General features: G+C 40.5%; 20 protein-coding genes, 2 long non-coding RNA genes and 1 pseudogene across 34 annotated transcripts; 12 read left to right on the forward strand and 11 right to left on the reverse strand.

Annotated features, from left to right (window-relative positions):
- Window positions 1–5312: 5312 nt before the first annotated feature.
- Window positions 5313–7929, forward strand: c15h3orf80 (chromosome 15 C3orf80 homolog). The gene has a single exon (XM_017308086.2). The coding sequence runs from the start codon at window positions 5546–5548 to the stop codon at window positions 6173–6175; it is 630 nt and encodes a 209-aa protein (XP_017163575.1). The 5' UTR covers window positions 5313–5545; the 3' UTR covers window positions 6176–7929.
- Window positions 7930–12631: 4702 nt separating this feature from the next.
- ift80 (intraflagellar transport 80 homolog (Chlamydomonas)) lies at window positions 12632–66476 on the reverse strand. The gene is made up of 21 exons (XM_081614600.1): window positions 66399–66476; window positions 65957–66114; window positions 65780–65836; window positions 64234–64452; window positions 61808–61918; window positions 61624–61692; window positions 58832–58941; window positions 56341–56430; window positions 53279–53416; window positions 28852–29031; window positions 27860–27978; window positions 26427–26501; window positions 25763–25926; window positions 25579–25643; window positions 23655–23790; window positions 23423–23570; window positions 21475–21646; window positions 15740–15829; window positions 15011–15183; window positions 14425–14548; window positions 12632–13838 (listed from the first exon to the last, which is right to left on the reverse strand). The coding sequence occupies exons 3-21, from the start codon at window positions 65817–65819 to the stop codon at window positions 13725–13727; spliced, it is 2337 nt and encodes a 778-aa protein (XP_081470726.1). The 5' UTR covers window positions 65820–65836; window positions 65957–66114; window positions 66399–66476; the 3' UTR covers window positions 12632–13724.
- A 287-nt stretch (window positions 66477–66763) lies between these two features.
- On the forward strand, window positions 66764–87662 carry smc4 (structural maintenance of chromosomes 4). Of its 2 annotated transcripts, XM_008425822.3 has the most exons (24): window positions 66764–66916; window positions 68117–68277; window positions 69342–69532; window positions 70128–70319; window positions 71369–71545; window positions 73771–73935; window positions 74322–74449; window positions 74652–74792; window positions 75238–75388; window positions 79666–79830; window positions 79996–80229; window positions 80370–80555; window positions 80677–80838; window positions 80949–81174; window positions 83412–83488; window positions 84050–84202; window positions 84362–84488; window positions 84696–84885; window positions 85341–85485; window positions 85615–85788; window positions 85882–86064; window positions 86675–86907; window positions 86999–87182; window positions 87387–87662. In XM_008425822.3, the coding sequence occupies exons 2-24, from the start codon at window positions 68127–68129 to the stop codon at window positions 87549–87551; spliced, it is 3900 nt and encodes a 1299-aa protein (XP_008424044.2). In that variant the 5' UTR covers window positions 66764–66916; window positions 68117–68126; the 3' UTR covers window positions 87552–87662. The 2 variants fall into 2 exon arrangements, with proteins under 2 accessions (XP_008424044.2, XP_081470725.1); XM_081614599.1 differs by lacking the exons at window positions 66764–66916; window positions 68117–68277 and adding an exon at window positions 68438–68547.
- Window positions 87663–87920: 258 nt separating this feature from the next.
- Window positions 87921–95426, reverse strand: trim59 (tripartite motif containing 59). The gene is made up of 5 exons (XM_008425819.3): window positions 93890–95426; window positions 91491–91783; window positions 91186–91407; window positions 90879–91088; window positions 87921–89796 (listed from the first exon to the last, which is right to left on the reverse strand). Exons 2-5 carry the CDS (start codon window positions 91743–91745, stop codon window positions 89182–89184), a joined length of 1302 nt encoding a protein of 433 aa, XP_008424041.2. The 5' UTR covers window positions 91746–91783; window positions 93890–95426; the 3' UTR covers window positions 87921–89181.
- Window positions 95427–95645: 219 nt separating this feature from the next.
- Window positions 95646–114006, reverse strand: kpna4 (karyopherin alpha 4 (importin alpha 3)). The gene is made up of 17 exons (XM_008425818.3): window positions 113736–114006; window positions 110725–110769; window positions 110507–110596; window positions 107832–107861; window positions 107586–107638; window positions 105986–106081; window positions 105605–105690; window positions 103465–103551; window positions 103077–103246; window positions 100965–101009; window positions 100737–100868; window positions 100243–100371; window positions 99557–99661; window positions 99400–99471; window positions 98318–98480; window positions 98143–98237; window positions 95646–98050 (listed from the first exon to the last, which is right to left on the reverse strand). Exons 1-17 carry the CDS (start codon window positions 113802–113804, stop codon window positions 97955–97957), a joined length of 1563 nt encoding a protein of 520 aa, XP_008424040.1. The 5' UTR covers window positions 113805–114006; the 3' UTR covers window positions 95646–97954.
- A 227-nt stretch (window positions 114007–114233) lies between these two features.
- LOC103474687 (ADP-ribosylation factor-like protein 14) lies at window positions 114234–115733 on the reverse strand. Its single transcript, XM_008425817.3, has 2 exons — window positions 115311–115733; window positions 114234–114763 (listed from the first exon to the last, which is right to left on the reverse strand). The coding sequence occupies exons 1-2, from the start codon at window positions 115623–115625 to the stop codon at window positions 114455–114457; spliced, it is 624 nt and encodes a 207-aa protein (XP_008424039.1). The 5' UTR covers window positions 115626–115733; the 3' UTR covers window positions 114234–114454.
- A 1530-nt stretch (window positions 115734–117263) lies between these two features.
- ppm1lb (protein phosphatase, Mg2+/Mn2+ dependent, 1Lb) lies at window positions 117264–173762 on the reverse strand. The gene is made up of 4 exons (XM_008425816.2): window positions 172861–173762; window positions 128168–128378; window positions 121581–121742; window positions 117264–120456 (listed from the first exon to the last, which is right to left on the reverse strand). The coding sequence occupies exons 1-4, from the start codon at window positions 173257–173259 to the stop codon at window positions 120113–120115; spliced, it is 1116 nt and encodes a 371-aa protein (XP_008424038.2). The 5' UTR covers window positions 173260–173762; the 3' UTR covers window positions 117264–120112.
- Window positions 173763–175220: 1458 nt separating this feature from the next.
- Window positions 175221–189972, forward strand: nmd3 (NMD3 ribosome export adaptor). Its single transcript, XM_008425814.2, has 16 exons — window positions 175221–175370; window positions 175754–175835; window positions 177093–177227; window positions 177358–177454; window positions 178562–178642; window positions 179117–179245; window positions 181342–181432; window positions 182179–182257; window positions 182535–182631; window positions 183540–183657; window positions 186022–186167; window positions 188013–188125; window positions 188380–188452; window positions 188633–188739; window positions 189132–189202; window positions 189534–189972. Exons 2-16 carry the CDS (start codon window positions 175792–175794, stop codon window positions 189665–189667), a joined length of 1515 nt encoding a protein of 504 aa, XP_008424036.1. The 5' UTR covers window positions 175221–175370; window positions 175754–175791; the 3' UTR covers window positions 189668–189972.
- Window positions 189973–194311: 4339 nt separating this feature from the next.
- On the forward strand, window positions 194312–199008 carry sptssb (serine palmitoyltransferase, small subunit B). Of its 2 annotated transcripts, none has more exons than XM_008403479.2 (2): window positions 194312–194403; window positions 196179–199008. In XM_008403479.2, exon 2 carries the CDS (start codon window positions 196187–196189, stop codon window positions 196427–196429), a length of 243 nt encoding a protein of 80 aa, XP_008401701.1. In that variant the 5' UTR covers window positions 194312–194403; window positions 196179–196186; the 3' UTR covers window positions 196430–199008. The 2 variants fall into 2 exon arrangements, with proteins under 2 accessions (XP_008401701.1, XP_008401700.1); XM_008403478.2 differs by having other exon boundaries at window positions 194400–194602.
- On the forward strand, window positions 194320–213460 carry otol1b (otolin 1b). The gene is made up of 7 exons (XM_081614601.1): window positions 194320–194403; window positions 199058–199250; window positions 208937–209031; window positions 210640–211073; window positions 211486–211575; window positions 212310–212381; window positions 212464–213460. Exons 4-7 carry the CDS (start codon window positions 210653–210655, stop codon window positions 213360–213362), a joined length of 1482 nt encoding a protein of 493 aa, XP_081470727.1. The 5' UTR covers window positions 194320–194403; window positions 199058–199250; window positions 208937–209031; window positions 210640–210652; the 3' UTR covers window positions 213363–213460.
- A 2482-nt stretch (window positions 213461–215942) lies between these two features.
- On the reverse strand, window positions 215943–220235 carry LOC103474683 (high affinity immunoglobulin gamma Fc receptor I-like). The gene is made up of 6 exons (XM_008425811.3): window positions 218932–220235; window positions 218801–218836; window positions 218382–218672; window positions 217454–217726; window positions 217072–217347; window positions 215943–216966 (listed from the first exon to the last, which is right to left on the reverse strand). The coding sequence occupies exons 1-6, from the start codon at window positions 218954–218956 to the stop codon at window positions 216539–216541; spliced, it is 1329 nt and encodes a 442-aa protein (XP_008424033.2). The 5' UTR covers window positions 218957–220235; the 3' UTR covers window positions 215943–216538.
- A 118-nt stretch (window positions 220236–220353) lies between these two features.
- rabgef1l (RAB guanine nucleotide exchange factor (GEF) 1, like) lies at window positions 220354–227692 on the reverse strand. The gene is made up of 9 exons (XM_008425807.3): window positions 227539–227692; window positions 226815–227000; window positions 226497–226669; window positions 225590–225768; window positions 224475–224556; window positions 224229–224361; window positions 224049–224140; window positions 223712–223968; window positions 220354–222804 (listed from the first exon to the last, which is right to left on the reverse strand). Exons 2-9 carry the CDS (start codon window positions 226982–226984, stop codon window positions 222364–222366), a joined length of 1527 nt encoding a protein of 508 aa, XP_008424029.1. The 5' UTR covers window positions 226985–227000; window positions 227539–227692; the 3' UTR covers window positions 220354–222363.
- On the forward strand, window positions 226603–234369 carry LOC103474681 (caspase a-like). Of its 3 annotated transcripts, none has more exons than XM_081614602.1 (8): window positions 226603–226742; window positions 231800–232084; window positions 232282–232370; window positions 232711–232887; window positions 232980–233214; window positions 233305–233442; window positions 233530–233639; window positions 233871–234369. In XM_081614602.1, the coding sequence occupies exons 2-8, from the start codon at window positions 231856–231858 to the stop codon at window positions 233988–233990; spliced, it is 1098 nt and encodes a 365-aa protein (XP_081470728.1). In that variant the 5' UTR covers window positions 226603–226742; window positions 231800–231855; the 3' UTR covers window positions 233991–234369. The 3 variants fall into 3 exon arrangements, with proteins under 3 accessions (XP_081470728.1, XP_081470729.1, XP_008424030.2); XM_081614603.1 differs by lacking the exon at window positions 226603–226742 and adding an exon at window positions 228065–228296; XM_008425808.3 differs by lacking the exon at window positions 226603–226742 and adding an exon at window positions 229302–231013.
- Window positions 234370–234523: 154 nt separating this feature from the next.
- Window positions 234524–237506, forward strand: LOC103474682 (uncharacterized; annotated as a pseudogene). The gene is made up of 4 exons (XR_014090536.1): window positions 234524–235976; window positions 236217–236282; window positions 236373–236651; window positions 236993–237506. The product of XR_014090536.1 is annotated as an uncharacterized LOC103474682 (transcript).
- A 1313-nt stretch (window positions 237507–238819) lies between these two features.
- Window positions 238820–247984, forward strand: LOC103474727 (uncharacterized). Its single transcript, XM_081614797.1, has 15 exons — window positions 238820–238892; window positions 238960–239238; window positions 239336–239424; window positions 239803–239979; window positions 240188–240422; window positions 240493–240657; window positions 240733–240842; window positions 240945–241047; window positions 244496–244774; window positions 244884–244972; window positions 245155–245331; window positions 246116–246350; window positions 246428–246589; window positions 246694–246803; window positions 246914–247984. Exons 1-15 carry the CDS (start codon window positions 238886–238888, stop codon window positions 247016–247018), a joined length of 2322 nt encoding a protein of 773 aa, XP_081470923.1. The 5' UTR covers window positions 238820–238885; the 3' UTR covers window positions 247019–247984.
- Window positions 247985–248433: 449 nt separating this feature from the next.
- Window positions 248434–323251, reverse strand: stx1a (syntaxin 1A (brain)). Of its 2 annotated transcripts, none has more exons than XM_008425804.3 (10): window positions 322803–323226; window positions 287361–287438; window positions 280550–280649; window positions 266456–266530; window positions 264443–264516; window positions 264223–264331; window positions 256596–256669; window positions 256382–256516; window positions 253468–253578; window positions 248434–249926 (listed from the first exon to the last, which is right to left on the reverse strand). In XM_008425804.3, exons 1-10 carry the CDS (start codon window positions 322830–322832, stop codon window positions 249849–249851), a joined length of 864 nt encoding a protein of 287 aa, XP_008424026.2. In that variant the 5' UTR covers window positions 322833–323226; the 3' UTR covers window positions 248434–249848. The 2 variants fall into 2 exon arrangements, with proteins under 2 accessions (XP_008424026.2, XP_008424027.1); XM_008425805.3 differs by lacking the exons at window positions 248434–249926; window positions 253468–253578 and adding exons at window positions 249944–252207; window positions 253734–253844 and having other exon boundaries at window positions 322803–323251.
- A 609-nt stretch (window positions 323252–323860) lies between these two features.
- bud23 (BUD23 rRNA methyltransferase and ribosome maturation factor) lies at window positions 323861–328031 on the reverse strand. Of its 2 annotated transcripts, XM_008425803.3 has the most exons (12): window positions 327855–328031; window positions 327682–327719; window positions 326973–327068; window positions 326593–326675; window positions 325943–326039; window positions 325747–325843; window positions 325609–325659; window positions 325423–325508; window positions 325227–325272; window positions 325069–325130; window positions 324365–324454; window positions 323861–324221 (listed from the first exon to the last, which is right to left on the reverse strand). In XM_008425803.3, exons 1-12 carry the CDS (start codon window positions 327900–327902, stop codon window positions 324167–324169), a joined length of 849 nt encoding a protein of 282 aa, XP_008424025.2. In that variant the 5' UTR covers window positions 327903–328031; the 3' UTR covers window positions 323861–324166. The 2 variants fall into 2 exon arrangements, with proteins under 2 accessions (XP_008424025.2, XP_081470730.1); XM_081614604.1 differs by lacking the exon at window positions 327855–328031 and having other exon boundaries at window positions 326973–327093; window positions 327682–327703.
- A 1003-nt stretch (window positions 328032–329034) lies between these two features.
- Window positions 329035–331234, forward strand: dnajc30b (DnaJ (Hsp40) homolog, subfamily C, member 30b). The gene has a single exon (XM_008425802.3). It carries the CDS (start codon window positions 329079–329081, stop codon window positions 330219–330221), a length of 1143 nt encoding a protein of 380 aa, XP_008424024.2. The 5' UTR covers window positions 329035–329078; the 3' UTR covers window positions 330222–331234.
- An 822-nt stretch (window positions 331235–332056) lies between these two features.
- On the reverse strand, window positions 332057–357573 carry sh2b2 (SH2B adaptor protein 2). Its single transcript, XM_008425801.3, has 9 exons — window positions 357302–357573; window positions 344531–345464; window positions 339717–339818; window positions 339441–339532; window positions 339004–339104; window positions 338740–338901; window positions 337981–338183; window positions 336507–336681; window positions 332057–335335 (listed from the first exon to the last, which is right to left on the reverse strand). The coding sequence occupies exons 2-9, from the start codon at window positions 345431–345433 to the stop codon at window positions 335004–335006; spliced, it is 2070 nt and encodes a 689-aa protein (XP_008424023.2). The 5' UTR covers window positions 345434–345464; window positions 357302–357573; the 3' UTR covers window positions 332057–335003.
- Window positions 345471–353495, forward strand: LOC103474673 (uncharacterized). Its single transcript, XR_535213.3, has 3 exons — window positions 345471–345631; window positions 345740–345812; window positions 353371–353495. It is a non-coding gene; the product is annotated as an uncharacterized LOC103474673 (long non-coding RNA).
- Window positions 357574–367151: 9578 nt separating the features above from the next.
- On the forward strand, window positions 367152–371254 carry LOC145554722 (uncharacterized). Of its 2 annotated transcripts, XR_014090708.1 has the most exons (5): window positions 367152–368635; window positions 368727–368832; window positions 369862–369967; window positions 370531–370586; window positions 371016–371254. It is a non-coding gene; the product is annotated as an uncharacterized LOC145554722 (long non-coding RNA). The 2 variants fall into 2 exon arrangements; XR_014090707.1 differs by having other exon boundaries at window positions 367162–368832; window positions 371016–371253.
- Window positions 371255–375292: 4038 nt separating this feature from the next.
- Window positions 375293–480959, reverse strand: cux1b (cut-like homeobox 1b). 5 transcript variants are annotated; one of them, XM_081615038.1, is made up of 23 exons: window positions 480855–480959; window positions 447048–447158; window positions 434722–434769; window positions 428526–428604; window positions 421922–422059; window positions 418470–418593; window positions 415552–415628; window positions 414119–414185; window positions 407279–407327; window positions 404347–404451; window positions 402594–402782; window positions 402324–402382; window positions 402149–402188; window positions 401940–402036; window positions 399642–400421; window positions 396509–396592; window positions 394132–394233; window positions 393475–394028; window positions 392406–392550; window positions 391540–391830; window positions 390107–390295; window positions 388031–388298; window positions 380142–387210 (listed from the first exon to the last, which is right to left on the reverse strand). In XM_081615038.1, exons 1-23 carry the CDS (start codon window positions 480906–480908, stop codon window positions 386697–386699), a joined length of 4164 nt encoding a protein of 1387 aa, XP_081471164.1. In that variant the 5' UTR covers window positions 480909–480959; the 3' UTR covers window positions 380142–386696. The 5 variants fall into 5 exon arrangements, with proteins under 5 accessions (XP_008424021.1, XP_081471164.1, XP_081471163.1 ...); XM_081615037.1 differs by lacking the exon at window positions 480855–480959 and adding an exon at window positions 470514–470635 and having other exon boundaries at window positions 391540–391827; XM_081615036.1 differs by lacking the exon at window positions 480855–480959 and adding an exon at window positions 470514–470635.
- A 2307-nt stretch (window positions 480960–483266) lies between these two features.
- On the forward strand, window positions 483267–485135 carry LOC103474725 (alpha-(1,3)-fucosyltransferase 4-like). The gene has a single exon (XM_008425880.3). The coding sequence runs from the start codon at window positions 483547–483549 to the stop codon at window positions 484687–484689; it is 1143 nt and encodes a 380-aa protein (XP_008424102.1). The 5' UTR covers window positions 483267–483546; the 3' UTR covers window positions 484690–485135.
- Window positions 485136–490547: the final 5412 nt, after the last annotated feature.

The raw sequence follows: 490547 nt of genomic DNA on the forward strand, positions 1-490547 counted from the left end.
ATTCCGGCACAAATGTAGCACAAACGGCTTACTGACAATTTTGTTTGATTTGGATGATGTGGAAGGGCGTGTTGATCTTTTGACCTTTGGACTTTCGGTAGTATCTTTAAAACAAAAGCAGCACAAATACAAATTTTGCAGCACAAACATTTGACACCAGTTTTGTTTGATTTGAAGATGAAGGGGAGATCAACTTCACCCTGGTCTTCAAAACCGATGTTCATAGTTACTTTCTGACTTGGAGGTAATTTGTAAGGAGAGCTATTGGACTCCGAGGAGTGGCTCAACAAAGCATTGACTCAAGCGAGCCGAATACAAATGCTCACCAGTCTTTGCTGAAAACCAGGTACAGTTTTCCCTTTGGCTTCACAGTTCTTAGAGTTTTTGTGCTGATCTGTCACATAAAATCCCACCAAAATACTCGAGAACGCCGTTTGCAGCACGTAGAAAACGTCCATGTGCTGTGAATACATTTGCAAGGAATTGTACGTGGTTGACTTTAATGATCGGTTTGTTTTTCACTGGAGACATTTGGTCTCCATTTAGCTGGATTTCGGTCCTGAAGGTTGCTCCTTGATAGATGGGCACCAAGAACGAGGAGGAAAGATTGAACAAGGAATTTACTTAACACGCATTACTCAGATGAAAGCAACACTTTGCGATGGGACGTAGATCAGTACGAAGACTTAATGTGGGTAAATTGTAATAGAACGATACGGACAGGAACAGAAAAGAACAGAACGTACTTCTTTGTTGTTTTATTTTCACTGTGACAATTGAATACAGAACTGTTATTTATTCCTTCGTTCTACCTCTTCATATTAAAAAAAGCTTTTCTTGTTCTATTTTTCTAAATGTTTCATTGGGTTGGATTTAGGTGACTAAAAATCCCAACGCCCTTATTTATTTATTTTTTTCCCCTTATGCTACAAGTCCTGCATCTTTATTCTGCTTCCCAGGCCCTACAGGGAGAAATCTGTGATTAAAAGCAATTATTGCCGGTATTGTCAGTAAAAGGCAATGAGGTAAAACAACTGCTGGTGAAGTCATCAAAAGCTGGCCTAAGAGGAAGGGAGGCGGTGAACTCTCAGAATCACTGTCCAGAGAATATTGATTGCTTATTTGATTACAAGCAAAACCTATGATCGGGTTTCCCTAATCCAGGCAGACTAGAGGAGGAAACACAATGCTCCACTTGTGCTGAATCTGACGTCACAATGCTCCCAGAATTAGATTACGTGTTTGCTGCTCTGGGCTTTGTTTGGGCTGATCACAAACAGGAACACAAACATACTGGACAGGGTGAAATATGCAGGAAGTCAAAAAGACTTGACAGAAGTTGGTCTCATCGGTTCAGTCCAGCTTTACGGACGTCAGTAAGACTTTAGATTCGTCTTGCTGTTGCTCATAATAAACCCCATCAGACCCAACAAAAGTCCAAACCCTCACTTCATATCAAACTCAAGCAAGTTTTTGTAAAGATACGCAGCCCGGTTTCTGTAGCCACAGAATGACTGATGTTACTGCACCATTACGGTGCAAAAAAGGTCTGCAGAGCGTTGTAATTAATCTGTTTGCGTTCAGCAGAGCCACTTTGTGAGCCGTCTGTCATTCTTGGATGATGTCCAAGGGAACATCTTTTGGAGTAAAATTAACCTGTTGTTCAAGGGGACCACTATTTAAAGCGGGGAGATAGATTTATGGTTATGTCCTTTTTAGTGCTGCAGACGCATGGCTCTCTTGGGTGATGCTGAGCTAATGGGAATCAAGCTTCTGCTCTAATGAAGGTCCATTACATACCCACACAGCAAGAACTATTCATTTTTTATGAGACGTGCAGAGCTATTGGCGCCTCTTATCAGAGGCATTCGTTATCACTGGTTATACGTGGACCTGTAGCCAGAGGGCAGTCAGATCGAGGGGACTGGTTCAAAGCAAGCAGAGTTGAAGGTATGAAGTTCCTCGCAAGAGCTTTCATATTTTCACATTTCGATCCATCCGAAGAAAGCTGGAGTACCTGGAAAGGACCGTGCAGCCCATTTTCTACACTTACAACCCGAGACTTCAGTTATTTTATTCGGATTTTTGAAAATGCTTTACAACGAAGTAGGTGTATCTTCAGCTAAAAAGACTTGAGAGTTGCATAAAGGTTTATGTTTTTACTCATGTTGAGGTTGAAATATGTGCTCGTTCTTCAGAAGTCGCTCTAACTGGACCGCCCTGCATTTAGCTCCGTCCATCTTCTCATCCTCTCTGAGCAACTTCCCTATAAACCTTCTGGGAAAAAAAACACTCCCTCCCTCCCACCATCAGGTTTTCCACTCAGTGTAGACAATTGAGTTCAACTTAGTTTTCATCTGCAGAGCACCTTCTTCAACATGTAGCAAACTGCAAAGCATGATTTCCCACGGCGTTCTTTAAACAAGATTTCTCTTCTTTTTTGGAAATTTTTGGAATGAGCTACTAATCGTTTTCCTCTTGATGGATCTCCGGAGCTCTCGTTGCCTGGCCTGTAGTTTTAGATATCTTGGTTGATTTGAAGTTGTGACACACTCCTCCCAATTTTTAACAAAGCTCTGTGAAATGTCCAAAACTTAGAATACTGTAGAATTAGCGTTTCTATAAGCTGTAAGGTTTTCAAACAAGCCCCTGGAGCCCCTCACAGAATAGATGTTTGTATATACACTGGATGTTACACATAATTATATCAGAAGGAAGGAGGCTGAGTAGAAAATGTGAACTTTTGAGATTTTTAGTTGTAGAAAAAAATAAGAAGTCATTTATATGAATTGTGTACTACTATGGTTTATTATATAAAATCCCAACAAAATACGTCAGTTTGCAGAAAAAAGATAGACGTTTATTGTAAAGCCTGTAAAATGTCATCTAAATTAGCTATTTTTTTTGTTTATTATAATAAACCTAACATTATAGTCTGTGATAATAATTATCATTTGCTATCTATAAATATCTTGTTGCGTAGGGGTGTGCAATACTGCATAATTTGTATATGCACTATACAAAATATATATGATCTGATTTTAAGTAAATACAGGGTCAGTTTCTACAGCAATAAAAAAACTTATTAAGTACAACATATGGCAAACTTCTGACCTTTAGGCATTTTTGTGTTATTTTTTTCCTTTGAATTATTTTTGCTAAAACCAAGAACAAAATCTGGATAAACTTAATGTCTACAAAATACATTATTGACAAATGTACACGATGAAGAGAATCAATAGAAAAACTCAACAAATTGCGCATTGTTTTCTAAAATAAAAAAGTGTAGAAATAAATAAGTAAATAAAAACATTCGAGAGTAAATCAGTTGAGAAACTACAAAACAAAGGAAGTATCGTTCACGAGAGTGTCACCGCGATACTCATACCGACTTCGTATCAATATTATTGATATTTTTGTTTAGTTGTCACTATAGAGCAACATGAAAAAAATGTAACAGTGGCGGAGCCAGAGGGGGGGCTAGTGCCCCCCCTGTCATCTGATTGGCCCCCCCAGTGGCCCCCCCAGATGATTGACGTAACAGCACCAGGTTATTCCTGCACATTATTTGGAATCATAGTCAACCTAATATCTAAAGAAGAAAAACAATAGTAAATATATGAAAAGAAAATGTATAAAACTTTATATAAGTCCATGTGACATAAATAAATAGATTTTTATCAGGCGTGATACCAGCCTCCTTTGTCATAACAAGCTGATATTCTTCTCCTGGATGTTTCAGTTATGCTGCGCTGTGGTGCAACTCAAAGGCTAAAGCACTTCATACCTGGTGGTGATGGTAAAACACCAATAAGTTATTTATTGATCCTCCGCAAAAAAAGAGAACAAACCGAAGAGGGGCCGACAATGTTCTAGTTTGGAGCAGAGGTGGCGCTGGAGTTTTTTCGTTGTCCGTCAAAGAAAAAAATCATTTTATTTCCAATTTGTAGTCATCAAACGAAACATTTATTATTTCTCTGCGAGAACGTTTTTGAAATCAGGTAACATTTCACGAAATGACGTGATTAGAAGACGGCAGAACTCTGATCGTTTCCTGATCCCGCATCACTTCCTCCAGAAGCGGATCAGCTGCGCTAGACGCTCCAAAGTCTCTGGTCCGTTAAAGCGTCCAGATCAGAGATGATTCTCTGACAGATATTGTTCTTATAATGATTAATAATGAGCTCCACGATGTTCTCTGTCTGCGCACCAAGTGGACCAACTGTCAAGTGGTCAGCTGCGCTTGATCACATTCTGGACAGAAACCAGCGAACTGCTCTCTGTTTTTATCAAGATGAGGTGAGGAGGGAATCTGACATATTAACTCAGTTAAGTTTTTAGTGGTTTTCTTTTTAAAACATTAACGTAAGCAGTGTAACTATATATTGTATATTTTGCGTTTGTCGTCTCATGTGTGATTAATTGGTGCATTTATTGCCCAGCGCTCTGCGCTTGTTTCTGCCTAACGGATCTGCACTTTAATTTCTTTCCTCTCTCAACAGTCACCTGCTATTCCTCTACTTAAACTACAATAAGTAGATCACATTCTCTTTAGCTTTTCTCTGTGTGCTCCAAACTCATTAAATGTAAACTCATTAGAAGCCCGAACCTCCATCAAGCAAATAATTCTGGTCCGACCCGAACTATTGTTACCTGTCAAATTACCTGTCCAAACAGAGCTTCCTAACCAAGGTGTCCATAACTCTTCAACACGCTGTCAGCTCCTGGTCAGAAAGACGCATTTAGTTCAGTGTCCATGAGATGATATTCAGAAAGGATCTTTTATTTGATTGATTTTAGTTTCCTCTGCGATGAACTCTTTGCATAAAAGTCTATCTATACTAACATGTCAAATGACAGAGGGGCTTAAAAAATAACCAAATATTCAGTTTGGTTATTTTTTTAAATTGAATATATATATATATATATATATATATATATATATATATATATATATATATATATATATATATATATATATATATATATATATATATATATGTGTGTGTGTGTGTGTGTGTGTGTGTGTGTGTGTGTGTGTGTGCGCACACATTTTAAATTTTGCCCCCCCAGACGTAGTCCTGGCCCCCCCTTGCCCCCCCCCCCTTGACCCCCCCCCCCCAACTTTAAAAGTCTAGCTCCGCCACTGACTTTTAATGAATCTAATTAGAGGGAAGGGATATTATGAATAAACTTCACTTGAGTGAGGACACACAGGGAGCCTAGTAGTAAGTATTCACGTAATAATGATGTAAGATCATTCATCCTTTCCATCACTGCTGCTCCCTCCAGACACACTGATGCTGCCCCACTCGCTTCGTGTGCACCACAGCAGACAGGTTGTCTGCAACAGGGGGGGCTGCGTGGGGGGGGTGGGGTGCTGCAGCTGCTGTCCCACTCGGCGCTGCGGAGCCTGTGTTAACTCATCGTCTGGGTCCGACTGGGAAGATTTAAAAAGAGAAAGAAAGAAAGAAAAAAAGGGGGGTGGGGGGGCAGACTTGTTAACACCTGAGAGGATCGAGCAAAGGTAAGACACAGCGCAGAGATGAAGCCCCGTCTTCTGGGCGGCGGCAGGACAACCAGGAGACTTTTGTCGGCTTGCCTCATCTCGGCGTGCCAAGCCCTGCACAGCTGCGGGGGAGTCAAGTGCGTGGACGGCCACCAGTGCTGCCTGCTGCCCGTCCCCGGGAACGGCAGCTCCGGCTCCGCGGAGAGCTGCTGCAAGCTCCCCATCCACGTCTTCTTCGACAACGTCGGCTGGTTCACGCGGAAGCTGTCGGGCATCTTAATCCTGCTGCTGCTCTTCGCCATGGGCTACTTCATCCAGAGGATCATCTGCCCGCGGCCCCGCCACCGGCACCAGAACCAGGAGCACGGCGAGGAGCCCTCCCTCTTCCACGGACCCACGTCGGCGTCCCAGGATCTCCTCCTGGAGCCCTACCCGGAGTGCCCCCTGGGGGACTTCGCCTCCCCGAACCTGCCGGCCTACGACGAGGTCAAGTACCTGCCCACGTACGAGGAGAGCATGCAGGAGATGCACCCGGACCGGGACCGGGACCGGGACCGCTCCGACGATGACCTGTTGTCCGGAGCGGAACCGGCGGCGGCGTCCGGGCAGCAGGGGCGGGATCTTCTGGGGGTGAGCCCCGCAAGGACAGCTCGGAACTCGGTGTGAAAGGAGAAGCAGGGACCGGACAATGAACTGCCTGATAGTATTACTAATTTATTATTATATTATCATCATCCTCATCATCGTGAGGGGGTGGGAGAGGGTGAAGGAGGTTTCGCAGAGATACAAACTCAAGTGCAATTATAATCCTGATTGTAAAGAATAAAGAAGGAGCCTGAGAATGTAAACGTGTTTTGGAAGATAATACGTGTCTGCTCGGCTTTTTGTATGCAAATGCCGCCTCGGCAGAGGGGATTAGAGAGACTGCAGGAGGCGATGCTCATTGTGTTGATGGGACAGCTAATTTGGCTGCGGGACAATCACATTAAGTTTTCGCGGCACCATGAAGACATTGGTTTCTTCTCGAAAATGTGACCTTTTATTTCTATACATTCTGAATATTTAGTGTGTGTTTTTTTTTGTTTTTTTGGTTTTTTTGGGGGGGGGGGGCTGCAACCAAATGGAAAAACAGCTTCTCCTCAAAGTTGAATGTGGACGGACTGAAGTGAGGGATTCATCTGCATCTGGGATTCTTCCAGTTAAATGATATCTTATCAGCATGAAGGCAATATTCCGTTCATATTCTCATGGTAGCCCATAGATAAGCGCTTTATGGGTAATCTGAACCGTGTTTCATGCGTCTGTTGACAGATAAGCCGCCACAGTATATAAATAAAAAGCTCAAATCCAGCAGCATTTTGTAGCCTGGAGTTGCATGAATTCAGGGGGGGGACGGCAGATGTTGCAGCATGCCGATAGGTGCATGTTGGCAGGAAATGTGGAAATGGGGTTGCAAGAAATGTTGCAGTCAGATCTAGGGAGCATTTTAATAAGTTAGAATCTTGTGTAAAAGTTCATTTCAGTCATTCAAATAGGTCCCAATTATGTGTTAAATAGATTCATTACATACAGTATATTTCACGTAATCTTCATTGCTATGAGTTAAAATATCCAAAGCTTAAAGTTGAGTTTCTGAGAAAATAAAAAAAAAAGGTGTTTTAACACATTTTATTATAAAATTTGACAAAGACGCGTCTCCTCAAGGAGGGTTAGACTCAAAAGGTTATTGTTGATGAAGTCGCCTGCTCACAGATTGTTTTGTCCTGTTTTATAAGCAGAAAGTTAAGTGGAAGAAAAAGCTGTGGTAGCAAAAGGTGCACATGCAAAAGGTCGTGAAGCAGCGCCCACTTTGGAGCCGGGTGGAGAGTTGAAAGTTGTGGACAGCAGGCGGAGACGTCTAGGACAGACGCTACCACTGTGTCCTTAACCAGAGGAAACATCACACTCCAGTTAAAGAAAAATTTACAAGGACATTTCAGACTTTATGCTTCCTTCTGCTGACCAGATTTAAAGAGATCCTGATTTCATTTTCCTGGCACGGCTTGGCGCCGGCACACGCCGCCAAAGGTACCGAAAGCTGGTTCAGTGACCACGGTGTTCCTGTTCTTGATTGGCCAGCAAACTCTCCCGACCTTTAACCCCATAGAGGATCTACGGACAGTTGTCAAGAGGTAAATAAGAGACAAAGGAACCGTGACGCTTCAACTGGGCCGCAGACTGATCACCTCCATGTCACGCTGCACTGACGCAGTAATTCAAACAAGTATTGAGTGCAGGATGTTTTACATGGGCATCATTTTCAGTTGCAACCTGAAAATATGAATCAGTCTTAAACATCTAAACTTTCCAAAAGAGCAGAATATTTTATGAGCTGTAAACCTCAAACATCTAAATGACAATAAATTCCACCTTGAGATATATCTTTTGGTTCTAAATCTCTAAACTATGACTTTACCCATTTAAATTTTATTCCTGGTGTAAAAAAAAAAACAGAGTTTTTGTTCCTTCTAGATCATTTATAAATCCAATGTATGTTTCCTGTAGAACTGCTGCATCACACCCTGCTTCCATCGCAAATTATTACCAGTCAGAAACTTGGCTGTCACATGATTGCTAAAGTTTTAGGTTTTGGCATGTAAACACAATAATACCATTAAAAAATATGTTTTTAATCTTCCCCCCCCCCCCCCCCACCTTTAGTGCGATAGATATTCGGTACAATCCAGCTAAGAAACACATTTATTAGTGGGACGTTTGGCGCTGCAGTGCTGTATTGAATGATGAAGAGGAAGGAAAAGGGGTGGAGATGCAGCAAATGCCCCGGCATTCTCTCTTCCTTGGTTGAAATCCATCAACATGTGACTATTTGCCCTCTGTGACACAGAAAAGCTCCACCAAGCACATCTCTTGCCCCACAGCTCTCTTCAGGCAATCGCTCTCGTTTTCTGTCAGGTTTGGGTCTGAACTCGTTCCAGAACCTTCATTTTCTCCCAGCGAATAATCACTTCTACTGACAGTTAAAATGTGCACTTGCACTCACAAGTGCCGCCGAAAACGCAAAGCCCTCTTCACCGTCGACTTTCTAGCAGAAAACCGGTCAAAATGTAACGGCTGTCGAGAATTTCATCTCAACAAATCCCACAATTCCAAGCAAAGAAAAGCATCTCCGGATCATGATGCTACCGCCGCCGCGTTTCACTGTGGTTATGCTGTTCTTGTCATGATGATGTATGAGCCACACACAATGTTTCAGGACGCTTCTGCTTTGAATGTTTCCTTTGGAAACGAAAGGCTTTTGGTTTTGAGCCCTACTTCAAACTAAGAACACAGGACAATGTTTTCACAATTAGATCTCAGCCAGTTCCAAAAAGTCTTGCAGCTTTTTCAGTGTTGCTGTCGGCCTCTAGCATCCCTTCTCTACCCGCTTGTCTTTTTGTAATATCACTATTGTTGCATATTTTCTCTTATTACTAATGACTGTTTTTACTGTAATGAAACATTTTTATTATGCCCTTCCTCTGACTGATACGCTTGGACAGTAGGACCGTTTTGATCCCTTGGCGCCTCTCTGCAAACTTCGGCTTTTGGCTGAAGGACTCAAACGGATGAATGTCAGAAAACGTTTATTTCTGGTTAAATCAATTAATTATTACAACTTTTAGGCGTGTAACCATAAACACTGAATGTAAAAACTGAACCAAAATGTGATGAGTGTGTATCAAAGTGTCTGCGCATCTACGCAGCTTTCCTCTTTGCTTAACAGTTTCCCATCTAACAGAGAGTTGCTTGTTTGACGTACACAGAATGACATTTTCACATTAAAATTGAAAATATATTGGGGAGGAAAAAAAGTTATTTAGGCCTCAGTTTTACAAAAACATCGCAATTTCACAGGGTTGTGTAAACTTTCGGCATGCACCGTGTAATGAGCCCTATTTTATCAGGACAACCCAAATCGTTTCCATCACTGGGAAGAAGTAGGAAAATGTCTTTGCTCAGCAGTCGGATAGAGAGGAGATGCTTGGGTAAGCGAAAACAGTTTGAGTCCAGACCGCATAGAGGAACTCGGCTCCGGAAAATCCGGTCAATATTTGAGATGACACAAGTCAAATACTTTGAAAACTAACTTATCGAGTTGTGAAATTGCATGAAACTAAACAGATGCAATTAGTTTACATGAATTTCAACAGAATTGTCCTGAAGATGATGATGATGATCATCATCATCATTTGCTTCATCTTCACTCTCCGTCTTGGTTTCAGGGGTCATCAGGGTCAAACTCTGGCTTAGAGACATATACGGTTGAATTGCTTACACACTGAAAGCTTCAGAAACATTTAATTGTGAAAAAGATAACTTAAAAAAATAAAAATCCTCCACTGGATAGTGGAATATGAAGCTTCATGGATACCAACCAGGTATCAGGGGCTTTGAAACACTTTCTGTTTGAAGAAGAGGAACTAGAACATGAGTTTTCTTTTCCGTTTCTTTTTAAGCAAAAGAGGAATGTATTCTAAACAATGTTTTCATTTCTATTACGGTGAAAAACACAAGCTGTCGTGAGAATCATATTATTTTGCAGATGAGGTCAGCATGCCCACGGCAGCCATCTTGTTTGTTTGACGAGCGTGTTTTACTTCTAAGTATTTGGTCTTTGAATTCAGGTCAACTCATACAAGAGATGGTTGAAATAAAAGCCTTTTTTTATTTTTAAAGATATTTTTGTCATTTGTAATTCCTTTGTAAGAAAAGAAAGCAAGGGGGGAAAAAAATTATGAAAATTGGAAATTGAATTTAGTATTAAAAAAAAATCTGACATTTTATGTTTAAGCCATAATTTCCCAGTCTTAAAGAACATTTCATTTGAGGTATTTCTGACTTTAATGGCCTAATACTCAGCCAGGTTTACACCAGCAAACTGCTGACACCCGCAAAAAGAAAAGTGTAGCATCTCTGCAACGGGCGAAAGGACATTTATCCAAATGTGGTAAATGCTTTCATTCCAGTCTGTGTGTAGATTTGACACTGTGGTATAAAAGAAAACCCACAATACAGTCAAACATGAAGACGTTAAAAATACAATCTGTCAAATGCGTTCTGAGAAGTACATTTATGCCTGTGTGATATATTTCGTAGATATTTTCAGGCATCTCTTTCTGCGAGCCTGACAAAGCAAACGTGGAGTTTCTCTGACCGACTCTGCGGAAACTAAGAGGCTGGAGTGATTGCCGTTCGCTTCTGTAACCCAACACTGCGATGGCCGAGCTGATAGTGATCACTGATGGCTTTCCTTCTCCGGCTCGGAGGATGCTGACATTTAAAAGCATTAAAACCGAGCAGCGAAAGCCGACTGCAGGGTTACAGGAGGCGGGATACGTGAACGCAACTCAACTCCGTCTGGGCCAAAGTGAGTCAGCTCCTGTTTCTAGGATGTTTTTATGATAAAGATGCTTCATCTTTCCCCAGAACAAAAAACAACAACGCGGTTGTTTTTCAGTTTTCCTCGAAGGCAGCTATCACCAATCAAAACAATCTGTAATATTTTTTGCAGAAGCAAATAGAACGAGAGAAAAACAAATAGATCTTATGGAACAGATGCAGTACACAAATCATGTTTTTTTTTAAGTCTGTGCCCATAATCCATTTACTCCATTGCTTACTGGACAAAAGAACAGAAAAGGTCAAATCAATGGAGCTTGTTCTCCTCATAAATTTTACATGAGATCCCAGCAGCATCTCTTGACTGAGTAGAGTGAGCACTAGTTTAAAAATGATCAAACTCACTTCACTCTTGTGAAGACGAGGCTCATCGTTCAGATCGTAGCGCAGAATTTGGTTCTAAATATTAAAAAAACTAAACATGCATACATATTTTTTGTAACAAATATTGGTTAGGGAAAATTAGCAATAATGATTTGTTGTCTGGCCATTCTCTGAACACTACTAAAGATATTCAAATCTTTAGTTATAAATCTTAATATAAATATCTTTAATAGCTTTATATTTAATATTTAATGTCAAAGCTTGCTCTGTAACTGTTTTATCTAGATCGATAGCTTTAAAACATCAGCAGACGGAAGTAGGTTACTGAGAGGCAGAGACAAGGCCCAAAGCTGGAGGCGTCTCGGATTTCTGAAAGGAGCCGTATGGCAAGCAGTCAGCTCACATAACGCCAGTGGAGGATGTATGGTAAGATTCACCATAGAAAATGATAACATAGTGTTTCTGTAAGTTACGGCAGATGAATCAAGACAAAAAAAATGTCTAGATATATGCGGAAAATTTTAAGAAACTCTAAATACTTTTAGAGCGAAATCTTAACTCACAACAGCTTGTATAATAATCATTTTGAATTCTAGACCTATTTGTCTTGAAAATATGGAATGGTTTCCAAAACTGCAGATTCTACAAAACACATTGGCAAATTTTTTTAAAAAAAATAGAATAAAATCAAACAAATAAGTAGCCCCACCTTAATGTAAAAAGAAAAAGGCAGAAAAATTTACCTTTATTTTCAGTCGGTATTTCAAAACCCCCCAAAAAACAGATGAGTAAAATGTTAAAATCAAATAGTTATGTGGCAAAACAAATTTAAAAAAAAGCATAAACTCCACAAGATCATGTTTTTCCATCACTTGACTGATTATTAGATTTCTGTCCTTTAAAAAAAACGGGGAAAAAAACCCAAAGTTTATTTTTCTATTCGTATCCAGATCGGACGAATGATCAGAGCTACCTTCAAGGTTTTCCCAGCGTTTCCAAGACTGTGTCAGTACCTTTAATTATATGCTTTCCCATAACATGACTACAACAATTTGGTTCTAATATTTTAAATACGATAAACCGGCTTCAGGAGCAAAATTATTTCAAAAGTTTTATTGGAAAGACTGAATTTAGTCCGACATCATGAGAAATGTGGTTTTGTCACAGCATGATGACAACTCAATAAAAGTTGGTGAAAAAAAAGAAAAAAAGAATCCAAAGTAAAAAATAAAAAATAAAAAAAAAAAGTAAGCCAGAGGTAAATGTGAATAAAAAAAATCTGGGTGTATTTAAGACTTTTTTTGGACTGCAAAAAAACTCAAGTCTTGTCAAATAGAGAACACATTTCTTTTTCATAAATAAGTGTATTTGCTTTATTGAATCATATTCCATGTAGTGTTTAAAAAAGAAACAACAGCAACAGAGTTTTGGCTGTATAAACAGTAAAAATGTAGATGTACAAAAACACGTTTTGGAACATGAGCGTGTTCACTTTGACATGTCTGAACCCATCAGGTTAAATGAACAGATGAGCAGAGATAAAATCTGACGCATCGATCACCGAGAGCTGTTTTCCTTCCTGAACCCTGGACAGGCCTGCGACTGCAGCTGCCAATTCAAACATCAGCTAAATAAAAGCAGACCGTCTGAACCGCGCCAACTCATTCCCATCCACCCAAAGTGAGCCTAACGACGGAGCGCGGGCGGCATGAATTCACGTGACGTCTCTTTGTTTACAGCCGGTCGTGGGTGACAAACTGCCGGACGCTTAACTTTAGTGATGAATCTGAGTGAATGAGAAAATAGGTGTAAAAAATATACATTTATGAATTTTAAATATTGGTACTTGCAGTAGAATGCACCGTTTAAATTTCTGACAAAATCAACCCTTTTTATCTAATCAAACTCAGAGGGGAAAAATGAACAAGATAAAAAAAATATATATTTCTGAAATGATCTTTTTGACATTCATGACAATCCCTATAACATACCACAGAAGCTTTCACTTTTTCATTTAGTCAGAGTATCAATGAGGTTTTCTTTAGTAATTGATGACTTCCTGTTTCCCTGGGACATTAACACGATATAAATCCATTTGTTCCAGCCACTTGGAGCACACAGCGTTCCAGCAAAGCCGGTGTGTACCGACCACCAAAAGTCAGGAAATGGGTTAAAAGAAAAAAATATATTCACATAAGATTGCTCGTATTTACAGAAAGAACAATAACTGAAAACCTCAACAGCGACAAACAAAGCCGAATGAGAACCGAAGTTTAAAGCGTGGAATAAAACAGCTGCTGGAGAACAGTGCCAAGAAGTGACATGTTGGCGCCATTTACAACGGGTTGTGTGGAAGGCGGGTCACAAAAAAACGACGCCGTCAGATGGAGGCTGTACCTCATGTAACGATTTTGTGTCACTCAGATGTAGCAAAACAACCCAAGAGTCCTTATCATAAATGTCGAGACGCCACGCTGCCCCTCACAGAGGTGTGTGCAGCTTTCTCCCGCTCTTTAAACAACTCCATCTCAATCTTCGCCTGGATTCTTTCCCAGTCCACCTCGACCTGACGGAGAGCAAAGAAAGTTGGGTCAAATTGGAGAACATTAATTAATGAGGTTAGAAAGCAGAACATTTAGGAAACAGGCATTCAACTAAAAGTGATAATAAAACAAACTCTTTCTATTTTAAGATCGACTGGAAGCTACATAATTGATGCACCTACAGTATGTGCTGTGTGTTCATCAGGGATTTCAATAGTATGGAGGTTACAATTTCAAAACCTGAGATAAAGCTTCCACCAACAGGGTTCCCACAGGTTTTGTATTTCAAATTTACATATTTATGTCTGTCAGATTCATGACAGTGGACATTTATGCATAAAAAAAGTGTTCCCTTTTTGTCTTTTATTCTCTGTCGACCGTAAAACAACATTGTGACAAACAGCAATGGAAGCTTCAATTAGGTGAAATTACTAAACCAGGTCATGTAGGTGTTTACCTGTTAACTACTTAGTGAATTGAGGGAAATCCATTTTGCCTAAGCTATGCAAAAAAAGTTAATTATTCAAAAGGACACAGTTAGTAGAGTGCACTCTGTTCCAACTTCATAACCTGCAACTAAATCAGTTTATTCAGCACCACAGAACACACCCCTTCGGAGTACTGCAGGAATCTCTTGTTGGTCTCCTTCCTGCCAAACGTCTGCAGGAACTTCCCCCTGAAAGCCAGCACGGTGTCCACATGGGTTTTGTGTTTGACCGCCAGCTCGAGAGCCCTGAACCAGACAAAGAACCAGGAGACAAGCTTAACACTAACTTTGAAAACAAACCCCAGGTCAAATTTGTGTCGTTTTCATACGACTTCCTTAAAAAATATAATAGATTTAAGGACAAATGTCACATTTTAGAGTCTTTAATTCGGACGGATCATTGCTGTCCACAGGACGTGCGGATTTCTTGATTGAACAGGGGTTCTGTGTGCTATCAGTGTGTAATTGGAAATAATAATAATAATAATAATAATAATAATAATAATAATAATAATAATAGAACATACAATCAAGCTCAAAATTATTCACACCCCTTTCTAGGCTTGTCACAATAACAGATTTTGCTGAAAGATAAATTCTCCCAGTAATTTTTGTGATAAATGATAATGAAAACTGCAAAGGTAAAGAGGTAAAAACGCTATAATGATAATGCTCTTTAATATACACATTAAAAACTTGAGAATCTACCTGTTCCAGTTGAAAAGGTCAATATTCATTTGTATAGCCTGATAGATGAGACCAGCTTGGAGGAGAGTTGTTTCAGCTTCCTGGACGTGACCACTGAACATCAGCATGTGGGCCAGCGATGACTCCTTAGACGGCTGCTCTTTAATAAAGTTGATGTACTGCACTCTTGGTAACTTAAAAAAACAAAAACAAAAAACAGATGCAATATAGTCACTGAAATGCCTCACCTCTCTGACTTGCGTGTTTTGTTACAGTCATTTTAGGTGAAAACCGTCTCAGTTTTCAGTTTTACACTCCTGATCAAAACCTAAGACCAGGAAAAAAACGTACAGGCATCTGCATTTAATGCGGCTAAATCAAATACGATTTCTAAGTTAATGTTCAAAATACAAGAAGAAGAAACAGGAACAAGAGGAAACGAGTGTCTCGTTTACTGAAAATGACATTTAAACTGTTCAGAAGCTCTGAACTAATCACTCTAACAGAAGTAAAACATGATCAGTAGTGATTAGTCCCACAGCTCTCACATCTCTTCAAAATTTGTTTAGAAATGAATAAAAATATACTTTATTGTCCCACAGTGGGGAAAGTCAGGCGTCACAGCAGCAAGAAAAAGGTAAAAACAAAAACAGATTTATGCAAAGTTTTGACATTTTTTACGGATTTGAACAGCTGATGAACTAAATGCAGTTTTAATTTGTCGGATTCCTCTTTTGCTGAGGTTCTTACCTCCCCAATAGCAGCATAGGCCATCTCTGCCGTGTTCAGGTCTCTGCTTGCCATCGCCATGCCGGCGAGACACGCCCACAAAGACTGGTCCTGCAGGTGGAAGAGGGGAAACAGATCGTCCTTTAACGTCCTTTAGCTTTAATGTCCCGATGGAGCAAAAATATTATTTAACTTTTATTTTAGGAGGAAGTTAAAAAGATAAAATCTCTGTTTCAAGGGCGGAGAGGACCCAATATAAATTCATGAGGAGAAATAGAGATTTGTGAGAAGCTGCTCACTGTATATTTGGAGAAAAATAAAAGATGTAAGTTGATGAAAAGACTGTTTATGTGCAGAGAAATATAAAACATTATGAATTTACACAATGTAAAAAAAAAACCAATAGAGGTTGAAAAATTCAAAACTCGCTGTGAACTACCTGAAGAAATTAAAGCTGAAGCCTCCAGATGGCTGCTTCATTCTTTAAATAATCACTCCTGGAAACCCGAAGAAAATGCAATTTCACAATAAATAATAATGAGTCAAAAACGGGGTCAAAATTTCTAAATAGCTCATTTCAACTTTTTTTCTACATTTCTTTTAATTGCCTTTTTCTTCCTGACATCATAGCCAGAAGAGGAAGCACCATTACAGCGCAAAACTTTTTTATATTTGTATTTTCGAATTGAATCCAGTCAGATCTAATTAACTATATAAAAAAAAAAAAAATTCCCTTCTCACCCTCCGCGGGTGGTCTGTTTCATCCTCTGAGCTCGGGTCCTCTACCAGAGGCCTGGGAGCTTGAGGGTTCTGCGCAGTATCTTGGCTGTGCCTAGAACTGCACATTTCTGGACTGAGATGTCTGATGTTGTTCCTGGGATCTGTTTGAGCCACTGCTCCAGTTTGGGGGTGACTGCCCCGAGGGCCCCGATGACTACAGGCACCACTGTGGTCTTCACCTTCCAGGTCTTTTCCAGTTCCTCCCTGAGGCCCTGGTATTTCTCCAATTTCTCATGCTCCTTTTTCCTGATGTTGTAATCACTTGGTATTGCTACATCCACCACAACGGCTTTCCTCTGTTCTTTATCCACCACCACAATGTCCGGTTGGTTCGCCATTACCATCTTGTCTGTCTGGATCTGGAAGTCCCACAGGATCTTAGCTCGGTCATTCTCCACCACTTTTGGGGGTGTTCCCCACTTTGATCTTGGGGCTTCCAGTCCATATTCTGCACAGATGTTCCTGTACACTATGCCCGCCACTTGGTTATGTCGTTCCATGTACGCTTTCCCTGCCAGCATCTTGCACCCTGCTATTATGTGCTGGACTGTCTCAGGGCCTCCTTGCACAACCTACACCTTGGGTCTTGTCTGGTGTGGTAGATCTGAGCCTCTATTGCTCTGGTGTTTAGGGCCTGTTCCTGGGCGGCCAGGATGAGAGCCTCTGTGCTGTCCTTCAGTCCAGCTTTCTCCAGCCATTGGTAGGTTTTCCTGACATCAGCCACTTCAGTTATTTGTCGGTGGTACATCCCATGTAGGGGCTTGTCCTCCCATGATGGTACTTCCAGCACCTTGTCTTCTGTTCCCCATTGCCTGAGACATTCGCTGAGCACATCGTCTGTTGAGGCTTTGTCCTTGATGTATTTATGGATCTTGGATGTTTCATCCTGGACAGTGGCTCTCACACTCACTAGTCCTCTGCCTCCTTCCTTACGGCTCGTGTACAGTCTCAGGGTGCTGGATTTGGGGTGGAATCCTCCATGCATGGTTAGTAGCTTCCTAGTCTTAACATCCGTGGCCTTCATCTCTTCCATTGGCCAGCTAATTATTCCGGCAGGGTATCTGATTACTGGTAAGGCATAGCTGTTTATTGCACGGATCTTGTTCTTGCCATTGAGCTGGCTTCTCAGGACTTGCCTTATTCGTTGGAGGTATTTGGCTGTGGCTCCTTTCCTTGTGACCTCATCGAGGTTGCCATTTGCTTGTGGTATTCCCAGGTACTTGTAGCTGTGCTCTATGTCTGCTATTGTTCCTTCTGGGAGTGAGACCCCTTCTGTGTGGGCGACCTTCCCTCTCTTTGTAACCATCCGACCACACTTCTCTAGTCCGAATGACATCCCAATGTCAGTGCTGTAGATCCTGGTGGTGTGGATCAGTGAGTCGATATCTCGCTCGCTCTTGGCGTACAGCTTGATGTCATCCATGTAGAGGAGGTGACTGATCATAGCCCCATTCTTGAGTCGGTATCCGTAGCCAGTCTTGTTGATGATTTGGCTGAGAGGGTTCAGGCCTATGCAGAACAGCAGTGGGGACAGAGCATCTCCTTGGTATATGCCACATTTGATGGACACTTGTGCAAGTGGTTTGCAGTTGGCTTCAAGGGTGGTTTTCCACAGCCCCATCGAGTTTGCAATGAAGGCTCTTAGAGTCCTATTGATGTTGTACATCTCTAAGCATTCAATGATCCAAGTGTGTGGCATTGAGTCATAGGCTTTCTTGTAATCAATCCAAGCGGTACACAGGTTGGTGTGTCGGGTTTTGCAGTCTCGGGCAACTGTGTGGTCTACAAGGAGTTGGTGTTTGGCTCCTCTGCTATTTATGCCTATGCCCTTCTGTGCCTTGCTCATGTATTTATCCATGTGCCCGCTTATCTTAGCCGCTATGATGCCTGACATGAGCTTCCATGTTGTAGAGAGACAGGTTATTGGCCGATAGTTGGATGGGACTGAACCCTTCGAGGGTTCCTTCTGTATCAGGATTGTTCGCCCTACAGTTAACCATTCAGGGTGAGTCCCATTTTGTAGCAGCTGGTTCAGTTGAGCTGCCAGTCGCTCATGGAGGGCAGTGAGTTTCTTAAGCCAGTAGGCATGGATCATGTCAGGTCCTGGTGCTGTCCAGTTTTTCATACCCGAGACTCTGTCTTGGACATCTGCCACAGTGATGGTTACCGGGGCTTGTTCAGGGAGGTTGCTGTGGTCCTCTCGTAGAGAGGTTAGCCACTGTGCATTGCTGTTGTGGGACGCCTCCCTTTCCCATATGCCTTTCCAGTATTGTTCAGTCTCCAGCCTGGGTGGGTCTGCTCTGTTGTTATTACCCTGCCATTGAGAGTACACTTTAGCTGGTTGGGTGGCGAAGAGCCGGTTAATCCTCCTGGCTTCATTCTCTCTCGTGTATCTCTTTAGGCGGCTGGCCAAGGCTTGGAGCCTTTGTTTGGCAGTTTCGAGTGCTTCAGGTATGGGCATCTGGCTGTACTTCTTGGGTACTGATCTTTTCATTGCACCCCTTTGGAGCTCTGACAGTTGACTCACTTCCCTCCTTGTTGTCTTGATCTTAGCCTCTAACCGTCTTTTCCATGGTGGGTATTGGGTCTCATGGTTGCTCTTATAACCAAGCATCTCAAGGATCACTGATGCTGAGTTGTATATCAGCTCATTGGTTTCTGTTATGGTGTTGGTAGGGATCGTTCTCAATGCCGAATTCACATCTTCAATGAGACTTTCTGATGGTACTTCACTCAGCCGTTGTAATTGGCGTCGGGGTCGTCTGGTGTTCATTCGGGCCATGATTCTCTCTCTCAGGTCAGTTGCTGCCTCGTTCAGCTCAGATGGTTCGTTCATTACTGGGGCTACATACCCAGTCTCTGGGCGGGGAGTCGTAGTTGACTCCCTTCTGACCTGGCATCCTGGCTCCTTCCCGTAGCACTTGTGTCGTACCTCGTCAATCTCCAGTTGTGACAGCAGTTGCCGTTTGCGGATGTTGGAACACTGAGCTACTAGTTGTTTGGCAGTTAGTGTTGACTGGGGATGTCGAGCTAACCATTCCTCCCACAGTCTTTGCATGTAGCCCCTCTGACTAGGATTACTTGAGTAGTAGCATTCCAACAGATCCATGTTTTCATCTCTCGCCCATTTCCGTCTTGTTCCAGTAGCCCACTTTTCATCAGGGTGCTCTGGTCCCCCAGCACCTGACGCAGACCTTGTTTGACCGGGCGACGTCTGAGCCGGCATGTCATGCTTATTTGTGTCTCTCATGGTATGAGGTAGGCTATATAGCTCCAAGGGTCTTGCCTAAGGACCCACACTGACAGCTCAATGTCACCGTTGTAACTTTTTGCCCCAGCCCCCAGCCTGGCCTCGAACCCGGGTCTCCCGGGTGGAAGACTGGTGACTTACCTATTGAGCTATACAGTCAGCTATATATATATATATATATATATATATATATATATATATATATATATATATATATATATATATAATTTCAGAATTCCATGCTTCATAAAGTCATAAAATTGAGCATTGCAGAAAATCTTGAAAAACGACCCTACATGTAGCACAGACACTTGCTAATGTAAACAATTACATTTGCATTAATTAAAACTCCGGTTGAGCAGACCACACTTCGGAGCCGCCACCCTGCCTTTCCTCCTTTAATCCGTGTCCGTTACCATGACGAAGGCCTCTAACTGGAAACCACAGCAGTAAACAAATAACACAGACACAGGCACTGGGTGACGTCATAAACGTGACACGGCTTCGCGAGAAAGCACAATTTCAAGGAAGGCATTATTTTTTTGGGGGGGGGTAATTCCCCTGTCGAATCTGGGTAACATGATGTCATGGACTGTACGTCATGTTTGTATACGTTAGCTCCTATATGACGGACGTTTACTGACAACAACAACTGGGATTCTGGGAAAAGCCACGCTGCCACCAAGCGCTTACCAGAACTGGGGGAGGAGGAGGGGTCAGAGGAAAACCTCTTAAATCTGGTGAGTCTCTCTCTCTCTCTCTCTCCACCTCCTCTGCTGCACCCTTCGCTCGCTTATGCTTGTCCCTTTTTATGGCTGCGGTTACCGCATCATCTCCCCGGCAGAGCGCGGTTTTAGGTCCCCCCCTCCCTTTTTGTGTGCCCTAGGTCATACGGCTGGAGGGTCTTAAATTCATACAGCAAAGCGTGTATTTATGAGTGAAGTCTTGGGGGATTTGATCCGGTAAATGCTGTCACCAGGCTAATTGCGGGCTAATTCAACCCTGCTGTTCTGCTCTCGTAAACCTGTTCACTACCTTCCATCGCAGGCTTTGTCAAGCCGTTTTATACGCGCATGGCTTTGAGGAAAAAAAAAAAAAAAAAGAGTGTTTGCACCCTTTAGCTTTTTAGAATGTGACCTCAAGTTACATTCAAACACTTTAATGCATTTTATTGTGATTTTAAAACAAAATAGAGCACAATTGAAAAGTATGAAGAAAAAGAAGCACATTTTTAAAGAATAAATTAAACTTTTAAAAGTTTTTGGCTTGCATTTGTGTTCCACAGTTAAAACTATTCTGAACCGTGATTTGCTGCAATCGCAAAGGCTTTGCAAATCTGTGACCATCACTTCTGAACTCTTGTCGCAGTTTCTCAGCTCTATTTATGTCTGGAATTTAACAGGTCAATTTTAACAAATGAATATGCAATTTACTTATTGTTACCTTTCCCTACTCCTCAGCTTAGACAAAATGCTCCGTCTCAGAAGGTTTCCATTTTTAGCTCACGTCAACAATTGGTTAATCTGAATTTTACTTATGGGCAGGTAAATAAATAGCAGGTAAATCCTATATACGTCACACTGCCAGATTTCTTTTTTTTTTTTTTAAATAGCCAAGAAGTGGCTATTTTATTATCTCTCCTAAGAGGAGAAATAACAAAGCTGTCGGAAAAATGTCCATATTTATACAAGAAACAACCGATATCGGAGAAGCGTTAATATCTTACTTTGGCGAAGCGGCAGAGACGGAGTGCGTCCTCCCAGCGTGCAGAGGCGCTGTACTCATGCAGGAGAGTTGAATAAAGTGGGACGTTGCTGTACACCAACGAGCCGTCTCCTTGGCGCAGCGTCACCTTGGTGCCAACGTAGCTCAGGATGTGAGGTGCGTGGCTGAACTCGCTTCGCATAGATATAAACACAAACATACCAGGTAAAATCAGAACAAACAAACATTGTATCTTCATATTTTGTTATGTGTAACTCAGGTTTGTAAAATACTGAGAGAGGGAATGGAAAAAGGTGCTCATGTGGAAAATATAAAGGGTTTAGCAACATACAGGGTTCATCTTTCAGCAAAAAAATTACCTTACAGGCAAAGTTGGAATGGTTTGGATCATAGCATATTCATGATTGATGTTTGTCGACACCGTCTGTTCACTTTGACTGAACTTGAATGATTTGGCAAAAACAAACGGGGTCAAAATGTCAGTAGAGGTGTTCAAGGCAGGTAGAGATGGTTCCACAAAGCGTGGACTTTATGACTGAATACAATCAGATGGGCTCTTTAAATTAGACAGCAGGCGGCCATCTTGTCTAACAAGCTTATTTTACAGCTTCTATCTATTTGTGATGTTGAATTCCAGCTAACTCCATAATGGGCTATTAGGATTTAAACATTTTTTATGACAAGAAGAACGTCGTAATATTACAAGAATACAGTCGTAGTGACTCGAGAATGAAGTTGTACGACATTAAAGTTAAAGTAGCAGTAGTAAAGTAGTATTTTTCTATTTGGAAGAAATCTGGTAAACCATTCATTCTAACCAACTTCATTTTGGTAAATCGCATAACGTCTCAATAAAATAAAGATGTCCTGAAGACTATGACTGCGCTGTACATTTTATATAAAACTGCAAACCACCTTTTATATCCATCACGCTTTTCTTCCAGACTGCTTGAAAAACATTAAATATTTTCTGCTCGCTCTGCGGTTTCGGTGCAGACCGCAGAGATGATCGAGCAGCGTGATGTCGGCGCAGGCGCCCGAGAAGCCGCCTACGTCAAATCAGTTATCGTTGCCGAGTCAGAAGTTTGCTTTGGAGAGAAGATGGCCTCCACCTGCCTCTCGGCTGACATCTATTTGTCCCTGAAGATTAGCGCGGAAAATGTGCAAAAGCGGTTTAAGAGACATCGCTCGGACTGCCTGAGCCCCTCCTGTGCTCAGGACTTTTCAGCAGGAAGATTTGCACACAGCAACTGCTGCTCATAAAAAACAAAAGGTAATAAGGTCATAAGGTGTGCTGCAACCCAGGGAATAGGCTAGAAATAAGATGAGTTTTACATCTTGTGAATTACTTTACTATAGGGCTGCAGATAACAATTATTTTAGTAATCGATTAATCCATAGATTATACCGACGATTAATCGATTAATCTGATTTATTATACGGACTATTCATTTAACCACTTAAGTCTTTTTATGTAACTTTTGAAATCAGTTAAAATATGCAAGTAAACAAGTAACTCAATTAATTTTTTAATAACAAAATAGACATTTTATTGCCTAAAATGCAGTATCATAGTCTTCCTTTGGTGAATCTGAACTGAGTGAAGCTGAAACTACACCACTTGAGTAGTTCTGGCTAAAAATAGACAAAGCTTTTTCATGTTAAATGCAAAATGTATATAATTTTTGCACAAATTTAGCTACTGCTCTGAATATGTTGTTTTTTCACTAAATGACCTTTTTTGAGTCTGTACCCTCCATTTAACAATTAATCGTTTACTACATTAGTTGACAATTATTTCAATAACCGATTAATCGCGATCAATCCGATTAATCGTTTCAGCCCTACTTTACAGATCTCAAAAACTTCCCAGTTGAGAACTGTCAGGTGACTGAGTTTGGGCGTTTGGTTCCCCATAGTGTCTGCAATACAATCTGTGAAAGACTTACCTGCCATCCTTTGTGTAAATGGTTCTTGGAAGCAGTTCCTTGTCAGCGAAGACGACGCTGGGATAGTACCACACCGTAAACTGAATATCCTGGATTCCACATAAGATGTTGGCGGTGTCGTTCCATGCCATGCTGTGAACCATGCTGCCTGCAAGACAGTTCGCATGCAAACACTTCTGTCTTCAGCAGTTGTCTAAGGAGAGGTAGGAGTTCCTGGTAGCTTTTCTCTCACCGATTTTGCAGATTTTGGGCTCCTTCCCTAAATGATGCACCGAGGTCAAGTACAGGTCATGGTTCTTGTCAATCAGAGAGATTTTCCTTTCTGATGACGGGCCACACTGGTCTAAAGCTACCTCCAGCACCTCCAGCTGCACAAAAACAGACACAAAAGAAGAAATGCATAAGAGAGAGGTAAAAGACTCCCTACTGTGACCACTTGTATATACAAAACAAAGAGAAGACGGTTTTAACCTCCCAGCCTAAATGCTTAAGAGGTCCAGTAGCAAAATTTCATTTTTTTCCCCTCTTAATTCTTGTTTTGGGATTTTGGCTTTAAAATCTCTGTATTTGGAAGTGTCTTTGACTCATCTTCCAAACATGAGTTCATTTATGTTTCAATGCAGAAATTCACTTCTGTCATAAACCTTTCATATAAATAAACCAGCCAAAGGTTTGGGCACACCAAGCCCATTGATTCTGAAAGAGTAATGAAGTGTGCCCACAATTTTGACAGGTACAAATAAACTATACTACCTCCCAAGTTCATATGCGTAATATGGGTAAAAAAAAGAAAATGGAACATTGCATATAAAGTCACATAAAAAGGATGTTGGGATTTTCCTTTACAATTTCTTTTAGTGGTTTCCTCCACTAAAAGAAATTGTAAATTGTAAAAATTCATAATACTGAATTTCACGAGCCACATTCCTTTATAGTGCAGCATATTACTATAAAAACCTTCCAAGTGTGGATACGAGAGTAAGAATTTGAATGTTCGCCTCTCAGGTTCTGCTTTTCATATTTCCCATTAGACACTTGAATTTCAGGAAGACTGCCATTTTTCAAGATGGCCTCCGTTTTTGAGCCTTTTAAGCGAACGATTGTCATAAAACGTTATGCATTTTCATGTCTTGGATGAACTTTGTCACATTATATGTTTTCTACAAGTCATCCTACTCGTAAAACGCTAAAGAAATACCATGCAGCACAAGTAAGGACTTTGCTGTTCACGAGTCTCACACCATTCATCAACTGGAAGAAAATGACAATGACACAGAAAGAGACAGTCATCTTCGTGGTTAGCGTTAGCTTCCGCTAATTTATTTCTGTGTAGCATTAGCATTTTCAAGGCAGATGGTGAAATTTTATTTTCAAATTAAACCATCTTCTAATGTTTTGCACTCTCAACTTCAGATTTACACAGAACACAACATCCTGACGCAAACACTGAAAAACTTTATCTATATGAAAATAATTTCAAAACGCAACTGGTAACCAAAGGAAGACAGTAAAATGGGATTAATGTGTGTTCTTCAGCTTCAGCTAGAACTCACAGAGTATATAAACCGATTCAATCATTTTACTTTATAATTATTTATTCTTGTTTTCAACACCTTCCAAAGGCCTGGAAGTACAACTCTGAAAATAAAGAGGTACATTTTCCAAGATCTCATAAGCTTTGATTTGTCCTGAGACAAGGTTTAATAGAAATCATATAAATAATAACAATAGCAGGACAACTGCATTGTGCAGATATGCTTACTCTGTCAAATGTATTAATTTGATGCACATATGCGCCTTTTATGGGGCATCCGAGCTGCTCTGGGAAGTCAAAGTTTCCAAGTCCAAGTCAGACAAATACACCACAATGTGGTGAAAACGTATTTTCCCCCTTTTAGATGTTTTCTGTTTTGCTTTTTCTGATGCATTCAGCTATTTTAATCGGTAACATGTAATCTATTTTATGTTAAGTTATATAGATAGCTAAAAAAATACTTAATGAAGGTTTTGAAGTGGCCTACTCAAAGGCTGGGCTTGAACCTGACTAAGAGAATGTGGCCTGACTTTAAACATGACATCTATTTAAATAAAAAACAAACAAACAGTTGATTTGGAAAATGTTCTCTGATTAAAAAGACAGAAAAAGAATAGCCCACCTTGTGAGTCAATGGCTTCCCATCACTGAGGGGTTTTCCGGTCATGGCATCAAAGAAAAGGATGACTGATGATGAAAAAGAGAGAGAGAGCAAGAGAGAGAGAGAGAGAGAGAGAGAGAGAAATAGAAATGTCAAACTAAGTGTAGGACTTTTAAAAGGGCTGTTTTGGAAGATGTCCCCGAACCTTTCTCATCGCTCTTGTCTCGGATAGCGATTGTGTCGTTGCTAAGCGAGACAGCCTGGTCACTTAGAACGTCGGCTCTCATACCCAGAAACTTCGGCGACGATGTTAATCGACCCTCATAAGAGAAAGTATACAATCCGGATCCGTCCACGAGCAGAAAATGTCTGGGAAAGGAAGTGCAGGAGATCAGAGGCGCAGTGCGTAACGTTTTCCTGTTATTTCACAGGGAGGAATGAAATGGACAAGTTGTTAAGACGGTGGAGCAGTAAGAGATAATTAACTGACACATTCAGATAATTTAAAAATGTACTGCGTAATAGTAACAGCGCTAACTTACTCAACACGATGCATCGGATTCAACTGCGATTACAAAATAGTCAGTAATCTATTTAGCTCCGTGCTAAGTGTCGGAGATAGCACTGGGGGGATTGCATAAGAGCTACTCCATATTAATCTAATTTCCCCCAGTGGTTTCACTCTCAGCCTTATTGTATGACAGGGGTAAAGTCAGAGCACACCCTGTCTATGTGTAAATGTGTGTGTGTGTATAGCTGCTGGCTGATGAGCAGCCAGTGGAGAGTAATGAAGCATTAGGGGAGCAGACAGGCGATCCAGCGGATTGTTCTGTCTCTTGTTGTGCAGCTCATGGAGTTGAAAGGCTCACTTTTCCGCCTGCAGGATGAGGCTGACCGTTCCCTCCTTCAGATCAAAGATGAGTGGAGTATTCCAGTTCCTGGAGCTGGCACAAAAACAAAACAAAACAAAAAAAAACCTCATGACAATCCAAAGTGAGAGAAGTAAGAAAAACATGTCATTCGATGACGTGAAGAGTAACTCTGGGAAAATAACAATGTGAAGAAGAAAGGTTCTTCAAATTCACCAGGAGAGTAAAATTATCCGCATTAAATGATCATTACAAAAGAACATCTTGAGGAGACATTTGAGGAAGCACAGCTAAGCCAGTGTTTTCTGTACTTATGAATACAACATGAAGCAACAATTCATCAACCAGACAATATCTGAATTTCTTTTCACACAGCATTTTTGCAACGTAAAGTTTATGACAGGATTAAAAACTGATCTCCCCTATATCTGCCAAAAACTAAACAAGACGCTTAAAAACAAATGTCCAAAGAGATTAATCTGCACCAAAACACATTTAAATCTGTCAAATGTAATTCAGGAGGATGGTTATGGAAGAAACACTATTATTTTCTGGCCCTAAGGAATGAAAAGTAAAAGTATGAATAAAAATAAAGATAAAGTCAAATGATAAAAGAACAAAAATGAATAAAATAACTAATTATTAAGCAGATAAAACAAAACAATACCACAACACACCACACTCGGTGTAAAAGCAAAATTCAGAAAGTAGGTAAAATTATAGAACTTGAAGAAAGAAAGTAGAACCTGCATTGGGCATCTAGCACAAATAAACTAGGATTTTTTTTGTCACTTATTAATTGAATTCAACACAATAAAGTCTACAGAATATAATATTATAAGGTAATATAGTATAATTAATAAAACATAATATATTATTAAAAAGAATAAATTATTTAATAAATAAGTGAATAAGAATAAGCGCAAAAGCAAACGATTATAAAAATAAAATCTGATATTTATGGAAAGAAAGCTAAAAAAAAAAATTGGAAAAGAAAAATAATTAACATTTCCAAATTCCATATAAAAGATATTTTTTCTTTCTTTTTTTTAATGAAGAGGATTTTAGTGTTTACATGTTTTAGTTCAGACTGCTTGGGGTTATGCAGATGTAGTACCAGAGCTGAAGGCTCTGAAGGGCCCATTAAACAGCCACATAAATTCACTGTAATAAATAAAATTATGATTCCAAGCAGTATTACAGAACCCAAGCTATGAAATATTAAAAAGACATAACAGTTTTATTGTCTTTTAATTCTGAACAAGACTGCGTTAGCTGTTATTTCTTTCTTTCAATTTTAATTTTGTATTTCATAGATTCTTTTTATTTCCTTGCGTGTCAAAGACAGTTCGTACTGTCAAAACATACGAGTCCTCAGGATCTGACAGCACTAATGGCACATGAGGAAAACAAAGCAGGAGGAATCCACTGACTTGTAGACGTAGCACTGGAGGGAAGTGGCCACCACCAGGTGGTCGAACGCCAGAGAGGCTTTGATGATGCGATCTCTGAACTCCAACACGTCTACCGCATCGTTCTGTACGTTCCTCACCTGAGGAGAACAGAGAGAAAAGGCAAAGGGGGGAAACACTTTGACTTATCAGAAATAAATGGCGAGCATAAACTTTTCATCACAAGGAAAATATTTACCAATTTAACCTTAAACCGTGTTAGACTAACAGAAAACTGCACAGAAGCATTCAAAGGTCAGAGGAAGAAAACTACCCTCTTTTTTTTCCACCTGCATCGATAAATACGTCTTTCCAGTTCCGAGTGAATGAATGAAAGAGCCTTTTCCAGCACCAGGTGAAAGGTGGGGCTATTTTTACAGCTTTATAAATCTTCCTCCTCTGCTCCCTGCAGCTATCCAAATTTACATGCAACACAACCAGGAATAAATACCGTTTGACCACAAGGTGGTAAATTTAGCTGGCTGATTCACAAACCACTGGCAGATGTGCACTATTAAAAACGAACTGAGAGGATAAGAGTGTGTGTGTGTGTGTGTGTGTGTGTGTGTGTGTGTGTGTGTGTGTGTGTGTGTGTGTGTGTGTGGATTGTGGGTGGGGGGCTAGAAAAGTGCCAACAAGGCTGAAAATAAATGGCTGATGACCCTACTTTGTTTGGTTTTCACAAACTGCACTTGGTAGAGGCAGAAGAGTGTCTGTCTGTTTCCTTGTTTCTGTAGGTGTGCATGTCTCAAAGTGTAAAAGTGGGTGTGTATATGTACACTTGGGCGTGTTAACTGCGTGTAAACGCTGCCTTGTGGTTAAGAGCAAGTTTAAACTGTAGGAAGCAAGGTGGCGAGCCACACAGACTGACCATTGTCACTGCAGGATTGGTGTATATCTTTGTAACATGCAGAAGTGCATTTTGTAAATCAGGTATGCCGGAAAGCGTTTTAGAAAACGATGACTCTTTCTACCTGCATGGTCCTTCTTTTGGTAAGAGTTATGCTAAAGTTCTTCCACTCCCAGTGCTGCTCCACCACGTGGGCAAAGATGACATGTCCGTTTCCGCAGGCCCCGGCCAGCTGGGTGCCGTCCGCAGACCAGGCCAGGTTGAACACGCTGCCCGTGTTGGGTTTCTCCAGCGCGTAGGACCACTGCAGGGAGAGGAGCAGAGCGGAGAAAAATAGGCCAATAGGTTCGATGGAGGTGCTGGTTACTTTGCCCCTTTAGATGTTTTTGTACCTTTGTTGTCTTAGTCATTTGATACCTGTTTTTTTCTTTCATGTAAGAAATAAAGCAGCCTGACATGAAACGATTCTAAGCAACTACACTGTAAAACCATAGCTGCTCTGATTTTAGACTTCCTCTTCATCACTGGCTGTTAAAACTTCCCACTGGACTTCAAGCAACTTGGATCGTGTGCCTCACCGCTCTTCCTCTGGAACCTTAGTTTCCAAACGACATGCAAAAAGTCATATCCTCTTCTTACCTCAGGTGTAATAAGCTCGTTTCCGTTTCACAAGTGGCTCAACTCGAGGGATGCAACAGTTTATACTCTTGATGAATCTACATGTAGGGGCTGTTGAAGCACTGACTCCAGATGCAGTCCACACTCTGAGAAACTTCCATAAACTCTTCAATAGCCTTTGCTTCACATTCCATTAGCATCAGTTTCATAAATGGTGCCTCCTTTCCTAACTTAGACACACAGTGCCCTGATATTGAATATTTTAATGATATTCCTATTTACAGAAATCCAACAGTAAGAGCTTAAAACAATAATACCTACATGTAGGAGGATGGTTTGGTCAGGGGGCATATTCTCCCAAATTTCATTGGTAACACAATCAAAGGAAACTGGATTTAGTAAGAACAAAAAATCCAGACAATTAAAATAAATAATACATGAACTTTTAGCTTTGTGTGTCCATCTCTAAAATTCATGATAATACTTAACTGCAATTAAAAATAAATGCTGTAATTGGTTGATGCCAAAAAATATCTCCTATTCTGGAGTCCAAACAATTCAAGCTTAAGACTCAAACATTATTCCAGAAGTTATGAACTTTTATGTTTTCTATGGCAAACTTTAGTCTGAGCTTCAAGTTCGTATTTGACAGAAGGGGGTTTCCTCCTTTGAAAACCTCCTACAAAGTTTCTTTCTGATTGTACAGTCATCCAAGAGTCTGATGTGGGTCACCTGAGGACATTTCAGGATTTTTGGAGACTTTCAGCACCTGCGTTCAAACTCGCTCACCTAGCCACATCTGGCACTTGTTTTGAATGCTCTCAAATTGTAGATCACTTTCTGTACAGTGAGATAGATGATTTAGAAGGTCTTCTCTTACTTTTGATTTTTACATTATTTTGGTATTCCAAATAAAGTAAAAAATATTTTAAAATTAAAGATTTATTTATCCAAATATGTAAAAAAACAAAAAACAAATGCTGCGATAGTCTTTTGTTGTTTTTAGATCTAAAAGTCCAGACAGAACAATTTGATCTTCAAGAAAAGCAGTTTCAAGATGAAATCTGCATTTTCTCTGCACTTCATACCAGAAATAACCTGTGATCTTTTAGCTTGTTGTCTTTTTATACAGATATCTTAATTTTATCGCAACAAAAGCATTTTTCCACACTGCTGCTTTTGTTTTGACATGGTAATATGCAGTACTTTTCACCCTAAGTCTTCAGGACGCGTGCAAACGTGTTGATCGAGTATACTGGACCAACATTTAAAAGTTTCCCTCTATTTTTTTTCCCGAAGCACAATCCCCCCTGACGACCGGTCACTAGCCTACGTTGGCTCCATAAGGTATAATAAGTTTATTTCCCACAAGTGTTATTTGTTTTAAAGATCAGCGCGCTAAGTATAGTGGATTTTTATCCACTTACCACGGCTGAAAGTGGCCGATCTGAGTCAGGTTTGGAATTTCTCAGCCGAGATCTTCAACACAAATGCGTGCATTCACACCGTAAACTGCTTATGAAGGGAGAAAAGTGCTAATGTTAACCTTGCCCTGCCGGTTTCCTTGCGAGGGAGAGACAAGTGTGGTGCAGCTGGCCAAGTGCTGCGGTGAACCTTGGAGTAAAGGCCTCAGTGTGTTTGCTGCCTCGTACACATGCAGCTGCGGGATGTGAGGTGTATCGTTATTTCCTCTCCGCTGCCTCTGACGGGGGCGATAGGGGGGGCAGTCGGCAGGCTGCAGGTTACAGGCCAAATGCTTTGATCTCGTTCCATCTCCAGGTCCTCGTGTGTGCCTCATACACATGCCACTCAGCTGGTTTTGGTCAGCTCTCTTGCAGCAGTTAATGTCATGTCATAACCGAAAATAGCTGCAGGGGGAAGAAGAAGAAAAAAAAAGACCTTTCCCATGTGGACGAGGGATAGCTCAGAACTTTTACTATCTTTTTAACTTTTCCCTCCTTTTTTTTTTTTTTACTTTGACTTTTAACTTTTCTCCCATCTACAGAAAATTAAAAAAAAAATTTTTTTGATATATTATCCATATTGAGAACTTTTTTTGTGCTTCTGAGGTGTGCTTGCACAAGCTGTAACGCTGGGCAGCCTTGGCCAGCGTTTACAGTAACAGGAGGGCTCAGTCATTCTTCTGCTAACATCTTGAGATGGCCCGCGATCTTTTAAAGTACCCCAGGGAGAGAGCAGAGGGAGTGAAGTGAGAGGGATGGATAGATGGAGGGTCAGAGATGCAGCCGAATGTATACACTAGGCTGTAATGAAGCAAGACATACGATATCAGGCTGTGGAGCGCTGCTGGAGCCATGCTTACCTAATGCTTTTAACACATTGAGCCATTTGACACTTTCTGGAGCCAGCGGGAGACAACGTGTGTCTAAGTTTCTGTTGATTTGTGTGTGTGTGTGTGTATGCGTGTGTGTGTGTGTGTGTGTGTGTGTGTGTGTGTGTGTGTGTGTGTGTGTGTGTGTGTGTGTGTGTGTGTATGCGTGTGTGTGTGTGTGCGTAGAGCGTTGGTACCAGTGTGAGAGAAAAAACAGAAAAATGAATATATGAACTAAAATACATACCACAAGGAGAAATTCTGTGCAAGTTTGCATTTTAATCGAGTGTCTAAACATTTTAAAATGATGTTTAGTATCTTCTAAAGTTATTGGTACTACTGATAAAGATTTGCACTTTTTTTGTAAAAATGAGCTTTGGGGAAAAAAAAAATATAATTTCACAATTGCAGTGTTGAAATTGAATAAGAAATAACATTAAAATCACATGTGAAGCAGCTTGTTCATGCGATAAGTCTTATTATGGAAGAGATGGATGTAAATAACTCTACGAGATATATTCATAATTTAGCAATGGCGCCAGCGCTCTATCAGCCATCAGAGGAGACGTCGGCGTCTTTTTCAAGCGTTGGAGCGACAAGCCCCTTATACATATGCAATGGTATATGCATGTGTAAAATAGTCAGCTATTTTACAGAAGAGTTATGGATTCAACACATTCAGATGACAGAACTTTTATGAAGTGTGCGATGCTGTGGGACCTTTGACCTGTGGAGCCAGCTGCACATTGCCTGGAAAAAACAAAACAAACCGTCATCCTCTCGCTACAGTCTTCTTCAATGTTTTTGCCAGTAGTAACTTCCGGCTTTTGATCACATGACCTGTATGATGTGAAAAAAATGTTTCCATTGCAGTTTTGAAAAATAGATCTATTTTGATATGACTGAAAAACCACCTCATCCTTGCGCAAAAACATAATTTTTTCAAAATTGGCGTGTTTCCATTAAGCAAATTGATTTTTGTGCTTTCAATTTGCGCAATTTTATAGTTAATTTTATAGCAGCTATTGTGTGCATTGACAGGATACACTAAGTCCTCCTCAAGTCCTGTCAATAATATTTCCAGTAGTTCTTTAGTATTGTTCTGACTGTAGAAAGCTGCAAATTTAGGCGAGCAGTTATTTTATTGTAGCGATTTTCTGACTTATAAACATCAATACAAATCTGTCTAAATTGAATGGCATGCTCTCTAGTCTTTCTAATTTTGACAAGTAGCTTAAAAAAGCCTCCTCTATGTCAGGTCAGTAGAGTTAACCTTTCATTCTCTCCTCAACTCACCAGGCTGTCACTTTCACTTTCGAGGAATATATCGTTTTCAGTCAGGGTGCAAAGGAAGTGCCTCGAGTTGAGGAACAGGCTGTTGAATTTATTAAGAGACACACTGTGCTCCTGTTTATTCTTTATAACTGAGAAATCCAGACAATTATTTTTCATGTATGATTACCATTGATAAGTAATCATGGTAATTCTTTGAAGGACAATGGGCAGTGACTACTTTGACACAGAAAGAGCAATAGAGCTGGATTACTATCTTCCCTTCAGACGTGAGCCGCTTCTCCACAGGTGTGGCTTTTACTGGTTCTGAACCAGTCCGCTCCAGACAGATTTGATTCCTGCGTGGTTGCTCCCGATTTTTCGTAACCACTTGATTGGTGGTGCAAACTGTGCCAAGCTGTATACCATTTGATGGTCAGCAGACTGCTTTCCTTGATTGGCCCATTTTATTTTATTTTTTTTTACATTATTACATGAGCAAATTCCCCCCCAAAAAATTTCAACTGCCACAGTAGAGCAGCAGACATGGAGTCTGCTATGAGAGAGCAGCTCAGCTAGACTTATAGTGTACGCATTAAGTCGAGCACAGGGGGGCACATGCCAAACACGCCGTCTATGGTTATGTGCATTGGCATTGCATGCTGTTGCGGCGTCTGGTCAATTTTTGCAGCTCGGCACAAATTGCACGCGCCGCCGTTCACTTAAACTAGATGATTTGGAAGGTGCTCTTGTAGAGCAAGTCCACCAGTACTGGCATTCATATGATCCCTCTATGACAGTTTATTACTGGAGGATACTGCACCAAGGTCAGTGACATGCGGTCAGGGGAGGCAGAGCCTCACCTGTCATCATGGAAAAATAATATATAATAATAAAATCATTTAGAAAGATATTTTCACCCTGTGGTTTGTACTATAAAGTACCTATTTTTCATTTAATTTAACCAAATCTGATATTTTTTCTTCTTCAAAATCACTGAATTTTCACATTTTCCCATTCAAATCCTTGGGAGCGAAGCCGGTGAGGCAGCAGCGAGCTGAGCCTCACCTGGGATTGCGCAACCTCTCGCTAACCGCACCGGTTGCCTCTCTATGAGAGCATGCTCCTCCTGTCCTGCCAGTAAAATGGTTAAAACATTTAATGTATGAACTGATTTTCCTTAATTTAGCTTATGTATTTAATGTACTGTGTTTTTATTGTCACCAACTGTGTGTGTAACGTGTTTCGTGTGCTGAGGAGTGATCAGAAACGGCAGAAAACAGATTCGAGGTGAGGCAGGCAGTTCTCTTGGGGGCGCTCATGTTAAGCACAGCACGAAATTAATAATATCTACATGTCTAAGTTTGATTGGGATAACGGAATTATTCTACGGCGGCGCGGCTAAGCATCACATGTCTTTTTGCCCTCCAAAATTGTACGCAGGCGCGAAATTTCCTTATGTAAACACAATAACATGCAGGGGGTCTAGATTTGTAAATCCGATTATAATTAAGTCGGTGCCTCACCATCTACAAACCTCGCCGCACGTCACTGACCAAGCTACATGTCAAGTATCAAAGCTTGCTTGGCTTGTGCAGGCAAAATTCAAACCTCTGAAAACATGACTATAACTCAGCTTTTAGTCTGAAGGAGCATAAAGACTAGGTTATAGTCGCGCAATGAGAAGTTTGCCATCTGGCATTACTGGACTTCATCATAACCACAACCTTGAGGTTCTTCATTGTCAAGTATTGCACAAATCACATCATCGGAACATCAACCACAGCTTCTGAGTGCTTGTGGCCCGCCCAAGTTTCTGCATATATTCACCCCCAAAATAGTGAGGAACACTCGATAACAAAAGATGCACGCAACTTGGGTAGAACCAAACCAGATATTAACTGGTTAGAGAGAGACTTGGACAATGGAGAAGGGGCTTGAAAGCCTGAGACTCAGACAGTAAGAGAAAACTTTAATGGACATAGAGTGGGGAAATTCTGTGTAACAAAGCTAAACATGGATGTGATGTGAAAGACAGAACCTCCAATAATTTTCCTCTTCACCTTTTCATAGAGCAGAGAAGACAGAAAATCAGATGAAAATTTAAGATATTTTGATACGAGTTTTAACAAAAATCTCATGAATCTGGATAACACTCAGAGTCTAATTCATTCAATAATTAAGGTAGCTAATCTTTTATCCCTTTAATTCCCACCAGTAAATGATAGTTTGCATCATTGTTCACACACACATTGGCCAATTTGAAATTATTATGTTTAAATACAGTAGAAAAGTTGCTTCTTTTTTTTTTTTTTTTTTTTTTTTTGCTTTTGGTACCAAAAACCCTCAAGGTGGTGTTTTATTAATCAATAACTATTTAACTCTATTAATAGAGAATGTAGCAGGCCTACCTGCTACATTCTACCTGCTAATTGTCTATTACTGAAGTGGTAGTGATGGCAGCAACTGAAAAGAGGCAAAACAGCAAGAGGAGATGAATCAGTCATTGGCAAAACATTTGGCAACTGGTTTTATTGCAGCCTAAAGGGATAAAACTCCACAGGATACTTGGGAATTCTACCAGACAAGACTGGAAAGAGATTTATTATTAGTGCAGAAAGATAATACAGAAAGAAGGAACACAAACAGCCGTAAAGATACATGAAGGCCAAAAGGTAAGATTTAGGGGAGAGAAACGGCAAACAAGAGTTGGGCTTCATCAAACTCAAATCCACTTTGGTCACTGACTTCTGTCTATCCATAATGGGCAGCTTTGTGGTCAGGGAGAAGGTGGCAGACATGACGTATAGTTCCTAGCAGAGGTCTGGGGGGGGGAAGCGGGTGAGACCCCTCAAACTCACAATGAGGTTATACAGACCAACTAAATATACACACAGCATAGCAGTCTAAACGGTGGTGCAAGACTCGAGATGATTAACCAAGATAACGAAAGCATTAACACGCACATATTTCTGTGACTTGAATGTACAGTCCTGCATCCTATATTCTAGAGGAGAAGAAACTCTGGGCACAGAACAGGTAACTTTGCTGAAAGTTATAACACTGTGGTAAATAAGTTAAAAAGTTGCCTTTACCCACCAACTTTCACCTTTTTTTCCTTTCTGAACCGCTCTGGGGTCTAGGTGTCAACGTACGGACACTGGCTCACGGCATGCAAACCATCCCAGGCATATACAGACGTACTGTCAGCTCCTCAAACAAAGGGGACGTTTGCACACACTGAAAACCAAAGCCAATCCATTAACGCTCCGGCTGCTGAAGAAGTGCCCTTGCTGCCCCCCCGTCCCTGTCCTCCCTTCCTCCTCCTCACTTGCTCTGCGTTTCTCCACATATGTTTACCATTAAGACTGGCAGGTGTTGTGAGCCTGCCCCTTCACTCTATTGTTGCCCTGCAGCCGAAACCAATACGGGGGACGCTTGCAAAGAGGTTATGTTAACAAAAAATTAGCCCCGAGGCAAGGACAGGTTATGGCCCCTGTTACTTTTTCCAGTTTCGGCTCTCAATCATAGCAGCCCAACTGTTAAGTGTCAAACTCCTATACAGTGCACTCTAAAAGGGTAGATATGCAAAGAAACTGAGGTGACTTAAGATTAATTTATTACGTTTTCTTAATCAGAGGGGCATAACTAAAAATTTCAACCTTAATGTATCTGGGAAAGGTTTGCTAAAACACTTCTCAGATGTTTTGGAGTCTGAAAGACGTGAAAGAGTTATGCATAGATTGAGAATTAGGATGTAAACGTTTAGAAAATATAATCAAAAAGTTTGCATGTGTGTCAAATGTTTTGTGTTGCCCATACATATTTTCTTAAAACAACCTAAAACAGAACTCTGGTCTTAATGGTGGGGGTTTAGGGGGATGTGGGGTTGGGCAGAACTGAAGCTTAGTCCAGGGAAAGGGTTAATGACACATGTCTGGACTAATGGCTCCCCGTGGAGCTATCTGCTGATTCAGCCCCATTACTTCACAAGCATTAAATATGTCTGCCCTGACCTCTCGCTGCTCCACACCCCCCAGCCCTAATGCAAGTCAACAGCCTGCTAATCAGAAGTGGGGCATGAGCTTTCCAGACTTTTTGTGCTTTTCCAGCCCTTCATCTTGGACACTCCGCACACAGAGCAGCAAGCATCAAGGAAAAACCTTTAACTACCATTAGTGTTAATGGGTCAAGCTCGGTCCGTGACCCTGTTGAAAAGCTACATGTTACGCAATAACATCACTATCGGGCTTTTGTTTAAAAGACGAACGTAGGAATCTTTGATAGGAGGTTAACAGCTAATCAAAATATTTTGTAATGGCTACGATAAAAGTGATAATAAAAAGCACTTAAAAATCAATGATTGATGTTTATTCAGCATACATGGCCTGACTATGAGTGCGCATCACTACGGACAAGGCCCTACAATCACAAACACTCTTAAAACTAAAAACCAACAAAAAGCAACTTAGAGATTGCTAAAGCTGCAGTAAGTAAATTTTCTAAAAATATATTTTTTTATTTGTTAGAACTATCACCATGTTGTAATAGTATAATGTGAGAGATAATCTGTGAATAAAACTGTGCTCCTACTGCCATGTGTAGAAATACACCACTTAATTAGAAACAACCAATCAGAGCCAGGATGAGGGTCTTAGCACCGTCAATCATGCTTGTGTACACGCTGCCGATAGTTTCTCACATCTAAGTTTTCTCTAATTTAGTTTTTGACACCTGAAGTCTTCTTTCCTCACTAAAGGCTCCCACATATTCGGGCTTATTTCGCTCCGCGGACATGCCCTGAGTGCGCCCCCGCATCATGTCTACTACAGCAGACTTAAATGGAAGGCAATGGGATTTCGCTCAGTTTGTGCTGAATAGGTGTTATGAACAACACCTATCCTGCAGTCTTTGGACGCATTTACACAAAGTTAGTTTTCTGTAAAAGCGTAACATTTTTGTTCCTGCACTTTTTGGAACCAAGGCTGCGTTTACACAAGAATGCTTCGTGGAAACTGCCTGTCTTTTTGAATGTTGATTGGTAAAAAAATTTCATGTTAGGCGCCACCCCCAAGTCACCTTGAGTCAGCTGTAGTAGTCATGCCAGGCCACTAAACTACACTGTGATTTTATCATGTCATTAAACACACATATGCCTCTGACCCTCAGCATCCACCTCATTGTAAACACAGTCACCCGTCTTCATCTCCCATGAACAAAGTACTCATGTAACACATATATCTCTTATCAGAAAGGTAAGCAGCACATTGTTTTTGTGTTTATCGGTCCGTGCACATGTGAACACGTAGAATAAACCCTACAGCCGTGTGTTCTGCGTACGTGTGCGTTCACACCTGCAGAGTACTTCACACCTCCGCGGGGAGGTGTTCACTGAAAACTTTCACTCTGAGACTTGGTTTCAAAAAGTGCCGATGTGAGACTCTGGTCATTGGTGTCGTGTCAACTAGAGTCTGGATCGCAACAAAAATGTTACTGGAGAGCAGCTCCATATAAATGGGGCTCAAGTCTCCATGTGGTCTTTTATTTGGAGCGGATTGTGTACTTGGTCACTTGAATCACTCTGGAACTATTTATGTAATTTCTTTGGAATGAGTTTTTAAACAGGGATATGACTGAAAGCTGAACTCCCCCATTGCCCAATGTTGGTCTTTCCCTTTTGATAAAGATGGCTTCCTTTATCGTTCTTTCAAACCACAGGATGGACGCTACATTTGTCATTACTACAAATAACGATACAATTTTGATTCAATTCCATTTAAATCAATTTGAGTCAATTAAGTCTACTGTCAAAACTATGCAATATTGTTCACCTGTTTGATAAAATTTCATGTTTAAGTGCATTTTTAAAAAATCAGTTGACTTAAAAGTGTTATTGATAACCTCTCGGTGAAAAAAAAAAAAATAAGATGTGGAGCTTTAATAAATTCACATCAAAAGATTAAGACTTAAGTCATTTTTTATTTACATTAAAACTGTTTAATGTCTCAAACAAAACATTTTAACAGAACTTAACCACTTAACCTAGTCTTCAAAATCCAAATGCAGTTCAATCCTCCTGCATCCTCATGATCAATATGTTTGATGCAATTACATCACAGCAAAACAATCATTTAATTGTATTGATATGGATCTATGTATTTGTACACCCCTAGTATCTACACACTACGATAAAATGTTCATTCTTTCTTTTTGTTTGCATTTGTCAAAGTCTGTTTTTGTTTGGAAATCCATTCATTGTAAATTTTAATTAAAGTTTTAAATCCCCGTTGCCAAAAACGACATCCAACTTTATTTTGTCTAAACGGTAGTTCACTGTTTATTTTTCTTGGGGAATTTTGAATTCAATTTTTTTTTTTTTTTGCTTACAAAAAAGTGATCATTTATCTTATTAGTGTATTGCAAATTCTGCTCCCTAAAGCACCCCATATTTCAAACCTAGTCTATCTCTTATCTGTTCATTTAACTCTGTGCTAGAGAGCTAGTGGGAGTCGTCCTAGTCCAGGGTTAACAGTCTTACATAAATCAGAACAGATGGCAGACTGGAAAGCCAGCTGGCTTTAGTTTCCCCATGTGTCTGTATGCAGAGCAGGCCCTGGCAGCGCAGGTATAGAGAATAACTCTCTGAATATCATAAACACAACATGTCTAAAGTGTTATGGACAAGAGAGCTATATAAGCAAGCCAGTATTTAGCTACACAAGTGTGCATTTTCCTGAAAAGAAACAAAATGGTAAAATTGAGATTGATGGTAAAGTGCTCAACAACATTTTTGACAAACCCAGGAGGTTATTTTGGAAGGGGACTCATCAGTCTCTCAGCAGATTAGGAGTCCTTGTAAACGTCAGTTTGGACTGACCCCCTTTGTGGGGGATGGGTTGACTTTTGGGATAAGGACAAGCTGGGCTTGCGTCCAACTTTGGAGAGACGCGAGTGTGGAAACTGCTCCAATTCAGAGCTGGCTTTCAGTACAATACACCAAAAGTAGCAGGTCTTTTTTTCTCTCTCTTTTATAATGGTAAATCAGTTAAACAAGCCAATCCCAAAGAAATGTGCTTACACATTTCAATGTGGTTCTGTGGACAACACCAAACAGGAGTTATGATCATAAATCTCCTCTATGTCCCAAGGGACAAATATGTAAACTACAACAGTGTGAAGGACTGCCTCAACTATTGATCAGGCATGCTTTATTAGATCACAACGTCTAAGATGCTAAACTCTCTGAATCTAGTACACTGACACGATGTCAGAATATTTTTGGGGAAAATCATATGGTTGTTATGGTAGATAAATGTAGAGAGTATGTTTTTTTTTTAATCTAATGTTAAGAGCACTCTGGTTGTAATGTATTATTGCCACCACAAGGTGGTAGTGAGGCACCAAGTTGATCTTAAACTACCATGAAGCAGCTGAAGAAGAAGACCATTTTTTGTAACTGCTAGTGGTAGGTATTAAAATTGAAATCTGGGTACCATTTGAACTAAGACGTCACTTTAAAAATATATCTACATTCACAGTTTTGAGTCAGGTGAAGATTGAATTTTTTTGTAAAGTAATCATATTTTAATGTAATTTTTTTGGTGTGTAAATAAAAGGCCAAATAAAAACCAATGAGGTGTCTGAATGGCTTCACCATGTTCGGATAATTAAAAGTGAACTTAAACTGCTACCAGCCAGTCTGAGAGGGCCTTTTGCTGAAATGCACATCCTGGGGAATCTAGAGATTTATTTTGCACTTACAATGGAAATAAGACCATCCATAAAAGTTAATGATCCACTCAAAACAACAACCTACCGGTAATAACTTTCTTATTTGAAAAATACAACCTCTTCTATTTTAAAGAAAAGCATTTTTTTTTTTGGTACAATGCATTTTCAATCAACAATATGCATTACCTGACTCTGCAACAAGAACCCTCCAAAAAATATAAGTGAGGGAAATGTAAGTAGGTCTGCAAATCTCTTTATTGAAATACTCACTTGGCTCAACTAGAGAGATACAGAGGCCGGGCCTCAGATGGGTGCAGAGTGGTATAAGTTGGAGCTTTGGCAGAGTGAGGGGAAACAGAGAGGAGGGGGCTGGGCTGGGCTGAGGAAGGGTAGTGGGGAGGTGGTGTGGGGGGGAGCAAGACAAACTAGAAGATACTAGGATTGAGAGAGAAAAAGAGAGAGAGCGTAATGACCTACACATGGTTTCATGCAAGAGCCTTAACATAGTAACCACAGACACATGCTGGGGCCTCCTGGGACTCATCAGCAGGACACAGCTGTGAGTTGGACAGCAGAATTCTATTAGCACATATGCACTTGCATACACACATATATGCACACACACACAAAAGTGTGCACATGCACATACGTACACACTTTAACAGGTAATTTGGCCTTTTAAATGTGTTTTGGCATGCTGCAAAAGAGCCTACATCACTGAAATAGAAACGTACGATGACAAATCTACTATAGGGATACAGAAAAAGGTCATCAATAATGTTTTTAAATTTTTCAATTAAAACAGCAACTCTATATGTACGATGAGACCAATAAGCAGAAGCGCCACATTAAAGCTAACATCACGTGCAAACTGCAATAAAAGTTCAGTGGAGTAGAACACTACTCAGGGCACATTAAGTAGTCAAGTAGTTCTGTGCATATATTTTTTTCAACTTTTTAATATAACTTTTTGGCTTTTAGAAAATTAACAAAATTATCTGTAAAGGAACTATGGAAGAGAGTTTGGTAAGACATCTTATTTGTAAGTGCAGACTATGGACGAGGATGTTGCTAGGTGGTGGAAAGGCCACTTTTAAGGTATCTGGTCCGCCTGTACAAGTTAAATTATTGAATAAATAGACATAAGAGATCAACAACAAATATATTTATTGTTTTTAATCTGTAATTTAGGTTATTTTCAGGAATACCTAAAGATATAAGCAAATTCTTTGAAAAAAAAAACAACTTATTTTGAAATGTGGACTATGAATGCTGACATTACTGTTGGGGACATCTGTGCTAGCTGCAACGGGTTTTACATTGAGATGGTATTTATTCTTAAATATCTTCAGTCACAGGCTAGCTCCTTTTAGCACAACAACAGTCTTTTCCAGAGTCCCATCAGATTGATTTTAGAAGCGAAATTAACCCCGACAGGGCCAAGAAAAGTGACTTTGTTGTCTAACGTTGTTTGCAGAAGTCGCCTGTGCCACAGACTCATGGGCGTACCAGAAACATAATACAAAGGTTCCGCTTTGAACTTTAGTATGTAAAAAACAAAAATGAAACTAATTATATTAACATTTTGAACGTTAATTAATCAAAATGAACATGTTATTAAGATCACGGCCCCATATATGTGGCTTCTCAACATTGTTCAGCTGATATGTCACAAGCCAAATCTGCTGAGCAGGTCGTATTAGGAGCGTTGATGGAGCCTATTTTCAGGGTTTAAGCCCTGTCAGCATAATTCCTGTTAATATTTTTTTTTCTGCATTAGGTTTGTCTGTGAACAGATGCTTCTGCTGTAGTATTTAAGACAGATTAAACAGCAATAAGGGGAAATATTTTTATGTAGTTTTAAAGATAAAAGTGCTAATAAAATCCTTATGAGCATCAAAGATCACAAGTAAGGATTATTTTGAACAGGGTGTGGTCTGGGACAGTGAGTTTTTTTTCCAGAGCGTGACTTTTCTTTTTTTTTTTCCAGAACTGCCTGTACCCAGTGTAGGAACCATGCTGTAAAATGTCCCATGTCCATCACGGGATCACATTACCAGTACATGTGTGTTGTGTGTACTGAGCTTCCCTCTGCATTTCTTTTGAACGTTTCCCATGTCGTGAATTTTTTAACCACGATTTCTTGATTCTATTTGCGAATTTCTCCAATAATTATTCAATTTCAATAGAAAAAGCAATGGGATCACCTAAATACATTTATTTTTACCATATATAAATCCGAGCTACTTCTTTGTATTATGCAATAAGGACTCAGTGCCAAAGAAAAAAAAACTTCAGATGAATTTGTATTATATAGAAGACTAGTCAATTTTAGTTAATGAGACCAAGATAATATATTGGCATAAAGACAAGTAAATGTAGAAATAAAAACACTTCATATCATATGAGGGGAGAGGACTATTATACTTTTTGTGGATGGAAAAAAGTTTCGTAAATTATAAGAGGAACTGTTGAATAAGCTAATAAACTGCAAGATACTGAACTTCATTAAAGCTGGCAGAAAGGAGAGGGAACCCTTATTTGCTCCTTTAGTTCGTCAGCAAGCATCACTCCTACTGTTTACATTTATCAAACATTTTATCCTCGTCTTTCTCCCTTTCTCCTGCTCTTTCTCTACAAGTGTGACATGTTTGTCTAGCTAGTGGAGGTAGTGATTTAGCACTGCTAAGAATGATGACTCTGCCAGAGGGGCTGGCAGGGTACTGTCTCACTGTCATACTCTTACTCTGACCGGTTGGGGGAGGGATGGACGGAGGGAGGGATTAAGAAATAAAGAGGAAAAAAGCTAGAGAGACCAGGGCAAAATGAGCGAGGGAGAGTTGAGGGAAAGAGAAAGCACCGTTTTTTATGGAGACCAATTCTCCAAGCCTCGAAGACTAGGCCAACTTTAAAGGATATATTGGACAGTTCCACACTACCCCACCCCCATCCCTCCAACTGCTCTCTTTTCTCAGCTCTCTTTATGCTCCCCTTCTTTTTGGTTTCCAACAAGGCGAGCCTGTAGCCGAACTCTAGAGAGGTGTAAAAGTAATACCATGTCAACAAGTGCCTCCTACTCTAACTCACTTTATACAGACAGGCACCTTCTCATATATACACACACATACACACACACACACACACACACACAAACCCCCAAAAATTTGCAAAAATAAAAACTGGAAAAAAAATAAATAAATTAAAATGGGGTCAATCGTCTGCGAGGTGGACTTTAGGATACACTCTTCGGCAGAGAGTGCCAGAATGAAATCTGAAAGCACAAATAAAAGCAAAGCCTGTTCTACACAAAGGCTCTAGAACACAAAGGAGAACACAAATACTGTTGGGGAAGCTAACGAGCTCTTTACGATGATAGATTAAGTCTGCATACAAGTATTGCATCAAAAAGGCTCTCACTATTCCCACATTGGAGCCCGAGCTTCAACGGGGCTGCAAACATTTTTTGGGGAAAATGTTTTTAAAGGAGTCGGTATAATTCCCATGACAACAAGGGCAAATGGTGGAGGAGGAGAAATCTGAGAGGTGAGAGTGACCCCAGTTGCTCTTTTCAGGACTTTGCCTACCCGTTCACAATGTACGGAGGGGAGCTTTCTGTTCTAACTGCAGCGGGAGAACAGAGGGGAAGAGTGTGGAGAGCAAGAAATAGCATGCAAAAACACAGTTTTGAAAAGGGAGGGAAGGAAAAGCAGGGGAGAGAGAGAGACAGAAGGGAGAGGGAGAGATGTAGCCCTACCCAGTTGCCCAGTTGCCTGGGGAGAAAACTGCTCTGCTGCTGACTCAGGACTCTCTTTGTTTGACAATGCTCCCTTGCTCTTGCTCTCACTCTGAAACACTCTCTCTCCAAAAGTTCCCAGTTTTCCCCCTTCCCTCAAACGCTCAGTCACCATCATTTCTAATGTGTGCACACTCTTGCATTGTGAGACCCCTGCCAATATTTTCACTTTTCAACTTTTCTCCTCTGTAGCTCTCCCCTTGTTTGTTTTTCTAACCCTATTTCTGCGTGTGTGCCGGTCTCTCAGACTTAGCTGTACTGCACTAAATAACCCCCACCCCCTTTTTTTTGTGATGAAAACAGATAAAGACTTACACTCTAATAAATGTTCAACTATTTGTTTGTTCTTTACTTTTTCTATACACTGTTGACAGTAGCTCGTGATCAGGGACAAAACCTTATGTTTAGTTATTTTCCATTAATACTAATTTCCAGGCGCTGGATTGCTCTCCAGTAATGCAGGGGGGAAACTCTTAGATCCATGGATTTCAAACTGTGTTACAAGCACCCAAACACCCAAAAAGATGAGTAAACAGGTACTATTCAGAAGGGAAGTCCAGTGGAGAGCATTTTCCACCTCCCTTCAGTATGGGCTTTAACCTACTGAGTTTGATTTCTCCAGTTGAGCTTCAACTGGAGAAATCAACGGACAGAAGGAGGAGTTGTTAATCAACCGACATCGATTTTCTGCATTGGTTTATAATTAGGGGCATGCCATAACAATGCATAAAGAGAGCAGTAATGACTTGCGAAACCAGTCAGTACTGCCTCCATGCAATGCATGGCAGGCACCTATTGTTCTACACCTAATAGAACGCCTCTTTATTGTAGTCTGCCATACACGGCAATGTCAGCGGAAGAAGTGAACAAAGCCGTTCAGTCTGTTTTGGCCACGTTTCCAAATATTGGATGAACATTAACTGACATCTCATTCTGCTCAGCACTTCTCTCTTCAAAGTGGGGAATGGTTGCTTACAGTTTGGGCAATTTCTGGTAAGCTTCTCAGAATAGAACTGGTGCATTAGAGAATTGAAACTCCTCGCCTCCAGCTAGCAGTAACTGAGCGTACATCAAACCTACCACATCGTGTTAACTTAATAAGACATTTACAGTTAGCAATACAAGCTAAGTGCAGTGTACACGCACAAACCACTTTTCTTAAGTACACCCATTCAACTGGTTGTTGATACAAATAGTGAATTAGCCAATCACATGGAAACAACTTATTTAACTTCTAGAACTTGTTGAGATGACTTGCTTGAGTTCAAGCCGAGCATCAGAATGGGGGACAAAAGGAGGTGTCAATGGACTTGAATGTAGCATGGATGTTGGTCACAGATAGGCTGGTTCTACTGGGATTTCCACTCACAGCCATATCCCTCAGTTCCATATGAAATCATTTTAAAACAGAGGATATATGGAGTGAGCGGCAGCTGTGTGAAAGAAAATGCCTTGCTCACGTCAGATTTCAGAAGGCAATAGGTAACATATCCAGGATTTTCAGGTCAGGGTTGGTAAGAAAGCTTTGACTTCCCTTGTCTGAAGTTTGACTTCAGATGGCCCACAAACTTATATTTCTAACTTGGATAATGGAACTGTTGTACTTCACACATGCAGTGGAAATTAATGTACAGTGTGTGAATTTTTTTATGACTTAATGCAAGAAAAGGAAGAAGTCAAACTCCTGTAGTACTGTTTCAGCTGTTATAACTTGTAAAGAAAGTAGTAGTGTTTCCAGGTTGGTGATGTTAACTATGCACAAAAAGCAAAATTATGACCGTAACGCTCGTAGCTATAAAGAGAGTAAAGAGTTCTACTCAATCTCAGATAAGATACTGTTAATTAGCCACAAGAACGGGAGTTAAAGATTATATAAATTATAAAATTGTAATTAAATAGGGAGTGGGTGACAAGGAAGGAGAACAAAATAAGTGTTGGAGATTCCAACAAAACATGGATTCGTTCCAATGCTGAGGAAGGCCTAAAAGGAAACCCTGGACTCACCCAGAAAAAGGGAGGTAAAGAGGCCCCTGAGGAAGGAAAAAAGTTAAAGGAGCCAAGAGGGGGAACACTGATAAGCTCAACAAACCCAAAGGGAGGAGGGATACAAGAGCAGAATGAGAAAAAAAGAGACAGATAAGAATGGATTTACAATTATCTTTCAAAGGCAGTTTAATCTTAAAAACGACAACATATGCTTCTCACAGCAAAAAGGAGGCCATTAGAAGGAAAATGATGTAGTTCAATCACAGATTAAGGTTCATACAGAGTAGATGTTCAGATACTCCTATGCAATATTAATATAACAAACTGACTGTGATTTCAATATTTATTGATTGATATTAAGTTTATTTAATCAGGGACGAGACATAAAACAGTGTCATATTTAAAAGAAACAGTTATCCTTCCTACGGTTGCTGTAGCCAAGTGTTGATTTGTAGGCCTGATCCTTGGTTGGGTTTTTGGAAAAATAACTTTTGCAACTAATAATACAAGGAAACCTATTTAAAACTAACATAATTTTTTCACATGATGTAAAACTTCTAACCCAAGTCAATTGTTTGATTACTGGTGGTGAGCCATTTTAAATCTGGGGTTATTTAAATGAGAAAGATAATTATCAAAATGATGCTTTGCATCTTACTGAATACCAATTTCTGTTTACAGCCCTCCTTGTTATGACCTGATGCTAGCAGCTTTGAAATAATTTGACTAATCACCTGTGGGACAAGGCTAACACATTTACATTTGCAATATATTGCACAGCCGCAATACGCTTTGGTGTATCACGTATTGTGCAGGTGCATTCTGGTTGTCAATAGTTCAGTAACATCTATAGCCAGTTGGATGGACTCTCATTGCCGTTGGTAGTATTGTTGTGGTACTCAAAGCCAGTGGTGTACCTGTACCACTGAACATGTGACACCCCTTTATATCAGTCTTGAGATTGCATCTTCCAAGTCTTGGTCCTGACTCGGTTCAGCTACATTTTCATTCAGTCTTTAATTAGTCTCAGACATGAGACCAACTGGATATGCTCCACTCACTCTGCCTGCAGTTTACATCTAGTAGGATCTTTGGAGTTGTCTGCTTTGGTCCATTTGTGACCAAAGCAGATTTATCTGGACAAATGGGATGTACATGCGGGTCAGTTTACTTGTATGTTTCTATTCACCTAAATCTAGTGGCAGTGCAACTAACTGTAAAAATCACAACAGCCAGTCAGGAGTGCTGCTATAAGTTTGCTTCCTAATGAGCTGTCAATGGCAGCTTGTTGTCAAACATTTGCTCAAGCTAGTTAGGATGGCCACAGATGACGGTGGATAAATGGTTTTCCTCTAATGGCCTCCACCAATAGCACATTCAGCGGTGCGTGCATGAGGATGATTGACAGCGTGAAGACAATCCTCCTGACTTAAAATCTTCTGATCTGTCTTACTTACTAATTTATTAATAACTGTGGGGAACAGATGAAATTTAGTAGAACAACTGGGCAGAATGTGCTCAGGATCTGGATCACAGCAGCTCAGTTACATCAAGAAAAGGCAGAGAGAAAAGCAGTAATGACTAAGTACAGCAAGACATGAGTCTGCAGCCTCATCCTGATTAACGCAGGCTCCGCAAGGTAAGTCAAAGGCTGATTATTTCTGTGATCTGTCGGGCAAACACATAGATGGCAAAAGAAAGTTATGCTTTCTTGATTCTTTTGTGCCAATGCCCCCAATGAGTGACTTTGGAGCTTAGGGGAACATCCTGAAGTCTGCTTAAACTTAACTAAGCAAGGAGCTATATGTTGTACGGACACCTTACGACAAATATAAAAACCACAAATAAAGAAAAGCAGGAAGGTACACAAATAAACATGATTTCTGCTCGGTAGCTCAAATCAGTTATGTATGCGTACATCAGCGTCCAGTAGAGAGAAGAGAGGAAAAACAAGTGCATAGGAAAGATGAGGAAGGAGAGAAGAGAGAGAAGCAAGAGGGTGCTTGCCTGGCACAATGAGTCCTACTTGTTAGCCAGTGGCAGTGTCAGGGATTGTGACAGGGTCCAGACGCTAGACACCAGCTGCAGCGCCTCGTAAATAGACTGCTGTCTCGCAGGGACATTTGCACAGCAATGGCTACACACACGCATGCACACTCACACGCGCAGGCATGTGGGCACTTGCATATACTATGGCAAGCGTTCAGACAGACACTGACTGATTGTGTCTCCCAAATCTTGTAGAGACGGACAGTGAAGCTCTTTGTATCTTTTAGGTTGTAAAATCGCTCATAAAAAGAAAAAGTAGTCCACAAAGCAGAAGGATTTTAGGTGCAGAAAAACTTTAAGGATAATTATAAAAGATCTACTAATTTGAAGAAAAAAAAATTACAAAAAAAAAATAAACAAAAAGAAAAAACAATAACAACACACGAAAACACAAAATTAAATGAAAAAAAGGCGTTAACCCAACAAACCTAATGTTAATGAGGATCCTACATCTGCCCTTGAGCACAAGTGACTAGAAACAAAGTTAGCGCAGCAGAGGCTGAGAGAAAAACTAGGCTGGACTGGGGGTGAAGGGGTTAAATAAGAGGGACAGATCCTGCTGAGCCAGCAGCAATATGTTAAAGTGCAAGGTTTCATTGTTGCAGATACAGAACAAAACTCCTTCCCATTAGTCACACTAGGCATAGGCAAGTGAAAAGACTCTTCACACTTTTGCAGGACCACTAACCACCAAGTTAAAAACCCTTGTAATTAGTTAACAGCTTCTTTGATTGTTTGCAGATTTTCAACACTAAATGACATTGTAGCGTTGTACACTAAAGTGGCCCAATGTGAATTCATACGCAAAGGTCAACAAGTCTGAATTCATGCTTCTCTGATCGAGCGAACATGAAGGGGGATTTTATTTTCAAGTCTTTCTCCATTTTTCTATCCTTCTTCATCTCCTTGTGCAAGCCTCCCACACCGCGCTACACTAGCCGTTATCTCTAGAGCTCAGGGAGGAGAAGAGGCAAGCGTACCCTCACTCCCGTCAAAGCAGAGCTGAAACACATGCATCATAATTATCATCATTCCCGCACGTTATCCCCGCATAGCTTCACTGGAAGCAACTGCGAAGCAAGCAGTGGAACAAAAAAAACCAAACAAAAACAAAACAACAACAACGGAACAAACCAACCGCGTAAAAACAAAAGCATGATGGGAGGAGATACAGTGGATCTCTAAAGTGAACACACCACTGTTAAAATGTCTGATTTTTACGCCGAAAACCTAAAGATCTGAACATGAAGAAAATCTTTTTTTCACATCTAATGTGACATACATCTTGGAAAATTCATCTGAGGAGGAAAAAATGCATTAGGGAAAAAATAAGAAGTTAGGTTCCAGTTGTAACTTGCTAATCTGCTAGAGTGAGCCTGTGTGACATCGACCATGGGAACTCGCCCAGTGCAGCCAAGAGTTTTGCGACCTCCTCGATTGTACGAGGGACCATTCGAATAACGGTCCCAGCCAGAGGGTGGCGCCAAACACAAAGCCGACAGATCAAGAGTAAAAGAAGAAAAACAACAAAGTGTGTTTTAAAGTATAACAACAATGAGGAGCGATATGCTGTTTCCTCGGCACATTGTGGATAATTTATCTATAAAGGACACTGATATAAAAACATTACTGATATTCTGGTCAGAAATTATTTCTGCCTTTTGTGTCAGTTATCTTCTAAGAGCCTGTGTTGAAAATTGTGTATTTTTTGAGTGGAACAAGATTGTTTTGCTGAGCTAAATATAGTATGAATAGAGGCAGGTGCTTGTCCGGGGACCGAGCAATATATGGAGAGGTTTGTCAAGACCTTAGGTGTGAAAACCTTTCAAGGAATACTATGGTGAAGCATCTTTTGATTCAAATGCAGGGTAATAGATGTCCACATCTTGGGTTGAATGCATTTGCTCACTCTACTTGGCAGAAGTTTACCAAATCTAGCAGAAGGGATCTCGACCACAGCCCTCTTCAGGTAACCCCACAGACTTCCTGTGGGATTTAGTTTGGACTGCTGTCTGTTATTCCAAAAACTATTTCTTTCTGGTGAAGCCACTCTATTTTTAATTTGGGTGTATATTTGTACCTAGAGATACACACACACACACACACACACACACACACACACACACACACACACACACACACACACACACACACACACACACACACACACACACACACACACACACACACACACACACACACACACACACACACACACAAAAATGCTGTCATTTTTTTTATCCTCACCTTTCTAAAGTCTTGAATCAAAATGTTTAGGTTTTTTGATTCACCTTGACAAAAAACACAGTTCCGTCCAAAAAAAACAAACAAAAAAAACATCCCAAGATCACAATGCTGCCACTACCATATTTTATTGTGATTGTGGTGTTCTTTAGTGACTAAAATGTTCTTTATTTATTTATACAATATTGTGTTTGTGCTCAACATGCCTTCTGGAATTGTGACCCAAAGATTTAAAACTGGGTTTCTTTAGATGTCAGCATTTTTTTCTACAAGTGAAATTAAAACTGGGTGATTTCTTTAAAAGAAAACAGTCTTATCCTCACACCCTGCTCCTTTATCTAGACATATGGAGAACACAGGAGAATGCTGTCACGTGTAGAAAACAACCGGTTCTTGGCAGAGTTTTGGAGCTCGTGAAGTGTTGCTGTCGGGTTTTTTGGCAGCCCACTTGATTAGTTTTAGTCTTGTCTAATGTTTTCAGTGTTACTCCATATTTTTTTTCCATTACAGATATTGCTACTAAAGCATGTTGGTCAAATTGAATAATTACTTAAACCTAAATCATTGTGTTTAATTGATTTAGGCTTACCTGTATACCACTGAAACAAATAAAACACAAAATACATTTATTTTGTACATCCCCTCCGCCCCCAATTATATCTGATAAGACGTCAGATTTGTTCTACATTTATTGCAACTCTTGATCTTTAATTTAGGGGTTTTTTTGGTTGCAAAAAAAAGTTTTTACATTTAAAAAAATTACTTTTATCATAGTAAAATATAAATTTGAGATTCTGAATACCAAGCGTAACTGCTCACAGAAGAGGCACATGTGTTCGCTTAGACCTCTCTCTTGCTAATATATTTCAGTTCTCTGAAGAAAAAAACCCCCCCAAACAACAGACATTTGATCCTTATTAAATCAAAATGGAGCATGAAATGCCTGATGATCAGGGCACAAAGAGACCCGGCATTGTTTGTTTGTTTTGATTACTGCAATCCGACGCAGCGGTACGCTGACATCTCCACGTTAACTCGGCGAAGCTCTGAACGTCCCGTGAGGCAGGTGGTAATGTTTTTGCTGGCCAAACGTTTGGCAATAACAAAACAACAATTACCATTCATCATTCTCTCATTTCCCCTCTCATTACTGCAGTTACCATCAGCACCAGGTAACGAGGATATGTGGCGTGCAGCCTAATGTGATTTACAGTGATGAATGATGTATAGAAAAGCATGAGGCCAGTAATGAGCCGTACAATATAAACCATACAGCACTGGAAAAGTGGTGTGTGCCACAATTTTTATTATTTATTTATTAATTCTTTTTTTTTTTGTTCAATGGTAGAGGGTTTCGCTGAATGTAAAGCATATAAGTTGAATATTATTAAGCAAAACATTTAACAATTAAGCAAAACAACAAATTGAAGTATATTAGAAAAACTGAAATTATATGAAAAGTGTACACTTATTTTTAAAAACAAAATTTTATCCTAATAAAAATTTGAAGAGTGTATGAATGGATGTGTATTCAGTCCCCGTTTATCCTGATACCCCTAAATAAAAGAGCCCTCCTGTATGTGATTCAGTTTCAGTGTGAATCCAGCTGTTCTCCAAAGGCCTCAACGGTTTGCAGAGAAGTTTAAACATGCGCGATAGAGCGGTATATCATGTTGCGGGGATGTTTTTTTCCTCAGCATGAACAGGAAAGCTAATCAAGAGTTAATGTTTTGATGGATGGCGCTCAATTCAGGACGTTCTTTGGAAAAACTTGCCAAGAAGCTGCAGACGTTTTGAAACCGAAGTGGAGGTTCACCTTCCAGCAGAACAATGACCCTAAACATACAGCCTGACCTGTAAACAGAACTGTTTGAATCAGATTTTATTCAGGCATTACAATGGCCCAGTCAAAGACCACGTTTAAGCCAAATTTAACATTTGCACTAAGACATGACCACAAACGCTTCCTTTTTCATTGCAAGAGAAGAATGGACAAACGTTTCAGTCTTCAAACATACAAAGCTGGTAAATGGATTCACTTTAAAGATTTTAAAGATTTGAAGCAGAAAAAAAGATGTTCTGCAAAGTACTGATTTATGGAAGGATGAATATAAATGCACACTACACTTTTCAGATTTTTTAAAACTTGGAAAGCGTGCTAAATTTTACTCTCACTATACAATTACGTACTAATTTGTGTTACTCTGTCACCTAAAATGACAATAAATACATTAAGGTCCCTAGACCTGTATACCAGAGTAGGTACGAGCCTTTACATCCAAGTTTTTAAATGCGAAGGCATAGATGTTGTAAATCTCCTGTTGTCACACAAAGTGTGCTGAAATATATGAAATTATTCTTGTTAAAAAAATGACGTACACTATATGAATAACCACCGTAGAGCTACTGTTTAACCTAAGAAACCTTTTTTGTCTTTGCATCCATTCTTACAAAGTTGGCGCTCCAGTTTGACTTAGAAAAAAATGGAAAGAACAAACTGAGGAAGAGTATAAAAGTTTGACTCACGCCAGTCTTGTCACAGAGCCGCAGGGTGTTGAAAGAACCGACGGCAAACATTTCTCCATCTGGGGCCCAGGACAAGGAGGTGATGGGGTAGTCCTGAGAGGTCGACGAGTGAAGCAGACGTCCGAAGCTGTCCCAAACCTTTGGAGGGAGCGCAAACTTTAGAACACAAAACAACAACCTGGAAAATAGTGACCTTTCCAAAGGTTGGGGTGTATTATGAGCTGTAATGTTCCCATTTGTTTGTTCTGCAGTGGAGAAAGGTTCTCAGCATGCAAGACTTTTATTAAATGTTTACTTACACGGAGCTCAGTAACCTTCGTAATTAATAAAGCACTTGTTGCTTCTCACATACTGCTTTGTTATGTAAACGGGTACAGTTCAGGTCACTGAATGCATTTTTGATTTAACTGGGAGCTTAATAGGACTAATACCGATATTCAGTGTGTTGCTCAAAATATAGCAGATCATTTGGCAAAGTGTCCAGAGCTGTTAAAAGTCTTCAGAGCTTCAAATGAAAGTACAAGAAAAAAGTACAAAAGAGTTCTCACATAATGATTTGCTTTATTTGTGGAAAAAAAACTATGAAATCCAGCCTGTCCCTATGCGAAAAATAGGGCCAGTATCCCTGGTAACTGGGTGCATCACCCTTGGCAAACAATGACTGATAACTGGTGACTTTAACATCAACATGGAGGAATTTCAGCCCATACTTCTTTGTAGAATATCTTTATTTCAACTTGGAGGGGTTTAGAGCATGAATGTGTCACAGCAGCTCTGTCACATTTAACTCCAGACTTTGGATAAACCAATAAAAAAAAATAAAATAAAAAATAAATAAAAATTAATTTTGCTTTTTTTTGAGCTGCATAGAGGTGAACTAGCCAGATCAGATGACTTTCAGCACACCACACAAAGCAGAAAAATCTCATAAGATTATCTTTAGAGACATCATACGCATCCTTAAGATTGTCAAAGGGGAAGATCGAATCAAAAATTTGCCTAATTATCTTGCTGTGCAAACCAGGCTAAAACCAAGCATGATGTTTCTAACATGAAGGTTAAAACCAAGTAGGGGATTGAATTCCGGGGTAGTAACGCCTCTTTAAAAGTTTCAAGGATTTATGTACATGCATCTCATGAGACGAGAAAATATGACACACTGAATAATTCACTGAAACAAGATGAGATTGTAGAAACTTTAAACTGAGGTATTCACTGTAGAATACTCAGTTTGTTTAATTCTATTTTTACAAAAAAAAGGAAAGATTTCACAAATTTAAAGCTGTGTTTTAAAGCAGCTCTGATCAGTGCAGGTCTGATTAGACAAATCATTTTAAATTTTACACTGGAGATAATCAAAGCAGACCAGACACATTATAAACTGTTAAATGTCCCTTTAAATAGCATCAAAAGGAAACCACAAACCAGAGGAAAACATTTTTTAGTTAGGGGCTAACAGTTAGTCATTCACAGTGATCTCATTGTGGTCAGGCATTATTTCTATCCTGTCACTCTGTGCATTTGTTGTTGTTGGTTTTTTTTTAACAAGGATTCAAAAAGCTGCCAAATAAACAAGAGGTCCAGGCATTTTCACAAGGAGTTTACATTAGTTGACTCAGTCAAAAATAATAATAAAAAAAACTACATCCTTCCTTACTTCAAAATAAGAGTCTGAAAAGCAGATGCAGTGTCGAGGCTAAAGCACTCGCTTTCATGCTAATGGTGCATATTCATTGCTTCTTCCATTAATCACTTCCATCATAAACCCACAAAGAAGATATCCTGCAGAAATATAACTTTTCAAAAAAACAAGCTGACAGTGCGGGATGTCAGGAGATGTGGTGAAATGTAGACATTGTCAATATGCATATAATCTATGTCATAGGTTTTCTTCAACCATTATTTTCAAAACAAAAAAAAAGTATTTTTCTATGTCCTTTTAGATTTTGTTTACTGACATATGTCACCACATCACTCCCTGAATTTGTGAAGCCAGGTTGACCTTACACAAGTCAAGCAATGCTGATCTTTAACAACTTTCTTCCCCTCTGTATTGGTCAGAAGACATGGAGATGATAGGATGAGATAGATAATCTATGAAAAGAAAAAAAATTGAGCTCCTCTGCCTCCTGCCTGTGGCCCTGCTGCCATCTGCAAAAATACATCACTCGGTCAGAAACAACTAATACGAACCGGGAGGATGGCGTTAGCCCCGTTAATCGTACTTCCATATGCGCTGTTACGCTAGCTCTCCACAGTGGAGCCTGTCATGAATGTGAAGGCTAGTTAGCATGGCCACCAATGATAGTGGATAAACAGTTTTTCTGAGACAAAAGTTTCTCTGCCATTAGCACAATAACGTACTAGAGGACGTACTAGAGCATGATTGACAGCGCTATGTTTAATCAGAGCACTCCTCCTGGCTCTGATTGTCTGTTTCTGATTGGCAGTGGTGTAGTTCTACAGATGGCAATAGGACATAAGGGAGGAAGTGAAGGAGACTGGTTTTTTCACAGATTATCTGTCTAATACAACACTGTCAATTGTGACAATTTTAACATGTAAAAAAAACAAAAAACATTTTTTATAAAAATTACATATTGCTGCTTTAAAAGAGTAGATGACGACTAGGGTGTCATGAGACCAAGTGACACCACGTCTCTTGATATCAAAACACTCAAACAGTAGTAATGAGTTAATGTGACTTCCTATTTATCCACACATTGAAATGTCTGCTTTAAGCTTGAATCTCTCCTCACACTTTGATGTAAGAAACGTTGTAATTCTTGAGTTTTGTTGACAGACTTGACAAAAACATGAAGGAAGTATCAACTTGTTACAGGTAGGTGGTTAAGGGTCCTTAAGTTAGGAAGTTAGGATCTCCTTCCCAGAATCCAGTCCAAACTACTCTAAAGAGCTATTTCACTATTTTTAATGCGACTGAACCCAGTACCGTCTACAGCCTTGTTTAATTAGCTGGTGGTACACATCATCAGTGACTTAAACACAATAACTTTGTCTGTTTTTATGAAAATTTAGTTGAAAATGTGAAAATCACAAACCTTATATTTACAATCTTCTCCACCTGACAGGATGAGGTCATTGACTGAATTCCAGTCCACCTTTAGAACAAGTCCATCATGAGCCTTCCACTAAAAGGAGACACCAAGAAAATTATTTTTAGCCAGACACTATTAAATCATCCATACAATATTTTTTGGCTGTTATTTTACCAGAACAACAACAACAACAACACCAAAAGAATTGATCAAGTTTTGCTTGCACTTTGTCCAAAGAAAACATATAAACACAAGAGAAACTGTCATGGACTTAAGTCACTAAACTTTTATGAAGTTTGGTAGATTTTAATGTATAAATCAGTCTACAGATAATATTCAATTCTAAAAATCACAGGCAAATCCATGAACGTGTGTCACTGCCTTGGAAAAGACTTTAAAGAGGATCTTTCAGAGGTCTCTATTAATGTTGATGGTGCCTTCCATCACTGAGTTAAGTCTCAGAGGGGGTGTGAGGGAGAGGTGATGAAGTGGCACTTTTCAATGTGTGTGTGTGTGTGTGTGTGTGTGTGTGTGTGTGTGTGTGTGTGTGTGTGTGTGTGTGTGTGTGTGTGTGTGTGTGTGTGTGCTTTCACTCGTATGTCTGGTAATGGCCAAGAGAAAGCAAAGCACACATTAAACCCTCCCCTGTTTATCTAAGGTCCCATGTGCTGTTCAGCATCGAGAAGAATAATAAACAAACACATACATGAACAAGAAAAATTCTCCCAGGTGTGTAAGGTCATCTATAGAGTAATACGTTAGCGGCGAATGTGCATGGTCATTAATTTACTGATCCATCAGGGGAGCCTGAAACTTTGCTGCAGCAAAGAAAGACGTCTATTTATTTTCTCGCTGCACAGCGTAGAAAGCTGGACAGAAAGTCTAACAGCTCCACTCAAGCTCCTGAAAATCCATTATTGGACAAATGAACCGGTTTAACACTGCTGAATATTCACTCTTGTACATGATGTTAACCTAAAAAAAATAATAATAATAAAAGTTTGTTCACAGCAATAAAAGCAGCGTGTGTGTGTATGTGAATAACAACTTGTTGAAATAAATCAGAAATAATAATAATAATAATTTTTATTTTTAAAACTAAATAAGAGCTGTTGTTTTTCTACTTGTTTATTTATTTCACTGGCATGAAACAACTTGACTAAATAATTCCCACAATTCAAAAAGTTGAGTATTTGGAAACTTTACCTTGGAAGAGAGTAACACTTTCTGAAATCAGAGCAATAAATACGCTACTTCTAAAACTGCAGTTTGTGCATAACTACAGAAAAGTTTTTCTAATGCCTGAATTTATTTCTGCAACTGGTCACAGTGCAAACGTTTGTGTACATTATTGGGATTTTATGTGGAAAAAACTTGAGGTATTCTGCATCGTAAAGGTGGTAGAAAGTCATGGTTTTCAAAATGTCGAACACATAACATCTGAAAAGTGTGGAGGGCATTTTTTCCAACCACCTTTATTCTGACACATTAGATTAAATTTAGTGCCACAAACGGGCTTCAAAAAACATTTAATCTTTAAATATCATCTGTGTTTTATTCGACCCATTAAGATTTCAGAGGTTTGTTTGAGAACATTTGGAAATAAACAGCGCTGGGAAAACCAAGGAACATAACAAATTTGAGAGATTCAAAGCAAAGTTAGGTTATACAACAATAGCTCCAAACATTTTACAGGGCACACTGTAAATAATGCACCACTCCTGGTCAACAAAAACCAATCAGAGCCACGAGTCTTAGTGATGACAATAATGCCTGTGTACATGCCGCTCAATATGCGGAGAAAGTATTTACCGTTACCATCATCGGTGGCCATGTTAACTAGCCTTAGCATTTATGACAGGTTCTACTGTCAGGAAGAAGAGAGCAACGGGGAGGATGTGGGCAGCATGCACACAAGAATGATTGACAGCATCCTCGCTTTAACTGGTTATTTCTGATGAGTGGTATATTTCTGCTGTTAGTACTGGGAGCACTGGGAGAAGACAGAGGAGCTTAATTTTTTCACACATTATTTGACTTTTATTATATGATCACAACATAGCGACAGTTTTAAAAATATGTAGAAAAACTGTTACATACTACTTTACTTTAACCTAATACAAAAGCAACCCACATGTTTCATATTTTAATTTGTAAAAAAAAAAGAAAGAAAAAGATCTTAATGATAATTTCACTTTCCGTAAACAATTATGTCCTACTTTGTGCTGGTCTGTCACATAATATCCCCCAACAAACATGCAAATACAATGAAGTCTGTGCTTGTAAAAAGTTTTAAGACATGACTATATTTGCAGTGCACCGTTTCTTTTTTTACTGCTCTCTTTAAATAAATAAAAAAAAACATAAAACCACAACAACTAATTTATTCATCCATCCATCCATTTTCTTGCACCCTTTTTCCCTCAGTGGGGTCGGGAGGGGTACTAATTTATTCATTTGATAAAAATAAACAAAGTAGCAAAAGGCTGTGAACCTGAATGACTTTGGTGCTGGGTTGCAGAGGTTTGATGATTAGCTGCCTTCTTGATGTGTAGAGTATTCTGTCAGAGTCCGGACCCCAAGCAACCGAATAAACAGGACACCCTGGAGAAGACGCAGACATGCAGACACAAAGGATTTCATCCCAAATCACAAATACTGAAAAAAAGAACCAGGCTTTCAACGCATGCAGACTTTTTGACTTTGCTAGGACGAGGAAGCTCTCTCCCCGCTCTCTCCAACTAGAACTGATTGGCCCTCTCGAAACGACATGACATGTTCTCTGAGATCTCACTCCATTTGGTCTTTCTGCAGCACACTTTACAGGAAAACCAGCTGAGAAAATCAGTCTAACTTTCACATTAAAAGCATGTGTGTGCACGCACACATATACACAAGCTCGAGGGAACTTTCTTGTGAGCTTGTTTTGATAACTTTGAGGGGACCAAAGCCATTGAGAAAAACAGATTTAGCCATAAAACAAAGGTTAGGAGTTAAATTTAGGGTTCCTACTAGAAACTGGTTCAGGTTAGAGTCAGACTTCCTGGTTTTTAAAAGGTTAAGGAAATGCATATTATGTCCCAATTTATGTTAGTGTTAGACAACAAAGTGTGTGTGTGTGTGTGTATGTGTGTGTGTGCGTGTGTGTGTGTGTGTGCTTCAATTTGAGTTGTGGCTGCACACGTGTGAAGGGGAGGGGTGACTGACATTTAACCTCACTCCAGGTGCGTGCGGTTTCTCAAAAATGCCAACTGGTCACGTGAGCTGAAAATCTGACGGAGTCGATGAGAGGAGTTGAGACAAGTTCCTCTCCCCCCGCTCCACTCCACGCCCCATCTCGCTCAGTTCCAACCTCTTCCTAGAGCTCGATTTTAAAATGGGTCAAAGCAAACCAAAGAGAACAGCCCACTCCTGCACTTTCTGCATGTCTGCGCGCGCATGGAAGTGTGTGAAGAGAAGCAACACCTGCAGCGATCTCGGTGCCATGTGGCAGGCTGTGTGTGTAAACTACTAAATCTAGGTGCTCTGCAAATCTGACAGCCACCAAGCTAGCTGCTTGGACTCAATAACTACAAACCAATGGGAAAATTGTTCTTTAACCACATATTGCTGTTTCTCTGCCAAGATTTAAAAAAAAAATTTTTTTACAACTCCTGTCATCAATCAGGAGTGTACCATGCGTTCCTCAAAGCATATTATATCCACTGATTTTCTTTTATTGTCCATCCCATGATTAAAAAACTGAATATTTAATAAGTCAAGCTGCATAATGAATCAATTAAGAAGCAATGACGAGGAGAGGAGCATGTCTTTATTGGTTTTTAATAAAAACTATAAAACTTTTTTAACTTTAAGGCATTTTTTAATAAAGAAAACCACATGACTGGAGAAAATTGCTCTGCTCTCATTCATCCGAGCTCGCTTTCAAACCAAAAGACCTAACACGTACACACAACCACGCACCGATCTCTGTGCAATGACATGGCTGTGCAGCGCAAAATAAACGAAATTGCTTACTTTTCAGTGTGTAGTAAGCAATTCGGTAACAGTCAAATATTGATAGAAAGCAAAGCGAACAGCTGTTAGAGTCACAAAAAGCGAGTTTTACACACAAATACGGCAGATTTACTGAAAAATGTGCTACTTAGATTTAGGCTGTGGTGTAGGACTCTGTGTCACTTGTTGAAGCTCAGCAGTAAAGACATATGAAGCTCATTTACTGATCAATCACACATACGGTAATAATATATTTTTTTACAGTAGAGAAAAACCAAGCAGCAACTCTTATTAGTTCAAATACTCCTGTGATTTACATTTATCACAAGATTTTCTGTTTTTATTTGTAAATAGCTGCCTCTCAAATGCACCAGCTGAACTTTTTTTTTACATTTTTTGCCCCATTTGCACCACAAGCTTCATTCTATGGGGATTTTCTGAGTAGCGGAATTGAAACCAATGTGTCATTGTGAAACGGAAGGGTAAATGCACATTTTTTTCTACGCTTTTCTCAAAAATAAAAATCTGAAAAGTGTGGCATGCATTCGTGATGAGCATTACTCAAAACTTTGTAGAAGAACCACCTTCGAGTGAAGTTACTACTAAAGCAAATATTTTGGAGTATGTCTCTACCAGCTTAGTAGGTGTAAGTTTAAGCAAAAATACCAAAGATTCTTAGGTCTGGACGTTTACTAGTTCGTTCTAACATATTTAAACAAAACATTTCTACTATCGCTCTGGCTGCATGTATAGGGTCATTGTCCTGACTCAAAGTTCATCTTCGCCCCAGTCGTCCCTCCATCCCTGAAGAAGAAGATAACTCCCACAGTATGATGCTGTCACCACAGATGTTTCATGTGTGGGCGGTGTGTTCAGGGTGAAGTGTTAGTTTTCCTACCACACACGCAACGCTTTGCACCTAGGCCAAACAAAAATCAGATTTTGGTGTCATCTGATCAAAAATGGCGCTTGGCAAAACACAGCTGATTAGCTTTCTCGCTAAAGCGATTATTTTCAGCGATTAAGTCAAATGCGACGGTTTTCAAATCGACCTCGTGGGTTTAAATTTTCTTTTAAAGAGGCATATTTTAAATAAAGCCAGTTTCTTCTTTCAGTAGCAAAGCATCTTATTTACAGGCTCCTCTTCCACTCTGTCAAATCTCCAATTAGTGTGACAAATGGCCAGGATGACGTGGCTCTGGTAATTGTGAGAAATTAGGTTTAACGTTTTGCTCAATCCTGATGTGATTATAATTTTTTTGGACATAAAAAGGCTTTTTCAAGCTTTACCTTGGCTCACTAACGTGGAACGCAGCATTCCACTTTTTGACCAGATCTTGATTTGTCCATCTTCTCCCGCTAAGTAAATAACAAGAAAAAAGCGAATCACAGGACAGCTGATATGACTGAGTTTATGTTTTATGAAGATTAAAAGTCCATTTTGGAAACAGAAATGAGTCCGTGGTGCCTCCACCTGTGAGTAGAGCAGTTCCGTCGTAGTTCCACCTTCCAGCCAAAACAGCCCCTTTGTGCGCTTCCACACTCTTCTCGATGCGTCCCATTTTGGAAACCAGGTGGAACTTTCCTGTTAAAAAAGGAAACCGCTCAGTAGAATCCTAAAACATAACATGAGGAACTAGAAATGGTATTATTAAAAAAGATGAATGGATGGTCCATTGTTATTGTTCTTGTATCAAACAGATGGAAAAGAACAAAAAAGCTAAAGAATTCATTAATTCAGTAAAGGCAAAATCAAAAACACACCTAATAAACATGGTTAAGAACAAAGCCACTTTTCTCCGATCGGCTACATTGCAAAGTTAGAACAGGAAGCAAATGAGTACAACCAAAAGATTTCTGCTGGTGGAACTTAAGCAATTTTCTGTTCCCCCAGACATGAAAGGGTGATCAGGCATGGAGACAGCTATTGAAGACGCGTACCCAACATGTACTTTGTGGTGGTGTATATTAAAAATTCTGAATGTAATATGTAATTTCTGGTAGCCTATAATTGCAAATCAGCGTGCTGTAGCTCTCTACCATTTCTAAATTTGGAAACCCCAACAAAAGTGTATATTACTGCAGGTAGTCACTATGTGTACTCGAGACTTTAAACTGAATTTGTTAGGTGCATCTTTTAGTCTTTTGGCAATAGGCTATTAGCATCTCATTAAATACAAATGTATCTATGAAGTTCATACATTCACATATGAACCATAATAGCGTCTTAAAAGCCTAAGATTTGGAGTCTGTAGTGCTGTAGAGGTCAGATTCTACTTGATGTTTAAAAGAATAGGGACAATCCTTGTGTTTTTCTCAAAATCAGATCCGTATCCTTGGTGCAGGAAGTGGTCTGGTCAAATCTTTTACAACATTTTAGTGATCCAAAAGGCTCTGAGTAAAAATATCCTCAACTCTCGAACTCTTCCACATTTCATCATGCTAAAATCCCAAATATTAATGTTAATGTATTTGATTGGGATTAAATTTGTTGCAACAAATTGCATAATTGTGAAGTGGGAGGAAATTCAGAGTTTTTTATTTTAATAAGGATAAAAAAATATATATACATATATTTTTTTTGTAAATTTCCCTTCCTCTAAGAGCCCTTAAGAAAAATCACAGTGGAATCAACTGAATTCAAAAGACAGCAAAAAATAGTTAGTTAGAAATAGTTAGTTGAGCTGACCTGCACTGAGGTGACGGTATAAATGCATCTGTTCTGTGAAGGGCTCAGATGTTTGCTAAAGAACATTAGATATCTAAAAGCGTCACATTCAGGACAATCCTAGAAGCCTGTTAGAAGCTTTAAAAGTCTTGCCACTGGTGTACAGATTCCCCTTTCAGCAAAACAACAACCCTGATTAAACAACCCGCAGCTAAAAAAGACATTTCTGCATTAGAATGGACCAGTCAAATTCTCGACCAAAACTCCATTCACAGACGCTCTCACTCTTGTCTGATTGAGCCTTTCTTCTTTTGCAAAGAAAAAGGGGGGGAAGTTTTAGTCTGTATTATGTGCAACACTAGTATGGATATACCCAACATGCAGTTGTTGTTTTTCTACAAAGAACTGACTCTGGACCCCTGGGTACAAAAGCATGCCAAACTTTTCAGGCTTTTGTGGGATACAATTTTGAAAACTATCATTTTTATTCCACTTCACAACTATGCACAATTCTCCATCACCTAAAACAACCTAAAAAAAATTCTGACTTTCTTGGTCTACAGAGTGACAAAATACAAACAACATGTTTAAGGGGTATGAATAGAGAACATCTGACAAAAAATTTTGATTTATATAATATTTTAAAAGAAGCATGAAGGTTTGGTTCACCATTTTCATATTTTTAGCAGTATCCTTAGCAAGCTAATATTTGTGCAACTGCAAAATGACAAAGACTACACAAAAATTGCAAAAGTGAATCGTAACGGGGATGAATCATAACTTGTCTCTGGTCTGCCAGAGAAAATTGCTGCTTCAATTTGTGGGTGCGTTTATGCAACCCTACACTGTCATTAGAGATGTGACCACACATTGCCTGTCATAAAAGTGCATCCACACGCTTTGTGTTTGCATGTAATATAGAATGAAGAAGAGATGCGCAGAGTCATGTAACCCTGGTCTTGTAGGCAACGGCGATCGATGTCACCAGATTTAGTGATAGTAAAAGAATATAAACTGCAGTGTGAGCAAGTGTCGCTATGAATATAAGACGAAAAGTATTTGGTAATACAAAAAAGAAAAAAGTGACAATTTAAGAATTTGAGTCACAACTGAAAGCTTTGACTAAAACCCATGTACTAATATTTGTTTAGTACCAATTCAAACAGATTCTAATTTTCAGAAACAAAGCTATACGGCCTGCGAGAGAAATTTTAAAGAACATAAAGACTCACCATCTGTGCTGGTGAGGGCAGAAATCTCTGCCTGGGTCTGCTTCTTGGCACCAACGGTTTTGGGGAACCAGTGCAGATCAACAGGGTAAATGTCATCTGGCAGTCGGACCACCAGGCCGGTTTCATTGGTGAGCAGGTTCCATTTGAGAATCTGGTGGTCCTCGCTGCAAGAATACAGCTCATCTGCTGTGGTCCAACCAACACAACTGACAAGCTCCTTATGTGAAATACTGTTAAGAACAAGCAACCCGAGTTCGTTATTAGGATTTGAGTGAATGAGTGGCTAATTTGAGGAAACAAACTGACTTGGTAAAGGGTTTTTTTTTTTGTTTGTTTTTATTCAAAGGTTTTCATTTGGACCACAGATAAAAACCAGAAAAAAAACTCCATACAGATTTTTACTGGGTAGCAGAGTCAATCTAATTTATTATACATGTCTTTATTAGGCAGAACATGAATGCCTGACACTCGAAATATTTACGAAACAAATATTTGGTCCAGGCTATCTATTGTGATAGCAAAATATCAAAGAGTAATACAGCAACAGTAAGTGTGATTTTCTATGTTGTGTGGTTCTAACAGATGGATAGAAAGACAATGTGGATAAGATAACTACATCTTCTTTTCTCTTGCTTTAACCTGAATGCCAGTGAATATATAGACATATATTTTTTGTAGTTGAGATGGTTATTACAGGGTTTCTACAGGTAGACTATAGGCTAAATTTAAAAAATTTTTCCACTACATGTACAGTAACCTTCTTAGAACCTTTTATTGATGGGTTCTATGCAATTGTTAAAACCCATTAATTCAACATAAACCCAGTAAAATAGTCACTTTTTATTACATGGAAGCTAACAAGAATGTTTTGATATTATGTACCCATAGAAACTGTAACATGTAAGTTTTAAGGGAATATTTTTTTCCAGGGGTTAAATAAAGGTTAAATGTTTGCCTATAAACTCCTTAGGACAGGGCCGTATAGTACCCTGAATCAATAGCCTTACAGATTTTTGTCAGTGTAATATTTCCTAAATTACTCACACAGAACCACAGCAAGTTAAAAATTGACATTGCCAAACGATTTCTCAATTTCAATTAGTTAATTAAAATTCAGTTAGAGACAACAAATCAACAAATGTTCAACTTAGGTGATTGGCTTACTAATGTACAAATTGTATACTGGTAATACGGTAGGCTTTACCTATTTTAAAGGCCTAATTTTGATCAAATGTAAAACTTTAAGAAATGACACAATACTCTGCTTCAGTTTGCTACCATCTGAATCAGAGGGTCTTCTTTAGTAGCATGCTTATTTTAAAAGACAATATTTTAATGCATGACTAACTATTAAATCTTTATATTGTTATGTAATTATATTTTAATAGATAAACATTAGCAGAAGTAACGTTAATAGATATATCTGGAATCATGTTCTCTGAAAAACAGTAAAAATAATTTTCAATTATGATGTTGTGTCGTCCGGTGCGCACATTTCAGCTTGAAACCAACTCAAAAACATTACGTATTAACATCACATAAAGGATATGTTTTGGTTCCTTCAGCAACGACGTCTTCAGCCTCATTTTTACTCTGTTGTATCCTAAAGGGACAAAAACACACGAATGATAGTACTATTGATAAACAGATAAAGACTATATGAAGCAGTTGGCTCAATGAAGCTCTGAAAGTAAAAAGTACACGAATAAAGACGTCAACATACCCTGTTAATACTGTAACACAGCCGTTTGTATGCGCCGACAGCCCTAACGATGAAGGAGGTGTGCAGTTGCTAAGGTAGCTGTCACCGTTGCTAACGTGTATCCTGCTGGTAACCGTCTTCAGAAATGCACGGCCATCAATGTGACGTTATCGAATTTACTGCAGGACGGTAAACGCCACACATGTTGTTCAAAATGATGCGATAAGTCAATGCAGTACAAAGCAATCCCATCCTTTACCGAGCAGTAATATTTACAAAACGGGCTAACTTTTGGTAGCCATTTAATCAAGAGGAGAAAAAGCTTTGAAGAAAAAGTGTGCTATCGCGAGAGTTATAACTCACGTCTCCACACTCTGACATTTTCAAATATTTTAAAAATATAGATAAGTTTTATTAAATAATTCGACTTAATTAATTTCGCCCAGACAAGTGTCTCTCTTACGTTATTCGCTTGTCCAGTAAGTTTGATGCATTTTCATATGCATATATTAACTGTTCTGAGAGGCGGGTCTGCTGTAACCAAGCAACCGTTTGAATTTTCCAGAAAATAACACACTAGATTTTAATCTTTACTCTTCTTAAGTCTTGACAAAACTTTTCATTTTGAAGAAAGCATTTGCTATCTTTTTTCATTCTTACACTGGTGTTCGGTTTGTGAACATAAAGGGTGTAAAGAGCTGCGTAGTTGGCTCCGTCCCCTTTTTTGAATTTCGTTTTTCTGCCCTGCCCTTTCGAACGATCCATGGTGCCTTGCGTCAGTTTGTAACGAATTTGGTTCGACGGTGCAGTTTAGGCGCCATTTACAAGATACAGTTTTCAAATGGGAAGCGACTCGGAATGATACTGGGCTGAATTTTATGGATTATTTTCGTCAAGTTTTGGATTTTCTGATACTTTTTTTAATTCACAATTTTCAACAGATAGGAGGACCTCTGACGGATCGTGTGTATAACTTAGAAGGTACTTAAGGATACTTTGGTGGGGAGTAATGTGTGGGTACCGTCTATTTGCTGGAATCACAAAATTTTTTCGAAGGGAGACTTGCCGATAGTAACGTTTTATACTAGGTTTTAGCATTAGAAACTCTAGAAATTTGACGGGAAGGCTATAGCTAATTTTAATGCGTTCTTTATATTCTAGAATAGTAATTTTAGCGAGATATTTTTGATCATACTTTGAAACTGTGAAACATTTTACGTTATTAAAGTAAACAATATTTTGACAGTAACTAGCGTTATTGCATTTACCGTCGTTTTAGGCTGATCTGCAAGTTAAACTGGGCTATTTTGCCATCTTAGACTCCGCTTCGATATTTGACATCCATTAGCTTTAGCTGCTAACCTAACTTCACCATTAGCACCGCTGAATAGCATGATGGACCTAATGGTAAGATGTGAAATCACACGTTTTTAAAACGTGTGATTAAAATTTCAATCTATCGTTGTGCTTAGGTTTTATTAATTCTGTGAGTATGCATCTTATCACAGGGGTTAGGTTAGGTTATTCCGTATTTTACCTCCGCGCCCCCCAGCATAAAAACTCATGGGACTGAAAGTTAATATTAATGTCAGTTTGAGAAACCCGTTTAGCTGCGCAGAAGTGGACAACCAACATAGGCGTTACAAGGCTCTATGGGGAACCATTTCACCTTATTTGCATAGAAACTATCGAGCTTTCAAGTTCGCCATATTAACTGTATTATTCCCCAGTTTTTCTGCTTTGTACAACTATGTGCGGCGCTCTGAAAAAGATCCCCACTGTAGATGCAGACACACCATGTTATTGAATGAGGTTTTTTTTTTCTTTTAAGATTTTACAGAAACTTGCGTGTTTTTTTTTTGTTTGTTTTTTTTAACATTAGAAATTTGTTGTTTTTTTTCTCCCCCAGACAAATCTGCGTAACCTTATTCATCCTAATCTTCACCAGAAACCTTTACTTTGTTGTTACACTTACTGTGTTGGCATATGAATAAATAGAGCGATTAGCAAGTAAAGGGGCGGCGGTAAGATCTGGCTGTGGCAAAGATAAAAAACTTGACAGAATAGCTCCAGTGACCGACTATAATGGGAGTTTGAAGATTGACATGCACAAAAAAAAAAACTCGCTCATGGATATTCCCTCTTTTTTTTTTTTTTTTCTTCCTCCAATGGCCCCTTCAGATTTCATATCATGCCATCTAAAACGGTAAAAAGCTCCACTGCTTCCAAAAGGGAGCCAAAAAGGAAAGGGCTGCAGCCTCGGGATGACTCTGAGGACGAGTTGGATGTACCCCCTCAAGAAACCAACTCCAATGGTCAAGAGGAGGCACCGACGACAACTGGCAAGTAACAAAGGCTGTTTTGGTGTCTCTGAATCCAAATAAGTTGCTCGGTCAATTGCTTTGCGTGTGTTGCTGTACTGGTGAAGGCCAATTGGCTCAGCTGTAGTGCTTTTTTTTTTTCCTCCTTCTTGCGAACACGTAGTTAGAATGGGCTGATAGTTTTTTTTTTTTTTTTTTTTTTTTTGTCTGAAGTGCTCGTCATAAATAATTTTGGGGATGATTTTGTTAACGACGATGGTTCTTCTTGTCCGGATGTCTCCTGCAAACGAGGTAGTTTATTTCGAAAGATAAAGTGTTTTGTTTTTGTTTTTTTCGTTGTATATCAAGTAAAGAAAAATTGTATCAATATCAACTCATTTCTGTGTTGCTTTTGGAAAGTTCTAGTTAGGATGGGTTAAAATGGTTAACTCTGTGCCTGTTTGCTTGTATTCGAGTCACAAACATCGACTCATTTTGCTTGTTTATGGTTATGTGAGCACAATAGATTTTTTTTTTTTTTTTGGACAGGTCGTTGTGGCTTGCTCTGGTGGCAACATAATAGTTTGAACGATATTGTTGCCTCCCAAAAGAGGACTTCTGTTTGTCTTGGTGTTTTTAATTTCAGTCAGAAATGACTCAAACTGTGACGTTTTTGATCGGGACACACTTTAGTTATTCATCATCGACCGAAGTGACTGTGGCGCATCTACTCCAGTATCAACGCTTGTCGTGGGGAGCGTTTGGGTAATAATGTGGGTTCATGGTCTTTTCTGTATTTTTTTTTATTTTATTTTATTTTTTCGGCTCACGCTTAATTTCAGAACAAAGGAAAATAAGCCCCGTCAACTTTCTCTCTTCGGTCGTTGTTTCACCCGAGACTTGCTGCGTGTGTTGTGTTTGTTTGTTTTATTTTTGTATGTGTGTGTGTATGCGCGCTCCTCCACCCCTCCCCCAGTCACCCACCTACCCACCCCTCTTCTCTCTCTCTCTCTCTCTCTCTTCTCTCTCTCTCTCTCTCTCCACCAACACCACCTGAAACGACTCGCACCAGAAGAATAAAAAGTTGTACTTTTGTTGTGCCACAGATCCGTCTCAGGGGGAAGCTACTGAGGCGGTTGATAGTCGAAGTTTGGAGGAGATTCTCGGCAGCATCCCTCCACCTCCGCCCCCAGCAATGACCAATGAACCGGGCGCTCCTCGCCTGATGATCACACATTTAGTTAATCGCAACTTTAAGTCTTATGCAGGGGAGCAGATTCTGGGGCCTTTTCACAAGGTATGACCAAACATGGATGTGAAGCTTTTTTTTTTTTTTTTAAATGTCTGGCAGGGCAAAACTGCTTTGAATCTGTTTGATAAGATCACTTGTGTTAAGTGTCAACCTTACTGTTTTTGTGTTAGTCTTATTTTATTTCCTGGCCTTTTTTTTGGTACCCTGTTGTTGAAGACATACAAATATTAAAACACTAGAAAAGGGTGCAGTTTTATGGTGTTTAACTATATTTAAAAAAATAAAAATAAATAAAAAAATAAGTGAGAAGGTCACAATCCTCCATTTTGATTTTGTTAGTGAATCTCTCAACCAGAAGTGATTTATTGCTGTTCCCACAGTTCCATTTTAATTATGACTTTCTTCAAACCTTTGCCTTTTCACTGTATTTTGCTCACACAGTTTCTGCTCAGGCTGGGTTTTAGCACATGAACCCTTAACTACACTCACATGGAATACTTTCAGTATTACAGATTTACCTAGATAAAATGCTACCACACGTCTCTAAAAATACAACCTTTACACTGTTTGTTGTAGATGTTGTGTATCTTCATATAATTGATTTCTTATATTTTTATCTCCTTCCTTACCTGTCTCCCAGCGCTTTTCCTGCATCATTGGTCCCAATGGAAGTGGAAAGTCCAATGTGATAGATTCAATGCTCTTTGTGTTTGGATACAGAGCTCAAAAGATCAGATCGAAAAAGCTCTCAGTGCTGATTCACAGCTCTGATAAACACAAGGATGTGCAAAGCTGTACTGTGGAGGTGCATTTTCAAAAGATTATTGATAAGGTATATTTATCTATATTTCTTTCACACTGAAACAACATACACTCATTTCATACGGTTCAATATTCAGCCCAAACTAAAAAACTCAAATCAGGCAGATTTATTTTTTTTTCTTTTTTTACAGGACAGTAATGATTGTCAGATTTTTCAAAATATTATTTATCAGATGTCATAATAGAATTGCCACTCATTTGTAACATTAGTGAGTAAACACAAACTCAAATAAGTCTTGAAAGTTAGTTTACACCCCCTCATACTATATTCACCTCACATCGCACTGGTCACTGCCTGTATTTCCAGTTGTTTTTTATTTTATTTTTTTTATTTTATTTAATTTTGAATTAACTTGGGCCGTGTCAGCAAATTGTTATTTTATTGCAGTGTAAATATTTCTGTGACAGGGAAGATTCTATTCAGATCACAATTTACTGCTAAAAAAAACAACCTAAAAAGTATTTTTTCATATTCAATTTTTTTTTTTACCCTGCCTTTTGGGAGTGTAAATAATTCTGCCCCTGGCTGACCTTACATCGAAAAAGGAGCATTTCACTTCGCTTCACAAGTGCTGTAAAAATCAAATCAAATTGTTAAACTCATGACTTAATTTTTCTGGAGTTCCTCCTCCCACAGAAATGCTGTTTCTGAAGTAAAAATAATTTTTTGTAAAGGTGGTGTACACAGCCTGAAATACAAGCCCTGTTTGCTAAAGTAAAGAATTTTTAGGCACGCTGCCAACTCTTTTGTTGTGCATTTGCAATCTCCTCATTTCACTGAACATGTTTAACTTATGTAAACGTGACAAATTGCACCAATATATTTTTATTAATTTAAAAAGATTCCCCCCCCCCCAACACATTACAGTTGCTTGTCTAAATCTGATGTTTTTGGAAGTTTTTATGTCTTAATTGTCTCTGGCGTTCTTCAATTTGTAACAACCAGTGATTTTTGTGAGTGCTGTGAATTGTAAAGCTGAATGTTTAGAGCTGTTTGAGTCTCTCCTAAACTCTTCTGTTCTGCTGCTGTGTCTTCTGCCCCTCCCCCCCCTGAGCCAGGAAGGAGATGACTACGAAGTCGTCCCTAACAGCAAGTTCTATGTTTCCAGGACTGCCAACAGAGACAGTACCTCTTACTACCATATCGATGGCAAAAAGGCCACTTTCAAAGAAGTTGGCACTTTACTCCGCAGCCACGGTATTGATCTAGACCACAACAGATTTCTGATCTTGCAGGTAATTGTATTATTTAAAAAAATAAAATAAAATTATTTTATCCTTCCTATGACCATCCTGTTCTGTTTACCAGTCCCTGTGCTTCATCCCATGTCCTGGTGAAAGTTTTAAAATATTTTATGCCCTGCCTGTCTCTTTCTCTGTGTGTGTGTGTGTGTGTGTGTGTGTGTTGGGGTGGGCTGGGGTGGTGAAATAACCTGTTGCACTGGAATTGGAAAGGAGAGGAGAGTGCTCTGCCATCCCTTAGACTGCTATAGCAGCGCATCATGGTTTGAAACAATGTGAAAAGGGTGCGAACCATTATTTGCTGCTTTAGAATTTTAAGGAAAAGACACAATTTGACCAGCTGACCAACATGCATGTGAGTGTTTGAAGGATTTCCCACTATGAGAGAGTTTTTGTCTTTTGGGGGGGGGGCTGAGCCACCAGTGGAGGACAGGTTGGACCCTCCCTTTCTCATATACCTGCCACACTTTAGCAGCACGTAAATATTGGTGTGTGAGAAAAAATAAAAAACCAATATTAGCAGTGCTGCTTCAGGGTGGCAGGGTAAAACACCCTCCACTGCCATGGTTCTCGTTTTTATTGAATTTTTTTATTTACATATATATATATATATATTTATTTTTTTTTATTTTTTTATTACTCTAACGTAAACTGAATTCTTGAAAATAATATTTTCTTGTTTAATTATTTATATATTTTCCCCATGTGTTGTTTTGCAACTCACCCTGAAAAAGTTCACATGTTACACTCCTACCCCCGCAAAGCGTATTGCATCTGACCTGCCTGGTTATTACTGGTCAACTGAAGGGACATGATTAAAATTTAGTTGTATTTGGATTCTTTATTTTATTTCAGTGGTGAACTTTTTTTTTTTTCCTTTCAATGTGAGCATGTCCATTTTCATTCCTCTTGTATGTTTCTGTCGGTGACGCGGCTGCTTGACTGTGTGGAGGTTTAAACTTGGTCTTCAAGGTCACCTCACTTTTCCAGGCCTCTGGTAAATGAGGGGAAGCTGTCTAGTTTGTGCACTGATCAGAGGAGAGGATGATGTGGGGATCCTCCCACCACCCAACTCTTTCTTAAAGCTGCTTTTTCTCTCAGATTAAAAATTTAAACTACATTTTTTTTCTTTCTTTTTTTTTAAATCTCAAATTGAGACTCTTTAAAAGAAGCATTTTATTATAAAAAAAATCATAAATATTAATTGACATGGTATTTACAATAAATGCACATGTCCACTCCAGTAGGGTTGCACTGGAGAGTTGAGGAAGTGTGTGTGTGTGTGTGTGTAGTTTTAGAAATGTCAGTCTTGTTTTAATAGCTCTCATTTTTAGAGATGCACCAATCACTTAGGGAGGGAATGGAATTGGACAATTTAATATTTTTTTATTTGTTGTTGCTTGATTCTGTTCTTTGACTAGCTGCTAAAATACAGAAAATTCTTAATTTTTCTCTCCTATTTTTAGAATGTATCAGAAATAAAGAAATCTCCCTTATTTGGTCTACAAACAAATCCACCAACTGCATATACTTTGAAAAAAATATTTTAGGTTGATTTAAAATATAAGGTTAGAGAAATGTATGCTTTGACACTTGAATTAAGACAATCATGTAACTCCTCATTTTGTTAGTTTTGAAGCTATTTCCAATGATCAGAGAGCTTTGAGCTCATCTTTCTGTGTGACACTCCTCAAAATAAAAATGAATCAGGCTCGCAGGCCAGAGCTTTTAATAAACCAAAAAAATTGTCATCGGCGAGGAAACGCCAGATCGGTGCATCGCTCTTCATTTTTGCAAAAAACATCCATATGACAATTTAAATTACTTTTTCTGTCATCACTATAAATTATTGTTGGTGGGTTGCTGTGATGTTTTAACAGTAGTAACTCCATGTTTTATGTTCCACAAATGCAATCGTGTAATTTGTCCCTTCACAGTTGGAGATTTTCAGTGACAGGATTTTTCATTTATTTATTTTTATTTATTTTTTTATGTCGTCTTTCTGTGTTGTGTAATGTTATTTACACTTTTGTGCACTTTGTTTAAAATTGTGTGTGGGAGAGAGCTGTCTCTGTGTCTTAAAAATTATTTTAAAGAAAGATTGGTGCAACTTTTTTGTGTATGTTTTTTTTTTTATTATTTTAATGATTTTTTTTTATGCAGCCCTATTGTGAATCAGTGTGTGCCTTTTCCAATCTGCTCTTTTGGGCTGTGTGTAGGGTGAGGTGGAGCAGATTGCCATGATGAAGCCTAAAGGTCAGACGGAGCATGATGAGGGGATGCTGGAGTACCTGGAGGACATCATCGGTTCATGCCGTCTCAAAGAACCGATCCAAACTCTGTCTCGCCGCATCGAGCTGCTCAATGAGCAAAGGGGAGAAAAGGTAACTACACTTGCGTGGGTTTGTTTCTCTTTGGGAGTGTTTTTTGTAAAACTGCATAGTCGGGCTGAGAGGTGAACAAATGAGATAATAAATATGGAAATAAATAAATATTTATGAGAGGGTTTTGTGAGAAAACCCTCTCATTCACTTTGAGATTCAGATATAAAGTATTACTCAAAAGTTAAATTACACCAGCTTACAAATGAGTCATTTATTGAATTTAATTTATATTCTGCTTGTACCTAATTATTTTTATGTCTCTGGTGTAGTTTCTGATAGCTTAATTTCATTAGACCGCAGAATTTAGGATTTTTTACATTTATTTTTTTTTTTACTTTAATTTCTAGACAAAAGTATCAGTTGTTGTTTTTTTTCTTCTGTCCTAGCTGAATCGAGTTAAGCTGGTAGAAAAGGAGAAAAATGCTTTGGAGGGGGAAAAGAATAAAGCCGTGGAGTTTCTCACCTTGGAGAACGACATCTTCAAACACAAGAGCCAGCTCCACCAGTACTATGTGTGAGTTACACCAGCAGCACCTCTGTGCTCCAGACAGGACAAAATATGACAAAAAGAAGGACCGGCAAGAGCTCTGTGGGATGCTTCTCTGATATCTTACCATTGTGAAGTGTATAAATAGAAAAAGATATATATTATTGCATAATTTGATTTTTTTTTTTTTTTTTTTAAAGCAAATATTTTGGTTTCTGTTTGCCTTTAGTCATGATCTACAAAAACGTGTGACTGATAAAGAACAGGAAAAGCAAAAGATCTTGGAGGAAACCAAGGAGCTCACCGAAAAAAATGCAAAGATATCAGAAGAGATGGAAAAAATGAACCAAGAGCTCCAAAATGTGGAAAAGTAAGAAATCGGCTTCTCTTCTTTCTTTTTTTTCTTTAACTTGTTTCCTCTGTTACTAATGTAACCCGGTTTGTGTACTAAGTAACATTTCTATTAATTTAGGTTTTTATATGCTTGTTCAGACATTTAGAGGAATTCATCAGCACTTTGAGTTTCTAATCTATGTGAAATTAGTTATTTATAAAGTAGTTGGCTTTGAAAAAGAGTAGAAACATGACAGTTTCATGTACTGTTATTCCCTTAAAGGAACTTTTTTACTAAAAAAGTGTTACAGAAACTAACTTGTCCCCGTTCTCCCCTATTTATTAGTGTTTTTTTTTTTTTTTTTTTTTTTTTTTTTTTTTTTTTTTTTTTTTTTTTTTAAGGATTGTTTTTGATAGATTTTCTTCCCCCCATAAAACTGATTAGAATTTAATTCTTTAAAAAAATGCTTTTCCTCCACCAGGAAAAAAAATAAGATCAACAAGTATATTGAGACCCAGAAGGGAAAGTTCACCCAGCTGGACCTGCAGGATGTTGAAGTGCGTGAGAAGATTAAACACTCAAAGAGCAAGAACAAGGCACTGCAGAAGCAGCTGGAAAAAGACCAGAAAAAGGTGTGTTGGCCTTTAGGTTGCAGCAGATCTACTGTAGCATGCAGTTCAGTGACTTTATCTCACTTGGTTTTAGTGTTTGCCTCTCTGTGATAGATAAGTTGTGTCACTCTGACAGTGTCACTGCAGGCAGCAGCAGCACAGTTCAGAGGCTCACAGATACTGGATCTGACAGAGGCGTTTAATTTTAGCCTTTTGTTTTCTAAATTTACTCCACACATTTAATTAAAAAGTAATGCTGAGGCAGCCGTGGCATTGACGGGGTTGGTATGTGTGTTTTAGGTCGTGGCCTATGAAGAAATAAAATATATATTTTTAAAAATGTGTCAGAAATGGAACCACAAGGATTTTGGTGTTTACTGTTTTTGTTGCTCAGATGTAGTGAAATGACGTGTTTGGAGGGGTTGTGTGTCTCATGCGGTTGTCCAGCATAAGACATACAACTGACAATCATTTTTATCCATTATTTTTTTAAGGATAAATATAAAATTTTTTTCGTATATATATTTTAGGCTGAATCAGGTTCTCTTTAAGGAGAAAATATTTCTTACTTGAAAAATACAATTTTACTAAGTATTTTCGCTCTAGCTTCTAGTACGAATATCTTAGTACACCTAAAATAAGTCAAAACATACTTGCAAGTAACTTTTCAGCAAGATGTAGGATCTTGTTTTAAGTCAGTAATTCTTGAATAGAGATGAAACGGTACCAGTTTGTCTGGCAGAATTTTTCACTGATTATATGGGGGAAAATGGTATAAGTGAAATAATCTAGTGGAACTTGTTCTTTTATTTTATTAATATTAAGGAATTATTACTTATTTACGCAAAATAAGCTCCAAAGTTAGCTGTAGGTTTGCTTTGACTTATTTCAGATGTACGAAGATGTTTAAAGCAGAATCTACACCAAAGTCACTTATTAGGATTAAGTGTTTTCACAGTGTGAAATTTTTACAATTTTTTTGTATGAAAACTGAAGAGATACAAATTAAATTTAAAAAAAAACAACAAATAAATTGTTTAATGGCTTTTGTGACAGCATTTTGTCTGACTGCACGTTGATTGCGATACTAAAGAAAATGCAAAACAGTGGCTTTTCTTGTCTTACTTAAAATCTGGATATTTTTACTCACTGATATTTGCATCAAGGAATGGTTCCTTTTTTATGAATTACAGTCATAGTGAAACAACTACTGTACAAATAATTCCTTATTTGAAAAATTTTCTTTTCAGCAGTGCTTGAAGAAGGGATGCTTTATATGATTTTTGTGGTTTCATTAAAGTGATGCTATCGATGGAATAAAATAAAAACTAATGTGAAACTGTCAACGAGTTATCAGACACTAGGGGGCCGTGAAGCTGCACAAAGTGAATCTGGGCGTGTGCTTTGCTAAACTATTTTTGCCCTGATGGATTAAACTGCCGATCCTTTTATTTTTTGCAACATAGCTGATCCAAATCATTTGTCAGGCTTTGCTTCGGGGACGTGTGGCTGACGTTTCCTCCCAGCTCTGAAAGCCTTTTCTTCTGGAACTCTGCTGGTCAGAGGGGGAGCTGGGCAGAGGCAGGCTGACCTCTGGGGAGCAGTGTTCTGCTGTGTGGTAGTCAACTATGGCCTGGCTTGTGTAACACTTCCAGCAGCCACATTCACATTTCACCCGCAGTTAACCCTACAGAACATAAACTATATATGCGTATGCCAATTCTTGCTTTGTTTCAGCTCCGCCAAAATGCAGACTGTTGTGCCAGTCTCAACCAGGGCTTGTTTGGTCCTCGTGTGCTTATATTTGATTACATATGTGCTCTCGGTCTGCTTTAGAATGCATCGTATAATAGCTGGTAATTTACATGGATTCTTTTTTTTTATGTGTCTGTTTTGTGTGTGTGTGTTTTTTTTTTTTTTTCCCTTTCCCCTCCCAATGGGACCTCCTTCTATCAAATTTATTCCAGGTCTTACACCACATGCATAAATGGAGCATCATATCCTGTGGTTTTCTTGCTTAATGATCCGAATTGTGATCCACAGACAATTAAACACAGTCCTGATCATGTTTCTTAGAAATAACACTTTCACAACAGGTAGTAATCTGAGCTTTATGTATTTGAGTTAGTAAAATGGGATGTTCTGACTTCAGTCAGATCTCCTACAGGCAAAGTCTTAAAGGAAATCCTATCACAATTAAATGAGGTTGTTGTGTTGCTTCCCTTTATTCTTTTCTCCTGTTGTTTTTTTTTCTTCTTTTTATTCGTAACAATAGCAGTGCGATCAAAAATAATTGCAAAAAAAAACAACATATATGTGATTCAAATAATAGTTTTTAAATTTTGCGTGCACTTTTGATGTAAAGGTCTTCAAAAATATCCATCATTAATCCCAATTGATTCTTCTAATATTTACGTTTTTATTTTCATTTTTGGCTTTCTCATTTATAGCAGCTCTGACTGTAACATCTACAGACTGCACTTGTCGTATAACTAAATTCTTACATTTTTGCTTGTTTTGCCTCTGGCATCGTCCGAGGTGAAGAGGGGGAAAAAGATCGACATCATAGTTGCAAGATCAAAATGAGTCATCGTCTCTCTTGGAAACCTCAAAGTGTAAATACACAAATTAGTGGCCTGGTTTCAAATTGTATCTCGTTAAAGTCAAAACAAGCTTATAAATGAATTTTTTTATTATTTTAATTTTTTGTAATAAAAGCTAACGGATGAAAAATAGGAATTACATCCATGCATCTTGTTTTCTTGGACCTAAAGGTCCTTATTAGCTTTACATCTATTCAGTTTCTTATTTATGTTTTCCATCAATACTGCACTTTAAAGTATTTTTCACATTAGGTGGACATTTTCTTGCTTTTGGAAGCTGACCACAGTATTATATATTTACATAATATATTGATTTGTGGCAGGCAGCTTCCTTATCATCTCCTTTGTTTTTTTTAATACCTTTTTTTCCTCTTTGAGCTGAACTTGCATACATCTCATCTACTAACGACTACTAAACTCACATTTTACTTTTTGCATCATAACAGCAGCAAATATGTGTTTTCAATAGACTACAAAATGCATATGCAGGTAACCATGGAGATGACGGATGCAGTGCCATGTGTGTTAAAGTCAGAGGCGTTGTGCTCCATGGGTTACAGTTTGTTGATGAGAGATGTTATATTTATCACAATAATATATAAATTATCATTTCATTTATTTTAGCACTTCAACAAAAAAAACTGTTTCTTTGTCAGTTAAATTATTAAAGAATTGTGTGTCTGCTGTGGCGTAATGGAAGCCCAGGTTGCTTTAGTAGCCGCCTTCAGCTCGCCTCCATTGTTGGCTCCTCTTGACTTTAAACTCTGTTTGTTTCGGGTGAATTTGCTGGTGGTCACTCATGGTTACACCATGGTCAATAGACTGGAACCTTTGGCAGTGTTGGCAGCTGCCAAAGCCTGCTAGAGAATGAAATGCGCATCTCCATAAAGCTTGTCAGTAGAGGAAGCGTGATGTGCTCTAACGTTTCTGGATGGACTTGATGAAACCCTGTGGACAAACAGCAGAAGGCGACCTGGCCCCCCAAATCCACACAGACTGTAGGAACCTCAAGCAACATGGCTTCTGTGCCTTACCACTCTTCCTCCAGAGTCTTGGAGCTTGACTTCTTAATGTTCAAAATTTACTTTGATGAAATAAGAACTTCTTTTGAGCAGTTAGCAACAGTCTAGTGTTTTTTTTTTTCCCCTTCTTCTTTCTTATCCCAGGTAACACGCTTCTAATGTTGCCCTCCAAACCTCGTCAGGTTCCACCAAACTCTTGAATGGGCTTTTGTTCACAGTCCTCACAAGACAGCAGTTTTTGCTGTTACTTTTGCACTTTTTTTTTTTTTTTACCACACTTATTTCTCTCAACTTGCCATTGCTTCGATACAGTAATATGAAGAGACGAGTTCTTAAGCAGGAACTTGTGGCTTACCTACTTGTTGAAGGTGCGAAAACTCACTGGACAACTTTCAAGTCTTTTTAGATGATTACATAGGCTGTAGCATTTCTGTTTTGAATTTCTTTCTCATTCGTCTTGTATTTATTTATTTTTTTAAATAAAACTGAAAATTTGTGAGACTTAATTTAGGGTTTTCACTAGTTCTAAACAAGAATTAACAGGGGAAAAAAATGTCTTGAATCATAATATTCACTGCTTAATGAACTGATGCTCACATTTTGAATTGAGAAAATTGTAAAAATTTTCCTTTAGTTTTAACAGTTTTTATTGGTTGTTTGGCTCATTATTCAGCTGGAGGAAGTGCGAGGCATACCAGCCAGCAGTGAACAAGCCATCTCTGAAGCAACGGCCCAAAAAGAAGACCTGGAGAAGCAGAAAGCGAAAGAAGAAGAAAAACTGAAAGTAGTGATGGAAAGTCTGAAGGAAGAGACGAGTGGCTTGCAACAGGACAAAGAGGTGTGTGTGTGTGTGTGTGTGTGTGTGTGTGTGTGTCTAGTTGCAGATGTCCTGACAACTTGGCTGAGGTTACTGGAATAGCTCTGCATTACTATCTGTTAAATGAAGTCTTCAATTGTTCTTGAGACTTTTTTTTTTTTTTTAAACACCGTTCTTACTTACCAGAAAAGGGAGAAAGAGCTCATGGAACTCAGCAAGGCCGTAAACGAGACCCGCTCTCAAATGGACATCGCTCAGTCCGAGCTCGACATCTACCTCAGCCGCCACAAAACTGCTCTGACTCAGCTCAACGCGGCCAAGCAGACGCTCCAGACGACCTCGGACACTCTGCAGGAGCGCCGGCCCGCCATCAAAGACCTGCAGGTCCAAATCCCCCTGAAGGAAAAGGAGCTCAAGAAGGTAAAACGATCGACAGAGATAAACCAAAATCAGCGTGAAGTCTTAAGTTCCATGTATCTAAAATCAAGACCTTAAAATATTTTATATTCATTAAAAAAAAAAAAGCTTCTGCTTTACTTACACTCCATGTTTCACTACAGGACCAGGAAGAGTTGGAGCAGCTGCTGAAGGTGGATAATGAAAATAGGCATGTGGTGAGAGAACTGCAGCAAAAGGTGGACGAAGCCAAGAGCTCCCTGTCCTCCAATCGCAGCCGAGGAAAAGTCTTGGACGCCCTGATGCAGCTCAAGAAGAGCGGCAAAATCCCTGGAATCTACGGAAGATTGGTAAAAACCTGCTTACATGTTACAGAAAACCTTTTCATTTGTATATATTTTTGTCATTATTCCTATATTTGTTTCTCATAATCGTAATGCGGGGTTTTTAAAATGGTTTTGGTGCTCGTAGGGAGATCTTGGAGCCATAGATGAAAAGTACGATGTGGCCATTTCATCTTGCTGCGGCGCTCTGGACAACATCGTGGTGGATACGATCGACACGGCTCAGAAATGCGTCACTTTCCTCAAGGAGCAGAACATCGGTGTCGCCACTTTCATCGGCCTCGACAAGGTAATGTAACTCTTAGAAACTTCAGTCAGCATGCCGTTAAGATTCAGTAAACTTAAAACAGAGTTTTGTTTCTCCTTTTGACTGCTTTTTTTTTTTTTTTTATGATTTAGATGAAGGTCTGGGAGAAGAACATGACCCCCATTCACACGCCAGAGAACACCCCCCGCCTCTTTGACATGGTGCGAGTAAACGATGAGAGGGTCAGACCAGCGTTCTACTTTGCCCTGAGGGACACCCTGGTCGCTCAAGACATGGAGCAGGCCACCAGGATGGCCTTCCAGAAGGACAAACGCTGGAGGGTGGTCACCCTGAAGGGGCAGATAATTGAGATGGCAGGTTGGTGAGATTCATCACTCCTACATGGATTCCTGTCCTGCTTTCTTTTTTTTCTTTTCTTTGTCAATTTGTATCCACAGCTGGTACTGGTGTTAAAAACTGTTAAAAGTTGACAGCAGAAACTTTATTTGACTAAAACATGAGTCTAGGTTTTCTTATAACTTCAACCTTTTCTGATAAAACTGATCAGTTCCTGGAGCCGTGTTTGTGATTCTCCTGAGCCTGTGTACATTCTCTTCAACAATACTCAGTCTGACTAGGCCTGTCATGATAACAAATTTTGCTGAGCGATTAATTGCCTAAAAAAAATTATTGCGATAAACGATAATATTGTTTCAAGACCTTAGACATTGATTTTATGGAAATGACTAATAATGCATGCGATTTCCTGCCATAGATAAATGCACTTTATTTTCAAACGAACACATAACACTGGAACTGATAAACTAAATAAACAAAACAATCAAAAACAAAAATAAAATAGATTCGCAGTCTCCATTTACAAAAAATTTACTTGAATAAAAACTAAACAACATAAAGCCAAAGTGGAAATAAATACTGCATTCAACCAAAAGAGTGCAGATTATGAAGTGTATACTATATTGCCCTTCAGTAGTCACTAGATTTAAATAGAGAAGATGGGCACATCAGACTACCTTAATGCAATAGTTCACATTACACGATTTATTGCCCCTATTTTCCCCTTATGACAATCTTAGAACGTTATCCGATCCAAGATTGTTGCTGGTGATTTCGTATCAGATCATCCTGCAGTGTATGGTGTTACGGTAGATTGTCTTGGCCGCTCCAATCTAAATCAGGGGTTTTCCCCGACTGGGAGCTTAACGCAGCCCGTTGAATGCGACAGGTAGCCAATCAGAAAGTGTGGATTCTCCTTCATGCTTTCTGAGGGGAAATAACGAGGGGAATCCCAAACAGCTGACAGGACATCAGAGATATGTGGAAACAACATTCATATTTATTCAACATTTTGTACAAAGAATATAGAAATGACAAGGAGAGGAGTCGGAGCCAAATTGCTACCGCAGTTGATGAACCTGGTAACTTTTCAGCTGTTCTTCGTTAAAGTAACAAATAGTTTATAATGATTTTTATTGAGTCAGGACTTTACGCTGACTCTAGCCACATGCATCACAGGTAGATTGTAGTAAAACATTGATTAATGCCTGGTTTTAAAATTAGTTACCTGGACTTGTAGCCTTTATTTTGTGCCCATGTGGCTCCACATGGCTGAACCCGATCGAACCGTTATACCTAGAATTTCTGATGGCTAATGTGTCTCTCAGGTTTTGGAAATGGGCCGACATTCGGCCTGACAACTCGTGTCGTGTGCGCTGGACATTAGACTAAGGAAATGAGGAAGGGAGGGTCAGTGGAGAGTCCATAGCTGAGCCTTTTTTCATTCAGTGTCATCAACAGAAAGAAAAAAAGACAGGAAGAGACGATAAAGACGATAATTAAAATGAGGTCGATAGGTTTAATTCATCGTGCAATTAATCGATTTATCGTTTATCGCGACAGGCCTAAGTCTGAGTGACCTTTCTGCTTTTATTTACTTAGGGAATGATAAAAAAAATAATAAAAAAAATCCGATTATATCTTTTGATGTAAATTCTAATGGCCTGAGCTCAGTTCAGTTGTTTCACAAAAACGTTAATGTGATGAGGTAAGCTTGTATATCAGTATTTTTATTTTATTTTTGTCATAATGGCGCTTTTATAAGTTTGCAGCTTATTTTACAATCAGTAGTAGAAGGCTTTAAATCAAGGCTGTAACTGTGTTCTAAAAAAAATTACATAGTATATGAAAGAGTCCGTATGAAATTGTAGAAAAGGTTGCAGAATATAAGCTATTTTTGGTGCAAACTACAATAATATGGTATGCTAACTTTTTCAGATGAACTATCTGAAGTATTTCATCTGAAAATATTTGCTCTGTATTGTTGGTATGATGTTAGCATGGCAGTTTTTGCCCCAATGATCAAACCAAAACAACTGAGTCTCCCTGTTTTTGTAATAGAACCCATCTTCCTTAATCTAGATTATTACAGGATAATATAAATTAACTTTAAATCATTGATCAAAGCAGCCTTTTGGACCATCACAATGCAAAGTGTTATCTTATTTCAGCTTGTCCTTCACAGGCCGTGACGGGATGGTTAATAATTAACTCTCAGGAAAGTTTTTGTTTCTCATTCTTTTGTTTTTGTTGCACAGGAACAATGACTGGCGGTGGAAGAGTTATGAAAGGCAGGATGGGGTCTTCTATCAGCCAAGGGGTGTCCCAGGTCGAGGTTAGTTCAAAACATGCAAATAAATAAAAGGTCACATTTTCAACTCAAGCATGGCATTAAAAAAAAAACAAAACAAAAAACTTTTGATTAGTTTGAATTATTTCTGATCCTGATTTTGAATGAAGTCCAGTTTCCTCTCCCTAAAGATCGTGGCGATGACGGAGAAAATGTTGGAGGTTCAGTTTTGAATCTAAAGAGAAACAAAGGCGTAATGTCATCTCCATTTATTTGGCCTTTGTTTGCATCAAAGTACATGCTGTTGGTTGTATTTATAGTTTGGAAACATTGGGATTTAATTCAATCAGAAGCTGGCCGTTAAACTCTTAAGACTTTCCGTTTTATTAAACTGATGAGAATAATGCATATTATGCATTTTTCTATGCAAATCATTTTTTTTTTCTCAATATCTAGAACGATATATTAGTAGCATTGTGCTCTTTTCACTCGTCTTCAAGTTGAATAGTGTAAGTCCAACTGGGCATCTGAAGTGCTCATGCGATGCGTGTACCAAGCGTGTCCTCCATCACAACAAAACTTGATTTTCCATGTGTGTTTTTACAGCTCGACCGTATGGAGAGCAAGCTGAATGAGAAAGTGTCAGAGCTGCACGGCTGCCAGGAGAGACGGCTGCAGTTGGAGGAGAACGTCCAGCGCCTGCAGCCTCAGCTCAGAGAGATGAAGAACACTCTGGAAAAATACACAAACAGCATGAGCGTACGACACTTTATGCACCGTTTGCCTCCTTGTTTATGCTTCATTTATGCTTCAAATGATATCAGTTGCCTATATCCAGGCTTACAAACGAGCAGTTTTTTACCTAATTAAAGAAGTTTCTCAGAGTTTTTTTGTTTTTTTCCCCCCTTCTTCCCTCAGAGTCTGGCTGACCAGGAGACTCACTTGAAACTTCAGATTAAGGAGCTTGAAGCCAACGTGCTGGCAGCTGCCCCAGACAAAGCCAAGCAGAAACAGATGGAGAAGAGCCTGGAGGCATTCAAGAAAGGTAGGAACTTGCATAAACTGTAAAGAGAGGTGCTAATTGTTTTATGTCATTATATCCTTCCTCATGTCAGATTAAGACTTAACTTCTGGAAAAATACACTCTACCCTTTAGTATATCTTCAATACAGAGTAGATTTTAATTTAAATAGATTGCCTTAAGTTTTAATGCTTTTTTTTTTTTTTTCTTCCCCCCCTCTCTCTTTATTAGACTTTGAGTCAGCATCCAGTAAGGCCGGGAAGGTGGAAAACGAGGTGAAAAGACTCCACAACTTGATTGTTGACATCAACAGCCACAAACTGAAGGCTCAGCAGGATAAGCTCGACAAGATCAACAAAGAGCTCGACGACTGCTCCTCCATCATCACCAAGGCCAAAGTGGCCATAAAGACGGCTGATCGGTAAGGGAAGGGAATATTAAAGGTGAAACAGTCCGCCTTCATCCTGCTGCCACTAACGGTGGACTTTCTTTGAGGTTGGTGATGTCAGTTCTGGTTTTCTGTGTAAAGACTTTAATACGTGTTGACTCATTATGCAACAATCAAGTGCAAAAAATTTGTACCATGAAAGAAAAAAAAATTTAGGGTCTACAAGAGAGGGATTATCAAAGTAGATTCACCAATATGCACATTTTGGTAAATATACGTTTTTAATATCCCTGTTTTGGCTGATAACCATTATATACATTTCCCTACTCAACACTGAAAAATGATCACGTTAAAGTGAGCAGCATCTAGCCAGAGTAATTCAAACGCCTTGCTTTCTGAAGGCCAATGAAATGATTGATCTGCTTTAGCTGTTGCTGTCAACACCACTGATGAAAAAAGGCCTAAATCCTCTTCCGTTTGTCTCACAGAAACCTGAAAAAGTGTGAGGAGAGCGTTGCTCGTGTGCAAGCTGAGCTGGAAGAGAACGAGAAGTTGATGGCTGAGCTCACAGAGCAGCTGAAGAAACTAGAAGATGAGGCGGGGGAGATCATGAAAGCCTGCCACGAGGCAGAGGTTGCTGCTCACCATTTACATTATTAGTATCAGAACGTCTTAAATCTGCTGGGGGAGTGTTTCTCTCTCAGAGGACATCCTTAGCATCAATAAAGCTGATCTACTCCTGCTTTGGTTCTGGTTGTGTAGGCCACTCTGCCTGAGGTGCAGGAGCAGTATCAGAACGTTTCCAAGGAGATCAAGGCCCTGCAGCAGCAGGAGCACGCGCTGCAAGAAGAGTCGCTCAACGTCCGGCTGACCATTGAGCAGATAGACGCCGCCATCACAAAGCACAATGGCAAGATCAAGTACTGGCAGGATGAGGCGAGTCACATAACTAAACCAGTACACAGCTGGGGAACAACCAGGCCCCCTTAGCTTTGTTGTCTTCAATAATGCCTGTTTTTTGTCTTCCAGAGCACCAAGCTGTCCCTTCACACCATTGAGGGCCAGCCAGCAGAGGAACTCCGTGTCTTTCCTCCTGCTGAGCTGGAAACCATCTCAGATCCAAACATCCTGGTGAACAAGATCAGCATGCTGGAGAGCCAGTGTAGTCAAATGAAGCCCAATCTAGGAGCCATTGCAGAGTACAAGAAGAAGGTACACACAAACACTACAAGGTGTCCTGGTTGTCTCGTTGGTCGGGATGAAGGATCTCATTCACTGCTGCCCCGAGAGCAGCAGTGAATTTCTAGGGTCTCCGCCTGCTTGAAAAGTCTTGCATTCATGTAACTAGTTAGAAATCTTTAATTCGTAAGTTGGCTTTAAATATATTAATCACAGGTCTTCAATTTTTTTTAGAACTATTTAGTGTTGTACATGTTTTTTTTTTGTTTTTTTACCTCATTTTGCTTTTTTGTCAGGCAAAAGTTTGAGTCGCACGCAGATGTCTTCATAGCTTCTCTTGCTAATATAGCTAACATAGCTCTGCTAGCTAGCTTTGCTAGGGAGCGACGGTGACAGGTTAATGTTGAAACCCGACACACGACAGCGACAAAAGTTGCGCATTTTTAAATGTTTGTGTCGCGTGGCACGCCCGCGTGTGCACGTCTACGTTTACAAGCGCAAAATTTCACAAGCATGAAAACGACTGAGGAGCGACGAAGCGGACATTCATCACCAGTTGATAAAACCTGGCGCCAATAGACGGACTTTGTTTTACATCGGCATAAGATAAACGCGCGTCATCTCAGACTCTTTGTGTCCTCAGGAGGAGCTGTACCTGCAGCGCGTCGCCCAGTTGGACGAGATCACAGCGGACAGAGACAGGTTCAAGCACGCCTACGAGGACCTCCGTAAGCAGCGGCTCAACGAGTTCATGACCGGGTTCAACATGATCACCAACAAGCTGAAGGAGAACTACCAGATGCTGACACTAGGTGGGGATGCAGAGCTGGAGCTAGTGGACAGCTTGGATCCGTTCTCTGAGGGAATCATGTTCAGGTAAGAGAGTATAAAAAAAAAAAAGCAGTCCACACGTTAGCTCTATGTTTGTTATTTATTTGACGTATTCTTTCGTTTTTATTTGTTTTAGTGTTCGTCCACCAAAGAAAAGTTGGAAAAAGATCTTTAACCTGTCTGGAGGGGAGAAGACCCTCAGCTCTCTGGCTCTAGTGTTTGCTCTGCATCACTACAAGCCCACCCCGCTTTACTTCATGGACGAGATCGATGCCGCGCTGGACTTCAAGAACGTCTCCATCGTTGCCTGTTATATTTATGTGAGCACAATCAGGCTGCTAGTTTACTTTTAATATTTTTAAAGCTTTTATGATTTGTTCTCGATGGTCGCATCATAACTTGATTGCAACAGAACGATTCTTAAGCTTTAAAGTGTATAAACCGAGAGAATCCCCACTGCACTAAGACATTATTCAACAGTAACTGTGTGCTTAAATAATTAAAATGTGTTTTTCTTTTTGCAGGAACAGACAAAGAACGCTCAGTTCATCATCATCTCCTTGAGGAACAACATGTTTGAGATTGCGGATCGTCTCATCGGCATCTATAAAACACACAACACAACCAAAAGTGTCGGAATCAATCCCAAAACAATCGTGTTCAGAGAACATGATGCCATCACAGCATAAAAAGCAAACTTTATCTTTTAATGTTCTTTCATAAACCATGTAAATATTTGTACTGTCCTTTACAATAGTGCTGCTATTTCTTTAATCTGAAAAATAAAGTTTTTTCATACACTTCTTTGTGAAATTATTCTTAAACAAAATGGAAAAACTCGTAAGAACACATTTAAAGCTCTTTAAATCATATTCAGGGGAAAATGTCCATTTGGTTTTAGTTTACGATTTTACCAGTAATGTGAACGTTCTTTACAACATTGGCTAAATGCTCTTCTGATTCTTCTAACATAATAGTTTAGTGCTGGTTTGACAAATTCAGAGCAGCTTTTGCTATGCAATAAGTTGTTTTTTTTTTCTTCATGTGACGCCTCAACATTTGAAAAGAATCCCAAACTTTAGTTAAGTTTAAGGACTGGAAGTCAGAAATCCATTGGTAGGATATCATTAAGTCAATTGTTCAGTGTGTAGGAACTCAAACTGAAATGCAGAACATGCCACCGATGTAAAGCGAATATGTGGATCTTTATAGATCACGGTGGAAGAGGGATGCAATAGGTAGGAAGCTACTGCAACTGTAAAATGTTAATATAGTTCCTATCATGTTCAATTTCTAAAAAAAAAAAATGTATATATGAATGAATGGAGAGATTGATTGCAACTATTACTTAAAACGTCTTTAGTTTATTTTTCTTAACCTGTAAAGATGTCTGCATGTTGGACCGGCGAGATGAGCCGAAGGTGTCATTTATGAACTTGCACTAGCTGTCCAGTAGGTGGCAGCACATGGCATGATAGTCTGATTTCACAGTTTAATGGAAGCTGTAAAGATGCAATTCTACACATTTTATTGCATTAGTTATCGACTATTTAAAACGTCTATAGAAAATAAAAACTACAGGTTACAACAGATTTTTACAGTTTACATTTATTTTGATTCAGAGGGCTGTGTGCTGTGGTTTTGCCACATTTCAAAATCCCAGTTTGCATCAAACCAGCCTGGTAAATAAGGCGCCGTGATGAATTCTCAGGCAGATTGTCGAGATGTACCATTTCGATTAAAAAATAAAATAAAAAAGTGCTGGTCCTGGAGGAAATGGAAAGGCAGAACAATTAAAGGCACAGATTGGGAGTCTCTCCTTATGCAACACATTCCTCCATTATTTGTAAACAGTCTAGTGTGGTATGTTCCACATGCAACGTGTCCCATAATGCCATAGAAAAATCTGATGCAAGTTCCCGCATCTTTTATTACGAGCAGAAGCAATATGATAAAAAGAAAGCAACACTTATCATAAATGAATATTGCTACATAATGTGTAATTGTAGAGTGAAACGCCCAGGAAATGAACAAAAAACCTTCTGAGCATCTGCTGGTGCAGCATTTCTCCTCTTCATCTCCTAAGTGTGCTGACAGGAAATGAGCAGAAGAGGTTCTGGCTTAATTAAATTCCTGTTTCGCTGAGAAGACAAAAAAAAACATTGCTGTTTAGGCTGAACACAACGTAGTTTTGGTTTTTAAATGTTGAAACTTCAACCTGTTAATGCAAAATCGGAACTAGCAGATGTTTAGAAAGTAACAAAAGTGAGGCTGCTTTGGCTCCGCGTTCAGACAGTTTGGGTTCCAGTTCGGCCTTCCTCAGCGAGACGTCGACGTTTTAAATAAAGCAGCCACCTGCTGAACGACTCGGTCTCTGAGCACAGACAGCTGCGAGCCCCACCTCTGCACTGCAGCCCCCATCTCTGCGCACTCCGCCTCCATTGTGTCCCTCACGGACGTGACGAGGCTGCCGCTCAGACTCTGGGCCAGCTGACTGAGGCGGGACAGGAGGGAGAACCCGAGCGACGCGCCTCCGACCGGGTTGGCCCACAACGCCGCCAGCAGCAGCAGCAGCAGGCCCAGCAGAGCTACGGAAGCTGTGGGCTGCAGCTGGCGCCACCGGTCCCAGGCCGCTGTGACGGGCGGCTCTGCCTCGGCTCCGGTTTCCGTGCCGATGCCACCGTCGCATCTGGTGCAGCAGCGCAGCTTGGGAACCGGCGCCTGCTCCAGGCTGCTGATGGTCACTGCGGGCCAGTTCTGCTGCAGGTAGGTCGCCGCGCGCGGCGTCACCGACAGGTTGATCCCGGAGGGCAGCGGGGTTCTGATGAACTTCTCCACCCGATCTCTGAACTGATGGACTTTCTCCAAAAACACCAGGGGGGAGTCTTCCTCCTCCACAGACGACCCCAGAGACACCAGGTCCAGCTGCTCCTCCTGGGACCAGCCAACCAATTAAAGCAACACAGAACCATTAAAAACAAAAAATAAAATGAAAAGTGGATGATTTGATTTATTATCAGTGTAAAATGTGAAATAAAAACGTCTCTCATTGCACTTTCCTAATCATTGGCAAATGCAACATTATTTTTTTATTCACTTTCAATTTTTTGTCAGAACAATACTGTATTTAAAATTCTGTGTGATTTCATTTGAGAGTTTTTATGATTTTTAATATTTCATGTATTTAAAAGGCCACTTTTAATCATCCATCCATTAATTAAAATGATATGTTGGCAAATACGGTGGAGGATCTGTGATGCTGAGGGCCATTTTCTCCTCGTTAGAAGGCACTCTATTATAATCCATGTGAATAAAAACCCAGAAAACTGACAATATTCCAAACACATATGGCCCAAATGAACACTGAAATGATTCATCAAACTTAAATCAACTTTATTTGTTGACCTTCTCTGTCCACATAACCTGTGGGGTCAATCTGAAGACACGAAAGGTCCCAGAGTCTCAATAAATGCACCATTTGTTTAGTTAAGAAAACATTTTTAATGTAGGACTGTTTTCCTACTATGATCAAATTATGGGTTTGATAAAAGATTCATTTACTTTAATTGCTAGATGATACAAAAAGTAATTATAATAATTAAAAAAAAATGTCCTCCTACTGACCACAAACTGCATCTCCATCTCGAGGCCAGTCACCATAATAAAATTATGCTGGACGATAAATTGTCATAGTAATTATTGTGATAAACGATATTGTTGTTTCCAGACCATTTTGAAGCGAAGTGCTGATAATGACATAGTGGAAGTTTGCCTAAACTCTAATTTTGTAGATAACACTCCACCCTGGAACCTTTATATATCCACTCTAAAAAACAATAAAGAACATTTAAAACCACTTACAACCAAAACCAGAAGTAAAATGAATTATGATGTCTTTGAACAAAGTTGATGAAACAAGCAACATTAACCATCAGAATGAAAATGATCGCGCTCGCAACTTTAATTTGCCATGAAATTAACCGATTGGCTGCTCGTCGTGGCCGGGCTTTACCCACCTGCAGCTCCTTGACTCTGTGGATGAGGGGGTCGTAGGTCACGGCCACCTCTGCAGCAGCTTCGCTCAGAGCCTCCAGGTATTCCTGCTTCTTCCTGGCCAGCACCTCCTCTAAAGAGACGAAAAACTGGTTGATCTCCTGCCGGTCCTGCCTCAGCAGAGCGTCGCAGCGCGCCTTCTCCTGCTCCAGCTGCTCCCCCAGCTCACACACCTGAAACACGAGGGGGACGGCGTTACGCTTTGACCTCTCTCCCCCCACAGACACCCAGAGGGCCGCTCAACCCCCTACACCCCCCCGGCCCCCTCACCTGACTCCACTTCTGCTCTGAGAGCCTGGCCAGCAGCAGCGCCGGGGTTTGTTTTTCCCTGACAAAGGCTGCCTGCAGGTCATCTATGGGGTGGCCGTGGTGCTGGCCGACGGTCAGGCACAGGCCGCAGATCAGCTGCCGGTCCTGGACGCAGTACATGTTGAGCGGCTGCCTGCGGTGCTCCTGGCAGGACGGCGCCCGCGGCTCGCTGTCCCTCTGGTACTGAAACGGCAAGGCGCAAATCAGCGTGAGTATTTGATTCTTTTTTCTTTTAGTTTGAACACCTCACCCAGAACGCGTCTCACTTTCTCGACGATGGCTCGCAGAGACACGTTGGACGGGAGCGCGTCCACGCCGCTGGGCGGCAGCTCCACCACGCTGCGGCAGTGGGGACATTTTATGGGCAGGCGCAGCGGGCGCCAGATGGAGTAGTTGGTGGACACCTGCAGCAGGTTCTCCAAGCAGCTCTTGCAGAAGGTGTGGGAGCAGGGCAGGACGCGCGGGTCGGAGAACAGCGAGTAGCACACGGAGCAGGTCAGGTCCTCCTCCAGGCTGTCCATTGCTGGAGGCGGGCGGGACGCCGTGGGGGTCACCACACCTGCAGGGAGGAGTTCAAGAACTCGAGGTGTGATTGGAGGAAATCAAATCAAATCAGGAGAATCTGGGTGTGGGTGTAATTTAAAGCACTTGTCACACAAAGCTGACCATCATAATAAAAAGAGGAATAAAGAAGATCAAAATGTGCTGCTTAGTAAAACAACAGTGAGAATGTTGAGTTAGGTTTTGGCTCGGTTCTGATTTTTTTACTGGTAAAATGAAAACAACAGAACAGTGTCACTTCCGTCACCAAAAGTGATTTTCTTTTTCTTTTGCCTAAATTGCTTGGGCCATTACTTTAGGAAGGTGATAATTTTCAAAATGGCTGACCCTATAAGCGTTTCCCCCTTAACTGCAGTGACCTTTAAAGTTTCTTAACTGGGTTTGAAATGCAGTGTTTTATTGTTTTCAAACATAAAAACTTCTGTTTTGGTACATTTGCTCTTACTCTGCTTGACTTTTTGCGATTTTCAGGTTTCGAACATGTTTTTTTTAGATTTCAGAACATTAACTAGGCCATATTATTTTAATATCTTTCCACACTTTTTATATGCAGAACATTAAGTCCTCCTTATGTTTGTAACATTTATAAACTGTCTCATTCTGATATAGCTCAAGGACTTTGGATGCTTTTTCCTCTCAGGTGTTAGCACCTGGCCAGATTTAGTGGGGGTGTGTTTTTTGTTTGGGTTTTTTTTTTTGTTCTCGCTCGTTTGCTGAGCTGCTGACGGGTTGGGCCCGTGTTGTCGTTACACATACCAGACATCTTCTAGCGACAGAGCAATTTTAAATGGCAGCTACAACAGATGAGCTGTTATATCAACATTTTAAACAAAGGTCCAGTTTTGAAACTGGCCTATATCCATCCTTTGCGGTGCGTCAGCTGGCTGACTGAAGACGACTTTACTCTTCATGCATAAACGCTCTTTTTGTTTTTAGAGGGGGAAAAGCCCAGGTGGAAACAAAAAGCAAATGACCTTTATGAGGAGATTTTCTTTGAGCGTAGTACATATTTAGACTGTTTTTTTTTTTTGTTTGTTTCTTTGTTTGCTAAGCTGCTCATTGAATCCTTCATCAACCGACTTCTCAGCTTAAGGAACAGGTCACAGATGTTGCCAGACATCTTCTAGAACCAACTTTAAATGGGAAACTTTGAGGCTTTTCCACTCATACTTATGGAAATATGTATTATTGTTTTAGCTCAATCTATGAACAACATTAAAAATAGATATAAGGTAGTATTTTAGCTCCGACAAGGTGATTCCCAAAAGGTTATTGGCTAAAAGAAGAAATTGACATGGGGTCTTTCTGTTTGTTCTCCCTATGCATGTGTGGGGTTTATTTCTCCTGGATACTCTGGATTCCTCACTGATCAAAAATATGATTGTTAGCTTAACTGGTCTCTCCAAATCATTAGCTGTGTGTGTGTGCCTCTAGGTTGCTTGTAACTTATTGATCCAGGCATTCAGAAATTAGAAGACATTTCGGCTGATTAGATCAAAAAAGAAAAAATTAAATGCAGATGTGCAGCTAAACCTCACCACATTCAGCAGTTTGTTCCTGGGAATATTTGGCCTTAGCAACAAGAAGGCAGCCGAAAACACTTAGCTCATATTACCCCGATCAGTTATGTTGTTTAGTGTCTCCTCTTGTTACGGTCAGCAGCTACAGTGACAATAAAAGGCCCAGAGCAGTGCCAGCTCCCACCACCCCAAAAACAACACACACCCCAACACACACCAGACTGATCTGAACAGCTGGCAGGAGTCCAGCTGTGGATAAATCTGCGTTATAAACAAAGCTTTGTTCAACATTAATCCCATTTTCAGGATAGTCTTCATTTCTCACAAACCTCCTCTACACCACAGTTTAACAAGCTATTTACATAAAAGATATTGCTTTTTTCCCCCCCTCTTCTTAACCACACTGTTACTTCCCACCAATACCCCTTTGCGGATAATTAGAAACACTTCTAATTATCCGCAAAACTGCATACGTTAACTTATTTATGGTTTGTGATTAGTCGGCTAACTCACCTGGTGGTCTACAGCTTGGTAACGAAATGTTAATTAATATAGAAATGTTTTAGGAGAAAACATTCACTTACCCTATTTTCAGTGGAAAGTATCCACAACAGCTTTTCCTTTCCTCTTCCTTCTCGTGCTGCTTTCATGCACATCTAGTAAACTTGCATTTCCAAAATAGACAGGTCGTAACACGGAAGCAGCGTTAACATCCAAAAAAAGGAAATTGTATTTTTAACGCGAAAAGAATACTAGCTCACGTATCAAACGTTTCTCAATTTTTCGGAGCGTACTGAAAACATAAAATTTAACTAACCCCTAACCCTATTATGGCGTTCCTTGAATAATATGCTGCGTTTATTTAGCCTCGGAAGTCTGAGCTAATCTTTGTGGCGTTTCGGGTGCGCACCAATGCATCACGTTATTCTTTCAATCACAAAACAAATGCGATTAAGTTGTACAATTCTGTCATTTGACGGGACACAAACCTTTGAAAACGAGTCAAATTTCAGAACATCACCTCCCTCCCTCTTGGAACTCGGAACTTCCCATTTTCGATTACATATTGAACGGAGCATACGTTTCCGACCGTGTCCATTTTTTCTTTTCGATAATGCGCATGCGGATTAACGGTTAATTGGCCAGTTTAGCCAATCAGGGAGCGTCTCGTCTCTCGTTTGAAACGGTCTTTGAAACTATGCTTTAGCTGAAAACGTGCGGTGGCACTATTTGGCACTTTGCTATGTGAAGAAGTCTATACATTAAGCATCTTTATTCGGGTATGTATTATGGAGATAAAAGTCACAAAGTATATTAAGAATTTATACGTTAATTGCATTATTTTCTGAAAACGTTTCCCCCTCCGCTGTTTCCATTTATCATGGTTCCCATTAAGAAACCAGAATAACTGACAAAAGGAGCCATGATCAAACTTGAAGTCGAAACATTGACCCGTTCGTGGAACTTGAATAATGTACAGAATTAATGATGTCATTAATGTTGCATTGGATGCACATGATGCTAGGTACTGAAGGTTCAATGTTCCAAACATATTCCAATTGTTTGGAGCAATCAGAATATGGCGGCTGATTACTCAGCCGACATGTGCTCAGGTTTGTTGGCCACTCTTTTTTAACAAAAGTTGTAAAATTAATGTACAGCATTTAAAGCTGCAGTATGCAACTTAATTTTTTTTTTTTACGTTTATGAAAACTGTCACTAGGTCATGGCAGAATAACATGAAACAGAATATGTGGGGGAAGGTAAAAAAACAGAGCTCCTCTACCTCCTCCCTTTAATCCTACTGTGATCTGCAGATTTACAAAGCTCCCGGTCAAAACACAGCCAAGAAGAGGGTCTAAGTGTCATCAGTCATGCTTGGGTACATGTTGCTCAGAACAGACTTTGTCATTCAACTGCACATATAAAATGTACATGTTGAAATTTAGTTGCAAGGCGCCAATAATAAAAATGGAGAGCGTGAGTGGTGTATACACAAGCATGATTGACAGCAGGAAGACCCTCCTGAGTGATTGGTTGTTTCTGACAAAGCTGTGCATTTCTACAAATGTCAGTAGAACAGGAAGAAAGCAGAGAAGCTGGATTTTTTTTTCTCTGATTATCTGTCACATACCTTACAGTCACAACAAAGTGACAGTTAACAAATATGTAAAAAAAAAAAAAAGTTTTTTATATATATAAATTACAGTCTACATGTGCAAAATGGCAACACACACAGGTTCAAATTGTTCCGGAAGGAGAATAGATTTTTCACAAAGAGAGCACACACACACACACACACACACATATATATATATATAGACACCCACACTCAGTCTCTCACTTTGGGTTTCACTATTTATTTTTATGAAGACAACCTGTCCTTTAACCTTCATTTCTCCCTGGGAAAAAAAAGGTTTTTAATCTTTCTCCATTCTTTCAGGTCATAATTTTAAGATTTGAAACCACTTTGCTAACAAGGAATGCTGCAAAAAACAAAAAATATTACCCCTATGTTCAACAGAAGGTTTATGAGCACAATGTATAATAATCATTACTACAGTGTTTGAGGTTAACAAAAAACAAAACAAAAAAAAACAAAAAAAAGAGGTTAAGCTTGTACATTTAGCTTGTAGAAGAGCAAAAAGGGGTAAAGGGAGAGGACTCTGCAAGGTACTTAAGTTACAGCAAACTTGTTCACGGGTTTATTTATTACTCAGGTAAACCCGCTTTGAACAGCTCCAGTCTGACACATGGGACACCTTTGACCTTTTGAGAGGAGCGAGGTTAAATCCCCTCTAAGTCAAGCTGAGATACAGCAGCAGATTCGTCAACTGCTGCTCCTGAAATAAAGTAATTCTATTCTCAAATAGCACTAAAAAGTATAATTAGATCACTTTAGAAAGACAACAAAGACTGTGGCTGAGTGATGCATAATGTAAAGGGGTCGGCGGCGGGTCGGAGCCCACCAACTCACCCAGGCCTCACTTTGCAGTACATGTGCAAAACCATACAGATTATTTAGTAAATTTGACAATAGTGAGCAGAAAGGAGGGCGGGGCGTGGGGGAGGGGGGCAAAGGGACACATGTAACATTTAAGCACAGTATTACTCAAAATGAAAATTTCACTGTATTCACAGCCTAAGGAAACTAAAATTACCCTAAAAATAACTGTGCTAGGTACATGCAAGGGTTATGATTCACAATCCTACGAGACGTGACCATCGATTTGTTCTCCCGTGGCGGTGCTCAAAAGCTGTGGCGACAGCGCTCCGAAGCGGTGATCTACGCTGCGAAATGAAGAAAAGGTGAGGTGGTTACAGGAGGATCTGGTTGGTTCACAGGTTTCACAGCATCAAGCTCACGTCTGGCGTTCAGGTGGAAGGATGGAATAAGACGGTTGTCGTCATTCACCTTTACAGAAAAGCGGTGGAACTAAAAGCTGAAAATTAAAAAAAAAGGAAAAAAAAGAGGAACACACTGGAGGCAAAAAGAAAAGCCCAAAAGCATCTTAATTCGATGCACTGCTGCTGCTGCTCCACGCTTCCCAGAAACAATGTCCAGTGTCAATTAATACTAAATAATAATTCTGAACAAAAAAAAAAAAATCTTTGTGATGATTTATTTTTTCCATTTTCCAAAGTTCTTTGAGGATCGGCCTCATTCAGAAGGCAGAAATTTTTTCCTGCGACCTTTGCGGTACTGTGTTGTTGCGTTTGTCTTCAAGATGTCGTCGTTTTTTTTGTCTTTTTCCCGCCTCCGCATGCGCTCTCATCCAGACACGCGCACTTTCCCAGTCACGCCCGCACACACACAACTCATCCGTCCATTCTCTCGCACACGCGATACGTTCAGTCGGACTCCTGGCCCCGCCCATTCGAGGAGAGACGGGTGAGGGGAAAGCGGGGTGGGAGGGGCTTGAGGATGGTCGCCCAATCAGAGGGCGTTCTCGTTAGAGGAGATGAACCTGGCTCCTCTGCGCTGAGTCCAGACATTCATACACAATGAGTCCATTCACACTCGTGTCTGATAAACGTGGCCGATTGGTTGGGGTTTGAGGGGGCTAGGTGGCGCCCTCTCGTGGCGGAGGGGGGAATTGCAGAATTGTGATGATTTCTGTTTCATCTCTGTTCATAATTATATTCATTTCTGCTTTTTTCTCGAGATATTTCAAGATGTCTTGATTTCCTATTTGTAAGTGTCCACGGTTCCCATCCACATCCAAGGTTGGTTTTTTCTTTTCTTTCCGTCGTTTGAAGTTTTCCCGGAAGTCGACGGCTCCGATAAAAACAGAAGTTACGTCAGCGTGTCGTCTCAACACAATCGATGTAGATGTTTTGCTTCTTTTAGATTTTTTTTCCCACTGTTTTTTTGTTTTTATTTTTTTGCAACATGTAGCCACTCATTCTCACTCGCACCCACTCGCCATCTCAAACTTCATTTGGGCTGGTTTCCCCCTGGAATGCCAAATGAAATCCACATATTTTTCTCTCTCAGATAAGATGCAGCCATGGATCCCACGAGCCAAGCACAATGGATCGAATTTCTCACACTCGCTCTCTCTCGCTCTTTCTCTCCTAATTGGTTTATGTTGAACAGGGTGCTGCATCGCGAACAAAACTCCAGAATAAACCCCCCGGGGTGACGTCTAGAACTGGAACCCCTTGGCTGGCACGTTGGCTGCGTTGAAGCCGAAAGTCCCGCCTTGGATGGCGTCTGGGACCAGGCTGGTGTCTTCGTCAATCTGAACAAGCAACAGAGAAACGAAGCGTCAGCAATGAAAAAAAATCGAAAAAGAATAAAAAAAACAAAAAACATTGCTTGTGTGTCACTTACATCATCGGATGAGAAGTACTGATCTATTATTTCATATGCCAGTTTGTAGATATCTTCATTTTCATGATTTTGCAGAAGCTCAATTTTTTCCAGCCCTGCGGAACATAAAAGGTCAAAGGTGATCCAGTGTTCAAAATGAAAACAAAAGCCGTGCAGAGACGACGGCTGAACGTACCTCCGCACTCCTCAATGAGATTGGCGATAGTTTCCGCCTCGTCATCGGCCATTTTCAGGATGTTACTGAGGCCGTCGAGAACGACCTGCACGACCTGAGCATCCTTAACTGTGAGCAGGTTGCAGAACGGAGGGATCACCTGCATCTCTATGAGGTGGGCCACCTGTGGGACGACACATTTCAGACGAGGAATAAGTCTTTGTAAGCGAAGGACTCATTTATGTTCACTTTCAACGTGTATTATGGCAACTACAATATTTATATTTATCAACAACTTTTTCAAACACACAGGTGCATCTAAAAATGTTTAGTTACCACAATTGGGTGCACACGTTTTCCTTCCACTCAACTTTCCATTAATATGTACAAAATTAGTATTCTGGACTATCTTTTTCAGCATTGACCCAAGCGTGTCAGTCAGTCCTGCATGCGATTGTGTACATGTGTCACATCCAGCCCTCCATAAATACCTTAGTTGCTATCTAGAGTCTAGAGAGTATCTGGGCCATACCAAGAAAAAATAAACAAAACTACAAAAATAAAGTCGGAATATTACAAGCATAAACTCGTACGAACATAAAGTCGAAACAGTATGAGAATAAAGCTGTAGTAATATGAGAGCAAAGTCATAAAATTACAACAAGTCACAATATTATGAAAATAAAGTGAATCATATGACTTAATTCTCAGAATTGTATTTTTAAATATTTTTTATGCAGATTAAGCTATAATATTTGAAGTTTCGTTTCATTTTGCCACAACTGGCCCTTTAACACATTCATGATCTTAAAATGAGTGAGAATCCCTGATATAGGCCATAACATGATTTAAATAATACTTATTGGTACAAGGCATTCAGATTTTCTGAGAAAAACTAAGCTATAATCAAAGTTAATTGATAAAACTGCTTAAATTACAGAATGAATGTATGCGTTTTCTGTAAAATTAACTTTTTTTTTTTACTCAACAGAAACACACCAAGGGTGTCAAACCAGCTTTGCATCAATGACAGCCTGCAAGTGTTTAAAAAAAAACAAAAAACAAAAAAAAAACAAGCATTAACATGAGCAACAACATTTTACCTGATCTTTCCTCCCACTTATCGTCAGGTTACTGATGGCCCAGGCTGCTTCTTTCTGAGTCCCAAAGTCACCCTGAAATGAAAAAATTCAACATAAGCATCAGATTTTATTTTTTATTTAAAGTCGTCTTCACAACAACAAAGCAAACGATCCGCACCTTGTCGAGCAGGTGGATGATCATGGGAACCAGCTTTGCATCAATGACAGCCTGCACCTGCTGCTGGTTGCCTGCTGTGATGTTGGACAGGAACCACACTGCCTCCTGCAGGACAAGGAGTTCAAATACAAGAATGAATCCTGAGACTGGTCACATGCTACTTATAAACTGTTCAAAGGCTTGCAAAAAAATAAAAACTCATAAAAAGTGTTTACGAGTTGGATCAGAACCCAGAGGTCAACCTGGATGAGTTGACCTCTGGTTGAGACGAGCGTGCTTGTGGGTGGGGAGTTGGGTGATCTGAGGCTCTAATCATCGTCCAGTCACAAACGAGGCCTCGGTTTATTTAATGACTGGTCTCAGATGCACTCCGATATCAGCAGAGATTTCTCAGCACCCTTTACTCCTCCGACCCATGAGAACACACATTCACTCTGACACACACACACACAGCTAAACCCCACCCACCCTGATCTGTCACTGACTACAGTGGCCGGTCTTCTTCGCCGTCTTCATCCTCACGAGTCTTCCTGCTGGCTAGTCTACTGGCTATCTAATACTACTCCATAACCTCTCACACATGACAATCACACTTGCACAAAGTCTCAGATTTCATCACTTCCATATCAAAGGTGGAGTTTTTCCAAAGATCGTCGGTGAGGCGTGAAAATGAGACGGGTTTTTACCTTGTTGATCTTCTCTTTGGGGTGAGTGAGGAGCGACGGGAAGTGGCTGAGGGCGTCGCAGTTGAGGACCACCTGCGTCTGCTCGTCTGTCCCGGTCACTATGTTACCAACGGCCCTCAGCGCAGCAGTCTGGATGTGGAGAGGAACCGGAAAACACAAACTTACAGGATGAGGAGGTGTGAAAGTAGTCGCAGTGAGAATAGAAGTAAAGTTGCTACAAAGTTTTTTAAGAAGCAGAAACAACTGAACAGACCTGACTAATGTTGGAGTTTCTAGTCAATAAAGAACGACCCAACACTTTGGGAACAGAATGCTTCTACTTAAATACTGCTATACATAAGCTGATTTTTCGCCCGACACCCAAACATCCCTAATGTATAAGGAGTGTGCATCATGTTCCAGGCAGCAGCAGGGGGCGCTGTCTGTCAGCGCAGTGCCTAGGATTGGTACTTGGTACATGGTAGACTCTAAACTGTCTTGGTTCTTTTTCATACCTGAACTTTAACTTCATGATGACTGAGCAGCGGTACCAGGTGAGGAACGATGCTAGAGTCGATGACCATTTGGATCTGCTCGTTCCCAGCATCCGTCAGGTAAGACAGAGCCCAGACAGTATCCACCAAGATCTGGAAAGAACAAAAAATAGATGATTTTTCTCTGCTGCTCTTCTGATCTGTAATGGTTTAGAAAAAAAACACAAAAAAAACTAATTTGTTACTTACACTGACGTCAGTGTGGTGGATCAGCACACAGAGAGCAGGCAGGATCTGGGTATAAATAAAGCTTTGATTATAACTTCCACCAGGTGCATAAAAAAATAAACCAATCACAACTCAATCTTTTCACATGAAGCTGTGGTGTCCTTTAAAGCAGTGGTCCCCAACCTTTTTATTACCGCGGACCGGACGCGGACGGGGGGGTGAGGGGAGAAGTTTTAACTTTCAGATAAGGCTTCTGCATGTTGGTGTTCCAGCGAAAGCCTGAATATACCCAATTTGGGTTGTCTTGGCCCTTTTCTCGCAGCCTGTGGGTTTTTCCCTGACTGGGAACGAGAATACAATTTGTTGAATGTGACAGGTAGCCAATCAGAAAGCACGGTGACGTAAGAACAGAGGGGAATCCCAAACAGCTGACATATCGCGCAACTGAGAGTCCGGTAGATATCTGAGATGATATGCGGAAATGTTTATTATTATATGTAAAGATCATTATTATATACGTTTATTCAGTTAAAAATGTTAACTATGAAAAAATATTCACCTCCAAATCATAGTGCAGCAAATAGAGCGGCTGCTACCGTCGTCTTTTATCCGCCGCCTTTTCTTTTTGTTACGTCTTTTATTCCTTAAAATGATTCCACAAACTATCACTATTGCTTCTACATTGTCATCCATGTTTGGTTATTCTAAATTCCCACTATGTTGGGGGTTTTACTGGATTATCCTCTGGAATCGGAATGTTCGTGACTGGAATCGGTTCGTGCTGCTCCTGCCTTGGACACTCGAACTGATCGAACCTGTTGTACTTTTATCAGCTCTGTGGTCACAGAGGTTTGGAGAATCGGCCGACAATTCTTAAATCTTTCGGTCTAAACCAGACTTAAGACTCACAAGCTCTACTCATCTCCTCTCGACCACTGCCCAAACGCTCTGACTCTGGTTGCTATGGTAACGTTTACATATCCCTTCAAAATAAGGTACAGATGCGCCACAAAAACCAAACATTTTACTTTCGTGAAAATTTTAATTCACGATAATGACTAACGGGAGCCCTGAGCTTGTTTCTCTGCAACGAGACGGTTCCATCTGGGAGTGATGGGAGACGATGACACCCGAGGTGTGTTGCTTGAGCACAGTGTTGGTCTCTACGTGGCAAAGCAGCTTGAAGCTTCATTGCCTCATTAGCAGCTGGTCGCCGCATGTTACGCAGAGCGGGCTTGTAATGTGGGACTCACCTACCGGTCCGGGATAAATCCATTCTCCTGTCTCTTTTCTGGGTCCTTTTCCCCTTCGCAAATAAACTTTGCAAAGATGTCTGATCTGTTTCTTACTCATTTTGCTGCTTGTGGGGTCAATGTTGGTGCGCAAGTAACCGAGAGAATCTGGTTAAAGGATTTTCAAAATAAAAGATCCTCCAGACTCAAATAGTACATAAAACGGAAATATTTAATTATTTGTTGCGTGGCCCGGTCCACGGACCGGTATCGGTCCACGGACCGGGGGTTGGTGACCACTGCTTTAAAGGACTGAAACCTGCAGAATAACCAGTTAGGAGCTCTTGCAACATAAATGAGCATATTCACCATTTGGAGTATCTCTGAGATAAAACAAATATTTCAAAAAAAAAAAAAAAAAAAAAAAAAAACTTCCACAAAAAAATAATGTTGTCCCGATAAGCAACAAAATAATTGTGCCTATATACACACTTAAGTTGGGTTAACGGTTATACCAATTTATCCAATTTTCCCATTTTTGAAGATTAAATTCTTGGAAAAATTGGATTTTTACTCATTCATAAATTCCATAGTTCAGAGTGATGTTAGTTCACCCAAAAACTGCCATTTTGTTTGACCAAGCATGTTTTACAGTTTTTCAACTTTAAACTCAAGTTGACTCAAAAATGACTGAAATAAAAGTCAGTTTTTAAGATATTTTCTGTCGTTTATATATTTTTTAAGGAAAAAAGTAAGGGGAAAAAATGGATTAAAATCAGAAATCAAATTTGGTATAAAAAAAAAAAAAAAGCTCAGATTTTATTTTTAAGTTACATCACTCGGCCCGAATCCATACTTTATCTCCACACACGCATGCGCGCACACACACACACACACACACCTCTTGGATTGTCTCCATCGGAGGTGGGGGGTCCTTGTGGCGGCACAGGTTGACCATGACCCAGGTGACGTTGCGGAGGAAGGTGATGGGGATGGAGGGGCTGATGAAGGACAGCAGGGGCTTGACCACTCCCAAGCTAATCACATAGTCTCTGCACTGTGGGCCGTCACCTGAATACATGTACAGGAACCACAATGAGTTTTCAAACGGCTTTAAAAAAAAAACAAAAAAAATAACACATGCAGGCAGGTTGCTTTGGTTTGGATGAGCACAACAATACGGCTTGGAAACGCTGCACCTTCTGACATCCTTTGTCAAATATAAAATGCGTGTTTTCTCATCATAATCTTTGTGAACAGAGAACAAGATGAAGTCAGCGGTTACTCACCAATGATGTTTCCCAGGGCCCAGACGGCCTGTTCACACACATTCTGATGAGGAGAGTGGAGCAGCCTCAAGAACAGCGGCACGGCGTCTTCACAAAACAAACAGATTGTGATGAAGACAGAAGTCCGAGTACACAAGGCTATACACAGACATGCCAAAACAAAAAGTATATCCTAGCTTAATTCAGAAGATGTAAGTTTTGTTTATATAGTTATAGATCTGCAGAGGAGAACCGAACGGCTAATAAACGGACGTCTACTTCAGGTTGGGTTCAATATCTTTGGAAAGTTCTGCTTAAAAGAGCCATTACTTTATCATTCACACCTCGGAGTTGCTTGTAGCTTCTGGCAAGTTGAAACACTTCAAACAGGCTGCTTGAAACAAAGTATATCTCAACCCTCTTTAGACATGCAATCATTATCTAACGAGCCGCCTGCAGTGTTTCAACATCAGATTTTCCCATTGGATTCACTAAGAACCGCAGGCCAATCCAGCACTAATAACCCCACAAGCATCATTAACATGGCACTACCTGCAGAGCTGTGACATGATAAGAAAAAGCTAAACTCTTCAAGTAAAAATTTATGTTCTTTTTAAAACTTAATCCATGCAGTTTCGGCGTGCAAAGAGAAACTAATGCATTAGATCAGAAATCAAATCTACGAGCCATATTTTGAAAATTACTACACATTTTTCAGGGTTTCTCCAAGTTTCAGGAAGTCAATAGAAGATATTAAGACCCTTTAAAAGCCCACACAGTTTCTTAATTCAGAAAACAAATTACTTTGCAGTAGGTGTGCCGATCGATCGGCCACCGATCATAATCGTCCGATTTACGTGAAAAAGTGTATGATCGGTGATCACTGTCTCTTGTTGCCGATCACACAAACCGATCACCGATCAGGAAGTTTTCATTCAGTAACTCAGGATTGTTTATTGTAATGGAACCTGTATTTGCCTTTGAATGTTAAGTTTTATACTTGAATTTTTTGGCAATTTTGAGAGGTTTTATTTTGACTCTTTGCATTATTTAGCCTCTTCAGAGCCTTCAGATGTTATCAGTCTGTTAAAGATGGTGGCAGTACAATTTGCACAATGCCCGTTTTTTTCTTAGAAAAAGTTATTAAAACAAATTTTTGTCTAAATTAAGGTGAATTTATGGTTCCTTTTTCCACATAATGTAACCGGCAGTCCTTTTGATTAAAAAAATAATAGTTATGTGATCGGTATCGGTGATCGGCCCTCATGGGTGATCGGAATCGGTATCGGTAGGAAAAAACCTGATCGGCACACCTCTACTTTGCAGATTAGATTGAAATCACTTAAGTTAAGCCAGGTCCATATGATTTTGTTTTAACTCGTCTTTCATGTGACGCCATGATATTTACACTTGGGGTTGCTTAATTTTAACTTTTAAGTACATAAAGAAAACTTCACAGCAAATACAGACAGTGGGGTTTGGTTTAGGAGTAAATATTAAATCTCCATTTTATCATGAACAAGAAGCTCATAGTGGGTGATATTTTTGAAGACTTAATGTTTGAATTATAATGTTTTGACCTCAATTCTCTAAACCGGAATTAAACCATTTTCATTTTCAGGAGCAAAAACTTATTTGAATCCCTATTTAAGAAGCAACTGAATTTGTTTAAAAGTCAGTGTGGAAAATATGGACATATCAAAAAAAGAAAAGGTAAAGATTTAAATATAACTAAACTGAAGGCCATAAGATCCTGCAGAAAATCTGCTTTTTATGCAGTTTCTAGAAATGAAACAACTCATGGAAATAACAGCTGGTCAAAAGCTTCAGGGTGACAAAGTATTAAAAAATAAACCCCTCTGTTCACTTTTGGTTGGAAACCTAATTTCCAAACAGCAACAGTCCCAAAAATCTCTCAACTACTTTAGATATGGGTGGGATATCACTTTTAGAGTGTAATTAGCAGAGTTAAAAAAATAATAAATAAAAATCTGTCATACTGTTTCTACAAATATCAGTATAAATACTGTGATTTTCCTTCTACCCTGGGAGAATTAAAAACACAGACAAACTTTCTCCGGGTCGTTCCTATTGTTCATCCGAACATATCAAACAATGTGGAAATAAAAGGATTTGATGTCTGTGGCAGAGTTGAACTTACTGGACTGAACCACAGCTTGGGTTTGCTCTGAGGTACCCGACGCGATGTTGGTCAGAGCCCAGGCGGCTTCAAACTGCAGAGACGGGCTGCAGGGGAACAAGACGGACCGATTGATGAGGTGGGACTAGGCAGCAGAGTTTGACAATATCAGCAGGATGATTAGTCGCTGATTTTCTTTGGAAAAACTAGAACACTTTTACATAACAGCAGAACTGTTCGGATGAGTCAGACAAAATCCAAGCAACTCATCTGCATAACACTGAACAGGACCAAGGAATGAGGCTAACTTTGACTATAATTATCACAAACTTGGAGGGAAGGAAAATAAAGCGTGAGTCATTACTGCAGGCAGATGCGCAGACAGAAAAGCAGCTAGCTTACTTGTCATCTCTGTCCAGGCAGTGCACCAAGATGGGTAGGATCCCAGACTTAATCAGGTCATCTATGGGAGGATTACGGTCACTGGACAACAGCTTCCTGTGAAATTACAAACAGGATTTATGCAGGTTTCACCAAGACTTTTTAAGATCATTAGGAATGGAAAATAAGACATTTATCACAACATAAATGTACAAAAGATAATGGAAAACACATAAATAATTTGAGTTGGTAAGAAAAGTGAGCCAATGGTGAAGACGAACATCATCCAGCTGACTGGCGGTAGATTTACATTTATCCAAAATGGGCGTAAGAAAGCTAGCTAGCTCTACCTTTGCTTTCCTTTAGCTAGCAAAGGTTTATTAGCAGATAGTTTATTGATAACCTCAACTGTCTCAAGTAGAGTCTGAGCACAAGTCAAAAAATAAACAAATGAAATTACAGCTTTAAAGCAGCTTAAATGCATACATTTAAGCTGCTTTAAAACTTTTTAAGAAAGCGCAGACGTCCTGCGTAAAGCAAACATCACAACAGAGAAACGGCCAACAAAATCATCAGGGTTGATCGCTTTTCCAGGAAAACTTGGGTTTAGCAAATGTTTCGTCCTGATTTAACCCAAGACACTCTGACATGGTGACTGGTTCTGCTGGCAGATTAGCTCACTTTTTAACACGGGAAAATGTCTTGTTTCTGTGAAATAATCTGCCAGTGGAAGTCATACATTTTAAAAAACCAATATTAAGGAATTATTTATTGAAAACAAGCTTCTATTTTTGCTAAAAAGTTACCTGTAAGTTTGTTTTGACTCATTTCAATTGTACCAAGATATTGGTAGTAGAAACAAGACTAAAACTACTTGGTAAGACTTTGTGTTTTTGCAGTATGGTCTAAGTTAACATTTCTGAAACCCATCTGTTCTATTAGACAATGTTTATAATGTTTATGAGCTCCGTTTTTAAAGCTCAAAACAACAAAATTAAATCATCAAGGTTTAATATAAATAATTAAAAGCATTATAGAAAAGGAAAAAAAAAACCCTCCTGAAATGTGAAGGAGATTGATCCGATTATTTTGGCAGCTTTCGACTCCACTTCTAAAGGGCGACATGAGTGAAATGCATGGCCTTTTCCAGCATCCATTACACAGATGAGTCTGATGCTGGTTGGGGAAAAACTGTCGGGCTCTGAGACTGCAACACTGAAACACTATTTTACAAGAGCCAATCAGCCATAACCAAAAGGCTTGCTGAAAATAAAAGCGATGGTGTCCAAGTGCAGAATCAGCAGCTTATAAATACACCTGCGTGGCAGATGTGAATCATTGTTACAGTCGAGCAAAAACTCTTTTTACATGGCAAACTAACCCTCAGCAGGATGATCAGTGAAGTTAACTCGCTGCAAAGTCCTGCTTGTTTTTATCTATAATGTGCAACATGTGACTTTTTAGACCAAACATCAACTGAACAGAAACATAAATCCTGAAATATCTTCATTTAGTTTTCAGACTACTTTGGTAAAGATACATTACTGTGTAATCGTACAAGAATAATTTAATGATATGCCAACGGTAGATATGTAAACAGACATGAGCTGCGTTTCCTTACCTGGCAGCCTGAACAGCACTCAGCTGGATGCCCTGGTTATCACTGGTGGCATTCTGCAAGTCAACATAGCAACTATATGAGCAGTGCTGCATTTAAAAGAAATAAATACATCGATTTGAAAAACGCAATGCAATTTCCTACTGGCATCGATTTGAACAGTTTTAAAATATTGCAACGTTGCTGCATGTTTAAAAATGCCTGACTGAATAACCCAGAAACGAATTTAAAATACTGAAATCAACTTACTTGTACTATTGTTTCAAGAGAGGTGTTTTGCTGCAAAAGAAGATTACAGAGATTAGCTTCAGAAGAGATGTAAAATAAAACGTGTTAAACATTAAACACCAGAATGAGAGTGAAGCTTGAAAGGTCGTCATGGTGCGTTTACTGACAAATAGTGAACAAAGAAGGCCTCTTGATGTTTTGCATGTTACAAGCTAATGAGGAGCACAGACGGCTGATGATGTAGCAGGCCATGCTTTACAGCGGCCTACAAGATGGATGCATAACAAACACATCACTGACGTTTTACCTCAACCCATGTTTTCTACACCAAACTTCACCGAATGCAGGGCACCTTAATCGCCCTTTTTACAGAGTTTCTGAAGGTTTTACCAAGTCAATTTCAAGACTTTTTCATGCCTTTTCAAGACTTATGAATTGATTTAAGACCTATATCTCCACAGAAATGTACAAACTTCTTCCAGCCAAATAGTAATAAATTTGCACTTACTCGTGATAAACCCACAAAGCTAGCTAGGGCATATTAGAAGCTAGTTAGCGGTAGCCTCAACTGCTTTCAGTCACAGCATGAAATTAAGACGTCTTAGTGTGACTCAAACGTTTGCTTGACTGAAAAGTCCAGCAAGGAAAAAATATATACATAGAATATACGAGATTAAATAGTTCTGTCAATGCAAAATTTAAGAATCGTGATTAATGTATTTAAGGTAAACTTTTTTAAAATTACTTTCAGACATTTTAAAAGCCTTAATTTTAGATGCATGAACTTAACACTTTTGAAGGCTGCGGGATACTCAGCTTTTATTACCCACTGACCTCGACTTCTCTCTTTTAGATCAGATTGCTGCCATCTGACAGAGTTCTAGGATCCATTCACACCCCAATTTTACACAAACTTGTTTCCATTTCTACTCTGCACATTTCCTTTTATACCCATATAACAAAAATACAGCTGAAAATCAGTTTATTTCTGCTGGTAGTTAAGTATTCCTGAAGAATTACGATGGTGGATATAAAATGATCAAACGTCACCAGTGATTTCATCTAGAAATATGACGACGTCTGAGGATTGTTCACTTATTGGGGTTAATGTCTTCTGTTTGAGTCGCTAAGCTCTTGCTACATTTTGAACTCGTTAAATCAGACTATGTGCAGAAGATGGATATAATATTTTATATTACTGGATGTTACAGGTGTAAATTGGTCAGGTGTAAATTTACACCTGACCTCAAGTCAGGTGTAGATTGGTCATTTGAAACCATTACTTGAAACAGACACTGCGCTAAGAGATTCAGGTAAATACAACAACCTTTTTAAGACTATTAACATTTAAATTTAAGACCTGCGTCTTAAATTTATAGTAGTAGTGTCAAGCCTTTTAGCACAGAATGAACACAACATCTTACGAGGTGACAACAGAAGTGAGTCAATGGAGAAGATGAACATTATCCAGCCAAAAGGTGCTAAATTTACACTTTACCTGTGATAAATCTACACTTTACAAAAGCTAACTAGCGGCTTGTTAGCCAAAGCCGCAACCACCTTGAGTCATTATGTTTGCAGGTGACTCAAGTGTTTGCCTGGCAGAAAAGTTCCATGAAACAAAAAAACAAACAAAAACAGAGAAGATCTGAGAATAAAAACAAATGTGTCAGAAAAAATAACTCAGGCATTACGGTAGATGCCTTTCAATATTCCCACACCAGGGACAAGGCCCCTCTAAAGCCTCTCACCAAGTCTGACCAGTGGGCTTTTGCTGATATACTGCCAAAAGCAGCCTTCAGCACCGTAAAGTAGTTATAGTGATTGACTCTCAACAGCTGAGTGGACATTTTAATCCCAGAATGCCACCAAACCCATAGACCTTTACTGAAGGTGGGAGTCCTGATCGATCCCCCCCTCCCTGTGACATTTTTAGTGTGCAACACAGACCGCTCTGATGTTCGCCCCGACTGCATGTTCTGAAAGACGGCCACAGAGGGTTTTATGATGCAAGAGCAAAATTAGGGCTGCGCAATATTTAAAAAAAACCTGTATGATATTAGACATAATTGGCGAAAACTGTCACTATTATCTCCATTTTCCTCTCTCTTTTCTTCACCCCACTACTGAGCTCAGTCACTTCAATCTTCAATCTGTACTGATTATGCAGCTAAATCCCCTTCATCTGGCCAAATATACCATTGGCATGCAGTAGTAATGCATGCGAGTTAAAATATTATAGATGACTAAATATTGCTGCCTTTGTGGTTCCTTTTGATGCTGCAAAAATGATAGAAATTCGATACATTGCACAACTCTAGTACAAATGAATACTATTTGGTGGAAATACTCCGTAAAAACAGTGAATAGTTCAAGTTCTGATGGTAAACTTAACACCCAAAACAAGAAAACTGATTATTAATATTTATGACTTCAGTCTGTTTTTATAGACCATTAACAACGTCCACAAAGGAATAATTTAAACGTGAAACAGGAAGGACGAGGTTGGGCTGCACTTTACACTTTGATTACGTCGGTAAATTTCATGAGATTATTTCTGAACAGTGATGTATTCTCAAGGTACCAAAGAAGCCTCACATGAGCAGCACAAATTCAAATATCAAGACAAAAATTGTTGACTAGATTTTTAGGCGACAACCAGACTGAAAACAGAGAAATAAAAAAATAAAACGTACCGATCTGAAATCTCCATCAACATCAGAGTCCTCGCACACGTCTTCGTGGGGAACATTCCTCCTCTTCAGGAGGTGCTCATCTCTTTTGTGCTGCGGCGAAAGGACCAGAGTAAATACATAATAAAAACTCTGGAATATTTATCAGGTCTCAGATTAGACACAGAAAACTAACTGGGTAGTTTTAGTTGGCGATACAATAAGACCGAGAGAGAGATTACCTTTCTGAGCTCCACCACTACCTCGGTCCTCTGTCGTCTCATGGTCTGCAGAGAACATATGAACATTAGACTGCAAGAAGAATCTCAACCAATAAAAGTAAAAATGATACAAAATCACTGATCGTACAGCAAAGTTAAACTCCACAGCTGGACACTGCATATGAAAGCCATAATGTACAGTCTGACCCACTGCAACTTGAGACGGGATATTTTCACTTAGTAAGAAATATTTTCATCTGCAATAACAGATGAATTTCTATGATTTAAACACGACTCCACTGCAAAGACTGAAAGAGTCTAAAACGCGTATTAACAGTTGCCAATATTTACCCAGTGCAAACGTAAATTAAGTATATTGAGGTTTTTAATAGTTTTATGCATCTATGGTTTAAAGTTGTCTTCTTGTGACAACTTTAAACCAAAAAGGTGATGGGAACTTTCCTCGACTGCATGGAGCGAACTACAGGTACAGCTCGACAAATCTGAATATTGTGTACATTTTAAATTTGCCAACACTCTTTTCAGAAAGTCAAACTCTAAAATTAGAAACAGAAATGTTAGGCTTCTGAAAAGCATGTTCTCTTCATTATTTTAATGGGGCTCTGCTTGCATGAATTCACTGCATCAGTGCGGCAGGGCATGGAGGCCATCGGCCTGTGGTTCTGCTGAGCTGTGGTGGCATCCCAGAGAAATGCAAACTTTATTTTCATTTAAAATACAGAACTTTGGACCTCTGAGAAGCAGTCCAGTTCTTTTTCTCCTCAAATCAGGAGAAACGCCCGACGTTTGTCTTTGGTTCAGTATTGGCGTGGCATGAGGAATATGATGTTTGTAGCCCATGTGGGATTTGTCTCTTTAAGGCTCTGTAGATGTCGACTCCTTGTGAATCCCCCCAAATTATGGAGTAGATTTGGATTTTAAAAAATCATCTAAACTGTAGTTATCCTTGTTGCTGATGCACCTTTACCTTCCACAAGTTTCCCTTTCACTCAGCTTTCTATGAAATTAATATGCTTTACTTTTCACAGTAATTTTTTGACAGTGAACTTTGGATTTTCATTATCTGTAAGGTATAACCATTAAAAGTCATAAGAAATAAAGGCTTAATATATTTCAGTTTATGTGTAGTGAATCAATATAATAAATAAGTCTGGTAAGAAGTGGGCTGCAGGCTGACTACTCATGCAAATAGCTGGACTAATTCACAACCTAGCATCAGTTTGGTATATTGGTGTCACTCTGTGATAAATAAGTTTCGGGTGTTTATTATAAAATTTTGCTTATTTTTGTTTAATTCTATGCATAAATACCAAAATATATAAACATTACAATAACTAATAATTAGTATGTAGTTTATAGCAATAGTAGGAAAAATTATTGCTTTTCTGCTTTTAACTAAAATCGGTAATATAATGTTGCACATTTTATTACAAACTTTGGTGGAAAAGCATGGTAGCGTGAAGCTGGGATAACATCCCTGAAGGATATGAAAGTCTATATTTTGAGTCTCCTCATGTTTCTTCAGTTGGTCGTGGCAGACGGACACGCGCTCACACTGAACCGATTCTGTAAGACGTTTGTTCAAGTTTAAAGAATCGTTCCTTTCCAGCACTGCCAACAGTTTGCTCAACTCAACAGACCCGCCACATGCTTCCACTGGAGAATAGTTTGCCTCAAACACAATGATGGCAATGATCTAATCAACTGAAGTGCTGATTAAATCATTAATCAGGATGATTTTTCACTAAACTACATTTTAAACCAAAATGGCCTGCACTGTACTTCAGCAAGGATTGATTAGGGGTGTAAGTATTGAATTTTAATCTGCATAAGAGAAGACCTTATTTTATTATTTGCTGACATTTCTTAATCTGAATTGGACCCGTTTTATTGCAAGTTGTGTGAATTTCAGAACAATCATAATTGATCTGGTGTTTCACTTGTGGCCAGAGTTAAATATAGTCATGTGTGTCTAAACACAGGGGCACTTATACATTTAATGGCATTTAAATGACCAGATACAGTTTTGGTTGGCGATCAGGTGCTTGTTCAGAGATAAAGGGCGTGTTCAGCATTTACATACCTCAATGTATAGATGTTACCACGCTAAAAGACGACATGACCCCTGAGGCCCGTCTCACTGACAGAAAGTAGTTGTCAAACAGGATGTACGAGTATTTCGGAATCATACACACCACCAGTGAGCCGATATAGACGAATATCGACACCCACCGGCCTCCATGAGACCCTGACACGCCGAGCTGACTGTAAATCACCTGGCTATGTATTGATCCGACAACAGCTAGCATGTTTAGCTTTCATCTGTCAATCATTCCAACTGAAAAAAAGTAGATATTTGGGATTTAAGCACACGTAATTTAAACACGAAGTCAAAACGTAATTATTTACACCGACTTTACAGCAACGCAAGACGGCAGCTAAGAAGCTAACTGGTTTCCGCCATTGTTTTTGATTATCGGGACGGGGGATGGGTGGAACTGCAGCTACTACCAAGCTAAGCAGGTTAGCCTGCTGCAGTGCTAAAATGACGTTAATCTACTGTCATGCTAACAAAGCTATAAGGGGAATACTTCTATTCCAGTAGATTAAACATTTACATTTACTATATATACTTTTAGTTACATGGGTTACATTTGACACCGAGCAAAAAGGAATCGGGAAATGATATGCTTCAGTTGAGCTAGCATGCCCCAGCGGGCCTAGCTCACCCAGCGGACGCTTTTCTGACATGTTTAACAAGAAGCGCGGTCTGCTGGGGTAACGAAACCAAAAACCCAAACGGGGAGACCTCCACGGCGAGGCCAGCCGTCTCCACTGGGTTATAAGTGAAGGCCCCGACCGGGTTCAGGCACCAGAGTTCCCCGATGAGTGGGAATTAGAAACGACGTCACAGCGGAGTAGAGAGGCGAACGGTGGCCGTGAACGCAGCAGCGTTGGCGGCGGCAGCGCCGACCGTAAGCGGAGACTCCTATCAGCAGCACAACTTTTACCTCCAAATCTCGGCCCTTATTCTTGAAATTCTTCAGCCGCTGGTTGTCCAGTTTCTCGTTGTCAGCCATGTTAGCGCTTCTGGGTAACGTTGGATAGAGTTAGGCTCTTGAATTTAGCTGGTGAGCTACCCCCTTTTCTGGTTCTCTTTTCGTAGCCTTTCGTTAGCTGACTATTCTACTGCTGCTGTCCGCGGTGCATACTGGGAATGCCGGGTGGTGGAGGGCAGCCTCACTCTGGCGTAGAGGAAGGGTGGGGAAATCCCCCTCACTCTCATTGGTCTCTCTGCTCACGTCTGGGTGGTGGGAGCGCCACACCTTACTACCTCACATTCAATGCCCACGCAATCATATCTATTAATACACACACACACACACACACACACACACACACACACACACATATATATATATATATATATATATATATATATATATATATATATATAGATAGATATAGATAGATAGATAGATAGATAGATATAGTAAATAGAACTGAAATAAACAACAACTAACGTTTTTAATCACAGTTTTTCTCAAATCAGATAATCCAAAATCCTTGTCTTTTATATTCCACAGCTGAAGACATTGTGGCTGCACCAGATTGAGATGTTGGTCCATGCAGAATAACTAAACTCCATCGCCATTTGCAAATGACACGCATAGTAAAGCAATTAGAAACCTAAAACATTTTGTTAAAAAAAAAAACGGCATAAAAACTATCAGCTGCCACAGACCACAGCTTTTTTGATTACAGTGAAACTAAATCCTTTGGACCTTATCTTCACCTTAATGTCCTCTTGAGTTTGTCTCAGTGGGTTTTTCATTAGATAGACCATCCTTCTGAAACCTTCTTCAAGACCCACTCCCATGGTGGCTGAACAGGGCTGGATGAACCACGCTCTGCCTTCACACACTCTCCTCAGGTCCAGTTTCTGGCAGAGTGTTTCTGGGCTCAGCGCTCCTGGAAGGTCCTGTTTGTTGGCCAGAATCACAAGGGGAACTCCTTTTAGACTGTGGTTTCTCAAGATCTAAAATGTAAAGGAGAATACACCATTATTGTGACGTGCAACACAAAGTTTAAATAAATCCGACCACTTAGAAGGTATATTTCTATTCTTTGTAATATGAGCCATTTTTAAAACAATTTATTTACTAACAACAATAATTGTTTCCAGATCCTTTGCTGAATCTTTTAAATCCAGTCACAACTTCTCACCTATGCAGTAAGTCTCCCTGAATCTCCAACATGTTAATGTTTTTGACCTAACATGAATGCTTGTCAATAGATGTCAACATTCTCCTATAAATTATCTCATTTTATGTATTTAAAACAGAAAAAAATATACTGAATTTATTTATTTCCTTGGCTGTTCATGTTTTTTCAAGTCTGTCTCTGATTGGCTGATCAGTTCCCCCCTGATGATTCCTCCTCTGGAAGCTTTGCATAAACAACAAATGAACGGTTAAAAAAACAGCACTAATAATCTAAGTAGTTTAAATTTATTCACACATTAGTGAAATAATTAGGTGTTAAATGCCAAAAGTGAGCGGACAAATGCTCACTGGTCCCATTACCCGGTGCAGCTCCTTGTGGGCCTCGTCCAGCCGCTTCCCATCCCCGCTGTCCACCACAAACACCAGCCCAGCTGTGTCCAGGAAGTGATGCTTCCAGTGGGGCCTCATCTTCCTCTGGCCCCCGACGTCCCACACCGTCAGTCCCGGGCTGCCCCTGTCCGTCTCCAGCATCTCCACGTTGAATCCCACAGTGGGAACCGTGGCGACGCTCTCGTTGTACTTCAGCTTGTAGAGCAGGGTGGTCTTCCCCGAGCCGTCCAGGCCCAGCAGGAGGACCTGCACTTGTTTCTTTGGCTTGGATCCATACATGCCCATGTCTGAAGCGTGCGGCTTAAATGTAAGCTACGCTGTCTGCACACTCAGTGAGAGAGATCCGGTCTCTTATGAGGACTGAGTGATCCCTCCCCTCTGTTGGGATGCAACTGTGTTGCTTTCGGTAAAACTATTTATACCAGACGTGACGAAGCAGCTAAAAGGGACGGCATGCAGCTCTCATGCCAGCACCTGTCCCAGGTCGTCAAGCGCCAGGACACACAGGAAGTTTTTGCTTGAAACAACGAGAAGATTGTATCGCTCTCAAAGTGTTTACATCATTTATATTTTGGTCGCACTAAGAGAGAGATAAGTCTGGCAGCGGCTGTATGTTTAGAAAGGTATGTTTGTGGAAGTGGATCTTCTAGAATTCTCACAATACTTTTATGGTGGAGATTTGTTTTTAGTTATTGAGAAATCTAACAAATGTATGAATAGACTTCAGTAGTTATGAAAGATACGAGGAGGCATATTTATGCTAGGAAGCGTCTGTGACGCAAGGCTTTTTAGCCTGTATGTATTTTGCTATAAATCCAGATACATGCCGGCTTTCATACCTTTTAGCACCTCATCACATTTCGTCTCGTCAAAACGACCAACACAAATTTGTTTTAGCGGAATTTCATGTGATGCATAAACACAAAGAAGGGCATAATTGTGACTTGGATGGAAAATGTCACATGGTTTCTAAAAAAGGTTATGCGTGTTTGTGTTTTGGACGCTCCGAGTCAGTCAATGTTTTGTAGAACCAAGTTTTACAGCCATTAGAGCTCCAAGACGTTTTGGATCCATCGCTCACTTTTCACCCATGTTTCTTTGTGAATCAGCTGAGGCAGAATCAGATTGTACACAGAGTATTTAAACGTTGATGTTCAAGTGTTGCTTAAGATTCTCGGTTGGGTTTAGGTAGATGTTCAAAGCTGAGGATATTGTTGTATAACCCAACCCTGCTCTAAACGTCTCGCTGTGTTCCTTGGACTTTGTGATGCCGTTTGTCCGCTAATGTTCTCCAACAATCCTCTGAGGCCTTCACAGAACAGCTGGATTAGATTACACAGAGGAGGACTCCGTCTACTGACCAGGTGAGTTCAGAGTCCTCTGGTTAGTGGCAGTGATTTTTATTTAGGGGTATTCAGAGCACACATCAAATAAAATCCCAATGAAATACACAGAGAACTGAGGTTGTAATGTTACAAAATGTGAAAAAGTTCAAAGTGCTTTTGCTATTCAAAGGAAAACAAGGTCTCAAATTAATCTGCAACAACTTTCATTAGATTTTTATATTCATAGCAATTGTATTTCTTTTTCATTTTAAAAGTTTACCTTGCTGTGCTTTTTTTAAGCAGTTTTATTAGCAGCAGTCAGACTTACAGCCCCACCACATTAATGAATGTCTGCTTTTCATTTCAATAGAGAGCAAAGACATAAAGGCGCCACGCCTTTTACGGTTAAAAAATTCTGTAGTATAAGCAGTGCAATCATTCAGTCACTTGATAGTTTGACAAGAGAATAAAAACGTCAACAATTAAGTGTTGTGGTTTGAGTTAACGTGAAGTCTTGCAGTGTTTTTGCAAAGTTAGCAAATCGAAATGTCTGGCGCCTTTAGTTTAGACTTGTAAAAAAATGCACACAGACTCAAAATCATATTTATATTTTCGTTAATTTATTGGAGCTTCCATTCTTTTTTCCAGGATATAATGTACATTACATTTTATAGTTTTTCGGGGTAGTTATTCACAACACTTTCCTAGGACTAATCATGTTTGTAATTTGAACTACAAATGATCTTCGTATTTTAAAAAAAACTAGATGAAATGACAATCATTGCTTTAATTTCACCATTATGATTTACAGCGTAAATTAACATTGTGTGTGTTTTTATTTTTACAGTTAATTAAAATCAAGAAAAACAAGTACAAATGCCACAGACATTCTGTTAGATACATTATTATCATTATTATTAAGGAAAACACGGGAAGTTTCATATGTTTTATTTTAATCTGTGTAGTAAACAGCGTGTTTGAGTGATATTAACACATTGACAGTATGTACATTCAACTTTGCGTCTCCCAGAGACGTTCAATGCTCCAACGTTTGGATTTACAAGATATGACAACAAAGTCGAGCCTCGTGTGCGACGCGATCGCCTGCTTAAAATCCATGAAACAACAAAACAAGCGCTTTTGGCAGCAGAACATAATAATAATAAGGCAACAGCGACACATCTTATTATCCAAAAATTAATTTTAACTTGCTTAAAATTTCAATGTTTGTTTTAGGTGAAATTGTAATCCCAAAACATCACATAGCAATAACCTGTCACAGCATAATCGCTATTTTACTGTAGATGTAACAAAAATATGCGAAAATTAACTAGCATGTCCATCTCATTTCCACATTAATGAAGTTATCTTGTCAGATGTATTCATAATAATCAAATTTACATATGTCTGGCTTTATTAAAGTACTTGTAAGTCAAAAAACAAGGGAAATCTTTATGGACAAATAATTAGCAGTCAGCAGTAATGAGAAGTACTACGTTACTAATTCACTGTGTACGAAGGACGACTGACTCAGAGACCTTTCGTTCCTCTCAGACACGCTGTGGTTATGATGCTCCACGTTTTTATTACTCACACAGATCTGAGCTGTGCTGAAGCAGCAGAGCTGATCAATATCAGAGTTAAAAGATGCGAACAAGAAAATCCATCAGAAACCTGGCACTAAGAAAAAACAGAATACATTAAAAAAACAGGGAAACTCAACCCAAAGAGTCACATACACTAAATGTGATATAAAAGCAGTCAGTTCTGTTACTGTACAGGTTCAGGGGTCACATAGGCAAAATTAGCATTTGTGTCGTTCATGACGAGAATATTTAATACTTTGTGAAATAATGAATGTGATGTGTATTGGACAAGCGAAATGTCAAGCTGGATCAATCAGAAAAAAATAGATCAAACATATAAAATATATTAAGAAAAGGAAAAATGACAGCAATATATTTTTTTTATCAATTCCATTCAAAAACACTTTATCTTCCCTAAAGGGAGATTAAATGGTGTAACTCATATCATTCAAGTATGGAAATAATCTTACATTGCATTTTTTTCCCCAACTCTCTGATATATTTAACCATATGAAAAAATACAAGAGATTTCAACAGATGACTTGAATAAGACCTCAAGCTACACTGCACTTTTGCCAGCTTGTTGACAATTAATTTGCACTGATCTTACCTCTATGTGAATATTACAAGTATATTTGTCTGTATTTGGGAGTTCATCTTTTTGTTAGATTTGCACTATATTAGAATATTGTGCACTAGTGAGAATGTTGGTAAATATTGTGATGACGGTATCAGTTGCCATATATACCTAATTTCTTCTCTCCTGTCCTTCTCATCTGAGCTTCCATCACTCTGTGAGCGCTAGCATTCGGGTAACATCATTAGCCTCCTATGTGAACATTTATAACACTGAATAATGTATCAGTCAACAATTACTGCGTTCCAAACAGTCCTTTGCAATATGAATATTGCACACATTCATATTGCGATGGTGATAAATTTGCTATAAATTGTGCAGCCCTATGCAAGTATCTCCAAAGAGCTGTTGTGGAACGTGATGCTGTGGGCAGGAAGGATCTCCTGTAGCAGTCAGTCTTCCAACAAATCTGACGAGGCCTCTGGCTGAAGGCCGTTGCTGTATGAGAGTTATGATAACGAACAACTCAATTTCCGGGAAGGAGAAATTATATTAAACAGTAACATGTCCTGGATGACGCAATTAGCTGCTAGCAAGCACTACCGTATGATTAGAAAGCTGTTGGAATAGGGGATATGATCTTTGCCTACTAAGATCTCTCTCTGCCTGAAGTTTCCTTTTTCAACTCCTCAGGGAATTGAAACTCTAAGATGCTAATCAGCTGCTTCCAGTTGTTAAAACAACACCTCGTTGTCACAGTTACGCATCAAAACTGTTCAAAAGTAAAATGAAGCAGAAATCCTTCCAGCTGCACAGCATCCAAAATCAAAAAGAATAATTGTCCAAACATGTGATGCCTCAACCAAAACCATCACAAACAGACGTAACAAAAAGAGCGAAATCTGAAATAGCTACTCCAACATGCTGCCATCGTCACTCTATGAAATCGGTCTTAAGCAGCAAGACAAAAGAGACTTTTATGTTTTTGTTTAACATAAAGAGAAATCTGCTGGAATTTCTTCTTAAAATTATCTTTTAAAAGAACAACTCAATCTCAAAATTCCCAGCTGTACGAAACGTAATCTATTTATTCACGAAACGGCAACCCTGCTCACATTAGCGTCCGATAGGTAATGCCTATCGGCATCAACCAGTCTGTGATTTAAAAAAAGCAAAGACGATGGGGGATGCTGATGTGAGGTTTGAAGAGCAAAGTGCTGTAAATATCTGTGGCGAATAGTTCTCACTCAGTTGCCTTCCAACTGATGCCCTTCGCTCAAATCCTTACTTTTTTTCACCCGTCTTGCCTTTAAACTTGACCACCATGACGGTGATGTTGTCGGGGCAGCCGCGGTAGAAGGACTGGAGGACGATGCTCTTGGCTCCGAAGTGCGGCTCGTCCAGTCGCTCCCTGATGAAGCGGACCGCCTCCTCGTTGCTGAAGGTGTCCCACAGGCCGTCCGAGGCCAAGATCATGAACTCCGGCTGCAGCTTGTTGAGGTCAAAGGACACGATGTCAGGGTCGGGGACGATCACGTTGAGGTTTTTCAGCGGGTAGTCACCCAGAGAGCGGGACATGGCGAGGATACCCTGGACGCGCCACGAACCGTTGAAGCTGATGAAACCGCCTGTGGAGGAACCAGCAAAAAAAAAAAAGGTATGATTAAGACTGTTGGGTTGATTGACAGAAAAGTGAAGAAGAAGAGCACAAATGCTCATTGATTGGTACATTGATTCTCTAACCGTGGAAATGATCTTCAGGTGACAGAAGGCTGACTTTGTAAGTGTCTTTTATGTGGTTCTGAAGGTTCAGGTCTGAGTCCATCCACATCAAGATTTCAGACCTGATCTCTAGTTTCTAGCTGTAATATCTGAAGCTGCATGCTGACTCTTGATGGTTCCTCTTTAAGTCCAAAAATAATAGCTGTTTTGACTCTCAGAAGTGTTTGTGTTGGATGTGTTTCAGTTCATGTCATGTCCTGGTAAAACAGCTGGACCTCGTCTATAGCTCTGGGATCTGAAAAAAGGGAGCTGCTCTTAAAATAAGCACATAAGATGGACATTTCCAAACTCGGTCATAAAACCCTCTTTATTCCTGACAGCAGGAGGTTTGGAAAGATATTCATCTGAACACAAAATCTCACCCCACCTCCTTTTTTTATTTTTTACAATACAATTCCTCTTTGGGACAGATAAGATTTTATTATGTTTATACGTTAGAATATTAAAGTTTCACCTTTCTTTTCTATTTTTACATTCATTTCTTTAATAATTCATTTTAAAATCCGACTCAAATAGCCGAATGACCTCCTCAGTATAAAGTCAGGTTCTCCAGAGTCCTGCTACTGACCTGATTATTTGACTCAGGTGTGTTGAAGCAGAGACTCATCTAAAATCAACAGGGCCGAATTGGAAGACCCCCAGTTTAACCTTTCAACAGTATTCATGACTTAAATTTGAAACAGCACTTCCCATTCTTCATAAATTGTTTGGCGGGAATTTATTCTGGACTGAAGTTTAAAAATGTAAAAGCAGGGCCTGATGTTTTTACTGTACACAACTGCATCATTAGATGGCGCTGTTGAGCTTTCCCAAATCACTGACAATCTGTAACAAGCATCCAGACATGCCTTCATACACCAGAAATAATATTTACCTGGATCATGATTCTCAGTATTTGACATGAATAACTATATATTTATGCCCTTTTCCAGAAAAGAAACTCGTCTGAGCCATGGTCATGCTTTCTCACCGGCCTTCTTGATCCTCTTGCGTTCCTTGAGCTGGTAAGGTTTGTGGTCATGTGACAGAGGAATGGCATTGCCGTCTTTATCGCACAGAACCCCCCGGGAGTCTCCGACATTGGCCACTATCAACTCCTTATCAGACAGCAGAGCCACCAGACATGTAGTGCCTGCAGCGGAGAAAGAAAACGAAAACATTGATGAGGATGAGAATATCACAATTTTTTCCCCCTCAAAATATTACATGTTAGGGAAAATGTCAGAAGATCATAGTCGGGAGCGTGTAAGGCTGGTCCTCGGGGGAGGAAATATGTCTGCAATATTTTCCAAGCTGTCCATCAAACTGTTGCCGAGGGATTTCAATTTTGGCAAAGTGAAGCTGAGAAACTGACATGGCATTAATACCAGAGTGTGGATTTTGTTAAACCTATTTGGAGATGGATCATTTTACCCTGAAGATTAGGGAAAGCCCAGGAACCATTTAACTGCAGAATATTAATGACAGACTGTTTAATTACAAAATAATCTAGCTTTCTTCAGCAGCTTTCACAAACTCAAATCTAAGACCTTTAAAGACCTTTCTAAGACTGTTAGGAATTACATTTCCATAAAAATATACAAACTTTGTTCTGCCAACAGGCAGTAAGTTTGCACTTACTCATGATAGATGCACAAATGCCATCTTGCTAGCTTCGGACTGAATGAGTACACTCAGACGAGCCCTTGCTATAGTTAGCTAGCTAGCTAGCTTGTAAGGGTTATCTAGCTAACTAGCTAGGAAGGTAGCAAAGGCATGCTAGCAGTTAGTTGGCAATAGCCTCAATCGTCCAAAGTGTGACTCAAATTTTTGCCTGACAGATAAGTTTTGCGAGACAAGAAAAAATAAAATAAAATAGTCCCGTCAAGACAAAATTAAAGACCAGTGATAAACTTATTTAAAGCGAACTTTTTTTAAAATGACATTTTAAGGCCATTATTTTAAATACATGAATTTAAGACTTTTTAATACCCTGTCTATGTGAAACAAATATTTAATCACCACTGTTGGATAAAACTGGAAAATAATCTGGAAATATCAAGCTACTAATAAAGCACATAAAAGAATGCAAGAACAAGTCAAGAGGTGGTCGAGTAATGCCTCCATCTTACACAAGTCCAAAATACTTTTGTTTCTCCTTCCTCTCTTTGTTTAGCTTCCCAGCCAAGCAGAATCTGAGTGTAGGCTGAGAATCTGAGGGCTGCTGTATAAGATCCAAAGTCCTGTAGGGACAGAACAGATCTGCCCGTTTGGCCATGTGCTCACACTCTGACTGAAGGCAAAGCTGGAGAGTGGGCGAGGGGTGAAAAGAATAAGAGATGAAACGCAGGGGGTCCCAGCACATGGGGCTGGACCACCCAGACAGAGAAAGATGGGGAAAATGAAAACAAACAGCAGCAGTCACACCCAGAATCTGAACGAAATGCAGGAGGAAGAAAATATTCTAACAATTCAAAGGGGCGGTATTATGCATTTTCCAGGCACATAGTGCCATTTTACAGCGCAATCAAGTCTCTGTTCCCTTTAGTTTTAATAAAAAGGTTTTATATATCGAATATGACTTAAAATAAAATTGATGTCATAATTTATCGCCTTGGAATATTGTCCCTGTCCCTTTAAAAACTACAGCTGTTCCTAAGCTCCACCTTCAAGAAGTCATCACAACATGGCTCCTTTATTAACCATTTAAAAACGTTTTTACAAGTATTTCAGGGAGAAGTAGTTCATATAATGAGCTCAGCCAAATGTGCAGTTCCACCAGGTGTTTGCCAATTCCTGCTGGCTAGTCTGAAGGATCTGAGTAGGGGGAATTGAAGTGGAAACTCAGAAACAGCAGCTCTGAGGAAGAGTTGCATCTTGAAGGCGAAGCTAGGTCCACCCAGGCGTTTTGCACTGCTGAATGGTGGCCATGGGACATGCCTGAAAGAATCAAGGCAACACTCCAGGTATGTTTTTGATGAGGGAATAACATTGTAACCTGGTGTAAAGCTCAACAAAATCGATTTTACATAATACTATACCTTTAAGAAGTCAGAGTTAACATCTTCGTTTATTATCTTCGTCTATTACATAAAATCCCCATGAAATAAATCAAAGATTGTTGTTCTAATGTAGTAAAATGGGGACATTTTAAGGTTTAATCCCCTGTATTACAGTCTATATTATGAGAGTCATTTGACCTGAAGCTGAAAGCAATGAGACGAGATAACAGACAGCAATGGATGCAGATAAAACCAAATGACAGAGCTCAGAAAGAGGGGATGGTTGCTTAAATGGCAATTCTTTAAAGAAAAAAAAAAGGAAAACTGTGACGATTGTGTTATTTATCTTAGATTGAAGTGAGTAGAATGTGGTAAATTAAATAAAAGCAGAGATAAAGCAGTGACAAGGAAGCCCAGAGGAAAATTACATTGAGTGATGGAGATGCTGATGCCACAAAATTTAAATGACTTGCTGAATACTGATGTTTCTTTTAGGTTCATCGTCGTATGCATCCTTAATCCTGCTGCACTGTCTTACAGCTGAAGCAGCATGGTGCCTTTCTGTCCAGCTAATTATCCTTATCTAGTTCCCATGGTGAAAGAGATAATAGACTGAGGTGCTTTGCGAGCACACCCTTCCTCAATTAGCTCAGCCATGCCCAGCATACATTGAGTATTCCCCTATTAGAGTGGCACCGAGGTCCCGGCGTGCACCCAGTGCTCATGTCAATAATTAGCTTAGCTTGGACAGGAAAACCCTCAGCACTCCAGCCAGATTAGCATCTCCTCAACAGTTTGGCTTTCACTCCAATTTGCATCCCTGTGGCCATTTATGTGGAGTTGACCATCTCTGACAGGCCGCTCTGTTTACGTTCTGCTAATGGGCTGAAAAACAAGAAGAGATGACCTAAAAAAGTGCAATTCACTTTAAATGGTTAAAGAAAAAGTTTTCCAGCAATTTAGAGTAAGGTTTTATTTTACCTAGAATCAGAATCAATCTCCAATTTTTTCATACCAATTTTAATTTTTCTTTTCTCTCTTTCCTTTTTAAAAATAAAATTACAAATGTCAGAAAAATGTTCAAAAAGTGGCTTTTAATTCAATTGTCCCTTCTGAGAGTAGTCTAGGAGAATTTTGTTTAATTAGAAGAATAAAGCCATAGTATTAGCCAAATAAAGACACAATTTTACCAAAAGAACATCTTAAAATTATGTTTCATTGGGAAAAAAACTTGGATAATTAATTGTTATTTTTCGTGTTGGAGTTCTTATAAAATTACTACTTCATTTTACTAATCTTACAACTTTATATTGGTAATATTCAGACTTTGTCATATCACAAAACTTTACTCTAGTTTTATTATGACTATATTCTTGCAATATTCTGACTTTATTCTAGAAATTAAAATAAAAGGAAAACATTTTTAGCCTGACTCTTATATTTCATCATAGAGTTGACCTGAATTCAAAGTCCAGATAAATAAAAGCTGTAAAACATGCTTGTCAAACAACATGATGGGCCTTGGGGATGCTGACATCACTCTGAACTATGGACACTATGGACTATGGACAAAAAAAGTAATCTTCAAAAACAAAAAATAAATGTAATTTAATTTCTAAAAATGACTTATAGCCCATCCTTATATCAATGTGTTGCAATCCCAAAGGACTTCATCTCAATGTTTGCTGACTGAAATGATGGTAATAAAGAAAATGTGGGTTAACATCAATGGAATAAATGATTTAGCTTTTTCTTAAACTAATGAACAGGAGCGGCTCATCAATTAGGTCATTGCTGATGTCTTTCCTTTCAGGCATTGTGCTAAACACCTGTATGCTCCAGAGAGCAGCAAATTGCCCCGTTTTACGGAGTTGGTAACACTTGCTGGTGGTTAGTTAGTTAAGTGGACCCAGATGCAACGATCCCATTTCGCCTGCTAGTTGGCTGCTGCCGTGAAGAGACGAGGTCTGGACTGATTTTAAAAATATTTCACCTTTTTATTCCTTCTCTCCCATGCATCACCATCAACACCATCACGAGGAAAGCCATGAAAGAGTTAAAAACATTCAGCTCAACGTCAACAAAGAAGAAATACAAAAAAATGAAAGGTGATAAAACCTCCATCAAACGGCGTGCACTTTAGGACGAGCTCTGAAGTAAATATATGCACAGATCAGAGCACAAATAGAATAATTTCCGGTCTCGAAAAAAAAAAAGAGAAGCTCAAGTGTGAAGCACTGAAGTGTTTGAACAAACACTCTAAGGCAGGGGTGTCCAAAGTCGGTCCTCGAGGGCCAGCATCCTGCATGTTTTAGTTTTCTCCCTGGTTTTACACACCTGCATCAAATGATGGCTCATTAGACGGCCTAAGCAGAACACTGACTTAATGAGGAGGTTGTTACAACCACTAGGGAGAGAACTAAAACATGCAGGATGCCGGCCCTCAAGGACCGACTTTGGACACCCCTGCTCTAAGGGGAAAGTAATTTATTCTGTTTTTACGCAATCACTGGAATCAAAACACACTGAGGAAAATCGCTTTTGTAGTAAATTGTACCAACAACAATCATCAGATACGTGTGATTTTTGGAGAAAATAGACTCGAAGGCAGAGAAAAAAACGAGCCCCACTTAAAGGTCAGTTTATCAATGTTTTTGGTGGTCAGGACTGGGACAAGGCAACACTCTGCTCTGTACATCACAATGCACTGAACAACCCGTTTATATAATCATCTTTATTTTGGGTTATCAGGCAACAGACCTAAAAACTTTATTTAGGACCATCAGAGTAAATGGCAAGATAAAACCTTGATGCCAGACATAGTACACTTTATTCAGGGTTGTAAGTCTGAAAGAGATGCACCTTATTAATGTGCATTAGAAAGGGAAAACAAAGAAGGGAACTTCCTTTACAATCAATGCTGCAAAATATGTAAATAAACTACTTTTAGAATGTTCTTTTATTCACTATTCAATAATTGTTACATTCATAAAGCATAAATGCTGCTTCATGTCTTCTGATTTTAGATGGCCCTGAGTTTTCTGGTGGATAATTTTACTATCAGATAACGTTGTATGACTTTATTACCAGATACTACTGTTTTTCATCCCAATAACCTCTTTTGATTACAAGAAAATGTGTAATATTTTATATTAATCGTTCTTTTGTTTCCACAGTTCTTAAGGTTTTTTTTAGCAGCAGTGTCCTCCACCGTGGGGCTGCTGGACGGTTCATTTGGTCTTTTTCCTTTCTGAATTTTTTTCTGTTTCCTGCTTGCTATTCTAGTTTGAGGAGCAAAGCATCTTGATGAATATGCCAATCAGAAAATGAGCATCAGAAATAACATTTAAATATATTATTTTGACCTATATGCTATATAAAAAAGGACAGGGGGCAGAGAGTCTTTGCCAAGAAGTTGCAACTGGAGCAAAATGGATCTTCGGCAACAGTAATGCTAACAATCTCCAAACTGCTGTGGCTTTGCACATTTTAATTGTCTTCATTGGATTCATTTTGAGGATCTGAAAGCTCAATGGCTCTTTCATACAAGCGGCCCCTTTCACCGACTTACATGCGAGTCACATGTCAGCAGTTTTTAATAAGCTACACACCACCGTTCAGACGTCCCATCCAACTGTTAGCATTCACATTTTTTCCACGCTAAACTCCTAAGAGACATTTCAGTTCGCTACAGGTTTAGCTAATTTTAAACGTTCAGTTCTGCTGGTTATGTCAGTGCATGTACAGAGGTTATTAACCAGCAGACGTGCTTCTTTTGGAGCATTTTATCTTTTATTTAATCTCCTCTTTGTAAGCCAACATCAGGGTGTTACCCAGGAATATTGCTAAGCCCGCTGGTAGGGGCACCCACTGTGTTTCTGTGTATTAACAGGAAGGTGATTCTGTGTTATTACATTACAGGCATTACTTAAACACCAACTACAGTCTTAAAAAAGGCAAACACAATAAAATTCAATGAAACACAGCTCAAATAAATAACATAAATCAGTCGAATCCTAAAGCCTGGCAGCCCGCCAGTCTTATAATACACTGGAGAAAGCCCTGAATATTCTTCTCACTTTATTTTGACTTCTCTAATGTGGTCATTTTCCACGGTTCTGTATTCGCCTTAACAGCACAATGCTCGTTTCCACACATATACCCCTCCATTTGACCCGCTCCTTAACCGTTTCCGCCCATCTCTCTCTCTCTCCCACGCAATTCTCCTTCTTCCACACATCCATCCCTTCAGAGATAATTACTACAAGCTTTGTGAAGATCAACTTTTATTCAAACAGCTGAATAAGCAAGACCCCAGGCTGCTGACAGTCACTATTCAACTCCTGTCAAGTGAAACACTAAAGTAGCACATACTGCTTTAAATGCAGCATTACAAGAGACGCTAAGAAGATTGGTTATTTCTTTCTTATTACATCTGCTTTGGTGAACAGCACACATGGCTTGAATCCATCCTAATGCGCTCCAGTTTTATCGTCTCATCTCCAGGTGATTGTACTTTTCGCACACATTTAAATCACTGAGAGTTAATGAGCCAATGTACAACTAAGATACAGACCTGCTTCGTTGTAGTTGGCAGAGAGTTTGTCCAGCATTTCTCTGTCCAACGTCAGTATTTGCTGCTCCAGGATGGACGGATAGGAGGAGCCTCCTTTCTCCTTTTTTTCGTCCTTGTCTTTTTCTCGGTCTCGGTCTCTCTCTCGTTCATAGGTCAGTAGCTGCTGGCGCAGAGCCTCCGCCAGGTGGGTCTTGGCAAACTCAGCAGCAGCCTGAAAATGTGAGAGCACAGAGGAGAAATTAGATGGCTCCAGATAAAAAAAATTACCATATTTTTGGGATTATAAACCGCAACTTTTTTCTTATGCTTTGAGCCATGCGGCTTACAGTCCGGTGCGGCTTTTCTGTGGATTTTTCTTCAACCACCAAGGGGCTCTTTAGCAGGAACTGAATCATTGGAAGTCAAAATTGGAAATCAAAGAAGAAAGTGCTAATTTTCATTTAGAACAAGCACATGCTAGTTCTAAGACGATGGAGAAATGTTTTCAAACTCCTACCCCTCATCACGGAAACAACACAAAGAAATTCATATGGTGCAACTTTTAAGTTGATCTGGTACAGGAGGGAAATGGAGCCGCTGCACGTAAGCTCAGCAAGAACGAGTCCAGAGACTCAGGGCTGCGTCCAGTGGCACAAAAAGTGGGCATGCAGGCATGCAACGCATAGGGGCGCTGCACCAGAGGGGGCGTCAAAACCCCGTCTGGAGGGGGCGGCGCGCTGATGACGTCTTCGCATACACTTCAGCGCGCCCTTACGCTCCTTCACCTCGAGCCCATAACGGGGTAAATGTAGCGAGTTTTACCTTTCACGTACCTTCGTATCGGAGAGGGGTGTTTTTTTATGAGCCGATTTATGTGTTTGCATCCATCTGAATAATATGTAGTTGCGACCCTGGCTGCGTCCTTAATAAATACAATAGATATATTCAGGACGCAGCCCTCTGCTGCCTCCTTGTGGAAAACCGATACCAGCAGCTTATAGCCTGGTGTGGCTTATATATGTACGTTTCCAGTTTAAAAAAAAATACTTTGTGGGTGAGGCGCGCTCTATATTCCGGAAAATACGGTAGGTTGCTTAACAAAAAAACAAAAAACAAAAACACAGCAGGAAGCATATTTCAGACATTTGCAAATATTCACGGTTTCCCACATAAGCCTGAGCTGATATCAGTATATCAACATTTCCAACTAATTTTTACATTTTCGAGCCCTGCTAATGCTAATGCCAAAGCTAAACTTTGGCTGTAGTTCTCAGAAATTACAACACTTTTGATAATACGGGTACCTAATAGTACTGCAAACATTTTATGAAAATGTTCAAATTTGTTTGACAGTCCACATTTTTCTGCCTTTCGTTTCTTTTTACCATTAAACAACATCACCACTAATTTAATGTGCTTTAGCATCTCAGCCCCTAAAGCTGCAAACCAGCTGCGGGCGCCAGTCAGAAACCTTTGCACTTGTGACATTGCACAGACTCATACTGAGATGACAAACTGTGGTTCAGTACATTATGTGGTTGTGGTTGCACATTCTCCCTCTGTGTGTCAATTCAAGTTTATTTGTAGAGCACATTTCAGCAACAAGGCAATTCAAAGTAACCAGTAACCAATTATGAAACATGCAATTAACATTACATTTTGTCAAATGCAATCATCAAAATCATTAAGCAAATGTATATCAAATATTTTGATTAATAAGTAATTATATAATCAAACCAGTAATTAATCAAAGCCAACTCCAAGCATTTGAGTTTTTAGCCTCAAGTTGCATGAACTCAGTGTTCCAGCTGTTTTGCAGTTTTCTGGAAATTTGTTTCAGACTAGAAAAAAAACCTACTGAAGTAAATACTTAACATTTACCACTGTTTTGGTGAAATACTGTGTCAGATAATCGTTACGAGAGGAGAAATCAAAACTCGATGTCAAAAACACAGACATTTGTGAATGAAAACTGTCTTACTGTGTCCACTGTTTAACTAGAATTAAGGAGCACGCACAAACACGTAATCTTTTCATCAATCTGGAGAATTTTACTCCTTGGTCAACATTAAGGTGCATGATGCAAACAAATGTCAAATTCATAGAAAAACGCCAGTTGCTTAACGCTTAAAACGTGAAATGTGTCCACACTTCCTATAAATACCAGTCAGTATAAACAACTAAAAAAAGTTTAATCATTAAAAATCTGCAAGTGTGGAAATATTAATTGCCTTTTATGATGACTTTAGGATGGAAACCAGGACAAAAAACATATAATGATAGAATTCCTAGAAGCTCATTAACGTTCCTGTATCTTTGCTATGGGACACACAGACACTGTTAGAAAAACATACAAATACACATGCATGCACAGTCTGCAGAAAGCTGGTCTAACATCAGTAACCTTGATGTCCTTTCTGCCTCGCCGCAGCATATAAACAGAGATAAAGAAATAATCATCCCAGTCAAACACACACACACACACACACACACACACACACACACACACACACACACACACACACACACACACACACACACACACACACACACACACACACACACACACACACACATAGGCTCATGCTGTGGGATATAGCTGAGCTAGAGAAACCGTATCCTCACCTCTACCCATTTTTGCCAAGGATAACACCGAGGGAACCTTTTCTCACACAAACCCTTTGCATTTTGAGAGCAAATAACGCCCTAGTCCCCAAGCACAGGGACGACCAGGCAACACAAGGTCACCGCGCACGAATGTGAGATAATACACTGCAAACAAGCCTCTGATCTACATCATCTAAAACCCATAGAGATCATATTTCACACCAAGAAAAGTCAAACACCTGGAGGAAAGAGAAAACAAAAGGGGATGAGAAAAGCAGAGAAGTATGCAGTTTCCAGGCAATGAGTAGAACAATTTTAGGTCGTTTGACAGAAAACTGCAGATAAACCCAAAGTTACAAGCTTGAACACTGTCCCCATTTAGCTTTGTCTCTAATCTAGACCTCCCTCTGCATCCTTCATCTGCACTTGTTTCTGCTTTCATGGACTTAAATATCCCTGCCTACTTTGCTTTTTCTTACATATGCAAACAATGTATCTACCCCCTTGTTATATTTTGTCAGCACTTGTGATATTTTTTCTGTGCACACCATCAGTCTCCCTCTATCTTGCCTCATTTTTCATTTCCTACAGTCCCGTCAGTCTCCTTCCATGGTGAGGCTCAGCCTAAAATCACCACGGATCTTTTCTGCGTGCTTTTCTGACTCCACTTGAACAACAATGAGTTGACACACTTTTCTGCTGTTGCTACCAAGCAGGAAGCTGCACTCAACAAACTCAGTTCACAGGTCAGAAATGAAGCTGGAAGTCTTGTTTGCTTCTTGTTTTATTGTCCCAATTACCAAGAACTACGACTGCTTTCCTCCCAGAGTGACAGTGCAGATCCAAAATGCAGCCTTCTACTCAATTCATTAAAGGAGAAGGTCATGTAATCATACCTGGCAGTATACAACAAGTTATTGCACTCTCAATATAATAAATGCTGTGCCACAAACTACCTTCAATAGTTTGTAGTTGACAGTGAGTCTTTTAACTAACTTTACTGCTGTTGAGGAATACTGGCCCACTCTTACTCAAGTTTTGATCATGAACTTCCCCCTTTTAGGGTCAGGTCACAGCTTCTCAATAAGATTCAAGTCTAAATTCTGAAACCTTCAACCTTCTAGTTGAAGGTTCAGGGTGAATTCACACCAGCCATGTTCACACCGCTTTAATCTTGTTCGTTTGCCTAGAAAGTCTGGGTTGTTAGGGGAGGTATGAATCCACAATCGAACTCTGATGTGGACCACAAAAATGAAAAAAACAAACAAACTCTGGTCTGCCTAAAAACCTGGGTCTTTAGGTTTTCTGCCTTGTGTTTCTTTTTACCGTTAAACAATATCACCACTAATTTCCATGCGCTTTGGCATCTCAACTTATAAAGATGTACACCAGCTGTGGGCACGCCCAACGGGATGTCAATGTGACTAAAGTGCAGGGATTTGTGGGTAAATACAAACTAAGCAAATGCTCAAGGTTAGCAGGAGTAATGGGGCTGCACAGTGGCGCAGTTGGTAGAGCTGTTGCCTTGCAGCAAGAAGGTTCTGGGTTCGATTCCCGGCCTGGGGTTTTTCTGCATGGAGTTTGCATGTTCTCCCTGTGTATGCGTGGGTTTTCTCCGGGTACTCCGGTTTCCTCCCACAGTCCAAAAACATGACTGTCAGGTTAATTGGCCTCTCCAAATTGCCCCTAGGTATGAGAGATGGTTGTGTGTCCTGTGTGTCTCTGTGTTGCCCTGCGACAGACTGGCGACCTGTCCAGGGTGTACCCCGCCTCTCGCCCGAAACGTTGGCTGGAGATGGGCACCAGCACCCCTCCCGACCCCACTGAGGGAAAAAGGGTGCAAGAAAATGGATGGATGGATGGATAGCAGGAGCAATGGCTTGTGGCATTTTACAAAGACAAAAGGAAATCCTAAAACCGCAAAAAAAAAAGAAAAAAAAATCTGACATTACTCCATTTGTTTACATTTCATGAAGAATGAAGCTGCGCTCAGTGTCTTCTTCAGAGGGTTTTGTGTCTTTAACTTCAGTGGTTCTTGGTGCAGTGGCAAAACGGCCAATGGGGTAAACAGGTGTCTCAAAAGTTTGTCTGACATTAAAACATGTTTAATGACTGGAAACGTTTGAGTCTTGTAAAAAAACAAAAAAACAACAAGAAATCACCAAGGGCCACTCTACATTCCTGTGACCTATTTTACAGAGTATCAATGTAGGTCTCAAACATAAGGGAAGTCAAGTCCTGAATATCTGACCGCATATCCTGATGGGTAACTGGACCGGCCCATCAGATACCAGATTAGAAGATGAAAGGAAGAAAAGGTGGATGAGGGAGGGAGAGCACGGATGGATGGAGATGAAAACTGAAACAGAGAGATGAGGACTGGGATCAAGAGTGGTAAAAACACAGAGGAACAAAATGTAGCGTTAGATTAGGAAAAGGCACGAGAGCACAGTGAAGGAATGTAGAGCACAAGAGGGTAGAGTCGGAGTAAATAGGATGAACAGGGCAAGCAGAGCTGACTGTCAGTAGGCAGGTATTAAAGTCGAGCAGCAGAGAAAAAAAACAAACCGCTCTGCATCAAACTAATGATACGATCAGCATAAGATATTGAAAAATGAATGTTGCGTGCGCTTATGAGGAAGCCTTCACTCAGAAATGGAAGATATGAAGAATGTAGATAGAAACACTGGAGGTGCACCAAATGTAGATAAAGACGAGCAACACAAGGATCCACAATCCACATTTTATTTTCTGTGGGCAGAATCATAAAAAGTTTTCTGAAAAAAAAAGATTCAAATCCTAATTACTTTAAACCAAAGACATTGAAAAAAAAATCAATGACTAATCTTTGAAGAGTCAAAACTCCTGTAAAATTTTAAATTATATCTCAGATATTTCCATGTTCAGATATAGAGAACATGGAAAAAGAAAAAGTAAACAGTTTTCCCTTGCACGCAAAGCAAGCAATTAAGCCTTAATGTTAAGGGGCTGGAACCAAACATGCCAAGAATCAAACATTTCTTTGAAGATCCGTCTACGCTCCCCTCTATTGCGGGTCTTCTGGGTTTGGTACCGATCTCCAAGGCTGATACGCAACATTATCTTCACACTAAGACAAGATGTTTCAAATGTTTTTAGTGTAGCACCAAACTGGAAGCTGTGAATTGAATGCCAGATACATGTTAGTGTCTACAAGCTGAAAAACCTCAACTAAATTATATATTTTTCATCCATTAAATAGTCTTTATCAATGTTTTCTTAAAGAACCTAAAAATTCTTCTCGTCTTTCTTATGACGGTTTCATTTTTGCAACCAGGTACCCAAAACTTTGCCACGACTTTGACATAAAAGAGCGGAAGGAGAGTCTCCCATTTAGATTTAGCCATAAATCACAACACAGACTTCTTCTGTGCAGGTCACACTGTGATATCTCATCATCCTGTGGTAATCCTGTTATGGTGCTTTTCGATTTATTTTACTGTTGGGACTTTTTTAGACCACAACAGCATATATTTTAGAGATGCGTTTGTGTTTAGAGGCAAACCAGGACAGCCCAGCACCAGCACTTCCTTCACAAAAACAAAACTTTTTGTCTCTGTTCAGTCAAAGGGAGAGAAAGTGAGCAGTAAGACTTTATAATAAACCATCTGCACATGAGCAGAATGAGCTTTATGCTGCCATGGAGGCATTGTCTCTCTTCTCTCTGGTGGAGAGATTATTTTATGTGTACAGCTAAAAATAACAGCACAGCCACAGACTTGGACTTTTTTATTCCGATTGTTTATTACTCATTAATATGCGTCCCAGCTCCACACAGACTTGCTTGCTACTGTAGTTCCTCATTCAAGTTACTCAAGACATCACCTGAATCGCATAACAAACCTGTAAGCAGAACCACAACGCACGCACAATACTTCCTGCTGCGACGAGTCAACCTTTTCTCTTTCCATAATCTATCATGTTCCCAGACACGCTCGTCTTGTCAACATGGACCTGCATCTGTATGAGACAGTTCGACAGAAGTAGTCAGGCTTTTAGGACGTTTCTATTCATCATTTTGCCAGGCCAGCAGAAATGTAGAAAACCATTTTCTCTTCAGTCAGAAAAATCTCTTCTTGCCCCTCGTGCTCTGCGCTGGAGTGAAGACTTGCTTTGGCAGACTATTTTCCAACAGATCAGGAAAAAAAGGAAAAAGAAGGGAAGAGCCTGAGAGGAGAATAAAGGGCTTTCATTAGAAACACTCAAGCAGTTCATTAAGAGAAAATATACTGCTTAATTTTTTAGATAAGTTAAAGACGAACTGAAAGCAAGAAAAAGTTTGATGGACACTAATGAGCCTGATGAAATGGCAACAAAGTTTTTGGTATTTTGTTGAATTTCCAGCTTTCAGTTTATTATTTAGGAGGAATAAGCAACAAAAAATTGTACATTGTAAATTAAAATCAGTTATATTTTAGTCTAAATCAAGGAACACTGAGAAGGAAAAACAGAAAAGAAAATATCTGTAAAACTGGGAATCAGAATTCAATATCATGCTTCCTGTGTGATGAGAGGCTTGGGGCAGATTGGATTGCTTGTGTGGCCTTGGACACACAGATTTTACAGAGGCATCCCAAAAAATGGTTTCATTCTTCCTGGGAAAATAGAACTTAGGGAAAGAAGAAAAAGAAGGAAAAAAAGCCAAAAACAAACTTGCTGAGCACAGATGCTCTCCAAGAGGGAGGGGGGAAGATAGGGAAGGCAATGCTACGCTGAGCCTCACATCTCCTTTAGTGACCAACAAAGCTCAAAAACGTTCAAAAAATAAACCCCAGAGAGCGTCATTCATATTCAAATATGCATCATGTCCCAGAAGCGGTATGTAATGGCCCACAGCATGCCGCCTTGCTGACGGCGTTAAAAGGACAGAAATGGTTTCTGAGAAGTGAATGAGGATTTCTAAGGCAAGACGCGAAGCCATAAAAATGAATGAGGGCTGGAAAGTTGAACAGAAGTCCATTAAAAGTTCCAAGAAACGCTTCGGTGACTTCAGCCTTCAAAGAGGGAAAGAGAGAGATGTACATGAGGTAAAACTGTCTGCCTCAGCTTTTAGCTCAGTGATTATACGAGTGTCGCGACAGGTATGATGAGAACATCTGGTAACCACGGTTACAGCTGTCAAAGGTACCGACAGGCTCGACATCTGTCCCACCTCGGCAGATGTCTCATTTCGAGGCCCCTCAGGCCCAGAGCCCTGCCTCAGAAGGTTGTTGACTCTGTCTGCTTCCTATAAAGAAGGCTTTACTACAAAGGTGACCGTCCTGCGACTCCAAGTCTTCTGCTCCGAATACACACACAGACAGATGCACACCTTCACGCAAACAGTGCCGACCCAGGCCTATAAAAAATACGAAGAGAACTTTATCAGAGGCAATTCACACACACACACACACACACACACACACACACACACACACACACACACACACACACACACACACACACACCTCTGAGTAAAAGAGAGCCGTGTGTCCTTCCTTTGACCGCCAGATCCATTAGAAGAGGTGAAACTCATATTAAACCCAAACAGACTATTGGGAGGAGGTTGTCTGGGTAATCCATAGCGTAACCTGCGAGAAAGAGCTCCCTGTCTGTCACTGACCTGGATATAGTCTCTAATAGACTGATATTTAGTTCACAGAAAGAGAACTAAGCAACCCATTCAGACTGATGTTGTGTCAAACAAGATTAAAGGCGCAGTATTGTGTTTTCCAGCCACTTAGTGTCATTTTATAGATCAATCAAGTAACTACGTTGCGCTCAGTTGTTATAAAAATGCTGTACATTAAATATGACTTGAAAGAAACGTGACTTTGTAATTTAACGCCTGTGTCTCTTTAAAAAAATCCTGCTCTTTCCAACTCTCCACCTTCAGGAAATCATCACAACATTGTTCCTTTATTAACCCCTAACGGTTTTTTATTTTTTACCAACATTGCACTGAGAAGTAGCTCCTATAATGAGCTCAGCAGAAACGCAGTCCCAGAAGATGTTTGCTAATTGCTACTGGCTAGTCTGAAGGAGCAGAGTGGGGGACACACATGGGTGATGTGCTCTATAATGTGGAAGCTCAGAAGCTTGGAAACTGCAGCTTCGAAGAAGGAACTTTATCGTCCAAGGTGGCACTCGATCCCATCAAGCGCTTTGCACAGCTGAATGGTTGCCATGGGAGATTTCTCAAACAGGCACGAAAGAATCAGTGCAACACTCCAGGTATATTTTTTATGAAAGAATAACACAATAACATGATGTAAAACTCAAAAGAGTCGATTTTACTGCCCTTTTAATAAAACTCCTGAAGCAGGAAGTGAAACATAGATAAACTTAAATTGAATTGGATATTTGGAAAGCTCCGTCTCTTTGGAAGCTTAGAAAAAGTCTACTGGTTTAAAGAAAATAGGCAGTGTTTTTTTTAATATATAAAATATATAAAATGGTTTCAAAAACACAGCTGAGTAGTTGTGCATGCATTTTCACAGGAGGTTTTTTTAAATTGTGCACTGAAGAAATTGGGTGCCATGTGTTTCACTGTGGTTACATTTTCCTGAAATCAATGCAGTGGTCTGAAATATCTTGCAGCAGAATAACACTTAAGGCCTTTGATGGAGATATTTCATAAAAAAAAAAAACAGACAAATAATGAGCTAAAGATAAAATTAAAAATGGATAAACTCTATAGGACTCATGGCAGTCGCCATATGACTTTTGTAACGTCGCTGGTAGCATGTGTATTTGGAATCTGGTTTTCAGGAGGGTAGATTTGATATCGATTAACCTCCAATTTAAAACAAAAATACAAAACCGTGGCATATTATTCTGTAGGTGACCACCTACATCTAAAGAGAATTTGATTGACAATACAAAAACGTCTTGCTAGCATCTTTAAACACTAAATTAGAAATCCTTAAAGTTTTATCCTCCACAACTGTATGTGTGTGCATATTTGTTTTTTTGTCTAAACCATTAAAATCTCTCTAGTAGACTGAAATCCAACTTTGATGGTAATGGCAGACAATTTGGTTGGGGTTGAACTTCCCCAATGCTTTGCAAACAAGAGTTAATGTGCTTTAAGGCAGGTAGATCAGGTACAGATTTTACAGTAAATTATCTAAAATATATCTGACGTCTCCTTTATGGCTTTTTGTAGAATCTACCAACATTATATCCCAAAACGCAACACCTTCAATTCTAGACACCGTTTTCCTCCTAAATTTGACAGCAACCCCTTTGCTCAAACACGCAAACAGCTGCCAGAGGGTGACTCTGGCTTCCATGACATGCGATGCCACCCACTAAGCAACACGGCGCTTTCATGTTTTGGGGAAACTGCAGACATACGATGCAGACGTACAACACTGCTTTTATCGTAAAAGCAGCGAATGCAAAGTGTTGTGCGGCGTGCAGCAAAGGTGTGAAGAGCTGCACTTCTGTGTGCCAGAAATAGAAGCTTTAATAACATCTGACTCGGTGCTTCGCACATCGCAAACGTATCTCACAGAAGAAAAGCACAGCAATTAGAAGAACGACAGCTGACGTGAATCGGTAAAGCACGGCGGCAAAAAAACGGGACGGAGGTGAAAAATAAAAGCAGGACGTGAGAGGAAGGAAGCCACGGCAATAAAAATGTTTTATATGAGCGGTTCGGGTGAGAGAGAAAAAAAAGATTGTGGAACGAGGAAAATAATGGAGAGAAAGAGAGAAAGAACAGAGAATCCTTTCCTCCTTCATTCTGCTTATGAATTTCTCGCATCTGTGGGAGTGATTAAAAAAAAAAAGAAAAAAACGTACACTGCTGCTTTGCACCAAAGGATGACTTCTCTAATCTTCACTGAAGATTAAATAGTAGCATAAAACCACTTGGGAGCTTTTTTTTCTGGCCACCTCTGAGGAAAGGTTTTACAACAGATAATTAAAGGTATTTACTGTCAACTATAAAATTACAGTAAAAAGTTGTGAATTCTGCAACACGGAGAGTGATCCGAGTACTTTCTCAGCCCACACCTTCAGCAAGTCTATTATTATCATAAACAACCACACAGCATCCCACGCCTTTACTTCTGCTGCAAGAAATCAAATAATGTTGTATAAACATCACTCATCCCCATTATGAAAGTGAGCAAATAAAAACATCATAGGAGCTTCTTACTCCAAATGCATTTAAGGCGGTTATAATCTGATAGGAGCTGGAACAACGGAGGTAAAAGTAAATGGAGCAAAGTCACAAAGTTGCAGGATTAACTGCAGGGGCGAATGTTTGGCTGTATTAATAGCTGGATGATATATTTTTTCTGTACAAAGACTGAAAGACGGAGCTGTCCTTTAAAAAACTGCATTAGGTTACAGCCAAAGTTCAGGTCATTAAGGCCACAAAAACCTAAGGAGACAAAAAATAATATCAGATATTCAAGGCACAAATCAGTGGGAGATTTCACCAATGAATAAATAATGAATAACTTCATGGTCCAAAGAGATGGAAAGAAATCTGAAAATGAAAAAATTTCAGTTTGTGGCAAAGTATATAAAAATGAATAGAGAACTTTTTGCAGGAACAATTTGAAGTTTTTGTAAAAGTATTAAAATCTCATCTCATTTTCGTGAACTCAATATTGTGTCTCATCACTTTCTTAGCTGTTGATTTGGTAAATCAAATAGTGACGCATGGGGTTGCTTCAAGGTTCCAATGCCGTCAGCCGTACTAAAACCGTTTACCCAGAAGTGCATGATGCAGAACGATGACAGTAAGCAGCCCAATTATTGAACACCAGCAGTTTTTAGAAATGAACAGATGTAAGACAAGAAGACTGTTTCAGTTCAGGACCCAAAGGGTTTAGCTAAGCACTTCTCCGATAACCTTCACTTCATGGATGTCGGTGTACTACGGACGACAGCAGCGCTGTTATAAGTTGGTATTTATATTTTAATGAACGCTTAAGTTTTAGAGAGAAGAGAAGAGAAGAGAAGAAACTCTGTATGTCCTTTGACATCTATTAGAGCAGCGTTTATCCTACAGACCTCCAGTCCTACCTCTGGTCTATTTATACACACTCTGTAAAGTGTGTAGAGAATAATGCTGACATTTACTTGTCTTCGTTTTCTCCTGCTTAAAGGGAATAGAAAGACCAGAGGGAGTTCATAGTCAAGCAGTTCTCCATGCAGAGCTAGAAAGCCTCTTGTTGTTCCATTAGTCGCTTCTTTAGTCTTAAAGGTAAAAAAAATAAAAATAATTAGCTGAATGTCTTTTCAAAGTTCTGAGCGAATAAAAAACATATCAGTATCAGTGCGTGCAACATTGACATCACAAAGGAGCACTATATTTGGTAGCATATCATATTTTATGTGCTGTCCACGCCAATATATTTGGCCCGTTGGGTAAGCTTTCATAGCTGTTGATGTTCACGCCGGATGTACACTTTTAGAGGTCGTTATTTTTTATCTTTTATTTCTTTATTTAAATTTGGGATTTTTGACCGTTACTGATTGCCATCAGCTGTATGTGTAGGGCTGCAGCTAACAATTTGTTGTTAAGTTATCGATTATTCTATCAACGAGTAATCGGATCAAAACATATGGCACACTCTGCAGAGTTCATTTATTTAGGTAAGCTTATTTTATACAATATTAGAAACACATAAGGAAATGCAAATTGTTTTATTCGGTTCCTTTTGTCATATAAGAAAACAAACATTTTATTGCTTTAAATGCAAATGCACTGCATTCCTTTAGTGTAGGCTTGGTCTTTTGCAGCACAAAATGCATCTGCAGCTAATATAAGAAAGCTTCGTCAACATGTGAACATCTCAACCCTTTCTGCAACAATAACAATAAAGCGATAATCTTTTTGACTATTATTTGGATTATCGGATTAATTGGACAGCAAATAGTTTTTGTTATTTTTTTTTACTGAATTTGAACCAGGTGAGACTAAATCTGCCACTTAAGGAGTTGTGGATGGAACAAAGAAGGTTTTTCATCTAAATGGCATGTTTTGGAGTCTGTATGCTATGGTTAACAATTAACCGATTACTAAATAAATTGAGGATTATTTTAACAATCAACTATTAGATTAATATAAATAATTGTTTTAGACCCAGCGATGTGCCTAGGCCCATTTCTGGAGGCAATAAATGAATTAGCATCACTGTGTTGCTGTAAAGCATCCTAAGGTTTGGTTGATAAAGGCTTTGTGAGTATAAATAATTAAAAGTGAGTCCCCAGGGAATCCGTTTGAGCTGAGCTGCAGAGGAAGTTGGTGCCATTAAAGATTTAGAGTAAACGATTTCATCCGCTCTCCTTTGGGAGCTGCCTCAGACAGTGACAATATTAACGAGAGGAAAGGTGCACGTCGGTTCGTCAAGATGCACAATGTGCACCAAATTTACAGGTTCCAAATTAACCTTCAAAAGACTGGATTAATGTGAGGCATGTTTGGCCTAATGATGGGAACAGCTGGTTCTTATTCATCACCCAATCTGGTATCCCTTGTACACCAGTGTAGGGGTGGCGTTTCTCAGGCTTTCATCTCCTATTTTAATGTCACACTCTGAGCTTATTTTAGGAACTTGCTGGGAACAAACAGAATAATGCAACAGAGTCAGCGAGGCTGCATTAGGAGGAGCGGTGGGTGGGAGGGGGGAGACGGAAAAGGGAAAGTTTCAGACAGGAGCGAGCGTTATTTCTCCCTCTTTTGAATGTGGGGCACAAAAAGCCTAGAGGAGAAGAGCTAAGTAAATGTCAGCTACGCCTTTCCCTTCCCTCACTGACATGCCGACATACACATACACACACCTCGATTTTACACCCACCCAAAAAGCTCATGTACTCCCAAGGCCTGTAATCTTCCACTGCGCCCACACACACAGACACACACTTGGAAATGTTCTTATTTGTATTCCTCCTATCTGGAGCCTGTGTTCTCTGGCAGACACTGATATATCAATTGCATAAATATTCATACACTTGTCAGGGTGGCGAGTCTCATCAGCCTCCTCTTTTTCTTGCAAATGTGATTGAAGAAGAAAACACAAACACATGTCAGGTTATCCTAAAACAATACTGATCTTACACGTGCTTGTAAAAGCATCGCGGTGAATTAAAGTGTTCATTTTCTTCAATGAAAATGTGATTTTTAGAACAGAGATGTCAGTCAGCTGAAAAGCATGCCCACGCGTTGTACAGAGAATTACTCAGGGTTTCTGCGGGTTTCACCACCTCAAATTGAATTAATTTAAAGACCACTATGAATGAAATTTAAGACCTGTATCACAAAAGAAATGCACAAAAGAGAAACACATTTTATGTAGTAGTGGCAAGCTTCTTTGCCCACAAAGCATTGTACAGGTTAGCAACAGAAGTGAGCCGGTGACGAAGAAGGTCGTCCGGCCAACTAGCAATAAGTTCACATTTACCAATGATACACGCAAACAGCTAGCTAGCTAGCTAGCAAGAGTTAATTAGCAGCTAGTTAATTGTAGCTTGAACCACCTGGAGTCACAGAACAAAATGTAGATGTCTGCTGCAAAAGTCTCATGAGTAGAATGAGCTATATAGAATATATGAGAGTAAATCTTGCCACACTAAAATTTAAGACCTGTGATTAATGTATTTAAGGGAAACTTAAATGTTGTTTAATGAATTTAAGACATTCATTTTAGATACATAAGATTAAGTCTTTTTAAGGATGGAGATCAACGTGGAGGCGATAGATTCTTGATTCTAAGCAGGTTTCAAGTTCGGCTGGAAAGTTACGTCAGCATCTCTATAAAGCTTGTCAGCAGAGGGAAGCAGGAAGTGCTCTAAAATGACACGGCTCCTCAAATTATCACTGACTGTAGAAACTTTCATCATCACATCTTTTTTCTACTGAAATACAAAGCTGAAAAAAGGAGCTTAGACCACTGAGCAACAGTCCAAAAATATTTCTCCTTAAAAGCCTTTCCAGGTTTTCCTTCCACTTAATATTCCATTAATCAGAGCGGTAAGATTCTTTAATAATTTGGCTTTTTTTTTTTTTAGCATATTAGGCTCACCTTACTTGTGGAATGCATCAGTGATGGCCATCATATAACATTTTTGTCTTAAACATCCTGTTTTCAATATTCTCCCAATATTCCAATATGCAGTTTCCCTCAAAGCTTAAACAAATCAATGTGTGCTGAATGTCGAACAAAGTCTCGCAGAGAGAAAAGAAGCGTGCTTTCTAGGCTGCCCTTCTGCAGCCAAGAATGTTTGCTACAAAGAGGCATCAAAGAATCTATAAATAATTAAAAAGACTGCAAATGAAACTCATTTCTCCTCAACTTCATTAAAGCGGAGCACAAATCCCCTCACTGTTATTTCCTTGTAAGCCATTAAAGGTGCTGATGGGGGAAGAGACAATTGAAGACCTTTGTCGCCGTGCATCAATCATCTCGACTCTCCAGCTTAGTCTCCTACGTCTTCACAGCTCATTGCTCCGATGCGCCGTCTCTCCCACACACACTTTCGCTTCGCCCATTCAGACTCTGATCCGAAATGGCCATTTACATTTCTCTCAATTCACTGCAAAACTGTGCACATTTATTCACCAATTCCCCCATCAGTCACTCTCAGTATAGCCTTGTTCTTCGCACTCTTTCCAGCTTTGATTGAAGGAGTGATTAATATTTATGCGGTCGTCAAAGAAGAAAAAGGAAAAAGGCAGAAGCTGAACTTACACACCTCTCACTGCTCGGCTCCTCCGTTCTTTACGTCGAGACATCCTCTGCTTTTATCAGAAAACAAAGTCGATAAAGAGAGATGGAGTACAAAGGGTACTACTGCAGTTAGGCGCAGAAGGGGAAACAAAAAGAATAAGAGGTGAAAAGGTCGGATTTAAAACAGCAGAGTCTGACGAAAAGCAAACAAAAAGTTGTTTTTATCCAATCAACATGTTTCTTTTTCTCTATATGATTCCAACGCTAGCAGATTTCACCTCCTGCTCATTCAAATTAACCAAAATATTCTCCTGACGCATGTTGCGTCACAAAGAGAAATCTAATTGTAATAAAGCAGCGTGTTAGCTTCAAATAAAAATTTAATTACCATCAAAGTACAGCTCAGACGTCCATAGCTAATTAATCTAAACGATTTTCTAATATGCATCAAAACTGTCCGATTTCAGTTTTGAGATTTGCCAAGTTCTCTTATTTTATGGGCTTTACCAACTACAGTAATAGACTGAAGGTTCTTCAATAAGCAGTTTATAATCCAACAGATTTAAATAATCCAAGAATTTTTAAATCTTTACATCAAAACATTTTTTTGCCAAACCTCGACCTGCGAGTGTTTTTTTTCCACCTCAAGCAATGTAATCTGAATTGGCGAGCAAGCCTTAAAATAAAAGATCAACATGTTTTATCATTGCATCTTTTATGATAAAGGAAATGGAAGCAGTCTTTGTGTGATTTATTGTCTAAAATCTTTGTTTGCCGTGTGTCTAATTTTTTCATTATGGACACAGTATAGAATAAAAACAGCAAGTTGTACAAACAGGTTTGTTGCAATAAGCAATTCATCTATTAATCATAATAAATTAAAATGAGCTCGATAATATCCATTCTGATTACTATTTTTTGAAGAGCAATTTTTTTAGACTTTATAATCCACTTTATTTTATATTTAAAATATCTTCCAATTTCCGTGTTTAGTGTTCTTAATGAAATTTGTCGTCATTTGTCTTCGAGAGGGTGAATTTGCATTATTATGCCATTATCAATGTGTTGCCTGAGAATAGTCTAAAAAACATTATCGTATATTGCAATAACGTCTGGAATGATTTATTGTCCAGCAAAATATTTTATCGTGACAAGACTAATCACAAAAAACTACATAGATACTCGAAAGTTTGCGCAATCTTAATGAAAATGCTTTAGCTTACAAAAAGTGGTGGTGATAAAATGAGGAGACGAGTGAGAAATATGAGGTAATCCCCATTCAACGACTTGCAATTATTTGTTTTCCTTTCATCGTGCAGCCGCAATAAAAAAGGCAGATAAAAATTGTTGCAGTCGTTTTCAAAGCCACACAAAACACCCCACAGAGTTTCTTCCGGGCATCCGGAGTTGACGGCTTCCTGGACTTCATTCATCCCTCCTCGTGTCCGTCCATTCACGGCCGCTCTCATCTCCATACAGCTGCCGTCCTTGGCAGGAGAGCCCCTTTCAGTTAAACAACAGCGCATCTATAAAAACCTTCAGCCTTACAGGGAACATATTTTTATCCCTATTTTTCATATCCACATAATTACCGCACACGTATAGCGCACAGAGAGGCAAAAAGCAGCAGGCTTATTATTGGGACACCCATAAATAAGGATGAATAAGGAGCAGAGCGACGGCTGGAGTTCTGACATGTTTAGCAGGAGAAGCATGCGTGAAAGAACCTGATGTTGGAGTTTCGCTGCGTGAAAGCTGCAGTCTGTTCGTATCATCCCTTCCTCCCTCCAGCCCCGGCTTTCATTTATCATCGCTCTGCTCCCCTGATCATGCTCCATCACAGTCTAATTTCAGGGCTTCGATATATATCCTCCTCCTCGGCCTCGCCCACTTTATCTGGCAGTCATATTAGACACAGATGCTGGATTTATAACTTCAATAACAAAGTGCCAGTCTCTTCATCTCAATCCGGACAGTCACAGATAAAATTGCACACCCCTAACAGATTTTCTTTAACATAATTGCATACAAGCTTTCTTCTACAGTGTCTTACGAAGCTATTTATGTCCTTTCAACTTTTTTATACTTAGTTAATATTGGGATGTCGTGTGATAGACTACCACAAAGGAGTGCATGATTGTGAATTGGGTGGAACAGGAACAAAGTTTTGTTTTTTTAAAAACCAAAACAAAATAAAAAAACCGCTACGGTGGTTTTTATACTTGAACATGAAAGCGAAACTTTAGAAAGTGAAAAACGAAATAGGGAACATCACTAAACTCTGACATTTGGGAATGTTGAGGTTTTTCTTGCACCTACAGATGTTGACTTTATTTCAGTAAGCATCTGTCGTTAGCAGTAATTTATGCAGCTTGCTCTGAACTGAATTACTCACCTGAAGCAACGTCAAGCTGAATCATAGCATTGGAATTGGAGAAAAATCAGCCGACGTTCAAATGGCTACCTGTAGCGTCCAGCAGGCCCAAACTCCAAACATTATATGAAATGCAAGTTGGGGGAAGATGAAAGGGGATTTTCCAAACAGCAGACTACGCTGCATTCAGTTCAGCTCAGACACTAGGATGTCAAAATATCAAAAACAACTCCAAAGTGATTTTCACTTTTTATATTCTCCTATGAGCTTAGACTTATTTAGAAATGTGTAAATATTAACATTAACTGTTTTCAAGTGGTTATGGTTGTATAATCTGTATATCCATCCAGCTACCAGTACTGCCTTCCTCTTTCCATTAAAAAAATAAACAGAATAAAATTATATTAACCAGAGGTGCGACCAAGTCACTGTGTTGCAAGTCTCAAGTCTCTGTCCTCAAGTCAAGTAAAGTCTCGTCAAGACAGTCAAAAGTCGAGTCAAGTCTCAAGTCAGGAACCTTTAATTTCAAGTCATTTCGAGTCATTTTTATTTAATTCTTTTTAATATAATTTGCAATTATACATAAAATTCAAACTCTGCCATAGGGCCGAACGGAGACGGCGTAAAACTCAACTGCACGTTTATTGTGACATCTACAAAGAAAGACTACATAACTATCACACAACACTAAAACATGCAAGACAGGCTTTCTTTGCAGATGTCATAAATAAAAACATTAACAACGCTCAAGCTTTATTTGCTACTGTTGACAGGCTCACAAATCCTCCGATGACGTTGCCACCTGAGCTTCAATCTAATGCCGCCTGCAACGAGTTTTCTAGTTTCTTTTCAGAGAAAATTCAAAATATCAGAGGATTAATCTGCACATCCACTCCAAAGACAGTACCAATGCTGTGCCCAAACAAAACAAATGCAGGAAAAATGACCCAATTTCAACTACTTAATTATAAAACCCTAGAAGAAATTATAAGTCAGTTAAGCTCCGGTTCCTGCTGTCTGGATGTCCTACCCACACATTTCTTTAAGAAAGTCCTGCCTGTTGTTGCTAATGATCTGATCCAGATAGTAAACTCATCGCTCTCTTCAGGTGTTTTCCCCCAGGCTTTGAAAACAGCAGTTATCAAACCACTGATAAAAAAGAACAATCTGGACAAATCACTACTGCAGAATTACAGGCCGACCTCCAACCTTCCATTCATCAGCAAAATTATTGAAAAAGCAGTTTTTAAACAATTAAATAACTTCCTAACAATAATGAATCGCTTTGACTCCTTCCAGTCTGGTTTTCGTGCTCACCACAGCACGGAGACGGCCCTTGTAAAAGTGTTCAATGACATCCATATAAATACAGACTGTGGGAGAACCACAGTGCTGGTTCTGTTGGACCTCAGTGTTGACCAGGACATTTTACTGAATCGACTGAAGACTTGGGTCGGACTCGCCAATCCAGTGCTCCACTGGTTTGAATCTTACATAAGAAACAGGGATTTCTTTGTTTCAATCGGAAACTTCTCACCAGAGAGGTCAAAGGTCACATGTGGTGTACCCCAAGGTTCAATCCTAGGACCGCTTCTTTTCAATATGTATATGCTCCCACTGTCTCAGGTTATAACAGGACATAGAATTAGCTATCACAATTATGCGGATGATACACAGCTCTACATCACGGTGTCACCAGGTGACCTTTGACCCCATCCAATCACTGAATAGATGCTTAGAACAGATCAATGTGTGGATGTGCCAAAACTTTCTCCAGCTGAACAGAAACAAAACTGAAGTTATTATCTTTGGACCTAAAGAGGAGCGAACCACAATCAATGCACAGCTTCAGTTATTACAACTAAAAACCAGCGATCAGGCCGAAACCTGGGAGTAGTGATGACCTCTGACCTGAACCTTCATAGCCACATTAAGACAGTCACAAAGTCGGCCTTCTATCACCTGAAGAACATCTCTAGGATTAGAGGACTGATGTCTCAGCACGATCTAGAGAAACTCATCCATGCGTTTATCTTTAGCCGCATTGATTACTGCAACAAGTCTTCACAGGTCTGACTAATAAATCAATAAAACAGCTGCAGCTGATCCAGAAGCTGCTGCTGCTGTTCTCACTAAAACCAGGAAGATAGAGCACATAACACCAGTTTTAAAGTCCCTACACTGGCTCCCTGTAGCTCATCAATAGACTTTAAAATTCTGTTGTTGGTTTATAAATCACTGAACTGTTTAGCACCACAATACATTAAAGATCTGTTATTGTTGTACCAACCGTCTAGACCCCTCAGATCTTCTGGTTCTGCTCTGCAACCCCAGAACCAGAACCAAACGAGGAGAAGCAGCATTCAGTTTCTATGCACCACAGATTTGGAACAAACTTCCAGAAAACTGTAAAACAGCTGAAACACCGAGTGCCTTTAAAAATCAACTTAAAACCCAGAATCACTAAACACAAAATAATGAGCTCATTATTTTATGTCCTACTCAGTTAACTATCCCACTTAGTGTTATATTCAGGGTCAGTGAGATTGTACAATTTTTAGTTTTACTGAAATTTTTGAGAGATGGCCAAAAAAAAAAAACCCGGGATTTTTTAAATTTGTTTTTCCAGCAAAGCTAACTTGGAAATGGGTTCTGTGCGACATGTGGCAGTCAGTCAGTGCATTAAGTCAAAAACAGTTGACTTAATGCACTGACTGCAGTAAACAATATATTGTCAATATAATTTCCCAACGTAGATGTCTTCAAATACATCAACCATCCTTAGATGATACTAGACCGGCTCATCATCATGATGGGACAGAGAGACTCTGTTCCCTGAGTTCAGGTCCAGAATCTGCTTTCTGTTCCGGAGCCCCGCTCACTATCCACCTTCTTCCTGAGCTAATAACACGGTGCACATTATTTGTGGAGGCATTTGAAGGACCGGATTTATGGTAAATCATGCCAATTTAACCCGGAGTACACATGCTAACACGAAGTTAGCTAAAGTACTACCGATCTTTGTGAAGCTTCAAATGCCGGACAAAGTTGGACAAAGTCGTGGCATCTCCATCCGATATTCTCTGCTTGCATGTTTTACAAGTTGCAGTTCGTTTTTTATTCGAAAGTTCATAACCTACGTAGCCAAAAGAAATTACTCGCGGAAGCATATTCGAGCGGTTATTTCGTCTTTCGTTCCCTGAGCTCTGCAGCGTCGCCGCGTTTTTTTAAATGTCCAAATCCTGTTAATTTGATTGGTTGAGCTGCAGCTACGCACACATACATACCTGAGGAGAGGAAAAACAGAGGGACGGTCTGCGCATATTGATACGGAATGAGTGAAATTAATTAATGACGCCACTTTATAAATAATGTGTTTTAAATTTTAAGACTTTGAGTAAAAAATATCAAGTCTTTTCAAGTAAACAGCTTCAAGTCGAGTCAAGTCCCAAGTCAATGGCATCAAAGTCAAAGTCTAGTCCGAGTCTTTGAGAATTTTTTCAAGTCAAGTCTCAAGTCGTGATTTTAACGACTCGAGTCCAAGTCATGTGACTCGAGTCCCCACCTCTGATATCAACTTCAAAAATCGAAAAAAAAAATAAAAATTTATTTTTCTTGCTTGTGGTATATTGAAAACATACCAAACCGTGACTTTAAAACATAAATACTTACTGAACTGCCCTTCCCTGTCCCTGGAAAAAAAAAAAATCTCTGCCCCTCAGCATGATCCAGCCACCACTATGTTTATAAAACTTTCTTCCCGTCATTCTTTGATAAATGATAAACTGGTGAAGACCACAACTTCTATACAAAATGTCTTAAGAAGTTCTCTTTAAAAAATGCTGTGAGAGCTTCAAAGCTGGGACTGGTTTATAACCTGGCTATGCTTTAGAAATATCCATCACTTCCTCCTTGACCTTTCTGTTGTGCTCCTTGGTCTCCATGTTCCCGTTTGTTTGCCAATGATCTCTAACAAACCTGAACAGCTGGATTTATACCGAGATCTCAAAGCAATTGGTTGCACTGAATTTTATTCAGGCGTATCACAATAAAGGAGCCTGAATCCAAATGCTAATCCCTCTTTTCAGATGTTTATTTCCTCATTTTCCCTCCCACTTAATTCTGAATTACAGCGTTGAACTGTCACATCCCAATACAACTTATGTGTGTGGTTGTAATATTCAAGAAGTATCTAAACTTTTTCAAGGCACTACATGCATTGCTTGTATTGATTAAAGAAAAAAAAAATCTGCCAATAAATTTGTGAATTTCATGTTTGCATTGCAGAGAAAAACCTAAGCATATAGTAGCTGACAAACACACACATTCATAAAAATCAATAGTCATCTTCTCCCTCTGCTGCTGTGGGTGTCCTCATAAAGCCTAATGCATGCATTACATTGTAAGGAGTAATGACCTCTCTGAAGCTGAACACGGAAAAGATTTAATGGACTCTGGATATGCGGATTGTTTAAGTGCATGCAGAGGGAAGACTTCACAATGTGAGCAGGGAACACAAGGGTAGAAATGGAAGGAATCAGTATAAACCAATGAAGAGCATCTAAGAGCACAGAGACGAGTAGATTTTAAACATCGTATTTCTTGGAATAATTGGGGAAGGAAAGAGGTTACCAATTCCCACGCGTGGGCACAGGAGATGAGAGCTAAAACCAAAGATGGCATGAGAAATACAAATCTGATCCAACATTGCTGCTTCTTCCAAACATTAGTCTAATTCGGTCCAGGAAGGCAGACGTGGTATTAACCTAATCAGTTTTAGTCTCTGAAACTGATTGGCTTAAGAAGAACCCACACATGTTCATCTGAATTTATTTTGGAAGAAATAACCTCTTCCCTCAGGTCCGATTAATTTAATAGGAAAAAAAAAAGCATACAGATGATGAGCTTCTGACGACATATGCTTCTTCGTGATGGCTCAATATGCGAACACAGCCAAGTTCTCCATTCAGCGCAACAAGAACAGGATGTGAAGCCAAAAACCAAAGCAAATGCCCATTTGAAAACAAAAAAAAAACAAAAAACAAAACAATCACACGTTGCCAAATACAGCTCAAAACCAAAACAGCAGCCATTAAGAGTTGGACACAATCAGTGACGTTAACATGGCGCGCTTCCAAAATCCCCTTTGCGGTTACATTCTGAATTAACAACATTTGAGGGTGATTTCAGATCAAAGTCCTCGTAATTAAAGTTGGCTCTTTGTTCCAGACTGTACATTTGCTGTCGAGCCTGTTCAGAGAGGCTGTGGGGTGATGGAGCCAGTGGGCATATGGCCACGCAGCTTTTAACGCAGCCCAGTTTCCACAGCAGGTGCAGAACAATCATGGCTCCGCTCTGGCCTAGTCAACGTTTCCAGCCTTAGACAACACTCCTCCCCTGAGGGGACGGTCCGCTAAGAATAGAAGGCAGCGTTAGCCTCTGCCCCTGCCTCTGTGTATACGTTTGTGGGCGAATGTATAAACCATGTAAATCCTCGTGGACTGCTCATCAGAAAGTGCTGTGAAGAGAAGAAATGACCTGCATAGCAAAGGTGACAACACTCCAGCGGAGGCCGAATAAAGTTGTTTAGAATTAGGAGTTTGCTTATACTTTATAGCAACAAATCTAGTTCAATGGTAACATTTTTGTGTGTGCTTGTCACCTCAAGTTATGCTCTAAAAAAAGAACAGTTCCTCATTTTACAAGCTTAGACAGTGTGAAGTGTACTAGGTATAATGTGCAAAGAAAAGGAAGTTTCTACAGCATCACAGCTTAACAGGAAGGAAATAAAGTCAGGATTTATAAATACAGGTTTATGTAGTTCCTAAAATTTTGCGATGTCAGATATTAACTAAATTTCTTACCAAAAGAAACCCTTGAATATTCTTTTTCTTTGTCCCATTACAAACTCAGACTTCATTTAATTGGGATTTTAGGTGATTGATGAACACAAAGTGATGTTAGGGCTAGAGAATATGACTGTCTGGAGTTAGGAAATATATTCCAAGTATTTTGATGTTGCCTTTTTCATGCTAATGTAATATTTAGCCAGTTGGACAGAGTCTCAAGGCAGCAGATGCTCACACTGGACTCAAATAACATTGAGTCCAAGTGCCGAATTGTCAAAGTGACATTCGGCACTTTGACAAAATGTCGAATGTCAAAGAAAGATGGAAACACGGATGAGAAAGAGAGGAAAGAAGGAAACAGGTATTTATCACCACTGATATCGTCATCAAAGTGTTTACCAATATTATCGCTGTCTAATATTGTGCAGCACTATCTGAAGTTTTATTGGAAAGTGGAAGAAAAAGGATGTCAGCAGCCAAGAGCTTCACGGCAACTCTGGAGGAGCTGCTGAGAGCCACAGCTCAGGTGGAAGAATCTCCTAACACAAATGAAGGAGACAAGAATTAAATCATAGTTCTATAGTAATAGTAAAATATTACTATAGAAAGGTAAGCAGGATGAAATGTTCCCTTTGTTTCATTTTGAACACATGTATGTGTTCAGTCATCTCTTGACTGAGTAAAACACTTAAAGATTTTTTCAAGAAATCTGGATGTATGGACATTTCTCTCTGTAAAGCCACAATTTATTTTCCAAGGGGTCTGCAATCTGTGGTTTTTTGGACTTTCTTTGTAATTTTGTCTAGAAATAAAGAAATACCTGTTTTTAGATCTACATATAATAACAAACGCAAGATTTTGACAGTTTTCAGTTTATTCCTACAAAGGATGACACTAAAATGTTTTTAGATCCGTTTTCTTGTCATTGGGTTGGAATCTATGTTTTTTCTTTTTTTTTTTTTACATAATTTTCCATCCAACAGAAAAGATCTATCCTCTTTCCACATAAAAAATATGTTTATCTTTACTTTAGATCCCAAAAATAGAAATGGAATGGTGGTTCTTTAAAAATACATTTCCGAGTAGATATTTATCTAAAATTATAAGTCATAAGCCGTGTGACATTTGCGGCACTAAACCAGTCTTATGTGGTCGGCCTGAGAGCTAAAAGTGGCTCTTTAGGTTGTACAGGTTGCAGATCTACAAAGATCATTGACTGTTGGCGGTGTCCTAGAAACAACACGAGTACCACAGTCACTAGAGCACACATGCAAAAGGTATTTGACAGCATACATGTATCTACAATGTCCCAACGGAGTAGCACTGTTCAAGACTCAGTGCCGTCTGTCAGTCTCTGAAAACCAGGAGTAGACGGTTAGGAGGCAAGACAGACGCAGCAGAGCGTTTTCAGCAGCGCTCCACGTCGGATGCATGTGTGCATTTGCACATACATGTGTTCAAAATGAAAGACGTGGACTCCCCTCCAGAGGCAGGGGGCTGTTTAATATTTCAGAGCAGTGATAAATAAGTCAGACAGACTGCAGAGAGATAAGGTGACTCCGCGGGTATTGGTGAAGCAGCGGGGTGGGGGAGGAAGAGGAGGAAGACCGGGAAAAAGGGGGAAAAGGAAAGATAATATGAAGAAGTGGAAACGTTTGAGCCGTAGCGATAAGCAGTAGCTTAGATAAATTAAATGAAAATGGAGAAATAAAGATAAATTTAGGCCTTGGACAAAAATAATGAAGTCTAAACATAGACAGGAAGGATGCAGGTGGTAGTAAAGAACCATATTATATCTCTTCAAACATGTGCAGCTCAGTTGACCAGTAAGGCATGAACAAGCAGGAGGAAGAGCTTTTCTCACATGATTCCTGCTTCCTAAAAGCACCGACATGAAGACACTCGGGGTGAACGGCGAACTTTGATTTCTGTCAGCGGAAGAAAAAAAAAACAGGAGAGGATCAGAGAGAAAGAAGAGATGAGTAGGTGAGGCGGAAGGAAGGAGGGAGTCAGAGTGGAGATGGAAGAGAGGGGGACGAGACGGAGAGAAAACAGAGACGGTTACAGTACGGAAAGGTCAAAGCAGACAGGGAGCAAGCGTGAGGAGAGAAGGTAACGAAAAAGAAGAAAAAACAGAAGAAAGAGGTAGAAGTATGTCAGCTTTCTTGGGGAAGAATGCGTCCCATGGTGCCGCAGTCTTCAGTCAGGCAGAATTATTAACAAAGACGCTTAAGCTTCACAGACACGCGACCCACAGTGCTTTAAAAAGTACTTACATATCTTAAGACTTGTTCACATATTATAAATATACAGGTCCTTCTCAAAAAATTAGCATATTGTGATAAAGTTAATTATTTTCCATAATATAATGATAAAAATTAAACTGTCATATATTTTAGATTCATTGCACACCAACTGAAATATTTCAGGTCCTTTATTGTTTTAATACTGATGATTCTGGCAAACAGCTCATGAAAACCCAAAATGCCTCTCTAAAAGAATTAACATATTTTATCCGACCAATAAAAGAAATGTGTTTTAATACCAAATAAGTCAACCTTCAAATAATTATGTTCAGATATGCACTCAATACTTGGTCAGGAATCCTTTTGCAGCCTTCAATGCGGCATGGAGGCAATCAGCCTGTGGCTCTGCTGAGGTATTATGGAGCCCAGGATGCTTCGATGGCCTTAAGCTCATCCAGAGTTTTGGGTCTTGCGTCTCTCAACTTTCTCTTCACAATATCCCACAGATTCTTTATGGGGTTCAGGTCAGGAGAGTTGGCAGGCCAATTGAGCGCAGTAATACTATGGTCAGTAGTACCAGTGGTTTTGGCAGGTTGTGCTGAAAAATTAAATCTTCATCTCCATAAAGCTTTTCAGCAGATGGAAGCACGAGGTGCTCCAAAACTTCCTGATAGCTGTTGCATTGATCCTGTCCTTGATAAAACACAGTGGACCAACACCAGCAGCTGACACGGCTCCCCAGACCATCACTGACTGTGGGTACTTGACACTGGACTTCTGGCCTTTTGGCATTTCCTTCTCCCCAGTCTTCCTCCAGACTCTGGCACCTTGATTTCCGAATGACATGCAAAATTTGCTTTCATCCAAAAAAAGTACTTTGGACCACAGAGCAACAATCCAGTGCTGCTTCTCTGTAGCCCAGGTCAGGCGCTTCTGCCGCCGTTTCTGGTTCAAAAGTGGCTTGACCTTTGACCTGGGGAATGCAGCACCTGTAGCCCATTTCCTGCACACGCCTGTGCACGGTGGCTCTGGATGTTTCTACTCCTGACTCAGTCCACTGCTTCCGCAGGTCCCCCAAGGTCTGGAATCGGCCCTTCTCAACAATCTTCCTCAGGGTCCGGTCACCTCTTCTCATTGTGCAGCGTTTTCTGCCACACTTTTTCATTCCCACTGAGGTGCCTTGATACAACACTCTGGGAACAGCCTATTCATTCAGAAATGTCTTTCTGTGTCTTACCCTCTTGCTTGAGGGTGTCAATGATGGCCTTCTGGACAGCAGTCAGGTCAGTAGTCTTACCCATGATTGCGGTTTTGAGTTATGAACCAGGCTGGGAGTTTTTAAAAGCCTCAGGAATCTTTTGCAGGTGTTTAAAGTTACTTTGTTGATTCAGATGATGAGGTTAACTGCTCGTTCAGAGAACCTTTTCATGATATGCTAATTTTTTGAGACAGGGATTTTGGGTTTTCATGAGCTGTATGCCAAAATCATCAGTATTAAAACAATAAAAGACCTGAAATATTTCAGTTGGTGTGCAATGAATCTAAAATATATGACAGTTTAATTTTTATCATTACATTATGGAAAATAATTAACTTTATCACAACATGCAAATTTTTTGAGAAGGACCTGTAGACTTTAGCATATTAAGTTGGAATTTTAAGTTGTGCACTTCACAAATTTTGTGTTTTTGGAACAGCTGCAAGAAGAAAGCCACAGGCGATTGATACCATATGGCTTTCGTTCAGTTTGTCACAATTCACGTAGGAAATGCAACCGACATGTGGACGAAAAACTATCATAGCTGAGTCTAACGACTGTTTCAGTCATCCATTATTCTACTTATTATTCTGACAATTAATCAAGGAAAAATGATTCATTTTTGGGATGCACGATATATCAACACCAACATCGGTATCGGAGGATGATATTAGTCATTTTTTAACGAAGCAGTTTTGGTTCGATTAATGGAACTGGGCCGATACTAACCAATCTTTATTTCCATTTTGTTTCTGGAGAAGGAAGGGAGGAGTTGGCTCATTTTATTGTCTAAATTGTAATAACATAGCATTCCTTTAGTGATTGCTTGATCACTATCTGTAGCAAAAGATGCATCTGCAGCTAAAAAAAGAAATGCATCCAACATCAACATGAGAAAAGCTCAGCACTCAACATCAAAACAATGTAGGGCTAATCTGCTGACCATTTTTATCAGCTAACCAATTAATAATTGGATAGCAAAGCTGCCCAATAGGAGATTTCTTTTTCTTTACTTAATTTGAACCAGGTGAAGCTAAAACTGCCACTTGAGGACATCTTTACAGACAAAGAAGTTGTTTTTTGTTTTTTACAGAGTATGTTCTTTCAGTAAAGAGCCTTTTTTTAGTCACTGCAGTTAACAACTAATCAATTAGTAAATTAGTTGACGATTATTTCACTAATCTATTCGTCATGATTAGTAGAATTAATTACTTCAGTCCTAGATGAAATTGAACTTTTTGCCCTACATGCAAATTACTGTGTGGAGGAATACTAAAACTACACCTCGCCTTGAGCACAACACCCCTGTTGGGGAACATGGTGGCTGTGATGGATGGAGCTAAATATAAGGCAAGCCTGGAAGAAAACTTGTGAGAGGCTGCAGAAGCCCTGAGACTGGGCCAAAGGTTCCTTTACCAACAGGACAATGACACTAAACATACAGGCAGAGACACAATTGACAGGTTGAGATTTCACAAAAAGTCCAGACCTAAATTTAAAGGAGAATCTGTGGCAACATTACCGATGTGATGTCTATAGATACTTGCACTTTACGATAAAGAACTACTTGGTGTTGGTGTATGATTGCGCTGGAGATGATTGCAGCGTGACGAAATGTTAGGGGTATTAATGCATTTGACATGGACTGTATGACAAAAATTTCCCTCACAAAAACTCTGCAAAAAGAATCCGACGGGTTCTGACTAACAGAAGATGTGCTGAGCTGCAGCTCTGTGAAAACTTTAAGCTGTGAGCAAAGACTTGCTTCTCATCCATCCATTTTTATCTTCCTCTCTTTTGAAAGAAGTAACTTCTTCCCCCACCTTTTCTCCACCTCCAAACAGCAGCTCTAAGCTCCTTCCTCTCCCATCTTGGCTAAATGCTTCGATATGCCAGAAGCGCTTTTTTATTTATTTCCAAACAGCTTTGCCACTCTCTCTCTCTCTCTCTCTCTCTCTCTCTCTCTCTCTCTCATTTTAGCATCACTCCTCCACTCCTTATCCGTCCTACTCAATCTTTTCCTCAGCTGCTTCTTCTTCCATAATCTTCCTGTTTTGTTGTTCAACATCTTTGTGTGGATATAAAACAGCAGGAACCATTTAAAACATATTTTGAAAAAGGTCAACAAGTGAAAAAGAGTAATTAATTGAACAGTTAAATATATAAAGATGATGGTTATAGAGTTGACGGGGAAAATCCTAAATTAATCCCAATCTCGCCAAGGGGGATTAGTGACAATCTAACCTGCCCTGCTGTCTCTTCTTTGCTTTATAAACTCATCTTAGTGGCGCTCTCAGGAAGCGAGCAGGGATCTTATATGAGCCTTGAGCTGATGGCATTAGCTCACATCACTATAAGCTTCTTCTGCACCACACAAATCAATTACAAACCCTGCTTATCTGCCTCTAAACTTGACATCCATTCACAGCCATCACCATCAAGTGGCTACAAACACACTCTCTCTCACACACACACACACACACACGCACACGCGCAGAATAAATCTCTTGTTGAAAGAGGCCCGTTTACCAACATGTGGGAAGTGATATATGTAGGTTACAGAGGGCAAAACATTTCAAAATAAAGTGATGATGCCTCTAAAGTCAAAACTGAAAGTGCATTCAGGCATTTTCGATGGCTTTAAAGTAGGTAAACATCTAGAAAATGTACATTTTAGATAAATTTATTTAGGTTGCTCAGGTCACAGCATGCGAACAACTTCACTTTTTTCTTTATCTCTGAATGTTTTAAATGTAAGGCTTATAAATAGACGCAACAAAATGAGATGTGTGGCTTTCCCTCATCCCGCTAGTCTTATCCTCCGCACTTGTTGTCATGCTTAGGGATTACAGGCAATTAGGTTGGAAAAATCCAGATTAGAATCAACTTTTAGTCCCAATGCTGGATTAAGTAAATTTATAGCAGTTACACCGATGAACATATGGACTAAAGCTTCAATCTGTCTACACATACCTCTTTAAGCCATCATCCTTTAGTTTCATTAATTTTTATTTAGGCACCTTGTGCTTTGTAAATGGATTCATGTAGCTTGAACTTTTATTTTTTTTATTTTTTTTACAATATGTCGTGTTTTAATGGGATTTTATGTGATAGAAATATATAATATAGTGCACACTGTAAAGTGGAAGGAAATTACACATGGTTTTATTGCAGTTTTCAGACATTTTTTCTTTACAACAACAAAAAAAAGTAAAACTCAAACTTTAATAAGGATGACAGACATTGTCATTGACGAATCAGATGAAAATATGAGAGCTGACATCCAATTACATTGAATTAAAACCAGTGACAAAATAGTCATTTGAAACAACTTTTGGTTGGGTTTCCACTAACAGTAAATCTGTGTTTGTATACTGCTTTTTTTTGTAAGACACACTTTCCTCTATAACGTCATACTGTAGTGGACTAACTTTATGGTAAAACTTTGCTGAGTAAAATTTAGCACGTTTCATTTGACTAAAACTGGAATAAAACAACAATTATTTCAGACATCTCAAATGTGACGAAAACAAACTGGCTTTCTTTTAACAATGGTGTTCTTCCTTCCACTCTGTCATGAAGCCCAAATTTGTAGATTGCACATTGAATAGTTGCTCTGTCAACAGATCAATCCTTGTGGTTGTATATCTCGGGAGTCACCGTGGAGTTCTTGGCTACTTCTCAGGATTATGTTCCCTCGGTAGGTTTGTAATTGTTCCGCACTATTTTCAGATGACTTGGAAAGTTGCTCTGGGGGATGATCAAAGCTTGGGAAGGTAGTTTTATCACCTAACTTTGCTTTAAACTTCTCCACACCTTTATCCCTGCTGTGTTCACTAATGGTCTTTAATAAACCTCTGAGGTCTTTACAGAACAATTGTGAAGGCTAAATTGCACCCTGATTGACTCCATTTACTTATGAAGAGACTTCCTGAGGTAATTGGTTGAACTGGATTTTATTAAGAGATAAACAGAGTAAAGAAGGGCTGCTCTACTTTGTTTGTGGGAATGAAAAAAGTTGAAGGGGACACTTTTGCAAGGCATTGTAGCCTTAGAAGCTGTAGATTTTAGACTGGGCCTAAAAAAATCCAACCTGACCCGGCCTGAGCCCGAAGGCAACGTTTCCGAGCCCAAACTATTTTTTAGACCATCTTTTAAGTAAGAAGTGCAACTACTCCTGTTTTTAGCTTTTGTCTATCTTCTTCCAGCTCCATTTGTCGCTTGTTGTAGCCACAGGGTGAGTTAAGTGAAAATCATCAGGGATGTGTGATTTATAGGAACCAATTATGCATGCAGTGTGCTGCACTTCTTATAGTCTGATTAATTTCTTTATTTCCTCAATAAGTTAAAGTATCTACTCCTCTACTTAAATTATAACAAGTAGACTAACACATCTTTACATTGTGCGTTCCCGTTTGTTTTTTCTATGCTTTATGCATTGCAGGCTTATTAAAAGAGTCACAGTAGCGAGAGCCCAATCCGGCTATCAAGCAAATAATTTTGGCCCCACCCTGCTGGAATTTTGGATCGGGCTCGAGCCATAAATCTTAACTCTAGAAAGGCGCCAGGTAACTTCCCAGTGTCATAAAACCTCTTCCAGCAGATTTAAAAAATAAAAAAACAGAACCAGATCTGACAAGAATAAAATCTCTCTAAAATCTTTACAAGAATAAAATCTCAATCTACACAACAGTGTAAACTCTCCTGCAAAATTCTAATATGTAAACATACTCTCTCTACACATACCAAAACATTCACCAAAGAGAAGGACGATCTCTCTCCTTTGCAATTTTAACCACAACAAGCAGACATTAATGACATTCTTTGGAGTCTGATCTCCATCTTATCCCATGAGCCTTTGCTGCAGTGTAAATTAAAGACAAGACTGGTTCACCGCAGAGTTTATTTGAAGGTCTGCTTTGCTCCTGAATAGGAACCATGTGAAAAATACCGAACTGTTAATATTAGCTACATTCCTCTTGTCTTGTAAGGATCCATATCTGGAGAGGCTTTGTGGCACATGTGTGCACCAGACCAGCTCAAGCATGCAACATATGTGCGGAAAAAATCAAACGAACTTAAGGCAAGGAGAGAAACGAGCTGAAACAAAAAAAATAAAGCCGTAAAATATTTTATAATAAGATGTTAAAACATTAAAAAGAAAAGTAAAATCAGACAGCCCCCCTCTGGGTTCTGGGTCTGTTTCACCAGAATGCACCTGCCTCAACCTTCTGGTCCATCTGGGCAATGCAAAGAGATGCAGAGCCACAATCATGCCTCAGTTCTTTTGTATAACAGACACACACACACACACACACACACACACACACACACACACACACACACACACACACACACACACGGTAACACAAATGTCACTAACTCTAAACAGCTGCGACTTCATACCTTCTGTCGGCCAACATTCTTCTCCAGCCGTCTCTCACTGCCAAGGCAGCTAGCAGGCAAACTCTAACTGACTCATCTATTTTCCTCAATCACACACACACACACACACACACACACACACACACACACACACACACACACACACACACACACACACACACACACACACACAAACAATTGTGGAGCTTGTGCTCACACACAGGCCTAGGTCTGTGGACCTGAATTCAAATTGTGGACAATTCTGCACAAAACCTTCTTTTATTTATGCATTTTATATAACTGCCTTCTACGTGCAGACTTCCTCCATTTTAAAACAAAGAGTGGATTAAACCAGTTGGTCTAGTCAGCTTCTGCCATGTGATCATCAGATTTAAAGACTGCTAATCAGCTCCAAACAAAAAAAATAAACATCAGACTAAACAATTTGCTTGTGCGGATGTAGCCAAGCATTGCACACAGACCTCTGGCTTTGCAGCCTCTCAAGATGGATTTGAAACCTGCAGCTCCAACATAATCAGCAGGTAGGGAATTTGAAATCAGGGAAACGCCACATGAGATGCCTTGTTAGGGCATGGCATCCTGCAGCTGAGTGTGAAAAGCAGAATAGGGTTTTGTGCAAACTGAAGTTGAAGCAATCAGAGATGCATGAAGAAATTAGCTGGTGGCCGGAATCTGCCGACCCTGCTCTAAAAATGGACTTTAACGGAAATTAAAAATCCAATTTATTTATTTTTTCCCCTCCAGAGCCATGAAAGGAGAGCAGTGTTGTAGGCAGTGGTACTGACTACAACACTTTGCGGTGTGGAAGTTGTTTTTGTGGAAAAAGAGACTCAAAGTTAGTCATTTTCAGCATCAGTGAAGTGTTTAAGGATTTGTCAAGGGAAGCACAGAAGCTGAAAGCAGGATAAATGTCAGGCTACAGTGAGTTAGACCTAAGCAGGTAATGGGGGGAAAAAAACAGACAAAACTAATGATAAATCTCATCAATGTGAAATTTCTCAGTTTCATACTTTTGACAAGTCAACTTTGATCTATTGTGGGACTTACTGTGTTAGGAAATATTGACTGTTAAGGTAAATGTTCCCATTTAAGCTAAAGGTCAATTTGACATGGATTACACACAAACACCGGTGTTTACAGTTAACACTAGCCACGCTAGCCACTACTATGGGGAACTAATTTGTGAAATTCTGAGAAGTTGTACAACACCAACTGCTCTCTTCCTAACACGTGGTGTAAGACACCTCATAAACAATCAGTGATCTATCCCAGCACAAAGGCTGAGGCTGGTTGCAATGAGCAAAGGATTTTACAGTTTAACACATACGTAAATGAGAACTTTTTCCCTTTAAATATTAATTTGAATACCAACCGTTTTTTGTTTTGAATGACTTTTTAAAATGAGCTACAATCCGTCTTGTAAAAGATCAAAGGAAATGTTTTATTTCATGTTAGTTGGATTTAATTTATTTTATGCATCTGTTCTATAACCTGGAGGCCATTATTGTATTTGTAAATGTTCAATGCTACAGAGAGACGCAAGTCTATAACCATCAGGTGTTTACTATAAACTAGAGATGTGCCGATCAGGTTTTTTCCTGCCGACTAAGATTCCGATCACGGATATCGATCACATAATTATTATTTTTTTAATCATAAGCACTACCGGTTACATTATGTGGAAAATAGAAACATGAATTCACCTTAATTTAGACAAAAACTTGTTTTTAATAACTTTTTCCAAGAAAACAACACAAAACAGGCATTGTGCAAATTGTACTGCTATCGGTAATACTATCTTTAACAGACTGATAACATATGAAGGCTCTGAAGAGGCTAAATAATGCAAAAAGTCAAAATAAAGCCTCTCAACACTGCCAAGAAATTCAAGTATAAAACTTAACATTCAAAGGCAAATACAGGATCCATTACAATAAACAATCCCGAGTTACTGCATGAAAACTTCCTGATAGCTTGGCAGCTAGCTGATTACTGCTAGTTCTGAGTGACTGTTTCTGACTGAGCGGAGTAATTATGCAGAACAGGGAGGAGATCGATTATTTTTTCAGAGATTATCTGTCTCATGTTAGGACAGCGAAAGTTTTAATACGTATGTAAAATTAATTTTTTCAAGTTAGAGGCTGCAGCTTTAAGCAGAGGTTCGGTGTGAGAGTCACTACCAGAAGAGAGTCACTTCTGCTCCACACTACCAGGTGGAGCAGAAGCGGTGCTCCGTCTGTGAAATATTACTACCTGTAGAGCAGAGCAGCGGTTCAACAGCGAGACCAGAACCAGTGTCTTACATCGCAGCTCGAAGACTTAAATAATTTTGCGGGTTATTTGTTTAGCTTTCTGACCGTCATGCTAATCCAGGTGAGTGTTTGTAGCTGTGTGCTGCTTTACCTGCCATCTGATCCTCCATATGTCTTTTTTACTGCAGTGAGCCTCGATGTAGCCAAGCTCTGTCAAGTATAGCATTGTTTTTTATGTCATATTAGATTCGTCGTGTTGATGAATTTTGACGTGCTTCACCCTACGTGCTTCAATTCTCTGCCGCAACTTGCAAACTTCCCCATTCACTCAGTCACTATTCACTATAGTTCCTCATCGCTTAGGATTTGTTGCTGAGCGTTTGCGCAGTGTGAAGGAAAGAGGAGACCAGCTGCAAAGGCAGGGTGCGAAATGAGATGCAGGTGATCGGTATGTGTGATCGGCAACAAGACACCATGATCAGCGATCACCGATCATACACTTTTTCACGGAAATCGGCCGATTATGATCAGCGGCCGATCGATCGGCACACCTCTACTATAAACAATCTTTTTGAATCTTAACTGGTTAGTATGCAAGCTGGAAGTAAAGTTTTGCGAACTTGGTATTGGTAAGAGTTCCCTTAACTGTAGCTGAAAGATGTCAAATCGCTGTGAGCTTGATGGAAATAAGTCTTTCTGGGGGAAGAAGTGGAAGCTAACGAGAGTGTAGTTGATGGTCACAACTGAAAACAACTCAAAATTAAAGTCTTCACATCAGAGAGATACCAAGCAAAGTTAGCACCTTTTAACAGTCTGGTCCCGTTTTGTCTAGCATTCTTGTTTCAATATGAAGTTATGTGGTCATTGATACATGTGGCCAGCGGTTTGAGCTGGCCGCATGTATCAATCTGCTAAGTCATCTGTGGCTCCCAAGTCTAATCTATTTTGGCAAATAAATAAAAATATAAAATAAAATAAAAACTATTGGATATTTTGTGTCTGTTGTGAAGCAGCATAGAAGTTGGTTTGTTCCTGTGCTTTACTGGTCTCGTACTTATATAAAGTTTATCCCTGTGGTCAACTGATCCACTAGATCAGCTAATAAGGTGGATTAAGAAAGAAAGTGCATCACATTAGGTCGTTAGGTTTCGCCACCATTTAGGATGTACTTACCTTTCCGGAAAGCTTACAGGGATACATCTTCCTACTAAGGGCGAAGGTACTACCTCCATAGACCATTACAAAAAAAGTTTATTACCCTTGCAGATCTTTTTGTGATTGGGTTGAGCAAAATACTTTAATTACTGTGTAAAACACTGTCCACAGACAGTTAAGATTTCATAGTCACACTTATTGATTGTCTACGTTTCCCATAATCTGAATGGACACCAGCAAGTCTTATAAGGTAGTTGGGCACATAGTCCCATTTCTTCTCTACCAAGACAGAGAAGAAAGGCCTTGGTAGAGAAGGCATTTCTTCTCTGCCACCTGTCAGTGCTGCACAAAGTGGCAGTCTGGCTGATGCATGTCCTTCAAGCATTAGCCAACTCTCAACCTTATCAGCTCATTGTTGTATACAAAACAGTTGGCTGTGAACAAAGTTTCTGGGCAAGCAGCTACGGAAACGACAGACTACGGCGTCGTAAAAATTTCCCTTTGCATGGTGGACCCCCGCTTTGAGTCTGCATTGAATCCGCATCAACTTCTTTTCTGTGGAGTGAAGTACGCCCGAGTATGTGGTGGCCTTTGCTTTTGTTTTTGTCCCATCTTTTTCTATATTTTTGGAGCCTTTATTTGCACATCATCCAAATCTACAAATTATTGATCTGGTCAACCTGTCTCTCAATGCAATTGATCAAATTTTCGACAAGAAGTCTGGGCATAGGAGAACCCTCTTGTCCTGCGGGGACACACCCGGCAGGATTCACCCTGGATTTATTCATGATAACAGGATTTCTGCTGTTTGGAGCTTGTGGATTCCTGGATTATCGAGAAATTTGTGACGGACTTGGTCAAACTAGCACTCAGACTGTTGGTGTGGACAGAGACGAGGACTCTAAAACTTACTAACGAGCTGGAATCGATCTTGGAGAAGTTGCTAGTTTCGGCTCAGTGGAACGACCAAACTAATTTAGATGATTGGGAACTGAGATGTATCGGAGAGACTTCAGGGAAGATTGAAGTTTATAATCTTCCCGACCTAAGACATTCTGTTTATGAATTAGCTTTCCCCGTGTGGCCTTGGAAGGGCTGCATATTTCTAATCTCCTTGAAGATATGTAAACACAACGTTCTTCCCTCCTCATCCTTTCCTGTTTCCATGGAGCTGTGCGCTCCCAAGGACATTCTTCGATAACAAATACCTCTATCGGACTATGCCAGGGGCCACAGCCACCTGGCTTCATGGCCCTTTGACGTCACCGCCTTCACTCATGTCTTTGTTTTGCCCCTTTGTTTTGTCTGAATGTTGCCATCTGCCATAATGTGTCCTTTCCTCTTTTCCTTTGGTTTGTTATTTTGTTTGTATTTCCTTTTAACTCATGTAAAGCACTTTGAATTGCCTTGTTGCTGTAAATGTGCTATATAAATAAAATTACCTTACCTTACCTTTTGCCTGCTCTTGTCCGTAGGTGTTGTATCACCTTCGATTTACACAAAAATTCTCCACCTCTATGCACACCATATGTCACCAATTAGATTGAGTTTTTATGCCCAATATTAAGAATTAGAAATGGCTACATTTCCAAACATCAGATGAGAGCTTTAAAAAATTGGCCACAAGACTGTGGCTTACCTAGCCATTGGGTAATAGATAAGAAACTGACTTTTGTTTAAAACAGTCATATGTTGTAAAACCCATCAGATGAAAGAAAGCAGTGACAGAGGGTGAAAATCTTTGCTATCCAACACACCTTTCAGCTTTCAACCTCTTGTTACATAAGACCAACTTGCAGAGAGGAGTTCAACACCAGAAAGCCCAAACTTCATAAACTTCCAGCAAAAATCCACCCACACAGCATGACTTATACGTGATGTGATGAGGGTGTCTAAACATTGACCTTGTGGCTTCCTTCTCTTGATGAGGTAGGAGGAGATATATTTAGACAGGAGGGCTTAGCAGAAGGGACAGAGAGGGTGTTAAAAAATTTAACCGTGCCAGCAGTGCAGGGTGGTACAAGAAAGCTGACGAAGGTTCTCTTATCTCCTACCTGTTACACAAAATGCATCAGAAGGTCTTCTTAAGCACTCTACTAGGTTGAAGCAAAGATGCACAGCGACAAGACATGTTATTACACTTCACAAACAAACCATCTATTAGATTTCTAGAAAATAATCCAGGACAAAATGCAATGATAAATGCTCGCCAAATCTTTAAAACGTATCCAGAGCTCGACAGACAACAATGTTCATCCATTTACGTGTTCAATTTTCCCCTCCAAGAGTTCTCACCTCAATCATATCCGGAGGGATTTCTCACCACACAAACAGCAAACATCCCCACCAAGGACAAACTACTGAATTACCAGGAGACTCTTCAGGAGAACCCGCTTGTCTCTTTTCTGCTGCAGGAATCGTTTTCCAAGAGAACATGACCTCATGTACTTTCTGCTTCACTTTACTTCAGGGAAGAGATGAAATAGTGTCAGCTTCAACTGACAAGCAGCACTGCTGATCCTTTTTAGGAGAAGTCCTATACTTATCTAATCTACAATGAAAGTCAATACTCAAGGGCACATTGCTAATATGATTCCACATTTTAAGTGCACTGCCAGCACTTAAATAACCATTTCAAATGATTTTCTTGAAGCAAGAACCTTCAGCTCCATTGTTTGGTAGGAAATAAATTGCCAGCAGTTGGACGCAGGCAGTGTTAGTCATGCAATAAATTGAGTTAGTTAAACAATGGTCACAGTGACAGAGAAAAGTATGTATTTCCTTCAAAAAGAGCATCATAAACTGCTTTTACAACTCAAAGGCTTATTATTTTCCAGCTATGATTCATATATTTGCATCAATTGAATTCTCTATTAGGTGCAAAGTGAAGCAATCACCATGGTAACTAAAAACAAGCAGTTTTCAGTTGTTGTTTTTTTTTTTTAACCAGACTACACATTTACAAACAACCAGTCTAGACTTGGCAGGTTTTCACCTCCAGCTGAATTTTAATCACATAAAACAAATGTTGTAAATAGCAATATCATCCATCCATTCTTTCATAATGAATAAAAAAAACAACTTTGAAACCATATTAGATATAGAGATTTTTCAGAATTGTCCCCCGTACATCTTTGAGTTGTTGTATTCTAAGAGGACTGGGGGAGGCAGTAGATCACATTGGAAAGCTTGTGCACCGTGTACAAAGCCTTAGCACTCAACTCAGCAACCCTTGTTCCATTCAAGTCTTTGCTTTATGTCACTGCCTTCCCTTTCTCTCCTTGTTGCCTTTAGCTGTTAGAAGGCAGAAAAAAAGAGAAGAAAGCCCGACTGATAATTTCAGCGCAAGTGCCTGTGAAGTCTATTTACCAGAACCGCTGAGTTAGTATGAATCAGATGTGCGCTCCTGATAGATCTCTGGCTTTTAAAGTTATAGATGCGCCTCTCTGTGGAATGGAACAACAAATTGTTCAGCTTATCTCTACCTGAACCATCAGCGTTATAGTGCATGCTTGCAACACACATTAATTGTTTTACACACACTGATGTACACACTTGTGTCCTTGCTCTCTGTAATCCTGTAATGCCAACAGAGCAATTAGTCACATGCCAGGTCTTTCTTTCATCTCTCCAGTGAGAGCGAGTTCACGAGAAATTCTGACTTATTGGTACGTTAACGGCATTACTTCTCCAGAAAACAAAAAATGGGTCCAGCTTAAAAATCTTTTTTTTTTACTTAGAAAAAAAACGATTTTATACTAAACAACTGGAATAGCTGAAAAATTAATCTGTAAAGTAGCATTAAAGCAAGCCGACAAGCCAGACATATAAAAATAGCAATCATCTTCTGCTCCGAGATCTACCATCGCCTCCTTCTCAGCAAGACACCGTATCCGTTACATCCACCCTCACAATTAAATGTCCGTGGCCGAAACTGCATGTAAGACTGAGACCCGATGGAGCAGACCAAAAAAACAACTAACACAATAAGCAAAGGCAAAACGATGCCCAGAGAAGACGTAGAGGATATGTTGTTGTGAAGGTGTTCTCTGCACTCTGCTGTAATTTAGTAGCCGACTCAGCCACGGCCCGACTGTGAGACGAGGATGGAGGCGAAGTGCAGCTCGCGTTGCTGCTTAATGGACGGAAAGCCCGAGGTTATCAATTCCACGCTGGTTGTTTTTTTTCTTAAGTGTCAGGTAAAAAGAAAAAGAAAGAAAAAAAATCAATTTACATTTAATCAGAAACCTGGACATGTTCGCAGATTGAGGCTGCTGATGGACACACTCACATTAAACGGCAATTTTAAACAGTGAAGAGTGAATCTGCAGCGTACTGCAAAAGTGGGTGTGTGGCAAAAAAAAAACAAAGATACCTGGGGGAGTGGAAAGGATATTCCATGTAGAACTGATTGATGAGCTGCTAGAAAATTAAGTCATTTTTAACAAGCTGCTAAAGCACTGACAGCAAAACTGATGTGAGTTTTTCCTTCTACCTTTCAATATCTCACTTCCCACAATTTTAACTATCCATCCATCCATTTTCTTTACACCCTTGTCCCTCAGTGGGGTCGGGAGGGGTGCTGGTGCCCATCTCCAGCTAACGTTCCGGGTGAGAAGCGGGGTAATTTTAACTAATACTTAAATATTCAGATCACAGGAACCGTAGGAATACCTCTGAAAATACAGATTTCTCTTTTGCATGTACTGTTTTATTTTAAGGTGCCCCAGGCTCAGTACTTTGGGGTTTTGGCTGTTTCTTTCCTGGACAAAGCCACTGATAGAGTGATTGCTGCCGTTACTATTCTCGTCCGTCGTTGTTAATTTTCAAAGAAAGTACTCCAGGCTCAGTGCTCCTCTGCTTTATAGCCAGTCTGTTTTGTCATTCCTACAGAGATGGCAAGAAAAGCCCCAGTTCAGTAGAAGCGTTTCCAAAACAAATGTGCGCAAAACTTCGTCATATTCCGCTAATGTTGAAAAGACAATTTCGCAATTGTGCCGTTTCCATTAAATAAGGAATGCAATTTTAAAAAAATCACAGGTGAATACGTTAGTTCATGTAGTAAGTCATTGAAGAACTTAGCGAATTCTCTTTTGCCATCATCCTCCTATCACTTGCTATCGTCTTCTTCAACTTTCAGCCAGTTGTAATAATTTGGGTAATCCCATGGTCAATGGAAACACTGCTAGTGGCCATGTTTCCACAAAAAAAAAAAACTGGTATCAGTCAAAATCAGTGTCTGCAGGTTAGGCTTTTTAAAGATCGGTAATCTGCCAGAAAATTGCAATCGGTGTACTCCTAGTTTCTATTGACTAAAATTGTGCAGTTCGACATTATGAAAATAAATTTGCTTTGTGGAAACATGTCAAGTTTGAAAAAAAAAACATGTTTTTTGATCAATACACCACATTTGTAATGGAAACGCCGCTGCTGTCTATTTCCTAGCTTCTTGAACATTAAGTGACTGCTGTGAAGTCAAAGACTTGACTAACTGATTTAAATGAAATTGTTTACTAATCTGGATTTCATATAATTGGATATGAAAGTTCAATGGGGAAGTTATTTGTGGTTAATTTGGTGCTACGTACACAAAAAGAACTGAATCAGAAAAGAAAAGCGTGATTTCTTAACTCCAAGTCAAGACTTTGTGAACTCGTTGATGCAGCCCTGAACAATAGATTGATGTTGACATGAGCAAGACTTTGCTTTAATGGCACAGTGTGGTTTCACTGAGACAATCGTTTGTGCGCACAAAGAAATAAAACTTTCTGACAGCTAACCAACAAGCCAGCTGAGGCATATTGTATTCTTGGCTCTGCCTTGGGCCACAATGCACCCTACTGCGCAAGTTTATTCAACAGGTTTTGGGCGCGGGGTAATAAATCCAGATTTACCAAATATAGAAACTTCTTTTTCATGGCTGCTGTCTGCCAACATGTTTCACAAAATATAATGCAACAACTGATGCCACCTCACTCTTTATCCTCAAGCGGATATTAAAAAAAAACAAAAAACATTCCTTTAAGGAAGTTTGTGAAGCTCAATTTTAGGAATCTCCTGAAATAGAGAGAGGAAGCAGAGAGGGAAAAGCTCTACGAACGAAAGAGAAAAAAAAAAAAAAAAAACAGAAGACAGCAGCAATCCATTGACCACTTTTGGTCAAAATCTACTGAAGTGCACTCAGCTTCCACTAAATCTAATTTTCCTCTGAGAGAACGACAACTTCCATGGCCATGCGTGGATATATTTAGCGCATTATTGCAGAGCGTCTGAACTCTGAATGAAGACGTCGTCAGGCCGTGGTGGTCTTCGGAGAGATGACATGGTTTCTGTAATGCTTAATGCAGACTTTGAAGAGAAAAGATCAAGTGATTTTTTTTGTGCTTTGCCTTTAGTTGCATCAGTGCAGTCAGTAGAGAGCCTGGTTTAAATCCAGCTATTTTAAAAGGATCTTGTAGTGAATTACTTTTTCTTTCTCGCCTCTTAACCCACCAAAAGAAACGACAACATCAAACTTGTTTGATTCAAACCGCAGTGGAGAACCTTTTGAGAATCGCAGCAGAGCTGCTGTGAGTCAACAGTGAGTCAGACTACACCTGTATTCTCACTCTGATTGTGGCAACACATCTGTTATGTTTAACGGTTGTCTCTAGCATTCATCATCAAGGCATAAAAATACATGGAAAAATATAGTTTTGTTTTGATTTGTCAATTTTTAAGCACCTCCATTATGAAACAGTGGTTGAGTTGTTGGACTCCTCCTTCGTTTACTCAAGTGTCCAAAACTGGATTGGTGATTTCCTGCAGCAGTCCCGACTGGTAAAGTCAGCTTCGTGACACTTCGCCTTAGTTTTAAAAGAAAACCTATCAAAGTGGATTGTGGGGAGGTTTCAGCTGACAGAGCAAGAATTTCAGTGCATGCCCTTACCTTGAGCCACTGTCTCCAAGAGAGTTTTTATGTCGAGTGCTTCAACATTAATTCACTTCATCCTGACATGGTGCATAAGCCTGAGTCAAATGTTAGATTTTTTCAAATTGCCAGTTAGAGAACTTAAAACTGGAAATTGAGCCTAATTGGAGCAAGATAAATAAATGTCAACCACTACTTTTAAAAACGTATTCATGGGCCTTTTAAATTTTCACATTTTGTCACAAATTTTCTTTTTTATTTTTTTTTTATTTTTAGGGATGCATAATATATTGGCAACAACAGTTTTCAACCGATCTTAGTCACTTTTTAACATATCGCATCAGTCAGATAAATACCTTTAGGCCAATATTAACAACCAATATTTATTTCCATCTTGTTGTCGTTTTTTTCTGGATGGGGAGGAGAAATTGGTCGTGTGGTTTGGTCATGTGACAGTAAAAGTGAAAACTAAAGTGGCTTAACAGTAAAGAAGTGAAGTCAGCAGTATGCTCATTTTTTTTCAATGTCAAAACAGTAGTGAAATATATGTAACATCGGTAAATGTTGGTTATTGGCCATCACAGCAATATCACTATCGCAAAATATCAGCCCACATTTTCAAATCGGTGCATTTCGGTGGTGTTTAATACAAATGGGCTTTTGTATTAAACCCCATTTCACTCTTCTACCCCTAAATAAAATCTGGTGTACTTAGTTGTTAGAGATGATACTTTAATTTATTTATTTTTTAACAAATAAATATCTTAAAAGTGTGGTGCATATTTGTTTTCATTCCCCTTTACTATGATACCACTTAATGGAAAGCAGTCAACCTGTATGTAATTTCATTTTGGTATGAATATAGATAATCTGTGAAAGCATCAAATATTTGGTAGAAAACATTCATGAACGTCATGAAAAACAGGCAGAACAATAAACAGGTCAAAAATGAGTTGTGGAGAAGCGTACTAACATGGGCATTCACCTTGAACACATCATCCCCAAAGTGTTACGGTTTATTGGCAGCATCAGAAGCTGCCATTAAAATAAAATATCCGCTTTTGGAAAATCTGGATTTTGTTTTTTCACTACTGCATTCCGTGGGTTTTCAAAGTTCTGAGTGATGTTAGCCCACAGAGGAACTACCATCTGGAGGGGGGTGGGAAAAATTTTTTACAGATTCTATTTATTTTGACGTTGAATTCAGGTCAACTCAAGGACAGAGCAATTAAAATGAAAGCCAGTTTTCTAAGACCCTTTTTTTTAATGAGGAAAAATTGAGTGGGGGGAAAAAAACGATTAAAATTGAAATAGAAATCTGGTATATATTTTTTAAAAATCCAAGATTTTATTTTCAGGCCATATAACCCAGTCCTACCTTGTTGCCATAACAAATGTTTCAAAGTGAGCGAAAAGGTCCTTTTAGTTGCGCAGCATCCAAAACCAGAGTGAATAATTGTCCAAACATGCAATGCCTCAACCAAAAATAAACAAATAAATGAAATAAAAGTCTAGAAAAGGAACAGATCAGAACAAAACGTTCTGATCTTAAGTGGTCACTACTCTGCAGTTTGTGACAGTAAGACGACAAAATGTGGAGTAAAGGGTAACAATGTCTTTTCAACCCACTGTATAATCTTAACTTGACACAATCCACCTTACAAATTAATTCCTGGTAACATTTTTTACACCTGCTCTAAAACTCCTGCAACCGATTTATAAAATGGAGTCATTTTAAAAGGATAAATAAATTTTTTAGGTCAACCTGGTATCCAAATTTTACTACAACAACAAAATACCAAAACTAGACCAAACTAGACTAAATTACACCTTAGTGTTCCGGTACAATGGATACTTTGGTTTCCCACACAGAGCTGAGTGTGAAGAACCTAGATGTTTTGATCAGACATAAATGTCCCTTCGCCACATCTTCATATTCAGACTCACCTCTCCTCCGTGGCCGTCAAAAACCCCAAAAATGGACGGGTGGCTCTTGTTCACGACGTCGGTGAGCACCTGGAACCTGTCCTCCATGTGATCCCGCCGGCCTTGGATGGAGTACACGGCCACATTGTTGCTCTTGAACTCCCAGGTCTTGGAGAACTCCGCGTCCAGGACGTCCAGCCCGCCGAAGCGCTCGTTCTGCATCATCTCCGCCACTTTCCCCTTGACCATCTTGACCGCATCCCGGCTGGACTTGACGATGGTCTTCACCTCGTCCGTGTGGAAGAAGTAACTCCAGAGAGCCAGGCTGATGCACAGCAGGAACAAGGTCTCCGGTCTGAGCAGAAAATAACGCATGATCCTACCCAAAAGAGAAAGCAGGGTCATCGTATCCTCTATCATCTATTTGTTTACGCACAGCTCAGGGAAACCACAGCAGGTCGTTGTGTTCTTCGCGCCCGCCGCAGATTTCACTCCATAGCCTTTGTCGACGCACATTTAACAGAGCGTTTTCACACCATGAAAAACCAATAAAATAAAGGCGACACTTTTTTTTTTTTAGAGCATTTCTAAACCGGGCCCGGACGACAGAGTGGCAACGTATTCAGACAGAAACCGACGCGGTGCTCCGGCGGCTTCTTTCTAGCATGTAGCCCCGTGGCGGAGAGCCACCAACTGCTGTGCGTTGACCATCTCCCGCGGTCCGAGAACACCGACACTCGGAGGAGGGAAAAACTCGCTTGAAATTTGAATGAAGTAAGGTTTTGGGTTACCTTACGAGAGTAAAGTCACAGCAAGAAAATCTGCTCTGACCAGCTCAGCTAGAGTTCCCAGTCCTGAAAATAGCGAGCGTTTAAAGCCGCCCATTCCCGGTGGCAACACCGACTGACTGCGACTCTGAGCTTCTGCTGTTCTGATTCACGGTGCTGCCTTCAAGTGCAGATCGGAATTTCCTTTAGCAGTGGTTACCTGTATTTCTAACAAATAACCTGTATTTCTAACAAATACCAAGTAACTAAACTGAAACCCTTCACGAAAATTGTACAAAAAGGTATTTGATAAGGAAACTTGCTCTTAGCAGAATTATATAAGCAATACTTGAGGAAAAACTGGCTCACCAGACACATTTTAAGATATAATTTGGGTCTGGTGACTTAAGTTCTATCTCATGTCCTCCAGTAAAATCCCAACAGAACGACAGGATTTGGAGATCCTTAAAATATTTGATTTTGTTGCGTTGTCTATGGTGATAAAGGCTATTGGATTCTGTAATAAAATGAAATAAAATTACCACAGTCTTTTGTAAAACAATAAAAATCTGACATATAAATTCCCAACTTGGACAGTGATCCTGTATATGTCTGGCATTAAAACATATATAAACAGAACAACTAGAAAAATGTCCGCTGATAAACATGAGCAAACAAAAAAGAAACATTAACATTAAATATTGTGATAAAATGTAAACTAGTCATGTTTGTTATATTTACAATTTAGTCAGGTACAATATATCTGACTACATTAAAACAAAAACAGTTGTTTGTGGAATAAACACACTCAAGTATTCATAAAAAAAATACCGTACGCTTGTAGCATAGAAGTCAGCAAATAGATAAATCTCATAGTCATTTGGTGAGGGGAACAGAGGATGGGAGAGGGAGAAAGGGTTTGTTCTGGCGCATGCAATCATATCTGGACGTTTAATTTACTGTTATGTGCTAACCAAAAACTATCCATCCATCCATTTTCTTACACCCTTGTCCCTTAGTGGGGTCGGGAGGGTTGCTGGTGCCTATCTCCAGCTAACAAAAAGCTAATAAACAATAAATAAAAAAAAAAGAAGTTAACAAATGAGAAGTAAACTAATTCCAAAGCATTATTTTGTAAATGCTTTCTGAACTAAATTACCTTGAAGCACATTAAAGGGTACTTAAACATTCAACAAGCAATCAACAAGCAGGATTGGTTAAATTTCCAGTTTCTAAATAAATCCGACTGTACCTGAAGGCATCCAAGCAAGTGCTTCTGACAGGTACATTCAAATACCCTTGAATTGTTGGGGACCGGCTGGATGGGGTTTCATTATAACAAATGACAGCATTAGTAACTGGTGACGTGCACAGTGTTGCATGCTGACATGAGTTTACAGACTTAGATTATTCTAACCAGGTCCAACAAAACAACAAAGTTCACTTTTATTAATATTTTTCATTACTAAATTTTAGCCATTATTTGCCTGTAAACATATGCAATTCTCAATTATAGTTTATATCACTTTCTGTGATATAAATTCAATTATTTCTGTAACATAAATGTAATTTATTTACATATTACATGAATTCCGCCACATAAATAAAATACAAAAATAACATATTTTAACGATTTTAACAACGTTATTTTTTATGCGTGTGCAGTAAATTTATTCAGGCAAAACGAAGGCTTGTCTCGGGGTCCTTTGTGACGCTTCCCACGTCGGTCCTCGGTTGTGAAAACGTGGAGTGCTCCGACTGAGGGTATGTCGGGATTTATTGTTCTTTCAGACATTGTTGTTTGCTTGTCAGCACTCGGTTAGACCATTTGGAAGTAGAAAAAATGTTTGCCCGTTTGTTTCAGTTTATTCTTTTGTTATTTTCCTTTAGAATTACTCGGCAACCGAGCAAGTTAGCCTTCAATGCTAAAAGTGTGCTACTAAAATCCAGAACATCAGCGATGTTAGCAGGTTTTAAGTGACCGGTATCATGTTTAGGCTCAGCAAATTTTACATGTTCTATTGCACATACTTATAAAACATAGTTTATAAAAACGGTATGAGCTATCGTAGTGTATTAAAGCTTAAATGTCTTTAGGAAAGCGTACTTTAGTTGACCAAATGCATCTCTCATGTTTCTGTCAATAGAAATCGGGAGGTTCTTCTGTGATTTGTCGAACTGAGAGATGGAGTACATGCAGGCTCCAGCTGCCAGCAGCCAGGGGAACATGTGAGTTAAACAAGTGGAATCCAACCTCTGACTTAGTTACATGTATTTGGTACGACAAACATCCTTTGTTCTCTCATGATTGCTGTTCACAAAAATAAATGGTGACACAATTATTACCTAACAAACCATTTAATTTAAATGTAACAAACACATTTCTATTCGAACTTTAAACATGACATCAGAGTTTCGAGGAATTTTCGATTAGTAATCTGTCACTTCGCTCATAAATACGTCTAGTACTATTTCTGTTGGAGAACCGAATTAAGAGAGAAACCCAAAAAGCAGCTCAAGACAGACAGAATTCTGTCTGTCGTGTTCACCCATAACGTTGAGGTTTTGCTCATTCACAAAACGAAATGGGACCAAACTACAATGATTAAATAAGTGTACGGTCATTGCCATTAACACAGAATTTATGTTGGAGTTGCAAGCCTGAGTTGAGCATTCTAGTGTTGAAGTCAGGATTTTCTGCTTGTTGTGTTGTGATCCGTGAGAGACAATTATAGTGTGTCTTATTTTTTTGTGTTTCAACACTTAAGGAACATTTCCACAATTGGATTGGTGAACATATTCACTCTGTAAGCTGCAGGTTTAATGAGACTCAACCTGTCAGAATTTATAATAAAATAATAATACTGTCACCTGTGATTACATCGTGCTTACACACAGTCATATATGATATCAAACTCTACCAGCTTTGACTTTCCCAGCTGGCTTCAGGGGGGCCTTCTTGTTTTTATTTAAAGAGAAATGTAACTACTGGGTCTATTTCAGGCCCTTCTTTTCTCTTTTACTCTCTGTCCAATGTGTCGTTTCAAACAGGAAATCTCAGACGTAATGCATAGGAGAGATTCTAAATATGTGCGTCAACAACAGCATCTGTGATAACTATGCAACTGTGTCTTATAGCCTACTTTTAAAAGCAGCGAGCACTAATCGGAGTAAGCATACAAATTAGACTAAGCAGTATATAAAATGAAATACAAAAAAATAAGTATAAGTATCAGAGTAATTGTGAAATGAAAATAAAGTTAACGGTACATATTGGGTTAACAGCCAAGCTACATATTCGGTGAGGTAGTGCAGCTTGGGATCATTTTAAGGTGTTAAAAATGAATTTTAAAAAAACTGTCAAATTAACTCAAAATGGTGCCTTCAGGAGGGATTTTGCACCATGACAAACATGACTACAAAGTTACCAGAGGGGCAGAAACGGGACATCTCCAGCTCTTTTAAAGTTTGTTTTCTCCTGCGCAGCCTGTGCTGTACCTGTGGCGTCCCCATTCCTCCCAACCCTGCCAACATGTGCGTGGCCTGCCTGCGCACCCAGGTCGACATCTCCGAGGGAATCCCCAAGCAAGTCACGGTTCACTTCTGCAAGCAGTGTGAACGGTTTGTTTTCTAAATTTGTTTGGAACCTCAAAGCAGCTGTTCGTTTTACAGCGCAACAATAACACATAGTTGTTTCTGTGGCGATTTAGAAACCTCGATTTAGAAATCCCGCTTGTTTCTTGTAAATCAGGTACCTGCAGCCTCCGGCCACCTGGGTGCAGTGCGCTCTGGAGTCGAGGGAGCTTCTCGCTCTTTGTCTGAAAAAACTGAAGAGCTCAATGACCAAGGTAGGGCGGATTCTTATCTCTCTGCAGCTTAAAAGACTTAAAGTGCAAGAGAGTCACGGTTTTAGTCTGAGGCATGTGTTGCTAAGAATGAAATGATAAAAGAAGGGATTTCAATGCAGAATTGCTTGTAGCATGTGAATGTGTGCTTTCAAAAGTGTTTGCTCTAACACTTCCTTACAAATGTAAATCTTGAACTATTTTGCCTTTTGTCGCCTAACAGCCTCAAACCTTGAATTATTTTACTGATATTCTGTGTGATGAAGCATCGCAAAGTGATGCATAATAGTAAAGAGGAAGGAAATGGTTAATTCAGTTTGGCTTTTTGATCATAATAGACTTGCCTTTGTTTTAATCTTTTTTTTTTTTTAAAGCTGAAGGTTTGCAGTATGAACCTGTCAATGGAACATATTTTTAATTTCTTCTGCCTTAATATACTTTATTAATATACAGTTGTTGATCTTGTTTTTAGATATTTTCATATTCAACTTTATTGAATCACAATCACAACAGAAAAATCATCTGTTGTAATTTTCCCCTGTGTAGCAATAATAAAGAACTATTGTATTCTTAAAAATGATTAGTGAAGGATTTTGTTGTGAAATTAATCTTAAAAATGTTTCCTGGTAATACCTGGATGTATTTTTCATTACTATCCATTAGTTTGATTCTATTGTTTCATAGGATTCATGTTGTCTGCTGTACCACACTCTTATATATATATAGCTATTTTTTAAATGAAGGCTGCTGATATGTTATTGATATAGAATTCCACAAGTGTTCAAAATTTTGTACAAATAATTATCTAAACAGTGTGGCATGCATTTATATACAATATAAGTGGCCATTTGTATTAAGATCATTTGACTTGAATTCATACAAATACAACATAGGCAACCAGTTGCTTTCAGAAGTTAAGTGGACCAAATGATGCATTAATATGCACAGTGGAAACTGTCTTAGCGCTGCTGCTAACCATCTACAGCCTCCCTATTAACGCTTTTGTTCAACAGCGTATTCTTGACTCTTGATTACCTTCGTTGTCTGAATTGTAGAGCCGATTGACGCCCAGTTTAGTCTGACATTTCACCCTCCTTCCTAATTTTCCAGGTGCGGCTTATCGATGCCGGCTTCCTGTGGACGGAGCCCCACTCCAAGAGGATTAAGATGAAACTGACCATCCAGAAAGAGGTAGGAGGTCAGAAAGGATGGGACGAGTGTGGGACGGTGACATTTGCAGAGATTAAATCTGAGTTGTGGCTCGTTCTCTTTTAAATGTTAATTAGCAGGAGAGTGCAAATATATAGATTTCTCTGCCTTTTAGCTAATGGTGTGCGTTAAATTATGCATAAATCGAATTGATATCTTAATTACAGCAGAGCAACAGATCTATGTGTTTGAGGGGAGCCGGTTTTACATGTGGCTGTTATCTCATCCTCTTGACCTTTAGGAAGAACTTGAGCTGCTGGACTTCTCAGCGCCAGCTCTTTTGTGCTGATTGTGAGCCTCGCTGTTGGCTCCACTTTAAAGTTAATCATAAAATAATCACTGGTTTAATTTTCAAACTGCCTGGTTAGCAAGTGAGTTTCAGTAATTAAATGTACTCGGCGTGTGTCAGTGCATCCGGTGATACGCAGTGACTAATGACTGTTTTTGTCGCTGCAGGTGATGAATGGGGCGATCCTGCAGCAGGTGTTCGTGGTGGAGTTTGTCGTCCAGTACCAGATGTGCGACGACTGCCATCGTGTGGAGGCCAAGGACTTCTGGAAGGCAGTGGTTCAAGTGAGGCAGAAGGTTTGTGTCGCGCTTCTGCTCATCTAACGATATTTATTGTATAATTTTAACTCCTGACGCATGAGTCTTTGTAGTTAAAACCTAATGTTGGATTTGCAGAATTAGTCTGGGTTCAGAAAATTTACTTTGACGTAAACAATCATGCATACTGACCTACTGCGTAATATCTACCTGTGATCCTTTAGTTGACTTTTAATCTCACTGCTTTAATTAGGTACTTATGACGCTACAAGGCTTTTGCATTGAAAAGGCAAATTAAGGTTTTTTTTGTAGGGAGGTGTATGTAACAGAACAGGTTAGCTGCATTTAAGATATTTAAACAAACTACCTGATCCTAGCAGGGCTGATCTATCCCATTTGGTGAAAAACACAAAGTCAGGTAGTCTAGATTAGGCGCTAAGTTTATTGTCTCTCTCTGGTTGCAGGAAATCTTACCCATCTCACTTGTCTCGTAAAATTCCTATGTTGTTTAGAAAAGTCTGGAATCTTAATTTAATCATCTTTGAAGTCTGTATAAAAACAAACTTGAATGTAAAACAAAAGAAAAAGCTTAAATTTCCAGACTTAGAATGTATTCCTTTAGTTGGGGGGGGAAAAAATCTGAATTTGGACAAAGTGTGTTTTTCATTCATTTGTAACTAAATAATTAATTTGCCACATCACACACTGAAACCCAATCAATTTTAGTTCCCATTGCTGAAAAATGACTTGTATGCAAACATTTTTTAAAGCTGCAACAAATAAAAAGTAACAATCAGCAACATAAAAAAAAAGAAATTAAAACATGCAGCAAATAAAATTGACATGTGAGAAACAAGTTGTCTGACAGCAGCTGGAACGACTCTGGGTTTAGGTATGATGTACAGAAAATTTCTGTTGACATGAAAATAATTCAAGAAACTAATGAGGTCAGTTTTTTTCACAATCTGTGGCATCTTGCTAATAAAGCAGAGGGAGTGAGATTGTACATCTGGATGCCATCGGTGTAGAAATGAAAGTCAAATATTGTACCTTGTGATCATGTTTCCGATTCTCAGCACAAAAGAGGCCTCACCTCCAAATGGACACTATGAGAGAGAGAGAGAAATAGATTAAATACAACAAGCCTTCTTTTAGATGTATAATGTGAGCTACTGAGGAGCTGTGCAGCAAACACCAGCCTCCTCCTAATTTTAGGATCCGTTTTTTGTTTTTCAAAGCAGCTCTAATTTTCATCATTTTTGTTGAAAATTAGAGCTGCATTGTCATCAGGTTCTTGACTTTGCAACATTTTATTTATCAGTTGTAGAGTTGCTAATGCTCAAAATGACTCTTGGATTGTTTTTGTTTTTTTGAGTTATTGGCAGAGAATCCAGAAAGTAATACAATAGAAGTTGAAAATCAAAAAGGTAATTAGACCTCTCTTTTTTCCCCCACATTTGTAGTTCCGATTCTTTGGTCTGAATCAATACAATTTATTTCCTTTACACACAGAGGAACTTGAATGCAAATTAAAATACTCAACACACAAGAGCGTTCAGTATTTTTACATGTTTCTGAGGACTGAGAACCAAATTTAAACACAGGAAGCAAATGCTATTTTCTGGACTTGACCAAAGCACAAGGAATGTTGTCCTGTTGGAGCTTTTTCAGAAACAATTTCAGACAAAATTATTTGATAAACGTACCAAGTAGATTTCAAGAACACATTATGGAAGTTGATTAGAGCTGAATGAACAGATGTGCTGCCTTTGTTTTGTTAGTTTGTTTACGGCGCCCCACAATGCAACACTAACCTGACTACGGGAAGGTTTTTGCCTCGGTAGCTGACAAAACAGCAGTTTATTATTCTGCTAAATCAAAACATGTTCTCATTTGGAGTCGACGAATATAAGCTAAAGCAATAAATGAAAAATGCCAGAATATGTTAAAAAACAAAGACAGAAATGAGCTTGAAATGAAAATTAAAAAATAGTATGAAGGTTTTGTTGAAAAAGAAGAGACTAAAAGGCTGTTTCTACTTGATAAATAACTCATGAGGTTTGTTTCAACATGCTGTAAATGAATATGGTGTTTATCGTTTCACTGTATTCACATGAATTTGTGTTTTCTTTCAGACTGTGCATAAAAAGACTTTCTACTACTTGGAGCAGCTGATCCTGAAGCACAAACTCCACCAGAATGCCTTAAACATTAAAGAAATTCATGGTAGGTTTGTGTTGTGTGTGTTTTTTTCTCTCTCATGGTTTCAGATTTTGCCCCCCAGTAGGCGTGGTTCCTGTTCTCATCTGGGTCTTTAACCCAAACTTGGACTGAACAGTGGGGAACTTGCCTTCGAGTTGGACCGTGACAATATGTCAAGTGTTAATTAGCTCTTCCTGTACCAGAGCACAAACCGCGCCTGCCTATCGCTGGCGCCAATCGCTTCCCACAGCTGGCCTCAGGAGGGTCTCATGGTGGCACGCTTTGTGCGTCTAATCAGAGCGCTGCAATCAGAGCCGGCACTTCAAACCAGCTTCTAGCAATGCAAGCTCGCTTCTCTGCCTTTTTAGATATGCTAAGAGCTACTCCAGTCATGCACATGCTGTGACAGCTCAGCAGCAGCAGCGGTTTTTTGTTTTTTTTTTGCACTCTTGGACAGGATGCGAAAGTGGAATTTGGCTCAAAAGTGTAATCTAAATCATCTCTGTGTCGTGGCAGGACTTGAAAGCTTTATGAAGGTTAAAACATCTGGCTGCCATATTTTCGTGTGTGTGTGTGTGTGTGTGTGTGTGTGTGTGTGTGTGTGTGTGTGTGTGTGTGTGTGTGTGTGTGTGTGTGTGTGTGTGTGTGGGTGTGGGTGTGGGTGTGTGTGTGTGTGTTTGCACGCATGCATGCATGCCCTGCAGCAGTGATGACCGGTGAAGCACCTGTGATTAATTTGCTTGTTTGATGGTGTTGGTCTTCTCTCGCAGAGGGCATTGATTTCTACTATGGCTCCAAGCAGCACGCACAGAAGATGGTGGACTTCTTGCAGTGCACTGTGCCCTGCAGGTGAGCATTGCTTCGCTCTGGGCTCAGAAGGAGAAACAAACCTTCAGTGACCTTCAGTTACGCTCAGGAATTGTCGTAAACTGATTTATGAGATGATAAAAATGTAAAATTGGTTATAAGAAAAAGGCAATGGCTAGAATTATTACTTGCTTAGATCAATATTTTTTATACATCAACATTTTTATAAAAGTATGCTAATTTAGTGTTTGAGTATCTAATTTGTAAAGGTAATTTCTATAGAACTTGAAACCCATTACTTCCCAAATGTTTCTTTCAGGTCCAAAACCTCCCAGCGGCTCATCTCTCATGACATTCATTCAAACACATACAACTATAAAAGCACCTTCTCCATAGAAATTGTTCCCGTCTGCAAGGTATGCTACTGATTTGTCACTATATTGCTGGGTTTTCATTTTAGTTTGGATTTATATATAGAACAGACTGGAGTTGATTTTTTTGTTAGCTTTTTATTTCCAATTTCTGAATTTAAAGTTTGATCCAAAACAAATTTCTAGTCAATAATTGAAGCTGATACTGAAAATACTATCCATCAAAATTCTTTGTTTCAGTGACCACTTCCACAATGAATAGTTTTATTTGTCTTTTCAACTTTGTTAATACTTTTTACTAGAAGTGGCCATTTATCATATTGTTTAGTGTGAACAGCTTCTTCATAACAATTTTAAATTATTGTTGTATAAATGAATTTAAAATTATCTGAAATGGGGAAAAAAAAAAATTGGCAGTGTTAGCAAAAATGTCATTTTTACTCTTTGTTCCACCAAAGCATCAATAAATGTCAGCAAATTAACAAATATATGATTCAATGCAGTTTCTGTGTGCAGTTTAGTGATACAAATTACACTGTGTCCCAAAGAAGCCTGTTTTAAATGAGTCTATTTTATTATTGCTTCTATAGTACCGTAAAATACCACCACCTTAAAACTGTAAATCCATGTTGACCACACATATTTATCACTGATTTGAACAAAAAAAATTAAATCCGTCTTTATATTTCCTGACTGCTCAATCAAGAAGCAAGTTAGCCATTAGCTAAAAGCATCTCTCATAAGTACGTTAGAAATAATAGCTAAACGTTAAAGTATTCTCACATGTTGCTAGAAACCCAGACCCGGTCAGAAATGTTTATTTAAACAGTTATAAAACATGTGGAAAATAAAGCCTGAATTGATTTTAAAAACTGAAACGGTTATCAGATTATTTTATTTTCAATTAACCTGAAAGACTCGGTTTGATCTTGTCTTGTCTGCGTGGTTGTCAGGACAACGTGGTTTGTCTCCCCCCACGGCTGGCGCAGAGCCTGGGGAACATGGGTCAGATCTGTGTGTGCATCCGGGTCACCAGCACCATCCACCTCATCGACCCCCGGACGCTGCAGAGTGAGTTTTAACTATGACCGCTGTGCCGTTAAACAATGTGGTAAAGCCCAGGTGAAGAGGTCGTAGGTTAATTCACAACATTTGAGTTAAATGTCGGCACTCCTGTGGATGTACTTGTTAGTTTACATTAAATTTATGACTCAACTAGGTTGCATTGCAAAGACATAAAATCTAGTTTCAAAGATCTCGGTACACTTGAAATAAGACAAAACTAACTTACAAGTAATTTTTCAGCAATATACAGGAACTTGTTTTAATGCCTCAATATTAATATTAATGCCTCAATATTAATGGAAAAGTACTAGTTTCATTGGCAGATTATTTCAATTATAACTTTGGAAAAATGTCTTGTTAGAAGTGAAATACTCTGACAAAGGAACTAGTAATTTTTTTAAATCAATATTAAGGACATATTTACTTAAAACAAACTCCTGACTTGCTGAAAAGTTGCTCCTGAGTTACTTGTGTCTTATTTCAAGTGTACTGAGATATTTGCACTAGAAACTAGACCAAAAATACTTAGTAAGATTTGGTGTTTTTTCAGTCTAATGGTTCTCTTAACGGACTAAAATGACGCTAAAGTGGCAGCCAGCTTCACTACTTCTTAGTATCTGATTTAGGATCAAATGTGCTTATGGCAGAGAATGAAATGGGTAGGCAGTCGTTTTCACACAGATCTCAAATTATATTCGCTTGGATCTCAAATCATGCGATTCTGCAGATTTTGTGCACAGGTTTTGGCCTGTATGCGTTTCATAAATCGCAACTGGAACTCGTTCCACTATCATCTCTGCGCCCTAACCCTAAATCTGTTTGAATACTTTGGCTCCAACACACCAGGCCTCATTTATCAAAGAACATTTCTGTTTAGTTTCACACAGTTACACTGACTTGTGTTTTTCACCACTTGCTCTCACTTGGTTTGTGGAAGCTCAGCAAAGTATTGGACTTTTATTACATCTACATTAATTAAGGAATAAGGAGTCTGTCCTATTAGAGATATTAAATTAAAGTTATCTTTCACTTGTTTTGATGGTTCTGAATGTTCTGACTACCTTGCTGCTTAGTGATGCGACAATCGGCTAATTTTTCTCTTCATTGACCCAAAACTGCAGTCGTCAGTGTAGATACTGAAAAAGTTTTTGTTTTTCTGGGTTTGATTAAAAACCCAACTACACAAAAAGACATGTTGTTTGTTGATGTATATACAGACTAAGAAAGGTTTAATTACAGCAATTAAAAATTGATTTGCTGTTACTTTGATAGTAAATATCTGATAAGTAGAAGTTAATCCCTTTATTTCCTCATTTTCTGTTTGATTCAGCACCAATGCCTCCATCCTGGGAGACTTTAACGCATTTTTTCTTTTTATAGATGATCATTTTTCACTTTTACTCTTTTAGGCCAAGGAATTTACTAGTTTTACACCTTTAAAAGATTAAAAGCTGAAATGTGCGAGTATTGGCTCACAATAATGACATATTTTCCACTGACTATAACAAGTAGTTCTTTTGTAAATCACACATTTCTTCATTTATTTTGTGCAGTTGTTCAGTTTCAGCTGTGTAAACAGCCTGAGAACAGTTGCCACAGGTTACAGTATTTATCTGTGTGCATCTTCTCGACGTCTGGTTCGTCCGACTCATTGGCCTTCGTTCACAGCACCATTACAGACACGGAAAGTGGTATTAGCACTGTGCACTCTGACATGTCTGAACCATTTTAATTTCATGCTTTTCTTCAAATTCTTGACAAATTCAAGCGGCGTGAGGATGTGCCTCCTTGGCTGGTGCAGTTATTTGTTATGTGAGCAAACCTCTGACATCCTGCCACGGCACACATGTTTTTAATTGCACTTCAAAGAGCTGCGGCTTTGCTCTGGTGCAACGTCTCTGAGCCGACTGAACTGCTGAAACAGCCTCAGGCCTGTTGAGCAGATTCAGTCGGCCACTAATTAACTTGTTTTTGTTTTTTGTTTTTTTGTTTTTTGCTTGAGCAGCTCATTGGTTGTAGAGAAATCAGAAAATTCTGTGGGATTTATGTAAAAGCATAGACGGATGGAAAAACGTTAAAGATGCAAATCGCACTCTGTAAAGCGTACACAACCTCAGGAATGACTAGAAAAACAAATGTGCTGTAGGTGAGCATTTAGCCTAGATCAGGTTTTATTTTTGTTTTTTAGTTAATTATATTAAATCTGGTTGAGTTTTAATCCAGAATGACTTCCTATTTATTATTTGTTTACTTCATTCATTTACAGTTTAAAATTAGAATATCACATGATGACATAAACACAAATTGTGAATGAAAAGGAGTCGTTTGAAGAAGAAAAAAATGTCATATAGTCTACCCTCATCACACCAGTTGCAGAAGTGGATGGGAACACATACTGGCGAAACCCCTTCAACAGTCTCTGCAGCCCCCGGCAACTGGAGGAGTTCATCGTAATGGACGCCGACGTCATCAGAGACCAGAAACTGGGCGCTGGAGCTGGCATGAGGTCCAACAAGGTGAGGCTCTGGGTGGGGTGTGCTAGTGCAGAACGGTTTGCAACGCAGGGGAACATTGCTCTTCTCTTGGAAGTAAAATCGATGGCAGACCATTACATTATCGCTGAACCTGTATGCGGGACTCGAGCCAAGATGACAGAACCGCACAGGAGTGATTGGAGTTAGGTTCCCATCTTCTTTCCTCTGTCTGGATGCTGCGCTTTCATTGACGTTTTTGAAAAAAGCCAAGAGAAATGTGGTTTCAGCAGTGCCATGCTGCTTCTCTTTGTCCACCGATGTTGTTCCTCAGCGATGGAAATTATCCTTACATGAAAAAAAGTTTGTTTTACAACAGCTTTGAGATTTATTGTAAAGCCACAATATTACCAAAAAGTGTCTGTTTCGGTTAAATGCTGAATCCTCCCTCTGTTTTGTTCAGAATTTCTGCAGGACTGCAGTTCAGGGAGACAATTTGTCAACAGAAGTCGTAGTGTTTGTTGCATAATCCTTAAAAATTGGCTTCAAAAATTGGCTTCATCCTGGTTTTCTAATCAGTCTATACACTGGTTTAAATTAAGACTGAGCAATTATTTCAAATTATTCTTCAGTTTCTGTTCTAAAACGTCACAAAACGTGAAAAACATTTTATTTTGCCACATTCTCTCGCTTCTGGTTTCCATGATTTGCAATCCACTTAAAAAATCGTAAAATTATGAACTTTAACTTGTTAAATCTTTTGTTTTGTTTTCTCCCAAGTTTTCACACATCCTTAAGAAAGCTAAATTCATATATTTAAAATTAAGCCCTTAAGATCATCTTAAATTCATTTAAAAAAGCAGGTCGGCCTTAAATACGTTAATCACTATTCTTACTTTTTATTGTGAATTATTTAACTTCCTATGTAGTGTTTTGTGAGTTGTTTTTTTTGTCACACATGGACATTTTCATTGCATTCTGTGACTTGTGGTGCATGAGGCTAGCGGCAGCTAGCTGCTAATACATGCTAGTTATCTGGCAGGTTTGGTTTTTTTACGTCAATCATGGGTAAGCGCAGATTCTCGCCATTTCCTGGAGGACATTCGTCTTCGTCATTAGCTAAGTTCTGTTGCCAACCTGTACAATGCTACATATATTCAGGACTAAAAAACCGTGGCATTACAGGAGTTAAGACTGTAAAGCGCAATATGCAGTGTGAGCACAAAGCTGCTGCCAAGAGCCACAAACAAACCCCAGAAATTTCAGGTTTGATCCCCTGGTGGGCTGCAGGTCCCCATAAAACGTTTGGCGCTGCTGTTGCTACTAGCACTGATCAAAGAGCTGCATTTGGTGCGACACAAACTCTGAAGTCGGAGGCTTAGTGGATTTTAAACATGAAAAAATGGTCCTAAAAAGTCTTTAATACTAGTTGGTGAAACCTGCAGAAACCCTGAATAGAGAGACTGTGTTGTCCGCTGCAGCCATCTGTGAGTTCAGTGTGATGTAAGCCACTTAACCAAGGAATGTATTACAAAGAGCTCGAGGGGAGCAATGCTCTAAAGTGCATTAAACGCCTCACTGTACATTTAGTCCATACACCTACAGCCATTAACCTTTAAGAAACCTGTTACAAGCTGAATTGTCAGGTTTAGCTCGATTTAGAGGAGGAGCATTAGCCTGCTGCTTCAGAAAACCCCTCTCTTTGCAAAGATCCTCAGTAGAAACAAAAGCACTACAGACTTTTCCAGATATTCCACACATTGTAGCAGCAGTCGTAAATCCTGTTAACCCACTTTTAAAGCAGGAATCGCTGCCCTGCAGAAACTCCTACAGTGAGAGAATAAAAGTTGTAGACTTCCAATGAATTAAACCTGTAAATTTATGTCGCAGCACACACTGGCTGAGGTGTGGGTGCAGAAAACCTCGGAGATGGATTCCAGTCAGCAGTATCACTGCCGAACATTCCTGGGCCATCTGCTTAACATCGGAGACCTGGTGATGGGGTGAGTCGGTGTCGAGTCACAAGACGGCTGGCGAGATCTGATGTGTGTATTTGGGCCAAATTGTAATTGCTACATACCTTCATTTTCTCTTTTAGCAGTTTTTTTTTTACTTCTGATCTCTTCCTACATGAAGAATCTGCCAAGGGTGGCAACTTTATTGTCCTAAATTTGCTTTATTCACAGTGGGAAGAACTGAAACCAGTCTGGGTGACCTAATTTCTAAGTCTGACACAAGCTTTAACATTTTCCTGCAGGTACGACTTTGCCAATTCCAACATCAACGATGAGTACCTGAACAAAATGAACCCACACCATCTTCCTGATGTGGTAGGTTTTATCTAAGACTACCTAAAATCCCAGATATTTAGGGCCTTTTTTTTTTTTTTTTTTCAAACACTGCCACCTTGTGGACAAAACAAAACACTGCCTCTAAATCTATCAATATCAGAGGATCCTGTTCTCATGTTGTTGTCTGTATTTGTATGCTTTCCCTTTGGACTGTAAAAGGTGCTGATCAAGAAGAGTTACGATCGCAGCAGGAGAGTGAAGCGCAGGAACTGGAAGCTGCAGGAGATGGCCAGAGACCGGGAAGGCATGGACACAGACGACGAGAGGTGGGGTGTTTGATTTTAATTTGCAAGTTTTAAATCCAGGATAATCAAGATTTTTGGATAGTTTTTCCTCTCGTGTCCTACAGTTTTATAAAATTCACCTATTGTTTTTTTAATTGGTGAATTTATTTGAGATTCACAGCAGGATGTTCATAGCAGGTAGCCTGTTGACTGTTCATTTCTGAGCAATTTTTAGATTACTTTCATGTGCAGATTTATTTTTCATTTAATCTAATGCTAATCTTAGCTCTAATGCTAAGCACTTTGGATCGCTAAAAGGTGACTAATTTATTTATGAATAGCTCAAAAACGTGCTAAGTATCCTGTTAATGTTGATTTTCTTATGTGCACAAGTTTATTTACCGTGATTTTGTTTTTCCCTTTTCCCCCTTTAGACAATACCAGGACTTCCTGGAGGACCTGGAGGAAGATGAGGCATTGAGGAAAAATGTCAACATTTACAGAGGTGAGCCTAATGTAGCTTCAGTTCAGCAAAAAAAAAAAAAGTCACACCAAGACAAATGGATCCAATTTATATTTGATTATATTAACTGTAATTTGGTTCAAATAAAAAAATCTATTTGAGTAATTAAATGCAGTCTTAATTATAATAAATTATAGTTAGAATTGGTTTACCATATAACATGTGGATGGAAATTTCTATTTAATTTCACTTTTGTCATATTGCAGCTCAGTAATTGACATTTGCTGCTTAATTTTCTGTAAAATCACTCATTTCAAGACTTTTCTATAGCTAATGAGCGATTTTTATTTTTTTCCCCCCCTTCCTACGTCAGATGCCTCAAAGATCCCAGTAGAGAGCGACACCGATGATGACGGAGCGCCTCGCATCTCCCTGATGGAGATGATGGAAGAGCTCAGCCTGGCGGACGCCACAGGAGGAGAAGGAGCCGACATGATGACTGACTGACCAGCTCTTTCATAGTTCTGCGTGGCTTCGACATCGAATGTGTCAGATTCATGTCTGCTGATGGGAAAAAGCGACTACACACATCTTAGTTTCGAACCTGCAGCATATTAAGGGCAGAGAATGTCTGATAAGGCAGTAAAGAGTATTTTTGGACTGTGGTGCAATGATTTATATCCTATGAGACTCAAATAGTCTTTTACTAAGAAACTAGCCTTCCAGCCTCACATTAGTTAAATAATCTCATCTCTGCACCTGTAAATACTCCATCTAAAATCCAAATAATAAATATACTTTATCAAAATAAATGTGACCTTCATATTTTTCTTTTTCTTAAAATATCCACCAGGGGGCGCTTTGGGCAAAAAAAAAAACTAAATGGGGGCAATGAATTCATGTATCTCCACTTGCAGTAAGGTGAATCAGTAGGTCACATAATGGTTTCATTTGGCTGCTGTGGTCAATATGCAAAACCCTTCATGTGGAAATTATGTTGATGTAAGGAGCGTTCAGTACGTGCTTTGAAATCTGATGGTGCTGGAGACATAGATTTGATTTATACTTTAGATTTCAGTGGCACCATTGTCTGTGGCCACTCCACCTCTCCAGATCGTCTCTGTTTATTGGCCGGACGTGTCTGTTGGCACTTCATCAAAGGAACATTTACATTTATCACCTGAATCGGCTTGTGTATACAAAAGAACTAGAGATGACTGTCAAGTAATGAAGTAAAGCTTTCAGGTCGTAAAGAGTTTGTTGTTTTAAGGTTATGATATCACAGCGATTATAAAATGGAAATGTTGTTTGTGGTGCATGACCGGGTGCAAAGAAAACAAACTGAGAAGCATGGAGTCCTGAGTGTGAAAAGCTGTCTGCACACATTATTCAAAGTAAATTACAACTTTCTTGTGTTTTTGCATAATGCGAGTTGGTTTTATTTATAAGCTAACGTCCTTTTGTTGCCTCGGCTGCAGTAAAATGGATTTAAATGCTGCATCGCCTTGCCAAAGCGTTTATGCCACTGGAACCTTTCCATTTTTAATCATCTCACAACCACTAACTTGCATGTAGGCTGTTGGGATTTTATGCAATAGACCATCACAAATCAGTGCATAGCGCTGAAGCAGAAGAAGATGCTAAGTTTTAATCATCTTGCTACAAATAACATTGTAAAAACTGCAACATGCCTTTGCCTAATTTAAATAAAATTCAGTGAAATTCAGTTGGAAACTAGTAAATTGAGCTCTGTGTAAGTTAAGATCACATAACTTCTTCTTGTACTGAAGGTCTCAGAGAAACAAATCACATTGTGGTAACCAAGAAACACAGCAGACAAGCCAGGGAGAAATATGTACAGAAGGTGGAAGCGAGGTTATGTTGGTGTAGCAGCCCTAAACATCTCATGAAAAACGAATCCATTCCCTAAAAATAGATTATGGTACAACTGCAAAACCAAAGCTGATGTGAACCATCATGTAAATAATCCACAGAAGGGAAGCTGCTAGCAAGGAGGAGGGTGTTCTGGTCAAATGGAAGCAGGACTTAATTGTTTTTCTCCTGGCATCTGAAGCTCTATGAAACAAACACTGCATACGCCCCCCACCACCCCTCCCTGACACAACAATCCCATAATTAGGCATTGTGGTGGCAGCATCAAACAGAGAGTTGGTTTTTCTTCTGTAAGTTGAAGACAAGAAAGATGAAGTGATCCAACAGTCCAGTCTGTTGTCCAGATGAACACCAAGGTTTTTATATTCCTGAACCACCTCCACCACTCCTCCCATGATGGAAATAGGTTTTGACCTCATCCTGTTTCTTCTGAAGTCTACCGTACAATCATCTCATTTGTTTAGTTCACATTGGAGATGAGATGATTGTTTCCACACCATGACGCAAAGCGATCCACCGGATCTCCGTCCTCAGCTTCTGATACATCTGCAGAGTCACCCAAGTATTTCTGTACATCAACAGGAGTCCAGAAAACAAGAGTACAGAGCCCTGTGGTGCTCCTGTGCTGCTGACAACCTGGTTAGGCACACAGTCCTCCAGTCTCACAGACTGTGGTCGGTTTGTCAGGTAGTCACAGATCCAGGGGATTGTTGAGGTCTTCATCTGAGTCTTCTGGAGTTTCTCACAGAGCAGATCAGGCTGAATTGTGCTAAATGCTCTGGAGAAACCGAACATGATCCTCACAGTGCTGCAGGTTTTGTCCAGATGACAGTGGGTTTCCTGCAGCAGGTGTATGATGGCGTCTTCCCCTCCAACTCCAGACACTGAATGATGTGGGTCGTCAAGGCAACAGGTTGTTGATGATCGATGGGGGGAAGGTGATTTTTTTTTTTTTTTTTGCACCAGAACCAAACATGTATTATTTTTGAAGCTCTTCATGTGGAGTTTATCAGCAAGTGAAAGCAGTTGAATTATTTTTCACAGATGCTTATTTAAATTTTTTTCATTTTAAAGCAAGAAAAGCCAGGAATTTTTTATTTTTTTTACCACCAGATTTGTTGTCTTCCTTTACATAATCATGTAGTCTACACTGTGGAGGAACGTGTGTGTCGCCGTGTCTCGGTCTTTTGTGACACGTCTCACATTTTACCTCGAGGAGAGCCGGTCTCGCTTTTCGCAAACCTGAGTCGTTGTTAACGGTAATCAGATCCACTTGGGAAAGTGAATGAATTGAATCCACAAAGCGAGTGTGTGTATTTCACCATCACTGTTTTTTCTTTCTTTCTTTCTTGCGTTTGCACAGCATACGTTGTCATCTGAAGCTCTTGTAAAGAAGCATTTTAAACTGTTTCAATAAGTTAGAGACAAACAATGCTGATCTCTTGTGTTCACAATTTTCTAAATGCTACACAAAAGCAGGTCGGGACTCACCGGGTCCTTTCGCCACTAATCTTAACCTGAAATCTGTTCGGACAGATTCAATTTCCATTTATACCCCAACAAAACAAATAAAATAAAGTGTATCCATGCATAACTGGTGCGCCTTATCGGCGCTGCTAGGTGTTTACACATCAAATGCAGCGTCACAACTGAGCTGCTCAGCAAACCTGCAATTAAGGAGATACGATTTCCTACCTCTGATTGATCCCTTCCAAAAAATGAAACAGGTCGTCTTGCTTTAAAGAGGAAAAGGAGGCTTCCAGAAAGCAAACAAGGATGTCGGGTTATTCAGATTCTCTAGATTAGAGTATTTATTTCGTCATTGGTCCTAAAGGCTCAAAGGTTTAGCTCTGAAAATCTTTATATTGCTGTGGAAACTTCACTGGGACTCAAGTAATTTGGATTTTGTGGCCTACCATTATTCCTCCTGGTCTTAATTATCCAATAAGATGAATAATAAGTCCTGAAAATAAATCTTTAGACTTTTAGTGAGATTGAGTTCAGTCTTTTTCTTGTTAGCTAAGGTCATAACTGCTGGAGCTGTTGTTGAGATCAATAAAATCCTGATCGATGAATCATAACTTGTATTGACACACGGCATTCAGACTTTACTTATTTTATTCACTTTCAGCGCTGAAAGGAGACGCGTTTACCATAACATCCGAGAAGAGTTTCTAAAAAAAAAAGTCTGTGTAGCGTCTGAGGAGAAGGAGGAGGTCAGCTGATTATATGGACTGAAGACACTCCCTGAAATCGCACCATGTCTCTGTGTCCCTGATAAGTTTCTGTTTCTCTGAGGAATGAGCCTCAGCGTCTAACAGAACCAAAAATTTAACTTTTTTGTCTAACAGCATGTGACTCTTTCTCGACCTTGGTAAAGCGTCTCAACACTGTCTATGGGTAAGAAGAGGCTTAACAAAAAAGAAACAGCTTTGTAACTTGTGTCCTGGATACATGCCCTTGATGCACAAACTTTACCACACTTTTTCCATCCACTAAACTTTCCACGTATATACTAAGATATGGCAATCTGTGAACAGCCAGCTTTTTTTAGTAATGACCTCAACTGTTTTATTCTCCTTGCGTATATGCATATATACCCGCCTGCTGAACATGTCAGGTCAGCAGCCTTTCTTTGTACTCTGTAAGCTACAACACAGCCACTACGCAATAGAGTGTGAAGAAATTCTGCTTTTAAAGATATTTATGATCTATTCTAAATTCAAGAGAACCTAAATGTTGAAGGGGGGAGGATCCCAGAGTTGGATGGAAGAGTCAGGAGAAGCAAAATCCAAACGGGTTAAATGCAGTGTGTCTGTTATGAGGAGCCATGTTGTTGGTCCACATACGTTTTATGTCCTTGCAGTCAGATTTACATTTTACGATCAATCAGGTGCCTCTACACCGTTAAATGTTTCAGATTTGGGGTCTTTAATAATGAACACCTCAGTAACTGTGAGTGTGCAGCAGCTTGTTTTTCCGTTCCGCTGCTGCTGCTGCTGCTGCTGCGTCAGGAGGAGGAAGGGGGGGAGAGAGACTGCGGCGCAGCTTCTGGCTGCAGGATGGCGGGACAGCAGCGCCAAGGATGCGGCGCGGATTGGAGAAAAGTTTAGGAACGCCGCACTTAGCAGCGCATCATGCATGGCGCGGAAAAAAAAAAAAGAAAGAAAAAGAAAAACACAGCCGCAGCCGCAACATCGGCTCCCTTCTGCGCCCTCTGATGCGCCAGCCGCTTCCTCTTGGCCGCGAATATTAGCGCACACTGACCGGCCTATGCGTCAACCGGTCCGCCTCCTCTGCCTCCGCCTCCTCCGTCGCTCCACCTGCATGGTCGGCGAGCCAGGTGAAGGGTGAGTGTAAACACGAGCAGTGGGTGTGGTGCCATTTCTAGAGCATGTATGAGGGCCGCATGTATATATGCATATGAGAGAGAGAGAGGTGGACTGGTGAGACGGCTGGTTTACAGAAAGCAGCGGAGCAGCAGGGGGGACGCGGGCTGCAGCTGGTACTGTTGCAGAGGAGACAACCAGGGGGTTCCCACCGACTGAGGTCAGTAACAAACCCCTTCTTACATGTATGTATATTCAATCTAAAGCTTAATTGTAATTTCTCATTTACTTTTATTGAACTAAGCCGCTGGTCTGGGATTTATCTATTTTTTTGTTCAAATTCCTTTGTAATTAAAGCCTTCCCTCCATTTTCTCTCAAAAAAACAAACACACACACACATGTTCTCCTGTTGGCCCCTCCCTCCCTCCACAGTGACGGGAGCTATACCCACATCTGCACAATTTTTATTGGAAATAATAAAATAAACATATCTTCCTTCAGTGTGTGTAAAATGGAGCACTTGGTCCCAGAGCAGAAAGTGTTATTGATGTAAGCCAGTGGTGCCCAAAGTCGGTCCTGGAGGGCCAGCATGTTTTAGTTCTCTCCCTGGTTTAACACACCTGGATCAAATGATGGCTCGTTAGAGGCTTAAGAAGAACACCGACTTGCTGAAATGGTTGATGTTATCACCAGGGAGAGAACTAAAACCTGCAGGATGCCGGGTGATGAGAAGTGATGACGCTTCTCAGGTCATGTGGGAGCCTAATTTCATTTGGTGTTGTTCCTGTAATCTGTTTTGTGAGGCTTTATTGATTTCAGGCCACTGGTGTGTTGTTGTTGTTTTTGTTAGAGGTGCTTATGTCCAAGTAAGATTAGACATTAGATGTGGGGCCCTGATGAGAATTTGATTTGGGCACCACTTCCAGTCAAACCCATCAGCCATCACATTGTTGTGCATTTTAAGATTCTTGATTTTTGCATTAAGACAACAGATATATTGATTTAATCATATAATTTGTTTCTTGAAATCTTACAGTTATTGGTGTCGGGTCAGATTCATTGTGAATACGCTGATAAGAATCAATGGAAAACTATAATTTATTGATCCATTGATTGATTTGCATTTATTTCCTCTGCTATGCAAGTCTGACACCATCACAGGCTCGTGTAGCAGAAGTGATTGGTGGATAGTAAACAAATTAAACTATAACTCCCACATAAAACTGTAAATGTTCCTAAGACTCACAACTAATAGTTACAGGGTTTTTTGTCAGTTCTTTTAAAGCCTAAATAAATGTGATTTAAAAAAAAATGTAAATCACTTAAAAGTTACCACTCAAACATCAGAAGTGGTGATGAAGTTGACTTATTTCTTTGGTCAATCTTTATTCACAACAATAAAGTTACAAGTGCTTTTTTTTGTGATAAACCAAAAATTTGTTTGTCTCAAGGACACTGGAAACGCAGATCATCACATATTTTACATTGCGTTTGTTTTTGGATACACTCGAATGCACACAGTACATCCCACATGTAATTTTAACACGTGTTTCCATTTGTAACAACCGTTAAATACGAAAAATAGGCCTGTAACATCGTTGCACTCCCATTTATTTGTGGAAGGGTTGACGTTTAAATGCATGGTTCTGTGAAAAGGGTTGCCGTTTGTATCAATATTTGAACTTCTCCTCAACAGCACCTACAGTCAGTACTTACGTTACAGTTCCAACTTTTAAATCTCATTCAAATCACTTCACTTTTCATTTCCTTTCGCCTCTGTTTGCCCACTCCCCAGCTGGCAGGATGAACTTCAAAAACATGCGGGAGTACCTGGCCTGGCTCTACTACCAGTACCTGCTCATCACCGGCATCTACGTCCTGGAACCGTGGGAGAAGTCCATCTTTAACTCTGTCCTCTTCTCCGCCATTGCCATGGTGGTCTACACCTCGTACGTGTTTGTGCCCATCCACGTGCGTCTGGCTCTGGAGTTTTTCTCTGAGATCATCGACGGCCAACCGGAGAGTGCCATGGCGCTCATGAACTGAAACGAAGGAGGAAAAGGGAGGGAAAAGACTCATAATAAAAAAAAAGAAGAAGGGGCGGCTTGTAAAGCCTCTCCTTTCTTCCCCGGAACCACAAAACGGACACTTCATCAATACTGAAAACATGAAGATCCTGCCGGAATGATCTGGAAGCCTTACTCACTTCTTTTTGGATCCCACGCCCTCTGGCCTTACCCGATGGTATTACACAGCAGTGCTTTAATTTCCTGCGCTATTGAAATGTTTGGTTTCCCTTTTCCTCGTCATATGTCCTGTTTGAGGGCATCCCACCTCCGGGTTTTGCATGACGGGGCCATACGTGACAGGTGGATTTGCATGCTTGACAAACAACAAAGCACAACCCGTCTCTTTTTCTTCTGCAAACGTCATGAAAGTATCCCAGTAGCTCTGATTTTTAACTTAATAAGACCTGGACAATATGGAGGAAATGATTTTTTTTTCCAGAACTAAAGCAGTAAAGGTCATGAAACTTTTTTTTGTTAACTTTTCTTTCGCTTTTTCTAAATCTGGTTGTGTTTGAAATGACAAATGCAATATACTTAACATCTAACGGCGCCCCACCTAAAGTCATATAAAAAGCCTCAGAATATTTAAATCTTTTACTGGAGTAACAGTCTTTCACAAAACATGGAGAAATAAGAATTTTAATTTGAGAACATTTAAGTGGAGGAAAAAAAATCCAACATAAAAAAGCTATTTACTCAGTTTCAACGATGTTTGCCTTCATTTGATTCCTAAAAAGTAAGTGTATTTAGGCAGCTTTTTAAATTTATACTTGACTTTTTTAAGTTGATCCGAGTGTCTAATAATTTTTTTGGTAAGACAAACGGGTCTGTTTCTTATCCACTATTCAAAATGGGAAAGATTAGAAAGCTGATACTAAAAAAAAAAAACCTCCAGGAATCAATTTCTTTCCCACTTTTGCTGCATTTTCTCGCACCAAGGTAGCATTTGGCTCTTCATCAGATGTATATGTTAATATGAGGTTACACAGAGCCTTTTTTTTTTTTAACTTTTTATCCATCCCTCAGAGAAGATGTCTTGCAAAACAAGTCAGGCAAACGTGTGTTGAGCTTCATGTATTGGCGATAGTTAAACAGCTGCTTGCCTGTGCTTCCACATGTCTTCAAACAGCTGGAACTGTGGTGAATGAAGCCATTTTGCTTTGAGAAGGGAGATGAAAACAAATGTAAAGTTCAATTTTAAAGATTAGCATAATTTTTTCTTTAAAAAAAGAGAGAGTGATGATATCTCAATGAAACAAATTTACATTAAAGGCCGGCCCGGTGCCAATAGACACGGGCAGAACCCATTTAATCCAAATTAGGCCCCACAATTTCCAAAGCTGACAGCAGAGACTCGCAGCTTATAAATATGTAAATCTTTCTCCACCTCTAATGGCGACAAACAGGTAACGATGTATACGTCTGCACGCGTCAGAGTAAACACCTGCAGGTCTGTTACGTGACGAGTCGAGGCCGTAGTGACACACAGCACTTGTTCTCACCTGTGTCGAGTGTGTGTGTGTGTGTGTGTGTGCGTTGACACGTTACACCTGAAGATGCACTGCTTTCTGATTAAAGTGGGAGAGTTTATCACAGCTGTGTTGACATGCACCAAATACTATGTTTTTAATTATGCTTGAGAAAATAAAAAGGGAAAAACTTTTTTTTTTTTAGTTTCCTTGATGCACTGAAAAGCAAACTGAAACCTCGCAGCGCAGAAGCGATGATATTAGAAGAGAAAGCTTTAGCTATGCAACAGATGTGAACCTATCAGTCACATCTGGTCCTGACTGTTTAGGTATGCGCCGATCAAAAGGAGCAATAAAAGAATAACGATGATGAAATGAGCCGAGCCCTCTCTTTATCCCAGTTTATTTTTTAAATATATATATATATATAACGGCATGTCGGAAAGGTGTGCTGAGCACTGAACGGGGAACAAATATTGATTTAACGCTCCTCTATGTCCGGGCTTGGCTTTGACCGTGACATAGTTGTGCTTTGCACGTATTTGCTGTGTCATGCAGCTGGAAAATTAGTTGAATGGAAAAAAAAAAAAAAAGTTTTCCTCGGCTGCAGCTGATCTATAGAGATGCCGCCTTGAGTCGTTGTGATTAGTATTGTGCATATTTCTGAGTTGAAGATCGGCTTTAATTATTTGTGCTGTGGATCAAGGGCTCACTGATGACATGCTAATTTTATTTACGTGTGTATTTATGTTCATTGGTAAATGCTTGGCTGGTTACAATGTCAGTTACCAAACGTTTTATTGTTCAATTATTTTTGTCAAAATCTCTTGTAGGCCATGATTACTGCATTGTTTGTTCTTTTATCTCTGCCTTAACGTGCTTTTTGTATTATTCCCAGTTTGTATTATGTTCCCTTGACTTTTGATAAACACTTTCATCAATGTGAGACATTGTCCAGCAAGAATGAAGAGGCCTTTAAGATACTTTTTTTCCCCCCCACAGTTTACCAAACTGGATGTTGTATTTCTACATGATAGCTACACGTCACTGTAGTAATCTCAAAAATAAAGGCATCGGATGACACTTACGCAGTCTCTCTTTGTCTCTTTTTTTTGTGCTTGCTGTTTTTGCCACAGCTGCTGGGAATAGTTTGAGGTACATATTCATGTTGGATGTGGCTTCAGCTGCTTTGAAACGGAAGAAAGCCGAACAAAAAACCCGACCTGAAACGCTTCACCACATGAGATGGACAATAAGACAATAAGAGGACGAGCCACTAAACCAGTTCTTCCGAGCCGTGTTTGCCACGGTGAATCGCACACCTGCATGGTGAGCTGCCCCTACCCACAAAGCTCTGGTGTCCTCAGGCCACGGTCTTTGTATGACCCATTATAAAGTATGCAACACTGACTGACACACATGAATGCTCCTCCAGGCCATTTTTCGAATGCAGTGCCAAAAAAAGTAACAAGACGCACAACTTTGACCAATTTTGCCATATTACAACTGCTACATTTGACACATTTTAATTGGTACTTATGCAATAGTGCAAAACACATGTACTGCATTATCACGGCTGTTATATATAGTAAAACGTGATTTTTTTTTTCCCCTACATATCTTCCAAGTAAAAGTTGAAATAGTACGAGTAATATGAAGAGTTTATTGGTTGTTGAGCCCATTCATTCTTTTTTTTGGCAGTATGGTTCGGGTGTTGCCCAAAATACCTGAAATTTAATAATTTGATTTTAAAAAATTTACTTAATTAATAAAAAATAAAAAATCTAAATTGTAAAAAATTAAATTAGACTTGGGTGCCGGATTTGACTGGGCCATTCTAGCGCACCCATTCCATTATCGCTCTCATCTGGCTATGGTGAACTTTGACCCCAGTCTCTCAAGTCTTTGCCAATAGATTGTGCCACCTGAGTTGTGGATCTCTGCAGCTACCCCAAAGTGACCCTGGACTACTTCTTTACTTAATGCTGCCATAACTGTATTTTAAACTTATTCGTAGCTTTATCTGACCTGTCTGGATACAGGCAGTACAGAGTAACCTCTATAATGTGGTCAAATCACACACAGGTGTTTAAGTGACCCCTGAAACTCACTGGCTGCACTGCTATCCAGAATAAAGGAGGATGAACGCAACTGCATGCCACGTTTTTTAGATAGATTTTTAAAATGTATTAAAAAATCCCAATAAAAGTGGCGTGGTTGCTTTTCCAGGCCACTTTACTTGTAATGCATATTTATGCAACATTAGGACGAGGATAGAGGTCTGAGTAGCAGCTTACCTGTGGTGAAGTTGGACTACAGCAGGGCTGCTGTGTTTATGAGTTGTAACCAAACACCTTCACCTTGTATTTTTCCAGGATGTTGGAAGGCAATAGGTGCAACACCCTCAGTTGTCATCCCCCACACATCCCAGCGAAACCAAAATGTCACCTTAAACCTCTGTCCTCCTTACTTTACTGTCCCCATGTCTTAGTTGTTGTTTTTTTTACCTTTCTTTGTCATAAAAAGACGAGGCTTTTTCTCGTTCTGTGTCGGCGCAATGTCCGTTTCCGCCCCCTGGTCTCTGAGGAGCAGCTTTTGTGTTGACACTGACCGTGTTAGTTTATGTCCCATGAACGCACGGGTTAGAGGTGTAAACAAAGCTGCCCACACTCCTAAACACTCAAGGAGACGGATGGTGTCCTCTTTCTGCTGTGTTTACACGTGGCCCGTTTGTGTCGTTCACCCAAACAATAGGAAAAGCTGCTGAGGTGGGAGGGAGACATACTTCAGCAACGTTCACACAAAAGCACACCTGACAGAAAGGAAGACGCACATCTTTGTGTTTTTCTTTTCTCTGTCGCCACAACCAACAACAGCCCGGTTAGCGTTTAAAAGTTGATACAAGGTGCTCATGTTTGCAACGTGTGGTTCATAGAACTAGAAAAATTATTGCTGCACACAGAGAGAACTACTTTAGCAACAGCTTGTCTGTCAAAAACAGTGAAGGTGGGTTAAAGTTCATCACCGGTGAGGAAAACTAACACATTTGTTCCGTAAGATGAATCACGAGAATTGAAGTCTCGTATTCATCGATCTGAAAATGTGCTTGCCTTCATGAGATGAAATCTTTTGACCGACCCAAAGGGGTTCCACAAGGTGCCGTTCTCGGGCCCAACTTTTTTTTTTTTTTTTTTTTTGTAATTCAAATTTTATTGATTTTCTGAATATTATTTCACATAAAACACAAATACAGAACAAAAGAAAAAGAAAAAGGGCTGGTGCACCACTCCCCCCCCAAACCCAGGGTACAGTCATATATTATATGTATGTTACAGTGTTAATCCAAAAACATTTAGTAGTTGAGAGAAAGGAAATTGTCCGGGAAAATCAAGCTTCATCCAGATACATTACTCAAAGCCGTAGTTCTTTTCAATAAATCCCAAAAGCTATCCCATTCCATGTCCCTGTTCCCTTCCATGTTGTTGAGCATGGCTTCTTAAGAAGCTGTATCCGTCATTGCTTTAATCCACTCATTTAGCTCGGGACACTTTGTGGTCTTCCAATGTCTTAAGATGATCCTGCAGGCTGTCACTAGACCGACCACAACTGTAAAAGCTCTTTTTGGGGTGTTCGACATTTGAGATCCGTCTCCCAGTAAACACAGTTCTGGAGTCTGAGGGATCTCCGAGCCGAGCCATGCACTCAAAGCCTCCAAGATTTTAATCCAACATGGTGAAACCAGAGAGCAGTCCCAAAAACAATGCAAATATGTGCAAACTTCTTTCTTACATTTCCAGCACATATTGTTTGACATTATTTTCATTCTATGTAACCTAGTAGGTGTATGATAATATCTATGCAGCACCTTATACTGTATAAATTTACTTCTGGCCTCTTTCACATATTTACCACTCTTTGACAGTACACTCAACCATCTTTCTTTTGTATACTCTTTTCTCAAATCTTTCTGCCATAAAAGTTTAATATTTGACGATTCGCTACTCAGATTATAACTTAGCAGCTTATAAAATTGAGAGGCAGTGTGTTGTTCACGCGGCATCTTAATATAATCCAATATATCATTTTACGCAATCATTTTAAATTTTGAGGTAACACAATGTCTCATCTGTAGATATTTCAAAAAATTTGCTCTACCTTCCAAATTAAATGTGTGGGTAAGTTCATTGAAGGACATGAATTGCGCGTCTTTGTACAAATCACCAATGGTGCACATGCCACGTGAATTCCACTGCCTCCAAAACAAAGGTGTTTTACCAATACATATAGCAGGATTATTCCAGAGAGACGCATATTTCTCCACCTGATGTGGAAGTTTTAACAGTTTGTGTAACTTTGACCAAACTTTACAAGAATGAACACAAACTGGGTTTGTTGTGTCGATCTTTTGAGACAATTTGTGTTTAGGGTCAAATGGCAAACAAATATCCCTTTCAATATGTAACCATTCCTGCCCGTTCTCACCTTCCCAGTGTTTAACTAATTTTGCCATCTCAAATGACAAACAGTTAGAGCTTAGGATCCGGAAGTCCTAGGCCGTCCTTTTCTTTAGGAGCATACAATTTTTCTAGTTTTATTCTCGCTATTTTACCTTCCCACAAAAAATGTTTAATTAAGTTTTCAGACCTTTTAAAAAAATCGAGTGGAATTGAAATAGGAAGCATCATAAGCACATAATTAAACTGAGGGGCGGTGATCATTTTTATAACATTTATCTTCGGGCCCAACTTTTTAAAACCGGAATAATCCGGATGCATCATGCCTAGTTCCAAATGTTTGAATACATAAAGAGGACAGGGTGGTATGTAATGGCCTGCTTGTTTACAAGCCTTAAATGAAAGTTAATCATGCAGCACAATCACAACATCGACATTATCAACTAGCAACATTTTTCTTTCTGAATTTACACTGGGAAGGCTGCTGGTGATGTCAACCAGCTCTTCCATTGCAACCACTATTGTTTTCCTATTTTGGGTTTTAATACAACATGAAAACTGTACAACACACACACACACACACACACACACACGCACGCACGCACGCACGCACGCACGCACGCACGCACGCACGCACGCACACACACACACACACACACACACACACGCACACACACACACACACACATTTCTCTACACTTTTGCCAGTGGCTCCTTCTGTCTGGCGTGGTATTAAAAAGAGGGGCACACAAACACCAGATAATGAAATACAACTAATCTGTCACTTGTGCCCTTAGCAAGTTTTCTATTGCTTGTATGCAGCAGGTTTCTCTTGCAGCTGATAATAGGAGGGCTAGGCTAAGTGCTTTCACTGGGACTACGCTGCATTTTGTCCTCCCCAGAATCTCAGATAAGCTTGAATTTTAATTGGAGTTCCCTAGAGCACCATTTTTTCCCCCCCAAATCTGCCACTGGTTGCATTTATTAAGCGTTATATCGCACATCTTTTATATCTGTATATCTTATCTGATTTGAATGTAAAACAGGATCTGGCATTGTGTCTCTGAGACGAGATGTACAATCCAGGTCCTTTCAGTTGTGTCTTGGTAAAGAGACGTGTAAACATTTTAGTCATCAACACTCTGTTGCCCATTTGCATGTGGCAAAATGCCACAACAATGTACTTTTACTTGAGTGACATGACTCTGGTAGCAGAATATCGTCCTGTAATCAGTGGGCTGCTGCTTTGAGCATTAGTATAATATTTTATTATTATAGAGATAATAATGGTAATAATTTATGCACACTTTTGGCTACATGTAAAAAAACAACTGTATAATGTAAACAAAGCAGAACAAAGACAGCATTAAAAAAAAATTACAAGACAAACTAGATCAGTGCATAGAAGAAAATGGATTCCGTCCATCCATCCGTCCGTTCATTCGTTCATTGATTTGCCATTCCTTCATATGAATATAAACTCTTAACTAATGGCTGGACTACATATTCAACACTATGAAATCTGTTAAATATTTACACGTAATAAAAATATCAGTTTAGATCTGTGGTGAACAACACTGAGCAGATCTTTGAGACATTTTTGGAAGTTCAAGCCACCACCTATTTTGGGACGACACCAACAGGCTCTAATGCTCGAGTCGCTGTGCATTACTTCATATTTATGAAGAATTGTCACTGATTAACCACATGACTCAGTCTAGTGCAATCAACATATATATATATATATATATATATATATATATATATATATGTTTTTTTCCATCTGCAGTCTCTTGACAAGAGGTATGCACTATGACAGAACTAAAAATGGGCAGTGCCCAGTTCTAACTCAGTGTTACATCTACTTAATGGGCTTTGAGAGAGCATTGTTTGCACGGCTGGGTGTGTTTGTCTGGGTCTATTGCTATAGAGTTTTAGGATGAAGCTTGAGCAAACGCAGACTTTTGACAGGATATTCTACACACAAAGTATAAATGTCCACAAATATACGGTATTTTATTAGCTCTACAAACTACAATGAGGACATACCTCCTGTTTGTTTTTTTTGTATGTGTATGTGTGTGTGTGTGTGTGTGTGTGTGTGTGTGTGTGTGTGTGTGTGTGTGTGTGTGTGTGTGTGTGTGTGTGTGTGTGTGTGTGTGCGTGTGTGTGCGTGTGTGTGTGTGTGTGTGTGTGTGTGTGTGCATGTGTTTGCTTTAATTGTTTAAACTGTATATTATGGAGGTCTTTGGACCGGCTACAGTCAACCAAATAAGCAAGCACTGGACATTTATTACATTATGCACACTTTAGAATATTATTACCATATAGGTACAACAGAGGTTTCCTGTGGTTTGACAATAGCCATTATTTCATGCATCCAAATGTTTTCTTTCCTTCTTTTCTTTACCGATGTTTGATGAAACAGGTATTGTGTTGTGACGTTAAGAGATGTTGTGCAATTATTGACATTTTCACAGATCAAAGATCGACGACAAATCTGCTACGTGACACACCTCCCGTTTCTGTGGAATCTGATCCGTGAACAAGTTGAATATGACCATGGGAGAGGCTGATAAAAACCAAAGACTGGGTGGGACTGAGTCAATACTCTTTCAATTAAGATGAAAATGTTTTTAGTCGACTCTGTTGACTAAAAATGAGGCCTGATAGAGATTGACTGTTTTGTAATTCGTAAAAATTTTTAAAGCTAATATAAGTATGAATTTCCTTATATATTCACTTGATTGCAGTTACCTTGAAACAAGATTCATTGCAAGCCACAAATTAATCTAAAAGTTCAAATAAAAAATAAAGTCTGCCACCAAGTGGACATGCAAAGAAATAGCAGTTTCTGACTGTCCATCTTTTTGCTCCTTTGAAATAAGAAAGGTGTTAAATTCGCCACAAAATTACACCAAACCTGAGTTAAGAGGAGAATATTTTAAAGTGGTTTTGTTCTGCTACTGTTTATAGGAATAAGGCCTTAAGTAATAATCATAAAAAAGAAATTAAAACAGGAAATATCCCAGCCTGACCAAGCTGCTGTGAAGGAATGTTTGACTGATTCCCAAGAATTTTACTGTGAAACTCAGCAAGGCAGGGAGGGACAGAGAAGTTGATACCAGACCTTTCTGCTCCTTCTGAGGTTCATGCAGTTTGTTAGGCATACTAAAGCTTACCACTGAGGGGGGGAAATTAATAGGCTTGTTCCTTAAGATTAGTAGTGGGAAGGTGGAGGCAAAATAATAAAAAAATTGGATAGAAAAGCTGAAAATGTCTTTGAAAAGATTTAATTTAACGTCTATCACGAGGTTCTGTTCTCTGACCAATATTTTACATTTCATTTTTCAGATGGACTCAGATCTAAACGTATCAGAATGACATCATTTTTACACAGACCTAAAATGTTATCTTTACTGTCTCTACAGTATCAAGTTCAAGAAATCATGAATGTCCCCCAAAACATAGTTTTTACATCTATTTTGTTAGGTGTTTCTGCAAGAATGAATAACATCTCAGACATATTATATTAACATCACTAAATAAAATGGACTCACCTAACAACCCATATGTGTATATATGTAATACATTTGGTTTTCAAAGTGGGAAAAATGAATCTTTGTATTTGCACGTCTAAATCAGAGTGCTTTAGGAAGCATCAGAGAGGCCTGCACATAAAAACATTGCAATAGAAGAGCAAACTACAACTGGTAATTGCCCAAAGTGATAAATTACCACATCATAAAATCGCAGCAGGGAAGACAAAATATATAAGCAAAATTGTAATGGTTAGTAAGACATAAGTGACAATCATTCCATAGTTTTTATTTGCTTCTTTGTTTTATAAAAACATGTCTAAATCCCTCTCTAACTTTCTCCTCACACGTTCACAGCAGCTTGAGGATCTCCTTTACATGCGGAGGGTTAATGTAAGTTAATACACCTCCATCCAGCTAAGTCTTCTTTGGTCCTCTCTCTGCTCGGCTGCACTGGTAACTTAACTCCTTCCTGTCTCCATCCCTTTGGGGTGTGTGTGCACAGACTTTAAAAGCTTTGGTGAACTATTTTAAAGAAGCAGAAGTCAATCAGTTTCATTGAAACAAATTATAGATTAAAAAAAAAGGGAATAAAGACATTTTGTCCATTCGTAATAAAAGATGATGAAACCCAACAAAATGTATTTCTTACAAATGTATTTGATTAAATAAACAAGATCCAAACTATATATAAAAAAGAAAACTAGCAGCTTCTTAAAGGAACAAATGTTTAGATTTCTCCTAATTAAGCTGATAAAAAGTTAAACTTTTATTAAGACTTTGTTAGCAGTAGGTGACATTTATAAAAATGTCTTTTACATATTTGTTAAAACTGGCACTACTGTCCTCAAATGAGACAAATAATCTGCAAAATAAATTTAAAAAATCACCCTGTAGTCCTACCGCCATCTGTAGAAACACACCGCTCCTGGCCAGAAACAACCAATCAGAGCCAGGAGAAGGAGGGCCTTAGTGAAGTTGGTCAATCTCGCGTTCTCGCTTTACTGAGGTTAATTTTCTCAAAACTCAACTGCTCAAACTAACATAATCCACTTAATCTTCACAGTCATGTCACAACACAAACTCTTTCTTTTACATGTCCTCTTTGTAGCACTTTTTAACCTTTGTTCACAATAAACTCTCTTGATGGTCAGTCTTGAAAGTCACTAATAAATTAAATGTATTTTGTCTGATATTCAAATTTATCTGATGATCAGTTAAATTTGGTTTATAGGGCCAATTCACAACAAGCGTCGTCTTGAGGTACTCTGCAGGAAATGTGATTTCAATTCAATCATATACCGATTGTTATTTGTAGTGGTTTAAATCCTACCCAGCATATTTTGTAGACTCGTTGACTTGCAGCATTCACTCGTCCCCGGCGATGTAGCGACAGTCGCTTGTGTTGGGTTGTTGACTTTACAGCAATCCCTCATACTGAGCATGCATGCAGTGACAGTGGAGAGGAAAAACTTCCACGTAATAGGAAGAAACCTCCAGCAGAACCAGAAGAAGGATGTGAGAAAACCTGTCAGTTTTTTCCTTCAGTCACCTAGGCCTATAGTAGCATAACTACACAGATGGCTCAAGATAATCTAAGCCAGGCTATGATCAGAAGTGCCAAAAAAGCAAAACCAGGAGAGAAATAACATCTTCAAGGGACTGTCCTGACACTATCTAAACAAGCAGCTTTTTGGTCATAACTTCTTTGCAAGATTACAGAAACTTTCATGAAGTTTTGAGGCACCTCATGTGCCAGTGGCATTGGATAAGAGGTTGTTGTGTCTCATCTAGGATATTCTCAATCTGCTAGTAGGAAACAGCTGAATGTGCATAAAATGTGCATCAATGGGCCTCTTGGTCACTTCCAGGCTTTAAGCCAGACTGTTTCCAGAGTATTGTCAGTGAGTGTACAGGTGAACGATGCCTGGACCCTCTGAAGGCAAGAAGGAAACCAAAAGAACTCGAGTCTTTCTCACAAGCTTTCTGCATTTTCAATTTTTCTTTGGACAGTTAACATTAGCTGCTTGGAGATGGAAAGTGTTTGAAAAATCATGCTTCAAACAAACACAATCCTCTGCCTTCAGATACCGCTAACCCTCTCCATTTCCCCTAATTTCATTTCCCGTCTCCCTGCTCACTTTTAGCCGGTCACAGATCTCCCCAAGGACACAGGGTCTCCGGCAACCGAGGCATGACCACTTTTCAAACATTCTTTGTCACTGGTAAGTCAAGAGTTTCAGCTCGACAGCCACCTGAAAATCACTTTTCGACAAAAACCTGAGGCGATCTGGTTACGCCGCAAGAATGAGTCATTGTCCGGGTCTCACAATCGCAGCTACCCAGATGTCGCTGCCAGCAACCTTGAGAGTTCTTGTGCAGGAAGAAAAGAAGTCCGCCACAGTGATTAGGCGAGCACTGCAACTGCATTGATTTAAAAGGATAAGTGGGTTCGTTCGACAAACAGCTCAGGTTTTAGCAGCACCTCAGTGATTACCAGAGCTCTTTAGGCTAAAGCTTTCCTCTGGATTCCAACCAACCGCTGGTGAATTGAGATAATGAGCTCCCTGTGCTATGGTGCCAGTTTGCAATCACTTTGTTGAGAATATTAGCTTGCAAGATTAGGATTAAGCATTTTGCGGCTATCTGCATGTCCAAACCTACGGCCGAAGAAAAAAGAAAAGAAAAGCCATTGGGCTCTCTGTCTCAGACTCCTCTTTGCCTGGCTTTGTCCCACCTTAAGAGCTCGGGCTGAAGGAATGCCTCATGTATCGGGTGACCCATTGCCCCGACTGCCTCTGCTCCTTGCCCAGATCACGGGGAGGGAGTGCACCGGGCGGGCGCTGTATACCGTGTCACAAAAGCACCTTTCTACACAACAGGGACACAGAGAATGGACCACAGCACAGTGGTTCTTTTTGGGTCTCAGCCCACCATAGTGGGATTGCGGACCTCCCTCTTTTTTGCTTTACACACAAAAAACACCCCCATCCCCCATTGATGAGATGTTCTTTCACCCAAGCCTGGCAGAGGTAACAGAAGGACCTGGAGCCCCTGGAGTGGCAGATGAATCATCGCTAGAGAGGATAAATGACTTTACTACTCATACACATTTGGGTGAGTGAAACTACTTCTGTTGAGATTAGGTGTAGAAATTTGACAGAATGCTAAAGAAAGTAAATCTCTTTTTTTAAAACGAACAGGACATAAGATTGACTTTACCTGCATGCATAAACACGTTAATCTGAAAATAGCAATGTAGTTAATAAAGACAATTAGCACGCTTTTGCTAATTATGTGCAAGCCTTGACCAGTTGTCCTGCAGTCGTCTTGAAGGGATTTCAAAGTTGGTTGTGGTTTTACTCCTTTTTTGTTCAGTTCTTCCTCCAAAGCATAAAATGTTGGGTTTCTAAACACATCTGAGCAATGCACCAGGTTTGATCCAATTTCAGAAATCAACTTGGAGCTAAAAAACAGTAACATTTGTTATTTTTGATATTTCCCATTAACCCAATTAACTAAAAGCAAAGAAAGAGTGATAATCCCTTGAACTTCAAAGCCTTTTACAAACTGTATGGTTTAGCGAGGTAAAACTCATTTCAAGACTTTTTCATATGCAATGTGACACAAATTGTGTACAATCAACTGACTTGTACAGATTCATTGGAGACATTTCTTTTTCTTATATATGTAAACTTTACAACATATAAACTTTACTGTTACAAAAAATGTATGAATCCTTCAATTAATACTTTGTAAAAGCAACTTTTGAATCAGTAATGCAGACATTATTTTCATTCTTTATCAGAGTCACAATTTGCATAGTGCTTGCAAAAGCTCAAAGGATCTGATTATACAAAGGTATCAGTCAGGAGGAGAGTAAGAGCAAGTCCAGAGTCAGCACCAAGGCATAGTATGCAAAATTGAAGAAATTATGAGACAAAATAGATATAGCAAAAATGTATTTGCTACAGTACTGATAAAAATAAAAGACCCAACCTGGTCATGAAGGCTGCAAAGAGACCAGGAAAAACATTTTTTAAAGAAGCTGCAGGAATTCCCAACATAAACTGGTTATGCTCTTACCAGTTGAAATACTTTCCTGTTTTCTTCATATGTCTGAAATGTAGAAGTATGGGAAAGACAGAGATCCGGAGAACCAGCCTTAAATGAAGCATGTTTGGCACATCAGAGGCACAGAGCCTGAAAAAAAACTCTATCCACTTTGAAAGATGCTAATAGCAGCATTATGCTCTTATTCAGACTTTGAGTCCAGTAGTTATTTTCCTACAGATTTGATAAGACTTGTGAAAACTAAAACTGCTGTCTTACTGGTCTTTTCCGTTTTTAAAATTTGCAATAAGCAATAGTGTCCTGAGTCACATTGCATTCATAAACCAAAAGAAAACGAGGTCATAGGTTACTCATTAATATACATGGACACTTACCAACTTAAAAACTTAAAATATTTTAGTGTTTATTTTCTTATGGTTGCCAATATCAGTCAAACTGGTCGTTTAGAAAGCGCTTATTTCTAATGTGAGCTTTTCCTCACCAAATAAATACGTGGAAAGTAGATCTGAAAAAAGTTTGAGATGAACCTAATGCAATAAAAGCTAAATGTATTTCATCTCTGCCCTTGGTGAGGGATGCTGTGTATGTGCTACAACAGATCTGAGGTCGGACTTGAGATCTTTGTGTTTTTGTTTTCTGATACATTGTCAGATCCCAGTCAACAATGAGGATTATCTCCTGCCAGTGGACTCTTGTGGCTGTAGCTGTGGTTTCAGTCACCGTGGTATTCTGCACTAAGACCAAACCTACAGCGAAACCAAAGTACCTGTACACAAAGAAGCCTGTTCCACAAGTCACGCCACACAACCCTGTCACAACCAGTGTCCCCAAGACTCTCAAGATAGTGGTGACGCCAAACCCCGTGCAGCCTCAGCCGCAGCCGCCGCCTCCGCCGCAGCCCACTGCATTGAGGACCACCTACGTGAACCACAATCTTCCACAGCACCACAGTGAAAACACTGAGCCCACAGGTGTTGGTCCTGACAACTACACCCTGGACTACAACGAGTGCTACTTCAACTTCTGTGAATGCTGTCCCCTTGAGAGAGGCCCCAGGGGGTTGAAGGGAGAAAGAGGCTCAGCAGGTATTAAAACTAAATGATGATGTAAATGGTATTATATTAAATGAAACCACTTGTGTGCGTGCGTGCGTGAGTGTGTGCGTTTGTTTTTAATACCTTGTGGGGACCATTTTCCTGACACTACGTTGTGGGGTCCCACTGCTCCTTGTGGGGACCAAAGCCTGGTCCCCACAAGGGGAAACCCTGTTTTTGGGTCAGGGGTTAGATTTAGGAGTAAGGTGTGAATTGAGTTTTGGTTAGGGTTAGGTATGTAATGGATAGGGTTAGGATAAGGAAAAGGTTTAGGCTGTAGAAATGAATAGAAGTCAATCAAAACTCCCCATAAAGATTGCCACGCAAACATGGGTGTGTGGGTGCATGTGTATGTGCGTGTGTGTGTTTGTGTAGCTTCAGGTAATTATTTTTTCTTTTCCAGGACTACCTGGTGATATTGGGCCTGCAGGACCACAGGGTATACCTGGACCACCTGGCATTAGCGGTCCAATGGGCTTTAAAGGAGATAAAGGTACGTACAACCAAATAAAACAAAATTTATTGTGACAACGTGCTTCTTGATAGAAATAATAAAATATGTTTTATTAACAAATATAAGGCCTTTTTATTTGTAAGACTATTCTATGACACAAAAGGTCATGTCACAGATTAAGCATGAGACAAAACAAAAAATAACATTTAAGACTGAAAACAATGAAAAGAATATCAAAAGAGGGAAAGGAGCTAAAATCAGACAAGTTAAAGTGCTTCCAAGAAAAATAGTGGATAACTGTGATTTTCTTTAACCAGTAAAATTTTCCAACCTGAATACTTTCCAGTCTTCCTGAACAAATACTTTGTCGAACCACTTTTCCCTGTAGTTGCAGCTGCAGTATGTCGCCACCAGGTTTACGTACAGAAAGATTGAAAGCTTTGAAAATTTGAAAGGAGTTGAGTTTAGAGAGAGTAAAGCTGGGTGTCTTTTGCATAGACATGAAAGTTGACATCGAACTTGCAGAAGATATGCCAAAAAGGAAGGAGCCACATGATGAGCAAAAGGTGGCCAAGGATAGAACCTTGAGGAACACCAGTGGCAATTGACATTACTTTATTTTAAGGTTTTGATCTAGATTTACAAGTTTTGGGTAAAGAGAGTTTACAAAAACTTTGGTATTGGTGACACCAGGACCTAAGTGTCTAATACCGTTTGTGTAGCATTCAAAGACAATCGACTTTGTACCTTATTTATTTAAATGAAACTTACAGGGGATAAAGGTGAGAGAGGACATCCTGGAACATCAGGCCCACCAGGCATTCCAGGAAAACCAGCACAAAAAGGTACACAATTATTCAGATGATTGCTTACATCTCAAATACAGGTGCACTGGATTTATTCTGACACCCCTTTGAAACTTTTCAGGTGAAGCTGGCCTCAAAGGAGAAAAAGGTGACGTAGGAGTTCAAGGTGTCAAAGGTGAACAAGGAGAAAAAGGAGACCATGGCCAGAATGGAACTGCTGGTGAGAAAGGGGAACCAGGACCGGAAGGGCCTGTTGGACCTCCAGGAACAGCTATGGGCCAGGGTCCTAAAGGAGAAAAGGGAGATAAAGGAGACTGTGGCATATTTGGGGAGAGAGGTCCTAAAGGTGACCGAGGGGAAACCGGTGCCCCGGGCATTCAGGGTGCAATGGGAATTCCAGGATTACATGGCAAACATGGCACCCCTGGGCCCGTCGGCATTAGAGGGGATCCAGGACACCCTGGACCTCCAGGAGAGCCAGGAGTGTCAGGGCCTCAAGGGCCGCAAGGGATACGAGGGATGCCCGGGCCAAAAGGGGACAGAGGGTACCCTGGCGTCAGAGGCGAGCGGGGCTTTCGTGGATTAAAAGGAGCGAAAGGTTCAGGAATGCTTCAGAAACGTTCTGCCTTCAGTGTCGGCATTTCTCCAAAGAAATCCTTTCCTCCCTCTGGCTTCCCGATTCGCTTTGACAAGATATTCTACAACGAAGAAAATCACTTCAACATGAGCTCCAGCAGCTTCACATGCGTCCACCCCGGGGTTTACGTCTTCTCATTTCACATCACTGTGCGTAACCAGCCTCTGCGAGCCACGCTGGTGGTGAACGGGTTACGGAAAGTCAGGACTCGGGACTCCCTATACGGCCAAGACATCGACCAGGCATCCACTCTGGTGGTGTTAAGACTGGCAACCGGAGATCAGGTCTGGATGGAGACTTTCAGAGACTGGAATGGGGTTTACGCCAGCAGCGAGGACGACAGCATTTTTTCTGGGTTCCTGCTGTACTCAGACAAAGCCTGAAGCTCCTTTTGTTTGCAACACCGGTGACTTCTCTCTTCTGCTGAACTGCTACAACCTCACCTCATGGGTGAAAACACCAAATACTGAGGGTGCTACTCTGTAACTGTGAATTATTTGTAAGTTTGTTATTATCATCAAACGTCTGGTTCAAATTCTCTCATTTAGAAATTTCTAAATAAACCAACCACTCATGACCTCAAGAGACAAACGTGCAGCCCTCAGCAAAACGGACAGCTGTAATGACAGAAAATCAAGATTTAAGTCATAATATGGGAAAGGAAGTGCAAAATTAGTATATGAAACAGAAAGTAAACATGACAGAAAATAAAAAAGCTAGTAAATAAATAAGATAAAAGCAATGTTTATATAAATAAAGAGTTAATGTCAAAGAACTGCTTATCAATAATGTATGTAGTTCATGCAGCCATATAATCTCACAAAAACATTCAAAAGTACAACTTTTAAGTGAATTTTGGCAACATGGACAAAAGCCACACTTAGGAATAATAATAAATGGCAGATTTTAATAAAATTACTGGGAGCAAACAATTTTGGCAATGACAAAATAGGGTGTGAATATGTTTGCAAGGCACTGTAGCATTAAAGATTTATAAAGATATTCAAAATTTTTTGCTTCCCCTTCTCTCATTACCCACTTTCCTGTCAGTTAACTATCAAATAAAGGCCAGTAGAGCCAAAAAAACATTTTTTTAAAATGCCTCCATTTCAGGTCTAATAACGCCTATTTGAGTACAGTTCTATCTAAAAAAAAAGAAAAAAAATCAACACAAAACAATCCATAATTGTCAAATTTAAAGATCCTTTCAAGATTTCTTGTAAATGTATAAAACAACTATAATAGATTAATAACTGTTAATAATAATAATAACAACAACAATAATAATAATAATAATAATAATAATAACAATAATAATAATAATAATAATAATAATAATAATAATAATAATAATCCTTTTATGCATGAAATTCAGGATTTTTACCCCAATTTTTAACATTTTTTCTTATTATTTTATTATTTTAAGGTGATCAATTGGAATCATCTCCAAATACAAAGTTGTTATTTGAAAAATACATCAGTAGTATTGTTCTTTAGAGGTTATCTGATGTCAATATTTTTTTTTACCTTCTTATACAGAAGAAGGAGGGACCGGGTCGGTTGGCGTGCTTTTCTGTCTGTCGGCCATGTTGGATTTAACAAAAATAATTTCTTGCATTTGCAGCGGATGGCCAGTAGTTGATAGTGTATTTCATGATGCGTTAGTGTCCAGTTCAGTGGTCTGTGTGCATTTATAACATAAAAATACACAAGAAGCACAAGAAAATGGCTTTTAGATAGCTGTCCACTGTAGTGACCACTATGCATGAAAGGCTTAATAATAATAATAATTAATAATAATAATAATAATAATAATTGCTAAGATTGTTTGGTCTTTCCAGAGATATGTAATTTAATTTTATTCAGGGGTCTCACTGTCTGATGTTGCTGCAGGAACAGATATTTCCTGAAGGTTTCTCACCAATGTGCTTCTGGTAATTGTGGTCTTTACAGATGAATTGTTAAATTAGTTCAGGGGCATCTTAGACTCAGGTTTTCGGAAGATGTTTTTATATTTGCCCACTGTTGTTTAAGGGTTAGGGATTTTTTCCCTGCAGGTATGATGCTTGACGTGTAGACCAAATGTTCTGTTTTGGGTTCATCAGACCAGACGATTCATTTTCTTGGTCTGTAAATCTCCAACGTGTGTTTCGACAAAATATCCGTCCAGTCACTGCCATAAAGGATCAGTAGTTTGAGAATTAGCAATGGTTGATTTTCTAGATGTTTCTATCTCCACAAATGAAAACTGGACCTCTGCCTAAAAAACTGCAAGGTTCATGATTAATCTTTTGACCGATGCCCTTCTTCCCTCAGGACTCAGTTAAGAGTTTACAGCCAGATCCAGGAAGAGATTTGGACCCAAACTTCTCCCATATCCAAATAATTTTGGTCAAAACGCTTTTTGGGACGTCCAAAGTCTGTGTTTTGACATGATTTAGTCTCTGAGATCCACAGACAATGTGTTTGACTTAATTGCTTTAATATGAAATCGCATATAGACAAGTGTGGATGATTTCAGATGACCTTACCATCGATGGACTCAAATCACGTTGAAGAAGCATCTCAAGTATGTAACCCTTATAATTTTCTTAACATCCAAGAAAACATGTTTCCACTGCTATTTTGTGCTATTTTATGTAGAAAACGTCACTTTAATCAGTTCCAGGATATGTATGTAACATAAACTGTGGAAAACGCAAAGGGGTGTAAATACTTTCTGACAACACTGTAACTATCTTGACTGTCACAGCAGAAGCGAGTATTGATTAAGCAAATAATGTCTCTGTGATCTGCTATTGTTTTCAAACGTTTATCTGATATATCTTTTTCTAGTACAGAAGATTCTAGTAATATCTATCGGCAAGTTAATCCCACATGTTTTCCAATATTTCAAATGTTTTTGATGTGCTGTAGGATTGTAAAAAAGAAAAAAGTTAATTGGAAATAAAGTCAACTGTTCATGCAGCTTATCGAAATTTTATTGGGTTAAAACACAATATTTGTTCTTTCTTACTGTATTGAATATTAGTTTCATGACATTCAGAGAAAACTGATGCAAAGAATTATTAACACAGAACTATAACAGCAGAACAGTAGGGTGGTGTTAATAATTGTTAGAAAGTCTCAGAGTATTGCTCGGTTAGTACAATGGTACGGTTTAAAAGGAGTTTCCAGGTACAGCTGGTAAAAAAAAATCACAGTTTTTCATAGTAAATATATTTCTAAAGGTGCTATTGACATGAGATTTTCATCTGGTAATGATAACAACCCACATAATCCATACATAGAAATTAAGTTGTGTGTCATAATGTGAAAAGTACTGAAAGGGAGGTGTAAAAAAGTCACGGAAAACCAAGAGACCAGCTGAAATCTACCAGTGATTAGAAAACCATCCTGCCCCCTGTCAGGATCAGTCCAAAATGACGGCCTATAGAAAGGTGAGTCGTTACCAAGACGTCACACAAGGAACATCTCATGATTGGTTAAAAACAAAGAACTGAGGTTGTTACCAACACCTGGTGAAAATTTAATGTCAGTCACACCTTTACAGGACTTTCTAAAATAGTCCCCAGGACACACCCTGAGGTTCTGAGGTTTGCGTTTGGCCTGGCAGCCGGTCTGAAGTCGGCAGACTGGTTGGGTCCGGAGCCTCAGACGGGCTGGGACTCTCTGTGCGCTGATTGAAAGACGGTGAAGAAGCAAAGTATTTTGGGGATGCAGGCTGAGTCTCAGCCTTACAACGATAAGGTACACCCTGAGGTTCTGAGGTTTGCGTTTGGCCTGGCAGCCGGTCTGAAGTCGGCAGACTGGTTGGGTCCGGAGCCTCAGACGGGCTGGGACTCTCTGTGCGCTGATTGAAAGACGGTGAAGAAGCAAAGTATTTTGGGGATGCAGGCTGAGTCTCAGGAGCCGAGAAGGTGTGTAGGGGTGATCTGGATGTCATCTGATTTCTGAGATGAGGACGGGTAGGCATCAATGGTGGCCCTGTAGGGTCAAGGAGAAGGTCACCTTAGAAGTCCAGCCTGACTTCAAAGTGCTTTTTTCACCACAGAGTGTAATAATCAGCAGAGCAGATTTACTCTTATGCACCTGTGACCTCTCCGAAGCTCCGGGGCTCGCTCCACCTCACGATATCCAGCTTTGGCACCTTGGCTCTACAGCTGTACCATCCTGCAGCCTTTCTGACGTGCATGTGGTTCAGTGAGTTTGCCGGCCCCAGCAGATTGTTGTTCTTGTAGAAATAGTAATTTACAGGAGCGGCTGGGGCGGGGGCGTTGTACTGGACGTGGCAGATGAGGTTCATTTTATACTGTCCAAGCTGGGCGTTGTCTTTATCAATCTCCAAAACCGGCTTGGCTAGAACCTCTGAGAAAGATTAAATGAAGAAACAAAAGTTACTTACAAGTCAAATCTCTGGGGATTGGTTTCCGGTACTGGTCCGTATCTCGCTAAACATAAATGTTTAACTCACCTAAGATATTCACCAGAGTGGGAACTGACATCACGGAGTGTGTACGTCGACTCAGGTCCCAGGATACCCTGCATGAGTACCTTCCTTCATCCTCCAGGGTGACATGGGGGAGATGGAAATTTAAGCTGCTCCCGCTCTGCACCATCACTTGAATCCCGTCTCTGTACAAGATCGTCTCGTGGACGGGAGCGTTTCCTCGGAGACGGCATTTCAAATCCAGGGCGTCTCCAACGAGGACAGGGCGTTTTGCCAATTGTAGGATGGCAAACCCTCCTGAAAAAGACAGAAAAAAGTTTTCACTTAGTCATTTAGTGAGTGATGGGCTTTTATTTGAGGGTATTTGATAGAGGTAGCTTGTTTTTGCAGTTCAGTGTAGGGGTGAGCATTTATCGTATTGTTTATCATTCATCACAATAAAAGTATTTTAAGTATTTTGATATATTGTTGTCACAATAAATTTCAATTAGTGATGCTTATTAAAAGCCCATGAATGTCTGCATTATGAGGATTGTTTTTACTGTTTTCTCCAGTTTGTTCAATAAATTAATATAAATTCTTTTGAAAATATGACTAAATGCAGCTACTGTTTGCCATTTAGTGATACAAATCACGTTTTTTTTAATGTGACTGATGTCCAAAAGAAGCATAAAGAGGGACTTTTCAAATGGGTAATGTTTTTCAAGAAATGTAATTGGGTTTTACATAAACGAGCAGTAATATAAAAAAAGTAGTAAATAGTTCTTATCATCACTTTAATCGTTGTAAAAATACCATGATAAAATTTTAAGTCACCACCAACCCCTGGCTCAGTGCTAAAAAAGAAGTTGACCAGGTCAGGAAGAATTTGCCATTTGACAGTTTCGGAAATATTGGAAAGAGGAAGAAAAACCAAAAAAACTTTTGTTTCTTGTTGAACACAAGATCTTACCATCAACATGGATCTCATAAGGTAGACTTCTTAGTGTTTTAATGCTTCCCACATCCGTCTCTTTCTTTCCTTGGCAGGAATATTTGCCGCTTTCTTTAACGTTGGCGTTCCACAGCTGGAATATCTCGCCAGTCTGTGGAAGCTGCACAGATCCCCTGAACCACAGGTAACCCCAGGAGGCCTGGTAAGGATCGGGGATGATGCATCTCAGGCTCAGAGGTTCCCCGCTGAAGATCATGGAATCTCCCGAAACTATCTCCACGACGGCCCTGTACGAGGTTGAAGTGGGAACTGCAGAGAGAAAAGAAGCCGTGTGTCAGGGGAAAAAATATGAAGAGTTGCTTACCATAAAGTCATAAACTATCATCTGAAAGATTTATAATCTTTTTCCCAATGATGTAGTTGTATTAAGGACTTACCCTCAGACACTATGAGCTGTGGTAACAATAAAAGAACTGAAACAGAGAGCGATAAAGGTTTAGTGAGAGCAGATAGCATCATGTTATCAGATATGTTAGTTCATATCAAAGTAATCAAAATTAAAACCTACCGAGAAATGAAGTTACTGCTTCCATTGTGCTGTTTGTGTGTTAGAATCAGATAGGGCTGAATGCTTTATTCTAATAAAAGGAGAAGTGAAACTGTCTTCACACAGGATGTCCTCCATCCTAAAAAGTGCTGTCTCATCAATTGTTTGTTTTATACTATTTAATATAAAAATGCTTCATTTTCATTAAACATATTTGGAAATATTCGACTTTAAAGTTTGCCGTTTAAACTGTCAGTAGCTGTATGCAGAACTCTGAGCTCGGCTGTTGTTTCGTCCCCTCAACAAATTAGTTATATTTTACTTTTTTTTTTAAAGTTATTGTTGTTTTGACCTGTTATAAACCGTATCACAGGATTTCCTCCATCTCTTCTGAGATTTAACTTAATCATGGAAATTTAGCAAAACAGTGGAAAGGGGAACTGAAAATCCCACCCAAAACTCCTCTCAGAAGTCATATCTTCAGATGAACTGGACCAACGCCCACTGAGAAACCAAAACTAAAATTAAAAGAAACAACTAGTTAATCAGAATGGAAGCTGAGTGAAGGAGCGTTTATTTTACACTCTTCAATAAACAGGTGGTGGTGAACCATGTTGCTGAGACACTATTCTGTTTGCAGCATCCCTGTTCCACTATTGCACATCTGCTCTGGAATTATATGAGGATGTTTATGTAAATAAAACCCATTAAGACTTTTATTTTACATATATTACTCTAACAGAGTCTGATCTCCACCTAAACCAGGATTCCGCTCATTTTTATTGGCCATGTGAAATAAAAGTCTGATAACTTAGAGACAGTTACAAAATAAGCCCAAATGTCAAAGCAAATGCTTGATATCAACATTACCCAATTTCATTCCATTCTACTATCCTTTTCATTGATGAAGATGTACTCACCTCAGCATACCGAAGGCTTGAAGTGGCTGACACAGCAGAGAAGTGTTCACTATTTTCTAAATACTTATATGACTCAGAGGAGCACTGAACTTTCAGCCCAAGATGGACATGAAACCATTAACTCTGCTCTAGCAGTTTGTCAATTTTGCTGACAAAATAATTGCAATTTACACGAGTATTAGTTAAAGAAATTAGCACATTTTGTGAAATATCATGTCCCATCACTTCTGAACTGTGTGAGTTTTGTATAGTACATGTGTACTGTATGGATGGTGTATAATTTGGCACTATGGTACCAGAACAGCTCAAATCTGTGCCACTTTTTCAGGTATTTTGTATTTTTTTTGCTCGACTCTCAACTCAGATTGCAAATTTTTACTATTTCATCAGTTTCTTAGTTCAATGTGCAGAAATTACCCTGGTACATTCTCAGATTCAGAAAATACCAGAATTTATGTTTTACTGAGGAAGCGTGACTCATGCCAGCGCAGTAATAAGTCATGAAAAACAGCAGCTACACACATACGAGTACCCAGTTTCGATTTTATTAACCACCATGGTTCCACTCCTGTAGATGTAGGTAGATCAAAACTCTCCCAATAAATTATGTCTTAAATTAAAGGCAATTTCGAGTTAATCTCTCCAATCTGGAACTATAACAACCCTATAATCAAACAAATGGGTTAAAACACTTGTTCAATAACTTCAGCTTTCAGTGCAAAATTAAAAAGGTTTTCAAGCCATAGCGGTGCAGTACAAGACCTGGCTTTCAAACGGCAGGTGCATACGGCTCTCCGGATGCAAATGTCATTTCAATACAATAAAACAAAAACAAAGCTCAAGTGTAAAATGTGTGCCTATTGCATTTTTCTCATTGCAAGTCTGCCAAAATACAGATTTTCCTATCTGCCCGACATGGTATCACCTGATAAAAGCTGAAATTTGACGCTGCATGAGGAGTTTTAAAATCAAGCTAAACAACAAAAGAAAAATAACTACAATGAAGCAACTAAAGCTGTAGGGGTGACTGCTGTGTCCTGTTTTTTTTAGGAAAACAAGATATTTTTGTTTTGGTCTAAAAATATTTGATGGAGCAAATGGTGATGAATAAATTGGTTAATCTAAGACTGTTTTTTTTTTATTTTTAGTGGAGACGTCGGCCTCTTGAAAACCAGATCGCTCGCCGTGTTACGCCGCATCCATGCTCATTCGCCACTGTAAATATTACAGGTTTAAACTAATCAAAGAAATGTCGATATATTCTGACACGTTATAGAAAAATAAAATCTGAACATCCAGCTGATGATGATGGGTCATAAAAACCGGACGAGACAGTATTTGGACATACTGGTGCCGATTTTTTTTTTCTTCTTCGTCTTCAAATTGTCGGGAACAACATGCAGCACACATGCACGCTTATCCACATGCACAGTCACTGTGCACACACACACGCACACGCACACACACACACACACACACACACACACACACACACACACACACACATACACACACGCACACACGCACACACAGGCACACGCACACGCACACACACGCTCTCTCTGGTTATTTCTGGGAAATACAAGCTAAATTCAGCACAAAACACAAGCATGACTTGAAGAGCAACATTAGTAACAGAGGAGTTCGACCATTCAGATTTTTACACGTCTTTCTTTTTGGTTTCTAAACTGGAATTTACTATCCTATTGTTTGGTTAATTTTTTTTTTTCTGGACATCTTGCATCGTGGCTGAAGGTTTAGGACTCAAACACGCCATTTATCGCTACTGTACAAATGTAACAGCTATAAAAAGTACTGAGGTACTGCAGGTAGTGGATGAGGAGGAGTTTTTTGGAAAAGCTTATAGCGGAGTGTTTTCCTCTGTTGCAGTGAAAGGAGCCACATCAGATGGTCGGGGTCTGCCCTGATGCGCTCCACTGCTCCGTCTCATGTGGAGCCATGGTTAAATATACTCACTTATTTGTCTCTTTTTGTGATGAAGAAAATGAGAACAATGCAAAAACACAAAGTCTTACCAAACATTTTTGGTCTAGTTTCTTGTGCAAATATCTTTGTACAATTGAAATTAGACAAAACTAACTTACAAGTAACTTTTCAGCAACATAAGGGAGCTTATTTTAAGTAAACAATTCCTTAAAAATTGAAGAAAAAGCTCCAGTTCCACTGGCAGATTATTTTCGACTTATTTCAAGTGTGCTAAGATACTTGCTCTAGAAACAAGACCAAAAATACTTCGTAAGATTTTGGGGGGTTTTTTGCAGTGAAGATCGTTGCGCCTTTATAGCAAAGCCATCATCTGGTCTGCCTCCTTTGAGGAGGTAAACCAGCGCACTCAGTCAAATCTAATAGATGTGTTACTATTCAGCGTGTTTTTATAGCTTCTAATGGAACAGATGGCTGGATGAACACTCCAGATCCAGGCGCTACATGTGCTTACGGACTATAAAGAGAACAGACGGGAAGATGGAGTAGAACCTCCAGGTGATTTTTCTGCAGAGCAGACGTTTTCCTATTAACCAGCAAACACCTGAGGCTGCAGCGGCGGGGGCAGCAGCTCGTTCTCTACATTTTCAGAGTCGATCGCGGACGACGCTGCGGTCGCCGGCGTCGTCGTCCCGCCGGCCGCGTTTGTCGTGGTGCTCTGGGTGTCGAGGGGAAAGCTCTCCAGCGCACTCTGCACTTTCTGCTCCACTTCATCCGTCCAGTCTATCAGGTCGCTCTCCAGCTGCCGAGCCTTCTCCACGACCCGCTCCTGCCTCTCGCCGAGCCCGGTCAGCAGGTCCAGGCTGCTGTGGACCTGGGTAAGGGCTGCGCTGCCTGCGGACGAGGAGGACGCGGTGGTGGGTCGTGGCCAGTTTGGGGACGCCTGGCCCGACATGTAGAGCTCAAACTCCTCAGAGCTCATGTTCAGAGACTGACCATCCAGTTTCTCTATGAAGGCCACTGCACAGCACTGTGGAGAGGAGCACAGAGATGTTAATGACAATTATATCATCTACCCAACAACAGCGCTCTTTAGACCTAGATTCGTTTAAATAATGTTTAATTTATTGGGGATTTACAGCAATGAGATAAATACATGATGTGGGCTAACAGCTCCCCCTGCTGGATGCTTTCATATTCTAAACCTTTAGGGACCGAACCGTTAGGCTCAGGAGGATTACGATACACTTATAAAAAAATACCACAAATTACTTGATGTCAGAAATCTTGAGTTAAATATAAGCAAAACAAAATGCTTTCTAAGCCAGAGGTAAAACATACAGGTAATTTCAAAAAGTCCTTTTTCCAGACTCAAATGTACAGATTTTTCTTAAAGACAAGATTTTGGTCTATTTTTCTGAACAGGGTTAAAAGTCACAAATTAAGCACTAATGTTCACAAATAGAGATCACAAATTTTGCTGCAGTAGTCAGGCTTTAAATAAGTAATCTACAAATAAAAACAAAAAACAACAGCAATCTGAAGCAACGGATGGACAGTTAGCTAGGTGGATGGATGAGTATAAAAAACAGACTGATGGATCAACAGGTGAATGGAAACACTTCTATAACACTGTTGCGTCGCATAAAATGAATTTAAACTCACTCAAGCCAAGCTTTAATAGAAGTATAACCATTTATCTTATAGACAATATTACATTGAATAAAATAGTTTTTTTATTTTAGAATAACTATGTGTTTATCCACAGCAGTGGAGTGGATTGTTTTTGTTTTTATAAGAATTGTACATAAATGTCAAAATAAAAAGACACAAGACCATTCATGTGTAATGTCTGTGCACTTCTAATATTAATTCTCTCTGTCAGTAAAATTTCAATGGTTTGCATGTTGCTAAACACGTTCTTCTCATTTCCTCACCAGGTTAGTGAAGTAGTATCCGTCCTCTCCGGTCATGAGTCGACTGGGATTGCAGAAGCGGGTGATGTACTGGATGTTGGACTGCAGCCGCGGAGGGTTTGCCTTCAGCACAATGTAGATGAGAGTCGGGAGGAAGTCGTCGGCTGACGCGGCCTCCTTCTTGCTCACTTTGATGGCGTTGAAGATGTGCTTGCTGCACCGGGTGATGCACGCCAGCTTGTCTTTGGGTACCTGCTTTGAGTCCATTTCAATAATATCTGAAATTAGGCAGACATGTTAGAAGAGGAGAGACCTAACCTGAGCAATCAGGCAAAAACAAACCCAAGTTGAGACTCACCTGTAATAGCTTTGACTACACTGTCTGAGACCTCCGGGATCTCTTCGTCCACCGGCACACACAGCATTTCTATGGTGACCCAGTGCAAATCTCTGTAACCAAACACAAACAGAATAATGTCACATTTACTGTCTTTTTTTTCTTTTTTAACTAAAAACGCTGGAGTTTATGTTCTCAAACCTGATTCTCTTCTGAATAGCCAGGTCTTTCTTCTCGTCGTCTGTGGTTTCGGGACAGAAAACCTCGGTGTAAAGTCGGGTCATCATGTACTTCTCCACTTCATCCATCACCCTCTCCACATGCTCTGTCGAACCTGTTACACCGCAAACCGATAAATACTTTTCACAAGCGCTATTCTCACTATATGGTTTTTACAATTTGTGGTTATTGTAAAAAAAGTACACATATATTTGAGCGATGAAGCACCTTTAAACTGGTTCTGAAGCCGGTCCGAGAGGTTCTGGTAGAAGTCTTGCACACACTCCGACAGCTCGTCGGCTCCCATGTCCTGGAAAGGGACAGAAAAATACAAGAAGTCAGAATGAATCGCATTCAGATTTCACACTGATTGCAATAGAGGCGCCCCGATACAACTTCTTCACTTCTGATACGATACCGATATCAACCCGATATGATATGAGCACGAATCATGCATACTTTCATTACTGATCTTGTCATGTGGAATGTTAGAAAAAGGCTTGATCATGTGATATTACTCAAACAGAGAACAATACTCCACAACAATAGGTACGAGAACAACTAACCAATGGTTCCTCAGGTGGGATGTAAACAATGCTGGATGCAAATCCTGGGGCAGACTAAATGCTGCAGAATACTGCTACTATTTGCACGATTACATCTGAGATTTTAGATGCAGACTGATATAATCGGACACTTTTTTCTTTTTGTGGTTGATATCAGACTGATTTCCAATATCAATATCTGATCTGGACAACCCTAGATCAATGTCATCTTAATAACTTAGGCAGGAAGTTCAGCAATAAATGCTGTAAACATTTTTAAACTGCTTGTTCATCATAAAAACAAAACATACAGAAAACAACCTTTTGTTTTTCTTAAAGGCAATTACATCAAGGTAAAAGTTTCAGAGGAAGACGTTCCAAGACTTTAGGACTATTCTTTGAATTTCGATGAAATATCAAAACTGAAGTGAAAACATCTGAATGTTGCAATTTACAGCGGCTTGAAAAGCTTTTTTTTCTGTCTTAAAGGTTTTCTAATTATGTATTACTTCATGCTCAACTATAAAAAAACAACAAAGAAACAGGAAATTGGTGGCTGTAAAATGACTAAATGTGGAGAAGTTCAAGGGGTTATGCTTTTACTTTACACTCATCACGTATCATCAAAAAGTGTAATCTTTCAATAAATGGTGGCAGACGGTAATGAAAACGATACAGTGAATTAAAAGCTTCCTCCTCTTTAAGAGCCGTCTGAGTGAGGGCATAAACATGACCATAAACACATAACGAGTTGAAACGGAAGTAATAAGCAGGCCATCTGGACGGATCAAAGCTCACCCGCTTGTACACCATGCCCTCAGTGAAAGCCCGACACTGCTTAAAGATTTCCCTGCCAGACTTCACCGACTTCAGAAAATCAATGAACTCTCGCGTTGCGCGGTCACTGTCTGGAATGGGCTGGCGACTGGCTGAGGAGCTGGAGCTCGGAGTCGACTGAGCGTCGGCAGCACCGGCATCTGGAGGAAGACAACAAGACAATAATTTTATAGGTTTGTATTTACTGTGCGGTAGTTTTGTAAGCATCAGTAGAGTTTTCTTTCAATCATAAATATCCAGAGATATGGGTAGAATGAAGGAAGAATAAATCTACAATTTTGATAACTAGGTTTAATTGGAATTTATATGTGATTGCATTGAAATCACTTTTTCTGTACCTCAAGGCATCATTTGTTGGTGAAATGTCGCCGTATAAATGAACTGAATTAAATAACAGGCTATGAATTTCGACATTTCCCGCTTTAAAGAGAAGTGAAATTCAGCAAAATCTGTCAGTTGTTTCTAGGTAAATGCATTCAAGAATTTTAAAAGATTTCTCAAAGACCCGGCCAAACACCCAGTTTCAGGTTAATTTGTCATATAGCGTTACACACTGCATATTAAGCTCCTGGAAGAGAGTTAAACAAGCGTGCTTGTAAAACAGGAAAAAAGGCCAGAAACAGGCACCTTATCATCTGATTGATATATTTAAACATAAGGTCATTGCACCAGTTTTGCACAACAAAAGAGAAAACACATAAAGATTTCAAACGTTGAGCAAATATTTATGTAATGATTATTTGTGTTTGCACCAAAGCGGCTTGTGGGTGGAGCATACGGTTTTGTTACGCAGGAGGTGGATCCAGGAAGAAAAAATAAAAAAATAAAGTTAGAACCAACCAGTGTGTGTGTGTTCAAGACAGATTACCCTTTTTGGGTGGTGTTTTTGTTGATGGAGTGAAAAACTTTGTGACTGTGTTGACTTTGCTGGACTTCTCCTTTGTCTTTCTTTCTTCAAACTTGTTGAAGGGGGTGATTGCAGGTTGTGATTGTGCCCTCTGATGCCTGCTTGCATATGCTTCCTCTTCCTCTCTCTGCAGTCTGGGAAGATGACGACAGAACAACTGACAAGCTTGCGAGATAAACAGTAGCAGAAGAGCCACGTTTTCATAAGGTAAGCGGACAGGTCTTAAACACTTTGGTGGCTTTATTTTTTGCAAAAAAAAGGCACGGTGTGAATGCAAACCTTTCAGCAAGAGCCCAGTCTTCTTGAATTTGCCTTTGCTTTTCTCGCTGATTTTCCTCTCGCCAACACTTTGAGCACAGGCCCTGCCAGGCTGTGTTGCCATAAAACCCACATCCTTTTTTGCAGAGCAGCTCAGATTGGTCCACATGGATGCCACGTCTCTGGCTCATCGTTCCTCAGTGACAGCTGAGGAGCCAGACAGAGAGAAAAACGTAAAATAGCAAACGCATCCAAAAAGTTCATCTGCAAGTACATTAATTGCTACTTTACTCATCAAACTATTTAAAGTATTTCGTCGCTTAAGTCAACAGAAGCTTGGATTTGAACAAATTTGATCATTTGAGCTCTTCGGCGGTTCATTACGTTTAGTCTAAGCTGACTAACTCAAAGACATTTTAACGGGACTGATGTCAGAGGCACATCTTGTCTAAAGGAATGTACAGCTATCAGCTAAGTTAGCATTAGCTCGAATACATGAAGACACTTAAACTGTGTAAATACTCTTTGTCAGTTGGTGACACACGCTATAAACAATTTCTGACATATCATCGTAATACTAGAGAAGGACGCTTAAGCTGAAAACAGCGTCTCGTTCTCAAAAAGGCTAAATTTACAAGCTAATTAACTGTTTGCCAATCATTAGCCACTGCTACTTGAGCTAGATTACTGTCACATACATAAATGTTATTTACATATTATTTCTATGAATTGTATGTAAACATACGGTCTTATTCGTCTCAAAAGGTTGGTTATCTGATAATTTTGTCACCGCAGTCTCCAGCCTGTTTGTGGTGGATAGATTTACATCAGCTAAACAATTAGCTTCGTCTTGGAGCCATCTTCGCTGACAGATTCTTCTTTGTGGGTTTAAAAATTAAAGGGAAACTTTTGTCTCCCCCTACCGTTAGCTAAAGTAATTTGACAAAAAGTAATTTGAGTAAAAACAATGAAACTTACGAACTTCTATTGCAAACAGTATTTTATTGTACAAAAAAAATTATAATATTTTTTATTAATAATAACGACAACACAAACAACAATAACACACTAACCTAATTGTATTCAACAAAAATAAACAATTTAGAATAAAAGAACTGAAGTGACGTTAAGCTAGATGGTCTTTCATTAGGTTACAGTGCTATTGTTGCATCCTAGAAGTATTTCATTTAAATAAAATAAAAGTATTTATTTCCTAAATTTATGAATAAATCACTATATATTTTATTTGCCCAGTTGTTTATGGCCAGCCGCAGAAGCATTATAGAATCTGAGCTGCGTGCTACGTCACTGATTGGTTGGGTAGCGGACGTGTGTCGGTTGACCAGTTGTAACGTTGTAGCGCGAGGAAGAAGAAACATTGTAACGGCTTTCTGTGTGTCTGTGCCCGTCTGCTTCTGAGAAGAACAAAAAAATAAAATAAAAATACATTCAGCTTGGGGCAAATAAAGTTGCCGAAACTGAAGAAGGACTCCTGTCTGATTCGTGAGTGCAACACTATAATTTATTTGACATAAAGAAAAGAGTGCTTCAAAAACAGGATACAGTACATCGTTTTTGGATACTTAAGAGCGTGCGGCTGAAAATAAATCAGGTTAAATTAAGTTGGGGTCACAACAGTTGATTAATAATTTCAGGAAATTGTTTTTAGGGAAAAATGAAAATACCAGACTGGTATTGAGTAACATGTCTTCAATTTAAGGAAATGTATTTTTAAAATGTATTTACTTGATTATATTGCTCTATATTCTGTCGGTACTCACCGTGTTCCAGCTGCCCTATTTCCGAGACAAATGTCCACTGAGTTTCTGGTTTCAGTTCATTTAGGTTTGAGTTGTCTGTGAAGTGACCTTGTTTTGCACTTAAATAAACTGCACTTTCAAAGTCACAAACGCGGTCATATATTCCTAAAACTCCCCTCATTAGATCTTGTATGAAAATTAAAAGTTTTTTCTTTCTTTCTGTATGGCCTTTGAAAACAATTGTTTTCATGTCATTTCAGTGCAAAATGCATCTGGAATCTCCTCCCCAACCCCCCACAAAGAAGAGACTTGCAATGTAACCTAAGTTAAGTTATAATTTTGCCCCTGAACATGTTGACAGGTTTGACAATTGAAAAACAAAAAAGAACAAACAAAAAAAGAAACAAGTCATATCATGTTATAGTGGCATGCTTTTACAAAACAGTTCATTTTCTTCATCACGTCAGTCTACTCTGCAACTCAGCAGAAAAAAAAGTCAGTTCACATACATGCAAAACCATCAAGGCAGAGGAAAATTATTGTGATAACACTGGTTTAAAACAATGCATGATTATTGTTTTTTTTTTTTCAGTCTGCACAGCATCAGCTGCTGCTGGAATTAGTGCACATCATTTTTCCTCCAAAGTCACAGCAGCTGGAAAAAAAAGAAGATATTGTTACTGAGCTTTTTGTTTTGACCTGCATGGTTTTTGTGTGTGTGTGTGTGTGTGAAGATAATTCACTTTAGATTCACTGGGTATTGTACCTGGCTTATAAATTGAGGTCAGAGAAGAGTGTAGGATCTCTATTTTGAAAGTGAATCATCATCTTCTGGCTGGCTTTATCTCCTTTCCTACACACTGAATCAATGAGAGCGCGTGCCTTGTCTGCACGGCTCTTGTTCTCCTCCAGGATTGAGTCTTTCTCCCCATCATTGAAGACTTGATCCCCCAGCAGGTCGTCCAGGAGCTGACTTATTAGTTCTTTGGAGGACTTGTCCACAAAGCTGGTCCTAATCCCCTTAAGTTTATCTGCTAAAAGAAAGAAGAAGACGCATTTACATTTACTGAGATCAGTCATTGAAATGCATACGAGAGACCAGAAATGGCTGTAACTTTTATTTTTTGTCTTGTAGCACAGAAAGCCACACCGCTGACAACACTACAACTGTTATAACAAACCTTTTAGTCTTTATAATAGAGCATCAGACTAACTTTCAATATTTCTGTTATTATTTGCAGAATAGATTTGATCTGGAAGATTTTGTGGTTGGTTTTGTGTGTGGCAGAAGTACGGGGCTGTATTCAGGGCCACATTCATGCAAGACCCCCCTCTGCTATCTGTTTACAATGTGATCTTCATGAAATAAATAAATAAATAAATAAATAAATAAATAAATAAATAAATAAATAAACTTTTTAGGAAACATTCAAATCTATAGGCACATTCTCCTTTAACCCTCCTTTAACCATACCTTTCATAAAAGGTATGATGAGCAGAACAAGTTAAAAGGATGCTGGCTGAACTTGACATAAATTGTGGATTTGACAATAATCAAAAGTGAAACTAAACACGCCGTGGTGAGAAAAAGGAAGGACTGTCCTTTAAAAAAAAAAACATATAGCTGGTGCTCACAATAGTCATTACTCAGTGTTATCAAGTTATCACTCAAGTTCAAACTAAATTATCTGCCGCTAATTTAAGTTGGACTTTCATGTCGATTTTTGCTTCTTGCGTAGCCCCAGTTATATATGGGCAAAGACGAACTTTACAAGAACCACCATGAGACAGGTCAGAAATCCGACGACTCATCAAGTCTACGCTAACACGAAACTTGAGGATCGTCATAGAAATTGGAGTGAAGCTTTTGCAGTTGTTTGAATTTAAACCACAAAATCTGTCTTCTTACCTGCCATAGCTGCAAAGTCTTTGTCCGTGGAAGACTTTGTCCGCGTAAACTCCACCCCATGCTGTATGAGACCCAACCTCAGACAACCACAAGTTCAAGGCTGCAGAGCTGCTGCATGAAATGAACAACATATGCCTGCTGTTTATCAGCAAAACTAATAACACGTAAACTGTACAAGAAATATAATGTATATTTATTGTTTCAACAGCAGAACATTAAAAAAACTTGAGCTTATGATATTCTCTTCACTCACATTAAAAGCATTGTTTTCTTTTATTGTTGGTCGGATGAAACGGACATAAAGTCAAATGAAGGTTTTCTAAAAAACAATATTGTTCTGTAAGGAATATTTAAAAACTGATAAGCATTAAGTTTTTTTTTTTCAGCGGTAACGCTGTCATTACAGCTGCATTACTGACGTTCAGCCTTAAATCCAACAGGAAGTTATCCAGCGCGCATTACCACACAGTCAAGCAGGAAGTTTTCAAGTTTAAGTTTTTCGTGTACATATCGGGGGAAATTTCAGTGATACAAAAACAGAACAATGGCAGGTGAGAGGAACAACTTTAAGCTTTGCAGATATGAGTGGTTTTAGATTCGTTTTGGCCACATTGCGCATCGAATAAACCCAGAACTGGCAGCCTGCTTATAACTACCTGAATTGTGACAGAAGTTAGTTATTGTCTCAGATCTGTACAGTTTATGATTTTAGACAATTAGCGCGAAATCGTTGAGTTATACCGTTTTGTTATGTTTTTGCTCGTGACACGCGTCATAGTTTCACTTTGACAATTAATCTTTTTTTTTGTTGTTGTTGTATCCCGCTTTGATTATACTTTTTAGGTACAGAAATAAACAAACTGCATGTATTTAAAGGATTTAAAATTATTTACCGCTTAAGATGCACCAGGGTGTTTACAATACCGCTAACAAAATCAGTCATTGTGAAGCTAAACAATTATGGGAGTGCAGCCACGTTCAATGCTTAATAATAAATGTTTAGAGTACTGGGCATTCTACAAGGTATTCAGAACTATTTCACATGTGTTACATTACAAACACAAACTCTAATGTATTCTATTCTTATTTGTATGTACTAACAGAACTGTGAAACACAAATAACACTCCTTTACACTTTCAGAGTATAAAACTTCATATTAATCTGCTTCCACGTGACAAATATGTAATACGCTCTATAGTTTTCGTCCCTCATTAAAATATTGATGCTTGTAGTAGCTTTTGAACTGCATCCCTTGTCTATTTATTTATTTTTGTTAACTTTACTGAATTTATTGTAACAGTTTGCGTTATTTGTGTCCGTATCCTTGGAATTCCAGATAAAGAACTTGAGAGAGTCAGACCTCGCTTTGTGGCCAAGGTGTCCAAAGAAGTGATGAATCAACTCCTGGATGGCCTTTTGCATGATGGTGTGTTGAATGATGGGGAGAAGGATGCAGTAGTTGAAGAGAACGACAGCAGAGCGGATAAAGCACGCTGTCTCATCGACAAGGTGAAGAGGAAAGGACATGAAGCCAGCAGCAAGATGATTGCTCACCTGAAAAGTGTGGATAATACACTGTACTGTGAGTTGGGTCTGTCCAGCGTCCAGCCTGCTCAGCCAGGTAAAAGGCTTACACACATAAAAAAAAAAGATGTGTGTAGGCTGCTGCAATAAGAGATAGTTAAAGATTAGAAAGAGATTTTTCACCTCTTTACCAGAGGTATATTATCAGTGTTGATAATATAAAAAGCAGTCATAAATGTGCTCTAATAAATTAAATGCTTCTTTCAAAGCAACACATTTCTATTTATCATGTAGCTGCAGCAGGCCCAGTGGCTCAGAGTGGATCAGCTTCTTCAGTCTCCAGCGTGGAAAAGTTCTGGAAGTCCAAACAGGACGATCCAGAGGTCAGTAATACGTTATCATGAATTAAATGTTTATTTTGATGAAAAAACAATGTAAATACAGAAACCCTGAGTAGTGTGAAAAGTTTTTACTATGTATTACCAAATTTAAATATATCTTTACATGTAGTAAAATAGGTATTTATTTTACCTTGGGATTGATTTTGTTATTTGTATTTTTCTCACTGTGCTGTTGATTGAGTGAAACTAATTTTGCATAATGTAAACATAACATGATAATTAACGACCACACTTTAACTTTACATATTAGGTTCCAGTTCAGCCGGTTTTTTTTATCAACATTAAATTTTTTTTGTTTCTTTACCTCTCATTCGTCTCTCAGGTCTATCCTGTGACCCAAACCTCCTTCAGGAACCGCGTAGCTCTGCTGATCACTAATATCAAGTTTTCTGAGGAAAAAATGAACAGAAGAGGAGCAAAGAAAGACGAGGAGAACATGGAGAAACTGCTTTCTAATCTGGGATATGAGGTGGTGAAACACACAAACCTCACTGGAAAGGTACTTTATTCTAGATGGGAGATAAAATGAAACAGATTCTTGTCTGATTAATTAATTAATAACTGGTGACATGATTTTCTGTCTTCCTTCAGGCGATCAATGAGGCTTTAATTGAATTCACTAAACATCCCAAACTAAAACACACTGACAGCGTGTTTGTGGTTATCATGTCTCATGGGCAGCTGGGGAAAATCCTTGGGGTTGACTGGAAAGAGGACAAACCAGATGAATTTCCAATCAACAACATTTTCAAACACTTGGGCTCCAAGAGCTGTCCAGCGCTAATAGATAAACCAAAGGTCATCGTCATACAGGCCTGCAGAGGAGGTGATTTAGATCTGCTGCTGCAGATACCAAAGCTCACTGTGAGTTAATTTAAGGGTCTCATTTCACCTGACTACCTTTTTTATGCTTCAGAACAAATAGGAAGCGTTCTGGTCAGTGACAGTCCAAACACAGCGGATCATGTTCCACAACCTGAGGATCTGGAAGCAGACAAGCTTCAATTTGTTCACGTAGAGAAAAACTTTATTTCTCTGCTTTCCTGCACGCCTGGTGGGTTTTAAAGTGAAACTTTAGATGAACTAATTGTAGGTTGTAACTTCAGTACAACCTTTATAATCCCTGCTCATCTTCCTTCAGACACTGTGTCGTTCAGACAACCAGATCGTGGGTCTCTCCTCATCCAGTACATCGTAGAGGTTTTTACCCCTGAGTCGTATCAGGAACACATTTTGGATCTTTTCATGAAGGTATATAAAAACTATGAGTTCTAAAAGGAGTTATTAGCGCACTGCATTTTTGAAGATGAGGTTTCAAATACAAAATATGCAAAAGATGGATAGAACTGGAAAATACTCAAATAATTTATTTCAAAGACTTTCCAAAAGGAAGCATAAACACTAAAAATAATCAGTCATAATGATGATGATAATTTAATCATGAAACCTTTGCTAACTGTTTACACCATTTCAACTCCACAGGTCATGCGGCGTGTTGAACAATTTAGGAGCCACAATAATCTACAGATGCCAACAATTGACAGATGCACGCTGACAAAGAGCTTCTACCTCTTTCAAGGCCTCCTGCACAACGATCACTAATGTCACACGTCTTAGTGTGATTTGAAGCAGCACTAGTACTTTTTGTACTTCTTGTTTTGTACTAAAACTAATTTTTTGTACTTTTTATTTGAGCTAGTTGCTCATACCGGCTAGTTTGAGCAACTAGCCAACCAATTAACAAACAACATGAACTTGTTCTCCTGTCTAGAGCAGAATGACCAAAGGATTTATGATTCTGTGTAATAAATAATCAGTGGATGGTGAGTTATGACAGGGATGCTTTTTTCTGCAGGTGCTAAGAAAGGAGCTAACCATTTTTCTGAGGGTGCTATGAAGAATAATTTCTTCTTCTAGTTCTCAACACACATAGAAGCAAGCACATCTACAGCAGTCACCAGTAAAGATGAAACTGAATATATTTGTTGTTTTAAATATCTGAAATGCTGCCAAACTGGTGATGTAATCATTCCTGTTTTATCCACAATTTCCCCTTAAGCTGTTGATTTTATCCTTGGAAATTTGGGTGGTAGAAAATGATCAATTTTCACATTATGTGCTCCTTTCAGTTGTTTACAAGAAGTGAAAATAGGCATACAAGTTCATTTTATGTTGTGAGATGAGATTTTTTTAATCCAACATATAATTGTTTGTTGTTTTATTTATTTTTTTAAATTAGTTGTTTTCAAGGAGAAGTATCATAACAATAAAGAATATTATCTTCAATGAAAAGAAAAATAACCTGACATTTTCTATGACCTCCAGGTGGGGCTACAGCACCAGTGAAAATGTGGAGCTTTCTGTATTTCAAATAAAGAGAATCTTTATTAAGCATAAAAATCCCACCACTTTTTGGTAGATGTCAATATATTATGTATTTACTAAAGACATCTTTGACCCACATATATAAATACAAATAAATAATATTTCATTTGTCTTTCGCGGTGGGTTTGTTAAGGGTTAACCGACAGTCCCGCCATTTCACTGCAAACGTCACAAACCATTTCGCATCTGGAACAGCTACGAAATGGAGCGAGCTACGGCGGAGGACGGAGCTGGTACGGAGATGGAAACGCTAAATATCACTGAGAGATGCGGTCTCGTTGATACATTGCATCCAGATAAGAGCTACAGAGGAAGTAGAAAGAACTTGCAGGAGTCTTTTGAGACTTTGTGACTGTTTTTGAGTTGGAAAGTGAAAGAAAGCACAGCAGCCGAAGAGGCGGATCCAGTTGAGATCGTTTTTAAAATGAACTTGTTGAAAACTAGTCCCGTGCAGGAATCATTAAAGCTTGATTAGATGTTACATTTGGAGCAAAATATGTTAATTTTTAATAGTAGTTACCAGAAAAAACAACGCAGTGCATACATCTACCATTTAGTCTATAACATAAAAGAATGTGTATTTTTTCCGGAGGACAGAGTTTCTCATAAGACCCCTGAAAATAATCAAAGTTGTACTGACATCAATAAAAGTACAAAAAAGCAGATGGATGTCAGGATATCTGAAATTAAAATCAATAGAATCATAAGTTGAAGGGAGAACATCCGCATGGCTACTCACACAGGAGGAAGGAAGTAGGAGGAGCGTAGTGTAACAGTGAAATGTATCGAAAAAAAACATTTTATGATCTTTAAACTGTAAAAATATGTCTTCCCTACTTAACAATGTTTTGCACCAGATGTTTTTCTACCTATATTTAACCAATCAAAACAGCTTATGAACCATTATTATTTCTTTCCAATTCCAGATAAGAAACTTGAAAGAGTGAGAGACGAATTTGTCCAACGAGTGTCTGATGCAGTGATTAATCAACTCTTAGATTTATGTTTAAAACATGGCGTGTTGGGTGATGAAGAGAAAGATTCAATCCTGGAGAGGAACCGCTAATAAGGCACGCGCTCTCATTGACGCGGTGACTAGAAAAGGACCCGAGACCTGCGAGAAGGTGATTGGTTACCTGGAAAGTAAAGACCGAATGCTTTTCAAACAGCTGGGTTTGTCCAGCGCTCAGGCTTCCCAGTCAGGTAAGTGTTATTATATACGTCGATGGGCAGCCCTGAATATTGAAAATATCTTAGAAAAACCTGCTCTTCTATTACAGGATCATAATCTCAACTGATTTTTTTTTTTTAAAAGTCCAGACTTTAGCTTGATTACTTAAAAAAAGAAAAAGTGTAGAAAAACTATTTTGTCTTTTAGCCAACTCACCGTTACCACATCTGTTTGCACCTCTATTATTACCTGCTTTTTCATCTGTCAAGCAGCTGGCAGAAGGAAAGAAGAAGAAGAAGAAACGGCTTGTAAACGAGCTCGACAGCAGGACAAGCCAGGTACATTTGCTTGACCACTGAAAACTTATTGGACAACTTCAACCATACTTTTCTCCACATTTCTTTTTTTTTTTTTGTCTCTTTCTCCAGATGGAGTGACTCGGAGCCAGGACTTGTCAGAGCTGCAGCTTCTGCAGGTCGCCGAGCAGCTTGGGAAGGAGTGGAAGCAGGTCGCCATCTACTTAGGCTTGGAATCCAACGACGTGGATGACCTGGAGGAAGCAGAGATAAGTGTAACCATGCGGAAGCAGAAAATGCTGTTGAAGTGGAAGAACAAAAGGAAGCGAGGAGAAGCTACAGCCAAACACCTGCTGGAGAGTCTGAAGGAGATGGAGAACCTGTCTCACAAAGTTTATGAGATACTGGAAGGTTAAGTATGGCTATTAGAGTAATAACAATCTATTCATAATTTATTTGTATTTTTGATATCATTTATTTTCTTAAATGTTCAGAGCACATAGTTCTGTCATGATATTATGATCCCTGATAGCTCAGAGCCACACTTCTCATTGTTTTTGCTAAGTTCCCGCATCACTGTCTCCGCTCAGATCTTGTAAACGCATACAGCTTACCTAAACATTTCACAGGTTCTATACAATGTCCATGATGTAACATTATTTGAATTCCATTTTGTAAGATCATACAGTATAAAAAAAGTTGAAGGAAGCCAAGTCAGTTATATTCACATGTATTTTTGTGACTGTTTTCAGGAATGATGGGCGATGAGAGGGATGAAGCTGATAAATAAATCAGCCATGAATTCAACATGTGCTACGGAGGAAAGTCAACCTGCGGATTTCAGCTCTTCGATTTTTGTTTTCTGCAGAAGAAACACCTGGACATTTAAAAAAAAAAAATGTTTTATTGGCTCTAGCTGCCTTTATTTATGAGTTGTTATTCAGAGAAAGCAATGAGAGAAGAGGGAAGACATGCAGCAACAGCCACCAGGCTGGGAATCGAACCTGTGCCGTCCATGTCGAGGATTACAGGCTCTATATCTGGGTTGTGCTTTGCCCCTGCATCACCACAGAACCCAGATATCTTTATTTAAATTTGTTCAAGTATAAAAATTAGTTTCCTGTAACAAGCACAGACTAATAAAGTCTTAAGAAAAAGAAGTTTGGTAACCGATTACAGCGTGAAGGCTGATTTAATTACTGAATTAAGAATTAATTTTCTCTCCTGTTTATGTAATTTGATTTTAATAAAAAAATTTTTTCCTAAGTGTTGGGTTGTTTTTAATCTTTTTGCATTTTTCATCTCTTATATTGGCCTTGACTGTACTATAGTATGCAATAGAGACGCCTAATGAAGAAGAAGGACAAATAATCTTAGAAACTGATTTACTGATGAAAGTAAAATTGAATTCTAGTATAAATGGTTATTGGGAAAAAGGCGGAAGCCTTCAAGCCTGAGAACAGCATCCAAACTGAAGGAGTGGCATGAAACCATGAAGAAAAATCTAAGCAACATCTCAAGACAAAAGCCACTCTAATAATATTAACAAAATGGTTATAAAGTCAAAGTCCAGAGTGGCACCATTCTCAGTCTCAGCAAATTAATTGGCAGAACTGAAGAGGTGTCCAAACCTGATCCGGTTCTGGCTCTGTCAGGAAGAATGGGTCAAAATTAAAGCAAACTACTGTGAGAAGTTTGAGATCCAAAATTTGAAAGGAAAAATTTTCAAAATATTAAAAAACTGTACATAAACCGAATAAAAAAACAAAAAAACACTCAGTATTTCAGCATTTAGCAACTAAAAATAAATTTGGTAACAATGACTGACCTGAAGAGTAAAATCGTTAATGCAGTGTGTACATTTCTTGTTTCAATTGTTTAATGTATGCAATTTACACTGTGCATGTTGCACTTTTCATCATGTATGGATTAGCAAAAACAAACAAACAAACAAACAAACAAACAAACAAAAAACGCAATATATTGAAATCCATGCACCTTTTTCTTATTTTAACATTTATCAGTGTTACGGGTTGAAAGATTTTTCCAGACTGGACAAAAACAAATTGCTCAAAGGCTTCCCTAACACACAAAGATTATTTCGACATTCATTCCGTGTCACTTTTGTCTTTGTTTTGCACATATACTCTTCTCATTATTATCTTTTGTGGGATCCTGTCTGACAACCTGACATCTAAGAGTTAAAGGCCAAACGCTCTTGGGAATTCCAAGTAAGAGAAACAAAAAAGAAAACACTTCTATTTTCATTATCAGTGGCAACAAGCAACTGATGTACAGCCTGATTTTCTTAGGAAAAGCATCACTTTTAGCAGATATGCACACAATTACTGGTGATGTGAATCCTAACATGCATTAAAGTACGACTGCAAGGTTCGACAAAACGGTTACAAAGAGTTTATGACCCCTAAAACACTCGTGAATAAATAATTGTCAGCATAATTGGCATGATTTCAGGTGTGAGTGAATGACAGCCTCAGAGACAAACCTGGCAAGGATATACTAGTTTAACGAGCTTCCAACCAGTTACCTGGAACTCAACAGGCCTTTGAACGCACGACCACTTCCTTTGTACAGCTCACACTAATCCTTAGCTGGTAGAAGACAGGACGTTCACCTCCAGTGTGATGGCTGGTAAGACTCGATTAACCACAAACTGAAGAACCTGTCTGTATTTTCCAGATCTTGCTTTTCTCTGCAGACAAGGAGCTCGCCAGAGTGAGAGGGAGATTTGTGGAAAAAGTCTCCAAAGCTTTAATCAAGCAGCTGCTGGACGACTTGTTGGAAGACCGCTTGTTGAACGATGGGGAGACCGACTCTGTGCTGGAGGACAACACGGGGAAGGCGGACATGGCCCGCTGCCTCATCGACATGGTGAGGAGGAAAGGGGACAAAGCCAGCAGGAAGATGATGGAACACCTGGAGAACAGAGACCCTACACTTTACTCCGAACTCGGCCTCACCTGCAAGCCAGCTCCAGGTGAGAGCAAAGTGAAATCATTTATTACAAAGTCTGTGAAAAAAAGAAACCCACACAATTTTCCAGATGTGGTAACTAGAGATGATTTCTTTCTCAGTTCCAGCTCCTCAGAACCAGCAGGCCTGGTCAAACTCCCTCGTCACCACGACCGACTCCTTCTGGAACGAGAAACGGAAATCTAAAGATGTAACCGGAACTCGACTCTTGCGTTGCCTCCTCTGACTTATTCAACACGAGTTATAGCGCTTTTACTTCACAGGGGGGCGTTTTGAATGAGCAGTTGCTCATTTTTCAGCTTACAGTTCACTGTTGTGAGAATAAAGTTCAACAATAAAAAGTAAAAACAGGCAAGAATAACAATTAGACACATATACGACACAATTTTACTCAATTTTGTTTGAAAAGACGCGGGTAGAAGATAAAAGACCTTATGATTTCATTTAAGTTCTACCCAAACCAGATAAAAACTTGGGAGTATTTCCACGTTAAATGATGCTTAAACCTCACATTCACAATGTTATTTACTCGTTCTGATGTTTATTTGTGCCTCGTTTGATATTTCAGATTTATGCCGTGTCAGATGAGTCCCTCAGAAGTCGTGTGGCCCTTTTAATCACTAATAGAAACTTTGCTAATGCGAGTTTAACCAGAAAGGGAGCCGAGAAAGACGAGGAGAACATGGAGAAACTGCTGAGATCCCTGGGATACGAGGTGGTGAAGCACAACGACCTCACCGCACAGGTATTAAACTTGTTTAGGTAGCAAAAAATAAATATTTAACATGACAAGAAATTTTGTTTTGAATAATGAGAATGTATATTTGTATTTGTGCATACAGCTAACTGATAGACAGAAGACGTTTCACCAGGAAATCTGTTTCAACGTTGACATCTTGCACATTCTCCCCATTGTGCGGTGACTAAATTTTCTCCATCTTACTCTCACACAGAGGATGAATGAGGTCCTGCGCACTTTCACAGAGCATCCGAAGCTGAGGGACACCGACAGCGTGTTTGTGGTGATCATGTCTCACGGGAAACGCGAATTTGTCCTTGGGGTCAACCACAGCGAGGAAAAACCAGACGAATTCCCCGTCGACAACATCTACAAATGCCTGGGTCCGCAGGAATGCCCTGCCTTGATGAACAAGCCCAAGATCATCATCATCCAGGCCTGCAGAGGAGGTGAGCACTACCTGCCCTGGATTACAGCCTGGACCTAATCCCGGTTTAATCTTGTCCCTGTTGGTCACAGAGAGGGGTGGATCCGTGATGGTCAGTGACAGCGCCTCGGCTAAGGTGGTTTCTGACGACGTGTCGCAGCAACTTCCTGCTAATGCAAGCGGCAACATTGTTGACGATGCTGTCCGACACGTCCACAAAGAAAAGGACTTCATCTCCCTCCTGTCCAGCACTCCGGGTAGGTTTGTCTGTTAACTCCACAATGTTCCAGATGTTTTCTCAACTTTTGCAAGAAAACTGTGGTTCCTTACAGACACCGTCTCGTACAGAAGAGAGGATTTGGGCTCCTTCCTGATACAATACATCGCTGAGGTCTTCAACACCTGCTCCCACGAGGACGACATCGACGAGCTTTTCAGGAAGGTACAAGCCTTAGTGATCAGGAAAGAGAGTATTTAGAGACAGGAAAAGACTAAACATGTTCAGAAACGAGTCACTGTCTTTATTTTCCACTGAACTCTGCAGGTCATGCAGCGATTTGAGGAGTTTCCCGATGACACCAAAAGACAAATGCCAACAAAAGACAGATGCACTCTAACGAAGCGCTTCTACATTTTTCCAGGCCACTGACACGGCAGCGTTTGGTAAATCCGTGAAGCTAACATTAACATTTACTGTTTGACAAATTGAATCGTGCCATTAAAACACTCTTTATGTGTATCTTCATATAAAATTCTACATATATGCATAACAAGATGTCGGGATTTTAATCTTGTTTATTCTTTTAATTATTTTTTAGACTGTGAGTGATTGGGCTAATTTACTACGCAGTGTATATTTACTTTAATTGGATTCAGTTTCACTCACTTTAGACTATTTTTTTAATACTGTGGTTAAAATAAAGACTAAACGTTTGAATAAAGACATGGTCTCTGTATTCCGGTGTTATTCATATTTCTGCAACATATAACATCCTGATGTACAAGTACAGTAACATACGGAGTTAAACTGCATTAAGTAGTTGAATTGTGCAAAAGTCTGTCTTACAAGTTCAGGCAGATCCATTTAAAGAAGAGTTTTGTTCATGTTTTGGTAAATGAATTTGAAACCAGCATAAGGAAATAAAACAGGTTGCTTTAGTAAAGTACATTTAAAATAAACAGATGATCTAAATGGATTGGACATTCAGTCGAATGGATATAATTCAACACATGTAAACATGTATCCATGCAGACACATGCAGAGATAGGGATGCTGACAAACTGGTTGCATCAGCAGATTAGAAATGATCCAGTCATTAAGAAAAAATGTGAAAAAGAAACAAGCTGCCAATGTTTTGAGTGAACAAGCAGAACATCAAAAACAACGCCGCTTCCTTTTTCTTATTGCTCCTTGACTCAAAGGAGCTGGACAGATAAAAAAACAAACCCATAAAAGAGTACAAAAGATCCCATATGCAATATTCAAAATAGTGACGGAAATACAAAATAGATATCACAAACACAACATCTCTGGAATCGCCTGAATATTGACCGTACTGCCTCACGTCTTTGCAAAAAGTTCAGCTTGATCTTTAATCAATCTGTTTCAAAAGGTCAGTAAACACACAGCTGTTCCGGTTTTTGCCAAATCTGTGTGACTTTCGGTGAAACTTCAACTCTTTGAGCAAGTTTTCCTCCAACTCATGTAAGTGAGTTTCCCAGCAGACCAAGCCTAAAATAATACCATTTACTTCTTGATATTGAAGACAGGAGCAAAATGTAAAAAAAAATTCCCCACATTCTGTCTTTTGAATCCACAAAAAAACATAATTAGAGGATTCTTTACAAGGCAAACATGTCTAATTCATATAGTTTATAACCTAGTTTAATTACATTTCGTCAGACTTAGTAGATCATGCTTATCGGTGACATCTAAAGAAAGGAGCAGATTCAATGTTACCTCGTAACAGGAAGAACCAACACAATGAGAGGCGCTCTGCCAAGAACGGCTCCCAGTTGCATGAAATAAAAACATAAATCTTTAGCGGCGTGATTACAGAGTCACTGTAATCTTAGCTACCCAGATGTCTTGATGTTGGTATGCCTCAGCCTGCATTCTGCACAAAAGCATGGAAACATTTCTTTAAAACTAACCCCCAAAAAATAACTCTTACGATTTCTGAAATGCTTTTCAGATTGCAAAGTATTGGTAAACATTTCTACATTTTGAGAAATTCCCAATCATCAGTGCTCGTACTAAATGCTGTTTTTGTAACCGCTGTATTACTGATAATTACTAAACTCAGTTGTACAATTACATATTAAAATCACTCGTGCAAGAAGTGAAGGTCAGAAAAAAGACATTCTGGATCAATTTTGAAAGCTCCAAAAATGATCTGGAAGCTTTAGTAAAACTTTAAAATACGTAATTTATTCACTATAATTTTGCAAATATAAGAGCACAAGACAAAACAAACACTAAGAACGCCACAAAAAAGTGTCTCCTTCTCTTTTCTATATTAAATGTGTGTACTGCAGCATGCACGCATTCCCACACAGCACATCTGTCATTTACCAGAGGAAAAACGTGAGACATGGGAAGCGAGTGCTGGGATCCTGCTGGCCGCAGGGGGAAAATGAAAATCTATAAGTGGCACATGCTGAGACAGGCTAAATATTCAACGAGCAGAACTGAAAACGTTGATACAGGAGCAATGAAACTGGAAAACAAACACTGAACACATTCCAAACCCAGATATTTCTGGTATCTCGTTCTGCAGCCTACAGACTGAACCTGCGACATGCAGACACTCAACGTGTGGAACAGCTTTGTGCAGGGCGGTTATGCGCAAACGTTCACAGAAAACTGAATATAAGGTGGAGAAAACAAATGGGAATACCTCTTAGTTATCTGAGCATGTTTTGGGTCTGACTGGTTGTAATCTTTTTATTCTAAATACATAAAACTCGACAGATCTTTATTCCTGCATTGAGACCTTTCTGTTGTCTCTGATTGGTTGTTGTTGACCGTGCATTTCTACAGACCTCAGTAGGAGCGCTGGGAGGAGGTGGAGTAGCTCCATCTGTCCACACACCAACTGCGTCTTACCGTAAACTTTACGGCATAAAGTCACGACATGGTGGCAGTTTTAATAAATAAAATGAAAGCATAGTTTTGTAAACGTTTCACATTTTGAAACGTTGCAATTCAAAGCACTTTAAGGGAATTTAAAGTATAGTGAGCAATAAAAAAAGAACATATGAAAACCAGAAAAGGGAGGTGTGCATGGTGTCCAATATCACATATACAAACAAAACAAATCTACAAGAATTCTTATGACAAACTTTATGAAAATGAAAATCAATTAACTCTAGACCAAAGTTTTGAAGTGTTTATTTAAAAAAAAAATATTAAAAAAAAACGTATCCCTTTCCTTCCAAATGACAATTATGCACTGCTTTGTGTTGGTCTGGATCATAAAATCCCAATAAAATACTTCAAAGTTTATAGCTGCAATGTGGCAAAGTGTAGCAAAGGGTTGAAATGGTATGAATGTCTTGCAAGTGATGCACATAAAAAGGCTGAGAGAAACGCAAACATGTATGACATTTGATCTGTATGTTCATAGTGAAAAAGGAGGTTTAGCGGATGTGCATGTGATCAGCGGAAAGTGAAAACCTGGAATGAATGTAGCTCTAAAACGATATTTAACCATGTTAAAGATTATTACGGGTTTTTCATTACTTGCTTTTTCTTTTCTTTACTTGCTGAGAATATTATTTAACCAGATTACATACCTGAGCTCATCATAGTTCTCAGGGTTCACATCTTCAGCAGCCAGTCAGAACTTGTTCCTAGTGTAATAATGAGCTTCCAAGAAACCGTGCACAGATCAAACAGCTGTCTCCACCTGCTTTTATAAGCAGACTGAATTCCTCAACACAAACACACACATCCGTGACTTTCAGAGGACCGGGCATTCGTCTCCTCAAGTCTGAGCAATGGCAGGTAAGGCTTCAGGATTTATTCACTGCTCACTTTTTCCCCCTTTGTCAGGATTTTCACAGCTGTTTTTTATTTTTATTTTACTGCAGATAAGGAGCTTTCCAATGTCCGCAGCAAATTTGTGGAGAAGGTGTCAAAGTCGGTGCTCAAGCAGCTCCTGGACGACCTTTTGGACGATCGTTTGTTGAACGATGGCGAGGTGGAATCTGTGCTTGAGGACAACACCACCAAAGCAGACATGGCGCGCTGCCTCATCGACATCGTGAGGAAGAAGGGCAAAAGAGGCAGCCAGATGCTGATCGACCACATTAAAACCAGAGATGAAATGCTGCACTCCGAGCTGTTCCCCGATTCACAAGAACAACCGAGTGAGACTGCAGGGAAAGTCTTATATTGTTACAAAGGATAAAAATAATACTTTGACATCATAGCAACACAAATGTTGTGTTGTTTTTTTTTTTGTTGTTTTTTTCTCAGATGCAGCTCCTCCGACACAGAAAACCTGGTCAAACAGACTCATCCCCGTGTCTGACTCCGAGAGGACGAAAAAAATGAGTGATCCAGACGTAAAGTTTTACCATTAAAATCAAAATATTCTCTTTACCTGACATAAATACTTGTAGACAGACCGCCAGAAAAGGGGATATTATCAATGACGAGTTGTCGATTGTACAATTAAAAGTAAAATCATTGTTTCTAAAAAAATTTATTCAGTCCTGTATTCTTGCACTATTCTTGTTTTTTCCAGATTTACAAAGTGTCCGAAAAGTCTCTGAAAAGCCGTGTGGCCCTTTTGATCACCAACAGAAACTTTACTGACGAAGACTTAACCAGAAAGGGAGCTGAGAAGGACGAGGAGAACATGTTGAATCTGCTCAGATCCCTGCAGTACGAGGTGGTGAGGCACAACGACCTCACAGCAAAGGTATTTTCAACTCATTTTTAAACATTTCTTTGCATTTAACTGTTGCATTTATAAAAGATTCAAATGCAAAAGCTACAAAACGTAAAGGTTAAGACACTTTGGGCAAAGCAAACCTTTCTTACAAGGTAACATTAGTTTCGGTTTATTCCTTAATTTGGAAAATTTCAAATTGCAAGAAAAATATTAAAACAGGTATTCTTTTTAAAACATAGTTTTCTTCCAATTCAGAACCTGTATTTTTGGAAAATACAATATTTTGCTATAACCTCTATAGCAGCAAAACTGTGAACCCTGCGTTAAGCAGCAGTAACATTTCAGCAACTAAAATGTATGAAAAATGTGATGCATTGTAACCTAAGCCATAAATTGTAACTCTTATTCAATCAAAACATTTTTCTAGGCATGTTTTAAAGACGTTTTATATGAAATGCTAAACTTTTGTTGATGTGCACGGCTGCACAATCAAAACCCAGGATCTTTAAACCCTACACTGCTTTCAGGTGAAACTCTTACTGCACTTGTCTCAACTCGATGGTTGATTCCGCTGTGGTTTTAGTTTCTGTGAAAGAGCAATAAAAACACGGCGTTCACTTTTAGGTACAACTCTCATTTTCACGATTAAAGTGAGAGTCGTACCTCTTCTACATAACAGAAAGTTATGAGGATGAATTTTTTTAAAATTTTATTCTACATACCAGAACATAAGGGTCGTTGCACCTAAGATGTCTCATCTCTTTTACGAGTTCACAAAACACTGGCTGATGTTCGTTTTTGTTTCCAACAGGGCATCGAAAAGGCTCTGCGTGAATTCACCACACACCCCAAACTGAAAGAAACAGACAGCGTGTTTGTGGTGATCATGTCTCACGGAAAACGGGGACTGGTACTCGGAGTCGACCACAGGCAAGACAAACCAGACGAATTCCCCGTTGACAAAATCTACAAATATCTCGGCCCACAAAAATGCTCCGCACTGATGGACAAACCCAAGGTCATCATCATCCAGGCCTGCAGAGGAGGTGCTCATCATTCACCCCCGAGTTTGAGACTGCAGTTAGGCTCAGATGCAGGTGTAATTATCGCTCGTTTGCTACAGCTTTGGAAGGAGCTGCCATTGTTAGCGACAGCGCGAAACCCAGCGTGGTGTCTGACGAGGCGTCGTACCGGCCACCGTCTCCCCAAGGCGGCATCGTTGAAGACTCCATTCGATACGTTCACAAGGAAAAGGACTGCATTTCCCTCCTGTCAAGCACGCCTGGTCAGTTTGTATCTTAAATCAACTGGGTGCACAGCTTTTTTTTTTTTCAGATTATAATCAGAAATCAGTAACTGCATGTAAGAAAACTATATATTTTTTTACAGATACCGTGTCATACAGAAGAGAGGATTTGGGCTCCTTCCTGATTCAGTACATTGTTGAAGTCTTCAACACCTACTCCCACCAGGATGACATTGATGAACTTTTCAGAAAAGTACTTTTTTTGTTGTTGTTTTTCAGATGGCACAACGTTGAAAACTGAAGAAAAAAAGAAAACAGAACAGAGTGGAAAGAGTCATTTCTATCTCTGTTTCTATCCTGCAGGTCATGCAGCGCTTCGAAGACTTTCCTGATGAAACCAAAAGACAAATGCCAACAAAAGACAGATGTACTCTAACCAGGCGCTTCTACCTTTTTCCAGGCCACTGAGACAACAACGTTTGATAAATCTATCTATTTTTACTTACTTTTTTTTAATATCTACCTAATAGTTTGTACTTAAACTGGAAATTAGCCCCATTTTTATTTTACAGAGGAAATCATGAGCTTAACTTCACTGTCCTGCAGAGAAATATATATATATATATTTTAAATAACTTTGCATAACAAATAATCAAAAAGAACATTTAAGAAAAACACCCTGAGAAAACGTGGTTTGAAAAGGATAACCTCCAGCCCATTTTGCCAAGATGTAATATAGCTCACATGTATTCTCAATGGGTCAAATCTGAATCTCCAAACAGCTTCACTAAAATATGAATGTAATCCAATTTCTTTGCATTTCACAGATGAGAAATGTTGGCATCAAAAACCTCTGAGTTGATCCCAGTTGGTCTGAACTGGGATTAGACCAACTGATCATTTTACAATCATTGCAAAATGATTGTAAAGTTTCTTTAGGAGCTCGGAGCCACCGAACTCACTACCATTTGTCTTGTGGGGAAAAAAAGCTGTTCATAAAAGTTCCTGTTTATGTGAAATAACATTTTGTTTTCCAATAAAAACCCGACTCCAGTTCTGCGTGCAAGAAATTGCAAATGAACATAAAAATCTGACAGCCAGCTGTTCAAACAGATCTGGTTCATTTTGAGAATAAACATACAGTAAGTCCAAGTTGTTGACACAGTGGATTAATTTCAGTGATACGAGGAAGATGCTGCCTCCGTTTAGTCAACCTGGTTTGACCAGATATCTAAGCAGCCAATCAGACGACAGTTTGCAGCATCACAAAAGTCGATGCAGCTGCTTAATAAAAAAAAACATGGTGCCAGAAAAACATGGAAACAACGAGAATTACATAGAAAGTTGATTGAAGGAGATTCTTTTCTGCATAAAAAACACACAGAGGTTTTAGAAATAAAGTGTTTTTAGCGCTGGCTCAGCAGATAGAAAATATCTGTGTATGTCTGTGTCTCGTTCATTTTTGGTTAAAATTCAGCCACCTTCAGTAAATTAAAACAAGGTTTTTGATGAGGTCCGTTCATCAGATTAAAAGTGCCTTTTGAAAATAACAACCTTTAAGCTCACATTAAACATTCCTTTTAATATGACGGCATCTCTATGAATAATTTTGGTCTGATCAATTATTCTAATCATAAATGTCACATCTTCATTCGCTTTAAGTGAAAAATCTTCATAACTAGATAAAAAAAAGACTTGAAAACATCAATTGGTCTACATAACGTGTTTAACTTAGTGGACCGAGTTACTGAAATGAACCTTTTAACACTATTCTAATGTAATATATTACTTGTATTGACTAGAGCATGAACATGGAGGGAGGATGTGTCGTTCCCTCCTCGACCAGAAACTTCTTCTGCGAATCAAAACACAACATCTCCAGATCATTTTCCAAACAGACTTTACTTGAAAACAGAAAAAGCAAGTACAAAACAAAGAAAACCAGTTTAACACAATACAACAGAAAGGCAACACATTGAGTAGGCAACATGGCAACATGGCAACACGGTTGCAAGTTTGCGAATGTGTTCATAAAAACGAATGAGGGCCTCTCTGACTATCTGTTCATACTGTCATCGACTAGTCGAGGAGTAAAAGAAGTAGCCCGAGAAAATAAAATACGCTGTTTAAAATTTACGTAAATTAAGCAGAAATACATTTTTATTTAAGTAGGCGAGACTCTGCTTAGCTTAGCTGAACTGACTGGCAGTGTTAGAGAGCTTTGTATCAATAAAAAATACAAAAAATCAAGACACAGGTGGCTACGCAACCAACACTCCAGCTTGACTCGACAGTCCAAGAAGCTACGGAACATTTGTTCTTAAACATACATGCATACAAACAGAGAGCCACACCAGCTAGGTCAGAAATAAACTAAAAAATCAGTTTAACTGCTTCAGCTGTGTATAAAAAAACAGTAAAACAGAATAAGTTTGGCAGTGTGAGGATTCAACAAGCAAAAACATTTACGTCTGTACATGGTTAGTTTTCTTTTTCTGGTCCCCCCTCTCCTTGCATCTGAACACAAAACAACACTTCACCATGCAGGGCTTTGAAGGGAACTAGAATAAAATATGCACATATATATATAAAAAAAACTACAAATCAATAGGTAAAATATTGTCTGTGAAAACACTGCAGGTGAGTGACCCGTCACTTCGCTTGTACAACACAAAACAGAGAGTACAAACAAAGTAGTGTCTTATTTGCGAATTGGGATGCCTAAGAATACGTACCATTGAGTGACGTCCCACTTCCAGAAACGTCATACCCTTTAACAACATCCAGATGAACAATTTGCAGCACCACATGTTTACAAAATAGCAACTCATGCGAGATCACCTCTGGCCCTGTACACTATTTGCAGAATGCATCATACGTGACACACTGTGTCCTAAGCACGTTCCAGATCAGTCGTTTCCAACGCCGACCCTCAGGATGAACCGCCACGCACGTTTTAGATGTTTCTCTGCTTCGGAAAACCTGATTGCGATCAATTGGGCCAATTAACTTCATTTAGCAGAATCAGGTGTGTTATCGAAAGGAAAACATCTATAAGACGAAAGGCAGTTTGACCTGAGGACCGGGGTTGGGAAACGCCGTTCTGGATTGTAGTTTTTCTTACAGGACACTGAATAAACTGGCTTTGCCTGTTTTCATTTGTGTGTGTGTGTGTGTGTATGTGTGTGTGTGTGTGTGTGTGTGTGTGTGTGTGTATGCGTGCGTGCGTGCGTGCATGCGTGCGTGCGTGCGTAGTTTTGTGACTGTGTGCGTGTTTCAGTGCGACAGCGGCTGAGGTTTAAGACAGAGTTCCTCCAACTATGGAAGCAATGACAACTCCCAAAACCACACAGCATATAATGATCATGATTTTCTTCTACGGAGAGTTAAAAAAAATAAATAAATAACATAAAAAAAGGAAAAATCCCACGCAGCAGACAGGAAAGAGAGGAAATCATGTTAGCAGTGTGAACAGAGCTTTAATACATTTGAACAAAGTGGAACTCAGAAAACAAAAGTGGGATTTAATAACATAAAATAATCTCAGGAAATTCTCGGAGTGCAACTATTACAAGGATTTGTAAAAGCTCACGTTTGAATATTTGCTTCCTGCACTTTGTTCAACAACTTAAAAGATAACGTTAAGGTTTACAGGCAGAGAGAACTCAGTGAAACGTAAGACTATCATTTACGATTATAATCAATGTTTCACAAAATGCAGGCAAATAGAAGAGTGCTGCAATGTTTACAGCAAGCTATAAACGATTTTGTCCTCCGAGAGGAAATTCAGCTGAAATTAAAGTTACTGACGTCACGGCAATAAAGTAGAATTGAACTTTTTAAAAGATTGCTTGATTTAATAGAGTATTTCAAAATAAAAACATGAGATCAGATCAATCCGTCTTCTTAAATTATAGCATATTGAGTTCTCTCTGCCAACAAACACGATCACTCCGCAGTGTTAAAAGGCCAGAGAATCAGCTTTAGCTCCCTCTGGTGGCAGAAAAAGGTCAATACAGGTTTTTAACACTCTCAATAAATATCATTCACAAGCAACCAGAGTCCGACAAAACACAACCAAGATGATTTGTTTTCATTTAGAAAAAGAGCTAAATGATAGGAACCAAAGGCCAAATAATGGACTTATATTACAGTTATTCTCAGTTGGAGCATTTCTCATGACAGAATTGATTCTCCTACTTGTTCAATCTTCAAATCAAAACGGCAGTTCCTAATTTCTGTGATGGGTCAAATGGATCCATGCAAATTTTTATGGCATGTCGATCAGATTGTTGATATGGGTCTCTGTCGAACAGCCTCAACCTAAGCAACATTTACGCAAAAGTTTGCTGTATATATCTTAACACATGCAAAATGCTAGAACAAATTGTCATGATGTGTTATAACTAGACTTTATTCCAAATCTGTCCTGAACTAAAAAGGTAAATGGGATGATATTTTCAAGCTAAAACAAACAATGAAATATATAAAAGGAAAATGGATTTATATGGACCTTTCTGTCCTTTTTCAAAGCAAATCATTATTAGCTTTGTCCCCAAGACTTCCTCAGGAAAAAACTAATTTCCTGTCTTTCCTGATTTTGTATCAGGAAAGATTTCCAGCCTAGGTAACAGTAGAGTGTGGCTTTATATTACTTTAAAAACTCACTGGATGGCTTTTGTGACACTTCAAATGTGAAAACGTGAAACAGATGTATGGCTGCTAACGGCAACACAGAAAATGAAAGAGTGAGCACGGCGCGCTTCGTCTCTCTGCACTTTTTGTGTGATTATAACAACTTGAATCTTGGCTTCAACTCGGGGCAGAAGGGTAAGGACAGAAAACATTCCAGTGGAGACGGACGGCTCTGGAGAAGTCGGCAGCCAGACTGGTGACGGGTGTTCGCTTTGGGAATTTTCTCAGATATGAAAAGTTGTAATTTCACTGTGGTTTTTTTTTACTAATTATATAAGTAGGAAATGTCTGGAGATTACTTCATTAAATTAAATATGTGAATTTCCTCAGTGTCTGAGCTAAATGAACTACAGGTTTTTTTTAAAAACCACTGCTTGTTGTGACAGCTTGAAATGATATTTTAGGAAGAAAAAAAAAAATTATTATAAAACTAACTGAGTTTTTATGGTGAGACATACATTAACTGCTAGTGCAGTTAAAGTTTCTCTACCTGAAGTGGAAAGATGTTGCATCGGTGTGAGCTTGTTGAAACTTAAAATAGTTTTACTAGAGTTTTTCACCTTTGAAAAAGTCTTTTTTTAGGGTGCTTATTCAAAATTTTGCATCCACAAGTTTTGAAAAAGATTGGTTGTACATGAACTATTCAGAGACACATGTGATAATTAGAATAATTGCAAAATTTTGAGAAGTACGCAATATTTTGTATTTTTATATTTTTTTCAGAAAACGTGCAAAACCCCCCCCAAAAAACATGTGCAAGAGCAATATAAAAGAACACAGTTAGACAATATTAATTAGCCCCACACAGTTTGAGTGCTCGTTTACAATGGCGACACTAAGTTATTGAGCCACTTCTAGAGCAGCAAACGGTGTGTGTCAGGGTCCTAACTGAGGCCGATAGCAAGAGAAATAATGAGGATGAAGACACACACTGCGACACAACCACCTATCAGGATCATTTTCTGGATGGGGAACAGGGAGAGCAAAGTGTCAAATAAAGGGTCATCGGGAAAAGCAAGAAAGAAAGAAACAAATAGAGAAAGAAAAAGGAACAACAGAAGAAAGAAAAAAGGAGAGAAAGAAGGAGCGGATTAGTGCTATTTTTAACCAGCAGGGGGCAGAATTGTTCCATTTTCTTTCAGAAGTTCTCCTTCCTCCTGTGTTAAAGAAGCTCAATTTGACTTTGTTCTAAGAACCAATGAATGGGTCAACATATCTGGTTAAGTTCAACGAGAAAGCGGCAAAACACGACTCAGGCCGAACGACATGCTTTTTGTTTTCCAAAAAAAGCTTGGTTCAGGGTCAAAAATCAATCTTTTTTTTTTTTGCTCAAGGGCATTTAAAAAAAAAAAAAGATCTAGTTGGGTAAAATAAAAAGAGAGAGAAATTAGCAGAACTTTTAGATTTTTTATTTTTACCTTAGAAATTTAAAAATTTATTTACTTCATTGACCCTTAAAATATATCATTGTAATCACTAAGAGGTTAATAACTGATTAAATAAGTGGCTAGTTCCGATGTAATAATTATATTTTTTGTAATGTACAAATTAGACTCTTTCCAGGAAAAGTGTCCAGATAGAGCCGCTTGATGAAGAGCGGCTCTAACATCTGACATCTAACTCTGTCAGATGAATTACTGTTGGAAACTGAAACTTTGAGTCATCAATTTTCAACGAGACCGATGACAGATTTTAACACGCAAGTATAACTTTGTTGCTTTATCAGTTGCTACAGCAGATTGATTTATGTGTAAATATTGATATAAAACAGATGCAGTTGGATTTAGATCACACTGAAGTGCAAAAAAAAAAAAAATCAAAAGAATCACGAGAAGAATGAGAGATGAGACACTTTCTGCACTTTTGTTTCTGTAATTATGATCTCTGAGGTCATTGATTGATTTAGAGGCAGAGCCTAAATTTGTGGTCATCTCTAAGCTTCGTAATTCCCTGAATCTGATACTTAAAACAAAAATCCAAAGATGCCTGTAGAGACAGACTATCCTGAGTGAGTTGGTACCACCAGAGGTCAACACAGCCTCGTCTTCCAGTCGGTGCCACAATTCAATCCAATCCCAACACTCGGACGCTTTGCATGCAAACTGTACAACAGCTAAACATCCATGCACACAGACCACAGCCAGCACTCCACTCCACTGGGGCCATGCAATGCTTCTGAAGCAGCGTTTTGCTGCGCATGCGCGCTCGTCGCAGACACTCACCCTCCGGGCTTTACTCTGGTACTTAACCGCCTTCTTAGTGTCTGATACCGCTCTCTCCACATAGTCTACCGAGTGGTCCACATTGTACTCTATGCGGTCTATCATTTCCCCCTAGGAAGGTTAGTTAGAGGGAGGAGGTGTGGGAGACGGACAGGAAGCAGAAAGGAGGGGCCAGGTGTGTGGGCAGGAGCAGGAGGAGTGGATGTAGGAAGAGAGAGGAGTTGAAGGGAAGGAGAAGGAGAAAGAAAAGGAGATAAGTATGTCACCCGTCTGTTGGTCTTTTTGAACTTTTTGCATTTCGGGATGCGCTCCTTTGCTTCCTCCACATATTCCTGAGCGCCCTGAACGCTCCGCTCGACGTTGTTCACCAGTTCGCCCTGCACACAGAACAAGAAGGCAGAGAGCGCGTTGGTGAAAAAGCAGAAATGCATCACATAGATCAGTGGTTCCCAGCCCCGTTTTCCTGAAACACCCACAGCTTGTATTTTCCAAAGCGCTTCACTCCTCTTCCACCACACGGTCACATTGTTCTCTGTTTATCACTAATCAACATCTTTTGTGTGAAAATAGAAGTTTGTCTAATTTTCAGGCAAGACACTTATCATCCACAAGACTGGAGGGAAATTCAGCACCAATAATGCCTTTGATAAGTTCAGCTGACATTTCATGCCACCGGAGCAGAAGGTCATCTTCATGGTACGTTTTCGTTGCTCTGTGAAATATTTCCAACTCTGTTCCCAGTTAGCAACCAACCTGATTTCAACTTTAAAGAAATACACACAAATAATTTAGATTTATGTCCAAGATTTGACTATTCTTAACTGTGATTCAGACATAAATAGGTTTCAACCAAAGTCTGAAAGCGGCTCCCCATTGCAACAACAAAACATAACTATTGCAAATTTGTGATCATAAAACAATTACAAAGTCCAATTTAAAGCCAGCATGCATGCAAAAAAAACAAACAAAGATTTCATTCACAACATAATACAGTTATAAACAGACTCTTATTACCTTGTCTTATTGGAAGGAGCTTTCTGTGTTGACTAGAGCTTAGAGTCATTGCAGTGGTGACAGGGTTGTGTGAACACAAGGAGGAGAAAGCAGATAGAGAGACAGAAACAGAGCAATGCTGAAACGGTAAAATTACATTTTCATCTGAGCGTGATCTCATACTATGAGGAAAGTAAATTAAAATTTGGATTTTAATACACAAGCATGCAATTACCTTCAATTAAAACAGTTGTCCTTATTTTGTTATGGCAATTTACTGACACAGGAGGTGATGCGACTTTCAGGAGACAACATTACCTCCATTCACATTTCAAACGTTCAACCTTATATAAACACTTTTAGTGTTTGTTTAGAGTTAATAACTACATCGATGGAAGAACCGCAGCTCTTAGATTACAGAGAAATTAGAAAAGTAATAGGGAATTAAACTGTAAGCAGCATGTCTTTAAAAAAACCTCTTGATGTTGAAGAAAATGTTGTAGAGATTTGATATTAGATGGAAGGCGTATGGTTGGAGAAACAACTACACTATTTATAGATATTGGTGTGTAGATAGAATGGATTTTGACTAAAGGTTGAACTTTTGGGGTACCACAAAGTTTTGTGTTAGGAACAAAACTTATTATTATGTTTAAGTGACATAACCAATCAAATGACTTCGTTATTTATTCTGGTAAAGATGTAAAGCAGTGGGAAGGGAACTAATGCTTCAAAACAGATATATTCCAGTAAAACAGCAGAACGTGTGTGATAAGTGAGGTTGTAACTAAAAGTGCATAAAACCAGATTTCTGGGGGTGACAGAAATTCAGTGGTAAACAATGCATGAGGTGAAATGTCTAAAACATTACAATACAAGGGGAATGTCACTGTGATGTCTCCTCTGAGCGCTACTGCCATGGACAAAATACAAACTCATCTCACGTAAGAATTTATACCCGTCATGCCAAAACTTTTAGTTACCTATTACGTGTACAGATTTTTTATCTTTATTTTTCATGGAAACAGCGTTACAATTTTGTACACGATTGTAATAAAAACCGCAGCTATTGTCTGTTTTGTTCTAATTTATGTAAATGTTTAACATCATCACCTTGCTGTTGTTTCATTTTTATAAAAGAGGTTCAGTCATTCAGATAAGAAAGCTTGTGACACATGTAGGTGTAAATGCGTTTTTGCCATTATGTTCGATTTCACTTTGTTCTAATAATGGCATCAAGAAATCTAAATAAATGTTGATGCATTTCATTTTTTTTTTTTAATCCTTCATGTTATTTGCTGATGTGGGTTTTCTCTGTGGGGAGTTCAGCCCACGCTGCTGCAGTCAGACGTGGCAGCAGCAGCAGGATTGAAGTTCTCTGACAGCAGACACAACTCTGCACCGAAAGATTACTGATGTGTGTGTGTAAGGATTTAAGGAATTACGTCTCTGGATTAGCATCTGAATGATCCCCAGAATCACTCAGTTTGTACAAGACAGCATTTGTAACCAAGTGATGTTATCCATGCTTCTAACTTGATAATATAAAAAGTAAAAGTGTGAAAAGCTTTATATTTCTTCAACAGTCAAGACAGTGTGATTTTTTTTCTTTTCTTCATGCAGCAGTTACACAGATAAAGCCTGTCTCCAGAAATCCAAGCAACTTTAAAAATGAATAAATAAAGGCCCACTGTCCTTAAGCCAAAACTGATGTGACCCAAAATAGTACATTTACTAAGACACACGGCATGGAGAACCTGTTGGAAATGGAAATCGGGCTACCACTGAACTTATTGTCTGCAAATTAAAACCTGCAGCTTCCTGAACATTAATAAAGAATCTAAATGAGGAAAAACCTTTTAAAAGCTCGTCTCTGGACAGCTGGACAGAGACACACAGAGAGGAGGAGTGTTGTTTTCACCTGGCTCTCCACCAACATGGCCATATCCATGAACATGTCATGAAGTTCCCTGATGCTGTTTTCCAGCTTGATGATCTCGTTGTGCCGCGTCTCAATCTCATTCATTGCTTGTTGGGTGATGTTATCCATTATTATCTGAGGATTAAGAGACGAGAAAATAACAGCAACACAGAATAAGATACTTTTTAAAAAACATTTCTATAGAGTCGCTTACCCCAGAGGTAAAGATGGCAGGGTTGTCACTCTCCAACATGCTCTCCAGCTCCTCATTTGTAGTGTTTCTTCCAGCTAAATGGGAAAAAAACCAAAAACACAAATAAGCTAAAGTCATGTTAAAGTGGTGTAACTTCTTTGACATCAGATGCAAAGGGAAATTTATCGTTTGCTTAACAAAAATCTTCAAATAGTTTCATCACTCTTGCAGAAACCAAAAATTTCAAAGCAGCCAACACTCACTGTGAAAGAAACCGACGTGGCAGAGCAAGACTTTGGTGCGATAAGAAGTTTTATTCTGTCATTTACATGTTAAAGACAAATGTTTAGTTGCAAAACAAACAAAAAAAAAAACTCTCCACGAATAATTTTACTAACAGCCATTTCTCTCATATGACTTCTTACATGAGAGAACCAATAATTTTATACATCTTGTCTTGTAATAAAGACGAGCCAAGCAGAGAACTCCAACACATCGACTTCAACTATGTAATGCCTGAATTTATTTATTTATTTTTGTTATGGTGTAACTTTCTGCTTCAGACGGCCTCCGATCCAGCAGTTCACTGAGTTCAAACTCAGGTTAAACACAACTGGTATCTCCATAGAAACACATTTGCCATAAATCACCAGGCTCAACATGTGGTGAAGTGATTCTTCTCTGAAAGCTTCACCTGGACTCCTCCAAAGATCGTTCTTGTCTTCAAGGTCAAATAATTTAACTTATTTGATCCAGAAGGGCTTTGGAAACACAAGTAAAGTTAGACGAAAAGGTTTCCTTTCATGGCCAGAATCCTTTCAGTCTAAGACGATGTAAAACTACTCTGGGTTTTGACATTGGTCGTTTTCAATTCGTAGTCAGTTGAAGCCTTGGTAGTTTCATGGTTGTCCCTAAAAATCAGATCCAATTTCCTCCAGTCTGAAGGTGAGGATGGCGGTTTGGGTCTGAGGCTGATCCTTGATGCACAAATCCAAACCGGTTTGGAGCTGGAGAGAAGCTCACCATCGTTAAGCTTTAGGAATGGCTCTGAGCTCAGTCCTTCCGAAGACATGTTGATATTTACAGCCAATAAATTAAAATGAACTTTTCCGATTCTGGGGAGATAAAAAAAAAAAGCAGCCAGAATTATGTGGAAAACTTCTGCAACTCAGTGACGCATAATTTTTTTTAAGTATTGAGTAATTTTGACTATGTTCATGCAGTAATCCACAATAAGTTGTGTTGGATCAAATAAATAGATAAAAACCACAAAATGACATTCATGCCGATGTTAAATTTATGCAAACTTCTGCTGAATAAAGATATTTGTTCTCTTAAAATAAGTCTGTCAGGATGTTTAAATGACTTTAAGGTAGGTAATAATAGTTTAGCTTCTTGTTTTCGAGCTCCTCTCTGTAACTCCAGTTTCCCTCCATCTACTAATCCTCATGTATGTCACCGTCGCTTCCTGCTGCATTTGCTCCTCATCCGTTTTTATTTGCCCCAGCAGAGTTGCCCTACTTCATGAACAGTTTTTCTACATCTCTTGTAATATCCAACAGTGTGAATGCGAAAACCGCCTGCAGAGTTGCTTCTCTGGAGGTCCATTACTCCCACTGTTAAGGCACGTCTCTGTCAGATGTTGTCAGCATCATTTCGAAATCGTTTCCATGCACATATTAAATCTCTACTTGGTCCACATACAGCTCACAAAAGAAGGTTTTGCTCCATTTCTTTCTTTTTTTTCTTTGTTGAAAACCTAGTTTCCATCTAATAGTTTCTAGCTGAGAAGGGAAGTTTAGTTTTTGTAGGAGCCATAAAAATATGCTATAACACAGCAACAAAAAAGAAGCATGAATGAGTATGTCAGCTTTCTTTTGACCTAACAGTAATGAACAATATTCTGGTGTAATACGTCAATCTTCTTAATATATATTTGTAATAACTCCCAATTCGCCACATCCAACATGGTGGCTCCACTTCAGCCTTGTGGAAACCTGAGGGAGACCTCCGCTCTCTGCTGGAGGTCTCAGAGGTTGTTACTGGAATCAGCTGCACCAACTCCTCCAGCCTTGACGTCAAAGGGCCAAATGCACCAATAAACACTCACGCCGCTGAGGCCTCTAATCTCACAACCTCTGTGGTTCCTCTCTGAGCCTCCAGGCTGCGCTTGACCTGTATAATATCAGTTACAGAGGCTTGGCTACCAGTGCTTTACACCCAGCTGTTATATGCTGGATTATTCATTTTTATACAGCCTGCATCTCGAGTCCAGAGTGGTGTGGCAGGTCCTGACCTCTACTGTTACTGTCCTGCCTCACATTAGTGCCTCTGCATCCTCCTCCAGTCCAGCCCCCTGTAGCCATTCATGAAACTTTCTTTAACTCTTACTCAATCTGTTGGTGCTTGAAACTTTAAGTTTCTAGACATTCACTGAGCAATTTGTTACAGTGAGGCATCTTCCTAATGTATTCAAGGATCTTGACGCTCAGTGGTCCTCAGCCTGCCTCCTTTCTCTTGCCATACATCTCAGGATGCTGGTCTGCAGATGGAAACCTCCCAAGTGCTTTTATTTTCAGATAAAATCATCTTTATGGGTTGTGTCTACATAAAGATTGTTATCTGTGGAGGCAATTTGCAGCACCCTAGCAAACTGCAATATGAAGTGATGCTTAACAGTATTAAATGGATGTATTGTATTTAAATAAATGTCAAAATCTAGGCTACTGCAAATAAAATTAAAAAAAAAACACAGAACAATGATATTTTTACCCATTTGTTTCCCACCGTAGGGAAAATTGTGTGTATTTATAAATAATGATGGCTGCATTCCACTCGGCACATGCTGGCTCGTTGTCCTGGTGAAACCAAGACAACTAATGAAACAACCAGGATGAAACTCCATTTGTGTGTTTCCTGCTGTACAAACTCGAGGGAGGCTGAAGAGATCCTTTTACAGGAGGAGATTACAGGATTCCTCAAACACGCATGCAAGAGTCAAGGCAACACCAGGCATATTTCTAATGAGGGAATAACATCGTAATGTATCCATGTATCTGCGTTAAAACCTAAATATTTTTTAGTTATTCTGCCAAAGAGCAACAGATTGATTTTCTCTAAAGTTGTCTTTTGCATTGGTAGAAATACGATCAGCATTTAGATGAGTTATCACAACTCAGTCTGTGATAAAAGCCTCACAGTGAGTCAAGCTGAGCTTACAGGAATAAAGAGCGGCATAAGGCAGCGTGATCTGATTATGGTATTAATAGCGAGTACTATAGCCTTCCTCAAATGTTTTCCTTTTCACTACACAATCATAAAAGTGAAGGGTTTCTGGAAAGCTCAGATTATGAGGTTGTCCAGGCAGGTTGCTCTGCTCTGCTCTACTTCCTCCCTGTGAGACTCCAAACAGCAGGAGCACAACTACAAAAGCTTCCTTCCATGACGTCATCAGAGTGCGTGCGTAGCCGTGCGTATGACCAAGACTTTGAGGATGTTGGAGATTGAAAACGGGACACAGAAGAAGCATCAGTAAAACTTTACAAGACTTCAGCTCCACTTGGCTAAACATTTATGAAGCAAATCAACTCTATTCACACCAATGAACTTCCATTTAAGTGGCATCAAGTGGTCAAATACTTTCACTAAACAGCTTAGGAATCTATTTTAGTTCACAATTCAAATTTATTTATTACATTTTGTTTTATGTGCAAAGCATTAGCACACACACACACACACACACACACACACGCTCACACACACACACACACACACACACACACACACACACACACACACACACACACACACACACACACACACACACACACACACACACACACACACACGTCGTTGTTTTCTTTAAAGCCATTACAAGCTCCAAGGGAGGCTCTTAATTGTTACCATGGAGACCCAAAGCCTGAAAAGTCCAATATGAAGCTGAGAAGCATAACTACACCCATAATGTTCATAGGCTATTAAATCTTTAATACTACCTTGCTGGCAGTAATTGCACTATTTCATTTCCTGTGTTTGGTGAACCAGAAGCGTCGTCCTCCAGGAGCAGAGAGCACAAATGTTTGTGCAGCAGAAACAAAAAAAGGTCCTCAAGCTTCGCATGGTTGTATTTTCCCCATCCATAATTAGAATTATTTTGTAACTCTTTCTTGTTAATCTTATATATTCCTGTGCCACATATTCCTGTGCTGGAGCGAGCAGCTAGTGGAGCGGTCCGATGGGAAATGGAAGACAATAATCAAATGTCAGAGAGACACCCTGCAACACCTGCGGTCGACCTCTCCTCTGCTCGGTCGGCCTGGCTGCTTACAGCACACAGGAACTAACAACTAAGGTCTAAAATACCAACATATGCATTTCTACCTGCGTTTTAGTCAACAAACAGATTTATTTGGACGGACGGATGGATAACTTCACAACCCTAAATAGCAGCATTTAGGGAGCTGAAATCCTCCAACACAAAGCTTGCAGGTCGCCCCGGCATTTCTTTCTTGTCCTTTTCATGTCTGCGCCCATCAGGCCGGAGTGGAGGTGAGCGGGAAAAGAGAGAAGCTGCAGCAAAATCGATACCGAGACCGAATGTTTCCCTCAGCGTGTGACATTTTATTGATTCACACACAAAACCAGTCAGAGGTGTTGGAGCTGCAGCGACGCCAGGAATTAAATCTTTAGACCGACAGAATTAAAAGAACGGGGAAAATCCTCCCTCAGACTTGTAAATAATTAGCATTTCCAGCGTACTCAAAGTGCTGCCTGTCTTTCTGTGTGTGTGTTTTTTCCATTGATGCTTGTGTGTGATCCCTTCCTTGGCGACAGTGAAAGCCTCCTGTGATTCCAGCAGCTGACAAATCAAACCCGAGCACATCTGGAAGAGCTCAAGGAAAAAGTGACTCAGGTGTTTGACTTCATGAGGTGCGTTTTTGTCCTTTGACTAGGCCCACAGAGTGCCGTGAGCTCCACTGTTGTCTAGAAAGTGGCACACAGAGTGGAGATAAACTTGCTGCATGCGTCCGGTCTCCCCTCAGCCATCACCACTAAATAAGTCACGGCGTTCATCTCTGTATGGACGCACTTATGGTTTGCGTACATTTAGGCGACTGCATCATGTATTAAATGAGGAATCGTCCATCTGGTCCAGGATTGAAAGGCTTACATTTAATACCTGTCAGTTCATCTGACGCATTCGGCGCGACGGGGAAGAGGAGAGCTGCGGTAACCTGCTGAGTGCGTCCAAGTGTGTGTGGGTGTTGATGAAAAGCGATTTGATTCTGAAAGCGGTTGTTGTGGCGCCAGGCAGACACACATAAACGACAGAAAAGCAAAAGTGGAACCTGAGCCGCCGTAGAAGGAAAAACACACTCTGAAGGATTTTGTTTATTAGAATATTGTTGGAAACGGGTCACAAGTGTCCAAAAAACACATAACACTTAAGAAGAGTCAAAGACAAAAGTCAAAATGATGAAACAGAAGTTGAAATGAATAAAACAAAAGGCAAAAAGGAATATTAATAGTATAGTCGAAATGGAAAAAATCTTAATGTTGCCAAGTATAAGACAAAATGAATTTACAAGTAAAGTTTCAGCAAGATATCGGAGCTTGTTTTACGTCAATAATTCTTGAACATTGACAAAAAGGTACTAGTTCCACTCGAAGATTATTTCATTCGTAACATGGGAAAAAAAAGAAGTAATCTAATTAGAGGCATCACCTCATCATTAGAAACTAGAAAACAGTTCTTGGTAAAATTTTATGTTTTTGCAGTGTGATATTTTCAAAATAAAATTTCTACGCTGGAGTAGATTAAAGTGATATAAAACCAAACTAACACAACGATCTGTTAAAACCTCGTGGAAATGAACATCTGATCATCATCTGGATGCACTTAAGATCTCAGCAAGAGCTGATCTAATTCAAACGTTAACTAAAATACATTTTAAAATGAGTCAAAAGTTGTCAGTCCCTCCAGCCCCTCACCACGTTACAGTTATATTCTAAATAACTCGTGTTGTAAAATAAAATAAAAAAGTTTCAACGGCTTTACAGAAAATCAACAGATTCATAGAAATCTTTAAAAAAACAAATCAAGATCTTACTAATCAAAGTGAACAGGAAAGCTATTTTTCTCTGTTGTTTTTTGTTGTGTCAACGATGTAACCAGAAACCTGCCTACAGCTTGATCAGAGAATCTCAGTTCGTGTCTTTTTGTTGTCCTTGACTCAGCATTTTGAAGAACGGTCTCTTCAAAATGCCTCTGGTTTCTGCCAAGATGCCGTTTTAAATTGGAAACTTTTATTACGTCTAATCCTGCCAAATTAAGCCCATCAGTCTTGTGATAGATGGAGGGAGAAATGATGCATTGTTCTGTCCATTTCTGTTTACTTCTGCAGTAAATTTAGAATACTTCTTCTAGGTTAGGTTCCGATGTAAATTAGCAAAAATCTCCAAAAGGATAGGAGATGTGATTTTGCAGTTTGCTGAATATCGTTCACCAGTGGAAACTGTCTGACTTGAAGGAGCTGGAGCAGCGTCGGCTTGAGGAACGGGCAACAATCCCAGCGTCAAGATGAAGCGAGCGCATGGAGAATCATCCAGAGCGACTTGCAGCTGTAATTGCTGCAACAGATGTCTACAGAAAGCAGTGAATTTAGAGGAGAGAGTAATTACGCACACTGAAGTTTTCTATTTTTCCTACTTGTTTGCTTCACAGTAAAAAGAAAAATTTAGTGTAATTATTTTAGGACATAAATGAGAACAAAGAGCTCTCTGGTTCTGTAATTAAGTTCTTAAACGACAAAGACAAATAATTTCAGTTTTATTTTGTGTGAACTGAACCTTGAATACGCGGTTGTGAAGGGACATTTATGAATGAGGCGCATGAAGAAAGTAACTGATTAAAGTTTTTGGCATCAGTTCAGAGTCTCAACAAAAAAAACAAGCTTTCAAAAACTTAATCTGGAGAAAATTTTGCGTAACTCAAAATATATAATATAAAATATATAAATGTATCATTCTGCAACAATAACAAGCTGTGTTTGTGTTTGTGTTTGATTTTAGGAAGTTTTTTCTTATCATTTCTGAGTTGTTTATCATTGTTAATATCTTTCCATATTCATTTCTTTTTTCTGTATTCTTTATCATTTAGATCTTGTCATAGTTTAGTGTTTTCATTCAGATTCCTCTGATCTCTCTGTCGTCTCCTCCTCTGATCAATTTTCTCCTAATTTTACTCACCTGGTTTCTGTGTCTCTGATCCCATTTCCATTGTTTTTAAAAGGCCCAATTTTAGTTGTTTTTTAAAGTAATTTGTCCTTTTATTTCATCATTAAAACTTTTCACTTCACCCCTCTTCCTCTGGTCTTCTAGCATTCGGGTTCAACAAAACGCAAGTTACTGATACTTTTGCTGTCCAGATTTTATTTTTAAATTAGAGCACAGTTAAATCCTACCTTTACATTTCAGAACATGAATGACTGTAACAAGTGAAAAGCCAATTCACATTTGAGCTGCTCTAGAGAGTTTTAGTGCCAAAAAACCCCAAAAATAAAACTATGGTTGGAGTTGGCAGTGCACCATTAAGCACCATAAAACCATTTATCACCCGTCCTCGGTGTGCATTAGTGGATCTACTCACTGATCTCCAGCTGTCTCTGAATGCGGCCCTTGCAGCGCTCTCTGTAGTCCGACTGCGTGGTGTTGTACTCTGACATCACTTCCACGAACTTCCTCGACAGCGTGGAGTGCTGGGGAAGTGAGGAAGAAGAAGAAAAGCTTCATCCAGGTAGGAAAAACAGCTGCAGTTAGATTACAAAGAAACATTTTCCCAAAGCCTTTGGTATTTGCTTGACCTCTACCTGCGTTTTGCGTATCCTCAGGTCAGCTGACGATCTGTTCTGCCCTTCCTCCTGCTCTATGGTTTGCTGAATACCTGAACAACAACAAAAACAATAATATATAAACACTTGATCAGCAATTGAGCATTTCGCTCAAACAAAAACTCAGAACAAACTCTATTTCAAGATTCAAGTGTTATTGCACTGCATGCGTCATTTTCTAATATAATTTTCTAAGTTAGTATTCCTGTTTTTTCATTTTTATTGCTTACATATATTTTTAGAATTAGTTCTTTATATATTTATTTTATTTAATCTCATACCAATCTTTTGTTGAATTTAATTATGATAAAACTCTTTTTTGATGATTCATTGCTCCTTTAAATCTTACATGAAACTTCATTAATTTTACAATCTTTCTAGAATCAATTATTAACTTAATTCCCCAGTTGTTTCTTTTTTCCTAAAGTCATTGTTTTATTATGTATTCGTCGTTCATAAGAATCTTTCTTGAATGTACTTTGAAATTATTATTAATTTATTCTTTTAAATCTGCCAGAGTTATGAATAATTTTATACTTAAATGTTCCATAAAATATAACAAAATGCTTCTCAAATGTTTTATTTTGACAAATGTCTTCCAGAATATCGACAGCAGATTTGCTTCTTCCTCCCCAAATCTCAGCCATCTGTTTGTTTTTGACAGATTTTTTTCTGACTGCATCCATTACAATAATAAATTGGTATAAAATAAACAGAGAAATTGTGTTTTCTCATAAGATTTGTCACAGAGCAAAGTTTGACATATGAATGAAATAGAGACAGTCAGAGTTGCTATGATTTAACACATTTCACCAAAAAACAGTTCAAAGTGATTTACATAGTGAAAACATAATAATGATCTACAGTCTATGGAAGGAAAGTGAAGAAAAGTTGGATTACAGACTAAATTTTATGATGTTTCAGTTTATATTATAACTAGAACAGTCAAGGACAAGTCTTAACAAATGTCTTTTTAGCCCTGATTTTAAACAACTCAGGGTTTCAGGATTTTTGACGTTTTCTGGATGTTTGTTCCAGATGAGTGGAGCATAGAAACTGATGCTGCTTCTCCGTGTTTGGATGCAGAGCAGAACCAGAACCAGAATAAGGTTAATACAAGAATAACAAGTCTTTCATGTATTTTGGGGCCAAATCATTCAGCGATTTATAGACTAAAAGCAGAATTTAAAAATCTATTTTCTGAGCTACATTTCCTGGTTTTAGTGAGGAGGCGAGCAGCAGTGATATGGATCAGCTGGAGATAAATGTGCACCAATCAGATGGTTTAATAATCTAAATAACAGATTAAAAACTATAAATAGGTTGGTTACTGAGCTCTTATGTCTATTCATTCAAGAATTTAGTTTTTGAGTTGACAACGTTTATTTTGTCACCTTATAGTTTGTGGTTAAAATGCGAATAATGGTGCTTAAGTAATTACACATCCTCTACTTGATTCAAATTTTGTATCAAGTCTCACCACTAGAAAAGACTTGCACCATTAGTGTAAAAAAAACAACAACACACTCACATCCAGAACATTTTTAATAATTAAAATCATTGATCACTTGGGAGTCAAACTGATTCAGAACCCGACTTTATTTGGTGTAATCTGATTTATTTTAATCTGAATTTAGAGCTTGTAGACCACTGACTGCAACGCTGCTAACAGAAATGTAAATAATTACGACTTCCAGCCATCAGCACCTCAGTAATAAGTCATGTTTCTGCCTCTGGAGAACGAAACCTCCATGAATAAATGAAGCCGTCTGGGAGCCGCTGCAGGCTGAGCAGCAGGTCTCCTCTGCTGGGAAGGCAAAGCACCTCCGCATGAAAACATCCGATTTTATTCCTGACTATTTGTCTTTCGTTTGTTAAATGAACTGCTCCATAGTATTTAAGAAAACCCCCAAGCCCCTAGGTGACTCAGTCCTGGGCTCATGTTTTTGTTAACCGACACAACGTTAACAGACCAAGACAACAACGACTTACTCTTTAATTTAGAGCGAATTTTGTTGGCCAGTTTCTTGATGTCTGCCATGAGGTCCTCGAGCTCGGCTTTGGTCTCTGAGGAAAACGGGAGCACAGAAGAAGAAAGAGGAGACGTGAGAAGAGACGTCTTTGTACCTCCACCAGTTTCACGGAGACAGAATTGACAATGAAGATGGTCCCTCCCAGACCACTGGTCAGCTTCGGCTCAGGTTGCTGCTGGTTTTTCATGGACTACCAGCGTCGCTCCCCTCACCTCTCTATTGGCTTTACGTGATGACTTGATACAAAACATGATAAAAACATAAACCGCGATCCACTGTTCTAGTATCAGAAAATTAAACATTACAGATGACAGAAGGTAGTAAATCAATAAATAAATATTTTTCCACCTTTTCTGCAAGTACAGCTACAATTGAATTCTCTGTCAGATTCTTCTTGCAGTGAACAAAATGATTTTCCTGATCTCGACTGGATCTAGGTCTGGACGTTAACTGGGCCATATTAAAGCATGAATAAGTACTGAACTAGACCACCAGTGTTGCTCTGAGCATATGTATATTTGTTGCTTTCTCCAATAAGTTGCAGAGTCACAACTCATAGTTTGTTGTCAACAACCTGAGCTGGAAATCTTGTCAACTTCTCATTGTGAACATCTTAGCAGGAAATCCGATAAGTGCTTTTTTGGCGACATACTCTTTCCATCTTCAGACAATAAATTAAAACAGTTTTCAAATTCTTATGATTTTGTTTTCTAGCCTAACCCTGCTTTAAGCTGGTTCATAGAGTTTTTTGTCCTATCGTGTGTTTGCTCACTAATGCTCTCTAACAAACCTCTGGGATCTTCACAGAGCAGCTGCTTCTGTGCTGAGATGTAATGACACACAGATGAACTTTATTAACTTACTGGTTTACTGCTGAAGTTCGTTAATGAAACCAAATTTTACCTATGAGTGTTAAATAAATAGAATGCATGTGACACATTTCAGATTTGAATAGGAATTTCTTTATGTTGGTCTATCACATAAAATGCATCAGGTGTGTGACTGGAATGTAATAAAACTGTTGAAAAGTTCAAATATTGGGAATACTTTTGCACAGCAGTGTAAAAACAAGTAACCCCGAAGCATTAATTACAGTTTCACACATGGAAAAAACCTAATTTATCATCTAAATGTCACAAACTAGCCAAATCCCCATTAACAAGCAGCTGGGAGACAGCACACACACACACACACACACACACACACACACACACACCAAGGCCTTCTAAGTTAGCACAGTCGACCTATTCAGTCAAAGTGAAGTGCCTGCAGTTCTTCTTCATAACGAGTTTATTTCTGCATATTTCCTGCTTCTTTAAAGCTGCATAAATCACAAAGATAAATTAGATTCAGCGGTAGACCTGTTGGACCAAAACTCACTGCAGACATCTGAACCCAATTACCGATAGCCTCAGTGGATGATTTGATTACGCAGAAGGAGACTTCAGTCACCGGCACACGTTCAATTATTAAAACACAATATTTGCACCTATTTTCCAATAAGGAATAAGCTTAAATTGTGAGATGATCATATCAAATTCTTCTCTGCACGTCCACTAAAAATCTGCTTTAAATGCGAATGCCTTAATGTCAGAGAATTAATTAAACCATCTAAAAACAAAAGCACCACAATCCACACACATCCATGTTGTGCTCAGGGTTAGAGCTTAAATTAACCAGCAGATCCCAGAGAAACTGATTTGTCTTTCAATTAGGTAAAAGGCAAATGGAGAATTAAGGGAATTCAAAACAAAAGAGAGAAATTGCTCCAGAAAAGTACATTTATGCAAATAGAAACAGAAAATGTGAATATTTTAACATGTAAAACCCAGCAGTACTAAATACTTTTGCATATCTCTTATTTGTAAGTGCTACAAAAACAATGTTCATCAAAAAAGTCGAGGCGCAAACAATCCATCAGTATCGGCTTCAGACAGCATTTAGTAGAAGAAGCTAAAACCAAACAGAGGTTCATAAAGAAATGGCTCTCTGGTTCAGCCTCTCATTATTCCATTTGTTCATGCAAATAAACTAACAGCTTTTAGATTGCAACAGTCAGTACTATGTTTTAAACAACTTATGATCCATGTTTTTCAATAGAATAAAGCTTTAAAGCTAATTTCTGTCGATGTTTAGCTTCCAGAAAAAAACTTTGTCTTTTTGTCTGTGGAGGGTTTTCAGAAAAAAGAATCAAACTACGGTTCAGACTATGTTCAGTGCAAAATAAGTCAGGTTACGCCTTCTTAACTAAACTGAGCTAACCTACTGGTATTCAAGAACAACATGGAGATTAGCTATTTGTACCTTTTGTTGATCATTTCTTCCTACTGAAGTTGAGAGGGAACTAGGTCCAAAGGTTAAAGATAGAAAAAAAAACTACACAAAACATACACAATATTTCCTTCTTTTTTGGAATAAATCTGTGTAAAGCTATTTTGTTTCTTAACCAGGAAGTTGCCACATGTGCAGTAAAGAGTTTGTCAGGGTCAGAAACAGACGTGAGGTTATGACCTTATGACCTATGAGTTCAGCAGTGGAGTGAGCCTGTCTGTGGATATGAGCAAAAGCCAAGAGATTTCTCAAATAGAATATTATTCTCTGACGTAGCAATGGCTTAAAAAAAATACTGTAACTAATAATAAGAGTGAGGATACGTAACATAAAATATTTGGACACCTGATGACTGCCTGTGGGTTTTTGTAACCTATTTGGAGACATGAATATTTATGATAAACTTTATTTTAATTCACCAACTACGTGCATACAAAACAAAAGAATTACAGAAAAACAAAAATAGAACAATAAGCATCAATTTTGACCATTTATAGATTCAAGTAATATGAAGAAATATTCAATGATGAAGGAAAAAAAAAATAATAATAAAATAAAAAAAGCCAGTTTTACAAATATATGCCAGAGTTTTGCTACATTTTAAAATAATTCATTGTTTCTTATCATAATAACTTCGTAATATAATGGTTCGTACATAGTTAAAGTTTTGATTGGCCATCAGATAATCTAGCATCTAGCAGTCATCCTCTGTTACACTATGACAACCTGTTTTTTCTAAAATACTGAACTTTTATCTGTTTAATGTTAAATTTAGGAAAACATACAATTTTAACAATATCTTAAATAAACCAGGACAGCCAAAAAAAGAGCATTTTAAGTCTTCTGTAAATGCAGTTTCTTCATCAATTAAGATTCCTGCACATTTATTCCTAATCTAAAAATTCACACAGATCACATCAGATGCACAGAGTTGCAACAACGTTGCTCAGGAGCATTTCCATGAGACTTTTGGGTCACAGAAACGTAATGTCAGCGAATGCCAGGAACGAGTCACCGGCTTCCTGCAGCCGTTCCCTAAATGATCCAGCGGTTCATTAAGTTTCAGCCTGTGCCCTTTGGGGAGTTGTGAGAAAACAAACACGTCTTGAGAGAGCATTTCACGACACAACCAATTTTGAAAGTAACGCACTTGCAAGCATTTGCCGTTTTTGTCAGAAAAGACAAAAAAGATCACACTAAAAGCTGAAATAAAGGGTGTAAAACAAACATCAGAGTGCGAGAACAAGAGGACCGGAGCCTCAGAGAGGCATAAGATTTAGAAAAAGCGCTCTCTCTTACTTCTCCATACCTGTGCTGCTCCACCAGGGCGGCTACAGGGCAGCACAGAGATAATAACATCAAAACTGAGGTTGGTCTCAGGTTGTTACAAGCGGGGTAAGTGTGCATCTGAGTGTGCGGCGTGTCTTTTAAGTGGTTAGATTTGATTTGCTTCTCGTGGCAACCGAACAGAGGAAGCCAACCTGTCAGATCAAGTATCCATTCAGCCTCGTTATTCGCCGTGTGAAAAGAGGAAGAGTGCCGCCAGAGACGAACGAGCAGAAGGAGAAGCGAGACAGAGGCAAATTAGAGGCCAGAACTGAGGACTCAATTGAGCCGCGGCTTCGCACTCTGTCCCTCTCCCAGACGTTTTCAGACGAAATCTTCAGGTCACGCTTGTTGCCATCATTAAGACGGCGTTGCTATGGAGACGGGCGCCGTTGGTCCTCTCGGCAGCTTCAGATGGTTTCGAAAGTGACAGAAGGAAGGAGAGCCGGAGAGAGACGCTACGAGGGACTGAGATATGTGGGAGCTGGAAGAGGGGCCTCTGTGAGCACAGGAAACAAATTCAGACTGGTTTTACATTTTTGCTTTTTATTGTCGAGGCCTGGAGGAGATAAACGGAGGAGAAAATGGGTTCCACATGGTTGCGTCTGCCACTTTTGTGACGGATTCCATAAAGACGACAGAAACTCACTGAATAAATGTAGTCGTATTTTATCAGCCTAGCAAAGGGTTTTGTCATCCTGGAGTCATAAACAAGTAAATAGGACAAATAAAGGGAATCTGTATGGATTTCAAGTTACATGGACCCATACATAAAGCTTCCTTCATTACAGATTAAGGTCGACCTGTGGCCTCCACGATTTCCACAACAACGTATCTGGATCCTGGTAAATTTGGAAAACCTGGGCTGGGCTGTCGGAAAGAACTGTGCACAAAAAAACCCTAGACGTCTTTGTCATACTGCAGGTGTTGTACAGCACAATCATGCTTCAATCCAATCGAGTTGTTGCTCAGGTATTTTTCTTTCTCCTAGTTGCTAGGAGAAACTCAAGTGATTTTAAGACTTGAGGATTTCTCAGTGCAATAAGTCTTTATTGCATTAGAAGCACAACTCAGAAAATGCGTAACTGACTCTGGTCTTCCAGACATCAATCTATGTGCAATTTGGAGCTGTGCCTGCTAACCTCGGAGCCCAGCTCACACTGATCTGAGCACAGCATGTCGACTTGCTTCTTTTGATGCAAAGAGAAATCGCCTATTGTTCATTTCAGCTGATTGGAGAAACCGTTTTAGCCAAAGCAGCAGCAGGAAATGATCCACATCACACCAGCTGAGATAATTTTTTAAATACATTTTTTACATTTTTTTTTATACAGCAGATTAGTTGGAGAAATGCTTGATATAGGCATGATGAGGTTGTAACCCCTCCTAGACCACTATTTTCCTTTCTGTGGTGAGTGATTCATGTAGGTGAACACAGGCCACAAAGACATGTCAAATCGCAGCTTTTGAATCAACACTTTTACGTTTCTTTCATCAGGAAAGTGAAAATGTTTAGGCTGTTCTGGCTGTGTTGTATTCATTCTGTGCCGGTGCTCTTTGGTTGGAGCGTTACGAAGCAAACATGCACAAACCTGCGATCAGAACATATCAGACTTTCTTTTAAGCATTTTGAGGATGTGACTTGGCTCGGTGTTATTGCACAACGCTGGAGCAATTCTTTCATTAGAAACAAGGACATGGGAAAACAGCATCAAAATCTGCTACTCAAGGATTTGATGTCATATTAATTTGTGGTCAAACTAGAGAAACATAAACTACAAGCTAAAGTTTGAGTTTTCTTCATATTTAGCCGTCAGCAGGTCCCACATTTAGACAGATAGTGTGACTGTCCGACACCAAACAAGCTGCTTCTCTCTCTGCTCTAAATCTGCTTTCCGACTTTTATCCGTTTATCTTTTTTTCTCCCTCTGCTCTCTCTGTAAATGTATTACCAGCCCATTGTGTGTTTGCTCTGCTTATTGATTGTCTAGAGTCCAGAAGTCAGAGAGACAGAATCTGATCTCATCCCTCAAACATTACCAACATTTACTTTTCTAATACAGTGTGAGCGTAGCAAACGGCAAACCGAAAGCACAGATAAAGTTTAACCCCCAACGTATCGCTGGGGGTCTTAAAAACCTTCAAGTCTCCGTGACAACGACATGCAAGCATTTCCCAAAAACCTGACTGCATTACACTTTGGATGAAGATGTGCTCCCTCAAAAACTCATCCATGCTGCACTGAAAACTATAACTACTAAAAACAAAAAATACTTTTCCTGCTCAAAATATTTATCTTAGCTTGATTAGTTCATTTCATGACCAAGTCAGGCGTTATGTGAACTGAATAATAGTGATTTATAATGATTTGGCTAATTTAGTTTCTAACGTTTTTTAACAAACCCACCATCCGGCTGAAAATAGAGCCCACATTGTATTTATAAAACATTGCATACGAATTGGAATCTGTCCTATTTTTACCTGTAGTCTTTAATTAAAACAATCATAACAAGCGGTTTCAATTTTTAGTGATGTTCAAGTAGACAGCCTGCTAAATGTGCTTCTTTCTGTAAACAGGCTTCAGTTTAATTACAAACCCAAAGTTACGTTTTTGGGGTTTAATTATTGATGAGATGCTCCATCTTTTTTTTAAGAGTTGAATAGTCGTACAACAAAAAAAAAAACTGTAGTTAGGAATTTGGTTCACATTGTAGAATTTATGTATTTTCTGTAATCTAAACAAAAATCTTAATTTAACTTTCAATATACTTGGATGAATATCCCCTAATAAGACAAAGAGAAAACACACCCTTTTTGTAGCTGATATTCTTCAGGTTGGATAGTATTTTTTACTTTTTTATTAAAATTGTTATACATCTCATTTAAATTGTCTGGTTTTCTGTCATCAACTTTTTATTTTAGGATGAGTCTGAAGCAAGACGTGAGAAACTTTCCATCTCAGAAATTAAATTTAGACTAAAGTTTCTTTGTATCTAAACATTGTGTCGTTGCAACCTCATTCTCCTCCCTGGAAACCTCAGTTTCTTCACCGGCGTCTTCCTACGCGGAACATCCGGGTTACTTTGAGTTAACATGGTAACGCTGCTGTCACTTTGAAGCCTCCCTCTGCCTCCAAACATCTAACGTTGTAATCAGGATCAGAGCGCGAACCTCCGAGCACCATCGCCGCCTCCGAGGTCAAGGGGGACGCGGAGCGAAAGACACGATTTGTCTCCCAGCGAACGCGTTTATCTTACTCGCTTTGACCTCCATTGTCTTTGCGTCTGTGCTTAGCCTTGGACATCATCGTCCACATTCGATTAACCTCTCTTTCACAGATATTATTCCTCTGCAGCTTTAAGCCGTGGCTTCATATCAGCTCAGATGTTATGAGAGAAGGGAAAGAGAGGAGGAAATGAAAAGAGATAAGGCACAAAGGGATCGGCAGCTGAGAGAGGAGAAAGGAAAAGAAAAGAAGGAAGAAAGGGAGAGAAAGAAAGAAAGGAAGCTGAGGGTACTTTTGGTTGAGGGTGGAGGCGCGTTGGCAAACAGATCTCCACTTGGCGAAAAACTAAAACCAGAAATAGTAACACTCACAGGCTGCAATTAAAACAGCCGTCTCCAGTGCTGCCAGCTGAGCACTTTTAATGGAGGGAAGATGCTCTCCGCAAACGGAGATGTCAGACGGATCGAGCTCTAAGTGCTTGGAAATTTTTTTGATAAATAAACTCTTATGTCTAAGTGGTAAAGAGCAGGTTCACAGACAGACATGCGGTTTAACTGGCTTGAAAGTAAAATGTGGATAAAAACCTACAACATCTATATCATCTATTTGTTGTCCTGTGACATTTATGAAGTAAAATCCTCCAGTAAACACCCCAGTTTTTCAATTTACGAGCTGACAAAAGCGAGGGTTAAATCTAAGGTTCTCCGTTTAGATTTGCAACAACTTTAAAACTATTTCGCCTTAAAGACTTGAAATGTTTGTTGTGTCAGAAATGAGGCAAGTACAACAACAACAAGGTCTTAAGTTGAACGGCTTGACCCGAATGGTTTCAAAGCATGCAGGATGTAGATGCATTAAGGGCACTCAGATCAATCTTTTCTTTTTGTTTTTTTTTTATCTGGGCTCACACTCACAGCTCAGGTTTCCATCTGGATTAAGAAACACTTTATGAGCCAAAGCACATTTAAAAGCAACTTCCTGTTTCTTCTGTGTGTGTGGAGCAACGCTGGCGTGGTGAAGCAGCTGGAAAACTGAACAGGCCAGCATGCCACCAAGTAGACATGTTATTTTTTGTTTAAATCGTTGAAGTTGTAATTAGTAGCAACATTGTTATGAACTGATTTGTGAAACAAGTTGTCAACTTATAAGTTGTGCTTATTAATCCTTCTTAAATGCCCCGATGCGTCTATAACTTCATTGGAAAACAAAAGTGCCATAAGTTTTGTGCATTTTTAAGAAATGTTTGCATGAAAATGTTACCTTAGCAGCAAGTTTTACTTCCACTGGTTAAAATAACTTTCGTGTAATGCTTTTAGTTGCCATTTCCAATTCGCCAGCGTCAGACTTAAGTTTGCCTCACTCCCCACTTTCAGTTGCAAGATGTTTGAGGGGATTCCTCTGCAGGCAGCTTTTTCATCTGATAGCATCCGAATCAGATCAATCAATACCTGGACTTTTCATTCCACAGTTTTCAGTCGGTCCTTGGTGGATTCTGTAACGTCACCGATAAATGTACTCAGATAACACAGTCCAGATTATTCTGAGTTGAGATTTTGTAGAGGAACTACGACAACAGACTGATGTTGCTTGATTCCTGGATGGAAAACCCGGCTGACACGGATCCAGACTCCACGCTCCTGTGCTGCTGCAGGTGGTTTAATTTTAGTCTGGAAGTTCCTTCAGCAAATGTTGCATGCTAGCATGGTAACATGTACATAATGACCCCATAAACTGCACATCGATCTCTTTTGTCAATGCAGAAGCAAGGAAATACTTTAGACGGGATACTTGGACGGGAAGCATCCGTGATTGGAATGGCGGATGTTGACAGAGACTCAGATGAGGAGGCAATTATCGTATTAGAGGGAGAGGCAAAATCAGAGTGAAGCTGGTTTATGAGAACATTCAGAGGGAAGAAGTGTTTTTAAATCACCATTGAACATGGCTTCTCTGTGACTTTTCGAGTGTCTGATGTGTCAGAGGTGAAAGGAAGAGTCTGTGATTTCAGTGATAAAGTAAGTGAATAATATTTGAGTGTTATTGTGAAATTTAGTGGTTAAATACGTCAAACTGTTTCTAGAGATCTGACTGAATAACAGTGTGGTTGTTGGATTCGATCCGCTCACAGATCCAGACATGGTGATCCTGATCGGCTGCAGTTTACCTTTTGGTTGGTTTTACTCTAGAAGTTTTACAGACAAAAGAACACGGTTAATTAAAGTTTAAATATGAGATTAGAGCTTATTTTGTGAATGTCTCTGTATGGTCGGGTCAAACTCATTGATGCAGCTGTACAGCATGTCAAAAATCTTATAACTTTGTTCTCAGGTTGCCCGACCCTTCTCGTCCTGACCGCCCTGTCCAACCTTTTCAGAAACATCTGCGTAATTGGTCAGAATTTCACAGATGTTTTTTATGCACGAAAACATCCAGAAACTGTTTTTTTTTTTTTCAACCAGAAAGCAGGATGAATAGTTTTGAGGATTGGAGGAAAGCAATTTGTTTCCTGCAAAGGTTTAGTGAAGGTACAGCAATAATAACTCTCTAGTCAACTCTTGTTGCTTCACGAAAGAGCGGCAAAGACTCCAGTGATGGGTGCATCATGGGTAGTCAGTCCATCACAGGGACAGAATGACACTCAGACATGAGAACAATTTGGAGAAACCAATTAAACCGACACAGACCTTTTTTTTAAATTGTAGGAAGATGCAGAGGAATGCTGGGAGATATGCAGAAAAACCCCTGGATGATGTTTGAATCCTGGACCGTCTTGCTGCTAGGCAACAGCAAAATAAAACAAAGAGTCCTATTTTACTAAGCTGTTCAGCATAAACTTGCTCAATCCTACATATGTTGGGTATGAAAGACAAGAAATCATGCTGCTATTGAGAGTAGCTGGATGTAGTGACTTCAGGTCAGCAACTGTTTCTAAAACCATCCTTATTTTTCTCCTCCACTTTGCTCCCTGTAGTTTGGCAGCTAAATTGGAAAAAACACAAAAAATAATTATTCTGACTTTGTAATTATAAAGTCTTAACATCTCCTGTAGCCAACAAATAGTCTCTTGTCACAATTTATAGTCTTACTATAAACTAGGAGAAAATATCTTAATAAAAATCAGTTTAAACATCTTAGGGTTACATAGTTTTATTAAACTTTATTCAATGATTTCAGCTACAATATGTAGAGAGGACAAATAAATGTTCAGATGCTGCACTGAAAACTGAACCTGATATTAGAGAGTAAAATTATGATTAGTATCAGAAATCCATAGTAGACCTTTTTTAATAAACAGATTAAAGGCTTTCAGTTCTTAAAAATGCCCTTCCCAGTTTCCTCCAGCCTCGTTCTCCCCTGGGTGTAAACGCCACAGACGCTGCGGCAGGAAGAGCAATCATCCCCAAACCTTTGACCCCGTGTTATTTAAATCTATAAACCAGAGCTCCATAAAACAAAATAATGAGATGCAGCGCCGCTGAAAGCCAATAAACAACACAAATACCGCAATCATCCAAGCTTATTTTGCATCGTCTCTGTTCAGCATCCAAAGAAACACAGTTTCACAGCAATCTGATGATTACCTGCTCCATCATCGCTGCTGAAGCCACTCCTACTGCACAGTACTGCTGAGCGCATTTCAGAGACGCTGACAATCACCCACAAAAAAAAAAAAAAAAAAGGACCCCACTCACATATAATAAATTGAAAATCCCTGGAGGGAATTTGCTTTGCTTCATTTAAAGGGGAGGCAGATAAACTGATATGGAATAATGTGTAAGGCAGGAGAGAAGATAATATTACACAGAGGCTGCAAAAGCTCTGTGCTTATTGAGAGGCGCCTGAAAGAAGCCCAGGATTAACCGCTGGGGGAACTGGGACAGAATTTAATGGAGTTTAAGGGTTCCATATCAGTCGATATTGATAATTATAGATTAGTTTTTTGTTTTAAATATCTGAAATACTGACTGATTGTTGGCACAACCGCTCCTGTCTGAAGCTGTGCTACTCATTTCCTCCTTGAGCAGCGAGTACACGAGCTAGATTGACAGCGCCAAGACCCTTTTCCTGGCTCTGATTGGTTGTTGAAGCGGTAGGTATAATTCTTCAGAGTAAAGCAGCTCAGAGAGGAGGTGATCACCAGCTGCCCCATGATCCTACAAGGGTAAGTGGTTTTTTATATATATATATATATATATATATATATATATATATATATATATATATATATATATATATATATATATATATATATATATATATAAAGTGGAGCAAACTCTGCTTTCACGTTTTCATAAAGGGTGATATTAAAGTTTATGATGACAAAACAGCAACACAAAAACCAAGACGAGCAGATTAGAAACATGATTTGTGTTTCTGCAAAATCTGTTAAACATTTTCAGCGTGCCAGAGGAACGCATCCTGCAGGATGGTTTGTTTTCACATTAAAATGTCAGCGTGCAAATGGGTCTGATGACACGTTCCTCTGCAGACTGCAGACGACGTGTCAGAGGAGGAAAGACTAACAGCTTGTGCAGGAAAAAAAAAAAAAAGCTTGTTGCTCTTTAGCACTTCTGCTACATCCATGCATTTCAGTCATGAGGTTCATTATTTAGGCTGGAGAAAAGAAAACACAATGATGGAGTGATGCTGTTGTAAACTACTTCCACAGATTTGGATAAAAACATTGCATTTCCCATCAAGCGTTATCAGGGTAAAGCACTACTACTTCTATCATAAACTAGTGGTGATGTTTAGTATTAGTTTTTGCCTCTTTCCCCTTTTTTCCCATTTTAAGAACATAAGCAAAGTCACTGTGTGTTATCATGAACACATTCATCACACCTTTGCTCCCAGAAGCGAATATTGTCAGACAAATAAATGGAAAGCAGCGAAAATGACCTTCTGCGGCAGTGTTGTCACTGCTGTGCTCGGTGAAATATATTGATTAAATTACACTCTTTATGTTTGTGTCGCCCAAACAAAATCCATTAATCAGTCCAAGGTGTTTAGGTATGAATTGTACCCCCCTGAAACAAAGGGAGCTCCAGATAAAGGAGGTGTTATCCGAGCGGCCTCCGTCAGACGCAGAAAGACAGAAGAAGGATTTCCATTTGAGTAACGAGTGACACAATCTGTTGTCTGGTTTGTATCTGCTGCTTTCAGCCAGACAAACGCAAACACAGCTTTAAATTCAGTCATAGGGACGACGACTCGCCGAAGAAAAATGAAGCGCAGTCGCCTGGTTGCCTTCCCGGCTCTTTGCGCCGCCTGTCAGAGTCACGTTACGGGCTGGTTAAAGGGCCAATCTCCAGAAAGCAGATCGATGTCTTTTCAGGTGGAAATCAGTGGGAGAAAAGGGGCTTGGCGGCGTTGCTAGTAGGAGTAAAAATCCCCCCCTAGGATACCCGAGGTCTCTAGATCAATGCCCTGGCCTAAATGGGCGAGGAAGAAAAACTGGAGACAAGAGTCACGAGGACAGATGGACTGAAGTATGGTGCACCGATTGAACAAAGGCAAGGTGTAAAGTGCCTTAAAATGAGCAAAGTGCAGAGAGAAAATGAGGCCTGGAGCAGAGGGTGGGAACACTGGCCATAAAAATAATTGGAGAGCGGAAACAACAACAAAAAAAAACTCTACAAACAAGCATGTCAGACTCTTCTAGAGGAGCTTCCATTCCTGGACAGCAAAGAGGCGGCTGACAGGCGGACCAAACATCTTCAATTACAGACTTCAGTTTAAGCTCGGGTTCCTGCTTCTTCAGATGAATCGTTCTTTTCTTTTCTCATGGAGTCCTTTTTCTGCCTTCAGCTTTTTGCTTACATTTCATACATTTGATCAAAAACCTAAAAGATTTCCGTTAGAATAAAACTTTGAAACAACTCTACTTTTCATACTCATTTCACAACAGAGATGCAGCTTGGATCTGCTCTCAGAAACGTCCACATGTCTGTCAGACGCCAGATCACATGATGTGAAAAATGGGCCCAGGCGTGTCCACCTCCAGTCCTACAGAGCTGCCGTATTACAACATTTAGGCTACGTTCACACAGCAGGTCCAACTTTGTTGCTGAATAAATTTTTTTCCGTGGCCGTTCATACGACTAAATAACCCCGACTGCAGTGAGACGTCTGTGTGAACGGTTTGGTTCCCCAAAGCGACCCACGTGTGCAGAAGAAGAACGTCGACGTCGCACAGCAGCGCTCCGTTTATGGAGGCGTTCGTGGATCGATTTTAAAGTTTGTTCAGCAACAGGAGCCGACGGTATCGTCACAAGATCATAACAAGACAAAAGAAGGAAGCTAGAAAAAAAGAAAGGACAACTAATTATTGAGCATTACTGACTGCCACGTCAAATCTAGTCAGAACCAGGAGTGGTCTGATTGTGACGGGATGCGTTTCACTGACACAGACTTCTTCATAAGTTCAGAATCATAATTTTCATCTGGATTTACTACATCTTTGCTTCTTCTGGTGCAGAAACACGACGCATGTCTCACATCAATGACATGCAAGCTGGATAAAATGTGACCGTTCAGATGCTTTGAAAACAATCAGATAAATATCTGACTTAGTTCCACATATGCAAGTGGTGCAAACCAAATTTTTTGGGGGGAGTGGAAAGACTGCGGCATAAAAAAGTCGGATCTTTGTCGCATTTGAGCAAAAGAAACAAAAGAGTATTTGGGTCGTATTTGCCTTCTGAACATACAGCTCCAGCAAATCAGATTGAAATGGTTGAATTCCATCATTAGCGTCGTTCAGTCGTTCTGCAGAGGTCTGGAAACGAGCCACTCACTTAAATCCCGAGTCGAGCAGGTGAGCGCTCAGCCAACTGGAAGCAAATACATCTAAATAAAACTCTGTGGGATTTTTTTAATTTCTGTTCTCCAAGTTAATGACTGAAACAACAAAGCCTGAGAGTCAGACAATAAATAAGCGTAAGAGTTCATGTTTATTGATTGGTGTCTGAGTCACAGCAGTCTGGCAATAAAGAGCCATGAGGACGTGGAGAATAAATGGTGCCTTGCTTTCTGCATCGTGTTGCTTTAACGACCAAGGTACTTAAATCCCAATGAAGCATTTATCAGAACTGAGGGTTCTGGCATCGGGAACTTTTGCCCCCGGAGCAAATCACGACAAACTGAAACAGAAAAGACGAGCGGCCTTACTCTCATCGGGGTTCGGCGAGGCCAGGATGGCGCTGTGCTTCCTCTTCACCTCTTCCACTTTCTCTGCCAGAGTCTCGATAAAACCCCGGATCTCCTCTACCTGACAGCAGAGAGACAGAGAAGCAGTTTAGGCTTTACGTTGAGGCGGGAAGCCACAGCGGTCGGTCCGATGGATGCTGACAGACACTGTGGACGTGGATCTCATGTTAGAGTCCAAACCAGATTGACTCTGGTTTATAAACACAGGAAAAAAGGTGCAACTTTACAACGTGATTGAAAATGTTCTCAGCAATCCTGGTAAAACTTTTCACACAGAAGACGACAATCATACAAAACATTTTTATAATTTCCAGTCAGAAGTTTGCCATACCTTGTCATGACCTTTCTAAAAGCTCAATGTTGACATTTTTGTTATTAATTTAAAATCCAGTTGGGATTGATATTCAGGATCTCTGTCCTGTTGGAACACCCAGTGGTGTAAAAATATAAACTATCAGGTTGTTGTTTTTGCAACAACTTGATACCAAAGGCAGCAGAACAGACCATCAACATGATGCCACCACCACCATGCATGAACGATGCTGTGTTTATTGTGGCAAGTGTAGCTCAGTCCTCATCTTCTCACACCGTAAACTTTCTCCCCGAAAGTTTTCTCCCCGATGGACCTCAGGAGAGCGGTGGCAAAATGTATTTTTAGAGAAGCATTTTTTTATTGATTTGCCAGCACTTTTTCTGCTTTTTTCCAGCTGATGAGCTCAAGTCTTTTTCACTCCTGGTGATTCCTCAACACTAAGAAAGTTAATAATACTAATAATAATCGTTACTGTCATTATAGGAACCATGTAATGAAATTACAATAATAAAATTGGGTGATAAATGGCATTATGTGGCATTTAATGCCAATATGGCTGCTGGGCATAAAACTGTTCTCCAGTCTCTCTGAATGTTTGGGTCAGATAAGTGATGGACACAATTTACTACCCAGCAATGATCTCAGACGACAAAGGACATCAGGCCAGTAACTCAACTCGTTGTGGCATTTTGGCGTTTAAAATTTAAAATCCACATATAAAATATTTCCCTATTTGAAGGAACATTAGAAATACTCTTTGCATTAATCTTACACAAAAGCTAAAATATGCATAATCCTTACGATGTACTGCTTCAAACCATTTCTACTTTGAACTCTGCGTCGTCTGCAGATCCAGGTCTGACATTTTACCCGGTCGCCTCCCACCTGCTGCCTCGTCACCAGCTGCGCTGCTCCGGGCCGCCGCTTGCAGCTGGAGGAGCAGCGGGTCACATCTGCCGGCGACTTCATAAATCTGAACTTTCATCTCAGACTGTCGAGCTCCTCATCGCTGCCTCCTCCTTTACACCTGCTCCAAATTTATTCGTCTCCACGATGCAGTTGTCATTTCTCCCTGAAAACCGTCGCCTGTCTCCTTCGCTTTCGCTCTGCCACATTCCTGAGCCCGACCTCCCCGAGCCGGGGTCGTTCCTCTCAAATCATTTCCATAATTAACTGCTGATTGAATCTGGTTTTTTTGTTGTTTTTTTTAAAAACAACAATATTGGCTTTAAAATGCCACAAGAGAGAGAGACCGCACACTGACGGTTTCTAAAACTTGAATGTGCATTAGGCAGAAATAAAAAAAAAAAAATGTGAAAACGAATAAAGAGAAAAAGGAAGTAGAAAGTGAAACTGTTTAGAAAAGGTTTGCTAGTGAGTCATGGTGCTCCTTCCAGCCCTCAAAAGACAAAATTTATTTACGTGGGAGAAAAAAAACAATTTCAGAGACTCCTGAGAATCTCATTTAAATGCAATAACGCCTGAGCACACACACGCAGACACACACACATAATGCACACAAGCTAGCACTGCTAATACCATATATAATTTATTAAAGGCAGAGAGCATTTGCAAATCCTTCAGTATTAAAAACAACAAACAATCTGTTAGGATTTGTCGTTCAGTCTGTGCCTCAAATTCATTAATGCGATCATAATAACCCAAAAGAAGCTGCTGCTGTTGGTAAATTACTGACACTCCTGGTAATTTCTACTTCTAAATTGCATTGTTAATTTTTGAAAACTGTGCAAGTTATTATTTTAACAGTTAAGCTTTTTTGTTTTGTTTTGTTTTGTTTTGTTTTGTTTTGTTTTCCCAATGCATTAAAAAAAGAATTTCCCACAAATGTTCTTTTAGAAAACAGAAATAAGTTTGGGAAGCTCAACTCATGTAAAACCTCAGACAGACAGAAACATACTGTGTCCTTTCAGTCGGTGACAGTTATCAAAATAATTCAAGTTTTTATTTAGAATTTTTTTACAACTTTCTTCAGTTTTGGATACATTTTACTAATATTTTAAAGATTGACACGACCTGTTAATGTCGTTATGTATCTTCCTCCAGACAGAACCTGTGTAACCGAGTCAGTGGTGCCGGCTCACACACTCTCTTACCTTTTCAGCTCTTCCAACAAATTTCCTTAACAGCTCAGATCAGGATTTTGGTGATGGCCACTTCAAAACACTAACTTTGTTTTTTCTTGAACCACTTAACTCTGGTGTTATAATTATTGTCCCGCTGTGCATTTGTGTAACATTATTTACTGTATATCTTCTTATTTCATGTATGTAAACTTCTGGTTTCAACATTTTATCATCCTGGCCTAAAACCAGGACATGTGAACATATAATGTGTCTTTTTAAGCACATTATGTTTATAAAAATAACATATGTGCATGTAAATATCTGGTACAAGTGAATATACAACTCCAGATAGAGGAATAAGAAATATTTTACCATTGAGTTTGCCATTTATAGACATGTGTTTCAGTAAAACAAAATTTGTTTTGGTTATTTTTTTGAACATTTATCCCAAATCACCAAGTGAAAAAAATCACCACATTTTTCAAACATATATTTACAGAAAAGGTAGCAAACGATAAAAGGAAGTGTTCTTTAAAACTTAAATAAGTTAATGAAAACAAGTCAATATCTAAAAAAATAATGAATTTCCATCACCGCTTTCCTGCTTTTTAATCTTTCACGTCGTTGCTGGGTTCATCACCTAATCAGTAAATCATTAGGCCAAATGATACCTTCTTGTATTTGAACCACAATGGAAGGAAATGGATATTATCTGAGTAGAAATGCTGATTTTAAAATGAAAATTACAGCCGTCTCTTTTCCAAAAGCTTCCTATGATAACATCTCTGATTTGATCTAAGTTTCTTTCTTTATGAAAATCTTTTTTTTTTCAATCTTGTACAATGAAACAAATTAATGATTTGCCAGCTTGAGGCCACAGTTTCTTGCTTTTACTCTCTTCATCGTTGCATCATCAGACGAAAGGAGCCTTTAGACAAAGAGAAAGAAGGACTGACACTAATGACGCTTACATGCGGCTTCGTGTGGCAACATGCGCCTCCAAGGCATGTTATTCATCTCAGGTGCTTTGCTGTTTGACACGAATTTATTCAAATCATGCAACCTACGTTAACTCGTATTGTTCATTCTCAACAGACTGTAAAATCCTAAAAAGATTAATTTAATTCAACATCTTTAAATATAGACTGCAAACTATTACAGTAAAAACTTATGGAATTGTAGATACCATTGCGTTTATAAGTTAATGCCAAAAGTTTTACAGTAATAAAGTAATAACTTTTATATAAACGTCAAATAAACAAATTCCTGGAAGGCATACCAACGATTTCTAATCATATAATTTGTGTAGATGTGAGGAGAGACTGGTATTCAGATATTATTTTTTTCTATAATATATATATATAAATAAAGCTTGACAAGTGGTGCCAGTAGTAGTGGTGGGATGTAAAATAAAAGACAAATCAAACTGTCCATTCTTCTCCCTGATATCAGAGAGAGCAAAGCTGCACAAGTCATTCATTCAGGGTTGATTTCTGCCCCAGTAACGTGTTTATAGGATCATTTTAGGATTATGAGAAACATTGACACTTTTTATTCTGCTGGAGAAATCGAGCTGACAACAGTCACGTCTCCTTGAAAAGATAAAATCCTCATCGAATCTTCCACAAAATCTTCTGAAAGGGATCGAATGCAGCGTTATTTTTCCAAGGCAATAAAAAGCAAATTGCATCGATATGTGTGTGTGCGTGTGTGTGTGTATGTGTGTGCAGACGTCATGCTGTGGAAAACCAGACCCCACGCACCTTTACTTTTACACAAATGGCACAAACACAGGGGAGAAATCAATAACGTCTCTCTGAGGGACAGTTTGTTGTGTGAATGGAGGACAAAGGGCTGCAGCTGTTCCTCCTCTGTCTGCTGCCCCTCCTGATCTGAACCTGAGTTAATACATCCTGTCAGGGTGAGGGACTCGTTACTACTGATTTCACTTTCCTCCCATCTGCTCTTATTACCAAATCTTCATCTTTGGTTCATGTCACTCAATAAGAGTAAACCTCTCTCAGTTTACCTGCAGCTCGTCTCAAACTGCTCTCTTCCTCCACCGTCAGTCAAGTTATGATTTTATGCTTCCTCCTCAAAAGCAACTCAATAAAACTATGAACTCATTGGAACTTCTATATCGTGTTGTGAGGCTGTTTAAGGCTGCAGGTAAAAAGGAGAGAAACAACAAAAGGGAAATCTATTTATGGTATAAGTGAGGATAATCAGAAAGTTAAATCCTATTTTTTTTTCCCACTTTCTGCATGAAATGAAGCACATCCACCACAGACATCCAAATGGTCGCTGGTTATTTATGATGTGGTGTCTCTTTCATTTACAGATCATCTGATCGTTTTGGCTTTCCGGGACTTCTCATGGGAGACGAGGCAATTAATGTCGGCATCAACAGTCTGGATGGAGCCGCAGCAACAAAGAACGCTCTTCAAAAAAAAACCCGACTCAGACGTTTGCAGCTCAGATATTTTCCCTCTGAATCATTTGAGTTTATCATAAAACATCAACTTTTAAATTCAATCTGTCTGGTTCTGGACTCTGATTCAGTTCAGCTAGATGAAACCCGTCTTGGTTTTAGATAAAATGAAAGAAATTCAGCGGGAAGCAGGTTTAAAAAGTCCTTTATGTGAATTTATGGCAGTTCCTGCATTTTGGGGTTTTGTTTACTGTGTTTTTGTTGCAATAAATGTAACAAAAAAAGAAATAATAATAATTTTTGAATTGCCTTATAGAGAAAGGTTGAAAACCAGGCAAGAGCTTTTCTGTACATCGGTGGCTTGGGCAACATTTCACTTTCATACCACTGGACAAGGAGTGTTTCCAATGATTAGCTTATTCTGAAAGTTGAAAAAAATATATTTGTTAGAGCTTATGTAAGTGGGTTGCTTCTCAAACTGATCAGAGCATATTTTAATATATACAGTATAATGAAAATCTGGAAGCTCATTTTTAGAGATGATACCAACTTCAAATACCAGAAAATCTACCCAAAAAAAACCTCAATCAAAGTGCTGTTTTCTACTAATATATCTCCTTTGCATATCTACAGAGGTTTTAATTGATGCACCTCGAATTCCTAGATAATTTATCCTCCTTTGTAATCTGTTTGTTGTTCCGTTTTCCTTTGAAAGCTTGAACATCAAAGCCCTGCTGGTTGGGCCTCTTTCATAAATCACAAATGCGGCGAAACGGCGTTCGACCTCAGCTGACCCTCTTCTGCTGCAGCATTTGCAATGACGATTTTAGCACATCAAAGATAAATCAGCTGTGTCCATAAACTGACATCCACGGGTTGTTTTGAAACTGAAAGGACCTGACGGTTGAAATATTGGAATAACAAAAGTTGTCCATGAAAGAACAACGAGCCAAACGTAAATCGCAGCAATCCCCCTTTTTACATCTGTGTCTCTGTGGGAGATCAGGCCCATTAAGGAGGCATTACAGAGCCCACTCCACTCCGACTGAAAGATGTCACAGAGTGAAGTCGGCCTGGCTCTGTGTGACTGATGACTCACAGCGGGGCACCGTCTCTACAGAGGTACCAGAAATGGGTCCATCCTTCAGAAAACCAGGATGGCTGTGAGACAACCTGACCCCGTCCTGATCCGACCCGACTAAATAACTTATAGGCCAGAGTCCGGAGTAATTCTAACATTATATTATTTAAGATTTCACTGCTTTTAGACCACCTTGTAAGTAAGTAAGCAGTGTAGGCTCTCCTGTTTTTAGCTCCATCTTGTCGCTTGTGAGTCAAGTGAAAATCAATCGGGAAGTGTGACTGATAGGAGCGGAGCCGCCTGCGCATTGTGGAGTGTGCTGCTGCGCTTGTTACAGTCTGGATAACTTTCCTCATTTCCTCCCCAGGTTAAACCATCTACTCCTCCATTTATGATAAGCAGATTAACATAACTTTTTATTGTTTGGTTTGTATTGCAGGCTTCTTAAATCCTGAGCTGTTTTGTGAATTCTGGGTCTGGCACAAATGCTATTGTGATATAAGCATTTGTGCAAACAGAACCTACATGTAGAAGCATACATCGCAGTGTCTGGTATACCCAAATAAGTTCAATTACTGCTTGGTAAACGAAGTGATGACCTACACGAGCACAAGCAAATTGAAGTAAATAATGATCTGCGCCACACCCAAAGCATTAGCCATCGTTACAAATCATTCCTCAGCAGCAGGAGAGAAATCAGCCTGTGTTACATGGATAACAGACCAGAACGAGTGGAACCGATGTCAGAAGAGGGATGATGCCCTGGCAGATGTGGCGTTACAAAGAACCTGGCCATTAATTCATGATGGCAAGTTATGAAAGCAGGACAGAGGGGAAACGATGGGAAAGATTAGGAAACAAACCTGTTCAAAGAATTCCTCCATGAAGCCTTTGTCCATCCCCACAGCGACTTCATCCTCTTCTTCTGTCGTCTCCTTGCCCTGCACACAAGACACTGCTATTATCAAGGAGAGACTAAATAAAACTGAATAAGTAAAAGACTGCAAACACATTTATAAACTGCATTAATGTTGATAAAGTTGAGATCAGACGACTTCTTTTGCATAATTGGAGGTTAAATAAAACGGCATCAACCCTCTCGCTCCTTCTCCACCCATCAGCTGATTAGAGACAAGAAGCACTTTAGTAATTAGAACCGCAGATAGAGTGATTAACAACTTATTATTTAATTATGACCTGGAGGCAAACTGAATGTTTGGGGGGGGTTTTTTCTTCTTCTTTTTATATATCTCCATTAACACATAGAATAGAATAACACATAGAGAGTTGATATTTACACACAATTTTTTTTTAAAAAAAGCAGACTTTTTTCTCTTCTGTGTAACGTTAAATCAGACTAAAGTGTTTTAGGTCAGTATTATTGCCCAAAGTCATGTCAGGATAATAAGAGAGGGTTGTTTTTTTTAAATAGAGATTTTTAAATATTTTTATTAGACTCAAAAGTCATTGAGACTTTAGCTAAATTTGGAAGAAACTAGAAATGTCTCAGATGCGCTAATGTTTTATAAAACCTGAATTATGGCCTCGTCGTGCACTGACTGGGTCGGTTTAAATCTTGGTTTCAGGGAACCAAGAGGCATTCAGGATCCTTCATGATGATTTTAAAATAATGCAACCTTAACCAGGCACACAGGAGAAATATTGTGGAGCCACAAGTCGGACAAAGGAGTGGTGTCTGGTTGGTTGAATTAGCTAAAAGGGGCATTTAACAAAAAAGTCTCACAATCCGTCTCTCAACAAAGTCTAGCTCCAGAACCCGGTTTAAGGAACGGATCATTAGCAGAAACAATCAGGATTTAATGAAGATGAAACACATCTAAACTATGACCCTCAAAAATGTAAATAAGTGAAAATTGAGTCCAAATTATCTGAGAATATCCTAGATGTCATTTACCAAACCTGGAATGCCTGGAATCTCCTGTCTGACAGCGAAATCAGGAGCAGCAGCAGCACACGGTCAACATCAGACAGGTCTTTTTCATGAATCATGTAAATTCAGACAGAAAACATGAAAATAAGGGAGAACATTCTAATTTCCCGTCATGTAGCCGATGATTCATCATGAAATAAATGCTTATTCCTAATCACATATCAGCCATTATGCTGCATTAGCAGGGATCTCATGTGGCTTCATCTCATTCATTTAGCCCCTGTCAAACTAATTCACAGGCCCATTATGAGATCCATTTGCTTATCAACATTGTAACGGCAGGCTGGCTGCACTTTTCATCTTTTTCTCTGCCTGATGTTCCTTCATTTTATTTGGGGATTTTAACAGAAGACAACTCTGACCCACCTACGTCTGCGATTTCTTTCCAAATCTTCACTTCAGTAAAAATAAATAAATAAATAAATAAATAAATAAATAAATAAATAGGGGGTATCAGTGAAATCTTGTTTGTCAAAATCGGCTACAGTGAGAGAATTTTCATGAGGGCTCCAGTCAGAGGAGGGATCCTGTAAGAGTTTCAGATGTACTCTCTGGTCTCTTTCAAGCATTAAGTCCAATCAATATTTAAAACGCACAGATGTGCAGAGACATTATGATCAAACTATTATTATTATTATGAGCTTCATACGCTGGCTGCTCCATTCACCCAGACAAAGGCAGGAAAGTGAAAGCATTACATTCACTGGGAGACATAAAGCTTACAGTCAAATGAGGCAGATAAACAAATATCTGATGGGAAGAAGAGTTATCCAGTCTATGCAACATTAATCTGTAGCTTAATGTTTAAAACACGTTTGTAGGTTTATGGATGTAAATGTCTTCCTACTGAAAATACTGTATGGCATTTTGGCTCTTTTCTAAATATTGGAGCGATTTAAATACGTCTGTCAAATTCATTTTAATGAATTAAACTAAACATGCTTTTAATGCTGAAAAAACAAGCCATGAACACTTTAGATTATAATGGAGTATTAGGGGTATCACAGATTAAAGAAAAAAATAAAATAAAATAATGAGGCAGCAGGAGAATATTTTCTTTGCCCAACAAATAATTATAAATATAACCTTAAAATAAATCCCACTTTGCAATTAAAGCCTTGAAATTGGCCTCTGTCTCTTTAAGAAGCTCCTGATCTTCCCTCAGTGTGTCATCACATCAATGCTTCTCCATGATGCCGTTCTTATAAGCTCAGCAGACGTGTAGCTAAATGATGCTGCCACTAGTCTGGAGGAGCCGAGTGATGAGGAAGGGGTTTGCTCTGCGGGGTTACAGATCCAAATTTGGTGGGAATCGGCGGCGCTCGGTGAGACCAAGCGTTTAGGCATCCCCGAATGGTTGCCATGGGAGATTAAAGGATTTATCAAACATGTATGAAAAAAAAAATCAATGCAACGCTCCAGGTGTGTTTTTAATGAAAAGCTCAAAAAAGTCAACTTTACATAATACTTCACCTTTAACTTTTGTTCACTTAAAAGCTTGGGGGGTTATTTAATTCCTCTGTCTAAAACTTCTATCAATATTTTCTCAACATTCAAGACAAAATTGAAAAATGTGCCTTATAAAAATCCAAATTTTAAATCAGTTGTAACGTACAAGAAAATATGCTGTAAATGCATCTTTGTCAAGTTCTTTGCTGTGCGAAAAAACAGTGAATGAAAATCATTTTGTGCTTTTAATTAGCGCCTTCCTCTGTGTTGGGCTTCAACACAAGAATAGCTGATGGAGACGACCAGAAGGGAAAAAGAAAAGAGGCACAATGAGGAGATGAGAGAAAAAAAAATGTTGTGAACCAGGTTTAGCTGGAGATGCTGAGATAGTTGGCACGAATCTTAGTGAGAGGAACACAGAGCCACTGTTATCACTCTATTATTCGGGCCCACTCAAGATATATTTAACCCAACACAAACTTTTTTTTTCTTTTTTCTAAATTGTGAAAATAGTTTATATTCCCTGCAGAAACTCTCCTTAAATAACCTCAGAATACAAATATCCGAGGGAGTAAATATTTAACGCTGACATACATCGAAGAGTAGGTCCTGCTGCTTTTTCACTTCAGCTGCGGTTCTGTCCAAATGGCGGTTCTGCACAAAGCGGGGCGAACGCTGTAAAGGCTGCAGCAGCAGGATGCAGAGGAGGAAAACAAGCAGGCACTCAGAATAGGCTGAGCGAGCGCTGTTCAGCCTCCACAGAGGGATGCTGTATCCCCTGCAGAGAGATAAGGGCTCTGGTCTGTTTTCTTTTTTTTTTTTTACTTTTCGGTCAACCAACGGCAGCAAAGTCGCCACCCCCGGAGTCTCCACCTCCCACCCAGATCTGGAGCTCCCGCTGAGCCAAAAAGAGTCTGCAGAGGCCCTCGACTCTCCACTCAGCCCACAGACTTGACTGTCCACACACAGCAGATGCTCTGAGCCAGACACAAAAACATACATCTACACATCACAGATGACACACTTATAATACGCAGCAGATGGCACGCACACACCACACACACACGCACACACACACACACACACACACACACACACACACAAAGAAAACAAGGTCTATAAACGAGTCGGTCCTCAGTGGACCGTAACCCGTAAAATGCTCTCCGCCTCTGGGCTCATGCTCGGGAACGACATCCCAGCGGCAGGTGATGCTGTTGCCCAATTGCACCATTCGTCAGATTGAAGAGTTTTGCATCAGCAGGGAAGTCTTTCCATGAAGACAGAAGAGCCCACACATCCAGAGCACACAGAAAGATGGAAAATAAGTTTATTCCATTCGATCAACCGAGTTGAGTTGTGTTGTGCAGCAACAAAGCCGGTTCAAAGTGCTTTTATATCATAAAAACACAAAGATAAAAAGTCATAAAAACAACATGAGTCACCAACTGAGGAACCAGTAACAATTTTGTCGAGTGCCGTCATCAAAATCATCAACACAAATCAAATGTGCTGGTCAATGCTCCATTTATTTTCGTTCAAAGCCAACTCTAAACAGGTGAGGTTTCAGTCTACATTTAAAGGCATTCAGTGTTTCAGCTGTTTTGCAGTTTTCTGGAAGTTTATTCCAGATTTGTGGTGCGTAGAAGCTGAGTGCTGCTTCTCCATGTTTGGTTCTGGTTCTGAATCCCTAGAACCAGAAGACCTGAGAGGTCTGGCAGGTTGATACAACAACAGCAGATCTTTAAAGTATTTGGTGCTGAGTCATTCAGTGATTTATAAACTAACAGACATATTTTAAAGTTTGAGCTACTGGGAGCCAGTGGAAGATAAAGCAGACAAGATACATAAGAAGTACAAATTTCTATCAGAAGGCAGAAATAAGGGGAAAATACAGCAACACAACAATTACTGAAAGCTGTGAAAGTGCCACACAAGGTGCAACAAGAACCCAGAGAGACGCAGGGAGCTGTGAATGCAGCAGCTCTGTGCTTATTAACAGCAATCTCAGAGTTGCATGTGATAACAGACGAGACACAGCTCCTGCAGAGGTGAAAAAACATACAACTGCAGTTCTTTGCTGTCCTTTTTTGTATTTCCAGTTTTAAAAGCCAACCTGTTTCTGGCATCTCCGTATGAGAGCCGGTTGAAGTCGGACTCATAAATAAACCGCCAGCTGCACAGGGAAGCCATGTGAAAATAACCAAGTTTAAAATCACAAGGCAGGGAGACAGATTGCTTCTGTGTTTACACAGGCATGCACAGAAAGCCTCAGGTTACAGATGAGCACGTCGCTATTAGAAAGACAGGAAATATGGACATTTTATGTTTTCTTTGTGCGGCGCTCTTTAAGTCCAAGTATTTCAATCTTCTTGATAACAGTGACATGCAGTTTAAACTGAACCATCTGTGTCTGTGGATGATCACCATCACATAACTGCCTTGGGCGCTAAGAAAGCTAATCTCATTTGCCGCTTTACAGATCTCTTCCGTTTTTGTTTTCTTTTTTTGTCATGAATGTTTCTGAATATAAAAAAAAATAGGAGTTAATTTTTGCAAAGGAAACAGTGATCCAAAAACACTAAACCAAATGTGAAAATGCACTGACTGCTCGTTATGGTGTTAATAACTGGTTGTGCCATCTTTCATGACAATCAAGAAACATAACTTGTATAGCCTGGACTTTGACTGGGACACTGAAAATATCATCTTGTTTTTGGGTTTTTTCAGCTCCTCAGAGGCGCTTCAGATCACTGTCCCTGCATGAGCTTAAGGTCAGGGACCGATGGCTGCGTAACCTCATGAGATCATGGTTCCATTACTATACCACCACAACGTTAAACCCTTGTATGTAGAAATGGGGTCCAACCGACCCCACACACGTAAAACTTGTATAATTTGCCTCAGTTTGCCTCAGTCCTCACACACACAACGTTTAACTGTTGGTATTATTTTTCTTAAATGCTACAGTAGTTTCACGGTGGTTTCAAGTCTCAATTCACAGTCAAGAATAATTTCTCTAACGATTGAGACATTGAACGATTGAACATTTTGTCATCACATCCTCAGCATCTAAAAGAATGAGGCAAAGAGCAGTAAATAATTTAAAGTGTTGAACAATGACTTAAATACAAAATGTTTTTATTTTGATGTCATGGGTAAAACAAATATGTTACTTCATAGATAAACACATCCTAAATTATGCATTTATACTTGACATATTCGGCCCACTTCAAAACAAACCACGGTTTGTTCCTCCATTGTTCCAGACATTTTGTGCCGGTGATAACACACTCTGGTACGGACCAAACAAGAGGGGGAACACTTTATTTGAAGGGGTGTGCATAATACTGACATGACCCTGTCATAAACATAACATCTGTCATGAACATAAAAAAGTCTTTATGAATGTTTATGACAGTTGTCATGAAGTGTCATTCGGTAAATAATGACACTTTTAATACAAAGTTGCTCTAAAAGTTGCATTAAAAGTCCATTAAAAGTGCTAACTTTGCATTATTTTATAAATAATGATACTTTAATGCAAAATTGCCACTTTTAATGGACTTTTAAAGCAATTTTCAGAGCAACTTTGCATTAAAAGTGTCATTATTTACCAAATGACAACAGTCATAAATATTCATGAAGACTCCTTCATGTTCCTAACAGATGTTATGTCACGTTTTTGACAGTGTCATGTCAGTCTTATGCACACCCCATCAAATAAAGTGTTACCGAAAATTTTCTATATATGAAAAATTGAAAAATGAAATGAATTTCACACCTTGAAATTGGATCTCTGTAGCTTTAAGAATTCTGTTCTTTGTGAAGCTCTGTTTTCAGGACGCTGTCACATTGCTCCTCTATTACCCCTTTAACAAAGTTATTACCAGCATCTCGCTGAGAGGTTGCTCATACAATGAGCCCAGCAGATTCTACCAGATTTTGCTAATTGCTGCTGGCTAGTCTGAAGGAGCTGAACGGGGGCGCTGCGGCGAAGGGCTGCTCTGGGAGGTGAAAGCTCAGCTTGGAAACTGCAGCTCTGAGGCAGAGCTGGATTCACGTTCACATTTTGAATGGTTGCTACGGGAGATTAAAGGATTTCTCAAAAGTGCTTGAATGAGTCAAGGCAACACTGGAGATGTTTTTTGATGAGGAAATAATATTATAACATGATGAAAATCTCAAAAAAGTTGCTTGAATATAATACTGCCCCTTTGATACAGCATTCAGCTGGAGAGACATTCATGTGCTCATTATTATAAAGCTGCATCTAACATGAACAGATTGTTATGAGTCATTAACAGCCCATAACTCACCGATATCACTGGCTAATAATCAAGCACATCTTTTCACAGAACGACATGCACAGCAGCTGCAGCTCACATACCTGATTCCTTTCACTGCTGTTTCACTTTTCTATTGCATTTTGGGACAATTAACTGCTTATTTTCATATTTAAAAAAAGAAATGCTATTTGGCTCTTTGTGTATTTTTAATATTGTACAAAACAGGTTTAAGTAGTTAGATGAAAAACCTCCAGAATGTCAATATTTTTATCCAGAATAATCGATTACTAATATAACTGTTAGCTGTAGAACTAATTCAGTGTAACCTAAGATTTAATTCTCCATTCAGTATCCTGCAAAAAGGCACACTGGCAGCCCAGAGACGATGCTAACACTTTGAAACCACGAATCATCAGCCGGCTGACAGAGGACCTGTCAGAGTGAATGACTGGCTGACGGAGGAGGAGGACAGGGTGTAGGTTGATTGAAACCTGGAAATTATACAACTGGAGAGGCAGCGTGGCTGATGAGCGGACACGGGCAGCGATAGAGTGAGCCGGGAGAAGACCAGCCGAGTGTAAAACTCATTCAGTCCCTGTCTCATTACTGTTCTCCCTGTTACAACATCGTCAGCAGAGGAAAGCCACAAGTGTCTGTCGTTCGGAGAGTACACTAATGATTAGTTTCTGTATCTGAGAGGAGAAAAGGAGCTAAAGCGTTTTTTTGTTTGTTTTTTTTGCTTCATGCAGAATCGCTGAGAACTATACAGAAATATCCTCTGTGGAATCTAAAAGTAAGAAGGTTTTTGTTTCCGTTTGTGTCAAATTATTGCAAAATCTTGAAGCAGAAGACTTTGACTTTAAACCATACATTTATAAATAAAGAACAATACAGTAAAATTATGAAAGTCAAAAAGTTCAATATATTTAGTGCTAATAAAATGGAAGAGGTTTGAGAAATATTAATTAGAAGCAATGCAAAAAATTATTGTTGAATCTAAAAATGTTATGAATAACATTTTTATTCATAAAAAAATGTGACTGAGACTGAGTTATACTGAATGTGCAGCAGCTGCATTGATTGCTCACTGCCTATTAAACTGATTATCTTATCCATCTATATCATCTTAACTTTTTATTGTTTACTATTTAAAACAAAACAGAAACATGGAAAAAAAATAAAAACAATTTAATCCTTTTCTTTAAATCCAAACAACAGCCATGTTGAAGAAGAAGCTATGAATTATGTTCATCTGGAAAAATCCTAACTGAATTTCCTGTTTTTCTAAAAATTGATTTATGACATAATTTCATCTAAATTTTTCATCTAATTTTAAACTTGATCACAGGGATACTGAAGGCATAATTCAGATTTTTTCCAGTGAAGTACGCTGGTTGCAAAGACAACAACAGAAGAGGCAATCTTGCATTTTTAAGCTTCTTCTACTGTAGATAACTAAAGACCAGTCAGAGTACTAAAAATAGGAAACAAATCATTTGAATGCAATTAATTACAGTTCTAAGAGACACAATGTAAAGCAGTTTCTGAGCTACAAGAAATAAAAATGGTCACAAAGCTGATTGGTCAATGACTCAATGCAATCAGCTGTATGCCACCTAATCAGGTGGAAGAACTGGTGAAAAATCGACGATTTCATGCTTTCATCTGTCCACTGTGTCCACATGCTTACTAAGAAACAGGGATTGCTGCAGAGTCAGTGACTCAGTGCCTCCATCTGTCCCCTGTTGTCACATGTTCTCCCAGGATTTGCAGTTTCTGCAGACTCAAGGAAATTAACTGTCCATTATTACCACATGCTTATCCAGGTGGAAGGATTGCCACTGTAGCCAAATGCTTGCTCAGAAAGAGGAAGAGGGATTCCTGCAGAGTCAACGATTTGATGCAATTATCTTTTGTAGGAGGGATTGCTGCGAATCATCCATTCAACTTTAACGGAAGTCATGATGGCTGCAAAGTCAATGACTAAATTGATCTGTCTGGGCTTCCTTACGTAACTTTCTACTAAATGACTGCGTGAGTTTTGGTTGCGTGTGGGACGTATGCAATTAAATTAGAATCTGTCTTGGACTAGATCAGTCTGATTTTGTAGGTATGAACCGGATCTGTTTGTTTCTTAAAGTCCCTTACATTTGCTGTGAACTGGCACTCTATTAAAAAACTGAACTGAACCTCCTGCCGTTTTTGTGACAGTCTCTGTGAATTACTTCTCATTTTAAGACTCCGGCATAGTTATAAAATGCCTAACAATTTCCTGTTGCTCCCTCAGTGTCCTTCTCCTTTAATTATCTTCTCTCTCTTATCCACCTCACCTGTCGTTTTGACAGCTCCTTCCTACAGAGTGGAGCTTGACTACAGAATCATTACCGCAGCAGAGCCACACACCACGGACTCGGTTACCTTTCTCTCCCCTCCACACTTCATCACTTTCTTTCGCTTCTGTCCAGACTTTAAATTTTATATTGCATCTGTCACAACATTTCACTGTGCTACGTTTCTGCTAAATTAAATAATTTATTCCTCCTCGACACCCCCGCCCCCCACACCACCCCCTTCCTCACATCTTTCTGACCTTTAACAATGCAATCATCAGAGTGATGCCATTTAAAAGCGCATAAACACAAATTTACAAAGGGCCGCACAGCAAAAGGTTAAATAATGACTTATAATGCGATAGTACCTTGACTTTGCACGAATCGATATCAGTCGGTTTCAGGTGTAAATCTGTCAGCTCTCAGAGAGACATCTATTTGTGCCACAGAGACTCACATGAGAGAAGTGACCTTTCAACCCAAGTCCTGATTTTTTTTCCCCCACGTTTCGGCTTCATAGCTCATAATTAGCCGACGGGTCGGGGTGTGACTATATGAATTACACATGATAGAAGATTTTCATACACCAACTCTTCCATCCTGTGTGTGTGTGCGTGTGTGTGAGAGTGAACCAGGTTTTTATATCCTCGTGGGGACCTATCTACAATATGAAGTTGTGGGGACCCTGCTCCTTGTGGGGGACATTAGGTATGTGATGGTTCGGGTTAGGGTAAGGTTTACAGTTGGCATTAGGGGTAGGGTAAGCGTTAGGCTGCAGAAAATGAATGGAAGTCAATGTAAAGTCCCCACAAGTCATGAAAACGTGACTGTGTGTGTCTGCAGGCAGGAGAAAAAGGCTGGCCAGTGTTCAGTTTGGCAGGAGTGGGAGAGAAAATGTCATAAAGCGTCAATTGAACTTTATTGACAGATCACAGGCTGGGAAGAAGAGATGTGCTGTCACCGCATTTTCCCTCCACCCATATCTGCTGCTCCGACTTCCCTCTGAAATATGGGAAAGCTGCAGCGTGCTGCAAGTCGCTGACCATAAAGGATTATGACACAATTCCATGCTCTACTAACACAATAATGCTGTGGCAAAGGAGGAGAACGTGTAGCAAGGTGTGGGAGGAAAAAGCAAGACGTGATGAAAGAAAAAGAAACAGGAAACAGGGCTGGGGGAAAATAAAGCTGAGGAGCATTTTAAAGAAATTAACATCAAATGTTTGCCAACTTTTTAAATCATTAAATAATCTATTAATTACTTAATTTTCACTTTGTTATAAATGGCTTAAATTAAGCAGAAACATCAACTCTTTAGGTAGCATGCTTGGAATTTTTTTTTTAGATTTAAATGTTTTCAACAATTTATAATTTCCAGACAAAGCAGTTGCTTAACAATCTAATACAAAGTGAATTACAAATTTATTTACACATCCTCTGCTCTTTTGAACTTTTGGCACAAACCTCAATGTATTTTCAGTGGATTACTTAGTGCTAGACCAACGCAGACAATAATTTGTAGTTTTCTTCTTTTCTCTTGTCATTTGTGGATGTGGACAAAATAATTGGTGACACTCCAAAGCCCAAAACGGTCACTGAAACTTTGAAACTGATAAAAGTATATATTTTTTAAAATGACTGAAAATGAACCAATGAAATTTTTGAAATGTGATACAACAGAATCAATAAAACACACACACACACAATAAAAACAGACTAATGGAACAAAACCGATGCTACCTCTTGAAAAGATTGAAAATAATTTGACCACAGGGACACGTTCAACTAAATCTGTGCAAGGGAAGTTGGAATATCAAGACTTTCGAGGTATTCTGGACAGAAATGTGCTGCCTAGTTTCAGTACGCTTTGCCTCGGTCAAAGGTCATAGATCATCCACAAACACCCAGGAATAGCCAAGAGCAACACATTGGACCATTCTGATCTAAATACTATTGAACATCTGTGGAAAGAGTAGAATTAATTAATTTAGCGGCAATGCCGATAATTGTTTCTCTTCTGTCTTAAATAAAAAAGATCATGATATATATATATATATATATATATATATATATATATATATATATATATATATATATATATATATATATATATATATATTTTTTTTTTTTTTTTTTTTTTTTTTTAATCAAAGGGATAATTATCTGTTTTATTGTCATGCTTGGGTGAACAAGTGCCTGAATTCAGCACACGCCAATTTCTGACACACATTGAATCTAAATTTTGGTGACGGATATCGCGCTGAAAATCGTTTCAGACCACGTTTCCCTGCCAACCGAAGCATTTTCCACGAGACAATGTGTTCATGTTCATTGACTGCAGATGTTTATCCCACTAAGGAGCCTCTGCCAAAAATCCAACAGGCAACATCCAAGACTTTAATTCATCAAATTCACCTGCAGACTCTGACAGGAACACCTACTTAGAGCCTAATGAGGATAATTACCATTTAAAGCGTTAATCTTCAACAAGTGTGCATGATAAAAAGCTTCTATCTGCTCTGCTAGAGAACCGTTCAGCTGCCATCAATTATGTGATGATGTGAGAGCGGGAGGTCAACACATTAAAAATTCAATCTTAACAGCCAGAACCAAGATTACCCAAAGCCAATCTCCCACAGCAGATGGGTTATGTTTGATTACAGGATTGTCGTCGGATTTATAATATTAGGAGCTTAATTAGCTCATTTATGGGAAGAAGCTTCAACACAGCCAAATCCTTAAAAAAAAATCAATCACTGTAATTTCATAACTCGTACATCTACAGGGATCCTCCCTGGCCCGAATCAATCGTCTGTAAACAACAGTTCAACGAGCCAAATTTCAGAAATAACCCTTCGCAGCCAATAGACACTGGATATCATTGCAGCTGTCAACTCATTTGCAAAGACAGACAAGTCCCTGGTGAGATGCCAGCTTGGTCACACCATTTCATGGCTCATTAATGCAGCATCTACGTGTTAATGAATAATATGCTGGTGAGCGTGCCATCCTGATAATGCTGGACCATGACGAGGCATTTCATTGCAACTCCTGATTACATCGATTGGTTTCTGACCTGAGAGAGATCAGTGTTGTCTGTAACACATCCACGGCATTACAGAGACTTTCACAAGACAAATGAAATCATCGCCACTGCTTATGCTTCCAAAGTGTAAAGGGTTAAAAATGGCATGAGTGCTTATCAGTTTGGTTTTAGTGTCTAGCACAGATCTGAGCATTTCCTGTTTTGAAGTTCACCATTACTTTCTCAATGTCAGCGGTGAACTCATGGTGAGCCCTTGATGCTTCTCACAGCCTCAAAATGAAGACTGTGAGAAGCGCATATGCAAACATGATTGACCGCGCAGAGACCCACCTCCTTGGCTCCAATTGGTTGTTTCTGACCGGAAGCAGCGTATATTTCTACAGAAGGCAGTATGACGACAGGGAGGATTCAGAGGAGCTTGATGTGCTCACTTCACACAACATATTGACAGTTTTAACAAATTTGCAAAAAAATACATTCATAAAAAAGTTAGCTACTGCAACTTTAAGGAGATGAAAATGGACAGAGTCGTCAATAAGAGTAAATAAAAGACAACAAAATTAATAAGATATCAGGATAAAAATGAAGATAGCTCAGAGTGAATCAGGTGTTACACATGCAGCGTTAATAACGCCAGCCTGAGTAAATAACTCACCCCTAAGAACCAATAAACAATCTGATTTATAACAGCTCCAGTAGCGTGTGTGATATCTGTAATAACCACATCAATTTAATTCCTAGGCAATCTAACAAACACCATCCTATCTATGCCATCTGTCACTGCTGGGCCAACTGGGAGCAATGGGAACACGCTGATAAGGAGAGGTTGCATGATCATTTTAGTTACTGAAGCTGACGGCTTCAGGCACGGAGCTAAACAGGAGCTGCTGGGAGAGGCGATGCAGAGCAGGCGTTGAGCTCATGAAGAAGCTTTACATGCATATGGGCAGTGCTGAAGCACAACCTGGATCCTCACATAAATACGAGCAAACCCAGTTTCCTGCCAACATGATACACATGCGGATGAGTAAACGCGCTGTGTGACGCGACAACAAACACACAGAACACACATGAGTAACAATCTGGAAAACTCTGGCTTTTTTTTTTTTTTTTTTGCTTTAGTGCCTCGCATTACTCACGCCGCTTGTACTTTTTCTTATTTTGATTCAAACTTTATCTTGTTGTGGCCTTTATCTACCAAATCAACACATCACCGTGACCATCAAATGCTCACGTGTAAATCAGCAGCGACAGGGAAGCTGGTTACAGTTCACCAAGGTTCACGTTTCACTAGGACAGCAAAAGTTTTGTTCATGGCGTATTTGTCATGAGTTGTGGCGGATATGGACCAAAACACAGGAAAGACGGTGAGTGTCACACTGGAAAGGAAAATGAATGAAGCAACTCGCAAAAAATTATGAAGAGAAACAAACCAGGTACAGAAGACAGGCAAACTGACAGGGCAGGAAATGAAAAGATCTGATGAGAAGTGAAAGACTGACTGGTCTGTAACATCTGGGGAGGAGGTGATTAACCATTCAGATGATTGCAGTTCAGAAAAAGCTTGTTAATCAGCCATCAATTGAAATCATGTGTGTTGAAGCAGGGAAATACCTAAAACATGCAGGGCAGTGAGCCTTGAGGACCAGGGTTGAAAAACACTGCACTAGAATACCGTAGATCTAAGTGAGTACCAGAGGAACTAAAGGGAAAATGACTTGACATAAAAATGAATATGCAGCGATCTAAACAAGAAACAGAAGGAACTAAACTATAGAGTAACACTAAAATAGGAATCTAAACGAAGCAAAGAACAGAACAAAATGCCCAAACAAAAACCAAATAACTTCAAAATATTCTAAATACAACACAAAGGCAAAAAAAAACCCCTCAAAGACCTGTGAATTACGACACATGTATGCGTTAGAAGTCCAGACCTGAATCCATGTTAGAATTTGTGGCAAGACTTAAAAACTGCTTTCCACAGATGCTCCGCAGAACAATCTTTCTGAGCTTGAAGTAGTTTGTAGAGAACAATGGGCAGAAATTTCATTCTCCAGATGGACAGAGCTAGTAGAGACTTATCCCAAAAGATTCACAGCTGCAGGAGCAAAAGGTCGTTCTTCAAAGACTCAAGGAGGCTGAATACAAATGAAGATTTTTATTCTGTAAAGAAAATGTTAAAGCCATTTGCCATGTTCCATACTCTACAGAACTACACACTGCTTTGTGTTGGTCTATCAAACAATATCTCAATACGGTCAAACTACAAGAGGGATTTTTGTTATAAAGTGACAAAATATAAAACATTTAGGGATGTGAACACTTTTGTCAGATGATAATTTACTTCCGTTTGTTTGTATGGTGATACTATGTTACATAACATGGAGATAATTCACTTCTAGAAACATAAATGACTTCCAGTTATTGAGGTGTGCAAATTTTCAATTTGGCAACAGAGTGCTGACTCAGGAGGACCTGAACCGAGGCAACAAAATCAATTATGTAGAAATAAAAACAACAGCTAAACATTGGTCTTGATGAAGCTTACTTGGGGCTGGGAAGTAAATTTAATTGGCAAACTCTCTAATTTTGTTCAGACTCAGAGGAAATGTCCAAATCAGCCAATTATTTCTAGTTTGCTCACAGGGATTTGTTAGTCAACTGTCAACAGAGCTGCATGGGAGATAATTGGAGACATTATTAGCTAGTCTGTTTGCTGGCATGGATCATGGTTATAGCTTCTGCAAATAGGGAATCCATCCATCCAGGCCCAGTCTGTTGTGTTGAGGGTCTCAGGGGTTGAAGACCAGACAGGATGATGGAAGAATCACAAGCCCATTACAGCGCCAAAGCAAAAACTAACGACGATGAAAACTCGTCCCTCAGGTACATTTAGAGACTACATGTGCACCATTTTAGAATTAAAACATTTGCCAGAAAAGTGAAGATAACCTCACAACCATTTATAGAGCTTGGGAAAAGCACCTCTTTTTTCCAAAGCTGAAGTTGTGTTTGTCGTTTCTAAAAAGTTTCGTACAAACACCATCGATCCTTGAAATGCCTTCATCCTCAAGTTACACACCGACTGGTCACCAGGACATAACTGCATCCAACTTTAAAATATTTGAGCTACACTTTTTCACCACTGCCCCTTGTTCAAGAAGCGCAGAAAGAAATATGATTCAGCCCGTCTGTAAATGTAAACGTAAGCAGATGTTGACATTAGATTTGCAGGGATCGCAGAAAATGAGAACAGAATTGCATCGTTGCATCGTTCTACACTTCCCATCACCTCAGCTGCGTGATGTTACTGGGAGCTGCGATCCTGCTGCACTTTCACTGTTTTTGTTGCGGCGCGGCGGCCTGGGTTGTGGCGATTCCTTCAGGATTTGAAGCACATCCTGTCATCACTTTCTCCTTGCAGCTTTGTGGTGATGCTTTATTAAGGAGCATTAAAAAAAGCATCACTTGTATGTCCACTTTATTAAGATGGGGACATGTGTAATTCTACAAGGGACTCTGTAGACTCCCAAATCTCATTCAGCACCATTTTAAACAACATCAAGAACAGAGGACATTTACAGGGAAGAAACAAAGTGATGGCAGGCAGCAAAAGCTACATCCTCTGTTCCTGCTGCTAACGGCCACATTAATAATCTGGTTTTTATTAAAAATTATTTTAATACCCAACCTCAAATGTGCCAAACTTGTTTTTCTTTCATCACGCAAAGACAACAAGATGGGAAAACTTGTGAAAAACAAAGCATAAATATGAGCGCAAGCATTGTTCAGCATCTCATTAAAAGCCTGACAGTGAAAGATTAATCAGAGAGACAATCTAAAAATATTGTCTGTTACTACCCAATAGTAAGTCCCGCCCACTCCTCACAACTTCTTAGGACTCACTACTGCCCAGTTCTCTGTCTAACAGGTCCGGAAAACCCCCAGAAACTCGGGTCTTACCCTAGCGGTAGTTTGTGGAGAATTATCTGTTTAAACTGGGGTCGGAAAGGACTCGTCTAGCTCTGACTACCTTCAATCCAGAAGTTATGACCTTTTACAGTTGAGGGGCAATCCGCTGAGTAGCCCTCACAACGACATAACCCTACAACCACTCCTGTTAACGGTAGCTCCTTTCCTAAAATAACGGCACTTGTTAACGGCTAGATTAAATTTAGTGACTTAGAGTTAAGTCCCAAGGTCATTATTTTAACACTCACCAGTGGAAAAAACAAAGCCACTCTGTTTCTAACATCATGTATATTGTTTTACTATATTTAGGATAACCAACAATAATCAAGACTGACATAATTAAACTCACTGTTCACAATCCTTATTAGATTTTTACAATTGCAAGTTTATTAAGCAAGCTTTAGCAGGGGCATATAACAACAAATTAATTACCAAGAGTTATAAAAGAAGCAAAAATATGATGAAATCAACTAGGATTAATCACCTCCTTTCCTTGTTCTCATTCCTAACCTGTTTCACTAAATTCACTGAGCGAGGCTTTGGGAGAAGCTGGTTAACTCATACCCGATGGTCATTGCTCTCAGCAGCTGTAATCTTTCGGTGTCCTTGGTCAGAGTCTTTGTCCAGCCGGAGCAAAGTCCTCTTTACTGAAGAGAAGCGGAGAGAAGACTCACGCTTTCCATTGAACGTGCAGATTCTTTGTCCTTTAAAGACCTCCGTCTCTTTTCCAAGTCAGCTGCACCGGGGTTGAGAGCGTTGGGTAGAGGCAGAGGATTCGGTCGGATCTGGAACCAGGGGTGTTGGCCGGTGGAACTCGTCCCTTCTAAGCAGCGTGAAGTCGTGGAATAAGTTTCCCTTGGTCCCTCGGTGTAATCCTTTGCTGGTCTTTAGTCAGCTCCGTCTGATGATTCCGCTTCTGCGCTGCCGACGAAGAACCCTCGTTCTGTCCCGTACCACAGTATTTATGTGCTGTGTTTTCACGGAACCTGCCCATCGTAATGTCATTACCCGCTGTCCTGCAAGGCAGGGCTGCCTGTAGAAAACACCGGGCTCTTTCTCAAGTTTCCAATGACTCATTCCTGCCTCCTTGCTTTATCTGGCAGTTCCCTTTTCCATCAGGGCAGTTCCCTTTTTCATCGGGGCAGTTCCCTTTTTTCCCTTGACCATCTGTTTCCAGTCCTGCCGCACCCTCGCCTCTCCTTCCTCATTTGATGACTCACCCTTCTGTCCCTAGCCTTTTTGCTCAGTGAGAAGTACTTTTTTCCTTCACCTCAGTATCCATGATTTCTAATAATACATGTTGACTTTATATAATCATGTTATTTGTAGTTAACTTAAAAGTACAACCTTCAGCCTTTCATATTGTAAACCATTATTATTCACTTGATTATAAGTAAAGAACATCAACTGATTAGAAGTACAGAGTATACATTGCTATATCATTCACTTACTCATTAAAAGTACAGAGTACATGTTTTAATCATTCATTACAGACATTTCTTCATTGGCCTGTGTATTTGTCACTTTATAATCACTTATCACTTATAATCATCATTTAATCATTATTCAGCAAAAGTATACTGTTATTTCTCAGGCCTTTATTCCATTTTTCTGCGTATACCTGGACAGATCTCACATAATCATACCAGATTCCTCGACACCCCCTCCGTGAGATCGGACGGGGCTTCGCAGAAAACATAAATTCCGACTACCAAAAGTCCAGTTCATCACCACCATGGAGAGTTAAAATGTCTCTCTCGTAGCAGGTCACAGGAGAAGACGAAGGCGTCCATGTGTCCACGATCTCGTATTCCGTTAGGTGGGAAGGTGGAGAAGACCAGATGTCGGTGTCTACCCCCACGTCCACTGTGGACCCAGACGGCCCAACGGGGTCGTGACGCTCCAACTGAGGTGGTGAGGTTGGAGAAAGAACTTCGGCCGCCAAATCCTGTGGCGGGGCCGCTGGAAAACTGCAACTTTCCTCGAGTTCCTTCAGCAGGTTCTCGAAGTCAACAGCAAACGAAGGAGACTGTGCCTGGCAGATGCAGGCGACAGAGGAGCTGACGTTGCTACTTTGGTCTTGGGGTGATGGGACAGGTATATCATCGGTCTGGCATGCTTGCTGAGATGAACTGAGGGACTCAGTTTGAGTACTCTGTACGTGAGTTGCAATGCTGGTTTGGCACCCGACGTCGATGTACATGTCAGGAGACGCCGGACAAACAGGTGGACGGGGGTCACCCACCGCCAACACTCGGCCATCCAAAAGGTGTAGAGTGGGTAGGCATTGACGAGTGATCTGATTCTCCCATAGCTTCTGGACTATGGGTAATATCCGGTCGTTCCCCAAGTACGATGTTCGGAGAGTGTCGTCGTCTTGGTTCAACGCAGAGGTCCACACGACTTTATGTACTCGTTCCAGGGATCGAGATGCAGAGGCCGAGACGTACGGCAGGTCCCGTTGCTCATTGAGGCAGAGGATCGCTGTAACGTTATCAAGGTGCACGCAAGCGTTACACCATCGGGTAGACGATGCTACCCACATGAATCCCAAGGATTCTACGGACGCTCCGCATCCCACACAGCAAGTTGGAGCCTAGGAGAAACAGCAACTCAGGTAATTTTCATGATTAACGGGTATCGATTAATTAATATGTATAATTTGATAAAAAGCAGCAAAATGCGCATAAGCAGGAGCAGGGACCAAGGCTGGTTCTATGCTGATGTGCCTCGTTGAGCCGCGAGCCAAGGGGAATTAATGATAGGGGGAGGATCTTCATATTCCGGGGACCCGGGAGTAGACATCGGGGTCGGGTCGTGAAATATTGCCCCGTGGGCCATGAGCCATACGGCAATGGGCAACGGGGACGACTTTCCTAACCAATACAAAAGCACAAAAACTCCCCATCCGGCCGCCCAAAGGGTTAGGGCGGCCCACTTACGAAGCCAGCGGCGTTTACCCTTGCCTTTGATGGATAGGGCTTGGTAGGCTAGGTAAATGAGGATGGATGCGGCCAGAATGCCCTCGACGATAGCGGCCAGGATCTTGAGTGGTGCCGCTCGGGTAGCATGGGTTCCCCCGAGGAGTAATTCCATCAGGAAGGCCGCGGTGTCAATGGAAAGCCAAAGGCATGCCACCGCGCCTCGTCGCCAGTTGATGCGGGTCCTACCCATTAGGTAGCAGGCGAAGAGGGAAGGTGCGAGATCCCATCGCCCCAAAAAGATTGGGCGTAGGATGATCTTGATGAGCCCTTGAACCGAGACAAGCACCCTCAGGAGCTGTCCGGTGGACCAGGACCCGGTGTGGCAGTAGACAACCCAGGCCAGGATAAATCCGAGCTGCTCAGTGGTACTCACTTGGATGGGTGCGAAAAGTGTAGAGGGAAGAGAGAAGTTGGTTGAAGAATTCGATTCCATGTCGTCCTGTCTTGTCCCTTGGTTTAGGTCCAGTCTTGATTGTAGTGGTGAAGATCCGCGAATGGCTCGCTGGCTCCCGGCAGCCCGCTTTTATGCTGAAATAGGCTCCTCCTCTGGGGGGAGGGGCCGGTAGTCCTTCCTCTCGCGATGGCAAATCATTTTTAGCCACTCCTTCACTACAACCACCCCCAGGATTAGGGCAATGGCTCCGCCCAGGAAGCCCAGCAAATATGGCCATAACATGCTCAAAGCATTTAGCAACCAATGTTCGATAATACTGAGGCCCCCTCCAACCACATTTCCAACCTCCTCAACTACATCCATAACGGTAGAAGTCAGGGTAGAGCCCAAAGTCTCGTACCAGTAACACGCGTGTTGTTGCTCACCCGTTCCACATTTCTGCCACACTTCCTTGGAACTGTTACAGGTGAGATTAGAATAGAGAAGGTTAGGGCCTACCCAGTCAAAACCATGGTCCACTTCTCCGTCGCATAGACTTTTCCGGAATGCATGGCCTTCTGCAATGGCTATGAGGGTGTTGGGGATGGCAGGAACAGGTAGATCTACAATCTTCTTGCGCTTTTGTAGCTGGTATCCCAAAATCGCATCAGTGCAAGTTTTCGCCCTTACAATCGCTCTTCGCCATGTCCCTGCAATCTTTCGCCAAACCACTTCAGATGCATGGGTGTCATACTCATCCGCATAATGTTCCTTGCAGTAATCTTCCCAACCTGGGAGTGTCTGACACGGTTTTCTTGCTAGTCCAATGGTACATTGGGTCTTGTTCTTATTACAAGTCATGCGCCAGGGCCTTGGTAGAACGTAGTTGTCAGGTCTCCAAAAAATACCTGGCCAAATCATCCGATCTTTGGAGTAGACAGTGGCGATATATTGGTATTTAATCCAATAATTGTGGGACGCATTGAGGCAAGGCAGAACCCAAGCCTGCAGTTCTTCCTGTTGGAGTCCCCACCACTCCCAATCCCAGGCACGATGGTAGTCCTCGTACCAGGCACGGAGGACGAGTTTCGCTGTTTTAAAGGTGTCAGGACTCGGGCAGTGATATTTCCATGCAGCGTGGAAGGTGTTGCTGGTTTGCCAAAGGTCACATCGCGGGGAGGACATCGTCTTCACCCATTCTGTGTCGTTAAGGCTATCAAAAATGCGTCGGGCTACACACTCATCGATTTGTGCAAACTGGTTTTTAGGGGCATTCAGGAGGTCATCTGGAGTTGGAAGCGGTTGTGTGCGCATGTCAGCAAAGTGTGGTCCTTTCAGCCCGGCAGGGGAGCGAACTGCCCCTCCGGAAAATCTCCTATGAAGAATACTTGATCTGTTGCTATACCAGTCCAGGGAAATGAGTCATTCAACCAAGGTTCTATTTCTGTTTGCACGGTTCTGGCTCGGGTCCACGAGAATGACCAATCTGCTTTCAGAGCCAAAACTATATGATTTTGTCCAGTGCAACTAACATATTTGTTCCACAGGCATGCATTTAGGATACCAAATTTAGTTTTATAACATTCTTGCTGGTCGGCCTGATACATGAACCGTCTGGATCCTTGTCTAATCAGGAAGGCTGTGATGTTTTCCCAGACGGGCTGTTCTGGTTGCCCCGTCGGTCGTATCCGAGTGCTGTTACTAGCAGTTCGGTTCTGATACAGGGTCTCGGTGTCAATTTCGTCTTCTTCACAATTCAGATGATAATCTCCCCAAAACTCCTTCCGTGGGAGCCAAGTCCTGCAGCCTGAGGACCTGTGTGGGGCCGAATAAATCACCTCGGTGTCCCAGTATCCTTGGGACGGTGCCAGCGCTAGGGGTCGGCAGGCTCTGTTGCAATGCCATTCTGGCATGCCGTGGTCTGGATGGATCCAGTTGCATCGGGCCGTCTGTCGCTCTTTCTGATGCATGATCCTTACCCAGCAAATCACTCCATCTTTGAGGAGGCTGTAGCTGTAGATCTCCCAGGTGCGGTTTAGGAGGTCATCAATCATGGAGTCATTTAGATTATAAGCTCTACTTTCCACATATTTCTTTCCGTTTTCTTTCTTGAATAATTGACTTTGGTTCTGAACAGAAGACTCGTTGTCCCATGGCACAAAAATAGAGGTGGTAGTGGTATTCCAACAATTGAAGGTGAAGTACTTGGAACGACCATAGGTAACTTTCGTATGCGTAAGGTGCCATGGCCCAACTCCTATGAAGTATAGGATGGCGATGAGGATAGTAGCAGTAACTAGTAGCGCCAAAAGCGTAAGCAAAGCTTTAATACAAAGTGGTATTTTCGTTCTCGTAGTCGTTTTCCGTAGCAAGGGTCGTTCAGGGGTGTCTGGTTCGTCGTCTGTGGTGTTATCCGAATCTGTAAGGTCATCCAGCGAACTGGCTCTTGTCTTCACCCGTCTTAAGCGGGTGTCTTCCATTTTGGGTTCTTTAAAGCGTAGGTCAGTGGTAGTCTGGGATCTGCCGTACCATGTGCGGTGCCAATCTTTGCTAAGGCTCTGGGGCGTCGCCGACGTCCTGCGGTTGTAGCTGCACGTCTGGTGGCTCGTGCTTGTAGTAGCGAGGTATATACTGGCGAGGGGTAGGGCAACTGAGGTTCCAACCCCTCCACACCCACTTCCATAGGAAGACCCTCCAGCAGTCTGGTCGGGGAAGGGGCCTTGAGCCATACCTTGCCTGAGCACTTGATCTTGCCAGGCTTCACTCGAGTAGCCTATAGGTGCTGGTACTGAAAGGTACGTACACAACGACTGTCCATGTAGTGTCAATCGTGTGCGATACCCCCAGGGCGGCGGAACGGAAATCCTCTGGTGGGGTGGATTAGGATAGACTCGGTCCAATTCCAATTTTAGTGGGAGCCTGGTGTTATTGAAAACGTAGTCTTCGGGGTCTCCCTCCTTTTTCACCACTGTTCTGGCCATACCTGATGATGTAGTCCAGATGACCACGCTACTTAACGATATCTCACAGTACTGACCCTGTAGGGGCTCCAGATAATGGGGCCCCAGCGAATCCGTATCTCTTTCCCTCCCAGGGTCAGGTATACTGCATTGAATATCCAAGGGAGCCGTTGTGGGCAGGTTGGCGTGCCCCCCGCATGACTGATAGCATCGAGCGACATCTTCCCTTTCCAAATCGGGTATTCCACGGGAAAAAAGTAAAACGGGTCGTGCCACGGCCGTGGCGTTGCCTCCTCGCTTCTCCTTACTTCCTTCGACGCCTGCCAGTCAGTGGGTCGAAGATAGATGAGGTGGTTAAGGAAATAGGCCTCCGAGAGCGGGTAGGAAGCAGTAAAATCTTCTCGCGGCATGTCCAGTAAAATGGAGCCGTTCGGGAGTTTCAAAAAGGGTCCTTTGTCCGAGAATCCGGACCAGACTTCGGGTCCCACTTTAAATAATTTGCTCACAAAATATCTCTTCCCATTTTGGTATTTTTCTTTCCGTTGATTTGTAGACTTGACGACCTGACCCCTTCTGCCGGTGTATCCATCAGTTTTTAATTTTTCTTCCTTCGTGCAAAAGTGGAGGAAAGCGACCGCCAAGCGCTGCCTCCGAGTCTTCTTCTTGGCTTCTCCGGCTCAGTACAGGACACCGTGGGGTAGACTTGGTCGTCCAAGACCACGGTGATTGTTGCTCCTACCGAATAGACTCCTTTATATGGGATTGTGAGCATCTGCACTGACAGTTGAACCGAACGGGTAGTGTCAGGATCAGAGGGCGTCTTCACTCTATGGGCCACGCCTCCTGGGACCTGCAGGACTCCGTCACGAAAGTTGTATTCTGCTGTTACACGGAACAGGGCCGACTTCTCCTTGGGTCTTGCTGCGTTGCTGCCCCACCCATCCAGCTCAGTGGTGCAATAGTACAGATCTGACGTGCGTATCTCACCCTCTCTTGGCACGTCCGGCAAATCCACTATCGGGATGGTGCAGTCATTGATGGTTTCCAAAATCAGATGTGCCCAGGTAGTCAGTTCCCAGGGGCCCGTCCAGCCTCCGTTCACTGCTTGTGCTAAGGTGTCATCCGGGAGCCATCTTAATTCCTCTACAGAATTGGGGCCTACCTGAGGCCGCAGCACTCGGAAAATGACCGGGGAATACGAGGTATTCACTGGGGGGAAGGACAGGCTTGCTCGTGCAGGATCATAGGGCCATGCAGCGTGGACAGACTCCCAAAGAAAGTCATGCGGCCCCTCCGCCTTTCTCCAGATCCAGTCCTCCCTGACCGAGGGTCCCTCTGGGGTGTTAGGGGGAGCTGAAGGTCCCGGGCCCCAATAGACTGAGGGTATGGGGCTCCCATAAGTGGGCTGGGCCCCCACGCATGGTTGGAAGAATCTTAGGGAGCTGTAGTATCTTCTCACCTGCCAGCCATCAGCCTGTCCCGCTGCTGTCACCTCGTCCCTGCGGATTTGTTCCTCGCAGGTCGCACAGTAGATCAGTTTTTCTCCGTCCCACTGGCAGAGGCATCTTTTGGTTCTTCCTCTCGCCATCCCCATTGATTTATCACCCGGGTTCGTGGCAGGTATCCTATTCGGCAATTTCCGCAGAACGTAATGCTTATAACCGAAACCGGGGAGACGGGGAGGCTTCGCAGCCCGTCTGCCGTTGACTCCTGCCGCCAGGGTTTTTCGCGGCCTGGTCCTTCCCAGGTGAGGGGGAGCTGGAGGACTGTTAGACATACTGGGCAACGGTCTTTGGTGCTACTCCACTTCAGCATTTCAGGTTCATTTGACAGGACTCCATTTTTGGCCCAATCCAATTTCTTCAGGGCTCGTCCTGCCCAGATCCCTGAAGTTGTTCTCCTAATTACAACCACCCCTTTCACGGTGGCCAGTCCGAGATAGGGTGGAACGATACATGATGCACTGGCCATTTCACCGGCTTCTATTTCTCTCTAGTCAGGAACTGGCTTGAGCTGCTCAACTCCTTGGATCCCCCGTTTCTCCAGCAGTACCGTATTCCGGTCCAGTACTTGCTTGACGGTGTCTGTTGTTTCAAACTTAGGTTTTACTGCTGCGTTCACAGGTTGTTCTCTTGCTTTGATCCACACCCGCTGTCCCACTCTGAATGGCACTTTGGGCGTCAGCTTCTCCTTTTTATCGCTGGAGCCCCGCCCCGTTTCCTTCGTGGCGAACGGTCGTTGGTTGAGTTCCATGGATGGGGCGGGCCTGTCGACTCTGTTTCTGTCATTCAGGGCCCGCCCTATTTCCACAGCCACGGTGCTCCAGCTGCTGTCGTTAGCATTCTTAGCTATCCAGCCTTTGACTAATCCAATGGTCCGCTCCACCACCCCGTTGGCTTGAGGGGTGTAAGGGGGTGAATAAACTCTTATCACGCCAAACTTCTGGCACCATTGGTCAACCTGCGCGTTACGGAAATGAGTCCCATTGTCCGTACGTAGCTCCTTTGGGATTCCCAGGACGCTGCACACTTGTTCCAGCATGCCGACAACACTGTTGCCATTAGCCTTCCTGGCTGCTTTTACAGTTACAAATCCCGACATTGAGTCCACCAGCACTAAAAGGTACTTCTCACCTTTTCTTCCTGTTATTCCCAAGGGGCCTGCCACATCCATGCAGACTGAGCCCCAGGGAATCGTGCTCTTGATGGTCAATCCTTCCAACCGCTGCCCTCGGCGGCCTGCGTTGTATTGTCCACATACTTCACAGCCCCGTAGCACGCGTTGGACTTGTTTCACTGGGATCCAAAGCTCATGCTCATCCAGCTCCTTACGGGTAGGCCGTACGCCTGCATGTCCAAGGGCTTCATGCACGCTCCGCACGACCTCATCCACGTATTCTTCTGGGACCTCCCGTCCTCTGGGAGTAGTGTCCCACTTCTCGGCTCCGACAAAGACAATTTTTCTCTGTTGGACATAGCAGTCCACTTCATCATTTCCACGCCAATGAGCTCCCTCATGCGTGTGGGCTCGTTGGTGCTCCACTTGGAGCTCCAGTTGCATCTTTAGCTCAGCAATCTTCTTCCATAAGTCTCTATGGGCCACCGGCTTGCCTTTAGCTGTCTCAAAATCATTTTCTTCCCAAATGGCTAGGTCCTCTCTAGGGCCTGTGCACAGTAGTAACTGTTCGTCACTAACCTGGCGCTCTTGATTTTCCTTTTGGCCAACTCCAGTAATCCTTCCAATACTGCTGTGACTTCTCCGACTTGGGCACTGCCGGGGGCTTTCCCTTTCTGTCTGTACCTCTCTGTACCGTCTTGTTTCAGGATGAACCCCCAGTAGGCCACGTGGTCCGACCCTTTCTTTGATCCATCGGTGTAGAGTGTCCATTCTGGCTGCCCCGATGTCTCAGGCGCCTCTTGCGGTCGTCTCTTGTTTGGGGGCTGTGCTGGCCCGATTTCAAGCTCTGGGTCCAGCAAGATGTCTTCCCATCTTCCCCATCGGGTGTTTGTTGCTTTAGTACTTTCGACGGTGCCTTTGCGTAGGTACTTGTGGACCTGGCTCTGTGTGATGACTTTGATCGGTTGCCCTTGTGCCAGGTCTTTTAGCACACTCCAGTATCGTGCCAGTACCGCTAGTTCTTTCTCTTCTTGTGGGTACTTTTTCTCGACAGAAGTCAGGGTGTAACTCCACAGAGTAACCAGGCCTCCATTCTCGTTACTCACTTTGATCATAGCGTCGTCGTTTTCACAGCTGATTTCTGCCACCATTCGTGCTGACAAACTCCTCGGTTCCAGTCTCACGGCAGCTTGGATTGCTTTTCTTAATTCCTCCAGATCTTGTTGGTTGGCCGCCGTCCAAACCCATTGTTTCTGCCCTGCGTCTTCGTCCTCCACCTTCTTCCTCAGGCAGTTATACAATGGTCTGGCATACTTCTGGTAGTTGGGTACGTGGTCCCTGACATAGTTGCATAGTCCCAATATCTTCTGCAGATCATTCTCTGACTGAGGGGGCTGAATGTCCATCAACTTGTCCCTGTACCCATCCGAGAGTCCCAAGTCCGACGTGACTTGGAACCCCAAGTAATTCACTTGGAATTGTCCGAACTGGCACTTCTTGAGGTTCAGTTTTAGGCCTGCCTTGGTGAGGTTCTCGATCACAGTCCGTAACCTCACCAAGTGTTCTTCTTCGGTGTCATCGGCAATAAAAACATCATCTATGTACACAGTTGCCCCCACGTCTCCCAGTACTTCCATCACGGCTGACTGAAAAACGTTCGGTGAATTTTTATAGCCTTGGGGTAATCTCTGCCAAACATAGCTCTTGCCTTTGTGGGTAAATGCTGTCTTACCCTGGGACTGTCTCGCGAGGCGGAGAGAGAAAAATCCATTAGCCAGATCGATGCAGGACTTGAATTTCTTGACCCGTAGTGTCTTAAGGGTGCCTTGTGGGTTGATCAGGCTGGCTCTATTTGCCACCGTTCTCCGATTCAGAGCCTTAAAGTTGATTACTGGCCTCCAACCCCCTCCTGCCGATTCGGGTTTCTTCACCGCCTGAATGGGGCTGTTTGTGATAGGGTTGAGTTCCTCTCTGATGATTCCCAGGGAACTCAGCTCCTTCACTATTTTGTCCATTTCTTCGACTGCTCCTGGATTCAGGGGGTATTGTCGAACAGGGGGGTGCACCCCACCTTCAATCTGGTGCACAAACCTTTGGCCCAAATCTCCGCAGTCGTTCTTGAATCTGGCCACCTCCGCCGAGGCGATGATCTTAAGCAACTTCTCTTTCCCGGCCGGGGAGAAGTCACTCTCTTCGATTTTCTGCTCCGTCACTGCTGGTATATCCACTGGTTTGTACCAGCCTTGCGCTTCTGGTCCTGTCTGTGTCGGGCCGACTTTCACCAGTCTGGCTTTTAGACTTGTCAACCGTCGTTCGAGAGCACGATAATTGCACTTTTTCTTACTTATTTCTTCCAAGTCTCTGACGGTGAGGAGGTTGTATGGACCTTTGATCCATACCACTCCTTTCCAGGTTCCATACGGCATTTTCTCTATTTTTCCGTTGGCAAATTGAACTTTTAGGTGTCCTGTTGTTTTTAGGTCTTTGCGGGTCATCGACACCTCTGCTCCGGTGTCCACTAGGTAGGGTACTCCTTCCACCTTCGCGTAGATCTCGTCCCCCTCCCAGTAGGCATTCTCTAGCGTGACCCGCGACCTGGACGTCATTACTGTGGCGGCCCTCCGGTCCCATTCTCACGGGCAACGCGGAGAGCCGTTTTCTGCTCAGGGCTTAATTTTCTGTATTCCTCATCCGAGAGGTAGGGGCCTCCTCTCGGCTGGCGCGGGGGTGCTGGCTGGCCGCTTGGTCTCCCTTGCGGTCCTTGTGGTCTTGGCTGAAACGTCCTGTTCTGGAAGTTGGGCGGTGGCCTGCCCTGGTAACTGGGTGATGGTCCTCCTTGGAAGCTGGGTGATGGTCTTCCTTGGGAGTTGGATGGTGGCCTTACATTGGTTTTGTTGGCCGGTTTCACTGGCTGACTCGCCTCCTTTTTCCTCTTTTCCTCGTAGTACTGCTGCTCCAGGTCGAATCCTTTCACGGCCACATCCATCTGGGCGATTGTGGTGCCTCTAATCGGCATCTTTACAAACGCTATTTCTCCCCTTCGGCCTCTTGTCACGTCACGCAGCACTTTCACATACTTTGCCGGGGGGATGGTGTGCTTGAGTGTGTGCCAGAGGGGTTCCAACCGACTCCCTTTGTCGAGCCGCCCCCTGGCTCTTTTCACTTGGGATTCTTCGTCATCCGCATCTTCCAGCACCAACCGCTCGTAGTTACTCTGGGCGGATTCTGATCCAACCATCGGATCCGCAGTCACACTAGTCAGCCATAGCTTCTTAGCTCCCTCATGGGTGGTGGTAGACAATACTGTTGGCCAGACGTCCTTCAAATATTCCTCATTGCTTTCGTTCCCATTCTTTCTTCTGATCACCAGTCTGAGGTTCTTGAGCTCAGCGTAGGCGTCCTGGCCGGCACCAGTGGCAACTGGTGGAGCCGGCTCCCTCCCAGGAGCCACAGGGCTCCGTTGCGATGGCCCTGCTGAGGCTTCTGGTGGCTCTTCCTCGTCGGCGGACACCTCATCCAGCCTTTGCTGAGTCTCTCGGGAATGCTTGTAGGCGGCCTTCTTTAGACGCCTCAGCATTACGTCGTGCATAATTCCAATGTAGTTCATCCTGAAGTTGGAAGTCAGGGAATTGTACACCGCCAGCGTGGGACGGGAGGGCGCCATCAGAATATTGGCCCACTCTCCCACGGTCGCCTCGACCCCGAGGGTAACTCGGTCTTCCAGGCGGCCGGACCATTCCGGTGGTACCTGATAGTCGGTTTGGCCGACCTCCGGTACATACGCCCGTCTCCCATCTTTGGCTTGAACCGGGCCCCAGGTTACGTCTCTCGCCAGTCTTTCGGAGGTTCTTTCGATGTCATACACCTCTACTTCATTCTTCTTTCCTCGATGCTGGCCCGTTCGGAGTGGTTTGTAGTTAACCAGGGGGAGTTTTGGGTCGGAAAAAGCGCTCTCATGCTCGCTTTCTTCCCCCTCTTCCGCACGGTCCTCGCCCTCCTGCTGCCCTTGCTCTTCTTCTGGGTCGCTGATGTCGCTGAACTGCGACTGTCGAAGGGGTGTAGTCCAGGGGGCATTCAGCGGCTGGATCTTTGCCGGTTTTGTAAATCCGTCTTCAGCGTCCACCTGCGGTCTCCTCTTTGGCCGGTCCACATCATAGGTTTGTTGTCCTTCGTCTTCTGGTTCAATTGAGAGCTTCCGGATGTATTCTACTGCCCTGTCTGCCGGTTCGACTGGACATGCCCTCAATCTTACTTTTGCCGGCTTTATGACCTTGGCTGGCCCAATCGGAGTATCATCCGGGGGGTCGCTCCTCGGGATCTCCTGGGGATGGTCGTTGGTTTCCGCAGGTTGACGTTCGGCGCGGTACTGCCTCTCCGTTTCCGCCGCTTTCCGCACGCCCTGCTCGGTCTGAAGTTGGTGTAGGTAGGGGTCAACCACTACCACCACCTCATGGATAGAGAAGAAGTGACTGTTAGTTGCGACTATGGACACCACCCCTCTCTCCGCGACCGACTGAGCGGTGTCTCCCCGCAGATCCGGTGACCTTAGTCCTTGCACGCTCACTACGACCCTTCTCATCCGTCGGTTGTGGGCGGTTATGAGGCCTCGCTCCAGGCCGTGCCACATCTTTTTCCGATAATCTTCGAGGTTATTTCCCTTCTTGTAAGCGTCGATAGGGACCAGGATAATCTCCCCATAGGTCAGGTTGTAGCCATTCAACGTGACCACTTCCCCATCCGTCATTTTGCTGCCCGTAGTTCTCAGCCGGTGTAGATCCTTCTGGTAATCGTCCCCAGCCTGGAGTTTAAGTTCTGACCTGAACTTTCGGTTGTGGACTTTGTATCTCTCATCTGTGAATACGATCAGCCCATCACCTTCGATCTCCCAAGGTTCTCCGACGAGTTGATACACCTTGAGCCCAGTCTGCATTCTGATGTTGAGTGCTTTTTTTGGCAGCGGGGGCAGTTCTCGGGACCTTTTCCGGGTGTTTGATTTCTGAGTCTTTTTCTTGGGGCTATAAGTCCCTCTTTTGCCCTTGTCCGCGTCGCTCTCCTCGTCGTCCGAGCTGTCTCCTGATAGTGGCGGCGGTGAAGCTGGTGCCCTTCTCTCCGTGCTGTGGGCCTGCGGCAGGGGCTTGTTTTTTGGTTCACTCCAGAGGGACCATTCCTTTATCATTTTATCCCACTGCTCTATCTCGTGCTCCCAAGCCGGTGTTCCGCTCGGCTCTCCCTTACCCGACGGCCCAGGGAGTTCACCCTGGATCTCTCCATCACTGTCCCCTGTCAGATCTACTAGGGGGAGTCCCGGCTGAGGGGACGGGTTTCGGCTATCCTGCCGTGACGGAGGTTCAGCCACCTCCGAGTCCACACGGTCCCGTGCTTGGTACTCTTCTCTCTTTTTCTTGTATAGTCCGATCTTCTGCAGGACGTCCGTGTACTCGGGGTGGCGGGACGTTTGTCGGGCCAAATGGTTCACCAGGATCCCATCCACACCGGCAGCCAATGCCACCAGCTTTACTATGCCGTCGTACCTCTCAGACGGGCTATCCATCATCCGTAGTTGGCCGTCAGGCCACTCTTCCAGGAGGCCGGCGAACCACTCCAGCCATTCTTGAACTTCCGTCCTCTTGACGATTTTCACCGGGCACCGGGCGATCATCAGCCGGTGGTTGTCCTTGAGCTTGGGGCATAAGTAGATCTGTTGATTCTCCAATGTCACTTCCATCAGGATTCGTGATCCATTTGGGTTTCCAGCAAGATGGGCCTCGCAGAGCATCCGCTGTTTTGGTGTCGTCCAGGTGTTGTACCCGTCGCCCAGCAGTATCAGCCTCACTGGAAGTTGCCGTAACCCACTTTGGGAGAGGCGAAGTCGTTCTTCCCTCTCGGTTCTGTCGGGGCTGGTATCCAGCTCCATGTTCGACGTTGGTGTGAGCCCTGCTGCTTCAGTTGCAGCATCCATGGTTGTCTTTGTCTCCGAGTCGCCTATCCCCCAAAGCCTCTCAGGGTACCGTAGAGCAGGGATGGGTCTAGGCTAGGTTGGCTACTGGCTTCCCTCCTGGTTATAGCTATTCAGCCTCAGTGGAAGCTTCTCCCTCGCCTGCACGCTGTACAGTTACTGCAAGGGTCGCGACTGATAAGCCTCATCAGTCACTCCCAACTCTATTTCCTAAGAGCTGGTCTCCCAAGTGAGCTATTCAGACCCTCCCGTCTGTTTTTACTGACTTGGTCAAAGTAGGGCCCTCCTACTCATTAGGGTGGGGCCCACCCAGGGACGCCATGTCTGTTACTACCCAATAGTAAGTCCCGCCCACTCCTCACAACTTTTTTGGACTCACTACGGCCCAGTTCTCTGTCTAACAGGTCCGGAAAACCCCCAGAAACTCGGGTCTTACCCTAGCGATAGTTTGTGGAGAATTATCTGTTTAAACTGGGGTCGGAAAGGACTCGTCTAGCTCTGACTACCTTCAATCCAGAAGTTATGACCTTTTACAGTTGAGGGGCAATCCGCTGAGTAGCCCTCACAACGACATAACCCCTACAACCACTCCTGTTAACGGTAGCTCCTTTCCTAAAATAACGGCACTTGTTAACGGCTAGATTAAATTTAGTGACTTAGAGTTAAGTCCCAAGGTCATTATTTTAACACTCACCAGAGGAAAACACAAAGCCACCCTGTCTCTAGCATCATGTATATTGTTTTACTATATTTAGGAGAACCAACAATAATCAAGACTGACACAATTAAACTCACTGTTCACAATCCTCATTAGATTTTTAGAATTGCAAGTTTATTAAGCAAGCTTTAGCAGGGGCATATAACAACAAATTAATTACCAAGAGTTATAAAGAAGCAAAAATATGATGAAATCAACTAGGATTAATCACCTCCTTTTCTGGTTCTCATTCCTAACCTGTTTCACTAAATTCACTGAGCGAGGCTTTGGGAGAAGCTGGTTAACTCATACCCGATGGTCATTGCTCTCAGCAGCTGTAATCTTTCGGTGTCCTTGGTCAGAGTCTTTGTCCAGCCGGAGCAAAGTCCTCTTTACTGAAGAGAAGCGGAGAGAAGACTCACGCTTTCCATTGAACGTGCAAATTCTTTGTCCTTTAAAGACCTCCGTCTCTTTTCCAAGTCAGCTGCACCGGGGTTGAGAGCGTTGGGTAGAGGCAGAGGATTCGGTCGGATCTGGAACCAGGGGTGTTGGCCGGTGGAACTCGTCCCTTCTAAGCAGCGTGAAGTCGTGGAATAAGTTTCCCTTGGTCCCTCGGTGTAATCCTTTGCTGGTCTTTAGTCAGCTCCGTCTGATGATTCCGCTTCTGCGCTGCCGACGAAGAACCCTCGTTCTGTCCCGTACCACAGTATTTATGTGCTGTGTTTTCACGGAACCTGCCCATCGTAATGTCATTACCCGCTGTCCTGCAAGGCAGGGCTGCCTGTAGAAAACACCGGGCTCTTTCTCAAGTTTCCAATGACTCATTCCTGCCTCCTTGCTTTATCTGGCAGTTCCCTTTTCCATCAGGGCAGTTCCCTTTTTCATCGGGGCCGTTCCCTTTTTTCCCTTGACCATCTGTTTCCAGTCCTGCCGCACCCTCGCCTCTCCTTCCTCATTTGATGACTCACCCTTCTGTCCCTAGCCTTTTTGCTCAGTGAGAAGTACTTTTTTCCTTCACCTCAGTATCCATGATTTCTAATAATACATGTTGACTTTATATAATCATGTTATTTGTAGTTAACTTAAAAGTACAACCTTCAGCCTTTCATATTGTAAACCATTATTATTCACTTGATTATAAGTAAAGAACATCAACTGATTAGAAGTACAGAGTATACATTGCTATATCATTCACTTACTCATTAAAAGTACAGAGTACATGTTTTAATCATTCATTACAGACATTTCTTCATTGGCCTGTGTATTTGTCACTTTATAATCACTTATCACTTATAATCATCATTTAATCATTATTCAGCAAAAGTATACTGTTATTTCTCAGGCCTTTATTCCATTTTTCTGCGTATACCTGGACAGATCTCACATAATCATACCAGATTCCTCGACAATATATATATATATATGTTTTTATTTCTGGTTTGGATGGTTATGTAATCATAAATTCGCCAATATTCTGCTGTGCTGTCCCCACAGACACTCAACCAGAGCTTCAACTTTGAAGCTCTGTATGGAAAACAATATTAATGTAGTGCTGCTGGGAAATAACATTGTGTGACTTGCAATTTGCTTCAATCCCATTTGGTCTGAGTTGCCTAAAATAGGTCTGTCTGCGTGCCGCTTCGGCTGCAATCTCTCAGACATGAGCGATACGATCAGAAAAGATGAAAGAAAACGGGATCAGCAGCTGGCTTATCGTCACTGTCGACTCCCCACGACGCACGCCTGAATACTGGCTGAGCTTCTTACTCGCCAAGCAGGTTTTTGACTAATTTTCTGTCTTTCTTGGTTAAACAGCACCATGCATCAAGAAGGAGGACAAGGAGAAGAAGGAGAAGGAGAAGGAGAAGAAGAAGAAGAAGAAGAAGAAACGCCTGTCTTGTAACACTCACATGCACATTTGGCAAGGCTAGGTTGCTTCCCTTGAGGCCAATTCATTGAAACAGTTTCAATCAGCTCTACTAAAAATTGCACTTATTTAACAATGGCCTCTGCACAAACACACATTCAGTGCCTCAGTAAGAAATGTCCTTGTGGAGGACACTCATTAGCAAATAAAGTGTTTAAAGTCAGAACAAAATCAGGTCTCATTCCTCTGCTTGATAAGTAAGACTTCACCGAATGGCATAAGAACCTTGTTGTATAAATCATCACAGTTTGATAGCAGATATTTTAGAGTGTCGGATGTGACAACAAATATGGCCGTGTTATTGAAAAAAGAAAAAACTCTGTCAGCCTCAGTTATCAATTTAACCATTTACTATTACATTTGTATAACATCATTGACTGAGCTCTTGGTATTTCTCCAGTTTTTTCACATTCCTTTCTCCTGATGTTTCCATCATGTGAGATAATCACATCGATCACAACAGCTGTCCCCTGCTGCTTATCGATGATCATAACGTCTGGTTGGTTGGCCATTACCATTTCACAGTTTCCATTTTTCATTTAGTTTGACCTTATTTAATTACTTCATTTGAAAGATACCAACTGTATGTTTTAAAGCCTTCTTAAACATTTCTGCCAGTATCATAAAAGTGAATGAGAAGTTCAAAAAGTGCTTTATGCTAATGTTTAGGGGTGCTAACCATAATCTTGGTTAGCACTATATGTCTGCATATAGAAAAGTTAGGATGTTTTCTATATGCAGACAGATTTTTATTATTTTACATGCTTTCTGTGACAGCTTCATGTGTTCAGTGATTATTACTTGTGCAAATCCACTTTATTGCATAAAACTATTTATAGACTATCCATCCATCCATCCATCCATCCATCCATCCATCCATCCATCCATTTTCTTTACACCCTTGTCCCTTAGTGGGGTCGGGAGGGTTGCTGGTGCCTATCTCCAGCTGTAAATGTGCAAAGTAATTGCGCTGTTACCGACATGTACTGTGAAATTTAAGTACATCGCTCCATAAGAAACATACGTTTTGTTTCTTTTTTAGCAATAAATGTTAAAGAATATTTATTTTGAGATTGTGCTTCTTGGTAAGACTTCAGAATTTCATTAAATATGTATCTATATGTATGTTTAACTCCAAAGAAACCATGGGCCCCAAAACGGTAGCCTTAGTAAGCCATTACGTAAGACCGGCCCTGTGTGTACACCAGTGGGAACTGGGACCAGTGTCTGGTTCACAACCACAATTAATCAGCTGGACACAGACTAATTCATAAAATTCAATATAGCCTTCTGTCTTACATGCCAGTTTTTACAAGATAATTGCACAAAGGCCTTCATCTCCAAATACTAAACATAAATCAATTGTGAGATTTCGTGCATTAAAGATGAGCTTTTCTATGAACCACCTGTTTAGTTTTGATGAATCTCACCATTAAACCGCATAAATAACCGACCGACTCAAAGTGAGGAGGATACATTTCGGAGATAATTAAAAACATGACTCCATTCGCTTGAACACTAAAGCAACAACTAGTTGAGTTCCATCCGAATCTGCGCTCACAGCAACCCTTGGACCCAATATGCGCCGGTTTTCTGATAAAACAGCAAATGTGAGCCTCCATCATTCGGAGTCACAACTGTTGCTCTAGTAGCGCTCCGACTCAACCCGCCTCTGCTCCGGCTGAACAGGTGCAGACAGGGACTGATAGTGAACAAAAACAAGCAGAAAAGCACAAAAATAAAACAGAAACTTACATGTCTAAGTTCCTGCATGCGGTCCTTCATGGTTCCTTATTTCCACCGACGTGGTTCCTTCTGCTCCCGTCGTTTCTTTTCTATTTTTTCTCCCCCCCCCCCCTGGATGTGAGCTGATGATGGAGCGGCGGGGCGGAGACCGACTGGATGATGCGAGCCGGGCGAGCGGGGAGAGGCTCCGAAACCCCGTTCTCCTTACAGACAGGGACTACTTTTATGTGTTAAGGTGAGGCACGGCCTTCCGCCGATTACCTATCAGACACACACCTAAAACTCCCCTTCTAATCCATCCGCAAAAAATAAGCTCTCGTCTTTTTAGAGTGAATTTGGCTCCAACAGTAATTGGGATAAGTTAACAGAACAACAACAAACACGACATGTTTGGTGAACTGCGACGGGAATCTTTGTTAGTTTAGGTTATCGATTGAGCAGGTTAAAGGATAACGCCCAGGTGGTTTCTAGTGAGGAACAGCGACATCTTTTGGCCACAGCAGAGAAAAACATTTACATTGAAGGCAATTCAAAGTATGCGTCTATGAAAAATATTGCGCTATGTTTATTGTTGGGATCATAAAATAGGAAAATACAATAAAATGTGTTTTGGGGTTTTCGTTTTTATCGTGAAAATTGTGTCACTCAAGTGTATCCAACTCGATGATTGCGTGAGTGAGAAAAAGTTTGGACACTACTGGTATACATGCTTCACATCCTGTAACAATTAGCCATTACATCACAATTAAAGTCACACGCTTACATACATCTAATAAAGAATTTTTTTTTTTCCTCGCTGATTCCAAATGTGACCAAAGTTCCTGTTTTAGGCTAGATGGAATAACCAAAAATATTTCTATTTGCCAAATGACAACTTTCTTTTTAAAAATTGGACTTTCTAAATGCCGTTTTTGCTGATTCAAGCCTACTTCAATAAGAAGAGCTTTATATTAAGATGGTTTTTTCTTTGTTAAAGAATACACTCATGCATTATCCATTTCACACAGAATGAATTTACTTGAGAAAAATGTGAAAAATCCAGAACATAAATTAGAAAATGAAGACAATTTAATTTAAAAGTATTTTTAATAGGATAACATTGCCTCTGTTTTATATTTTTTCTTTCGTAGCAGCTCATATTCGGTCTTCAACTCAAACTGAAAACTGCATCTCCTTACAGCTTCTGACAAAACATCAAAGCACTTGACCAAATATAAAAAGTGATTTGCTGTAATTTATCGCTTGCGTTTCGTCCACTTGAATTAGAGACCTGAAAAGTCCAATCACGCCGCAGCCCCAGGGGACACTGCATGAGTGAGCGTGTGTGTGAGAGAGAGACGGCGCTAATGATGGAGCAGCTGCATGAGTCACAGCTAGAAGTGAGGTCTCCGCTGACGTCCGGTGTACTTCGTGTCGGGTCGAACGCCCCTGCAGGAAACGGCAGTCAAGAGGGAGAAGGGGCGTCAGCCAATCAGAGACAGGTTTCAGACCAGACTGAAGTGTGTTTAAAATGTTAAAGCTGGAACAAAAAAAAAACAATCAATTTTATTTTAGAACAGTTTCCCACGTACTTTCCTTGTCGTCTCCGTCTCTCCTTTTTCTCCATTATCCAGTCTCGCCCCTTCTTCGCCGATTTCCCTTTCATGTTATTAAACCGACATCTTCGCAAAGACAAAGAAGAGCTTATTAAAGTATTGAAACCGTCTCGCACCCAAGCGTCTGACTGAGAAGAGCTTAGACATCCGAATGTGAAAGGGAGGAAAAGCCACCTGACGGAGTTTGAAGTCAGGCAGGACAACGGCCCTCTGAGCTCCTGTCGGTCTTTTGGCTTCATCAACACAAGTATGACTCAACATGCACTGACTGACGCCGAGACCTGCTTTACAACTTAATCATAACTTGCTTTCAGAGTCCTCCAAAATAAAAGTGACTAATCGCATTCGCAGAGTCAGGTAACTGCTTGCTTTAATCGTCTCGCGTCTAAGAAAAAGAATAAGGCAAGCAGGCTTGAGACTGAAGGCAAAATCCTTAAAATGAATAAAAAAGGTGAAGATTATTTTAAAATAAATTCAGCCAAGTATTCTAACTGGAGGCTTCAAGCATCAATAGAAGAAAAACTGTATTGAAGCTGCTTCAACTTTGCAATAAAGTAGAACGAAATAGTGACTGAAATAAGCTGCTACACAGAAAAAAAACACAAATATTACTATAATATTAATATTTTAAATGAAACAATGTGTGAAAAAAAAGACCGCTTTTTTTAGAATGCATTTACCTTTGTCCTGAATACTGAACCTGGTTCGCAACAGTCCTGTCTGACGTTTCTGACCCCAAACCCTGAAATAATTAGAATTTAATTAAAAAAAAAAAAAAGGATAGAAGTTACAAAAACGGGAAGTAAGTCAAAAATAAATAAAAATATATGCTTCTTACTTTGGGAAGAACTTCCGTCCCACCGGCAAACAGACACAGGAAGAACCTGGAGGTCAATAAGAAGCGATCTGTTTTAATTATACGAGTTAAATCAGTATGACTCCTATGACTTTCTGCTACTGCTAATAATTTCAGATGATTAGCAGGTGGATGAACATTATATAGATACATATGAAGGTGGATGAACATTTCTGACTTTTTAGCCTTGCTGCTGTTTGGGTAATCGACCACCATGCCTCCATTGAAACCCGCCCTCATGGCCTGAGAGGTAATGAGCTCAAGCTTTAAAGAAAAAAAAAAAAAAAGATAAAATTAAATATGATGACTAAATATACAAGAACATCATTTCAGACTCCAAATAAGAGCATCTTAGATTTTCTACCTGCTCTGAGTTTTCAGGATAAAGCTGAAAAACTGCCCGAGATCCTCTGGCCTAAAAGAACAAAAACACCAAAATTACTTTCTGTAAACGTAGGAGTCTGATGTATTCATGTTCAGGTTGACGACGACAAAACTTTACCAAAGACGAATAGAGGGTACTGAAGAAAGTGTAGAGTCTCTTTGGTGGACTGTGCGACCGTTTGTCGGCATTACAGAGCCACTGCAGCGCAGAGATGCTGACCAGAGTAAAACAGTTACAAGTTTTAATCGTTAAAACAATTCAGAACTCAGTTAAAAGCGTTAAAATGTGTCGGGTAAGCCGCCGTGTCGTTCACCTGATGCAGCCGTCGAACGTGCCCGGCCGAAAAGGCATCCCCTGACCCATGTCCCCCAGTAGGAGGTCTCCCTCCACCTCTCTGTCCAGAGCAACATCTGGAAGCATCAAGGGAAACATTCCCAGCTTGGTGATGAGACACGAATCCACATCAACGACTGACAATGCACATATTGGTATAAAAGCAACCAAAAATATCGCAGCTGGTAGCAGAGAGATTAGCTGAAAGCTAACGAGGAACTTTAGGTTTTTGCATTGTCCAATAGTTACCTTCAACCTACGGAACATAAAGTGTGCTTGTTTTTATTAAAAACGAAAAAAGAATATAAAAATCACGCATGAAGTCCTAAACTGCTGCAGGTCATTCCTGTTTTTCTCATAAAAACCAAGTCTGGTTCTTTTATCAAATATTTCGAAGACAACACACGATTCAATACCTCAACATTAATAATCATTGTACTAATACCATACAAAAAACAAAACAAAAAAAAAGCTCAAGGTTACTTCCCACATTTTCTTTTAGTTTAACTTGAAGCCTGCAAAAAAGCAACAGATGGATGAAGCACCAACGTGCAGATGGATAGAGACACAGACATTCCTCTGCTAAACTTAATGAATTGTGCTTCAATTTAAAAAGCGTGTGAAACTAACCGAGCATGGCGGTGCTGATGTCGACTCCGACCCAGTAGTGTCCCTCCTCTGTGAGGTAATCTCCACTGAGACCAGATCCGCACCTGGGAGGCAGAACAGAACTTAGTGCCTCACATTTCTCTGCTCCGGCTCCAAATAGCTCTCAGATTAACATTTTATACATTACAAATGCACAGTTGATGTAAATGCACTGAAGTTTCTTAGCTTAACCAAACCCTTGTATGCAAAAATAACATTGTTAGAGAACACAGAAGATGGCTACGAATGCAGGAACACGAGAAATAATTATCAACTATATGTAGAATCCAACTATAACACATATAAATGATTATTTTACTAAAGGTTTTGCTTCATGTAAACAGCCGGTGTAACTGACTTACCCAACGTCTAACAGGAAGCAGGCCTGTCCCTCTGGCAGGCTTAGCAGCTCCACTGCTCTCTCCGACATCTGAGTCTGGATCTCAATCATCCGAGAACTGTCGATCAGGAAGTACAGTCAGACTTTGTGGAGAGAAACAAATGTGCGCAAGAAAACAATCTCCTATTAACAGCACCCTTCAAAATCCAGTTCTAATTAACAGATAAAATGCAGCAAAAAACAGACAAGTAGTCATTTGATCTACAGCACTACATATTTTTGGCACCAATAAAACTCCAGCAATAAAGTCTGAGCAATTATTCTTCGCAGATAAGAGAATAATACTGATTAACTTAATCAGAAACATAAACCTCAAAGTATCTCTAATTTTCAAAACCAGGATAATCTTAAGTCAAAAAATACAAATTCACTGGGAAAAAAAATAAAATCAATAGTTTGTAAAATCAGCAATAAATGCAAACTACAGGAGCATATTGAAAATGAATCAATGCACCCATCTTAACAAGCATATGAAAAGTGAACAATGATCTGGGAAAACACAGCAAAAATAAATAAAACATAAACCGAAACATAAGACAAAACAATAACAGAGCAATAGATTGTTCATTAGAAACATTACTGAACAGAAGCTCAAACAGTTTAAATGGAGACATTTACATAAAAGCCAAAAACTTTACACATATGATAATGAATAAAGGATCCAGACTTACTTCTGTGAATATTTCTTTGCTTCATTTTCATTGTAGAACTGCAGAGATGAGATTAGATCACACAACTTAAGGTAAATCACATGTCTGTAGGTCGCTGCTGATTTATTTTATCTAAATACGACAAGGTTTAAATGAGTTTCATACCCTACGGTAAACAAAGGCGTCAAACTAACCACGTCCGGTGGAGCTGTGTGTTCAGGTCTCCGGCAGCTGGAAGCCATGGTCCTTCTGGCTTTATTTCTTTATCTGTTGTTTAAAAATCAAGCTAAATGTTGTGTCCGCAGCAGGCTATCCACATGTGAAACGCCACAGTTCTTGTTTGCTGATTTAAATTATGCTACTCTATTGGGCAGAGGCGCTTTATCGCCACCTGCTGTTCATTCAATTCATTTCATACTTTGCTCTTGTCTGGTTCCCAGGTTACAAACAGGATAAGAAAAAACATGAACAAAATAACAACTACACCTTTTCATTGTATTCATAATCAAAACACCAGTTGTTTGTAGATATTAAAAGGATTTCATAAGGTAAACAAATAACTCAATGATGCAGATACTATTTTTTACCATCTACATTGTATACTGAAATCTTACCTAGTCAAAAACAGACTTAAATTATATTATTATTATTATTATTATTATTATTATTATTATTACATTATTATCATCATCATCATCAATTTAGAGATATAGTGGAGAAAAGCAAATCATCCTTTATACTTTCTCAATTTGTTTTCCAGACTTGTTTTCTTTCTCCTACAGTACGGTAGAAAAAAACTCCCATATTGGAAGTTATTGTAAAATATTAATTTTACATTTTCAAAATATAAAAAATATCAATGACTTTTCAGTTTAATCTGATGAATAAACTTTCATGCATTCGCTTCACCTCGGAATTTTGACAATCGCATTTCGAATTACACAACTTTCGAGTTTCCATGTAGAATGTGTAAAGTATGAGAACAAATCAGGATTCAACACTTTTTTTAATAAAGCCATAAATAGACAGTATTTCAACTGAATCAAACCTGAGTAGAGAGGAAAATGAACAAAACAGGCTCTTAATCTGCTAAAATGCTAAATACATTTCATTAGGTTAAGAGATTTTGTTTAACTAGTCAAATTAAATATATAGAAATGCCGAAGTAAAGACCTAATTCTGGGTGGGGACATTTAGCTAAGTTAAGAAATATTCATTGTTAATATTGTAATATCGTTAATATTCACTGTACAGAAATGTCCCAGTTACCTTTAATGCAGCATGCGCGAACATCTTTGTTGTGAATCTGATTGGTAGATGAGTTAAAATACTTCCTGTAAACATTGCACCTGATTGGTTTGTTGCCTTGTATCACCCGGAAGCCGTCCGTCTTCGTTCACCGGCTTGTTGTTGGTAAAATGGCAGAGGTCAGCCAGAGGCTCGGGACCGGAGCCTACCGTGTGGTGACCGTAGGTCCTGGCCAGGCTCTTCCGCTGCGCCCCAAAAAACCTAACGGACTTCTCCCGACAAATGACGCCTGCACCCAGGCACACTTTACCGAAGAATGTGTCCAGCTATTAAAAGGAAGAGCACTTCAGAGCAGTTCTGAGAAACTTAACAGAGTAAGACAAACTGAAACTCATCAGAAAAAAATGACTTTTCTTGGCTGCGCTTCTTTTAACACACATTTAGCTCGTTTATTGTGGCTTCCGGACGCCAGAAAGAGCCAAACAATCGCCAAAACAAACCTGCTGATCCCGACTGGACGCCTTCATGAGAAGCTATTCTCATGCGTGAAGCCCATCTGGACCAGTAGGGCCGTTTCAATCCACCCCGACACCTGGTGGCCCCCACAGCAGCTCAGAACCTTCTGCACTGTCCTCCTCATCCTCACAGAGGACAGATCAGGGTGTGGAGCTTCACTGAAACACCCGAAGCTTCACCCTGGTGCCTTTAAAGCCTCTACAGCAGCTAGAAGTTGCAGCAGGTGGTCAGAGGAGGCTCCTCTGCTGCACAGGAGTAAAACCGCCTATTACGACATCCTCAAAGTGTCCCCCAGTGCTACACAGTCACAGATCAAGACGGCCTACTACAAGCAGTCCTTCATCTACCACCCTGACAAGAACCCGGGCAGCGAGGAAGCCACGCAGCGCTTTGCTAAGATCAGCGAGGCTTACGCCGTGCTGGGCAACATCAGTCTGAGGAAGAAGTATGACCGAGGGATCCTGAGCCAGTCTGACCTGCAGAGCCCAGAGAAGCCGTCCTCCGAAGACGCATCGAGCAGAGTCACAAGCTCCCAGCAGCAGCATTTTCGTCATCAGAGAGTCAGGCCGTTCTCCCAAACCGGTGGTCGGCCCATGTTTGATTTTGACGCCTTTTTTAAGGCTCACTACGGAGAGCAGCTTCAGAGGGAGAGGGACCTAAGAGTCAAGAGGAAGCAGATGGAGGAAGAGCAGAAGAAGAGGCTGAAGGAGTACCGTCAGGAGAAGATGCGGGAGCTCACTGCGTTGATGCTGGCGACCATGTCAGTGATGATCTTAATCAATCTGTTCAGCTCTTGACTCAGCAGACAGTTTCTGGTGTTTCTCGGATGGAGGCGGTGGCTCAGGCTGCTCAGGTGTTGCACAGTTTGCAGCAGGAGTTGAAACTCCAAGAGTTTTCAAACTGGATCGTTGCGGTTTCTGGAGGAAACATACAGGCATAAAATTGATGGTTCTTCATCTTTCAAGTCGGCATTGATGCAAAAATGGTTGAATCCTTAAAATCAAAGTGCTGACTGCATATGAATGAGGAGGTGTTTTTAAGCTCATTTCAGCTTTAAGCTGCTTTCATTTTGAAGCCATTTTCTTTTCTATAGCTAAAAATGTGAAAACACCAGAGAATCTGACTTATTAAAAGCCAAAACAAACAAACAAACACAAAAATACAGCTTTAATTGTAGATTTTCAACCAGCAGAAGCACTAAATTATTATTCCCCTGTAAGACCTGCTTTTCTTTAAAGGAGCAACAAATCAGAAAGTGGAGGTAAAAAAGTAGTTCTGAAGAATGGGTGCTGTTAAGTTACTTAATATTTTTGCATAGCTTTATTCAGAGACCACAGTAACAACCCTCACCGTTCTGATTATGCTCGTCACGTTGAGCAGCTTTCTGTGATTGAACTTCATAAATTGTGGCCTTAGAATAACATGGTCAAAGTTTCTTCACCTAAAGCTCTGCCTTGTCATTGTTTCAGCCAGAAACAAGTACTTTGTGAACAATATTGTTTCCTTTTTACTTGCATTCTCAGCTCTGAAGCCAGGCAGCTTTTTGGCACCTTAAAGTGATTGATTTCTCTCCAAATGAGGCCTAAAGATGGAAAGAGGTTTGCTCTTTTTAATGGTGAATGATTCATAAGCTCTTATTCCCCTTTACACTGAATATGTAATAGGAAAATAAATACATATTACATGTAAAGAGCAAATGTAAACACCTGCTTGTTTCCTTTACGTGTGTAAATGTAAATACATCTACGTACTGTACAGAAATGATGCCTCTGTATGATTATCGAAGTGTTAAAATCTACAAATATTTCAAGGAGAGTCATTTTTGTGTTTGAATGTTTTCATTCAGAGGAACATTAACCTCACAGGAGACTCACTGGCTGATTTTCTATTTGTGGTCGTTCAGGTCGCTGAAACAAAAGATACAGCGTACATCTAACATAAACCCAGGAAACATGACTGCGATGTTGAAAAATACAGTAAGTTCACAACATGCATCTGGTCCGACTAATTTAGTTTTCCCAAGTGCTCAATTTTAGGCATAAAGCAAATTAAAATGAAGTAAAATACAGAATATTCAAAATGTATAAGAAATACAATAAGCCTATAAAAAGAATCATATCTACGAGCTGTGCAGGCGAATAAATACTTTGACTAGAAGAAAATATGTCTTCAGAAACTAATTTTGTAAATATTGTAGAATAAAAAAGTGGATACTATTTTTTTTGCTAATTTAACCATTGGTTAGGCATATGACTTTAAAAGAAATGAATATGAATATACTATAACATGAGCTTTATGCAGTTTTTTGAACTAGACAAAATCTTCAAATTAAATAATCAAAACTTTCCACACAACAAATGCTGATTTGCAAATTCCCTCTAAAACAATGCATTTATGTTTCTAAATCTGCCCTCCAGGGGGCATCTGGATCTTAAAAAAAGAACCTCAGAAGAGTTTGAACTGTGTGGAAGGACATGAAAACATCTAAAGGAGTTTGAACAAATTCACTCTTATTAACCCGTCACTTTGTCCTTAAGAGCAAATATCCAAACTGTGAATGTATTCTCATGTATTTCCTCTTTTAAGCACTGCAGCTCCCTGCTGTGAAACGTCTGAATAACCGCACAACACGTCCAATAGAGTCACGTTTTATTCACAGAAATATAAAGTAGTATGTCAATTACATCACTTTGTACAAAATTGCACAGACTCTTCAAAACTCAGTCAGACAACGAAAAGTTCAGCTGTGGGAGAGTTACGTAGAACAGAAAGAAGTGCGGCCGCTGATGTGCGGGACGGGTCGGGGTGTTTTGTTTTTTTCCTCCACTGTTTCATAAAGAAGAACCGGTTGTACATAAATAAGACTCGATAGGAAACATGTCATTTACATGGGTGAAGGAATAACTGGCTTTCAAAAAATAGGATTCGTATTGGCACATGAGCAGCTCCACCCGAAATCACCCTCCAGGCTCGGTGGCCATACTCGATAAGACACTTAACTGTGTTTCCAATGAAAGTAACGTTTTTTTTGTGTTTTTTTTTTCCCTGTTGCTAACTTTAAGAGAACAGTTTTCACATGAAACTTTTGCCATTTATAATCTTTTTGGCAAACGGAACAAAAAAAATTACTTGTTTCTGGACGTCGCTGCTGCCTGTCCGACGCAATAATCTTTGTTAATTTTATCGTCCATATTGGATTCGCAAAATAACCCAAATGAGGTCGTTTTTCAAACTGAATGTGATGTAATTTGAACGTAAATCAGATTTTCCTTGAAATAATTTGCATAAAACTTCAGTTCAAATGAAACGGCATAAACACCATCTTTCTATTCAAGCATGGCCACCTTGACCACTTTGTCCCAGTCAATACCCACAAGCCTACCTGCAGAGCACACAACAATCCCCAACGCTGCCTTTCACACACACACACACACACACACACACACACACGCACACACACACAAAAAAACATGTTGCAAGTCCCTCCAAATAAATCTGGATTTGGTTTAATCATATTATCCTCAAGGCATTATTTCAACGTAATCTTATGTTAACAGAGTATCTAAACTATAGGTTCTATAGGTTACCATTGATGGTGATGCATGTGAATACGGAACCGCCACTAGGACGGAGGAACCCGGAAAAGCATGTTTCAGAAACACCACTGCAGCACACACACACACACACACACACACACACACACACACACACACACACACACACACACACACACACACCATTAAAAATATCTGGACTCTAATACACTACCACACATTCATAGTAACAACCCGCTGACACGGGAGCCGTCCTGTCCGGTTCATAGAAACTATCTCAAACTTTTTAGCAAAACAAACACCTGACCTTGTGTCTGGATGTAGCGACCTCGCTGAAACTTTCATAAACCTTTACACTTTTAAACACCGGGTCTTGCAAAAATAGCCATATCCCTCTAACTTTTCCCACAACTTGTCACTCTAAAATACAAACTTTAGTATATTTTAATTGGGGTTTTACGTGACAGATCAACACAGAGTTGTACACGATTGCAGGTAATGAACGTTTTTGAAAATCTCTTACAAACACAAATCTGTAAAGTGAGGCTTGTTCTCAGCTCCGCTGAGGCACATCTAGAAATTTACTTTTTTTTGTCCTTTCTTCTTTGCAGTCAGATTTGGTGGACAGCACACTCTTCCGTTGTGACCCAGAAAGTGAACCTCTGCCCCAGTTTAAAGTCTTCTGCAGAATATAAAAAGGTTTTCATGTCCCACAGCATCATACCGCTACCACTGTGTTTCCTCATGGGGATGATGTGTTCAGCGTCATCATGTATAATGTTGGGCAAAAAGTCTAATTTTGTTCTCCTTCGTTGCTTCTTTCCATCACATGGATCGTGGTGCAGTAGAAAGCTTGGAATATTGTTTAATAGCCTAATCTTGATTTAAAGTTCCAAGCTTTATGCATTTCTTGGTCTTCTTGTTCACCAACGTACTCCAGCTAATCTGTGAAGCCTCAGCAGAACAGCTGGATTTATACTGAGATTAAGTTTTATGCAGGTTGACTGAGGGCTATTGGTTACAGTGGACTTTTTTTTAGGTTTATCAGAGTAAAAGGGGGCAGACTTTGAATTTGAAACACATTTTTAAATTTTTCATTTACAAAAATTAAAACAATGATGTATCATTTTCCTTTCATATTACAATTTACTTTACTTTTGTGTTGATCTAACACATAAAAACCCTATGACCGAAAATGGAAAAGATCCAGGGCTATGAGTACGTTTGCAAGGCACTGCAGATTTTAACCAGAGATTAAACTCACATTTTAGATTTTAGACTTGGGGATGTTAACCGACTCCTCCTCATCCTCGTCTGCTTCAGTCTGTTCTGAGTTCAGGCTAACCGTCAGGCACCAAGACCCCCTCAGGCTGTTCAGGTTTAGGAAAAATACCCCTCAGCTAACACAAACACATGCGCTAGCTGTCCCAGTGTTAGTGTAAAGACCCGGAGCCGGACTCTGAAGAGAAAATCCTCGGGGGACAGCGAGGATATCCGGGACAGATTCAAAGCAGCTTTACAAACATTAACAGGATGCTCCGAGGAGCTGAGCGAGGGAGGCGGGGGGTTTCTGCAGGGTCATTTCAGACTCTCAGTCCTCTGGCAGGGCGGCCACACCGGCTCCGCTCCTGGGGAAATGTGGGTAAGTCCGAGGAGGAAACGGACAGAGGAAGTGAATCAAAACCATATGGCTCCATCTGCCTGCAATCATCCACACCTTCAAGTTTTTCTATTTATTTATTTTTGTGCATCTTAACCTCTTGTTCGGTGTCCGTTACCCACGTCCTTGATATTAAGCAAAAAGGGGAATTTGTTAGCACGGACACGCCATTTGGCATCATTTACTTCCCAGGAAATTTCCCTGGAACAAAAATAAACAGAGGAAATGAGGAGTGATTTGGATCAGGGTTTTGTTGTTGTTGTTTCTTTAAATGTGCGGAGTTGTCCTTGACACCTTGTGTTTTCAGGACGTAAACAAGCCAAACGCTGTTTTTCTTTTGTTTTGTTTTTTTTTAGGAGGGTTGCTTAGTAGAAGGAGTACTGGTTTTCCACGGCGCGGGCCCTGCGGGTCCCGTCGGCGTCATGGTAATCCTCGGACGCTCCGCTCGACGCCTCCAACAGGCGCTCGGAGCTGTTGCTCCGGCTCTGCAGGCCGCCGCCGCCCAGCCCCGTACCGGGGTCACTCCGGGAGAGTGACGGCAGGGCAGTGGGTGAGGACGAGGTGCTGGAGGACAGGGGCCCGTCTGACGAAGGCCCCGCAGGAGCTGCGGTTCCGGGCGGGTGAAGGGCCGGCTGGACGGGATCCGTTCTGCAGGACGCATCCCGAGGAGGAGTGAAAACCGGAGGCACGGTCGCATCTGCGGCAGAACAAACAAAGTGTGTTAAAAAGTGGAGACATACGTAGAAACGAAACAATAACTCTGGTCGCTGTTCGCTGCTCCTCCTGGAAAGTCGGGAGTAAAAGGCTCCTTCATGAATCGGCATGTAAACACAGCCAGTGTGGGCCTCCTTTATTATCCTTTCTCTCGGTGGGCAAGAACACCAACAACACTGAGGCCAAAGACATGCCTGAGCAGCGCATCAATACGGCCTTTTACACCTCGAATGAAACCCTCGCTTTATTTGCATGCGAGCGAGTGGATGAGTGTGGAAAAACAGAGGGCCTCTTTGTGACCGTCGGGGTGGAGTCAGAGTCCAGGCCTGCATGCAAAACTTCAGCGGTATAATTGCCCTCCCCTCCCCTTACTCTGCTGCACAGGGGGCGACATTTATCCAAGGAGCGTGGTAGGATGAGGGAAGGTCAAAATCTGCCATCCATCAACACCGGCAGCCACCTGCAAGTTCCTCCTGAATTACATTTAGGTGGTTAAAGAGATTTTAGCTGATATACATCATTTGAAATCACATTAAGGTTCAAACAGTCAGTGGCTGTTGAGGATGACCGACAGTCATGATTATATGCAAAAGCTCCACAGGAACAAGCTTCAATGTGCTTTACTTGGATTTTATGCAATTACAATGCAAAGCAGAGCGTAAATATGAAGTGTAGGAAAAACGATAGATGTTTTTAGAATAATAATAATAAAAAAGAAACATAAATCTTTTAGGTTCACCTCCAGCAGCTTTGCAAATCTAGAGGTGAAAGTTTTCACCAATTCTTCTGTGCAAAAATAACTAACGAACTCAGTTTGATTGGATGTATAGAGTCTATAAACATCCATTTTCAAACCTTTGAAATCAAGTCGGGACTTTGACTGGACCATTCTAAAAAATATGCTCTGATTTTTACTGGGGTGGATTGGCCCAGATGGTTGATACAGATGGATACTTTTTTTAGGAATCTTCACTAAAAACAAAATCCTGGAAAATTACAATACTAATAAATACCCCACGTAGGTTATATTTTGTACAAAAAGTTGAAAGCAATAAATTATTTCCCCAAATATGTGGTTGTAACTACACAAAATGACTTTTGTGAGATCCTCTGTGTGTTATATGTGGCCTGTTCAAGTCTGCGTGTCGACATACCTGCAGCGGAGCTTCGCTGAACCTGCACATAGGAGCGTAACGTGATGTCAGCCGATCCGCCAGACTCCAGGGGGATCGGGTGGGCGTGGAAGTGTCTCAGCATGTCCGTTACAGTGTGGAACCACAAGTGGTGGACGTGGCACTGGCCGTTCTCGTTAACGGACAAACGTAAATGCTGCGGGGAGAAGAGAGAAAGAGAGTGAAAGGAGAACGTAACGAGGACGTTGCCAAAGTAAAGAAAAGATTTTAAAATCAGTCAAAAAGAAGAGAAAATGGGCCAGCTGACGCACAGAAACCTGGACAGAGGGCATTATCTTAAGAAGTGTCTTGTTGTGGGAGAAGAGTGACAGCATCCTGAGGCTGACACCAGGGGAAATGATGGCAGCTGACATTTCCTCAACACGGCTGACTGGCAGGACGTGATGGTCTGGGATCACGTTGCATACGAGAGCTAAGAGCTCTGACGTTACAGAGACTTTCCTAGGAAATGGCAGCTTAGCTAGCTGTCAGCTGCAGAGACAGCTAGCTACATCTGGTATTAAAACTATTGGGTTAAATACATTATTCTGGACCCCTAATGTCAATTATCCCAATTAAACAACACACTATTAGGGTTTTGCTAGTTTTAGCAGTGTTTCCCAACCCTGGTCCTTAAGGCACACTGCCCTGCATGTTTTAGAAATGTCCCTGCTCTAATCCACCTCATTCTGCTGATTGCAGTTCAGCAAAGACCTGCTAATTGAAATCACCTGTGCTGAAGCAAGGAAACACCTAAAACATGCAGGGCAGTGTGCCTTGAGGACCAGGGTTGGGAAACACTGGTTTTAGGACAGGCTTTCAGGTTTCACCAACTGAAATTTAAGACGTTTTAAGAACATTATGAATGAAATTTAAGACCTACATCCCAACACAAATGTACAAAAGAAATGCACATATATTTTTTCAGGGGACCAAAATTGTAAAATTTCTGTTGTCTTTTTGTGACTCTTGGCAGCGGCTTTGTACTTCTGAACACCGGCATATCGCTCCCTACAAACTTTAGCCTCGTAGTGCCGAGCTTTTTAGCACATAATGTTTGCAACATCATATGGTAAATGAGCCAGCGGCGAAGATGAATGTAAATAAATGTACATTTTCCCATGACAGACTCAAGAAAGCAAGCTAGCTGGCTAGTTTGCTAGCTAGCAAGTATTAGCAGCTTGTTACTGACAGCTTTAACTGCCTCCAGACACAGGAAGCAGTGAGTGACGATGCCCCCTGCAACTCAAACTTTTGTCTGATACAAAACTCCTCTAAGAGAAAACCTGCATCACCACAGCAAAATTTAAGACTTGTCGTAAGCATACATATGGCCATTTTATATGTTTTAAGGCCTTATATGACTGAATATAAGACTTTTTAAGGATGCACAAACACCCTGAAAGAGACGACAGAATCCACCATTTTAAGCTGCTCAGTCCTCATGAGGTCTCACCTTGGCTTTGCCCTGGAAGTTGAAGGTGAGGACGTACTCGCCCGGCCGCGTCTCGCTCTGACGAATCACAAAGAGCCCGTGACTCCTGGCTCCGCCCGCAAGCACCAGCTGAGCCGCTCGAACACGAGACAGAGTACCGTGGAACCAGGGGTAGCCTGCCAAACTGGCATCGCCCTCTGGCTCCTTCGTTCCTTCGCCACCACCTGAACAATGTCACAAGTTATTTTGTTTTTTTTTATGGTTTCTTGAAAAAAGTGTTCCAACACTTAAACTTTACGTTTTCGTCATGTCACAACCACAAATTAATTGTATTTTATGTTGTTTTTTTTACATAGTAAGTGAACAGATATTAGTTCAGGTGTGTCCAAAGGGCGGCCCACCAAACTTTTGAGAGATATTTTAGGAAAAGTTAGACTATAAGACATTATAACAATCTTTGAACATCTGACAAAGAAATGTTTAATCCACCAACTGAAAAATGGAAAGAGTATGACATAACTAGAACCTTAACAAAATGATTGCTTCCTGGAGGCAAGAACTCAGTTTAGGTTTTAAATTTTACCCAATTGATAACATTCAGCTAACACTATAAAGCTTAAGAAGCTGTACTTGTAAACAAACCGTCTCTTGCTGTGAAGAAAGAAGTACTGATCTGAACAAGATGGTTAAAATTCTGAAAGTTTGCGGTTGAAATGTGACAGATTTTCATAAAGTAACATCCATATTTCTGAGAGAAAAAGCAAAGCGGCGTTTTGCTACCTGCAGATGCGTTGGAGCTCTGGGCCTCTGGGGACTGCAGGAAGCGCTCTAAAGGCATGTGTGAAGGGTGCTGAGTGAAGGGAGGCTCCCTACATCGAACTGAGGGGGCGCTGTAATGGTCTGCTGCTGTGGGACAGGACCTCTCTGGAGCACGATACACACCTAAAAAGTTTGTTTTTAAAAAAAATATAAATCAGGACCTTTTTTTTTCCCCGCATCAAAGCATGTAAACACCGCTCGGCGTGCAGTGAAGTCTCGGCTCACCCTCGGAAAGCAGCTCGCAGCTGCAAGAGGCCACCATGGAGCAGTCTTTGGAGGCCTGACCGTGAGGACATGACGCCAGCTCGATGTCATCGCCGCTGTCTCTATACACAAGGAGGCAGGTCAGAGCAACCGCAAGAGCGTATACACACACGAGCAAACAAACATTAGCCGCATCCTAACATGGTCCTACGCGCCACCACTTCCTGCAAACACCAAAACGAATAATCTGTCTGTTTACATAAGGACCGGTGCCGACAAACGTCCAACTAATCCGAAAAACTGAGAGGCACAAACCTGCCCATGTTTGTTTCTCAAACAGCCTGTCAAAAAGTCCACTAATTGGATGATTAATGACTATGTGTGTTTCCCTCCCCTCCCCTCCCCTCACTTCCTCCCTCCGTCTTCAGTCAACAACAAATATTTATCTGCCGGTTTACCCGGGGTCTATGCAGTCCTGGATATCAGCAACCCAGGAGTTTTTCTGCAGAGAGTCGATGGTTTCCAGGATGTACTCCCCCCCATTCTCCACCTGTGAAAGCAGCCAAAAACATCAGTCACACACTGAGCTTCGTTCACTGCATCATGTCGCAGCTCTGCCTGTTTTTCCAAGCTCTCCAGCTTATAGTCACCTCTGTGCTGCTGTGTTTCTCCCCGTTTTGGGGGCATTTTAAGCGACTCGGTTGGCGTAAGGGTGGAGCTTGGGCAGAGCGTACCTTCAGAACAAAAGTGTTGTCCTTGTCGGGCATCTCCAGCGGCATGGTGGTCCTCACCTCCACGATCGCCGAGAGAGGGATGCTGACTTTAGGCTTTGAGCACTAAAACCCAACAGACAAACGGGCTCGTTAAAGCTCACACGTTGTTCCTGCGTTGTACAGCAAGATAAAGATAGTCTAGATTTAAAATATTATTTGCTGTTGATTTAGAATCTCTAAAATTAGATTCGCCTGAAAGAAGTTCAATAAAAGTCAGACCTGTTTCTAGTTTACCTCTACCGATTTGGACGATAGAGGTTGTGGACTTAAAGTTTTACCATTGTGATAACAATAAAAGTGGCAACATGATGAACTATTTACTACATTTTTTTTAAACCCCACAAACATATATTACAACATTCCCATTTGTAATCTGTCTCTTTAGGACTCAAATCACATGAAGAAGTGTGTTTTATTTCACTAAACTACACTCAGCAACTGAATATAATCGAATTTCAAACTTATTGATATTCTCAATAGCAAAACTAAACTAAATCAACAATACGGTCAAGTTAAACACCGTCAACTGGAAGTTATTGTGACAATCAAAATTTTTATCTTGATAAGAAATTCATCACGATAAATTATAAAAGACAGAATAAATGTCCCTAATGGATTTAATGGATGAACAAATAGATTGATGGACGAACGGTACTGACAAAGGTTTCTGGAAATTAATTTAAAAAAGAAATTCCCAGCTCTGTGTTGAAGGAAAACACAAACGTTTCTCTGAAAACAGTCAAGAAATGAACGAACAAGCAGCCAAAGTCCAAAGAAAAGAAAGTCTGAATCACTGGAAGCAAAGTATAAAGAAACAACTTTGATCCCACAGTTAAAAGTTTTAATTCTCTCAAACAAAAGCTTTCCTTTCAAAACGAGTCGACTGTAAAAGCGTGGACCCCGTAGATGAAGCTCCACGTCTGTAAATAAAATTAAACCAATGATAGGAAGGAGGAAGAGCAAAAGCTCTGCTCTGGGCCAAGTCGGTCCGTTTTCCCTCCCGTTTCCTGTTTCCCACTTCAACCCAGCAATTTCTCCTGCAGGCAGACAAATAAAACACTCAACAGTTTACAAGAGCGCCGACACGGGGAGGGCAGGCCCTCTGCAGAGCCACACAGTAATCTTCAATCAGACTCCGTGAGCATGTTCAGGGCAGCGAGTCGTGTGTATTTTGTGCACATTTAATTGTGTGTGTTTGTGTGCGTTTGTGTGTGTGTGTGTGTTGGGAGGGGAGACGGAGCAAGAAGAAGGCTGAGCGATTGTCTGGCAGCGGCTTATCATCTGATCTGTCTGGAGTAACACTGCACTCATCTCAATCTGCCTGTGCAGCTGGCTGCCATCCACGCCCACAATTCCCTTTTTTTTTTTCGGGACCAAATGTCCAAAAAAAAAAAGCAAAAAAAAAAAAAAAAAAAAACACACTTCCTGTATTAAACCCTTCAGTCGCTTCCCGTTTGTGGTGAGACCAGCCTCTGAGGGAACCGTCTCCTTAAAAGTGACACTGGTTCTTATAGGCCGAGGTAAAGATAAGCAAAAAGGTCTCAAAATGTTTTTATAATCAAGGCAAACTGCATGGAATAATGCAAGATAAATGTTGGGGTTTGTTTCTGCTCAGGCTGCGATATCAGGCAGTTCTATAAGATTCCAGGGTTTTCCCACAGGATTACCCATCCTCCACCATACCTAACCTAGGGCATGAAGTGTTTTCATTCGGATTTTTAATTGCTATTCTGACTGCATGTAAGTAGGAGTAGCCATTGTAGTAATTTCCTGAGTTATGAAACTCACATGAAGAAAACTGATAATTTTACTGGAAGTTTTACAGTTGCAACAGGTTTGGCAATGGAGGTGTCAGAATTTTTTTAATGTTTTTCTAAATTCTGCAGGGAGAAATTATGATGTTCTGATACAATAGTTTATTGTATGACTTTTTATTTGTCTATGCCAGAGCTGATCAAATAAGAGAAGAAAGTGTCATGCTAAAAACATCAAGACTGAAAAAGTGTGACACACAAATAACACATTTAGGTAGCTTTAAGTTTTCATCTTAAGAACTTCTACAAAACTCACACATGATCTCAAACTTAAAAGCATGTTTAAGACTGATTTATTTTATTATAATTATTTATATTTTAGTAATAATGTGTTACTCTTGAATGACTTCTCCTTCACAACTGCGTTTATCCAACTTTCCAACAGTTTTTCCTTCCACCTAACTTTCCCCTAACATTCCTGGATACAGCAGTCTAATCAGCCAGCGTCATTAGCAGCTCAATTCTCTACCCGTCTGTCGTGTTCCTACGTGTGCTGTGAAGCAGAGTGAGAGTGTGCGGCGTCACAATGCGGGCCGTCGCCGCTGCGCTGCAGAGGGAGCCGGCAGATTGATGACCCTGGCAGGAACCGGGGAGTCGGCGCGAGTGAGACTTTTATGAGTCGGTTTATCTCTCCGGCACTTCGGAGTGACCGTTGTTGTGATTTGTAACACGCGAATGGGACGGTGGCGATAAAAGACGTATGTGTTTAATGAACCTGCCGTCCAGGCGGCAGATTAACACCGTGAAGCTAAATTATTCCTCTTTATCTGTTCCTCTCTGGGCAGAGAGTGAGGTCACCCTCTAGACTATTTTTGGTTCCTTTTTCCTGCTTGTCCTGGCACCTAGCTCGCCCAAGATGGGGAAGCAATCAATGTGAACATGAAAAAGAAACTCCGAGATCCTCTTGCCTTATAAAAATCAATGAGGCAGCCTCTGGATGTCTCTGCAGCCACCCCGCACCCTTTCCACCTGTCCTCACCGCTCTGCTGCCCGCAAGCAGCCGCTTCCACGTTCCCCCCAGCCACGATCAAAGGACAGCAGCAGATTTACGCACACTCAGCCGCACAGCCTCCTGGCCTACTTAAGGTCACGGGCAACGATGTGGAAATCCCATGCAGCCAAATGCGAAAGCTGCACGCATGCTCAGGAGCGTGTAGTTGTGACCCGCGCTGCTCGGCGCAGGCAGGCAGGGCCGGATCGCATAGCTGAATTTTAATCTGGCATTCAGGAAGGGCTGCAGCTTACTGTCATCATTGATTTGTTTATTTTTTGTTCTTCTACACTGCAAAAACGCAAATCTTACCAAGTGTTTTTGGTCGAGCTTCTAGCCTAAATATCTTAGTACACTTGAAATAAGACAAAAGTAACTTACAAGTAAATTTTCAGCAAGAAATAGTTTGATTTAACCCTCCTGTTGTCCTCATTTTCTGTGTATAGGGAAAACACAAATCTCGGTCATTTTGACCCGAGGACAACAGGAGGGTTAAGTCAATAATTCCTTAATATTGGTGGAAAAAAAATTGCTAAAATAATCTGCCAGTGAAACAAGACATATTTTCTGTATAAATGAGTTAAAATGTCCACTGGCAGATTATTTCATACACAACTACTGTTTGTTTTTTATCAATATTAAGGAATATTGACTTGAAACAAGATCCTATATCTTGATAAAAAGTTACTTCTAGGTTAGTACACTTGAAATAAGTCGAAACTAATTTGGAAAAATTTTGCGTTTTTGCAGGGCACTTTAACCTGAAGATAGTAAAAATGCACAAAACAGAGATAAATGGTATTTTATGATATTAAGGCTGTCTATATTGCATCCCTGTAAAACAAAATGTGTAAACACCTTCGAAAATAAGAAAATGATTGAATCTTGGTTTTTCCTCACAGTCAGATCATCATATTTGGTGACATAATCTACGTGTGTCTTTTATGCGTTATGGTACATCGCAAAGGGAAGAGGGGCTGCAGAAGATGTTGGTGAACAGAGTATAGAGGCAACACCTGGTCATCAAGAGTGTATCTAATCTGAGAATCTGCTGAAGATAATATGTCACAGATTAAGCACAATTTAGGTTTTATCTTATGCACTGAATAAATTTAAATGGATATAAATTCAACCTTTTACACCTTGCTAGCAGGGTAACGCCACAAGTTGCAAAACACGCTCTTTCAATTCTGTAATCGCAGAACACGCACGGTAAGAGCATACGGATTGTGATCTCCACGGATCGACTTGTGTGATGTGAGAGGAGAAAGTGATCCAGGAGGAGAAAACTAGTGGATTACAGTGGATTTATCATCTGAAATTGATTTTAGTGTTAATCAAGGTCAATGAAAGAGAGACTAGTGAAGAGAGACTGCACTGGCTGCTGCAGCTTCGTCTCTTAGGACTTCTGAGAGAAATCAACCCCAAATATGATGACATCAAATGTTTTAGACCAGAAGTTTTCAAAGTAGGTGAGACACAAAATACAAACCTGCACCTCAACTCAACTACATTATCACTAGTAAAAGGTTTATTTCTGTAAACCTTTTACTGTTGCTTCATGCCATTTTCATGCAAGTTTCACTGGTGTTAGGTGCTGCTTTAGCACCTCATAATGATTCAGTTGCCATTATTTTTACTTTACTTTAGCACATTCAGTGCTAAAAGTGGGTAGTTTCTGCTGTGACCACAGACCCTTTAGCCCCCTTTAAAAAGCTCTCTTTACAGACAAAACTGGAACCATGGAAACCCAAAGTTTAAATAATCATGTTCATACTTCCTTCTTTTTTATCTTGCTTGCCTCAGACTGTCACTCACATAGCTTTAGCTACTCAAAATCAATCATTTCTTTCTTGATGAAGTTGGCTTGCAGTTGCTTTTTTCTGGTTTATTGTTCTCGCCTTTTTTGAGATAATATTACCTGCACCAAAATAACGGACTAGAAAAATGTGTCTACAACGTCAACATACCTTTGGAGGGACGTAGAACTCCAGCAGGAACTTCTCCCCTCCGTCCTCCCGCTTGGTCTTCCTGAGCAGCAGGCGGCACTTCTGCCACTGCGCGGCGCCCATACAGTTCGTGTCGTCGGCCACCATGTACCTCAGCGCCCCCTCCCTCTGGATCTCCAGCAACTCGGCCTTGTGGCCCTGGGAACTCCGGGGGAGCCTCAGTTTCTGGGACCACTTCTCGCCCCCTCCCGCCTCGCCTCCCGCCCCGTTGGCCCTCCTGGCTCCCGAGGGGGCGTCAGGCTCGGGGGAGGCCCGTCTGTGCCACATCTCCTTCACCCCGTCCACGACACACAGACTCATGTTCCTCAGGGAGAAGCCTTTCTTGAAGCGAGCCTTCGGGTGGTTGACAGACACGTCCTCTGAGCTGCGGGACTGTCCCAGGACGGACATCTTGTGGTTCTGCGGACCCCTGGAGGAGGTGCTGCCGCCACCGCCTCCCCCGTCCATCCCTCCGCCTCCGCTGTCCATGCTGTCCAGAGACTCACTCGAAGCCCCAGTGTCTTTGCGCCTCTGGTAGAGGTCGTGACCGTAGGTCAGCGGGCAACCCTGGATTCCCAGGAAAGGGACGATGCTGTACTTGGTCGCAGCGTTGCAGCCGTCCTCCCCCGGAGAGGACGCCTGTTTCTCCTTGGCCTGGGTCAGCGCCGCAGAGAAGCACTCAAGAAAGTGGTTGGCGAAGTGCTGCGAGAAGCTGGCATCGGCGCCGGGCGAGTCGTAGCACGGGTTCTCCGACAAGAAGCGCTGGAACTTGTCGGCGAAGTCGGCGGCCGAGGCTCTGGCGTGGAGCTCGCAGAACTCTCTCCAGTCAGGCAGCGGGCACGAGGAGGAAAGCTCCGGGCTACCGGGCAGCACCGCTCCGTTCATCACTGGGCCATGCCAACCCACCGAGGAGAGGCTGGGGAGGAGGAAGAGGGAGAGACCGTCAGTGTGGATTAAACAAGAAGAAAGAGAGGGAAAGAAAGAGAAAACTCTGGCTTTGGATCACATAAAACAGCTGGGGAACAGCCTGCATGTGAGATGGTGTCAAAAGGAAGAAGCAGAGACGTGTGAATGGAGCAGACTGTGAGCCAGCTTGCATGTATCACCAAGATGATATTTATATAGGAATACAGAAAATTCAATTCAAATTTGCTTGGTTTGTTTGATGGGTTTTCTTTTTTGTTTGGACAGCGAGAAGATGCCAGAACCAGAAGGCGCCCGTTGAAGATGCTAACTCCACACAAAAGAACTGCATTTTCAACAGGTGCGATGTAGCTTTTTTAACAGAAAGTTAAACGCTAACACACAACCAGAAGCTAATACAGAGACGATTCCCTGTTTTTATCACTTTAAGGAAACCGATTTTATCTTTCATAGAACATGGTGAATTAGGAAATGTTGACAGTCTTAAGAAAATCTCACGTCGTATGTGAGGATATAAGTGAGGTTTACAGAGAACAATGTTTTTAGCTAATTATCCCAATCATGCTAAATGCTAACACAACATGCTAATATCGCCTCTCTACTAATTTTGTCTTTGTTTTTAAATCGCAGTCAAATTCAGTTTAACTGCCGGGCACACGCAGTGATGCCGTCTCTAACCCTGATATAAATAATACAAAAATGAACAGAGAAAGGCTTCTTTAAATATTTATAAAAACATAACTAAATGATGTAGCACAAAACAGAGTCAGAGCGTATATCTGTACATCACGGTTACTTATTTTGAATACATCTTGTGGAAGAAGATGAATGCCTTATCGTGTGGCAAACTTCTATTTTCAAGTTTAAAAAATTCTGTAACCTGTCTTGTAAAATAGAAACGTTTACACTTCACTTTTATTTTAGTTGGCATTTATCTACCGACACCTCTGAAGGACGTTCCTGCCCTAGTAAAGTTTCAACGAGTCAGAAAAAGATGGTTCTGACCTTAAGATTTTATTTTAGAACAAAAACAAACAACATTGTTCAAAGATATTTAGATTCAAGAAAATCACAGACAATTCTTAAAGACATTTTTATGTTTTCAATTCATTCTGAGAAGAAACAAAAAATATTGTTATTAAAATCTGGCCATCTTGGATGGGGAAGAATAATGTGGCGCTTCCACATGTTGAACACACCCTCATCACATTTCCCATCAGAACAACAGCAAACTCAGTGAAACCACAGAGATTCTGATCCAAAAACATCCATCAGACAGACATCATTATGTCCTCTTCAGTACTTTTTTTTTTTAAACATGTAGACAAAAGTTGCTGACATCCACTGTTTCTTCCCCAACATGCTAGTTTGCGTGAATCAGCTTCTTCCCCTTTCGGGCTGCAGCTCTGCCAAATCGCATCACATCATGGACTAAACTTTTCGCTACACTGGGAATCTAACACAAAGCCGTAATGACACCGTGTCAGCGGCAGCATCCAATCACACATCCGCACACAACCTATCCTCCATCTTCCCCCCCTCTCTCTACATCTGCACATCAGTGACTAATGCAGCATCGTCCTACGGTGCCAAACAATCCGACGCATGTTGGTTTGATTATTCCCCCTGAATCTCACGGATAAGAGGGAGATGTCGCGTGAGCGGACAGGAAGGGGGAAACGCGCGGCGGGGCGGCCAGAGAGAGAGATCAGATTATCTGCTGGGCTTCTGCTACTTCAAGTTTGCACTCTGAAAACAAACGCTTCTTTCCAGGGACTTGACCTCTCCTCATGATGCTTCTGTGGGAGTTCCAGGGCTGATTGATGGTTTTAATAGATTAAACATAATGTCTTTATAATGACGAGGCCAGTCTCTCTCTTTAGTTTTTTTCTCCTCAAGATTACAAGATCGGATAAAAACAACAGACCGGATCAGAGGAGGAGAAAGCAAACGAGAGCGCTTCCAGCTCTTTGAGGAGCCATTTCTAAGCTCAAAAGTAACTAGATGCTGAGACCTGGTGCCAAAGTTTTAGACGCTTTAAAGGACAGGACATTAGTGAGACGACAGAATAACAACAAAGGAAATATTTTCTCAGATCGACTTAGTCTTAGCGTTGCGTCTCAGTGTTTCAGCTTTCCAAGTTGATTTTAATCTTTGAAATAGCTCATATGCTCTACAAAAGAGACGGCAAATATGTGGATGCATAAAAACTAACCTGCAAATAGGAGGGAGTCCACTTTACTCGAGGCTTTTAAGGTGAATTTTAAATGTAATATACTGATTTTTATACTTCTGAATAAAAAAAGAAAATCACCGTGTGTGCTACAAATATGTACAACTCTGACAAATGACATCTTTGTTATGAGTCAGACTACTCAACAACGTTTTAAGTCGGGTTACAGCCTTTTTGTGTGAGGCTGGCTGAATATCTTATTGACATGCAGAATGTGTTTTCACAACCCTTGAAAGATACCAGCCCTCAGTTTCTGCTTTCCAAGCTTCCCTTATTCATTTTACACACACCGATATTTCAATAATGATATATTATGCAGTCCTAGTAAAAACTTGGTGATTACTAGAGCATCGATGTAAGAAGTGGGTCGGAATTCTTAAACAATATGATAGATATTGTTTGTGTGCCAAATGTGCAATTACTAATCCCTTATTCTCTGTACCGTTTACCTAAAAAAAAAAAAACAGCAACTTGACAGACAAATCTGAATCTCGGAGTCCACTTAGTTTTCTTCCCCCCCTCCACCCCCCAGGACTTTTCTGACACGTGTGGAAACTCGGTTTTCCTCCCGTGACCATAGATTGTTTGAGTGAATCACATTTACCCGCTGTGACGTGATTTCAAAAGCCGCTTGCTCCGGCTAGCTGAGCGGTAAAGAAACACGAGCGAGTCGCTCACACGTTTCCTCTTATTTTGCGCCCTGAAGCTGAATCACGACACGAGGTCCAGAAATAGCAGTTACATTATCAGTCATCAGGTTACACAATCCCATCCCGATAGGTTTCACACACACACACGCACACACACACACACACACACACACACAGAGAGAGGGAGAGACAGAGGGGGGAAAATGGTTTTAATTTTGGGATTAATACCTAAACTGTGGAAGATTATTTTCTTCTCATTCATGAATTGATGAAGTCATTCATTAAATGCTCCATTTATTCATGCCTTCAGGCCACACAAGCTTTGTGAGCCAAACTGCTAATCACCACGCAGTAATAATCACCCCCCTTCCTAGCCAGTGAGAGTGAATGTGGGTGTGTGTCTGTGCTGCTGATGCTGGGGAGCAGGTCAATACCCATTCAGCTATTTAAAAACCTGCACTCGGCCAACTTTCCACCCATTCAGCAGAAAAACCCAGCACACGACGAGGTGCTTCTGAAACTCCTGCCCTTCCTCGTTCAAGGATATCGAACCGTCCACCGTCTCTCTCACTCTCTTTCTCACTCACACACACACACACGAACAGTCATTGAGTCAGCATGAAACTAAAGCCGTAAGGCTCTGGAGGAAGTGGACAGCATTATGGTTTTCTGGGGCTCAGCAGACTACTGAGGAGGCAAACTGGGATCTGGAGGAAAAATGATGACAAAGAAGGCAGGAGGAAGAGAAGCAGCAGGGATGAAGGTGGAGAAAGAGGTGGCTACTGGGGCCACTTTTCCACACGTTACTGCCACGAGAAGTGTTATTAGGATTTTGTGTAATAGACCAACACAGTAACGCATAACTGTGAACAAAGGTAAAATGATGGATGGTTTTCAGAAGAAAAAGGGGTGAAAATTGTGCCTTTTGTTTCACTTGGTACTTTGACACCCCTAAAGAAAGTCCAGTTTCCTTCAGAGGTAGTTTGTACAATAACTCACACAGGTTTCCTGTCTAAAGAAAAAAAAAAAGTCGTAATCTGAATTTAACCACAGCCCTGGAAAAAAATTAAGAGACCACTTAAAATGATAATTTTCTCTGATTTTATAGGTTTATGTTTGAGTAAAGTGAACATTGTTCTTTTATTCTATGAACTACTGTCTCCGAAATTCCAAGCAAAAATTTAGTATTTATTTGCAGAAAATGAGAAACGGTCAAAATAGCGAAAAAGATGCAGCGCTCTCAGACCTCAAATAATGCAAAGAAAACAAGTTGATATTCATTTAGAAACAACAAAACTAAAGTTCTAACTCAGGAAGAGTTCAGAAATCAATATTTGGTGGAATAACCAGGAGGTTTTCTTTGGGATTCATTGCAGTGGTCTCTTTTTTTTTTTTTTTTTTGCAGAGCTGTAGATATGAGCCTAGCAATTGGTTCAGACCCTCAATCTGCACGAAGCGAAGCGTAGAACATGGGTTTGTTTTTGACCAGGCTGAGTAGATGGAGGTTCTGGAACAAACACCTCCAGGTTAGCACCAGGATGACTGCTGTTGTTTCATTCTTTATGTAGCAAGGATAAAAACTAAGGTTAGTCATGCTTGTGCAGGTGTGAACTCAAAAATTGTGGTCTTTTATTTTTAAAATATCCTTGGTGAACTTTCACTTCCTTCTGCTTACATCTGTGGTAATATGTCCAAGAGGCCGGTTTCCATGTTCGTATTCCTATTTAAAAGTGAAATTAAGTAATTACTGTGACAATTTTTTTACACTAGAAATCATTAAAATAAGTATCCATCTCATCCCTACTAAAAGAGTACAATTAAAACATAGAGCAGCAATGTGTAGAATGAGCCCTGTAGACAATAACGCTCTGTTTTGGCAGATTGACAACAAATCGTAACGCTGTACAATGTAATGCTTGCATATTGCCCACTCCCAGTGATATTAATATGTTTAGAAATGAGAGCAAGGTCGTTTTTTCCACATGTAAAGACGAGGGACCATGTTTAAAACCAGCTGCTAAAACAATCAGTGAGGCTGTGAAGGTGTAGGAGACGAGGGGAGCGTCAAGATATACTCCAAGACGAGAGACAGCGGAGGCTCCATGTAGATTCCCACATCAGCACGAATCCCTTCAGAGTTTTTCAGCTCCACTGGACCAGAAACAAAGAGGGGGAAAGAAAAGGGCAAACTGAAGGCGAGTCATGGGGAGGCTGAAGGTGTATGCGGTCCACCCTTCAGGCCTCAGAAATCCTCCCGTCTTCCTGTATCAGTCGCCTATCTGTTGTAACAATCTACCACTGCCGAGCCTCCTCCTCCTCCTCCTCCTGCTGGTTTTTCACCCAGGGGAGTGGGGCAGATATCTCTGTCAGATGGTCGGGAGTCGTGTCTGCAACAGTAAACTGAGTGGGGAGGAAAGGAAAGGGACATCGCTGCGCAGGAAGAGCGATCAGCTGAAGCCTGCAAAACACATCGTACAACCACCTTTCCCCGCCTGTGAGGTTACGAGAGAAACGACAATGCTGTGGGTTCCTGTGGGAACACTGACGACAATTCAGTCTCCATGATGCATGGGAGATGCACGCAGGTTTGTGTTGCTGAAGCTCGGCACATTTTCAGAGGCAAACAGTGCTCATGCAGCCAGAGAGTCACCTATATCGTCCATGCTGCTCGCTGCCTCGTGCCTGCAGAACACCCTCTGTGATTAGCTGATGAGGATGATTAGTGATGTTGCGCTCTCACCGCAGGGAGTTCAAGCCTAGCCGTGTTTTCTAAGATTAGCCCGCACCACAGCACAACACACGGCTTCAGAGCACGCTCCGTGCAGCACGGCAACGTACGACATCTCCAACAACACCGTGAGAGACGCACTAACTAAAACCCTAGCACAGGTGTAAATAATGTCTAGGCATGTACCACCTTATGACATGTTGTTAATCGCTGTAATAAAACAAATGTGTTAAAAGTAGATTAGACAATGGAGAACAAAAGACCAATGAGAGTTTTTAAAGGAGTCTTGAAAGACCAAACCACTGAAAAGCTTTACTGAAGACATTATTGCCTCGTTTCTACGGGTTGGTGCGGTTCAGTACAGTAGTGTATCGGTTTCCAGTTTATCGGTTACAGTGGAGCTACTGGTGTCCCACAATACAGCCCATTGACTGGGGGACAGAAAGACATCATATGTCAAGCATGAGATACTACTGTGTCGCGTTTGTCGTCATTCTAGAAAGACGCCACATGAGACGTTTGGGTTTAACCCCACCTGCCCAGTTAGAGTCCATTAAAAAGTCATCTTAACCATACCAACCTGTGACAAACCACCACATAAATGTCCAGTTTTACTTCTATGATCTAAAAGAGCAATTCATACTTGCAGTCACATTGTTGAACAGATTTAATAAGACAAGAGAGACAACAACAATCTTTCACAATGGAAGATAATGGTTGTTGAGGCTGGGCAAATGAAACTTTTAGCTCAATCCTGGTTCCCTGGAGGTAAACAATTTTGTTGCATAAGATGGTCTAATATGAAACTTTTACGGAGTAGCAATGTATTAAAAAAGATACAAACTTTCTCGTTCCGATTATTCTAACAGACTCGCTTCTAAAAAGACTAAGACAAATTAATTTCGTCTTGTTTTTCAGATGTCATTGGTAGCAATGTAACATAAAATCAATGACGGAAAGGAAAACTGCCTGGTTTCACGGCCAAATTGCAACGACAACTTAAAAAAATGTTTTTTAAAGAATTGATTTTAAGTTACAGGACGACACAAATTAGCGAATGATTGTGACAACGACACGTAGTTTCAAAACATGTTTTCAAGATGAGAACTGTGGTTTGATGTCCACTCTTTACTCCGAAACTCCAAAAGAAAATTCAGTGCAGCTGCATTCAGATGTCTTCTTTAATAAACAATGTATGTGTAATTTATCTCAGACCTCGTTAGGGAATAAACACCAAGAATCACCACAGACAAGTCAGGTGTTAGAACATTATCTCAAATTTTGGACGTTTCACGAAGCATTGGACAGTCCTTCATCTCAACATGGCAACAATTCCACTGCAGACCATCAGAAAAGTATTTGCTACCAAGCATGTTGTGGACACAGTAAAAATGTGAAAGAAGGTGGTCTGTGTGTGTGTATGTGTTTGTGTGTGGTGATTTTGGGACAAACAGACGGGGAACTCTGCTGCCGCAAAAGATGAAGTGACAAACCTGGAATGAAAACTGAAGGAGATAGAGACAGACGATAGCAATCCCCCTGAGTGGGTGATCAAAGATAGGAATCGTGAAGAGACGGAACCGGAGGGGTTAAACGTGGCAGTAGAAGGAAAAGCAGAAATAGGGGTCAGCTGAGATAAACTCCCCCCTTCATTTAGTTTTAGATCTGCTGCCTTCAAAGCGGACGCTCGGTGACCTTTAACCTGATCGCTGATAACCTTGTCTCTCCATAATGAGCCTGAACGTCGTGTGGGAGAGTCGCACCATCAGAAACACACACAGACAAAAGGAGGATTTTTTTTTCCCCTCTCTCCCTCCTCCTGGCATACAGATGGACATCATGAATGGGATCCAGGCCCGATCCAGACACTGATACACCCTGCTGCATGCAGCCACTGTCTCTGTGCAGGAGACCGTGGGCGTGTTTACAGTATGTTACTGCAAACCGCAGATAAGAATCCGGACATGATGATGAGGAGAGGCAGATTTCCCCTGCACCAAATTACCTAAGTGCTTTTCCGGTTTACCTGCGATGGGGGGCAGAGAGGGATTTCCATCCTCTTCCAATAACGTGGAGAGCAGAGCCTCACCACACACATATTAAACACATTAATTAGCCTCTCCAGCCAGACCGCCGTCTCCCTCCCTCTCTCTCTCTCTGGCGAGGTTTGACAATGTAAGCGTGGAGTGAGCTCAGGCATCCATATGGCAGCCGGCGATAAAGGACGGACTGCGTGGGAGATGCACATTGCACCGCTGACTTGTATTTCCTGTCTCTCACCCACCAGGTCTAACTGATTCCACAGATGACCACGGGCCTCTCGCAGAGCCGCGCCGAAGCAGAGAAACGCTGCACAGCCCGCTTTATGTTTCACTAACCGGGATTAAATTTGGTTAATGTAGGAAACAGCAACAGGAAGTCGGTTCAGTCGCTTTGTGTGATATCTCTCTTGTCTTTGTTTATCCAACTTTTTTTTTTTTTTTTAAATGTTTTACTTGTGATATTTTTAAGTAGAGTGGATCCTTGTTTCTTAAGGCCTTTTTAGAGGATTTGAGCTTATTTTTGTTTCTTTTTTTTGTTTTTTTACTGCGACTGCTTCCCACGTGAATCGCTCAGGCCTCGAAACTTCAGGGATGAACTGGTTTTGCATCTGCAACCAATCAGTAACTGGATCTTTGTGTGTTTGTTACAAGCAGCCTGATACAAAGGTGCAACTGTGGACATGTGAGAAATGACAAAGCAGACACAATTTAACAGATTTTAGCAGCAACGTGGAGGTTTTAATAAACATGGCATACAGTGGATAATCAGCTGAGGCAAGTGTGTCAAACTCAAGGCCTGTGGGCCATATCCGGCCCGCCACAGCTCTTTATTGGCCCTCTAGATCCTAGACTAAACACTAGGTGTGCTTGTTGTCAATCAAATCAATGCAGTTTTTATCTGTTTCCTGCCAAATTATTGTGGAAATTCATGCAAAATCTACAAATCCCTGCACTTTTTTTGCACCAATATGTATTTGGGAGTTTATTGCAGATTTCTCTCAAAAATTCTCAGAAACTTTCTTATTTGTACTAGTCAGCTCCCTCAGCCTTAAATGATGTCAGATTATAGTCCATGATCTACACAATGAGTAATAAAAAGTCACATGTAACAAAATAAATAAGCACAAATATCGCAAATTAGTACCACCAACACTTTGAAAAAAAATCACAAAAAGCATCACAAACTCCTTGAAGGACTGAAAAGATGTTCAAAAATATGATTTTGTTTTAAATATTGATATTTTACCAGTTTTTGAACTGGTTTCATTGATACATTCTGGCACAACCGGCCCTTTAAGAGCATTCGTGATCTTGATTTGGCTCAAACCGAAAACTAATTTGATGTCCCTGAACTGAGGGAGGATGGATCCTTCAGGTTCTGGGTCTCTTTGGATTGTGAAATTTAGCGATCTCCCACAGGAATAACTCATATCTGCGTTGAGGACATTTTCGCTTGTTTTTCCACTCCTTTACACACCTTAAATGGCACCAAGCCTTCTTAAAGTAGGAACAGATTGACCCAGAATTGATACTGGAAGTCCAGTGGCACAATTTCCATAGCTAAACTGCAAAAGTTTTGTGTGGGGATGCATCTACCTTCACATTTTAGCCTGTATGTCACTACTGGGACTGTGAGGTAAAGTGATCAAAGTTGTCTGTCTCCAAAAAACACAGGCTACAAATTAAACCTTCACAAGTGTAGCTCCTTTACTCTACAAGTCACTTTTATGAAGATTCGGTTTAAGACTCATCTGGCATTTGTGTTGCATTAGTTGCAATGTTATTTTTTTTACTTCTGTTCCAGCTTCTTATTTAATGCTAATTTGATATATTTTCTTTAATAAAATCCTCCTCTCTACTGTAAAGCAGACGTTTACGTGACTCCATGAGAGGATGTCCGTCAGGGATCAGAATTGCACTTCCCACATTGTGTTATCTGGTTCAGACATCAGAACAATGAACAGAAGTAAAAACTTTAGAAAATACTGTTAAATTTTAAATGCATTACAATTCTAATTTCAGCCATTTCTAAGGTTATTTATTGCCGCAGACAATTAAAATGCTTAAGTTGAGGGATAGCTTAAGCATCCCTCAACTTAAGGGGATGCTTAACAAACAAACCAAACAAGAGCTAGGTTTGTTTACGGGTGCGAAATAAAAGATGAACATGAAACAACAGGTACATCCGGTATGAAGTTATGTCTTCTACCCTCTACTTGTTGGTTTGCTTCATGAATTAAACAACAAGCTACGAAACATGACGCTGTGGTCTGATGTTGGACAGAAAACGAGTCAAAAAGTCCAGATGAAGTCCAAAGGAAACTTTGAAATAGCTTACTTCCTGCAAGCTGAAATATTAGGCGTTTGCAAAACAAAAATGTATTTGAACATTACGCTTCTGTCAGCAGTGTACGTCAATATTTAATAACGTGTGATGAGGTAATTCAAGGAGGAGTAAATTTGACTGAATAAGAAGCTTCTTATTATTTGATTGTAGTCATAGCATCTCATCAGGTCCGTTAGGAGATGTTGCGTGTCAAATCAAAGCAAAATTGAGTGATTTTTCTTGTGAATTTAGACCAACAAATATCCAAGCACGTTCTTGAACAGATAGATTTCCTCCATTGCTTATTGTAAACACCACTGAGCTACATGTTAGCCTAACACCTGCCTGCTGGTTAACAAGTGAAGAGCAGCTGACCGATAATAAGAGGCAGGGGTTCTAAGTGAATGTTTTGGGTATATATAAATAAAATGTGAAAAAAAAACCATAATGGTATCATTTTTAACAATGAAATGGAAGCACCGTAACCTAATCAAAGATTTTAGCTAAGATGTTTTTAATCTGAGTTCATTTGGGTTTTTAACCTTGTGAAGTGAAGGATGACCGGATCAGCCATTTAAAAGTATTTTTAATGTTTGTGTGATTTTTTTTTATTTATTTTTTTTAGAATGTGTAAAAAGATGCTCCTAAAGATATTTTATGTCAAAATTCCCAAAGTAATATTTCAGCAGAATCCAGGCTTTAAACGCATGTCAGGATGTATCGGTGTTATCGAGGTATTGATCGTAAATCGTAAAATCCGGGATCAAGTATCAGTCTTTAGACGAGCATCGCTCGCTAAAGATCAACAGGTATCTTCAGGACACCCATCATAAAACTTGTATTTTTAGCTTAGAATAACCAACCCTCACATTAAAATTCATCAAACTGGAGTGACAAAAGCAGATCGTATGGTTTCCCCATGGTGACAGCACTAATTACACGGAGCCTCGGGGTGAAACTGGGCAAGATTCACTTGAATCCCACTCCGGATCCCACACGCCCCGATTTCCAGACAGCAACAACAACAACAAAACGCCTCTGATCCGGATCCCTCCAGCTGATCGGGCTGTAAGCGCCTCCCAGCCAAGCAGGGCCTCCTCGGTCATGGAGAGAATCAGACTTATTAGGGCTTCGTATTAACTGTCTGTCTGCTGACACACGAGAGAAAGTCAATAGCAGGCCTGAAACGGGGCCGCCCGCTGCAGGCCTATTTAAAGCCCACAGTGGATCGTTGTGCAGCCTGAGCGCTGCATGGGCTTCATGAATGGGAGTCGGCGGCAGCCTCCTGCTGAATGGCTGACAGCTCCCGGTCCGGATGAATGGGAGCCCGAAAAAAATGACTGTGGATCATCCGGAGCGGGCCTCTGCTGCACGGATCATCCAATCAAGCCGGACCGGACCACACTGTGCTCCTTCAATTAAGCCTCCTAAGTGGATTATCGGAGAAGCCCCTCTCTCTCTTTTTTTTTTTTTTTTTTACACCATGACCCCCTCCTCTTCCTCTCCCTTTCCCTGTTTAATCCCATGCAGAGCCCGATGCGCACTCTGTTTGCCCCCCCGTCCTCACTCCTCTCTGCTCCGCTCCGCTCCGCTCCGCTCCAGCCCATTGCACTCGCTTCCCTGCCATCCGAACCCGAATCTTCCCCGTCAGGCTTCATCGCGGACGCTGGATGAAGCGGGTGCAACAAACGAGCAGATTATTCACTAATCCTGCATTTTCCTATCCGTATTATTATTGTTATTGTCCGTCAGAAAGCAAGGCGCGTTGTCTCGTCGGGAGATAAAGAAGGTGTCAGGATGAATAAACCAGGTCCAAACGCAGCAGCAGCAGCAGCAGCAGCAGCACTCACCTCAACACAGGGCTGCTTTCATCGGATCTCCGAGTCGATCCCGGTGGTTTCCAGTGAGGATGTTCAGTCGGTGGTATCAGCCATGGTTAGTCAGCCCCCATCCCCGCCCCTCCCCACCGGCTCGTCCGATGCTCTCCTGTCCGGGTTACAGGAGCTGAGCGGCGGCCAGCTCTTCCTCCATCTCCGCACGGCGCACTGAGCTGCAGCTGCTGCTCAACACCGGGCTCTATCGCTCCACGGAGCCAGAAAACCAGCAGGAGCTGAAACGGCGCATATACACACCACTTCCGGAGGAGACTTTCAGAATAAAAGCGGCTGGCACTGCAATCCCTGGAGCTTAGGTGCGGTTCGGCACAGTTAAAGGATATCACGGCCTTAGAAATCTCCACAAACCTGAATGTATGTTGTGTAGTTTGTTTTTATTTTTGTTGTTTTTAACGTGTCCAGTCTGGCAGTGTTTGTCTGAGGCCCAACAGATTCACTTTCACAGGTGGAGCGCTACAGCTTTCACCGTGATGCTCGGCTTTGAAACTATTAGAAATCGCTTTCGGTTTATTTCAAATGTTGTGAACACCGAGACAAAAACAAAACAACAACAACAAAAGAAAGGAAGGAAGAAAGGTGGACAAAAGGTTCAAAGGGAAAGAAGGCGATAAGATTGGAAGACGGAGAAGCATAGAAATAATACAAGTCAGTATCCCGAAAGAGAGAAAAAATACACAAAAGTCACAACAAAAACATTATGAGACATTCATGTCTCATAATAACCGTTATAACATCACAAGCACACCGTACTTGATAATACAAGATGTATCATAGTTTTGGACATCTATAAAAATAAAGCATCTATGAGGATCAATTTTTCAAGTTCTTCTTTAAATTCCTTACTTGATTTAGGTCTGAACTTTGACTAGGACATTTGATTATGCTTTGATTTAAAGGATTTCACAGCAGCAGAGCTGAGAGTTGAACATCATGATTAGAAAATCATCAAAATCCCCAGGCTCTCGCATTTCTAACGTCGTTTTATTTTGAGGAAGGAGAGAATCTTCCACTCTCAGACAACCTAGACCGCACGTGTCAAACTCGAGGTGCGGGGGCCAAACCTGGCCCGCTGTAGCTTTTTATGTGGCCCTCTAGACTCCAAATTACATCTGGAAGTCCCTCCAGTTTTTCACAAATCCACAAAAGTTCACACAAAATTCTCACAAAAATCAACAGATCCCCACATTTTTTCTGATTTTACTTGCATTTTTTTTCTCAAAATTGGCCTAGAAATACAATCAGTTTAAGTGACTGCCGCCTCAGCGTTACTTGATGTCGAGTTATAGTCCATGATCGATATGGCGATTAATAAAAAGTCACTTTTGACATCACACATTAGCGCAAATATCATAAAAATTCCTTACAAATATTTCTAAACACTCATTGAATGCAGAAACAGCTATTTATTGATATTTTAACAGTTTAATGTGTTCTATCAATACATTCTTGCACAACTTTGAGAACATTCGGATTTTTGATACAATTCAAAATAAAAATGAGCTTGACCCTCCTGACCTGGATGATTAGGAAAAGCAAATAAAAATGAGTAAAACAAAGATCTACGCATAAAATCTTTTGGTAGCAAATTTCAGATGAACCCTTATACTACTGCAGTACAGTATGACACTGACCTCAGAGTGTTTTCAAACATCATCGACCAAAGGAGGAAGTGAAACCACTGGAAATGGGATAATTTGTCAAATGACCAGTTTTTTTTTTTTCCATCAGGTTTTTGCTGACCGTCTTTTGTCAACATCACAGAAATCAGCAGATGGTTTAGGTTTTGAAATAAAGGACATTTTCCGCTTGATATTAAGTTATTGGACATAACAGCAGCTTTATATTTAGCATCGTTATGTTTAACCTAACATGTCTGCTGCTATGTCACTCTAGTTCCAAGCAGCTGTGTTCATAATAAAGATATTTAACTTAATATGAAGAGGTCAGAACTAGTTGACGTTTTTCTTTCATCATATTTTCTACTGACTGCTCACAGCTTCTTAGAAAAACAGTTAATGAGAAAACCGTAAACTTTCCCTTTAAACGTTTAGGCTCAACGAAGCTTTTCATCAGAGCAAACCATTATAGGGTTTCATTCAAGATATCGTTTAAAATGAGAGATGAAATGCGTAACTTCCCCATGATTCTTGTGGGATCAACTTTTTCTTCAGATTAGAGAAGTAAGGAGTTTTGCTGTTGATATTTTGTCTATCTTGTCATAAAACCTGCAAAGTTAAAAGAAGTAAAATTCCTGGAATCAAACAGTTTGTGAAATGATCAGAAGAGGTTTTTTTTGTTGTTTTTTTTTCATTTGGATTCTTGCAGATTAAGTGGAAATTGGCAGAATCATCGACAAAGTTCCTGTTAAACTTCTCGTTAGTTTCGATTTCACCGAAATGACTTTGATAAACGATACCGACCTCAACCAGAAAAAAAAAGTCTCAAAGCCTTTTGTGCCTCGACTCGGTCCATCGTATTTCCCATCGTATTTCTGCTATTGGGTTGTGAGCCAAAACAAAACAAACTTGCAGAGATCTCAGAAATGTCATTATTTTTATTTATGTATTTATTGTTACTCCAGCATGAAAGTAAACATTGATGAGCAATTTCAATCATTTTAAAGTACCAAAAGTCAGATTTCTACGACGGTACAGGCTGAACATTTCAAAATAATAAAATTAATACATCTTTCGACTGCCTAACAGCTGAGAATAACTACAACAACATGTATAATATATGTTTAGCAATACTAAAGTAACAAAAACAAACGTCAAAAACTGAAGAGAGGACTGATAAAAACAGGTTTGTCACATCAGGTTGACACATTTTCTAAGAGGTTTGCTCTATTTAAAGCTAAAGCATTTAGCTTGGTGTGCTACTGACAGGATTATTGTCAGAGAACCGCATCGGTACTCGTCTGGAAAAGGATTTAAAGTACTTTGACAACCAGCCGAAACCATAATGACCCGAAACATACCAGCAAATCCACCAGGAACTGTCAGAGAGCTACGAAAATTAAAGTTTTGGGCCAGAAGAAAGCTGATATTTTGACTTTATGAGATAATTTCAAACAATAAACCCCCCCCCCCCAAAAAAATCTTAGAGGCTAAAGTGAGGAGTGAAGAAATATTTTCTTAACTGATGGCAGAGTCAAGCAGATGGCTAACAGAAGCTGTAGCTATCAGGAGCTAACTTTCTAGGTAAGAGGACGTGTTGGTTGATATCTTCTGCAAAACAAGGTAACATATGCTGTGCAACAACAATTGAACAGTTTCTGAAAAAAAAATAAACTTATGCTATTTGAACTTCAAAGAGCTGATATCTAACAGGACATCCTCGTTTTGAGATGCTTTCAGTTACCAGAGGGACGTAAAACTGAAATGACATCATCAACGTTCCTAATCTGGATTGTATCCGTTTTCAGATCATGTCTTCCTCTCCGTTCACAGAGAAAGAAAACAGCTCGACGTCTTTCGTTTTCCCTCCATATGCAGGTTGTTTGGCAGAAACCGTGACTTCTCGTGTGTCTCGCTGCCGCTTTCCTCTCAGTAAGTGGCACAGCGAGCTTAGCCTCGGCATAATCCTTCCTGAGAGGATCGGATCTGTTGAACAGAGGGCGAAAATAATCACCTGGTGATGGAGCGGGGATGATCAGCTGCTTCACCGGGTCACCGGTTAGGCCTTTCGCCTTAATCAAGCCACAAATTAATCTTGTTTTCCAAACTCTCCACTCGGCAGCCTTTAAGCTTGAGATGAGCTAATCATTTACTGGCAGCAAACAGATAAACAAATGAAAGCACAGAGTCTAGGATTTTATGCACTCAATCTGCGCTGAGGTTTTTTTTGGTTTTGTTTTTGCTAGCAAAGCAGAAAACAAATCTGTGGAAGTGAGGAGATCGTCTCCAGTGCGTACAGCAGTGTTGTGGTGAAGACCACCTAAGACAAGACTAAGACTTTTAGGGTCCGAGACCAAGTCAAGACCAAGACCGTGGGAAGTCGAGACCGAGTCAAGACCAAGACCAGCGGCCCGCGCTACATGACACAATAATAAAATATGATCAAAACTGCTTCTCAAATTGATCTGAAAGATCCATATTCCCATAAATGCACATATATATTAAATACTTAATACATTTTACCAATATTAAATATTCCATCTCTGTGCTACAATCCGTGGTGGTCTCGTGCCTTTCCTAAAAAGATAACGCCCTGGGCGTTTGCCCATATTGCTCATGTCAGAGACCACCACTGTCTATGTTTAATCCATTAAACATAGCAATTGAGGCAATGCCCTGACGGTAAATAACGCTCAACTATGAACACTGACCAAGGAGCAACAAGCAAGAAGTAACCAAGCACAAGGTACTCACCGTGACTGTTCTCATCCTCTCTCCCGCTACATGAAGCCAGGCAGTCTGACACCGTGGCACACATTACAGCTGCCACTTTGAACGAAAACAATCAAAGAGCAATGTGCATGCTCTTTCGTTCTTGTGTTTTAGTTATTTGTTAATTTAAAAAATATCAACGTACATAATTAAATAAAATAATGATAGTTACTGCAGTGTACGCAGAGCATTACAAGAACAAAGAACGGGTGTTCTGTCAGGTCAGATCATCATACGCTTAGCACAAACTCACAGCTATATCTGTCAGACGTCATTACCATAAGATTTCATTTAATCAGTAACAGAATCATGACGTAGATCGTCATACACTGTTATTAACAGTTGTATGGCATCCTGACTTAGCGGTTAAGTAGGTTAATGAGTTTTACATGGGGTGTGTGGTAGCTGACTCCAGCTGCAGCCAGACCCTGCTTTAAATACACTTTGAAACTACGACAACGCATGTATATCTATATAGTTATCATTGAAAACAATTTCATGACTTATTTTCGTCATAACTTGACGAAAATAAGTTCACGTATGGTGAACTGACAACTCCTCTGACGGTCGGACTTCTTAATGCACATGCAGGCATGGTACTCACTGCATGTATGCTATTCTGACAGCGCATGGTAATCTGATAGAACAACGGCTCTCAGTGACACTCCAGTCCTACCTAATAAGTAAAGAGCCGTGCAGAAGAATCGGACTGTTTCTGAATATCACATCACTATATTGCAGACTTTTGGACACAGCGTTGTCCCATATATGTGACAAGTCAGTCATAGGGGTTGCACCAATTAGTGACTAGTCGATTATTTTCTCTGCAATTACTTTTATTCTGGGCCAGTCGACTAGTCGCAATCACGTGACAAAACAGATTTTTCCAAGAAAATGAAAAAAGATGGACTAGGTGAGTTGTCAGAAATCTCAAATTGTATAAAAATGTAAATAATTTACCAAAGAGAAACTGAAAATGTCAGCATAGGCTCCCCCAATAGGGGTGTTGCGCGGCGCCCCGCATATAGAGACTTTAGCCCGCGGTAGTCAGGAGTCCGACTCCTGTCCTCCATTCGCTGGGTCCAGGCCTCTCTCCGCTCTCTCTGAGCCCTTACAGTCAGATTGCTGTCAAATAAAGTAGTGCCAAAAAAAATCCTTTAAAAAAAAAAAGACTACCAGAGTAATGTCCGACAATGTGGCATGATGTCGGGTTTTTTTTTATCCATCCAACTGATAAATAAATCTGTGCCTTTCAGTCAATCTCTTTTAGCTAGTTGCTAAGCTAAAGCTAAAGGAAACGACATGTTAGGTAACGCCCTCTTTAGGGCGTAGCTTAGAGAGAGGCAAACAAAGGGAATGGAAAACTTTTGTTGCCATTTTGTCCTGCTAACTCCTAAAGGTAGCATAAGAAATGGACCAGCTGTGTTTTGGTATTAATAAACGGAATTCATGAATTCAACTCACTGACTCTCCTTCAGCCTCACACATCAAGAACTCGGCATGGAGGACGGATAAATTCTCCACATTAGTTAAAAGTAAGTTACTGTTACTCTCCAACTCTGATTTTTTTTTTTTAAGTGTCTCAATCTTTGACGCTGGAGGAAAGAAAGTCCCAGAAAGTAAATCCTCATTTAATCAAGAGTCAAAGATCACAAATAGGATTAACAGGATTTCACATTCATTTATCGATGATAATCAACAGGATGCGTTCGGAAGGTAATCTGAATGATGCCACTGTTGCCAATTTAAACACTGGAAAGGAGGAAATCGAGTTGTGGATGGAGAGACGGTGCCGTCTCCCTCCGCAGATCCTCTCCTCTTATTGACCCGCAAACACTTCCTGCCGGAAGGACGGATCGACGGCCGCTCCTCCTCGGGTCCCTCCCTGCTGCCGCTGCAGCATCTCATCCACACTCTGTTCAGATCATCTTAACATCTATTCCTCTTCATTTCCGCTCCGCTGAAACAAGTCGTCTCGGCTTCATCGTTTTGCGCTTAGTGTGCCGCTCTGCTGGAACAGCTTGACCTCCTGAGAGCCGTTCAGACTCCGACAGCAGACGGGGCGGCGAGAAATGAAGGCGATTTTCCCGGAAAAGCTTCTAAAGTGGTTGAGATAGAAACTGGCCTCTTGGGGCTGTTTGATGACCAGCCTGTTAGCGGGACTTTAATAAGCAGAATCTGCTCTTTCTCTACCGTCTCCAGACCAGAATCTACACGTCAACACACCCCTGTCCAGGCTAGCTAGTTTCTGTCAAGTGAAGCTCTGTGACGCATCTTTTGGGTTCTTACCTGTTGGGCAATATCGGGGTTTTATCACGATATTTCGCGGTACATTTGTGATATCGATAAAAGTGATAAGTATTTATTGCTTCTGTATGGCTTTGCTACATAGCACAGCATTAACAGACAAACACTTATCTTGGAAAACATCCATCTTCAGGACACCAGATACATAAAGAAGTGTGATTTATAGCTGCACACAGTAACCACATTTATTCATATTTTCAAATTTACTGATACTCTCAAACAAAAAGTGGAAAAAACTAACAGCCTAAAATATATTGACAGTTTTGGGGGCAGAGGGATTAATTGGAATTTGTTGTGACAATAATACATTAAAATTCTTATGGTAGAAGTTTATCATGATAAATTATAAACAATACGATAAATGCCCAGTTTGTTGCCTTATACAGGCACTAATTTCTCTATATTTTATTGGGATTTTTATGCAGTAGCAAAAAGACCATTTTTCCAAGTCATGGTTCTCAACTTTATGAGATCTGGACTTTGACTAGGCTACTCTAACCGTATCATTGTAGCCCTGACTGTACTGGTTCTTGTTAAAAGTAATCTTCCAGCATAACCTTAAACTTTTTTCAGCCTCTAATAAAGTTTTCTCTCAGGACGGTCCTGAGGAGCTTCATCAGTTCTCCCATCAACTTCGAGCAGCTTCCCTGCCCCTGTTGGAGAAAGTTCAGATAAACACTAAGCAGTTCATCTTTTTTTGTTGTTGTTTTTTTTATATGTCATCTTCCTGAAGCTCTGGGTTTTAAGTTAAAAATGCATGCCACACTTTCCAGATTAAAAAAAAAAAAGTAGATTCATAAATTGTTTTCCTTCTATTTCTTAGTCGTGCTGCTGTGTTTTAGCCGGTCACATTAAATGCCAATAAATCGTGTCGTAATTCATGGTTGTGACCTCATAAAGGTTAGAAAACCTTTGCGATTCAATCAGAGCCAACAAAACATCCCATAATAATAATAATAATAATAATCTGTAAGTGTACTGGGGCCGCAGATTCCCCTGCGATCAACGAGGCGCCAAATTAGAATCGACCGGGATCCTGAGACGACCTGCTGCAGGAACACCGCGGTGTGTGCCTGCGTGTTTGCGTCCTCCGACAGAGGCGACGTGTGTAATGATGTCATCCCACCCAAGCCGGAGGGGGGAGTTCGGCCCAAACATAGCACCGGAAATAACAGCGTCAATGACACGGTAAACAACAGGAGCGAACAACAGGAAAGAATCGACGTCAGGACGCGCTCATGTGTTGCAAAGCTTAAAAAATGTGCTCCAGGTCTGACAACACGCAGACAGGAACGTCTCTGGGTGAATTGGTTTCCATTTTGAATTATTTTACAAATGCGGTTCATTTTAAATAACAGTAAGGTTTCCACCTGAAATGCATTTCACCACCGCAAACCTGTACCTGCACATTACTACCTGTAACTGAAAACCCCAAAAATAAGACTTTTCAGTGCTCGGAGAAAGAATGGAAAAAGCCCAGGAGAACCATGAAGATAGGAAGAGAAAATACGAGCAAGTCAAGATCCTCATGAAGACTGAATGCTGAAATAAAATCAAAACAGAGTTCACACTTTGGCAACATCCTTTTCTTCAAAACATATTTGTGTTTCTCAGCTAAAGTATTGTATGCTGTGTTTCATATATCAAGTTCAGATTCCCTATATAGAGAATAAAATCACTTTATTATTTCAAAGCAATTTTTCTTTTTTTTTTTTTTTTTTGGTGTGTGAGGGTTGATTTTGAATTAATCTAAATTTTTATTTTTTTTCTTTGTTTTCTTTTTGTGTCAATAAAGGAACGATAATAAAATCCAGCAGTCAGTCTCTCTGAACAGTGGCGCAAAAAGTGAGTATGCAGCGCATGCAACGCATAGGGGCGCTTACACCAGAGGGGGCGGCGCGCAGATGATGTCTTCGCATACACTTGAGCGCGCCCTTACACTCCTTCACCTCGCGCACATAACGGGGTAAATGTAGGGATTTTTACCTGTCACGTGTCTTCGTCCCGGGGTGGGGGGTAGAGCGAGTGTATGTTTACGCTGCTTCACCCTGACGTGCCTTCCTTTTTTTTTGGGGGAGGGGGATTTATGTTTTCGCATCCATCTGGATAATATGTAGTTGCGGCCCTGTCTCTGAATGTGGGGTGAGCGGCGGGTCAAGGGGAGAGTTTTGGACTGGGTTCCGTATATCCGGCGTCCGGACAGGCTTCGGTTCTGATCACGTGTCCGACTGAATCAGAGAGCAAGGGGAGCGTTTGGCATGGAGTCATCTGACAGAGGAGGCCTGTTGCCATCGCAACGCCGTGGCGACGGGGTGAGGGGGCGACGCAGAGGAGGAGGGGGCAAAAAAACAACAACAACTTCAATGCAAACAGAAAACGAGCGCGAGGATTTCAAAGGACGAGTGTTATGAGGAGCTGAAATATAAAGGGATTTCATTCTGAAATAAAACATAATAGAAACACACACACACACACACACACACACACACACGCACACACACACACACACAGTGTTTGTATCCCCAGCAGTTTCTGGTTTGAGCTACTTGACGACACAAAAGGAGAGAAACGCTGAATGGTGCGTCGCTTCAATGAAAGCCCTGAATGAGATTTTCACAGCCGCAGAGGAATGAATGAAGACAGAGCCTCTGAATGGAAGAGGGAGCTGAGAGCTCACCTGGAGGAAGAAAAAAATATAGAAAAACACAAGCAGAGAGGAACCGTTACATAATTCATCTCCCCCCGGAGGCTCTGCTGAAGCTCTGCATTCATTCAGGACGCAGCGTGGAGGAATTCAGGCCCTCACAACAGCACGGACCACACACACACACACACACACACACACACACACACACAGGGCCGGTGTTATGCCCAGAAAAGCCCCCCTGCCCAAATTTGCATCCCCTGTCGCGGGAGCGCGCATCGCTCTAAGCTCTCGCATATTGACGAGGAAACGGATAAAAATATGACCGAAGAGGAAATTTTTAAGATATTTGTAACATTATCACGTTTCCTAACCATGTAATCCCTAATACGGTGGGTTTTATTTCGCAAATTATTTGAAATAAATACGGTTTTTACACTTTTATTGACACAAATGAGTCGAACTTTTTTTCAGTCCGTGTCTGTTGTAAACGTTCTCCGCAAATGGTTTGAAATTCTCTGCTTTGTCTTTTGATATCATAATAGCTCAAAAGCATTACAACAGAGAACCATTATGTAGAACATTTTATATCATGCTTCACTTCTAGTCTGTTAATGTAGGAGGAAATGCAACTTAATTTATGAGCCTGAAAATATTGGCATCCGTCTTGTTGATATGAAACTTATAGCATTAGCTCAGAGAACAAGTGTAATTACGTAGAAGAGATTAAATCATTTCAACTCTTTATTTCCCCCAATTAGCACAGGGATGCATGTTTTGGCAATATAGATTTTGAGCCTGCCACAATATGCATCCCTTCTTTATTCCCCACAAATATTATCCTATCGATATAAAACATGTACCAGCAGTTCTTGGAACTACTCAGATTATGTAGAAAAAAATATTTCACTATTAACTCTTGAATTCTTTAAATTAGCACAGGGATGCATTTTTGGACAATATGGATTTCCAGCCTGCCAAAATATGCATCCCATATCTATTCCCCTCAAATATTATCCAATTGATTTAAAACTTATAACAGCAGTTCTTGGAGCTACTCTCATTATGTAGAAATAGTTATTTTACTTTTAACTCTTTATTTCTCAAAGTTAGCACAGGGATGCATTTTTGGGCAATATGGATTTCCAGCCTGCCAAAATATGCACCCCTCTCTATTCCCTTCAAATATTGTCCTATTGATTTAAAACTTATACCAGCATTTCTTGGAGCTACTCTCATTATGTAGAAATAGTTATTTCATTCTTAACTCTTTAATTCTTCAAATTAGCACAGGGGTGCGTTTTTGGGCAAATTTCCAGCCTGCCAAAATATGCACCCCTCTCTATTCCCTTCAAATATTATCCTATTGATTTAAAACTTATACCAGCATTTCTTGGAGCTACTCTCATTATGTAGAAATAGTTATTTCATTCTTAACTCTTTAATTCTTCAAATTAGCACAGGGGTGCGTTTTTGGGCAAATTTCCAGCCTGCCAAAATATGCACCCCTCTCTATTCCCTTCAAATATTATCCTATTGATTTAAAACTTATACCAGCATTTCTTGGAGCTACTCTCATTATGTAGAAATAGTTATTTCATTCTTAACTCTTTAATTCTTCAAATTAGCACAGGGGTGCGTTTTTGGGCAAATTTCCAGCCTGCCAAAATATGCACCCCTCTCTATTCCCTTCAAATATTATCCTATTGATTTAAAACTTATACCAGCATTTCTTGGAGCTACTCTCATTATGTAGAAATAGTTATTTCATTCTTAACTCTTTAATTCTTCAAATTAGCACAGGGGTGCGTTTTTGGGCAAATTTCCAGCCTGCCAAAATATGCACCCCTCTCTATTCCCTTCAATTTATCCTCTTGAAAAAAGGACAGTTTTTCTTAACTCACTTGGAGAGTCCCAAAAAGATGTGAAGAGGTGCTTGGAAGCAACAAGGTGAGAAAAACAAAGTATTTTTTAAAATTATAATCAAAAATGTAAATAGTATAACTACAATGTTAATTTTAAATTTTATCCTGTCAACAAGGGCTTTTATGAGAAGCAAAGGAATTAAAGTGTCAAGGTGGAAATGTGACACATTACAACATGCAATGCAGCAGGATGTTGTTTCATGTGGTGTGTTTGCCCTCAAAGTAAGTTTTGTTTTAAATATATATGCTAGACTATGATTACTTCTATGTATATATACAGAGCACATATGTAGCCTTTATGTGTACTGTGTTATGTGTTTCCACATATATCTGTCTATATATTTCTGACTACATGCTAGTTTATGTAGATATTATATAGATATTAGGGAACAGTAGATAGCAGTAGTGCAACAATAATGGATGCAAACTGCTGTTGAAACCTAAAGAAGAAGAAGAAGGTGCCCATTTTCATTTAACACATGCTAGTAGCAACACAAAGGATCAGCACTTATACTGTTACATTTTCCGTTATGAAACTACTGTTATCAGTTCAGTTAAATCTAAACTTCGCAGCTTTTTCTCTTTCAACTCTAATAAATGTGATATTCAATTGACCTGTTATGACTCATATTTTTGGTGTCTGCCCACCTCTGATGCTGCTGCATCGTTGCAGAAAACCTGGAGCGGCAGAGATATCTGTGGCTTATATGTGCATGTTTAGTGGTTTAAAAATAATAATAATAATGACTTTGGGGTTGTGGCTTATAGTCCAGTGCAGATCATATTTTGGAAAATACGGACTATAATCCTTTCTGGATTTTTTCTGTGAAAAACATAGAGAGGGTTTTTTGATTGTGCTTTCATGAAAAAAAGACATTTTTACATTTAAGCACTTCTGCAAACGTCACACTTTTTCTGTTACAAACTGACTCTGGCCCCCCACCAGAGAAGGAAAAAGTTATGTGGCCCTCACAGGAAAAAGTTTGGGGACCACTGATTAAAGATGATCAACAGATTTAGCTAACTTAAACAGTGCATTTCTGCCTGAAATCATAACATAATTTAAAAATTATATTGATTTACTAAATGGCTGATTTATCATAATGACAATGGAAAAAGTCTGAAATAAGTATAGCAAAAATGAGTCATTATTCATAAATGTCATGACCTCAATGAAATAAGATAATTAGTTTTTTTAGTGTGTACAATGTTAATCTTTTATTTTTCATAAACCTATATTTGTCTTTACAGTTTGCAGAGTGCATCCTGGAAAACAAGAATCTGAACTTTCCATCAACAGCAGAAGATGTTAACACCATGCGACTCAACATTTCTTTCACACTTCTTTCAGAATCAGGTGTCTTAAATTTTTTGTATTCAGTTCCTATGTGGGTGGAATACTATGTTAGGTGTAAAATCATGCACGCCAAAAGTGTGTTAGGTCAGCTATTTTATCTAACTAGAAATATTAAAATTGAACTTTGCAGATGTGTGAAGTACAATCATGTTAATATCCTATTCAAATTCTATCAGTGAAGAACATTAAATATCACCAGGCATTGTTCTATAATAAAGACACACACACACACACACACACACACATATATACATATATTATATTTTATTTTTTTTTCTGAATGCCTTTTTTATACTTTTAGTCGCTTGGCTTGGTGAAAATGATTAAAAAAGTAAACATTAAGTAAAGTGACACTTTCTTGTACCATAAATCACAGAACTACATTAAATACATATGCTCTTCATTTCCAGATTATACAGCTTCCTTTTGAGCCAGCATAATATTCCATAATTATGAGCCTATAATATTAATTGTATTTGTTTATGAGATCATATATTATCAAAAAGGGATGAGTAGACAGTTCATATATAGAGAGAGGATAATTGTTCTTTGTTTTTCTGTAGACTCTGTGGATAACCTTTGCAGACACTGTGGCAGTGAGGACACCGAAGATCTGTGGGTAAGACAACAATGTAATGCAGTTAAAAATAAATTGAAGCAAACCATATACTAGCCTTACAATGGTTGCAAAGTATTTACATATAAAAATAATAAATTAAAATTAAATTAATTAACAACCAAGGCTGGTTGTTAATTAATTGAACAATTAAATTAATTACTTTAACAAAATAATTAATTTTTTTAAGTACAGTCATAAAATCATCCTTAAAATAAGTTGTTTATGGTACTACAATTATTTTTACCTAGTTACATGTCAGGAACATTATGTTGCCTTCTGAATGAATGATCTACCAAACAAATATTGATGATTAAGAAGAAGAATTATGTTGGAAAAAACACTAACATTTAGCTATCAAATAAGAAACTAAAAATTCATTATGTTGTTATTCATGCTGTTATTTGACCATTTTGATTTTTTTACTTACAGATCGCATGTGATGGATGCAACTGGTGGTACCACCAAGGCTGTGTCAAATTCCCACCAACCAACACAGCCTACTTTTGTGAAATGTGCATCTAGATTTTATGTATATTTTATAAATTTTCTTTTTACATTCTTTAATTAATACCGTTCAGTTCATTTGTAGTATATTCTGTTGTATTTTTAATATTATTTGGTTTTACAAAAAGGTTGCTGTTTTGAAAGTTCTTTTGTTGAATTTAATAAAAAATTGATGTTATATTTATGTAAGAACATAATAAAGATTTGTACATGCTCTACATTTACCAAGGTTGCATATCAAAATTACTTCCTTCATTATCTTTGCAATAGTGATAATAAAGAAATAACTTTTTCAACATAATGAGAGTAGCTCCAAGAACTGCTGGTATAAGTTTTAAATCAATAGGATAATATTTGAAGGGAATAGAGAGGGGTGCATATTTTGGCAGGCTGGAGATTTTGCCCAAAAATGCATCCCTGTGCTAACTTTGAGAAATAAAGAGTTAAGAATGAAATAACTATTTCTACATAATGAGAGTAGCTCCAAGAAATGCTGGTATAAGTTTTAAATCAATAGGATAATATTTGAAGGGAATAGAGAGGGGTGCATATTTTGGCAGGCTGGAAATCCATATTGCCCAAAAATGCATCCCTGTGCTAACTTTGAGAAATAAAGAGTTAAAAGTAAAATAACTATTTCTACATAATGAGAGTAGCTCCAAGAACTGCTGTTATAAGTTTTAAATCAATTGGATAATATTTGAGGGGAATAGATATGGGATGCATATTTTGGCAGGCTGGAAATCCATATTGTCCAAAAATGCATCCCTGTGCTAATTTAAAGAATTCAAGAGTTAATAGTGAAATATTTTTTTCTACATAATCTGAGTAGTTCCAAGAACTGCTGGTACATGTTTTATATCGATAGGATAATATTTGTGGGGAATAAAGAAGGGATGCATATTGTGGCAGGCTCAAAATCTATATTGCCAAAACATGCATCCCTGTGCTAATTGGGGGAAATAAAGAGTTGAAATGATTTAATCTCTTCTACGTAATTACACTTGTTCTCTGAGCTAATGCTATAAGTTTCATATCAACAAGACGGATGCCAATATTTTCAGGCTCATAAATTAAGTTGCATTTCCTCCTACATTAACAGACTAGAAGTGAAGCATGATATAAAATGTTCTACATAATGGGTCTCTGTTGTAATGCTTTTGAGCTATTATGATATCAAAAGACAAAGCAGAGAATTTCAAACCATTTGCGGAGAACGTTTACAACAGACACGGACTGAAAAAAAGTTCGACTCATTTGTGTCAATAAAAGTGTAAAAACCGTATTTATTTCAAATAATTTGCGAAATAAAACCCACCGTATTAGGGATTACATGGTTAGGAAACGTGATAATGTTACAAATATCTTAAAAATTTCCTCTTCGGTCATATTTTTATCCGTTTCCTCGTCAATATGCGAGAGCTTAGAGCGATGCGCGCTCCCGCGACAGGGGATGCAAATTTGGGCAGGGGGGCTTTTCTGGGCATAACACCGGGCTCACCAGGATGTGGGCCCCTGGGCTGCAGCCAGGTTTGGTGACACGGATCAGCCACATTGTGACCACTCACCTTAAATCTTTGATTTACTTGAGTAAATTGAAGATATAAGTGGATGGTGAGGGACGGTGAGGTTCCCTGTGGGTTGGGAACCACAGGAACTCCTCGAACTCTTCATCATGTTGCTTGAATTCTTTCTGAGCAGCTCTGAGGTAGGAGGATAGCTTTTCACTTCCATGGTCTCTGCAGGTTTCACCAACTCAAATTTAAGACCTTTTTAAAACCACCATGAATGGAATTTAAGACCTGCTTTGGTGACAGAAATGCACCAAAGAAAATCGCAGAGAACTTATATATGTCGGCGAAGACGAGTGTGTTCAGCCAACTGCAAATAAATCTAGCTAACTCTACCCTTGCTTTAGCTAGCATGAGCATGTTAGCGGTAGCCGCGACCGCCTCGAGTCACACAGAACGCAGTGGAGATGTCTGCCCACGTAACGGTCAGATCCTGCAAGAAAAAAAAAAAAAACTACACGGAATAAATGAGATCAAATAGTCCTACCACAACAAAATGTAAAACCGGTGATTGATGTGTTTAAGACTAACTTATTGCTTTCCCCTCCCCCCCCCAATTAATTTAAAGACATTTTCATGACTTAATTTTGGATACATGAATTTAAGGCTGTGTGGACACCATGTTTTACGAGTGTCAACTCAAGGGTGGGTGAATGCAAATGTATACCGTCACATTTTTATTCGTGAACACTCTTGTTGAACTACGCCTTTAATTCCTCACTTTAATTTTATGCACTACTTTTGTGCGAGTACATCCCTGTTGCACCCCAGTAAAAACAAACAGTTTGTAGCCGTTATGCAGAAAACGCATGCAGGGAGCATCACTTCAGATTTCCCCTGCAAAAACTCCTAACATGGTCACTTCACAGAAACGGAACTAAGAGCCACGACAGATGAACAACAATAAAACACAGCTTTACTGCCCTCTGCTGAACTCCTGCTGGAAATGAAACAAGAATATCTCAGTCTATATATATATATATATATATATATATATACATTTTTTTTCTTTTTGTCACCACCAAAGCAGATTACTTCCTCACTGGGGGAAACGCGACATGAAGGAGCTTCTCCCGTCAGATCAGGCTGAATAAAGAGAGCCGTCGTCTGCAGTAAAAATAACATCGGGGCCATTAGGCTTCACTCAAGACCTTTTGTTATGCCTGATGGAGGCTGGAGCAGCTGAGATAAGGGAAACGGAGTAAGTGCTGGAGCCGAGGAGGATGATGGGGGATGTGTTAGGTGTGCGGGGTTAAAGGTGAACGGCGATGCGGAGGGCAGGATGAGGCCGTAATTGTGCCGAGATAGCTCGCCGTCTGCTCTGATTGATAAGCAAAACGAGGACGAGACACGGTGAAAAGTGGAGGAGGAGGAAGAGGAGGAGAGCCAGGCTCTAATGGCCGCACGCTGAGGCGCTCCTGAAGAGGAGGCGTCTCATGAATAATGCAGACGGGAGGGAGGGGAGCCTTAAGTGGGCCTGTCGACGTTCAGATCTCCAATCGGCACATTGTGAGGTTTTTTTTTGTAACTTTCAGTGCAGTTATTAGCTGGTTGGCCTTGAGGTCAACAAGCTCAAATTATGGTAGAACATGAAAAAAGCAACACTTCTCTCTGGGTACTCTTGCTTCCTCTCAGTTAAAACAAACAAAAAAAAACATGACAAGTTGGTTTGTCGTCCTGTGTGTTTATCTGTTGCTTTGGTCGTGAGCATAATTTTAATTTTAGTCCTCCATACATTACAAAAATAAAAGATTTTTGTTGCTCTTTGACTTCAGCTAGTCTGTTGACTTAAACCTGCTTTTCCACTTCAACGCCTCCATACAATATTGTATTCTTTATGTGGAATATAAATGCTTATGTTGACATTTTTGACCTTACAACTACACTTCAATGTGTGTTATTCGATAAACCAACCAAGATACAAATGAAATTATGCAAAAATAGTGTTTCACGTGTTTACACATTTGGTCCTTTCACTTACCGTATGTATGCCTCTAAATAAAATCCAAATAAAAGCAAATTTATGAGAATGAAGTCTTTGGAGAAGCTTTAAGTGTAGAAATCCAACTACAAGGATGGAAGATGAACAGATCAATGAAACAAATTGATAAAATAAGGAAATTAGAATATTTTCCCAATATTTTTTCCAGTATTTCTTACATTATGCATCTTTTGGTGTATTTGAAATAGTCTTTCGAGTTGAAATACTATTTCAATCGTTCATGTAGCAACGATTTCTTTTCGTTCCTACATGAACTATATTCATATTTATGAATGAAATAGAAAGAATAAAATGTTTATTTCTTGTCCACCTGCAACGGTTTTTGTCTTCTCACCTTACTTTGCTACGCACACGTCGACAATATGCTGCATCGGTCACGTTATCGTGTTTAAACCACAAACCTGACATATAAATGCAATTAATAATTCAGATGTGGGAGGAAGAGAGCAGGTGCGCCACGTATGGAGGTTGCAGTCCATGATGCTGCGGCTCCAGGTTTCAACTCCTGACCCGTGAAACCCAGCACTTTAAAAAGGAGAGAAAAAAAAAATCATTTACAGACGTAAATAAAAGCTGAAGGGAAATAAAGCGGCTCCGGCTCAGAAACAAAACGACAACAGTCCACAGCAAACTGCTGCATGGTCTTTATTTAGAATACAGCTGCAAGGATGGGAAGGGAGGAGTAAGCAGGAAAACATGCACAGTAATGTCCTTAAGGATGACAGACTCAGTAACTCAAATCGTTGCAGTGACATCAGTCAGGAAGCCACAGCAACCAGAGGATCTCTGCACCAAAGACAGATCAATAAAACTGCATCCAATTCACTTCTAAACGCCGTAAAATCAAGAAAAAACTGTATTCATACCACCACCGTGATCAGATCTTATTTCTACTGCTAACCTGTCACCATAGAAACCATCAAAAAAAAAAAAATCACACCCACAAAAAAAAAGACTACCCTGGTCCCTTTAACGACACCAACCTTCATTAAACCAGAACACAATGTAAAACACCATTTTCAGTATAAGTGATCCAAAACCATCAAGTCATAAATCTAGACCAGTAAAGCGTTTACAGTTTATTAGAGAGAAGGAAACGGGAATGAAAACTGTCCACAGCCTTAAAACGCCCTCTAGTGGACAGAACAACTACTGCAACCAGAGAGGAGGAGAATCAAGGAGCGCTGCTCTAAAGCTTGTGCCGAAGCGGGACAGCCTAAAGGTTCTGGTCGTTCCCATGGAAGCGGTGGAGGTGGTCAGCATACCTGGGAAAAAAATGGAGAAAAACATTTTTTACTTTTAGTTAGCAGGATGTTTGAGTGTTCAAAGCCAAGAACGGGACGAACGCTGACTTTTTAGCACAGAAAGCAGTGCAGTCTCTGCCGATGCTCTCGCTCCAAGCGGTCTTGTACAACACCTGGGGGAAAAAAATTTAATAATTCAAGTCATAAAAAAACCCCCAAAAAAACAGTGTCCCATTTCTCTAAAGCTGAACTTCACACAGTGGTTTAACCGTTCCCTACCAGGAAGACCAAGAGGTGCAGGAACAGGGTGTAGAAGAAGGCGATGGTTCTGGCCATCTTGTTGGAGAGGATCACACGGCCCTGGAACAGAGAACAGGGAGTGGGTCTGAGTTGGATCAAACAGACAGAGAGAGAGAGAGAGAAAGAGAGAGAGAGAGAGAGAGAGAGAGAAAGAGAGAGAGAGAGAGTTTCTTAGACGCACCAGACTGAGAGTTGCTTTGTCCCAAGGGCTGAGGCTCAGGTATCGACGCTGACGCTCCTGAACACAACATCAACGTCACAGAAACAGACAAATTATCCAGCTTGAACCACATCCAGGATTATTTATATTTTAAATTGAAACTCTTTCAGAGGTGAATTTTAAATATTTTAATGATGAAATGCATTTTAAACACTAGGTGGATGCTGCCACTACTGATTGTTTCTCTTCCTTGACGTTTTCAACTCGTATGGGCTCCTTTCCTTCAGCTCACACATCTGAGCTCTTCTGTATATCTACCTTTGAACCACTAAAGGTTGGTCGGATTTCTGCAAATTAAAGATGCACTGAAACGAATGAAACACTGAATCAGAAACTTCAGGTAAACTATGATCCTTCAAAAAGGGGAAAAACAACTACTTGGACTCTACTGAGTGTTCAGGCCTGCTTATGCTGAGTTCAGTGCGCTGCGTGTCTCATACTCTCTTGCTGAAGGAAGCAAATGGATCCAGTCTCTCCTCGTACTGGGAGGAGTAGCGCATCACAGTGTCGTCGCTGCCTCCGGCCTGAAAACAACAACAAGAACAGATTTTAGTTTCCCTTCATGCATTCTTCCGGGATCCACCTCCAAAAGAGCGAGGGAAGACTCACTCTGCCCGGGTAGCTCTGCAGGAACTTGATTTTCTCGTAGAGCTTGATGTTGTCGGCCCTCAGGCTGTCCAGCTCGCCCTGCAGGGCCTGCATGGTCTGCTGCATGGCGCGGCTCTCCTGCAGGGGTCGAGAGGGGAACGCGTGAGGAAGAAACGGTGGAAACATAAACGGGGACACGTTTACGGTCTTTTGTGAGCGACTCACGGCTTCCAGCTCCTGGTTCCGGGAGCGGAAACGCTCCCTCTGGCTGGAGATGATGGACAGCAGAGAGTCCATCTGGCCCTGGGGAAGCTCGGGCTGGGGGGTCGCGCCTGAACCTGGAGGTGACGGGCCACAAACATCGACTCAAGCTAATCAAATTTAAAGAGTTTTGAAGATCGTTTTAATGCCACCTTGAATGACATTTAAAACCTAAAGCTAAACTAAATATTTTTGGAGAACCTGCCGCATTACAATCGAGTATAACAAGAACTGAACACAGCTTCATTCCCGTGATAGAGGCAAAAATACCAGCTAGCTAGTTAGCAAGGGTTTATTAGCAGCATGTTAGCGGTAGCCTCAATCACCTCGGGTCACAGACAGTAATAACATAAATAATAAATAATAATGACAGAAAATTATTGGGAGTATTAAAAAACTACATAAAATAATGCTGTCACAACAAAGTTTAAGGCCTGCGATTAACGTATTTAAGACCAACTTGCTTCTTTTTTTTTTTTTTTTTATGAATTCAAGGCCTTAATTTTAGATATGTGAATTTAAAACTTTTTAAGACTGTGTGGACACCCGGTGTTAAGCCGATTTCTTTCATTTGTCTCATCAGAAAACAGAAAACACACTCTGACCCTACACCACATGTAGTCTGTGATATGAGAGGCAAAATTAAAGAAAAATCTTTCAAAATTACATAACATTTGTACAAATTCTGCAGAAACTAATATTTTATCTTAAGGGTTAATTTTATTTTATTTTTATCTTAAATCGAGTAAAAGCAAACAAAACTTGATCTTTTTGCTTCCCTGTTCTTACTACCAACCAGCAGTGAAGCTTCTTGTTATCCATTTTTATTAAACAATCCGTCTTTATTGTAAATATATTCTGCCACAGATTAATAACAGATGTTTTCCTTTTCATCTGAATTTAAAAGGACAGAAAAATCTAACTGAACAGAACAAAGTCAGTCATAGCAAAGTTAGAATTTAGATGATTTTTTTTTTCTTCATTATTATTGTGAAGTTTGACTTAATAAAAGGTGAGATTCAGGTCAGGCAGCCTTCAGCAAGGTTTCCGTTGTAAAAAGCTGCTCAGGGATTTTGGCAGCGTGCTGTTGGATTGCCATCAAGCTGTCACAGAAACTTTGCTTCCCATCGATAAGCCCTGAGCCAAATCAAAGAACACTTGCCTTTCTGTTTTTAAGGGCTTGATTGTGTAAGCAGCACGCCGTCCTCTTTCTAATCCCTCTGCAGCTCAGATTAGGCAGAAAGAAACTCTTGCTCTGCTCTTCAATCGTTTCCTATATGTATGTTGTGTGCTATAGAGAGATTTCAGAAATAAAGCATCTTGGAGCACATAATGCTTTCCATTCAACTCTACAAATCTAAAAGAAAGACGTTGTACTTGTGGGAAGGACGGGGTTTTTGTTTAATGAGGTAAGAAGTGTCTTTCTTTTAATGTCCACTTGTTTCCTGACTTGAGTCCTTTGACTGAAACATGGCTGCCATCAACAGTGTTTTCTTCAGAGAGTAACACAAACTCAGTGCTTCTTTGTTTAGCTGAGCTTCTATCTTGGACCAAGGCAATGAAAAATATATTGATACCATTGATTGCATAATCCTTACTCTCCATAGGAAGTACTTCCGGCTCAGTTCTACTGCATCCCTTTCTTGAAGTAAGCTACCGACATTTATTAGTGCCATTAGCACCAACACTGACAATTCTTCACCGGTTCTGCTTTTAGCAACGTCTCCTTCCTAAACTAAGCGACAGAGGAAGCTATTGCTACTATTGATTAAGCTTTCTTCTTTCTTCATGTTTAGTTGCGTCTCTTTCCAGAACAAAAACCAATGATGGAGTCACTGCTGCCATCTACTTCGTGTTCCCTTCGCTTTCCTTTTTACATCCAAAGTCCTCTTGGCTTCACTCTCCTGTACGTCTTTCTAGAAAGAAGCTGCTGACTGATCGGTTTCTGTCACAGGTGATAAATGGGCTATTTGTAATCATAATAGAAAGTGCTTCCTGCTCAGTGCTACTGATGTGGTTGGTTTTTCCATCGATGAGAAAGTACGCCAGACCCAGTGCTTCAAAGTTTAGCTGCACCTTTCTCTCTAATGTAGATTAGGACTAAGGTAGGAACATCGTGCGTCTTTGAATTGACTCTCCAATGGAAAGTACTCACCGCAAGATGCTTCTGTTTACAGGTCTGCATCCTTCCTGGTTGGCTCCATTTAACTCTTGCTATCACCAACCTGTTCCTCAAAGCCTTTGCTACCGCTTTCTTTGTGTATGCTTAGTTTTTATTTCCGATAAAAGGTACACCTGGTCCAATATTTCTCTATAACAGTTTATAAATATGTTATAATTAGGACTGAACTACATCCAATCATACTGTAAATCAACTTGAATCATATTTGTCTGCAGAAGGGGAGACATGTTTGTTGTGGACGCACCTGCGAATCCAGCGGAGGCCTCTTTGATGGGTTCCGGGATGTTGCCCATGCTGCCGACCTCCGACCCGTCGGCGTCGGGCCGCGACAGGGGGGACATGGTCTGGATGGTGCTCAGGTCGTGCTCCAGCTTCAGGATGAGCTCCTTCTGCTCGGCGCTGGTGTGCACGGCGGCAGAAAACTCCACCTGCAGCTCGGAGTAGCGGCCTGTGGAGCGCACGAGATCAGTCACAGGTTACAGACTCGTCACTTCCTGTGCGGAACGCATCGTGATCTGAAGCGACTCACCTGAGGGAGACGACCGGAGGAGCCCAAAAGACCTCTGAAACCCTAACGATTCATTTTAACCTCAACTGACCTTTTTCTCTGAGAATACTTATAAGTTTGGGAACCGTTTAAAAAAACAAAACAAAAAAAAAACAAACAAACAACAAAAGCACACTTTTAGTATTTGTATAAAAGAGATTTACTTCAATTATCACACCTAGGGTGCATGTGAATAATAATGATGATGAATCAAATGTCAATCATAACAAATACATTGTGAACGTTTCATACAGTGATATTGCTTTTCAATGTCGTAGAAGGGACTGTTTTACAGTGCTGAGAACAAACATGATACGTTTAGTAAATAGAAAGCTAAAAGAAACAATGATACATGAGGAAAAAAAACAAACAGAGGGACACCCCGAAGGACAGAGAAATAAAAGCATCTCAGGAGTGACAGAAGTGCTGAAGAAACCACTTATTTAAAAAGAAAAAAAAAAAACAGAATAAAAACATTGTAACATCCCTTTACAGTCATGCAGCCTCTTGTACTACAACACACACTTTTCGCTCGCTCACACGCGCACACACACTCACAAAATAAGCAGTGGGAGAAGTTATGAGGATTATTACTTCCACGTTGTTGATGGCGGTGTTGGAGAAAAACAAAAATCATCTAGAAACACTCTGAACCTGCTAAAGCCTCGACGAGCATCTTAAAGCTTTCCAAAAGAGGGAGGACGAGGGGGTGAGGGCGATATGCGGGGGGTGGAGATCTCCCTCCGGGTCATTTGGTTGTCAGACTACACTGTGGTTCCAGCTATGAGCGAACGGACGCGACGACACTAGGTAGCAACACGGAAATCTGTCGACCGCCTCCCGACAGACGCGGAGAACTACGTCACTATTTGGCTGTTATTTTTCCTTTTCTTTATCGTTTTTTGTTTTTGCTTCGTCTTTCACGTCTTGAAATGTTTTGTCGCCGCGGAGTTTCAAGTTCTTCACTGAAGCGTGAAGGAACCGAGAGTCGATGGTTTTTAAGACGGAAGGTGAGCCAACGTGAGCGCGAGAGGAAAACAAAACGCACGTGGACGCACGGGCCGGGAGGGGCGGAGGAAAAGGGGGCGGAGCTTAAAAGGATGAGTATTGTGCTGTGCTATGTGGTAATAAATGTATTACTGAGTGTGCTATAAGTACAGCACCGCTGATTCAGAAAGTGTTTCCTTACAAAAAACCCACTTCGTAAGATATATTCTAAAAGTTTTACAAAAAACATCTGAGGTTTCTCTCTCTTTTTTTTTTTTTTTTTTGTATTTTTTTTTTTTGTTATTGTTTTTCTCCTGAATATGGTGACCAGTGCTGCTGCTGTCCGGGCTTCCATCACAACTAACGAGGAACTACTACTTCAAAAACAGATCATACAGTAAAGCTTTCACAACTTCAGAAAACATGATATGATATACAGCATCTGTTACACCTTTACAATGTTATTCAACAGTGTATAGAATCATCTGATTTAAATTTGTAGAAAAATATCTGTGGATCATGGAAAAGTCCTGAATCGTCCCTTCTCTCCTCTCCTGTCTATCGAACGAGAAGCGCGCTGTGACAAAAGCGAATCAATCGGCACCTTATTTACACCCGTTTCTCTCTCTCTCTCTCTCTTCCTCTCCATTTTTTTTTGATTTTTAAAATTCCTCTTAAGAACCCATTTGAATTGGCACGCGTCATTATCAATACATGTAGTGCCGTTATCAATGTCACAGCAAAACCTGACGTATAGAAACAGACGAAAAAAAAAAAAAAAAAAAAACAATTACAAAAATGCCCCGTGAATAAATTCAGTGTTCTTACAGTGTACGCTGCTGTTTCTGCATGCTTCCTCCTTCATTCAATGCTCTGGCCTTTTTGTTTTTCGCTGCTAGTTTATGTACAACACAAGAAACGCATTGAGGGGGAGTGAAGGAAGTGGAGGGTGGTGCGTGGAGGGGGGGGGGGGAGCAAACATGAGGACCTGGACTGAAACGGCTGCGGCTCAGTCAGGAGAACACACCACAGTTTGCACTCTACGAGAAAACGCTTTCAGTACCAAAAATGAAGTCTGTGATAAAGAAACTTGGATCTGGAGTGAGACATCAGCTGGAACTGTCCGTGTGACATCACTAGTTTGGTGCCCTGCTTGGCAGATAAAGGCACGAATCTGATGATCTCAGTTTGGGATGAAACTGTGGCTGTAGAAAACAGGCGATGGTTTTAAGTGCTTCGTGTTTTGCAGAGGCTGCTGGGTTAGTGTAAAAAACAAAAAAAAACAAAAAACAAAAAAAAACATGCTGCGGACGACGGATGTCTCACATCGTGGCGTCCGCAGGAAGAGTCGCAGCAGGTGCGTCTCGGTAAATTTGAAACGAGTTTGGATTAATTTTAAAGGTCAGAGCGAATGGCCAATGAAAACCCAGCATTCAGTTTCTGTATTGTCAAAAGGACAATGATATGAAAGCAGCCGTCAACGCAACCTGGGTTTCCATGGCGACTCAGTAGAACCACAGGCCGATGGGCTCCATGCCACGCCGCATTAACGCAGTGACTCAAGCCAAAGTAGTCTTGATCAAACATACTCTTAATTATTTTCGTGCTAAATGTTCTTATTTCTGCAACCTGCAGGTCCAAAGAGACCCTCCTAATAAATATGGCTAAAAGTTTAAAAGTAACTGGGTAATGTTTTACAATAAATATAACAAAAGCAGGTTTTTTTAAGAAAGGTTTAAAATTATTACCTGCAACATTAGAACAAAATGACACTAAAAGTATCACTGATATGTTTTTAGATCTGTTTTCATTGTCATTCAGTTAGAATCTGTGATTTTTTTAAAACTATCCTATTATGTTCATCTTTACTGTAAATCATAACAAGAAATAAAATGCCAGTTCTTCAAATATGATAAGAAATTCTCTCAAGTAGATATGTAAATTCAAGTGAGATTTATGTCTCTAAACGAGTTATTTGGCTCCTGATCTAACCAAATAGTCTAATTTTCAGAGAAACTGAATTGTGGGTTTTCATAAGCTGCAATAATGAAAATGGCCAGAAATATACACCTTAAACATTTCATACTATGTGAAAAAAAAAATAATTTGAATTCGACTTTTTGGAATTGAATAAATAATCCTTCAAATCATATTTTAAATGACCAAGATGCATCTGTTTTGGAAAATCCAATTTCAGCAAACGCATCAGTGCAAAGACCCTGTTGACTGACCAGGATGAACAAGTCTGGAAAAAAGTGGTGTGTGTGTGTGTGTGGGGGGAGAAAGGCTTTAGTATGGAGACCAAAACAGGTGGTTACTCATAGTATCTACAACTGTACAGGACAACAGCTTATCGTGTCACACAGTCATCTGTAGTTTGGACAGGATTACAGTTTGTTTCGTGTGTTCGACATGGGCACAGCCACCTTATTATTTTTAGTGTTCGGACGCGGAAAAAAGGAGTCTGTGCTTGGTTTACAACCGCTGTTTAAAAAATAAAAAAAATAAAAAAAATAAAAAGGCAAACACTTCCCAGGATGCCTGGGTTCGTACTCTGTCGTAGTGTTTACAGACCCTGTCCGAGGTTTGAGTCATAAAAAGATCCTCCTAAGTGCTTCGTTTGCTAACTGCAATAGAAATTCTGCATAATCATAGGCTGGCTATCTCTGCTCGATATGGCGCAGCACGTCCTGCTCGCTGGTACGCTTCTCTAATCTCAATTTGGCAGATATGACCTCTTTCAAGTGAGCATGCGTTCTCAAGTTTAGGTAATTTCATTTGACCTTTTCTTTCTTTCTTTTTTTTTTTTTTTTTTTTTACTTTTTTTGTTGTTGACTAAAAGAGTACAAATTCAGACCAGATAATTATGTGGGTGTGATAAATGGCTGGGCGAAGTCTGGCTAAAGAAAGAGCTGCATGCCCTGCTGAGCGTTAGTGTTGGGCTTGCCCAAAGGAAAAATAAAAAATGAACAACTAAAACATCGTTATCCCAGAATAGAATAAAATAGACTAACATATATTCAGTGATCTTGATATGTCCTTTGATTCTCTAGCTAGCAATTTAAGAGCATAACAGTTGTGGTAAGAGCTTTTATGCTTATGGGAGCATGAACTGTAGCAAAAAAAAAAACACATCTCCAAGCTATTGAAATGACACTAAACTTTAGGATTCATGAATATACAAACAAATGAGAACTAGTACATCTTTGTAAATAGTAACCAATACTGCCGGCAGTCTATATGTCTAATAATAAAAATGTTACTTGCCCTCAGGAACAGTATAATCCCTTAAAAAATAGACAACTCGTATGATAAGACATTAAATGAAAAAAAAAAATAAAATACAGCACCTATAAATAAGCAGAATAAAAACCAAACTATAAATGCAAAAAAAAAAAAAAGCAATAAAACCAAGCTACAGTAAATCATAGTATTACACTACTTTGTGAGAAGATTAATGCAATGGTAACGCATCAAACAGCTTAAAGAAGGGTGTCAGTTGTGCACTAGTAGTGTGTGCAAGTAGATATACGAAATATGACCCCACTCGTTAGAAACGCCCAACGCTCCTCGCGCACGAGCACGTCGTGTGTTCGTGCATCCATGCAAACGTACACGCACACATACACACACATGCACGCACGCACGTGCACACACACTGGGGGAGAGGGAGGCAGTGGGCTGACAGGCACTGAGGGCTTGTGTAGGACAAGGGAGGGAAGTGATATGCCTTAAAGTTTGTAGTGTTTACAGTAGAATTCAATGCAAAAAACAGACACACACACATCCCTGGATTCAGGACAGACTGGAGAAGAGTGGAAACTACTCACAATCGGTAAGGGTCAGGTGGAGGGTCAGAGGTCGGGGGGAGGTTGGGGTGAACTCACTTTGACGGAAAACCAGCAGAAAGTACACGATAATCGAGCTCAGCAGATCAACTCTGCTCAAACTCGTCTTTTTTTTTCTTTCTTTTTTTTTTCAGTCAAGAATCATAATATAAGTCTTAAAATTTTACTGTGTGAATTGACCTCAACCCTGACTGACATGCAGGCAAGTATAAATGCACACAAAAAGAGACACACACACACACACACACACACACACACACACACACACACACACACACACACACACACACACACACACACACACACACACACACACCCCCACACACACACACACACACACACACACTCTTCCTGATTTGGCCTATAAAAACATGGTTTGTGAACAGAGGAAAAAAAAAAGTTTCTTTTTCATCAGTGGTGCAAACGCACGCGGCTGCGGCGTGCACAACCTAGGAAAAAAGAACAACACGAGACACACGGAGAGCGTCGCCATGTCGGACAGCTACAGTACTACATGGATGCATCGTGTCGCGTATCGACGACGCAACATTGTTCCGTTCTAATTCACTTGCCTTTTTCTTTTTGTTGCAAATTCTAGCAGTAACTTGTTTCTCTTTTCTTTTCTGTCGTCTTTGCACTAATTAAAAATGCTTTCCTAAAATTCCCTATTTTGTATTCTTTAGAGTCGATAGACTGTGCAATCTCTTATTGGCAACCTAATTGCAGTATCAAAAACGGATCATCCGTCATCCTAAAAAGAAGAAGGGGGCGAAAGGCGGCAAGAAAAAGTCGCTTCCTTTCTTCCTTCCTCTTCAGATGAGTGCGTATGTTTGCGAGGAATTAAAACAATCCTTCTGGCCATCACATGGCAGTCAGCAGGACAGGATATGGGACAGAACAGGTCAAAGTTCATCTGTCTTATTTCAGTAACCATGGCAGCTCAGCCAGCAGGCTTTCCACTACCCTCCAAAGAGCGTAGGAGTGACATAAAGAAAACACGCTGCCGCCGAGAAGAGACGTACGCACCACATTTAGGTGTATACACACACACACATAAAACACACACACACACACACATAAAACACACACACACACACACACAGGTGCACGCCGACACAACCCCTAACGTACAAACACACACGCAGTGAGTGAAAAAGGCAAAGGGTTTGTAACAGTCACTCTACAGTGTGAAAAAAATGAGGCATCTCACTGAGTGAGGGGAGGTTTGTGGACACTTGGGAGGTGAGAAGAAGAGGAAAAAAAAAACTCCTTTAAGAAAGTGAGAGTTCTTGTAAGAGTTTCTGTCTCTATCTATCGTCTATCAGTGTCTAATCACTGTGACAGCTGCTGTGTCAGGCCTTGCCTGTGATACTGAGTCCAGGTTCGAACCCCGGCTGCGGGTCAGACCCCCAGCTCAGGACTGACCAGTTTCTGGTGCACCAGTGGCTGGTGATAAGGGGGGGAGGTACAGCAGGGCCAGAGGCCAGCAGGACGGCTAAGTGCTTTTTCTCAGTACAAAAACAAAACAACAAAAAAAAACTCAGTTACAAAAAACAAATAAAAAAAAAAACAAACAAAAAAAACAGGAGAGACAATTCTCTTATTTTGTTCTTCTACGTACTCCGTAAAATCTTCTTTTTAAGGGTTTTGCCAACCACTCTTTGTTTCTTTCCGTTTTATTTGTGTTTTTGTTTTTTGTTTTGGAAAGCTTCTATGCAATAAAAATGGCTGCTGAGCTTGACTTTGGCTGTGTCCGCTCTCCGACTGGAACAGAGCAGGAGGGGTTTCCAAGGTTAGAGGTCGTGAGGTTATGAGACGGTAAGGACGAGGGGAGGAGTCCGGGGTTCGGGGTGGAGCTAGAACTCCCACTCTGACGGGTCCTCTTTGCTGGCGGCCTTCTCCAGCCGGTGGATGATGTTGTTGAGGTTGGCCGCCTTCTTCTTGCGCAGATTGTTGTCCCTGGGGTTTCTGGCGGGGACGTTCGTACTGGAGGCGGAGCTAGTGGAGGACGCCTCTGTGAGGCCGAAGATGCCCAGTCCGCTCTGCCCGCAGCTGGAGCCCGGCCCAGCCAAGCCCGAGGCGCTGCAGTCCATCTCTGCGGGGGAGTCGTTGGAGCCCCCGGCCTCTGACTCTACCTCCATGCCCTGGTCTTTGCACGCTCCTCTGTGGTCCTCCAGGCCCACGCCCAGGCCCAGGCCCAGGCCCAGGCCCTGGCGGGTCTCCACCGTGCCCTCGGACTCCGTCCCGTCGCAGCTGTCCCCTTCCCCTGATTTGGACCCGCGGAGGGACGGAGAGCCCCCCTCGCTGCCAGGCCCCATCCCCCCGGCCGCCTGGATCTCCTCTATGAAAAGCTCTCTTCGGATGCGTGACCTGGAGAAGACACAGCATTCCCTTAGTAAACACTTGATTATTTGTAACAGGAGGCATCTGAAACTAAAAATGCTTCCAACATCAATATTTTCATCAACGTGTGAAAAGCTCAGTTCTTTCTGTTTGATCCAACATCAATACAGTGCAGGACTGATCTGTTTATTATTTTTGGATTAAGGAAATAATAATTGTATTGTATTTTCTGGGGGTGAGGGTTAAAGGGCCAATGCGATTTTTATTAGGTGAAGCTAGAAATGCCACATGAGGATTTCTGGGTAAAACATATTTACAGGCAAGTTTCTTTGCCATCTTCAATGAAGTTGTACATATTTTTTGTACAGTTGAGGCTTGATTACAGCCCTGAAAACATTGTCTTAATTAATTAATGTATTACTAAGTAAGTTGACGATTATTTCAACTATCGTTTCAACCCTGCAAAAAATATTTGGTCAAATGTCCTTTAAAGAAGTCGAGCTCATCATCATTATGACTGGCTGGTTTGCTGACACTGACTGGGATTTAAACGTTCACTCAATAACATTGAGGTCAGAGTAACTAATAAACGACAGTTCACCTCAGATACAAAGGAAATCTGTTGGGATTGCCAGAAATCACTTGTGACTCAGCCTGGAAAACCAGGCTGAGTCATTTATTGAGTTATTTCTGTGTTTAAAAGTCAGGTTTGCACCAGAAGACTGAAATCTTTAAAAGGCCAAAATTAATAGGACAATATGTTTGCAAACCTCCCGTCTGCTTTGTAAAGTCTGATTGAAGGATTGTGTCTCGCCAGCTGGCATTCAGGATTAGATTCAGGACTGACCTGTAGTTATGAAACCAGTTGATGACCGTACTGGTCTTCAGGTTGAGCTGGGAGGCCAGCTCCTCTATGGTTTTAGGGGAGGGATAGGGCTTCTGCTGATAAGCCTTTTTTAGGGCCTCCTTCTCCTCGGGGCCCAGCACCACCCTGGGCTTCTTCAGCTGCTGCTGGCCCCCCGGGCTCTGGGAGCCCTGCATATAATCGGGTCCCGGTAAAACTCCGTCCACAGAGTGGCCGTCGCTCAGGGAGCTCAGCCGCCTTTTCATGTAAGCTGGAGAAAAACAAAAACACAAAAAGATGAAGTTAATACTTAATACGCAAAGTATAAACCTGTACCAACTGATGACATAAAAAAAAAAAAAAAAGGAAAAGGGCATATTTTAAGCAAAATGTGCTTTACTTATGTACTATATAAATTCTTATACTTTATTCATCTTATTATATATTTACATGCATATAAATAATGAATATAAATACAAAAAAGGACAGAAAAACAGGTGACATCATTGCCCAGATGTGTAAAAGTAGATTTTATAGGAGAAGATCTGCTGAAGAAGAAGCTTTTAACCAAATAGATTTTGTTTTATTGCTTTTGTTAAAGAAAAGCTGTTCATAGCTACAATAATTAATGAGGCGCCTTAAAATCAGGTTAAAGATGCCTTAAAGGGGCAGTGCTGGGTATTTTTCAGGCACATTGTGCCACTTTATAGCACCATCAGTTGTTATAAAAATGCTCTGTACATCAAGCAGGACTTGAATTGTGAAGTCAGAGCACAATCAAAAAAAAAAAAAGGGCAAGATGAAAATTTAGAAAGAGACTGTTTTTAAAGCGACGTGCATTGATTCTCTCCACACCTGACTACAGGTTTCAGTGGCTCATGATGTGATGGAAGCATCATGAATACGAAAAAGTGTAGAGTGAGAAAAATAAGCAATACAAAAAAACCCCACAACCTCATATTTGTCTGGTATCATGCACTTAAGGTCAAAAAATGACACCATAGACCTAACAGCTTCAGTAAACCCAGGCACCTCTAGATGGTGCTCTCGTCCTTCTCAGCATCTTTACAAGCCAGCGTCTCCCTTCTTCCCCTTTCACAGCAAACAGGCAGCCGTGTTTACTCCGGGCACCAGCAGCTGAAAATGAACAGCTCGTGGCAGCTTCAACATGAGGTTGACATTTTCCCCAACCCCGATACACGCTGCCAGATATATTAGTGTTTCAGGGGAAGAAACCCCTCAGAGCAAGGTTAGCGCTCTCTGAAAAGTTGCGCGCTGCCTCACAGGGCTGGCAGCGCCAGAGCGAGAGGTCAAATACGGTTAGTCTAGATTAGGTCCATGTCTTTCCTCTGGGCTCCGCTGGTGGCCCGGACCGCTGAGTTATTTAATTTTTTTTCTTCTGGTCAATACTCGGGAGTGCGCTCTCTGATCCAAAACCTTCAGAAAGATGTGAGGTTAGCTTGCCACGGCAGTTCTCGAATGGTAAAGAGATCCTGGACGGACGGGTTCAAACCCTGCGTTTCAGGAGGGAAGTGCTTTAAGTGGGTCGTCGGTAGAGTCGGGGGTGAGGAGGCAAAGTCTGCTGGGTTTGTAGGTTTATAACAAATCTCACCACCACAGGATAATACAGCACGATGGAGCGACGGAGAGGGCGACGCGCTTAAGAATGATGGGCAACAAAAAACTACCAAAAAAAAAACACAAGCCTATAGACACTGATGATTATTATGATGATGACGATGATGATGAAGAAGAGTGCTGATGAGTGTGAGTAAGCAGCCCTGCGGCGGTCCCCGAGCTGTCACATCCAATACAGGATGTGATGTCTGCGGCCCTGATTGGTACAGACATCACACCAAGATGACTGTGATCTGCACAACATGCTCTGCTGTCCTGCACAAAGGATAGCGCGCACGCGTGTGTGTGTGTGTGTGCCATTGTGTGTTCCTCCTAATGTATTTATAAAAATAAAAGCACTCCGATGACCGCATCTCTGTGACCTTTCTTTTTTTCCTTTTGTTTACTAGTTTTCAAAAAGGAATTTCTTTGCCGTCTCTCTTTGAGCTTCTGCTGCTTCACCTTTCTTCTCCAGGCGCTTCATGTCCATGAGCTTCTCCACGCTGTGCGGGTCCTGGAGCCACAGCTGCATCCGGACAAACGGCTCCCGGCCCTTCAGGCTCAGCTTGTGCCAGGGTTTAGGCCTGGCCAGCAGGTCTGAGACAGAACCCTGAGTCAGACCCAGGATGGTCTCCCCGAACAGTCGCTGACCTTGTGGAGGAAAAGGGAGAAATAATAAAAAAAGGTTTGTTTTCAGACACAACATTCAGTTCAGTGTATTTCATGTGTTGGTGCACTTTTTCCGTGACAAAATTTATGCACTTTTTGAGCATTTCCCAAGGTAAGTTTTCAAACTTTTCAAGCACCACACTTTGGAGATAAAAACAACAAATCAACTAGAGGCGAAAGTTTTAATTCGCTATAATGTGACATCATTAATTACTGATAATGTGTTGTTATAGTTTTCTACATAGCAGGGACAACGTAGACTAAAATATAACAAAATGTTATGGTTTGAAATGTCACACAATACACCTGATTGGAAAACGACGCATGCAAATATTTTTACAAATCAAAAAGTGAGAAGCATGGCATCGTTCAGCATCCTTTACTTCGATACCCCAAAATGAAACCCAGATGTCACAGAACTGACGAGTTTATGTGCAATTTAATCTCAGCTTAAATCCAGATGTTCATATTGGCCACTGCAGATTTGTACAAATTGTTGATGAAAGCAAATAAACTGTTTTATGAATTGTCTGTGTTTTCAGTTTGATTGATTTGAGCGAGATCAGAATAATGAATTATCAAACATGTCTGTAGTTAATTATTACACTGACTTTTCACCAATTCATAATCTGTTAAGTCATATTTGATTACATCAACCCGTCCAGGGACTGCAGGTGGAAATTAGCTGTTTGTGCCATAACCCGGCACCAACCTTCAAAAAGGTTAATGAAATGTTGGTACTTTTGTCTCTGTGTAAAAAAACAGTAAACAGTTCTGTGAAGGCTTCACAGGTTTGTTAGGAATCATAATTTAGAGAAGAAATAGCTTCATGAAGACCAAAAAACACAGCAAAACATACAACCAGAAAGGAATAGTCATTATATTCACCAACACTCCTTATCAGGTCTGACTGAAACTGGCCTATCTCCAAAGCAGAATGTGCAAAAGCGGGTAGAGAAAGAAAGCTTTGTGGCTGGTATTGTCATGTACGTTGACCCCACCAAGTTTCAACTTTGCGAGCGACAATAAAAGCAGAACACACTTCTCAGATTTTGCTTTGCAAGAAACAGTGAAAACCATTTAACCATCTGTCTTTCACTTTTCTGCATTGCTTTAGGCAGGTTCATCACATAAAACTCAAATAAAACACAAGAAAGCTTGAATTTCAACGTGAAAAAGTTCAACAGGGTTCAACATTTTCACAAATCTAATCCCGTGTTTCTTACCGAGGTTATTATCAGTTAGCACCTCCTTAACCTTCTTGGTGATGGCGTACGTGTCGAGCTCGGGAGACATGGCAACCATCTCCTGGATGCTGAGGCCGGAGTGGCCCGGTATGGGCAGTGGCGTGCCGGGCTGGGACTCCCCACCCGAGGGGTCTTCAGACAGCGGCTTGAGGCCGGAGGACTGCGAGGCGAGGGGGTCCCCGGCCAGACCGTTGACGGACTCCTCGGCCGAGCTGAGCGGCGACTCGGGAGCGGGGCTGCAGCTCGCCGACGTCTTGGGAGTCCCCTCTGCTTGAGCGGAAAGGACAGGGTGACAAAGAGCACGCAGTTCAGGTGACATGTTGCATTATGTGTGTGCAGAGTTTCATCTCTTCAATGAATTTAAGATTTCAATTAAAAAAAAAAAACATTAAAAAAACGTGCTTAAGTTTTCGGTTTGAAGCCTTTTTTTTTTTTTTTGGCTTCCTCCTCTCATTCCTTCATGTATCTGTGTAGTGCTGCTGCGCCGCTCAGCAGGCTGGAAGAGAGCAGTCATGAGGAGCTGTCAGTGTACATTAGCTGCTGTTTACACCCCCAGAGAGAAAAAGAGACGCACGCGCGCACACACACACACACGCGGCGCTGCCATCTGGCGCTGCAACACTAACTTGTCTATGACATGACAAACCAGCAGCTTGCTGGCTGACACTGCCACAGAACTGGGGATGTGGAGGGAGAGCAGGGGGGATGGTGGAAGCCAGGAGGAGGAGGAGGGTGGAGTGAGTGACAGGCTGACATTAACAACTAGCCACTAGCGCGAATAGGCGTCAGGTGACTGTGTTGGGTCGGGCGAGGAGCGTGCAGAGCGCGGGTCGGGATCGGCTCACCTTGGTTCTGGGCTTGCGGGACGTGCGTGTTCTGCGCCTGGTCGCCGTTGAGCCACGTCTGCATGCGGAGGTACGACGGCTCCCTGCTCCTCTGGTTCAGCTTGTTCCAAGGTTTGTGTCGAGTTAAAGTGTCGCTCAATATTCCCTGCAACACACAGCGAAAGAACAGCTCAGGCACGCCGGCGAATCCTGCAGGGCTTCCCGTCGCCGTATTCCGTTCGGACATTCCAGACTTTTCCCAGATTCTCATTTCAGGAGGAGCGGTCAAGTTTAGGTAAACGGAGGAGCGGAGAGGTAGATAGATGGATGGACAGACAGGCTAATGGATGGATGATCAGATGAATGGATGAATAAATAGATGGATAAAGTAACAGACTGATTACAGCTGGAACAGTTAATCAAGATGGATCAATCATTGAAGTAACTGTCAGCTAATAAAGTGACTGATTAATTGTTACATGGTATAGATTTGCTAAAAGACACTGAACAACACAGGAAGAGGAGTAATAAAACTGTACAAAATAGATACATATATGGACAGAGACTAATACAACACATGGTGGAGGAAACCAAAAACAGAAGTATAGATGAATGGAGTGATTCACAGATGGAAAGATGGACTGATAGACAAATGGGTATGAATGGTAAGATTGAGAGAGAGAGACAAATAAACTTCTGACAAAGACATTGTGATGGGAAACGAAGTTTGAACTACCGCATTTTTCCACTCAATTGTCTTTTTCTACAACCACACAGACTCTGAACAAATAAAGTTTCATAAATTCTCCGGTCAGTGAAGGAACCCTGACTTGGGTGTGCTGTGGTGGCGCAGCGGTTAAGCACAACCCACATATGGAGGCCTTTGTCCTTGACACAGCTGTTGCAGGTTCGATTCCTGGCCTGGAGACCTTTGCTGCATGTCTTCCCCCTTCTCTCAATACCCACTTTCCTGTCAATTAACTATCAAATAAAAGCCACTAGAGCCAAAAAATCCTTAAAAAAAAAAAAAAAAAAAAAAAAAAGAACCCCGACTTTCCATCAGGAGGAGGACACCCGTCTCGGCTCTCACCTCTTTGGAGTCCTCCTGGTTGTGGTTCTCCTCCCCCACCTGGCTGGACATGGCCCTCCGGTGGTCTGAGTGCATGTTGCTCCACCACTGCTCCCTCCAGTAGCCCCCTCCCACGGCGCCCCCGGGGCGGCCGGAGCCCTCCGAGGGCCGGCCCAGCCTGAACGCGCCGTCAGCCGACATGTCGATCCCTGAGGAAGCCCGGCCGTCTCGTTTCCCGCCGCAGCTGAAGTCCAGCACCGGAGACGGGGACGGAGGCGAGGACAGGTGGGAGCTTGGCGGCTTCTTGAGGGAGAGCGCCAGGGGGTTGTAGGGCGGCAGCGGGGCGGTGAGGGACGAGCCCAGGATTTCTCTCTGAGACAGAGACACGGAGGAGGAAGACGCAGACGAGGCTTTGAGGATGGGCTCCAACGCCGCCTGCTGAGCCTCCATCTCCCTGCGCGCCTGCTCCAGGATGGAGCGGATGGCTTCGTCCGATCCGCTGCCCCCGCCGCCTCCTACGCAGCCTCCGCCCCCTCCTTTTAGCCCCGTGTAAGACGGCTGAGCATGGGACAGGTCTATTAAAAGCAGAGGAAATGGGCAGTCAGGAGAGACACAGGCGCACCGTCCGTCTTTAACGCTCCGGTTACCGGGGAGATGAGGAAATAAAGGAGAACTCACCAGCTTTCTGCACCTGCAGCTCTCTTTTGGCCTGTTCCAGGATGGACTTGATGGCTTCATCCGAGCCCGCCTCCGGGGTGCGGACGCGAGCCGTGATGTTACCTGGAAGGGACAGAGGGGGTTGGGGAGAGGGGGTGTATCGCGGGGGGGGAGGAAAAGACGACAAGAGGCGTCAAGAATAAAACAGGAGGAAAAAAACCAGTCGAATGAATAAATATTCACTACAGGTGCAGCTCTGCAACTCGGATCATCATCAAAAAGTTTATCTCAGCAATTCAGTTCGAAAAGTGAAACTTGGATTCAGAGCAAGCAGAGTGATCAGGTTTAAACATTTATTTCTGTGATTACGGTGTGTAATAATAAAAACCCACATCTCTGGCTTGAAGAAAGCCAATCAAAAATGACCGAGTCTGGTCAGTCTATGCCTGGTCAGGGCTCCTTTTGCTTCAAACACTTTCAGTCAAATCCAGCAGAGCTGCTGCTACGCTCGGCCGTGTGAGCAGAAAAATAAAAGGAGCGTCTCTGTAAAACTCGTCAGCAGAAGTGAAGCACGCACGCCACAAAAACACAAAATCTTACCAAGTATTTTTGGGTTTAGTTTCTTCTGCAAATTTCTTAAAACACTTGAAATTCACCCAACTTTTCGGCAAGACATACAAGCTTGTTTTAAGTGTGTACATTCCTTAATACTGACAAAAAAGTTCTAGTTCCACTGGCAGATTATTTCACTTATAACAAGACATTTTCCCCATATTGTTAGTGAAATAATCTGGCAGTGGAACTAGTATCTTTTTCATCGATATTAAGGAATTATATACTTTAAAAAAGCTCCCATTTCTTTCTGAAAAGTTACTTGTAAGTCTGTTTAGTCTTATTTTAAGTGTAGTAAGGTATTTGCACTAGAAACCAGAAGAGAACTGTGTCAAACGGTCCAGTTTTCTTCTAGCTAGTTCAGCTATGACTTTGTTGCAGGTTTGGGAGAGGGAAAATGGAAGGAGTAGACCGACTGTGGCTCCTTTAGCATTTTGTCCTCAACAGTTTTTCCCATTACCCAACTTTCCCTTAATGTGCTTAAATGCATCACTCTTCTTTAAGATGACTTTTTATGGCTCACCCTGTGCGTGGAGGGTGTCCTCTGCATGACCATGTGGGCCAATGCAGAACAAGTCTGTTCTTTTCTCTCATGTAATATTCAACTTTTCTGAGAAACTCCATTTTGAATTTCCATCACCTGTAAGCCAAACTCAAAATGAACTAATTCTTGAAATGACTCGTACCGTGTTGAACAGGGTGATGTGGATTTCAAATTTTATTGTGATATTTTGTGGTACCGTTGCGATAACAATATTAGTGATGCACGATATATCAGTGCTGGCATTCAGCATCAGGCGATATTAGTAATTTTTTACCATATCGGACTCTGTCCGCTAAATAAGATATTAACAGATATTTGCTTTTATCTTGTTGCCAACATATGAAATATTGGCAAATATCAGGAGTAAAATCAATATTAACATCGGTCATCCATATCAGCCTAAATTTTTATTTGGTGTGTCTCAAAAAATTCGGACAAAAAAATGCTTTTTCTTCTTTTTTACTTTTTTGCCTGTGACTGCATGGCATTTATAGTGCCACAAACAAAAATAATGCCCTTGAAAAACATTCCCATTTGAAACAGGCGCCACTATCTGGAAAAAAAAAAGTGCGATTTATATCAAACTGTCCACAGTAACAAGATTTACTCATATTTTCAAATTTACTGAAATTTGTTATGGAACAAACAGAGAAAAATTGAAAAAATAACTTATTTAACATAGTATCAAGAAAACGTTCACAATAATTGATAAACGATACGATAAATGCCCACCTCTGATGTTGAATTGATCTATAGGAGAGTTTCATTTTTTGAATTAAACCACTGAAATAAGTTATCTTTTTGATGACATTCTGATTTAACTGATAGGCGCCTGTATTTCACAACACAAAGACCAACATTCCCACCACTGAACTGCACAGCGACGGCACTGGAGAGCGCCCCAACGTCTCCCCGTGTGGAGTGCACACACATGCACACTTTGGCGAATAAAAACACTCCCCACAGAACAACAACTACCAATAAAAGGCCTAAATACACATGCTGGGTTTTTCCTTTGACGCAAGTCGCTGGAACTGTGCGGTTACCTTCAAGGCACATTTACATCTGTATGCCTGCCTGCAATTAATAAACGGCGTCACACACTCATACGCACGCGCACACACACACACACACACACACACACACACTCACACACGCACACCATGGATGCGGTTTACCCCAACACAAACATGCCACACAGACACAAACGTGCCAGAATCTCTGCATGTGGACGGGACAGACCTGTGTGTGAAGGTGTATCGGAGTGGGTTCTCCGCTTCGGAGCGTCCTGAAACACTCGGCTAAGCTGGGGCTGGCCTGAGCCCTCTGTTAAAAACAATACACCACACACTAAGTTACAGCACTTTGGTGTTGCTTTGTGTCTTTTCTTTTTCTTGTCCTTTCTGTGTTTTTTTTTTCTACAGCTAGACTACATGGTGCCGCACAGCGTCCTGCACGTTGCTCCGCCTGATGGACATTACTATTAAAAAGGTGCATCTCTATAAATAAGAATATCATTAAAAAGTGATTTTAGAATTTCATTTGTTGCATTTCAATCATTTTGAGGATTATGGCTTACGGCGAATGAAAACCAAAACGTCCAGGTTCTCAACGAATTGCCACTTTAGGTAGTTTCACTTGGTTAAAATTGAGATTTCCCAGTAAGTATTCAGCCATTTTGAAGGACTCTCACTTTTCCCAACTGATGTAGATCTTATAACCAGGCCTGTCGCATTAACACATTTGGCCTTAATGATAAATTGTCCCAGTAAAACCATTTTCAAGTAACATAATGACAATAGCATGATAATGCAAGTTCACCCTCTGAAAGATCAACAGACTGGAAGTGGAAGACTTTTTAGATACACAATGAGCAGCTCAAGATCCAAAAACGACAAATAAAGACAAATAAAAAACGCACACAAACAAAAATCATAAATGGATTATAACGTCTGTAAATAAGACTGCTCTCCAAAAAAGTATCCGGAGTTCATTTTAATTTATTATGCAATTAATTGATTCATTGCTTATTGTGACAGGTTTACTTATAACCAAGATGCTAAAGCTGAAGGATAAAGGAGGAGTGGGGGGGGGGGGGTTGTGATGATCAAAAGAAAATGTTGATGATCAGCATCAACGATATCGCAATGTTTTGTTTTCCGAGAAAAGTTGGAGCAGAAAACAATCATCGGACCGACTGCTGACTTTATAGTCGTCTCGGCACCAGGCAGGTAAAAAAAGTTGAGTGGAAGTACAAAAAATGTAAAAGTAAATTTTGGATTACATTTGCGAAAGAAGTTGCCAGAGAATAAAGGAAGAGTTGTGATGGAGACTTCACACAGCTTGGACGACGAGTCCCTCCAGAGAGGATTTAATGAGCTTCTAAAGACTCACAGCATTGAGGTAAAATAAGGCTCTTTCCCCATTTTATGGGGAGATTTTATTACTTTTTACCTTACTATTATTATAAGTACTGCTTTATTTTACATTATTTTACAGCACATTTTTTTAAAATGCTTTATAAATAAATTGATACTGACTGCTGGTGTTGGTCTGTATACATCTAAGAGTTAATTTCAGCGAACGTCATGCTTCTCTTTCACGAGAAGCTTAACCAATAGAGTAATTTTTCAATTTTCATTGTAGCTTCTTGTTGGCTGCGAGCCAAAATCTAAAATATGAAAAATTTTATTTTACAACTTTTCAATACGGAGATATTTGTATTTATCGAGAGGCCCCTGTGAACGCGCTGACGTTTAGCACCTGTGGCCAGAGCGGTGGTTAAATTTCTGCCCAATGAAAGCCCCGGCAGAAACAGACTCTGGCTGGAGCAGAGGCAGACAAAGTGCAGGTTTGGTTTATAATACATTTTGTTCCACCGAGGCCACCTTCAATCAGAAATGTCCTGATGCGTTAAGAAAAGCAGGCCCGGGCTAATCGAATCTACCCCGCAGTTAACAGTACATCCCTGCCTTCCTCCTGGTTCCCTACTGATCAATACCATTGATGTGTGAAAGGTTTCTGTATTGATCACAATAGCGAGGAGAGGCTCTTGGGATCGGTGTGTGACTAGGAACTCATTCAGTACACACAGGTGTGGGACAGCACAGGAGGCGGGAGGCAGAAAGAAAAATGAGAAGAAAAAAAAAAAAAAAGGTGGTCTGTATCGACAAGCTGATCAATAGCTCTGCGCGCACACACACACACACACACACACACACACACACACACACACACACACACACACACACGAAGAGATCCATTAAAGCACATGTGTCAAACTCAAGGCCAGGGGGCCAAATCTGGCCCACCGTAGTTTTTTTTTTTTAATTTAAAATTTTTTATTTTTTTTTTTATGTGGTCCTCTAGACTTCAGAGGTGGTTTAAACCTTCAAGATGACAGTTGTGAGCTTAAATATTTTATCAATTAAATCAAGGCAGTTTTTATCAGCATACTGGCAAATTACATCAGTCAGTCCGTCCAGTTTTATCGTGATTCCACAACCGTGGAAATTCATTCAGAAATCAGCAAATCCCTGCACTTTTTCCACATCAGTTCACTCAGTGCGAAAAAGTGCAATGACTCGTTTTTTTTGGAAATTTTCAGCAAAAGTGATCAGACATCGGGTTAAAGCGATGCTAATTCTCACCTGCAGGTGGCAGTATTTCTTACTACTACTACTACAACACTGCCACCTCAGTCTGGTTGATGTAAAGTTAATAGTATGATCAATGTGGTGAGTAACAAAAAGTCCTATGTACCATCATAAGTAAGTACAAATATCGAATAATGTCTTGCAAATATTTAAGTTTGATTCCAAAAACAAAGCAAAATCCTGGAGGGACTGATCAGTGTGAACATATGTTCAATGTTTAATTTTAAAGAGGCAGTGTTATGCATTTTCCAGGCACATTGTGCCATTTTATAACACAATCACTTGGTTACCTTCAGTTGTTCAAAAATACTGTATATCAAAGATGACTTAAAAGAACACTGACTTTGTAAATTAAAGCCTTCAAATTGGGCCTCTGTCTCTTTAAAAACTCCTTCCTGCTCTTTCTGAAACTCCGCCTTAAGGAGGAGGTGCTTGGTCCTGTCAAGCATTTTGCACACATCTGAATTGTTGCCACAGGAGATTAAAGTTAAGTTATTGATGAGGGAATAACGTTATAATATGATGTAAAGCTCAAAAAAGGCAATTTTACAAAATCCTGCCCCTTTAAGAAGCACTCATCGTATGCAGTCAGGCTGTTATTAGTGTTTTAACAGTTTGCTGATGGGTTCTATCAATGCCTTCTGGCACAAATGGCCCTTTGAGAACATTCATAATCTAGATACAACACCCAAATTAAAATGAGTTTGACACACACTGACCTCTCTGTCGCCCCTGGATGCTCCGCAGCGCCAGGATGTTCTGCTCGTCGGCCAGGAATTGCCTCATCTTGTGGAAGGGCTCCTTTCCCCGGATGGTCAGCTTGTTCCAGGGCTTGGGTCGGGCCAGGATCTCGCTGACCGAGCCCTGAGAGAGTCCCAGCACGTAGTGGCCGAACACTCGCTGGCCAATGTTGTGCTTGATCAGCTGCTCTTTCACCTGCCGGGCGATCTCCGCCGTGTCCATGTCCTCCCCGTCCAGGATGCCGCCACCAGCGGAGGCGGCGTCTGAGTGGCTGGGTGACGGCGACGGGGCGCCGCCCGCCGTGCCGCTCCCGTTGACGGGAGCCATGTCGGGGCTGGCGGGGGGCGGCTGGGGGCTGCTGGCCGCCAGCGGGACGGCGGCCGACGCCGAGCCGGGGGTGGAGGTAGGGATGGAGCTGAGCGCTGGGGTGAAGGGCGTGAACAGCAGGGCGCCGCTGTGGATCCCCGACGAGTCCTGCAGAGCTTTGGAGTAGAACGTTTGGAGGAGCTGCCGCTGAATCAGAGAGTTCAGCGCCATCTTGCTGCCGACCAGGGGGAAGACGGGGGAATACAGCTCCTGTCCGATGCCCGTCGGGGTGAAGGGCGGGGCCTCGCTGCTGACGGTGACGGCGTTCAGGGGGTCTACGTGAGCGCGAGATAAGGGGTGCTGAGAGGAGGAGGATGAAGGGAGAGAGGGCTCGCTGTTGATGGCGTCCTCCTTCGCTGTGGACTCTTCTGTCCCTTTCCGCCCGGCTGACCCTACAAGAAAGGTCAAAACACAATGCATTATGGGGGAGTCAACAAAAAAGGGGGTTCCAAAACAAGAGAGAGCAAAAAAAAAAAAGTTATTTTGTGAAGTTTTTTTTTTTTTTTTTTTTTTTTTTAAATTACTGAACTTTCCTTTTTTGCCAATCCCCCCCTAGACAAAGTGCCCATGCATTTGTGATTTCAACCTTTCTTGTAAGCCACAGCCTGGAAGGAAACAGGACAAAAACAAAACAGTTGTCACCGTGCCACGCGGGCGGATTAGCCTGGCCACAGGCTCGGTCTCTAGAGGTAGCCGAACAGAGTTTACAAAAAAAACAACAAAACAAAAGGTTTCCTGATGGAGTCAATAAGACTGGGCGAGTCCACTTCAACAGTCTTCTCAGTTCACTGCAGATGCTGCGTCACAGTCTTTTAGTTCATTTAAAATAAAAAAACGGCTACAAAAAAAGATCTCAAACTTTGATCAAAAGAAGAAAAAAAAACACCATCAATATATATATATATATATTTTTACAATAGCCAGAACATGCAGACATAAACTATATTTCTCCAGTCTTAACGACTAGAATTCATCCTGTCGAGCCGCTTGGGAGAATTATTTTAATGTGTAACCATTGAGACTTTAACATGATCGAATAAGACAGTAAGCTCCTCTCACTGTGAATGTTAATCAATTCTAAGCTATTCAACTATTCAAGCCTAAAGCAATGACATTTCAAACCCATAAACACTGTTTGGAGAGGGCAGCCGAGTCCCGATGTAAAGAACAGAGGATGGTGTCCTCCTTTTTTTTGTTTTTGTTGTACAATGCTTGGTTGTTTTTTTTTTTCTTCTTTTTTTTCCTTTCAGGTTGAACCGCCCGCTGGTGCATTTATAAAAAGACACAACACATGCTTTTCTGCAAAACGTGAGGCTAAAGCAACATCTTTGTACCACAACAAAGGTTTCGCAGTCACACAACAGGATTTATTTTCTCCTCCGTTTTAAAACGATAAATCTGTGTATGGCGGTGGCAATGTTTAAATAATTCAATCGAAAATGAAATATTTAAGTATTCTCAGAGAAAAGGAACCTGTCAACCAACATGAAGTGGCATCAAAAGTCTCAGAACCCCAGACAGAAGTTCTGTTTCAGCGAACAACTAATGGCAAAACGTGGAATAGTTCCCACCAAAAAGGATCGGTTTTTATAATTTTATGATACAATCTTAGTGTCTTTCACCTGGTTTTGTACTTTTAGAGATGCTCAGGTCAGATTTAGAACACAAACATAACACCTTCTTAAACCGATTATAACCTGTGGAGGGTTTTCATTCCTCTGATCCTTCCTCTAAACGGTTTACTCTAGAAACAAACTTTTTGATGCCACTGTGCATGCGTACACATCTCTGCCTCGCTCTACATTCCTGTTCAGCCTCGTACGAAGCTAAAGTTTCACCCATGGAAGTTCTTTTTGGACTTCTCCAGGTCTCTCACCCCTCACCTGACACCGGCATCGTCTCGAACTTACCGCTCAGCTCCGTGTTGGCGATGCGCATCGCGGCGCTCTCCGACTGAAGAGTCCGGTTCTTCTCCAGCAGCAGCACCTCCAGAGGTTTGGACGAGTCCTGACGAGGAGGACGAGAGGAACGAAGAGGTGATGAGCGTTCGTTGATTTTTGTTTATACCTTCAGATCTTCAATTCCCACCCGTTACACATGAATTTAGTGTTTTTTTTACCTGCACTGAGTCGGTTCCAAACTCCATCGTCTTAAGGATGCTGAGGGGATAAAAGGAGAAACTTTCAGCTCACTAAGACCCATGCATTCAGTTCTTTCACTTGGTCGAAATGAGGATATTCCTCTGGTTTTCACATAATAACTGTCGGCAAAAATGTTTACAATTTTAACCCCACCTTAGTTCCTTCTTGACCTCCTCATAGTCGGCTTGCCGTTCCAGTTTCTCCTCCAGTTCCTGACGGATCACAAGACGACAAGTGAACATTTCACGGAAACGCTCCAGCGGCTTTAGTTGAGATGAACGCGATTATTACAACAGGGAGTGGAAAAAGGGCAAAATGGGAAGAAGTTACAGAGTCCTAAAAACTATTTATGGCTGAAGAGTAGAGATCCCACACACACACACACACACAAAAGTGAGGAAGTTGAATGTTTTGTTTGTATACCTTGAGAACTGCAGACTTGCTGCTAAGCTGCTGCTCCAGCTGGGAGATCTGGGAGCTGGTGGTCTCACGGAGTTTGGTCAGGCTGGCCTGCAGTCTCTGGACATCCTCCACCAGCTGGGCGGTCTCCCTTTCTTTGGCCCTGAGCTCCGCCTCCAGGTTCGAGTACGACGCCACCTCTGACGCCTGATCCTGCGGGCAAGAAAGAGTGGGAAAAAAGAAAAGAAAAGAAAAAAAAAACTTTAATTAATTGAACTTCTTCTAATCTTTGTTTAGAGTCTATAAAGAAAGTTCCTTGCGCATAAACTCATTTGCCAATGGTAATGAGCCAAAACAATCCATGACGGCGTATGTTGTAAAGTTTCATTTACCACTGAATCAAGCTAAAAAAAAAACCTCACAGTTCCTACTCCTTCTTAAGCCTAAAACTGACTCTCCTGGACACAAATCATCAAAAAATTTCTTCAAATGTTTAACTATTTTAGTCTGTGCAAATATTTAACATAAAGTGGATTCACTTCCATCTTTAATAGTGTTTTAGGGTTCATTACTAGTCAAATAAAACCATGCAGTAAAGTCGAAACGATTTAGATTTTTATCAAAGTGTGTAGAAATTTCGTATTTTGGCATCATTTGCTAATTACATGTACAGCTTCATACTATAATCAGTCCAGATTACATTGTTATCAAAACAAAACCATTATTTCACCAGCCCAGGATGAAATCTACCGCTTCCCCCCCCCCCAGTGATAACACTTTTAATAAATGGAAAAACTGAAGATAATATCATCTATGGCTCATTTTTGTTGTGATAGCGGTAATCTTGCTACTTTAAAATGTGATTTAAATGTGTGATAATTTAAACATATCACATCATTATGATATCTGGAGCTCTTTTTGTTGCTAATGCCAGTTTTTATTAGCCGACTATCTCGAGATAATGTTCAGTTTGCTGCCATTAGTTTTACTGTCTTATATCAAGATATTGAAATCGTTGAATTGAATCGTTTTGTTGATTATATTACGAGAGCAATTTCACTTCTGTTAAGTCGATCAGAAAAACACTGGTTTTCATCTGTGAACAGTTTAACTAACTATATTATAATACAGTTTTCTTATTATCTCAACACGATGAAATCTTCAGATTTGTATTTTCCTAATTACCAATTTTTTAGCTTATTTTGGCAGTGTTGACAAAGTATAACTGTTAAGGAAAAAAGTATTTTCAACTAGTTTTCTTATCTCAACTATTTTGAAGTAATGAGATTTTAAGCTTATTTGTAGAAATCACTTGTCTCATTATCAAAATAAAAATGCAGTTAGGGGCCACAAAAACATCAGTCCAAGGGCCACAAGTGGCCCCTGGGCCGCCCATTGGAAACCCCTGATCTATTCTGCATAATCTGTCAGAAAATTTGCTCATTTTCAAAGTGATTTATTCCCAGAATAATCTGGGAAAACAGAACAAGGAACTTGAATAATTTCTCCCTACTCAATTATATTATACAGTTCTCATCCAGATTTGGAAAGAAAATGTATTAAAATCAAAATCTGCAGCTTTACATACTTCTTAAAAAAAAAAAAAAACCTTTTGGCTCTGAACATCATCACTGATGATCCCATAGAACAACTGCTCAATTCAGTGAGTACAGCTGCATAAAACATAAACAACCAAACACTTCTCGGTTAAAAAAGGAGTTTTATCCAATCAGCAGCTTTCCACCGACCAATCAGGGAGGCAACGAAAGTGGGTTACCGAGTCAGGTTCGGCGTTGGTGGGACTGCTGAGCTGCTGGGATTGGTTAGACGACGACAGCTGCTCTCGGAGCGCCTCCGCCTCCCTCTCTGCTGCCTCCGCTCGCTGGAAAACAAACACAAACGTAAACTGGAGATGAGATGGTTATTAGGTCGGGAAGCCGATTTAATTTGATCGGCACCGACTGTTTCTTTGCAGTTATTGAACGAAACCTAAGGACGTTCACTTCGCCGCGCAGAACAGCGAATCCCCCCAAAGCGCGCGCGAGCGTGGAGTCAGAGGTAATAAAGTGAAGGCGTAAAGGTTTTCCATTACACAATCCGCCATCACGCTGTGAAGCGTTTGTATACGAAAGGAAACGGGCCCCCTTTACAGCCTAAACAAAATGCTCAATAACACGACGGGGGGAATATTCAAAATGTATAAAAATAAATAAATAAATTGATTTCTTTCATAAATCATAGTATATTTCCCTGAAGAACAGAAATAATAAGCGTGGCCGTGCATTTACAACCACGCGGCCATGCTCTAGTCTGGAATCATCTGCTACACTGGCCAAACTTGCCATCATTAGGAGTTACAGGGAGCCGATTTCACAGCGTTCCTAATTGCAACCATCTTGAGAGCTGTTATTGACTGGGTGGGAGTTAAAGTGCCAGGCCAGACGAAAAAAATAAAAGAAAAGAAAGAAAGAAAAAAAAAGTCCTGTTTTCCATTTTCTTCTCGTAAAAGCTTCTAAAAAGTCTGACTGAGCTGCGGGCCACGCTGTCACCCTCAGTAAACCTCAAATCAAAAGTGTGAACAGCGCGAGAGTGTGTGTGTGTGTGTGTATGAGTGGCATTATAGTCGGAGCGTTAACCTTTGGGCTAATATTAACATTGCATGCCTATGCTGGCCCTTTAACCAAAATCATACTCTTGGCCTAACAATGAAAGTTAACAACAATGACATTAACAGATAGCAAAGGGATTTTTTAACAACGCCGGGGCAGAGGGAATGCTGGGAGCTTCGCTCCAGCTGGATGAACTCAGTAGGTGTTCGCTCTATTTAAAGATTCATGATTTTAATACAGGGGATAGTTTTCATAGCTTTTAAACTGGCAAGCGATTATGAGTAACAATGTCTATTTTTCCAGGCAAAAAAGAAAGAAAAAGAAATAGCACAGCTTTTTTTCTCTCTTGGGTTTAAAATAGTCAAAAATACACGGTGCGTTTTTAGAAAGAGCTCAATAATTCCTTAAAACCAGCTGGACATTAGCGCTGCTCAAAGCAGAACAAATAGGCTGCTTGTTCGGGACTATTTTCAGCCGCAGATTAATACGCAGCCGGCGTTCAGGTGAGTATTTTCTGCAGCAAAGACGACAAGGGCGGGGTCGAGTTAAAACAGCAACAGCCCCTGTTTACCCATAATGAAGGAATGACTCGGTCAGAGAAATTCTTATTTTACCCCCGGTTCGTGTTTTTAGCTCAGCGTCGGAGGGTTTACACAGGCGGCAGGCGTTTGTTTGAAAGTTGTTGTTTTTTTCTTTTTTCCTACACGCTTTCTCCATCTCAAAATTCACACTTTTCCACACATAACATCTTAGAGCATTACAGACGAACACGATGTCACTTCTGTGTGTTTGGAGTTCAGCTTCAGAGTTCTGCCAACAACAAAACCACATCGCATCACTTGAGAGACGGACACCCGAAGCTTATTCGAAACAAACGTGTCACTGAGCGTTCAATTATTTCAAAGCCTAAATGTTGTGCGTGGAATGTTTTTAATAAAATCATCTACAGATTAGCTGTAGATCTCATTATCCAGATGGAAACGGAACAAAGGAAAGTCTGGAAAGAAATGTTTTAATGGGTTGTTTTTTTTCACACTTTGAATTTTCCTACATTTCTTTTGTGAAAACTTGGATAATAATGCAAAAACTATTCTACAAAGCCATGCCTAAAGTGTAATTTTAACAATTTTCTATTCACTTTTGTTGGGAATGGAAATCCCGATCGACGAATCATAATTTGTATTGACACACGGAGCATAAAATCAGCCAAGAAAAGCATTCAGACTTTACTTATTTTATTCACTTTCAGCGCTATTCACTTTCAAGCTTAACAGTTTTATTAACTCAGGAACATGGGATCAAGCCCATTTTGCTGTGATCATTTCTTTAATATTGTCTCAAAATTATATGATTTTGGGTTTTTTGTTAGAAGTTTCACTGGCTGGTTATCTTAAGATAGTGAGGCGTTGAGCTTGTTTTGCTGTGAAAAATGTTTCCTTTTCTCATTGTGACATGTCAACATCCAAGGATCTTTCTTTTATGTCATAAAGTTCCCATGATCTTGCACTCCTACCTGTGTGCACAGTTTTTCTTTATTATATAAAAACACGTATTATCAAACAAACAAATGTTGATGAAACTCATGGAAGTGATGCTGGGAGTTGCTGGAAACTGGAAAAAGTTTCAAAAGATCGATTCGTTACAGATACAGATCAACTCTGACTACTATAACAGTAACAACGAGAAACTGAGTGTGAAACAAAGATGACTCCCTTTGTATCAGTCTTTTTTTCTTTTTTGATAGAATGTTTTCGTAAAGAAACATGACAGCGCATTATAGAGAAAAATGTAATCACAAAAAAAAAAAAAACTGATGCAAAATGTTCTAATATGAAAATTACTGAACACGTTAAAGTGATTGGAATCAAATATCCTGCCATATTCATTATTTTTTTCCAAAACGTATCCAGATTTGAAAAGGTGAAAGCAAATTCTAGACTTTTTTTTTTTTGTTACCTTGGCCATTTGTTGTTAAATAAAAAATAAGCTAAACGACTGAAATTTTGGCCAATTGATTCTGCAAATTCATGTCCAAAGTCTAACTTCTCTGTGTGACGGGCAATTTTTAATAAAAGAGCAACATGGCACTGAGTGAATTACCTGATTGGCTCTTTCCAAGTCCGTCATCACCATCTCAATCTCGTCAGCCCTGAAAGAGACAGGTCCGATTAATCAGCAGATGATGCATGATAAAACGGCAAATGGAGCTCACAGCGAGGAGGGGAGGAGGAGGGAAAACTTTACAGGTTCCTGGAAACAAAAGAACATTTTGCCCACGAACTCGGCCTCCATTTAGCCACCGTCTAAATTTCACCTTAATCCACCGGTTGTAAAACTCCATTACTCAAACAGCTCGCATGCTTGCATACATGTATTTAAGTGCACATGTGTGCCTATGCATGCGAGTGTGCACATGTAAGCCCCCTAAACCCCAGGCCACACTAAAACAGAGGGATTACATTAATAGAGCTCTAAGTCCTAATACAGCAGACTAATCTGCTATGAAGCTGTGTGATTGTGTCTGACTAATGGTCTGGATGGAGGCCAGGGTTCACCTCTCACTTGCTAGAGGTCAGACGGCAAGAATACATCCATGCAAAGAAAAAAAAAAGAAAGAAAAAAGAACGGACGCTGGAAAAATTGTTCACGTTTTCCGTGAAGGGGGATGTAAACGCCAACCATCTGCCTTCAAACAGGGGAAATGCAAATGTTAAATGAAAGTTGATGTGTTTAAACTTTTAATTTTCTCATCTAAACATTATTTATGCTAATTTGCAGGACTGGATGAATCTTCTTTAACTTCTTTTTATATTTTTTCTACAAATAAAAATCAGAACATCAGTTCTTTGTACCTTAATCAGACATGTTTTTTTTATTGTGCATTTGTTTCTACGCCTTCTTGTTATTTTACACTTAACATGAAGCCAAGAAAATAATTGAAAACCCTGATCATCCTCTTAATAAAATAGTGTCTTCAGAGGCTTCTTCTAATTCGCTGTAATACAGACTGCTACAGGAGATCCTTCCTGTCCACAGCCATCACCTTCTACAGCAACTCTTTGAAGAATCGTAAATTAATATAAGTTACTGCATCATCAATATAGGTGTTTATGAATTTGAATGTTTTCGGTAGATTTTAATGCGATAATCTGTTAAAATAACTTTACCAACTTTGCACATGTTCAAACTCTTCTTTATAAAATAATTCAATACAAGTCAGGATTTATGAGTGTCAATGAAAATCAAAAGTCACAGACACTCAGTTTTGTATCAGAGGCTAAATTTGGCAAAGGAATAGATCTAACTCATTCTATTATAGCTCTAACTGTATGTTTAATCATCCATTTGATGGTTTCAGATTTTGGAAATGGACTCCAATAATGAAATTTGTGTGTTTAATCACCCGTCTCTGGTAATATTCCATTTTGGATTGTGTAAACCAAAATAAAGTGTTCCAAAGGAAAAGACTGGCACAAACGAAGCACAAACTGACGTCAATTTTGTTCGATCCGAAGAAGGCGGAGGAGCCAACTTCACTCCACTTCTACTTTGTGTTAACCTATTCCATCAATTCCCAGAAAAATAAAAATAAAATCTGCTTGTAATGAGACCAAACGTGAACTTCAAGAGGAATGAATATTTCTACGAAGCGCTGCAGAAGAAGGAACGGAAATAAAGACCCCAGAAATGGCGTTCAGCGCAGCACAAAGAAAGCACGGTACACGCCGGCCCGCTTATTTAAGACACGGCGAGAGCAAAAATGTGAGCACATATGTGCACCGCTGCCTCCATTAGGACCTTTTGATCCGACTGCAATCTTTTGATAGCGAACCCAATAAGCCCACGCAGCTTTTGTATTTGTGTGTCACAGTATGCGAAACAGCGCTGTGTCCCATAGGCTCGCGTACTACTGATTTGAATGTGTTTAACAAAACAGACACAGTTGATATTAGGTCAACATTGTGCCACGGGCGATGCAGCAAAAAGAATCAGATGTGGGTGGGAGAGCTTTTTCCCGCTCCGCTTTTTTTTCTTCTTCTTTTACTCTTTCCTTAATAGTTGAAAGGATCTGGTGTGTGTGTTTAGGCAACATAATAGTAACGCTACCTCAAACAGCTTTTATCCAGTCTTAAGCTATACTGTGCGGGACTCGGCCTACGTTCCACACACACGTATGCGCACACAAACACACACGAGGTCAGGAAGCCACCGGGCTCAAAAAGCTTGTAATGGAGAGCGTTTATGGGTGGTAATGCAACCCAAATACAGCGGCGCTCCTGCTCCAAATGTGATCGCTTAATCAAAGCACAAAGTCTTCTTAAATAACCTTTGGATTTGGCTGTATTTGGGAATTACAAGGGCTGAGGGCCAAAGCAGATCACAGGGAAGGGGATTTTCAGCGCGTCCTGATAACAGTCGGCCCGCCCCGCTCGGCGGGCCGGGACCCGAAGGCCCGCCTAAATTCATCGCCGAACAATAAACCGGGGCGACAGAGTGCGGTTTCGCGCCGCTGAAATGTGAAGCTCAACACGGCGACCACAGGGCGGCGCTGTAGCAAAATGGCAGACAGGAACAGAGAAGTAGCCGTACAGAGAAGTAGCCGTACAGAGGCGCGCTTTGAGCCAGGAGAGCCGGTGGGTGCAGCCGGCGACATTAGCAGGACTTCTGAAAGCAACCCAGAGCCTCAGAGCCCCGACTGCACATCCTCCATCTCAGACAGGCCGTTTCATCTCTTATCTTCTCTGTCCTGCTCTTCTCTCTCGACTGCTCCTTTTTCTCCCCTCTGCCTCTGTTCTCCTCCTCTTAACTGTTCCCTTCCAGTTTTCTCCCTCTCATCTATCGCCCTCTCTTCCTCGGCCTCTGTCCTCTGTGCCAGCAGGATATTCCCCTGATTTAGATTTTCATTTCCCCTTCTCTATCACAATCCCGTCTTCCTCGCAGAGGCCTCAAGCACCCCCTGGCTTTGTTTTTTTTTTTGTTTTGCCCCCCAGCTTTCATCACTCCATTTCTTTTCTTTCCTTGGCTTTCTCCACATTGCATTTTCACAGCATGTTACCGTAGGGATTTCAGGGAAGCTTAAAACGAAACGAGACGTGAGAGAGAAAGAGAGTATGTGTGTGTGTTTTGAGTATATCCTCGCGCCATTTTATGTTTGTGGGTGCTTGTAATGGACACTGGGGCTGGGCGATGCGGCTTGGAAATGAACTCTCTGATTTTTTTTTTTTTTCACACCATATCTGATTTCATTTCGATTTTGTCTCTCTCTTTCTTTTCCAAAAACGAACTTACAAATGACAAAAAACATTTTCAAAAACTGGATTTAATTTCAATCATTCTTTCTGTGAATTATACGACAGGGTATCAGGACCAGGCTATGAGAATTTTTTTCCTTAATTACAAGAATATAGTCACAATATCAGCAGAATCAAGACAAATTTACCAGAACGATGTCTTAAAATTACGAGAACAAAAGTTGCTTTAATGAGTAACAAACTTGTAAAATTAATTTGTTTTAAAGTTCTCATAAAAAATAATTCATTCTTCTAATATTATGACTTTATTCTTGTATTATCTCAACTTCTTGCGTTACTACGACTGTATTCTTGTAACACTAGGACTTTATTTTCATAAAAAACAAAAAAATCTTAGTCTGATATTCCATGACAGAGTTGACCTGAATTCAAAGTCTAAACAAGTAGAAGCTGTAAAGCACACTTGTCAAAACAAGATGGCCGCCCTGGGCCTGCTGACGTCACTCTGAGCTGTGGACACTCGAGTATTGCAATAGTGAGAAAAAGAACGTTTAGATTTTCCAAAAATGTCGTCTTCAAAAACCTATAAAAAAATTTGTAATTGATTAAATCGATTTATCGCCCGGCTGTACTGGCCATATATATATATATATATATATATATATATACTTTGCCTAATTATTGGGAATAAAAGCATAACTAGAGCGGTAAAGACAGAGAAACATTTAGAGAAATTTGTACACACACGCCCTCCTAAAGCATCCTGCGGGGCTGGAAATCAATAAATCATTAATCTTTAACAAGGACTAAACGATTAAAAGGCGGCTGGCCAGACTCTCGCAGAGTGGGGGGGCAACGTTACATCCACAGGGTCTGCCTCCCGCTGATTCTCTCGCAAACACGCAAACGCACACGCACACACACACCGTGGGCATAGCCACGTCATCCAGATTGTCGGGGTGTGTCATCGGTGTGTGTGAGGGTGTATTTTAAAAGGGAGATTACCTAAACGCAGCGAGAGACAAGGGGGCTGCAGGAGGGGGGTGCGGGGGGTCGGATTTGTCACGTAAACTCCTCGCTGGGAAGTTTACACAGCGAATTCATGTTCGCGTGCGTGTGTATCGACGTGTGTATGTTTCACATAATATGAATGGCATTTGTGTGAAAGTAGACCCGGTGAAAGGGTTAAAAGTTGTTCAGCCAAACACTGGTGATTTGCTCAGCCAAGCAGTAAACGGGGGGGAAGGACTCCGAGGACTGGGAGGGTGCAGGGTCGGAGAGGGGTTTGTGTGCGCTTTAAAGCGTTGCATTAAAATTTCAGATCACAGCACGCCACATAGTCAAGGACCCTGACTGCCTGAGGCTCACGAATGAGTGAGTGAGCGAGGGAGCGAGCAAGTGTGTGTATACTTTAATGTGAGTGCATGTGTGTGGATGTGGGCGGGCATGTGCTTATTAGCTTCTGTAAGCAAATGGGGCTGACTATAGGCATCCCTTTTAACAGGGTTCTTGTCTTAAATGAAAGGAAGAAACAGAAGGGGGGCAGGAAGAAGAAGTAGTGAAGTTCTAAGAAAGTAGAGAAAGAAGTCCAAGACAGTCAGAGAAGAGGAAAAACTAGGTGTCTCCTTGATAAACAATAACTATCGATTAGCGCCTCCACGCTGCACGCAATATCTTCATATGGCCTTTCCGCTAACACAAACACACAAGGCTGAGAGATAAAAGATAAAGTGTGGGTGGAAGAAAAAGGGAGGGAAAAAAATATTCTGAGGAAGACAGAGGAGGGATCGATCTGTTTTTAACAGCCAATCAATTTAACAACGCTGGTAATGGAGAGACACGGCGAGTCTGGGGCAGCGTGAACACCACTGGATGGGGCGGCTTTTTGAAAGTGGGGCCGATTCCAGGTTGTACTTTATGCATGCACGCGGGACGCCCTTCAAGCTTTTATTAAACGCCTCGTATTTAGCAAGGGAGTTCCAGAAAAGTGCCACTTTCTCTTACGGCGCACAGATGATCAATAAAACAATAAACGTCTCGCTCCCCCTCCCTGTTTCTCCCCACCCTCCGTCCGATAAATATTATTTTTCAGTTTTTGTGGAAGGAGTCCGGACACTCGAGTGGTTCTGGTTCCCACCGCTAACCCTGAGAGACGGCGGAGTGTGAATGTCATAAAGTGGCACTTTGCAGCGTGGAGTGCAGACATGGAAAAGCTTCTGTTCTCATCCTGCCCACCACTAGGAGATCAATAACGATGGCGGCACACATCTCTAGTAGCCGAACCCGTCTTTCAGCTCCAGTGGCTCCAGGATCCTAAAGAGAGCTGACCATGATGCTGCCACCACCATGTTTAGAGATGGGAATGGTGTTTTTACCATGGCGCTAAGTTTTATAATCCAACCTTGGCTTGAACGTCTCCACAACTTTTTCCCCCCCGACCTGTCATACTTTTAGAAACGATTAACTGCACTGGATACAAATGGTTCCCGCACCTTTCAGATCGGTTTTGTTAAAGTTGTTCCCACTTAGGGCCACAACAATTAATTTAGTGATTGTTCTGTCAATTAATTGCATTTTTTGCAGATTTAACATTTAACCACGCAAGCTTTTTTTAAAGACAATATTGGAAATACATTAAATAAACAACTGAATTCCTTTTCCAAGTAAGAAAATAAAATATTTTATTCCCTAAAATGCAGTAACAGCATTACTTTAGTGAACGACTGACAGATCTGAAGCTAAAACAATACGTCAATGTGAAGATTTCAGTCATTTCTGCTGAAAACAATAGTTCAGGTTGGTTTTTGGATTAAATAATTGATAATTGGACAGTAAAAGGTCCTTAAAAGAAATTTTAACAGAATTTGAACCAGATGAAGCTTAAACTGCCACTTGAGTAATGGAAAAGGAAAAGGAGGTATTTCCCATCATAAATGCCAAACGTATACATTCTTTGCATAGTTTTGGCTTAATTACTGCTCTGAGTTTGTTGCTCATTCAGCAAATGGCATGTCTGAGTGTGTATGCTCCAGTTAACGATTAGCCGATTACTAAATTAGTTGACTATTATTTCAACAATCGATTCATCCCGATTAATCGTTTCAGCCCTACTCCCACTAATAAGACTTTTCAGCTCTCTGAAAGGAGTTTCAACACTAAAGTGGTTTCAGTTCCCATAGCTAAACCTTAGACAGTGAGGAGTCTCTCAGTGTGGATTGCAGACATGGAAAAGCAGTTTTCATCATGCCCAACACAACCAGATCAATAATGATAGATGCACACAGCTCGAGTACCTGAAGCCATCTTGTCTTTCAGGTCCTGTAACAAAAAAAAAATACCCATGTGGCTCCACGTCCAAGGCCTAAAAGTGTGCTGCCCTCTGTCTCTCCGATTCAGATGGAGCACTCTAAACTCCACGGCAAAAAACATAAATCTATTTTGATGCTCTGCCGAATCTGCAAAATGCATTACAATCCCTCTCAGTATTTACTGTGAGTGGGTAATGCTGGGATTTGGAGGCTGCTGAGCGTTGTGGGAGACATTCCAGCTGTTAGGGGAGAGAGCAGGAGGAGTTTCCAGGGAGGGAGATTCACTAAAGCAGGATGATTATGTCAAGAGCAGAATATGGAGGGCGCCAGAGGGGAAAAGTCACCCTGTAAACACACACGCAGCCCAGAGAGACACGTACTTTGCTGTGGATTCCTCGTCATACTTCGTCTTCAAATCAAAGAGCTCGGCCTGAGTTGTTTCAAGTGCTGAAAAAAATTGGAGGGGGAGGAGAGAATTAGTGTTTTTTTTTCCCCAAATGCATTTCATCTTAAAACAAAAACATGAAATTATATTAGTTTAACATCCAAAAACAAGAGATGAACACAACCTTTAATTAATTTTGGTGATATTTCTATCAGATTAGGGATGCAAGTTATCAATTAACCTAAAGCCGTTTGATCTTATTGATCGACTAATGCTTAATAAGCGTCGATTTTCTTAAAAGCTTTTTCCATAACATAAGGGGCTACACTTTTACAATATGTTGAATTTAAAAAATTTTTATTTTATTATGTTGTGTCAGTTGTATCAAACACTGAAACAGAAAAGTGTGTTGTTTTTTTTCCAAATTAACTTAGACCTATTTATAAAATGTAACAAAACAGGTACCTCTTAGGCTGCTGAGCAGAAAAAAAATTAAAGATGAAAAGAAAAAAATATGTGAATCAGAGAGATATTCATACAAGTAGCTCTCTACCATCTGTGATTGCTCTTGGAAGAATGTTAAAGCTTCGCTCTATGAAGTGCATAAACTCACAACTGCCCTCAAAATCAACCTTCTTCATGTCTTTTATCATCAAGTAACAATTTTTCTGCGGCAATGCTGCCAACTTTTAGCTCATCAGTAATTTTTGAATGAGAAGTTGACGCAGCACCGTCATGTAGCTCAGTTAAATGAGCGCTGTTACGGTTATAACTTCTGGAGCGTTTAGATTTCAAAACAGAATCGCATAAAATGCATTTTGTGTCCCACACCGGACTTTTATGGGACCGTTTCTCTTTCCCATTCAGAGGTGGCGCCACCATCTTTATTCCTCACTGGCTCTGCTTAAGGATGACCAGCGGCGCCCTCTACTGGATGGCGGACAAACTACATCACTACAATCAAGTCTAAAGGGATTAAATAGTCAAATGGAACTCATTTTAATTTAATAAACCATAAGTTTTCTGCGGCAATGCTGCCCACTTTTAGCTCATCAGTAATTTTTGAATAATTGTTTACATCCCAATGTCAGACATGTGCTAATTTAAGTCAGGTATTTGCCTCTTCTGACATTACCTTCAACCTTCTGAACACAAACACAGTCCACATTAAAGTGAAGCAGAAAATGAACAGAGAATCAGTCTATCAGAATTGGTCAATTTTCAGCTTGGGTTGGACCTGAACAGTAAAAATTTGAAACTCAAAGATCATTTTCCAGTCAGCGAATGTTTTATATTTGAGTGCAACCAGGTCATGGTGACAACATTTTCTTCTTGTGGCATTGGGTCGGTTACAAAGTGAGCTTTTCTCAGTACCAGAAAGGGGCTCAACATAAAGTCAGTGGAAGCTCAGAGAGGTGGGCCTGGTACCTGTCTGCAGGGACTGCGTCTTGTGTTCAGCCTCTTTCAACCTTGAAGACATGGAGTCCTGACTCTCCTGGAGTTTCCTAAAGAGGTGCGAAAAACAGAGCAGGAAGCACAAAGTCGCAGTTAAGAGATAGTGAGTCAGTCATTCTCGGGTTCACACTTGGTGGAAAATGCAACCATTCCTCTATTTTCCCACCATTTCTGAAGAGTTTTTCCCCACTAAAAACCCTCCACAACACAACCCACTCCTCATTAAGCAGCCCTATTAGGCAGGAATGTCTGGCCACTGGGGCACGCTGCACCCAGGGGGTGGGGTGGGGGGGGCCGCAATGGCTGACTCAGAAGGGGGGGAGGGAGGTGGGGGATGGTGGGCAGAAACCACAGGGATAAAATAGATTCATTCTTGGCACATAAAAAGTTGGGCTCTGCTGAGAAATTGCCGCTGCGTGTAAAAACATCAATAATCCAGCACAAATACGGCCTTTATGACACCCTTTGATGCCCCCCCCCCTCTCTCCGCCAATCTGTCTCTCCTGTCATCTCTATTTTTCTGCCCTCTACTTCAGCCTTTCATCTCCGTCTCTCTCCTCCGCTCGCTCCTTCGCGGCATAAAATGCATCAGGAGGTGCCATCCATTTACCAGCCCTCTCAGACACAGGAAGTCGGCTCTCTGCAGACAGGAAGGGGCCTATAAAACTCTGACGTACAGGAAACGCAGTCGGACAATTGATCTTCGACTGCAAGCCTAGAAATCTTTAACACACCTTCGGAACGTAAACAAGGTGATTGACAAGGGGAAAATATGGGTTTTATGGAGCTCATTATGTAAACAAACCCTTGTTTAGGTCGACATATTCCACCTTCAGATAACTGGGTCAGCTGTTTATTATACCTGTTCAATTAGTTTGACTTCTAGTTATTAAAAGCTTTTTTACAACTATGAGTCTTGTGCGTCTTCTTGCTCAAAATGAGTCCTTGGATTTACATAACAGTACATGCGTATTATTTACAAAACAAAATACGAAACATGATTGTATGCTTTTAATTAAGACAGAAAAGCAAAAATGATTTAGTGTGACATATTTCTGTCTTTCTTGTGAACTAGAGAATATTGTGGTGTCGTTTCGTTAGCTAACTGGCACAGCAACAAGTGGGGGCAGCACGGTGCAGCCTAAGCTTCAAACATTCAGAGAAAACTCTGGGCACTTTCTTGATCTTTTTGATCGATTTATAAGGGACTGTCTAAAAAGACACTTGTTACCTCAAAGAACTTAGCGATACATATCAAATTAGACCAACAGAAGAAAACTAATGGCTTATAATCAAAACCAAAAGAGAGAAAAAATAAGTCAGCAAGTTTTTTGCAAAGTCTCAGAAAACAAGTTCTTAATCTCGACACATTTAGCGATGGAGAGAACATGGAGAGGGAGTTTGTTCTAAAAAAATATCAGCCCCGTCCTGAATGAGCGACGTTACGGGAGCGGCCGACCAGCCAAACTCAGAGCACAAGAACAAGCCAGTGCTTTGAATCACTCAATCTTTAACTCAGTTAAACCAGAGCGTTACACTTAGTCATAAATAGATGTCACTTCCGCCTCATAGGGGGCGATAAAGCACTGGCTTGTTCTCTGTCAGCGCAGTGTACAAGAACACGGTGATTTCTCACAGGAAGTCGGTTAAGTTTTTGTATCCTTGCGGTTCCTGAAAGATAAATTATCTTCGGCTCTCCTCCCTCCAGATGGACGGAGGACAGACATATCTCTGCACAACATGCGTCTTACACTGAACCTTTTTTTTTCCTTTTCCCTGTTTGGCTCGTCATCTGACTGTTTTTTTTTTTTTTATTATTTTTATCTGCTGTAGTTGGGTGTGACCCATTTGAATGAAAATATTGTTGAAAGTAACAAAAGTGTCAGAGGGGAGTCCTACCGGACGTTAGTGGTCAGGTACAGCTGATAACGTTTCTTCCACACAGATTCACGGTGGAACAACATGATTATTTTCAATGCAATATTCATAGCAAGAGGGGGAAAAAAAGCATAAATTAGAGTCTCAAAGAAAACATCTTTTAAAGAGCAGACGCTGACCTATGGATATTTTCTGAAAGGGCTTGCTGGGGGTAATAGCCCAGGGCTCCAACTTTTGGGGTGAATGATGAACGTTTTGTAAGTAAGTAGGCAAGTAAGAAAGTAAGTAAGTAAAGTTTATAATTATAAAGCGCTTTTCACAGACATATAATCAAAAACACTGTACAACAGATACCAACCTTAAAACATACAAAACATAAGACATTGCACTGTAATTAAAACTCATAGGCCCAAGTGATGCAAGTAGTACTGTTCTAGGATTATAATGAATATAAACAATAACCCAGTATTTGAAAATTATAAAGTTATAGTTGATTTCGTTGGAAACAACATGGAGTTATTGGCCAGAAGACGTGTTAAACCTACAATCCATCAGTTCATACCTGATCTTCCTGCTAATAATGTATTGTAGTTTGCAAAAGTAAAAGATCTTTTCCTTGGTGCATAGGGCACCAAAACTGTCTTCAGCCCAGGGACCCACATCCTTACTTTATGAACAAATTTACAATCAAACAAAGGGACAATGGAGGCATAAAACCCAGAATAATGGCTAAAAGTTGAAGGTGCTAATTTCTTTTTTTTTTTTTTCTAACATTTGATTAACTGCATCATCTCGGTTCCTTTAAAACTGTTCAAAAATACAACCCGATGTTTTGGTAGACATCTGGAAACAAGTGGTTCATAAGTGAGCTTTGTTTATCAGTTCCTCTAAATATTCTTTGCAGTAATCCTTCAAAGTGTTGATAATTCTGTCTGAGGGCCACGGCGTCCCAGAGAACTAAAATAACCTCATAATAAAGACACAATTATCAGCAGTCAAACTGTTTATTATACCTCTCCTTCTCTGCATAGTCGTTGTGTAGCTGGAGCTGCTTCTCTTGGGCCAGGTTCTCAGCCTGGTTCTTCAGAGTCTGCTCGTATTCGCGGATCTTCTCCTTCAAGGCCTTGATGGTCACCTCTGAAAGGAAAGAGTCGGGGCAGAAAAAACAAGTGCTCAAACTAAAAGGAACGAATTTGTAAAGACAACAGCAGCAAAAACCCAGAGCACATCCGTTTTCTAGGACGTGATAAGCGGCAGCCGTGACCATGATGTGTTTGATGGGGCATTTTGACCTTTAGGGAACAGCTCTTCATATCCACACATTCTTCTTCTTCTTGTCAGCACAAGCCGCAGACCGTAGCCCTCGTGGCTCCGGCCTAATCTTTGCGTCCGCGACTGGTACCGAATATTCAGCTGCTCCCCTCAAGCCAGCAGATACGCTGTCTTCATTAGGGCCGCATTAGGACCGAAATCCCATAACCTGCCGGCTGCCGAGCTCCGTATGGGGGCCGGCCGAGATAAATCTAACACATAACTGGAGTAATAAACAGGCCTGTGTGTTCGTGTGCATTTTTCAGAGAGAGATATAAGCGAGTGAGACAATGATATAAAGCAATGCTGCCTTTGACTGAGGGCTCTTAGCGCTCTGTGTGTGCACGTGATTTAAACTACAGCCTCACAGCTCTGACACATAATCAATACAGGAGAGTCCCCTTAGAGCCCTCTTACCCCTTAACTGCTTAACTGAACTTTAAACATTTAGGTTGCAGGGATCAATGGCCTCTGCTCTCCGTGCGCCTCGGCGTGTGTGTGTGTGCGCGCGCGGAGCGAGTCCACGTGTGCGTTTCAACAGGAGTGGGAGTTCCAGAGTGTGTTTTGGGGGGTTTAAATATCCCCCCGCATCTATTGAGGCGGGAAGGAGGGATAAAGGATGAGGGAACAGAAAAATCAATGGCAGAATGGAACCCTGCCGTTATCGAGCTGTTCCAATTAACTCTCGCTGAGGGAAAAAAAAAAAAAAAAAAAAAAAAAACACAGGGTTGGGGGGGATTCCAAAACATTCCCTCACTCGCTCACTCTTCCTTTTTGACTGGATTTGCAGCACTTCTATTACCGCTTCACACTCATCTCTCTGCCTTTGTCAGTTTTTCCATCTTTCTCTACCCTGAGGTAGCCCGTCGTCTTTTATTCATAAACCCTCTGCCGGCTTACCCCCCCCATCTTTAAAACCTATTTGAAAATGTAGAACCTTGTACGTTTTCCCGTGTATCTGAAATATGCATGATGCACTAAATATGTTCAAATAAGGACTTAAACCTTGAATTTGTTGTAATGTTATATATTCTTTTTTTTGTTAATACAACATGCAAAGCGTAACAGGAAAAGATTTTTTCAGAACTCATCAAGATATATTCTGCATCTTGATCACAAAAAAACTCATCATTACATTTTTTGGCTTTTTTTTCAGTTATTTTTGATAATTGTGACTCGCAGGCAATGAAAACCCAAAATGTTAAATCTCATAAAATGCTCATATTACATAAGACCAACACAAGGATCGTTATTACAGTAATGCTGGTCATGGTTTGGTCTACGCCATTGTGGAGAAAAATGCTGACTCAAGCTGTCCAGGAGACCGTTCCTTCCTTTCACAAGAAAGATGAGGTGCAATAGGTCACTGCTAAAGAAACGGCCTAGTTTCCAAGCACACTATTGGAAAGTTTAGTGGAAGGAAAAAGTGTGGTAGAAGACAAAAAATGCACAGAAATGCAAAAAAAAATTGCAGCGTCGTCAAAGCCCATTCAACAGTTTGGGTGGTTTTCAGGGCCAAGACCCTCCTCCTGGCTCTGATTGGTTGTTTCTGACAGAGCAGTGAATATGTGCAAGTTTCTGTAGGAGCTTGTTTTTTATCCCCACAGATTATCCATCTCATATGACGATGTCATGACGGAGAGAAAGTGTTAAGAAATATGGGGCAACATTTTTATAAATGCTACATACTACAGCTTTTGCGTTAAATAGAAATTAAGATCAAAAAGTCTGGAGGAAGAGCATAGAGGCAAAGAATCCAAGCTGCTGGAGGTCCAGTGTGTCGTTTCCACAGGCCCCCGTGTCCTCTGCCCCAGTTGGTACCCAGTGTTTCACCAAGTCCAATCAGGAAGCCTTAAGGCACCTGGTGCTTCCTTCTGCTGACGAGCACCATGGAGATGTTGACTTCATTCGATGCCACTTTAATAACTGTGGCATCGATGTGCAAAGCTGATCACCTGGCAAATCTTTGAGGTATTGTGGAGGGGAAGATGAGCAATGAGACTCCACACTCCTGCTGTTAAAGCAGCCTCTGCTTCCTTAGCACCACAGCAGAGCCACAGGCTGATGGCCATGCCAAGCTGCACTGATGCAGTAAAATATTTAGTGCCTGCATCTACTTCCCAGTGGGCTAACGTTTCTACACGAGATTTTAATTTTCTGGGAAGCTGACTTTTTTTTCCCCCCGCTGTAAGTCACAATCCTTAAATTTATAAAATTTTATAGAAGATGAAAAAAAAAACACTTGTGTAACTGTTAAAATTCCTTTGATGCAAAATTAACTAAATTAATATAATTTAGGAGACATGATCATATTTGTTATATACAAAAGGGAAATGACCCAATAAAATTTACAATAAAATGTAAACGTGAGGGGGAAAAGAGAAAAGGTTTACGAGTTTTTTTTAAGGGGAACTAAAGCTACTTTGACCTCACATGATCACCAGAGTGACTTATTTTGAACTAACAGAAGTAAAGGTGTGCATTTATCATATCATTTATAATTTATTGCGATAAATTTCTTATTCTGATTTATCACTGTCATGATAAGTTTCAATTAATGAAGTTTAAATCCCACCAAAACTGTCTGTATAGACTCGATTGTTATTTTTGCTATTTTCTCCACTGCTTGTTCAATGAAAGCATCATTAAATATTAATTAATTTGAAAATATGATGAAGTGCAGTTGCTATGTGCAGTTTAGTGACGGAAATCACACTTTTTTTTAATGTGACTGCTGTCCTAAAGCAGTGCATTACAGATGCATTTGTTTGTGTTTGTGGTGTTATAATTGCTGTGTCATGCAGCGACAGTCATGCAGTTACCTAAAAAGGAAGTAATAAATAGTTCTTATTGTCACTTTCATCGTTATCACAATAGCATCATAAACTAATGTGATACTGTAAAACTTAAAAGTCTGTATCCCCCGACTCTAAACAAGAGGACCAGTTCAATTTTTCTCAGAATGCAGAGAAACTCTTCAAATTAACAGAATATTCACCAGGTAAAGACGTATTTCTCTGTTGAGCATCTAACTAATTGTCTTTTTAAATAATGTCACAGCATGAAGCAAAAACCTGAGTCATTTTGATTGGTTTTGGCTAACTTGTTGTCCCCTGTAGGTTAACAACATCCTCTCCGTTTACCCCCCTCTAACCTTGGTTTTTAACTTCTGCAAACTCTTTGTTGTAGTCCTCCAGTGTCTCTCGTAGCTTGGTGTTCTCTGTCTCAATGTCGTGCATCCTCTGGAGCTTCAGCTGCAGCTGCTGAGCCAGCTCCAGCACAGGTACAGGGTCTGAGGGGGGAGGGAAAAAAAGAAGAAAAAAAGACGAAATAAATAAATAAAAAAAGAAACACACTCCATGTTAACACACTCCAAAACAGATCAGACAAGCAAGGGCGGCGAGGTGGCCGAGTGTGTTTGGAATAACTGCAGTCAAGGCCGTCTGAGAACGAACGTTTGAACTGCTGATGCGTCCTTGAGCAAGGCAATGAATCTTGCAAGCTTAAGGACAAATGTTTGAAGCTGAACCCTGACCTTTGATCTCTGTGGAAAGTGACTGATTGGAGGAAGAAGTGAAACATAAACATAATTAGAAGAAACCCTGTGACGAGGGAGGATGTACTTCCAGTCATTAGCGCACAGAATATAGCTGTACTAGTAAAAGAAATGGATCTATATACAGTCATGTAAATAAATTAAGAAATTCTTTATTCATTCTCCAGTAGTTTATAATCTCTTTCGGCGCCGTTTTATCGTTTTGTGTTGGCTGTTTTGTTATTTCACCGCATTTTCATGTGGGCCACTTACGCTACATTAAAAGCCATGAGTGTAAATGTTGTCGATCTACTGAGCGCAGCTTTTCCTTCATGGTGTTTTTCTCAGAAACTCATCAGCAAAAGAAAAAACTGACAGTCATGGAAAAGAAAGGAGCACCACCCATCACTCAAATTAAGCCAGTAATGTTTTAAAACTACAGCGGGTGAACTATGAGCTAGCTGTCGAGCTAATCTCAAAGAAAATAAAGGCAAATAGATCGTGTCCAATTTGCTTTAGATGTTTGTGTCAAATACGTTAACATGATTATTTTCACTCAGGGTTATTGCACTGGAAAACTTCCCAACGATTCACTGTCATTTTTATGTAAAAGGCAAATATTTGTACAGCAGCAAGGTTTTCAATATGGTATCAACAAACGATGACACCAAGGAAAGAAGGATAAAGGACACAAAGAAGGACAGGATGTAGGACACAAGAGTTTAGATCAGGCCTAAAGAAATGAGACCGACCCAACTCGAGCCCATAGACATTGTGCTGGAGCCTGATCCAACCCGACTAATTAACTCTAATTAGAGAGCCAAGCCCGAAGTAAACCTGATCTATTACTTTAAACTGCTACCAGATTAAAATTCTTCCAGACCTCCGACTTTGCACTCTGCTTCCTTATTAGTGTAATTTCCCCTGTTTTTAGCGTATGTGTAACATGTTCCAGCTCCATCTTGTTGCTTGTTGTGACCGCAGGGTGAGTCAACAGCAAATGATCTGGGATGTCTGACTGACAGGAGCAGGGCGGGGCCACGTGGGCATGCAGGGAGCTGCGCTCGCTACAGTCTGATTAGCTTCTACACCTCACTTTGATTCCTGACCAGGCTGAACTGGCCGCCCTTCTATTCAGGCTAGAATAAGTAGATTAAAACATGTTTATGTTGCCCATTCTCCTTTAGGTTTTTCTGTGCTGGAACCGGACTCTGCCCAAATGTCAGGTCGAGTCGGGTCGGCCTATTGAGCTGAACTCTACAAGAAAGGAAGGAAAGAGAAAGGAAGGGTAAATGAAGAAAAGATGAGAAAGACATTGAAGGAAGAAAAGATGGGATGAAAGACGGAAAGATGGGATGGAAATAACTGAAACAAGAAAGACAAAAAATGGGATGACATAAGGGTGGAAGAAAAGAAGGTTATAAGGAAGGAAGCAAAGACGGAATAGGGAAAAATAATATATATAAGGAAAAGAAGAAAAAAATGGAAGACCATGAAAAAGGGAGCAAAGAAGGATGAACACTAGGAAGGAAAAAGTGAGGAGGGAAGGTAGGACATATAAGGGAGTATGGAAGGACATAAGGAATTTAGAGGAAGAAAAAACAAGAGGATGAAAAAATGGGACAGAAGGTGAGAACAGAAGTCAGGACACATTTAGACAAGGTATAAGAATTAAAACCTGAAAATGCTACTTTTTTTTTTTTTTTAAGGAGAATTAATGACTTTTTCACACCTATTCAAACTTGGAAAATAATTTTAAAAAAAAATAATTTTTTCCTGGGAAGAAAAACAAGCCAAATCAAAACTTCTCCAGACTGCGAAGGAACCCTGATTTTACTGCACACAGCCAACCTAGCATTGACCTTAAATGAGCATTATAGTGGAACGTTGTTTAATATGAAACTCCTTTGATTGGCAAGAGACACCAAAAACTAAATTAAACGGTAAACCCAACAAATACATTCCCGTAAAATTTTAAACAGCAACAATTCCCAACGGTTTAACTCTAGACATGCAACAATCCGACATTAATATCTGTATTGATCTCAATATTGAAAGAAAATTCTAGATCAGGTATCATTGAGAATGTACCCGATACATAAGGACAGATCCATTTAATTCTAAGCTTTCAGCTCGGAGCGATGTCATGCTGTATTTATTTTGCGTTACATTTAGAATTACCTTTGTCAGTTTAAGTTTTTTAAAAGTTATTTTACATTGGCTGTTATTCTCCTAATTGCACTGACTGAACAAATTAAAGTTGTGTTGCTTTTACATGTTTGACCAAGCTTGTGAAATGGGCCGTAGTGGTGCAGAGTTATAAAATAAATGTGTAATTCAGTACATTTATGACTGTGCTTGGGGGGGAAAAAATTTCAGTTAATTCAGCACCGTTTTACTGTGCTAAACCTCAAATATCTGTACTGGCATCAGAAGTGAAAGAAGTGGCTTTCCAGCCGAGTTTCCTTAATCGTTATTCTTCAACAGCCAGAATATTTTTACTCGATACGTTGCTAATGATGTAATAATTATAAAAGTTAAAATCGAGGTTTGCTGTAAATACGAAAGTGAACGACGCGCCACAGTTAGCCGCCGTCCCCCATCCCGTGCGAACAAACTTTCTCCGTTAGGTCTAATCAACAATGGCCTGTAAGAGGAAACTGTTGAGCTTTGTCATAAACATTGGCTTCGTATTAGCGGGGATCTAACACGACGATGGCTGACACAGCAGGAGAATTGGATAACAGACGCAAAGCGAGGCAGACAGACAGCAACACAGATTAGACACATTAACGAGAGATTACTGGCTGTGATCAGTTAAAGTGTTCGCTGCGATGCATCTTGAAAGCGAGAGGAAAGGCGAAACATGGCAGCAGACAGTTGGACAAAGCGAAGCTGTAAAAAAAAAAAAAAAAAGAGAAAAAAAACAGGCAGCGAGAACTGTAAATAAGAGATTAGAGACACGGAGACAGAAGGAAGAAAGGCAACTTTTCTGGAGGCATTTTACCAACAACCCTGGAAAACACACAGCAGGGTTAACTGTCAGTGTGATGAAGAGAGCTCTGTCAGTCAGGCCAATCACATCTGATTGGTGCTCATGGGTGGCAGACTGGTGACAGGCAGCCAAGAGACGCAGGCAACGCTCATCAGCATGCCAGCTAAAAGAGCAGTTTATGCGTGTGTGTGTGTATTTGTGTTTCTGTGTGTGTGTGTTGTACAGATAAGAGGAACTGACAGCTTACAGCTGGGGGTAAGAGCCGTGTATGTGTGTGTGTGTGTGTCTCTTGTGTCTGACGCAGTTAGATATCTTAACTATGCTAATGAGAGATCAGCAGAGAACGATTGGGGAATTTCATGCTGATTTTGTGCCGTCAAGGTGACACACCACGCAGGGTTGAGCTCCGACACAAACACGCACGCGCGCTCGCTCACACAAGTTGGAGTCCCAAACAAACAAATACTAAGTAACATAACAGTATGCTCTGAATATAGACTCCTATCTACTTTTGTGCCCTTGAAAATTAACTTTCCCTCTCCCGTTTATCAAAGTTTTGTCCTTCACAGAGACGCCGTCCCTCCCCGGCCGGTTAAAGACAGCTTGACTCGTGGGCCGCTGGTGCTGAGCGCTCTCACCAGACACCTTTAATCTAAACCAGAGCACGCTGGGATGACTGTCCAGGCCTTCAAGCTGACAGAAGGCAGAAGAAAACACACTGTTTCCTCTTTCAAGACTGCTGCATTAGTCAGGCTGCTCTGTGTCTCTGTGCATGTGCGCATCAGGCATTACATCATTGTCTCGCTGCAAGTTAAGAATAGCCCCGTCAGAGCCGGCGCTGACTTATTGGGAGCAGTACAATCCAAAGATATTACTGTAGGTCTATCCGTGTGGGAATACGGTGACCTCCTTACGTTATAGATGAACTCGACTCCTTTCTCGTTCCTACATACCGGGCCCTCCAGGACTTCCGCGCAGCTGAAAACCTCCAACCAGCAGCGCTGTGCAGACGCTACTGTCGTTTTTCTCTGCCTCAGTGTATGAAACGTGACTGGTTTTATTTTATTATTTTTTTCTTCTGTGCGTGCGTTTCGCCGCAGCCAATCCGGGGCCGTACTTGTCATCAATGTCAGGATGCACCTTCTGTTAAGACCATCTTAAAGCTACACCCGTGGGATTAGGCCTTGTAGGGATGTATTACGGAATCACACACACACACACACACCCCCACAAACACACACGCACGCGCATACACACACACAAAGCTGAAAAACGAGACGGCATCAGAGCAGACTGGGCATGGTCCGGTTAAACCTCGAAAATGTTCCAACCTGATTGATGCCCAGCTGTTCAGAAACATAAAAATATCGGATCTATTTCCAATCAGTAAACCCACTATATCTAAGAGTAGTAAGATAACCTTCTTCAGTGTGGATGCCGTTACTGTGTGAAGAAGACTTTTCCACAAGGTACTACATGTAAACGAACAGTTATCTGTTGTAACGTGAGCTCAAAGTGAAATGTGTGCAGTTAGCTTATCGAATAACTGAAAATAATAATCGATAAGTGGATTAAGACTGGGCTATCATTTTAAAATGGAACTTTGTGCCTTGATAAAACTTAAAAGAGCTTACACAATAAAATACTACTGATCTTAGAAAGGAGGAATGTATGTCTACAGGCATATGTCTCAGTTTCTCAGTGTGAATTGCACAATAGCAGGCCACCAGCACGGACATATACCCTTAGCAAAAAAGCAGTTAATTCAATCAGGGCATTAAGGTACTAACATTTTCATTTCAGGTTGTATATTTTAAGCTGTTGTGTTATTGCGAGGGCAATGTCAGGTTCGGCGGTCCATGAGTGTTTGCTAAATGGGTTAAGTGGTCCTCAGCCTGGAAAAGTTTGAGAAACACCGCTCTAAAGTGATTTCAGTGCTCAACCAGGGCTTGTTCTCAACTGGTTCTGCAAAATCACCCTTTTCCTTTCCCACAACCAGAGCCAAGTCTGCTGATTCTGGTTGATTATCCATGTTTTATGCCGTTTTTGTGAAGCAGCATAGTGCATGGAGATAGTTTAATTAGCGATATCACAAATCATTCCCGCCAACAGCTGTTAGACTCTACAACCATCACTGCTCCCAACAAAATCATTAAGTGTTTACGTCCCTGCTGGCATATGCATTATCATCTGCTCTGCTCTTACTCATTTTTAAATAACATTTCCGCTGCTATTCCACATCTGTTTTTCTGCGTTGCTATACTGTATTGAAAATAGTTCGTCTTTTTTTAATGCTCACTATATAAGCAGGTTATCTGCATTTCCGGACAAAGTGTTCCGACTCAGTTGCACGTCTCTTGGATCATGAGTCCAACATTCTTTCTAATAATTACACTGTATTTTCTGATGCAGGATGTTACCATTATGGTTTTTATTGTTAAACTTGCTGCTTTATAACTTGTTTTTAACTCTTTAATAACTTTTTTAATATTGGATGCTGATATTAAACCTGATTTCCCCCCTCCCTTTGCTGGTCAGTAAAGGCTGTTTCTATACTATTCTTTTCTAAGTTATACTTCAACAGCATAATTGCAACTGTAATAATTTTGTCTTTATCTTAATGTTATTAAAACTTGCCAATAATCTTTTTAAATGTAATCCTTAATGACAACAAAGGCTAACTTGGTTGTTTTGAAATACTTCTTCTCATGAAAAACAGAGTTATGGGTGTGGAATTAAAATGTCAGCAATCATTCTTGTTATAGATATTACTTTAAATCTTAAAGTAGCAGACAATGTCATCATGTCTGTTAAGCAGATAGCCTTACTAACCAGCAAGTATCAGCCTGTTAGGCAGGTAACCAATATTGAATAACTAAATAAAAAATATATATATATCCTACATTTTTTTAATGAAATTTGTTCAATAATGCTAAATCTTAAAGTGTTATACTTAATTCAATATACAAGTTTTTGACTAAAGGTATATTGAAATGTTCACTTTCTGTTACAAGTAAAGACAATTTGGCATATTAAATATGGTGGAACTTTTGCATTTGAATTCAAGCCTTTGCGCCACCGCGTCATGTCTGGAGAGGAGGAGCTTTAGTTTTTCCCTTCGTCTCTTTTAGTGGCCGTCTGGGTGGATGTGGGTTTCAAACTCCAGTTCTGACTTGATGTATCCCAACAGAAATTTTACACAAACACAGACAGGGAAACTATCCTTACCTGGGACATCAATTATTTTCTTGTACACGTTCAAGAAGGCGGCCTCTGCTTCTTTACTCCTTTTACTCAAGGCGTCGATCTGCAAAGACGAAAAGCAAAAAGGAACGGTTAATTATCACCACAAATCTGAGAGTCGGATCTACTGACCCAAGAAGAAGGCCCATTAAATTCACAGTAAGAGGAGCCTGCATATCCGTCTTTTCTCACTATGCTTTGGTATGCTGCCTGCGATGGCGGCCGTCTCGACGACGGCGTTTCCTTCCCCGTGAAGCCAGTTCAGCTGTTCAGCTGCTGACGGATGCTTTTCGTTTGCCGTGCGCGAGTGCGCGTCTGCGTCGCTCTGTCCTCGAGTGAGTGTGCCCAAGTCCGTTTGTTAGCCTGTGTGTGTGTGTGCGTGTAAAACGGTGTGTGTTTGTCTCCCCCCTCCAGCACGCTGACATCATTAAACAGCTGGCTCAGTCTTTCCAGCCACAGCAGGGGCAGATTATTCAGTCAGCTCTTAGCAGCAATACAGTGTGGATCCATTACTGATGTAGCCATTAACACAAGAGAGCACGGCATGCATTCCATCACCAATAATATCGAAATGGACGGCATTAGGACAGATCCATAAGAAATTACTACCAAAAATCAAGCTGTGGAACTTCTGGAGCGTTTTCAGCGCGGCAGCAGGAAGCAGCGAGGCTCTGCTACAGACGGTGCCACGCGTCCATATGAGAATCAGACGTGGTAGTCGAGAACGCATCTGAAATCTTGTCTAAATTGAGGGAAACAGATGCCAAATAAAGACATTCAGATGGTGCTACTGTACTGGGCAGAGCTACAGCTGACTACGCTGGCTGCCGCGCTCAGACTAAACAGCCCATGTGTTTCTCTTCCAGCTCCTCCAGCACGTTCACGAACTGAAAAGGAATGGAGACAAAAGCCTGCGCAAGTCCAAATATAAAGTCTTCACATTCCCAGCCAAACCAGTAGTGTAGTTGATGGGTGGTTTAAGGGGTTCTTGCCACTGTAAACAGAACAGGCTACATGTAACACTGCCTCGGCTCCTATGGGAACCTAATAAATCTCCTCACATGGCTTTGATTCATCTGTAGTTTTTTAGCCACAAAACATCTGGCCCCAAGTAGGCTGGTGCCAGCACCCCTCCTTCTTTCCCCCAAGTCTTTTTATATCTGGCTTTCTCTCAGTCTATCTCTTGTCACTTCCATGTTCTCCGACTCATTCCCCTCCTCCCCCTTCCTTTTCTCCCTCAATGATTTTCGGCATCAGTCTCACACATGTTTCTCTGTCACAGAACTTTCTACTCTCTCACATGGAAGCAAAAACAACTCTTTTAGAAGCGGGCCGGTTACCGGTATCGAGGTACATGGAGGTAAATTTAAATGGGTAAAATTTTCCGTTGTATCGTTCCAGCAGTATACAGTGGTTTTAATGAGCCGCCAGAGAGAGTTCTGGGGCGACAGGAGTCTTAAAGAGCCCAGAGCAAGTCAGCGATTGCTGCACACTGCTAGTCAGCTGGTGGAAAAATGGCTTCCGCACAGGAAAGGCAAACTAAACAATTTGGAAATCTTTCCATTCGTGAAAAACTTGCACGGTCATCATAGCGTGGAACAAAAGGAGCGCCAGCCGTCACTGATACTAACAAAGCACTGTTTTATGACCTAGCTGTAAGCTAGGAGCTGCATGTCTGTTTAATCAGCGATTTGCAGGCTTTATCCAAGCAAACAGCCCAATTAATTAACCAGCAGAACAGGAGCACTGATGAATTTAGTGTGTATTGATCCCAGGGTTTATGCAGGTTTAACCAACTCAAATTTAAGATTTTTAAAGACCGTTTTAAAGACCATTGTGAATAAAATTTAAGACCTATATTACGACAGACAAAAGAAATGCAGAGGACCAAAACTGTAAAATTTCTGTGGTCATTTTGTGGCTTTTGGTAGCAGCTTTGTGCTTCTCACATGGCATGTGCTAGCTAGCCATTTGCTAGCTGCTAATGGCTTACTGGCTAGCTTGCTAGCAAGTTTAATAGCTCGTTTTCAGTAGCCTTAACCACCTTGAGTCCAAGAATGCAATGAGTGAAACTTTTACCTGACAGAAAAGTCCCACCAGAAAAAAACATCCGTAAGAAGTTAAATAGTCCCTTCATGACTAAATTTAAGACTTGAGATTAACGCCTTTAAGACCAACTTAAATTTTTTTAAGCATTTAAAGATGTTTAAGACCTTAATTTTATATGAATTTAAGACTTAATGATGCAGACATTACAGATCATACAGTTTTAATCTAGTCAACATTAAAATACAATAAAAGTCATAGATGTTGTACACATTATTTTAGCAGGAGAGCCTGAATATATATATATATATATATTTTTTTTTATATATTTAAAATAATTTTACAAACTTATTTTTTTTTATGTTTTGAATGTTCTGGCCAGACATTGTTTAAAACCATTTCAGCTTATTGCTTAGTTGTATATTTGTATCCCTTAAAAATTTCAAGACATAAGTTGCAAACACAGCTAAGGTTTCCGAAATATTTGAAACTCCACACACTAGAGTAGACTGAAATTAACTTATTTTCCATGAACCAACTATATATAGAGTTAGACAAATGCTGCATTATCTGCTACAACTGCCAAGAACAGTCATCTGGTAGAGAGAATAATGATGCGATCAGAGGAACTGATTAGGTCACATGAACAAGTAAACATTTTGAGCCAAGAACACGATCCAGTTAAGCAAAGGTCACAAATCAAAGACCTTCATTCTGTTTATGCAATTTACTTTGCCTGCTGCGTTGGCCCTTTACAACTTGTTGAGCCTATATGAGCAGATTGCTTCATATAAAAATTTGGGCCAATATCAATATCCAATATTAATATTGCTGCAATGGCCAATGCCCAATATTTAGGATATTGGGGCAACGGGGGTGTGAGTTCATCCTAAAATCGATGGGTTGAAAAATTCCAACTCCACTCTGTCTGTCTTAATTGTGTCTTTGAGCTTCATGTTCTCCGCCCGCTGATGGTAGTCAGAGGGTTTGGTGGCACTGATGCATGGCAGCCTCGCTTTTGTCAAATTGTCTCAAAATAGCTGTGGCTACAATGTAGCTTACCACCATTGGTGTGTGAATAAATGTGGCATAAAACATTTTGCTGTCCTCTAGACTTGATAAAGCCCTATACAAGGTCAAGCTATTTGCAATATCTATATTTCCCCGACATTGTGGAAAAAAATAAATGCATTTTAAAAAGCCACAATGCTAACTTTAACCCTCCTTCCAAACCACAAATGGAACAAGATAGAAATAAATATTGACTATTAATACCAGCCTAGTTTTAATTATCAGACCAATACGTTAAAAAAGACTAACATAAATGTTATTGCCGTTCTATCGACCATCTCCAATTTCTGCCATCCACCTTCAATTCTTACTCCCCCTTTGACATTACCCAAAAATCTACAATGCAAAAACAGCATTTTTTACAAAGCCACACTTTTTTAAAAACTTTATTTGCAGGAATCCTGCATTTAAAAAGAAAAGGCCCCTCTAAACATGTACTTCACAGTGAAAGATCATGTATGGTTTACATTTTGTTTTTTTTGCGTAGACACCGTGAAACTCTCATAACTGCCTAAACTCCAATGATAAATCCCGTTCCCACAACATGCCGCATCATGCCCTGTACCCTTCTCGAATGCTGTGTGACCGTGTGTGATTGAAGATACTCAGCTACTAATGGAAGATTACTGATGTTAAGACCGCTTACACAACAATGTTGAACTTGTGTGCATGTGTTTGTAATAACATGCGATCAGAGATTCTGAGAACCATCAACACTGTCGATAATAAAGACGGCACACACACAAAAAAAAAAAAAAAAAAAAAGATGGGCTGATGGCAGTGAAGGAAACCAGCTGCATGACTGTACAATGACTGGGCCAAGGTCAGTGGTACAGCAGCTTTATATAGCGCAACATGGGAGGCAGGAAATAGACGTTTAATGTAGGACACACCCTACAGTTAAAAGCAGGTTAACTGCAGGACCAGAGCCATTAGAAGACCACCCAGGATTTGCAAATACAGCCCTGCTGTTCCAAACTGCGGCTCGCTCAACCAATCCCGATGACATCTGCTGTTACACGCTCCCCTGCCCCCATCCCACACAGACACACACAGACAGACAGACGCAAACCAAGTGACACAAATGATACCTCGCCAGTATCGGTGGGTTACCAATGAGAAGTGCTTACAATGGCAGAAGGTATCCCTGACAAATCCACACACAAACACATACATACGTACGTCAGCAGCTTGTGGCACCATCACTCAGCACCGCCTTGCTCCCCTATCTAACCCGTAGTGTGTGAAGGGCATCGGGCTGACCTGTGTGTGTGTGTGTGTGTGTGTGTGTGTGTGTGTGTGTGTGTGTGTGTGTGTGTGTGTGTGTGTGTGTGTGTGTGTCCGAGTGTTTGTGCGTGTGCGCGAGTGTGGCCCCAGTGGAGTCTGATAAGGGGAGGCTATGGGAAGCAGAGACTGAAGCGTTGGATAATGGAAAAGCTTATCTGATCGATGGACCAACAAGAAACACTAAGCATGCAATACACACAACACACACACACAGAACCCGTTTACCAAACTAGGGCCTTGTGGAAGCCGTACTGTTATTGGTAATAATTATGACCCGAGGGCATCCACCTTTCAATGACAAAGATTAAAAGTGTCAGACCCTCAGAGTTCCTTGCGCTAAAACTTTTTATTGCTCTGTCAAAGCTCCACAGTCACTTAGTAATGATTAAAGTTTGTTGGAGCAGGGTGGGGGGGGAGGTAGAGGGGAGCTTTGGGATGGGTTACTGAGAGACTCCAAGACGACCCCCCACACCCCTTCTGTTTTTTGGTGCCGTCTTGTTTCTGATCAAAGGGTTTGAGGGCTAAGCAAACAAAGACGGGTCTAAAATTACACACTCCGAAAACGACTCGAGTTGTGGCACGCAAGCGCACAGAATAGTCGCCTGATTGATGGGGTGCTCCGAGACTGGCGCTGGTGTACAGTATTATCTCAATAATCATAAGATAATGTCTCTCAGTTCCGCGGCCACCCACTGCGCGTCTCGGCGTGTCCTGGTGTGCACGCCATCGAGGTGTGTCAACATAAAGATGGTGGAAACAGCTGACAAAGCCCCAATTATACTGCTGGCTGTTTCTATTCTCTAAATAGATTGTGGATCATCAGCAGAACGCGGTGGAACCACGATAAATTACTGTATTTTTACACAACCGCCGGCTGTGTTTGTTGTTTTAACACAAGAATATGGAAACTAACCCAGTGTTAAACTGTAATATTCCATGGCCAGTAGTAAAACAGACCTTGTCACTATCTATTCAGATGATTTTTGCTCGACTGCATGTGTGTGTGTGTGTGTGTGTGTGTGTGTGTGTGTGTGTGTGTGTGTGTGTGTGTGTCCTCGTGTGTGTGCGTCAGCGTGCACCCACCCACTCCGACCCTGAATAAAGCCCCAGTCTTAACCAGCCGTCTCCACTCCTACCCTCGGACTTTCACATAAGGGAGTGAACTGGAAATGCGTGGCTGCCAGAAAGGAGGAGTCAAGACGGAATCAAGATGGAATCAGGCCAAAATGATGGAGGACGGCAATATTAAGAGCATAATGCAGCACATGCACAGTTCAGTCAACTTTTATCGATCCTCGTGAATTCACCATTAAACTGAATGTAACCAAATGTGGCACGACGAGGGGAGGAGAAGGCTAGTTTATAGTTCACCAAAAGACCACTGAATTATACAGAGGAACAAAGTGTGAGGAAATAGCAGTCACTGAGTTGTGACTGGATAGAGCTAGGGATTTTGTGGTGACTTTTTTTTTTGCAGGATGCAATTTAAACACACCCTCGGGCTACAGAACTTCATGAATAGGACAGAAAATCAAGAGCAGAGGAGAGCAAAGCCAAGGAGGAGAGGAAAAGGGGGAAATGAGATAGTGCCGAGAGAGAGAGAGAAAACAGTTGGTGAAGAGAAGAAGTGACAATGTAGGAAAGACAGAGAAGAAGAGGAAGAAAAGGGCACTGAAGAATGTCAAACATGGTTTGTCAACAGCGGTTTTTAAGTACTGTAAATGGAACAGTGGTGGTTACTTTAAATTTCTAAACATACTTTAAAAACAAAACTCACCTCTCCTTGGAAGCTCTTCAGCAGAGGGGCAACCTGTTTCCGTAAATCCTACAAAATAAAATGCAGAGGGATTAGCAAACAATGAAACTCTGCTAACATTTTAATATTAAAACGAGACATTTCCCGACTGATTTTCAGCTAAATCAGCTCTGATAGGAAACTGAACAAAAATAAAATCTGATCTTTTGCCAGTCAGTGAACACACCACACATTACCGCTACCAGCTCGCACGACGACCCTGTGTGGAAGTGGTTACTGAGGGAAGTATTTAAAGTTCACTGTCTTCAAAAGGGAAGAATATCAAAAGGTGAAAGACGCTGCAAAGAGGAAACCAGCTTTATCCTACAAAGACACGTCAACTGCTTTCTTCATGTATCCACAGTGGGTCGGATGTCAACAGATAACAGGAAGCTAGAGACATTACAGCAAAGCTATTATACTTGATTATTTTCAGAGTCTAACTGGGACCGTCATGGGACATGCTGTAACAGGACAGGTTGGCAAACCTTTGGAAATAACGCAGGTAGTTAGGTCTACTTAATGAGGAATGCACTCAAACTACTGTATTTATGCTAACCATACTAATCTCATTAATATTAGAGGCTACAGAGTTTGAAATGTTGGCTCTTTTTTTTTTCCATAATCGTTTGTGAAAATGAATGAAAATGTGTTCAAAATCAGAACTGTCCAACGACAATTGTTTCTTCACGCACACAGTGTGACATCACCCTGGTCACATTATAAATAAGGATCAAGCACTTAATGTTCGCTATAGCTACAATAAAACATTTTAAAATTTTTCTGTTAAATCTAATATGTTCAGACAGAATATTTTTCAATGGATCTTGTAGAGGAAAAAGTGTCTGGTGAAATATTTAAAAATGTTCATATCTGCAAACAGATAAATAGTGATTTTAGACAGGTTTTAGTTGGGTTTTATTTACTGATACTTCTGCAGGATTTCTCTGTATTCATGGATTTACTTAGTGGCTGAGGGAGACAGCTCTGTAGCTTTGAGCCGTTTATGAAAAAGTCAGTTTATTTTTCAATTTCTCTTGAGAATGGAAAACAATAATATCTCATTTTCAAAAACAAAAATCTGTTCCCACGGAATCTCTAATTGGTGCCTCTGTTAGTAAGATGTCTGTAAATTTAAAAAGGAGGCTGGGATGTACTGAAGAAGCACAAACCAAATCCAACAGAACGCTGAAATACATCAAATCCTAGATTCAAAGAGGCAGCCATTCTTCTTGCAGCCAATAAATCCACTGTAGTGTGTGAGTTATGAACAGAGTGGGGGGAAAAGGCCCGGTTTTATACCCTGAGGTGCTTCACCGGACTGTGTTTCTCATAAGAACAGGTGCAGCACCACCTGGGCCACCCAGAGGCACCGCTAGTGCGTGTGATTCAGTGGCGAAAGGAGCCATGGAGCAGGCCTACAGTTAATGCAAATTGTTTTAGTGGCACACCAGGGTTTTTTCCCACTCTCCATTTCTCTTGCAACAAACCAAATGCATTTCATCCTTCAGGTCCAGTATGGTATGACTTTCTAGTACGAATCAGCAGTTTCAGATTAGATAGCCAGTCTTGTATGTATCAGGGGAACATGCAAATCACCATGCTGTTAGCCAAGCCTGCATCCTGACAGACTGAACTGGAGCGTGCGGTAAAAAGCTCAGCAGAATAGGACATTATGTGCAGAAACATTTGATTTGCACAGTGTACGGATGCAAACACAAACACAAAACCGGCTAATGAAGACGTTAAGTAGGGCAACAGCAGCTGTTTGAAGAGGACAATCTGCACCTTTTCAAAAACCTGCAGCCAAAATGCCAAGTGGGGAGTGCAGGATAGCAGGCATCCCGAGCTGACCTGTGACCGGCGTCTGGGGCTGGACTAATCTCGAGTCGGTCCAGACAGGCCGTTTGTCTGGGGCTTAGGACAGGTCAGGAGTCTGTGACCCCGCTTCATTGTTGCCTCATTAGGGGTCGGATCAGCCGTTTGTCTGGGCCAATTCAAATATTCCCCCGTCGTGGGTAATGACCTGCACCCTCTAACCCCGCCTGTCCAGCCCAGGGTTGCCCCACGCCCAAAACCACCAGCATAAGTGGCTGTTACAAAATTTGCATCAGATTGTGATTATGCCCCCCCCCACAACCCCCATTTCGGCGTGCATTTGAGATTACCTAAACAGGCTCCGGTTTGGATGACAGCGGCTTCCCCATTTAATTTAGCTTCAAAATATTGGAACACTTAAGTAAATCTTTTATTTTAAAATTCCAATAAGAGTCATAAAATTATTTTTAGATCAATATCTACAGTTAGGAGGTTGTCATCTCTTCCAGGAAAGTCTATTAGCCCTGCAATAATTGCTTACAGCATGCAAATCCCAATCTTCAGATTCTATTTAGCAAGTGCTCACATGACAGAGTTGGAAGTTATGCTTTTCTGAAGCAAATTACAGGATTCCTAGAAATGTTAAAGCTTCTACTATTTCCCAGACACAACTGTTCGTGTTTTTCAACTAGTCTGTGTAAGAGAGTGGGGGGGGGAGGAGGAAACACTTTTTGGGGCATGGGGGAACGTTAAATCCTTCAGTCCAAGTTTGTTGTGTTTCTTGTCTAATGCCAATTCAAATAAAGCATTTAAAAAGTACTTTTTGGGTTAAAAATTAAGGCTTCCTAAATCTTAAGGAGTATGAGAAAAGCCTCCATAGTCCTAAATGGTCAATGGATTGAATTTATGCATCACTTTTCACTTTCAAGTCACACTAATCACTCGTGGTGCTTTACACTAGAGCCACATTTACCCAGACGCACCCACAAATGTGCACACATTCATAAGCTGATTAAGGCTGTGACGATTCATGAATGATTCAAGGACCTTGATTTTTAAAATTCCTCTAAGCAAATTATTTGCCTCAAGGCTTCATTAAATTATGTCTTACCATTTAGCATGCTGTGTTAAAGCCGGATGATTATTTGTGTAGCGCAACACTCTCACTTCCGCCAATGAGCCGTTGACAATGCTAAGGGCTATTAGCAGCTATGGAGGGAGATGGCGAGGGACAGAAATGTGTCCCTCGTCGTCGCCAATAAAGAGACAAAAAGTGTCAAAGGTGTGATTATGTGGGATTATTTCACACTAAATAAAAAAGATGACACAGCTCGGTGCACGTACTGCAAAACGGAATTGTTTTTCTACGATACCAAGTCCTGGATGCTCTGTCCTCAAACAAATCAACTTGAAACATCCACTACATGAAACGAGCTCCCTCATGGTTGCCTAGTGGTGACTTTCTTTGCTCACTTTGCAAAACACTAGCTTTAATCTGTGATGGTACAGAATATGGCATGCTACGCATGTCAAGGAGATGCATTCTGACTAACATTACATCTACTTGCTGATAAAAAATAGTGACAGGAAAATATTGATTAGAAATAAAAAGTATTTTCATTTATTTAAAAAGGAACTGAACTGAATGATTTTTTACTAGCATTTTTCTCTTTCACATACTTCTCTTGCTGTAGAACAGGACAATTTATAATACTCATTTACTTAATTATTTGTCAGAATAATTGACAGATCACTCAATCACTAAAATAACCGTTTATAACAGCCCGGTAGGCAATTTTGGGTGAAGTGTCTTGCCCGGTGGCACATCGACATGTGGCAAGAGGAACGTGAAATCGAACCCAGAACATTCAAGCTACAGAGCGACTGTCCCATACCATCCAGGTCCGGTTTGATCAGTCTCATTTAAGATTTTGAGATACTTCACTGCTTCACAAGACAGATCAGAAATAGTCACTGTACCAGAGAAATCTTGTGCCACTTTCACTCCCCCCCACCCTCGACCTAAATGAGATCGGACCCCCAGGACAAGCATATACAGGTAAGGAGGGTGGAGAGGAAGGGTTCCTGTTCTCAATTCCTGTGCATGTTGTAGACTAGTGGTTCTCAAAGTGGGCGGTACTGCCCCCCCGGGTTCAGAGGACGGGGGGGCGTCCTCAGTATCTGTTCCCCCAAAGGACGTCCCCCCAAACGTTCTTTGGGGAGGCGTTTGGTCGAAGGTAAACTTTACACCTTATATGAATAACAATACCAGTTTAGACTTTGAGCAACTTGGTAAAACTGTATTGTGTAACATTAAATCATGCTTGGCTGCAACTGTATCGATGGCAGCTCTTCTCTTCAGTGTTTGTTAGCTTTTGGCACAGCTCCGCTCCTGCTACTGGTAGCTTCACCGCATCAGTTCAGCGTTACACCGGCTGATGACGTTGCTGTGATTCACTTTGTCTGGTATTTTTGTACATATGTTTTGGCAGTTCTGTGATCATGTCAAAGCAGCAACTTATATTAAAAGGTGTTTTATTTCTGTTTGAAGGCTGCTCGCTTCCATGGAAGGCTAACAGAAAATCGCTCTTATAAGCATGTAATTACTAAAATGACGATACCCTGACTTTGTATCCCCCTGAAAAAAGAACCCATTTAAATAAAGAAATCCCTCCACGGGTGATACCACCATAGAGAGCGTTCATTTTATAGCGTTAACACCGGTGTTGTAAGTGGTCCAGTAAACGGGTGCGATGGAACAACGGTACCACAGCACTTTTAAATTTCAATAATCGGAATACCGCAATTGTTTCCGTTGTTTTAAAAGGTTTATGTCAGTCTGCCTTTTCCCCATCGATACGTTTCCCGACCGCCCTGCACCATAGAGAGTGTAAAAAAAAAAAAAAGCCGCACATTGCGCAAAACTCTGAAACAGGAGAAGCGGGACATAAAATGGAGCGACAAACTAGATGTGAATTATGGCATAAAAACAGAGAATACGACGCTGAATAGTGAAAAATCAACGCATGATGTGAAACGCATGACGATTAGGCATCGCAGCAGGTGATGAGTGAAGATTGCTGATGGTCAATAAACAATCAAATAAATCTAGCAACAGGAAAGAACCTAAAGTGACATAGCAATAAACCAAGAGAGGATAATACTAATCAAAGGAAACTAAATGGAAATGAAAGAAGAACAAAATGCAAGAATAAACTAAGAAACTAAAGTAAATACAGAGGAATAAACTGGCATGGCAAGACCTTTCGAGCAATAATTAATACAGAGGACTGTATGGCAAGAATAAATAGACACTATTTCCACATAAAAGGTAAAATAATATTGTTGAAATGCCATGGGTTTGTTGAGACCATATATAATACCGAGAATAAATATATCTTACAGACCATAACAGTAAAGAACTTATCACTTATTTATGTTTTTAATTAGATTTGATATATTTATTTCTTCAATATTATTTTTCATGTCAATGTTATTGTCATGAGGCTGTTAAGTGACTCCATGACACTTTCAATTTGACTCATTAGATTTCGATTAAGAACCAAATTTGTTCTTTGTAATTTCTGTCCAGTAAAACTATTAATCTGATAATTCATTAGTCAGATCTATATAAAGATATAATCCATGTTTCTGTCTCATATTTGTATGGCATTAAAAGGATCTGGAACTTTTGTTTTTCCACTGAAAGCTCTGGATTGCACAATAAATGCCATGTGGGTGAAATTTTATGGATGATACTCTGTTGTCCCATTCTCCTGAACGCAGCACGAGCTGCACCACCAGAAACTGACAAACACTGAAGAGAAGAAGAACTATGATTAATGTAGTTACAATTCTATTCATGTTTTAATGTTGCAGAAACTGACAAACACTGAAGAGAAGAAGAACTATGATTAATGTAGTTACAATTCTATTCATGTTTTAATGTTGCAGAGCTCAGTCGTTTTGCAAATAGTTCAAAGTTTAAACTGGCATGTTGTTCATCTTTTATCTGGTCATTTTGTGGAATATTTAACAACTAGAAAATGGCAAAGAATAAAAATATTTTTTCCACTCTGATTGGCTGCTGTTACCAATTTTAAGTTGAATGTTCAGTCATTGCATTTTTTTAGACACCTGTGAAAATAATTTCTATTCCTATGGCTTTTTTGTTCTCTGGGAAATTATTTTTGATGATAAACAGAAACAAGCATAAAAATCAAAACATCTACAATAGTCATAGTAATATTAATAATAAAATAATAGTCAGTGCAAAGTAGCCTACAAATTATTTGGTGGGGGGCGGTGAGGGATCAGGATAAATGCTAAGGGGGCGCTGGCCCAAAAAAGGTTGAGAAACACTGTTGTAGACATTCCCCTGGTTCAACACGAGTGAATCAAATGATGGGGTTATAGCCAGACCTCTGCAAAACTTCATGACAAATTAAGCCAATAACTCTGCTAAGAACTCAGCTGTGTCGGACAAATCTAAAACATTTAGAAGTTGGCTGCCCCTAGTGCGGAGGAAAAAAAAGTTGTAAAATTGTCGTATTTGACGTTTTGTCTGCGACTCAAAAACCAAATCATTCAACTACTTTGGCAAAAGTCAAACTAATGTTTTGGCAAGTGAAATATAAAGGATGTGATAAAGAAATGTAAATCAATGTAAAATGGATTTTATTTTTTAAAATTATAACAGACATAAGTGGAAGGAAATAAATGAACTATGTTTTCTCATTTCCTTACTTGGACCTATCAATCAGCCGGACAGTTTTTGCTTTCCCAGCTCTAATAACAAATACTAAATTTAAACTTATACACCAATTTCAGACTATAAACAACTCAACAACATGAACTCTGATAAACTTCTTGAACTTAGTAAAAATGGATGCTTCGATCCACAGATGGAAAATTTCTTCATCGAATACATGCAGCACACTTTCTTCAAATATACACCTCAAAATAAAGACGGAATTTTTTTTTTTTCTTTTTACAATTCAACATTCATCTTTCAAACTTGTGCTTTTGTAATTTTCAACTTTATGGGAGGACCCGCATGGGCGGAAAATAAATAAACGCATTCACCTAACCCAGCATACAGCAGCCATGTACCTCTGCTGGACAGTGAAGCTCTGAACCCCTCCGGTCCACTCTGGAGTCCCTGTTCCCCAGCCCCCACCACTTCTAAAGATTTATGACCAAATAACATAACAATGCACACAGACACCATGGTCAATCTGCGAGTGTGTGAGTGTGTGTGTGTATTTTGGAAGGGGAGTGAGGGGCCCAGGCAGCAGGAGATGGATGGCTAGTGTGTAAGCTGCCGGCAGACAGCAGACAGGCCAGCCTGAGGAATCCTCCAGGGAGTATGGAACTCCCATTCCCTGTCTGTCTGCCCTGCAGCTAAACACAAACGTGTGTGTGTGTGTGTGTGTGTGTGTGTGTGTGTGTGTGTGTGTGTGTGTGTGTGTGTGTGTGTGTGTGCAAGCGTGCGTCTCCGTGCATGCGTGTGTGTTCTTTTACTACCACTGCCTCTGGCCAGCAATCTTTGGGGCATTTTCCAATCATCCCCATCTTCTCCGTCCCTCCTCCCCCCCAAAAAAACACTAGCAGCACAACATTAACTGAAAGGAAATTAAAAAGCCAAATAAATAATTCAGTCAAATTAGGAAGCACAGTGAGATGTAGTCTTTAGGAGGGGGGGCGAAAAAAATCTGTGTGTCAGTTCTAATGAATTATAAAAACTTTGTTTTCACGCTGCATTTCTTTGCACTACTTTCCAAACGCTAGAAACGCCGCTGTGTGAGCGCGCACACGCGCGTGTGTGTGTGTGTGTGCGTGTGTGTTATTATGCAGACCATGAGTGCAGTTCACACCGAGTACAGCTCGGCAGACCAGACACAGTCAACGTGGGCCGGTCTCCTGGTTGCTGAATAATGGATCAGAGACGGACTCCCTCTCCGCTTAATGCAGTCTTGATCTGATGTGACTGTGATCTCCGTTGACTGCTGTGGACCACAGAGACCTGACAGCCCCCTCTATGGGCTGGTCAACCACACACAGAGCCATGCAGATGGAAAAAAAAAAGACTTCACAAACACAAAGATTTTTAATCAAGCGCAGGCCATCACATGTTATAAACCAGCCTGTTTTGGTGGGCGGCTCCGACGCTTTGGTACTTGCAGAGTTTTAGTGCCGATTCCTATTGAGCCCGTTAGAGCTCTGTAATGAATCCCGTCGCTCGTCTGGCCTGGCTCGGATTCCTCCTCCACATACCAGGGAGATGCCAGGGGCCACACAGACGCCAGAGGAGCCTTCCTAAATCACAGCCTTGTTACACTGATGAATGTGTGAGTTCTGTTCTGTGATCGAGGCTATCTGCCTATGTGCTCCTTTGTGTGCTCTGCAGGGCTGCAGCTAACGATCGGTTCGGTAATCAATTAATTGATTGATCTGACGATTAATCAGATTTTTTTTTAAAAAGAGGTACACCCTACAGATTTTTTATCTCATCACAAACCGTTTTAATACAATTCTTTACATAAATAAAAAAATTAGGGATGCACGATATCGTCATGGTATCGTATCGGCCGATATTAGCTGTAAACTTTAATGTCGAACTTCGCCCATTTCGTTAAAATAACTCACCGATATAAAAGTCATTTTTATACGACAAACCAGTGACAATGATGCCTGCAGCACAGCACGTCAAATTAGTGTCAAATCATTGTCTTAGAGAGAAATATAATGCAAGTTAAAAGTGTTACATCATTTCAGCCTCATTTTTAGCATAATTTGCATTTTGTAGCAGGTTAAACTGACAAAAGATAATACAGTATTTTAATTCCACAGTAGAAAAAGCCATATACTGATGTTAGTTTATAAATCACTGAACGGTTTAGCACCACAATACCTTAAAGATCTGTTATTACTATACGAACCGTCTAGACCCCTCAGATCTTCTGGTTCTGGTCTGCTCTGCATCCCCAGAACCAGACGAGGAGAAGCAGCATTCAGTTTCTATGCACCACAGATTTGGAACAAACTTCCAGAAAACTGTAAAATAGCTGAAACACTGGGTGCTTTTAAATCTCAACTTAAAACTCACCTGTTTAGGGTTGCTTATGGCTAAATTAGGGTTAGAGTGCGGGTTTTGATGTCTTCCATGTTTTTATGTCTTTAATGTTTTTAATTTCTTCTTTCTTTTCGACGTTTTAATGATGTAATGTTTTTTGTTTTTTTATTTTTAATCTCTCTCTTTCTCACTGATTATTTCTGTTTTTATTTTAATTATGTAAAGCACTTTGAAATGCCTTGCTGCTGAAATGTGCTATACAAATAAAATTTGATTGATTGATTGATTGATTTAGTTTCACTAAGTAGGTGTAGTTAAAAAAAATATTTGTATTGGTATCGGTTATTGGAAAAATTTGTTTTAGTATATCGGCATATTGGATATCGACCAAAAATCCAGTATCGTGCATCTCTAAAGAAAATGAAAATGTTCTTCCTTTTGCATCCATTTAGTAAATCTGAACTGGGTTAAATGTAAAATGTACACATTTGGCTTAATTGCTGCTCAGAATGTTTTTTTGTTTTGTTTTTTTTATCAAATGGCTATTTATTTTTGAGTCTGTATACTCCAGCTAATGATTGATTGATTACTAAATTAGCTGATTATTTCAATAGCCGATTAATCAAGTTTATTTGTTTCCGCCTTACTGCCTCCTGGGTGCTGCTGGTTATTTCAGAGGTGAATGTGGAGTGCAGCTACAGTTCCTCTCCACCAGGACAGGCTACATGCTGGAGTCAATCGTCACAATCCTCATCCTGTGGTAACTATAATAGGCCTGCTGTCAACTCCGCCGAGAGCTGACGATTTTCTATCCACTGTCTACACCATTCATCCATTATTCATGCCACCATCAATAATTCACCATGGTGACATTACCAATAATAACACAACAATACTTTGTTTTCACTGCGAGGTTTAAAATGTGTTGCCTTGGTAACAGAGATGAAACAAATATTCCCAGGAGGAGCGATGGGAACATAGGAACAGGACAGAATTCCCTCCTGATCCCACTTAGTAGTGTTGTCACACTCTTTTTCTCCCTTACCCCTCCTGCTTCTCTTGTCTTTCTCTCTCTTTCTCTCTCACACACACACTCTCTCAGGGACCACACTTTCTGCTCACATAAAAAACTAGGTCAGATAATACAAACTCCTGAGGGGGTTTCTGTTTTGTCTCTTTAGGATTTCAGGGAAACTAATGGAGGGACTATTTTTGGGAGATGAGCCCGCATCTCTCTGCTCCGACTTCTCCTCCCACTTTGCTTTTTTCAGTAAATAATCACAGCAGCGTTTATGAACAAAGCAGATGCTGAGACACACTCGGGCAAACTCTCAAGGTGCGTTTCCACCATGCGGCCCGGAACGGGGTTTTTTCCCCACCCCAGAACGTCCCGTTTCACCCAGGCTGTTTCTTGTGTGGGGTCCAAAAAAACGGGCTGTTAATGTAAATTGCATCTGTCGATGCTGAAAGGGGGTCGCTCCTATTTCAGGAGTGTGGACCAACGTCTTGTTCGACCTCGGTGTGTGGAAGACACACAGGCTCCCGTTGTGGAAATAATAACGTAAACTTCAGGAAGAAAACTTCAACCAGTGATTCTGTCAAATGGATTAAACTTTACAACTTCTTGTAAAGTCATTCCAAATCTCTTGGAAAAAGGTGCAACTAAGAAGCAAAACAATATTGCCAGTAGAGATTTATGTAAAACTCTCGCTTTTGGAGCAAAGATTTTTTTTTAAAGTGAGCTATAATCAGCATTTTAACCCAATGTTTTACAGCCATAAATCACCATTTCACTGTGGTTACATTCTAAAACACGTATAAAGTCATTTTACAGTTTACGTCTCTACAACCGGCTCTGATAAGATGGTTTACTCCGCTTCCACAGATGTTTCCGAATGTATCTGAATGTAGACAATGAAGCGTCGCAGTTAATAACCAGGTTTGAGTCTAGTGAATGCAAACAAAAAGTACTAAACACTTGCTGTGTAAACAAAAATGACCAGGTAATGTGAACTCTGGGGGGATTTAAACTGGGTAACGGCAGAAACAAAATGCTAGAAGGTATTCACCATGCGAAGGCTTGTTATAACCGCGGGACTCTTTCCAGTAACCAGGGTAGTTTGATGGCGCCATTATAGCCCGTCATTGTTTTCAATGAATTTACCAGGGTAAATGGAGGAAAGTAGTGTATTTTCATAAACCACAAACTTTTAGAGGGAGCTTTGTGGATATAGAGTGCTAAGCTTTTCAATATTCATGTCATTTCTACAGCATTATTATACAGTTGTGTCACTTTACAGCTTATATTTTGTGTTAACTTTAACTGTCATGTTTGCAGGGGAAAAAAAGAAACAAAGAAAGTTACTCTTTCAGTCGAAACAAAATTTTAGGGCCTTGTTTCTTCTCACTTTAAGAGCAAGAAATCTGGAAGCACAGTTCGACGAAATCGCTTTAAAATGTTAGTTACACCTTTCTGTAAATTTTCAAGGGAAATTGCATGCGTCATAAAGCGTAATCGTTTCATGCTTGATAATTGCATTGCTGAAAAACAACTCAATTTACCAACGTCACTCTCCAACACTGCTGTGGTAGAACATCAATTAATCACACGATAAACTAAAATGAGCTTGATAATTATAAATGTCCCAACTAACAGCTTTACTCGTCTTACCTGCCCGAGCCTAATGAGTAATATATTTCTTGAAGGGCAATTTTGTTTAGGGAGACTTCATAATCGATTATATCTATGGCTTCGGTGGCGTTTGGTTTATATTTCAGTTTTATTCATCGATGTTGGTTTTTTATTTTTTTTATTTTTGGATATTTAAAGTGTATTCTATGTCTAGAGTGTTCTCCAGAAATTAAAGTTTATTGATCTGTGAGAGGGCATACTTTTAATGATAATGCAATATACATTACATGAAAATAGTGTAAAAAAAAAAAACAAAACAACATTGAGTATCACAATCATTTATGGGGTAATTTATCATCCAGCAAAGTTTGTAAGTTTTTGTGACAGTCCGTAATCAATAGGAATGACCTGGTTTTTGACCTCTCAGACAATGTAAATTAAAAAGTTTCAGGAGAATGAGTTGCCAGTGAGAAAATGTTCTTACTTTGGGAAATGCTTTGTGCCTATCTACAATAAAACTCCCCCAGTGGTTCTGGGAATATCCAAAAGGCGCTGCCTCCCTAGCGCGTCGGTTTTCTGAAGTATACTTTTCCCCCAGATTTGTTCTAACATATTTTCCTTAATCCCACATTTCTGTATCAGAAGGGTTTTCTTACTAGATTGATGTAATATCCTAATCTCAGACGTCATATATGACTTGCTTATCTCAACAAAACTTTCAACGACATACAAATTTATCATGTATGGCTGCATAAAAGATTAGTGTGGGTTCAGCCGTCTCACCTCTGGCGTCGTCTTTTTGAACTCGCGGCTCAGGTCGATGAGTTTCTTTCTTGACTGCTCGCTCTCATCCTGTCTGTTGGCAAGCTGTGTGGCGGTGGCATCTAGTTCTTTCTGTAACCCAAAAACACAAATTTGTATTTATTGCTCTAGTTTGTTTGGCGCACAGCACCATCAATGTTAAAACAAAATCATTAAAGCAGACACCGCAAACATACACAAGACACTTAAACAGCAGCACGACCATCTAACAAGCCACCCAGAGGACAGCACCGCAACACCTTTCTCCACCCAAAAATAATAAAAAAATTAAATAAAAAAAAAACTGTTACAGGATCTGCTCTTCCTGGCTGTAACATCTTAGTCATCCAGCCTGTCAGTTCATAAAATACAATTATGTCGGCCGTGTAAACCTGTGTAGCAAATGGCAGCAAATTCAAGGCAGTTCTCAGCGATTATTAACTGTGAGCCCCAGACGACTCCTCCGCTCTGAGTAACATAACAACGGCAACAATTATCTAAAACAGCGTCGTCAAGGATGATCTCAGCCCCGCCTTTAACCACATTTATTTTGCATTGTTATTAATAGCCATTCACGGGCCTTGTTCCAGACGATGGGTACAATTCTGACATTAACAACACGTTCAAGACTTGTACCGATTGTATCTCTCTTTGCTGACTGTGTGGCAATTGCCGGATTATGTTGCTGTTGGATTCCTGCCCTCCCTCTCTTTTTTTCTTCTTTTTTTTCTCTCCCCCTGCAGCCTCTCCACAGATCATCCACTCACTCATTCAACCAGCAGTTCCTGAGTTTAGTCTCCTCAGTTTCCTGCACCGTGCGCTTCGCTCCTTAGTCCCCCTTCCTCCTCCCACACTTCCCACCACCACCACAAAACTCTTCCATCCACCCCCTGTGAGGACGCCCACCCCTGAGAGTGATTAAATGGTGCTGAAGGGCCGTTATGCTAACTAACGCACTAATCATTTAATACACACATTACCACAGGGGCCCTTGTGGCCCAGTCCGCTGACAAGGTCCCAAAACACACTCATGCATATATATCCCACCACACCCCATCGAAAACACACAATACAATCCTCTAAAGAAATGGCGTGATCAAGTACTAATTAGTAGATTTGCCTTCATCAGCATTAAGTTTAATTCCCTGGCCAGCCGCTATTTCTGTTTTATTCACAAACCGGGATAAGGAAAAAAAAAAAAAAAAAGCATATATTCTTTGACAGACCGCTGATATAGCCTTGGTACAAAAAAAAAAAAACTTGCTTACACGCCATCTTGCTCTTGCTGCCCATGGTGCAGTTGATGTAGCAGGCTGTCTGCCTGTGGCCATGGAGCAGCTGCGCTATGTGTAAGTGAACTCGAGCGTACGCAGGAGCTTGTGCAAAGCATGGCGGAAGGAGGAGCCTAACACGTTTTTTTTTTGTTTTTTTTTTATCACTTGAAATTAATTGTCAGAAACTGGGTGCTCCACTACCTGGATGGGGATCTGATAAAAAAAACAACAACAAAGATGCTGAAAAATATATTATACTGGCTCATATTGAGCTTTTTTTGCTATTTATCTGTCAATTTGCCTCTAAAATTAGAGGAACAAAATTAAAGAATCATTCTAAAGTAAAGTAAAATGAAAGTAAAAACAATAATGTTAGCTTTTAGCGTTAGTGCTGCTAGCATGTGGCAGTCCTCATCAGTACCTCCTTACAACGCTGTTGGTCAGATAAAGAGAATTTTACGTTTCTCTGGATGTTCGACATGATGCAGTTTAAAACCTGCAGCAAATTAAGGCAACAATTTGGGCAAATATAGTTAAAATTGTGACTTGAACGCTATCGAGTATGTCTGAATGACTCATTTTTCCAGTATCGACTACATCAAGATTTTATTTTGATAAAAAAATAATTGTTCTTGTTGTTCTTTAAACAATGTCTAAATAATTAGTACCAGTAGTTTGAACCAGATCTTAATTTAAATGGAATAATCATCCATCATTCACCTAAATGTAGCCTAGAAATAGAGATATAGTGAGTACAGATGTGTCAAATCCTGGCTAGTAGTACATAAGTCTGATCTCACTGCCGAGTCTGAAAAAAAGTGTACTGCAGATTTCTTTGATAGAGGTAATTGATTTGAATGCAGTAAAACAATGAAAAAGAAGGAAATAAAAGATAATCCTAAACATATGTATCAAAGCTCGATTCCCCAAACATTTTTTTTCTTTTTTATCAAATTTGTGCATTAAAGTAAAAGCTACACTTTGATGTGTTTATAGAGCAAAAATGGTGGGAAGTCTTAATTTTGATTAATTTAATGAGCAGAAGAAAAAGAAAGATAGAGAAAACATAGGGGAATTCACAATCATTTCTGATTTATTGGTGTATCTACAGTATATTATAAAGTTCCCCTGAAGCCTACAAAGAATGGAGATCAATGAAACATTTATATAGTAGGCAAACCTATAATTTGGCCAGTTTTTTAATGTAAGTGTAAACAATGTCAAATATTTCCCCCTTTACTAAATTCATTTATACCAAGAGCTCACATCATACCACTTTGCAGAAGTACTGATGCATTTCTGCAAATCCTAATAAAGGTTAGAGATAAATGCTCTTGTGCATAAATCGGGATATTCTTGTGACTCTTTCACTTCCTGTTGTATTCAGGACTGACGTATGCTGAAGATTTTTACCCATTTATGCTTTGCAGTCCTTGGAATAAAAATAATCGCAATGAGAATTTCTCCGGTTAACCCTCAAATGCAGAACTGTGCATCGGCCATGGAACGGCTGATCGATGCATCTAAAAATAAGCCTGGTCCAAAAGTAGAGCTCTGCTTCAGAAGGTCATGTGCCAATCCCCAACGCCCTCAATTCACTTTAATCCCGCCTCAATGCACGGCGCATATTCCAACACCAGATCCCCATTTCCAAAGGAATTCTCAGCATCAAGCTAAACACATCACGTCACAAAGGGATTGGGTCGGTGCCAGGTGTTGGTTAAAACATTTTTTTAAGCTAACAAAAAATGTAACCCTTGGACTCAATCAGGTTTTGACTATGCAGCAAACTATACGCCCACATCAGCGGGCCACGGTAGACTTTACACTTGCTTTGTCAATGAAGCGTGACTTCCGAAAGTTCACAATCCCTCTTTCCAGACATTATTCTTCCACATTAAATCACGTATTAAAAAAATTCTAAACAATTGTATGCATCCGAGGCTAACTAGTGAAAAAGTAGGCTTTGGTGTTTTCTCTGCCTAATGCAGTTTTTGCATTACATGCACTGGGAGAAAAAAAAAAAATAGAGACAATATCCGCCTAAAAGCCCAGACCGCTGTGATGCAAACAATGTTTTTTAATAAGGAAAAACAGACGCACACTTTCTGGAATTAGTTTTTTAGTGCCTCCATGTGTACCCAACAAAGTGAGCTTTTACAAGAACCATGTCACAGGCTAATTTTCTTTATTCTTACTGTGTTTGTATAATAAAGTTCAGCTGGAGACAAACCTCAATCTTAAGTTGCTTAAAACAGATATTGATATTGGAACACTGGCATATAAAACACACCGTTTTCCTGAAAGGTTATATTTTTACATTTTAGCAATATCGCTCCGCGGAAGGGTTTAGGTTTTCAAGACATACGCGTTAATTTCTAACCTCTTACATCCAACCGTTCTAATACTTTTGCAGCGTGGACTGGGTGGCCAGCCGTTCCAGCTGACTGATCCTTCCTCGCACCCACTTTGGAGCTGATATTACTGCTGAGGCTAAATATAGCAGATAGCTTAATTAACAGATGGCTAAACAGAAAGATGAGGACCTTTCATTTTTATAAACAGTGAGCACGGACAGGCCAAAACGAATTTGTAGCAGCCGGCAAAGAGGTCAACAGGACAAACTTGGTTTTCAGAATAACGAAGATCAGTTTTAGAGAAGAGGGGAGCGGATCCAGACCCATTGATCTGTAATTAGGTCAAGCTTAAGTCATATGAGGCGTGTTAAACAAGTCGTTTTCTTATTTTCTGCCTCTATTCAAATCGAGTCTGCAAACGCACTTCTCTAACTTGTACCAGACAGAACTGTTGATGTCAAACAAAATGCTTCAAAGTCATCTGGAATGCCACCAAGATTTTCTTTTTCACCGATTTGATATCAATAATTAAACTTTTCATGTCAAGCAGTCAAACTACTAACCCCCCCCCCCAAAAAAAATTAAGCAGTTTGTAGAATGTGTTTTATATTAGAGAAAAAGCTTTCAGGAAAAAGAAGCCTCGTGTAGATGAGAGTGAATCTTCAATAATTACCAAGACAAGCCGTTAATAATACCTGAAAGTCACGTGTCTGCTAAATATAAAGTTTTGAAAATGTACAGTTTCAAAAGCCTCCGAGACGTCTCTCTGTACTGTTCCTATGATTTTAAATCCTTTCAATAAGATGCTAAAGAAAGCTGATGGTGTCATTTGACAAAATATGATGTTTATTACTTGATTCACAATTAGTTACTGTATTACGCATTTATGGTGTAAAGCACTGAAAATAAGACTCTCTTTACTGTTTGAAAAAGTTTTCCCTAAAAGACATCTACATTTATGGTGTGGAAACTAAAGTGCACTGGACTCAAAAATGCATCCTCAACAGTCCGGCGGGGTTCTGGAAATCAAATGTGCAGGTGTTGAAGGGCTCCACATTTCTCCTGTTCTAGCTTTTTATATTTTCTGGAATTTTACAAGTCAACCCATCAATCTGTTTAAAAAAGGTATCACTATTTGTTTAAAATAAAAGGTGCAGTTGGCAAAACTACAAGCATCAAACTCGCACCAAAACAGACCGCCTGGCTAATTAACCAGCTATAACCATCTTCTTGTGAGCAGAAAGGAATACTTTCTACACCACGTCTTCTACTACTTTTATATTGTTGTTTTTAAAGCTTTGTTTTATTACCACAAGAATGTGGTATTTTTTCAGTCGAGGCACGATCTACCATGTTCGGGGATTCTGTGTGTTAAACGATCCTCTGGTTCTTTAGTCGTTAAAGTCTTTAAAATCTGAAAAACAATAAAATTTTACTAGGATTTTTATTTAGAAAAAAAAAACTATTCAAATGAGCTCCAGCTCTATTTTTAAATGGAGCAAAGCTCGGTAAAGTCTGCACCGACTAGTTCAGCGGAGGACGAAATGTGTGTGTGTGTGTGTGTGTGTGCGCGCGTGCGTGTGTGTGTGTGTGCAGGAGAGCATTAAGTGGGCTGTAATGTCTGCGTGATTGCTGCAACAGCCCTTGCTTGGGGTTGGCCGGACTGGCCCACAGCAGCGGTCCCTGTCCTGGTTCATTTGGTCGTCTGGTCAGCTGTAAAGACGATTGGAACAGATTGCCAACACTCCCTCGAGAGACTTCAACACCGACTTGGCCAAGAAGCCTCTCTCGCACGCTGCTCCGCACGCGTGTGCTCTCACATGAGCGCACAGGCGGGCCCTCCGCAGCGAGTTTGGCGCGCCCAGTTTCTCCGTGTTCTTTTGAACCAGGCTTCAGAAGAGGAAGTCGGCGAACATGTTTCGCCCCGGCGAAATCTGGCATGGGGCGCACTTGTTTGCAGCTAGGCAGGGGAGGCTGGGGCCATTTTGGAAACGAGTATCTCTCCATCTACTGCTGTGAGGGGGGGAAGAGTAAATAAAAAAAAATAATACTCGTCGTTGATAACAGTCACGGGTAAACAAATCCCATTACCGACGGCTATCAGAACTTAGGTGTACGTCTGTGTGCTCAGCCCTCCTAATGCAATTCCTTCCACTCATGTGCAGGCAGAGAGAGGCCGTCTATCTGACTAATTCTGTCTAATTACTCTAATGAGCCACAGGTGATGATACAGTGCGACTGATTAATTAAATGGGAGGCCCCAATCAGGCATGTCTGATTATGCCAATCATATTGACTTCAGCCTAAATGAGATAACGGGAGACAGACGCACTTTAATTGGTATCAAAACTTTGTGGAATTCCTTCTGCCCTCACCCACCGACGATGACGAGCCCGATAAGCTGCTGGAATGACAACAAAGTCATTGTTATGTACACAGTATGAAGTCAATCTGCAGCTGCTGTCTGTACCGACACGGTGATCAGGAGTTTAAGGCAAGGAGGAGGAGATCACACGCAGCCTGGAGTTAGGCCTGATGCTCCGGAGAATAACTGGGAATGTGAATCCCACAAAAAACTATATCTGTTGTAATAAGTTACGAGTTGTCTGCCTTTACAATTTGACTGGAGATTGAATACAACAGTCCAGTTTCAGTCTATCAGGGAACACAAATTTAGGTCCGTCACGATATATTTCACCGTACGTTAAATTGCCCCAGAAATAATTGCGATAAATGATCATGTTGAGAGACCATTTTCAAGTAATATACTGATAATGACACAATAATGCAAGTTTGTCCTCTCAAATACAAGTAAGTGTCAAACACTGGAACTGGAAGATGTTTTGAATACCCAAGATAAAAACCTGACAAGCAAAGATAATTAAAATGAAAACACCACTTAAAACCAAAAAATCGTAAATAGAATGATTTATAAAGTCTCCAAAAACATCACCCTTCAAAAAATATTCATCATCAGAATGAAAATTATCAAGTTCATTCTAATTCATCATGCAATTAATTAATTGCTTATTGCCTGTGCTATCAGATCATGGTAACAAAAGGGCTCCTAAATTTATGGTCATTGTGTGCAATAATAACCACTTTGATTGCAATAAATAGTACGCCACAACATACAAATAAAATGCTACTCATTATCCAGGGACGCATAAATCAAAAATGGAACGACGTCAAGTACTTATCTATTGCAAATCACACAGACATAGAAACATTCACCAACATGTTTGCATATCACATGATTTCCTGATATTGTGTACCTCTAAACACCACGGTGGGAATCTTTTACCATCAAGATTCAATTCAATTCTGATTCTGAGGTCTGAGGCCACAATTCAATTAAAAGTGGACCTTCCATTCAAATTTGTTACTCAAAGATTTCTGCTTCAATCTAAAAGTTTGGAAAGCATCCTCGTGATCTTCTCCTGTCTGCTTTGCAAAACAAAATGACAAATGAGACATTAAAGTGTCTTTGTCACATTTATAAAGTTTCAAACATTAATCCGTATTTAGAGGGAACTGTTGCAAGTAGTGCCACATGTTACTTCCACTTTGGTCATCTTGGTTAAGGCACTGGCGTGTCACGACTTTCTTTTTAGTCTGTAGGTAAAGTGGTGGCAAAGCCTTTTAAGTGCAGAACTTACAGGATGGCATGGCGTACTTTGGCTGTGTGTATTTGCATTTTTTACTTCAATTAAGGCAGGTTTCAGTTGAACCTCTCTCTTTTATTTTTGTTGTGTCCACTTTGTTTTAGTGCTTTCCACCACGAGAACATTCCAGTACCGACTGCATGGTGGCGTCAGGACATCCCACGTTATTACAAAATGGATGCCAAAAGTCATCAAGATTTTTATGCGAATTGATTTGGTGTGGATGCTGCTTTTTGAGTGAAGACTTTTCACAATCAGGTGTTGAAAATGAAGTCAAAGAAGTTCAGAGGTTTAGGACGCTTCTTCACAGAAAACTTTATTTTGTATTATATGTTGAAATATGTGTTTCATTCAGCCAGAAGGAGAGCAATACTTTCAGCAAAGAACAAGAAGGTTGACTAGACCACAATACAGTTGCACTACTAGACATGCTTTCAATCAGCGTTTGTCAAGGAATGTTCTGGATTTAAAATATTGGCAGCCTTTTCGAAATCTTGCATTAAAAGTTAGTTCAGATTATTACCATCAGTAATACTTCCCTTATCTATAGTAGAAAGAAGCCACTGAGTTTATAAAAAGCAAACAAATCTTGTTGAAACTAAAACGTATATATCAGCAAGACACAACTATATATGTATTTATCTAATTTCACAAGGAACCATTGTCAGGTTTGGTGGCGTTTTGTTCAGCTGAACAAAGTTCCTGTTCTTGTGTGGCATTACATTGAGCATCAAACCAGCAGGTTGGTGAATTAGAAATCATCCTGATAGACTCAATGGCAGCTGATGCTTACAATGATAAAACACCTTTCTACTAAAGCTAAGCAAACATTTGTCAATAATCACAGAACCTCACTTCAAAGAACCCAAATAAAAATAAAAAATTCTAATATGGGCACAAAACCGTACTTTTTTCCTAAGCTAGCTATGCTAACTGGCAGAATGAGATGCTAAAGTCATTAAAATATTGACTCCAACTCATTCTACGTTTTTAAACGGTAAAACCCTGGTATAGTGAAATTGGTCCCTCACACACCGTCTCCGCTCCCAATACCATTTTAACGATTCATTCTCAATAATAGCAGAAGGCCAGAAGATAAAAACAGTTTTGCCACACTTCTGACATCATACTTCTTAAAGCAAAGTCAGAATCGATTAAATTTTCTATCAGCACATGAAAGCTTTACAATCATTTGAAATTGTCAATAAAAATACTATTCCTTTGATCCATACATGCTGCAGGCCATCACCTACAAGTTTAACATCTACAGTAGAAGCTCTAAATTTAAGGGATATTAAAAAACACATGCACTTTAGGAGTGGTTACCATAGAAGCGCCACTACAGAGGAAACTAATATGAAAATAAAGACGTCAAGTTTTTATTACAAAGTGAGGAGCCTTTTACAGCCTTTGTACTTGGCATCATGACACAGATGTTTAAGAGATGAAGTTCTTTTTTTTATCCTGCAAGAGCAGTCACTAATCTTTCCTTTCATCTCCAACATGTCTGAGGCTGTTATGCGGTTATGATAGTAAACAGTAAAGGCGTCTGGAAAGATGTCTTATCTAAAGATCTACGAAGCCTACCTTTCAACCCCGCCCCCACTCTTTCACCCGGTACAGCGTTCCAGCTCCACGGCGGCTGACTCGTTCTGTCTGCCAAAACCTACTCTGTGTGTATGTGTGGAGGAGCTGTGGGGTGGCGGCTCAGTCAGGAGCGACAGGCACACTCGCTACGACGACACAGTACACGATCGCAGATCACAGGCACGCCCCCCTACCCCCCAAAACATAACAGCAGCAAAGATAAGAGCCTGCCATCCTTGCTCGTTTCCCTTCCTACCTACCTTTTACATAGCAGGTTAGAGAGCTTTAAATATGCCAGCAGACGCCGCTTTCGAAAACAAACCACAAGTCTTATCCTCCATTTTTGCTTTTCCTCTACCCTACTTTGGAGTAAAAAGCCACAAAGTTTTCAAGCCAACGCTACAGTTTCAGTGCAATGACGATTTCAGCCCGTGTGTTTGCACGCGGGGCGGTTGGGGAACGGGGAGGGGGAGGGGGGAGGCCTGACGCTCCACAGCCTAACAAGACGCTTGTGCTCCCTGAGCGTTTTGCTCCTTTTTTTGAACACAGATCCATATCTACCAACAGCGCGGGAGCTGTCAAGACTCACCTCGGCCGTGCTGACGCAAGCCCGGATCAAAAACAGCCTTTTTACACCGCCGCTTCGTTTGTATTGATCCATGTTTCTCTTCTGAGAGACCGGTTGTTGTTTTATCTCCCCTACATCCAAAGCCTTAACTCTCTTGAAGCTTACAGAGAGCGAGTCATTATTTTGCCTGACCTATTGTCTGACAAGGGAGATTCAAGGGCCTGCGCTGGGCCTAAATACAAATATAATGAGACTAAGATGGTTTCTGGCGTAAAGGAAGTGCAGCTCACTTGGTCTCATTTTGCGGAGTTCGAATTTCGCTGGAGGCCCGTGTCACAAAGGGTGAGTGGTATGGAGAGCGCGATGGGAGGAAGGGGGTGGAAGGGGGGGGGGGGGGGGGGGGGGTAATACGGCGATATGCTGGGATGTAATGCATTGGTGAAAGGGCAAGATTTTTCATCCCTGCGTTTACAGGGTGGAACGGCGAGGATATTGAGATCCGAGATAGGATCAGAGGGTAGTGAGCTGTTTCGGCTACGATAAAGGCCAGGCGTTACAAACGCAACACCGGTGGAGAGAAAGAGAACCGGAGAGACACAGCGAGAGAGAGAAAGAGGGAGAGAGAGTATCACACCTCTCATCCCTGAATTAATGCCTCCATTCTGCCAGGAAGCCATTCTGTGCCAGTGAGGGGAAGATTGGGGAGGGGATGAAGGAACAGATACAGACTAGAAAAAATGGAAACGCGATCATAGAGTAGGGGGGGGGGTGATAGGGATTAATCAAGTCCAGAGGAGGGGGAGGACAAGGACTCTCTAGGCCCTACAGCACATATACAGGCCTGAGACCCAAGGCTGTGAACTTAGTAGTGCTAACAGTTGACATAACGTGAAATGCAAATGGTGGAAACTTGACATTAACTGATCAGTGCCACAGATTTTTTTTTGGATCAGAAAGCAACAGCATAAATATATAGTCCAACCTTTATTTGGTATTTATTATAGAAAAGAAAAAGCCCATGTATTTGCTATCTGATATGTTTATAGATCAAAAGTCATTTATTCTTCCAGTTGTGATTTACTTAATGAACAGAACCAGATATAATCAAAATCTGATTTTAATCTGATTTTACCAATCAGGGAAACTGGCACGTTCTGAACTTTGGACGGTTGATTGATGGATCTCAAAGAATCAATCTTGTTTTACCAGTCGTTTCTCTACTTATATTGCTAAAGTTATTTAGCAATATATATTATACTTTAACGGGGATTCTCAAGTAAAAGTACAGAATAAACATTTGGACACTTCGCTCTTTTCATCTTTGTATTCTTTCTAGCAAACAAGACTGGCAGCTCAGGTAGCAAGGCTGCAGTCAACTGTGCAACTCAACCCTAGTTTTAGAACAGAGTTACTGTAAGCAGGGCCTACCCCAGTGTATTATAAGCCTGGCGGGCTAGGGTTTTTATACACCAGTAACGGTGACAGTAAAGACAGGATTAAGCTGCAAATATAGTTGATGTGGTGAACTGGGCATGAAGAGTGTGCACCGACTGTGCCGTCCAGAACCTGCCCATTGATCTCACATGCCATTAACTCTAAATTATGATGCCATTTAACACAAAAACCATGCTTAATATTCTTTTTGTTTCTATAATTAATTTCCAAACAGCTGAATTTGTTTCTCTTTTAAGTGGAGTAAACCGTTTTTACCTTTATTCAACCAGCTGACTAGCAGTGTATGTCAACAAGTGGTGGAGGGGCAGAACAGTATTACTTTATTTGCCAAAAAGCTATAAAAATAAAATAAAATAAATAAATTTAATTCCTCTGGCGCTCTGGTATCTCACAAAAGTGACTAAACCAGTGATTCAAAGAAACATGCTCTTCCTGGCTTATACTGATTTTTTTTTTTTCCTTTCTTTTTACTGCCTGACCTGAGGATTATCATTTTGACATTTCTTTTTTCCAGGGCTAGAGCATCTAAAAATGTACAGCAAGTTCCTTCATGGAAAAAGTTTTAAACTCCAGCAAATGCAGGATTATACCAATATACTAATCAACCTAACCTTTATCAGAATATTAAACTAAATATATGTGCACTGAAGTACATATCGCTGGTTGATGTCCTTATAAATCAAAGATGACACGAGTTCTTGTTTTTGATGTCTTCAACAGATGGATTTCTGCTACTACTTTAGCACTTTAAAACAACAGGAACTGTGACAAAGTCCTGTACAGATAAAAATCAATAAATGTTCAAAATATGAAAAGGACAAAATAAAAGACAACAATAGAAACAATAAAACGCTATAGAGTAAGAGCAAAAAGTCTCAATGTTTGCTAAATGCCAAAGGATAAAAATGTGCTTCAAGAAGAGTTTTAAAAGTGGACAGTAAATACTTAAATACCTACATAAGTACCAATGTACCGTAAGTACTGGTGTGTTGCATATGTGAATCACAGATGGCATCACAGGACAATGACAGAGTCCCAGGTGCGCTACAGCAGAATCCCACTACAGACACCCACACCTTCCTCCACTCATCTGCATCTATTTTTGACCCAGAAAGCCTCCGACCCTTGACAACAGCGCGGTGTTCAGTGCTCTTCTGCTCTCAGTTCGTTAGCCCATTGCATTTGTTGTAATTCACTTAGACTTCTATATAAGGACGACCTGCGGCTTCATGCCGCTGGCACAGAGACGGCAGGGTGAACAAAAAAAAGAAAAAGGGAGCAAAAGAAGAAAGAGAGGGTGTCCATCACTCACGTGCCTCTGATAAATCACAACCCTGCTCCGCATGATGTCTCTCCACCTCCCTCACCCCCCCACTTTTAAATTTAGCCTCGTCTATCTGTTGTATCCAGTAATTTTCTAGACGTCTGATGACACATCAGCATGAGCTGTGCCATGGCCTATAAAAGCAGCATGTTGATTTCTTTGCATAAATTAAAAGACATACATCAAAATGCCCCATTAGGTTAGGCATCTCTCTGTGCCCGGACTCTTTAATGTGTCTGGTCTGCGCTGTCACTACTTCCCAGCGAGGCCTCGTCGTCTGACCGAGTTTGACACCCGCGGTCTATACGATCAACGTCAACAGGACATGTCCAGGGGCTTTGTCTTACTCAGCCTTTATGAGCCAGACTTTTTCTGCACCGCTAGCATGACTTTTGAGGGGAAAACAGTGCAAAGGAGAGAATGAGCATAGCTAATCCTTGCCATAATGACAGAATAATTAGCCTGCGTTAGGCTAAGTAATGAGCTGTAATTATATCATTTATTCTGTGTTGAGAAAATGTGATATAAAGGCTGCACAATGAAGGAGGAAGAATTGAGCTCAGTGGGAAGTAGGAAGAAGCATGTGTAAGAGCTCAGGCTCTTTCTATTGATTGATCCAAACATCAAACGAACCACTAGAGTAATGGGGAAGAGGGGGGGAGTGAAGGACAGCTAAAAGCTATTTGGAGCCTTCACTGCATAAAAGACTTGACCTGTTCCACGCAGCCTACATATCAAAACCATCAAACAGCAATCAATAGACCAAAGCGGTCAACTCAACAAACCGTCACCCTACTAAAACATCAAACCCCCAGCCCAAGCGTTGGATGATAGGCTACACTCGGCTTATCCATTACCATCAGATAAAGAGGAGATAAAACACAGAGCCTAATCCTTTCATGTGTCGTGACAGCCACAGCAGCCTCCGAGGCATTCCTTCAGTCTGGCTCTCAAATAGTTTTATGGCGGAAGGCAGCCATTCAGCCAGCCAGCCAGCCAGCCAGTCAAGGCTGTTCTGGTCTGTTTGTCTTATTTCACAGTTTACACGCTGTTTTATAGGTGGTTATTATGGTCGCCATGGTGATACCATACGTTTTTATGGTCTTTTGGTCTGAGGGCAGAGAGTGTAATAAATGAAAGAAGAAAAAAGGAAAAAAAAAAGAAAAACACACACATGAAAACAAAGCCTCGCAAAACACACTCCTGCTGTGGAAAGGTCTTGCGTACCTCCCTTCCTCCCTAGCTCTTTATCAGTCTCGCCAAATGCCTATCTCCCCACTTTCTGCTTCATGTGAAACATGGATAGGCCCACAGATTTGTCCTCTCATTCCACATCTGGAGCTGATCAGAGGGCCTCCTGGAAGTTGAGGCCTCCGGGCCTATTAATAACCGTACCGCTGAACTCAGGGTCAGACAGCAGTCAGCGGATGAGCCTGTGTCGACTAAACACACACAGTCAATTCCCCCTCCCCCTTACTCAAGAGGGCAACTCTCACTTTTGGGAGAGGAGATGGACGGCTACGCGGCTTAGCATTGAAAATCCAATTGAAAGACTTAGACGACAGATGAGGCGCATTATCCAGCTCTGGATGAGGTACACAAGTTCTGCACCAAAACTGAAACTTCTTTGATTGTTTTGGTTGAAAGCTACTTTTTTAAGTTTGACAAACAGCTCATTTCACTTCTTGCCTCTCATGGTTTGTTCCCCTTCCTACATTTTGAGTATCTTAGTAGTTGTGGAGTAAGGGGGGAAGGCTTGCTAGCCCTGATAAACTAGGAATTTGAAGAGACACTCATGGAAACAAAAGGTTAAGAGCTGTGATTGAATATCCACTCACAAATGTATATCTTAATATTACAATAACCACTATGAAGTTCTCGTATATAACAATCATTAACGCCACTTAATTAAGCTCTGCTAAAAAAATTCAACTATTTTCCACCATACTACTGTAGTGCGATGCACATCAGTTAGTTAGAGATTCCCAAGGATTGAAATATCATTTGCCTGTTCGGTATCATTTATATTTCGTTTTCACACCATGACTGTCTGTTCTTCACATCCGGAAAGATTTCCAAACATGCAAATTTGTCTTTTCTTTTGTCCATTAGCAATGGAAAGCTGTTGTAGCCCTCAAGTAAACTTGCAATCAGACTAATCCTCAGAATGCCAAGTATGTCAAAAGATAAATGTGGTCTGCATTTTCGAGCTACTGACAAAATTGGTTTATTTTTCTGTTTGGAGTACGACATTACTGAAAATCTAAATACAATAAACTTGATTTGTTGTTTCATAAGGGTACATTTGGCAATACATTTTTTCTTTTCTTGAAAATGAATATGTGCTTATATTTGTTCCAGTAGAATGTCTATGACAAACAGGCAAATTAAACATGCTAATGTAGTAGTCATCTGTTCAAATTGATGGTGTATACATGTATTGAAAAAGTTGCTAAATTCTCAGTAGGATATTTCCATCACTTCCTGAATTAGGCGTCGACGGACATGGAGCATGGTGAGGTAAAGAGTTATGTCCAGAAACTGGCATTCAGTCTAAAATCTTGTGGTGTATTTTTCCCCTCACAATAACGTCTCAAACAAGTTCAAGTTCAAGTAGGCTAGACCTACTAAACACAAGACAGATGGTGAAGTCATCATCTGTTCCTGGTAAAGGTTAGGCCTGTCAGACAGCCCAGGTCATGCTGAGGCCGTAAGGGTCACGCCACCTCTGAACCGTGGCTCCAGTCTGACAGCTGCGTGGCCCAAAGGTTAGAGGGGGGAGGTTAGTGGCGTCTCGTGGTGCTCAATGAATTTAACAGCTATTGGGCATCATTTGTACTGAATTTCCCACGTTTCATTGGACAATGCTGGGGATCAATTTTAGCTTAAGCGTCAAGCTAGTCCTACCTGATGACAATAGCTGGGTGCAAGCACTTACCATCAACATCATGCCAGCTGTGAAAAATGTAGGCTCCTCCAAATGACTGCATTAAATATACACATAAGCAGTTTGAGGTATTTTTCAACAGTTGCTAAAAAAGATTTTCCTCACTTCAGCAAAGTTTTCCCCAACATAACTACAAAGCAAAAAGAAAAAGTCAGCCAAGACCATACCCAACGCAGAGGACGATCTGGAAAGCAAAACCCACCTCCCCGCCCCATCTGACACAAATATGCACCTGTGAATACAGGGTAGTTGAATCATCATAATCGGTGGTAGTTTTCTGCTGAGCCTAGCCAGCAGTGTGTGTTATTTTTAGAGGGCTGACACAGAAGCAAGCCACCCATTTACTATGCGAGAGGCCAGAGGAATCGTTGCATCTCTGGTGTAAAACTACTGAAATGAGGACACCGGGCTCAGTACAACTAAAAAGGTAGAGATTGAGATTACCAAAATCCACAGAAAAATAAATGAATAAATCACAGATAAATGAACCAAGACTAGCTTGCTTTGGTGTTCTCTGGAAACAGTTTCTATACCTTATAACCACAAAAAACATATATATATATATATATATATATATGTTAAGCTAAACATTTTTGTTTGCATTGAGTAGAATCGAATAACGTAACTGCTCAAAAGACTGAGAGCAACTGAGAAGAAAAGTTGAAAAGACTCATCGGATGAGACTGACGGATCGGCCCTTAGGGCTGACTATGGATCCAGCAACTAAAGCCATGATTGACACTGAAAATTACACAGAGTGAGCTATTAGCAGATAGCAAGGCATATCATAATTCAATCCCTACACCATCAAAGTGCACCAATATCATAATTCAATACTAGGAACCATTAGGCTGCTCCACACCAATATCATAATTCAATCCTGAGGCCATCAGCGCTTGCCAATATCATAATTCAATACTTGGACCATTAGGACACGCCAATAGGCCTATTAGAATTCAATACCTATGGTCAATGATCTAACAGTACACTGATACTGGAGTCATGGGTTGACATGGGATAAGCTCTCCACATAGGGCCACTCGGACCCTTTTAGCCCAGCTGCGCAGTGATAACTGGAAGATAAACAACACTAAAATTAGGTACCAATAGGTTGGCTTTAGATGCTGAAGGCCACAGAGTATTTGGTAGAGAAACAGCTTTCACTATGTGCTTCAACACAAACACAACATATGGAGGACAAAGTACTGCAAAACTATAAATCCGTTCAGTAAACCTTCTAAAAAAAAGAGATCCTCGTCACCTGAATATTCACCTTAGGAGTCATCAGACGAACCCTGATAAAGTCAGACTACTTCCTGTCTTGCACGACTGCATCTGCTTGAGTTTTCCCCCCCGTCAACGTCTTGCTCAACACTTCATAAGATGACAATTATAATCACCATCAGTTGGGCTGAGTCATAAGAAATCTGAGCCTTAAGAAACAATCAGGTTTTTGAATGTAGGATTTGTCAAGCTATTTTTTCCCCCACCCATTTTCATCAAATCGGCTTAATGTCACAATTTTGCATTCGATCTTTATGAAGCGCAAAATGAATCTGAAAATAAAAAGTTTTTTGTAACACTTCAAATACAAGTTAATTCAATGCTTAAGTATTTTGAAACGTTAGTGATGATTCATCTGTGGCGGTAATGCTGTAGATCCTTGTTTTCACTGGGATTCAACACTAATACCTGTATCAAGCAGCCTGCAGCTCTACTTCCCTTTTAGAGTCTTTTTTTTTTTTACATTTGACTACTGAATGATTAGTTTACACGTATCAGAAACAGGTCAGACATGATAGAAAACTTGAAATCAGTCTCTGGAAGTAAATGCCTGATAAGTGCATCGCTGCAAAACAGGACGTACTTTACTGACTGATGAACTTCTCGTAATTTGATAATGCAAAGGTAGAGAAATGTCAAAGGCAATTTCTCACTAACAAGAGTTCTTTTATCTAACTTTTCCTTAAAACATTAGGTACAACACATCACTTTGACTTTTAAAACGCTTGAAACAGAAATTATTTTCAAACCATTATCCGATAATACTAGGTCTAAGACATTGTTGGTACATAAAATGGTAGTTTGAGAAAGTGAAGTGCTTCGGACCTGAAAGGTAGAAAGGTCTAATTACTTACCAGCCTGTTGTTTACTGTTTTGATTGTTTGTTTGTCTTCACAAAACTTAAACTTTTTAAAAAGGGAAAGGCCTAATTATTTAAAGAACATGGCATATATTCATCAGTCTACACTTCTGCAGACATCTGTTTTAACTGTGTCGCCATCATACAGTTTTTCCCAAATAACCAAAAGTAATCAAGAAATATTGGCAAAGATATTGCCACTGTTCCGTCTATTCTTACGCCACCACACTTTCACTTGAAAATATGAACTTTTGGCTAACTTCTTGTGCTCAGTAGCATAGCACAAGTGTAGATTTCAACTCAAAAGGAGAACCAGCTTTGGCAATGCATGAATACAGAGCAGCACAGTAATGTATGCTATGCCTCTGTCATGAGACACGGTGAAACTCTATGATGCTGTAGGTGAGGGAGACTCCGAGTGGGTCTGGAAATAAAGCCTGCCACTTGGAATTAGGCCTCAGGAAACCGGCCCCCCCTCTCTGCTCTTGTTGCTAGCTGGTCGAGGAGGAGGGGAGGTTCATCAGTGGGAGTTTGATATTTAAAGTTACGGAGCGAAATACGCGCAGGTCAGGAATTTTGATCGACTGCAGTCACATTTTAGTGGGAAAATAAATAAGAACAAGTGAGCTGATTTGCAGCTTTATTTCCCCTACTTTCTAGCTTATGATCCCAGCAACTACCACACAAACAGATAGAAGTCTATAAAGAGTTATAACAGATGTTATTGATTTTACTGATTCAGCAACTGCCAAAATATTATTCAACACGCTCTGTCAAACTACTGAAACATCTAGCGTTCAGATTTCTGTAGGGATTTGCAATTATTTAATGAGAGAAACAGTTGCTTGTGATCAAATATTACTACAACTAGACTACTACTATACGAGTTGTTAAAGCAACAGCAAATACTGTGGAGGGGTGATGTACCTTAGAAAAATGTGTGGAAACATGTATTTATGTTATAAGCAACTACTGGAAAAAAAATCTAAATTTAAAAAATAATGTGCCAAGAAATGACATTTTGGCCACAGCAAGCCTCTTCCATTTTTATTATAACCCCTCAAAGTATCAACCGATGTAGTACTTTGTTGTCATTTTAGAGTTTTCTTGACAATTTTCAATACTGGTAAGTTACTAGAGATGCATCAGTCAGTAGTCAGAATCAGTTTTCCCTGTCTGCACTGATCCAGCCAGCCCCATCCTGTTTTTGATCATTTTTAAATCTGTTTCTGATTTTCTAAATAAAAACCAGATACAGTTTAGGGACACATAATTTGGTGCATAAAGAGGAATGACCTTGTTTTCTCTGAGCCTTAATACCACTACTATCAAAGGACAGGAAGCACATTCTTTCTTACTTTTACAAACGTATTAGGATTCGGTCCAAATTGGAATTGGCAGTTCCGGCCACAAAGACGACCGGAAATCGTAATTGGCCAGGAAACATGTGATCGCCGCATCCCTTCACTAATCAGGTTATCTTTTATCCGAGTTTTTTGCAGCTATGGACAGCTCTTTACAATATTCAGACAAGACAGAGCAAAGTTACAGTTGCTCTGATGTCTGATTAAAGTACTTCTAAACAAAAACATTTAATCGATTGGGTCTCTTCCTGCATCGTTTGCAGGTTGGGTAGACTAAGCAGAGACTTCTTAGAAATGGAACCAAAGTGAGAAGTTCTTCAGGACGGCCTCTACCTAGAAATACTGGCCAATATAGTAAACATGGAAAGTGTTTGTTTTTTTCTTTGCCCTCTTCTCCGTGAGGATCCCCGTCGCCTTCACAGTAAAACCTCACAGACAGAGGACAAAGGCCCTCCAAGAGCGGACCCAAGGACAGACTGGAGACCTGACATGCACTTGTTCAATTTTTTTTTTTTTTTCTCTGACTCATGCTTAGTCGCTCAGCACCACACAGTGAAACTTCAGTCCCGATGCCAGGTTCTGTCACTGGGCAGAGCAGCGAGTTGGCTACGGTGAAACCATGACGTGATGCCCCCACAACCTCCCCACCGTCCCTCGGTGCTCCCCCGGCCTGTGCAGCAACAACAGGGGTAAAAATATCCAGCCAGTGGGTTCAGACGACCAGCTCATAAATTAACACTAAAACTCCTGCAGACAACAGCGAGCCAGTCGTTGAGAGATTTATACCACTCGGGTTGCCACCGGCCGCAGCTCCGGGATCGGCTTACAAAACCCTTTTCCTAAATTTACCCATTAGGAGGTGGTGAATTAAGAACAGCGTCCAGATCAATTTCCCCCTTCAAGTCGTTATTTAGCTTCGCGCTAAAGCGCCGAACTATTTTGCTTCCCCCCCCCCCTCTCAAAGTGGCATCAGGGGTGCATTTTTCTTCTTTTTTTTCCCAGGGAAATATTACGAGGTGAGATGTGGGGCTATTAGGCCTAAACTGGGATTTGCGTGTAACTGAGTGGTCTGTTCTTAATTTTCTCAACTTGCAGGAAAATAAATAAAATAAAAAAATTACAAGCTATAGGTTCGGGCACGGCTATTCACCCATGCGTTTTATTAAGGAGCGTCTGTAACGAAGAGTCATTTCTCAAGCGGACATGCGACGTTCCGGCGAACCGCTCGACTAGCTCTTAAAAAATACACACACAAAAAAAAAAGAGGGGAAAAAGAAGGAAAAAAAACAACAGGAGAGAAGAGTGATGGTCCCCCTCCCCTCTAAAGAAACTCAACTCTGTAATGGACAGAGAGGGATTACAGACGTTAAAACCTCCTCCATCTGTAATTCACTGTCACCCTGCCATCATCTCTGAATCACTGATCCACTCTGCAAGTGTGCAAGACCTTGCTAAAAGCCTCACAGTTGCACCCATTTGTGTTTGTAGTGGTGGCTGGTGGAGGGGAAGAAGAAGAAGAAAAAAAAAATCATACAGAGACAACTTAACAGCTTACTGTGCTGTTTCAAAGCACTCTCTGTCCTCTAACAACCACCTAGCTCGTTTTCCCACACAGGGAATGGGACATACTGATCAAATAAGATTTTAATGAACATCAGCATTTGGAGCGAGGAACAGACGCCACGACTGCTTAAAGCTACTGACATCCCGGCTGGGGTTGGAGTTTCATCTTCAAATAGGGAAAACAAGAAAGAAAACATTCCTGAAAGGAAAAACAGGCGACGAGCATGTGTTGTGTCTGTGTGTGTGTGTGTGTTTGTGTGCGGTCCCGTCTTGTCCGTCGGAAAAGGGTTAGGAGTCGACCGAGCTGACGAGGCCGCGCGTTGGTTCTGATCATATCATGCCAGCCACATATTAGCCTTAAAAATAATAATAAAAAAAATGGGGGGTCGGGGAGGGAGAAGAAAAGGTTGTTCTCTGAAGGCTTTCCTCTAGGAGCCTCTCAGTGGGAGGGAGAGTAAATAAGATGTCATCAATAATAGAAAGTGAATGTTCTGAGCGGTTCTGCACGCTCACACATACACACACACACACACACACCAGCTCCGGCTGATTCCTATCCTGCAGACAGGCCTGCCAACCGCCAGCCCCTTTTTTTTTTTTTTTGCACACGCTCAGATTCACTGTCCTGACTAATCGCTTGTGATAGGGGCCTTTGCCATAATTACCCAGGGCTTTATCGCAAACTTATGCGATGCATTTTTTATGTCCTGGCTGCTGGCAGTGCCTCCACTGTCCGTGCTGTCTGTCAATCTATGAAAAAAACAAAAAAATAAAAAAAAAACATAACGGATCCCAGACCAGCTCTCTCAAACACACACATATAGTAGTTCAGACAGGGCAAAATAGGTGAGAGCAGGGTGAAGGGCCAGAAAGAGGAGAAAAAAATGGAGGAGAAAAAAAAAGGAAGGGAAGGAGGGGGAGGAGAGGAAGTCAAGGATGTTGGGAGGGGGAGGAGGGGTGATGCATGGCGGAGATGCAATGATCAGCCTTTTCCTAGTCGTCTGACTAGTCGGCGATGGTGGCCGATTCTGATCTTTTCACCACGACGATAAAAACAGAAAACGTGCTGCAGGTTCTCTGACAGGTCGTACCTTTAAAATCAGAGAGAATATATATATTTTTTTTAAAGGAAGATTGCCCACATTTGTGCCTCAAAGAACTTCCCACTTGGTTGTGCATTTACAGACCAAAGTAAAAAGTTGTTTTGTTTTTTTTTGGGGGGGGGGGGGAAGAGGTTCAAAGCATTTGAATGAAAAAAAAAAATTTCAGTAGAAATTGGACTATTAAAAGCCTTGGACCACTATTTGGTGCAAGTCTTCAATTTATCAATAAAGTAACTAGTTTTTCTTTCCTGCATTGTGTAAATCCGCACTGTGGAGAACGGCAGAAAGTTGATAAGACATGCGTTTCGAGAAGGAGTTTGTGAAACTAGGCAAGGACAAGCGAACGTTATCTTCAAGCAAGTTAGGCAGTACTTTTGAAATCCGAACAAAACAAAAAAAGAATTACAAGGTTACCATGATGTAAGCATGAAAGTATAAAGTCTAAGTCAACTCAACAGCTTCTTAACAAAAATAAAAAATGTTTCAAGTTTAACAGATTCAATGTACACCAAACAAATCCTTCAAAATAAAGCATTTGCTCATGAAAAAAAAAAAACAATTTCTATGCTTACTTAACAAATGGGTCTTTTAAGATCAAGACAAACATGAAAATTAAAATATATAGACTAATTAACTGTACATTAAATTATTATACATCAGTAACAGATTCTTGGGTGGTGTGGGAGGGAGGAGGGGGCTTCAAAGAAGGGGTTTGCCCAGGGAATCTTTCATGCAAGGACCGCCACTGTGCCTAATAGATAGTGAGGAAAGACAAGAGAAAGCTGTCTGAGTTTTTTTTTCCTCCTTTTTTTTTCTTTCTTTTTTACATAATGCATGAACAAGGGGGCAACGAGTAGGAGGACCAAATAGGATCAAATAAATAGGAGAAGTGAAGCCTTGATGATGTGGCATAAGTGTAACACAAAGCCCGCTGGGAAGACTTGCTCACTGTCCTTTTGTCTACCCAGTCATCAGGGCATCATGACCCAAATAAAAGTTTAAAAACCCAAAGCTTGTGCAGCCTTCAAAATAATGTATGAACAATCGGGGCTACAGTCTACATAATGCAATCTTTATGTTAATGACGACGGGCGAGCGGGCAACTAATATTCATAAATGATGATTTGAAATTCAGCAACGCGTGTTAAATGCCACGGGGAAAAAAAAAACACAACAGTGCCATTGTCTCGCGCGTCTTGTGATAGGTCAAACATGGTCTAATATATTCAGGCCCAATATGTTTTTTTCCCCCCTTCGTATCCCCTGCGTGGAGCGCACAGGGTGTTAAGATGATGAGGGAGGTACATTTTAAGGAGTTTACCATAATTACAAGGTCAATCTGTCACATTTATAACATTCGCGTTCTTAACTGTCCCGTCCTGTCCACTTCCACAGACGTGGCAATGTCTGTTTAAAAAAAAAAAAAAAAAAAAAAAAACTCACTGTGAAGTGTGAATGCCGACAGAAGAGGGGAAAAAACGGCCGAGTTCATCAAGCATAATCACCGAAACGACTTCCATATAAACTGTTCCAAAACCGTTAGCCGATAAGGTTGCTAAATGGGTCCGAAACTTACTAAAAATGTGTCAGCAAAACAGCATAAAAAGCCCAAAGAGCTCCTGTGGGTCTCAACGGTTGGTGTCACCACAGCGCCACCGTATAGTGAGTCGCACTTATTTTTTTCTTCCCCCAAATTATCCAACCTTACAGCGGCTAAAGCGTCGCGGCTAACTACGGCTACTACTCGCTCCGGTAAAAGTTGAACAACACGCAATAAAGATAGCCAGCCGAGAGCTTCTTCTCCTTTCCCCAACGCCAAAGCCCCGCCGTTTGGCTTTTATTTCGGCGCATACCCCCGCGGCGTCGCCCCGGCTTGCCCGGTTGCAGTGTCCGATCGATGTTGAATTGAACAAAGAGGATCAATTTCTGATCAGCGAGAGAGCCACTTTCATCAATGTGAGGAAGAGGTCCTGGATTCTCTTCCGAAACAACCTACGAGGCGGCCGTCCAAATAAAAACACAAAACGCAGCCCCCGGAGAGCGGCAAAGCGGCCGAAGAAGACGAGGGCTAGGCGGTTAAAAGGGAGATTGAACTGACCTGTAGTTGTTGTAAGTCAAAGCGCTTCCAATATTGAAACATCGATCCTGCATTGGCCGCCATCTTGAGACATATTGAGACAGGAATGAGATGCTGACAGAGAGCGCGGGGGTTGGAGTTCAGTGGCGAGGACTGGGCTGCCGGAAGACCCGGACTGGATCGCAACCGCCACTTGCTCCGGAGACAGCTGCTATGTGGAGCGGACTCAGCTCATAGGAATGTCTCCTTAATAACGCCATTATAATTGCTTAAATAGCATTTTATTAACATTGAGAAATTACAGGTAAACAACCAAACTGGCACTTAATTACAGTGATTTTTGTGAAACTGAAATAAAAATGCGCAGGAATTTGTTTTGATGTTTTCATTTGCTTATCATTAGTATCTTTCAAAGTTCAAGTTCATGTCCCTTGAACTTTGTTACACATTGTCACCTTACAACAAGTTTCAATGTTTTTACTGATATCTATCTGGTAGGCCATCTCTAAGTGATGCATGAATGTGAAGTAGAAGGAAAGTGATACATTATTTTCAAAATGTTGCTATTTTTAATTAATAATCTCTGAATGCAACATCAAAAAATTTTTTAAAGGGGGTTGGGGGGAAACCTATGATTTAAGCATTTTAAGCCATCTAAAAGAAAGTGTAGCTCAAAGTGCCACAAGTGTACACATCATTGCCATCTGGCTTCTGAAATTTAAGCAATATTGCATATTCTATTAATGCTTTATTTTGTTTTCTGTAAGCAAATAGTTTTTTCTTTGTTGTTGTAAACATTAACATTCACATGATTGGATATAAAATGCACAAATGAGGACAATTTAAAGGGACCATTAACGAAGTTTGTAGAGAGCAGTAGTTTTGGAAGATCCTACAATCAAATTCTGTTTAGGTTCCTACACATTCCACACTATATACTCTTCATAGAGTACTAACTGGACATTTAGTTCATACTTGTAACACAAAGCGCATGTATGTTTTTACCTTTCAGGGTTATTTATATCTAGCATTGTTTTGCTCATTTTTATTACAGGTATTTTTGGAGATCATTTCACTTCACAGCTCTTTGCCTTTATTGTCTCTTAATGGCCGTTTGGCTTTTCTTTATGGTCCTTTTGTGTCTCCGTTTTCCACGTTTAAATCTCTTTATAGTCATTTTAGTCTCTTCATTAATGACTTTTTCTAGTCAATCTGATTGTAGTTGTCTTTGCGTCTTCCTGGGATAATTGTTTCCCCAGATCCTGCCACATCACATTCGCAGAGTTCAACGTATTTTTATCGGGATTGTATTGTATAGACACACGGCAGGTCATAACTATGAAGTGGAAGGAAAATGACACATGATATGTGATTTCTTACACGTATCTCTGTCCTTCCACTTCACAGTTATGTTCCACTATGTGTTGGTCTATCACAAATAATTATAAAATAATAATGAAAAAATAATTATAGTTGGTGGTTGTAGTGTGACGCAATGTGGAAAAGTGCATGGAGTTAAAATACGTTTAAAAGGTTGATCCAAATAGATTTGGATATCCTCACTATTAAGGGAACGAACCAGAAAGACACCCACACATAAAACAGATACATTAATCAAGCAATCCAACAGGAGGGGGAATTGAGAAAGCAATTGTAGCTTAGTCAGGAAACACCAAAGATAAATATATGTACAGAGCTGGAAAGTATTAACAGCACTTTGCTTTTTCCACGTTTTGTCATGTTACCGCCTTATTCCAAATTGTACTAAATGAATTGCCTTCCTCAAGATGCTATCCTCAAATAGCCCATTATGACAACTTAGAAAACTTTTTTTTAAAGCTTTGCAAATTATTGAAAACCAAAACATTATAAAAAGAACCACATTAACACAAGTATTCACAGCCTTTGCAGAATACTTTGTTGTCGAAGCTCAAATTGAGCCATTTCCATTTATAATATTTGAAATGTTGCTACAGCTTAAATGGAGTCCACCTGTGGTAAATTCAGTTGTTTGGATTTAATTCGAACACACTGGTCTATATAAAGTCCCACAGTTCAAGAGATCAAACACCAAGCATAAAATCAATGTATTTGTTTGTAGACCTCAGATATAAGGTTGTCTTGAGGTAGAAATCTGGGGAAGGATCCAGAAAAAGTTCAGCTGCCTTGAAGGTCCCAATGAGCTCTATCACTGGTGAATGAATCTTCCTAGAGCTGGCCGGCCATTTAAACTGAGCAATCAGGGGGGAAACTGCCTTATAGTCAGGGAGGAGACCAAGAACCCAACGGTCATGCTGTCAGAACTCCAGAGTTCCTCTGTGAAGAGAGGAGAACCTTCCAGAAGGACAGCTGTCTCTGCAGCAGTCAGCCGTGTATGGTGGAGTGATCAGACCAAAGCTGCTCCCTAATAACAGGAACATGGCAACCCGTCTGGAGTTTACCAAAAGGGATGTGACGGACTTTCAGACCATGAGAAACAAAACTCTCCAGTCTGATGATACAAAGATTGAACTCTTTCGTCTGAATGCCAGATGATACTCCACCATCCCTACAGTGAAGCATGGTGGTGTTAGCATCATGCTGTGGGGATGTTTTGCAGCCGCAGAAGCTGGTAGACCAATCAGGATAGAGGGAAAGATAAATACAGCAATATCCAGAGGCGGTCTAGATAAAAACAGCCAGTAGAGCGTCTTGACCTCAGACTAGATGGTTCAGTCGTTCATTCTTCAGCAGGACAACGACCCAAAGCGCACGGCCAAGACCTCAGAGACGGTTACTGCCAAAGGTGGATCAACACAACATTGAAAACAGTCTGCGCATACTTATGCGAATGTGAATTTTTGGTTTTCTATTCCAAATAAATTTGCAGAAACACTCAAAAACTTGTGTCCACGTTGTCATAATGAGGTATTTGTGAGTAGAATCTTGAGGGAAGAGATTGGTTTACTACATTTTGGAATAAGGCTGCAGCACAACAAAATGTGGAAAAAGTCATGAAAATGTTTTGTTTTATGCATATATATTTCTCATTAGATTCTAAAATTCCAAAAATAGTGAAGAACAGACACATGTAGCCTATAAGAATCATATAGTGCTCACATAACCTAATTTAATAACTCTTAGAAAATAAACAATCATAAAGAGGTTGGTGAGGATACTGTTTTAAATAAACGAGAAAAATACATTACTGATTACTTTGCTAATATGGTTAGCTTCTCAAATAAGATTAAACGTTAACAATGAATTATTATTAACCGCACTCGAGCAAAACTGAACCGGGGTCTTTATTAACATTTTCAAAACATTCAACAAAAAAATGAAAGGTTGCAACTCATTAAAGCGCGTTCTCTTGAATAAGAAATAGTGTGCATGAGGGACAAGAAGGCGGGCTAATTCACAGCTGTTGCCACCGGGACGGACTTGAACGCAACTTGAGAAATGTCGCCTTAAACCTGTGATTTTCTGTGAGTACAGTAATTCAGCTAAGCCATTTAAAAGCCAGGGATTCGACTACACGCATCAGTTTGTCCAATAGTCTTGTTGCAGCAGGCCAGGCGGTGGTCAGACTGTCAGTGTGAATCCAGCTCCGCTGCTGAAGTGACCTTGAGCAGTGCACTGAACCCCGGCTGCCCCCATCCACCCCCCCACACCCCCACCGGGGGGCGTCACTCCTGCAGACTACGTCCTCTGACCCTCTCAGTGTGTCGACGTGCCCAAGAGAAATATGTAAAGAATCTAATTACACTGTATGCATAGTTTGACCCGGATTCCTGCGTCAAAATGTTCTGCCTAATTCACCTTTAAAACATAAAAAAAAACAAAAACACAGCACCGGCAGCAGCAGCAGCCTCCACCGAGCCGGAGCTGAGCCGCTCCAGGTTTATCAAGGTGACACATCTGCTGCACACATTGTTTTCATTTTTAGCACTCTGTGGCTTCCCAAATTTAAACTTCCACGGCGCATGTGTGTCTGCGAGTGTGTCAGGGCCTGCAGTGTGGAAAATCCACGCCCGTGTTCACGCTTTTTTTTAAATTATATATATATATATATATATATATATATATATATATATATATATATATATATATATACATACAAGGCCGAGAGCGTTCACCAAAAATATTTCATAGCTTTATTTTTTTCTCCAATTTCTTCACAGCCGCTGCACTTTAATTGTATTCACCCAAAAATAACAGGAAAATTTGCCATAGATAATAACACCTCTTTTGCCGCATGTGTGCGGACACAAAGGTGGGCATTCTTGTGCCTGGAACTACCTCGCCTTTCAGGCCATTACTTGATTTGATTTGATTTGAAGCTGTTTGTGTCTCCTCCCTGGAGCATGAATAAGGCTCCGTTCATTCTGATATGCAACCTAAATAGCTGTGCCTTATTTCATACTTCATTTATGGGTATAATGCAGTGATTTAAAAGGCCCACTGCGGGTTTTCTCATCATCAACGGCAGCCGGTCACATGCGTTTTATAAAACACATTGGATTACCACCGCGGGCCGCCTGAAAAAAAGATGCATACGTGTTGATTTAATCATTAAGACGTAATGGCAGCGGCGTGATTTACAACGTGCGCCCAATTCCTCCTCGTATATACTTTCTATAATTCATCCGCACAAAGACTGCTGATCCTTTAGTTGCATATGAGCTGATGATTCCACTGTTTAATCCTGTCATTTCTTTCTCTTTGTTAATCAGCGCTTCCCTGGCTTGGCCCCGGACTGGTGACGCTACCTATCATTAAGCCAAACCAGAAATACGAGTCTGAGATAATCCCTACAAGCTTAGTAGCTCTGCAATGTGTCCATTATGCTGTATTTGTATAGTTATCTGCAACCATTACACAAGGAGGCACACTGAAAGGAACGTGATACATTTTATGGCTTAGACGTGGCTTCGAATAAAACAGAGAATTAAGCACAGGATGAATTCAAAAGTTTGAGTCAACACAGGCGCATGATCGTGTTTTTGGGCATGATGCAGACTAAAAGTTCAATTTTAATGTGTGTGCGTGTTTTTCTTATAAATATGTGTTGGTTGTACAAAATACCCCCTTTGCAGGAACATGATGCAGACTAAAGGTTTTACATGCTAACAGTTGAGTGTTGGTGTGAGTGTGTGTGTTTTGTCTTGTTTTAGTAACACAAATTCCCCCATTTACATGCCACCGAATAAGAAAATTCAGACTTTCATTTTTGAAGCTCTTAAAAAAGAACAACTTTTATGCCAATGCTGTGCATGGCCCATGCAGTTCAGTTTAATTTAAAGCAGCACTTCCTCTATTCAGGTTCAAGATCCCGCAATAGATTAGGAAACACCAAGTGAGGAGTTGTGAAATGATCGCTAAAGCTCACACTGATTGGGTTAGAACATAATCAGAGCTCAGAACTTCATTTTAATATTAGACTGAAATCAAATGGTTTGACTTCAATACGGAGCGATTTTCTGTCCAAGTTCACTTCTCTGCTTCTCCATTGGATTTGGGTCGAGGCTCCGGTGCAAAAGCGTTCAGAGTTCTTCGTCTACGTGTCACAAACGTATGGACGGACGTTCTTCTTCAGGATTTATTGGGAGCAAGATTTTTGTGCTTCAGTCAGTTTCGGTTTCAGCCGTACCGAGGGGCCCGTACCATCACTCTACCGCCACCATGTTTGAGTGTTGGTATGACTGTCTTCGCACAAAAAGTTCTGCTTTTGTTTCTGCTATCCTCCAGATATTTTTCTGAAAGTTTTGTTTTGGAAAAATAAAACGCGTTCGAATCGAGACACGATGTGGTGTTTCTGAGATCTTCCAGCCTACTTCATGTTGTCATGTAGGTTCGAGTTAAGCGTATTCTTGATTTTACTTGTCAGGCGATACTCAGGCCTGGGTACGCCTGGCAAACTTTCCAAACAGCTGTAGCAGATGTGGCTGCGTATGAAAGTTTTTCCCAAAAAATAAATAAAAAACATAATTTCAAAACTACTCAGTGTAGTTTGATAATAGGAAACGGTGACAAATAATCAAGAATTGCAGAAATCTGTGCAGAAATCCATTAAAAAATGTTTGCACAACACCGTAAAGCAAGACGGGAAACGAAAGCCTTAAACAGGTCCGGATCAAAACTCAAAACGCACTTCTGCGTTTTAGATCAAGCCAATGCAGACAGATAAGAATTTGGGAAAACCACTGTCGACAAGTTTGAAAAAAAAAAAAAAAAAAGTGTATCCTCTGCTTTGAAGATATAAAACGGTCTATGATTTATTATGTTGTTTCTGCTTCGCTAAAAATCCCTTCATCTTTTGAGTATGCTGAATTATTTGAGTTAACCTTGGAGAGACTTATCTAGCGATACGGGTCTACGGGGCAAATCTACAGCGTCTCAGCTCTGCGTTTAACACACAGCCCCTGCGGGGGCTTCAGCCGAACTTCAGCAGTATCTGAACAACTCTGAAGCAGCAGGAGGGCAGCTCGGCGCAAGTAACACAGTGATTAATCCGCCGGCCGATAAGACGTCTCGTATGCACATGTGCTGTAAATAGCTCGATCGCTTCTTATTTTCACGTGTACAGTTCTACGCATGAGGAAAACAGCAATAGGAACACAAAAGTTTCAGTATTTTTGGTCTATTTTCTAGTGCAAGATCTTAAAAAAAATCTAAGTCCACTTGAAATAAGATGAAACTAACTTACAAGTAACTTTTCAGTCACATATATATGTTCTTGTTTTAAGCCAGTAATTCATTGATATTGTTGAAAAGGTGCTGGTTCTGCTGGCAGATCATTTCAATCTTGCTAAAAGTGAAATAATCTGCATTACATCAAAAATAAGGATTTATTTACTTAAAACAAGCTCACAACTCTTACTGAAAGATTACTCTCAAGTTAGCTTTGTCTGAGACATTCGCACGAGAAACCAGACCAAAAATACTCGGTATAAGATTTAGTGTTTTCGAAGCGAACTTGTCTGCACCCCCCAGATTAAAAAAAAAAAAAAAAAAAAAAAAGCCTCATCAGCTCTTGCACGTTTGAGTAAAGTCTAAAAACGGAGAAAACAAACACATTCATCGTGTCAGTGCCATTATACAGCAGGATCAGCAGCCCAGCTGGAGCTATAGGGGATGAAATGAAGCAGCCTTTCTGTCTCGTGGCCTCGCCTGTTCTCTCCGCTCGTGTCCCCGTTCCTGCTGCTCGTCGACTCTTGCCTGTGAGGTGCTTTTAGCGGGCCTCGTGTGGCCCGGTTAGAGACGGATGCGAGGCCCTCGGGAGACGCAGGCAGGAGCGCAACACTGATCATGTCAGACAGGCTGGGGAGGCTGCATAAGATCATCATCACCCAGCAGTGGAGTGAATCGCCGCGGTGGCACTTTCACACAACCTCTGACCTCCGGGGGCAACCTCCCAGGTCACGATCAAGGTCAGGGGTCAGCCGGAGCCTCGGCGATCAGCCTTGGCCTCCGTTTCCTCCTTCATCTTTTTTTTTTTTTTGCACTCATCCTCGATCTGTTTCTCTATTTCTCAGCTTCTCCTTTCGTCAGCCGGGACCAATTGAGACATCCCCTCCCCCGGGAGCGCAAAACAGAAAGCAAGAGAAAATCAATAAGGAAGATGAGCGAAGACCTGGAGGTCCCATCAAATGCCGAATGCTTCTTTCTGCGCCGCTGTTCTCACAGCCACAAAAATACACGGCGACACAGAGTTCCCTCGCTCTTAAAATGTAGAAAGACGGAAGTAAACACCCGTGTGGTGAACTACCACTTCGCCTCCTCACAGATTTGTGCGTTTAGCTCTGACCCCCCCGAGTTACGAATTTACCCCAAACTCTTCACTTTAAACACACATTGCTGCATAAGTGTACCTAACCACTCATGTTTAGCTAGTTTTGTTCAATCATAGAGACTATCCATCATTTAAAAAAATCATCAAAACTCTATTCAAATTTAATTTGAATGTACAGTGTGCTGCTTCATATTTCATATTTTAGCTTTTTTTTATTTGGCTTTGGTTCTGATTCCTATGTGGGGCGGCCGCCTCTGATCAAATAAGACGTGTTATGATTTGCATGAGTCACAAAAGAAGACAATGAGTTATATATATATATATATATATATATATATATATATATATATATATATATATATATATATATATATATATATATATATATATATATATGGTGACACATGATGTCAGTGGACCAAACGTAAGGAAACGGCAAAGGGACGAAGTCATGAGCAACAGTTGAAAACTCAACTGAATGTCTGTCAATTACAGACTGGAGTTTCTGCAGTAAAAGCAAAATCAGCCGAGGAAACTTGCTGCCCGCATGCAGGTAGTCGAAGCCTTTCTGAAGAGATTGACCTGCCTAAGCAAGTCGTGAAGGAACAGGAAGTCGATTACAACAATAAAAGAAGATTCAGTGAGAAGCGGTACAACTTTAAACGACATAGCACCGCGCACTCTCAATGAGAAACAGTTTGTGATATTTTTAAAGGAGGTTTGATCAATAGGGCTTTAAACTGTTTTTTTTTATTGTCACTGGGCTCTGACAGCTACTTCCTGTCTGTGCTGAAGAAACCGAGGAAAGTGGAGGCCAAGTTCATGTTATGTTTGTGTTTCCATCTTAGACTTCAGTTGTTTCTTTCTTTAAATCGCTTGGTTTGCTTTTTTTGTCATGTTTTTTTTTTTTGTTTTGTCTTGTTGACTGGTGTCTCTGGACTTTGCATGATTATCTATGATAGTTTGCTATTGGTGTATTGTTTTGCATCATTTATTTCTACTTTAAATTCTCACCAGCCTGCCTGGAAGGGAAATACAGACGGGTGAATGTTGGATAGACAAATCTTATTTCCTATAAATACATCAACTCCAACTTTTTGTATCAAATACAAGTCCTTATGCGGTTAAATATACCTGAATGGAAGTAGTTGTATGATCAAGAGGCACGGCATTTCTCACATGAACAGAAAAGGAGAAGTTGTGTTGTTATAATATCGCTTTGAAAAAATTTCAAGCAGTGTAAATTATGCAAAAAAAAAAAAGAAAAAGCAAAAGCTCCAGTACCAGATCGTCCTCCGAGGAATTTCCTTTTTCGTTTATTTGTTAAATCCCTCAGCCTTCACCTATAAATCATTCATTCATCCAAACTACAAAGGACAACACATCATTGTTGCACAACGCGTGATAGGCTCTGTAACAAATAACATATTATTTCACATTCAACTTTGAGGAGATTTGTTACTTTCCTGGTATTTTTAGCAGCATGCTGTCACGGTCAGGTCAGAAAAGTGTGAAACAAAAAGTCGTGGAGAAAGTCGTGGAGAAGGCCTTGGGATCTGCTGATCAATGTTTTAAAGGGCTGCAGGAAAATCTGGATGACTGGAGGGAAACTGTAAGGGATTTGAGTTGGCTTAAAACTTTTGCACAGGACAGTAATTTGATCTCTCTCTCTCTCTCTCTCTCTCTCTCTCTCTCTCTCTCTCTCTCTCTCTATGTGTGTGTGTGTGTCACCAAATCAACTTTCAGCCACGTCTTCTGTGTGCACTCGCAGCAATGCGTACCGAACTGATAAAAGGTCTGTTCTTCAGAACTGTTTGCTTTATCTGATGAGAAGCGCACATGTGTTTACAATATTAAGGCCTCGTCCCGAAGCTGATTCATGCCGCTCCTCGGCGCAACGCAACCTGAGGCAGGACATTAAATGATCGTCCGAAAATAGAACCGTTCAGATGAAAAGGGAGGATAAATAATGCAGAAAGAATACACAGCCTCTTATGGGGATAACTAGTCACACGCACAGCAAAAAGAAAAAAAAGAGAGAGAGAGAGAGAGAGAGCTGCACGGTGAGGAAAAGTGAATGGATGTAACAGGAAGGAGGAGGACCCAGTGGAGACACACAGACACACACACACACATGCTTCTTACTTCATCTCCTCCCTCTCCTCCTTGTCTGCCTGGTTTTTTTTTTTGTTTTTTTCACCGCTCTCAGTCAGACTTCATGACATCCTCCGTGTCTGTGGGGAGGAATAATGTTGTCCCAGCAATGGCGTGTTTTTCCTGCCCACCAGACACAACAGGCAAACCCTGCTGCTGCTGCTGCTGCCTCATCATTTTTTCATGACTTCTGATCAGAATACCTTCAAACGAATGCAGCAAACCCTGAACGCACCACGGAGAGCGTGGTTGCTGCTTCAACATTTTTTTTAAAGACAATTAAAAAACGTTATTATTTTTATTATATAAAAAAATCTCTTGTATTTGTTTATATTAGATCATCACATTAATTCTGTGACTCATTTATTAACATTTGCGGTTGGAGGGTGTGCTGCGACGCTGGGTCATATCTAATACATAAAACATTGAAGACAAACCTTTTCGAAGCTCCGCTGCTGGATGCCTCGTTTCCAGCTGAGATGTTTATTCATTTACTAAATTAAACATGCATGCTTGCAGAAAAATCTAAATACCACCACACAGAGAGAAGAGAAGAAGAAGGGAAAAAAAAAAACTCTGAAAGGGATTTATGCTTGCCTAGGGAGACACCTAGTGGCGGCTGCCATAATAGGCGACGTTTAAAGTTTTTTCACAGCCCCTCAGAGCTGCAGAAGATAATTTCGGGCTTCATGTCCAGATAAATCTGTCTTCACTTTTATAATGCTTTCCAACAAGGAATTAAACTGTTTGATAGGGTGCGTATTGGGACCTTGTTTTTCTTAAACAAATAGCAAAACTTCTCATTTGAACTTTTTCTTATAGTTAATTTGAACGTGAATGTTTGGCGGGATAACAAGCCCTTCTTCCACACAGCCCTTCCTCCTCTCTTTGTGAATTTTAAATTTGAGCTATTTTTGAGTTTGGACATCTTTTTATTTTTCAGCTTTGACATAGTTTATGAGCTCCATTAATGAAGCGAAAGAGACAAGAAGTGCATAAAAGTGACATGCAGAAGCTAAATGCTGAATCTATTTACAGAATATAAAGCTGTCTGAGGTGTGGGCTACTGAAAAACGTTCCCCCTGCCTCTTTGGACTGGGCCTTTACTTTGACTGTCCACCTAGCTCTCATTCCTCTGTGTTATGGTTTCTGTTGTCATCTTCCCCTCACACTATTCTGTTCATTTCTCTGTTTATTATCGTTTCTAAGGCATTGCCAGATTAGTTACTTCCTCCATGCTCAGTTGGTTTATTCTTGTGTTTAATGTCTCAACTATTTGTAGTTGTTTCTTTTAGATTATTGTCGGTTTTTGTGCGTTGCTTTCCAGCTGACCTGTGTGATTCTCCTCGCCACATTTAATCTGACTCTTGTGTCACTCTTCCGTCTTACCTCAGTGTTTGAGCTCCTGGTTTTTTCTATTCTTCAGAGCTGCATTCTCCTGTTCTATGTCCTGTCATCTTCGTTTCACATTCTCTAAGTTTTCCCCTTTTATGATTAGTATTACTATTAAAGCTTCAACATTCATTTATAGACAGCTGCCTGTGGACAGCAGAATGTGCAACAAATTCTGCAGAGTTAAATCAACACTACGCCGAGTCTATTTGGTCCTTTTCAGAATTGGCATTAATTTAACTCTTACAGAGTTATTTCAACAATAGTTTGAGTAGTTAGAACTATTTCAAGTGTTAAAATGACTCAATTTCTTGTTGAAATAACTATGAAAGAGTTGAATTAACACCAATTTTGATAAGGACTTGGCATAGTGTTGATTTAACTCTGCAGGATTTGCTGCATACACCTCGACCGCACACGGGTTTTCTTTCAGGATTATCCCGCATTTAGATCCATCCATCTTCTTCGTGTTAGTCTTCATGTTGCTGTTTGTTCACTATTTATATTACATAGAGGTGAGCTTTCTTCTGGAGGCGACCGTACTGGTTTTATTTAGGGGTGTCAGAGAAATGAGTCCTGTTCACCACACTTACTCTTTGCGTTGCTTTTTATCACATTTACAGCGTCCGACTGTAATGTGCCATGAATTGTAAAAGTTCAGTTGCTGTGAAGATTTGAGCAGGTTTTACAGGAACATCGTATTCTGACGGGGATCGTTTGTCAGGCGAAACCACCTTTCGAAAATAACAACCCCCTAGGCAGGTAATAAAGTCCACACCTTTGTAGTAAAAATATTGCTATGACGTACTGTTCATGTACTAAATGTGTTAGCTGTTAACATGAAATCACCACGGCTGATATAATTTGGGCTTGAAGATTCCAGTTTGAGTGTATTACGTAACGTGCTTCCATTAGTGAACAGTTAAAGACGATTGCCTCGTCAATAATGCTCTGATTTATTGATGTTTAGTTTAAAAATATCAGCTAAGACAACTTTTAAAGCAGGCTGAGGGTTTTAGCCTGATTTTACCTGCTTGTTTTATTGTTGTTTAATGTTTTGTTATAGTCAAAGATCTTAACTTAATATCTTTACTTAAGATATGAGAGGCAATCTGCTGGGTTTCCTTAAATAGGAACTTTTTAAACTACTTTGAATAATCAATTGCGCATACTGCAATGTCTGATAACTAGAAGGAATGTATGTAAGAGTGAATTGAACTGATTTCTTTTTTTTTTTAAGTGCCTAGAGACGATATTTGCTGTGAATCGGCGCTATATAAATAAATAAACTGAATTGAATTAGATTTTTTTATTTATTTTTTTAACAAGTGATGATTTGCTTATTTCAGCAGCCTTCTGGGTCAAGGTGTTTATCCAACCCGCCCTCAGTCCCTCCAACAGTAAACAGGCCTCACAAGAGGCCCATTCAGCAGCAACTGGCAACCCGACCGGCACTGCCACGTCTGAGCGTCGGTGTGTGCAGTCAGCCGTGGGGTTAACGCTTCTCGTTTCATTTCAAATGATCCACAAGCGGGAGACGTTAGACATGAAGTAACTGGAGCGACATGACCTGTTTTATTCTACAGTGCTCTTATCTTATCTCAGCTCGCACACCTGAACGAGAGGCCAAAGGTGTTCAGTTCAGGGTGTGCCAGCCGGCGCACTGTAAAATGTAACTTCCCCATAGGCATATTATCCCGTATGAGGGTGGGGGGATCCGCGGGGTGAGGGGAGTCCATGGGAGTTCGGGCAGCTTGGAGACAAGCGGGCCCCTCTCCCAGAGCATCCCGGCGGACAGGTGTACGGACATTATCTTTGGAAGCTGTCCTGAAAAGACCCCGGCTGTGCGTGTGCGTGGCCGCCGCGGGCTTCCTGCTCCTCCTGGCGGCTTGTGCGCGGTACCTGCCGGACCAGGCCGCCCTGCAACAGCAGCAGCCGCCGCCTCCACCCGAGGTGACCCTCCTGATCTGGACGCATCCCTTCGGGGATAACCACGAACTTCCGGACTGCCTGCAACTTTATCAGATCCGCGGGTGCAGGCTCACGGACGACCCATGGGCGTACCCGCAGGCCGACGCCGTGATCATCCACCATCGGGAGATCGCCAACGGTGACGCGTATCTCCCACAGGAGCCGCGGCCCGACGCGCAGAAATGGATATGGCTGAACTACGAGTCCCCCACGCACACGTCCGAGCTGTGGCTCGTGGAGGGCGTCTTCAACCTCACCCTGACCTACCGGACGGACTCGGATATTTTCCTGCCTTACGGCTACCTGGTCCCCCGGGCGCGCGCAGCGGACGGGGCTCCTGGCGGCGGCCAGCTCTCACTCTCAAGACGCCCGCGTAAGCGCTTCGTGGCCTGGGTGATCAGCAACTGGTCGGAGACCCACGCCCGAGTGGGCTTCTACCGGCAGCTCCGCGAGTTCATCCGAGTGGACGTGTTCGGGCACGCCGGGCGGCCGCTGCAGGGGGGCGGCGACAGCGTGGTGCGGCTGCTGCGGCGCTACATGTTCTACCTGGCGCTGGAGAACTCGCAGCACACTGACTACATCACGGAGAAGCTGTGGAACGCGGTGCTGGCCGGGGCGGTGCCGGTGGTTCTGGGGCCGTCCAGGCAGAACTACGAGCGCTTCCTGCCGGCGGAGGCGTTCATCCACGTGGAGGACTTCCCCACGGTGAAGGAGTTGGGCCGGTACCTGCTGGCTCTGAGGGGCGACCCGGCCCGGCTGAGGCGGCGGCACCTGGACTGGAGGAGGAGCTACAGCCTGAGGCAGCCGAGGTTCTGGATGGAGCACTACTGCACGGCCTGCAGGGAGGTGAGGAGGAGCAGAGGACGGACTCAGACGGTGACGGACCTGAGGAGCTGGTTTCACTCATGAGAGCCGCGACAACGAGTCGCTTTTAATTTATAGATGAGAACGTCCTGGGAGTTCACCTGGATTTTGTTTTTCAAATTGCTACTGGGGATTGCTTACTCATTTTCATATCAGTGTTTTGTTTTTTTGTTTTTTTAAGTGGACTCACGCTTATTTGACTGTTTAATTCCATAAAGTGAGCAGTCACCAATTATAAAACAAGCTATAAACATTAAATTTTTTTTATCAAATCACCAAATACATATCAAATATGTTGATCAACTCACTACTGATCAAAAGCAAGTTTGGTTAGTAGGAACTCTGTGTTTCGCCATCTTTGCACTTTTCTGTAAGTTTGTTTCTGGATTTGTGGTGCATATGCTGCTTCTCCATGTTTGGTTACGTCCCAGGTCTGATCAATATGTCATTCAGGCGTTTAAACAAACACCATAATAAAGTGACAGAACTGACTGGTATCAGACTCATTTTTGACCAAGCCTAGGTTCTTGTTTTTCCTCTAGTGGTCTGTATTTAAAAGTTATATGACAGGAAAGTAGGGTAATGAGAGAGAGGAAAGATATTCGGCAAGGGTTACCAGGCCGGGAATCGAACCTGCAACGGGTGCGTCGAGGACTAAGGAGGCCGTGCTTAACCCCTGCGCCACCGCAGCACCCAAGCCGAGGCTCTTATCCAGTGGCGCAAAAAGTGGGTATGCAGCTCATGCAACGCATAGGGGCGCTGCACCAGAAGGGGCGTCAAAACCCCGTCTGGAGGGGGCGGCGCGCAGAGGATGTTTTCGCATACACTTCAGCGCGCCCTTACGCTGCTTCACCTCGCGCACATAACGGGGTAAATGTAGGGATTTTTACCTGTCACGTGTCTTCGTCCCGGGGTGGGGGGTAGAGCGAGTGTATGTTTACGCTGCTTCACCCTGACGTGCCTTCCTTTGGATGAGAGGGGGGCGATTTATGTTTTCGTATCCACCTGGATAATATGTAGTTGCGACCCTGCTCTTATCTAAAGAAAAGCTGCAACAGATGATGATGCTGCCACCACCACCACCATCATCATCATCTTTGTGTGTGACGCTCAAAGATGCTGCTGCTGCCGCTTTGTGCCAAACGCACCACTTTAACTTCCTCATAATGAATCGGGTAATTCTCACTTGAGTTTGTTTGTATCGACATACGTCCCCAATATTTCTCTTTAGCTTTTAATCAAACATTAAGTATTTCCTCAGCATAATCTATTAAGGCTGTAACTCAGCAGGCTTGTTGACAGGAGTAAACATCTGCTTTTTTTTTATTTTTATTTTTATGGATTATTTAAATGTTTACACCTTGTTGTTGTTACAGAATCAATCGCCTCGTCGAACTGGACACGTGTTGTTGCTGTGAGGTGCAGGGGGTAACTTTGCTCCCAGTAAACGATCTAATGCTCCAGCAGCTGCTGGGAGGCGCTGATGGTTAGCAGCAGTAATGATCTCAGAAGGTCAGAACAGCGAGGCCCCCGGATCCCATCTAAAGCCCATTCCTGAAGTCGCTCCGCGTTACAGCGAGGGCCTCAAAGTCACATTCGCTCTCACTGCTTTTTAATCACGGATCCACTCGCTCATTCTTACCGCAAACGACTCAGAAACAATGTATCGCATGTTTCTGTTGCTGCGTCAGGGCAAAAAAAAAAATAAAAATAAATGATTTGCATGTTCCGGGAACAATTTGTGTTGTATTTGTGGCTGATCGTGTCATCAATGAGAAAACTAGAAGGCAGACAGGCTGAACAGGTTGAACACGAATTTGTTTGTTTGTTTTGCAGCTGAGTCACATGTGATCAGTCTTGTCCAGGAAGAAGAAGATCACACAGTAATTTTCCAACGTGTTCAGGGGCTGAAGGAGGGCTTCAGACAGACTGGAGTCAATGTTTCAGGATGCAGGAACACGCAGAACCTGCGGAAAACCCGCTCAGAGAGGGAACATCCAGACCCTCGCCTCTTGAGACTCGAACCGGGGTTTTTTACAGCTGTTCGGCTTTGATGTGACTGTTAAGCTGTTTCTGCTGATCAGACACTTGATCTCCTCTCGTCTTCTCTGACGTGCGTGTTTGGTTTTCAAACAGAAACACGCTCCCAGCGCGCAGAGCCTGATTTTACAACTCACACAAGATCTGGAGACAGAAACTGTGTGGAGCTGTACTGCCCCCTCTGGCCACTTGAGATCACTGCAATCCATCAGCAAGAAGGGACTCAACAACTGATAGCAGCTTAAAACTGACTGGAAATATCTGTTAGGATAAGAAAGGGAGAATTTTACACACAAATGTATGTAGTAAATTAGTATAAACATGAATAAATTTGATGTGCTTATATTTTTAAGGTAATGCCAATTTTTGGAGCATTCTTTAAAGTAAAAAAAAAAATAAAGTACAAAAGGATATTCTATGGTATGGAACAAATTCAAAATGAAAAGTTATTGTTTAGGTAGTTTCTGGGTGACGTTTGATAGTTAATGTACAACAGCACTGTTCAAAGTTACGGTCCGTGGGCTGTTTTCAGTCCTTCTGAATGATTTTTGCGGCCGGCCGTGAATCAGTTAATCTCAATATCGCCATTTCACAACGAGAACAAAGAAGTTGTTGGAGTCTGGAGGTTGAAGCAGATGGACAATTAAAAAGAAATATCGACAAAATTCAAAATCTTGAAAGATTTTTTTAAGATGCTACATGCTACATAGGCTAACACACAGGTCGTCTTTCATTACCCGTGTTTTTTCTTGGAGTTTGATTTCATGGTAACAACGACTTGTGCTCTACAAAAACAGACATGAGAGCATCCGTCCGTTAAATCTGGTTGATCCTTTTGTTGTTGCTGGCGACAGACTAAACAAAACATCCAGGCCAAGGAAACAGAAAGCAATGAATCCCTCCAAATTCTGGAAATTTTCCACCTTTCCTCTAGTAAGAGCACAGGACGGAGGTATTTATGACAAAAAAAATCTACAGCTTTGTCTGTTTTATTAAAACATGGCATGTTTAGTTCATGTTCAGCAGGTAAGAATAATAAAAGCCACCCTGTACTTAGTTTTAAACATGCTGAATGTTTGAAAAATGCAAATATTTTTGGTCTGTGAAAACTCTTCTTTTCTGAAAATAGCCTGTACATCATCATGTACCTGAATATCATAATAGTTTGGGTCATTTAATTTATTTTTATGAATAAGATCAGGTAGATAAGGTTCAATATATTCTAAACTTGAGAGGTTTTAAAAAAAAAAACCCATAGAGACTCAAACAAACACCTGCGTTGGTAGTTGGATAATTGTCTCTCAGTAAGTTGTAGCGAAAGGACATTTAAGCAAAGAATAGAAATACATGTATGCATTTGAACCTGTGTGTAAAATCCTTTAAAAAGTAAGGGTTGAAGTATAATCATTCCACAAACGGCCTCAGATTAATATAAAACACGCTCCCCAGGTGAGCTTAGAGAGAAATTTCATTTGCTGCCCGGTTACATTAATGACAAACTGAACATCACCTGAATCTAGGTCAATGCGGTGCTCAGCTGTTTTTGTGCAACCGGATACCTCCGAGCTGCGACTCTATCCGTGCTTTATCAGGAGCTGACCCCTGAGCACGCAGCTCCCAGCAGGAGGGAGCGTTTCCACAGGAATTTGTCCGTTTGAGTTAAAGCTCTGCAGACGCATAAATCTGCAGGTTGAGAGATGGAGATAATGCTAAAAAAAACATAAAAACAAGTCGAAGTAGAGAGAATTTGGAGTAAAACGCAGCATTTCTTCCTTCTCATTGCTCGCCTGAAGCATAAAACATCACCTCGTGTCACAGACTGACAGGTCAACAGAGCGTGAGGTGAAATACTGGATGGTGATAGAAACTACCTGTAAAAGTAGTCAGGCCCTGAAGTGTTTCAGTTTTGTTCAAAGTACAAAATTGATGTCGCCGTAAAAACACAAAATCTTACCGAGTATTTTTGTTTTGGGTTCTAGCACAAATATCTTAGCACACTTGAAATAAGACAAAACTAACTCACAACTAACTTTTGAGCAACATAGGAGGCCACTTTAAGTCAATCATTCTGTAACATGGATAAAAAAGTACTAGTTTCACTGATTATTTCACTTATAACATGGAAGAAAATGCCTTATCATAAGTATAAATTTTACATATATGTATAAAATTGAAATTCAGAGCACATTTTTCAACATGTTGTTTGGTAACAAAATTCAAATGAGACTTCATGAGTTTTTCTCCCATAAATCTCAATTTCGGAAAGCTGTCTCCACTGTCAAGCACATTCTCCCACCTGAGCTGTTAACATCTGCAGCTCCTCCAAAGTTTCCACAGGCTGTGTGTCAAATTAAGCCTGTCAGACGGTCTCTAATGCACCATGTGCCTCCATATCATTTGTTATAAATTTCTCAACCCAGAACGGGAACATTTAGTTTTATTCTTCACTCAGCAGGAATTAGAACAAACTTATAATCCATATTTTTCTTTTCTATTAGTTTATCCGGAGAAACTCCTATTACTTTACCTTTTTTTGTTACTTTGTTTGTATTTCCCAAATCTCATGTAAAGCACTTTGAATTGCTTGTTGCTGAAAATGTGTTATATAAATAAAATGACCTTACCTTTTCTTATTGTGTTAATGGGGATACTTAAGAATGCGCACCACACTTTACTTTAATGTAAAAAAAAACAAAAAAAAACGCTAAAAAGGCCACGTATAATTCACATCTTAATTCACAACTGTACACTATTTGTGCCAGTCTGTCTGTCACAAAAAAGCATAATAAATCACATTGTAGTTTGTGGTTGCAAAGTGACACACTGTGGAAAACTTTACATTTAGCAAAAGCAAAGCAGATTTAAAAGTGAGCACCGAAGAACACCGGAAACCGACTTTCATTTGGCGTCTTTAGCAGAAAGCTGCGGCTCATTCCAGAGCCTCTTCCCAGACCTCCTTGTCAGCCTCACGATGCCATTCATAACCTCGGCGCCCCCCGTCTCCCCCCGGCTACAGACGCAGTAATCCCGTTTGTACAGCAACAGATGTTTCTCTTAAAAACATCCGTTCACTCCGCAGCAGAGAAGAAGAAGAACAAGAAGAAGAAGAAGAACAAGAAGAAGAAGAAGTCGCCTGCCTCTTATTTTCCCAGGAGATGAAAGAGACCAACTTAATCACTATGAAATCGGACATATTTGCGCTGGTTTGCAGGGACACATATTGACTTTCAGCACAGGCTTACTGTTCTTTAAAACGTAAACAAGCTTTTTTTTTTTTTTTCTGCGTCTCCCTTTAAAGCAGAGCCGCCAAGCCGTGTTTTACGAGCGGCTTTCATGTTGTGTACATGAAAAAGGACGCAGAGAGAGAGAGAGAGAGAGAGAGAGAGAGAGAGAGAGAGAGAGAGAGAGAGAGAGAGAGAGAGAGAGAGAGAGAGAGAGAGTGTGTGTGTGTGTGTGTGTGTGTGTGGGTGGGTGTGTGTGTGTGTGTGTGTGTGTGTGTGTGTGTGTGTGTGAAGAAAATGCATATGACACAACAACCCCCCCCCCCCCCACACACACACACACACACACATACACCAGACAAATAAACAGTGCATTGTTCCCATGGCAGCGTGGCGCATTAATCTGACGGCTGGTTTCCCATGGCTGTGTCTCCCTGCCCTGTAGACCTCCGCTCTGTCTCACTGATGGCTCCTGTGATTGCAATCATCCATCTTACTGTCAAAAGCAAAAAAAAAAAAAAAAAAAGGGCAAGAAAGTGTGTGTATTGAGGGGATAGGGGGGAAGGAAGGGGGGGGGGGACACACAACATCTCACTTTCTCTCCCTTGTGTCCGGGCAAACATGGCACCCCACCGAGAGCAG

Source organism: Poecilia reticulata, chromosome 13, assembly GCF_904066995.2.
Source record: "Poecilia reticulata chromosome 13, P_reticulata-male-v2, whole genome shotgun sequence".
In the NCBI taxonomy this organism is placed as follows: domain Eukaryota; kingdom Metazoa; phylum Chordata; class Actinopteri; order Cyprinodontiformes; family Poeciliidae; genus Poecilia; species Poecilia reticulata.

What these genes read in the sequence shown, in the direction of transcription:
- c15h3orf80 (XM_017308086.2), top strand. Translation starts at nt 5,546, where the DNA reads ATGAAGCCCCGTCTTCTGGGCGGCGGCAGGACAACCAGGAGACTTTTG.
- ift80 (XM_081614600.1), bottom strand. Translation starts at nt 65,819, where the DNA reads ATGAGGCTGAAGACGTCGTTGCTGAAGGAACCAAAACATA. An exon ending in TTCCACGTTAGTGAGCCAAG is followed by an intron (nt 58,942 to 61,623) that starts GTAAAGCTTGAA and finishes CGTCTTCTCCAG; the next exon opens with GGTGTCCTGTTTATTCGGTT. An exon ending in ATTTACACAAAGGATGGCAG is followed by an intron (nt 21,647 to 23,422) that starts GTAAGTCTTTCA and finishes ATCTATGCGAAG; the next exon opens with CGAGTTCAGCCACGCACCTC.
- smc4 (XM_008425822.3), top strand. Translation starts at nt 68,127, where the DNA reads ATGCCATCTAAAACGGTAAAAAGCTCCACTGCTTCCAAAAGGGAGCCA. An exon ending in AGGAAAAGGAGCTCAAGAAG is followed by an intron (nt 80,230 to 80,369) that starts GTAAAACGATCG and finishes GTTTCACTACAG; the next exon opens with GACCAGGAAGAGTTGGAGCA. An exon ending in CTTTCATCGGCCTCGACAAG is followed by an intron (nt 80,839 to 80,948) that starts GTAATGTAACTC and finishes TTTATGATTTAG; the next exon opens with ATGAAGGTCTGGGAGAAGAA.
- trim59 (XM_008425819.3), bottom strand. Translation starts at nt 91,745, where the DNA reads ATGGACAGCCTGGAGGAGGACCTGACCTGCTCCGTGTGCTACTCGCTG. An exon ending in TGCGAGCCATCGTCGAGAAA is followed by an intron (nt 91,408 to 91,490) that starts GTGAGACGCGTT and finishes TTGCCGTTTCAG; the next exon opens with TACCAGAGGGACAGCGAGCC. An exon ending in CAGAGCAGAAGTGGAGTCAG is followed by an intron (nt 91,089 to 91,185) that starts GTGAGGGGGCCG and finishes CTCGTGTTTCAG; the next exon opens with GTGTGTGAGCTGGGGGAGCA.
- kpna4 (XM_008425818.3), bottom strand. Translation starts at nt 113,804, where the DNA reads ATGGCTGACAACGAGAAACTGGACAACCAGCGGCTGAAGAATTTCAAG. An exon ending in AGTGCTGTTCAGGCTGCCAG is followed by an intron (nt 106,082 to 107,585) that starts GTAAGGAAACGC and finishes GTAATTTCACAG; the next exon opens with GAAGCTGTTGTCCAGTGACC. An exon ending in TAAGTGGGAGGAAAGATCAG is followed by an intron (nt 98,481 to 99,399) that starts GTAAAATGTTGT and finishes GTCGTCCCACAG; the next exon opens with GTGGCCCACCTCATAGAGAT.
- LOC103474687 (XM_008425817.3), bottom strand. Translation starts at nt 115,625, where the DNA reads ATGGGCATGTATGGATCCAAGCCAAAGAAACAAGTGCAGGTCCTCCTG. An exon ending in CCCACAAGGAGCTGCACCGG is followed by an intron (nt 114,764 to 115,310) that starts GTAATGGGACCA and finishes TTTACATTTTAG; the next exon opens with ATCTTGAGAAACCACAGTCT.
- ppm1lb (XM_008425816.2), bottom strand. Translation starts at nt 173,259, where the DNA reads ATGATAGAGGATACGATGACCCTGCTTTCTCTTTTGGGTAGGATCATG. An exon ending in TTGACGGCCACGGAGGAGAG is followed by an intron (nt 128,379 to 172,860) that starts GTGAGTCTGAAT and finishes TCACATTTTCAG; the next exon opens with GCTGCTGCTGAGTTTGCCAA. An exon ending in CAAGAGGATCAAGAAGGCCG is followed by an intron (nt 120,457 to 121,580) that starts GTGAGAAAGCAT and finishes GTTCCTCCACAG; the next exon opens with GCGGTTTCATCAGCTTCAAC.
- nmd3 (XM_008425814.2), top strand. Translation starts at nt 175,792, where the DNA reads ATGGAGTACATGCAGGCTCCAGCTGCCAGCAGCCAGGGGAACAT. An exon ending in CAGTGCACTGTGCCCTGCAG is followed by an intron (nt 182,258 to 182,534) that starts GTGAGCATTGCT and finishes TGTTTCTTTCAG; the next exon opens with GTCCAAAACCTCCCAGCGGC. An exon ending in AAATTGTTCCCGTCTGCAAG is followed by an intron (nt 182,632 to 183,539) that starts GTATGCTACTGA and finishes CGTGGTTGTCAG; the next exon opens with GACAACGTGGTTTGTCTCCC.
- sptssb (XM_008403479.2), top strand. Translation starts at nt 196,187, where the DNA reads ATGAACTTCAAAAACATGCGGGAGTACCTGGCCTGGCTCTACTACCAG.
- otol1b (XM_081614601.1), top strand. Translation starts at nt 210,653, where the DNA reads ATGAGGATTATCTCCTGCCAGTGGACTCTTGTGGCTGTAGCTGTGGTT. An exon ending in GGGAGAAAGAGGCTCAGCAG is followed by an intron (nt 211,074 to 211,485) that starts GTATTAAAACTA and finishes TTTCTTTTCCAG; the next exon opens with GACTACCTGGTGATATTGGG. An exon ending in AGGAAAACCAGCACAAAAAG is followed by an intron (nt 212,382 to 212,463) that starts GTACACAATTAT and finishes GAAACTTTTCAG; the next exon opens with GTGAAGCTGGCCTCAAAGGA.
- LOC103474683 (XM_008425811.3), bottom strand. Translation starts at nt 218,956, where the DNA reads ATGGAAGCAGTAACTTCATTTCTCG. An exon ending in AGCAGTAACTTCATTTCTCG is followed by an intron (nt 218,837 to 218,931) that starts GTAGGTTTTAAT and finishes TCTCTGTTTCAG; the next exon opens with TTCTTTTATTGTTACCACAG. An exon ending in GAGCTTCGGAGAGGTCACAG is followed by an intron (nt 216,967 to 217,071) that starts GTGCATAAGAGT and finishes TTGACCCTACAG; the next exon opens with GGCCACCATTGATGCCTACC.
- rabgef1l (XM_008425807.3), bottom strand. Translation starts at nt 226,984, where the DNA reads ATGAGCCAGAGACGTGGCATCCATGTGGACCAATCTGAGCTGCTCTGC. An exon ending in AAAAACACCACCCAAAAAGG is followed by an intron (nt 225,769 to 226,496) that starts GTAATCTGTCTT and finishes GTCTTCCTCCAG; the next exon opens with ATGCCGGTGCTGCCGACGCT. An exon ending in GATACTACTTCACTAACCTG is followed by an intron (nt 222,805 to 223,711) that starts GTGAGGAAATGA and finishes TCCTCTCCACAG; the next exon opens with TGCTGTGCAGTGGCCTTCAT.
- LOC103474681 (XM_008425808.3), top strand. An exon ending in CCAAACAGGACGATCCAGAG is followed by an intron (nt 232,371 to 232,710) that starts GTCAGTAATACG and finishes TTCGTCTCTCAG; the next exon opens with GTCTATCCTGTGACCCAAAC. An exon ending in TTTTGGATCTTTTCATGAAG is followed by an intron (nt 233,640 to 233,870) that starts GTATATAAAAAC and finishes TCAACTCCACAG; the next exon opens with GTCATGCGGCGTGTTGAACA.
- LOC103474727 (XM_081614797.1), top strand. An exon ending in CATCCAGGCCTGCAGAGGAG is followed by an intron (nt 240,423 to 240,492) that starts GTGAGCACTACC and finishes TGTTGGTCACAG; the next exon opens with AGAGGGGTGGATCCGTGATG. An exon ending in CCTCCTGTCAAGCACGCCTG is followed by an intron (nt 246,590 to 246,693) that starts GTCAGTTTGTAT and finishes ATTTTTTTACAG; the next exon opens with ATACCGTGTCATACAGAAGA.
- stx1a (XM_008425804.3), bottom strand. Translation starts at nt 322,832, where the DNA reads ATGAAGGACCGCATGCAGGAACTTAGACAT. An exon ending in TGGAGGAATTCTTTGAACAG is followed by an intron (nt 280,650 to 287,360) that starts GTTTGTTTCCTA and finishes CTCTGCTGTCAG; the next exon opens with GTAGAGGAGATCCGGGGTTT. An exon ending in CCATGTTGGTGGAGAGCCAG is followed by an intron (nt 253,579 to 256,381) that starts GTGAAAACAACA and finishes TAACCTTCCTAG; the next exon opens with GGGGAAATGATAGACCGCAT.
- bud23 (XM_008425803.3), bottom strand. Translation starts at nt 327,902, where the DNA reads ATGGCTTCCAGCTGCCGGAGACCTGAACACACAGCTCCACCGGACGTG. An exon ending in CATCAGCACCGCCATGCTCG is followed by an intron (nt 326,040 to 326,592) that starts GTTAGTTTCACA and finishes TGATGCTTCCAG; the next exon opens with ATGTTGCTCTGGACAGAGAG. An exon ending in GGACGGAAGTTCTTCCCAAA is followed by an intron (nt 325,131 to 325,226) that starts GTAAGAAGCATA and finishes TAATTATTTCAG; the next exon opens with GGTTTGGGGTCAGAAACGTC.
- dnajc30b (XM_008425802.3), top strand. Translation starts at nt 329,079, where the DNA reads ATGGCAGAGGTCAGCCAGAGGCTCGGGACCGGAGCCTACCGTGTGGTG.
- sh2b2 (XM_008425801.3), bottom strand. Translation starts at nt 345,433, where the DNA reads ATGAACGGAGCGGTGCTGCCCGGTAGCCCGGAGCTTTCCTCCTCGTGC. An exon ending in ACTTCCAGGGCAAAGCCAAG is followed by an intron (nt 336,682 to 337,980) that starts GTGAGACCTCAT and finishes TTCTCCCCGCAG; the next exon opens with CATTTACGTTTGTCCGTTAA. An exon ending in TCAGCGAAGCTCCGCTGCAG is followed by an intron (nt 335,336 to 336,506) that starts GTATGTCGACAC and finishes GTTCTGCCGCAG; the next exon opens with ATGCGACCGTGCCTCCGGTT.
- cux1b (XM_081615036.1), bottom strand. Translation starts at nt 470,576, where the DNA reads ATGGCGGCCAATGCAGGATCGATGTTTCAATATTGGAAGCGCTTTGAC. An exon ending in GCTAACTGATAATAACCTCG is followed by an intron (nt 390,296 to 391,539) that starts GTAAGAAACACG and finishes TTCCTCCACAAG; the next exon opens with GTCAGCGACTGTTCGGGGAG. An exon ending in GAAGCGCCTGGAGAAGAAAG is followed by an intron (nt 388,299 to 390,106) that starts GTGAAGCAGCAG and finishes GTTTTTCTCCAG; the next exon opens with CTTACATGAAAAGGCGGCTG.
- LOC103474725 (XM_008425880.3), top strand. Translation starts at nt 483,547, where the DNA reads ATGGGAGTTCGGGCAGCTTGGAGACAAGCGGGCCCCTCTCCCAGAGCA.